This window comes from Chiloscyllium punctatum, chromosome 1 (genome assembly GCF_047496795.1).
Source record: "Chiloscyllium punctatum isolate Juve2018m chromosome 1, sChiPun1.3, whole genome shotgun sequence".
Taxonomy (NCBI): domain Eukaryota; kingdom Metazoa; phylum Chordata; class Chondrichthyes; order Orectolobiformes; family Hemiscylliidae; genus Chiloscyllium; species Chiloscyllium punctatum.
The window spans coordinates 40,658,759-41,144,667 of NC_092739.1; the positions used below are offsets into that span (position 1 = coordinate 40,658,759).

The window sequence follows — 485,909 nt, forward strand, 5'->3', positions numbered from 1 at the left end:
AAGAAGATATGCGGACATTGCCTTTATCAGTCATGGTATAGATTATTATAAGAGCAGGAAGATTATGTTGGAGCTGTCCAGAACTTTAGTTCATACTGTGTGCAGTTCTGGTCACTGCACTATAGGAAGGATGTGATTGCACTGAAAGGGGTACAGAGGCGATTCACTGGGATGTTGCCTGCAATGAAGAGAGGTGGGATAAGCTCAGGTTGTTTACTCTGCAACAGAAAAGGTTGAGGGGGCCAGACAGAGCTGCATAAGATTACAAGGGTCATGGGTGGGGTGAATAGAAAGCAGCTGTTCCATTTAGTTAAAAAGTCAATAATAAGGGAGTGTAATTTTAAGGTGAAAGGCAGGTGAATTAGAGCAGATTTAAGGAAATGTTTTCACCCAGAGAGTGGTGGGAATCTGGAATGCACTATCTGGGAGGGTAGTTGAGGTGGGAAAGCACAGTACCTTTAAAAGATACATGGATGAGCGCTAGCAGTTTCATAATATTCAAGGCTATGGACCTAATATGAGAAGGTGTCACTAATGCAGATTTAGTGTATTTTTGGCGGAACTAACTTGATGGGCTCTCTTCTCTACTGTATATTTCTGTGACTTGACAACATGGATATTGCCACATCAGGTAAATCACCTTGCTAGGGCAAAACCCACCTCGAAAAACATCTGCAATATTTTGCACATGAGAGTGTAAAAGACAAGTGGACAATGAAACAGAAGAAGATACATTAGAAAATGGGAAAGAACCTGATATTTACAAGATTTACACATCTTTACATTTTTGCCGGAGTAATATAATGTGAGATTAAAGAGTTTACAGTACAATTATTTTGATTAGGTTGTATGGAAGTGGCTATTATTTCGACGTAGAGTGACTGAAGGCTACACTGATGATCAAGCAATTTTCGGATCAAGCTGCTGACAGTGAAAATGTCAAGCAGAGAAACCCAAATGGTCAAAGATGAATAATGTATGTTATCAGCTTAAATAGAGATTCTAGGCCTTGGTTTCCTTACCTCTAGGAAATGGAGAGTAACTTTATTGTTTCTTCCCTCAAAAAATGAAATAAATTGGCCAAAATCATGATGAGACAAATGACACTTTACTTATGGCTGAATCAGAATAGATTGAGTAAATTCATTGCTTTCCAGTTGACTTATAGACTTGAGAAAATAATATATAAAGGACAAATTTAACTTGGACAACACTTGCTTTCAAAAATTGCTGTGATGTAATTTTTAAACAAAGATAGTTTAAAAAGACAATTGCAAATTGTGCAGCAGCAGCACCACACTATTGCCAAGGCTACCTCTTGAGATGGAATTATGGCAATGAGATTTTCCAGGGGAGGCGTTTGCATCCTGAACTGAGCTGATTTGAAATCTCTGTCTGGTGATGCCCCAGAGGAGTTGATTTTCTCAAGACTCTATTTAGATGAGCTTTGGGTGAGGCATGCAATTCTCAGTGCACGTAATGTGGAGGTTCCAGGAAGTTATTACCTTTCAGATTCAAGACCCTCATCACAATGTGATCAGTGAGCCAATATGATGAAGCATGCTCTGGTGAAAGCAGTTCATTCATCGAAAGGATGTGAAGTGGACTGGGAAAAAGTGAAATGCCAATGATGCATTTTAATGGAGAGAAGGTAGAATATTAATGTGAAAAGCAACATCAATTGAACATTAGGAGTTACATTTCATATTGAACCTTCTATATCAACCTCAGAAGCAGTTAAGGCTCAAAGTGCACAAGTGACCACCACAAAAAATGAATCTCAAAACTTCCTTAGTTTTCTTCAAAGTTGTTTTGGGATTCACACTACCCAGAGCTGAATCCTGACTTGCACAGCCTCCCCTTTGTTGGACCGGTCCAGGAACAGACAGCAACAATGCTGGCAGAGACAAAACTACTCTTGATGAGCACGAACTCTGCTATTTTAGCTGTCAGACATTTCTCTGAATCAAGAGCTCCCAAACAATCAGAAAGGTTATAGCACTTTCATTTCATGTGATGTCTTGACTTTGCTTTTGCCTGTTTTCCAGGGAAGGTCTAGCGATACAGAACTTTACCCTTCGGTGTAGTTGGAAGGAAGTTCCCACTCTACCATGTCAAAGCAGAACGTTTTGTAGACACTCAGCAGGTCTGGCAGCATCTGTAGAGACAGAAACAAAGTTAACAGTTTGAATGTGAGAAGAACCTTCTTTAGAACCAAATTCAGAATACAACGATTTCATACGTACCTGTTTGGTAAACATTTACAGAACAACCTTGATTATCTGAACGAGATGGGCGGGGTGTATTTTGTTCAGGTAATTGATTGTTTGGATAACTGATCTGATTGCAAACAAAGGAAGCCATATTGGGACCTTGAGATCCTGTTCAGATAATCCGAAATTCAGATAATTGATGTTCGGATAACTGAGATTGTTCCGTAATTGTTTATATTGACCATAAACCTTTGGAAATGACCTGGCAAGTGCAACTCCATGACTATAACATCTACTTGCAAAGATCCGAGAGTATGACTTTGACACAGGGTCCAAAAAAGGCTCACTGTTGACTATTCTTAATATTCTTAGTTGACTTCCAAATCTTGCTGGGAACAAATCTATTCCTCCAGAGCTACAAATGAATATTATTGAATCTGACTGGAAAGTTTGACTCCAAATCAACCTCATTTAGTTTAGTTGCAGCCAAGGTGAGCAACTTCAACAAAGCTATGCTTGGTAATGTCCAGTGGCAACAGCTTAAAGAGATCATCATCACTGGGCGGCTCAGATTTATTCAACACATCTCTGAGCTAACTGCTTCTTCAAAGTGAATTAGAACTCTTTAGGTATGTAATTTTCAAAGATAAACAAGTGATTATTGCACAAGCTCTACATTGGGGTGTACTTGCCTATATGCACCTGTGTTATTATCTAGTAGGGTTTGTCAGAGATATATGAGGTCAAATGGAATTAGGAAATGGGTGATGGTTACATGTCAGTTGAAGGTAATTTGGTGAGTATTTGATTGGGTGTATATATGTTGGAAACAAGATATAACTCTGACCAGAATATATATGGACTTTGTCCAACCAACCTTTGGTCTTTGGGGTCAAGATTAGAGTGGTGCTGGAAAAGCCAACATCCAAGGAGCAGGAAAATTGATGTTCCGGGCAAAAGCCCTTCATCAGGAATGAAGCTAGAAGCCTCAGGGGTGGAGAGATAAATGGGAGGGGGATGGGGCTGGGAAGAAGGTAGCTGAGAGTGCAATAGGTCGATGGAGGTGGGGATAAAGGTGATAGGTCAGAGAGGAGGTTGGTGTGGATAGGTGGGAAGGAAGATTGACAGGTGGGACAGGTCGTGAGGACGGTGCTGAGCTGGAAAGTTGGAAATGGGGTAAGGCGGGGGCAGGGGAAATGAGGAAATTGGTGAAGTCCACATTGGGATTGATGGGTCCCGAGGTGGAAGATGAGGCATCGAGTGGTGAGGGAGTGGTGACGGAGGAGGCCCAGGACCTGCATGTCCTTGGTGGAGTGGGAGGAGGAGTTGAAATGTTCGGCCACAGGGTGGTGGGGTTGATTGGTGTGGGTGTCCCAGAGATGTTCCCTAAAGCGCTCTGTGACAAGGCGTCAGATCTCCCCAGTGTAGAGGAGACCGCATCGGGAGCAACAGATACAATAAATGATGTGTGGAAGTGCAGGTGAAACTTTGATGGATGTGGAAAGCTCCTTTGGGGCCTTGGATGGAGGTGTGGGGGGGAGGTGTGGGCGCAGGTTTTGTAATTCCTGTCTTTGGTGTCTGTTATTAATAATAAAGGATGGTTAGCTGTTTGTAACTCAAAGAATGAAAATGTAAGCATTATTCTAAACAAACAGTAATTTAGAGAAAACTTCAGAGAGAATGGCTGAATGTAGTATCAGGGTATGATTACATACTATTGTTTTTAAATGTGAATCTTGTAGCCAATGGAAGGATGAATTAACCATGTGGACCCATATTACTTATTTACCAAAGGAAAAACAAGGCAGGAGCTTGCTGTTTCACTATCGTACAAAAACAGGATAGAAAGCAAGTCATTTTCAGGACAGGAGAGAGATGATTTGGATATGGGTGAAGGTTTGGTCAAATTATTCACTTTGATGAACAAACTTTGTCCAAAAGATAATTTGCTGACTGCTTATGTGATGTGGTCAGATTTAGACAAATTGGAAAAAAAAATGATGATTGTCTCAAAGAAACCTAAATAACGGAATTCAGTAGATTACATAAAAGATTGCAAAAAATCCATCTAGAAATCCCCCAAGCTGTGCTGGCATTTAAGTTATTAGACTGTGCCAAAGGGATCTGGTATTTTTGTATACCGGTCAATAGAAGTAGACAGGCCATTGCAGCAAGCAATTAGGAAGGCAAGCACATGTATATTAGTCTTCATTGCATGAGGATTTGAGTTCAGAAATAAGAATGTCTTACTCCAGCCTGGGTGAGACCACCTCTGGATTATTACATCCAGTCTCCCCAAATGAGAAAGGTTATACTTGTCATGGAGGGAGTGCACTTGTGGGTTTCATAGAATACTGGGCATGGCAGGAGAGGAGAGATTGATTCAGCTCAGCCTATACATACTAGCGTTTAGAAGGATGAGAGAGGATCTGATTGAAATGTGTACAGTTCTAATAGGACTGGACTGGTTAGACGCAGAGAGAATTTTTCCCTGATTAGGGAGTCTAGAACCAGTGAAAATAGGCTCAGGATATGGGGTACACCATTTAGAACCGAGATGAGGAAACGTTTCTTCACTCAAAAGATAACAAACTTGTGAAATGCTTTACCACCAAACACTGTCACTGCATTATTTAAAAAAGAGAGAGATCATTTTTAAATGTTAAAGGCAATGTGAGTTATGAGGAGTAAGTGAAAATATGGCATTAAGATGGAAAATCAGCCATGATCACATTGAATTGTATAACAGGGTTAAAAGGCCAAACCGTCTATTCCTGCTCCCAGTTTCCAAGTTACCAAATTTAGACATGCTTCTAGTTTTGACAAGAGTTAAGCACACAGCCAAGCACACACTACTAGAAACATTAAAATAATTCATTGGAAAGCATTTCTTGTGATCCAAACAAGGCAATTAGTCTTAAGACAGAAAATGGAGGACAGAATGTTAACAAACTGTTGTGACCACCTAGAAACAGGATGCAGATGATATTAGTTAATGCTTTGACAAATTTGTGATTTGCAATAAAAGAACAAACCCCAGAAATTCCCAGGCTATAATTAATTGACATTTAGGATGTGGTTTAAAATACCATTATGTCATAAACTCTCCATAAAGTTATAATAGAGTATTCAAAACCAAAGATGAAACTGAAAATGCATAAGAAGATGTAGTTATAGATCAAACGGAAGGCATTGTATTGATCACAAGGAGCTTCAACCTAGTGATTAATGTGTTGGTGGTAGAATCTTTCAATTGTGTCGAATAAGACAGTGGATGAACAGCAATACATTTGGAAAGTAGTTCACAAATTGAACCTGAACTGTATGAATTTTCATGGTATCAGCTTAAATATGTTCAAGGGAATCTGTTGATTACCACCCAGTGTATCCTACCCCCAGCCAGCTGATGAATTGGTACTCCTCGTATTGAAACTCAATATGATGAAGAAAATAGTGTCAAAAATATACCTAATTGCTGGACTTCATCTACAGCAGGCATTGAGGGAACCAAAAAGACAGAAGAATCTACTTGACATTGTCCTCACCAATCTACTTGGTAACGATGCATCAGTCCATGAAAATGTACCGATGAGTGACAATCACACACTCCTTGTAAAGGTGCCCTTTCATACTGAGAATCAGCTCCTTTTTTTAAACCATACTACTGTGCTAAATTGCAAAAATTCAGAACAGGTCCAGCAGCTCAGAATTGAGCGTTCATGAAGCGCTATGGGCCATCAGCAGCTACAGAGTTGTGTTGAACCACAAGCTGGAACCTCATGGCCTGGCACATCCACCACTATGACATTACCATCAAGAGATCACTCCTTGTTCAATGAAGAACGTCAGAGATCATCTCAGGACAGCACCAGGCATACCTAAAAATCAGAGGTCAATCCAGTCAGGCTCGAACACAGAGCTCGTTGCCTGACAAACAGCAGAATCCACATAAGCTAAAATATTCATAACCAAAGATTCAGGTCTAACCTCTGCAATAGGGTTAGGGTTAAGCCCTGCCATATTGAATTGTGAATGGGGGTGTACAATTAAACAAATATCCCAAAGGAGAAGGCTGCACAAATATCTCCATCCTGAATATAAACCCAGTACATCATTACAAAAGACAAGTCTGCAGCATTTCTGCAATCTTTAACCAGGAGTGCTGAGTGGATGATCCATCTCCCCAGGATCACAGATGCCAGACTTCAGTGAATTCAAATCACTCCATGTGATACCAAGAAACAGCTGAAAGCACTGTACGCAACAGAGGCAATGGATCCTGACAATGGCCCAACAATCCTATTGAAGAATTCTGTTCCCCTTACCAAGATGTTCTAGTGCAACTACAACACTGACCTTCACCCAATAATGGGAAGAAATGTCCAGATATGCCTTGTACACAAACACAGGTCATATCTGACTAATTATTGCCCATCAAACATGAGCAAAGTGATGGAAAGGGATTGTCAGTGAGCTATCAGGAGACATATACATTCCAATAACTTCCTTAATGATGCTCATTTTGAATTTTGCCAATGTTACTCAGCTCCTGACCTCTTTACAGCCTTGATTCAAAACATGGGATTCAAGAAGGAAAATGAGAATAATTGCCATTGCAATAAAGCAACATTTGACTATCGGATCTAAGAGCCCTTGCAAAATTTAAGTCAATAGGAATCAGGGAGAAAATCTCCATCACTTGGAGTCACGTCTAGAACAAAGGAAGATGGTAGTAGTTATTGAATGTAAGAGCTCCTCAGGAGTAGGAGTTCCTCAGGATAGTGTCCTAGGCCCAACCATCAGCTGCTTCGTAAGTAATCTTCTCTACCTGACAAGATCAGAAACAAGGATGTATGCTGATCATTGCACAACCTTCAGCAGCATTTGCTGAAACAGTCCCTACCCAAATACAGAAAGACCTGAATAACATTCATAATTGTTTTACATAAAAGATGCAGTGAATAAGCTGAGAAGAATCCTTCACCAGCATCCATTACCAAATCCATTACCATCAACTCCCAGCAGATGTAAAGGAATGCCACCATGCACTGTCCTTAATTGGAACCATATCATTATTGCTGAATCAGAAACCTTGACCATCCTATCTAACAGCATTGAGTACAGGAATTGGGAGGTCATGTTGCGGCTGTACAGGACATTGGTTAGGCCACTGTTGGAATATTGCATGCAATTCTGGTCTCCTTCCTATCAGAAAGATATTGTAAAACTTGAAAGGGTTCAGAAAAGATTTACAAGGATGTTGCAAGGGTTGGAGGATCTGAGCTACAGGGAGAGGCTGAACAGGCTGGGGCTGTTTTCTCTGGAGCATTGAAGGCTGAAGGGTGACCTTATAGAGGTTTACTAAGTTATGAGGAGCATGGATAGGATAAATAGACAAAGTCTTTTTCCTGGATTCAGGGAGTCCAGAACTAGAGGGCAAAGGTTTAGGGTGAGAAGGGAAAGATATAAAAGAGACTTTAGGGGCAACTTTTTCATGCAAAGAGTGGTACGTATATGGAATGAGCTGCCAGAGGAAGTGGTGGAAGCTGGTACAATTGCAACATTTAAGAGGCATTTGAATGGGTATATGTATAGGAAGGATTGGAGGGATATGGGCCGGGTTCTGGCAGGTGGGACTAATTTGGGTTGGGATATCTGGTCGGCATGGACGGGTTGGACCAAAAGGTCTGCTTCCATGCTGTACATCTCTATGACTCTATGACTCTATGGCACTGTTGGTGCACTGACACCCCATGGATTGCAATGGTTCAATAAGGTAGCACGCCAATACTTTCTCAAGAGCATTTATAGATCGATGATAAGGCTGGCCCAGTGAGTTGTACAGTCAAAACAAAATGAAAGGGGACTTTGATGTACTGAAAGCAGCATTTTTAAAAAAAGGATAATTTGATCCAAAGTCAAACCATTTGTGTCAGGTCAGACTGGGATGTTTGGGACCAAAGAGTATTGATTGGCTCTTTTGCCCATTGATGTGTTTCCCTGTTTCTTGACAAACTGGTTAACGATGTATGCTTTAAGGGAGGACAGTCCCATAGATTTCTGCAGGTTGATGGAAATAATGTTGCTGGATGATGTCCATGCAGTTCTGGTTACAGTATTATTCCAATTGATTACCCATGGACCAGGTGCCACTACCTTCTGATCAGTGTCTCAATACCACACAACAAAGTTCTGAATCCGAACTGAAGGAATTTAGAACAACTAAAATTATCATAATTTTAAAAGTAAATGTATATAGTTTTATTTGCAAAGTCCGAGAAAACGTTTGACATTGAGTTCCAGGCCAATACTGTCCTGGTCAGGAAATGAAGATATAGACGTGAACAGAAAGCATGATTGTCTTCGAGTCTAATGTTTAAGGAAGATGTAGCAACGCTCATTCCCTTTACAATTCCCTTTCTAAAGAAAAAGTACAAAATGCTACAGATCGATGCTGGAACTTCTGAAAATAGCTTGAAAATGCTGGAGGTTTACATCAAACTGAGGAAGTGCAGACAAGATTGTGTTTAAGCTGCAATTACATACCAAACCAGAGAAAAAAACTTTAGAGCAAATAGCTGTCATAACTAAATATTTTTGCCTGGTTTGCCCATTTAAAACAAAACTGTCAGCTTGTAGGTTTTAAAACAGCAAGCGCATTCTTAACCACTCTCAACATTTATTTTGCAAAAGTTTTAGACCTGATGTCAAAGCTGTGACGGCAGCACCTCGCCTGTGCTGGAGAGCAGCATTTCTGCGGAAGTACTTTGGAGTAACGCTCGCACATGACACCGCTCATCATCACAGTATGCTTGTTAGAATAGCCCATTCCTTCATGCAACAACTCCAATCCGCTGGACAGCTGGAAACGCCTGAGCCCTTTTCTCAGGGAGAGCTCACTACAGCTGACGCCAGCCTCTGGGGTCGTGAAACAGTTAAACAGCAGTTAAACGCACTGGAAAGTGGCTGCACGGACCAGCGCGGGTGATCTTGAGAATGTGTGAGCAGTGAGTTATTCTACCAGAAGCGGTTTCCCCATAGCACCGGCTGGATTGGTGCTGCTTGTGAAATCTGAAACCTGGAGCAGAGCTTGAAGGCTGTCAGTACAGGACTATTGAGGTCTCGTCTAGCACACACACACACACACACACAGATCATCTAAGAGACAAACAAACACACTTCATCTGTCTGTCTCTCTCCAGCTAAACTGCAAAACGCTGTTACTTTCCAATTGGATGCCACTGAACTCTAGAACTGTAAATAAGGTAGCGGCTCCCCAACCCCCTTCACACCCCCCCGGGACTTTGTCGATACAGATGGTCTGAACAGTCAAAAGAGAAGAGAGAGGGGGGAAAAAACTTTTCTGTGAAGTGACAGCTTATTTTAAATCTACTTCCTCCCTGGGCTGGTGGTTCTGCTGCAGGGTTTATGGCTCTGAATTGTTCGGGTGTGTGAGCAGTTCCTCTCCGCTTGTACCTCCGCTCCCCACTCCTCAGCCAGGTTCCACACTCTTCGACTGTCCCACGGTAGGTGTCTTTTTAAAATGCCAATTGTTCGTGGTGGGCTGTAAAAGTCGAATCGGTCAGACGAGAGGCTTTGCTGCAAACCAGGAAGCAGCTGGTGCGTGGCGATGCTGATGTGTTGTGTTCGATGCCAATGTGGTCGTTACTGTACGTTAGTAATTGATCAGGTCAGATTGGTTCAGCAGCTTCTGGCATGACTGAGCTGTCCGCCCGATGGTTAATTCTGGCATCAAACATTCATTACCCGATCTTCTATTCTGTGGGAATAAAAATCTTCCTTGCTCTCTGGAAATTGTCCTTGATTTGATATCCTTTCATCTGTGTGCCTGCAAATGGGTGTTGGCATCTACTAATCAGATATTCACTGTAGTATTGATGGCAAGAATCCAGCTCAGAATACAGTGTCTAACTTCTTTGGTGCAACGTAGGTGTCCCCAATGTGGCCCGGGGTCACTGGCACCTATGGGAAGCAGTCCCTGCTGTCTCCTTTGCTGTCAGAATATGATATGTGAAACTTCAGGTTACACAACGTGTTAAGAGTCTCCATCCAGGGTCAGTGGAACTGCTAAGGAATGTGGCTGATGGGATGTAATTAACAATAATCACTGGAGCACACAAGTTGATTACCCCCTTGAGAAATATTAAAGCAATATTATTTAAAGTCAGCTTGAGCAATGTTTGTCCCAAAATGTTACTGTTTCTGGAATGTGTCATCAATAGAGTTTTTATTTTAAATCTGTGATTTGAACTCTGTGATGTAAGTAAGCAGATGGATAGCAGTCTGGTTAAAATATTTATTATGGTCTCAACTGCTGGCAGATCCATTGATATTTTGACATCCATGATACATTGGAAAAGAAGTAGTTGAAAAAATGAGATGTGGTGCAGTATAAGTGGCTTTATTACAAACAAGATCTAATCAGAGTGTAAGTTATAAGATCGTTCTATCTATTGGAGGCACTGTACATCTGCATGATGGAAATTTTGTGAAAACATTTTGAAATAATGACAATGAAGATATAAAGCCTAAAATAAGTTTAATGTGATTTCCTTTGTTGATGGTTTCACATCATTAGTAACTTTATTTTTAAAAAGCTGAATTATCCATTATATATTGCAATGATTGGCAATACTGTGCTAAGTGACCATTGCACAGTGAAATAAGATTTTTTTCCTTCCTTTTCCAAACGTGGCCTAGTTTTATGTATGGACATAGGTGCATACCACTTTTCCTTAATCTGATGGCCCAGTGACATGGGTTTCTACCTCCTCCCTCAGCGTACTTCTCAGGCAGAGGTCTGTCAGTGTTGGTACTCGGAGGAATGGAATGTTCACTGTCTCCTGAAACGCAAGCTGGAGCTGCTGTTTCAACATCCTGCAATGAAGGCTTGCTTTAAAAGGAACACTGTCCTGTTCCCTACAACATTCAAAAAGACATCACCACTATGCCAGGTCCTGCTCTCACCTGGCATCCACACTTTTGCATTTGCCAGCAGGGATCATTAAATCCCGATCGCGAGCAGAAAGTCTTGGTTTTACCCTGAAGCACAGAGATGTTGAAGTATGCATGCCACTGCCACAGATGGACCAGATTCACTGGTAACTCTCCAAAAGGAATCATATATATATATATATGTGTGTGTGTGTGTCTGTGTATGAAATGACAGTATTGCAAGACTATGGGGAAATGCTGGTGGAATGGAACTTTTTTCACAACTTGCAATGATGGACAAGGTGGCCTCCTTCTGTCTGCAAAGGTTTTATGACCCAGTCAGCTGGGTCAATATAGATCAGAATGTAAACCTGGACCCTTTCTGGTGTTTATGACTCAACAACCATAACATAGGCACCTGGAAATTCTAATTAATTTTGCCTGTGACTGGAGGAGATCCCATCCCCCACTCTCCTCTCCTCCTGGCACCAGATTAATAGCATCAACAGTTAAAAAGTGCATTTTTCCAACTGTTCTCCTATTAAGATGATAGTAGGATAGTGGGTCAACATTTTGGAATGCCAGTGTCATGATCTGTTTGCTCAATAGGTCATCAGTAAAGAATAACGGAGTGCCATGTCTTAATTGATAGGGGAATGCTACACAATCAACACCTTGCTAACTGCAGATATATTACTTTTAGTCCAATTCAAGTTCCAACCCTGTTGCTCCACCTGGAATACCATTTAAATTGTGCGATGGGATATGAGGAAGGGAGGTGGGGAACTTGCAAGATTCAGTCTCATTCAGTCTCTGTATTCCCTTCATTTCATGTTTTCAACTGCAGTCTGTCACTGAGTCTGATATGGAAGCAGGCAAGACCAACTCAATTAAAAGGGTAAAAATGAAGAAAGTATATATTTATTTAAAAAGATACAGGCCTATGTTTTGTTGAATCGCAGGTTAAACAATTATTGAAAGGCAAATTAGGTGAATAAAACCAATCTATATTTCAACGATTTTGCAGCTAGTTAATCTCATTTGGAATGTTGCTATTTGAAACTTAAATAGGTTATCTGCTTTGTGTAAAGAGTGAAGTTTGTGATAAAAATGAACCACTGTGTTGCTTGCACAATTAGAAGGGAAAACTGTCTTGTTGGGCACCATTAGTTCAACTGGAAACAGAGATAGACACTGTATTGTGAAACCAATCATGAATTGACTGAAAGCAGAGTTCTTAAGAAAGCGAATTCTGAAAATGAAAGGACCAAATTAGAAGTCTAAAGGGCAGTCTATTACCTACCCACACATTATTCTAAATTTACCTAAGATGCTACAATGGAGAAAGAATTACCTTGCATTTTACAACGAAAACAAATTGCAGTAAACTTCAAAAAATAAGAGAAAACAACTAACAACTGCCCACATACTAAGAAAATGCCTGTCCAAGCATGCACTGTTTAGAACTCTACCTAACTCATTTGGTCTGACCTGTAAATCTCTACATTGGACTTGTTGTCGATTGTTCAATCAATATTTTCCACAATTTCTTCTTCAATTCTCTTCTCTGGGCCCCTCAAACCAATTGCATTATATTACTGACACCAACTGGAATCTGATAGGGGCCTGAATGGTGTGGGCTATAGTGACACTTGTGACAGAATTGGGCAAGAACTCTGGCAAGGTTTAGCTCAATGTCGCTATAACTGTTATGCATGTATCGAGAGCTGTGGCAAGCTTCTTGCTAGATTGCAGCCAGTTGCCAAAAAAAGAGGATTACAGCTTGATAAATGCCTTATTAATGGCACATCTAATCTTATTAATATTCAGTTCCTATCTTAACAAGTGTGCCAAGAAGGTAGACATTGAGAATTCTTAACATGGGAGATAGAGCAAGTGCCAATGACTCAACGTTTGCTCCAAAAAAAAACCTTCATGTTGGACCAGCATCTCAGACCATGCTCTGTTGGCACTATGAATCCCATGTTCATAGATATTGGCATCAACATGTGCCAGCCTCAAACAATGCTCACAGCACATCTCTGGCCCATGTAGTGCATGCTTCTGTGCTTTAAGGTGGCATTGGGCTACAGTGCATTGTAATGCTGCAGCATGGACACTGTACTCACACACAAACCCAGCTCATAGCCTGGGCAAGGTTACATCTCTGGTCTATCCACTTGCTGTCATAGCATTCAGTCACACTGAATCAATCTGGATGAACACAACATCCCAGCCTTACATTTCCTTTTTTTTTACTCTTTTGTGCGATGTGGGTATCACTGGCTGGGCCAGCATTTATTGCTTATCCTAGTTACCCTCGACGGTGGTGGTGAGCTGTCTTCTTGTAGTCCACATGCTTTCTTTACTTGGCTTTTCATACTTTGTCCCCTCAGCCAGAGATATCAGGCTTATATAAACTTCTGTCTGGCCTTACTGTTTAACACAGGCACAATACTTGTCATGGTTCGGAGCAGTCTGCAATCAAATCGAGAGAAAGAGTCAAGAGGTCCCAGCACAGTAAGTATAGGGCAGCCTCCTATACCAGTCCAGCGGCTTGAACACAGTCAGGCAGCTGCTTGGGATAGTCAGAGTCAGGATGTTCTTTACAAAAAGGTGGTATTGACTTTGTGTCCAATTCTGGACTGTTTCCCTCCTGGAATGAGACAGGCAGGTAGGTATTGAGGGAAATGAAAGTGGGTGGCACAGTTGTTACGTCTGATGCCAGCAGAGAGATGTCCCAAGCGAGTGAGCAGGCAGTGCTGAGGGCATACAAGGTTGGTGCTGTCAGGGATGGACTGGGTAAGAGCATGCGAGGGAAGACATGACAGGCAATAGTGAGAGTGGTAGAGTATGAGCCTTTTTAGACACAAGGGGTTGTGGTCAAGGTTCGGAACTCTGTTCTGAAAATGGCAGTGGATGCAGAACCAGTTGTTAATTTTAAATCTGAGATGTTATAGGATAGGAGTCAAAGACAGGTATGTGGAGTTAGACACAGATCAGCCCTGCTCCTCTTGAATGATGGAACAGGCTCGAGGGGCTGAATGGCCTACTCCTGTTATGGGTTTGTGGGAGAAGGGTACAGTACCTGAGACAGAGCGAGAGAAGCCACATTTACACTGGTGGAATGGAGAACGTGATTGGCCTTTCTCCTACATTGATGGTGCAGTAGAACACTGAGAGGCCTGGATGGAACGGACATAGAGAAGATGTTTCCACTGATAGGAGAGACTAGGAGCTGACAGCGTAGCCTCAGACTGAATGGGTGACCCTTTGGAACTGACACGAGGAGGAATTTCTTCAGCCGAAGGTGGTGAATCTTTGGAACTTGTTGCCGCAGAGGGTTGTGGAGGTCAAATCTTTGAGGCTCTTTAAGACAGAGAGGTTTTTGAGGAGCAAGGGGAGAGAAGGCCTCCTCTGCTGATGCCAGGAGGGGGACATGCACCATTCTGTCCAGCAGGACCTCCAGGTCCCTGCCTGCAAGGTGAGGCACCAAATTTCCCTGGTTTGCCATGTCAGGTAGAAGTGTCAGAAATCATGCAGGGCAGCTCTGAACTGACAGTGCTGCCTGGTCTCTCCAAGGAGCTTTTATAGATGACATGAATGCAAGAGATGCAGCTCAATTCCAGAATATTCTAGCAGTGATGGGTCGTTCTGGGAATGAGGCACAGTAATTGGATGAGGAGGGTGCTATAGGGGTGAGGCAAGTAGCTAATCCCACAAATTTGGCAAGATACGGTGAGAAGACTGGCTGGGTGTAATTAGGAAATCTAGCCGTAAAATAACCAGAAAACTCAGCCCAAGCTGTCCCTCCTTCAGGCATTTATAATTACAGGCATGGATGCTGTCACTTGGAGAAGTCAAAATATGACTCAGAGTTCGAGTTTGACATCCTTCTGTGTGTGCAAAAAGAGCAGGCTTTGCATTTCTTTTCTGGAGCCTGCTGCCTCGCAGCGCCGGAGATCCGGGTTCAATTCCCGCCTCAGGCGACTGACTGTGTGGAGTTTGCACGTTCTCCCCGTGTCTGCGTGGGTTTCCTCCGGGTGCTCCGGTTTCCTCCCACAGTCCAAAGATGTGCAGGTCAGGTGAATTGGCCATGCTAAATTGCCCGTAGTGTTAGGTCAGGGGTAGATGTAGATGTAGATGTAGGGGTATGGGTGGGTTACGCTTCGGCGGGCGCGGTGTGGACTTGTTGGGCCGAAGGGCCTGTTTCCACACTGTAAGTAATCTAATCTAATCTAATCTAAACCTGAGTTAAAATTGTACATTTGGGAATTTTATAAAAGCATGTGTAAAGCTAATTCACAGCTCAATTTCAACCCCCAGATTTCAGTTAAATTCATCTGATCAATAGCTTTGGTGAGACAGGAGTCTCACTGCTTGGGAAATTGAAGATACAGGAAGTCATCCCACTGCTGTAGTACAGTGCAGTGATATGACAAGACACTACATATGGTGCCTGTGTTTAGAAGCATTGTTGAAACCAAAACACGGTGTGGCTGGACTGATGTTACACTTAACCTTTCAAATACAATATACAGAAGGTCCATTTCACAGGGGATCCAATGTAATTGGGGTTACTAGAAAACTTTCAACCTTTCTTTGTGTCCAGAAAAAAAATCAATTTTGGAGCTTTCCCCCTTTTTTTGGCTCCTGTGCAACTACCATTGCTCTTGATGAACATTCTTAATGAGCAAGGGCATCCAAGTTATTGTCACTAGGCAGGATTGTGGGAGGGAGGACACAATCAGATCAGCCATGATCTTATTGAAGGACAGTGCAGACTTTAGGGTCAGAATGGCCTCTATGTCCAAATGTGCACAAGTGCTCATTATAAGCACATTAGCGTCAAATTAACATTTCATGTCCAACCTGAAATCTTCAACTTGTTAGATATTACTATTTGTGCTGAAGAAGAAATAGCTTGCCCCTTTAAGTGTTAGAAAGGGGAAGATGAGAAATCTTTAGTTTTGCTTCATTACTTTTCCCCAGACCATTAACAGAATATCCACATGTACCTGAGACAAACAAAGGTATTGTAAACCCCATGACAATGCCCCTGCAGCAAACGCCTCACCTTCTGGATCTAAAACGCCTGGTTCGAAATGACAGCATTTTATTCTAAAACTAAACTGCACGTTCCAGAAAGTTCTACTCTGCAATGACTTCAGTCAGAGCAAGTTAGAGTAAGAAGCGGGCAATAAATCAGTCAGAATTGTCCATTCAGATCACTGCCTAACAACCACTGCAGAAAAGTACATATTTACAGATAGGCGATAGAACATTCCAGTGCAGTACAGGCCCCGCAGCCCTCAGATGTCACCTGAAGAGAGAACATGATAGAAATACAAAATTATTGCAGATGTTGGAAACTTGAAAAATAAATCAGAAAATGTTAGAAATACATAGCAGGTCAGGCAATGCCATTGGAGAGAGAAACAGTTAACACTTCAGTTTGATAGCTTTCCATCATGTGCTGCCAAAGGGTCATTAACACAAAATATGGCAACTTTTATAAATCAGATATTTTCTCTTTGTGCCCTCCTTTTACTTTTGCATTCAGTTTTCTTCCTTTATTATTCGACCGTTAGTTCAGCCAGATAGTTGTTCTTTTATCGTTGAAACCAAGATTTTTCTCTGTGGCAGATGAGACTTCTTGTTGCCTGACTGACCTTGTCCTGCCCTCAGTGATCTCGGTCTAATACAGATAGGAAGTATTCAAGGTGTTGTCAATATTTCCAACAGAAATCTAGGAAAGTGCAAGAGTTTCATTTGCTACAGGAGTGAAGTATTTATGGCACCTTAAAGGATAAGGCATCAGCTCTCAGCATCTTGCTTTGTTGATGAGATGTGAAAATCTTTAGGGAATGGTACAGTGGTCAAGCTGGAGGTTACAAAGCCCCTGTGCTACTGGAGGCTCTCACTAAATATGTTCTTAGCACAAGTAAAGCTGAAGTTGTGGAGAAGGGTCACTGGACCCGAAACATTAACTCTGATTTCTCTCCACAGAGGCTGCCAGACCTGCTGATTTTGCAGCAGTTTCTGTTTGTTTTTAAAGCTGAGGGCTGATGTTTGCCAGGTTCAGAGAGAGAGAAAGGCCATCTAAAGGTGATGCTCATGGATTAGCGAGAACAGAGCCACTTTTCATGAGCATTCTCTCAGCGTTGCAAGGAGTTTAATGATTAGACCAAGCAAATCTAAGAGGGGTTATTTACAATATTCCAAAATAGACTGTATTAATCACATTGGCCACCTTTCCTTCACTGTGTTAAAGTGTTCCAAGAGCATTGCATTATTATCAAGAAAGCTCTTAAGCCCTCAGCCTTCACCTGGGAATAGTCTGTCACTCAATACCTGATCTACAGGAGGGGAAGATTACCTGGGCAAATGGCCAGACACATTGCATTGCCTGAGCATAGCAAATACTGGAACAACATGTGGTTCAAAAGGTACATCTGCAAAAGAGTCTACCTGGTATCTCTTGACCTTCTATACACTTGCCACAGAACTATTTTTTAAAAGGTATCTATTATTCGCATGTTCTGGTAGCATTTATGCTTTAATATGTTTCATGACAGCAAAATGTCATTCCCGTATATTCCATGATGTTCCAAGGAAGTCAATGGCATAAACATTGGCCAGAGTTGGAGGATCTCTGTCTCTCATGTCCCATAAGGAAAAACCATTGGAACAAATCAGGACAGGGAAATCAATGGGTCAGTGCCAGCTGCAGGTTCATTGTAATTCTTTGTTTCTGATCTTTTGTGTGTTGAAGGACCATGTAAAATACAAGTAAACTAGCTTCCAAAATACAAGTAAACTAGCACCACTCCATCCAAACTCTGATCTTCAGCTACTCCAATCTCCTTCTCCAAAGAGCAATATAGAAAGTGTGATTAAAAGGTCTACAATGGGATATTGAACTAGGTTAATAGGTAATACAAAAGGAAATAATAAGGACTTTTATAGGCGTAGTAAGAGTTACATGATGATTACAAAATGATTACATGAAAATAAAGGGAGATCGAATTAATGGAGGATGAAAATATGATATAAATGTTTTGCATACTTTTTACAAAGGATGGTGTGAATGAGAATGTCTGTATACATAAAACACATCAACTGGGCAGTACTTCTAGATTGTGAAATAAGGCACTGCAGCATCAAACACAACAGCTGTGGAATGCAGAAACTGCAGAAATGTTTGCCTTTTATCATGTATCCATGTTGCAGTTAGAAAGAATTTGGTTTATATGGGTTTTCACAATATGCTTAATAATGTATCATGTCAAACGTTTGTTAAAAATGCAGGCTTGTGATAAGAAGCAATGTAACATGGGAAGAAAGTTGGTTAACAAAAAAGAAACAAGGGCAAAATAGATATTGCTTGGATTGGAAAATAGTTAGAAATGGTGCTGGGTCTGCTTTTGTCCTCAATGCATGTCGATGATTAGATTTGGGTGTAACAAGCACAATATTAAACTCTGCTGATGCTGTTAAAGTAGACTGTTTGCTCAATTTTGAAGGGGAATGTAGAGAATATCGGGAGGATATAGCAAGGTCAGTTGAATGGGTGGATAGATAACACACTGTTTACTGAGGGGTCTGTGAGATAATGTAGAAAAGAAAAACAAGAAATGACTAAGTCAATGAAAAGATCTATGGAGTTCAAATTCATAATTCTGTGCAAATGTATGATTGCATTCAAGTTGTAGTATACAGTCTATGAACTTGACAAAATTAAAGAGAATTTGTAGTGGAATGATTGATAGCTGCTGTAAGTTAGATAGTCATAGAGATGTGCAGCACAGAAACAGATCCTGTGGCCCAATCGTCCATGCCAACCAGATATCCCAACCCAATCTAGGCCCATTTACCAGCACTTGGCACAAACATTTCCTATTCATATACCCATCCAGATGCCTTTTAAATGTTGCAATTGTACCAGTCTCCACCACTTCCTCTGGCAGCTCATTCCATACACGTACCACCCTCTGAGTGAAAAAGTTGCCCCTTAGGTCTCTTATATCTTTCCCCTCTCACCCTAAACCTATGCCCTCTAGTTCTGGACTTGCCCACCCCAGGGAAAAGACTTTGCCTATTCACCCTTTCCATGCCCCTCATGATATTATAAACCTCTATAAGGTCACCCCTCAGCCTCTGACACTCCAGGGAAAACAGCACTAGTCTATTCAGCCTCTCCCTATAGATCAAACCCTCCAACCCTGGCAACACATTTGAGGTCAGAAGGAAAAGAAGCTGATAATGTAGTGAGTAGAAAGAAGGTCTTTCCGATCAAGGCGGATCTTACGTGCTGCAGGAGGTTGACATCTACATCCTGATTACATACTTTAAGGTTGTCTACCTGCTTTCCCTGCTCCTATTAGATGCCTTTCTCCTCTGGGGCCTCTGTGGTAATCATTGCAATGAAGCAAAGTTGTGAACTGTGCCTTTGTCATCTTCACCACTCCAGTGACACGATATTGCAGAGTGTGGCCAGACTGATCTCAACACTTCTAATCGCACTTGTATGAAAGTTTCTATAGGCCAATAATGTAGAACCATTGGACTAGAGGCAGGTGTTTGTTACCCGAAAACAGATTCAGCAGCACAAAAATTCTCGGATTCCCACTTAGGTGAAGACCAACCTCTACATTTAAGCAAAAGTAGCTGTTATTTACTGCATCAGGATAGTCCCTATTCACAGTAAAACTTACAAATGTATTTATAGAGTCATAGTCATAGAGATGTACAGCATGGAAACAGACCCTTTGGTCCAACCCGACCATGCCGACCAGATGTCCCAACCCAAACTAGTCCCACCTGCCAGCACCCGGCCCATATCCCTCCAAACCCTTCCTATTCGTATACCCATCCAAATGCCTCTTAAATGTTGCAATTGTACCAGCCTCCACCACATCCTCTGGCAGCTCATTCCATACACGTACCACCCTCTGGGTGAAAAAGTTGCCTCTTAGGTCTCTTTTATATCTTTCCACTCTCACCCTAAACCTATGCCCTCTAGTTCTGGACTCCCCGCCCCCAGGGAAAAGACTTTGTCTATTTATCCTATCCACGCCCCTCATAATTTTGTAAACCTCTATAAGGTCACCCCTCAGCTTCCGACGCTTCAGGGAAAGCAGCCCCAGCCTGTTCAGCCTCTCCCTATAGCTCAAATCCTCAAACCCTGGCAACATCCTTGTAAATCTTTTCTGAACCCTTTCAAGTTTCACAACATCTTTCTGATAGGAAGGAGACCAGAATTGCATGCAATATTCCAACAGTTGCCTAACCAATGTCCTGTACAGCCGCAACATGACCTCCCAACTCCTGTACTCAATACTCTGACCAATAAAGGAAAGCATACAAAACACCTTCTTCACTATCCTATCTACCTATGACTCCACTTTCAAGGAGCTATGAACCTGCACTCCAAGGTCGCTTTGTTCAGCAACACTCCCTAGGACCTTACCATTAAGTGTATAAGTCCTGCTAAGATTTGTTTTCCCAATATGCAGCACCTTGCATTTATCTGAATTAAACTCCATCTGCCACTTCTCAGCCCATTGGCCCATCTGGTCAAGATCCTGTTATAATCTGATGTAACCCTCTTCGCTGTCCACTACGCCTCCAATTTTGGTGTCATCTGCAAACTTACTAACTTACCATTTATGCGCGCATCCAAATCATTTATGTAAACGAAAAAAAGTAGAGGGCTCAGCACCAATCCTTGTGGCACTCCATTGGTCACAGGCCTCCAGTCTGAAAAACAACCCTCCACCAGCACCCTTTGTCTTCTACCTATCTGCCTCCAATCAGCTTTCGAAAGTTCTTGCCTAATACCGTCAAAATTGGCCTTTCTCCAATTTAGAACTTCAACTTTTAGATCTGGTCTATCCTTTTCCATCACTATTTTAGATCTAATAGAATTATGGTCGCTGGCCCCAAAGTACTCCCCCACTGACACCTCAGTCACCTGCCCTGCCTTATTTCCCAAGAGTAGGTCAAGTTTTGCACCTTCTCTAGTAGGTACATCCACATACTGAATCAGAAAATTGTCTTGTACATACTTAAGAAATTCCTCTCCATCTAAACCTTTAACACTATGGTAGTCCAGTCGATGTTTGGAAAGTTAAAATCCCCTACCATAACTACCGTATTATTCTTACAGATAGCCGAGATCTCCTTACAAGTTTGTTTCTCAATTTCCCTCTGACTATTGGGGGGTCTATAATACAACCCCAATAAGGTGATCATCCCTTTCTTATTTCTCAGTTCCACCCAAATAACTTCCCTGGATGTATTTCCGGGAATATCCTCCCTCAGCACAGCTGTAATGCTATCCCTTATCAAAAATGGCACTTCCCCTCCTCTCTTGCCTCCCTTTCTATCCTTCCTTAGATGACAACTGGTCAAAAATTGCACTTTTTCCACCATTATCCAACATTTAACTCTCAGACTGTGTTAGATCTGTGTTGCTCTGTAGTTCAAAGAATTCTCAAATGAATCACGACCTCTAATGGCTTCAATGAAGTATTTTTATTGTGTTGTAAATGTCATTGCTAAGCCACTTATTAACACAATAAAGTGAAAAGCATGGAAGCTCAGCTAGATTGTAAGTAATTTCAGATGATAAACTGCTATTTCCAGTGAATCCAAATATTATTCATAATAGGTTATGCATAAGTGAGACAGGTTTCTGGTTTTTGTATTTTCTGCCAACGTTATGGTAATTAGATCCAAAATGAAGTGTGCTCTGCCTTTTGTCGAATCACAGCTGATTTATTTGCGAACTTAGCATGCAGGGACAATAAACAATTAGGAAAGCAGATGACTTTGGTGAAGGCTACTTGAACATAATGCTGGTGTCCACCTCTCCTTGCACTGGAGTGGTGCAGTGTCCTGGGATGAGAAGGTTGATCCATGATGAGAGTCTGACTAAATTAGGGTTTTGAGAATGAAAGATGATCTCTTTGAAACATTCAAGGTTCTGAGGTTGTTTCACTTAGCCAAGGAATCTAGAACGCAGGAGCAGAGTTTCAGGATAAGGGAACAACCATGGGTGACAGAAATGAAATGAAATTTCTTTCCTTAAGTGATTAGGAATCTTTGCAATACTCTAATTCAGGGATTTGTAGATGTCTCATTATTGAATATATTTAAGACTGATATTTTTGGCCTCTTGAAGAATCAGCAATAGAGGGAGCGGGTAGGAAAATGGAGCTGAAAGCTAAGATCATTCATGATCATATTGAATAGCAGAGCAGGCTCAAGAGACTGAATGGTTTACTGCTGCATCTTTTTCCTATGTCTTTAAATTACATGATGAACATCACTATGTTTAACCCAAGTAATAGAAGAAGAACAGAGCTGGAAGTCCAGCTTTGGGAGGTCCTCAATTCACTGTCAGGTGGCAAGAGGGGAACTGAGTGAAAGCCTACTGGGGAATGCAGTAATACAACTTGCAGTAAAACTAGAGCTGATGTAAAAATTGTAATTCATTTCTCATCTTGATTCCTTCCTCCTACATTTGAAGATTAATAGAGATATCATACAGAATGCTCATGATCAAATAGAGGGTAACTAGTTACTTTTGTTGTTATATTCCGATTATACTCCAGTTTCCCAGATGGCACTTCACACCTAGCAGTCAATATTTTCCTCCAAGGAAGTATTGGAAAGACAGAAGCCATTGTTTTCAATCCCTGCTCTAGACTCTGTTCATGAGCTATAAATTCCACCTCTTTCCCTAGCAGTAAACTGAGATCAAATCAGTCTGTTCACAATCTTGGGTTCACATATGACTCTGATATAAGCTTCCAACCTGATATTCATTGCCTGTCACCAACACAGCCGACCTCCACCTCCAAACGAAAACTCTGCTGCCTTTGTCTTAACTTACTTGATTTTAAAGATCACATCTTAGTAAACCTCTTTTTGCTCTTCGACCAACTCTGTATCCCTTCTATCCTCACAGTCCCCCAAGATATCTGTGCTCCTTTATTTCTTGCCTTGTCTGCATTTCTGATTTTAATCATTCTGCCATTACTGGCCATGTCTTCAGTTGGCCAGGTCCCACGTTCTGGAATTTCTCTCTGCCTCTCCTGTCCAGCTCCCCAAGACATTGCTTAAAATGCAAATTATTGGGCTTTTCGTCATTTGTGCTAATAACTGCTTATGTAGTCAGGTATCATACTTTGCTTCCTGGTGCTGCTACCGAGTGCCTTGGGATGTTTTATTATGTTAAAGGTTCTATGTAAATGTAAATTGTTGTTTTAAAAGATGAACAAAAACAGCTGATTCAGAAAGGGTGGACAGACAGACTGTTCCTCAAATTATCAACTACTTAAATTCAGTCCTTTGCAAACAAGCTCTAAGAGGCAGGATTGTAAAAGCTAGCCCAAGATGAGGATGGTCCATAACTGACTTTGCTCTGTGAAATATTAAGGTCAGCTCTGAGCATTCGCAGCCTGACATCAGGTTTAAGTGTAATATCTTGTGTGAACATAGGAATTGCAGCTGTTGAACTCATGAATTGAGACACAACATATAACATTGAAAGCCACAGCCATTTGTGATCCACTTTAGCAGGTCTGTCTAGTGCTAAATCATAAATTTTTTGGTTAATGTGAAGCCTAGAGTCCATGCGATGTTATTCTGACAGTAGACATTCTGGGAGTTCAGGCGGTTTAAATTCATGCAGAAACCAGGGAAAGTCCGCTTCAAATTGATGTTTCTAAGTGACCATTTTGCCAGAGCACAAAACTTTCACAGGCAGGTTCTCACCTGGATCCTTCAAAGCTTTACTAACTTCCTAATATTATTTGTATTCAGAAACAATTTTTAAGTGTCAGTTCACAAACTTACTTTCATAATCGGGAAAGCAATGGAGTTCCTTTCACATGCTGCTGAGTCTTCAAAAGATGTACATCATTAATGCAGAGGGTGAACTTGCTTGAATGTCTGCAAACACCAGCTCCTTCCACATTTGTGATAGTCCCAGGTCCCACGCATGCCAGGTCATTTTAATATAATTACTCATGCGTTATGGGAATTGCTGGCATGACCAGCATTAATGCCTTATCCTTAGCTGATTGAATAAGCTGATTGTAGGCCTTCTTCTTGAATGATTACATATTGAGTATGCTTCCACATTGTTGCCAGGTAGGAAGTTAAGGACCATCAGAAACAATGATTTATACATATTCAAGTTAGCAAGGTGTTCGACTCGGCGGGAATCTTGGAGGTGATGCCCTCTTCCTTCTAGGTAATAGAGCCTATCCATTATTCACTATCCAAGGCTCCTTTGACGGCTTCTTCCAAATCCATAATTTCTATCACCTCTGCCAGCAGACCTACAGGAACCCTGCAACCCTACAGCTTCTCCAGGTCATACACCATCTTGACTTGGGTCGATATTGCTAAACTTTCACTAATGCTAGGTCACCTGGAACTTTTCCCTGTAATAACTTGGATAACCTACAACAAACGGAGCGCAGAGGTTCAAGAAGGTGGTAACCCACCTGCTCAGGGTTAAATAGGGATGGCCAATTGTGCTGGTGTGGCAAGGAAGCTATAGTGATTGTAATGTCAGCCAGGTGGACAAGATGGCGACAGAGTAGGAAGCTCCAGCTGGAGCTCATTGGCTCCATCCATTCTTTTTCTTTCTCTTCTCTTTTTATGTTCTCTTCTTCTCTTCTTCCTCTCTTTCTGATGATTCCCAGCCTCAGCACAGACATGACAAGACCTAGCATCAGCACAGACATGACAAGACCTAGCATGGCGACCTCCTGGTCTGCGGTAGTGAAGTTCCAGCAGTATGCAATGGTTTCTGGGCCTGGCATGGTCTCCTGGTTTTGAAGTGGTTCCAGAGCGATCTCCAGTCTCATGAACCCTGAGATGAAGCCCAGCGCGATCTGGAGCCAAGGCCCACTGGAGGCTAGGTGCTAGCGATAACTGGGTTGGAAGACAACAGTTCTCAACTTTTATTTATGCAATGCTGGACTTTTTATTTCTTCATTTTCTAAGATCTTGTAACTGAAGAAGCTTTGCCTAGGTACCTTTGTACCTAAGATGGTACAGTAAGTGGTGACTTCTAAACTTTTCACTGTACTCATTTGAGTATATGTGACAATAAAGTTAATTCTAATTCTTATAGAATGAGTTCCCTGATTGGGGCTGTTAATCTGGTCCAATCAGGGAGCCCTTGTTGACATATGAACAGGAGTGTCAGAGGTTCTGGTCACTCTCAGAGCTCTCTGTGGGAGCTGGATCACTGTGAAGGGCTCTCCACATGTAAATAAAGGGTGACTTGGTGGTCGGATACCGGCCTGTGGAATTAGTTCAAAGCAATAGTAATTAAGGTATCTTGAAATGGGAGTGGGTACCATTTGTTAAAAAAAATTGTGTGTAACTGATTTTAACTGAACTAAAATGTGGTGTTATAAAAGTTAAGAGGAATAGCACATTGCCAGGAAGAATGCCAAGAGATAACATGAGGTTGGAAGACAGTTTAGAGCAACAAGCAACTAAACTGCAGCTTGATCCTGTAATTATGTGGTAACAATAGGAGCAACAATAGCGAATCAAAATAAAACTAGTGATGCTATCACTGCATTAGTGGAGTGAATCTTGGAATGAAATTTTGTTGAGGCATCTGTGGTCTCGCCTGCTGACTGGAGAGCCAATGAGAGCACAGTGCTGCCTGGTTTTGAAAAGATCTGCTGAAGCATGAGCCAATCAGGTACTCCCCTCCCATAATGCCCTTCCTGATGGCCAATCCCTCAATCTGCAAGTGACAAACTGGACGTACAGCTAGTGGATGGACAAGCTAAAAAGCAAACAATTTAAAGAACAGATATGATGAGTTGGGATTACAATATAATTAGAAAAGACTAACACTGACTCTAATTCTGTGCATAAACTACACAGGCTGCATCGAGAATGATGGGATCACTTTTGAACTTCTAACTGTAGTGTCTGGTTACACTGTCATCTCACACCTGGACATCATGGAGTACACACAATGTGCTTCCCACCTTAATAACCTGCACACATCAGTCATTCTGCAATCTGTTCACGATGCTATCTGTGACATGTCCAAGTTCAAGCCTATTCTCTGTAGTTTAACACTGGGAAGGAAAATGATATGTGAGCAAACAAGAATATGAGATTAACTTGGGACCAAAAATGGATACATTCAGTGAGAGGTCTCAATTTATTGTCCCTTTTGTCCTATGAATGTTCTCTGCTCTTGTGCTTCTCTTTCTATTATGTAAAGTTAGCTATACACGCAACTTCTGATCTTACTGGAAAAAATGTCAATAAGAGAAAAAGGCAATAATATTTTTAAAAGAAAGCTGTGTTGGTGGAGAAGTGAAGCCACAAAGTGTATTTTTTTCAAAGAATAGGTTTCAATGGAGAGGCAGAAATTATGTTTTTGTAAGTGGGGCGGTTTGAGTGGAGAGGTTGAATTATCACAGTGAATCTTGCACATTGAAGCAGTTGGTGTGAAGCTTCATTTGGTGGGAATGTGGACCAGAGAGAGTTAAGTATAGGGGTCAACTTGCCCAAGGTGATTATAATGAATTGGCTATAAATCAGGAGCCCTGCGGATTGCTGGCTTGCCCTCTGGCCTTAATTCAGTGTTTCACTGTCAGACATTGCTCCAAAAGTAGGAGCACAGCTTGAGAGAATTCAACTTCTAGTTTTTTAAAAAAATTAATGTCTTACAGGTTAATGTCCCAGAGTCAATTTGTGAGGAAGATTTGGTCTTAGTCAGATTAGATTTCTTGTTTATTTGCAATGGTTTCACACCTAGATCAAAGGTAGCACACAGTGAAATGCGGCGCTGCTGTACGACCAGAAAACAAATCATCCGCAGCATTAAAACGCCACATGGTATAGCAACCCCTGTGACTGAAGCAAACTGGGGGCTGTTGTGGTGCAGTGGTAATGTCCCTATCTCTGGGCCAGACAACCTGGGTTCAAGTTCCACTGGCAATTTCCTTTGAAAATTGATGTATTTTCAGAAAAAAAAAGTTAGTCAAATGTTCGCATCATAAATTTGGTGGGCTTAAGACATTCCCTCCTGAAATAGTTTTTGGATCTTTTTCATAAAACATTATTCATTCTGGTTAGTTTCAGATACTTTTGTTTCAGCAGTTTATAATTCATTTCTTTTTTAGATTAAGGTATCATTTGGATTTTTGGCAGGATTTCATTCACCCTCATATATTATTTCAATAGTCACAAAGCCACATTTGACTGCCCTCGTGCAAAAACACACTCTTCTGTTGCAGAGACATTGTCACTGACCCCCCAATACCCTACCCTTTCAGAGACATTCCATACTCCCAATTCATACTTTCCTGTCCTCAATTTAACCTGACTGTCTTCATCGCCTTCCAATTATCAATGCAGACCAATCCCCTCTCTCCGTTGTATCTCTCTCTGCTACCTAACTATGCACTGAACTATGCTCTGTTACTTCAGACCCATTTCTATCATTCATTCCAGAGACTGTGGCAGGCATCATTACTTTTCATTGAAACCTAAAAATACTCACTAGACATGCTTTCACATCATATGTTCTCATCTGCACACTTCTTCTACTAGATGGGCACTCTTCATCTTTCTCCCAGTTGATGCTTGGTGTTGCACTTATCATTTCCTCTTGGTTAGTTGTGCAACTCTCACCATTTAGGATTTCTGGCAGTGATTACATCTATTCTTTGCAGTTTCAACCCATGACTTGTCCCCGGCTCCAGTTATTAGTTGTCCAACACATCCACCTGTTAGATGCACTGCCCTCCTGCGTTAATGGGAAGTAGAAGGATGCACCACCAATTGGATGATGCTCAGCTGTTGGTCAAACTGCCTCCCGTCCTGCTTTCAATCCTATATCTGATAAGAGAAATGTTTAGAGAAATGACAGGAAAACAAAATCTGTTTAGTATTCCCACAGTTTCTACAGAGGGTTGGACACAACAATGTCCTGCAGATGGATATTCAATTGTGGGAGAACCCAGGCCATTCTGCGAGGGGTGGTAACCCCATCTCTATCCCAGAGTCATGTTCATCTTCCATTTACTGTCACAGCCCCAACCCCAGATGAGCATAAATCCCAGATCAGAAGTCCTTCTCCACCCTTTCATTCTCCCCTTCATGTTCCTCTTCATGTCATCCATTTGTCTCCAGTTGTTACCAATTGGTCATTGTTTCCTTTTCAGTCATGCTCTTTATCTGACTTTATCCACCAATACACTGGGCTGCATCATTTCATCCTTAAAGGGAATATGAGAAAGAGTTTTGGGAACAGTGAATGACCTGGGAGAGTGGAGACAGTGAATTATATTAAAAGGGAATCAGTTGGGAATAAAAATCTGCAGGACTGGGGAAATAGAGCTGTGGAGTGAGATTGGTTTGTTGTACAGAGAACTAACAAGGTCTGAATGGGCTGAACTGCCTCTTTCTCGCCTGAAAGGGCATGAGGGCCTGGCAACAAGGATGAACGTAGGGATGGCAGGTGACATTGAGTGGATGCCCTCTCTGATGCCTGCCCTGACCTGTTTGAAATTAGCTTTGTGTGGTTTGCCCACTCTAGGATCTATGGAGGCCCAGGAGAAGCTAATTAATGGACTCATTCCAACTCCACTGTCAGAGAGGCCCACAAATATGCTGAGTGCCTGGAAGATGTAGCATCGCGTGTTGGTGGTGGACATGGTGGTGCGACCTCCTTTGCAGGGCCCTTGGTATTGTTGAGGCAACCCACATGAAGTTTATTCAGACCTTTAACACCTCTCAGAAGCACTTTGAACCTCACCTCCCAACTCTCTTGCTGAAACCGCAAATTGGCCATTTTCTTTAATGTGCTCATGGAATATAGGTGAGACTGGCAATGCCCCTCTTATTGCCTGTCGCTAACTGGAGAAGGTGTTTGTGAGCTGCCTTCTCACTAACCACTGCTATTGTTGGGTATTAGGACAGTATTGTCAGGAAGGTATTGCCAGTATTTTAACCCAGTGAAACTGAAAGATTAGCAATATAAGTTCCAAATTGGATGGTGTGTGGCTTGGACAGGAACCTGCAGGATGGGGGTGTCACTGTGTACCCACTGCCCTTGTTCTTTGAGGTGACAGAAGTCACAGATTTGGAAGGAGACATGGGGGATCTCTGCATTTGTAGGTAGTACCACTGAGTGTACGTGGTGGAAGGCCTCAATCTTTGTGGATGTGTTACCAATCAAGTCAGCTGCTATCTTCTGGATGATGTCAAGCTTCATGAGTGTTGTTCAGCTACACTCATCCAGGCAAGTGGGGGAGTATTCTATCACACTCCTGATTTCAACCTTGTAGATGGTAGACAGACAGGAAGTTAAGAAGTGAGTTACTCGCTGCAGTATGAAAAAGCTTTAGCAAATATGATTAAGAAAAAATCCCAAGGCATTCTACACTTATGAGAAACAAGAGGATGGCCAGAGTGCGGGTAGGGCCGATCAGGGAAAGTGGAGGGAACTTGTGCCTGGAGTCGGAGGAGGTAGGGGAGGCCCTTAATGAATACTTTGCTTCAGTATTCACTAGTGAGAGGAACCTTGTTGTTTCAGAGGACAGAGTGAAACAGCCTGAACTGCTCGAACAGGTTGATGTTGAGAAGGAGAAGGTGCTGAAAATTTTGAAAAACATAAGGATAGCTAAGTCCCCTGAGCCAGAAGGGATATACCCAAGTGTATTACAGGATGTGAGGAAAGAGATTGCACTGTGTGTGCCCTCACTGTCCACTGGAGTAGTGCCAGTTGATTGGAGGGTGGCAAATATTATTCCCTTGTTCAAGAACGGGAATAGGGATAATCCTGGGAATTCCAGACCAGTCGGTCTTACATCTGAGATGGGCAAATTATTGGAGAGGATTCTGATAGACAGGATTTATGATTACTTGGAAAACTACATTTTGATTAGAGACAATCAGCAAGGCTTTGTGAGGGGAAGGTTATGCCTCACAAGCCTTAGTGAATTCTTTGAGGATGTGACAAAATACACTGATGAATGTAGAGCAGTGGATGTGGTGTACATGGGTTGTAGCAAGGCTTTTGACTAGACTACCTACAGTGTGGAAACAGGCCCTTCAGCCCAACTAGTCCACACTGACCCTCCAAAGAGTAACCCATCCCCGTCTGGCTAATGCACCTACCACTGTGGGCAATTTACCTAACCTACACATCTTTGGATTGTGGGAGGAAACTGGAGCACGCAGAGAAAACCCACGCAGACACAGGGAGAATGTGCAAACTCCACACAGACAGATGCCCAAGGCTGGAATCGAACCTGTGACCCTGGTGCTGTGAGGCAGCAGTGCTAACCACTGAGCCGCTTTTGATAAGGTTGCCCATGGTAGGCTCATTCAGAAAGTAAGGAGGCATGGCATGTAGGGAGATTTGGCTGTCTGGATACAGAAGACAGAGGGTGTAGTAGACGGAAAGTATTCAGCCTGGAGCTCGGTGACCAGTGGTGTTCTGCAGGGATCGGTTCTAGGACCTCTGCCATTTGTGATTTTTATAAATGACTTGGATAAGGAAGTGAAAGGGTGGGTTAGTAAGTTTGCCAATGACATGAAGGTTGGTGGAGTTGTAGACAGTGTGGCGGGCTGTTGTAGGTTGCAACAAGACATTGACAGGATGCAGAACTGGATCGAGAACTGGTAGATGGAGTTCAACCTGGAAAAGTGTGAAATGATTCACTTTGGAACAATGAATTTGAATGCAGAATACAGGGTTAAAGGCAGGATTCTTGGCAGTGTGGAGGAACAGAGGGATCTTGTGGTCCATGTACATAGATCCTTCAAAATTGTCACCCACGTTGATAGAGTTATTAAGAAGGTGTATGGTGTGTTGACTTTCATTTGCAGTGGGATTGATCTTAAGAGCTGTGAGGTTATGCTGCAGCTCTATAGAGCCTTGGTTAGATTTAGAGTCATAGAGATGTACAGCATGGAAACAGACCCTTCAGTCCAACCTGCCCATGCTGACCAGATATCCCAACCGAATCTAGTCCCACCTGCCAGTATCTGGCCCATATCCCGCCAAACCTTTCCTATTCATATACCCATCCAAATGCCTCTTAAATGTTGCAATTGTACCAGCCTCCACCACATCCCCTGGCAGCTCATTCCATACACGTACCACCCTCTGCCTGAAAAAGTTGCCCCTTAGGTCTCTTTTATATCTTTCCCCTCTCACCCTAAACCTATGCCCTCTAGTTCTGTACTCCCCGCCCCACAGGGAAAAGTACTTTGTCTATTTATCTTATCCATACTCCTCATAATTTTGTAAACCACTATAAGGTCACCCCTCAACTTCCGACACTCCAGGGAAAACAGCCCCAGCCTATTCAGCCTCTCCCTATAGCTCAAATCCTCCAACCCTAGCAACATCCTTGAAAATCTTTTCTGAACCCTTTCAAGTTTTACAACATCATTCCGATAGGAAGGAGACCAGAATTGCATGCAATATTCCAACAGTGGCCTAACCAATGTCCCGTACAGCCGCAACATGACCTCCCAACTCCTGTACTCAATACTCTGACCAATAAAGGAAAGCATACCAAACGTGTTCTTCACTATCCTATCTACCTGCGACTCCACTTTCAAGGAGCTATGAACCTGCACTCCAAGGTCTCTTACCATTAAGTGTATAAGTCCTGCTAAGATTTGCTTTCTCAAAATGCAGCACCTCACATTTATCTGAATTAAACTCCATCTGCCACTCCTCAGCCCATTGGCCCATCTGGTCAAGATCCTGTTGTAATCTGAGGTAACCCTCTTCCCTGTCCACTACACCTCCAATTTTGGTGTCATCTACAAACTTACTAACTCGCATCCAAGTCATTTATGTAAATGACTAAAAGTAGAGGACCCAGCACCGATCCTTGTGGCACTCCACTGGTCACAGGCCTCCAGTCTGAAAAACAACCCTCCACCACCACCCTCTGTCTTCTACCTTTGAGCCAGTTCTGTATCCAAATGGCTAGTTCTCTTGGAATGTTGTGTTCAGTAGAAGCTTCAGAGAGGGTGCAGAGGAGACTTGTCAGAATGCAGTCTGGACTGCAGGGAAGGTCTGAAGTTAAGGGAGCTAGGGGTTTTCACATTGGTGTAAAGAAAGATTAGATTAGATTAGATTACTTACAGTGTGGAAACAGGCCCTTCGGCCCAACAAGTCCACACCGCCCCGCCGAAGCGTACCCACCCATACCCCTCCATCTACATCGACCCCTTACCTAACACTACGGGCAATTTAGCATGGCCAATTCACCTGACCTGCACATCTTTGGACTGTGGGAGGAAACCGGAGCACCTGGAGGAAACCCACGCAGACACGGGGAGAACGTGCAAACTCCACACAGTCAGTCGCCTGAGGTGGGAATTGAACCCAGGTCTCCGGCGCTGTGAGGCAGCAGTGCTAACCACTGTGCCACCGTGCGGCCCAAAAGATGAGAGGTAACTTGATAGAGGTGTACAAGATGATGAGAGGTACAGACAGAGTGAATAGTTAGACTATTTTTTCCAGGGCAAAAATGGCTATCGCAAGGGGCCATAATTGTAAGGTGATTGGAGGAAGATTTAGGGGAAATGTCAAATATAGGTTCTTTACACAGAGAGTGATGGATGCGTGGGATGCACTGCCAGTGGTGGTAGTAGAGTCAGATACATTAGGGACATTTAAACGACTCTTGGATAGGCACATGGATGATAGTGAATTGAAGGGTATGGAGGTTAGTTTGATTTTACAGTTAGATAAAAGGTCGGCACAACATCGAGGGCCAAAGGGCCTGTAATGTGCTGTACTGTTCTTTGTTTTATATAAGTTCAGCCTCTACTCTGCTCTTATAGCCAATATGTTTATGTGGCAAGTCCAATTTAATTTCTGCTCGACCTTAGGATATTGATAGTGGGGGAATTCCGTGATGGTAACACCATTGAATGTCAATGGTTGGTGGTTAGATTGTTTTTTATTAGAGATAGTCATTGTCTGATATTTGTGTGGCACAAAGGTTACTTACCACTTATCAGCCCTAGCCTGAACACTCTCCAGGTGTTGCTGTATATGGGTACAGACTGCTTCTGCATCTGAAGAGTCATGAGTGGTCCTGAACATCCCCACTTCTGACCTTATGTTGGAGGAAAGGTCATTGATGAAACACATGAAGATGGTTCAGTAGAGGATACTACCCTAAAGAACGAGGAAACTTGTGCAACAATGATAGTGTCCCTGCCTCTGAACCAGGACACCTGGGTTCACATGCTGCAGAGGTGTGTAACAGCACGTCTGATGAAGTTGATTTATTTAAAAAACAAACTTACCTTGAGGATCTCCTGTCATGATATCGTGGAGCTAAGATGGCTGACCACCAACAACCCCATCTGCTTTCATTTTCCACCATGGCCCAGACTCGTGGGGAATTTACCTCTGATTCCCATCCTTTCTAGTTTGGCTTGAGTTCCTTGACATCACACTCAGTCAAATGTTGCTTTGGTGTCAAACAAAGTCACTGTCACCTCACCTCTGGAGTTCAGCTCTTTTTGTCCATGTTTAATTCAAGACCATATTGAGCTCAGGAGACAAGTGGCCCTGGCTGACCTGAACCTGACCATCAGTGAGCAGGTTCTTCCTTTGTAAGTATTATCTAATAGCACTATCCACCACTCCTCCGATGACTGCTGCTTTTTCAGACTAAACAAGGAGGGTGGTAATTGTCTGGGTTGGATTTATTGCTTTGGGGCAGAGGACATATCTGGGCAATTTTTCACATTGTTGTGGGGATGCATGTGTCTATGGCTGTACTAGAACAGCTTGACTATGGGTTCAGCTTGTCTGAGGTAGTCATATTGCCTTTGCGACCTGGCGAGTGAATCGAATTGGCTAAAGATGGGCAACTGTGATGCTGGAACAGTCTGAGATGGATCAGCCACTTGGCACATCTAGCTGACGTTTTTGTTTTGCAAATGCTTCGGCTTTGCATTTGCAGTGTTGGGCTGGGATTCACCGATAGTGAGGACAGAGATCTTTGTGAAGTTTCTACCAACTATTTGTTATTTAATTAGCCACCATCGTTTACAAATGGATGTGGAAAGGACTACAGAAATTAGAGCTGACCCATTAGTTATGGGATTGCTTGTGCCTGTTAAATGCTGCTGCCACAGTTAGATACAAATAGACCTGTATTGTACCTTCACAAGGTTGGCACCTCATTTGCGCAATGCTACTCCTGACATACTCTTCTCATTCTTAATTGAACCAAAGCTTGGTGGTAATGCTGGGTGGGGATTGTGCCAGGCCATGATTTGTGTCATTAGAATAATAGAATCAGGAAACAGGCCATTTGGCCCAATAGGTCCACACCGACTCTGTGAAGAGTAACCCACCCAGACCCATTCCCCTACTCTACATTCTACCCCTGACTAATGCACCTAACCTCCACATCCCTGAACACTATGGGCAACTTGACATGGCCAGTTCACCTAACCTGCACATCTTTGGATTGTGAGAAGAAACTAGAGCACGCAGAGGAAACCCACGCAGACACGGGGGAATGCCCATACTCCATGCGGACAGTCACCCAAGGCTGGAATTGAACTCAGCTCCCTGATGCTGTGAGGCAACAGTGCTAAATACTGAGCCACCATGCTGCCCAGTAAGGTTATAGATTGTGGTTCAATACAGATCTACTGCTGCAGATGCCTTGCATCAGCTGAAGGATATCCAGGTTTGAATTGTTAGATCTGTACTCTGATCTGTCTGGCTCTGAGGCTGTGTCCTTCCAATGGGGCCGAACATACTCAGTGATGGTGGTATCTGGGACATTGTGAGGTACAACTCTGTCTGACAATGTCAGTCTGTTGTGTGGCATGTCAGTGAGACCAGTCTTTCTCAAGGGCAGTTAGGGATGGGCAACAAATGCTGGTCACCCAGAGACACACACAACTCCCACAAGGAAATATTTAAAAATAAGCTCTTCCAATTGGGCACAAGATTCCAGATGTTAGTATGTTGGTTCTTAGCTAGGCCCCTCTGCTGCCTGTAGACCTGAAACTGTTGAGCTGTTAGACTTCTGAACAACTGACAGCTCTCCAAGGTGGAACTTCACCTGGAGAGAGGAGCAGGGGTCACACAGTCAACACTTAAGTGTTAAATTTCTGTGGTACATTGCTGAGGGCCAAGGGCAAATTTCCCCCTGACTTTTTCATTGGGAAACTGAGGACTGTGATGCCTGGCAAAATCCAGTCTTATTAGTCTGTGGGTGAAACCCTGGTTTTTGCCACCTCCATTAGGAGGTGGTGCATGGAAAAGTCGGAATGCCTCACCAGACTGGATAGGGCCTTGGTTGTCCAATTTTGTCCGGCCATCATGTATTGTTCAGTTCATTACCAATGTATGCTGGGTAAAATGGTGAGACACATGATTAGTCAGGTGGGACGTAACTGGCTCCCCCATGCACTCACCAGGTTAAAGTTTCCAGGGCCTCCCAAGGACAATGCCAGGTGTGTCCCTGACAGTGCATGATCCTCCCAAGCTTCAGAACACCAGAGGATGCCCACCAGGTAATCTCAACCAACTGGGTATAGCAATGTGCAGGCTACCTTCACCTTAGCCTTATGTCAGTGCTGCACCAAGGCAGAGTAACAAAGCGCAGAGAGTTTTGAAAGTGTGCCATAAATGTACATTCAATGTCAATATGTGAAGCATTTCATCGGGCATTGACCAAACTTTAATGTTGTGTTCCTGTGTTTGGTTGGGCTGTAATTTGGTGCCAGTATAACATTTATTAAAGGGCACTACACACCCTGAATGGTCACACCTGCTTGGTGTTCACTTGACTTCACTGTGTGACTCATTGTGTGACATTATTTGGATGCCTTCTCAGATGAATTTCCTCTGCGCAAGCTCAGCCTTGGGCAACAGTTGCGAATTTGAGGTCTCAGCAAGCATCCGATCAGGCCCTGCTTTCTGAGTAAGTGCTGCAATATCTCCAGATGTTGATGCAGAGACATTACAAATATAACCATTCAACTGACGACTGCTATTCAGGCAAGCCACAGCCAGTAGAATTGCTGGGTTCATTTCCTGCAACATGCAGCACTGTGGTGTCTATGTGCAAACTTCTTAATGATTAAACAGCAAGGATCTTTCTCAAAATTGCCCCTTGGGCCCACAGCATTTGCTGACCTTGATGACGGCTGTCTCTCACTTTGGTCAAAGCTGCTGGGATTGCCCACACTACGCAGTGGTCAGAGCCATTGTGGGGGTCAGAGATTAGTTTTGAACTTCATTCAGCAGACAAATGCTTGGCAATGGGAACCTTGAGCCATACAGTGGATACCATGGCCCTCGCTCACTTTCAATGTGACCTCCTTCATCCCTGAACCTTCAGCCTTGGAGACTTTCCTTCAGATCACACAGGATCCATCCAACCTATTAGCAGCCAGGACACTCACCAGGGACAGCAGAGGAGCCAGGGCAGCTCTCTGCACACAGCACCCCCTGTTGGTGAACATGAGCTCTCTGTGAGCACATATTTAAATAAAGCACCCGACCTTGATGAGATTATGGCATTATGAGAGCCAGGAAAGTTTGGGGGAGAAGGGGTTTGGGGACTGATGTTCTTGAGGATTTTACACAGAGAGCAGCATTTTCAACAAGTCAACTCATTGCCATTGAGGGTCTCACTTATTCTGACTTTGACTACATCCTGCCGGAAGTGACCATCCTCCCATTGTGTCTTCTCAGTCATGGAGAGGGACTGTGTTGTGAGATTGAGGTAGTGATCATTATGCATGTGATCGATGCTCCACTATTTCCTCCCACCATCTCCCCCGTCCATCACCAACAGGCTTTCCTCTGTTACCCTCCACAATCCAATTGTCACTCACCCCCTCCATCACTTTTAAGCCTGCTGCCATTACCTTGGATCCAATTAAAATACCCTCCTACATGCCTGGCCTCCCCCGGCAGCCCATGTGCACTGACATTCCCCACCCCCAACCCTGATTCCCGAATCTTGTGTTATCCTGAGGTCAATAGCTCCTCCTCCACCCTCTCCGATCCTTCTCATGCCACCATTAATCTCAGTTCTGTGACTCTGGAACTCCCAACCTTCCTTCACTGTTAGGAAACCTTACAGTATGCACAGTCTGATACCAGGGTATCCTCCATCAATATATTGACAAATTCAAGCTCACTGAGCCTTGAGCTTTGCTTCCTACTCCATAATTTCAGCCCCTCCCTCAGCCTGAATCACTTTTAAATAATATCCTTAGTGCCTTGGTGCGTATCACCCACCTCCATGACCATTACTCCCTTAGGCTTACCAACTATAAGATTCCCTATAGTGTGGAAACAGGCCCTTTGGCCCAACAAGTCCACACCGATCCTCTGAAGAGCAAACCACCCAGACCCATGCCCCTCTGACTAATGCACCTAACACTACGGGCAATTTGGCATGGCCAATTCACCTGACCTGCACATTTTTGGACTGTGGGAGGAAACCGGAGCACCTGAAGGAAACCCACGCAGACACGGGGAGAACGTGCAAACTCCACACAGACAGTTGTCCAAGGCGGGGATTGAACCTGAACCCTGGTGCTGGGAGGCAACGGTGCTAACCGTTGAGCCACCGTGCCACCCATGTTTGGACATTTAATGGAAATGATCGTAGGTGACCTCCTGTCTCCAATGTCCCATCTAATCAAACACCTTTTTTTAACTATCTCTATTATAAACACAAGCATTTAAGGGATGGATTAAAAAGACACCTTTCTGCTAAGCAGCCCTCTGATTTTGTTTTTTGTTTTGTTTGCAACCTTACTTTGCTCAGTTCTCTTTATTGCCTGCAGATGCCAGGTCATTTCCTGGGGTATGGTGAACTCTACACTTCCCTCATGCCTTTTCTGCTCACTCTGCACTGCACCACAGATAAACTAAGCCCCTGGGTCAGACTCCTTGCTGGGAAATGTACCATGTCCCTTCCCCAACAAGTCTGACAATGGTCTGATGTGCCGTGCTACACAAAAAGGTGAAAGTATCAAACAGCCAGGTAGATGATGACTTCAAATAAAAACAGACGGTTGCAGAAACTCAGCAGGTCTGGCAGCATCTGTGCAGAGAAAGCAGAGCAGGCATTTTGAGTCCAGTGATGCTTCTTCAAATCCCTCATCCTGATGAATGAGATCACTAAAGTCAAAGAAAATTACTGGATTGAAAAGCACACAGATGTTTTAAAACCCCACCAAGACCTTGCCCCCTCTCTATCTCTGTCGAGTCTCCAGTCCCTCAAATCCCCAATCCAGGCCTCCTGCACATCTCTGATTTATCATTCCACCATTAGCAGCCATTTCTTCATCTGCCAAAATCCAAAGAAATGGAAGTCCCTTCTTAAATTTCTACCTTTCTTCCTCAAAATCTCCCTCATTGGTCAATGTTTTGATAATCTGCTGTTTTCAATGCATATGTGGCTCAGAGTTATATCTCACTTGATAAGACTCCAGTGACTATGTTACTAAGTTAAAGGTAATTGCATGTTGTTTTTATTGTTCTTCGGGTTAAAATATGTCCTGCCATTCATTTAAATGAAGCAACGATGAGCAATCGATACTTTTTCACTGCACCACTGCCACAGACAATTTAAGCACTTCAGATTGGTTATCTCTGCTGCATTTGCACGACATGACAGAGATCAGACAAAATAAGGAGAGAGAATTGGCAGCCAGCCTATTGTTAACAATCAAATTGACAGACTGTGCTACAAACTCCCCAGCAGTTAACAACTTAATAAATAGCAAACATTAGAACTTTAAATAACTTTTAGTCAAACATAATACTAAAAAAAATGCAATATCCCAACATAGCTGATGTTATTTGCTGTTTGTAAAAAAAAATCTATTAATTTCCAAATTCCCAAGTGATTTTATTCTGTTGGGGTGTCCAACAAGCAGGCAGCAATCGAGAAGCTGATCATCCCTGGGCCACATGAGACATTCTGCTCCCCTTTCACTTCGAAGGCTTTCCTAAAGTGCCCAGGAGCTGGTGAGGAAAGAAAGTCAAACCTCGGGAGGTCAGTGGCCGTCTGAATGCAGCCTCAAAATTCTCATTGGAACATACGATTCCTCTTTTTTACCCTTCTGCTTTTCCAGTCACCTTGATTCAAACCATCTGCAGCTCCAGAGAAAGTGACCGGATTGTATCTGCGAGACATCAGTTGGAAAATGCAAAATGCTGTCCTCAACAGAGGAATAAGGGTATTGCTGAGTTGCATGTGAGATATGTTTGAGGTCTAATTTGGGTTTTCTAACCATTCCAGAGTAAATTGATCCATTCATAGACTTCCAGTTTGTGCTCCTCATTGATTAAATCCTTCCAGTCCCACAGCAGGAGGATTGAAGGAGAAACTGGGAGCAAAACCGAGCATTAGTTTGTTGAGTGGTAGCACAGTGCTTTCCCATCTTTGGTCGATCAAGTCAGAGTCTTTTGAACAATGAAACAGCTCTTGCCTAGCAGCACCAGGTCATCATTCAGGCTGCCTGAGTGACAAATGTGGGTGATGGGGTAATAATATTAGAATGGACTCCTGCTGAGCTCGCAAGATCACCCAGTAGGTGATCCTGAATAGTGGAGGCGCATCTCCTTTGGAAGCCCACACAGTCCATTGGTGCACCACCTCCACTGGTCGTTTTGTCCCAACCCAACCCTCTCACCTGGCTTCTTGAAGCTGGCCCCACATCCTCCCCAACATACCCCGTTACTGGTCCTCCATTCCTGGATTTAGCTGTCCTGCTGGGCTCCCCCGCTTTGACACTGCTTTAGTCCCCGAAATGGCCTCTGCTCCAGTGGCATTGCTGAGAATACAGAGCTGCGAGCCAGTCCAAAAGGCCTGCAGCTCTCTGAAGTGGGACTTTTTCCTGAGAGGGGAAACACACACACATCTACACACACCAACTAACACAGATATGCACATCTACACATGCCCACTGACACAGATATACACCCACTGACATAGACACATACATACACGCACAGACACACACAAGCACACAGAGACACAGACACAAGCACACACACACTGACACAAACACTCAGAGACACAAAAACACACACATTAACATACACAGGCACACACATGTACACACACGTACACACACTAGCAAACACTTATACACAGTAACACATAAACACATGCATGGACACAACACAGACACCAACACACACACACAGACTCTGACACACACCCAGACACAAACATACACACAAATACATTCACACTAACACAGGCACACTCATAGACACAAAAACATGCATAGTAACACACACAGACACAAACACACAGACATGCACACACACAGACACCAAAACACACAAACACGCTCAAACATACAGACACACACAAATACCCCCACACACAGACACAAACACACACCCACACAAATGCGCACACATGCTAAAGTCCAGCCCCCCACTGTTTTTGAAATTCCACTGTTACTTAAAGAATATTCCATCAGCATTATGCTGAAGTTTTCCAATGTTAAGTCAATGAATTGTGCCTGTGTTTAATACTCATTCATGATTTTGGAGCTGGTGGGTTGGACCTTTATTTACCACAGCTCCAGTGACAAAGCAGTAGCACACATCCTTCTGGTCCCTTGTGAGTGAAATCCTTCACAGAAAACGTCAGCTTCCCAGAAGTAAGTTTCTGGTGAACAGTTCTTTTCAATCTAGAACTGATGGAAGTACATTAATCAGCACAGTGGCTTACCAAAGAGAATCCACTCCATAGCGTCTGCATAGTTTACTCATGACTCTGCTACCTGTGGGTTATACAACTGAGCGAGTCACTCTGTTCATTATCTGCGGAAGTGAATGACAGTGCCATTCTGGGGTAAATCCAGAGACTGCATTTCCTTAGTTGAATTACATTGACAGGTTCCTGCTTCTGTGTTTCTGTCCATTCTACCAGGTAAGATTTGAGATTTACTTTGTTAATGCCTCAGTTATTGCTTTCCAGCGAAGACAGTTAATACTGTGCTTTATGGTTCTAAAAAAAGAACATGATTTAGTTACAGAATTGCGGGCTATACAAGAATAATCATGAATGGAATGTACTGGCTGAAAGGGGAGTGGAAACAGTTTCAATTGTAACATTTAAAACAGAACAGGATATTAACTTGAAAGGAAAAAATGAGTGAAGAGAAAGAGCTGAGAGAAGGACTATTTGGATAGTGTTTTTTTCAATGGGCCAAAGGGACACCTTCTGCACTGTAGAGATTTTCTGGCCCTAACTAGGGGATCTGTGATTTAACATTAATCTCACTAGAAAAATAATAGGTTCAAATTCCACTACAGCAGTTGGCAGAAGTTGAATTCAGTTAAAAACAAAAACATCTGCATTGTAAAGCTAGGCTCAGTTGTAGTTACCATGGAAGTATCATCAATGTTATAAAAGCCTGCTTGGTTTACCAGTGTGATTTAGGAAAGGAAAGACATTCGCTTTCCTTTCCCAGTCTGGCCTATTCAGCTACAGGAAGGTGATTGGTGCTTATCGACGCTCTGAAATGGCCTGGAAAGCCATTTGGTTCAAGGGCAGTCAGAATTCAGCAAAAAATGTTGGCTTTGCCAGCAATGGCCACATCCCCTAAGAGAATAAAAAGATGATTGAATGTTGGGTCGACACGGGAGCACACAATTGCCTTGCAAAGGAAGATAATAGGCCAAAGTTAAATAATGTAAGGTAGAGATTTCCTCGGAGTTTGTAGTGGTTTTTTAAGGAAACTTTGATTTAATGTCACCTTGAGTGCAGGAAAAGCACAGAGAATCATTTTGGTGTGAATGCAGAACTTTATTCTTCAACTAAGAACATAAGGTTCCTGGGACTTGATGAAACCTATTGCTGACATGGGAAGCATGTTCTGTTTGAGGGAAATGGGCCAAAAATGATAGAGAATGGCTTTTCCGCTCCAATCCCAACATCACTGTGACTGCCATGGCAGTCCTCTGAATTTTCTATTAAGAAAAGAAACAAGCATTTCTCTTTCATACACGTTCACTCAATATTAATTAAGAGGCCAATTGAAGAAGAGTTGACCGGAAAGTTTGTGTTTGAGTTTGAGGCCAGGAGAGGGAGGAATATTCCACAAACCTGCACCACTCCAGGTCTTATGAGCTCACTGTCCACAGATGTACTGGGCGGAATCTTGGGCATTGCTGAGAAAGTTGAGAGCATTTGGTGAGGAAAGCTGTCAGTGAGATTGGCCAAGAGTACAAGGTTACATTTTCTAACCAAGTGCTCAACAGTGAGATGAGATTCTCACTAGTGAGAGTCGAGGGGCTTATTTCAATGCATTAGCATCCTCTTTAGTACATTACCTCAGCTCTTTGGTTTGCTTTTTCCTTTTTCTCACATGCTGGTGACATATTCCTGACAGGAAAGTCGGAGAGGTTACCTGGTTGCTCCAGCTCACCACTTGCTTTCCTGGACCTCCATCTTGGAATCTCAGGGGACACTCCATGGCCAGTGACCACCCAAAAGCCGTGTCTACCAGGACTCCAAGACCCCATCTGCAAAGCAGGATGCCAATTTCCTTCTGTCCAACATGTCTGGCGCAATTGGTAGAAATGTATAGGACAGCAGTGGACTGCTCATTCTTAGCCAGGTGCACAACTGGGACCTGAAGGTGCATTCATTTCAGGAATCCCAGGTGGCCTGGCAGCGGCCAATGCCTGTCCCTGTGGTTAGGGAGAGAATACGATGAGTTGAGAGTGATAGGGCCTGTTAAATAGGTAATGAGGCAAGCTTGAGAATATAGCGTGTGAAACCTCACTTGACCTGGTGGATAGAAACCCCTCCATGAAACTCAGCAGAATTGGTTCAATTTCTGGTAAAATTGAACAAATATCTTTTCTTCTTACTATTCAACTACAGAATGTGTCACGGGCTGGGCCAGCATTTATTGCCCATCCCTAATTGCCCTGAGGGCAGTTAACAGTCAACCACATTGCTGTAGGTCTAGAGTGCCATGCAGGCCAGTCTGGGTAAGGATGGCAGATTTCCTTCCCTAAAGGACATAAGTGGGCCAGATGGGTTTTTCCAACAATCAACAATGGATTCACGATCATCATTAGACTCTTATTTCCAGTTTATTATTGAATTCAAATTCCACTGGGGAATTCCAAAAGTCCCTGAGAACATTGCCTGTTTCTCTGGGTAACAGTCCAGCAATAACACCACTATGCCATCGCCTCCAAGAAACTCACCAGGTGGCACAGTGGTTCATCGGTTAGCACTGCTGCCTCACGGCTCCAGGGTCCCAGGTTCAATTCCTGCCTCGGGTGACTGTCTTTGTGGTGTTTGCACATTATCCTCCTGTCTGCGTGGGTTTCCTCCCACAGTCCAAAGATGTGCAGGTTAGGTCGATTGCCCATGCTAAACAGTGTGCAGGCTAGGTGGGGTTAGCCATGGGGAATACAGGGGTAGAGGGTAGGTCTCGGTGGGATGATGTTAGGAGGATCAGTGTGGACCTGATGGACTGAATAGTAACACTGTAAGAATTCTCAACAGAACTGGCCAATTTCTGGTAAAATAGAACCAACACCTTCCTGTTGGGAAGTTGGCTGCCTGCACCAACCACTTTGCTTTTGCTTCCAGCTCACTAGCTAGATGCTAAGTTCATAAGATATGGGAGCAGAAATATAGAGCCATTTGGCCCTTCAAGTCTGCTCCACTATTCAATCATGACTGATGTGCTCCTCACCTCCATTCTCTTGCCTTCTCCCCATAACCTTTCATCCCATTGCCAATTAAAAATCTGTCTGACTCCTCCTTAAATTTACTCATTATCTCAGCATCCACCACACTTTGGGGTGACCCTGGTACCTCAAGCCTGCTCCTCCCATTGGGATTGTCAGGTAGTGCTGCATTGCGGTCCAATGACTAACCCTTTTATGTTTGTCCAGGGTGGAAAAGAAAATCAACCTGATTTAATTTGTTGGAGTCCAGATCAGGTTACATGGACATACCATTAGTACAGGGCTCTGAAACAACTGCTTTTTTCCAGACTGTTGGGCCTTTCTGACACATGAATTAGATTCAGGTGACCTAAAGGATTCTAATTACCATTTTAGGGTGGAACTGGTCAGTCAGTGCAATCTCTGACAGCTTTTAATGATGGTAAGAGCCAAACATACCTGGGAAACGTACCTCTAGTGCCGGCGGCAGAAGTAGCTGCTTCTGCAGGCCCAGCTCGTGTCATTTGAGTCAATGGTATCTGGCGCCTCCATAATATGACCCCTTCAGGCATACCTTGCTGCCATCTTGCACAGTACTGGCATGAGTCCAGCAACCCTACTACTAGCTGCTCAACTGAGGTCTCCATCTGGAAGTGGCTCTGATCTTGCTTCGATGGGTCGGTCACCTAAATATCGAAATTTGCCCTTTTAAACATAAAAGGGACTGCGACACATAGGGATGACTTGAATTCCACGGGGCAGGAAGGTAATTAAAGTGAGTCAGGTTTGAGTCCTATCCACTGATGTGCCTAACTGCTGCAAAGGTCTTGAATTTTGACCTGCTCTGCCAAGCAGATAATAACTACACTGTCTGGCGAATCATGGTATTCTTCATGTATGCGGTCTACTGATATCACATCAGCCTGACCGCCATTTTAACTGATGGTCTGAGCGGAGAATCCGTCAGAAGTCGGCTGCAGCTGTGGGACATTTTAACGTTGTTGAGGGGCCAGAGTGAGACAAAAGAGAGTCTCGCCTACCCCCCGCCCCCGTCTCTGGACTCTCTTCCCATCTTCTCAATTGTGAGACGCTTTTGGACACCTCTCTAGCCTCCTGTTGGCCAAGGTTCTGTCCCAAGGAGTTACTAGCAGTGCTAAAGGGAAGAATGGTTTTGAATCTTTCAGCTGGTAGTCACATGCTAAAACATGAATGTTGCCTGTAGAAATAAGCACCAGGGGTAAGATTTCTGCTGCAACTGATTCCAGCACAAAATATGATGAAAATTGCATTTAATTTAAAAAGTGTTTTCTTTTTCGTCCACTTAAACCTATTTGCTGGCTGATTATTGCCAAATCTGTCATAATTCATCACAATTAGGAGCTTATTTCTGTAAAATTATCTCAAAAGGTATTTAAGAGTGTTAACTTAGTAAAATTTGATTCTATTCAGCTGAAGTTGGAATCTACCTCACACACACACATGAAAAATATTCAATTCAGCTTGATTAATAATCCAATTGTAAATTATTGAAAGTGACTTGTTAAAACTGTTAAGATTGGAGTGGAGTAGTGAGTTCTTTAGAACAGGTAAAAGAAAAATCATCTAAACCATTTCAAAATGTATTTGGCACATATATGCATGTGCCCAAAAATATCAGCATAATTTTTCAGAGCTTCCTCAATGGCCTGGAAATGAATACATTTAGCTAAAATTCCCAACAGTGACTACCTCATTCTGGAGATGAACCCAATTTTAAGGACCGCGTCAATGCTTAAGAGATTTTTTTTTCTAAATCAACACAAAGGATCACGAAACTCACGTTGGGCTGAAAAAAAAATTTGCTCTTTAACATTCTTCTGCACGGTTATGCTGATGTTGGATGGAAGACAGCATAATCAAAAGAAAATTCCAAGCTCAGACTTTGTTCCTATGTCATGGTGCTGATCCCATTGTGCCTGTCTCTAAGTGGAACTTATTTTCCTGAATTATGTTCCTTGAACATGGCATTTCAAATAAATGTCATGAAAGAATGAGATTGTCGCATAAAAATTTTAGGTAGCATGAGGTAAACAAAATTCAATCTTAGACCGAGAATTGCTAGTGAAGAACAAAAGAGGAAAATGTCGACAGAATCATTGTGCACCGGTCCAGAATTAATGCAGCATTGTCTGTTATACATGGACTGTGGCTGAAATCCCAAGCTGAGCTCAAAATGAGGTTGGGTTTATTCGAGATATAAAAGGCAATTTGAAAGTAACAATACTTGAACTCTTTCAAACCTAGCTTCATTTCCTATGCACCTTAAGGAGCCAAGGAGGAACAATTACAGAAAATAGGATCGCCTTGAATCATATCCCCGATAGAACACAGTGAATGAGCAGTCTCTGCTGCATATGTGGCCACATCAGATGATACCACAAAGATTTGTGAGAGGCTATTTATCTACAGAATGTTTTCCAACAAGATATTTCTGACCCATTTCAGTGCATTGTTGCTACCTTTTTGTTAAGGTTGCATACAGAGACAAGGTCACATAAATGGCAGAGTAGACACTAGGCTTAAAATTGTTTCATAAACTCTGAACCAAGAGAAAAGAGCAAATATAGGCAGTTTAAATAAAGAAAAATAGGTTACTACATGCTCTGCATGCCCATTAGCTCCTGTCGATGGCCATGAACTGAAAAGTAGATCGACTAATTAGCAGGCACTTCAGTGGAAAAGAGAATGGGCTGTAAAAAATTCCTTGTGTTACACACATTATATCGGTGCCTACAGAGGAGCCCAATCCAATATTAATGTAACCTCCCTCATCCCCAGTGTCCCACACCAGAATGCAACTGCATAGAGAATTTCTGTTTTTGCACAGATGTTGCTGTTTGCTTCACCCATAGTGTTGCTTTGGTGCTACATTTAAAAATAGTGGGGGGGATGAAAGGAAGGAGAAATGAAGAAATTGCAGAGCACACAAAGCTGCAGATGAAGAAAGAGGAGATTAATGAATTAGAGTGAAAAGGAAGCCAAAGTGACTTCAAGGAGCATGTGTATATCAACATTACTGAGGAGTTATCTATTAAATGCTATCAAGTTGCCAAGGAAGTTATCACTGATATATGTCATGGCAGTACTGCCGATAGATATCAAGATCTTTGCCTCCCTCAACTTGTATACTTAGACTTCTTCCAGGCTCAAATAATTGGCATTGGCAGCATCTTGAGATTGTAGACTTTTGTTTCAGAGGTAAGAATGCCTCCATGCACCAGGGGAAACAGCTGTATCACCTTCCCTATTGACAATATAAAACAGAACAAGACACACCAGTGTTACACCCATCTTGAAGAGTGCTATGACGCAAGCTGTCATTAATGACCTGCATACTACTATGGATGCTCCTATTCACCAGTCAGGTTTCTAATCAATTCCCTGTACACACTGTGATCACCAGCATCACATCATCTAGCTCTGTGCCTGCAATCCCAGCAGCAGCCGTGACTCTCTCAGACCAAACCTCTGTGCTGTCTTTGTTCCAACCAAGCCACCAAGTTAAAGTTGGCCTTTGGATGACAGGGAGCAACCACCTTTGAAATGCTAATATTTCTAGTCAGGAACCCATTGCAGCCATAGGTGCTGTACCCCTTGAGTCATGCTGCACAAGGAACATCATTGTGCAAAGAATTAGCTTGTTCAAGCATTGCTACCTGGACCTGAGTTTGCAAGCACAAGCTAGTTAAGTACATGTACAACTCTGCCTGTTGTAAACAGCTGAAAGGATGTGCTTTCCAATCTAATTCACTAGTTAGTGTGACATGCAGTCTAAATCTCTGGCATCTCATCTAAACTGAAATTCATACACCATGTGATTGATTTTTGTGGTGGGCAGGAAGTATTCTGCCTAGATGACAATATCCTGTTAGTGGAGAACGCCACTTGCATTGTGACTACATATTAACAGCACAAAGTGGCTAGCTTCATCTGTTGCTCATATTTTTGGGACAACATCTTTACTCTTCCAATGTAATGGGAGGAAGACTAAGTTTCTTTCAGCACCAAAAGTGATATTCTGAAGTCCATTCATGGGTTGGAACAATTCGCAGGAAGCAGTGCTCTGATTGGGCAACCAGTATGTCACAGATTAGCTTTTCTGCACTCTAAAATGGTTCATATTATAGAAGAGGAAGTGCTGGATGTCTTAGAAAACATAAAGGCGGCTAAATCTCTGGGACATGATCAAGTATATCCTAGGATGTTGTGGGAAGCTAAGGAAGAAATTGCAGGTCCTTAGCAGAAATATTTGTATCATCTATAACCATGGGTCATGTGCCAGAGAACTGGAGGCCAGCTGATGTTGTGCCTTTATTTATCAAAAGCTTTAAGGAGAAGCCTGGGAACTATAGACCAGAGAGCCTGACATCAGTGGTAGGTATGTTGTTGGAGGGAATTCTCTAAGATAGGATGCACATGCATTTGGAGAGGCAATGAATGATTTGGGATAGTCAGCATGGCATTCTGCGAGGGAAATAGTGTCTCTCAAACCTGACTGAGTTTTTTGATGAAATAACCAAAAAGATTGATGAGGGTGGTGCATTAGACGTAGTCAACGTGGACTTTAGTAAAGCTTTTGGCAAGGTTCTGCATGGTAAACTAATTAGTGAAGTTAGATCACGTGGGATTCAGGGTGAGCTTGCCAATTTGATACAGAATTGGTTTGACAGTAGGAGACAGTATGTGGTGGAGGGTTGTTTTTCGGACTAGAGGCCTTTGACTAGATGTTCCACTGGCATTGGTACAGGGTCCATTTTTCTCTGTCAGTTAAATAAATGATTTGGATGAGAATATAGGAATCATGGTTCATAAGTTTGCGGATGACACCAAAATTGGTAGTATAGTGGACAGTGAAGAGGGTTGTCTAAGATTACAAAGAGATCTTAATCGATTGAGCTGAGGAGTGCAGATGGAGTTCAATTTGGATAAATGTGAGGTATTGCACTTTGGCACAACAAACAAGAGCAGGACATACACAATTAATGGTAAGGCCATGGGTAGTATGTAGAACAGAGAGACCCAGGCCTTCAGGGACATAATTATTTGAAAGTTGCATTATGGGTAGGCAGGGTGGTTAAGAAGGCATTTAGGGTGCTTGCCTTCATTGCTCACACCTTTGAGTACAGCAGCTGGGACATCATGTTGAGAGTATACAGAATGTCAGTGAGGCCTGTTCTGGAGTACTGTGTGCAGTTCTGGTCACCCTGCTATAGGAGGGATATTATTAAACTGGAGAATGTTCAGAAAATGTTTACCAAGGTGGTGCTGGGAATGGAGGGTTTGCATTCTAAAAAATAAGCTGGATAGGCTGGGACTTCTTTCCTGGAGTGTAAGTGTTTGAGTGGTGACCATTATAGAGGCTTATAAAATCATGAGGGGCATGGGTAAGGAGAATAGCAAAGATCTTTTCCCTGAGGTGGGTGAGTTCAAAACTAGGGGCCAATGGGTTAAGATGAGAGGGGGAAGTTTTAAAAAGGTCATGAAGGGCAATTCTTTTCTGGAGAGAGTGGTTTGTGTGTACAGTGGACTGCCAGAGGAAGTGTTGGATGTAGCTACAGTTGCAACATTTAAAAAGACAATTGGATAAGTTCAAGAATAGGAAAGGTTTAGAAGGATATGGGCCATATACAGGCAGATAGGACTGGTTTAGTTTGGGAACATGGTCAGTGTGGATGGTTGGACCGAATGGTCTGTTTCCACGCTGTATGACTCTATGACAATTGAGCTTGTAGAGTGCAGGACTGATTTATGACTGATTTACAAGGCTGCTGATTAGTTCAATCTTAAAGCATATGGAGCTGTAAGAATCCTAATGTATGTAATAGCCATGCTTGCAAAACTCAGAACATAGGTGTCTAACATTCAATGTGATTCCATGATTGGGGAGCACTTACTGGACAATCCGGAGTTGACCAATCATCATACTAATAGCCAATTTCAGTTTCTCAGCTGCGTTCACAATGAAGCTCACTTAGGCTTACTACAAACCAGATATATTCCTACATAAGGCATTATTTCCTGGAGGCAAAAAGAATTAGGCCAGGCCTGTGCCTTTTTGATTAAACAAAAGCCTGCAGAACCGTTGTTCTCTGGTGCATTCCCATGGACAATGTTTTGACCAAACAAGGTTAATTTACTTCTTTAAAAATTTTAAAATAGAGCTTTAGAGAACTGTCCCCTCATCCATTTTTGAAAACAATGCTTTGACTAGTCACAGTCTGCTTGTTAACCAATCAGCAGCCTGTTTCTTAGACAATATAAATTGTTGTTCCCTTGGAGATTTGGCATTCTGGCATCTGTCTTGATGAGTAAAAAATGAAAAGTTTCAGCAACATGTCTCTTTTTTCAGCAATACTCAGGTTCACCGTTACTAACCAATGACAAAGACAAACACCAACACATTATCAGGTCAAAGAGCAAAATTATCAAGGAAACCACGTTAGGGTTGACAAAAAAAATGGCGAACCAAGCTTTGCAGTGCAGTCATTCTGGGGACCCCAGGGTTATCTCAGTTAGTTAAATAGCAATGTGTAGTTGCAGAGTTCGTCTTGAGAGCAGTTACAGTTTGTTGGCTTGCTTATATGTCTGATTTAATCTCAGGACATTTCAGTGATGACTCTGGTTCTAAATCCACAGCAGGACAATAATTTGAACCTTCTCACACACTGGGCTGCATTTTATGTCTTACTGTGTATGAGTTTGCCAGGGGACCATGAAAGGTTCATTGAGTTACCAGCCTTCCACTTCACCACGCACTCCCAATCTGACCCAAGGGCGCACCAGCTGGGGGTCACTAAAACTGGCTGCTCACTTGCCAGATTTAAGTCAATAATCAAAGGTCAATTAGGCTGGTTCTTATGAAGCTTATTAGCCTGAATAATATGTTGCCCACACCATGACAGGGTTGGCATGGACAGTGGGTAGGGGATTGGACAAGCCACCGTTAAAGGCCTACATGATTAAATGCGGGAAACAAGGGGATGCCCAATGCATGTTGGGGCACATTGGGGCTTAACACCCCCAAAATACCAACTTCCTCTTTCTGCACCACCAACCCAACAGAACCGAGCCCCATCCCAACCCTTCCCTCCCCGGAATCCCGCACTTAAAATCTCCGAATACAGCTAATTGGGGAAAGCCATGATCTTCCTCAAGCCTCTTCCTTTAGTACTGACAGTGCTCACCACCAAGGACTGGTGCTGCTGGTAAGGATGGGCTGCTGATGGTGATTAACCAGCAAGACAAATTCCCAGCTCGGCGAACAGAACCACAACAACAAGCACCCGAGCTACAAATCTTCTCCCAAACTTTGAAGACCCTGAGGTTGAGCCTTCCTCCCGAATGAAGAGGGGTAAGTTGCAATATTAGTTTATGCAACCGACCTGCAGTGTGGTGATTACTGCAGGACAAGTTAGTAGAGAGGGAGTTAGCTACACCACCCATCCCAATCCAGCCCATAGTCTCAGCCAGAACTGAAGTGTTTCTCTTTAGAGGCTTCTCTATTTAATTTGCTCTCTAGCTCCACCCACAAGCTTAAGCAATTGAGCATGGTTCCATCCATGAGGAAAATAAATAATATAATCAAGGATAGATCGATTGAATCATTGACCACTACGCGTACACTTCAGAGGATTTTTGAGCAGCTTGGGCCCACTGGAGCAGCTTGCTGCCTGCTGTATGATGGGATGTAGCTGGAGAAGTCTGCTCACTTGTCAGAGTGGCACCAGCAATGGCCGAGGCTGACAGAGAAGCAGGAAATGTTCACTTATTCTGAGAGAGGTCAGCAAGTGTTTTCCCCTAGAGCCAGGACCCACTTTCCTAGGGTAATATTGTGGTAATGTAAGGAATCTGCTGGAGAACAGTTTCCTGGAATGATGAGACATACTGGATATTTACTGGTGTGTTGTCATGATTGCAGGAGGATAGTGGAGAAGAGCAGTGAATGCTGTCGTTAATAAAGCTGTATTGAGGAAGTATTATATCAGGCAGTTTACCTTCACAGCTCTAGCTGTAGCAATGGATTTCTCTGAGCACTGATAACCATGTACTCCTGCCATTACTCTAGCTACTGACATCCTCTGCATCTCCTGCCACTGCCTTATTTTAGAAAGCTTCCAGCCACCTAAGGAAGTGAATCCCTGCTCTACGCTGCCAGCACTGTAGCTTCCAGTAGAGAATCACAAAACCTTGGTGTCTCCCCGTCACTTCTTTAGCCATTTCCTCCTGAACATTGAGCCCAGGTTGTGCAGCTGGTATGCGATTCCCTTTTGAGAATTGCCCACTACTTTTCAGTAGCATCCTTGGACTCCTGATACTGTTCCTGCCTCTGATAGGCGTGCAGGCAATGTAAAGTGTGGGTAAGACTGTCTGTTTTCATATATTATTATAACAAGCAGGTGCCACTGAATTTGCATGCACCCTGCGTTGATGCTAACTGCTTTAGAAGGATATTTCACAAAATGTGTTGCCGTGATTGCAGAAAAATCCTGCTTAATGGGGGAGGGCAATGTTGAGAGTGTTATTGTGAATGTCATAATTAATGAGTCTGTGAGTGCTGCAGGTACAATGAGGAAGTATTTTAGCTGTCTTTTGAAGCAGTGTTTGCCTGTCTCCAGTGCAATCTAGTTTCTAGGTTTAGAGATCCATCGTTGTCTTGTTACATCTCGGTGAAGCACCTTGGGACACTTTCCTGCTTTCAAGGTGCCATAGAAATGCAAGTTGTTGTCAATCTTCTAATTATATTAATTAAGTCAGAGTGAATTGTATTTCACTTTTCAGCTTGGGTGAGAAAATGTACTTTTATTACTGTTAGAACAAAAAGAACAATTTACCCTGTTGTTTCATAGTCAATGCTAGAAACAATTTAAATGCTTCTTGGATATCAATATATGTTGTTGTTATTTATTAAGATGTATGTTTACATCAGTTGTCAAAGTAGTGTGTTCCATGTATCAAGACCAATAGCCAGAACAGCCTCTGCAAATTAACATTTAGATTAGGATAGAAAATTAAACTCTATTCTGGAATGTGATGCTTTTCATTATTTGCAGAAAGGAAGAGAGCCTGTTTGTTTAGTCCATCTACATACCTTCAGTTTTTCAACAGAGGATTATCTTAGCTTATTAAAACACAGTACAATACCTGATAACACAGTTGCTCATTCTCATCCAAGTTGCTGATCTGTCTAGTTTTGAAGTGTAGCCTGTCAATAAGATCTATCTTGTTCAATTACTGGACAGACTATGGGGAGTGATTTTTTTTATTTCCCCAGATACAATAGGTACTAAAATGTCTATGAAGTTGCCAAGGTGGAGTTTTAAGCTGAAACACTGGTTTAACCTAAGATTAATGCAGATCTCCTGCTTAGTAAAAGAACAGCTGTTTGGGGGATTGTAAAGGGCTAATTGCCACTTAAGTTGCCTATTACCAATCTGAGGCTGAAGACATTGCAGTGACTATCACTTGAACTAATGCCATCTTCTAGCAGTGACTGATTGATTGGGAGTAAGATATTGCTCGGGATTTTGAGTGCTACTTAAAAGTATATCACCTTTTATTGTTCAATTGCTGCTGGATGTTTGAGAAAGACTTTTGAATCACAACAGGAGACACACAAGGGTACTACGCAAGACTTTCTCAAATATTCAGAAGGAAATGCTCCATCTTACTTCATATCTACAGGAACCTCTCGAACATAGTCATCAGTGCCTTGCCAAAGACCAGCGTCTAGCCTAATCCAATGTGGTCTGTAGGGAGATCCCTATGGTTCACATTCAGTGACTTAGTACCCTCTGCATTCTGGAACACACAGTTATCCTGTGATGTCATAGAGAATAACAACAAATCAGTTTTGGATGAAATCTGCCAAACCATTCATAAAAGCGTGGAGGCAAGCGGATTCCTTAGATTCCCTCGTATTTGTTTTCAAAGACACACATACAGGAATACAATTCCATTTCAGTGAGGCCGGTTACTATATCCAACCTGTCGATTCTAATCTGTTATTTATAGGATTACAAAATTTACTGAGGAATTATCCTTTAGAAATGTGTTTTAAGAGAGAAAACAATAGTAAGGTATAAACAATTAAAGAACTATTTCTTAAAATGTAAACATTTGAATATGCAATTACAATGAGGTTAAATCATTGCTCATGTCAATATTTTTCATCTTGTACTCATGAGGGCATTATGTAAGAATACTGATTGAACTTGTGTTCTTGTGAGATGTCCTGAGGAGTGCAAGATGAAAAGCTTTGACAAAATTTGTGTTTAATCAGTAGTACTCAAGTTCTGCATTATCAAAAGGTTAAAATAGATCACTGTAAGATTGGAACAATAGTAAGTCAGGAACCAGTACAGATACCTTCTGCACTGTGGTGTGATCTTAAATGGTTAATTAATAGGCTACCTACAACTTCTTCAACCTATTTGGACCGGAAGTGATTTTCTAAAGGCGGAACTTCAGTCGGATGATCCAAGATTCTAATTCTCGCATAGGTGGATGTTAGAGATGCTGTTTAGAAGTCTGTAAGGGCACCTCAAAGTGGAGATGCTGTATGCAGATTGTGAACATTAAGGGGCCTCTGTCCACAGGATGGCTTTCTGCTCATGCTTGCAGCCTTCATTGTCTGTGAATACCAGACCAAAGGGAGCACTGTTCCACTTTCCATTACTCATTTTTAGCTTTAGATATTTTCAGAATCAACCTGTTTGGAAATTTTATAACCGCTGGAGCAGTTGGGCCTCCTAGCCCAGAGGTGTGAACATTGTCACTGTGCCACAAGAGCCCACCCTCCACAACAGAGTGGACTGGACTGATGTAGAAGAGACATCAATGGCTGGACTTGGCCTGACCCTGGGAATCACCTCCATTTAGTTGCTGGGCTCCAACCACATGGTCAGCTGGGGAGGGTATGAAACGTGGTAGGCTTGTCCACATTTGGGAAGATCTCAAAAGCACCATAAACCCCTGTCCCCAGTTGGCCCTAATTGTCTTCCCACTGCCAGATTGATTCGGCTTCAGCAGAATTACAGTAGGATTGGAAATACTTTTAAAATGCAATTTAAAACTCTTGTGCTTTTAACTAACTGTGTAGATGTCTCTGCCTTTGTTGGTATGATTTAATATTTGAGTCCACCATATTGTAATTTGTTTTACTTTGTAAAAGTGAGGGAGCAAATCAGCTATTTTGCTTTCATAATCAAGAGTCCAATCTTGGGAAGCCAGTGGGCATGAGAGAGTTAAAATCTAAACGTTGTTCATAGTGCCTTCTGAATGTTCCACCTGCCTGTAGAATTCAAAGACACTAGAATCGAATTAAAACACTACACTGAGACGACAGTGTCTTTTTCTACTCAATTTACCCTAAAGCTCGACTACGGACATGTCCGAATATTATAAATAATACATATGGTTTTTTCAGTAGAATGCCTGATCTTTTATTCATCAGTCCAGTAGAGAAGGCTGACAGTATACCTTTTATAATGCTCTTTGGTTCCTTGCTTAGAATGTTAGAGCAAGCATTGAGCTTTAGTGTTTGAGAAACAAAGATGCTGTTAAGTCCACGGTTGAGGATCACCAGACAAGGTAAGATGTGTGCTGTGTCGGTGCAGCTGTTGCTTGCTTGTTAAGTGATGTTATATCAGATGAACCCCTTGCCTGCTGCAATAGATAAAAGGGAAGTTGAAGGGTATAGTGGAGATTGTATGGTAGATTCTGCAGTGTTATTGATTGCTGATTTTTTAACGGTGAATTTACATCAAGAATGTTGCTTGCTCCACGCAATTCAAAGATAGAAATCTTTGGAATTCTGGCTTGCTTTGCAAATAATTGCCTAGCAAGATCAAATTACAAGATGTCTTTGAACTGCCAGAAGGAGCATAGGTAGCATAGTTCTATGTCTGATAGGTGTGCATTGCAGATCACACCAATATTTATCTGTTAATTCATAGTGAGAGCAACTTGTGCACTATATAATGATTCACTTGAAAATGGACTACTATAATTTGCACCGATTATCCTTAGCAATGAAAACTTGGAAGTCTGATTTTGGATTAAATCTGATGATTAAGTTGAGTTTTGATTTTGTTTTTGATTCTAAAACAGAAGTTCACAGCCTCATGAACCCAATGGTCTTTGAATTTTTGGGCTTTTGAGATTGATTCCAAATTTTAAAAATGCACCCTTAAATTTCAGTCACACTTAGTTCTCAGTTTTTTGTTGATAAATGGAAAGATTTTCATGTATCACTTTTGACTCGAAAGTATGTCCTTGTGCCTTATATAAAGGCTTAATAGTTCCTGAAATGTCAGCTAAGTCTATTTATCAGAGATACAATTAATGTATAACTTATACATATTTACAATTGAAACTTATGTGACATTCTTTGGTTGTGCAGTTTTTGACATAAGAAGCAGCTTCAGAAAATTCTGGAAGATCAGGTTTGTAGGTTGATGGAAGATAAGAAATATACATTTTTAACGCTGAAAATTACCACACTCCTAAGGCTAGTGTTGCCTTACTGGAATGCCGTAATCAGTCTGGCTGAAATATCTCTTCAGCTTTCAGTTAAGGATCATTTGCTTAAACTTGCTGTGTTGTTGATGAGTGACTAGTATAATGCCTGGCCAATAAACAGTTCAGTAAGCTCTTCAGCAGGGTACAACTGTTTGGTAGTTTCATGTTATCAGCTCCTGAAAGAGACAGCTGAGGTCCATCTTGCTTCATACACAGTCTGTAAGTCACAGATTTTACATGTTTAGCTGGAAATATACTTTTCTCTTTCTCCTGGCTCAACCTATTAGTGTTTTGTGACATTCTTGTGTAATGGCGAGTAAGATAAGATGACAATAAATAGTCTAAAGCTTACCACTCTTGTCCCATATCTGTTGTTCTTCATTAATCTTCCCTTCTGCTTTTTTGGCTGATAAGAAAGTATTTATTTAAACGTAATTTCAATTTTAAAATCAGTATACGCAGACAGCCAATGCACATTGTGAAATTAAAACCCTGCTTTGGAAACACTCGCACAACATTACAAGTGATCAAGATGTGATTAAGGTAGCAACCAGATAGGTTATGATCCCCTTAGATGAAGTCTTCTTGTGTAAGGAAACAGTGAACAGGTTATGGTTGATCATCATTAATAGATAATCTCTGGTTTGCAGAAACTGCTGCATTTATCTATGCGAGCCCGTGAGTGCAAAGCGCTTGTTGCTACTTTTCGTTGACGTCATAACACAGGTAGGCCGTTAAAAGTAAGGGAATTTCCTCAGTTTGCAGATGTACCTGGATTCAAAAGGCATGACCACATGCAATTTATATTCTGGAAAGGCAGGGCAGGAGCAAGCTGACATTGGAAGCAGATTTGAGGCTCTGAAAGATGTAGGTGACTGCTGAGGCAGATTACCCAGAACCTCTTTAATGGTTGTCTGTAACTCAGTCCTGGTTTTAACATGTGTTAGGCCCTTTAGCCCTCACCCCTCACATCCTCTCATACACTCCCATGCCTCTGTGCCATTTCCATGCCACCTCACACTACCACACCACTTCACTTCATACATCCATGCCACCTCCTCGTCACTTCATTCTCCCAACTTCTCTTCATGTCATCTGATACCTCCCCATACCACCTTCATATCTTCATGGGCAGTCTTCAGGTGATATATGGAGATGGAAAAAACATTCTAACAATCTAAAAAAATTCTCATTCATACATTCAAAACAGAAAAGAAAACCTGTTATGTGTGACTTTCTTCTTAAATCCCCTCAAGTCATTCATCTGTTGTAGAAGCACATAAACGTGTGTTTGACAGCTATGTTAAAGACAATTTATTCTTAAGTATCTGCACAAAACTGCCAATCAAAATATGAACTCAGGATCCTCGCTGGGATCAGTGTGTTTTGACTTTTTGAACATCCAGCAAGTATTTATAATTGGTTCAGCTATAATAACAGTCCTTGTGAAATGTCAGGAAAGCAATCCTTTGAATTGGCAGAACAGATGGTAGTGTTTGTTTACTGAGATACACAAAGTGCCCTGTCAATCAAAGCAGTGCAGTCCTTTCCCTTTAACTCTGACAGCTGCAGAGTTTCTGTTTTGGACTTAAACAGACTTATCCATCTCCAAGGCATGTTTACATTTCCTCTGTAAATTTGTGACTTATATGCTGGAGTGTTTAGAACATCAAAAATAGGATCTGTTTAAACTCAGCACACTATTGAAATGACTTTGATGAATTTGGGTTTCCTTCCTATGATTCACTCTGCTCATATCTGATGGAATAGGGGTGGGACTTCTGTATCTGGGCACTGGCCGCCATTTTCAGTTGTTTTTGAATATACCCTGGCTCTGTGTAAATCTGGCCCATATTCTCAGCATGGGTCTCTCATGTGATTTCTACCCAATTAGTTGCCTGTGACTGCACAGATCTCCATCTCTATGATGGATTTGCTCTGCTGATTGTGGATCTCTCACCAAAATATGCATATGTCTGCATGGAGGCCTGTTTTTAATTCAGTCTGAGTTGCTCTGTTTTTTACAGCTGTTACTCAGCTCCTTCCTTGCCTTTTGTCATTGGAAGGCATCCAGACTACAAATTTCATTAATGCCTGAAGTCTGGTGAGAATTTTAAATTTGTCCTCTAGCTTCCTGATGTTAAAATGGGCCATATCTCAGCTGTTGGGCTCTTATTGATTTTGCCCCTCTTTCAGGTCACTGGCAAGTTCATTGTATGTGACATTAGGTTTGGGGTGACAGAAATAATCAGGAAAGTCAAGGTGGCATTCTTGCAATCACCCATTGTTGTGGGTCCAAGAGGAAGTCCCCTGATATTTATGTCTGCACAATAAAAGTAGCAATTTCAAAGTTTTAGGGCCTTTTGTCATGTGGCATCTAGTTGATCGCTGGTTAGGATACTCTCAATCTGCAAGTAGTCATTGGATTGACCTTGTACAAACTCCAAATTTAGTGATCCTCATCTGAAATGGGTGTCAGAATCTCTTTTCAGTACTGAAATGAAGACTTAACTCACACTAGGACACAGCCTAATAAAGAAAGGTCTGGAACTCTGAAGCAGTGGCTTTCTATGCAGAAAGCTAGGCCTTAGCCTTACTAAATTGGATTGTTATTGGGTTCCTTTCAGGTGTACACAACAGTCACATCCATAGTCCTTCATGATGCCTGTCTTTCTACCTTCAAAAGGCCTCAACCAACAATGGCTGCATGGTGACGCTGAAATTAATGATTACGATCTATTTTGGTAAAAGAATGAGTATCACATTTTGATTTTGAGGCTTTTAAATTTCTACTAAATGTCTAAATGGCCAAAAATAGCAGCTAAACATTTTGGCACAGAAATAGGAACACAAGCACCATCTGTGACTGAAAAATTTTTATGTAGACACATATTTGAAAATGATGTCCTTTGAATCTCTGACCACCTTCCCCCGGACCTCCCCCCCCCCCCCCACCGCCACCTCAAACGTGCCCAAAGCAATTGTGAAACACTTGCTAACATTGTTGTTGTGAGCCCTTGATTTAAAGTATGAAATCAGCATACAAGGAAACTTAGGTCGCACAGCAATTATATAAAAATAGTGCAGGGAGTTTGATTTTAAAATGACCATTAAATTTCCATGTGACGTAAAAGACTGAAATAATAGTGTCTTACTTTTCTCAATGATAACTGAAGGACTTGGCAGATAATACATTCATCAAACTGCAAGATTTATTGTTGTTAAGTTCTCTTTAGTGGCAGCTGACCTGTGTATAAGAAAGCCTGCAAAAAGCAAAGATCTTTGTTATTTTTCTGAATGTCCTTGATTATGTTTATTTTATGCAACTGTAAGTGATAACAATGGATACTAGGGAAAAGAAAACATATACCAAAATCAGCAGGACCAGACTAAACTGGCATTTGCCCAACAAATATTAACCGGATTTCCCAGGACACATCTCATCCAGTAACTTACTGCTCTCAGTCCACTCCCAAGTGTTAGCAAAATGTTGCAAGAAGTTGAGTGTGGTGCTTTAAGAGGCACATACGACCAATACACCCATTACTAGCGTAGTCCATGCATGGGCAAAAGAGGTGATTTCCAGAGGGGCGATGAAAAAGACTAACTATTGCAGCATGTCAGCATTTCAGAGAGTTTGACATGAAGAAACACTCTCTGAAAATTGAGGAAAATGGGAATCAGGGCAAATTGTCCATTGGCTAGCACAAAGGGAGATGTTTTTGGATGCCAGGGGCCAGTCATATCAGCCCCAGGACATTACTGCATATTTTTAATCAACCTGTTCAGATGTGATGACACACCGCTGGAACAGGTAGGACTCGAACCTTGGCCTTTTGGCTCAGAGGGAGGAACACTGCCATTGTATCACAAAAAACCCACCCTCCTAACCTCCCCCAGCTTTTCCCTGGAGAGCGAGGGTGTGTGTGCGCCTAAAACTGAGTGAGCTAAACCAACACCCATACTACAACTTCCCTACTCCCTAAAATCAATCCGCAAAGAGAGGAGGAAACTCAAGCTCAACCACTACTTGTTCTGACTCCACTTTCCTCGAAATTCCATTGAGGCCAGTTTGGATGTCCACCGCCAGAGGTGAATGTATAGTCAGTGTGAGTTAAATCCAACTCCCTAGCTAAGCCCTGGTCCCCATCCCCTTCTCTGGTGGTCAGGACATGGGTGTAGTCTGCCTCTCTCTAACTCTGCTTTAGCTCTGCTGTTTGGAACGTTTTGGCCAATTTAATAATTAGCATAATTTTGAATCATTAATTTATTGTTTTGGACTTGTTTTTCTTTGAATTGAATTGAATTTATTGTCACATGTACCGAGGCACAGTGAAAAGCTTTTGTCTTGCGAGCAATACAGGCAGATCACGGAGTTAAGTAGCACAGATAAGTAAATAATAGGTAAATAGCAGCAAAAATAAAAACACAGGTACAGGTGAATGTTAAGGGTTTGTGAGTCCATTCAGTATTTGAACAACAGTAGGGTAGAAACTGTTTCGAAACCGGCTGGTGTGTGTGTTCAGGCTTCTGTACCTTCTCCCCGATGGTAGAGGTTGTAGAAAAGCATTGTCAGGGTGGGATGGATCTTTGAGAATGCTGGCGGCCTTTCCTTGACAGCGGGCCTGGTAGATGGATTCTATAGATGGGAGGTTGGCCTTTGTGATTGTCCGGGCCGAGTTCACCACTCTCTGTAACCGTCTCCAATCTTGAATGGTACAGTTGCCATACCAGGTAGTGATACATCCAAACAGGGTGCTTTCGATGGCGCACTTATAAACGTTGGCAAGGGTATTCACCATCATGCCAAAGTTCCTCAGCTGCCTGAGGAAAAAGAGACATTGTTGGGCCTTTTGTAACCAGTGCATCCACATGAAGAGTCCAAGAAAACTTGTTGTGAATGACCACTCCTAGGAGCTTGACACTCTCCACTCATTCCACCTCTGTGCTGTTAATGTGTAGGGAGGGCATGAGTAACATCCTGCCAAAAGTCAATAATGAGTTCCATGGTTTTGTGTTGCACCAGACCCTAACGTTTTGAAAGTTGCTCTGTACTCTCCAAATAAGAGAGAAATTGAAATGTCCAGCCTTTTCCTTTGGGATGAGTGGGTGGTGTTGGGATGGAGTATTCCCCACTTGCCTGAATGAGTGTAGCTCCAACAACGCCCCAAGTTTGACAGCATCCAGGTGAAAGCACACTGTCTGTCACTTTAAATCCTTATCCCCCCATCAATGTTGTAAAGTGGCCACCTGCAAGGAAAGAAACAAGGCTTTTTCCTTTGTACCTCCTAAAGCCTAGTGACTACCAGCTGAAAGGGTAAGGGCAATAAGTCTGCAAGTCCCAAATCACACACCATCCAGATTTAGAAATATTCCCCCATTGTCACTGAGGCAAAATCCTGGCACTCCTTCTCAGCAGCATTGTGGGTGGAACCTGCACCACTCAGACAGCAACAAAACAGCTCTCTGCCTTCTTCTCAAGGACATTTCCGAATGCTGGCCTTTCAAGTGATTCCTTCAAAGTTCAAGTGAAATAAAGGACAAAAATAACTTCGACAAATCCAGCCAGTAAAAAGGGGCAGGTGTACATTGGGATGAATGTGGGATCACCCAAGGACAGGTTTAAAAACCAGTAAAAGGCCTATTAACACATATCAGAAGCTACAGGAACTAAACAAGATATGTAAGACAGGTGGAAATTGCACATGAGAAGAAGAATGGTTGATCTTCCGTCACGACATGTGTATTTGTACCTGTTAAGACAATACTTATGTTAGCTCATGTAACACGCAAACAAGATGTGAACAACATATTACTGAGGGTTCAACTGGGCCCAGTAAGGGTGGAATCTGAGACAATTATACCTTAAAGCGATGTGCGATGATATTGTGAGCATGGCTCTTAAAGGTATATTGCACTAAGACCGAGACACAATACAACAATGGTAGCCACAGAGTCAGAATCATACAGCATAGAAACAGACCCTTTGGTCTAATTTGTCCATGGCAATCAAGTTTCGCAAACTAAGCTAGTCCCACTTGTCTGAATTTGGCCCATATCCCTCTAAATCTTTCCTATTCATGTCCCTATCCAAATGTCTTCTAAATGTTGTAACTGTACCTACACCTACCGTTTCCTCTGGCAGTTCATTCCACATACAAACCATCCTCCGTGTAAAAAATCTATCCCTCAAGTCACTTTTAAATCTTTCTCCTCTCACCTTAAAAAAAAAGCCCCCGAGTTTTGGTCTAGCACACCCTAGGAAAAAGACTTTATCTATTCACCTTATCTTGCTCTCATGATTTTATAAAGCTCTGTAAGGTCACCTCTCATCTTCCTACATCCAGTGAAAAAATTCCCAGCCTTTCCTTCGATCTTCAACCCTCCAGTCTCTGCAACATTCAGGTAAGTGTTTTCTGAATCTTCTCCATAGCACCTTAATAATATCTTTCCTATATCATGTCTGAATCTTGACTCTGGGTCTGAAGGTTATGGATTCAAGCACTAGAGACTTGAGTACAACAGTTTGAGGTCACACTGAAGTGCAGTACTGACTCAGCGGGCTCCACTGTTGGAGATGTTGACTTTTCAATGAGAGGTTAAACCTATGCTATGTCTGCCCTTTCACAGATTAGTCCTGGCCAATATTTTGTCCTTCAATTGACAGCAGTAAAAATGGATAAACTGGCCCTTGTTAATCACTGCTTTTGCAGCAGTTCCCACACATCATGAAAAGGATTTTTTTATTCATTCATGGGATTCGGGCATCATTGGCTGGGCCAGCATTTATTGCCTGTCCCTAATGCTCAGAGGGCAGTTAAGAATCAACCACACTTTGGTGGGTCTGGAGTCACATGTCGGCCAGACCAGGTAAGGATGGCAGCTTCCTTCCCTAAAGAATATCAATGAACCAGATGGATTTTTCTGGTAATTGATTCATGGTCATCATTAGACTCTCATAAATCCAGATTTTTACTGGATTCAAATTCCACCACCAGTCGTAGTGAGATTCGAACCAGGGTTCTCAGAACATTACCAGGGTCTCTGGATTAGCAATCCATTGTTAATACTATGAGGCAATCCCCTCCCCATTGTGAAATAATTTATATATGGCAATATATGTATAATAAACATATTGTATATTTATGTGAAATAAAAGAAACAGGAGCAGTCAGCCAAAGAGGTGGGGAGACTGTTTGTTCCGGACAATGACTTTAAATTAAACATTGGCTGCAGGACAGAGGGTCACGGGTAAGAGCTCTGGACTGATATTTGCAGGTTCTTTCTCAACCAGAGCTGAAGAAACCCTGGAAATGGACTCCCTGAAGAAAGGTGGATGCAATTCCCACAAAGTAATTGAAGAAAAATTCAGATGTAGCAACGAAAGCAGATTGGAATGTTTCTGGATTGGCCAAACCACCTGGCTTATCTGTGAGTAGAATAGGGTTGGGCTACATTCCCCCTGCTGACAGGTATTGGGGGGGGCGGGGGAATTCATAAAATCCAGCAGGTAGTCTGCACCCCTCCACAGCCATTTATCTGCCTGCCCCTCACCTGTCTGAAACATTACTGGAAGTGGGAGGGAGATAGAGAGAGAGAGATAGACGACTGTCCTTGGAGTATTGAGACTTCATTTCCCCAACACCAGTAGTTTACCAGCTTTGGAGAGATGCCCATTTGACCTCTAGGCCTTCAGGAGGTAATTATCTCCACCTGAAAATCCCAGTCTCTTAAGCCCAGACCCCTCACCCCTCTTGTCAAGATCCTACTGACCCCCACCACCCCAACCCAGGCATACTTCAGTGTGATGACCTGATATGCTGTCTCGGCAGTAGCTATAACCCTCCCTCTGTCACTGCTGGGCCTACAGAGTTATTAACCATCTGCTTGGCCAGTGGTTGTTCTCAGGGAAGACTTCTTCCACATATAAGTTAAGACCTGCTCCCAAAATGCCATTAATGTTGGCCCCAACATCGTACCCATAACAGAGCAGCCATTCAGATTGAGGGCAGGACCTCTCCACACAGGACCTCTCACTGGCATCGTTGAAAACATGTCACCCTCTAAAGTCCAGCCCTCACCCTGTGACATAATTGTGAAATGTGTGTGAAACTAATGAAAATGTTTTAAGTTCCCTAGACCACATCTTCAATGCGTTATTACCAGATGGTGCTAACTGTACTAAATGATATTTCCCATGTGTTTCACTTGAACACATTGGTCCAGATTTCCATCCTCAAGGCAGGAAGTGAGAGTCAGGCATATTCTCCACCTCAGACATATCCCTCAGGAGAGGCTCAGTCTGAGGCATCCATTGTCATTGCAGGAATTGAGGCAGGGAGTGGCTTGCTCTTGGTCCAGCTAACCTGGGAAACAGGCCAAAGGCAGCCACAGGGAATTGTTTAAAAGGCCTGTCTCAGTGACATGGGGCTTTATCCCAGTAATAATGGATCCAATAAGGCCTTCTGGCACACCCCTCACATCCCCTCCCTCCCAGATACTCTCCCACCCCCATTATGCAGCTTCACCCACTATTTACCCACTAGGGGAGTCAGTTACTTTGGGCAGTTGGTTTGTGATGCAGAGTGATGCCAACAGCTTGGCTTCAATGCCCGCACCAGTTGAGGTCACTAGCTTGCCAACTTCTCAACATCACCCCTTGCCTGAGGCATGATATCCTTCAGGTTAAACTCACCACCAGTCATCTGTCTGTAATGCGAGAGCAATCTGTGGTCCTCTGGGAGTATTGTGACTTTACCTTTTATCGAAGCAGTGAACTCTATCTGCTGGTAATGAAATGTGTGGTAAAAGAAAGTGATTTATTGATAATTTTCAACTTCCTGTATGATGACTTCCTTTTACTACTGATGATTTGGAGATGCCGGTGTTGGACTGGGATGTACAAAGTTAAAAATCACACAACACCAGGTTATAGTCCAACAGGTTTAATTGGAAGCACACTAGCTGATGAAGGAGCATTGCTCCGAAAGCTAGTGTGCTTCCAATTAAACCCGTTGGACTACAACTTGGTGTTGTGTGATTCTTTTACTACAGGTTGGTAAACAGGTTAATCATCCAAATCCTTTAAATATTAAAAGCAAAAACTGCAAGCAATTGAAATTTTTCTAGCTTGTCTAAATTACTTTGTGTAATTGACACAAGAAATCAGAGGACTTCTGCCCAAAACACTGGCTCTCCTGCTCCTCCGATGCTGCCTGACCTGCTGTGCTTCTCCAGCAACACTCTTGACTCTGATCTCCAGACCTCACTTCCACCGAGAAGAAATCAGATTAGATTAGATTCCCTACAGTATGTAGATAGGTCCTTCAGCCCAACAAGTCCACACTGACCCTCCAAGGAGTAACCCTTTCCCCATACTTACCCTTGATTAATGCATCTAACACTATGGGCAATTTAGCGCAGCCAGTTTACCTGACCTGCACATCTTTGGATTGTGGGAGGAAACCCACACAGACACGGGGAGAATGTGCAAACACCACACAGACAATTGCCCGATGTGGGAATTGAACCCGGATCCCGGGCACTGTGAGGCAGCAGTGCTAACCACTGAGCTACCATGCTGCCCCATGTTTTCCCTGGGGTTAAAACTCTCAATAGACTAATGAATTTGAAGATGTCATGCAGGCTGTGTCTCTGCCACCACTGAGTTGCTGTGACCAAGATACTTTGAAAAGCTATTGCCTGCACTGTGAGAATTGTGAAGAAGTAAGACATAGCCATCCCTCAATAGAGCGAGCCAGCTCAGGAGAACAGGGTGCAGGCTCGTGACCTGAACCGATCCACACCCTTGAAGATCCTGGTGAAAATCGGAAACCCTAGGAATGGGGTTGGGAATCTGAGCATCAGATCTAGGATTCAGGGCTACCCTCCAAAAATAAAACTTAAAGGGTTCCCAAGTCTGACTTGTATAAAACCCAAGTCATTTTCCTGTAGAATGTAGGAATCCTTGTAAATATGGAAACAATCTGACCTAGAATCGGATTTTAACTTTGCAATATTGAGTTTTGCTCAACGTTTTTTGCAGTGAACAGAATTAAATCAGTTCTCAATGTAATTGACATCTGATTGAAAAGGCTTAAAAATACAGGAACAAACTATAAAAAGCGCTGACAGTTTGACTGGGTTATAATAATTGCCTGATATGTATGATATTACTAAACTGGCGAACAGATGGGTGAAAATAAAAATGATCTTGACCTTTGTTCTTGACCTTCAATCTTTCAACTAGTCCTCGGTTTGCCAATAGTAAGCACACATGTCAGCATCCAGCATTACTTAATTCATGTCAGGAAACATTGAATCTGTAATTATGCTTCATAGATCTCTCTGCCTGCAGTGTATTTGATATAGTGAGGGCCCTAGGTCAGTTATGAACTATTTTGGAGCAAATCATTCCTGAGCACATTTTTTAAAAATATAATTCATTCCAAACTGGTGATAGTTTTAAAGAGGTTGAAGGAACAGTGCTGAATTTATTGTTCAAAAGCAGTTAGTAGATATTGTGGTTTATTTGGTAGTTTTCAGCAAATCGTCCATTGCTTCTATCAATTGATGCATTTTAAAAATGGTTTAAAAGTGCAAATGAACATATTGCAGTCTATTGCTTTAAAAGTTAATTATGATTTATTACAATTATTTTTCTTTTCCTTTTGTGAACCATAATTAATCCAAAGCTGGTTGGTGTAGTTCATCGCAGAGAAAATGTTTATGTGATGGTTAAGGCTAAAATATGCAGCATCAGAGAATTGCAGAGTCACTTGTGATTTTAGCTTCTAAGTAAATTAACCTCTTAGTCTGATGGGTCAGCTGCAGTCCTGGTCATATATTCTTCTCAGAAAACTTGCAACACCATGTACTGCTATTGTAATGATGTCCCAATCCCTGATGTTGGTTTGAGATATGGCTGAAAGCCTTGAGGACAATTCATTATTTCAGTCTCATTGACTGGTGCAGATTAATTTTCAGATTTATATAGAGTTGATATTACAAAGAGAACACTACGTGTGAAGAATGACCATTGGACACACAGGGATTTCTAGAATCATAGACTCCATCATGTGGAAACAGGCTACTCGGCCCAATGAGTGCACACCGACCTCAGAGCATCCCACCCAGACTTGTCCCCCTCTCCTATCCCTATAATTCTGCATTTAGCATGGCTCACACACCTAACCCCCATATGCCTGAACAATTTGGGTAATTTAGCATGGCCATACCACCTAACGTGCACATCTCTGGATTGTGGGAGGAAACCGGAGCACCCAGGGGAAATCCATGCAGACACAGGGAGAACATGCAAACTCCACACAGACAGTAGCCCAAGGGTGAAATTGAACCTGGGTCCCTGGTGCTGTGAGGCAGCAGTGCTAACCACTGAGCCTCCGTGCTGCCCTAGAAAAATTCTTCAAGAATAACCTCCGGGGAAGCTTTTCAATCTCCCTGCCTTGTGGGTGGGATACCTTTTAGAGGAGTACAGCCAATGAAACAGTGAATTGTTGTCGCTGTGAACTGCACCAGGAGTTGTTGAATTTAGGATCACCACATACTTCCCAACATTGCGCTATCAGGTGCACTTTTTGTTTGGCTGTGCACGATGGAAGTGAGTTACTCGTTCAGTGGAAAGGAGGGATATTTAAAGGTGACTTAATCCTAACAGCTCTGGAGTGCTTGTGACAACCAGTTGTACATTCATATATTGGGAAATTCCTGGTCGCTGGAATACTGCCTTTCCTCTTGTGAAGCACAAGAAGAGGAAAACGTAACAAAATACCTAAACTTATTCTCGTCTCCATGAGTGCTGACTTCCTCTGGTTTTCTAGAATCTGTTTAATGTATTCAGTGCTGCAAATCAGGAGGTATGTCAGAATTGATTGCTCGAGGAATTGAGTATAAGGATGGTGAAAGTACTGCTACAGCTGGATAAAGCTTTATTGAATGGAAGGAAGTTGAATGGAAGAAATGCTGAGGTGAAAGTGGGGACTGCAGATGCTGGAGATCAGAGTCGAGAGTGGGCTGCTGGAAAAGCGCAGCAAGTCAGGCAGGATCTGAGGAGCAGGAAAATCGACATTTCGGGCGTAAACCCTTCATCAGGAATGCCCTTCCTTGACCTGCTGTGGTTTTCCAGCACCACACAAATCTTGATGTAGGAACAAATGCTTAACTGCTTCTGACTATCTGGGGAGATTCAGGTATCAAAATAGGAGCAATCAGCAGGCTTCAGTCAGAAGTCAGAGATGTTGGGCCGTATTTTATTACCTCTGTATGCACTCGTGCTGAAGGACTTCTCTGTTTTATATAGGCACTTAACCTATCCCTACTACCCCTGCAGATAGAGCCATATTTTAAATGTTACCCAGCTTGGATCATACTGCAGCACTTAAAGCAGCCTTTAAAATGCTAAGACCAGGGAGAAATGGTAAATGATGCAGCAAACTTTGAATTGCCATTTTGTTTCTCATTTACCTGAAACAGTGGCTACAGATTCCTCTCAGCATTTTACTGCATTGATTGCTTGTTGCACAATGTGAATAATTTACATTAAAAGATGAGAAAAAGATTTTAGCCAGATTAATTGTAAAATAAAATTGTACAGTCATTAAAATATGCGCACATGTGCTCTGCCCACATGTGGTTCCCTAACATCAGGAAGCATCTTTCTGGCCAGATTTTCTCACTGTTTGTGCAGCTGCCGTGCAATGAAATGTGGGGCTGCATTTTAAACACCATATTAACGATGCACGTTTACAGATCTTTTAAACTTAAGAAATGTGTTTGTAGAGTTGGTCACAATTTCTTCTTTCAGCTTTGTGAAATGCAAATGAGAGAAGCCCTTGAATCATTCGCTGTTTAAACAGCGCCAGGTTTTGAATGTCACTTTGAGCACAAGTTAAGCCAGGCCATGGCATTATGCCCTCTGGCTGGAGAGTCAGTAAATGCTTATTCTTTTAAGAAGGTTTCTTCTTGGCTACTTAAATGCCTGAGAGGCAATTAATGTCGCTGTGCTATGACAGGACCAAGGATTCCAGACAGGAAGTGAGGTGAATGCCGGTCAGAGGTCAGTAGCTCTCCATTGCAGGCAACCCACCAGGTGTGCTTCCAGGAGTGCATGTTCCAGAGGCTCAGAATAGGCGAGGGACTCAGAACACAGTTGAGTAAGGCCAGATTTATGAGCAGGGGTCGCTGGTCATACCAGGTGTAATGGAAATGGGAGTGTTGGACAAAAGGCAACGAGATGGCTCTCAGGATCAATGAATGAGTGCCTGCCCTGTGCTATCCGACCCCCCCCCCCCCCCCCCCCCCCGCCACCATCCCCCCCACCACCATCCCCCCCCCCCCCCCCCCCCCCCCACCGCCTGCCCCACTTGCCCGTCACTGGTTGAATATCAGTGATGGTAGGATGAGGCCCTTAACTGCATATTACCTCCCCACATATCACTTCATGTCACAAGAGCTCTACCTGAAGCTGGGTTCGAGATTTCCTGTTGGCTGATGCTTAGCCCGTTATTTTTTTCTCTCTGCCGTTGTTTGCAATAGTTTCTACTCTCAGGCTCAGAGCAAGGAGGCAGGGCCCAAGTCTACTTCTGCAGCAATGGGAATTGATACCACACTTCAACCTTATTCTGAATCACATTCTAACCCACCTCGCTAACTGAGCAAACTGGCCACAGCTGCCCGTGAAAGAGCCTCATCAGTGTTTGGGGCTGCAGCAGCAATTTGTAAGACCTCCCACTGAGCACTTAATCAGAACAAAAGATGGGAAGGAGGTGGAGTCCATACCTCACACCATGTAGAACTGACTGACGCCCTTCACCTCCAGACTTCCTTAGGGGAAGCCTTAAAACCCACTCTTTGATTGTATTGTGCCCAGCAGCCATGATTGAATGGCAGAGTGGACTCGATGGGCCGAATGGCCTTACTTCCACTCCTATTTCTTATGGTATTATGGTCATGGTCACAGGTCATAGTCTCAGATCACCAATGAATATATTGAGCTTTAAGTCCAACAAGAAGACAAATACAGTCAAAATGACCGTGCAAATAATCCCAGTGGCTATCTAGAGAGAGGAGAATTGTGGAATGTAACACCTGATGAGATTTTGAGGAAAGTAAAAAAAAAACTCAAAAAGGAGAAATGCACTATAAACTGAACAGTAATCTCCTGAGATTTATCTTTGGCTATGAACAGGATGTGAGAAAAGAAAGCACATCTGGGCGAGAGGCATGTCATATGACTTAACCTTCCAAGAATACACAAGGACTGGGGTTAGAAGCTCGCTCAGCACTGGTCTGTGCATGCTCATGGATGAAGTTATGCTGAAGTACTTGTGTGTACTAGCCTGGGTTCAGTTCAGAGTCGAGAAGAAATACCTAGAGAACACTTCTGCACTGCAGGCAAAAGACTCTCCTACTTTTGAGTGCGAGAAACCAGCTAGTCAGCAAGCTAGTCAAAAAAAAACGCATAAGAGCATCTCAATTAATCTGCAAGGTCAAGAGCCTGAAATTGATTGTTCAACTATTAGCACTCCACTATCTACTCTTCACAAACAATCCAAAGAGAGTTTCTATATCTGCACGTCTTTGAACTTTTTTTTAATGGAACCACTTGTCATTTCTAATCCTTGGGCGCATGTATTGCATTATTACTTCTTCCAGTAATTAGTAATTAATAAGTTCAATCTCAAGAACACCTAGTTAAATTGGTTCCTTTTAAAAGCAAAATCCATTTGATCTGGGAGAAAGGTATCCATAAAGGAGGAGTTCCTTTGTAAGTAAACCTTATTGCGACCAACCGAGGTAGTGGTGATCAAGAAAGGGGAGTTGGTTCACCCCTTTTCACCTAGTGCTTGACAATTTGGGGTATGCCATCTCAAACCATGATAACCTGGAGAACCTCACCCACCATCTAGCCACAACAGTTTGTTATGGGCACATCTGAAAGGGAAGCTTGCTTGATTTTTCTTTTAGCTATCAGTTGACTTGCAAAACAAAAACATCACTGATGGGGTAGGATAGACAGCTCATTTTTTTCACAAGTTGACAATCTCATTACAAAGAAGGGCACTCAACCTTGTTATAAATCTTTACATTAATTTTAAAAAGGAATAAAAGCAAAAAAAACTTAGTTAAACAACACATCACTTCACTTACCAAATTCCAGTTCTGATTAACTATGTAACATTTATTTGTTGACTGCTTTACTTGTCTAATAAGATATGTCCCAAAGAACTAAGTAAAGTAACATTTCATACAAATATTTTCAAGTTGTAGTAAATAGACATCTTTGAGTCAACTTGACTGCTGTTAAAATGGATGCTTCAGAAAATACATAGTAGATATAGAAACTCCTGGTTTCTGTATAAAGATTTTTTTTCAGGAGAATAGCTCATGATTTTAATATTCATGCCATTGATGATAAATCTGAACCAAGACTGACAAGAATAAGTGACATGGTCTGAGTTGGTGAGAACAGAATGTCTCATTGGGAGGGACGAGAATCTATTAATTTAAATGTTAATAGAGTGCCTATCTGTTGTGTTTTGGAGGTGGCAATCTGTCCAATGTATGGTTAGTTGATCTAATGAATTGAGCTTTAACGCTTATGCAGTTACAAATATATAATTTTATGATTCATATATCTGAGTAGTATAACTTTTAGTTTTGGAAACTGAAGTTTTAAGAGCAGGATAAATATAAAAAGAACCCAGGGTTTCTGAGCCTGGTAAACACCTTCAACATAATTGCAATTCAGAGGATGTTCCAAATTACCTTACAGGAATTAAAATAAGAAGTATTGGATCACCCTGTCTCAGCTTGGTTAAGGAAACATTGTGCATGGCAAGTTTTCTATGTCCCCAGTAGAGATATGAATTATTCCTGTGGGGACCAGAATCAAAGGAATGTTTTATGGGTAAAGTTTTTATGAGCTTGAATCTCTATCTGAGACATACTAGTGTTGCTATATCACCATGGAGAAAGATTGCAGTGAGATGATTTCATTTGTGATGGGTTTTGGTAATGTGATTTCTCACAGAAAAGTAAAGGGGCTTTGAGAGGATGGCCTTTCTGAAGTCAGTCTACTATACCTATACTCAATGCTGTTCGAAAGGAAGATCCAGAATTTTGACGATGTAACAATGAAGGAATGTGATTCAGATTGCAAATTAGGCTGTTGTGTGCCTTGAGGGCAGTTTGCAGGTGAAGGTGTTTGCTGCTGTTTGGCTTCTAAACTGTAGAGTGTGTGGATTTGCAAGGCACTGTGGAAGGAGCCTTGACACGTTGCTACAATGGATCTTGCAAATGGTACATCTTGCAACTGTTGTACATCAGTGATGGCAGTTAAAGTTGTTGATCACTGGTCTGCTTAGTTCTGGAATTTATCAATTTTCCTGTGTTGTTGGAGTTAGATTCATCCAGGCCAGTGGGGAGTATTCTATCACATTACTGATTTGTATTTTGTAATTTTCAGGATTTGGGGAGTCAAGTGATAAGTTTCTCACTGCAGTATTCCTAGCCTCTGACCTGGTCCATAGCCACAATCTTTATCTGGCATGTCTAGTTCAATTACTAATCTTTGTAATCCCTGAGATATCGATAGTGGGGAATTGAGCCATGGTAATGCTATGGAGCACAAAGGAGAGACTGTTCATTATAATGTTTTATTGCAGGTGTTACACACCACATTCAGCTTTCATCAACATCCTGATGTGAGCCAATTTCTACCCACTCCACAACTTTTAAATCTGTAATTGTAATTGTTGAGAGTTGCAATATTTCATCCACATGAATTGAATTCACTGAGGCTGAAGCAATAAAAACTTAAAACTAAGAGATCGTGGTAACGTCTCACTGCATAATGCCATTAAGGGGAATTAATGCTACAAGCATGAAGTTCAGGCGAGGTGACATTGACTGTCACAATTTCATATTTAAGTCTTTTTCTTACTCAATGATGTATTGAATAGCAGATAAGGCTCAGGGGGCCATTTGGTCTATTGCTGTTTCTACATCATATGTTCTTATAAATGCTAAAAGCAATGATTTAAACTAAGCACATGCTATTTTTTCATTAAAACGTTTAAACTAAATTACAAACATATCTTATGGAATACCATATCTTATTTAGAAGTACATTCCAGAATCTTTGCTAATTATAATCTAATTGAAGAATTGCTAATAAATTAAAATGAACATCTGAATAAGAGTAGAACATTTTAGAAATTGGACAACCACTTATGGAACGTTGGATAATTACGTGGAATCAAGGGGGAGGGCCGTGACATAGTGGTATTGTCATCGGACTAGTAATCTAGAGACTTAGAGAACATTTTTAACCCTTTGATCCCTTAAAGACTAGATGAGACTTCAGTTTCTTTGTCTCAGCATTTATGCCTGCATACATGGGAGGTATAGCCAGCAAAGAGAATGCACAACTCTCCAACTTGTTACAAACAATGGTCTTAAACTATTTATATAGATAAAAGATTTACAATGAAATAGTTAAACATTAATACACTCTCTTATCTCCATCCAACTGTGTTCATTCTACTTTAGATTCCAAATTAGTACATGATCATGTTCAAATTTTCACACATGCTTCTAATATCCAATCAAGTCATCACATGTTCATGGGCGTATATTGTGCAGTCAAATAATTACGTGTTCACAGCTACTAATGGTTAACTGTGCACTCTGAGAGTATTAAAACACTTCACTGTCCTGAGCTCATTACATCTTTGGTTCAAACTTGAGCAAAAGAGCTGATTCCAGAGGTGAAGTGAGACTGATTGCTGTTGATGTCAAGGCTGCATTTGACTGGGTGTGGTATCAAGGAGCTCTGGAAAAACTGGAATCAATGGGAAAGAGGGGGAGATTTCTCCTTCGGATGAGGTCATACTTTGCACAGAAGGAGACGATTGATTATATTTGTTGAAGATCAGTCACTTTCAGCATCATGAAATTGCTTGAAGGATGGTGTCCAATGCCCAACCATTTTCAGCTGCTTCATCAATGACCTTGCCGCCATCACAAGGTCAGAAAGGGAGGAAGGTTCACTGGTGATTGTACAATGTCTCGCACATTTGCAACCCTTCAGGTATTGATGCAGTCCACGTCCAAATACAGCAAGACCAGAACAATATTCGCAAGTTGACTGACAAGTGGCAAGTAGCACTCACACCCTTTAAATTACATTACCATCACTGAAGCCCCACTAATAACATGCTGGGAGTTACCACTGACCAGAAACTGAACATATACATATATTAGCTGCAAGAGTAGGCCAGAGACGAGGATTATTGTAATGAGTAACTCGCCTCCTGACTCCTCAAAGCCTGACCATCCTCTACAAGGTGCAAGTCAGGATAATGAAGAAATATTCTTCACTTGCCTGGATGATGGCTTCCTGCAGCTCCAACAGCACTCCAAAAACTTGACACCAAGGACAAAGCAGCTTGCTTGATTGGCACCATGAACATCCAGTTCCCCCCCCACTGATGTTTGGTAGCAGCAGTTTGTACTAACTACAAGGAGCACCACAGCAATTCACCAAAGCTCCTTCAGCAGCACCTTCCAAATCCACAGCCACTACCATCTAGAAGGACAAGACAACAGCTACATGGGAGCACCAGCATCTGCAAGTTCATTTCCAAGCCACTCACCCATCTTGAGTTGGAAATATATCACTGTTCTGACAGTGTCTCTGGATCAAATTTCTGGATTGTCTTACCCCCTGTGGGTCTTCTGACAGCAAATTGACTGACTGCAATGGTTCAAGAAGGCAGCGGAACCCCACCTTCTCAAAGGCCACTAGGAAGAGCTGTAAATATTGGCCCAGCCAGTGATGCCTGTGTGGGATGGGGGCAGATGGAACTGGGTTTACTGCACTTGGGCTCAGCTTTCCTTTTTTCTAAGCTGTAATGTGGAGCCATAGTTTTATATGGTCAGTCACCAAAATCAGGTTCATGTTTGATGAGATGTTAATCGCTTGTGATGAAATGTGAGACTTGGGATGAGATGTTAATCACTTATCCTCACATGGCAGACTTCCTGTTGTCACAGCATAACAGACTACAGAATTACTCCACTCAACCCAAGCAATCAATGCTCCACTCAATCCTCATCCTATTGTTCATCATCCAATGCTCCCCTTGTAACCCTCTGTTCTCTTACCCCTGAGGTGCTTATCCAGATTCTCCTTAAATGCATCGATCTTGTTCATGTCCACCACTCCAAGGTTCCATATTCTAACCATTCATGGGATGAAGAAACTTCTTCTGAAAGCTCTAAATGATATCTTGGCAATTGTTTTATATTGATTTCTGATCTTATTATTTCCCATAATGGAAAGATATTGTCTATTGAAACTCTTCATAGTTTAAAAAATCTCTAAAAACTCATACTCAGCATTCTGCTTTCAAAAGAAAAAGAGACCCAGTCACTTCATCCTTTCCTGATCAGTATAACCTTGGAGCGTAGCTGTCTTGTTTTCAGTGCCTCTATGTAACAGTACGGTGGCTACTATATGCAGTATGATCTAACTAAAGTTTAATCCAAATTGAACATTAAATTTACCTAATTTCCAAATCTGTCCTTACTGATCTGTGTCACCACCTTTTGTGTATTTCTACCCGTTGGATGGCAGTGTTAACATCACTGGGCTAGTAATCCAGACTCCCAGGTTAAATCTCGAGGGACATGGGTTCAAATTCTGCCATGGCAGATGCTGAGATTTGGATCCAATAAAAATCTGCAATTACATTGAGCCTAATGGTGACCATGTAAACATTGTTGATTATCTTTAAAAAGTAACCATCTGGATTCACTAATATCCTTTAGTGGAGCTAGTCTTCTCAATAGTAGCTATGAAACCATTGTCAATTGTTGTGAAAATCCATCTGGGTTCACTAATTTTTTTTAGGGAAGGAAATCTGCCATCCTTTTCTGGTCTGGTTTACATGTGACTCCAAACACACAGAAATGTTTTTGATGCTTAATTGTCATCTGGAATGGCCCTAGTAATCTCTCAGTTCAAGAGAATGGGTTTTGAATACTGGCCTTGTCAAGGATGCACTCATCCTATTGAGACACCAAAGAAAAATCCTTCCTGTTTAAACCATCCATTTTGGCTGTTTTATTATAGCTTTAGTTTCTGTATATTTTACTATTTTCTCTTTTAATGGGGATTCCGTTATTTTTCCTATCACTGACGTAAAGCTGCCTGATCTATAATTTCCTAGACATGCTCTCTCTCCCTTCTTAATTATAGATATATGTTAGCTAGTCCTCCAGCACTACACTATTTTTCTAATGGATTATTAAACAAGGTGAAAAGCTAACGAGACTGATTCATAGGGTAAATAGATAAGCCACAGCATGCTAACTTGAAATTGATGTGTTTTGATTTATTTATAGTAACTCCATACTCCAAAAGCCTAAAGGCTGTATTTCACAGGCTCTCACAATAATACTGATCAGTCTGCTAGCAACGTGACTTGAAGGTTTGCATTTTATATCCATATGCAATTGTACTTCATTAATACATACTGAATTTATTTCAGATTTTGCTCACAGATTTCAGAATGATTTAGCTGATCAGAAATGGACATTTAGCCACACACTGGGCGGGTGTTGACCCTCCCCTTTTCACAGAAACCGGGGCACAAATAAACTGGAGCAGGTGAACTCTCTGCTCTCTTCTGACCTTTGCAATTTTAAAATTGCAAATCTTTTCAGGCATATAGTTTGCCATTCTGATCCAGAGGGAAATCCCGTGCATTGATACATATTGGAGTCTTAGTATGTTAGTGGGAACACTGTTGCTCTCTCAATCAGGATGTTCAGTGGTGAACGTGCAACACCCAGTCAAAACCTAGGCAGACCATCCACTGGGGATGTAGAACTCTCCATCAGAGCAGGAGTGTTTCCCACAAATATATCTCAGCCGCTTGGACTCCATTCACTAACTATTGGACCATTCCCGAAGTGAGCTTGGGTCCGGTCTGACATTCTGTCAGCCCTCACTCAGCCAATAGCATGTTTATGTGGCTCAGCTGTTTAAAAGAGACTGCACGTTCCATCCGGGCTGACCTATCACTGGGTAGCCTTCCTACTGGCAACTTTAAACTCCTGCCACTGTTTCACTTTCACACTTGATTACTGCATTAGCTTTCCTGCATATGTTAAAAACCAAAGCTTAAAAAGTTCCCAGGCAATCCAATGCTTTAAGTTTTTAATTTTTGTCCAGGGTTTGTGAAAGATTTATACTTTAGTAATATGAAAACCTCAAGTTTTGCTAGTCTAACACCATGTTGTCATTGTAGGCTGTTCAGAAGAAGATACTGGCACCTAGTCCAATGTAGACCAGAATAAGAGACCGTTAAGTTGCAGCGTAATGCCTTTCCAATAAGCTACAAAGTTCAAGACTATATTGCTTTCATTAGGAGGAGGCTCCCAATAGATTAGAAATGGTCTACCACAGTTTTAGTAAATCTGGAGGTGTTGCCTTCTGCGTTTTCCATTAAAATGCTCAGACTTGCCGGGTGGCTTTTAGAGCTCTCATTTGGAGGCAAGAATGAGATTAATTGGCAGAAGGTCTGTGTTCTGTAAAACAGTAATAAGATCACTCTTCTAGTAGTCCCCCAACAAACAGTAATACCAGATGTTTGGACTGCTGGATAGCCCCACTGTTCTGAGGGTTATCACATTGAGCAATTGTTAAGCATCTTGCTTTATATTTATTTCTACTGAATCAAAAAATGAGTAAAGAGAATAAGGATTCACCTCTGTGAATCCATCCGTTTTGCCTTGCAGCCCAACATCGATTTCTCTCTCAAATCATTTTAAAGTAATTCACCTCAAATTGTAACTTGATTATTCTTTTCAAAAGGCCTGAAGATTGCTTTCAGCAGTACCCATGCTTTCGTTATGACTCTCATCAACAATGTGGCTCGGCATCAGGAGTTCATTTCATTCTGACAGCCAATGGAATAGAACAAAAGTGCAAAGGCTGGTAATCTGAAATTAAAAGAGAAATTGCTGGAGAAACTCAGCAGGTCTGCCACTGGAGAGAAAGCAGAGTTAATGCTTCAAGTCTTACGATCTTTCTTCAGAGCTAAGCGTAGCTAGGAGACGGTGCTATATATGCTGAAGATAGGGGCTAATGGGGTGGGTGGTGGGTGATAGTTGGAGATGGAGCCCAGAGAGAGAGAGAGAGAAAGGTAGTGAGCCAGACAAAGGGAATGGATAATGGAATGGTAAGCCAGGGACATTGAGCAGCTGCTAATGGAGACCATAACTGAGTGAGAATGGGTTGGCTGTGCTGAAAGCAGCCCATACGATGACAGGGCCTGGTGTGTGGGGGTAGGTAAAGGACATGAAAGAAGGTGTTTAGACCCTAAAATAATTGAACTCAATGAAGGCTGCAGGGTCTCCAAGCAGAAACTAAGATACTGGTCTTCACCTTGCGCTAAGTTTCACTGGAGCGTTGCAACGGGCCTGAACATTTCCTAGTCCCCATGTTACCCCCCCAGGCCCTGTCATCATATGGGCTGTTTTTAGCACAGGCAATCCATTCTCACCTGGTTATTGTCCCCATTAGCAGCTTTTCTTTCACTTGGGCTTACCATTATCCATCCCCTTGCCTCCCTCGCTGTCTTTCTGTCCCTCTGGGCTCTGTCTCCATCTATTGTACTCCTTGAACACCCATCCTGCACCCCAACCTCCTGGCCCCAGCATATATCACAGTTTCCTGGCTACCGTCAGTTCAGAAGGGCCACCAGAGACAAAACATTAACTCTGGTTTCTCCCCACAGGTACTGCCAGGTTTCTGGAGCTTTTCCAGCAATATTTATTTTCTTTCAGCCAGCAGGTTTGCCTGAATTTGGTCATCCCACAATGATAAAGATTTTTGCCTTCATACCACCATCACTTGGAACTGTGCAAACAACTCAACTCGACCTGTTAAGGTGTGAAGCCAAGGGTTCTGGGTGAGCACCACTGCATGCTAAGATGGAGTGAAATACCTAGCTATACATAGATGCCACAATACACCATCAGGTCTATCTGCCGAAACAGTCGATGTTACATATACTCTATGCAAGAAATAGAATTCATCAGATTTACCCATGTATCCATACCCCTTCCATGCCCTCTCTTTCCATCACCCATGTAGCCAATCCAATCTGGACATCCTTCCTGTCTCAGTCACAAACTTGGGGAATGAATCACAATCCTGAAAGTCATTTTTAGCCCAGTCTGCATTGTATTGATTGAAAAGAACTGAGAGTTTCTAAAAGGAAAACATGAATAGATTGTGAAGTTGATTGGAAATCACCCTTTGGCCCATTTCCTGTTTATATTGTTGAAGTTTAGATCAAATCGACACTAACTGCATCATGTGCATTTTTGGCCAGTTGAGGAAGGTTGTGGTTTGAAAGTGCAGCGTCTTCACTGCCGTCAGTAACTGTTCACCTTGTCAGCCGCACTGGACTAACAGCTATTTTTGTGAATTGAGACACGTTCATTTTTCCAGTTGAGAATGCAGTTTATTCACGAGCAATAAAGTTGAATGCAGCTGACTCTGATGCATTGAATATGGCTAATAAAGACATATGCTTGAGAGTTAAGTCTTTGATGTGGTTTCTGAAACAAATGGTCTCTCCATCATTTCTCCCACACAAACTCCTCAATGGTTTCTTTTGTTCATGCATTAAATTCTTCTTTCAGTAAGGCTCCTTGAATTGTCCCAGTCGGCCACAGCAGGTTTAAGTTGTAAAGGGAAATGGCAGAGTGAGATTAAATTGAAAAGAATTTCCTGTTTGGCCCTATTCAGTTGGTTTACATGGGGAGTAGATAACTTAAACCAGACAACTGGGGTTTATATTAACATGCACCAAGTTCCACTGATTACATAATAAGCCAGTGAGTGAGTGTATCAGTACACCAATTGCCCTCGTAAATATTGCCAACAAAACATTTTTCAGTAAACACAGTCACTGTAAAACAAATGTATGTTAATGTGTACAATTGAAAAAAAAAATTGATCAAAGTCTAAATTACACTGTTCAAGTTTCTCCAGCATTTGAGGTACATATTTAAGATTGGGTAACACATTTAATGAAAAAGTAAATGGACAGGATAGGAGTATACTGTTTAGCTTCAGGCAGCGCACAGTGACTAGAGAGTGAAAACTATAAGTTGAATATTAATCCCTTGTCATATGCAACTAAAGAATTTGTATTGATTCCAGTTTTAATGTGTAATACTTCAAATTGTCCTCTCCTGCCCTCTGTACCTAACTCCTATATTGTGCACTGTCATTGCTTATACTTCTAAAAAATCTTTATTTATAAATTAATACCACATGTTTAAAATTAAAATATATTATTTCAGTACTGTTTTGATTAGAATTACCCTTAACTGGAATTACTCTGCTGCAGGGGCAGCAGGAAAACTCATATTCATTTCAAGCAGACAGTCTCCCACAGGAGTCCCTCACTAACTCTGACCCCTGTCCCCACCAAAGTGTCTTTAGTTAAACACAAAACTAGTTGTGTATTTGTGGATATATTGTAAGTAGTGAAAGCCTTTACTTGTATTCATAATTTTAGCAAATAAGTGAAAACATCACCTTAAGGAAGGAATTTATTTTCTGTGCTATGGTCGAATAATTCAAATGTACAGATTCCAGAACAGATAAGGCAAAATAGTGTTACAGAAACATTGAAAGAGAGCATATAGGGGAAGAATTTGGCCCATAGAGCCTGTTCCAACATTCAGAATGATTGTTGCTTATCATTCAACTTAGTATCCCGTTTCTACTTTCTCCCCATTCCCTTTAATCCCTTAAACCCTAAAGATTATATGTAACTCTTGAAAACATTCAATGTTTTGGTCTCAACTGCTTCCTGTGGCAGAGAATTCCACAGGCTCACCACTCCCTGCGTGAAGAAATTTCTTCCCATCTAAACAGTGATAACTGGACTCCCTAGTCGTCGGGAACATTCTGCCTGCTTTTGGTCAGTTGGAACGTTGGGGGCTTCGATGAGATTCCCTCTCCCATCCTTCTAAACTCTGGTGAATATAATCCTAACTGTTCTGGTCTCTCTTCATATGTCAGTCCTACCATTCCAGGAATCAGTCAGGGAAATCTTTATTGCATTCCCTGCATGGACAAAGCATCCTTCCTCAGATAAAGAGACCAATACTGTTGGGGGGTGTACACTTACCAAGGCCTTGTACAATTTGCAGCAAGACATCCCAACTCCTCTACTCAAATCCTCTTACTATAAAGGCTAACATACCATTTACCTTCTTCACCACCTGCTGCATCTGCATGTTTACTTTGTGACTGGTGTACAAGGCCACCCAGGTTTTGTAGCATCTCACCCTAACCCAATACAGTATATCACTGTTCAGATGATAATCTGCCTTCCTGTTTTTGCTATCAAAGTGGATAACCTCACATTTATCAGCATTAAACTTCATTGCCATCCATTTGCCTACTCATTAAATTTGTCTAGTCACAATGAAGCATCCTGCTCACAATTCACCCGACCACTCAGCTCCCCCAAATCTGGAGATATTACATTTAAATCATTAATATATATTGTGAAGGCCGGGACCAAGCAGTAATCCCTGTGGGGACCCAGTAATCAATGCCTGCCACTCAGAAAAAAGACCATTTATTCCCACTCTCTGTTTGCAGTCTGCCAACCAGATCTCTAACCATGTCAGTGCACTTCTGCCAATCCCATGTGCTTTAATTTTACATGCTAATAACTGATTAGGGACCTAATTGAAAGCCTGCTGAAAATCCATGTAAAATACATCTACTGTTCCCCTCCACCCCGCACCCCTCGTATCAGTTCCACAGGGTTACAGCTTGAAAAGTTTCAGTGGAATTGGAAATCCATGCTAACTATCAAGCATTTTCCCAAGTGTTCTGCTGTTAGATATTTTACAATGGGCCCTAGCATTCTCCCCACTACATATATCAGGCTAACCAGTCTATAATTCTGTGTTTTCTCTCCATTTTAAACAGTGGAATTATACCATTAAGCTACCCTCCAATTCATAGGAACTGTTCCAGAGTCTATAGAATCTTGCAAAAAATAATCACCAATGGGTCCACTATTTCTGGGACCACTACCTGGAGTACACTGAGGTATAGATTATTGAGTGTTGGGGATTTATTGACATTTTATCCCATCAGTTTCTCCAACATCATTTTGTTACTTATGCTGATTTCTTCCGATGCCTTCCTCTCACTAGACCCTGTGTTCTCCAATATTATTGGGGCATTATTTGTGCCCTCCTGTGTGAAGAATGAACCAAAATATGTATTAAATTGGTCTGCCATCTCTTTGTTCTCTGATGTAACTTCACTGTTTCTCACCATATGGAACTTACTAATTTTCTTCTCTTCAAATACCTATAAAAGTTTTTACAGTCAGCTAGTGTGCTCCCTGCCTGCTTATCCTCGTTAATCAAATCCTTTGTCCTCCTTTGCTGAATTCTAAACAGGGCCCAATCTTCAGGTCTGCTGCCACTGCCAACTCACCATCGTCCTTTTAAGTAACATTCCCCAATTTACCATCGCCAGCTCACACCTCATACCATTCTGGTTTTCTTTATTTATGTTCAGGACCCTAGTTTCAAAATCAACTATATCTAACACTATCTTAATGAAGAATTCTATTATGTTATGGCTACTCTTACCCAAAGGACCTCAAACTGCCTGATTGCTGATTATTCCTTTCTCATTGTACAATATCCAATCCAGGATGGTCTGTTGTGTAGTTTGTTCCTCAACATACCGATGCAGAAAACCATCCCTCACACACTGTCGGAATTTCTCCTCTATGGCATTGTTACTGATTTGATTTTCCCAGTCTAAATGCAAATATATGTGGCCCATATTTAATTCAGTGTCTTTATTGCTTGCACCTCTAATTTTTCATTTGATGTCTTTGCCAGTATTTCCACTAGTTTGAGAATCTATAAACAACTCCCCCTATTGTTTTTGACCCTTGAAGGGATAACAAGGGAAAAGAATGGCTTAGGGACAGCTATTATGAATGTGGTTCCCAGAAGTTTAAATAATCCTATTTTTCAATTTAAATATCGGAGCTGTATTGAATGTATTTCTTTTTACACCGTGTGCTGCAGGGTGATATATTATTATTTTCAGATTAGACGGTCATGCTGTGGTGAGGATGTGTAACAATACCCTAGCTATCTATGTATACATGAGCATACAATTCCTTAAACACATTGGATTAATATAACAGCACAACAAACCTCTTTCTTTAGCAATGTATAATGTATGCATTAATGTGACTGTGCACCAGTCATTAACCAATGTATTCTGATGTCTGAATTAAATAAGATTATTAATTAACTTTTATAAACAAATTGTATAATTTAAGTGTCTTTTGTAGTTTATTTTCTTTTAAAAATATTTTTAATCAACCTGTGCAGATATGTTAAGACACATCTTTGGTGCAGACATGATTTGAAATAGGCATGTTGGTCTATTCTCACTGTGCCACAAGAGCTGTTGAGTTTCCTTAACACGCTGTAGTCATCTTTTGACCTTGTAGTACCTCACCCTAAGTTCTGTATTACAATCCTACATTGTACATTTCTCTTCTAGCCACACCCTGTGCCTGTCTTCTTTAGTTTTCAGCTTCCTAGCGTGCCCACTGGGCTCGACGTTTGGCATTTTGTATTTCCTCTAATAAATGCTTCAGCATTTCTTGCAGTTATTATTCTCCTGCAAATTATTTTCTCACTGCAATACAGTGGCAGGCTGCCACTATAGTTCACTAATTTGCAGCATGAACTCAGCACTCTCATTCTGTTTTCTGTCAAGTCTTTCCATTTGAAGCATGTACTGTTGAAGGTTTGACCTCAGGTTCAAGATCACTCAGGATTTCATTTCTACAGACTACAGTTTGCAGTTTTTCTTCCATGTGCTCCTTTCCAGCTTGGCACATGCTGTCCTCAGCCATCAGTCCATAACAACAAAAGATATAGGAGCAGAATTAGGCCATTTAGCTCTTAGAGCCTACTCCACCATTCAATCACAACTGATATGCTTCTCAACCCCGTTCTCCTGCCTTCTCCCTGTAACCTTTGATCCCCTTACAAACAAGAACCTTTCTATCTCTGTCTCAAGTCTCAATGACTTGGCCTCCACAGCGTTCTACAGCATTGGGTTTACCAGATTCACCCTACTCTGGCAGAAGAAATGCCTCCTCATCTCAGTTCTAAAGGGTCATCCTTCACTTTGAGGCTATACCCTTCAGTCCTAGTCTCTCCTACTCATGGCAACATCTTCTCTATGTACATGCTATCCAGGCCTCTCAGAATTCTGTAAGTTTCAATCAGATCCCCCCCTCATTCTTCTAAACTCTATCAAGTACAGACCCAGAGTCTCCAACCGCTCCATATATAATAAGCACTTCATCCCCAAGATCATACTTGTGAATCGCCTTCCAGTGACACAAAACTGGTCACAATATTCCAAATATAGTCTGACCAGAGCTTTATACAGCCTCGGCAGGGCATCTCTGCTTTCATTTTCTAGCCCTCTTGAATTGAATGCTAACATTGCATTTTCCGTCCTAACTACCAACTGAACCTACATGTTAACCTTAACAGAGTCTTGAATTAGGACTCCTAAGTCTGTTTGTACTTCAGATTTCTGAAGCCTTTCTCCACTTAGAAAATAGTCACCTCCATTCTTCCTGCCAAAGTGCATAAAGTCCCACTTTCCCACATTGTATTCCATCTGCTACTCTTTGTGCACTCTGCTATCCTGGCTAAGTCCTTCTGCAGCGTCTCTGCTTATTCAATACTACCTGAGCCTCCATGTATCTTTGTGTTATCTGCAAACCTAGCAACAATACCTTTCATCCAGATTGTTGACGTACAACATGAATAGTTGTGGTCCCAACACAGAAACCTGTGGAACTCCACTAGTCACCAGCTACCATCCGAAAAAGACCCCTTTATCCCCAGTGTCTGCCTTCTGCCAGTCAACCAATCCTCTATCGAAGTCAATACCTTGCCCCTAATACTATGGGGGGTCATCTTATTTAGCAGCCTCCTGTGGGACACCTTGTTAAAGACCTTCTGGAAATCCAAATAGATCATGCCCACTGGCTCCCCTATGTCTAAATTGCTTCTTACTTCCTCAAAGATTTCTAACAGATTTATCAGGTATGACCAGCTCTGAAAGCAGCCTTGCCAACTCAGCCCTATTTTACCATCTTTCTAGGTCAACAACTTTATGCTTTATGCTCTTAGAGTGCTGAAAGTTTCTGGAAATCTTTAGCTGCCTAGACTTTTAAATTAGCTCACTTTCCTTCTCTGTTAGGAACTCTTTGTGGCCTTTGATATTGGCCTTGAGAATTTCAGTATCTGACAGCAGTCTGTTGATTATTATTTGCATATTATCCCTCCGAATTTACGCAGTCCGTAAGCTTTGTGACATTGATAATCAATTTGTTGTGTCAGAGGACACTTTTCAGTGGGCGTACTATCTTTACCTTTCATTGGCACCTCCATCATCTCATGGTTTAGTGGGATCAGCTGCAACTTCTCATAACTGCTCGACTCCTCAAGAGCAGGACCATTTGTTTCAATGATGTTGAACAAGCTGTGAACACCTTTCCCTTGTGTGTCCCTCTCATGTGGGTTGTTCCTAGCCATTGAATCTCAGCACCACCATTGGTCATCAGTGTGATGTTGCTTGGTTTCACAGCAACTGTTTTACGTCCCATTTTCGTTCATGTTTTCAGAACAGATCTTCTGGCCTAGTTTGCGGGAGATGATGTCATGCTGCACCTCCATTACAAGCTTCAGTTTCAGAGTTATGGACGTGGACTTCTTTCTGATCACCTTCTTGATCTAAACAGATATGTGAATTTCACTTTCTCTGCAATCTGTGGCATTCAGTCACTTCATGCAGTTGTATGGTTCCTACGTCTATCGTGTCCTTAAACTCATTGTCACCCGAATGTTTTAGTTTGGTTTCTTTCTCATTCTCCTGTCGCTCTATCTCAGCTTGTTTATTATCGCCTTCATTCACTGTTCATATCTTTTTCTGATGATTGGCCTTTCCACCAGGTCTGCAGTCTGATTGTTATAGGGACATATTGCCTTCTGTCTATGGACTTAGGATCATCCACAGCTTTTGATCAACCTTTTTCCTCCGCAGAGTCTATTCTTTATTTTTGAGACTGTGTGCTGTGGACTGATATATTTATAATTTGACACGGAGTACGAGACATATTGAGGATATATGCATAAATATGCACAAGCATGCATATCCTACGTTGTACTGGAATAATATAACAGTAAAACACCATTTGGAGAGCAGATTTAACTTTTCTTTAAAATTCATTGATGCCACTGGCTGGACAAGCATTTATTTCCATCTTTAATTATTCTTGAGAAAGTGGTGGTGAGCGATCTTATTGACCCACTGCAGTCCATTTAGAATCCCTACAGTATGGAAGCAGGCTATTTGACCCATTGAGTCCACACCGATCCTCTGAACAGCATCCCACCCAGACCCACCTCCCATCCTATCTCATGGCTAACCCACATAGTCTGCATATTCCTGGACGTTCTGGGTAATTTAGCATGGCCAATCCACCTAACCTGCACATCTTTAGACTGTGGGAGGAATATGGAGCACCTGGAGGAAACTGGAGCATCCGGAAGAAACCCACACAGGCACGGGGAGAATGTGAAACTCCACACAGACGGTAGCCCAAAGTGAAATCAAACCCATGGTCCCTAATGCTGTGAAGCAGCAATGCCAACCACTGAGCCCCCTTGTCGACTTACGTTGTGTAGGTATACCCAACTGTGCTGTTAGGGAGGAAGTTCCTGGATTTTGACTTGGTCCCACTGAAGGAACATCAATATATTTCCTTGTCAGGATAGTGAGTGGCTTGGAGGGGAATTTGCAAATAGCAGTTTTCTTATTTATCTGCTGCCCTTGTCCTTCCTAATGTTAATAGTTGTGTGTCAATTCCTGATACAACTGACAGGCAGAACGTAAAGAAAAGAAGATAATTGGAAAATTACCACTTGAGGGAAAGAGAAAGGCAAAGAATTGTCACTGGTGGGAATGATTTATGAGCTCTTTGACAATAACTACTGTCTGTACTCATTGTAATACAAATCAAGAAATCCTGGATGGGTGAAAGGGTTTATATGAAAGGTAATGTAATAATTGCAGAAAATTTTAATCTTCAGGTGGATTATATGAATCAATTTAGCAAAAGTAGCCTGTAGGACAAGTTCAGGGTATATTTGAGACATTTCCTTAAATCAAAAGGTTCAGGAACCAACTCAGGAACAGATCACTTAGACCTAGTGTGCAGTAAAATGAGATTAATTAATGACCTCATGGCAAAGGATAGGTAAGTGTGATCACAACATGACAGCATTTCACATTCTGTTTTGAGGATAAGAAGTTTGCCATCGAAACGAATGTCTTCACCTTAAATAAAGGGAATTGTAAGGATATGAAAACAGAGTTGACTAAAGTGGAATGGGGAAATAATTCAAAGAGTATGACAGTCGAGAAGCATTGGCAATTATTTTCATAACTTTGAACAAAGATATTCCACTGAGAAAGTAATTGCTACAAGAAGGAAGGAACACCCAGAACTAACTGAGGTAGTTAAGGATGGTATAAAATTGAAACAAAAGATGTATGATGCTCCAAAATAAGTGGACATCCAGAAGATTGGGAAATTATTACAAAATCAGCAAAAAAGAATGAATAAATAACAAAGAAGAAGAAATGAGAGTATGAGAAAGCTTGCAAAACAAATCAAAACAAAGAGCAAAAACAATGTAAGGTGTTTAAAAAGGAAGAGAGTAGCAAACATTGATTATCTACAGTATGGAAACAGGCCTTTCAGCCCAACAAGTCCACACTGACCCTCTGAAGAAGAATCCACCCAGACCCGTTCCCGTACATTTAGCCCTGACTAATGCACCTAACAGTGTGGGCAATTTAGCATGGCCAATTCACCTAACCTGCACATCTTTGGTGTATGGGAGGAAGCCCATGCAGACACAGGGAGAATGTGCAAACTTCACACAAGCAGTCGCCCAAAGTGGGAATCAAACCCACGTCTCTGGTGCTGTGAGGCAGTAGTGCTAACCACTGAGCCACCATTCCACCTGACTAAGTCTCATTCAGCCTTCATTGATGTGCTTGCTGATTTATGTGAGCTTCTGATCCAACAACATCTCAATTTTAGATAAACTACTGTATGGCTGGTTTTAAACATTCCACCATTGGCCATCTTGCGTTCAGCTGTCGTGAGCTTAACCTCCAGAACTCCTTTAACAGCCTCTCTCTGATTTCCTGTCACTCTCATTCATTCTCATCCTTGCAGTTCAAAACCTGACTTTTTGCCCAATTGTTTGAATCATAGAAGAGAATTCCCTACAGTGTGGAAACAGGCCATTTGGCCCAAAAAGTCCACATGAACCCTCCAAAGAGTAACCCACCCAGACCCATTCCCCTACCCTACATTTACCCCTGACCTACATATCCCTGAACACTACGGGCAATTTAGCATAGCCAATTCACAATGTACGAATTAACACTGGTCCTAATGATTGAGGCTCAGGATTAATAATGGGAAACCAGGAAATGGCAGATACTTTGAATAAACATTCTGTACCTGACTCTGCATAGTAGAAGACAGTACAATACACTGAAAATATTCCAAGAATCATCGAAAATTAAAGGCAAAAAGGAGGGAGGAACTGAAAGTAAGCAGGATCAGTAGAGAAAAAAAAAACTGAACTTAATGGCTTGCATCCTGACATCTTAAAATAATTTTCTGAAAAGACTATGGGTGCACTGCTTGTAAGTTTCTAAAATTTATTTGATTCTGGGAAGCTCCCTGTAGATTGGAACAGAAGCACTATTCAAGATAGGAAGGAGGCAGAAAGTAGGAAACCAATGATCAGTTAGTCTAATGTCTAGCTTTGGAAAATGCTAGAATCCATTATTAAGGATGAAGTAGCAGGATCTTTAGAAAATCAGGCAGAATCAGTGTGCTCCTGTGAAAGAGAGAACATGTTTTGCAAATTAGAGTTTTGAGGAAGTAACAAGAAAATTGGACAATGGGGAACCAGTAAATGTAGTATATTTGATTTTCAAAAGATATTTGGTAAAGTGCCACGTAGAAGTTTACTGCATCAATAGGAGCTCATGGTATTGAGGTGATCAATTAGGATGGATGGAAAATTGAGAGCAGGAAACACTGAGTAGAGATGGTGGGTCACTTTCAGGTTGGAAAAATGTAACAAATGGAGTGACAAAAGAATTAGTGCTTGGAATCAACATTTTCTGATTCATATATAGGGTTTCGATGAAAAGGCCAACTGTTATAACTAAATTTGCTGTTGATACAAAAAGAGACAGAAAGCAATTTGTCAGGAAGATACAAGAGATAGATAATTGACTTTGGTGAAAATTTGAGTCGGCAGAGTATAACATGGAAAAAAGATGAGGTTATCCACTTTGATAAAAAACAGAAAATATACAATCTTAACTAAATGGAGGGAGATGCAGAAATCTATGGCTACAGAGAGTTCTGGATGTCTAGTTCATGAATCAAACACATTAGCATGTGGATGCAGCAAGTAATTAGGGAATAAATTGAATGTTAGTTTCATTTTGGAAAGGGGCTAGAGAATAAAAGTACAGATGTTTTCCTATATCTGTACAGGCATTGTTAAGAACTGGGTAGTTTTGGTCTCCTGACTTAAAGAGGGATATACTTGTATTGGAAGCAATTCACAGAATATTCATGAGGATGGTTCTTGGGATAAAATGGTTACCACTTGTGGTGCAGTGGTTGTCTCCCTACCCCTAGAATAGGAGGCCTGGGTTCAGTTCCCACCTATATTAGAGGTATGTAAAACATCCCTGAACAGGTTAAATAGAAAAAAAGCTAAACTTTTAAAAAATGTTTCAAGGGTAGAGGTTTGGTGAAGAAGATAGGTACAGTTATGAATGTGAATGAAGGAGATACCTTACTGATTGAGATGGTCGTTTAATCTGCTTAACGTGAGCAAAGAGGGAATACGTCATAGTCCTCACATCTGATTAGCTGAGACACGTGGAAATATAATCTATGTTTCCTATTTGCGGAATCGGGACCACACACGAGCGGGCATACATGCCATAAAATTAATTCCAAAAAGAAAGATCGCAGTGTCAAATCAGAGCATAGCTATGTCTGTATAGCTATTTGTTATTTGTAACAAAGTAAATCCAAAATTTCATTTGGAGAGTAGACTGTCTTTGTTTGTTTGTTTCTTTATCTGTTCCACACTTTGGCTCAGTGGTGTAAAGGCCAAGTAGTTCATGTGGGTTTTCATTTACAAGGCATGAGCAAAGTGTGTTGTTTTGGGTGTGGTTGAGGAGGATTTGTATGAAGGTTTCAGTAAATGGAAGAACCTTTCCTGTTTTCTGGCTAGCTACTGCTGTAAAACTAAGACAGAAACAGTTCTCAGAATACCGAGAATATGTAATAATTTGATGAGAACAATTTGTTTAGGTAGAAAGGTTGCCTACTGTTTTTGAGAAGATTTTGGTCATCCAGTGCGATCAAATGGGATTCTGTCAAGCTCTCATGCTGATTAGCAACCCAGACCTGTAATTCAGAATCTAGCCAAACATTTGAGTTCCTCAGGGTTATTTAAGATAGATAATCCACATGAGTTTAGAGTTATCGGAGAGGTCACTTGTCAGATCTGGTTCCCCTTGAGCTGGACTAGTTGTGACAATCAATTTCATATCCGGCACAACAACCTGACTGGGTAACACTCCCTAAAGCTTTAGGGGGAAAGGTGGTCAGTGATGGGGCTGTGCTGGTGACAATGGGATCAGCATTCATTCACCACACCAACATGAGGAAGGGGGCTAGGGGGCTTGTTGTATTCAATGGGTGCTGTATCCCCAGTCTGCTGCATATGTGCCATTGCTGATATTGCTCCATCGGATGTGAGGTGTGCCATTTGGGGTGGGAATGTATTTCATTAATGCTTTTCAAATTGAGATCCACACAGTGCATTTCCGAGTCTGATTTAATGTAATTGCAGTTTTGTGTCTTGGTGCAGCAAACCCAGCTGGCTTCAAGAGGAAAGTGCTGTTCACAAAACACTTTGTGGGGCAGCTCTGGTTCCCAGGCCTGGCAAAGAGATGTTTTCCCTCTGCCCCTCTCCATCCACTGGGACTGGCAATCTTGCCATCCTGACGGTGAACCCTGAACTTCAGTCCCTATGAACTGACGGCCAGGGAGTGCCTTCTGCCTTTTTATATGCCCAACTGTCAATTTGACCCGCTGCTAGCTGGTGTGACTGAGCTTCCCCAAATCGTCCATCCCTTGCCATATATTATCAGGCCTGGCAGCACGCATTTTGTGGGTACACAAAGCCAACTGCCCACGTGTAAAACTTCCGCTCTGTAAGATAATCCAATACTCTTTTCAACAAGTAACAGAAGTAGCATCGTCAACAGAGAGATACCACATGAAGGGATGTCTCCTCACACAAAACAGGAGTGCTGGCTGCTGCTGAGGCAGCCCCAATGTTAAGAAACTGCCTCAACTTGGAGGCACCCTCAGAGGAAAAATGTGAAAGCAAAACTAAAACCAGAGGAGCCAAGGAAGTAGAACCCTCCGAACGGCTTGTGTCTTCAGGACTGGCCTTCCCCATCAATGTTCCTGTCACTGGGTATCAAGCCTTTGCTGTAAAGATTAGGATGGTGCTGGAAAAGCACAGTAGGTCAGGCAGCATCCAAGGAGCAGGATGACCAACCTAGGTTCTATCACACTGCTGCAAAGCTCCCCCAGCAGTCTGACTGTGTTGGGATCCAGCCTGACATAAGCCCCCCCCGCTATTTTCCTAATCTTACAACACCCACTACATCCTTCACCGTGCCACTCTGGGCTAAGAAAATCCTGCTCCATTTTTTTATAGTTATTGATCAATTGAACTTCATGGAAACTGTTCCACACCAAGCAAGACAAGATTTTGCAAAAGCTATTGTCTCACTCCCAGGAAAGCTGTGCTTAGTATATTCCACACTTCATAACTTCCTGAGGTAAATCTGAAATATTAGATTCCAGTCTGCAATCCATTGCATCATGATGCTGTCTCAAACAAGAAGTTTTCCTACACCATAAAATTCTGTCTCATGATTATTGTCTCAGTTTCAATCTAATCTCTGGTGTGTGGTTACTGTCCTTGAATCCTGCTGTGTTTGTATTTCAGTGTTGTGCTGTGTTAACAGTTCTGAATATGTAGTACCTCTTCATCCATGTTGTGATGAGGGTGCCTGTATATAGTTTGGATTTTATTCCAAACTAATTTCAGTGATATAATAATTAAAGCAAATTCAAAGATGAAGCTATTAAGACAGTTTTAGTTTGACAGCTGGCTATAATATATCAGGGCACTTATTTCCACAGTGAAGTTGAATTAGTTTGTTACAAGGAATTACATTATTCCTGGAGAACGATAACAAACACATTTGTTGTCGTCAGGCTATTAACAAGATGAACAGAGCCATAGAGGGATATGTTTAAATATATGATGATCTGTCACACAGTGATTTCCTGGCCACAGCTGACTGATTGAGGGAGACACTCAGTAGAAGCCTTTTTTTTTTCATCCTGGCAATTCCTCACTATTCCACACATCAATGTGCCATCCAAAGCAAACAGTCTCCTCTTTGCCAACTATTGTAGAGCATAAAGTCCAGGATCTGAGTGATGAAACACTGCACCTCCATACTTTAAACATGATACCTATACATTATTGAAGCATTTGCTGCATTGCTCAATTGTGTTTTGTTCCTGGACAAATGTAACCATGACCACAGCTCATTCAGATCAATGTATTTATGTTTTAGTAATCTGAGAACTGCCTCAACATGCTTTGCAGAGCGCAACATATTGCCTGGCTCTTTCTGAAAGCAAAGATCCTTTCTGCAGCACTGTAACTTGCACTATGAGCATTTTGAAATGTGCAACATTAAAGGCATCTGTGTGCAGTCTGTTTGTGTCAGCCAATATTGTGAATAGACAGGAGAACAAATAGGTGACATTTGCAGAATCAAACAAACATACAAATCTATTGCTCAGTGTGGCCCAGAAGTTGGCATCCATTGTGTCTCTAAGGTATAATCCAAGTGTGACAGAATGACAGCACCCTGTGTGCCTCTGTCATTGAAGTGAAGCAGTTTTTCCAAGGGCAAGTGTAGAACACAAAAACAAAAAGCTTGTATTGCATTCAAACATTCAAAAATGCATTGCTTCCAACTGACCTGTGACATGATAGTTTATGATCTGTAACTGGAAGGTGTGGAAGAGCTGATATCACAAGGTCTAATCTTGACCAGTTACTCCCCATTTGTGTCTATTATCTTGCTTCAAGAATGCCCTCTAGTTATAACTTTAAATTTGGCATTATTAAAAAATTGTAAATTTCATTATTTACTCAATAATTGTTTCTCAAACATTGTAATACTGTGCTTTCAGTTTGAAGAAATCCAGCCAGTGTTAGTGGGTGGATAAGAACAGTCATGTTTCATATAGGGGACAGCTAATATATTTAAACCACCCTTGCAAATCCTTTATAGCTGTTCTTTTTCGGATTCTGACTAATTGAGGTTTATTATTGCAAATTCTATTAAACTTCACCCTGGTTTTCTCATCCAGTAACACTGTCTGCCAATTCTCTCCCTGGCTAGGTATGACCTCTTTGATTGTCAAGGTCACATGTTGACGTACAACATTGACCGCCGCACCCAGTGTTTGTGTCACCAACGCTCATGAACATGTAGTACTCTTTGTTACAGAAACAATTGTGCCTAACACCACTGCCACTCTCTGCTATTATCTTGTAGCTATTGATCCATTCAGCCTGGTGTTCATTTGTTGCCTCAATTGCAATATATACCAACACCTTGGCTGAGGGAATCAAATATGGTATTTCCAAGTTTGCTGATGATACAAAACTAGATGGAATTGTGAGTTGTAAAGAAGAAATAAAGAGACTTCAAGGTAATCTTGACAAGTTAAGTGAGTGGGCAAAAGCATGGCTGATGTAGTAAATGTAGATAAGTGTGAAGTTATCCACTTCAGTAGGAAGACAATATGGCAGAGCATTAGTCAAATGGTGGTAGATTGGGAAGTGTTCATATATGAATGGACCTGGGAGTCCTTGTACAGCAGTCACTAAAAGTAAGCATACAGGTTCAGCAAGCAGTCAGGAAGGCAAATGGTATGTTAGAGAAAGTGAGGACTACAGATGCTGGAGATCAGAGTTGAGAGTGTGGTGCTGGAAAAGCACAGCAGATCAGGCAGCATCCAAGGAGCAGGAGAATCAATGTTTCGAGCATATGCCCTTCGTCAGGATGGTATGTTGACCTTCATTACAAATGAGTTTGTGTACAGAGCCAAGGAATTCTTGCTGCAGTTAATGAGATCACACCTGGAATTTTACATGCTGTTTTGGTTTATTTATGTATTAAAAGATATACTAGCATCTTATTCTATATGTATTGATAGACCACATCTGGAACAAAGTTCAGTTTTGGTCTTGGATTAGAGGGAAATACAAATGGTTGTGTTCCCTTCTTATCACTCAATTGAAGCATTATTTGATTCTCTGAATTGATGAAAGGAGGGAGAGGCTTTCCCAAGCCACCACCAACAAAGTCTTTGGTTGGAAATGGTCAAAAAGCCTTAACATTGTTTAACAAAAATTTCCTAATGTGGTTTTCCTTCAGATTCACTGGAGTTTAGAAGAGTGTGGAGTGTCTTGGTTAAAGTGTAAAAGACCCTTGAAAGATTTTGCTAAGGAATGGATGTGCTCTCATGTGAGTGAGTCTGAAACTACAGGGCAGTGATTTAAAATTCATGGCCACCCTTTCCAGACAGAGATGAGGAGAAATATTTTGTCTTAGAGGGTAGTGGGACTTTGGAACTCAGCCTCAGAAGAAAATATGGTGATTGGATATGTTTAAAGCAGAGATGGAGAGATTCTGATAGACTGGAGACCACACTTACTAGGGTTAGATGTGAATGTGGAATTTGAAATTATGATCTTTATTGAGTAGCAGAGCACACTTGAGGGGCTGAATAGTCTACTTCAGCTCCCATCTTGTATCTTCTTTTGTTCAACCAGCCTACAAACCCGCTCTTTCCTTCAAGTTCCTACCTTGACTCAGGATTTCTCCCTTTCCTTCAGTAATAGTAAATAGTTTAATAACCAATAATCAAACAATGGGTTAGTAATTCCATCACTTCATGACCTCAGATAATTCTATTACCATTCATACCTAACCCAGTGTCCTACTTTCAGTGCACTCTGGGACCAGTTGAATTGCATTTATCCTGTGGTGCTGTACAAGATCCCTTTCAGAATGAAGCTACGATTTGGTAAAAGCGAGGTGTTTTGAATGTTAAATATGTAGCCCTTCAAAACAAAAAGGATGTGTCACAACGATTACTTATTCAGATTCTCTCTGTCTGGACGATACAATCCCAGAGGCTCAGATAACCCTGGATGACTGGCGACACAGAGTAGTATGTCCTTTACAATTGAAAGAACTGATGCATCAGAATTTATCTAAGGATGCCTGCAGACCTCTATTTGTGTAACATTTGTGTGAAATAATTGTAATTTAACTTGCTTTGAGAAGAATTACTCAAGGCTGTGACATTTCCTTTTTTGCAAACCTTGTTTTCTGGACTTTATTTTATTTGAAGCCACCATTCAAGTGAATTAGTGACTGGTAACTATAGTGTGTGAAGACAATTTTTCTTTCTGGTGTGCAGTCAAAATTCTTCATAGTAATATTTTATTACAGTTTGAATCTATGTAACTTGAGCCTATGGTTGTGATAATCACACTGTTTCTGATAAAAACCATAGTTATAAAAATAGCAGAGAAAGGAAAACAGTAAAAGTGTCAAGATTTTTGTTGTTTACTTCATGCAGTAATTCAAAGCTCCAAGTGAAAGAGTAAAAGTTAATTTATGGAGATCCAATGGCGATTCATTCATGAAAGGGAGGGATTTAAAGCAATCAATATTTGCTGCTCTTCTGATATACTGAACTTAGATATGGTTTATTTAGTTTTAATATTTGTTATTTCTAATACTCCTCCAAAGTGTTAGCGCAGGTAAATTGATAATTGTCTAGATTTATCCATCAATTGTCAGCCTCAAGCACTCTAAGTACAGGGATTAGATATAAAACAAAGCTTCTTTACAGTCGGCAACAACCATGTTTCACAACTCCAACCTCAGGTTGCTAACGTTATTCCAGGAGCTATCACAACATGATCCTTCACTAGGCTGATCCCCCTCCCCTCACCCTTAGGACTCATTGAATGTCCAATCTGCCCATCATCACCAGTATACCCATTCCCTGTGCCAACTAGAAAGTGAGAAGAATATATAGGCTGAATTATGTGGGGCACCATGGTTGCCACTGCCACATCACCCAACCTGAGAGGTCACGGGGGAAGGCAACCTGGAGGGTGTTACACCTTGATAGCTGTAATGTCAACAGGGTATAGTTTTTCAGGATGCACCCCTGGCCACCATGAGCATGCACAAGAAACCTGGTAGCTGGTTAACTTCTCCCACCACCTTGTTAAGTGCCAGTGTTGGTGGGATGAGGGCCTGAAGTGGAGAGTAATTGCCCACTTAAGGGCCTGAATTGGCCAACTGGCAGGAGGGCCACTCTACATCACCTCTGTTGCTGCTCTAGTGTATTCATAATATTTGTCCCTACATTGGACAAACAGAAAACTAACCACGAGGATACATGAACACCAACTAGCCACAAAACGACATGACCCTCTCTCACTTGTATCCTTACATACAGATAAGGAAAGGCACCACTTCAACTGGGACAACACATCCATCTTAGGATAAGCCAAACAGAGACACACACGAGAATTCCTAGAAGTATGGCATTCCAATTGGAACTCTATCAACAAACACATCAAGTTAGATCCCATCTACCACCTCCTGAGAAAAAGAACAGGAAATGACATCACTACAGAAAATAACAACACCAACACAAAGAAACACAAATATACAAATAGAAAGCAGAAATCATGTACACTGTTTCGCCTGAGGCCCACTGAAGATGTTACCTAGTAGGGTGATGAAACGTATGGAAATGAACCTCCCAGCTCAGTGAGCAAATGTACATCCAGAACCTCAACCTGTGCTACAAATCTTCTCAAAATTTTTCCTTGCATCAAGCCTAAAAGTAGTGAGATGTCCATTTTCATAAATTGCTTCTTGCCAAAATAAATAGATGGTTCCACACATCTTTGCGTTAGAAGCGAATTCCTATTTTTGCTGCTCTATAACTGTGTCCTATTTCATACCTTCTGGAAGTGAACAAAAATGTTATAGCTACAACATTCTTTATGAATAGAAACATGAAAACGAGGCACAAGGTCATTGAGCCTGCTGCACCATACAGTATGATTATGCCTGATCTCCTATCGCAATGGCCATATTCCTTCTCTTTCTCCATACCTCTGATGCCTTTAAAATCTAAAATAAAATTCTCTCTTTCTCAGGCTGCACAGCCTTCTATGGTATAGAATTCCACTGCTTCATTATTTTTTCAGTGAAGACATTTCTTTCCTCATCTCAGTCTTAAATGGCTTATCTTGTACTTTGAGACTCTTTCCCTGGGTCTAGACTCCCAACCAGAGAAAACATCTTTTCTACATCTAGTTTGTCCAGCCCTGTTAGGATTTTACATGCTTCAATCTGAACCCCTCTCATTCTTTTAAACTCCAGCAGAAAATGGGCCTAGTTGAACTCATCTCTCTCATGGGACACTTGTCAAACCAGTATCAGCCTCATCCATCTCAGCTGTATTCCATCTTGGCAAGGAAATCCTTTCTTACTTAGGGAGGCTAAAACCTCAGGTGTGGTCTCATCAAATTGTATTTGTTCTCAGACTAATGCAATTATCAGAAGTGCACAGAACTTAACAGAACTGAAGTCGGACATCCCTACTTTTGATTTGTTAGCTTTAACCCTATAGATTTCTTTCTCACTAATATTGATTATCCTCAATTCTTCTTTCTCACCACACCCTTAGTTCTCTGACAGAGGTTATTTCTGCTCTCTTTGCAAAGGCTGAGCTGAAGAATTTTTTTTTTTGCCATTTTCTCTGGTTTCTGACTGTAAGGGGCCTAAATTTGTTCTTACCAATCTCTTTCTGTTTGCATTTTTATGCAAGTATTTAATAGTTGTGCACAGCTAATGCCTAAGAGTCTCTCTTGTTCCACAGCATTGACTCCAACTCCTTGTGTCTGCTGTGCCACTTCTTCTGTGTTGGCTTATCATTTGTATTTTTAAGGTTTTCATACATTTGGAAACTGAATGACTTCTGATGCTCCTCTGTGATAATACTGTGCTACTTCTCACAGAAGTTCTCTGTGATTGTTCCTGCTTTCTGCTGCCAGAACAGCTTTGAACTATAGTAAAGCTGACAAACACACATCAGTAATTCCAACAGCACTTCTGTATAAATTCTGATTTCAAATAGTCATAGTTTTCCAATAATCTGTCGTGAACATTAATTTAATGTAGCTATAGATTCCTTGATGCTAATTCATCTGTTAAATCTTGTTCTTTTAAGTATTGTATCTGTTCTTAGGTTAATGTCATAGAGTCATAGAGATGTACAGCATGGAAATAGACCCTTCGGTCCAACCCGTCCATGCCAACTAGATATCCCAACCCAATTTAGTCCCACCTGTGAACACCTGGCCCATATTCCTCCAAACCCTTCCTATTCATATACCCATCCAAATGCCTTTTACATGTTGCAATTGTACCAGCCTCCACCACTTCCTCTGGCAGCTCATTCCATACACGCACCACCCTCTGAGTGAAAACATTGTCCATTAGGCCTCTTCTATTTCTTTTCCCCCTCATCCTGAACCTATGCCATTTAGTTCTGGACTCCCCCACCCCAGGGAAAAGACTTTGTCTATTTATCCTATCCATTCCCCTCCTGATTTTGTAAACCTCTATAAGGTTACCCCTCAGCCTCTGACGCTCCAGGGAAAACAGTCCTAGCCTATTCAACCTCTCCCTCTAGCTCAAATCCTCCAACCCTGGTAACATCCTTGTAAATCTTTTCTGAACCCTTTCAAGTTTCACAACATCTTTTTGAGACTGTCAAAAGTACATAGGACATATTTAAAAATATTTGTGCCTTCTTTTATATTTTGATCAAATATAGCATTGTTAGCTCTAGGTCCAGTTGAGTATACCAATGTACCTGCTTGTCATCTTGTGATTTACTGACCAGAATTGGAAGCAATTCTGTACCTTAAGAGCTATTTTCTTGAAGGTGTCCAATACTGCATTCTGCTTGGTCCATCTTTGAAACTATGTCAGCCAGGTAGTATTATTTCTCCTGTCATTTCTCTTTAATATGATTACTTGTTCTTCTTACTTTTTGTCAAATTCTGCAACAAATCAATATTCTTTTCATCTCTTTATTCAATAAATTCTTACAGCCTCAATGTAGCAATGCTGTTTTGTTTTTTTGTTGTTTTAAGGGCTTTAGCAATGCTGTATCCCTATTCTACTTATTGAGATTTCCCTGCAATTTCCAATCAAAATGGAGGTTTCCAAACAATATATAGTCAAAGTAGTGTTTCCCCATGGAGTATCCCATCCTTCATCAACAACAACTGTCTAATTCCTCATCTCTCCCAAATAAAACATGGTACCAATGGCCTTAATAACGTTTTTCTGTGTGAACCGTAGTTTAACATATGGATGTCCTGCTCTTACTGGAGCATCAATAGTCATCTTACCATTTGCAGTTAGTCTTGGTCTGTTTAGGGTTTTTCACTGCCTTTTTGCCTTAATTCTGGTTTCTCAATGTTACTGATGTTGTATTCTCAGTTTAAATTTTTTTTTATGGCCCTTGATTTCTCAATTGTATCTGCACCTCATGCTATGGTAGCAGTGCTCGTTTTGAATGGTGAGACCTTTTTAACTTCTAGACTTCTCACCCTGTTCTGTGCCATTTGATTTACACAACAGGGATTTTTAATGTTACTCTTGGAGCTGTGATATCTATTCACTCTTTAACTGGGCCTCTAAATGGGGCTGGTCTAACAGATGTTTGATTCCCAATAAAATCTGTAACCACCAAGTCTGATCAGCTTCTGGGTTTCTCTTACCAGGTCTGAAGTGAAAGTTTTTGTCATCCATTGCTACTTGTCTCTTGTTAATCTTACCAGCTGTTTGACTGTCCAGTTGCTATTTGCGTATTTGCGTAGGTCTTAAAGTTCTCAAATATTTAAAACACCAAATGCTCAATATGTCTCTTGGATCCACTGGAATTGCCAATGTTGTTACCTTGAGCTAGCCAGCAATGTTGCCACCATTCCTGCCATGCTGTGTATGCCACAATGGCAACCAGTTCCAGCCTGTGGTGGGCAAGTTTGCTGCCACCGTCCTTCTCCCTAAACTGAGTGACAGAGGTAAACCACTAGTGATGCACAACAAGAGGAGGCTTGTGTTACATACAGAATACAGTTTGCCACATGATAGCAATCAGGAACAAATTCTATGAGAAAGTTAGACATTGTCATAAAACTATTAGAAGATTTTGTTGATATACTTCACCCTACAGGATCCAAAGGTGTCCTGCCATATCTCACCCAGGTGCCTGCAACACCATTGGGTGGAATATAATCCAGTGTCCTACATTAACCCTTTCAAACCATTAATGTATATAACACATATCAGTATTACATCTGTAAGTTTAACAGCCTTGTATTTTCGGTCTTCTAATTTTAAGTTTGAACTTCCCCTGAGGTAAAGATTAAAGTTGAGACTTTCCAAATTGATTACTGCAGAAAAAGTAACTTGTATACTGGTGGTGTAGACTATCTTCAAACCCAATTCACTGGAGTGAACGCATAATGATCTGAAAGCCACAAAGACAGCTATTACTTTCCAGATTCTTTTGACAAGAATCAAAACTTGATAAACCTTTGAAAAGATAGCTCCCCATCTTAACTAACTGGATCTGTACATCGCAATTACCTGCTTTTACCTGTTGGGACAGTTATCACAGGGAGTACTTGGGCAGCGGTGACTAAAAACTAAAGCACATCCCCAATTTACCAGCTAACACCACAGCTGTATTCAAACAAATACTGTGAGAAAAAATCAAAGATTGGTCACTATTATGTTTGAAGGAACCACTTAAGAGTCTGATCAATGACATGTGCAAAGGAGCCTTTAGCTGATACTTTTTAAAAGGGCATCACTGGCTAGGCCAGCATTTATTGCCCATCTCTAAGTGCCCAGATGGCAGTTAAGAGTCAATCACATTGCTGTTGGTCTGGAGTCACAATGTAGGCCAGACCAGGTAAGGATGGCAGTTTCCTTCTTGAAAGACATTAGCTAACCAAATGGGTCTTTCTAACTGTTGATTCATGGTCATCAGTAGACTCTTAATTGCAGGTATTAATTGAATCTAATTTCCAACATTTGCCGTGGCAGGCTCATACCACCAGACCATTGCCTCTCCGAACATTAAACATTTAAGGATTTTTGCTGACAAGTGCTTTGGATGCGTTTTAACTTCATTATTAAGTTGTAAAACAGTTATTTCACCATTAAGCCTCAGGAAAAATCAATGCCTCAGTGCATTTGTAATTTTATATTCAATTCTAGCAATAACCTTTGGTTTTCTCTTGATCTGCACAGTGAAGTGGAGTACTGAGATTTGGGAAACAAAACCGGGGACCTCAATGTTAACTTGGTCTAGTTTTCCCAAATTAAAATCTACTTTACGCTAGCCCCAGAAAGATTGAACTTGACCAGAAAGTCCAGTTTCTATTCAGTTTGTGGAACATTAGTATCTGGGGCCTTCTGCTTCCTGAAGGAATGATCTTGGTGTACAGGTCCACAGTTCCCCGGAAGTGGCAACACAAGTGGATACAATGGTCAAGAAGGCATACACTTGCCTTTGTCAGCTGGGGCTTCGAGTGTAAAAATTGGTAAGTCATGTTGCAGCTGTATAGAACTTCAGTTAGGCCACTTTTGGAACAATGCATTTAATTCTGGTCACCACATTACCAGGAAGGTGTTTAGGCTTTGGAAAGGATATAGAAATGTTGCTTGGTTTGAAGGGTATTGGCTATGAAGAGAGATTAGTCAAACTTGGTTTATTTTCACTTGAATGTCAAAGGATGAAGGGTGACCTGGTGAAAGTTTTCAAAATTATGAGAGGCATGGACAGATGGATAGTCTTTTTTTTTCCCAGTCAACTACTAGGGGACATAGATTTAAGGTAAAAGGAGGTGGGTTTAAATGGTGTGAGAGGCATGCCTTTTACACAATGGGTGATAAGTGCCTGTAACCTGCTGCCAGAGGAAGTGGTGGAGGTGGATCATCACAATGTTTAAGGAGCAGCTTGACTGATGTATGAATAGGCAGAGAATAGAGGGATACAGACTGTGTAGAGACGAAAGGTTTTTAGTTTAGAAAAGTATCATGCGTCGATGCAGTCTTTGTGGGTTGAAGGGCTTAGATTGTGCTGCACTGTTCTTCTTTGTTTGTTTTACTTTGCATTCTACTATAAACTCCTTGGGGGTTGGCTTAGCTCAGTTGGCTACGTGGTCTGTTTGTAATACAAAGTGACCCTAATAGCATGGGTTCAATTCCCATACTGGCTGAGGTTAACTTTTCAACTTCTCCCCTTGTTTGACCCTCAGGTTAAACCATCGCTCTGTAATGAGAGAGTAGCCTGATGTTCAGGTAGGATTGTGGCAACTTTACATTTACTACACAAATTATAACCTGCTCAGAACTAGAATCCCTAGAAGTATGCATGGAGGCCTCATATTGGAAACTAAATCTCAGAGTGATAAGCAGGGAAACTGGAGTCATCAGCTAGAGTTCTGAGGAAGGGTCACCAAACCTAAAACATTAATTCTGCTTTCGCTTCACAGATTCTGTGAGACCTGTTGAGCTTTTTCAGCAACTTCTGTTCTTTTTTTCTGATTTACCTAATCCGCAGTTCATTCAATTTTTAAACATGAGTCATCATGATGGGTTGTTACATTCCCAGAGGCATTACTGGATTTGTATAATCCCTTAAAAGCATTACAGTTGTAACATGCACCCTTAAAGCTATTACTGTCACAGGCAGGCTATCGAAGCAATCATTACAGGAGCAAGTGTCTTCAGCAGTGGCTAGATTTTGAATTGGAGTACAGGTCCCTACTGAATACTTGTTACTTCCTTGGCAAGGTTGGCCCAGTACTAATCCCCTGAATGCAGAAATAACCATAAATAAGTCAAGACACAGTATATCTGTGCAGCACTCGACAAGTACCCTAATCCTGGACACTTCATATCAAAGAACAATGAGGCAAATACTCCTTCAGAAACAATCTGACCAGTGTTCTCCAGTATTGTTCAAAGCCAACAGGAATGCTCATTATCTATAAGGGTGTAAAATAGTTGTTTGTACTGTGACAAGGGCATCTCAGGATCCTGATTTCCTCTTGCTGCCGAAATGCTCTAACCTCAGCTCACTGCTCGGATCAGGCCACGGGTTATCTTGATCGTTGTCCAACTTGGTCCAGTTGGCTGCACTGCCTCCTCTGAACCACATTATCGTACCTTCAGACCTTGTTCCAGGGCTAGAACACATAAAACCCAGACTGACACTTCAGTGCAGTGCTGAGGGTGTACTGTACTATCAGAGTTGGGACCTGACATGGATATAAAACTTCCCATAGCATTACTTCAACAAGAGCAGGGGAGTTATTCCCAGACTCCCGGCCCAATACCTCAGTCAGGATCACAATGATAGATTAGCTGGTTATCGTTAAATGCAATCATAGAGTCATAGAGATGTACAGCATGGAAACAGACTCTTCAGTCCAACCAGTCCATGCAGACCAGATATCCCAACCCAATCTAGTCCCGCCTGCCAGCACCCAGCCCATATCCCTCCAAACTCTGTCTATTCATATACCCATCCAAATGCCTTTTAAATGTTGCAATTGTACCAGCCTCCACCACTCCTCTGGCAGCTCATTCCATACACGTACCACCTTCTGCTGGAAAAAGTTGCCCCTTAGGTCTCTTTTATATCTTTCCCCTCTCACCCTAAACCTATGCCCTCTAGTTCTGGACTCCCCCACCCCAGGGGACTTTATCCATTTATCCTATCCATGCCCCTCATAATTTTGTAAACCTCTATAAGGTCACCTCTCAGCCTCTGATGCTTCAGGGAAAACAGCCCCAGCCTGTTCAGCCTCTCCCTATAGCTCAGATCCCCCAACCCAGGCAACATCCTTGTAAATCTTTTCTGAACCCTTTCAAGTTTCACAACATATTTCCGATAGGAAGGAGACCAAAATTGCATGCAATATTCCAACAGTGGCCTGACCAATGTCCTGTACAGCTGCAACATGACCTCCCAACTCCTGTACTCAATACTCTGACCAATAAAGGAAAGCATACCAAATACCTTCTTCACTATCCTATCTACCTGCAAATCCACTTGCAAGGAGCTATGAATCTGCACTCCAAGGTCTCTTTCTTTAGCAACCTTAGGACCTTACCATTAAGTGTATAAGTCCTGCTAAGATTTGCTTTCCCAAAATGCAGCTCCTCACATTTATCTAAATTAAACTCCATCTGCCACTTCTCAGCCCATTGGCCCATCTGATCAAGATCCTGTTGTATTCTGAGGTAACCTTCTTTGCTGTCCACTACATCTCCAATTTTAGTGTCATTTGCAAACTTACTCATTATACGTCTTATGCTCACATCCAAATCATTTATATAAATGATAAAAAGTAGTGAACCCAGTATCGATCTTTGTGGCACTCCACTGGTCACAGGTCTCCAGTCTGAAAAACAACCCTCCACCACCATCCTCTGTCTTCTACCTTTGAGCCAATTCTGTATCCAAATGGCTAGTTCTTCCTGTATTCCGTGATATCTAACCTTGCTAACCAGTCTCCCATAGGAACCTCGTCGAATGCCTTACTGAAGTCCATACAGGTTACATCTACCGCTCTGCCCTCATCAATCTTCTTTGTTACTTCTTCAAAAAACTCAATCAAGTTTGTGAGACATGATTTCCCACGCACAAAGCCATGTTGACTATCCCTAATCAGTCCTTGCCTTTCCAAATACATGTACATTCTGTCTCTCAGGATTCATACTTCTTAAAAAAATGTCAGCTATTACAGATGTTAGTCTGTAATGCTGACACAATCAAAATATTTGTGAGAGATTTGGGTACTCTCAGAATGGGTCCCAGTGCTCACTTTTCAAAGGATATGCAGGGAACTCTGTCTTGTTTAAAGTCCAGTCCAAAATCCCAGATCAGTCAATGGAAATGAAAATGTCGAGGACTACATAATGGGCAACTGATCCAGTATTGCTGAATTATCAGGAAAGTACTGGAGAAGCTGCAAGCAGTGAAAGAGGGATTCGTGCTAACCTGTCATGGTCTGTGTTTTTGGAGTGATGATAATAAAAAAGATGAACAACTAGTGAAAAAATGTTGAAAGATATAGAGGTAGAGAGAGATATTTAGGTTCAGATGCACAGTCCATTGCAGGTGCAGATCGATAAAGACATAAAAAGGTACCAATACTTTGGGTTGTCTGAGAGGGGCATATGATGGAAAGGTAGATTGCACATCCACCAAAATGTTATTAGATGATGAAGCAATATTATGAGAAATGACTCATCTCTCTTCTGGAAATAAATATTCATCTTCAGTCCCTGGACAGTAGTCTTATGGAGTACATCACCTATTGTACAACTGACCTGATCGTGCTTCCATTAATTTAGATGAAATAAAATTGGATGGGCTACGGAAAAACTGAGTGATCCTCTCTGCCAGATCAATATTGTGCCGATGATCTCGGAGCATTACCACAAAATCCACATTTTATGGAGGAAAATGACGATTTTCTAGAGTGGTAATATTCATATGAGCAAGCAATGATTTGCCACAAGGAGTAGCAAGGGAACAACTGTGAGACCTTTAAGGGAAAACCAATAAAGATTTGAAATGGAGGAGATGAGGAAAGAGCAGAGCTTGCAGGGTTCATGTTAAATGTTTACACAAAAGAATCAGCACAGACACAATGGGCTAAACATCTTCTTTCAATCCTGTAAGTGCCTGAGCTTCCCTGGTTCCAAGAGCTAACAAAAAAGAGGCATGTCATTTTTGATGTTGTCTGTGAATGGGAGAACAATGGGATGCATTGATGTTATTTCTATTGTAATGTTTTAGATCCAATATAGAACATAGAATGTTATAGCACAGCACAGGCCCTTTGGCCTCCATGTTGTGCTGACCTGCGAAAATAATCTGATGTTCATCTAACTTACACCGTTCCATTATTGTCCACATGTATGTCCCAATGCCCATTTAAATGCACTTAATGTCGGCGGGTCTTGTAGGCAGCCCATTCCATGCCCCTACTACTCTCTGAGTGAAGAAACTACCCCTAATATCTATCCTAAATATATCACCCCTCAACTTAAAGCTATGTCCCATCATGTTAGTCTTCACCATCCAAGGAAAAAGGCTCTCACTGTCCACCCTAACTAACCCTCTAATTATCTTATACGTCTTGATTAAGTCGCCTCTCAACCTTCTTCTCACAAACAAAAACAGCCTCAGTTCCCTCAGCCTTTACTCATAAGACCTTACTTCCAAAACCAGGCAACATCCTAGTAAATCTCCTCTGAACCCTTTCCGAAGGTGCCACATCCTTCCTATAATGCGGTGACCAGAACTGCACGCAATACTCCAGTTGCATCCTTACCAGTGTCTTGTACAGCTGCAGCATGGCGTCGTGGCTCCAAAACTTAATCCCTTACTAATAAATGCCAGCACATTAACAACTCCATCAACCTGGGTGGCAACTTTCAAGAATTTATGCACCAGGATACAGAGATCTCTCTGTTCATCCACACTGCCAAGAATTTTACCATTAGCCCAGTGCTCTGCATTCCTGTTAATTCTTTCAAAGTGAACTACCTCAAACTTTTCTGCATTAAACTCCATTTGCCACTTCTGCACTTCTGTATCTTACTCCCATCTATGTCCCTCTGTAACCCACAACATCCTTCAGCACTATCCACAGCTCTGCCTACCTTAGTGTCATCCGTAAATTTACTAACCCATCCTTTTGTGCTGATATCCAGATCATTTATAAAAATGACAAACAGCAGTGGCCCTAAAACAGATCCTTGTGGCACACCACTGGTAACTGAGCTCCAGGATGAACATCTTCCATCAACCACCACCCTCTGTCTTCTGTAAGTGCAGGGACGTGCTTTTTCCAAATGCTAGAATAAGAAGACTGAGTTTTTAAAAGGGTTATGATTCCTCAAAGTACTGCGGGCGCATTGGCCTATCCCTTTAATGCTGACCCTTTAGCATCCATGGTCACTGGGGCAGTGAACTCTATTGGAATGGGACTGACAGACACCTATGGGGGAGCCAGGCATTTAACACCTGCATTGTCAGGGAGAGTGGTGACTTCCCCCAACCTCTGTTTCTATATTGCAAAAACATTAATTTTACCTACAAATTCAGTATCGTTTATAATGACAGATATAGTTTATAACACCGATTTGAATAATACTGGATAACATTTTTAATTATAGAATCCATCAGTGAGGGGAATATTTATATTCTGTTACAAAGGGACAGAATGAGATAATTGCAAGCTGAACATGATACAGTTTTAGAAAACAGAAGGTGGCATCTTTATTTATGTGAAGCTATTTAGGGCATTCCCCTGAGATGTGATAAGGTGCGATCCAAATGCAATTAATTTGGTGATTGTGCCGAAGTAAATTATGAGAACCAGCAGAAAAGGAAAGTAAGAGAATGTGACAGATGTGTCTTAGTGTCATATGTGCAAAAATACACTGACAAGGGAAAAAACCTGACTATTTTGATCATACATCTGTAGTTCTAGATAAATAAGACACAAGGCAAGTGTGGGTTGTTGGGGTGGCAAGGTGGGTTCAATTCCAGCCTGGGGCATCTGTCTGTGTGCAATTTGCATGTTCTCCCTGTCTGCATGGGTTTCCTCCCACTATCCAAAGATGTGTAGGTTAGGTGAATTGGCCATGTTAAATTACCCATAGTGTTCAGGGGTGTGTAGGTCAGGTGTGCCTGCCATGGAAAAGTGTAGGGTAACAGGGAGATGGGTCCAGGTGGTACATTCTTTGGAGGGTCAGTGTGGACTTGTTGGGATTCTGCAATTTCAACTGGAAAATTGCAGTAGTGTTGGTAAGCCTGTCACATTAGGGTATAAATTAGTTGTAGTTCAAAGGAATATAAAATGAGTTCGTGTGCAAAACAGACTGTGACATGTGATTGTTTTCTGTGATTGGTGAAGATAAATACAGGCAGGAGGCTGGGAGAACACAGCAAGCCAGGCAGCATCAGGAGGAGGAGGAGAAGTCAACACTTTGGGTATAACCGTTGTTCAGTAATGATTCCTGTTCTACCTTGGATTCCAGCACCTGCAGTTTTTTTTTTGCCTCTAACAAAGATAAATACATGCCACAAGCAATTAGCCTATGTATGGTTTATTTTAGAAATGCCTTTGGTGTTGGTGTGTGTGATGTTTTAAAAGGAGGACTTGATCACACAGATTTTCTTCACGCATGTTTTATAAATTTTGACATAAATTGGTGTAAAATATAGCCTGGGCTATTTTGAGTCAGGACTCGGGGTTACATAACCAACTTGATCCCAGGGATTTGACTGTAGGTTGGTTCAGCCTGCACGAGTATTTCAGCCAACTGCAAACATTGGTCGGGATATCTGGTCGGCATTGACAGGTTGGACCCGAAGGGTCTGTTTCCATGCTGTACATCTCTATGACTCTATGACTGGCACATCCAGCCTCTCTGGCTGTGAGCATTTGGATAGAGGAAGTTGGAGCAGCTCTCTTGCTTTTCTGTCTTCATGGGGAAGACTTATTTTTTTAAAACAAATTTGTTTTGCACTGAAGAACCCTGGCTGATGCAGGCATGACCTCTGCCCCTCGTCACTGCTGCCGAGTTTTGAAGAGCGATCCTTCAACTGGCATGAAGCCCTCAGTAATGTTTTCAAGATGGTAAAAACAATGACTGCAGATGCTGAAAACCAAATACTGGATTAGTGGTGCTGGAAGAGCACAGCAGTTCAGGCAGCATCCAACGAGCAGCGGATTTCGCTGCTCGTTGGATGCTGCCTGAACTGCTGTGCTCTTCCAGCACCACTAATCCAGTACAATGTTTTCAAGATCCCTAATTCCTAGTTGAGAGCACAGGCTGTCCAACTGTTTAATTTGATATACTTTGTATCCGTAAAAAATTGTAAAAAATGAGCAGAACGCAATTTCTACCTGTTATGTCAAAGATCATTCTGCATGTTATTATACTTGGAAATAATGCACCATTTTGTGCTCTTCCATGTTCTGCAAATAAGAATTTGGAAGAGCACAAAATATTGACAACATTTCAAATTCACTGCTAATATCCCACCATATCCTTTGGCAGATGGGAAATGACAATTGGGTTAATGTGACATTGACAATGAATTGTCATTTTGGCCTTTAACAATGTCAGTCTTCATTTATTTGAGAAACTTTAGCTGCCTTGAACGAACAACAGACAAGAGTTTTCAATATTAATGTATTGTCCATCTCTTTAAAACTTGGTGGTGTTTGAGGGAGAGGAGCACAGTATTTCTGTGTGGACTAAATTCAATGATACCATTAAATTTTGTATAAAGTAGCATGATGGGTGAGTGTCAAGAAACTCAGAACAAAAACAACCAGTTTTACTTTATTTTGTTGTAACACGTTAGGAAAAAGATCGTGGTCTCTCAGGCATTTGAATTATTTGAAATATTGTTTATACGTTTGTTAAACAGAAATAGAGAAGGATAGGATCAGGGCAGAAGTGTTAGAAAGTGCAGGATTGTTGTCTAGGGACCCAAGTGCTACCTCAAGGGTGGGATTTTTAATGTCAACCTTCAATTGCTGAATTTTGATTATTTGTCTGTCTGAGGAGAAGCACACAAGAACAGTGTCATATTCCAGCTTTGGAGCCTAAATTTGAACCCAAAGAAAGTACATTCCTTTTGACCAATGATGAGGAAGGAAGGTGCAGATTGACTGCCCCAATGTTTCAGCTGGAGGGATACAAATTGATTAGATTAGATCAGATTACTTACAGTGTGGAAACAGGCCCTTCGGCCCAACAAGTCCACACCGACGCACCGAAGTGCAACCCACCCAGACCCATTCCCCTACATTTACCCCTTCACCTAACATTACGGGCAATTTAGCCTGGCCAATTCATCTACCCTGCACGTCTTTGGATTGTGCGAGGAAACCGGAGCACCCGGAGGAAACCCACGCAGACACAGGGAGAATGTGCAAACTCCACACAGTCAGTCGCCTGAGGCAGGAATTGAATCTGAGTGTATGGTGCCGTGAGGCAGCAGTGCTAACCATTGTGTCACTGTGCCGCCCACTTGTGCCACTGTGCTGCCCACTGTTTCACCATGCTGCCCACGGATGTGGATGAAGGGCAGCGAAGGTGGGCAGAAAGCATTTTGAGAGAAATCTGCAAGGCTTTCTTAGGTTAAAAAAAACCCAACAAACTTCGGATGCTGGAAACAAAATCAGAAATTGCTGGAAAAACTCAGCAGGTCAGGCAGCATCTGTGGAGAGAAAGCAGAGCTAACATTTTGGATCCTCCAGGAGGGTCACTAGACCAGAAGCATTAACTCTGCATTCTCTCCACAAATGCTGCCTGACCTGCTGAGTGTTTGCAGCAATTTCTGATTTTGATTAAGCTTTTGCGCATACATGTTTTGATTTTTAGAAGATTAATTAATGGAGACTGATGTGAGAAATGCCAAGATTCCTCACTTGTACAGTAAACTATGATAACCCTACTTCTAACATCCTGCATTGTAAAGTGATTAGCATTGCATGTGGCATAAATCTCTGACATTGACAGCTCTGAGAGCAGCAGCCGAATGGTAATGTTACTGGAATATTAATCCAGAACCTTAACATAGCATCAGTTAGCAATTTTAACATATACAGATGATCCCTTGAAATGAGGAACGTGAGAAAGAGAGGGACTGTAAGAGGGGAGGGTGAAGTCACTGTAAGTAAAAAGAGGTAGGAAAGGGAAGTTGAAAGGCTAAGGGAAAAACCACTTTTAAAAAAGGGGAAAAGATTCACATTGACAACCTGTAGCTGATGAGTGGTTACACTTTGCCGTCCACTTTGCTTCAAAGTCAAAACTGCTCGTCTCAGTAATGATGATCATAAAACTAACAGCTTGTTATAAAAATTCATCTGCTTCACTAATGTCCTTGAATTTTTATTTTTATTATACAAATGAATATTCTTTTAAAAATTTACATATACCTCATTCTACCATTACAATCTTACCAGGATAACTGTTCTGGCTCAATGAAGTGTGTGTGTGTGTGTGTAGCACAATAATAGCAGTACTAGGCATACCTACAAATATGATGCCCACTTGGGTGAAGTTTTAGCATAGGACTACATATGTACTATCCACAAAAAGCAGGCCAAATCCAATTTAGCCATTACCATTCCATCAAATTACTTTCAAACTTGAGCAATGGTGTCATTGATAGTGTCTTGACATTATTTAGTAAAATTTGAATAATTGATGCACAGTTTAGGTTCAGCCCCAATCTCTTTGCTCTAGATCTCACTATAGCTTCAGTCCAGGCTGAGACAACAGAATTGATTTTAAGGTGAGATGAGAGTGACTGCTATTGACCTCAAGGCAGTATTTGACTGAGCGTAACATTCAAGGAGCCCCAGTAAAATTGAATTCAGTGGAAGTCAGGTGTTGGCCTTGCCTGGTCAAAGGCATACGCAGCACAAAAAAAGATGATTGGGGTTATTCAAGATGAATTATCTCAGCCCTAGAACTTCGCTGCAGAAGTTTCTGAGGACGAGTTCCTGGTCTCATCGACCTTTAACTGCTTCATCCATGGTTGCCTTCATCATAAGAGCAGGGGTTGTATTTTAGAGCACCGTATCCCTGCATTCCACACCCTCCTCCATCCCTCCAAACATAAAAAGCCAGTCAATATCCTACAGGTGAAAAAGCTAGCCCCCTGCAGCCCTTGGTCACTAGAAGCAAATTTAATTACCTAAGCATGAGATTTTTCAATCTTGTCTGGGGAATATAACCTGCCTTAGAGAGCTCCTAACCAATCTATTTTTTCAGTGTCTGCGTAATCATAGCAATGGCCTTTGCTGGGACCCCAGGCACTGCCTGAACATGAAAACCATAGAGCTGGACTTCAAAATAAATTGAGGATATTGGCTGGAGTTGTTGGCTGACTCCAGTGAAGGAGACCAGGGGAGAAGTGGGAATTCCATTTTTCAGAGGGGTCATGATAAGGAATAATCATGTTGTGAGGAATGGCTGCCTCCTGTGGACACAGGGGCTCCCCAAAAGAGGTCTCCTCTCCTCTTGTCCCATCCCCAGGCAGGGGTGCTCATCAAATGGGCTGCTTTGGCCTGGATGGTATTGAGCCTTTTGAGTGTTGTTGGAACTACACTCATCCAAGCAAGTAGGGAGTATTCTATCACACTCCTGATTTGCAAATTGCAGATGATGGACCGGCTTTGAGGAATCAGGAAGTGAGTGACTCATTGCAGCATTCCCAGTCTCTGGCCACATTATTTATTTAACTGCTGTCAGTAAACTGGAGACAAAGGCAGAATAGTGCATTCCAGTGGTCAGTAATTGATCATTTTCGGACTCAACTGCATCTAGGGCAGAGTGGCTGCCTGATGCCTTCCTACCGAGTGTAAAATGGGAGGTAGGATGGACGTGAAAGACTATGCACTGCATTTATAAGAGCCCTGTCTTCAATATGCTGGCAGAGGGGCTGTCTGTAAAATTCAGCTCCAAAAATGGGAATGTTCATTGATTGTTCAGTGCCATTCATAAGTTCTCATACTAAAGCAGCCCCTATCTTTATGGAGCAAGACCTGGGTATCATCCAGGCTTTGGTTGATAATTGGCAATTGACATTATTGCCTCACAAGTGCCAGGCAATGACAATCTCCAACAAAGTAGGATCTAACCATTTCCCTCTGTTATCTAATGACTTTGCCTTTGTTGAATCACCACTTACAACATTCAGGGATTACCATTGACCATAAACTGAACTGGAGCAGTCAAATAAATAATGTGGCCAGAGGCTGGGAATGCTGCATTTGTGCTTTGCATTTGAATTGGGGAAGCACAAAAAAATCACTCTGGACAGTTCCACATTTACTTTCGATGAGAATCAAGTTGTTCATAACATAATCAGGAACAGAAAAGGTAAGTGTGATAAACAATGTATATGTTTGCAATGAGTATGCACACATTTTTCTCCATGCAATCCTCAGTTGCAGTGCATACAGTAGCATTCCCTGGTGAGACGTTTTGTGGCTACAGAATATGTTCAGTTTTCTTGAGTCAGTTACTGGATGTCACATACTTTAATGTTCATAGATATGAAGGTACTTTTTGAGTTATTTGAAGTATGTGACAGGAACATTGATGGAAGAACTGGTGAGTGAATGTTTTATGTTTGGGCGAATGAATGACATGGGTGCAAAAGAGGGGAAAATAACTCGGTATTGATTTTGTGTTATTGACATCCATCATGTAGCATGGAATGGATTCTTCTCCTGCAACTCTTTGATCATTTGTTATCCTTGGCAGGAGCAACCTGTTTAAGCTTTCAGGCAGGCGTTAGCTCTGATCTAGGCAGTTTGTGAGGAGGGAGTTTAGTTTGCAGCAGGACTTATGGATATGGTCCTACAATTTGAAATCTAGTTTTATACTCCAAGATGCTAGATGTTTATATCTGTTCTCCTAATTGGCTGCTGTTTCTCTTTGCCAGGGAAATCTATTAGTCTTATAATGGATGAGCACAGTAGCTCCTTGGACAGCACCCAGGCTGGCCGAGCCAGACAGAACGTCATTAAGTGTGGATGGCTGAGAAAGCAAGGCGGCTTTGTCAAGACTTGGCACACACGGTGGTTTGTGCTGAAGGGGGACCAGCTCCATTATTATAAGGATGAAGAAGAAAACAGGCCACTGGTAAGTCGGCCGTTTCCAAAGTAAATATCAGGTATCATGTCAATTTAGTGGAAAATGTAGCAGTGCCCGACTTGAAGTGATTAAGATGTGGTTATTTGAGCTATTATCTCACACAGGATAACAAGGTACTATCACAGACATATATTTTTATGTTAATTGTTTATTGGTGTGCCCTAAAGTATTAGACTTGCTTCTCCTTTGCATTTTTGTCTAAAGTTTGCTGTGATTTTTGAAAGAGAGTTGTGTGGCCTCACTACCAATGATTTTGAGCTTTCAAAATAAAAGAGAAGATCTGTCCAAATAAAATATAAATTTGCTGTACTGCATGTCATAATTCCAGTTTGTCAGAGTGACATTTCTGAGGCTTTCAGGTTGCCAATTTTATTATTATAACATTTATGGTAACAACAGAAGGAAAACCAATGGGAAAACAATCGCACGTTGGCTAAAAGTATCTATTATTTTTTACTGAAGTGCAGCATTATTGGTGAGACCCTCTTGCAGCTGAATACTTGCTATTTTGTAAATGGATAGCACATGCATTCAGTGATTTTGCAAGATCTATGCTTCCAGAGCTGGAAATCCATCAACAGGAATAAGAAATGAAATTTTAAAACAACACCATTTAAAGATTAGGGAAGAATCCCTGGGAAATAGCAAGACTGGAAAAAGTGGCTGTCAGTAGATTACTAAATAAATACAGGAGCCACTATAGCAGAAAGCTTTGACTTTGATTCGGTGATCGTTGGTGCTCTGAAATGATCAGTGCATCATTTGAAATTGATTGTTGTAATCTGGAACAAATCCTGATGACAAACTATGCACGGAATTAAAATCTTGATGGCATTGATCCATCATCTCATCATCCTTCCTGTCCTCTATCCCACTGGTCTCCAGTGGCTTGTCTCCTTGCAGAAGCCCCGGGACTCAGCCACACTGGGACTGGGTCACCCTTTAACTAACCACCCTCCTCCACCAACAATTCTCAATCCTCTCACCTCCAATGACTCTTCATGCCCCCCACTCTCCACCCCACAGACTTCCTGAAATCATTTCCCTGATAACTCACCATGGCCAGAGGTTCCATGTTGGATCAGAGTAGAACGAGCCCCCAGCATATTCCGGCTTGTTTAACCTGAGTGGTGGGGGTGTTGGAGGTGGGGGCCTGAGGCAAGCGTTGGATGTGAGAGTGGGGTGTGAAAGAGGGCAGAGGGAGGGGAGAGAGTGAACGGGGTGAAGAGGTGGAGATGACAGAAAGGTTAGACGGGAGTGGGGGAAGGGGAGCTGATGGGATGAAGGGAGGTGGAGGACGTTAATAATAGATAATATTTCAATACTGTTTTACATTGCTAATTATAGTGTTTATGATAACTAATAGAACAAATAACAGTATAATGATCACTATAGTAGTTTGTCTATGCTAAACAATCATACTCTTCACAGCATTGCAGCTGGGAATTTGAAACATGTCTCAGACATTCTAATCTCTAGTTTTAAAAACGTTTCTTCATTAATCTCTTCTAGACTGAGGAATGTGTTATAACCATAGAGTCATAGAGATGTACAGCATGGAAACTTACCCTTGAGTCCAACTCATCCATGCTGACCAGATATCTTCACCTAATCTAGTCCCATTTTCCAGCAGTTGGCCCATATCTCTCTAAACCCTTCCTATTCATTTACCCACCCAGCTTTATCTAGCCTTTTAAATCCTGCAATTGTACCAGTCCAACCACTTCCTCTGGCAGTTCATTCCATACACGCACCACACTCGATGTGAAAAAGTTGCCCCTTAGGTCCCTTTTGTATCTTTCCCCTCTCACCCTAAACAAATGCCTTCTATTTCTGGACACCCCCACCCCATTTACCCTCCAGGAAAAACAGCCCCTGTTCAGCCTCTCCCTATATCTCAAATCCTCCAACCCTGGAATCATCCTTGTAAATCTTTTCTGAACCATTTCAAGTTTCATAACATCCTTCCAATAAGAAGGAGACCAGAAATGCACCAAAAGTGGCCTAACCAATGTCCTGTCCAGCCGCACCATGACCTCCCAACTCCTACAGTCAATGCTCTGACCAATAAAGGAAAGCATACCAAACACCTTCTTCACTATCCTATCTACCTGTGACTCTACTTTCAAGGAACTATGAACCTGCACTCCAAGGTCTCTTTGTTCAGCAACACTCCCCAGGACTTTACCATTAAGTGTATAAGTCCTGCTCTGATTTGCCTTTCCAAAATGCAGCACATTTATCTAAATTAGTCTTTCATGCTATTGTTTCTTTTTTTTTCCTTGTCAGTTGGTGCCAATGATTTCAGCTGAGCACTGCTGACCACTTTAAAACTGAGTAAATGTTTGCAATTGTGTGGTTTGAGTGCTGCGTGATTTCATTTCACGGCCATTGATTTCAATAGACCACGATGATAAACCGTTCCTGCACCCTGTATATTTTTTGACCAAAGCATACACTTTCCCTCATTATTCATCAGCAGCACATGAAATGCTAATCCATCCCACATTAATTCACTCAAAATCGCAAGCATTAGTTAACCTTGATTCAGAACCTGGGCACAGTAACATGAATGCTCTTTCTCCTTGTGACTAAGTTGTTGAGATAAAACAGTTTAATTAAAAATCACCATGATTGAACCTTTCTTGAGGTGGTATTGGGATCAAGGCTGTATTTTAGCAATTCATTTCATTCTGCAGTAGGTAATTAGTTTTACTCTAACACACTGTGACAGTTTACGCATTTTGACGTGCTCTTGCAAAATCATAAAAGCTCATCTGAAAGAAAGAAGAAAAACAGATAGTACTGGAAATACTAAGGAAGAGCAATTACAGGTTTATTCCACTCAAACACCCCATCTTAGAATATCATTGACTATTAAGTTCTGCTTCATGCAGCTATCTTCCCAGTGGTAATGTGTCTGCATTTGCTTCTTGGGTTAGAGTTGGTGGACAAAGATTGCTATTCCTTCATTTTCACAGGTGAAAAATATGAAGTTCCCAAACATAAACCTTGACAGCAATACATATTGGTTCATCACAACACAAGAACTGTACTTCTCCAGTACTGTCAGTGACTTGGCTAGACAAAAGTTTTGTTTACTAATAAAAATCTGTGTTTTTCAGGATGTGGAAACATGGTATGGGGCCAAAATTCCTATCTTCTGTAATTAGAGTGAAAAGAGGGTGTGAACATACAGTGATGCAGGGGAAATATTTCAAAGGACCACAGCAGGCCCAGACAGAGTTCAGCACAGTTCACAGATCCACCTGTGGGTTAAAAGTAGAACAAGAATCCCTCCAAGAATGAAAAATAAGAAATGTTGATTGGACTTGTTCACAAATTTATCATTGTTGTAGTTTGTCATTATAATAGAATATTGAGAGACAGTCTGTTCTTCTATAGCGTGATAGTTGCATCCTTGCATAGCCCTGTGTTATAGAAAAATCAGGCTTTCGAAACTGTGCTTGCAGTGTTAGCACTGGAACCGTGTTGCAGCCAACTCACGTTTTGAAAGCTTGCGCTGTAGAAGCAGCATCCTCAATTCATCAGTCACTTTACAGCGAATTCGCGTTGAGAAAATGTGCATGAAAACAGAACAACCTTCACCCCCCCCCCGCCTTCCCCTCCACCCCCACCGTAGTTCTGAAAGGGTGATAAAGGTTGCGGATTGATTTTATAGATCAGGGTGATGATGAGAGCGAGGTCCTCTGCCACACACTCCTGTCCTTCCTGGATGCCCCGTCCTGAATGAGATTAACTTTTGAACATTTGATTCAGGACATTGGTGAAAACTATTTTCCAACAAATTAAAACAGAAAACACTGGAAGATTCATTTGTCAAGTCAGTGGAGGCTTGTGATTGAAATATCGAAGTTGGAGGCTTCAATTCTTGTGCAAATTGTGGCGATAGTTAAAGGCAAAGACCTGAGGTTCATGCCACTTCATGTTTAATACAGTTTCCTTGAACAGTGAAAAAAAAATTCAGTGCAGATGATATATGTCCCTGACCTTCACCAGCTGATATGGGGGAATGCAACCACATTCCGAACACTAGTTACTTGGACATGCAAAAAGCCTACAGCAAACAACTTTGGGCAAAGCAAATGCTCTGTATACTTATTGTAGTAAATTCTAAATGTATTGAAAAGAATGCGTTTAGAATTTGACTAGGATTAATACCAAAGAGCTCCCCCATCCTGGAATCCTGCCTGACAACACTCCCACAGAAATTCCTTCAGTCACGGAAATCTTGACAATGGCCTGAATTTTGAATTCCAATCTTCATATTATGCAGATGGGAGTTTGCTGCAGTTTGATTGAAGTCAACAACAAAAGACTATCTGCTGAATAACTGGAATTGCAGAAGCTGAGTTTTTTTTACGAGTACAGTGTCTGGTGTCAAGAGTTTTCAAAAAAATATTTTTCCGCCAATTTATTCCCCAAAAACATTTGCTTCAGAAGATTTGTGGCAATCCTGCCATGACTTTGAGAGGTGTATGCTGAAACAACTGGAAATTTGACAGAGACCCAGATGTGCAGGATTCTGGTCATGCATTGAGCACTCCATGGCAGTGTCCTGGAGTTGGGGTCTCTATTTATCCTAAACATGGAGACCAACCCACAAGAAGGACCAGGCTGATGTGACCAAGCCTATTCCAGATGTTCCCCTGTCCTTGCCCTCAATGGGACATGGTTTAGTGTGGGGAAAGATTTGCTAACCGACGATAGGCCCACAAAAGCAAATTGGCCAAATTGTACCAGGACAGCCAGCATTCTCCGAGCAGCTCACAAACTGGGTCAGACCGCACTCAGACAATGGACTACGCTTTAAACTCCCATGGACATGACAGAGATCTGAAAGCCCTAAGGGCAGTTTCACAACCCAGCAACACCAAAGCCACACAAAGAGCAGGTCAGACAGACAGGCACCACAGGACAATGGAAGCACCTCACCACTCCAGAAAAGACTTTAACACCTACCTGGGAAGATGAATGGATCCATGATGCTGTCAGGATGTTGCATTGCGTGAAGGAACAGGAAATCTATCCAATAAACTGTTTTCCAATTAGCATCCTTGCAACTAAATTACTCCACTTCCAGAAACATTGTAGTTTCTCATTTCTTAATCAGTGTCATTGTGCAGCATTACTATAAAACTGGTCTTATCCTCAGCTCTGGGAGGAGAAATCTGATCTACCTGTAACAGACTGTCAGTTCAGTTACAGCTAGGTCTGTGTCAGCCTAGGTCAATTTCTCTTCCAGCAATATTGCTTGCAATAAACTGTTTGTCAATTTCACTTTGAGCTGTGTTTTGTGATCTCTAACCTATTGGGCAAAGTTTACCGACATTTAGTCTTACTGTAGGCCTCCAGGACAGCCCATTTCACCTGCTATCTGATTTGGGACAGACCATCATGGTCAATCTTGGTGATTCCTGACAGGTTCGGAACTGTTGCTAGGATCACTGTCGCAAAGCTTTGTTCTTAAGTTGCTAAAACTGGAGGTTTAATTTTGTGTTCTTATTTTTGATGGAAGTTAAATAATACAACATAAAAAAATCTGAAAATGCAGAAAACAAATGTGATATTTTTAAAGTGGTTAATGTAGAACTGGCACTAACTTCAGACATTGCCTGCACTGCAACCCAGGAAGATCAGAAGTACCGCTGCAGGCCTCCAAAGCCTAAAAAATAAATGCACATTTCTCTGTTGGCACTCAGCCATCCACACTTCAGCTTCACATTGTCACAGCTGGACACAGGCCCTTCAACACTTCTACTGACTAAGTAGCTTGTTAGCTGCTTGCAAACAATAAAGTGGGGGGGGGGGTCATTAAAGCTGATCTTCTGACTAGCTACTACTTTTCATTATCGTTTAATGAGCTTAGTGTTTTCTCCATTGTTTGACCCTCCAATGTTTCTCAGTGACCAGAACTAGAAGTATTGCTCAAGGTGTGCTCTGTGCTGTTTGATTAAACCTTTGCACTGTTTGCCTCGATGGAGCTTTTACAGTATTTTGTTGCTCAGGTGATCACTGCTTAGGATTAGCTGAAACTTTTGACTGTTTATAGTGTCCGAAATCTCTTTCAGATACACTTTTTGAAGCCAACTTTGGAATGTCCTGGGATTGGGTTTGATTCTGAAAAGCATGTGTGACCATTGAGAAAGTTTTAGTGTGGTTTGATTAACGTGCTGGTGGCTCTGGGCAGTCATATAGTCAGAGAGATGTTCAGCACCAAAACAGACCCTTCGGTCCAACTTGTCCATGCCGACCAGATATCCCAATCCAATCTCGTCCCATTTGCCACCACTTGGCCCATATCCCTCTGAAACCTTCCTATTCATATACCCATCCAGATGCCTTTTAAATGCTGTAATTGTACCAGCATCCACCGCTTCCTCTGGTAGTTCATTCCATACACGCACCACCCTCTGTGTGAAAACGTTGTTTTTTATATCTATCCCCTCTCACATTCTCACCCTGAGCCAATGCTCCATAGTTTTGGACTCTCTCACCCAAGGAAAACACCTTGTCTATTTACCCTATCTATGCCCCTCGTGATTTTATAAACCTCTGTAAGTCACCCCTCAGCCTCTGACACTCCAGGGAAAACAGCCCCAGCCCATTCAGCCTCTCCCCATAGCTCAAATCCTCTAACCCTGGCAATATCCTTGTAAAGCTGAAAATGTGTTGCTGGAAAAGTGCAGCAGGTCAGGCAGCATCCAAGGAGCAGGAGAATCAACATTTCGGGCATGAGCCCTTCTTCAGGAATCAGGAATATCCTTGTAAATGCAAGTTAGTTAGCTCAGTTGGATGGATGGCTGGTTTGCAATGCTGAAAGAAGCCAACAGTATGGATTCAATTCTTACACTGGCTAAGGATCCCACGAAGGACTCTACTTTTCAACCTGCCCCCTGACTCTGCTTCTTAACCTGGGTTGTGGTGACCCTCAGTTTCAACCACCACCAGTTGTCTGTCTGTAACAAGAGAACAGGTCGTTCTGCGATAACTCAAGTTTCATTAATGTGAATTCACTATAACACAACTGGCGAATTTGGGAATCTGTTTCGGAAGTGCAAAGTTTTAACACGATTCGGCCCCATTAGTTTAAATGGTGCTTCTGTTACACAATTTTCTTATAACACGGGATTCCATGAGAACAGATCTACTACGTTATAGCAGAACTGACTGTAGTCTGATAGTCTGATAAGACTTTGGTGACTTTACCTATGGTTAGCACCATCAGCTTTTCATAGGAACCTTTATCACATCGATACACTCTGAGAGCAGATTTTCTGCAAGCTTGGTTTTGGCTTGGTTAAAGGTGTGATGTTAATTATGCATCTGACAATGGAGAACTACTGAACTTTTACACGTTTTATTCCTTCTCTTATATGTGTAAAACTTAGCTGCATTAATGCATGGGTTTTTTACCTGAAGACAGTGAAGAGGGTAGGGTGCGAGATTAAGGTGGGCAAATGATGAAGCCCTTCCCAATTTAAATGGTAAGAACTGATCAATATTGGTTTAATTGCTGTTTTCTGACTGCAGCTAGGAACTTTGGGAGGCTGGCATTGTGTGCACGGTCTCAGCGGGGATCAGCAAAGGGGATGAGGGAACTGAAGGTTATTGCAGAGGGTTGGGGAGGCAAATGGAGGCTATGTAGAGGGTATGCAGATGGAGAACAGAGGTGTGCGGGTGCTCGTAGGAGATTAAATGCTTGAGGTATCTAAATAAGACTAGGGTGGGAGGGAAGTGATGAGATAACAAATGTGATGAGAGGATTCATGGTGAGAAGAAAACGCTTTGTTTGGCGAGGTGGCAGTCAGGGTAGTCAAGCGTATAATGCCATTTGGTTTTTACCACAGTCAACATAAATTCTTATATTCTCCAATGGGTTGAGGAGGGTCATCATTCAGAACCAAAGCTGTATAAGGTCATGTTGAACAATTGCTAGATTTCGCTTATAGCTCATCCTCAGAATGACATCTGATAATAAATGTCAGATCTCTGATAAGCTTGGAGGACCAGGGATGGACAGGGGAAATTTGGAGATCATTAGGGGACTGGGGCCAGAAGGTATCAGCAGCTGCAAGAGGCCCATAAAAGCAGCACTCCATCTTGTTGGCCCCTCATCTGACCAAATGACCCTTGTCTGGCTGACACACTTGACTAAAACCTCACTCCATCAAGAGTAAACTCCCAGGGATAGAAGGGAGGAGGCTGTCAGTGATTTAAATGGTTCATGAATGGCCATGTTTCCCCTCCTGCTTGTCCTGTGTCCAGTTTCCAACTGATCAATTCTATAAATTAATGATCATTTAAAACATTGCTTCCCATGCCTTAGATTGTAACAAATTCCATTCACCCATCATGATTTTATGAACCTCGGCACCTGCAGATCAGTTCCCAGCTTTGCAATGGCTTGGTTTTAAAATTCTCATCTTTATTTTCATACGATGGCCCCTCCCTGTCCTATCGCTGTGACTTACTCCAGCCTTGCAGCACTCTCAGATTGCAGCATTCATGTATGCAGCCATTTACTGTAGGCAATTTACCGAGTCCCTGGGAGATTGCTGCAAAGCTGCGTGTGTGCTAGAAGGGAGCACAACCTGTTGTTCGCTGCACGCGGCTGCATAACCATATACCAGAGGAAGCATTGTTTGCACTGCTCCTATCCTGGCCCTTAACCATCTTTAATGTTAATTACTCTGCCATTGAAGGCCATGCCTTTGGCTGTCAAGGCTGCCGCCTCTATGAACCTCTCTGTTCCTCCACTTCATTTCTCTGCTTCAATTCTCCTTTGAGATGCCCCTTAAATCCTACGTTTAATCAGGTTTTTGGTCACCATTGCTTGTATGGCTTGGTCTCAACTTTTATTTGGTAATCTTCCTGCTGAAAGTTTTACGACATTCGGGGTAGATGGATGAGGTTGGACGGCTGGACGAGGCTGCTGATACCTCCCCATGATCCATTGACTCCAGTGTGATCATTCGCAATGCCTTCCACACTTTCTTACTCGGCTCTGTTAATACTTTGAGAAAGTGAGGATTGCAGATGCTGGAGATCAGAGTCGGAAAGCGTGGTGCTGGAAAAGCACAGCAGGTCAGGCAGCATCCGAGGAGCAGGAGAATCAACATTTCAGGCATAAGGCATTTTCTCTCAATACTTTGTGTTAAGTATCATCAAACCCAGAAATCAATCTGTTTTAAGTTCTGTCACCCTGTAGGTCTACCCTGTCGTTCATTTTGAATATCTGAATTTTGCCTTTCTACTTTTACACAGGGACACATTGTTCCTCAGTTTTCTTAGGCTATATTGGGAGATTTTAGTATTGTGATCACACTTTCAGCTTCAAGCCATTTGTACCTTTTTATGCTCTTGCCTCTTTGCTTGCTATTATATCACTGAAAGCATATCTTACAATTTTGCTTGCCTCTGCACCTGTCTTTTTTTTTTATAGATCTCTCTTTGCATCTCAGAATAACCTTTTTAGTCCTCAATCTTTACTCATCAATCTGAATAAACAGCCAAATTACCCGGTGACTTTTCAATTGGACGTTCAGTCTCGAGAGGGGAAGATGCAGGCTTTTTTGAAAAAGAAAATCCATTAGTTTCCTTTATAATGGGAGAGAACTGGAACACCTTTCAGTATTGGTAGGTTGCAGATTTTAAAATAATGCTCCCATTTTGTAAGCAACATGATACAATCACAAAAATATCAGGACTGTGGCTATCGTTATTTGTAAGTAGTGTAACAGTCAATGGAATCTTAGAAGTTAGTGATGAAGGTCATGAAATAGGCACTAACATACCAGTCAATTCTCCTGCTCCTTGGATGCTGCCTGACCTGCTGCGCTTTTCCAGCACCACACTCTCGATGATTAATATATCAGTGTCAGCTAAGATCCTGCTACTGTTCGTCTCCTTAAGGTTGTGCTTTCATAGTTTGGAGAGAAAGGGAGACAGGGAACTATTCATGTGGACGGTTTACTGTCGAGCAGGAATGCCCTACAGATCAGTGTGCACTGAAATACTAGATGCACCAGACAGTCACAAACAAAATATATGTAATTTATAACATTTTTGGGGATGTGCTGATACTCATTTTTAGACGCTGACTTGTCCTAAACCAAAATTTTTATTCTTATTTTTCTCTGATTTGGATCTGAGATTTTTACTGTCTCAATGTGCTGTTTTCTTCATTGGTACGGCAAGGATTGGAACTGCTGCCCAATACAACTACTGTTATGTGTGTGTGTGTATCAGGAGAGGGGATGGGCAACAATTCCTTTTGTCAGGCTGAGAACAGAAACAACAGAAAGACTTAATCAAGGTATAGGACTGGCGGGTGGACCCTCACCCTCTTAAATGATAATCACTGTTGGGTAAAAACAATGACTGCAGATGCTAGAAACCAGATTCTGGATGAGTGGTGCTGGAAAAGCACAGCAGTTCAGGCAGCATCCGAGGAGCAGGAAAATCGATGTTTAGGGCAAAAGCCCTTCATCAGGAATACAGGCAGAGTGCCTGAAGGGTGGAGAGATAAATGAGAAGAGGGTGGGGGTGGGGAGAAATTAGCATGGAGTACAATAGGAGAATGGGGGTGGGGATGAAGGTGATAGGTCAGGGAGGAGGGTGGGGGAAGGTAGCTCAGAGTACAATGGATGGATGGGGTGAGATGAAGGTGAAAGGTCAGAGAGGAGGGTGGAGTGGATAGGTGGAAAAGAAGATAGGCAGGTAGGACAAGTCATGGGGACAGTGCTGAGCTTGAAGTTTGGAACTAGGGTGAGGTGGGGGAAGGGGTAATGAGGAAATTGTTGAAGTCCACATTGATGCCCTGGGGTTGAAGTGTTCCGAGGCAGAAGATGAGGCGTTCTTCCTCCAGGCGTCGGGTGGTGAGGGAGCGGCGGTGAAGGAGGCCCAGGACCTCCATGTCCTCGGCAGAGTGGGAGGGGGAGTTGAAATGTTGGGCCACAGGGCAGTGTGGTTGATTGGTGCGGGTGTCCCGGAGATGTTCCCTAAAGCGCTCTGCTAGGAGACGCCCAGTTTCCCCAATGTAGAGGAGACCGCATCGGGAGCAACGGATACAATAAATGATATTGGTAGATGTGCAGGTAAAACTTTGATGGAAATTTTTACCTGCACATCCACTAATATCATTTATTGTATCTGTTGCTCCCGATTTAGTCTCCTCTATCATTGGGGAAACTGGGCGCCTCCTAGCAGAGTGCTTTAGGGAACATCTCTGGGACACCCGCATCAATCAACCACACCGCCCTGTGGCCCAACATTTCAGCTCCCCCTCCCACTCTGCCGAGGACATGGAGGTCCTGGGCCTCCTTCACCGCCGCTCCCTCACCACCCGACGCCTGGAGGAAGAACGCCTCATCTTCCGCCTCGGAACACTTCAACCCCAGGGCATCAATGTGGACTTCAACAGTTTCCTCATTTCCCCTTCCCCCACCTCACCCCAGTTCCAAATTTCCAGCTCAGCACTGTCCCCATGACTTGTCCTACCTGCCTATCTTCTTTTCCACCTATCCACTCCACCCTCCTCTCTGACCTTTCACCTTCATCTCACCCCCATCCACCCATTGTACTCTTTGCTACCTTCCCCCACCCTCCTCCTTGACCTATCACCTTCATCCCACCCCCATTCACCTATTGTACTCTATGTTACTTTCTCCCCACCCCCACCCTCCTCTCATTTATCTTTTCACCCTTCAGGCTCTCTGTCTGTATTCCTGATGAAGGGCTTTTGCCCGAAACGTCGATTTTCCTGCTCCTCGGATGCTGCCTGAACTGCTGTGCTTTTCTAGCACCACTAATCCTGATAATCACTGTTGTAAAAAGCCCTTCATCAGGAATACAGGCAGAGTGCCTGAAGGGTGGAGAGATAAATGAGAAGAGGGTGGGGTGGGGAGAAATTAGTATAGAGTATAATAGGTGAATGGGGGTGGGATGAAGGTGATAGGTCAGGGAGGAGGATGTAATAGAACAGGATGTTATCTGGAAGTCTTGCTATGTGGAGATGAATTGAATAAAGATAAAAGTGTTCCTCCTTTTGGGATTCTCTTTCAAGAACTCATTCATGATTGAAGTCTCATGAATTCAATAGCTCTAAAGAATGGAATTTGACAAGTGCAAAATATCTAAAACTAAAAACCTGATCCGCGTTCACATCCCTCTGTTTCTAACAGAGTTAGCTTGGGGTGGGATCCAGTCAGTTTTCAGGTCAGTAAAACATTTGAAGGTGGATGCATGCTTCCATTTGACATGGGTTTTCATTTTAAACATGGGAGGCTGGGTGTCCCAATGATTAGGAATTCTAAGAGAAGGCATAAACAGGTGGCACCAAGAGGTACATGCATTTGCAACACTGCCTGAAGCCCACAAGGAGTACTCCAATGACCTAATCTCATTACACATTCCATGATACGCTGATACCAATCCAACAATCTCCTAACAATCTCCAAATCCTGTTGTCTTAGACCTCCCCCCCCCCCCCCCCCCCCCGCAAATTGCTCCTATTTCTGATCACCAACCTCCCCCATTTCCAATGACCACAATCTCATCTTGGATCTCTCCATTGACCCCCTGTTCCCCAGTCTCCATGGTCTAAATCCCATCTCAGATTTCCCTTTTCCTGATCTGACTCCTAAACATAATTTCCCCAATCCAGTTTCCAATTTACCGTTAATCATCCCTCACCTTCTTTCCCATCCAAGAGGAAGTGATGTGATGCCTAATTTCCGCCACGTACCTGGAGAACCTGTTCTGATGGGTTTCCTGTCTGGAAATCCTGCCATCGTTTCTCATTTCATCGCCCCAGGTAGATAGTGAAGCTAAACGCCTTTTAAAAGTGGCAGAAAAGCTTTTGTATCTATTTGGAATTATGATGAATGAAATGAGCAGCAAGATGACACTTCCCATTTAATTTCAATCATTGGGTTATTTTGTTTTTGTGTATAAATGGTAGCAGCCGCGCCAAAGATTGATTTGTGGATATGGCACCCTTTGAATATTATATCTCAACTGTTTGCAATTTTTTTGTGTCTGGAATTCTACTCTGCCCTCACACTTTGGACAAATATGGCACCAGAGCCAGTGTGTGTGCAAGGCAAATGAGTCCAATGTGTTTTGCTGGGCCCTTTCTCAACACAAAGCTGGATATTTTATTTCAGAGAAATGAGGAGGTATTTCTGCCCTAAGGGTTGTGAATCTGTGGTATTCTTTAACACAGAGGGCTGCTGAGGCTGGGTCACTGACACTCAAACCCACCTCAGTAGAATATGTATAATACCACAGTTTATAGGGATGAACTCTATAACCCATCTATTCAATGTGAGCATGGCTAATGTGATAATCCTCAGCTCATCTTAACTACCTTTTCCCCATAATCCTCAATTCCCTTACTGATTAAAAATCTGTCTCAGCCTTGAATATACTTGACCCAGCCTCAACAGCCCTCTGTGATATTCAAGGATACTTGACCCAGCCTCAACAGCCCTCTGTGATATTCAAGGATACTTGACCCAGCCTCAACAGCCCTCTGTGATATTCAAGGCTGAGACAGATTTTTAATCAGTAAGAGAACCGAGGATTATGGGGAAAAGGTAAGTAAGTGGATCTGAGGATTATCACATTAGCCATGCTCATATTGAATAGATGGGCTGAATTGCCTACTTCTTCCCCATATACTATGGTATTGCATACATTCTACTGAGATGGGTCTGAGTGTCAGTAAACCTGGACAAATCACACAAGGGCTGTCCCATTAAGCTCCCAAAATAGTTCTATAAATTATTTTTGCTGCTGCTGCTATGTACCCTCTCTGCTTCTCGCTGCAAAGGTGGCCTCTACTGTCCTCATCCATCACCACTCACCTCCTCCTGGCCAAGCTCATCGTCACTTTGAACAACTTTCTCCTTTGACTTCTCTCTCTTTCCTGAGATCAAAACTGTGTCCCGCATCGGTCCCAGTGATGCCTGTGTATTTATGGAATATGTGGAACATTCCTTGTTCCAGTCCTACAATGGACCCAATCCACAACACTTTTTGAGGTATGTTGATGACATCGTTGGTGCTGCTTTCCTCTCTTGTTCAGAATTGGAAAGGTTTATCAATTTCATTTCCAATTTTCACCCTGCCATCTCTGACTCCTCCCTCCCTTTCCTCGACATCTCTGTTTCCATTTCTGGGGATTGGCTGGCCACTAATATCCACTACAAACCACCTACTCCCGTGGTTACCTTGACTATACATTATCTCACCCTGCTTTATTCCATTCTCCCAGTCTTGTCACCTTTACTGCATCCGTTCTCACGGTGCCACCTTCCTTCAGAGGGCCTCCGAATTGTCCACCTTTTCCCTCGACCAAGGATTCCCCATGAATGTAGCTGACAGGGCCCTCAGCCGAGTCCAACACATTTCCTGCACTTCGGTCCTCACCCCCTCTCTTCCCTCCCACTGCAGCAATTGGGTCTCTCTCATCCTTGCCTCCTATCCCACCAGCATCCACATCCAGAGAATCATTAGCTGCCATTTCCACAACCTCCAGACATATTCCTGCCCCCGCTGTGTCATCCCTTCCGCAGGGACCATTCACTCTGGGATACCCTGGTACACTCCTCCTCTACTCCCAACATCTCTCCATGATATCCTCCCCTGTGTTGCGGAAGGCACAACATTTGCCCATGAATTTCCTCCCTCCTCACTGTCCAAGGCCCTACACACACCTTCCAGGTGAAGCAATGATTTACCTGCAGTTCATTCAATCTACTCTACTGCATTCGCTGCTCACCATGTGGTCCTCTCTACATTGGGGAATCGAAGTGTAGACTGGGTGACTGCTTTATAGAACACCTACATTCCGACTGCAAAAATTACTCCGAGCTTCCTGTTGCCTGACACTTTCAAACACCATTATGCTGCCTGGTTAATGTCTCTGTCTCAGGCTTGCTGCAGTGTTCCAGCAAGGCTCAGTGGAAATTGGAAGAGCAGCATCTCGTTTTCCGCTCGGGCACCCTGCAACCTTCGGGATTTAATACTGAGTTCTATAATTTTAGAATCTGAACATCTCCTTCCATGTCCTTTACCCACACCCCAGGCCCTGTCATGAGATGACTGCTTTCAGCACAGCCAACCCATTTTCACCACCTCATTGCCTTCATTATTGCTTTTCTTTATCCCTGACTCAATATTAACCAGCTCTTTGTCTGTCTAACCTTCTTGCTCTCTCTCTCATTTATCCGCTTACTCCATTTCCTCCCCTCCCACTAACTTCAGCAAAGATAACTCCATGTCCTGGTTACTGTCTGTTCCGAAGAAGGGTCACTGGACTCGAAACATTAATTCTGCTTTTCTGCCCACAGATGCTGCCAGATCTGCTGAGTTTCTCCAGTAATTTCTGTTTCCGTTACAAAGGTAGAAGCAGGTAGCCTTTGCGCTGCTGAGGACATCTGGGCAGAAGTTCAGATCTCAGTCAAGTAGAATGCTGATGTACTGGTTCAGCCTGAAGTGGAGCAAGGAAACAGAACCTGTGATTTATGCTGAAGATTTGACTTCCTCTTTGTTTGAACAGATGGAATTGCAGCTCAGTCAGGACTGACTCCCTGGCTGTGCAAGTACAGAAGCAGTGGAGTGGTCTGAGTGTATTGCCAGAAAGATAGAATCGGGTGTTACCAGTGTCTGTGTAGAACTTAAAACCTGTTTTCAGAGTATGGGAGACAGCAAATACAAGGAAACTACTTGCATAAGAGAATATTTGAGGCTTTGGTCTTTTTAAGCGAGTCAAAAAGTAATGTAATCCCCACTTGTCAAGCTGATGGATGTCCTTGCTTGGAAGAGGAACATTTTTCATTTTGAGTAGCAAATGGATAGTTTGCTAATTTCACACTTCTGCCTGCAAGGGGCACATAATGAAAATTTGGGAATAGGTGGTGGATGAATTTCTGACCATGAATTAAAATATTCAAGATGCATCCTCTATAGTGTAACCCACTGCACTGCCAATCAGGACTGCTAGCACCCCAGATGGAAAGTGATGATTCCTCACTCTACTCAAAGCAGAATAAAAGCTGAGGTTCGGCTCGTAGCTGACTCATCTCCATCACCACCACCCCCCACCCCCCCACCGCCCCCCCCCCGCCTCATGGCCAGAACAACAAATTCCATGTCACCATTTTGATGAGGGGGAGCACTTATCTCCAGTGTCCTAGCCAGTATTTATCCCTCAGTCAACATAACAAAATGGATTATTCTGGTCATCAGTGTATTCCTGTGTTTGGGAGCTTGCTTTGTGCAACTTGGCACCAGTGAAGGTTCGATGCACTTACTTCCATGACAATTGGATTGTCCTACAAAGAGAGATAGAGCAAACTGGGCCTGTATTGTCTAGAGTTTTGAACAACGGGAGGTGATCTCATTGAAATCTACAAAATCCATAAAGGGTGTTGGGGGTCAGGAAGAGATCTGGGGATAATGTGGGTAAAAGGCATTGAAGTGTTCAATCAGCCAGTGTAGCATTAACCTGTGGAAAATGTTTGACAGGCTGAATGGCCTACTCCTATTCCTATGTTTTGATGCTTTATTTACTACATTTAATAGTGACTGTACCTTAAAGGTTCTTCATTGATAATACAATCATAGAATCCCTACAGTGTGGAAACAGGCCATTTGGCCCAACAAGTGCATTTATTTCAATGCAAGAGGCCTAACAGGAAGGCAGATGAACTCAGGGCATGGTCAGGAACCTGGGACTGGGATATCATAGCAATTACAGAAACATGGCTCAGGGATGGGCAGGACTGGCAGCTTATTGTTCCAGAATACAAATGCTACAGGAAGGATAGAAAGGGAGGCAAGAGAGGAGTGGAGTGGTGTTTTGATAAGGGATAGCATTACAGCTGTTCTGAGGGAGATTATTCTTGGAAATACATCCAGGGAAGTTATTTGGGTGGAACTGAGAAATAAGAAAGGGATGATCACCTTATTGGGATTGTATTATAAACCTCCCAATAGTCAGAGGGAAATTGAGAAACAAACTTGTAAGGAGATCTCAGCTATCTATAAGAATAATACGGTGGTTATGGTAGGGGGTTTTAACTTTCCAAACATAGACTGGGACTGCCATAGTGTGAAGGGTTTAGACGGAGAGGAATTTGTTAAGTGTGTACAAGACAATTTTCTGATTCAGTATGTGGATGTACCTACTAGAGAAGGTGCAAAACGTGACCTACTCTTGAGGAATAAGGCAGGGCAGGTGACTGAGGTGTCACAGGGGGAGCACTTTGGGGCCAGCGACCATAATTCCATTAGATTTAAAATACTGATGGAAAAAGATAGACCAGATCTAAAGGGTAAAATTCTGAATTGGAGAAAGGCCAATTTTGACAGTATTAGGCAAGAACTGTCAAAAGCTGATCAGGGACAAATATTCGCAGGTAAAGGGACGGCTAGAAAATGGGAAGCTTTCAGGAATGAGATAACGAGAATCCAGAGAAAGTATACTCCTGTCAGGGTGAAAGGAAAGGCTGGTAGGTATAGGGAATGCTGGATGACTAAAGAAATTGAGGGTTTGGTTAAGAAAAAGAAGGAAGCATATGTACAGGATAGATCGAGTGAATCCTTAGAAGAGTATAAAGGATGTAGGAGTATACTTAAGAGGGAAATCAGGACAGTAAAAAGGGGACATAAGATATCTTTGGCATATAGAATTAAGGAGAATCCAAAGGGTTTTTACAAATGCATGAAGGATAAAAGTGTAACTAGGGAGAGAATAGGGGCCCTCAAAGATCAGCAAGGCAGCTTTTGTGTGGAGCCACAGAAAATGGGGGAGACACTAAATAATTATTTTGCATCAGTATTTGCTGTGGAAAAAGATATGGAAGATATAGACTGTAGGGAAATAGATGGAGACAACTGCAAAATGTCCATATTACAGAGGAGGAAGTGCTGGATGTCTTGAAATGCATAAAGGTGGATAAATCCCCAGGACCTGATCATGTGTACCCTAGAACTCTGTGGGAAGCTAGGGAAGTGATTGGTGGGCCTCTTGCTGAGATATTTGTATCATCAATAGTCACAGGTGATGTGTCACAAGACTGGATGTTGGCAAACTTGGTGCCACTGTTTAAGAAGGGTGGTAAGGACAAGCCAGGGAACTATAGACCAGTGAGCCTGACCTCAGTGGTGGGCAAGTTGTTGGAGGGAATCCTGAGGGACAGGATGTACATGTATTTGGAAAGGCAAGGACTGATTAGGTATAGTCAACATTGCTTTGTGTGTGGGAAATCATGTCTCACAAACTTGATTGAGTTTTTTGAAGAAGTACCAAAGAGGATTGATGAGGGCAGAGTGGTAAATGTGATCTATATGGACTTCAGTAAGGCATTCAACAAGGTTCCTCATGGGAGACTGATTAGCACGGAATACAGGGAGAACTAGCCATTTGGATACAGAATTGGATCAAAGGTAGAAGACAGAGGGTGGTGGTGGAGGGATGTTTTTCAGACTGGAGGCTTGTGACCAGTGGAGTGCCACAAGGATTGGTGCTGGGTCCTCTACTTTTTGTCATTTACATAAATGATTTGGATGTGAGCATAAGAGGTACAGTTAGTAAGTTTGCATATGACACCAAAAATTGGAGGTGTAGTGGACAGTGAAGAAGGTTACCTCAAATTACAACAGGATCTGGACCAGATGGGCCAATGGGCTGAGAAGTGGCAGATGGAGTTTAATTCAGATAAATGCGAGGTGCTGCATTTGGGAAAGCAAATCTTAGCAGGATTTATACACTTAATGGTAAGGTCCTAGGGAGTGTTGCTGAACAAAGAGACCTTGGAGTGCAGGTTCATAGCTCCTTGAAAGTGGAGACCTACCTTGACACTGCCCTATCCCCCCTAGTCCAGGAACTCCCCACATACGTTCGAGACACCACCCACGCCCTCCACCTCCTCCAAGACTTCCGTTTCCCTGGCCCCCAACGCCTTATCTTCACCATGGATATCCAATCCCTCTACACCTCCATTCGCCATGACCAGGGCCTCCAAGCCCTCCGTTTTTTCCTCTCCAGACGTCCCCAACAGTACCCTTCCACTGACACTCTCATTCGTTTGGCCGAACTGGTCCTCACCCTTAACAATTTCTCCTTTGAATCCTCCCACTTCCTCCAGACCAAAGGTGTAGCCATGGGCACACGTATGGGCCCCAGCTATGCCTGTCTCTTTGTTGGCTATGTAGAACAGTTGATCTTCCGTAATTACACCGGCACCACTCCTCACCTCTTCCTCCGCTACATTGATGACTGCATTGGCGCCACCTCGTGCTCCCGTGAGGAGGTTGAGCAATTCATCAACTTCACCAACACATTCCACCCTGACCTTAAATTTACCTGGACTATCTCTGACACCTCGCTCCCCTTCCTGGACCTCTCCATCTCCATTAGTGACGACCGACTTGACACTGACATTTTTTACAAACCCACTGACTCCCATAGCTACCTGGATTACACCTCTTCCCACCCTATCTCTTGCAAAAATGCCATCCCGTATTCCCAATTTCTCCGCCTCCGCCGTATCTGTTCCCAGGAGGACCAGTTCCACCATAGGACACACCAGATGGCCTCCTTCTTTAGAGACCGCAATTTCCCTTCCCACTTGGTTAAAGATGCCCTCCAACGCATCTCGTCCACATCCCGCACCTCCGCTCTCAGACCCCACCCCTCCAACCGTAACAAGGACAGAACGCCCCTGGTGCTCACCTTCCACCCTACCAACCTTCGCATCAACCAAATCATCCGTCGGCATTTCCGCCACCTTCAAAAAGACCCCACCACCAGGGATATATTTCCCTCCCCACCCCTTTCCGCCTTCCGCAAAGACCGTTCCCTCCGTGACTACCTGGTCAGGTCCACACCCCCCTACGACCCACCCTCCCATTCTGGCACTTTCCCCTGCCACCGCAGGAACTGTAAAACCTGTGCCCACACCTCCTCCCTCACCTCTATCCAAGGCCCTAAAGGAGCCTTCCACATCCATCAAAGTTTCACCTGCACATCCACCAATATCATTTATTGTATCCGTTGCTCCCGATGTGGTCTCCTCTACATTGGGGAGACTGGGCGCCTCCTAGCAGAGCGCTTTAGGGAACATCTCCGAGACACCCGCACCAATCAACCAAACCGCCCCGTGGCCCAACATTTCAACTCCCCCTCCCACTCTGCCGAGGACATGGAGGTCCTGGGCCTCCTTCACCGCCGCTCCCTCACCACCAGACGACTGGAGGAAGAACGCCTCATCTTCCGCCTCGGAACACTTCAACCCCAGGGCATCAATGTGGACTTCAACAGCTTCCTCATTTCCCCTTCCCCCACCTCATCCTAGTTTCAAACTTGCAGCTCAGTTACTAACTCCTTGACTTGTCCGACCTGCCTATCTTCTTTTCCACCTATTCACTCCACCCTCTCCTCCTTGACCTATCACCTTCATCTCCTCCCCCACTCACCCATTGTACTCTGTGCTACTCTCTCCCCACCCCCACCCTCCTCTAGCTTATCTCTCCATGCTTCAGGCTCACTGCCTTTATTCCTGATGAAGGGCTTTTGCCCGAAACGTTGATTTCGCTGCTCGTTGGATGCTGCCTGAACTGCTGTGCTCTTCCAGCACCACTAATCCAATCTTGGGTAGATAGGATAGTGAAGAAGGCATTTGGTATGCTTTCCTTTCTTGGTCAGAGTATTGAGTACAGGAGTTGGGAGGTCATGTTGCTGCTGTACAGGACATTGGTTAGGCCATTGTTGGAATATTACGTGCAGTTCTGGTCTCCTTCCTATTGGAAAGATGTTGTGAAACTTGAAAGGATTCAGAAAAGATCTACAAGGATGTTGCCTGGGTTGGAGGATTTGAGCAATAGGGAGAGGCTGAACTGGCTGGCTTTGTTTTCCCTGGAGTGTCAAAGGCTGAAGGGTAACCTTATAGAGGTTTACAAAATCATGAGGGGCATGGATAGGATAAATAGACAAAGTCTTTTCCCTGGGGTCGGGGAGTCCAGAACTAGAGGACATAGGTTTAGGACGAGTGGGGAAAGATATAAAAGAGACCCAAAGGGCAACTTTTTCACGCAGAGGGTGGTACGTGTATGGAATGAGCTACCAGAGGAAGTGGTGGAGGCGAGTACAATTGCTACATTTAAGAGACATTTGGATGGGTACATGAATAGGAAGGTTTGGAGGGATATGGGCCAGGTACTGGCAGGTGGGACTAGATTGGGTTGGGATATCTGGTCGACAGGGTGGGTTGGACTGAAGGGTCTGTTTCCATGCTGTACATCCCAATGATTCTATGACTCTAAGTCCACACTGAACCTCTGAAGAGTATCCAACCCAGACCAATTCTCCAACCCTACTACGCTACTCTGGCTGGTTGTTTTTTTATTTAGCGTCAGACTTTTTGACTACTCTACATGTCTCCTGACTAATGCACTTACCCAACACATCCCTAAACACCTGGCACGGCCAGTTCACCTAACCTGCACATCTTTGGACTGTCGGAAGAAACCAGAGCGAGCACCCAGACAAAACTCATGCAGACACGGGAAGAATGAGGGATTTGGGACATCTGGTGTTCACAAAAGGGTCTTTATAATTGTAAGTCTCTCTTCAAGTCCCAACCTTTGAAAAATCACCAGCAGTACTTAAAATCTCAATTATCTGTCATTTGTCTAAGTGAGCATTGGATCAGGGCTGATTTTATGTAGTGGGCCCATTTCCACTGAGAATGGCATTTAAATATCCACATAGACCTTTACAGGTAACAGAAGAAAAACAGAAATACACTGATGACCAGAATAATCTATTTTGTGATGTTGACTGAAGGGTAAATACTGGCTAGGACACTGGAGATAAGTGCTCCCTCTCATCAAAATGGTGACGTGGGATTTGTTTTTCTGCCCACAGGGAGGGGTGATGGGGCCTTGCTTTAACATCTTATACAGAAGATGACCCTCCAACTTACAGTACTCCCTCAATGCTCTAGTAATGTCAACCTCAATTTTTGTGCTCAACTTCAGAACTGGGGCTTGAACCTACGAATTTATGTGTGTCTGGGGCCCAGGGATAAAAACCCAGTATCTGAGTCAATGCATGTCCCGTTTTTCATTGCTGAAGGCTGTGAAAGAGTGTGCCCTTTTTTGACAAATAGCTTAGTTGATTGGCAGACAAAACCATAATAAGCAATAAACTATTATATTCATATTGCTCATATCAGTAGCATCTGTCTATATTTTATAATTGGTCAGCTCTGGAATTCCTTTGAAATGATTACTCTTTAAAAATTATTTATCATTTGTTAATTTTTCAGTTACAATTTTAACTGAACCTAGCTCCCAAATCCTTCCAAGTTTGAATAACAGAAACATGATTAAATTGTGCGACTTAATTAAACATTAAATTCTTCAGATTAATGTCTGCTACAACTTGGCAGTTCAGCCTTTCCACATATTAGATTGAGAGATCAGCTAAAGTGACAGCTCTCTTTGTCATCCTTCAATCTCATCGGAGAGGCAACAACTATTATAATTTAGTTAAATTCAACCAAGGTTACGAGATTGATAGCTGCAATTTCCTATACCACTCTAAGGATCATTACATATATTTGGTCCTTGTGGCCGAAAAACACTGAACTTGTTTATGGACAGTAGTATTCTGGGTTCCAAGGGAAATCAGAGCCCCACTTTACATGGTTTGTGTCTGCTGGCTGAAGAATGGTCATGTTGGTTTCAAAATGGTAATTGTTTTTCTTTAAACATATGCTAGGAGGAAATGAGGACTGCAGATGCTAGAGATTAGAGTCGGGAGTGTGGTGCTGGAAAAGCACAGCCGGTCAGCGTCTGAGGAGCAGGAAAATCGACGTCTCCGGCATAAGCCCTGATGAAGGGGTTATGCCCGTAACGTGATTCTCCTGCTGCTCGGAGGCTACCTGACCTGCTGTGCTTTTCCAGCACCACACTCTCGCCTTTAAACAGATGCTGTCAAACCTGCCGATTCTCTAGCACTTTTAGCTACAAAAATTATTTTGTTTGCATGTATTATTATCCCAAGCCTATTCAACATAATGTATTCTTAAATGGCATGTATAATTCTTTATTTTTCAGCAGGGCATAACTACTTGGTTGCTTTTCTTTGGAAGCTGTCGAGGGTGGAATTTTATGTCTTGTGTGCTTGCATTCCATATTTGTAGTTCGTTAATTCCTGGTTTGCTCGTGCAAGCCACGCCCCACAGAAGTATATCTGAAGTTTCTTTGGTTAATTAGGCAGTCGACAGGCATTGAAACCCATCACCATTTCCAAATCAAGCTGATGGTTCTTTTAGATGACATTCACTCCTTCACCAACGCAAAACACACGAGCTGCTCATTCACTGTTTGCAAGGCCTTGTCACTTCAGCAAAGACTGTGATCAATTTGGATGCTTTAGGCTGGGTTTGACCAGCCCTCCAGTGGTGGTTTGGGAGGTTGGGGGCAGGGTGCAGGGCCCATGCAATGGTGAGGAATGGTGTCCCGATAGGTGGAGTAACCGTCATCTTATCAGCAGCAGGGCAAGTGGATAATGGGCCACCCACCGAGGAGATGAAGGGCTTTTGCCCGAAACATCGATTTCCCTGCTCCTCGGATGCTGCCTGAACTGCTGTGCTTTACCAGCACCACTCTAATCTAGAATCTGGTTTCCAGCACCCACCTAGAAGCCCAGTTGAATCACTCAACAGGCCAAGAGGAACCTCTTCCCATCAGCAGTGGAATTTCACTACCACTTGGAGAGACCACTTGTTAAAAACTACAAGTGGCCCATGTGGAGCCTCTGCAATTCCCTATCCTAACTATGATGATTGCCAGATCTTGTCAGACTCCACATTCCTTGTGAGGAAAGTGCCTTGCTCCTATAGAAACGCACAGAGAACATAGGAGCCGGAGTAGGCTCTTTGGCCCCTTGAGCCTGCTCCATCACTCAATATGATCATGGCTGATCATTGAGCTCAATCCCCTAAGCCTACCTTCTCTCCCCCCTCCCACCCCCATATCACCTGATTCCTTTAGCTATGAGCTAGATCTACCACTTTCTCAAAAACACATAATGTTTTGCCTCAACCACTTTTCTGTGGTATTGAGTTCCACAGACCCATCACTCTCCAGGTGAAGAAATTTCTCCTCATCTCAGTCCTATAAGGTTTATAGGTTCCTTATCATTAAACAATGATTTCTGGTCTGGATTCCCCAACATTGGGAACGTCCTCCCTGCTGTTCTATCCTAATCCTGTTAGAATTTTATAGGCTTCAATGAGATTCCCTCCCTCATTCTTCTAAGCTCCAATGAATACAATCCTAACTGACTCAGTCTCTCCTCAAAAGTCAGTTCTGCCATCCCAGAATGCCCATGGCATCATCTCTGCCATATGCAGATCCAGCAGTGACCACTGCTTCTGTTGGTGATGCTGAACTGTTGGCCGTACAATTGGTCAGGTGCCCTTGCTTTTTAATTTGTTCTGAGGATTTGGTCTTCACTGGATGGATCAGCATTTAGTACCTGTTATGCAATTGTCCTCACAAAAGTGGTGGTGAGCTGTGTTGTATGTACACTACAATGCTGTTTGGGAGGGTGTTCCAGGATTTAAACCCAATGACAGTGAAGGAATGGTATATATTTCAAAGTCCAGATGGTGTGTAGGTTAGAGGGGAGCTTGCATATTGTGGTGTTCCCACGTATTAGCTGTTCTTGTCCCTCTAGGTAGTATTGGTTGTGGTTTTGGAGTTCCTATCTAAGTGCTTTGTTAACTTTTACTGAGCATCTTGTCTGCTGCTATTGAGTGTCGGTGGTGGAGGGAGCGGATGTTTGGGGATATGGTGGGCTGCTTTGTCCTGAATGGTGTCAAGCTTCCCAAGAATTAGAGCTGTGCCCATGCAGGCCACTGGGGAGTATCCCCGTAACACTTGGAGCAGGATCTTGTCCTCCAAGTAGATGGGATTCCCAGTGGCTGATGAACAAATGTGGCCAGGGGTCCCACAGAGAGTTGAAGTGGGCCTGTGGTTTCTGACGTAGTGAATTTCACAGGCTGTCCAGGATCTGTCCTCAGGGCCCCTGTCACCCTGACTAAACTCTGACCAGTAATTGTTTCAGTTCATTGAATTGTACAGCAAAATGCTTTGCAATGGCCTGAGGATATGAAGTCCTCTTTATAAATGCAAATACTAGTTAATCTGTTTTTGTGCTATTGGCCGTGAGATAATGGGAAACTCCCTTGCTTTTCTTCAAAAAACACAATAAGATCTTTTAAGTCCATCTGAACAGCCAACTGGGGCCTCGGTTTCAAGCTTCATCGAAATGACAAAATGCCTCTAATAAACAGCCTGCACAATACCCCACTGAAATGTCAGAGCATTACCACCAACCTGAAACGCATGACTGATAATTAAAATAAAACTTCTCTCAGTTTCTTTCAGCTGATGCAAGTATGTTTTCAGGTTGACATCAAGTTTCCAATGTATTCACCATTATAACCTTGTTCTATGAGCTGGAGCAGACCTGTAGTCTTGCATGTGTGGAAACGTGCAAGTGTTTGACTTCAGTAGGTACCACACATTGCATACAGTACAAAACAAGAAAGCCTTATTTTCTGAGTTTCCTTGATGCATCTATAAACCATTCCAAATACTCTTTGACTCCTATTCTGTTGTACATGAACATTATGTCGACGATAATAGATATTTAGGAGTGGTTATGAGACAGTAATCTAATTATGGATTCAGATCATATCATAAACCACAAGAGCAAAGCTTTGAGCTTAATTGTCATCTGAATCGAAATGAGATTAACTCTCTGAATATATACACTCAATGGATATATTATGTGGAGTAGAATTTACTGTGGATTGTACAGGCTGATTTTATTTAGGTTTAGGTTCATTTTAATCCTCTCAACCAGAGCCAACTCTGGCACCTGGATTTAGATAATATGTATGTAATCTCTGTGTGGTCTGCATAGTCTGTCTGCAGTTTGTACATTTTGCATCGTCATTGTGTGATGAAATTTACTCTGAAGGACTAAATGTTGCATTGGCACAGCTGCAACGTTACAGAGAAACAATCTTTTACAGATGCCTTGGCCAGTATATATAATGCACAGCAGCTAAATACCATTGTGCACCCAATATCGCCTCCCTCTCATTCATGTTAATAACCATAATGGTGGCTTCTAGATTAGAGTGGTGCTGGAAAAGCAAAGCAGTTCAGGCAGCATCCGAGGAGCAGGACGTTTTGGGCACCTGTTCCTCGGATGCTGCCTGAACTGCTGTGCTTTTCCAACACCACTCTCATCTAGAATCTGGTTTCCAGCATCTGCAGTCCTTGTTTTTACCTAGTTGATTTTAACCATAATGGTGGCACCTATTGGCAAGAAGAGAAGTCAAAATTGCAGTGGCAAAAAAATAATTGAATGGTGAGGCAACAGCAGTAAATGAGGAAAAAACAAAGACAGCATTACACAATATAAGGAGGAGAAAGTTTTAAGAAGCCTAACATAACCCGAGGAGTTCAACTGAATAATTAAACTGGGTTTTTCTTCTAGCTTTGATTTCAATAGAATGTTCAGTTTTGTAATAGTTTTGGACACATTTCAAGCTGTCTTTGTACAGTTGACATAATAATGAAGATACTGATAAATTACCAGTCTTGGCTAGTTGCTATTGTATTTGCTGCATGGTTTTACCATTGTAAGTCTCTCACCACACATGAGAGGTTCAGCTGGGAAAACCCCTGAGTGAAATAATGAAACTGGCTGCACATGTACACTCTTGAATTCATCAAGTACTGGACCAGTTACAAATTCCTCTTGGATCTACCTTATCTTTACTCAGCTCTGGTAATTCTGAGAGTAACAATCTGGCGAGACTTCAACATTATGAGGTCTGAGAATAGAACTGCTGGTCTCGTTGCAAGTTGCAGTGGGACTGTGGATGTTAACTGCGATCCTCAGCCCACCCAGCTGTGGAAATCTGTGTTTCCTGCCAACACTGAAGGTTGAGAATCTAAAGTGGGCGGCAGGAAGAATAAAACGAAAAAAAAAATGGTGTGGTTCAGTCATGTTGCTGTTGTTCTAATAGGCGTTCAAGAATAAATCCCTTCTTTCATTCTTTTCCTTACCATACATTCCAGCTTACTCAGCAGAATGTTCAGAGGGTGAAGTAACAGAATCACAGTTTAGGATGTGTGCCACAGGGACATGTAGGAAGATTTATAAGGAGCTGCTGATGGCTCTGACAGGTGAGGAATCATTGTCTCTCGTACAGATGGCATTGAGAGATGAGAGACTCTACGTGGAAGTGAAAGATAATTTCTGTGGCAAATGTGCATTTGGAGAGAAGCAATGTTCTGATTTCAGGCTTCAAGAGTTCCAGTCTAATAGTTATTTTACCACCTGACATTGTTGGCAATGCCTTTCTGAACCAAGCGGTAGCATCCATTTTAAAAATCCCCACCTTTTCTACCATTTCTTTGCCACTTGCTGAGATTCCAGACTGATGATATGAGGAAATCCCTGGGTGAAAATAGCCTTTCAACTATTAGGAATGGTGCTTCACCTTTGACTAGGGTAAGTTGGGTACAGGATAAATTGGGCTACATCCCTTAATCTCTTTGCTAATGTGTCAACAGCTAGACCCCATCACCAACATCATCCTTAAACACTTCCGCCAACTCCAACTAGACCCCACTGTTCCCTTCACCAGTCCTTATGCAGGGCAGAGAAGGGTGGGGAGCAGAAGATGTTCTTGGTGGTGGGGTCTAGTTGGAGTCTCTACCCACCAACTCTCCTGAACACCCAATACCTTCCCCTGCAGTCGGAAAAGATGCAAAACCTGCCATACACCATCCCCTCGCCTCCATCCAGGGCCCCAAACAGTCCTTCCAGATGAGACAGAGGTTCACCTGCCTCTCTTCCAATCTAATTTGCTGTAGCAGGTGCTCCCGATGCGGTCTTCTCTACATTGGGGAGACCAAATGTAAACTTAGGGACTGGTTTGCTGAGCATCTCAGCCGGGCCCACAGGGGCTGACCAGACCTCCAAGTCACCGCCCATTTCAATTCCCCTTCCCACTCCCTTTCCAACATGACCATCCTTGGCCTCCTCCATTGCCACAATGAAGCACACCACAAATTGGAGGAACAACACCACATCTTCCGCCTGGGCAGCCTACAGCCCGGAGGACTCAAAATGGAGTTTTCCAATTTCAAATAACCTCCCTTTCCATCTCCCGACTCCCTTCCCAGCCCCTCCCCCTCCCTTCCACTTCTCCCTGCCGCCAACCGGATTAATTCCTCCCATTGACCAACCAGGCCGTCCCCTCTACCTGTGTTCACCTATCCCCACTTCACCATACTGGCCCCACCACCCCCTTTATCTGCAGCTCCTCTTACACCTACCCCCAGTCCTGAGGAAGGGTTACACCCAAAATGATGTCTTCTCTACCTCCTGATGCTGCCTGGCTTGCTGTGTTCTTCCAGCCTCCTGCCTGTCTACCTTGGATTCCAGCATTTGGTCCAGTTGAAGAACTGATGATTGTTATATCATTCAAGCAGCTTTATGTCATGTCTTCATGTATTAGTAGTTGATTTTCCTGGGTTATTCATCCAATCCTTGCAAGTTTTATTTGTAAGTGATAACTCTATTTATTTTGTTTTATTTCCTGTGTACTATATTGAATCAGAGTCGAAAAGTGTGGTACTGGTAAAGCAAAGCAGATCAGGCAGCATCCAAGGAGCAGGAAAGTCAACATTTCGGGCATAAGCCCTTCTTCAGGAATGTAGGGCAGGAGGAAGGGGCTGAGAGATAAATAGGTGGCTGGGGGTCAGGGGAAGGTAATAGGTAGATGGAGGTGGGGGTTGATGGTGATAGGTCGGAGGGGAGGGTGGAGTGGATAGGAGGGAAGAAAGTTGGACAGGTAAGACAATTCAATAGGGTGGTGCCAAGTTGGAAGATTGGATCTGGGATTAGGTTGGGAGGGGAGATGAGGAAACTGGTGAAGTTGATGTTGATGCCGTGTGTTTGGAGGATCCCAAGATGGAAGCTGAGGTATTCTTCCTCCAGGTGTCGGGTGGCTTGGATTTAGCAGTGGAGGAGGCCCAAGACTTGCATGTCTTTGGAGGAGTGGAAGGGGGAGTTTAAGTAGTTGGCCACAAGGTGGTGGGGTTGTTTGGTGTGTGTGTCCAAGCGATGTTCCCTGAAACGTGCCGTGAGTTACATTGAAGCAGTGTAGAAGTGGGTGCCTTTTTGTATTCTTTTGGAAAAATAAAATACACACTATTCTCAGTGTTCCTCAATAAAGGATGGAGGAGTGGGATGTACCAACAAGCAGTGAGGAAGGAGAAGCAGCAGAAGTAGTCTTGTGAAGAAAAGAGAACTTTGAATGTCCCTTACTGGTCCTTTCTTTAAGAAACCTTATCAAACATATGCCTCACAGAGAAATATTATTAGACTTGTTATTTCCCCTATTAACAAGTTTCAGTGGCGATGACTTCTGCTGAGGCTTTAAAAAATATATAATTTAAATATTGAATTAAAAAATAGTCTAGACAGTTACCATTACATTCTTTTCTGTGTTACCATCAGTTTCTGCTTTCTGAGCTGATGTATTTAACCTCATAGAAAAATGTGTTAATTTATATTTCATTTAATTTAAAGAAAATTTCAACCCATAAGGTTCCAGCCCATTCATAAGTAAAATTCTCTCTAAAGCAAGTCGATATAGGGACATTTTCATTCTTTTGCTGTTGGATACAAAAGTTTGTCCGAACTACGTGTATAGAGGAGCTTCTGGTGGAGAAGATTACGAGCCTGTGATGATGCTTACCTGATATTTTCTTCCATCAGTTTAAATCTAGTGGATGCTGTTATTGCCCCATTATTGTCCTCAGCCAGTTTCTGTCTCGGTATCATCTGTTTGCAGTTAGGCCTCTTTAAACAGCTGTTCATTCAACCTTGACATTTACATTTGGTGAGGAGTATCATCATGTTTGATTCAACAGAAAAGGCTTTGCATGGTTTGAACAACACCATAAATGAGAAACATTTCCAGCAAGGATTTAGTCACTTGGATACTGTTATTTAACCTCAGAGAAGGAATTAGGTATTCTTCACAGAATGCAGAAACAGCAGGAATAGTAACAGCAACCTGCACCTCTGGGATCCAGGAAGCAAGTTTCTAATAATGAGCATGTTTTTAAAAATGGATTTTTCTCATTTAGCTGTGACTTTGGAATTCTATTCTGAGAAACTTTGTTGCTTTAAATTCTGTTTATGGGAAAATGGAACCAATATAAATGAAATGTTCTGTGTGCTCATGAGTGGCATCCTTATTCTTCAGTGTTTGTTTGAAAATACAGTTGAATGAAACCTGTCCCAACTGACGCTGGGACCAGATGATGCTTTGAGGTCTATTGAAGATGTGGTGAGCTAAATGTTTGCAGAATGAGCAGTGCATTTCCAGTCCACACTCAAAGATAGCTCCGTTTGGAATCTTGACAAGAATGTTCCTCTTACCTGTTTGACAGAATCAGGTTAACATGTTTCCAAATTTTACAAAGACTATTGTTTATTACAACTAAATAAATTCTAACCAAAGGTAAACATAAATATGGACTATTAGCATACAACTCAAATAGTTGAAACACTACCTGCTTTTGAATTCCTGCACATGCAGGCAAACAGAAAAAATAGTTTAATAGGCAGAGGAAATTAAACTGGGGAATCACAGTTCAATAGCACCAGTCCACAGGGTTCAACTGCTCCCCAAGAATTTCTGTTCTTCAATCTCCTTTCTTCAAATTCTTTCACTTCTTCACAGGAGGCCCAGATCAGTTGGTACACTAACCATAAAATCTCTTCATTACTGATTAAAAGCAAGAGCTTAAAGCAACTAGTGAAAGAAAATAATTAGCTTGCTTCAGGCACTTTTACTGCAGATAGATAAAGACACAGAGCCTGCTAGAAGCTTCTCACCTTTATTATAAAAACCCAAATTATTCACCTGCCAAGGAGCCTATCAGAAAGTTGTCTTCAGACTGCTGACTTCCAGCATCCATGATTGGTCACATTCACATAAACCAATCAGCAATCTGTTGCCAGCTAAACCCCAATCTACCCACAAACCAGGTGACCTGGCCTGTCCCAAACAACTTAAAGAAAGCTGCAGTGTCAATACCACTCACAATGAGGTCTAGTGACTTATTTATAAAAGTATAGCAATTCATTCCACAATGTTTGGTTTTTAAACAGTAGTTTTCGCAATTTATTTCATAATCAAAAATAATGAAAAGATTTCATCTTAATAGCCAAAGTTTCCTCCTGGCCCATAATGCCTAGGATTTGGGATCAAGTGTTGTTTTTCTATAGCTCTACATTTTATGCAAAAAAGTTTTAAAGCACTTTATTACTTAGCTCTGCATTTGGCATACTTTAATTGTCACATTTAGTAATGGCTCTTTTTTCAAAAATATTTGTCTATTGCTTCGATATTTCTTTGCTCAATAGATTCTGTTTCCTTTCATACCTCAAACTTAATTTTTTTTTTACAGATTTAAGATTATACCCAATCAGGTTTTCTTGCTGAAGAAGAATGCAAGACTCAAAAGTATGATTGCATCTTCAAGGGCTGGCAAAAATGCTTAATTTCGCTTGAAGGGGAACAGGAAGTGTGGGAAATGCTCAGTACATCTGGTGGCATCTGACAGAGATCTAGAAGTTAACAGCATGATGGAGAGGATGGGAGCTGTGAGGTGATAAGTGTTTAATATTTGCAGCTCACCACTTTGCAGCATTGCCTATTGGTATTCCACTAATCCATGACTTCCTTTGATTTTCATGATCCTGAATGTTTACTTCAATACTGACCATTGTTGTCACTTTTCTCCATAAGAATAAATAGAGGAATTTAGAGTATCGATTTGATTGGTGGAATTGGGTGCCACAACGCCTTAACCAGCTCATGGTTAGGCAGCTGATATAGATAATATTCATGTTAAATTCTCAAAGCTACACCAAACAGGCAGGGAGAGGGGAAGGCAGAAGATCTTGTTGAGAATCAATTATTCATCATGGAGTCATCCTTCTGAGGCTGATGAATAGGATTCTACTTGAGGCATTTATCCCTTCTGCATTCTTGAGCAATATCAAGCTTTCTATCAACAAGAGAGAGCATGTTAATGGGTTTGTGAGAGAATTCTACTGCCATCAGTGGTTCTTCAGGTAATTTTTTGAATTGTCTTATAATTTTCACAAAACTGGCTGGATTCTGCTCTGAGGCAGAATGTGAAAGTGTATCTTCAGGATTCAGAGGAAATTTTCAAGGAACTTCAATCCTGTGTTTTATGCAGCACTCAAGAAGCAAGTGGAAACTATGGGAGTACACGACCAACTCGTAGATTTCATCTGAGGTGTGTAGTCTAACTGCTTGAAGGACAAAGTCAGAAGTCACGTGACACCAGGTTATAGGCCAACAGGTTTATTTGAAATCACAAGCTTTCGGAGCACTGCCCCTTAATCACTTCACCTGATGAAGGAGCAGCACTCTGAAAGCTTGTGATTTCAAATAAACCTGTTAGCCTATAACCGGGTGTCACGTGACTTCTGAATTTGCCCACCCCAGTCCAACACTGGCACCTCCACATCATGACTACTGGAAGGAAACCTTAACGCCGATGATACTAATAAAGTACAGAGCGAGGTTTTGGAGGTTGGAGCTGGTGGATGGATGATGCACTATCACCAGTCATATTGGTTCCCAAGACCAGGGCAGTCTCTGTGTCAGAGGTATGACAAAAACTAACCTTGAGGTGATGTGAAAGTATATACGAACAGATCACGGGTTGGAAGGTAGCGATGGATTTACAGGACTTCATAGAAGAAAAGAAGTTTAGCAATTGAATGATGAGGCGTGTTGAAGGTGGAAGTGGTTCAAAAGATTTTTACACATCTCTTCACACAAGTGCTGTAAGGTTGTTGGCCCACAACTATGTAGTATCAATCAGCTTCATAAGGCCATAAGAAGTAGGTAAAGAAGTAGGCCATATGACCGCTTTAAGCCTGTTCTCCTTTTCGATAAGACAAAGCTAAAATCCTGTATTGATTTACCTCCCTATCTCAATATCCATTTGGTTTTCTATGCTTCAAGTGATGTATTCTTAATGGCTGCTACCAAAACTAAAAATAAAAAACAGGTATAGCAGAAGTAGAGGTCATATGACTATGGCAAGCAGGCCAACAGAGAAACCTTGATTATTCAGCATTCGATTACCCGAGTATTGGATTATCTGGCAAGATCTCAAGGTTCTGATGCTTTGCTAAAACTTGTTATCAGGCGTTCAATTAACCGGAATTCGATTAATCGTACGAATAACCCATGTCTTTCAAATAATCGAGGTTCCTCTGTATGCTACATGCAATTGTATTTCTCTAAAAGGTGCTCTGAAGTAATTGATTTGAGTCTTGATTTTGCTCATCAATTAAATATTCATCGCCGAACAAACCAGAACATTGCCAAGACTTACAATGCAAGTGAAAATATGTTTCATTCCTAAATGGTCACCCCTTTTCCTGAGACTCTGAGCACTAGTTCTCAACTCTCTTACTAGAAGAAACTAATCTTCAGAATCTACTCTACCAAATCCCTTAAGAATTTTATATGTTTGAATAAGAGTATTGCTCATTCTCCTGAACTCTAGAGACGGTAGGCCCATTCTACTCAATCTCACCTCCTAGGACAGCTCCGTCATTCTAGGAATTAATTTATTGAGGCTCTTAAGTTGCAATCCCTCTGAAGCAAACATTTCCTCCCTGAGTTATTACTCAAAAATAGGACACAGTACACCAGGTGTGATGTTTTTAAAGCCCTAAAACACAAAATTATACAATTACAATGGATTTCCTTTTTCTTAAAAAAACCCTCCAAATTTTAGTTTTGCCTTTCTGCAAAGCACTTGATTTACTTGATCATTAGCTTTCTAAGTGTGTAAGGACCTTCATCTTGAAAATCAAAATTTACGAGTCTTTCACCCTTTAAAATACATTCTGCTTTTCAATTCTTTCCACCAAGGTGGACAATTTCACATGGTTTATTTGAATCATCAAGTTATGATGTCTCTGTCATTTATCAGTGTAAATTGTAAGCTAGTGATAAATCTTAACCTTAAATAAAGTCCGCAATGCTCTCCAGCTAACACATAAAGTGACTGCTGGTTTAAAGATTCAGGAGCAGTTTAAGTATTACAAATGCTTGGCCAGTCTACACATGAAACTCCTCAACTTTGTAATGAAACCTTTGACATTATGTATGTATTCCAGAAAGTCTCTGAGTTATATAGGGCCTACAAAATGTAGTACTGGATGCTTCAATAAAATATTCATTCATTTGAATCATTAATGAAAGGCAATATTTTGTACAATATGTTGATACTTCTTCAAAAATGCAAGCGTGCTTTTTTGAAACATAAATCACAGCTTTAATTTAAAAGGATTGGGCAACTAAATTAACAATGACTGTGTCTGATGCACAGATACAAGATTTAATGGGATTTTACTAACAATGTGCAAGGAGGCCGACTGTTCAAAGAAATCAAGGGCTTTTGTAAATAAGCAGAGGGAAATTGTTGACTGTATTGGGCTGAATAGCCTTTTCTGGTGTTTTTAAGGAGAAGACAGAAGGATAGAAGTGGGATGATAATATGACAGAGTGAGGATGGCAGGGTGACAGCAGACAGGTATAGATAAGAGACGAAAATAGGGTTGTTGTTTAACACAGGCAGCGTCGTGGCTGAGGAACACTCCTGTCAGTGTAAGAAATTGTCAATATGACTCAAATCTTAGCTGACATTCATTCATACATTCGAGAAGGGGAGTGACCCCCCAACATTACATAAAAACATTCTAATTTATATCTCTAAAATATGCACGGTCAATAAAATTTCTGCAAGACAAATCACTTTTTGTATCTGAAATTCACTTGCGTTGAATGATAAATGTTTTCTTATCTTGTATTGAAACTGGATGCTCAGCTATTAGAAGATGTCACATTGGAGGGAGAATTGTCTTTTGGCTACATCTCAAATCTTTGACCACTTGAAGACAATCCTTGATGTTGCCTTCTTCTTGACTGGTCACGCTGTGGCATGGAACCACACAATAAAAGAACGGCTGCATTTTCTGAAGGATTGGAACATTCCCAGAAGCCCTTGAAGTCGACAATTCCTTTTCTATCTGCTGACCGTTGACTGCATTAAAACACCAGCTGTTCAGTTTGACTGAACACTGAATGACAGGACATATGAAGACAATGCCCCTCCAATCCTTCATTACTTCAGAAAATATTGCCAGCCATGCTGCTGCCCTTCACTGCCTCACCTACATAAACATTGCATTCCAGAAGTTCCACTGCATGTAACAGATAGGTGCGGTTGCTAATTATGTAAGTGGTTAAACACAGTTTTGCATGTCTACTTAATAACTCACCACCATCAATTGAGTTTTATATCTGACACCCTATAATCCTGCTGGGAGAACAGGGCTGCTTTGTAGCTCAGGCAATAGGTCATTACAAAAATGCTTTTTTTCTGCTTAAAGGCCCTATCACTCTGACTAAGGAATACAGGTAAACGACGTTTGCTCGTTGGAGTATGCACACTTTTTCTATAACTATGGTTTTTGAGATGAGCATAACTGTGATGTGGAAATTCCACTAAGGAGTTGGAATTTCTGACTCCTGTTTGGCTACACCACAGCACACATTTTCATCATTTATCTCTTTACCAGTGTGAGCCTAGCACTATTGTCCAATAAAATCACACTGAAAAGTGCTTTTACTTCTTGAGAATGCAGTGTTCAGTTCTTTCCCAGTGTGAGGGATGCACTTCATTCCATGTTATCTTGACAGGCCAGAAGAACCATAGCACAAGTACAGTTATCTATAAGACCATAAGACATAGGAGTGGAAGTAAGGCAATTCGGCCCATCGAGTCGGCTCCGCCATTTAATCATGGCTAATGGGCATTTCAACACCACATACGCACACTCTCCCTGTAGCCTTTAATTCCTTGCAAGATCAAGAATTTATCAATCTCTGCCTTGAAGACGTTTAATGTCCTGGCCTCCACTGCGCTCCGTGGCGATGAGTTCCCCAATCCATCAGTTTTGCATGCTCAATGACTCCCCACTGACACTGAACAGGCTACACTTGATGTATAGTGGGGGAAGTAGTGTGGTTGTTGCAGATTGGTGTTGTTTTTTCTGCACTTCACTTTTGCCAGTTAGGTAAGCCATACCAAAATCTTAATTATCATCTTAATGGTTACTTGGTAGCATTTGAGTGTTGCTGAATAAAGAGACAACAGCCAAGATATTTGACATGGTGAGCTTTTCCTTCCTGCCATTTGAAGAGTTGGCAGAAGACAGATGGCCACTTGATGCTTCATGGAGAATTAATTACAATTCATTCCTCTTGAATCCTGTCTCAGGCTGCTGCCAATCTGATTGAGAACTCACCAGCCTCCACAGCACCAGAAGATGTAGTGGACACGATTGGGACTGCAAGCAGTCCCCAGATCTCAGTCCTGGGAGTCTGAGATTAAGCAATTGTGGTGGTCTCAAAGCAGTGAGGGCAAGTGAGGATGGGTTATGGGTGGTTGGCAGTGGGCAGGACAAGGCAGCGAGGAAGTGCTGGTGGAGAGGCTTGGGTTTGTAAGGGAGGGAGCATCCTCAGGGGTTAAATGTTGTGGGGGAATACCCAATGTTTTAGGGAAACCCCAACCCTAAATGTGTTACTTTCAATTTGCAATGAAGGCAGTTATTATATCACAGTATTTTGCCGCTGATAACTTCAGCTAAGATCAATTCTTTGTCTTTCCAGTTGATGATAACAAACAAAACAGTCACATCTATTGATTGAATGTTATTCTCTTGTTCACCAGTGAATTATCAATGGGCTAAGGATTTGCTGGTGAATGACAAATCACTCTGTGTGCTGCAGTTATTAATTTTTCCCTCATTCTTCAGCTAATTTCTTCTCTACCCTGCAAGGGGGTGACAGTGACATTGTGCTAATGTCACTGGGCTAGTAATGCAGAGGACCAATCTCTTTCTCTGAAGGTAAATGCCTCCCTGGCAGCTGGTGGAATTTGAAATATATGGCTAGCTGCAATAATAAGTGCCACTTTGACCCCTCCAGCATCGTGTACGTTTTTGTGACAATATGTCTATAATTTTAGTATTGTAACAATGATGCACAACGATTCTCTCTTTATGGGAACAAAGTAAGTTTCCCCTGACAGTCGTTTCACTAGCATTGTAACTCTTTAAGCTTATAGAGTGAAAAGTAAATAGGAATGATATTTGAACCATCATGCAGCAAAGTGGAACTGCACCAATACACAAGTGAAGCTGGAAGAAATTTCAATCAATGTAATATGGCTGGAGATGTTACATATTTTGTGATTAACGTATGTCCAATAAATTATTCATTGCCTATTCGTTGTGCACAGCATTGTCCAATTAACTAACTATTGCTGGGGAAGAGATGAAAATTTCGAAACTTCTCTTGGTTAATCCATTCCTTGATCTATATACTGGCCTTCCAAATTATATGTGGGCTAATGTTGCTGGATTGGAAGATCAAATATTCAAAGATGCATGTTGTTCATAATCTGCAAGCAGTCAAATGATTTCGTTTTGACGTTCACTTGAAGACATTTTTGATCCATTTGAGTTCGTACATCCACCTGTCTAGCTGCTTGGAAGCCTCTTACCAGATTTCAAAAACGGAGGCCTTATCCAACTGAAAGCGATCAGAGTGTGTGACTTCTACAGGAAATGATCAGAAATGAATTCCTCAGTAAAATAATAATGTTCGACTCTCAGAGCACAGCGGCAAAAAGATTAATGAACCTCTGCATGTTTTGATGCTTTGGAAAAGCAATGCCTTTGCAAATAACAGAATCACAATCCATCTTCTTTTTTCTTCCAATCTAAGGTCTAAAGAAAAAGTATTTATAACCATATGAAAAACTTAAATAAATTACGCAGTATCACTTCATGAAGGCAAACACAGCTGTGCAATGTGAACAGCTGCTGTTTTGGTTTGTTCACAGTGAGAATTATTGAGTTAGTCCCCATCCACTGACTTGTTTGTTCCCTTTTTGCTGACCCATTAGATGCAGTGACTGTTCTTTGCCGGTCTTATGCAATGATTCTGAGGTGGTTGTGTATTGTTTCCACGTTGTCTTCCTTGTGAACTTGAACTTGTCAATGGGTCTTGGAAGTGGCTTCTGTTTGTTTTTGCTTGAACTGTGTGTGTGATGCCAAGGTTCACTACCAGCCTCGGTCTTGGAAGATAAATCAAATCAAATCTCTGATGAGAATATTTCTCAAGGACATCGTTCTTTCACCCTATCGTCTTGTTAAGGAGCAGCTTTATCATCCAGTTCATACCCAAAAGTGAACAAAGTCTCTAATTTGGCTCAGAGAATTATCTTGCATTAATTTGATTGCGAGAAGGTTAGGATGGCAGTTGAGTTTTACAAGGTTTAGATGTTTCAGGCATGATGGGAATGTAAATAGAGTAGAGGGGTTGCATTACCCATTAAGGAAAATGTCACAGCTGCACTGAGAGAGGACATCTTGGAGGGCTCATCCAGCAAAGCCATATGGGTAGAACTCAGGAATAAGAAAGATGTAATCATTTTATGGAGTTTTACTACAGGCCTCCCAATAGCCAGGGGGGGGAAAGAGGAACAGATATGTAGGCAGACCATGGAAAGATGTAAAAGCAAAATGGTTGCTGTAGTGAGCAATTTTAGTTTCCCCAATATTCACTGGAACTCCCTAAGGCCCAGGATAGAAGTTGTTGGTGCATCCGGAAGGGATTTTGAAAAAAATATGTAGATAGTCCAACAAGGGGAAGGGGCTGTATTAGACCTTGTGCTAGGTTATGAGCCTGGCCAGGTGATCGTAGGTTTAGTCGGGAAGCATTTTGGGGACAGTGATCATAATTCCATAAGTTTTGGGATAGTTATGGAAAAGGTTAGGACTTGTCCTCAGATGTAAATGCTAAATTGAGGGAAGGTGAATCACAACAGTTTCAGGCAGAAACTGGGAAAATTGGATTGGGGTTAGCTGTTTGAATAAATCGCACATCTGGCATGTGGGAGACTTTTAAAAGCTAGTTGACCAGAGTTTGGGACCAGCATGTTTCTGTGAGGGTGAACAATAAGGATGGCAAGATTCGGGAACCTTTGATGACACAAACTGTTGTAAGTTTAGTTAAAAAGAAAAAAGGAAACATATGTAAGGGTTAGGAAATAAAATCAAACAAGGCCCTTGAAGGAAGCAGAAAATAATTTTAAAAATAAATTAGGAGGGCTAGAAGAAGCCACAAAATGTCCTTGGCAAGTAGGATTAAGGAAAATCCCAAGGTAATTTATACGTATATTAGGAGCAAGAGGGTAACTAGGGAAAGGGTAGGTCTACTTAAGGACAAAGGGAATTTATGCTTGGAGCCAGAGGAAGTGGGTGAGGACCTTACTGAGTACTTCACAATGGTATTCACCAAGGAGTAAGACATAGAACATAGAACATAAAACATTACAGCGCACTACAGGCCCTTCAGTCCTCGATGTTGCACCGATTGTGAAATTAATCCAATGCCCATCTAACCTACATCGTTCCATTATTATCCATTTAAATGCTGTTAATGTCGGCAGTCTACTACTGTTGCAGACAAGCCCCTACTACTCTCTGAGTGAAGAAACTACCCTTAATATCAATCCTAAATCTATCACCCCTCAATTTAAAGCTATTTCCCCTTGTGTTAGCCTTCATAAACCGAGGAGAAAGGCTCTCACTGTCCACCCTATTAAACCATCTGATTATCTTATACATCTCAATTAAGTCACCTCTCAACCTTCTGCTCTCCAACAAAAACAGCTTCAGTTCCCTCAGCCTTTCCTCATAAGACCTTCTTTCCATACCAGGTAACATCCTAGTAAACCTCCTGTGAACGCTTTCCAAAGCTTCCATATACTTCCTATTATGTGGTGGCCAGAACTACACACAATACTCCAGATGTGGCCTTACCAGTGTCTTGTACAGCTGAAGCATGACCTCGTGGCTCCGAAACTCAGTCCCCCTACCAATAAACACCAACACACTACATCTTTCTTAACAATCCTATTAACCTGGGTGGCAACTTTCTGGGATTTATGTACCTGGATACCAAGATCTCTCTGTTCATCTACACTGCCAAGGATTTTAACATTAGATTAGTACTCAGCATTCCTGTTACTTCTTCTGAAGTAACACTTTTCTGCATTAAACTCCACTTGCCACTTCTCAGCCCAGCTCTGCATCTATCTCTCATCTATGTCCCTCTGTAACCCACAACATCTTTCGGCACTATCCACACCTCTGCCTACCTTAGTGTCATCCGCAAATTTACTCAGCTATTCTTCTATGCTGATATCCAGCTCATTTATAAAAATGACATATATCAGTGGCCCCAAAACAGATCCTTGCGGCATGCGACTGGTAACTGAGCTCCAGGATGAACATTTCCCATCAAACACCACCCTCTGTCTTCTTTCAGCTAGCCAATTTCTGATCCAAACTGCTAAAGCGCCTTCAGTCCCGAAACTCTGTATTTTGTGCAATAGCCTACCATGTGGAACCTTATCAAATGCCTTACTAAAATCCATATACACCACATCCATCACTTTACCCTCATCCACCTGCTTGGTCACCATCTTAAAGAACTCAATTAGGTTTGTGAGCATGACCTACCCTTCATAAAACCATGTTGACTATCCCTAATCAACTTATTCCTTTCCAGATGATTATAAATCCTATCTCTTATAACCTTTTCTAAAACCTTACCCACAACTGAAGTAAGGCTCACTGGCCCATAATTACCAGGATTGTCCCGACTCCCCTTCTTCAACAAGGGAGCAACATTTGCTATCCTCCAGTATTCTGGCACTACTCCTGTTGACAAGGATGACAAAGATTGAAGCTAAAGGCTCTGCAATCTCCTCTCTGGCTTCCCACAGAATCTGAGGATAAATCCCATCCGGCCCAGGGGTCTTATCTATTTTCAGATCTTCCAAAATTGCTAAACTCTTGTCTTTGTCAACCTCAATCCCATCTAATGTAATAGCCTTTACCTCCATATTCTCATTAACATTGCCCTTTTCCAGTGTGAATACTGACAATAAGTATTCATTAAGCGCTTCCCCATGTCCTCAAATTCCACACACAACTTTCCACTACTATATTTGATTGGGTTTAATCTTACTCTAGTCATTCGTTTATTCCTGACATACCTATAAAAGGCCTTAGGGTTTTCGTTGATCCTATCCACCAACAACTTCTCATGTCCCCTGCTGGCTCTTCTTAGCCCTCTCTTTAGATCTTTTCTGGCTAACCTATAACTCTCAAGCCCCCAACTGAGCTTTCACACCTCATCCTCACATAAGCATTCTTCTTTCTCTTGACAGGATCTTCAACTTCTTTAGTAAACCATGGCTCCCTCTCTCAATAACGACCTCCCTACCTGGTGGGTATATACTTATCAAGGACCCACAGTAGCTCTTCCTTGAAAAAGCTCCATATTTCCCCTGTCATTTCCTTCCCCATCCTACGCATCCTAAATATTGCCTAATCACATCATAATTGCCTCTTCTCCTGCGGTATATACCTATCCCTGCCCATTGCTATTGTGAACATAACTGAATTGTGTTCACTATTGCCAAAGTGCTCACCTACCTCCAAATCCAGGTTCATTCCCCAGTACCAAATCCAATATGGCCTCGCTCTTTGTTGGCCTGTCTACATACTGTGTCCGAAAACCCTCCTGCACACATTGGACAAAAACTGACCCATCTAAAGTACTTAAACTTTAGTACTCCCAGTCAATATTAGGGAAGTTAAAGTTCCCATAACAATTACCCTCCATTGTTCTCACGTGGACAAAGGTAACTTTACAGAGAGATATATTGATACACTGGGGCATTTTAATATTAAGAGAAAGGAGGGGTTGAGTGTCTTGAAAAGCACTAAAATAGATAAGTCCTCAGGGCCTGATGGGGTCTATGCAGGGTACTAAAGGAGGCAAGTGAAGAGATTGCTGGGGCCTTGACAAAGATCTTCGTATCCTCTTCAGCCACAGATAGGGTCCCAAAAGACTGGAGAATAGCCAGTCATGTTCCTTTGTTCAAGAATGGTAACAGAGGTAATTCAGGAAGTTATAGGCTGGTAAGCCTTGTATCAGTGGTAGGGGAATTATTCATAGGGACAGGATTTACTCTCACTTGCTAAAGAATGAACCTACTAAGGATAGTCCACATGGCTTTATGTGGAGGAGGTCTTGTCTCACAAATTTGATTGAGTTTTTGAGGAAGTGACAAAGATGATTAATTAAGGGTAAGGCAGAAGATGATATCTACCTGAACTTTACTAAAACATTTGACACAGTCCCTAGTCTTGAAGATCAAATTGCATGGAATCCATGATGAGTTGGCAAATTGGATATAAAACTGGCTAAGCCACAGAAGATAGAGGATTAGTTGTGGAGGGATGTGTTTTGATAGAACATCTCATTTCAAAGGATGCAGATATAGATCAGCTGGAATGTTAGGTGTAGAAGTGGCAGATGGAGTTTAATCCAGACTAGCGTGAGGTGATGTATTTTGGGAGACCAAGAGTATACTGTAAATAGCCAGACTCTAGGAGTATTGATATATAGAAGGATCTTGAGTCCAAGTCCATAGCTCCCTGACAGTGGCAACACAAGTGAGTAAGTTGGTAAAGAAGGCATACAGCATACAAGTCATTGCAATTGTATAGGACTTTAGTCAGGCCCCATTTGGAATACTGTGTGTAGTTCAGGTCACCGCAGTATTGGAAGGATGTGGAGGGTTTGGAGAGGATGAAGAAGAGGTTTACCAGGTTGTTGCCTGGACTGGAGTGTATTAGCTACAAGAAGAGATTGCACAAACGTGTATTCGTTTTGCAAGAGCGTCAGATGCTGACAGGCAACCTGATAGAAGCATATGAAATTGTGAGAGACTGGGTGAGTATTTGGTCTTTGTTCCCAGGGTGGAAGTGCCAAATACTAGGGGGCATAGGTTTAAGGTGAGAGCGGAAAGTTTAAGGAAGACGCGTGAGGCAAGTCTTTTACATTGGGGCTACTCAGGACGCGATGCCAGAGGAGGTGGTAAAAGCAGATACAACAGCAATGGTTAAGAGGCATTTAGGCAGATACGTGAACAGGCAGAGAATAGAGAGATAAGAACCATGTGCAGACACTTGGATTATTTTAGAGTGGCATCATGGTTGGCATAGGCTTGGTGGGCCATAGGGCCTGTTCCCCCTGTGTTGTTCTGGTTTCTGCTCTATGTTTTAATTAGTTTAAATTTTGTTAGCTTTGACTGTGGGGTGGTCAGTTAGCTCAGTTGGATAGCTGGTTTGTGATGCAGAGTGATGCCAATATTGTGAGATTGATTCCCACACCAGCTGAAGTTGCCAAGAAGAATGTATCTTCCCAACCTCTTCCCTCACCCGAGGTGTACTGACCCTCAGGTTAAACCATCACCAGTCTTCCTTTCTGTCTCTCTGTAAGGAGAGAACATGACCATGGTGACATTCCCTTTACCTTTTACTGCACCAACCTCCTCTTGACATCTGCACAAGTTACTGAGTTAGCTCTTTCTTACCATTGAGCAAAAAAATCAGAAAACAAAGGCAGGGACTCACAATTATTTGTATACCTTTAAAATCATACAGTACAGCACTAACTTAAACAATGAACAGCAATTAATTCGAAAAATAAGTAACAGGTAACAAACGTAGATCACTTATTTCACAGTAATTTACCTTTAACTGCTTAATGATGAATTTACAATTGATCAGACTGTGGTTTAAATTTAGATGTGTTAGTTGGCAATTTAACAATGGTAAGCAGTATATTGAATAAGATTAATTTCTGTACATTTGTAATACTGAAGTTTTTAGGATTTATGTTACCAATGTCCCAATTTCCTTGCAGTCTGTCATGATTGAACTGTACCTGGACTTCCCTAGGGAAGATTGTGTTAGCTTCGAAGTTGTCAGAGTGATGAACTGTACAGGTGCTATCTCCTGGATTCTCTGCTCCCAGGCAAATTCTCCTTCTGCTCCATAACTGTATCACATCTCACTGGCTTAAATTTCCTATCCTTTGATGTCAGTTCAGCTATGTTACAACAACAACATATTTCTATAGCACCTTTCACTGTAACAAAATATGCCATAGCACTACACAGCAGCATTATAGCACCCTTCACTGTAATAAAATATCTCACAGCAGTACACAGCAGCATCCTAGCACCCTTCACTGTAATAAAATATCCCACAGCATTACACAGCAGCATTATAGCACCCTTCACTGTAATAAAATATCCCACAGCATTACACAGCAGCATTCTAGCACCCTTCACTGTAATAAAATATCCCATAGCACTTCATTGGAGCATTAGAAAACAAATGAGCCATTTAGCCACAAAGTTGGTCAGATGCTCAAAGATATAAAGGTTTTCAAAGGAAGAAAGTGAGGTCAAGAGCCAAAGGGGTGTACAGAGGAAATTGTAGAACTTAGGGCCTAGGATGCTAGCAAATAAAATCAGCCAGTATTAGATAAAATCATAAGAGGTAGGAGCAGAAACAAGCCATTGACCCCATCGGATCTGCTTTGATATTTAATCAGATCATGGTCAATCTTATAATCCTGAACTCCATTTTCCTGCCATTTCTCCAGAATCCTTGATTCTCTTACAGATTAAAAATCTATCTGTCTCAGCCATGAGTATACTTGACAATCTAGTCTGTACAGCTCTCGGTGATAAAGAATGCCACAGATTCATTCTCCCTCAGGAGAAATTTCTCCACATCTTTGCCAAATATACTTTGGCCCGTTATTCTCAGATCATTCCCTCTGGTCTGAGACTCTTCCACAAGGGGAAACAGTCTCTCTGCATCTACACCATTGAGCCACTTACAAATCTTGTATGTTTCATTCTTCCAAATCCCAAACAGGACTGGCAAGTAGCCTGACCATTGTCCTATATAACCTCAACATGATGTTCCAACTTCTATACTCAAAGGTCTGAGCAAGTGTGCTAAATGCCTTCTTAATCACCCTATCTAACGGTGATGCAACTTTCAAAGAACTATGTACCGGAACCTCTAGGTGTCTCTGCTCGAAAACACTATCCAGGGCCCTACCATTAAGTGTATAAGTCCTGTTTTTGTTTGTTTTACCAAAATGCAATACCCCATATTTATCCAAATTAAACTCCATCTGCCACACCTCAGCCCATTGACCCAACTGATCAAGATCCATTTGTCATCTTCACTAAAGTTCTTCACTGTCCATTATGCCACCAATTTTGGTGACATTTGCAAACTAACTAATTATGCATCCCAAATTCTTATCCAAATCATTTATATAAATGACAAACAGAAGCGGGCCCAGTACCGATTCCTGTGGAAGACCGCTGGTCACAGGTCTCCAGTCCAAAAAACAGACTTCTACCACCATCCTCTATCAGATCTCCCTGAATTCCATATGATCTAACTTTACTCATAAGTCTACCATGTTGAACCTTGTCAAAGGCTTTACTAAAGTCCATGTAGACAATGTCTACTGCTCTGCCCTCATCATTTGAGGTAACATCCTCAAAAAAACTCTATCAAGTTTATGAGACATGACGTCCCAAGCACAAAGCCATGCTAACTATCATTAATCAGGTCTCTTCTCTCCAAATGCATGTAAATCCAATCTTTCAGAATCACCTCCAACAACCTACTAATTTTAGACTCACAGGTCTATAGTTCCCAGGCTTCTCCTTACCGCCTTATTTAAATAAAGGTGTAACATTAGCCACCCTCCAGTCCTGCGGCACCTCAGATGATACAAATATCTCTGTTAGGAGCCCCACAATTTCTTCCTGAACCTCCCACAACATCCCAGAGATTTATCCACCTTTATGTTTTTGAAGACCTCCAGCACTTCCTCTTCTGTAAAGTGGACAGCTTTCAAGACATCAACATTTGTTTTCCCAAGTTCCTTAGCCTCTATTTCTTTCTCCACAGTAAAGATTAATACAAAATATTCGTATAGTACCTCTCCTATATCCTGTGGTTCCACACATAGATAACCTCGTTGATCTTTAAGGAGCCATTTTCTCTTCATAGAATCATAGAATCCCTACAGTTTGGAAACAGGCCCTTCAGCCCAATGAGTCCACACCGACCCTCCTAAGAGTAACCTATTCAGACCCATTCCCCTACTCTATTATCCTATATTTACTGATACACGTAACCTACACATTCCTGAACACTATGAGCAATTTAGCATGGCCAATTCATCTAACCTGGACATCTTTGGATTGTGGGAGGAAACTGGAGCACCCGGAGGAAACCCACACAGACATGGTGAGAATGTGCAAACTCCACACAGACTAGGTTGAAATCGAACACGGGTCCATTGCGCTGTGAGGCAGCAGTGCTAACTACTGAGCCACCATGAAAGAAAACCTTAAAAAAAAGTTGCTCTCTTGCTCTTAATGTATTTGTAGAATCCCTTTGGCCTATTCCTACCACTCTATCAAGGTTTTCTCATATCCCCTTCTAGCCCTCCTGATTTCCCTCTTGAGAATGGCCCTGCACCCCTTATACTCTTCAGGAGGATTGCTTGATCCCATTGCCTATACCTAACATATGCCTCCTTGTTATTCTTGACCAGAGCCTCCGTATCTTTATTCATCCATTGTCCGTGACTCTTACCAGCTTCACCCTTCACTTTAAGAGGAACATAATGCATCTAAAGTCTCGTCATCCCACTTTTGAAGCCTCCCACATTCCAGTCAGCCCTTTATCTTCAGTCTACTCCATAATTATTTGTGGAAAATAATAAATAGAAATAGAATTATGATCACTGGTTCCAAACTGTTCCCCCACTAATATTTCCGTCACTTGCTCTGCCTTATCATCCAAGAGAAAGTAAAGTTTTCTTGAACATATTTAACAAATTTCTCATCATCCAAGCCTTTCATACTATGGCAGTCCCAGTCAATATTTGGAAAGTTAAAATCCTCTACTATGACAACCCTATTATTCTTTCATATATCTGAGACTTCTCAACGTATTTGCTCCTCAATTTCTCTCTGACTATTGGGGGGTAGGGGTGTGGGGTGGGGGGGGAGCTGAGTTCAATCCCATCAAGGTGATCATCCCATTCTTAATTCTGAATTCCACCCATATAGCCTCACTGGATGATCCCTCAGAAATATTGTCTGTACGTACAGCAGTCATGTTTTCCTTAATCAAACGCCACTCCCCCTCCTCTCTTGCCTCCCTTTCTATCTTTCCTGTAGCATCTAAACCCTGAAACATTGCGTTGCTACTCTTGTTCCTCTCTCAGCCATATTTCTGTGGTAGCTATGATGTCTCAGTCCCATGTTCCCCTACATGCCTTGAGCTCGTATCTGTGGGTATATGAATAGGAAAGATTTAGAGGGATATGGGCCAAACACAGGCAAGTGGGATTCCTTTAGTTTGGGCACCTTGGTCAGCATGGACTAGTTGCACCGAAGAGTCTGTTTCTGTGCTGTATGACTCTATGGTTCTACTCATAAGAAAATCCCTCCAAACCTGGAATCAACCTAATGAAGCTTCTCTTGACTGTTTCCAAGGCTGGTATATCTTTTCCCCGATTAAGGGAATCAAACTGTTCACACTCTTCTAGGTATGACATAAAAAGGACCTTATATAGCTTTAGAAAGTCTTTGTTCTTTATACTCCATTACCTTTGTATTTAAGGCCAATTTGCCTTCCATGTTACTTACCGAACGTGGATGCTTTCATGATTCATGCACAAGGACCCCCAAATTTCTCTTTGCTACAGGTTTCTGCAGTCTTTTTCAATTTATCCACCTCTCTATTATTCCTCCCAAGGTACGTATCCTCAGATTTCCCCACATTATGTTCAATCTGCCAAGTTTTTGCATACTCACCTTACCAGACTATATCTCTTTGTGCACATTTAGTGTAATTTCTATTACCTATTTTTGTGTCAACTACAAATTTGTCAATAGCACATTCACTTTCCTCATCTATGTCACTAATGTATTATTGCAGTTAATTGTGGATCTGGCGTTAATCCATGTGGCACTCCACTAGTTACAGATTACCATCCAGAAAATGACCCCCTTATCCTAACACTTTGTTTTCTATTAGTTAGGTAATCCTTTATTCATACTAATACAGTAGTCCCAAAAACCATGGGCTCTTATCTTATTCAGTAGCTTTATGTTCACAATTATAATTTGGAAATTCAGAGATATTATATCTAGGCATTCCCCATTATCTCTCCCGCTTGTTACCTCCTTAAAGAATTCTAATAGATGTGTCAGGCATGACTTTTCCTTTATGAAGTTTATTTGTTCAAGTCTTGGAAATTGGACTTGAACCCATTGCTTTATGACTAAAAACACAAATACTATTGCTGAGCCATTTCTATCTCTGAACATGTAAACTAAGGACTATCATTAACCCACATTCTCCAACTTCACATGTAATCAATGTCATTGTTTGGAGATGAAAAGTATAAAATACCTGGATCTATTCTATTTTCTCTCTGCTTGATCAGCACTGACCTTGATGGGCTCAAAATAAGTTGGCTTCCGAAGCAGCATAGAATAAGAGTAATGAAAGGCAATGTGATCTTGTCTTGAATCACTTCATTTTCATTTGAGTATTACAGTATATGATATTAATTCATATTGGATTAAAGTAATGGATAAGGGCATTTCATAGTATATTAAATATTTATCAATATCACATGAGGTGATTGCAAGGTCACTCTCTCAGATTGTGTTGCCTCAATCTGTCTGCAACAAGAAGGCTGATGCACGATTTCATCTACTCTTCTGTTTGATTATCAAACACAACAGCAACTCCATTTTTTCTTTAAAAGTGGCCATCACTGAGGTACTGAAACTTCCGCTTTTGCTTTGAAGTGTTACTTTAACAGTGACATTCGGAAAGATTGAGCTATTTTCAGACCTTGAAACTTCCCCAGACCACAGTGAGATTTCGTATCCTGACCTGATATCTATTTGAGACTGATTGATGCCACTTTAAGATTGTTGAGACTGAACGAGTTCTGAGATAACAAAAATAGAACTTATTTTTCTATCAATTATTTAGGACAAACTTAATTACTTAAATATGTTGACTTAATGGAGCTGAAATTAAGTTAACTTCTTTAAAGAACATACAGTCTTGGGGACTAATGGAGTTTAACTATAATTATTGGTTGCAAGGACTTCCATCGAGCAGAACGAGAATAAGTACTGGAGCCTCCAAATTTGGAATATCATTCCCAGAATAACTTTGCCACTATTTGAATTTTGATGTCACTGATATTATATTGTTGATATGTAACCAAATATATTACTGTGACCAGGAGTTTTGGTTTGTATTTGATAATGAAGTTACAAACAAATACCATCCTGGGATTCTAGTACCAGTGTTGCATTGTTCACATAAGACAGGTGGGAGTTTATTTTCTTTATATTCATCGTCATTTATTTGCCATTAATTTGCTATTTAGTAGAAGCTGTTCTTGTGTTGGACTTGCCAATGATTGAGTCTTACTGGCAGAGAGTCATTTTACCATTTCAAAATGCAGTTAAATAAAAATTAAATATACTGGCCACATTATTCCCTCATAACCAGTCAGATGCGTTAGCAACCTACGTAAACCCTGTTTTAAAATGAAGAAAAATTGTCTCTAGACCTAAATTAACTCTGCAGTTACATAAAACAGTTATTTTCTGCAGTAATTGCATGGTTGTGACTCCACCCTGGCGTCCATCAAAATTCTGAGCAAATTGAACTTCCCTCTTGCAGCTTGTGTGATATTCTTTGGACTCTTTGATCAGATTGTTTTCTTTGTCATTAAATTTTCTGTTATCCCTCAGTGTTATGAAAAGGTGAAGTTTTAATGTTATTACATTTCCAGACGGAATGCCCCGAATTGTCAAGCTTTCACATGAGGTGGGGGATGAATGGACTCCCTTTCTTCAATAAGCTACGCCCTCAGCCAGTCACAGCAAGGTTAATTTGCCAAGGATGCCCTCCATTGTGGTTATTTTTCTCCCAGGCCAAATGTATTTTGTTTTAAAAGGAGCCAGATAAGTTGGTTTTGTTGAGTTTTAAAAAAGAATGTTTATTAGCTGTGAAACACAGGAAGAAACAATAATGTAACATGTATACACACAGGAATACACGGTGAGCCCAAAACAAGGAAGGGTTAAAGATAGATATGCAGGTCAGTCCGAGTCATCTATGAAAAGCAGATGGAAGAATATCACAGTCATCCCAGTGGCTATTAAACCCTTATTTAAGGAAAGATATCATTGTATTGGAGACAGTTCAAAGAAGGTTCACAAGGATAATCCCTAGTATGGGGGTGGGGGTAGGGGGGCAAACTGTCTTACACATGAAAAGGGAAGACCCAAAAACTCAAACCATCTTTCACATCCAGACTACAATTGTTTATCTCATCATGTTCACTGTCTGAGGTTACTTCCAGAAGATTACAGTTCATTTTATGATTTCTTGCTTTCAGGTCATTCCTTTGAAGTTTCCTTGATGCTTCAAAAGGTGTGACATTCCAGGATCTCTCTCTCTCTCTCTCTCTCTCTCTCTCTCTCTCCAGACAGCCAGAGAATTGGCCGTCTCATTCCTGTTTTAAAAACATATGGTGGTGGTCTCTCTCTCTCTCTCTCCAGACAGCCAGAGAATTGGCTCTCTCATTCCTGTTTTAAAAACATATGGTGGAATTGAGGATTCAATAGGTGATCTGTGGTTATGATCTGTGATCATGGCAATAAGAAGGTATTTTTAATAATGATGAATCCTCCCATAATATTATAAAAATATTGCAATTTCCTCCGATAAAGCCGTGTATAGCAGATTTCTAATATTGCTGTCTGCTTACTGGCCATATAAAGTGACAATAACAATACTTCCTTATGAAATTGTACCTTTAGGTGATTAAATGTTTCATAACAATATCATTCTTCCCCAGTGAATACAATAACAGTTTTGTAATGTATTTAACTATTCCATTCATTTGGAAGCAATAGGCAGGTAGCATCTCCATTTGTCAGTAGTGATGAAAATAATGGTTACTTGTAGCTTGTGTTATGAGTTTTGTGAAATATGTCACTCTGTGGAGTATTCACTGTGCAGAACGAAGCTAATAGATGAAATAATATTAGTCTTACAGGGAACCATCTTAAAACAAAATCATGTGAATCGTCTTTCATTATTCTGTATCTCCCTTTATGTTTCAAAATAACTCTTTGCTTAAATTGTTAGTGCTGATAGTGTATTGGGAAACCTGGGTTATTGGCAATATGTAATTTTATGCAACCTCTCCAGCTAATCTGTTATCTGTTAAGAAGCTGTCAGGAAATCACTGCTCCAAATTTTATCTGCATTATCAGTGTCTCTTAGCCTCTTGTTTACATATTCATGTCAAGACACAATGATGTTTCTGGGACCCAACGGCAATTGTAACTGATGGCCTAATCACGGAAGTCCTGCCTTGCCTTGCAATGAAGGAAATACGGCAGGGAAGCCAGAACGAGAAGAGGCCCAAAGATTTTTTTTACTTTATGGGCCAAGAGGACTATCAGTTGCCTGTAATGAAAACCCAGAACTCCTCTACAACCAGCTGTACACATTCCAAAAAGATGTTACCATACTGTGTTACCAGGCAGATAATCAAAACATAGCACTCGAATCTCGGTGAGGGTCCTCCCAATGTAACTCAAGAGATCTGAAATTTCTGCTGCAGAGTAATTTTATCTTTTACTGTCAGTTGAAATGTGCATGTTGTTATCTTTGAGAAGTCAAAAGCAAATACTTTTGACTTAATAAATTTCGCAACTGCATCCACATCCAACTGGCAGTTCCCTTTGGTAGATTTTATCATTTCCTCCAGGTGAAGTTGTCATGATTTGAAGATGTTGAACTGCATCACAAATATTGGCCCAGGTCTTCAATATTTTGGAAAGCATTAACGAGGCCTACAGTCCTGCCTCAGCAATTCTGACCCTGACCCACTTCACCCACCCTACTCATTCACCCATTTGCCCATTCAGTAATATTCACACCAATTTTTAAACTTGCCATATAGCAGGCTACTGCTATAAAAAACGGTGTGACATTGACTCTTCTCATGTGGTACAGTGTTGGATTAGATGGCCTATGCTCCACATTCCTGATGAAGGGCTTTTGCCCGAAACGTCGATTTTACTGTTCCTCGGATGCTGCCTGAACTGCTGTGCTCTTCCAGCACCACTAATCCAGACTCCACATTTTTAGTTGAGTCTTCTGAGAGTTTGTTTCATTCCATTCCTGTATGACAAAAGTCTCAGAGGGCTGTACATGGACAGGCCGCTGAACCTGCTTGAACTAAGAGACAAACTCCCGGAAGCAATTGTTTACAACCAAGTGTGAATTGGCTTGGCCAGGCCATCTTGAATGTGTCTGAGAGTATGCTTCAGGCCAGCACCCTCTCCAAATCCATGAGGAAAGGTATCGTTCTCCCTCATTTAAAAGCAGAAGGGGAGAAGGAGGAAGTTAGGAATTGACAACCCATCTGAATGGGGATGAGAAAATTCTGCCCAAGTCAAGTCAGGTCTGGTCTGGAGTTGGTGACTCATCCTGCTTGTCCCTGATAGTTAGATCTCAGGGTGTCTTGTGCTATTCAGGGATATGACTGACTGACAATGTGTGGAATGGGTTTGGGGAATGGGATTTGGAGGTTGGAGGGTGGGTTTGAGGGTGGGGGTGTTGGTGTAGATTCCTGCCTCAGCAACCTGTACTGGGGATGTCCTTTTGGCAGAATATCACACACCTACCCTTATGGTTGTACTCCCCGAAAGGGAGATTTTTAGGAAGGCATTCTGCAGTGGATATAATTGTTCTATGCAAATTTCAGTTTCAATCAATGTTTACTGAACACAAAGCTGTCTGCTCAAATCTGGAGTCAGACAGGATTACCTCGTTGCTCCCGATGTGGTCTCCTCTACATTGGGGAGACTGGGCGCCTCCTAGCAGATCGCTTTGGGGAACATCTCCGAGACACCCGCACCAATCAACCAAACCGCCCCTTGGCCCAACGTTTCAACTCCCCTCCCACTCTGCCGAGGACATGGAGGTCCTGGGCCTCCTTCACCGCCGCTCCCTCACCACCAGACGCCTGGAGGAAGAACGCCTCATCTTCCGCCTCGGAACACTTCAACCCCAGGCATCAATGTGGACTTCAACAGCTTCCTCATTTCCCCTTCCCCCACCTCATCCTAGTTTCAAACTTCCAGCTCAGCACTGTCTCCTTGACTTATCCGGACTTGTCCGACCTGCCTATCTCCTTTTCGACCTATCCACTCCACCCTCTCCTCCTTGACCTATCACCTTCATCTCCTCCCCCACTCACCCATTGTACTCTATGCTACTCTCTCCCCACCCCCACCCTCCTCTAGCTTATCACTCCACGCTTCAGGCTCTCTGCCTTTATTCCTGATGAAGGGCTTTTGCCCGAAACGTTGATTTCGCTGCTCCTTGGATGCTGCCTGAACTGCTGTGCTCTTCCAGCACCACTAATCCAGAATCCAGGATTACCTCTGTCTACTTTCTGGCTGTGTATTGTGCAGATCCTTTTACTGTGTCCACCAGGTTGGATGAATGGCTGTCCCAGGCAATGGCATCATTCTGATCAAGGTACCCCTGTCCATGGATGATGCCATAGTTTTCTGCATGGATTTACTGGCAGTGAACAGACTGGTCTGCTTCTGCAATCCGTATCAACTGTCCTCAGGAGGCATGTTCAAACTCAATTTCACAGTCATGCTCTTTGGGAAGTGGGGCGATTGGTCCTTTGTCAGATCAGGTCATCTGAAAGTGCTGGGGTTATGGATCACACCAGCTAGGACCTGTGCTAGAAACTGGAAGGAGCATGTAGCCGTGATCAAAAAACAGTGGGAGTGACATCTCCTTCTGGTTACTGATAAAACCTGGTTATTAGGTTTGAGCTGCTCTTGGTATTGCTGTGTGAGGTGCAGATTTGGCTCATTCCTCACTCTTATACTATGGCACACTCCTGACCTGCCTTCCATTTTTCATTGGAGAGAAAATGCCAGCACTCATAGGGGCATGGCGTACCTAACCCTTATTTATAAGCCTCTATATAAAGGAATAGAAGATCAACATAAAGTAAATGGCCATGTGATTATCTGGTAAAGAATCCGATAAACGCAGACTCTCTCTTTAATGATTGTTTACTTAAAAGATTTGAGAGAATCTTGGGCTAAACTCATAATCTAGTACCTATGATATGAAATTTGTAATTAAGATATCTTCAAATTAGTGGGATTATATAAGAAGATCACATATCATAATTGGTACAATTTTAAAGGGAGTGGATGAACTGGGGGTATATATACACATGTCTTCAAAGGTGATGGGAGAAGTTCAGAAAGCTGTTTAAAAACCATTTAGTTCCCTTAGTTTTATTAGCAGTTGCATTGGAAATAAAAATAAGGAGCTTATGTCTGACTTTGGTTAGCCTTAGAAGAGTATTGTGCTAATTTTTCTGAACCATATTTGAGGAAGAATGGCAAAGTCTTCAGTGTTAGCTGGGGTAGTCCATGTCAATATGAAAGATCCTGTTCACAGTCCAATGGCAATATTCTACATATTATCATAGCAAACACTACATTTAAAAAAGTGACCAATTCATGATGTCCTGATTAATAATCATCACAATTTCTAATTTCTGTAGATTTTTGATGCCCGGCAATCTCATTTTGTTACAGCAGTTAGTGCAGTGGCAAGGTGGAACTAGTGAGGATTCTGCTCTGCTCACTTGTGTCAATGGTTCCTTCATGGGTGACTGTTAAAGGAGAAAAAAATAGAAATCAACCCTCTTATTAGTACACCTTTGAAAAAGGTTAGTATGTCGCCTAGTTATAACGAGGGTAAGAATTGCCAAGCAGGCTGGGGGCGCGGTGTGGTGGGAGGAGGTAATGATGGAGGATCAGGATGATGTCAAAAAAAAACCTGGCATTATAATTACAATCCTAACTCTCGTACTGAATCTGCATTCTTAATAGTTTTGTATCAATACAAAGCATTTTGGGTTTGACATCGTTATTATACATGGGTGCTGTAAACACACAATTAAAACCTGACCTACCTTAAAGCACAAGCACGTGGAGTAAGACTTGTACTTCTTAAATGTCATACTTACTTTGAGTAGAGTTTGGTTAGCTCAGTTGCCTTGATGGCAGGTTTTTAATGCTTAGGTACTATGTGCCCAATTAATAGAGTCATAGAGATGTATAGCATGGAAACAAACCCTTTGATCCAACAAATCCATGCCAACCAGGTATCCCAACCCAATCTAGTCCCACCTACCAGCACTCAGCCCATATCCCTTCAAACCCTTCCTATTTATATACCCATCCAAATGCCTCTTAAATGTTGCAACTGTACCAGCCTTCACCACTTTCTCTGGCAGCTCATTCCATACATGTACCACCCTCTGCGTGAAAACGTTGCCCCTTAGGTCTCTTTTATATCTTTCCCCTCTCACCCCAAACCTATGCCCTCTAGTTCTGGACTCACCGACCCCTGGAAAAAGTCTTTGCCTATTTACCCTATCCATGCCCCTCATAATTTTGTAAACCTCTATAAGGTCACCCCTCAGCCTCCGACGCTCCAGGGAAAACAGCCCCAGCCTGTTCAGCCTCTCCCTATAGCTCAAATCCTCCAACCCTGGCAACATCCTTGTAAACCTTTTCTGAACCCTTTCAAGTTTCACAACATCTTTCCAATAGGAAGGAGACAAGAATTGCACGCAATATTACAACCTAACCAATGGGCTTATGTGAACTGCATTATATTGTCAAACACTTGCTTTCGAAAGAGATCTCTGTCAGTCTATATATTGTTTAATGAGCGCATTTAAGACTTAAATACCGAGCACTATCTAGAAGAGTCAATAATGATTGGTACATTAATTCCTTAGTTTGCAATATCACAGGATGCCTGCAAGTAATTATTGATCAGAGACAAACAATTTGATAATCAGTAGACTTAATCTGCAATCCCAATTCCCAATGCCCAATATCTCTATCTACCAGCACCACCACCAGGAACATAGATTAAGAATTCATGTACAAATGTTTCAGGGAAAGTTATGAGGAGAGCAGACCAAAATATTGAATATGGACTCCAGATTGAAAAAACTGCAAGGAGGACAAAGACTCAGGAGATTGCCCCTCAAGCTTCAACTCAACTCTGAATTAAACTTTGAATAAGTCCTTTTTTTAAATCATTGTTGGTTTTGAGAAACTTGACAGTTTTTTAAATTTTCTACTATTAAGGACAGACTATGCTGGGAACAGATCATTCCTTTTACGTTGAAGTTTTCAGTTCACGAAACTCATGACCCAAAATTTGAATATTGAGTTTCAGTAATTTATTTTGACACAGCCAAGTGTTGCTGCTGCACAAAGACAGAAATGCACCTTTCACTTATCAGTTCCATTTCTCAAAAATAAACTGCCAGGAATTGTCTTAGGGCTTCAACAGGAGATTGTCATGAGCCTCCACAAACTTCAAAACCAGGAGTTACTGCCCTTTGTCCAACAAGGTTCTGATGGCCGAGGAGATGATTTACTGAGCAAATTCACTGCCTTAGGAACAGACCTGTTGCCTTTGGTAACGGAGTTTCATCTCTATTAGTTTGAAAAGTCCGTGCTCTTTGCCCTGTGGAAGCTGTTGCTTTGGTGTAGAACTGTATCATCATAAATCTCTTGTGCATTAATCCTTTCTGCATCCTGGTTGTCATTTGGTCATTGGTATTGGGATTTATTCAACTGGAAGCTACTGTCCAGAAATATTTCAACAAGTTTCCCACCACATTAACCAAATAGAAATGTCAGAGGGCAGTTTCTGACTATGGATATGTTTTGAGTGCTTTCATTAACCGTCAAGTACATGGCTGGATAACAGATTCAATATGATTACTTTAAATGCAATACCTTCACTATCCCTTTTTTTCCCTTGGATGGGTGACAAATTTAGAAGCTGATTTCAGACTGACATTAGTGGGACAGTATGGAGTGTTTTTTAGGAACAGAAAGATAGTATAAGACTCTGCTTAAAACCCACTTCTTTGATTGGGCTGTTACTCCCATGTCTAACTATTTCCATATGTGACCCAATGTCTGATAGTGCTCTTGTGCTGTTTATTAGCTCATTTATCTCTGCTGATATTGCTATATAAATGCAAATCATTGTTGTTAGGTGCAGTAGTCTTTCTATTTTGATTTCTTTCCATTGGTTTCAAGGTCTTTATATTAAGCATTCAAGATTGCAAGTAGAGGATGAGGAGAGTGAAAAAAATGGAATGAACACTGAAAACACATTCCAACTCATCACATAGATTCCCTTTGGCATTTTCATTGTGGCATGTCTCATGGTGAGCAAGTGTGTCACAGTTAAAAATTGAACTGAGGATGGTACAGTGGCTCAGTAGGTAGCACTATTGCCGCACCAGGGACCCGGGTTCAAATCAACTCTCAGGCGATTGTCTGTGTGGAGTTTATTTATTCTTCCTGTGTCTACATGAGTTCCCTCCAGGTGCTCCAGTTTTGTCCCATAGTGCAAGGATGTGCAGGTTAGGTAGGTTGGCCAGGCTAAATTGCCCATAGTGACCAGATAAAATTCAGGCTTACAGCGATAGGGTTGGCACGGTCGGTCTGGATGTGATGCTGTTTGGAAAGATTAGTGTGGATTTAATGGACCAATTGGCCTGATAGGGTTCTGTGAAAGACTTGATCAGGTCAGCTTTTTTAGGCTCATCTTGAAACTTTACCATTTGAGTTTCTGAGGCTGCTTTCTTTGGATTTTAGAGGTTTCCTTTACATTTTCATTCATCCATTTATTAGGTGATGTCATCATCAAATAAGAAAAGCTTCCATATTTATACTGGCACAGGGGCTATTTGGGCTCTCACACAAGGAAAATTAAAAGAATTTATCAATATCCTCAATCAGCAACCCCCAAATGATCTAAAGCAACAAAACACAAGGGAAATATTAATTTCTGAAGCACCACAGCTTTAAAATTGACACAAGACAACATATATAAGTTAGCAATTTTCTTTTACAAAAATAACTGGCACACAGATCTGTATTTTAAAAAAAGCCCTCACCGTGACCAAACTTGTGGGGCAGCACGGTGGCTCAGTGGTTAGCACTGCTGCCTCATAGCACGAGAGACCCGGGTTTAATTCCATCCTCAGGCAACTGACTGTATGGAGTTTGCACATTCTCTCCGCGTCTGTGTGGGTTTCTTCTGGGTGCTCCGGTTTCCTCCCACAGTCCAAAGGTATGCAGGTCAGGTAAATTAGCCATGATAAATTGCCCATAGGGTCTAGGGATGTGCAGGCTATGTGGCTTAGCCATGGGGAACGCAGGATTATAGGGATGGGGGTGGGTCTGGGTGGGATGCCCTTCAGAGGGATGATGTAGATTCAATGGGCTGATTGGCTTGCTTCCATGCTGTAGGGATTCTATCATAAAGGTTGCAGCTGGTGCTTTTCAATTGCATATGCATAAAGCTAGGACATTTTAACTAGGTAGTTATAACCGTCTCTACTACATCTCAGATCTTGATCCTGGGTTTAGAATTAACAAGTGACAATGCATTGATGACAATAGTATCCAATACATTTTTCCCCATATATGAACTCCTCATCTTAAACGAGAGATATAGATTTCATCCTGTGATAGGAATGGTCTGTGATCACATGGGTGGAGTCCTCCTCACCCACAAAGAGTGCTGTAAAAATTCCTTATCTCACTGAGTGCACACCCCCATCTCTATTACCATCTGCTTTCTTGAGACTAGAATACTATGCTGGTAACTGAACTTAAGTTAAGCAAAAATTGCACTGTTGCTTCTTAATTTAAACATGTCAATTAATCAGCTTTTGGAATATGTGGGGGTCACGGGCAAATTCACTCCTGAAATCCACAAAATGCACAGCCCCCCCCACAAGGGGAAGGTATGCTCACTCCCATGGTTGTCTTTGAACATGTATTCCAAATGCAAGATTCCATCCCATAGCCACAAACCACATTAACAGACCATCCCCACCCCATTATAACCACAGACATGTCTACCCTGACTTAGACACCCTCTCAGTAATCACAACTAACTCCTTAGTCTCCAGGGTGGCACGATGGCTCAGTGGTTAGCACTGCTGCTTCACAGCGCCAGGGACCCAGGTTCGATTCCAGCCTCGGGCGACTATCTGTGTGCAGTTTGCACATTCTCCCTGTGTCTGCGTGGGTTTCCTCTGAGTGCTCCGGTTTCCTCCCACGGTCCAAAGATGTGCAGATTAGGTGGATTGGCCATGCTAAATTGCCCATAGTGTTAGGTACATTAGACAGAGGGAAATGGGTCTGGGTGGGTTACTCTTCGGAGGGTCAGTGTGGACTTGTTGGGTCGAAGGGTCTGTTTCCACACTGTAGGGAATCGAATCTAATCTAATCTAATCGTGCATATTCTCTCAGAACTCCTTGCCACAGAGGGGCTGAGTCCCTGTGCATGTCTAAGGCTGAGATAGATTCTTGATCACTGGGAATGTAGGCTGAGAGAAAAAGGCCAGGAAACTAGACAGAGATGTGTTGGATCAGCCATGATCCTATTGAGTAGTGGAGCAGGCTCAAAAGGCCTACTCCTGTTCCTATTTCCTACAGTCTTATGGTCAATGTTTCACTCTCCAACTCCCTGTGGTGGCCTTTTCTGTTCCACCATCCGTGCCCCTCTCCAAACGTTGACCTCTTACTTCCTCCCCCTCCCAATTGTTGTCAATTGGCCTCAAGTGTCCCTAGTTGCAGCTGTAGCCATTGGTTTTCTATCCTGGTACATGACCAGCCTGCCTACCTTGCATCTGAAGCTAAAGAAACAGATTGCAATAAGTTAATATTGGCAGGTCTTCCTCAACTAATTTGCCGGTTTTTCACTGCCATGCGCTCTCACCTCCTCATAAATATTAGGTGCTTATGTATGTTTGTTGCTTCCTCACAGTACCATATATAACATCAATATTTAAATATCGTCAATAAGACATGTAGAATCTGTGAAGCCTCAAAATGCAGATGTAAAAAATGTCCTAAGATTGCTAAATATAATTTCTCTTGTAGTGATTCAAGATGAAAGAAGCTATATAAGAACAATGATACATACATTAGGTTAGCCTAGACATATTACAAAAGCTGATTCAGGTATTTAATCGTACTATTCCAGTCTAGAATAGCATTTGTCTAAGCCGCCTATTGAATTCCAAGAATAATTATTTACACATTTCATAATGGATTTCAGATCTTGCCACAGAATTTTGGCATTAATTACGTTCAGTTAAATATGCCCCTATTGTAAATTACTGCTTCAACTCATTGTTAATGATTTTAAACTGCAGTTGCATCTTACAGCATCTTTATGCCTACCATCTGGATGTCTCCCTTCTCTGATTGAACAGCCCAATTTCCATGTTGTGTCTTAATTGATTTGTATTGAAATCAGCACCAGTCCTGATAGGTGGAACCATGAGAGTAGGCAAGGAGCTCTCCACTGCAAATACAAAACATGACATGATTTCTGGGTTAATTGAATTCAAATTGTTTCATTTTTCTAAAAAGAACTTGGCCTTGTAATTGTGTAAATTTTTTGCCAATGTTACTTCATTTGAAGGATTGTAAAACCTCATTTACATTTATGGGCAAAGTTTCCGAAGCAGATAAGGTGTTGGAGCAGAAGCAGCTTAAGCAATTGATGGCTCAGTATTTGAGCATTCTTCCTTAAACTGCTTTTTCATGAAAATCCTGTAAATAATGGAATTATAAAATAAGTGAAGAAAAATGTTTGATGCGTTTTCTCTGACCCTCCTTACTCCCCCCCCAAACCCATTGGTTGCCCATGAGACTCATAAATCTTTTGATTTATTGAATCGAAAGAAAGAGATTAAACATTCCAATAGTATTAATAATGGACCAAATGCCAGATTTTTTTACACTATTTTATCAGTCACTAATCAGTTTTAAGTAGTTTCCAACCTATAGTGTGGGGTTTTCTTTGAAGAGAGGTTGTAAAGGCAGAGGTGACAAACTGGAGGTGGCCTAAGTAAACAATGTAGGAGGTTGTTAAGTTTCTTATTAAAAAAATGGGAATAATGGAAGCACCTTGAGTGGGAGTGGCCAGTTGTCAGAGACCAGGCTTTCTAGATATTGTTAGCTTTAGCAGCCAGAAGCTGTTGGAGGTCCGAGGAGAGTTGGAAGCTTCAGTGAACGATTCCTAGCTGCTACTTTCTCTGAAATCTCTCTTGATGTTGTTTCCTCCAGGACTGGAAGAACTGCATGTAAGAATCTGTGTCTGAATTTGTCTTTTTTGCCAATGGGTGTATTTATGGGAACAGTTAATTAGTAAAACAAACTGTACTTGCTATTTGGTTAAGTTTTCCAATGGTAACTTATTCTAAATTCCTCTTTCTTTTGTTTGTAATTTTACTAGGGCATTTAAATAAATTGTGTTTTGCTTAGCATTGTGTAGTTTGACCAATCGCATCCCATTTGGAACATGCACTTCACATCTACCTTTAAAATAATAAAAAGTTAGGGTCTAGGCCACCTTCTTAAAATATTTCGAGGTGCTCTGATCTGGTCCATAACAATAGTTATCAATGGCCAATATTTAATTAGTATTATCTCAGTGGCAGCACTCATGCCTTGAACTTAGAAGATCGCCTGACAGTAGAAATTGAATGTAGTTGTGGCTGTTTTATCCCACCAGATGACGATTGTTTGTCCCAGTCTGTTCTCTATCTACTCCTCCATTCCAGGACAGGCTATACTTCATTCCAGCCCCTTAAGCTCATTCCTTAGCCTAGCGTACATTGCAGTTCCAAGGTGGTGCCATTTTCTTTGATAAGCTGTTAAACTGAGACGCCATCAGCCTTTTCAAGTTGTTGGTATTTGAGGACGAGTAGGACAGTTCTCTCAGTCACCTAGCAACCATTTAATCCATGACCAACTTCATTTCAAACCAAGCATTCTGATCAGTTAACTCCTCATTGTTTATTAGCCTCTTTAGCCCACAGTAACTGCACTTCAAAAATACTTCAATGACTGACAAGTGCTTTGGGTTATCCTCAAAATGTGACAAGCCCTCTAAAATAAGCAAATTCCTGCTCATTTCATTCAATTTTACTGAATACTACATGATTACGAAGTTGAATTACAGATGTCACCCCTGTGTGTCAAGGTGATTTGCTGGAGAAAAATGTGCATCACAACAAATAAGAATTTTATTTTCTCCCTTTAAACAGATTACCTAGCCCATGTATTATAAAGTTGAATTTACCTACTTGTATTCCATGATGCATCTTTGTGTCTGCATATCAATTTCCCAGTAAATGATTCTAGCCAGGTAGTTTTGCATTATTTGCATTAGTACGCCTGTTCATCTCCACAAAGTTAAAAATTACACAACACCAGGTTATAGTCCAACAGATTCATTTGGAAGTACTAGCTTTCGGAGCACTGCTCCTTCATCAGGCAGTTGTGGAGTATAAGATCATAAAGCACAGAATTTATAGCAAACGTTCACAGTGTGATGTAACAAATTATAAATTGAAGAAGACCTGGATTGTTTGTTACATCTCTCATCTTTTAGAATGGGCATGTTGATTTCAGTTCATTCGTATGTAAATCCCAGAACATTTTTTTAAAAAGTTACATTCTCAAGTTATGAACTTTATGAATAGGTACCATGTCGGCCCAGATAATGTATTGAAGATGTGAAGTGTTAGGCTGTCTGTGCCCCAATGGTCAGACTGATTCTAATCTAAAAAAGGAATTTACGGAATCTCACATGGATTCATGCAGTTTTTGAGCAAAATAAAATGTAATTCTGCAAGTACAAATTCACCCCACAAAACTTACGTGTCTACATGTGTTTTGTGTGGGGGAGTATATGAGTGTCTGTAAGAGAGTGTATATATGTGTGTGTGTGTGTGTTGCAGTGTGGAGTCACATGAGTACCTGTCACGTACATAGTGGGAGGTGTCCCCACGTGTAACGATGGTATTCATGTCGATACTCTGACACATCTTGAAGCATTTACTATGACAGTGTTGTACGATGTTGTCCTGAAAGCCAGGCAGTTTGCTGCGAACAATGATCTGTTTGAGATTTGGTGGTTGTTTAAAGACGAGAAGTGGAGGTGAAGACGAGATGCTCAATCTTCTTGATAATGTGTTGCAGACTGGAAAGAATATGGCGTAAATATTTGGCTTCTGGAAATTACTGGAGATAAGACTTTTGATTAAAATAAATATAAGCCATAACTATTAATTTAACCTGGGGCAGTGTTTTGTAGAGGAATAAGATAGTGTTATTTTCTGAGCCTGTAGACTGTGAAGGAGCAAAAATGGCCTTAGCAGTGATATGTACTTCTTGTCAGATGTGGGAGTTTAAAGAGAGTTTAAGGGTTACTGCGGATTACATCTGTCATAAATGCTGTTGGAAGCGAATCTTATCAGATCAAATGGATCGGTTAGAGAGACAGTTAGAAGCAATGAGGAATTTGCAACAGCAACAGTATGTGATGGATGGCAGTTATAGGAAGGGGGAAAAGTCTCAGATACAGTCATATAGATGGGTTAACTCCAGGAAGGGTAAGAGAAGTAGGCACCTCGGGCAGGAGTCTTTTGTAGATATGCCCATTTCAAAAAGGTATGCTTTGGAAAATGTAGGGGTGATGGATTCTCAGGGGAACATAGCAAGAACAGCCAAGTTTCTGGTATTGAGACTGGCTCTAATGCAACAAGGGGTACGTTGGGTTCCAAGAGATCAACTGTGTTAGGGGATTCTCTGTCCAAGGCACAGATAGATGTTTCTGTGGCCAGCAGAGAAAACGCAGAATGGTGTGTTGTTTCCCTGGTGCCAGGATCAAGGATGTCTCAGAGAAGGTGCAGAATATTCTCACAGGGGAGAGGGGCCAGCAGCAGGTCATTGTCCACATTGGAACCAACAACATTGGAAGGGAAAAGGTTGATATTCTGAAGGGAGATGACAGAGAGTTAGGCAGAAATTTAAAAAGGAGGTCCTCAAGGGTAGTAATATCTGGATTACTCCCAGTGCTACGAGCTAGTGAGGGCAGGAATAGGAGGATAGAGCAGATGAATGCATGGTTAAGGAGCTGGTGTATGAGAGAAGGATTCATATTATTGGATCATTGGAATCTCTTTTGGGGGAGAAGTGACCTATACAAGAAGGACAGATTGCACCTGAATTGGAAGGGGACTAATATACTGGCAGGGAGATTTGCTAGAACTGCTCAGGAGGATTTAAACTAGTAAGGTGGGGTCGGGGTCGGGGTCGGGGTCGGGGGTGGGACCCAGGGAGATAGTGAGGAAAGAGATCAATCTGAGACTGGGACAGTTGAGAACAGAAGTGAGTCAAACAGTCAGGGCAGGCAGGGACAAGGTAGGACTAATAAATTAAACTGCATTTATTTCAATGCAAGGGGCCTAACAGGGAAGGCAGATGAACTCAGGGCATGGTTAGGGACATGGGACTGGGATATCATAGCAATTACAGAAACATGGCTCAGGGATGGGCAGGACTGGCAGCTTAATGTTCCAGGATACAAATGCTACAGGAAGGATAGAAAGGGAGGCAAGAGAGGAGGGGGAATGGCATTTTTGATAAGGGATAGCATTACAGCTGTGCTGAGGGAGGATATTCCCGGAAATACATCCAATTATTTGGGTGGAACTGAGAAATAAAAAAGGGTTGATCACCTTATTGGGATTGTATTCTAGATCCCCCAATAGTCAGAGGGAAATTGAGAAACAAACTTGTAAGGAGCTCTCCGCTATCTGTAAGAATAATAGGGTAGTTATGGTAGGAGATTTTAACTTTGCAAACATAGACTGGGACTGCCATTTGTGAAGAGTTTAGACGGAGAGGAATTTGTTAAGTGTGTACAAGACAATTTTCTGATTCAGTATGTGGGTGTACCTACTAGAGAAGGTGCAAAACGTGACCTACTCTTGGGAAATCAGGCAGGGCATGTGACTGAGGTGTCAGTGGGGGAGCACTTTGGGGCCAGCGACCATAATTCTATTCGTTTTAAAATAGTGCTGAAAAAGGATAGACCAGATCTAAAAGTTTAAGTTCTAAATTAGAGAAAGGCCAATTTTGACGGTATTAGGCAAAAGCTTTCGCAGGTAAAGGGACGGTTGGAAAATGGGAAGCCTTCAGAAATGAGATAACGAGAATCCAGAGAAAGTATGTTCCTATCAGGGTGAAAGGGAAGGCTGGTAGGTATCGGGAATGCTGGATGACTAAAGAAATTGAAGGTTTGGTTAAGAAAAACAAGGAAGCATATGTCAGGTATAGACAGGATAGATCGAGTGAATCATTAGAAGAATATAAAGGAAGTAGGAGTATACTTAAGAGGGAAATCAGGAGTGCAAAAAGGGGACATGAGATAGCTTTGGCAAATAGAATTAAGGAGAATCCAAAGGGTTTTTACAAATACATTAAGGACAAAAGAGTAACTAGGGAGAGAATAGGGCCCCTCAAAGATCAGCAAGGCGGCCTTTGTGTGGAGCCGCAGAAAATAGGGGAGATACTAAATGAGTATTTTGCATCAGTATTTACTGTGGAAAAGGACATGGAAGATATAGACTGTAGAGAAATAGATGGTAACGTCTTGCAAAATGTCCAGATTACAGAGGAGGGAGTGCTGGATGTCTTGAAATGGGTAAAGGTGGATAAATCCCCAGGACCTCAGGTGTACCCAAGGACTCTGTGGGAAACTAGGGAAGTGATTGCTGGGCCTCTTGCTGAGATATTTGTATCATCAATAGTCACAGGCGAGGTACCGGAAGACTGGAGGTTGGTAAATGTGGTGCCACTCTTTAAGAAGGGTGGTAAAGACAAGCCAGGGAACTATAGACCGGTAAACCTGACCTCAGTGGGGGGTAAGTTGTTGGAGGGAATCCTGAGGGACAGGATGTACGTGTATTTGGAAAGGCAAGGACTGATTAGGGATTGTCAACATGGCTTTGTGCATGGGAAATCATGTCTCACAAACTTGATTGAGTTTTCTGAAGAGGTAACAAAGAGGATTGATGGGGGCAGAGGAGTAGATGTGATCTATATGGACTTCAGTAAGGCGTTCGACAAGGTTCCGCATGGGAGACTGATTAGCAAAGTTAGATCTTATGGAATACAGGAGGAAGTAGCCATTTGGGTACAGAACTGGCTCAAAGGTAGAAGACAGAGGGTGATGGTGGAGGGTTGTTTTTCAGACTAGAAGCCTGTGACCAGTGGAGTGCCACAAGGACCTGTGCTGGTTCCTCTACTTTTTGTCATTTACCTAAATGATTTGGATGTGAGCATAAGAGGTACAGTTAGTAAGTTTGCAGATGACACCAAAACTGGAGGTGTAGAGGACAGTGAAGAAGGTTACCTCAGATTACAACAGGATCTGGACCAGATGGGCCAATGGGCTGAGAAGTGGCAGATGGAGTTTAATTCAGATAAATGCAAGGTGCTGCATATTGGGAAAGCAAATCTTAGCAGGACTTATACACTTAATGGAAAGGTCCTGGGGAGTGTTGCTGAACAAAGAGACCTTGGAGTGCAAGTTCATAGCTCCTTGAAAGTGGAGTTGCAGGTAGATAGGATAGTGAAGAAGGCGTTTTGTATGCTTTCCTTTATTGGTCAGAGTATTGAGTACAGGAGTTGGGAGGTCATGTTGCGGCTGTACAGAACATTGGTTTGGCCACTGTTGGAATATTGCATGCAATTCTGGTCTCCTTCCTATTGGAAAGATGTTGTGAAACTTGAAAAGATTCAGAAAAGATTTACAAGGCTGTTGCCAGGGTTGGAGGATTTGAGCTACAGGGAGAGGCTGAACAGGCTGCGGCTGTTTTCCCTGGAGCGTTGGAGGCTGAGGGGTGAGCTTCTAGAGGTTTACAAAATTATGAGGGGCATGGATAGGATAAATAGACAAAGTATTTTCCCTGGGGTCAGGGAATCCAGAACTAGAGGGCATAGGTTTGGGGTGAGAGGGGAAAGATATTAAAGAGACCTAAGGGGCAACTTTTTCACGCAGAGGGTGTTTCGTGTATGGAATGAGCTGCCAGAGGAAGTGGTGGAGGCTAGAATGATTGCAACATTTAAGAGGCATTTGGATGGGTATATGCATAGGAAGGGTGTGGAGGGATATGGGCCAGGTGCTGGCAGGTGGGACTAGATTGGGTTGGGAGATCTGGTCGGCATGGATGGGTTGGACCGAAGGGTCTGTTTCCATGCTGTACATCTCTATCACTCTATGACATACTTGAGAATGTAACTTTAAAAAAAAATGTTTATTTATGAAAGAACTGAAACCAACATGCCCATTCTAAAAGATGAGAGACTTTACAGACAATCCAGGTCTTTTCCAAATGTAATTTCAGTTGCATCACACTGTAAACTTATGCTATTAATTCTGTGCCCTACGATCTTATACTCCACAAACACCTGGTGAAGGAGCAGTGCTCCGAAAGCTGGTGCTTCCAAATAAACCTGTTGGACTATGAACTGGTGTTGTGTGACTTTTAACTTTGAACACCCAGTCCAACACCAGCATCTCCAAATCACCTCCCCATAATTCTGCAAACCAATTCCTTTAAAATGACGAAGCTCATTAGCACTGTATGAAGCTCACTAAAACTCAGCGATGCCGTGACATTCACTTGGGGATCCATGGTTCATGATAGTGTGCAATATTGCTTTCTGGACTTAGGCAGAGGTTTGCACCCCAAATCAAGCAAAAGAATTCCTGACTTTAGACTTTTTAAAGTACAGTGATACATTTGGATATCAAACATAAAAAAAATTCTTTGTAGGACACAATTGAGCATCGGGCAAAATACTTCAGTTAGAACGATGTGAAACATTGACCACAGTGGATACCCCTATAACATTCTCTTTGCAATGAATGTGATCCTGGAAAGTCTTGGCTCTGACATTTAAGACCTGCAACTGAAAAGAAATCTCACTGTAAGCAAGCAGTCTGTCTGCTAAAGAGCTGTGCTACTTGACCTTGTTACCTTCTGCTCTGATACTAAAGTAGCTTAGCTGCCAATCTTCTATTTTAGCTGCTCTTTGAGGGAAAATCTTCTGACAATTCTACTCTGACATTTCCTGCATTACGATAACAATTACAGTTTTAAAAAGTGCTTTGTGGATTATGAAATGCTTTGGCCAGTTTGTGTTTGGCTGTGTAAGATGTTTCATAAATGCAAGATATTTCTTAATCTGAGCAATCTCAGATAAATCTCTTATGATCTTCAGTCCTCTAATTTCACTGCAAGGCGAATCATGGAGAGTGTGCTTACAGTTTCTTGATATGTGCTTGTGCTAATTGAGTTTTTACTCAATCATAAAACCAACTCTCTGGAGTCCGAAATGAGGAATACATTTTCAAACACTTGGATTAGGTATCAGCTAATCAGGAATAATCAGTTTTTTTTTGGAAAAGGAAGGTCATGCTTTACTGAATTGATTTCTGTATCAGTGGTTATGTTAACAAAAAGTCATATTATGTACATGAATTTTCAGTAACATTTAATAACGTGCCATAAAAGATTTATTTTAAAAAGAAAGGCAGGCTGTATTACAGGGATGGATAGAACATAGTCATTTGGTAAAAAGAGAAGGGGTTGACAAGGTATACTCCAAGAATTTCTGATGGGAATTCATTCATTTTCTATTTTTAGAAATAGCAGTCTACTGCCAAGATTTTAAGCTCTGAAATATGAACCCACCACCTCTTCTGCACTTCCACCTATCTTTCTCTCCTCCTTTAAGACACTCTTTAAAACCTACCTCCTTGGACAAGCTTTTGCTCATTTCACCCAATATTTCCTTCTGTAGCTTGTCAATGTCAAATAATATCTGATAAATCACCTGAGAAACACCTTGAGGTATTTGCTAAATTATAGACACTGTGTAAATATATGCTAATGTTATTGTAATGGTTCCAATAAGGACATGAGAAGACATGCATTTACTCAGAAATGAATTAGAATGTGGAAGCTGAATATCATCTAATTTAGGTTTTCATGTGGAAATCAGAAAAGCACTTGAGAGAAAAGAAAATATAAAGATATGTGGAATGGTTGATATGAGGTGGATAGAATGGAACTGGATGACTTGGATGATGAATAAACACAAATAGCCTGTTACTGTGCTATTGTATATTCAATGTAATGATTTGTAACTGTATAATGCTATGCATATTGTTTTCATACATTTTATTTTGAACATACATCCATCTATCTATTGTTTCTTAAAATACATGCCAAAGCCTCCACAAAGCATTGATGCTACAGAATTTGTACAAAGTCAGTTGCGAAACTATGGTTCAATGTTGCAGATATCATACAAATGTGAGCAAGAAGATAACATGCCCAAGAACTGAATTCCTTTTTTTGTATTTCCATAACTAAATTAATCAGCCACGTCTGGATTATCAGTTAGCTCCATGTGGTTCATATAATGAATAACACGAGGTGACAACATGACTGGAGTGCAAGTACCTGAAAATGAAGAATGTGAAAAGAGGTCATGCAAAAAGAGGAGATCGGTGTTATTAGCACTATTTGAACAGGTAAAAGTGCTAAGTGTTGTGAATATGTAATTTACTACATTGCATGTAGTTTCAGCTTAACCATAGAAAATGAGACGGATGCAATTAAAGCACATGTAAGTCTAATACACTTTAAGATATTAACAGATTAAGAGGAAAGTCCAGAAGCAATAGATTTGCTGTGTTGGAAATATGGTGTCGACACTTCCTGTGATAATGCCAGTCTGGAGAGAGTTTGGTTTTTGAGTTAAAGCTTTGATAAAAGCATTCAGTGAACTCTGAAAATCTGTAAAAAATCCATTTACTTAACCAGCTCAAAGAAGACATCATTGATCAGGACTATTTAACCTAAAAGTCAGCTTAAGCATACCTCCGAGCAGGCTATGTCATTATGGAGATGGTTGGCACTCAAGAAGATTTCCTGGTTTCATTTCATCAACATTTGCATAAGAAGTCAGAGCAGGACTGGGAGAAGAGTCCCTCAAACCTGCCTCACCATCCAACACAATCAAAGCCTCATCTACTCCAGGCTTTAATTCTTTATTCATACCTGCTCAACATAGTTGTCAATTCTTTGATATTTCAAAAATCTATCAACCTTCAGTTTAAATATTTTCAGTGATTTAGCCAAGACAACTCTGTGGGTTAGGGGTAATTTATTAGCTTGGATAAAGAATTGACTAACCAGCAGAAAGCAGAGAATTAGGATAAATGGGCCTTTTTCTGGATGGTATGATGTAAGTATTGAGGTGCCGCAGAGTTCAGTCCTTGAGCCCCAACTATCCAGCACGGTGGCTCAGTGGTTAGCACTGCTGTCTCAGAGTGTCAGGGACCCGAGCTCGATTCCAGCCTATGGTAACTGTCTGCGTTGAGTTTGCACATTCTCCCCATGCCGGCATGGATTTCCTTGGGGTGCTCTGATTTCCTCCGATAGTCCAAAGATGTGGAGATTAGATGGATTGTCCATGCTAAATTGCCCATAGTGTCCAGGGATGTACAGGTGAGTTAGCCATGGGAAACACAGGGTTACAAGGATGGGGTGGATCTGGGTGAGAGGCCCTATAGAGAGTTGATGTGGACTCAATAGGTTGAATGGCCTGCTTCCACAATGTAGGGATTCTATGATCCTCTTATATGTAATCTTTATTTATGACTTGGATGTGGGGATAGAAAGTACCATAGCTAAACTTGCAAATCCCCTTAAAATAAATGAAAAAGTAAGTTTTAAGAAATTTACAAATGGATATGGTTGGGTGAGGTGAATTACCAAAATTTGGCAGATGAAGTTTATAAATGTGGTTATCCATTTTGGTCAGAGGATTAGAAAGGTAACTTATGATCTACATGGAGAGAAACTACAGAATGCTTCAGTGCAGAATGATCTGGGTATCTTTGTACATGAGTTGTGAAAAACTAGCATGCAGGTACAGCAGGTAATAAAGAAGGCTAATGGAATTTTGACATTTATTGCTTCAAGGATTGGAATATAAAAGTAGCGAAGTGTTGCTCCAACTGTATAAAGCATTAGTGAGACTACATCTGGAATACTGCGTGTAAGTTTGGTCTGCTGATTTGAGGAGGGATGTATTTTTATTGAACAGTGCAAAGGAGTTACACTAGATTTATTTCTGAATGGAAGGCTTTGTCTTATGAAGTAAGATCGAGCAATTCAGGTCGATACTTGCTAGAGTTTAAAAGAATGAGACGTAGAAAGTAAACATTGAAAGGTGGTTCCTTGTGGGGAAATCTAGAATGAGAGAGGTCATAGTTTTAGGATAAGAGGTAGCAGATTTTAAAACAGATGAAGAAAAATTACTTCTGTCAAAGGGTCATGACTTTGTGGAATTGACTGCCCCAGAATGCAGTGGATGCTGGGCCATTGTGTAAATTTAAGGAGCAGTTAATAATTAAAAAATCTGTTAAATGGTTCAAAGAGTTATTGGAGAGCAGGCAAGAAAGTGAGTTGAGGCTGAGATGACATGAGCCATAATTGTATTGAATAACAGAGTAGGCTCAAGGGGCTGAATGGCCTCCTCCTGCACCTAGTACTTATGTTGCAGACTTTCAGTATACACTGGGAAAAGACCTTCCTTCACATCTTCAGTTTAAACGAATGATTCTCTCTTCTGTAACTATATTGCCGAATTTGAGATTTCCCTATTAGTGGAAATGTTTTCAACATTTACCCTGTCAAACCCTCTCAGAATCTTACATGTTTCAATAAGGTCACCTTTCATTTTCTGAAACTCTATTGAATAAAGGCCTAACCTGTCCAGCTTTAATTAGACTAGAAGAATCAGGCTAATTAGTGAGTGAATCTTCTTTTGAACAGTGGCGAATGCCAAGATAGTCAATGTTAAATATGGGATTGTAACTGTGCACAGTACTCCAGGAACAGCCTCATCAACATCCTATACAGTTATAATAAGACTTTCTTGTTTTTAAACTCCACCTGACCGAGAAATAAAGGCCAAAATTCCAAATGCTGGTGAAATTTTGTTGCAGTTTGGAGTGAAAAAGCAGAAGGAGAGGTAATGCAGCTTTAAGTCCTGCTTTCAGTAAACCTCAGGCAGTGAGGGCTCAAAAGTCCTAGGAAGAGGTGGTTCAGTTACACTGAAGGAATGGTGATCTAATTCCAAGTCAGGCTACTGGGGAGATAGCAGGTGTTGTTTTCCCAAGGATCTGCTGCCCTTGTCCTTTGAGACGGGAATGGTTGTGGGTTTGGAAGGTGCTGTGTGAAGAACTATGGTAAATTTCTGCAGTGCATCTTGTAGATAGCACGCACTGCTGCCTCTGAACCTCAGTGGTGGTGGGAGTGCATGCTTGTGGATGTAGTGCCAATCAAGCCGGCTGCTTTATCCTAGATGGTGTCAAGTTTCTTGAGTGTTGTTGGAGCTGCACCCATCCAGGCCAGCGGGGACTATTCTATCAGACCCCTCAACTTGTGCCCTGTAACTAATGGAGAGGCTTTGTAGGGGTGGGCGGGGGTATTTAGGAGATGATTCATTCACTGCAGGATTCCTAGCCTCTGATCTTTTCCAGCTGCACTATTTAAATGGAGAAAGTGAGGACTGCTGGTCCAGGAGATCAGAGTCGAGAATGGGGTGCTGGAAAAGCACAGCAGGTCAAGCAGCATCCAAGGAGCAGGAGAATCGACGTTCCAGGCATAAGTCCTTCATCAGGAAAAGACTCTTGATGAAGGACCCCATTCCTGTTGAAGGGCTCTCGCCCAAAACATCAATTCTCTTGCTCCTTAGTTGCTGCCTGACCTGCTGTGCTATTTATATGGCTACTCCAGTTCAGATTCTGATGGATGGTACCCCTCAGGATATTGATAGTGGTGGGTACCACCAGCGAACATCAAGAGGTGACGGTTTCTTTCTCTCTTGTTAGAGGTTGGCACTGAGTATGCAATTGTTACTTGTCAATTATCAGCCCATAACTGGATATTGTCCAGGTCTTTCTGCATTTAGACATGAACTGCTTCAGTATTTGTACTTGATAGCATTGTTGATGACACCTACCATTACTTTACTGATGTTTGCGAGTAGACTGATGGGGCGATAATTGGCTAAACTTGTTCCTCAACTGCCTTCAAATTGATACAAAATGAGCATTCTCCCAAAAAGATAAGCTATGTGTGTGAGAGACTTTGTTATTACAAGAAAATAGTTACAGCAGCCTCTGAGTAGAACTTGTCACAATGATCTACTTCTTCGGCTATGAAAGGGACATATATCAGGTATTCATGACATGCTGCTTGTGGTGGGAGATGGGTCATATGTTTCTGATTATTGCTGATACAGTAACATTGTGTTAATGTAAATATAAGGTCACAGATAGCTGGCATTGAGTTACAAAGGGACTAATTCAATCGAGAGGTTCATATAAGCCATAAAGCATGAGAGCAGCTTGTGAGCCTCAGCAGAATTCAACATTAAATTTATTACTTCAAATTCGCTGCCAGAAAGTCATTAACCTTTTTAAAAATAAATTACATTTGTATTTCAATAAAATAGCAGCCGTCATTTCTGAATTTATTTTGTCTCCATAGGTCAAACCTACTGTCTGACATGGGTAAAAGGTTAATACAGCTGACAGTGACTTAACCCCTTGAGGTATTGTGCAGGAGCTTTTTTCTTTTAATTCAAGTTCAAAATGTAAGAAAGAAGACAAATTAAATGAAGAAATCATCTTCTTCTTGGTGGTCCCTTGGTATAAGAAGAACATGCAGAGTAAGGAGAGCAGAAGAGAGAGAGATGGTTAGAAAGTGAAGAGAGCCTGTCTGAGGTCAGACTGAGGTCATTGAAAGGTAAAGCTGGTGAGGAGGAAAAAGTAAATGGCTAATGGCAGTAAGAGCAATAGAAATAAAATGAAGGATTAGTAGCTAGCTAGTGTGTCTGTTGAAATGTGTAATTCTAAGAAGGGAAACCAGAATGGAATGATTTTGAAGTATTCAAATTCACCTTCAGTGATGTTCAAGTGCATGCAATAAAGCATCAAGAAATTTACAAATTCTTTGACAATTTTGCTGACAATTTTATATTAGCAATCTCAAAAATCTGTCACAGTATACTTGAATACTGATAACACGACTAAACTACGATCTCTTCTTTCCAACTGAATCACTTTGACTTTAATAGTTAGTGATGCCATCGCTTTACCAACGTCTGAAACTGGAATAGCTAATTATGAGCAAATCTAAACACCCATATTAGTCTATCTTTTAACATTTCTTTCTGTTTATGGTTAACTTCATGACTTTAGGTTAATGTTCTTGCATTTCACCAGGAATCCATCATTCTTGCCATCTTTTAATTTTATAGGGCATTGCCGAGCAGGGTGTTACCACAAAAGAGACTGATTATGAGTCATAACATCAGTTTAAGAAATTGCCATTGTTTCTGAATGCCAAATGTAACCATGTTTTCTGGTTCCGCCCCTATGACAGTATTAGTTATGAATAGTTCTTGTTGAGACATTAGATTTGGATGGCATTTTTAAAAAATGGGCGAATGAACAACTCCCCATTCCTAATTAAATTAAACTGCACAGCAAGCTGCTAAAAGACCTTCCATTTGCAGTAACACTGCTCACTGTGGAACATATAGCACCTCCCTCCCCAGGCCCTCCCCCACGAAGGAATGATTCAAGTCAATTGAAGGGAACATTTTCATTATCTGCTTGAGGGTGTGGAGACAAATGGAATGACATCTACCTAACATTTTGGGGTTGAAGCTCATTGGGGGTTGCATTAAGTCTTGGTTGTTGTGAGAGCATCCAGTTTGCCTTAAAGGCAAATTATTTCAAGGGAGTCGATTTGGATGGAGAGACTCCCACTCACTTGGCTCAGGCAGAACCAGGGAAGCCCTGGCTAAGTCTCTCACAGTGGATAACTAGATGCGAGTTGTACTAGACCCACTAACCATTGGAGGGACGGAGGGAGGAGTGTGTGCTTGCATGCGCGTGTGTGTGCGCCTGCCCACATCTTCACCCTGACCCATATGTCCACCCTTGACCCTGGACAAAGGGCAGACCTGGACAATGGGACAGACACCTGAGGGCTCTGTGGTGGTTCAAGCTGCTTCTTTGTCCTTGGCCTTACTGGTTGGACCCCCAACCACCCAAGTAAATGCCTCATCTCAGAGTATTCTGGCCTCCTATATGTAAAACTTTGTTCTAACTGATACAGGAATTGGACCTTCACCTTAAAGAGTCACTGTCCTGGCTCTGCCACCTTTACAACATAGCTTTCTAAAGGGGGGAATAGAGGGCTCTCTCCCCTAATTAGGTGTATCAGATGCAATGGGAAATGGAGGGTATGAAACACAGCATGGATTCTGATGTTTGAAGGATCAAGAGTTCCAGTGCTTTCTCACTGGATTTAAAGCCAGTGACTGGTAGAATTGCTCAGGAAGTCCAGCAGATGAAAGGAATCTGTGTTCTGTTTATTGATTGCTGCAATGCCTCTGAGAGGATTCTGAATGTCTCACTGGTATATGGTCAATGACAATTTGTGAAGTAGCTAAGCATAAGTTTGAGGTTGGCAAAACCTAAGAACTTCGAGCAGGAGTAGGCTATTCAGGTCTTTGAGGAGAAAGTGAGGATTGCAGATGCTGGAGATCAGAGCTGAAAATGTGTTGGTGGAAAAGTGCGGCAGGTCAGGCAGCATCCAAGGAGCAGGAGAATCGACGTTTCGGGCATGAGCCCTTCTTCAGGAAGGGGCAATGCCCGAAATGTCGATTCTCCTGTTCCTTGGATGCTGCCTGACCTACTGCGCTTTTCCAGCAACACATTTTCAGTGCTATTCAGCTTGCTTTGCCATTCGATATGATCAGCTGCTCTCATTGTGGCCCTCAGTTCCACTTTCCTGCCCACTTTGCATACGCCAACCCATTACTAATTAACAATTTGTCTATTGCCTCCTTAAATTTACACAATGTTCCACCATCCAATGCACTTTGGGGTAGTGAATTCCACAGATTCACGGCTCTTTGACAGAAATAATTTCCCCTTATCTCTGTTTTAAATCTGCTACCTTTATCCTAAAGAGAAAGTGAGGACTGCAGATGCTGGAGATCAGAGCTGAAAAATGTGTTGTTGGAAAAGCGCAGCAGGTCAGGCAGCATCAAAGGAGCAGGAGAATCGACGTTTCGGGCATAAGGCCTTCTTTCCTGAAGAAAGGCTTATGCCCAAAATGTCGATTCTCCTGCTCCTTGGATGCTGCCTGACCTGCTGCGCTTTTCCAGCAACACATTTTTCAGCTACTTTTATCCTAAAACTATGACTTTTCATTCTAGAACACCCCACAAAAAGCAACATCCTACCTATGTCTAGGCCAAGAGCACATAGTTCTTTATAGTTAACTGGTCAGCTGTGATTGAAACTTTGTCATAAATATCCCAATCTTGCTTCGTTACGTTTGACACTAAACTCTGCCTGCTTCATTCAGATTTATTTCTTAAGATGGGAATACAACTTGAGAAGGATCAGAACTAATAAAGTGCCTATGTTCATTGTTCTTGTAGATACGCTGTACCTTTAGCTTATATTTATGACCAACTGAAGTGCTGTCGTTGAGAAGTCTATCAATGTCATTGGCACTTTAGCTTTATTTGTGGGTGAAACCATTTGCAGAAGGCAATTGGTTCCTTTCCCAAAACCCTACAGGATGGTCTTTAGGTTTGGTGAACCTCAACTGCCCTGTGACTACCCCTGCCTCTCACCTCCCATCTCTCGAAAAGTACCAATCTCAGGATGAATGCTCCTTTCAAATTAACCCATTTCCTGCTCCACCCTAGCATACTAACATGTCTAAGGATTAATCAGGTGAAGGGTAAAAGGAGAGGGCTTGTAGGATAGGTCTTAGCCAGTCTTTTAAAACAATGACTGTTCTATTTTAGCCGATTGCCATGCAGAATATTATCCAGTAAATCTTTTCATTTCGGAATGAAAGCTGCATTTTCAACTGAATAAAGGTTTTAGAGAAAGATGTACCTTGTTGCTATGGTAATTTTTATTATCCTTGTAGCTTTGTAAAATAAGATTAAACAAAGTCAAGGTGTGGTTTTAAATCTTTCCAGCTGTCTCTCATGTGGTTTAAAGTGGCAACTTTTTTCTTTTCTTAACTTTCCAGAAAGGACAATTACAGCATTATGTTCTGTTTTTACAAAAGTTGGTTGTAATGAGACTGAGTTCTATTTCTTGCTGCTTGTCTGGAATTCTTCTGGCATAATTTATTGAATTTCATCGTAAAGATTCATTAAAGGTTGGCTAATGCTTCCATGCTAATTATACCTGTTGTTATAGTTGGATTCCAGTAAGACAATTTTCATTGAACACCACCTTACATTCTGCAAATCTTCCTTCTTATAGTGTAGCCATCTCATTCAAATCTACAGAGGAATTCAAAGGCATACTAATTAATTAAGGCTATGCAAAAACTAAAGACCATTTTCTTGAAATATCAATAGAAAACTGAAAAGCGAGAATTATAAAACATTACAAACCATTTATCTTTCTAATGTTTAATGATTGGGAACACTAAATTATCATTTCTCCTATTCCTACTGTAGTACCTTTTCCACCAAACAACTCACCCTGTGCCAACCCTTAAAGTACTTTAGTCTACTCCCGAGCTCACCCCAAATTTCTTTCTGATATATTTTCTCTCCTTTGCTTCCATTTCCCTGGGCAACTCTTCACCCTTAGAGATTTTCATTGGAGCTCTGCGAGGTCCTCACTTCTCACAATTCACTTTTCTCTTTGCCTCCCTAAACAGTCATGTAAATTTTCTTATCTTACTCTTGCAATCACCTGTAACACCTCACACTGGCTTTTCTCCTTTGACCTCTCCTCTTCTGGTCTTGATACAGTACTGACAGTACCATTTCTGATGTTTTCCTTGCCTCTCTAACCACCCATTATCTTAAGTCCTTTCCCAGCTCTCTTTCCTTCCAAAACCATCACTGGAGAAAATCCTTCCCTGACAGGCAGTTGCACTTTCAAACCTATCCTATGCAACCAACAATTTACTCAACCATTTTCTCAGCTCTACCTTTGATATTCTTCTTTGTACGCCAAAATGAATTCTCCCACCTCAGTTGTTTCCTGCAATATGCCTACTCTTTTCTCCCTCAAGGCCAGCAGAAATCCTCTTGAGTATAACATGCAACTGACATTAGTTAGCCAACACCAAAGGTGAGCCAACCCCTCATTCATCAGTGATAGCCAATCACTATTCTGAAGCATCCTGGAAAGCAAAAATAATTCTCAACTACTAATCATCTCCTCAAAGCTCTTTCGCATACATCCTTATTTGCAACAATAGGTTGAGTTGGTGTCAGGCATGATACTTGCCTATTGTTAACTGATCACTAGATCATTTTTTCATGAATTCTCCAATTAGTGTAGGAATTGGTCTGGGTGTCTATATGTTTCAGTTCTGGGACAGTTTCTGTTCCCTGTGTACAGCAGTTGTTTGGATATTGATCCAGAGTGAGTGGTATTCACATTTGTACCCACAAAGGAGGCATTGGTATTTCTTCAGAAGACCAATAAGGTATTGACAAAATAAATATAAATGACCTGAGCAACTCAAGGCACTACCTTAAATATCTTTGCTACCTTGACCCAAAATTGTCAATACCTAATTGGTATTCTAAGGCAATGACCACTGCATCATCTTCTTATGCATTCTATCTTATTCTTTGCAACTTTATTGGAGGAGTGGAAATAAAGCAGTTAGTTAGTATTTGCTTGGCATTACATGTAAAGAACATTGCACGGATAAAATATGAAATACTAATATTCTTGATTAATAAATAGTGATCTATTTTGTCACTGAGAGTTTTCATGTCATGATGATATTAGTTGAAAAAATTTAGAATATTGAATAGCATTGAACTGCAGTGTTTTGAAAGAGTATAATTTTTTATTTTTGAAACAAACACACTTGCAATTATTACCAAAAATCCGATTGAACCTGTTCATTCTAAAGATAAATAATACAAGGAGTTGGTCTCAGTGGTCAAGTAATATCTCAGCCTGAAGTCACCACTTATTAAACAATGATTGAGAAATCATTGCAGTCGACAAAATTATAAACATTTCCTCAGTGTGTGGCAGAATCAAGCAACATTTGACTCAGTTTCTCGACAATGCAATAACGGGCATTTGGTCTCTGGATTTTTTCTTAATATGGTGAAGATAGAAGCCAAAGTTTGGGAAAGCTCTTGAGACAGTGCTCTGAATGGGGACTGCATATCAACTTATGGCCAGTAAAATTGTTCAATGATTTAGGTGATAATGGCTAACGTAATCAATGTCCATCTCAAAGCTTGTGTAGGAAAATTAAATGTCATAGCTGCTCGAAATCAGGCTATTTTGCTAAGTGATGCCGCAAGCCAGTAGGTGCCGCTTGATATAGGTAAAGTTAAATGGAAGAAAACTACAAGACATGGATCAGTGCTATGAGGAATCAATGGAAGTAAAGACAAAAATTCAGTGTCAGTTATGCCAATCTGAGGTAAGAAACAAGGGAAGGTGTGAAAAGGAAATATGGTTTCCTGGAAGTTCAACAAGCTGCCCAGAGAAAACAAAATGTCAGGAGTACTTTATAAGTTAAAAAAAAATCACACAACACCAGGTTATAGTCCAACTCCTCCTGAAGAAAGAGCAGTGCTCTGAAAGCTACTGCTTCCAATTAAACCTGTTGGACTATAGCCTGGTGTTGTGTGATTTCTAACTTTGTACACCCCAGTCCAACACCGGCATCTCCAAGTCATATTTTATAAGTGTAGGAATTGGTCTGGGTGTCTATATGTTTCAGTTCTGGGACAGTTTCTATTCCCTGTGTACAGCAGTTGTTTGGATATTGATCCAGAGTGAATGGTATTCACATTTGTACCCACAAAGGAGGCATTGGTATTTCTTCAGAAGACCAATAAGGTATTGACAAAATAAATATAAATGGCCTTAGCAATTCAAGGCACTACCTTAAATATCTTTGCTACCTTGACCCAAAATTGTCAATACCTTATTGGTCTTCTGAAGAAATACCTATGCCTCCTTTGTGGGTACAAATGTGAATACCACTCACTCTGGATCAATATCCAGGCAAGTAGGACTAGTTTAGTTGGAAATTATGGTCGGCATGGACTGGGTCTACCTGTTTCTGTGGTGAATGATTAGATTAGATTCCCTACTGTGTGGAAACAGGCCCAACAAGTCCACACTGACCCTCCGAAGAGTAATCCACCCCGACCCATTCTCCTACATTTACCCCTGACTAACGTACCTAACACTATGGGCAATTTAGCATGGCCAGTTCACCTAATCGGCACATCTTTTGGACTGTGGGAAGAAACCGGAGCACCTGGAGGAAACCCACACAGACACTGGGAGAATGTACAAACTCCACACAGACAGGCACCCAGAGCAGGAATCGAACCCATGTCCCTGGTGCTGTGACGTAATAATACTAACCGCTGAGCCCCTGTGCTGCCCCTAAAAAAAAAGTTGCTGTCTTGCTTTTAATTTATTTGTAGAATTTCTTTGGCCTATTCCTACCACTCTGTTAAGGCTATCTCATATCCCCTTTTAACCCTCCTGATTTCCCTCTCAAGAATGCCCCTACGTCCCTTATATGACTTTATGACACTTTGAATGGCAGGTGATTAAAAAAGAATCTCTGGTTGTTAAACTGGGGAATTTACTGAGGCAAGAACAATGATTTGATTGTTTGTAATTGGATTAAAATTTGATTGGGTTAATTTAATTAAACTTAATTTGATCCACTCCCTTGCTTCTCCAAAAAGGTTGAGGCAGTTTCACTGGAGCAGCTATTCTTTTCCAACTTAGTTAGAGACAAAAAAAAACGACAGAAGCTAGAATCTAAAGTAGACAAACAGCAGGCTGGACAAACATAGCAAGCCAGACAGCATCAGAAGGTGGAGAATTCAGCATTTCAGGTATAACCTTTCTTCTGAAGAAGGGTTATACCCGAAACGTTGACACCTCCACCTCCTGATGCGGCCTGGCTTGCTGTGTTTGTCTAGCCTCCTGTTTGCCTACTCTTTTCCTACTTGACCAGATTTGACTGATTGGTGGAATGGAAACCCCATGCTCAGGTCTGTGTTTCTGTGCACAAGTTGTCTAACAATGTTTCTTCAGAGTGTGTGCCTCCCTCTAAGGACTCCTCAGCTTCCTCCCTCACTGGCTCCTCTGTGATGTTTGAAATTCATGAGTCAGGCTGAGAAGTGGAAAGGGTTTAAAGTTATCATTGATGTTCACATGGTCACATATCATCTGTGGGGTAGTAAAAACACAGAACCATTAACTGTTCTGGGATATATGTCATTTAGAATTCTGAAATTGAGTATGTGGGAGACTCTGCCCCCTTGATCTCCATTTTGTTACCATGGTCTACTTTTCCACTCCAAGCAGGTAGTTCTCACTGTGTTTTTGTCTCTTCCTTAGTTCTGCACTTTCCTCTTCTACATGGAGATAAAGTGGAGCTATGAGTGCGAGAAATTGAATGTTTAACACAAAATAACAATATTTCTGATTGGTAACCGTGAAGGAGGAGTCTGAGATGGTGACAAGATGACAGCATGAGTGTTAGCTGTCCGGCTGGTGATGAGAGGTACCAAAGGAAAAAGCCATGAGCAGAGGAGCGTTGTGCAGGAAAATGCTGGAAACTCAGAGTGTAAGGATTGGTACATGAGAGGGTTACACAGTCACTGTCCCTACTCATAACACACAATTCTCTTGCACTGAATCCAGCTTTGGGCTGCTTTGGCCATCTCCAGCCAGTTTGCATTGTGAGGCTGTTGTCTGCCTCCTGTCTGCGGGGACTAACAATTTTCTCTGTCTCTAGACCAGTTTAGACCATCTCTAGAGAAAATACAGCTAACGTGGGCAGCCATGCCATGTTGTGCCTAATACTTTTGCGTTCTGAAGCCTCTGGAACAAACCCTTGTTGGTGCTTCTTTAAATAGAAGCTTTCGTGTGGCCTGAATTACCACACACAAACTCATCATTAGTCAGGGAAGCCAGAAGCAAGATAATAATGTTATGGCTGAGTTAAATAGTCACAACAAAACCTGTTGTTTATAGTGATCGGGATCCCCAACTCACTGTCTCCCCCGTACCCCCAATCCCTGCTGGAAAGTGGCCAATTTGCTTTGAGTCTCTGAATTCTGTCGAACCTGAATCAAGAGAACATAGAACATAGAACATAGAACAATACAGCACAGAACAGGCCCTTCGGCCCACGATGTTGTGCCGAACTTCTATCCTAGATTAAGCACCCATCCATGTACCTATCCAAATGCCGCTTAAAGGTCGCCAATGAATCTGACTCTACCACTCCCACGGGCAGCGCATTCCATGCCCCCACCACTCTCTGGGTGAAGAACCCACCCCTGACATCTCCCCTATACCTTCCACCCTTCACCTTAAATTTATGTCCCCTTGTAACACTCTGTTGTACCCGGGGAAAAAGTTTCTGACTGTCTACTCTATCTATTCCTCTGATCATCTTATAAACCTCTATCAAGTCACCCCTCATCCTTCGCCGTTCCAACGAGAAAAGGCCGAGAACTCTCAACCTATCCTCGTATGACCTACTCTCCATTCCAGGCAACATCCTGGTAAATCTTCTCTGCACCCTCTCCAAAGCTTCCACATCTTTCCTAAAGTGAGGCGACCAGAACTGCACACAGTACTCCAAATGTGGCCTAACCAAAGTCCTGTACAGCTGCAACATCACCTCACGACTCTTGAATTCAATCCCTCTGCTAATGAACGATAATACTCCATAGGCCTTCTTACAAACTCTATCCACCTGAGTGGCAACCTTCAAAGATCTATGTACATAGACCCCAAGATCCCTCTGTTCCTCCACCTGACCAAGAACCCTACCATTAACCCTGTATTCCGCATTCTTATTTGTTCTTCCAAAATGGACAACTTCACACTTGGCAGGGTTGAACTCCATCTGCCACTCCTCAGCCCAGCTCTGCATCATATCTAAGTCCCTCTGCAGCCGACAACAGCCCTCCTCACTGTCCACAACTCCACCTATCTTTGTATCATCTGCAAATTTACTGACCCACCCTTCGACTCCCTCATCTAAGTCATTAATAAAAATTACAAACAGCAGAGGGCCCAGAACTGATCCCTGCGGAACTCCACTTGTAACTGGACTCCATGCTGAATATTTACCATCTACCACCACTCTCTGACTTCGACCGGTTAGCCAGTTTTCTATCCAATTGGCCAAATTTCCCTCTTTCCCATGCCTCCTGACTTTCCGCATAAGCCTACCATGGGGAACCTTATCAAATGCCTTACTAAAATCCATGTACACTACATCCACTGCTCTACCCTCATCCACATGCTTGGTCACCTCCTCGAAGAATTCAATAAGACTTGTAAGGCAAGACCTACCCTTCACAAATCCGTGCTGGCTGTCCCTAATCAAGCAGTGCCGTTCCAGATACTCGTAAATCCTATCCCTCAGTACCCTTTCCATTACTTTGCCTACCACAGAAGTAAGACTAACTGGCCTGTAATTCCCGGGGTTATCCCTATTCCCTTTTTTGAACAGGGGCACAACATTCGCTACTCTCCAGTCCCCTGGTACCACCCCCGTTGCCAGTGAAGACGAGAAGATCATTGCCAACGGTACTGCAATTTCCTCTCTTGCTTCCCACATAATCCTAGGATATATCCCGTCAGGCCCGGGGGACTTGTCTATCCTCAAGTTGTTCAAAATGTCCAACACATCTTCCTTCCTAACAGATATCTCTTCTAGCTTATCAGTCCGTTTCACACTCTCCTCTTCAACAATACAGTCCCTCTCGTTCGTAAATACTGAAGAGAAGTACTTGTTCAAGACCTCTCCTATCTCTTCCGACTCAATACACAGTCTCCCACCACTGTCCTTGATCGGACCTACCCTCGTTCTCGTCATTCTCAGGTTTCTCACATACGCATAGAATGCCTTGGGGTTATCCTTGATCCTATCCGCCAGGGATTTTTCATGCCCTCTCTTAGCTCTCCTAATCCCTTTCTTCAGGTCCCTTCTGGCTATCCTGTATCCCTCCACTGCTCTGTCTGAACCTTGTTTCCTCAACCTTATGTAAGCCTCCTTCTTCCTCTTTACTAGACATTCAACCTCCCTCGTCAACCAAGGCTCCCTCACACGACCATTTCTTTCCTGCCTGATCGGTACATACATATCAAGGACACGTCGTATCTGCTCCTTGAAAAAGTCCCACATTTCCACCACATCCTTCCCTGACAGCCTATGCTCCCAACGTATGCTCCTCAAATCCTGTCTTACAGCATCGTAATTTCCCTTCCCCCAATTGTAAAAACTTCCTTGTTGTGTGCACCTATCCCTCTCCATAACCAAGGTGAAAGTGACAGAATTGTGGTCGCCATCACCAAAATGTTCACCCACTAACAAGCCCACCACTTGTCCCGGTTCGTTACCGAGTACCAAATCCAATATGGCCTCCCCTCTGGTTGGACAATCTACATACTGCGTTAGAAAAGCTTCCTGGACACACTGCACAAACACCGCCCCATCCAATCTACTTGATCTAAAGAGCTTCCAATCAATATTTGGGAAGTTGAAGTCGCCCATGACTACGACCCTGTGGCTTCTGCACCTTTCCAAAATCTGTTTCCCAATCTGTTTCTCCACATCTTTGCTGCTATTGGGGGGCCTATAATAAACACCCAACAAGGTGACTGCACCTTTCCTATTTCTGACTTCAGCCCATACTACCTCCAGAGGCAGATCTCCCTCAAACTTCCTTTCTGCAGCCGTTATACCATTTCTAATTAGCAATGCCACCCCCCCTCCTTTTTTACCACCCTCCCTAATCTTACTGAAACATCTGTAACCAGGAACCTCCAACAGCCATTCCTGTCCCTCATCTATCCATGTTTCCGTGATGGCTACAACATCGTAGTCCCAGGTACCGATCCATGCCTTAAGTTCACCCACCTTATTTCTGATACTCCTTGCATTGAAGTATACGCACTTGAGCCCATCTCTGTGTCCGTAAGTAGTCCCTGTCAGTGCTACCTTCTCCACAGCCTCCCTACAGTCTTGGACATCCTGACACACAGCTAGCTTACTTGCTGGACTACAAGTCCGGATCCCATCCCCCTGCCAAATTAGTTTAAACCCCCCCGAAGAGTGCTAGCAAACCTACCCCCCAGGATATTGGTGCCCTTCTGGTTCAGGTGCAACCCGTCCTGTTTATACAGGTCCCACCTTCCCCAGAATGCAGTCCAATTGTCCAAATATCTGAAGCCCTCCCTCCTACACCATCCTTGCAGCCACGTGTTCAACTGCACTCTCTCCCTATTCTTTGCCTCTCTGTCACGTGGCACCGGCAACAACCCAGAGATGACGACTCTGTCTGTCCTAGCTTTTAGCTTCCAGCCTAACTCCTTGAGCTCTTGAATGACCTCCCCGCCCCTCTTCCTACCTATGTCGTTGGTGCCAATGTGTACCACGACTTCTGGCTGCACACCCTCCCCCTTAAGGATTCTGAAGACACGGTCCGAGACGTCTCGGACCCTAGCACCCGGGAGGCAACAAACCATCCGAGAGTCTCGCCCATGTCCACAGAACCGCCTGTCCGTCCCTCTAACTAGAGAGTCCCCTATAACTAGCGCTCTCTTCTTCTCCCCCTTTCCCTTCTGAATCTCAGAGCCACAGACCCCTTCACTGCAGCTTACACCTGCAAGGCTGTCCCCCCCAACAGTTTCCAAAGCTGCATACTTATTTTTTAGGGGAACGACTACAGGGGAACCCTGCACTGCCTGTTTCTTCCCCTTCCCACCTCTAACTGTTACCCAGCTACCTCTGTTCTCTGGCGTAACTATGTCCCTGTAGCTTCCCTTACATTTGTTGTGCATCTAAATGATAGGGCTGTTAAACGTGTGCTATATTCTTTAGTCAGTGATTTGGGTTCAACTTTGTAAGAAAAATATTTTGATGACATAACTGAACTGATGAGATCATGCTGCATTTATATAAAAAGATTTGAAAAGAAATGACCAACAGATTGATCTAATCAGAAGTGAAAAAGCTCAGTGTTTTTTGATAATGACTGACTAAGTTTACTTTCCCCTGAAATATCTGGTACTTTCCTTTTGATCACAGGGATAGAATGTTACACTAAATTAAGAGCAAGGACTTGGTTAAAATAGTATTAGCTAGAATAGTGTTGACCAAACACTGCACCTCAGGAACAATATGTTGTCTTGCTAAAGACGCACCAGAATAACACGGGCCTAAAGTGGTTAAATTGAGAGCAGGTTGCATAGATTTGGATTGAATTCCTTTAAGTTCCACCCAAGTTCTAGCTGCTGTAGCTAATACTGTCTGAACTGGTCAAAGTGGGAAATGAAGATTCCTGTAGCCCCTGCTGGGGGAAGGGGACAGTGCCTGAGGAGATGTCTGATACAACAATTGTAGGAAAAAAGCTGACTGTGGCATTTGCAACAAATATTGAGAGATCTCCCGACTGAGCATCATGTGAGAAGTATTTTTTGAGCTGGAGTGAAGGGGCTGTTTCCATGCTGCTTGACCCTACAACTCTGTTACTGCAAATCTTAGCTGGATGCAGCTATCCTGAAATAAACACAGAGTGCTGGAGAAACTCAGCAGGTCTGTCAGCATTTGTGAAGAGTGAAACAGAATTAGCAATCCAAGTCTGATATGACTGTTCAGAATGGTTACAAAGCATACACTTTGATTGACTCTGGACAGAAGATCTGCTGAGTTTCACCAGTACTTTCTGTCTTTATTTTAGATCCCCAGCATTTGCAGCATCCATCCCGAATCCCAGTGTGGTTTCAGAATTGAAAGCTTTGCAAGTAACATGATCTGACAGCTGCAAGAAAAATGCCATAAACAGAGGACAGCGTTATAAATTATCTTCACTGATCTCTTCAGAGTATTTGACCACGTGAGCAGAGGCAGTCGCGTTAAACCACTGGAGAAAAGTGGCTGCCTACCAAAGTTGGTCAATGTGGTTGTACCCATGATAGCATAAATAGGTAAGGTCAGGAGTGACAGTGGAACAGCAGAACTCTGAGATCCACAGCATGGTCAAACAACTGCAGGTTTACCAAGTCTGTATCCTCGTTGCAATGGAGAGATCTAAGCAACATATACTGGGCAGAAGAAAAGGCTGAACTGTTCTGTATTTGCCACCTTAGACATATGCTTGGCATCTCTTCACAGGACTTGGTCACCAACCTGGAGATACTGAAGTATTTTCAATCAAGCAACATACGTTTATTGCTAAGCCATGCTGTTCTTTCCTGGCCTAGCCATGTTCTTCACTTGGATGCTATCCTGTACTGTTAGACTTTGCTTCTGCTAAACTGGTCCGTAGGTCATGACTTCCTGAAGATCCGCTACCCCACTGTAAGGAATCCAGAAAACGAGATACCAAGCTAGCAAATATTGACACTTGGCAAGTGGGAGCCAAACTGACCCCTGGAGGGGAAGAGCTTCAGAAGAGTTGAGTAGAAATTCATGCTCAGCAGGTTGAGGAAAGAATCCACAACAAATAGAGGCCAGCGAATCATACCCACTGTCTTCCTGTGCAGCACATGTAGCAGAGATTGCCTAGGCAGTGTGGGACTCCCACAGAAAAAAATTATCATCTTATGAGGTCGAAAACAGTGGCTGAATGGTGGTAGACATTGAAGGAAATATACGCAAGTGAAATACAATACACTGTCAAACTAAAATTACCTGTGTGACTTAAACAGTGTCTTCATGGCAATACCTGAGAGCAGTGAATATTCCCCCTGAACAACATTAATATAACATGTTATTAACTGTCATTTGCTCTGACCTTCTTTGGGATATCAGTTTATGTTATATATTGTATAAAATCTGCAGGATAGAAACAGAACATTTGACCTAAGTTGCCTGTGCAGGGTTCATATACACCAGAGCTGAAAATATGTTGCTGGAAAAGCGCAGCAGATCAGGCAGCATCCAAGGAGCAGGAGAATCGACATTTCGGGCATGAGCCCTTCTTCAGGAATGATTCCTGAAGAAGGTCTCATGCCCGAAATGTCGATTCTCCTGCTCCTTGGATGCTGCCTGACCTGCTGCGCTTTTCCAGCAACACATTTTCAGCTCTGATCTCCAGCATCTGCAGTCCTCACTTTCTCCTCTTCATATACACCACTCAACTCTCCACATGCTCAAATTATTCATTCCCATTTTGCTCATCATCATTTTATTTCTCTCATTCTCATGTTTGTTTCAAGCTTCCTCTGAATGTATCAATGACATTTGCTTCAACCGTTCCATCTGCCACTTTGTTCAAAAATTTCGATTGACTTCTTCATGTGATCTGTTATTGGCTGTCATGTTTTTTTACCTTCTGGGCTCACCTACAATTTAAAACTGTTTTCTCCCAAATCTGCCCTACCACCCCCTTCATTAACAATCTTCTTAGCCTTTCTAATTTTACAGAGAAAAGTGGTCCAACCTTCTCAATCCATGTCAATAGCTGCATCTTCTCAATTTTGAGAACATTGTCAGATGTTTTTCTGATTTTCTCCCTTTCATAATGCAGGCTTTGCAGGCAGTATTTCAAGCATTGTTTGACTAAGGCAGCATATAAATTTAACATTACTTTATTACTTTAATATTACCTAATTATGCTTTTCTATTCTGTTGTTCTATAAAATTAATCCCAGGATCTTGGTAATCTTTATGCCGTTATTCAGTTGCGTTGTTACACTTAATGTTCTACATACCTCTTTTGTCGTCTGCCTTTGCTTCTTTGTCCAACCAAATTTCTTAACTTCCTATGAACCCCCTTATGCTTTGTTGTTGTTGTTTTAATCTCCCACTGTGAAATATTTGTTGTGTAATTTGATGCAGTCTTCCATGACATTGCGTCTACCGCACAATTTTGTATCATCTGACAATTTCAACACTCTCCCTCCCAATTCCTGAGGCCAACTTTGTGCAATTTGAACACCTACAATAGTACAGCAAAAGTAGTAAAACATTCTGTACTGCTGTTGGTGAATTTTAAAATGAAGTGACTGTCAGTTCTATTACATTAGAGAAAGTTTAGAAAATTGTAGTTAACGTGGCATTATAACATTACCTATTTATAAAGCACTTCTCTGAGGGGAAATATCCATTTGCTAGTGGACAATGAGCTGGTACTCAGATCCGAGCTGCTTAATGATTCAACATGACATTGAAACTAAGTTCAATATGAAGAAATAGTGCTTTTCTAACTGAGCTCTGAGATTCCAATTGTATGCTACCTTTAGGAGAATTTCTGCAATGTTTATTTGTGGTCAGATGTGTGTACCCTGTGTCTAGAAGCTGAGGTGCAAGGAGCTCCTGAAATTGATCCTTGGTCCTCATTTTACTGAATGAAAGTGAGGACTGCAGATGCTGGAGATCAGGGTTGAAAGGTGTGGCACTGGAAAAGCACAGCAGCTCAGGCAGCATTCAGCTCTGGCACCAGGGATAATGGTCCAGGTGAACCCCACCATCCCATAGCTGATCACTTCAATGCCCCTCCACTCCACCAAGGATATGCAAGTCCTGGGCCTCCTCCACCGCCAAATCGAAGCCACCCGATGCCTGGAAGAAGAATGCCTCATCTTCCACCTTGAGACTCTCTAACCATATGGCATCATCAACGTCGAATTCACCAGTTTCCTCATCTCCCTCACCCCACCTTATCCAAGATCCAACCCTCCAATTCGGCACCACCCTCTTGAAGTGCCCTATCTGTCCATCTTCCTTCCCATCTGTCCCCTCCACCCTCTCTCACAATTACCCCCCCCACCTGCATTTACTTATCGCCTTCCCAGCTAACTTCTCCCCCAACCCCACCTCCATCCTCCTATTCATCTCTCAGCAGTCCCCTGCCCACCCACACATTCCCAATGCCTGAAACGTTGATTCTTCTGCTCCTCCCGACCTGCTGTGCTTTTCCAGCGCCACATTTTTCAACCCTTATTTGACTGGAGTCAACAAAGCTCAGGAACCTGTCAGCAAAAAGGATGGGCACGAACAGGCTGCTGTTGGAGACCCAGGCTGGAATCCAGGCTGGAGACCAGACTGGAGTTTGATACAGAATTGTAGGCACCAGGGAGCATAGCGATTGGCAATTTGGGAGGGTTGGTCAAGGTGTTGAGAGATGAGGCTGGGGATGGGGATCGAAGGTGGTAAGTTTTCAATTTAAACACTTTATGTGATCTCAGACTTAATCTGTGTTGTTTGATTGGAAAGATGTAGCAGCTGAAGGGAGGCAAGGACATGATGAGCAGGAAAATGCAGCGGTGCTTGTGGGCTAGGAGGAGAGGGAATACTTCTCTTCACCTCTGCCAAGCTTACCCTAGCTTACCTTCTTACCACAATCAATCCTGCTTCCTGATTTTCCCACCTGAAACGCTGCCTACCTTACTGCCACCGATGCAACTCATCCTCGCCATTATCTGGCATCTCGGTCACCCATTGGCCAACTAAGGTACAACATTAATGGATCAGTGATGTGTCTCTTTGAATGTCTGGATGCTTTTATTGTTATTTGCTTCTCTGCTACCTGCTCACCACTGTCTGGATTCATGGTAGCATATGAACCTCATGTGATATATTCATAACTCCATGAGATGGATGAGAATAAAGCGAAAGTGAACTGGTTAAGTCTCAGATGAGTCCTATGGGTGATCTGCTTCACCAGATCCATGCAGTGATAAGAAAAAATTCTCTCCGCAATCCCTGAGGTCCTAGTCGAGATCATTAACATTGCACTGCCAGTTCATAATCATTTGGAATAGTAATGGATCGGTTTTAAAGAAATGTGTAGCGTTTTCTGCACTAAATGTTGTTCTAACTGAAATGTTGGTGATGACAGAAAGGGAGCAGAACGAGTTGATGCACCAATGAGCTGTTCCATGGAAGGAATGTGACTGGACTCTCATGTTGAGTTAAATCATGGTCTCAAGTGCCCTTTGGAAGGTACCCTGTGTGGAAGGAAAAGGAAACATTACATTACAAATTACTCCAGTAACTCTTAACATTCACTAATACATGCAGAACAGTTTTGGCAAAGACCTGGAAGTAAGTTATGTGCCTTTTCCAGTTAGATGGATGAGGAGCACAATACTGAAAATAAATAGAAAGGAGATGCTGAACGTGGACAGACCATGGCCAAATCACATACAGGCAGTCCCCAGGTTGGGAATGAGTTCCTGAATCCATTTGCAAGTCGGAACACAAGGCAGGACAGTATAAAGCAGCCATTCATCAGCACAGGAAATGTTCTTGTATCAGTTATTTATAACTAAATTCCTTTAGGATCATGTTCATGAGTTTGAGTGATCGTAGATCAAGCCTTTGTAAATGGGGGATCCCCTGTATTCCAATTCTTTCAAAGAGGACTAGTAACATTTATCAAGACATCAAAAGACACCAGAGGCAATGAGTTGATTCCCTGGCGCAATCCTGCCTGAGCTAAGCTGAGTTAATGGTAGAAAATGAGACACAACCTAACAACGGGATCTCCTGGTCTGACCAGAATTCCCTCGCCCCCTGCTCCGACAACACGGCTAAATTGCTAATCTTCCAGTATATCCAACTGCCAGAAGAAGGTGAAGGAAACTTGGCCTGGCAGTTCGATCAATTTGCCTACCATTTATTTGCAGTAATTTCCCAAAATGGTCATGTCCAAAGTGGAGTTCCATAAAAATAGCAGCGATCAAAGGCCCTGGAGGTCAAAGGTCATTCTTACCCAGAATAGGACAGAATGATGTCACCCAAACCTGCCTGCATATGCCTCTTCCATGACTTTATGCCTCTTAATAGTAATAATTTATGTTTATTTAATCTATTTTTTCATCATTTTGAACACTTCAGTCAAATCTCTTCCACCCCTTCCCCAATCTTCCGAGTTAAGATGACTGGTTTCTCCTGTCTTTCCTGATAAGTAGGCCTTTGTATTAAGCTGATTAATCAGTACTGCAGTTTCTTCAGCACTGTTGTATCCCCTCAAATGTACGACACAAAACTACACACAATTTTCCAGAGATGACTTAGCTATTTCCACCATGAAGGGAGGAAACAGGAATCAGGCTTCTCTTGGTTTGGAAACAAGTTTCTGGTAAAAGGCAATTTGGAGTTAAGACTTTCTGATGAGGAAACTCTTTATTGATGTTGGGAAGAGTTTACAATCCAAAGAAACATAGAAACTAGGAGCAGGAGTAGGCCATTTGGGCCTTCAGGTTAGCTTCACCCTTCTATATGATCTGATCCTCTATCTCAGTGCTATATTCCTACTTTGTTGTTGTACCCCTCAATGCCTTTAATACTTAAAAGGCTGTCATTCCATTGGCGAGTATCCATGAGGCAAAAGATCTTGGCAGGTCTCGCTCCAATGAATGCGCAAGAAAACTACCCTATATACTTGAGTAATAGTCAAATGTTTTTAACTACTTTTTAGTAGGTGAACTTAAGGCGTGGATCGGTACCTGGGACTACGATGTTGTGGCCATCACGGAAACATGGATAGATGAGGGACAGGAATGGCTGTTGGAGGTTCCTGGTTACAGATGTTTCAGTAAGATTAGGGAGGGTGGTAAAAAAGGAGGGGGGTGGCATTGCTAATTAGAAATAGTATAACGGCTGCAGAAAGGAAGTTTGAGGGGGATCTGCCTCTGGAGATAGTATGGGCTGAAGTCAGAAATAGGAAAGGTGCAGTCACCTTGTTGGGTGTTTACTATAGGCCCCCCAATAGCAGCAGAGATGTGGAGAAACAGATTGGGAAACAGATTTTGGAAAGGTGCAGAAGCCACAGAGTCGTAGTCATGGGCGACTTCAACTTCCCAAATATTGATTGGAAGCTCTTTAGATCAAGTAGATTGGATGGGGTGGTGTTTGTGCAGTGTGTCCAGGAAGCTTTTCTAACGCAGTATGTAGATTGTCCAACCAGAGGGGAGGCCATATTGGATTTGGTACTTGGTAATGAACCGGGACAAGTGGTGGGCTTGTTAGTGGGTGAACATTTTGGTGATGGTGACCACAATTCTGTGACTTTCACCTTGGTTATGGAGAGAGATAGGTGCGCACAACAAGGTAGATTTTATAATTGGGGGAAGGGAAATTACGATGCTGTAAGACAGGATTTGAGGAGCATACGTTGGGAGCATAGGCTGTCAGGGAAGGATGTGGTGGAAATGTGGAACTTTTTCAAAGAGCAGATACGACGTGTCCATGATTTGTATGTACCTATCAGGCAGGAAAGAAATGGTCATTTGAGGGAGCCTTGGTTGACGAGGGAGGTTGAATATCTAGTAAAGAGGAAGAAGGAGGCTTACATAAGGTTGAGGAAACAGGGTTCAGACAGAGCAGTGGAGGGATACAGGATAGCCAGAAGGGACCTGAAGAAAGGGATTAGGAGAGCTAAGAGAGGGCATGAAAAATCCTTGGCGGATAGGATCAAGGATAACCCCAAGGCATTTTATGCGTATGTGAGAAACCTGAGAATGGCGAGAACGAGGTTAGGTCCGATCAAGGACAGTAGTGGGAGACTGTGTATTGAGTCGGAAGAGATAGGAGAGGTCTTGAACAAGTACTTCTCTTCAGTATTTACGAACGAGAGGGACCGTATTGTTGAAGAGGAGAGTGTGAAACGGACTGTTAAGCTAGAAGAGATACCTGTTAGGAAGGAAGATGTGTTGGACATTTTGAACAACTTGAGGATAGACAAGTCCCCCGAGCCTGACGGGATATATCCTAGGATTATGTGGGAAGCAAGAGAGGAAATTGCAGTACCGTCGGCAATGATCTTCTCGTCTTCACTGGCAACGGGGGTGGTACCAGGGGACTGGAGAGTAGCGAATGTTGTGCCCCTGTTCAAAAAAGGGAATAGGGATAACCCTTGGAATTACAGGCCAGTTAGTCTTACTTCTGTGGTAGGCAAAGTAATGGAAAGGGTACTGAAGGATAGGATTTACGAGTATCTGGAAAGACACTGCTTGATTAGGGACAGCCAGCACGGATTTGTGAAGGGTAGGTCTTGCCTTACAAGTCTTATTGAATTCTTCGAGGAGGTGACCAAGCATGTGGATGAGGGTAGAGCAGTGGATGTAGTGTACATGGATTTTAGTAAGGCATTTGATAAGGTTCCCCATGGTAGGCTTATGCGGAAAGTCAGGAGGCATGGGATAGAGGGAAATTTGGCCAATTGGATAGAAAACTGGCTAACCGGTCGAAGGCAGAGAGTGGTGGTAGATGGTAAATATTCAGCCTGGAGCCCAGTTACAAGTGGAGTTCCGCAGGGATCAGTTCTGGGTCCTCTGCTGTTTGTAATTTTTATTAATGACTTAGATGAGGGAGTCGAAGGGTGGGTCAGTAAATTTGCAGATGATACAAAGATAGGTGGAGTTGTGGACAGTGAGGAGGGCTGTTGTCGGCTGCAGAGGGACTTAGGTATGATGCAGAGCTGGGCTGAGGAGTGGCAGATGGAGTTCAACCCTGCCAAGTGTGAGGTAGTCCATTTTGGAAGAACAAATAAGAATGTGGAATACAGGGTTAATGGTAGGGTTCTTAGTCAGGTGGAGGAACAGAGGGATCTTGGGGTCTATGTACATAGATCTTTGAAGGTTGCCACTCAGGTGGATAGAGTTTGTAAGAAGGCCTATGGAGTATTATCGTTCATTAGCAGAGGGGTTGAATTCAAGAGTCGTGAAGTGATGTTGCAGCTGTACAGGACTTTGGTTAGGCCACAGTTGGAGTACTGTGTGCAGTTCTGGTCGCCTCACTTTAGGAAAGATGTGGAAGCTTTGGAGAGGGTGCAGAGAAGATTTACCAGGATGTTGCCTGGAATGGAGAGTAGGTCATACGAGGATAGGTTGAGAGTTCTCGGCCTTTTCTCGTTGGAACGGCGAAGGATGAGGGGTGACTTGATAGAGGTTTATAAGATGATCAGAGGAATAGATAGAGTAGACAGTCAGAAACTTTTTCCCCGGGTACAACAGAGTGTTACAAGGGGACATAAATTTAAGGTGAAGGGTGGAAGGTATAGGGGAGATGTCAGGGGTGGGTTCTTTACCCAGAGAGAGGTGGGGGCATGGAATGCACTGCCCGTGGGAGTGGTAGAGTCAGAATCATTGGCGACCTTTAAGCAGCATTTGGATAGGTACATGGATCGGTGCTTAATCTAGGTTAGAAGTTCGGCACAATATCGTGGGCTGAAGGGCCTGTTCTGTGCTGTATTGTTCTATATTCTATGTTCTTCTAAGATTAAATTTATGGGACTAACTATTATATGGACTTTTGAGGGGCTGAAATTCATGCCTGTCAAAATTCATAGCAGAAGCCCAATTGATCTCTAAACAAATAAAGAAAAAAAAACCAACAAATTTTGGTAATTCTGCAGCCCGGGAGCAGAACTCAACAGCCAGCGGACTCGAAGACTGAGAGCAGAGGGGAACAACTAGCAAACTGAAAAGCCGGAACGGGACGTGACGGCGGCACACTGACTCATAAACAGTGATCTGTTATCTGTGAAGACCTAGGGTTAATGTTTACATAAGATATATGGACAATTCCAGGTGATTTGGCCAGGTGATTACAGGGTTGACATTTACATGAGATCGACTATTACTCGAGTATATACGGTAATACTAAGCAATAAAACAACAAAACTCAGCCCTTGAGGCCCAATGTTTTCTCTCAAGTCAAGCCACATACGTTGAGATTTGAAGTGAAGGTCTAGGTAAAGCGTAAAGGAGTCACAGGAGTTGCCAGGAAAGGAAGCACAGACAAGGTGAAAACTCTTGTTTTGATCATACTCCATTCAGCGATGAGGGACTGGAAGCCTCTCTTATTAATAGACGTTATTGACTGGGCATGGGAATGTCTTGTGGCCATATTGTTGCTGAGTACTTGAGGGAATCCATAGAGGTGAAATTCATCGCCTCTCTGCCCTGTTTCCTCTCCCAAGCTCAACTGAGACCTGAGGTTCTTCCCTTTCTTTGTCACTTGTTATCATTAGGCCCAGAGTCTAATCGGTATGCCTCCAATACCAACTGCAGCCTGTCTTTTGGACTTGGAGCCACCGATTGTCCTTGTTAGTCATGTCCAATTTTGGCAGGGAGTGTTCATCACCTTCCAAACGGGAATGCTGAATTCCCATTTTCCCATCTCTGAAGAGCAGAGACCTTCTTTGTTCCAATGGCCCTCTAATGAGGCTGGGATGAATCTCTGGTGTGGCCTTGAGTCTGTCTCACTGTGTCCTGGCTCCCTTCAGCTGATCTGAAAGAAGCAAATTCTGAAATCCATGCACCATTTTTAAATGTTCCTCTCCACCCCAACTAATGAACTTTCTGGCATGTTAATTCACTTCATTTGGGAGGAGAGTAGGTGAGATCCTCAGCCCAGCCTGTTGCTTGCTGTTAGTTTTCAGAGCTCCCCACCTCCTTTCCAAACTCAAAGGGTCCCAAATATTCAGCCCATAATCTCATTGCTTTTGCATTCATTCCCTATTGACATAAATTGAAATTCTGGTTTCGTCTAAATGGGAGTTTTAATTTTATAAATTTACCCATTTTAAAATATTGATATTAAAGAAATTGTGGGTTTGGTTAAGAAAAAGAAGGAAACATATGTAAGGTATAGACAGGATAGATCGAGTGAATCCTTAGAAGAGTATAAAGGAAGTAGGAGTATACTTAAGAGGGAAATCAGGAGGGCAAAACGGGGACATGAGATAGCTTTGGCAAATAAAATTAAGGAGAATCCAAAGGGTTTTTACAAATATATTATGGACAAAAGGGTAACTAGGGAGAGAATAGGGCCCCTCAAAGATCAGCAAGGCAGCTTTTGTGTGGAGCTGGAGAAAATGGGGGAGATACTAAATGAGTATTTTGCATCAGTATTCACTGTGGAAAAGATTATGGAAGATATAGAATGTAGGGAAATAGATGGTGACATCTTGAAAAATGTCCAATATACAGAGGAGGAGGTGCTGGCAGTCTTGAAGCACATAAAGGTGGATAAATCCCCAGGACCTGATCAGGTGTACCTTAGAACTCTGTGGGAAGCAAGGGAAGTGATTGCTGGGCTTCTTGTTGAGATATTTGTATCATCGATAGTCACAGGTGAGGTGCCAGAAGGCTGGAGGTTGGCTAACGTGCACTGTTTAAGAAACGTGGTAAGGACAAGCCAGGGAACTATAGACCAGTGAGCCTGACGTCGGTGGTGGGCAAGTTGTTGGAGGGAATCCTGAGGGACAGGATTTGCACATATTTTGAAAGGCATGGACTGATTGGGGATAGTCAGCATGGCTTTGTGCGTGGGAAATCATGTCTCACAAAAGAATTAAGTTTTTTGAAGAAGTAACAAAGAGGATTGATGAGGGCAGAGCGGTAGATGTGATATATATGGACTTCAGGAAGGCGTTCAACATGAGAGACAGGTTAACAAGGTTAGATCACACGGAATACAGGGATGACTAGCCATTTGGATACAAAGGTAGAAGACAGAGGGTGGTGGTGGAGGGTTGTTTTTCAGACTGGAGGCCTGTGACCAGTGGCGTGCCACAAGGATGAGTGCTGGGTCCACTACTTTTTGTCATTTATGTAAATGATTTGGATGTGAGCATAGGAGGTACAGTTAGTAAGTTTGCAATGACACCAAAATTGGAGGTGTAGTGGACAGCGAAAAGGGTCACCTCAGACTACAACAGGATCTGGACCAGATGGGCCAATGGGCTGAGAAGTGGCAGATGGAGTTTAATTCAGATACATGCGAAGTGCTGCATTTTGGGAAAGCAAATCTTAGCAGGACTTATAACTTAATGGTAAGGTCCTCTGGAGTGTTGCTGAACAAAGAGACCTTGGGATGCAGGTTCATAGCTCCATGAAAGTGGAATCACAGCTAGATAGGGTAGTGAAGAAGGCATTTGGTATGCTTACCTTTATTGGTCAGAGTATTGAGTATAGGAGATGGGAGGTCATGTTGCAGCTTTACAGGACATTGGTTAGGCCACTTTTGGCATATTGCATGCAATTCTGGTCTCCTTCCTATTGGAAAGATGTTGTGAAACTTGAAAAGGTTCAGAAAAGATTTACAAGGATGTTGCCAGGGTTGGAGGATTTGAGCTATTTGGAGAGGCTGAACAGGCTGGGCTGTTTTCCCTGGAGCATCGGAGGCTGAGGGGTGACCTTCTAGAGGTTTACAAAATTATGAGGGGCATGGATAGGAGAATTAGACAAAGTCTTTTCTCTGGGGTGGGTGAGTCCAGAACTAGAGGGCATTGGTTGAGAGTGAGAGGGAAAAGATATAAACGAGACCTAAGGGACAACTTTTTCACGCAGAGGGTGGTACGTGTATGGAATGAGCTTGCAGAGGAAGTGGTGGAGACTAATACAATTGCAACATTTAAGAGGCATTTGGATGGGTATATGAATAGGAAGGGTTTGGAGGGATATGGGCCGGGTGCTGGCAAGTGGGACTAGATTGGGTTGGGATATCTGGTCGGCATGGATGGATTGGACCGAAGGGTCAGTTTTCATGCTGTACATCTCTCTGACTCTATGACAACATATCAATAGCCCACTCCACTATATTTGAGCAATTTACTTTTTGAATTATCTGTTTGCTGACACTTGTCACTTTGTCATTCATTCATCTCTTTATCTGTAATACCATGTTTCCATTTACACAATGGCCTCTCATTTTTGCAAGCAGTTTCTTCTGAAGTCCTTCAATACTTTCTCCAAGTTCACATCAACTAAATTTACTGTATTATTCCTCAATGTACATGTTCTATTATGACAAAGCTTCTGTTACATCAATCAAACAATTCATTATTTTTAATTGACCTCAGTTTGGAGGACAGTAGAATTGCTGTCAGATCCTCCTCCCAGGCTGTTTATAGCTGCTGGTGCTGGGAGCAGATATCCCAGCTCTCTGTGCAGGGAGCAGATATCCTGGCTCACTGCGCTGGGAGCAGATGTCCCGGCTCTCTGTGCTGGGAGCAGATATCCCCGCTGCTGGTGCTGGGAACAGATATCCCGGCTCTCCGTGCTGGGAGCAGATATCCCGGCTCACTGAGCTGGGAACAGGTATCCCGGCTTTCTGTGCTGGGAACAGATATCCCAGCTCACTGTGCTGGGAACAGATATCCCGGCTCTGTGTGCTGGGAGGAGATATCCCGGGTCTCTGCGCTGGGAGCAGATATCCCTGCTCTCTGTGCTGGGAACAGATATCCTGGCGCTCTGTGCTGGGAACAGATATCCCGGCTCTCTGTGCTGGGAACAGATATCCCGGCTCTCTGTGCTGGGAGCAGATATCCCAGCTCACTGCACTGGGAACAAATATCCCGATTCTCTGTGCTGGGAACAGATATCCCCGCTACTGATGCTGGGAGCAGATAGTCCTGCTCACTGTGCCAGTAGCAGATATCCTGGCTCACTGCGCTGGGAACAGATATCCCGGCTCTCTGTGCTGGGAGCAGATATCCTTGCGCTCTGTGCTGGGAACAGATATCCTGGCTCTGTGTGCTGAGAGGAGATATCCCGGCTCTCTGTGCTGGGAACCGATATCCCGGCCCTCTGTGCTGGGAACAGATATCTGGCCGCTGGTACTGGGAACACATATCCCGACTCTCTGTACTGGGAACAGATATCCTGGCTGTCTGTGCTGGGAATAGATATCCCAGCCGCTGGTTCTGAGAACACATATCCTGGCTCTCTGTGCTGGGAACAGATATCACCGCTGCTGGTGCTGGGAGCACATATTCTGGCTCTCTGTGCTGGGAACATTTATCCCGGCTACTGGTGCAGGGAACAGATATCCCGGCTCTCTGTGCTGGGAACAGATATCCCGGCCGCTGGTTCTGGGACCACATATCCCGACACTCTGTACTGGGAACAGATATCCCGGCTCTCTCTGCTGGGAACCGATATCCCGGCTCTCTGTGCTGGGAACAGATATCCCGGCCGCTGGTACTGGGAACACACATCCCGACTCTCTGTACTGGGAACAGATATCCCGGCTGTCTGTGCTGGGAACAGATATCCCAGCCGCTGGTTCTGAGAACACATATCCTGGCTCTCTGTGCTGGGAACAGATATCACCGCTGCTGGTGCTGGGAGCACATATTCTGCCTCTCTGTGCTGGGAACATTTATCCCGGCTACTGGTGCAGGGAACAGATATCCCGGCTCTCTGTGCTGGGAACAGATATCCCGGCCGCTGGTTCTGGGACCACATATCCCGACACTCTGTACTGGGAACAGATATCCTGGCTCTCTGTGCTGGGAACCGATATCCCGGCTCTCTGTGCTGGGAACAGAAATCCCTGCCGCTGGTTCTGGGAACACATATCCCGGCTCTCTGTGCTGAGAACAGATATCACCGCTGCTGGTGCTGTGAGCAGATATTCCGGCTCTCTGTGCTGTGAACAGATATCCCGGCCGCTGGTTCTGGGAACAGATATTCTGGCTGCTGGTGCTGGGAACAGACATCGCGGCTCTCTGTGCTGGGAACAGATATCCCCGCTGCTGGTGCTGGGAACAGATATCGCGGCTGTCTGTGCTGGGAACAGATATCCCGGCTCTCTGTGCTGGGAACAGATATCCCCGCTGCTGATACTGGGAGCAGATATTCCAGCTGTCTATGCCAGTAGCAGATATCCTGGCTCACTGTGCTAGGAACAGATATCCCGGCTCACTGTGCTGAGAGCAGATATCCCTGCTCTCTGTGCTGGGAACAGATATCCTGGCTGTCTGTGCTGGGAACAGATATCCCTGCTCTCTGTGCTGGGAACAGATATCCCGGCCGCTGGTTCTGGGAACACATATCCAGACTCTCTGTACTGGGAACAGATATCCTGGCTCTCTGTGCTGGGAACAGATATCCCCGCTGCTGGTGCTGGGAACAGATATCCCGGCTGCTGGTGCTGAGAGCAGATAGACTGGCTCACTACGCTGTGAACAGATATCCCGGCTGCTGGTGCTAGGAACAGATATCCCCGCTGCTGATACCGGGAGCAGATATTCCAGCTCTGTATGCCAGTAGTAGATATCCTGGCTCACTGCGCTGGGAACAGATATCCCGGCTCTCTGTGCTGGGAACAGATATCCTGGCTCACTGCGCTGGGAACAGATATCCCTGCTCTCTGTGCTGAGAACAGATATCCCGGCTCTCTGTGCTGAGAGCAGATATCCCTGCTCTCTGTGCTGGGAACAGAAATCCTGGCTCTCTGTGCTGGGAACAGATATCCCGGCTCTCTCTGCTGGGAACAGATATCCCGGCCGCTGGTTCTGGGAACACATATCCCGGCTCTCTGTGCTCAGAACAAATATCACCGCTGCTGGTGCTGGGAGCAGATATTCCGGCTCTGTGTGCTGGGAACAGATATCACCGCTGCTGGTTCTGGGAACACATATCCCGGCTCTCTGTGCTGGGAGCAGATATCCCAGCTCTCTGTGCATGGGAACAGATATCCCGACTTTCTGTGCTGGGAGCCGATATCCTGGCTCTCTGTGCTGAGAACAGATATCCCAGCTGCTGGTGCTGGGCGCAGATATCCTGCCTCTCTGTGCTGGGAACAGATATCCCAACTTTCTATGCTCAGAACAGATATCCTGGCTGCTGGTGCTGGGACCAGATATCCCCACTCTCTGCGCTGAGAACAGATATCCGGGCTCTCTGCGCTGGGAACAGATATCCCGACTCTCTGTGCTGCGAACAGATATCCCTGCTGCTGGTGCTGGGAACAGATATCCCGACTCTCTGTGCTGCGAACAGATATCCTGGCTGCTGGTGCTGGGAACAGATATCCCCACTCTCTGCGCTGGGAACAGATATCCGGGCTCTCTGCGCTGGGAACAGATATCCCAGCTCACTGCGCTGGGAACAGATATCCCGGCTCTCTGTGCTGGCAACAGATATCCCGACTCTCTGTGCTGCGAACAGATATCCCTGCTGCTGGTGCTGGGAACAGATATCCCGACTCTCTGTGCTGCGAACAGATATCCTGGCTGCTGGTGCTGGGAACAGATATCCCGACTCTGTGCTGGGAACAGATATCACTGCTGCTGGTGCTGGCAGCAGATATTCCAGCTCTCTGCGCTGGGAACAGATATCCCGGCTCTCTGTGTGCTGGGAACAGATATCACCGCTGCTGGTGCTGGGAGCAGATATTCCAGCTTTCTATGCTGGGAACAGATATCCCGACTCTCTGTGCTGGGAACAGACATCCCAATTCCCTGTGCTGAGAGCAGATATCACGAATCTCAGTGCTGGGAGCGGATATCCCGGCTCTCTGTGTTGGGAGCAGATATCCCGGCTGTCTGTGCTGGGAACAGATATCCCGACTCTCTGACATGGGAACAGATATCCCGGCTCTCTGTGCTGGGAGCAGAGGTCCTGACTCTGAGTGCTGAGAGTAGGTATCCTGGCTGTCTGTGCTGGGAACAGATATCCCCACTCTCTGTGCTGGCAACAGATATTCCTTCTGCTGGTGCTGGGAGCAGATATCCCGGCTGTCTGTGCTGGGAACAGATAAGCAGTCTCTCTGCACTGGGAACAGATATCCCCGCTGCTGATGCTGGGAGCAGATATTCCTGTTCTCTGTGCCAGTAGCAGATATCCTGGCTCACTGCGCTGGGAACAGATATCCCTGCTCTCTGTGCTGGGAACAGATATCCCGACTCTCTGTACTGGGAACAGATGTCCCGGCTCTCTGTGCTGGGAACAGATATCCCCGTTGCTGGTGCTGGGAGCAGATATCCCAGCGCACTGCTCTGGGAACAGATATCCCAACTCTTTGCGCTGGGTACAGACATCCCGGCTTTCTGTGCTGGGAACAGATATCCTGGCTCTCTGCGCTGGGAACAGATATCCTGGCTCTCTCTGCTGGGAGCAGATATCCCGGCTCTCTGTGCTGGGAATAGATATCCCGGCTCTCTGCGCTGGGAACAGATATCCTGGCTCTCTGCGCTGGGAACCGATATCCCGACTCTGTGTGCTGGGAGCAGATATCCTGCCTCTCGGTGCTGGGAACAGATATCCCAGCTTTCTGTGCTCGGAACAGATATCCTGGCCACTGGTGCTGGGAACAGATATCCCCACTCTCTGTGTTGGAACCAGATATCCCGGCTCTCTGCGCTGGGAACCGATATCCCGACTCTGTGTGCTGGGAGCAGATGTCCCGACTCTGTGTGCTGGGAGCAGATATCCTGCCTCTCAGTGCTGGGAACAGAAATCCTGGCCACTGGTGCTGGGAACAGATATCCCGGCTCTCTGTGCTGGGAACAGATATCTCGACTCTCTGTGCTGGGAACACATATCCCGGCTCTCTGTGCTGGGATCGGATATCCCGGCTCTCTGTGTTGGGAGCAGATATCCCGGCTCTCTGCAGTGGGAACAGGTACTCCAGCTGTCTGTGCTGGGAACAGATATCCCAACTCTCTGGCATGGGAACAGATATCCCAGCTCTCTGTGCTGGGAACATATATCCTGACTCTCTGTACTGGGAGCAGATATCACGGCTCACTGCTCTGGGAATAGATATCCCGGCTCTCTGTGCTGGGAACAGATATCCCAACTGTCTGCGCTGGAAGCAGATATCCTGGCTCTCTGCACTGGGAACAGATATCCTGGCTCTCTGCGCTGGGAACAAATATCCTGGCTCTCTGCGCTGGGAACAGATATCCCGGCTTTCTCTGCTGGGAGCAGATATCCCGACTGTCTGTGCTGGGAGCAGATGTCCCGGCGCTCTGGGCTGGGAGCAGATATCCCGGCTCTCTGCGCTGGGAACAGATATCCCTTCATTTGTGCTGAGAACACATATCCCGGCTCTCTGTGCTGGGAGCGAATATCCTGGCTCTCTGTGTTGGAAGCAGATATCCCAGCTCTCTGCAGTGGGAACAGATATCCTGGCTGTCTGTGCTGGGAACAGATATCCCGGCTCTCTGGCATGGGAACTGATATCCCAGCTCTCTGTGCTGGGAACAGATATCCTGACTCTCCATACTGGGAGAAGATATCCCGACTCTCTGCGCTGGGAACAGACATCCTGGTTCACTGCGCTGTGAACAGATATCCCGACTCTCTGCGTTGGAAGCAGATATCCTGACTTTCTGCTCTGGGAACAGATATCCCGGCTCTCTGCGCTTGGAACAGATATCCCGGATCTCTGTGCTGGGAACAGATATCCTGGCTCTCTTTGTGCTGGGAACAGATATCACCACTGCTGGTGCTGGGAGCAGATATTCCAGCTTTCTGTGCTGGGAACATACATTCCAACTCTCTGTGCCGGGAGCAGATATCCTGACTCTCTGTGCTGGGAGCGGATATCCCGGCTCTCTGCAGTGGGAACAGATATCCTGACTCTCTGGCATGGGAACTGATATCCCAGCTCTCTGTGCTGGGAACAGATATCCTCTCCATACTGGGAGCAAATGTCCCGGCTCTCTGTGCTGGGAACAGACATCCTGGCTCTCTGCGCTGGGAACAGATATCCCAGCTCACTGCGCTGGGAACAGATATTCCGACTCTCTGCATTGGAAGCAGATATCCTGGCTCTCTGTGCTGGGAACAGACATCCTGGCTCTCTGCTCTGGGAACACATATCCCGGCTCTGCGCTGGGAACAGATATCGCGGCTCTCTGGGCTGGGAGCAGATATCCTGGCTCTCTGGGCTGGGAACAGATATCCCGGCTCTCTGTGCTGGGAGCAGATATCCAGGCTCTCTTTGCTGGGATCAGATATTCCAGCTCACTGTGCTGGGAACAGATATCCCGGCTCTCTGCGCTGGGAACAGATATCCTGGCTCTCTGCGTTGGGAACAGATATCCCGACTCTGTGTGTTGGGTGCAAGTGTCACGACTCTCTGTGCTGGGAACAGATATCCCGGCTTTCTGTGCTGGGAGCAGATATCCCGGCTCTCTGTGCTGGGAGTAGATATCCTGGCTCTCTGTGCTGAGAACAGATATCCCGGCTCTCTGTGCTGGGAGTAGATATCCTGGCTCTCTGTGCTGGGAGCAGATATCCCGGCTCTCTGTGCTGGGAGCAGATATCCTGGCTCTCTGTGCTGGGAATAGATATCCCGGCTCTCTGCGCTGGGAGCAGATATCCCGACTCTCTGCGCTGGGAGCAGATATCCCGGCTCTCTGTGCTGGGAACAGATATCCCAGCTCTCTGTGCTGGGAGTAGATATCCCGGCTCTCTGTGCTGGGAACAGATATCCTGGCTCTCTGTGCTGGGAACAGATATCCCGGCTCTCTGTGCTGGGAGCAGATATCCTGGCTCTCTGTGCTGGGAACAGATATCCCGGCTCTCTGTGCTGGGAACAGATATCCCGGCTGCTGGTGCTGGGAACAGATATCCCGGCTGCTGGTGCTGGGAACAGATATCCTGGCTCTCTGTGCTGGGAATAGATATCCCAGCTGCTGGTGCTGGTGATTTCAAGGCTCTCCATCTCCAGTGCAGCTTTGAAGGGCCCTAAATATTCAGACGATAATTATTCATTCATGATTTCTAATCTCTCCATTCTATCTAAGAATGCATTTGTTTATCTCTCATTATGTTCCTAGTATCTTTTCTTCTAAGCATTGAATGGCTGATTAAACACGTTGTGAATAAAAGTGTCCTTTGACAGTTCTATGAAATTATTCCTGGTATATACATTTAGAATGTGCCGTTGGGCTAAATCCCGTGTGGAGTGTGTATGTAAAAAGAGAAAGGTCTTACTCCCTGTGTTAAGAATAACAGATCCTGCAGATACTACCAGTAGATCAACATCTCCATGATAGTGCTTTGATCCACCTCAGTTAATATGGAGGTTTGACGTTCAGAACACAGAAAGAAAGATCTCACACAGTGAGAACTATGGGAAAAAAGCCGTGTAGCATTAATGGGAGAAAAGTGATCAGTGGATGCAGTTATTGTGGTTGTTTGTAGTAAGGCATGGAACATTGGCATCTGTGTTGCACCGATTCTCCCATTCAGAAGAATTGTTTTCCACAAGTAAACAGGCATTAGTAAGGTTTCTAAAAAGCAAAATGCAATAGTACAGCATGAATACTTTCAAACTGTTTTTGAATATACTATTCCAAATAGGTGATATTAATAAGTATCAACATACTCATTAATGCAACATTGCAATCAAGCTCTGCTGTGTTTTCACTGGTGCTATACAGGGCAATTATTGTGAAAGTTAGTGGCACACTCAAGCATTGGGAGAGCTTTAAACGTCAAAAGGTTACTCAAATCAAAAAGAAAAACAGTAGAAAACATAAGCACTGATACCAACAATGTCTATAAGTATATAAAAAGGAAGGATCTCGTGAAAGTTGGCTCTTTTGAGGATGAAAATGATGAGGTGATAATGAGAAACTCTAAATGGCATAAGTGCTTAACCAACATTTTGTCTCTGTTTTTACGGAGAAAGATAATAATTTCTTCCCAAAAGCAACTGTTACGACAGAGGAATTTGGTGAAGTTGCTATGACAACGGAGAAGGTATTAAGTAAACTGATGGGATTAAAGGTAGATATGTCCCCAGGGTCTGATGGGGACATATCCTAGGGTATTAAAGGAGGTGACAGCAGAGATAGTGGAAGCATTTGTTATGATCTTCCTAAATTCCTTGGATTCTAGCAACATGCTAATGTGATATGCTTATTCAAAAAAGGAGATAGGCAGGAAGTAAGAAAATATGGATCAGTTAATTTGACCTCTGTAGTGGGGAGGTTGCTGGGGTCAATCGTAAAGGAGGACCTAACTGAACACTTGGAAAAACAAAGCTCATTTCATCAGTGTCAGTACAGTCTCATGAAGAGTAAGTCATGCTTGACAAACTTGCTGGAGTTCTTTGAGGATGTAACTAGCAAAGTGACTAATGGGGATTCAGTGGATGTGGTATATCTAGAGTTCCAAAAGGCATTTGACAAGGTGCTGCATAAAAGACTGATCCAGATGATTATACCCCAGTGGGTTAGGGGTAGAGTATTGGCTTGGATAGAGGATCAGCTGACTGGCAGAAAGCTGTGGGTCAGGATAAATGGGTCCTTCCCTAGATGGTGAACTATAACTAGTAGGGTGTCACAGGGTTCAGTTCTCAGACTTAAAACTATTCACAATCTATGCCAATGGTCTGCAAAAAGGGGCAGAGTGTAACATAGCAAAGTTTACCAGTGATACTAAAATAGGTGGGAAAACAGGCAGTGATGAGGAGATAAAGAGTTTACAGATGGATATTGATAGGTGAGGAGAATGGGCCAGATTCTGGCAGATGGCGTTTAATGTGGATAAGTGCCATGTTGTCCATTTTATCTGAAAAAATAGAATGGCAAATTATTATTTAAATGGGAGGCAGATTCAAAGTGCATCACTGCAGAGGGATTTGGGCATCTTTGTACATGAATCACAGAGAGTGGGTATGCAGGTGCAGCGTGTAATACGAAAGGCAAATAGAAATCTGGTATTTACTACAAACAGACTGGATTATAAAAGTAACAAAATGTTGTTACAATAATATAAGGTGTTGGTGAGACCAATCCAAAATACTGTGTCCAGTTTTGGTCTCCTTACTTGAGAAAGGATGTGGTGGCACTGGCGGCAGTTCAGAGGGGGTTCACCAGGTTGATCCCAGGAATGAAAGGGCTACTGTACAAGAAGCGGATGAATAGCTTGGGCTTCTACTCACTAGAGTTCAGAAAAATAAGGGGGTGATCTGATTGAGATATATAAACTCTAAAGGGGATAGAGAAGATGGGCATTGAACAGGTTTTCCCCTTATGGGACAGTCTCAAACAAGAGGTCATAGGGATAGAGTGAGAGGAGTTGGGTTCAAAACTGAGATGAAGTGAAAGTACTTCTCCCAGAGGGTTGTCAATCTGTGGAGCTCACTGCCCCAGAGTGCAGTGAAGACACAAACCATCAACAGATTCAAGAAAGAAATCAATATGTTTCTGATAAAAAGGGCCATGGGGAGCAGGCAAGAAAGTGGAGTTAAGACCAGAATAAGGTCAGCTGTGATCATGTGAAATGGCAGAATTGGCTCAAAGAGCTGAATTGCCTACTCCCACTCCTAATCCTTATGTTTCTATGATATAACTCTCCTTTAACTGCAAACAAAATGACAAGCAATAGGTTTCTAGAGAATCATCACCAAAAAAGACCCATTGTGTTACATTCAGTGGTCTGACCCTCTTGATGGCCTGATCTTATGACTATGTTCCAAGGTCATGTCTCCAGAGGTATCCTAATTATTATTTAGAACACAGCAACATTGGGAAATCATTGTAGAAGGCACAGTCACTGATGATAGACTAGGACGATGTTTTTTTTTCTTTTTTGCTTCTTAATAGGGACACTGAAAGTCAGGAGGGTTTACAAACTGCTTCAGTTGCTGCAGAGAGCAGAGTGCAGCCTCGTAATATTACTGTTGTTATTTTAAATGCATGAACATGAGCAGGTACCCTACTGCATCATTTGCAATAATAGCTTCTCGTTTTGTTTGTCTGAGAGCAGGAATACTATTGTACGTTAACAGTTATAAGTTCACTTGACACTTTGCTTTTGCATTGTGGAAATGAAAGGAAATATTTTGATCATAGTTTTGTTAAACCTTATTTAAAGAACCATACTAGCAATTCATTGTTTTAAACATTAACTGTGATAATTTTGTTTTTCTTATTTCATCACAAATCATTAGAATTAGAGAATGATGCTTGAAAACTTGAGATGTGTTAAAACAATATATTACAGCCAACTTGAGAGTGATTTGTTTATTACTACTCTGTGTTTGTCAGTTAACTGATTTTAATTACATGGCAGTCTATTACTCTAATGTTTTTACATTAGAATGTGCTCTAATGTTTTTACTAATATCTGTGAGGGACCTTATCACAAGCCTTCTGAAAATCTGAGCACATGACATCTGTTGATCCCTCCTTGCTTATTCTGCTAGCCATATCTTCTGAAATCTCCCACCATCTTCAGAAATTTGTCTTCCATAAATACACATTGACTCCTCCCAATTCTACCATTATTTTGTATGCCCAGTTATCATATTCTTTATAATAGATTCTAGTATTTCCCTACTTCTAACATCAGATTGAGGGTCTGTTGTTTCCTGTGTTCTCTTTCCCTTCTTAAATAGTGGTTTTGTATTTGCTACCTTCAATCTGCAGGAACCATTCCAGAATTTAGAACATATTGGAAGATGATCATCAATATATCAACAATGTCTAGAACCTCATCTTTTAATGCTCTAGGATATAGATCATCAGCTCCACTCAATTTACCAATTTACTTTCTCTAATACAGCTATCTTATATTGCTGGGAAAATCTAAGATAAATGTTAATAGCTCATCCAGTTTATGATTAGATTTCCTACAGTGTGGAAACAGGCCCTTCGGCCCAACCAGTGCACACCGACCCTCCGAAGAGCAACCCACCCAGATCCATTTTCCTCTGACTAATGCACCTAACACTATGGACAATTTAGCATGGCCAAATCACATAACCTGCACACCTTTGGATTGTGGGAGGAAACTCACGAAGGTACGGGAGAAATGTGCAAACTCCACACAGACAGTCACCCGAGGCTGGAATCGAACTGGGGACCCTGGTGCTGTGAGGCAGCAGTGCTAACCATGCCACCCCTTATGTTTATGGTCCTCCTAATATTGTCTAGATTTAATCTAGTTGTGTGCATTTAATGAACGAATGAATGCCTCGTATAGCAATGGTTGCTGAAATATGTGCAAGGAACCATTTTACTTTATGGCTGGATAGTTGACTGTTTAAACAAGAGTTATCTCATATGGCAAACATTATATTTGTAATAGCCCCGCTTTATGGCACTTAACATAATTACAGCAGAACCTCCATTATCCTCATTTTAATTTATCTGCTGTTACATTTATCCAGCACCGTTTTCACATAACTAATCCTTACGTGCAAAAATTGTCTCATTTCTAATGTTTATTGCTCAATCAGAATCACTAAAATTGATTTTCTGGTGATTAATTTATTACCATTTTGGAAACTTGCTGTGAGTAGATTGGCTGCTGCATTTCCTTCATTATAACCGTGAAAAAAATATATACTTTATTGGCTGTGTTGAACTTTGGGATGTCCTAAAGTCATAGAAACATCAAGTAATTTAGAATGAAAGTGGGGTCGGTCATTCAGTCCATCATGCCCACAGGCCCTTTGAGGAACCACGTGATTAATCTGATTTCCTTGCTCTTTCCTCATAACTTCACAACATTTTCCCCTTCAAATATTTACTCAGTTTTTTTAAGCTGTCGTGATACAAACTTGCAAGATATAATAAATTTGCATTTTTTACATTTTGACTGAATATGGAAAATGTATATTTTGTTAATTGTGTTGTAATTATCACGTTGCCTGTCGGGGATCTTGCTATAAGATATGGGCCAACTTTTGTGTATTTGTGTTTGCATGGTGTTTTATTTCAGTTGGACTGTCCTCCAATATGATGAATAGTGAAGATGGTACAAATGCCTTGACATTGCTCAAAACATAGTTGCGCATTTATAGTTACGCTTTCATTTGAGATTCCGAACAATGCTTTAATTGTTTAGGATTACAACAGCAAAGAATTTTGTTTAACTGTTATTTAATTTTTCTTTAGCATCATTGTTGGTTCCTTCTATCCAATTTTAGTTGGTAAAATCTTTGCCCAATTAGGACAACAGGGGTTGCACAATAGCTGCTGTAGACTGGTCTGATTGGTGTATGCTACTTATTCTAAACAATTAGCATAAAGAGGAAATTGTACACATTGATCAGTCTTTCAGTAATCAGCACTGATCTATTTCCCTATATGTTTCTAGTGATCACTAGAATGCGGTGATTATAGGTCATCAATTAGTGACACTGAAACCAAAAAAATAGACTGAAATGACTTTAAGTCAATACTGTAATCTGATCTCAGGATCTCAGGATCTCAGGCTATGCTTTTGTGGTTTACAATGTGCCCTGAATACTTAGTTGTCTTGTCTTTGTTTATTTTCTGTATTTAGAAAGTGTACTCTTTACAAAGTTGAAATAAAAAGGCAGTGCATGATATAAAACTAAATCTAAGATGATTTGGAACATCTTCAATTATTTGATCAGTTGAAAAAAATGTACCTTTAGGCCAAGTGGTAAAACAATTGCAAAATAAAAGGCAGCAATTTGACTGCTTGTCTATATTAAGTCAATAGTCAGTGACACATATTAAAATGCCTGGGCCTGTTGGGATCAGAATGTAAATGTAAAATATTATGAGATACGAGCAGCAGAAAGAGCAGGGAAATACCATTCTATTCAACTAATTCAATGAATGAATTCAAGATGAAAGACTTGCTTCCTATAGCACTTCTCATTATTACAAGTCACCTGACAGTATTTCACACCCTCAATGTAGGAAAGCTGACAGCAAACTTTTACATAACAATCTTTCTCAATCAACAAATGGGTAATGAGCAGGTAGTCTGTGCTTTTTATGATGTTGACTGAGGGATACATATTGACCAGGACACTGAGGATAATTCCCCAGCTTTTCTTCAAAATAGTGTCATAAAAGGGTTTACACCTGCCCGAGAAGGCCGATGGGATGTTGGCTTAATGTCACTTTCAAAATACAGCAACTGCAACAGTGTAGGACTCCTTCAGTACTGTATTGGAGTGCCAGTCATCATTTTTGCACTCAGACCCTGGAGTAAGGCTTGATTCTGCAGACCCAGAGGGGAGAGTGCCACCACAACTAAGCCACGGCTGACACTAACTCTATTAATATTAACTGCTCAGAAATTAATTGACTCATTAACAGCTGCTTTCAATGACTGCTTTGAGAGCTACTTTGTAAAACATGTGCCAATGACGGTTTCACTCAGGGTCATAAACATTAAGGTTCACTTACAAGTTAATGTGCAAGCAAATGATTGATTATAAAATCGTACAGTTAGCAACAGCTTCTTGGATAGCAGTGAAGCCCAATAAATGAAAGCCACTCTGATGAACTAGCCTGAAAGGTTTGAGCAGATTACTTTGATTAATGCTTTTATATCCAGCTCCACTAACCCCAGTAGCTCTTTAAAAATGCTTTCAATAAAAGAAGCCTGGTTAATTAGTACAATACTGTTCCACACATTTGTGGTTTTGGAAAATTAATTCCAGTGATTTCTATTTTTTTAGAGTAGAATGTGGGAATTCATCTACAAAGGGAGAAAACAGAATAATTTTGTGATTGAAATTGTACAGCAATTTATTGTTCTTTCATCTCTGGGATCTGGTTTAATTCCAGACCAGATAAATATCTTTCCTTTCGCTGTCTTTTGTCTGAGCTTCCAATGCTGTGATTGTACTTAGAATTGTATTTAAAATGGTGATTTCATTCTGGCTTCACTCAATTTTCTTCTATGCTTTTCTCAAATGAAGGAATTATGACACCGTGTACTATTTAAACAGTCATTTTTCATTAGACCAGAAAATGTAGGAACAGATGTAGTTATTCAGCTCATCTAATTTGTTCCATCGTTCAATGAGATCATTGCTGCTCTAATGATCCTCAACTCCATTTTTCTGCTTTTACTCCAGAACACATTTTTTTGTCTTACTGATTAAAAATCTGACAATCTAGGCCATGAATATACTGGATAGCCCAGCTTCTACAGCTCTCTGTGAAAAATTGCGTAGATTCACTACTGAGAGAAAAAAAATCATTTGCATCTTGTCCTAACTGGGCAATGCTTTACTCTGAGGTTATGTGTGCTGCTCCTAGTCCCTCCCACAAGGAGAAACAACATCTCAGCATTTACTCTGATAACCTTCCGAAGCATTGTATGTTTAAAAAAAAAATCCTCTTTCATTTTTACAAACCCCAATAAGCACACCCAACCTGCTCAACCTCTTCTCATGTGAAAATCCTTCCATACCTGCAATCAACATGGTGAGCCTGTTCTGGACTGCCTCCAATGTCGGTGTATCTATCCTTAGATAAAGTAAACACAACTGCTCAGAGTATTCCAGTGTAGTCTGTCTGGTGCCTTGTGTAGTTTTAGCAAGACTTCCTGGATTTTATATTCCATTTACTTGGAAATAAAGGCCGACATTCTATTTGCCTCCCCTGTTATCTGCAGACTTTTTGTGATTCACAGAGGAGGGTCCCCAATCACTCTGCTCTAAAGATTTCTGCAGTCTTTCACCATTTATGGAGTGTTCAGCTCTTCTATTCTTCCTGTCAAAGTACATGACCTCATATTTTCCTTCATTATATTCCATCAACCAAGTTACTGCCAACTTACTTAACCTGTCTGTATCCTTTTTGTTCTCCTCACTATTTGCCTTCTTACCTCTTTTTGTATCATCTACAAACTTGGTGAGGGTACTTTCACTACTGTCTGATTTTAGTTAAATATGTTGCTCAGGAGGTTGTAGAGGGTTAATGATTAGATGACCCTGGGGATCAGGAACTAGGGGACATAGTTTCAAAGTGATGGGTGTCCCATTTAAGAGGTAGAGGAACAAGGTTTCTTGTCCCAGAGAGCTCTTCGTCTTTGGAATTCTCTTCCCCGGAGAGGAGTCGAGGTGGGATCATTGAATATACTTAAGGTGGATTGAGACAGAATTTTGATTAACAGGGGCATCAAGGGGAATAGGGCCCAGGCAGTAACATGGAGCTAAGGCCCCAGTCAGTTCAGTCATGAACATACTGAATGGTACAGGCTCAAAGGCCCAAATGATCTACTCCACTCTTATTCAATATTTCCATATCTTATAACTTATATATGACCACTGAAGCTTCCCTGGTGTTTTGACTCAATTTCTGCCTATTAACCTCACTTTGACCAAAATTTAAAACTTTGTCTGATCCCTGTCCATTATGGATTTGTGCCCTGGAAATTAACCGACCTCCCACAATTCCAAATCCAAATTCAGATCCCAAATTTGAAATATATTCATTTGTTCAAATTCTAACTTTTGAAACATTCGTTTAAATATGATTGTACCTCCTGTCATACGTTGTCAATATAATGTGTTCTGTTGAAATGTAGATTATAATAGATCCCCATTTAGTAGTTGAGCTTTCAGCCAACTATAATAATAAGGCACTGAAACACATAGAGAAGAGAACAGTGGAATTGGAAGATACCATCAGGCAGACACAATGCTAGGCTGCACATTAGGTTGTGAGCCATGAAGTTTCAATACTTTGAATCTATGTTAGAAGACAATTAGATCTCCTGTCTTAGAAATAATTGGTTTTGCTAGTTTGCTTCCACTGTACAGTTGTGTTCAAGAAATTATGCCATTCAATAGTATGTTTAAAGGTGTTTCTTTGTCTTGGAATTCTCATGATTCTGACTTTCTAGTTAGCCTACCATTGTGGAAAAAGTTGTGTGCAGTATTATGATCCATGCCTGTTGAATTACCAAAGGGAAGAGTCATAGCTCTGCACTGGAACTTTAGTATTGAAAAGCTGGGAGGCAGGAAGTTCCCTAAAGTCTGTAGTCAATGGATGCAGCAAAGGTTTCTGCCTAGAGATGGAAAGCCAGTGAGAAGTCTGCCTCATATCTTATGAAAAGTTTCCCATAATAAGTTGCAATCAGGCACTCAAGTGTGCAGCGGTAAATGGTAATTTCCAAGGATTGAGGACGCCAGTGTTGTGAGTCCCTCCCATTGCAAGCTGCCAGTCAATCAGAAGCTAGTAGCTCTGTTGACAGTAATGCCATGTGAATGGGGTTTGTAGATGATGTTACAGGGATGGAGTCATGAGTGAGGACAGGCAGTGTCTCTCAGTGGCTTTCCCAATCCTGATCTCAAGCTCCTTGATAAAATACTGAATACCATAGGACAAGGGAGCCCCCAGAAGATACAAGAAAATTCATACAGATTTGATTGTCATTTTCCCTGCATACTGAGCCTTTATATCCCGCTGCTGCATTAATACTGGTGGCAGAGGGATGAGGCTGTGTAGTGGGCATTAATTGTCCATTAAAGATCCTCAATTAGACATGAACTAGATGGTCTTCTGCTGGTTTTCCCACCATGCTCTGAGTCAGAGCAGATATAAAGAAAGATGGCAGGGTCACTATCAGCACCTCATCCTGCCGAACTAAATGTCTCCACCTGCACAAAACAAAACATTGTGGGGTTTTTAAAAACGTTATTAAAATCTGCCGAGTGTGTGTCTGAAAGCAGAGCTGTTATTAATTCAGGGTGTGGTTGAGGATTAATTATGACTTTTGAAGAGTAAGGAAGAAAAGGTGTAAAATAGGGATGATATGAGTACAAGGTTGAAGAGGAAGAGGGGAAAGTAAAGGGAGAAACGCATTCACAGAGGAAAAGAAGTTAGTCAGCCCGTTGTCACTGAGGGTTACACGGTTTCTTGAGCTGCTTCTTGCTCATATGTCTTTGGTCGCCTTCATCTGCCTTATTTCAAAGCCAGCGACACATCAGTTAAGCTGGGCTCTCTATCAACCCCAGGGCATCAATGTGGACTTCAACAGCTTCCTCATTTCCCCTTCCCCCACCTCATCCTAGTTTCAAACTTCCAGCTCAGTTACTGTCTCCTTGACTTGTCCGACCTGCCTATCTTCTTTTCCACCTATCCACTCCACCCTCTCCTCCTTGACCTATCACCTTCATCTCCTCCCCCACTCACCCATTGTACTCTATGCTACTCTCTCCCCACCCCCACCCTCCTCTAGCTTATCTCTCCATGCTTCAGGCTCACTGCCTTTATTCCTGATGAAGGGCTTTTGCCCGAAACGTCGATTTCGCTGCTCGTTGGATGCTGCCTGAACTGCTGTGCTCTTCCAGCACCACTAATCCAGTATTTGGTTTTCAGCATCTGCAGTCATTGTTTTTACCTCTCTATCACACTGTCTTCCCAGCTGTTGAGTGTGAAGACAGTCATTACATTTTTTTGGTGGATTTCCTGGGCATTTTTAAACACTTCTTGCTTAACCTATGATATTTGGTTGATCACAAGTTTGGAAGCAGTCAGCACACTTCAGAAGGTGTGTTTGACACTCCCCAGCATGTCCACTGGAGTTGTGACCGAATCCTTGTCTCTGTGTTCACAGCACCTGCTTCCTGAAGGATGTTCATATTCAGGTTGTGATCCATCCAGATGACATGTGTAGGCAGTGCTGTTGGAAAGGTGACTAATCTTTTCATATTGTCAACCTAGCACATCATTTTGATGGTATAAGGCCATCAAAAACTTTTACAAGCATTAGCATTGTATGTCCCCGGAGGACAGGTTACCACATCCTGAAAGCCAAATTGACACAGGAGGACCCTAAACAACATGTTCCCCTGACAAGTTCCCCATGGCACAACCTACAAGAGACCATCTTGCAGCATATCGTGGATCACCAGTTCTGTGCAGTGGCACAATCACAATGCAGTGCCAACAGGCAAGTTCATCTTGGATTTCAAAATCTTCTCCCTGGTAGATATCAATGGTGCACCAGTAGTAAGCCTGCCAGTATTCACAGGTCTCTATGTATTCACAGTTCTGGAGATTCAAACCACACTCACCATGGAGAATCAGACCAGCCATGATGAAATCAAATCAGTCAATGATCTGGAATAGCTGTACAAAGCCTGCTTTGACACAATCAACAATTTTAGGGGTTGAGAAATATTGCATCGCTAGGTCGATGCGACCCTGTTTATTCTTCCACCCAGAAACTGCAATGTGCACGTTCAGGAGTTCATCCCAATCCAAGTATGATCATAGATGGTAAATAAATGTTGACTCCGGATCCAGAGATTACCTTGAATTTTCGCGTTTTTCCTCTCACCATACATTTTCCACAAGTAGAGGATATATTTCCAGAGAGATTAGATCATCCCCTAAATGTGGCAAGATAACCACCAAAGATAATCACCTCAGCACACATGAGATGGAAGTGGAAGAAAGTCATCCTCAATCCTGAGAGGCTGCCGAAGGAGAAGCTCTTTGGTTTTGTCTTCAAGCCCCATTTCCTCCATAAGCCTTTCCTTGGCAAAGGTCTTTGTCACTCCTCCTTTGGTTGATTGTTGATTTTTTTTTGTCTCATTACATTTCTGCTTTGAGTGCTGTACAAATACAAGTTGTTGTTCAATTTAGGACAGTTTTATGCTATATGAGCATAAGCAGGATTTATACTGAGGGCTTCATTTGAAAGAAAAAAATGATAAACTCCTCATTCAAGTCTGGATGAGAGGTCAGTTAGGCTTTGAAAAAATCCAATTCTGGTTGAAGTTTGATTTAACGTTTAAGATGAAGATCAAGTAGAATGTGCATTCTTACTTGTTGAGTTAGTGATGACCTAATTTCTCTTAGCACATTGGAAACCAAACTCTGATCCAGTTTGAACAATTGTTCACCTCAAAGAAAATATTGGATCAAGAATATAAATTGTCTGGAAAGGTGCCCGAGTCTATTGTTATTTATTATTAAGCTGCTTTTCCCTTTATTAGTGGCAAACACCAGTCTGACTAACATCAGCTTTTAATTCCATCTAATTAAAGAATGGGAAGATGTGAAGTGTGTCAATATAATTATTGCTTTTAAAAGTTTCTGTGAATCTGTTTGGTAGTTACAATTTTGGTTTTTCATAAACTTACATTAATAGTGAGTATTAAATGCTAAACTTCCCCACAAATGATAAAGCATTAAAACCGAGAGGACAACAGTTGAGCTAAATAATGGTAGCGTGGGAGGCAATGGCCTCGTGGTATTATCACTAGCTTATTAGTCTAGAGTTCCTGGTATTGCTCTGGGAGCCTGAGTTCAACTTGTGCCTTGGGTAGAGATTGAAGTTTTAAAACATTGGAATTAATCGTCTCATGATGACTATGAAACAGTTGCCAATTGTTGGGTAAAAAAGTCAATGAATGTCCTTGAGGGAAGGAAGCTGTTGTCCCCATCTGGCCTACATGTGACTCTGCACCCACGGCAATGTGGTGACTTTAAAGTGCCGTCTGCGAAATTAGGAATGGCCAAGAAACTCTGACCAATTCAGAGATATGCGCATAAATAAATTAATGCAATTTAATCATTTAAAAAATAATAAATACATTTTTATAAAAGAGTAAGTTTACAATGGCCTAATCTTCAAAGTTGCCCTGAAGAGGAAGCCTTATGAAAAAATGCAAAGATCTTGCCAGCCCTCTGTGGTACCTTGTTCAAGTAGTTTCTTGACAAACATTGAGAATGAAGGAACTACAGCTCTATTCTCTCCTCACTCAACATCTGCATACACCTTCCATACATACCAGCAGAGGTCGCTGACGTTTATTTTTCCTCTTGAGTGATGGAAGTTGAAGTCCACCACGGTATTTCCAACATCACATTCACCTGAAATCAGCAACTCAAGCTCAGATTCTGGGATCTGTTTCTATATGACATAATACTTTCAGAGACTGAGACATTGAGGAAGTCTAAATGTGTTTCTCGATAACTTTATCATGCAGTTAGCAATTTTTAGAATTTGGTTTTCAAAATAATGGCATATGGTATTGGTTATTTTTCTGAAGGCTTTTAAAACAAAGTAATAAATCAGTCCTTCTCAACATTGACCTCATCCAATATGTGTCAGAGAGTAGGGACCCCCCTGAGGGTTAATGAAGTAGTATTAGTACTGTGCAGGGTTCCTGACCAACAGTGTAAATGTAAAAGGCCATTAGCTTGTTTTTGGTTTAGAGTAATTGAGGATTGATTTTAGCTTTAGGAAACCCACAGATTGGAAGCTTTTCAACAGTTCAGAGGAGACCTGACTGGTCGAAATAATTTCTCTAGCAAATAAGAGAATAGGAGAGTTCAGGGTATAAGCTACTCCAGTAGAAACTTCATTTGTACAACTTCTAGATCAGGAGTATTTGGTAAAAAATGTGCAGATTATTATAAGACTGAGAAGGTATAAGCTTTAAATCTTGAGCATTCACAGAACAATTCACCGTTCACAGGAAAGAACTGGGCAGAATTAGTTGAGTCAAACTTAATGGTTCGACGTGGGTATTTTTGCTGGATGTGAAATTGTGAAATGATGGTTTTGGAGAATAGTGATAATTGTATTCACTGTGTGTTTTTGGATTTTTCTAAACCCTCCTATATTTGAACACCCTTTTTTTTGGTTGTTTTTCCTTTTATATGATGAACTTTTTTTTTAATCTTATGGAAGAGAATCTGCAGCCATGTGTGCTTGTGCTTCAGTAAGTGACCATCACATTATCTATCAAGCCAAATTTCATTCTGGGATCTGACTTGCCCAGTTGTAACATCAGCGTCACTCATATTTCAGCACAATATCAGCAGCTCAATAATGCTGCAATGTTCATCATCCCTTCAGACAGCAGAGAGTTTACCACTGAGAATTTGATCAACATTTCTGGCTTCAATACAGATTAAATTTCAACCGTAACAGGAAATTTATAGGAGATTATTGAACAGAAACGCAAATATGTGACTTTGAATTTTACAATATGTTGGGATATTGTGCAGATTTATGGTCACATTCTTGAAATATCCTTAAACTACGAATTGTGGGATATTAAGAATAAGAGGTTAGAGCTGAAGAAGAATTGTGTGAAAAATTAGGCTCTTTTTCAGTTGTATGGCGATGATAAAAGGATCGGATATTCATTGTTAGGAAAGGTCTGGGAAAGTTTCTTCTTCATTCATTCATTTATGGGATCTTGGTATAATTTCCCTAAATGTTCATGAAAATTTGGTGGTGACATTGAAAGAATGGCAATATATCCAAGTCAGGATAGTGAATAACTTGCAGGGAAACTGACAGATGTTGGTCTTTCCATGTATCTACTGCTCTTGTCAATCTAGGTGGTGGAGGTTGCACGTTTAGAAGGTGCTGTTGAAGGAGCCTTACTGAGTTAGAGCATTGCATCTTATCCATGGTCCATTGCATCTTATCCACTGTGTGTTTGTAGTAAAGGGACTCAATGTTGAAGATTGTTAACTGAGTGCTAACCAAATGGGCTGCTTTCTCCTGGATGGTGTCAATCTTCTTGAGAGTTGTTGGAATGGCACTCATCCAGGTGAGTATTCCATCACATTCCAGAGCTGTGCTGCATGGACCGTAGACAGTCAGTGGAGACGCAGGAGAGGAGTTGCTTATTGTAGAATTGGGAGCAGATTCTTTAAAGGTCCCTACTCTGGTTGAATGCCCCTTCAACCCCATGTTCTTCATGAAGACCACACAACGTGAGTTCTGCACTCCTCTGGGCCTCACTTTCCCTCTCATTACGAGGACCCCCGCACCCATGCAGATCTAAACTCTGGAATTTAGAGTCTGCTCGTAGTCCCTGTCTTGGCTGTTCATGTCACTGTGCTACAGGAATTATAGAGCTGCCAGTCAAAGAGAATGGCTGCAAGCTCAAATGGGATATTCACCTGAATAAGGAGTGATTGTCCTATTACCAGTCAACTAATGCATTACTTAGAGCATTACATGACTACGGGCTGCCACAATCAGTGGGGATGTGTTTGCTGCCAAATTTGGGTGGAGTGATGGAAAACTCCACCATCTGAAACCTTCTTCCATATGCTGTACAGAATTGAGTATGGAGTCATAGAATCATGCAGCCTGGAAACAGATTCTTTGGGCCAACTCATTTGTACTGATCAGAAATCTCAATTTGATCTAGTCCCATTGCCAGCAATTGGTCCATAAATTGTCCATATAGTGTTCAGTGAGGTTTAGGTTGGTGCGTTAGTCAGTGGTAAATGTAGAATAATAGGGTAGGGGAATGAGTCTGGGTGGGTTACTCTTCAGAGGGTCAGTGTGGACTTGTTGGGCCAAATGCCCTGTTTCCACACTGTAGGGATTCTATGACAAAAAAATCCTTCCTAGTCATGTATCTATCAAGATGCAATTTATTTTGAGAAAAATAGCAGAAAAGTCGCACCCTGCCATTGCAAACTAATGATGACTTTTTGCTTCACTCATTGATGGAGGGAACCTCTCTGGTGGTGATGGTGTTTGAATGCTGTGCTGTCCTTGGTCTTCCCTATGGTACTGGTTGCAGGGTTGAAGGCTGTTATTGAAAAAGACGTGGTCAGGTGATCTTTTTGTGGTTAATCACTGCTACCAGTGGGTATTGGTGGTGGATGGGGAACCAATCAAATGGCTTCTTCACCCTAGACAGTGTCTAACCTCTTCAGTGTTGGACTAGCGCACATTAAGGGAAGTCGAGAGCATTGGCATAACATTCCCAGCTCGTGCCTTGGTGGTGGTGGAGAGACTTCGGAGAATCAAATTTGCTATTTGTCACAGATCCAAGATATTGGTGATGGTTACATTAGTGATGGCAATGCTGTTGAATGTCAAGGGGAGATGTTTAGATTCTGTTGTTAGAAGTGACAATTGTCTGGCATGTAGATTACTTACCACTTACAAGCCCAAGGCAAGATTCTGTCCAGTTCTTCAGACTTTTACACTGAGAAGCTAGAAATGGAACTGTGCACTGTACAATCATCAGTGAAGATTGCACTTCTAAAATGATCCTGGGAGGGATGGTCAGTGATGAAACGGTTTCTTTGGAAAATAAAATGTCTTTTTATGGTTGAAGACCCTTTCACAACCGACATTATTGAAAATCTAATAGGAATATGGCACACTCTATAGCAGATTGATTTGCACAGCTGAGTGTTACATCACAAAGTGACCTTAAAGCAACATTTAAAAAAAATTTTTAATTTTCTTACTATTGTTTCAAACCATTAACTCAGCGATGTGAAAATCACATTGCAGTTGCAGTCACTTGCTCAATTCCTTATTGTTATGATGAACCCTCTGTTCAAGATGCTGGTCATGGGCAATGTGACATGAGGAAATAAATTTCTGAAGCTCTGACACTATTGTTCTGTGCATTGAGTTCGAGCTGTGGGAGGATCCTCTGTAAAGAGCTGTGATGTTCCCAGCATTGCTTCTGGTGTGGCCTCTGGTTTGATGACAGGATTGAGAACATCAACATGTTGAGTGTGTGCACCTGATCGGTCAGTGATTCAGACAAATGGTCAGCAATGTGACAAGTCAAACTGGCTGACCACATCTCCAGTTCTTCAGCTTGCAGCTCTGCATTAGAAAGTAGCTGCTCACTAGTCATATTGTGGAATGTGCTTTAGCTTTGTCTGTTTTATGAAATGTTGCTTCAATAAATCTGTTATAATGGAGGTGGAAGAATCACCATTATGTTTCGATCGCTCAGTGTCTGTATCCATGATCAACACTACAAATGTTTTAATAGTAAATGTTATGAGTAACATTTAGGAATATAGGAATAATCAGCAGCAGTGAACAATTCAGATCTTCGAGCCTGGTCTGCCATTTTACATGATGCTGGCTGATCTTCTCCTGGTCTCAACTCTACTTTCCTACCTGCTCCCCACAGCCCTTTATCCTATTTTTTTATCAGAAATATATGTATCTCTTTCTTGAATCTGTTGATTGGTTCTGCCTGCACTACACTCTGGGGCAGTGAGTTCCACAGATTCACAACCCTCTGGGACAAATAATTTCTCCTCATCTCAGTTTTGAACCCAACTCCTCTCACTCGGTTTCTATGACCTCACGTTTGAGATGTTCTGACAAGGGGAATCATCTGCTCAACATCTACCTTGTCAAACACGTTTGGCACTTTATATACTTCAATTAGATCCCCCCTCATTCTTCTGAACTCTAGTGAATACAGAAGTGGGGCATGATCATAGAACACAGTATTTAAAGTCCCACAAGAGGGGAGGAAATCTGTTCAATGCCCATCTTCTCTATCCCCTTTAGAGTTTTATATACCGCAATCAGATCACCCCCTTATTTTTCTGAACTCTAGTGAGTACAAGCCCAAGCTATTCATCTGCTCCTTGTACAGTAGCCCTTTCATTCCGGTGATCAACCCGGTGAACCCCCTCTGAACTGCCGCCGGTGCCACCATATCCTTCCTCAAGCAAGGAGACCAAAACTGGACACAATACTCCAGATGTGGTCTCACCAATGCCCTATATAATTTTAACACTTTGTTACTTTTAATAATAAATAAATTTGTAATAAATACCAGGATTCTATTTGCCTTTCATATTACATGCAGCACCTGCACACCCACTCTCTGTGATTCATGTACAAAAATGCCCAGAACCCTCTGCACTGATGCACTTTGAATCTGCCTCCCATTTAAATAATAATTTGCCATTTTATTTTTTCAGATAAAATGGACAATATGCACTTATCCACATTAAATTCCATCTGCCAGAATCTGGCCCATTCTCCTCACCTATCAATGCCCATCTTTGTCTCCTCATCACTGCCTGTTTTCCCATCTATTTTAGTATCACTGGCAAACTTTGCTATGTTACACTTTGACCCTTTTTGCAGATCATTGACATAGGTTGTAAATAGTTTAAGTCCAAGAACGGAATCCTGTGGAGCCTGCTAGTTATAATTCACCATCTAGAGAAGGACTCATTTATCATAGAACATGGAACATAGAAAAGTACAGCACAGAACAGGCCCTTTGGCCCATGATGTTGTGCCAAGGTTTAATCCTAATGTAAAATATAATAACTTAGCCTACGTACCCCTCAACTCACTGCTATCTATGTGCATGTCCAGCAGTCACTTAAATGTCCCTAATGACTCTGCTTCCGCTACCACAGCTGGCAACACATTCCATGCAGTCACAACTCTCTGCGTAAAGACCCTCAGCTTTCTGCCAGTCAGCTGATCCTCTATCCAAGCCAATACTCTACCCCTAACCCCTGGATCTAACCATCTGGATCAGTCTTTTATGCAGCACCTTGTCAAATGCCTTCTGTAAGTCTAGATATACCACATCAACTGGATCCCCATTATCCAGTCTGTTGGTTACATCCTCAAAGAATTCCAGCAAGTTTGTCAAGCATGATTTACTCTTCATGAGACTGTACTGATACTGGTGAACTGAGCTTTGTTTTTCCAAGTATTCAGTTAGCTCCTCCTTTATGATTAACTACAGCAACTCCCCCACTACAGAGGTCAAAGTACCTGATCCATATTTTCCTACTTCCTTCCAATCACCGTTTTTGAATAAGGGTGTCATATTAACATGTTTCTAGAATCGACTGGTACCTTTCCAAGGAATTTGGGAAAATCATAACTAATGCATCCACTATCTCTACTGTAGTTCCATTTAATACCCTAAAGTGCAGGCCATCAGGCCCTGGGGACTTATCTGCTTTTAATCCAATCAGTTTTCTTGATTGGTGATGTCTTTGCTGGCCAGTATCTCAGAGTAAGCTCAGAGTAAGCTGGAAGAATAACACTTCAATTTCTACTTGGGGATTTACAGCCTCTGGATTCAATATAGAGTTCAAGAACTTTAGGGTTTACTGTGTCGTAGCCCACACCCCACACACCAGGTCTTTTGATCACACAGTCTGCTGTTACACACAACACATTGTTAGTGGCTAACAGTCTCCATTAACAGCTGTTCACCCTCCCAGCCAGACCGTTATCGACTCTTTGTCTGTCCAACTGTTCTTGCCTCTCTTTGTGCTCTCTCCCCAATCACCGATCATTTACTCCTTACTCCCTCCCCCACTTCACCGTCTGCAATAAAAACTGACATTTTCCGAACTACCATCAGTTCTGAGGAAGGGTCACTGGTCCTGAAATGTTAACTCTGATTTTTCTTCACAGCTGCTACCAGACCTGCTGAGCTTTTCCAGCAATCTTGTGTTTACGTCATGAACCATATCTGGATGAGGGAATATTTAAAAGGTCAGGTCACCCATTACCAGCTATGCTCTTGCACTCACCAATTTGTGGCCTCTCATACCCTTCATGGCTACTGCTTTCTTCTCCCCACTCCCATAGCCCGTCCCCTCCAAGCTACACTGTCCATGCCCTTTTGTCCAATATGCAGAGCCAATAAACCTGAGAGTCACAGTAGCTAAAAAGCAAATCATTCAATCATAACTTTCGACTTCAATGAAAAAAAAGCTGATTTTAGTACAACCCAATAAAAGTATCTATCATCCATATGTTTCAAGTCTCAACAATAGAAGCTATGTAGACCAAGCCACTTTATTTTGTGTGTGGAAGCATTCTGCAATTGACAAAATAGGTCATAGCTATCAATCAAACTATGCATTTTCTTGGGTGCAGTTATTCCAGAACATCAATAGATCCAGTCAAGCCTCATTACACATTTCCGAAATGACAGCACTGAATATATCTCAACAATATTTCATTGGCTGTAAGTATTTTGGGAAATCCCAACATGGTATACGGTGCTTTACTTTTTTATTTCTCAATTAATATTGACAGCCATAACATTGTCCAGTAAAATTCCTGCTTATTAATAATTTGAAACAGCAATGTGAATTACTGAAAAGTGCTCAACTTTTTTTATAGCTTGTTTATACTTGCATAACCTATATTACTCTTGTTTGCAGCTTGTTATCCCATGCAGGACCTTTTTTTAACAATATAATTTGATCTGTTTTACAGGGGACCATTTTCTTGCCTGGAAATAATGTCACTGAGCACTCATGCAATGGAGATGAGTCCAGGAAGTTCCTTTTTGAAATTGTGCCTGGTAAGAGACATTATGTTTTTTTCAACTGGCAATCATGTTATATGATTACCCAATGGCACATAGAGATGCCAAAGATGATCATACATCACCTATTGAAACACTGCTGTCCTTTCTGAAATATATTGAATTGAAAAGGTGAAGCTACTATTTCTCCAGCTAGGGGATATAGAGCTGGTTCAAAAAGATGCATAACATTTGAATTATGACCAAGAGAAAGGTAACTATTTCACAGCATTTAGAATGAATGGTATCCAAACTGAAAAAAAACGGTTTGAAAGTATTGCAAGCTATAGCAGTCTATTTTCTAGTCTTTTGCATGGTCAAATCATTTAATAATCTCACAACAAGCTGTGGTCAATTTTTCATGACCATATATTTATTTCAACAACCTGTGGTGAAAATTATTGCAATTAGCCAGCACACTACAGCAATATGTAACAATGTGGGTGCTTGTATTTTTTTTATTGTGAATCAGTTAAACACATCTTGTTAGAATGAAATCTAGAGGTGCTGCCTTTATCATGTGCAAGGATTTCATTATAAACAAGTTGATGGCAATAAATACTCCCATGACTTATTTTCAAAGTCCCATAGTCTTAAATTCTTCTGCTCTGTTCCAAATCTATTCTGCCAGTTACGCACTACGCTTTTCTTGGGAGTTGTTACCAGGTAAACATGAGCAAATTTCTGCTTTTCCTTTTCGCACTAAAGAAGCTCCCCTCCCCACTTCCTCATAGAAAGTGTTTACTGCACAGGCCTTCATCCTTGGACCAAGTCTAGAAGCATGGAAAAAGTGCACACACATGTCTTTTATCACAAATACATACAATAAGTGGCTTTCTACAGAGCAGACTATATACAGAGACAGGGTGAAGATATCAGCGGATAAAAGATATCAGGCTTCACTGGAGTCAAGTTGCACTTACATCTTTTTAATTTTTATTGACATTTTTCAGGCAACCTGTGAGGCCCTGTCTGAGGAGGACAGGAATTTTGCTGATATTCAAAAGGCTGGCTTAAGTACAACAATCGGGCCTCAACTTTATTTGAAACAGCTGCATCATCTATTTCTGGGTGTAGGAATAAAACCTGGTCTAGAGGAGTAATCTCCCTATCTTGAGCTTCTTCAGATTGCCCTTCCATCTTGTTTAACCAGGAGCCTGCTGGTCACTTTCATAGACCCCAAACTTGCTGCTCATTTCATGTCGAAACCTGAACCACAGTCTTTTAAAGTTATTTTTCGGAGGTAGGTGGACAAATGTACTCTTAGATACACAATCTCAGCATGTCAAGTGAAAATTTGAATTCAGCTGAAGTAACTCCGCAGAGGCTGGTGTCTCGTCAACAAGTCACCCTTTGTTTACACGTGGAGAGTCCTTCACACTGATCCCACTCCCTCTGAGCCAGCTTACAGAGTGAGCACACCTCTGACGCTAGTTTATGTCTGCCAGCCAGGGCTCCCTTATTAGACCAGGTTAACGGTCCCAATCAGGGAACTCATATAAGGTCTCTAAGATCTATCTGGCTGACCTCGTTACGATCACTGCATCCCTCCCCCTCTGAGTCACAGGACATTAGCTAGTGTTTGTTTTTGTAGTTCTTCATGTGGCGTTTTAGCACCGTGTCACATTCCTCTGATATGCAAGACAGAGTAGCTCACCTCTTGCACCCAGAGCATTTGGAAGAAACTCATTCTCTTCTTCAGGCAAGAAAGGCACCAACATCTGCCGTGTCCATCTCAGATTCTAAGGTCTCTTCAATGTTTGATCGACAGAGAGGGCCCTTGGATTCTGGAGCATTCGGAAAGGCAAATTTTACCCCTGCAACATTAGCAAGTTTACAGCTTTCATACAGTCCACATGCTTGCTCAGGATCGTCACACCCTACCTGAACGTCAAACGTCACTGGACCTGATCTCACATGGACCATGCCTCGAACCCATGCAGGGCCATTCTAGTAGTTCCTACACCAAACTTCGACCCCTGAAGTAAACTGTCTCTCTCACTTAGACGAAAGTGAAGAAGCAGATGCTGGAGATTAGAGTAGAGAGCGTGGCACTGGCAAGGTGCTGCAAGTCAGGCAGCATCCGAGGAGCAGGAGAGTTGATGTTTCGGACAAAAGCCCTTCATCAGGCCCCTCTCACTTAGCGGAGTCTGTGTCTGGCAATGACGTTCCTGATACCGTTTTACCCTCCCTCTCCCAGGTCCAGGAAGATCAGGTTTAACCTGGTGCAGTCTTCTTCCCATTAGCAACTCTGCAGGAACCATCCCTGTAGTTACATGAGGGCTGGTCCTATAATCAAATATGAAACAGTTTGGTATCTCGTGAAGCTGTAGATTGTTTCTTTCAGCCTAGCCTTCAAAGTTTGGATTGCTCTTTTTGCTAGAACATTGGATGATGGATGGTATGGAGTTTTCCTTATATCACAAATACTAATCGACTTTAGGAAATACTCAGATTCCTTGCTGGTAAACAATGGCCTATTAACTGTGACCAACATTTCAGGGAGTCCATGTATTGCAAAAGATACTCACAGTTTTTCTATCATTGTCCCTGTGTTTGACGAATGAACTCTATGCACATCCAGCCACTCTGAGTGAGTGTCTACAATGACTAAGAGCAGTAAGTCCATGAAAGGACATGCATGATCAATGTGTAACCAAGTCCAGAATTTACTCAGCCATTCTTACAAATGTGTTGGAGCTGCTGGTGGTAATTTTTGTCCTTGTTGGCACTCTGGGCACTGCCCCCCCAATGGAGCTATGTCAGCATCCAACCCTGGCTACCAATCATAACTTCTTGCCAACATTCTTCACCTTGAAAACCCCTGGATGACCCTGGCGGAGTTTAACCAGTGGCAACCTTTGCTCCCCATAACAATAGGCCATCCTCTACTGAGACCTGGTCTCTCCAGATCCAAAATGCTTTCAATTCTGGTTGTGATGGCTCCTATGTCTCCCCCATCACCACCAGCTGTTTCAGTTTTGCCAGGACCAGATCTTTCTGCATCTGAAGTCTGATATTGTCAGTTGTGACTGGAGGTGTGTCCAGAAAATTTAAAGCTGTTACAGATTCTTCCAGTGGAGGTACCACTGGTGCTGTATCTGCCAGCAGGAGGCAGCTCAATGTGCTCGCATTCACTACTTGGCCTCCCAGACAGTGTTCAACTTATAATTTTATGCACTTAGAATTAAAGCCCCCCCCACTGAATTTGGCTGAAGCTATGGATGAAACTGCCTGGTTCTCTTTATGTAGACCTAGCAGGAGTTTGTGGTCCATTATTATTACAAATCTACATCCGGAAGGGTATTGTGGAGCTTCCTGACTCCAAATACCACCAACAAAACTCCTTTTTCTCTCTGGGCATATATACACTCTGCATTAGCCGAGCTGCTGGATGCATATGCTATTGGGAATTCCTGCCCCATTGGGCCACCGATGAGCTCCTTCTACCCTGATGCTGTCTGGGGAGGCATCACCCAATCTCTCTTGGGATCATTGTGTGCTAACACCTTAGAATATAATAGCAGTTTCTTCACTTCATTGAAAGCAATGGCATGGCTTCATGACTATTTCCAAGGCTGACCCTTTTTTAAGAGTTGATTGACAGGTGCCAGGATGGAGGCCAGGTTATGTATGAACTTTCCATAATAGATCACCAGCCCATGGAAAGGTCTAAGCTCTGATGCAGACGTGGGAGCTGGGGCACCTTTGATCATCCTCACTTCATCTTCCAATCTGTGCACCCTATTCTTGTTGACTTTGTAGCCTAAGTAGGTCACTCTGGCTGCCTAGAACATACATTTTTCTCTTCTGAGCCATACACCTGTCTGGGAGAAAGGTCTAGGGATATGTCCAAGTTCTCTAAGTGCTCCTTATTGGTATTCCCTGTTATTAGCATGCTATGGTAAATGTTGACCTGGGTAGACCTTGTAAAATGTTCTCCATTGTCCACTAAAAAATGACAGCCTGATGTAACCCTAAATGGCAGTCTCATATGTTGGTAAAAACCCTTATGGATATTAACTTCAGTGAATCCTCATCTAACCATATGGCTCATGCCCAGCTTCATGAAGGACAGTCCCTTACCAGCTTTGTGAATAATTCCTGTATGTGAGGGATTGGGATTTATTCAGCTGAGAAAAACCCATCACTGTTTGATTAAAATCCCCACAAATGTGAACTGACCCAACAGGCTTCACAATCGGTACAACCAATGCTGCCCATTCCACAAACTGGGCTGGTTTGATGATTCCTTCTCTTTCTAGCCTCCTAATTTCTGCTTCTACTTTTACCCATAAGGCAAATGACACTGAACGGGCCTTGCAGAATTGTGGGTCTGCTTCCTGATCATATTACAAGGTGCCCGTGGCTATTTTGATAGTCCCTAGACCTTTCTGAAACGCTTCTGGATATTTAATTAGCACTTCACTTAGGTAGCCATTTTCTAATCGAAAAACGTTAAGCCAATCAAGGTGAATATTTCTCAACCAATTTCGCCCATCATGCTTGGGCCCAAGTCTTTTACTACAATCAGTGGTAACTGAACCAGCTGCTTCTCATAAAGACCAGAACCAAAGTCTTCAATCTGTAAAGGTTCTGTGGTTTACGTTTTCAGTCCAACTGAGGTCTTGTGCAACTTTGTGGGTTGGAGACTGAAGCGAATTTTGTGGAATATTTATTCTGCAATCACTGAAACAGCCGTGTCGGTATCAATCTCCATTAGAGCCAGGTGATCATGAACCAGATGTTTATTTTGATCGGTTCTGGTTTGGCTAAGCAAGTTAACAGTTCCAAACTAGATGTAGGTAGACTTTCCAGGGTGTGCACTCTCCTGGATACCGGCCTAGTAATTCTCTTCCTCAATTTAGGTCTCTTTAGCTGTCTCAAGTCCACATGCCGAGAGCAATTACAATGGCTTGCCAGCCTGGATCCTGAAGAAAATTTTGACCATTGGCTGAGACTTGGCTTAGTTTTGGGGTTTTGCTGTGGGCTGACCTAGAGTCTGTCTGTTCAGGATATGTCCTGAGTGAGGCTATGCAATTTCCTTCATTCAAGTTCATTTGGAATGGTGAGGGTGTCTACTTCAGTTGGAATACCCTGCAACTCATACACCCCACTTGCTGTTTTTCCAGTGATAAAACCAATTGCACTGCCTGTTTGAAATCCACTTGGGCATCAGCTAGTATGCACTTTTGCATGGTTGCAGCATTCATCCCACATACCAAACAGGATCTCAGCATCTCATTAAGATTTAAATCTGTCACATGTCTCTGCCAATCATCTCAACCTAGTCAAAATCTCAATACGATTCCCTTGGTTCTCAAATTGCCGGGTAAAACCAATTGCACCCAGAATTAGAGGAGGTTTGGGATTGTAATATTCCTTAACTAAATCCATCTTGAAAGTTTTAGTATCTGGTCGCTCAGGGAAAGTAAGGCTCTTAATAACTGAAAAAGCTGTGGGTCCACAAGCTGTCAGATAATATTCATAGCTTTTCATCTGCCCCAATGTCATTTACCTGAAAAAATAACACACTCTTTCCACATACATGCCCAGTCTTCAATGGCAGGATCGAACGAGTCAAACATCCCAAATAATGACATAATGTCAGAAATGCTTACCCCAACTCAAATACAACTGTTGCAAGCGAATTTCTTCAGGAGTGTACTTTTCTTTCATTGCCACTGAAATAACTGCATAGAGGCCGGTATCCTGTCTCCATGGCAACCTTTATTTACACCTGGAGAGTCCTTGACACAATCCAGCTCTCAGAATGAACAGAACTTCTGACTCTGGTTTATTTTTTTATTAGATTCCCTACAGTGTGGAAACAGGCCCTTCGGTCCAACAAGTCCACACTGCCCCTTCGAAGAATAACCCACTTCCCTCTGACTAATGCACCTAACACTATGGGCAATTTAGCATGGCCAATCCACCTGACCTGCACATCTTTGGACTGTGGGAGGAAACCCACGCAGACATGGGGAGAATGTGCAACCTCCACACAGACAGTCGCCCGAGACTGGAATCGAACCCCGGTCCCTGGCGCTGTGAGACTGCAGTGCTAATCACTGAGCCACCTGACTCTGGTTTATATCTGTCAGCTAGGGCTCCTTGATTGGACCCAGGTTAACAGCCCCAATCACGGAACTCATATTGTATGAGGTCCACCTGGCTGACCTTGTTACAATCACTGCAGCAACACCTTCTAAAGTTTGAACCTCTTTTGTTTCAGGGCATACACACAAGTTGTGAATTCCTCATAATTTGCTATCACACAATCGTGAATGAATAAAAACATTTAGCAGAAATTCTATGTATTTGTGCCTTGTTTAGTGAATGGTTCACAGAGTAAATGAATAGAAATTTCTCTATTTATGCCTGAAGAAATATTGAAATTTTGGAAGTGCTCACAAGACTTTGAACATACAAGAGATTTTTTTTTAGTATATTTAATTACAGTTCTCCTGCATTGGCACTGCTGTCTTTGCATATCTCTTGAAGCTATTCAATACATTCAAGTGTGATAAGCATTAACAACAAACACTACCAAACAAATGTCACTTGTACCTTTCACAGTGACATTTGTTTTCGATTATACAGATCTTCTCCAAAAAATAATGTCATATGTTTCCTTTGTTGTTTAATTTGTGGTAAAGGTATGTTTGCGACTTCACTGAAGGTGAATCCCATATGATCACAAAACATCCCTCAATGGAATACAAAGAGAAATTGTTGGAGAAATTCAACATCATTGGTGGAGAGAAAGCAGAATTAATGTTTCAGGTCCATTCTTCAAAACAGGAATTCCCTCAATGGATTAACGATGCAAGTTCTAAATACATTTGCAAACAAGTCATTTTCCAACAGTTGCTGTCCAGTCTCAAATTTTCTATTGGATGACCACACCGGTGGTAATAGATTTCTTCTGGTGTCGATTTATGAATCTGTAATCAGGTAATAATTAAAGGGGTTCAAAACATTTCTTTTCTAAAAAAAAAGGTTTGAGGACCTGGAGACCTCGAGAACACTCTGTCTCCACCACTGATACTCATTCGGAACAGTGTCTACTGTTTACACAATGTATTTCAAACTTGACCAAGGCCTGTTAAATAGTAATTTCCAATTTCTCAACTACTTCCAACCAGGAGGACAAGGGCAACGCATAAATAAGAGCAACATCATTTGCAAATTCCTGTCCAAGGACTCAATCTGACTTGGAAACATATTGCTGTTCCTTCAAAGATAGATTGCCAGAGTTTCTCTAAAATTTTTGAAAAGAAAAGAGCAAGTAAAGTAAGTGCTGATCTTCTAGGGATTGAGAATGGGGAGTTAATGGTAACTAATAAAGAAATGGCAGATATAAGGAATGACAATTTAGCTTCTGGTTTCACTATAGAGGACTTAGAAAAATCTTTGTAATATCCTGTAATTTAGGAGATTCGAAGAACTGAAGAATGTGGTGACATTACAATCACTAGAGAAGTGATACTGAGCAAACTGGTGGACCAGTGGGTTGATACATCTCTGGGTCCTGACGGATATCATTCATGGGCCTTTAAAGAGGTGCCTAGTAAAGTAGTAGGTATATTAGTATTAATTTTCCAAAATTCATTAGATTTGCAAAGGTTCCATCAAACTGTAAAGTAGCATTTACATAGCAACATAGAAACTAGGAGCAGGAGTAGGCCATTTGACTCTTTGAACCTGCTATGCCATTCAGTATGATCATGGCCATTGCTCGTTCTCAATGTAATTTTCTCCCCATACCCCTTGGTCCCTTTATAACCCCCCTTTACACAAAGGGAGGGAGGTAGAAAACAATAAGCTATGGACCAATTAGCTTGATATCTATCACAAGAAAGATATTAGAATCAGATCTTATCAAGTTTATAACTGGCACTTAGAAGAACTCGAGGTAGTCAGGAATAGTCAACATGATTTTGTAAAAGAGGCATTATGTTTAACCAATTTTTTGAGGGAGTAACATGTACTGTGGATGACAGGAAGTCAATTCATGTACTTAGATTTCCAGAGGCTTTTGACAAAATTCCAGATAAAAGGGAGTGTGCAGTGTAGGAACTTGTAGCGTAGGGAGTAACATAGCATGGATAATAGATCGACTGACTGAGTAGCTAGCAGGAAACAGAGTACGCATGAAAGGATCTTTTTCAGATTGGCAGAACATGATAAATGGCATTCTGCCTGGGTCTCCACTGGTAGCTCAACTTTTTTACAATTTCTATCAATGACTTATTAAAGATACATTGGAGGCATGGTGGCTAAATGTGCAGATGACACAAAGGCAGGTAGAAACATCTGTTATGAAGATGAAATCACAACAATACAGGTTGATATAGAGAGGTTGAGTGAATGCGCAAAAATCTGACAATTAGATGTAATGTAGGAAAATGTGAAGTTGTTCATTTTGACAGGGAGAACAAAAAGCAGCATATTATTTCAACAGAGGATGCAGAATTTTGAGGTGCAGATAAATCTAGGCATTCTAGGCCATAAGTCAAAAAAAGTTAATATCCAGGTACTGCATGTGTTTGAGAAGGATAATGAAATACTGTTCTTTATTATAATGGAAGGATTTGAACATTAAAAAGTGAGGATGGTATGCTTCAGGTATACAGGACATCGGTCATCCACATCAGAAATTTTGTGAACAGTTTTGGATTTCATATATAAAGAAGGATGTAAATGCTTCAGAAGAGGTTTGAAAAAGGTTTGCTTGTTTGATATCTGGAATGAGTGAGTTGTCTTATTGGATAAGCTGGGCTTGTTTTATTGGAATGCAGAGGATCAAAGAGCAATTTGATTCAAGACTATAAGGACAAGGCACACATGGAAAAGATGTTTTCTCTTGTGAAAAATCCAACATTTTAAAATTAGTGGTTGCCTTTTTAGGGCAGCAATGAAGGGAAATTATTTCTCTCAGAGGGTTGTATCATTTTGGAACTCTGCATCAGTGGCAATCGAGTTGAGGTCATTGAATATTATTTAATGTCGAGGTGGGTAGATTCTTGATATTTAAGGGAAACAATTGGAGTTAAACCGGAATGTGAAATTCAGATCACAAATAGATCATGATCTTATTGAAGGGCAAGGAAGGCTTAAAGGACTGAGTGCCTCCTTCTAATCCTAATTCATATTTTAAAAGTACAAAAGATCTGGTGACATCGTCAATAAGTCACTCACTTAAAGGTACAGCAATATGAACTTATTGTTTTCTCATGAGGATTTGTGTCCAGGATGGTGAAGGCTTGCTTCAGTTTTGTAAAACTTTAATGGGAGTTCATATTTGTGTGTTCTAATCCCCTAACCGAAGGAAGAACCTTATTGCCATAGCGGGAATGCAACAAAGGTTCACTAGAGTTGTTCCCTGGAGAGTGGGACCTTCCTTTAAAGGTAGATTGATGAAATCTCCACAGTTTCAAGGAATGAAGTCTACAATATACTGGAAGGGTTAAAGGTATGGTTGGGCACCTAGAAGGGGATGCTGGGGAAACACAATTTCAAAATAGGGGGGAAAGCATTAAGAACCAAGATGAGAAGATTTTTTTCACATAGATGGTTGTGAATCTTTGGAATTCTCTCCCAAGAGAGCTGTGGAAGAACAACCATTGAGATAGTTTAAAGTAGGCAATGACATAACAGGATAAGGGGATAATGTGTGAAAAAAAAGGCATTGTAGTGGATGATCAGCCATGATTATATTGAATAGGAGAGCAGGCTTGGTAATACTCCTTCTCAGATCTCCTGTGTTTTATGGATCTTGTTAAGAGTGTTACAGTGTTTTCAGCTAGTGACAACAAACAATGGACCAATGCATCAACTACACCATCATTCAACAAATTGATAATGTCAGGATTACAAATTAAAGGAGTCTAATGCTGTAATTAACATGCAGCCAGTGGAACCTGCAATGTTGTGATTTTACAACCAATGAGCTACCAATTAAAGTGCTTAATAAAAGGTAAATATATAGCACATGGCTCCTTTGAAGGATAAGTAATAGGCCACATTTATTTGCTGGTTGGAGGTACTGGCAGTACACTAGTAATTTGATGGTATTATATTTTTACCAAGAAATCTGCTCAGCAGACATCTTGCTGCTGCCATCATTCTTCAGCGATCATTTCAGTGAGTTTGGGAGATAATGTGCCTCCATCAGCACAATAGGTTTGGACATTTTATCTCATTTCTCTTTCCTTCTTGAAGCCACTCCTTAAAACTTACATCTTTGACTAAACCTTTGGTTAACTGCTCTAATATCGCTTCTTCTGGTGACTCACTATCAAATTGCTTTATAATACCCTTTGGACACACCTTTAGTATGAAGGCACTGTCTATGTATGAGCTGTTGTCTATCTGTTTTGACTTTATAGCTTGCTGCCAGTCATTGAGACCAGATCAGACTGGTGTAGTTATTCAGGAATCAGTTCAATCCCAAGTGGAACAAAATGCTCTCACTATTTCCCTTGGGGAAGAACACCATGGAGTTGGCGGTTCCAGCAAAATCATAAACTTGTTCAAAATAATACATACATGATTTTGGTTAGGAGGCCATGGGTAGCATTGTAGAACAGAGAGACTGAGATGTTCAGGAAGTTAATTCTTTGACATTTCATCACAGATACATAGGGTAGTTGAAAAGGCATCTACCACACTTGCCTTCATTACTCAGACTCTTGACTACAGGAGTTGAGAAGTCATGTTGAGGTTGCACAAGACTTTGGTGAGGCCTCTCCAGTTTTGGTTATCTTGCTATAGGGACAATGTTATTAAGATGGAGAGGGTTCAGAAGAGATTTACCAGTATGTTGCTTTTTATTTTACTTTGATTTTATATGCTTTTGCTTGCTTGTGGTTGAATGTTCAAGGGTTTACACAACATGTGACATATTATCAAACTGCTTTTTGAATAGTTTTCTTGCCTTGTGCTCTGAGATTACGGTTTCTTATGAAGCTGTACTGAATGTAGACGATGCATTTTCACAGCAAAGACGTTGTTTGGAGGTTGAAAAAAGCCCGCTCTAGGGAAAGGAGAGGGCGAGAGGAGTGGGACAGCATAAAAGAGAAATAGGAAGAGATTATAGCATAAGAAACAAGAGCAGCAGCACTTGTGAGAATGGAAATAAATATAGTAAGAAAATACAGTACATTTAGTGGAAAAAGATTTATTGTGTACATGAAACATTAAGTGCAGTTATGCTTGTATTTGTCACACTGCGGATCAGAATATGAAAATATTCCTTTGTTACGTGGATCACTGGATAGCTTTTCTATCTTTAAGATGCAGAACAGCTACGTTGTGATGCCACAGAACAAATAGAAAGCTTAGATCCAGGCCATTCACAAGCCATCTACTTTAAGATATCTGACATATAAACACAAATAAAACAGGCCCTTAACCAAATCAACCTCGTGGTGCGAAACAAAAGAGAGGACATTGGCCACAACTCTCAAATATATTTCAGCAAACCCCAGTTCAGAAAAGGGAAAGAGATTAACCTGGCAAACACAAACCAGTCAGTCTCCTAAAATGTTTAGAGCAGAATTTTCCATGCTAAGGTAGAAGGATTTAGTCGTAGGTGTGGAGATGGAGATGAGGGATTAAATCCAGTTCTTTAATTATCCAATCAATTTATAGATTTAGCGCAGGATTCTGGTTGTACCAACATGAACTTTCCAAGCTGTTTCAAACTTCCCAAGATAGAATGCAGGAGGGACTCAGGGTTCAATGTGGGAAAGACTTGTGCATGCAGAATGTCACCTGAGGGAATGATTTCACTGGCTTGTGTTTTAGGAGTCATTTCACATTTCTTGGAATTGATCGCTATTGATCTGATCTGTCAGTCTGCACTGCAGAGAGGCACCAGTGGGTGCAGCTCTACCTTGGACCTCTGTCTGCTTGCCTTGTTTTTTTTTTAAAATCAGACCAGCAGCAAGCAGCAGCAGAAGCATGAACAGCAGCCACTCTGTGAGTGAACACAGCAATCCAGTGCGAAGGAGGAGAGAGCTGCAGCAAAATGTATGCAGCCTGAGGATCACCTGGGCATGATGGAACAAGAGGGGCTCAGGAGGCTCAGACCTTTGTGCCAAGTTGTTGCTGATGTTTACAGCCTCCCGGATGGATCCGGTGGCCAGCAGACAGAGTGAGCAGGGCAGCCCCTTCGACACACGGGCGACTGAGTGAGGAGCCAGCTAATGACTCCTGTCAGAAACTCTACCACTGATGCTAATGAAAATGTACAGGAACCAACAATCACTGAGTAAACCGTTAGATTCCTCTGGTAAGCTTCTCGAAAGAGATTTCAGATCACCTGAGTAAGTGGAACTGTGTAGCCAATGTTTGCTAAATCTTCTGCACCATCCCCCACCCATTTCCTAACACAAATCTTCCCACAGTCCTGAATCCTCTCCATCTACAATCAAAATCTTCCTTTATTCCTCAACCTAGTCATGCCAATTTTCTCTTTGTTGATGTCCAGCAGGAATTCAGGATACAACAATGGAGATAACAGGACAACTGCACAAAAAAAGGGTCCATTTTTATTAAAGTCTCCATCGAAATGAAGGCATTAACATGGTTATTAATATGTGGTTGAATCCCCCTATTCAACTAAGAATTCATTCTCCCGCTGTAACTCCTATATGGAGACATCACTGTAGCTTCAGCTGAGCGCAAGGCAGGCTGCTCACTGTCTGCTCCTACAGCTCACAGATTCTTGGCCTATTCTCCTCGGGGTTTTGGATCTCATGAAGGCCCCATCAAAAACTAGGCATAGACAAACGTCAGGCAGGAGACAGCAGCTGTTGGTTCTGGCTGATGGAGAGTGATCAAGGATGAGAAGTGGGAGCACTTTGAGAAAAGTATACATTTTAGTGAGGTACTGGATGACCAAGGCAAGGTGTTCATCCATCTTGTTGAAAGCAGTAGCCTGAGGTCAGAATCTTCCCAGCCCCTTGAAGGCAGGACAGGGAGGAGTGTTGGAAAGGAGGGTGGTACCCATTGATGCTGTCATCCTAAGCAAAATTAAATGGCACTTGGAAAATAAAGGTTAATAAAGAGTCAGCATCAGTTTGGCTAATTTCATTAAGTTATTTGAAAGATATGAAGGGTTTATGAGAGTGCTGCAGTTATGTTTTGTACATAAACTTGCAAAAGACATTTTGATAAAGTACTATACAACAGACGATAGAAAAATTGAAGGTGATGGTGCGGTGCAGCGAGAATACGTCATTTCACGCTGTGCACAACCTAATTTTTTTTTGCGCTATGCAACTCATTCCCAATGGCAATGTCTCAGCAAGGCTGAGAGTGAATGTAGGTGATGACAAGTTGCTTTTCAGTAAGGAGGGAAACATCCAGTGCTGTTCTTCAGAAACCAATGTTTACACTATTGCTTTTGTTAAGAACCATGTTAATGATTCAGACTGAATGTACAGGGACACTTTTACAGATTGCAGATAACACAAACCTCAGAGATGCAATAAAAGCATGTAACAGACTTCAGGACCCAGGCAGACTGGTGAAGTGGGCAGTATAATCCAAATGAAACCCAATGCAACAAATTGAATAGGATTCTTAAGGACCTTGACAGAGTAAATATGAAGAGAATGTTTTCCCTTGTGGTAGAGTCTAAGACCAGAGGCATAGTCTTAGAATAAAGAGGCTCTTATTTAAGACTGAGATGAGGAGGAATTTCTTTCCTCGGAGGGTTGGGAGTCTTTGGGAACCCCTTGCCACAGAGAGCTTTGGGGCGGACTCCTTGGGTATATTTAAGGCTGAAATAGATTCTTGATTATTAGTGGGATCAAGGGTTATGGAAAAACACAGGAAAATGGATATGAGGAATATTGGATTAGCCATGATCCAGACCATGAGGAACTGAGTAGCCTACTCCTGTTCCTATTTCTTGTGGTCTTCTAGTCTGAATCATTCATTTTGATAGGAAGAATAAGGAGAGGCAATACATTCTATACTGTACAATCTTTACAATTCTTTGAAGGTAATAGGACAAGTTGAGCAAGGTGTTAAAGCATGTGAGCATAATTGAACCTTTATAAAACATTGGTTAGGCCTCAATTGGAGCATTGTCACCAAGTTTGGACAGTACACTTTAGGAAGGATGGCAATACGTTAGAGAGGATGCAAAAACATTCACTAGAATGATACTAGGAATGAATGGTTTTAGTTTAACTTGGCAAGACTAGAGAAATGGGTGGTGTTATCTTTGGTGCAGAGATGGTTCTGGAGTGATTTGTTTGACCATGTTAAGACTGTTCAAGATGGACTTGGTCCTTGTCAAGTAGGAAAAACTCTTTCCAGTGGGAGAAGGCACAGATTTTAGACGTTTGGTAAAAGAACCAGACGTAACGTGAAGAAAACATTTCTTTTATGTCGTGATTTGTTACGGCCTGATGAGTGGTGAAATTGGATTCAATATTAACTTTCAAAAGGAAATTAGATATGTTTTGTAAATGAGAAATTTGCAGGACTATGGGAAAGAACAGGGAAGCTTGACTCAAGTCTCATTCAGCATCATAATGGGCTGAATGACCGCCTTCGGTGACAGTCTGTTTCAAGAAAAACAATCTAGCCTTCTCCACTCCAGTAATTCTTTCCCCTTCTCCCCTAATAGTGGCAACTCACTGTTGAGTGATATTTAGCCTCCAGGATCTCCTTCACGTTGCTACTAATCATGTGCTAACTCTGAAAGCAAGGGTATTCATCAGTTGAGGATTTCTGGGCCAGGTTTGAACCTGAGTGTACATCATATCCATGGCACTTTGCAATTGGCTCCATTGGAAACCCATCACTGTAGGAATACAGAATGTAATCTCATCAAAACATGGACCATCTCAGTGTGAGAGTTTGAGATGGAGACTTTTCCTGTCAACCTCATGACATACAAGCAGTCAAAGCTTCTATCAAAATGCTGGCTCAGGAAGAACAAGAAACAAAACCTCATATGCGTACAGTAAAGATACCATCACCTTTCTGCTTGATGGGGTGTTATAAAAAGTCTGCCTAGCTCAGTGGATGACACTGTCTCATTTTATATCGAGCAAAGATTCAAGAACATAATGAAACCATTTATCAAGCACATAGGCCTCTATTCAACCTTCTCAAGAAATAACATTGCAGAAATTGTGTTGTTTTTTCAATAGGGATTGGAAATGACCTTTTGAGACACTTATTCAGGTTTATCTGCGCAAACATAGATGTCAGAACTTCCTCGGGCTTTGTAGTGGTTGATGGTGTTTGACACACATTTATGTACAAAATACAAAGGAATTTGCATTTTATTCTTAAGACCTGACCGATTCTAGCCACAATGACAAAATCGAGTTTTAGCTGAATAAACCAAGAAGTTTGTACTGTGACTGGGCTGTCATCTACTGCCTTGGAGCTAACCCTGTCTGCCATGTTAGGGTGGTTGTTCTAAACTTTCATTTCAGTTTGACAGGTTTTATCTGTGGCTTTTACTTAGAGAATGATATTCCAGCAATTGTAATTAATTTGGAACAACTAATTCTGCGACTAGTGTCAAAAATTGGAATCGTCAAGATTGGCTTTTAAAAGTGACTTGTAAATTGTGCTTTCATTTTCCTGACAATTCCAGGGTTGTTCATCTGTTTGAAACATAATCTCACATCAGATATTTTATCTTCCTATTGTCTACATTCAGACACCATTTCCATTCTTTCCTGCAATCTAGTGATTGCCATACATGTCTAGCATTCCTGTTTCTTACCAGTAATGCCAGCACGTTCAGTACAGCAGATCTATACCTTGGCTCTGTATATTTGAATGGGGCTTCAGCCTGTTTCATTTTGCCAATCAGTAAATCTCATTCTCAGTAGTAGATTGATCCTGATAGATGTCTGAATATTCACCAAATTTATGCATATATAATTCTTGTTACAGCTGGAAAGCTGGTTGCCAATGCTCCTATTATCCTCTGTTTTTGTATAAATTCAGCCTGTCACTAGAAAGGCAAATCTCTTTTACAATTGGACTAATGAATCTCTATAGCAATAAGATTACTCAAAGCAGAATTCAAGTGAAACTATTCATTATAAATTTTGTATGGCCAACAATGTGTCTCCCCTCTCATGTAGCTCAATAGTCAGCACCATGAATTCTGAATCAGAAGGTTAGCCATTTCAAGCTTCAGTATAGAGGTGTGTGCAAACTAACTGGACTGGTATTCCCTGCAGTAATGACAGAGTGCCATCTGTTGGAGAAGATTCTAAACTGAGAACTCCCTCTACCCCCTCAAGTGAACATAAACATCCTTTGGCAAACCTTTGAAGAAGAGCAAGGGAGTGTCACTTCTCAAGCTATTGAACAACATTCATTGTCATAGATTTAACTGAACCCAGATTTTCTGGCTTAAAGACAGGGATGTCTCATGGCTTTAACTTCATGTTACAGCACATCAGTCAACCAAAATGAGATACTGTCATCCACTGAGCTAGGCAGACTTTTTATAACACCCCCTCAGGCAGAAAGGTGATGGTATCTTCACTGTATGCATATGAGGTTTTGTTTCTTTTTCTTTCTAAGCCAACCACCCTAACATGGCAGACAGAGTTAGCTCCAAGGCTGTAGATGACAGCCCAGTCACAGTACAAACTTCTTGGTTTATTCAGCTAAAACTCGATTTTGTCATTGTGGCTAGAATCGGTCAGGTCTTAAGAATAAAATGCAAATTCCTTTGTATTTTGTACGTAAATGTGTGTCAAACACCATCAACTACTACAAAGCCCGAGGAAGTTCTGACATCTATGTTTGCGCAGATAAACCTGAATAAGTGTCTCAAAAGGTCATTTCCAATCCCTATTGAAAAAACAACACAATTTCTGCAATGTTATTTCTTGAGAAGGTTGAATAGAGGCCTATGTGCTTGATAAATGGTTTCATTATGTTCTTGAATCTTTGCTCGATATAAAATGAGACACTGTCATCCACTGAGCTAGGCAGACTTTTTATACACCCCATCAGGCAGAAAGGTGATGGTATCTTTACTGTACGCATATGAGGTTTTGTTTCTTGTTCTTCCTGAGCCAGCATTTTGATAGAAGCATTGACTGCTTGTATGTCATGAGGTTGACAGGAAAAGTCTCCATCTCAAACTCTCACACTGAGATGGTTCATGTTTTGATGAGATTACATTCTGTATTCCTACAGTGATGGGTTTCCAATGGAGCCAATTGCAAAGTGCCATGGATATGATGTACACTCAGGTTCAAACCTGGCCCAGAAATCCTCAACTGATGAATACCCTTGCTTTCAGAGTTAGCACATGATTAGTAGCAACTTGAAGGAGATCCTGGAGGCTAAATATGACTCAGAAATGACAGTGAGTTGCCATTATCAGGGGAGAAGGGAAAGGAACTAATGGAATGGAGAAAAATCCCTTTATATATATTCTATGTGTATGTAAAATTTGTAGATAATCCTGTGAAAATAACCAGCTTAACATCTGTAAATCCTCAGGCATGGTTTGTGGGTGTTTTTTTTTTCATAATTCATTCATAGGATAAGTATCAGTGGCAAATCTAGCATTTATTGACTATTCTTAATTCTCCTTATCTGAGTGGCTTGCTAAGCCAGTTTGGAGACTGATTAAGGGTTTCTGTGGATCAAGAGTTGGATGCAGGCCAGTCTGGGTAAGGACAGCGGATTTCTCAACCTAATGGGCATTAGTGAGTCAGATCATTTTTCACAATACTCTGAATTCATCACTGCTGTTGCTGATACTAGCTTTTTGTTCCATAATTATTTACTGAATGTATAATCACCAACCGCCGTGGTAGATTTGAATGAATAATTTTCAGATATGTAATCGACACTCCAGCAACATGACCGTTATCCAACTGATCCCTAAAATTAGAGGAAATGCAAACTAGAAAAAGGATCAGGGGAAATCAAGTTGAAGAGGTGACAGAGCTTCTGACAATATGTATGTTCTGGTAGTTAAGTTCACCTACTCATTCAAAATTAATTGCACAGTGGTGTGCATTCACTCTCTGTCCTTTGGGTAGAATGTTCTGAAAGTGATAAGTCAACATAACAACAGGAGATGGACTAATGTGTAAAGCATCACTTATTTTGTTTGCACCCTATATTCTTGAATCATCAGGAACATGGTATGAATAGGAGGATATTACAAGGGATGTGACTGTAGTTTGCAGAAGAAAGGGGTACAAAGGTATATGTTGTCTAAACAGTGCTGCTGGCAGTTCCCATGTTGGTTTTGACTGCATTACATTGTGAGGTTAATAACTCAAGTACAGTTGAATCTGCGTCAGTCTCTTGTCTGAGAAAACAAAAAAAAGGTCAGTAGACGCATGGGAATACCACCACTCATGTCCTATCAAACCACGCATCATCCTGAATATTATCACAACTAATTGTTCGGAGTATTTTCTGTCTACCCTCCACTTAGTCTATTAATTAGCTATCTCATGAGAGTTCTGTCTGGGCACTTTCATTTCTAACACTTGCTGTTAAACTAATTATTAGTCTTGAATATCAATGACAATTGGAGAACCACTGCAATGTTTAGAAGCTGAACACTTCATACATTCATTCTTTAATTCAAAAGTAATCACTTTAGTTTGACAGTGCCTCATACAACAAAATAATTAAACTTCACAGGAGCAAACTGTGGCAATTTTTTATCCTTCACGGATACTTGCACATTTACTTCTTCTTTCATGGAATGTGGGAGTTGCTGGAAAGGCAAGTATTTGTTGACCATTTCTAGCTGCACTTTACAAGCTGTTTGTGAATGTCTGCCTTGAAGCGCTGCAAGCCATCTGTTATAAGTACATTTACAGCACTGTTAAGAAGTGAGTTCCAATTCAAGATGGTGCGTGGTTTGATAAGACATGAGTGGTGGTATCCCCATGTGTCTACTGACCTTGCTTTTCTAGACCTAGAGGCCACAGGTTTGGAAAGTGGCTGTAAAAGGAGGCTGCAATTCATCTGCTGCCAGTGTGCAGTGCTGCTGCAAAGAGTGATTACAGGAGTGAACGTAGTTCTGATCAAATAAGTTGCTCTGTCCTGAAAGGTGGCAAACCTTTTAAGTGTTATTGGAGATGCATCCAGGAATGGGATGCATGTGCCTTCATACTCCTATCATGTCTATCCACTATGTATTATATACACTGGGGAGACATGAGGTGAATTAGTTGAAAGAGAATTCTTAACCTCGTACCTATTCTTGTAACTTGTATATAGCTGTTCCAGTTAAGTTTCTCACTAATAGTTACAGGCTGTTGATAGTAAGGCAATCAGTGATAGCAATACCATTGAATGCCAAGAAGCAATGGTTAGATTCCCTCTTGTTAGAGGTGGTCATTGCCTGACATTTGTAGCAATGTGACTTAACAGCCCAAGCCTGAATATTATTCCAATCCTTCTGCATATGGATATTGGATTGCATCAGTATTTGAGGAGATGTCAACAATACTGAACACTATGCAATCTTTAGTGAACTTCACTACGGCTGACTTTATGTTTAAGGGGAAGTCACTGATGAAGCAACTGAAGGTACTTGAACGTAGGGCACTCCCCTGAGGAACTCCTACAGCGATACCCTGGGGTTGGGATGATTGCTCTGCTACAGTCATAACCAACTTCCTTCATGCTAAGCATGACATAAACCAATGAAGCATCCCCCCTGCAATTCACGTTGACTCCATTTTTGTCAGGACTCCTGAATTCTACATTCGGTCAAATGTCGCTTTGATGTCAAGAGCAGTCACTCTCGCCTCGTAACTGAGATGACGTGTAAATTTTCATTACAATGAACATGTCAGTTTTTTCTGTTAATTTTTAAATGTAAGTTCATCAAATAAATAAGTAATGATGAATGTAACCAATTTAAGGTGCCTCAGCACTAACTGGGATAATCTCAGGTTGTAAAAAGCTTTTCTTTCTTTAATTTTTCATGGGATATGGGCGTCTCTGGCAAAGAGCGCCAATCCCTGATTTCCCTGGACCTAAATGGCTTGCTACGCAATCTCCAAGAGCCCGTAAGAGTTAATGACAGTAGTGTGGGTGTGGAGGCACAGGTAAGGAGGTCAGATTTCCTTCCCTAAAGAACATTAGTGAACTAGAATGAGTTATAGCTGTCATGGTGGTCACTATTACTGATACTAGCTTTATCTTCCTGACTTAATGATTGAATAGAAATTCTACCAGCTACCATGATGGGATTTGAACTCACATCCCCTAGCACATTAGCCTGGGCTTCTAGTTTACTAGATCAGTGACTGTACCATTACACCACTATCCCTCCCTAAGAATGTACGTTCTTTCCTTCTTTAAAAAAAAATCTTTACAACGTGAACTTAGCAGCCTAGAGCTGAAGGGTTCATTTTTCATACATTTATTGATTTTATTTTCAATGAATGTAAAGGTTACTGCAAGGCTGTACTAACTATATAAATGTTGATTCCAAAATTGATGTCTTGGCAAATGATCAGATCGATAAAATAGATTTTAATTTTAATGACTGTCAGGAATGTAATTAAAGGTGCATATAATTTTAGTGTGGTATGAAGATCAAGCTGATGATATTTTAATGGAGATCTGAATGCTCTCATTTAATTTGGGCCTGACCACATCAAAACATCTCAAAGTGCTTTCACTTTTAACATAAACAGCCTGCAGGGAGAAAGGGATATGGAAGGGAGTAGATGGCAAGATGAGTTGGAGTTTGGAGAGGAATATGAAGGGCCCAGCAATTACCCCAAAACCTTGCTCCTTCTGGTCCCTGGAAAATAATTGAATGTTAACCGAAATGGTATGCCTTTCCCAGCAGCCTGCTGCTGTCCTTTTTGATAGTCGATGATTAGATTGTTTAATGTCCAACAGAACCAGAAATGGCATCCACATCATGTGCTCCATTCATTTAAAACTGTTCAAATCCGACAACTAGCACCAGACTTGATTGGCATTATGAAACTATCTTCCATCCAGCCTTACTTTCAGGCAACGACCCTAGGAGTGAATTTAACCCGAAAACCAGCAAAGTATCTTTCTCAGGGAGTTTCATGGTGGGCTTCTCTTTGTGAGCTAGGACCTGTCAACTCATGGAAATCTCTGTAACTTTTCTCCTTTTGTCCACACAGCAATTCTATGGTGCTGCCCTGGCACTATTTTATGCCCGCCTATGGTGGGGCACCCAATGTAGTTATCATTGCTCAGTTATGTACAGGATCAATCCTTGCCAGTCATAAATAGCCCTTCACAGTACAGGTACTGGGGGGAATATAAAAAAAAACTGCTTCTGAGAGCATAGAGGAGGCATGGGTGACAATTTATTGCAAATAGAATCTTATATCCATTAAACTTTTATATCATCAACTATATCTGATCATCCCCACCCTTCCACCTCTTGGCATTCATTGCACAGGCTCCAGGATAGCTGTGACCATACCCCCCACCCCCACCCCAGACTGGCTTGAATGGCACTCTCGATCATTGCCCGACTGTACCCTGAATGAACTTCATGCAGATCCGTGATTGAAGATCTGGGGACCCTCTGAAGGCCTGCTGTGGCCCACTGCCCATGGAGTGAGATGAAGGCTCTGTCCCTGGTTGCTCCAGGTGGTCAGCTGACTGTTCACAAGGCCATGGAATGACAGAGTTTGCTGCCATTGACTGACTGTACCCAGTGCCCCTCCTCCCCTTTGACTGAGACAGAGCCATTTGGTTGATGCATGTGTTTGCTGTGTGGGTTGCTGGCACATAGAGCAGTGCTTGTGAGAGTGATGTCTCATTCAGTGACAAGTTCAACTGGCATTTGACAAATGGGGTACCACAAAGGCATGGTATGTAGTTAATGGGGTGAGTCTGGGGGCAATCACACAAGAAAACTGTTTAGGCCTCTGAGAGAAACCTTCCATGAAACCCACTTGTTACTCTCTCTCAGCAAAAGCTTATCAAGACCTCAGGGTCATAAACTGCTCACTCCTGCTTTCATCCACTCAATCTTGCTTTGGTTGGAGGAGAGAGAGTGACCATCATGTGCCAGGAATGCACTGACAATGTAGGTACAAACAGATTCTATGTATCTGGGCTGAACAGCATTTCTTGCATTCCAGTATATTGTTTACTAAATCAGCATTGAATTCTTTTGGTTGTTACTTCACCAGTAAACTAGCACCACGTAGCGTTGAGCAACAGTGAGGGTATTTTCTATTTATTCTCAATGCTGTTTGGGAGAGTGGGCGATTTTGAACTTGGGTCAGAATGGGCATGTCATTGGCATCGTGCCTGCAGCCCGCGCCCAAGAGCAAAGTCAGAGGATCCAAAGGGTTTTCAGGCCGGGGACTGATTTGAATCTTGCAGGCGAGCATGCTGTACACTGCTGTAGCTTGCAGGTCTCAGCCAGTGGAAACGTGTCCAGTTTCTGCAGTCAGCCAGCCAACAGGTAAAATATATTGGGAAAGGAGCAGGGTAGGGTTTGCAGATCCATGGGGTTGGTGGGGCTGCTGGTATGGGAGAGCTCAGAAGGGGCTGGCAGTGGGGAGTTGACTTTTTATGCGCAGCTCAGAGGAACTGCTCTTCCTGCTGACCACACAGAAGTCTTAACAAAAAATGCAGGTACCTCTGTTCCTGACCAGTCAACTGGCAGTGGACAAAGATTCCTCCCCACCCTTAAAACATTTGACCTGCCTGGGGGGTTATCTCTTCATCACTATTTTGCTGTACTTTAGCTTCACTCTATTAAGACGACACATGATTGTTCAGTTACATTTCTCCAGATTCTACTTTTGTTTCTTTCATCCAGCAACAGAGGTATGTGCCTTGCATTTTGTGAAAAGTAATACCAAACATTTGTTTCATTGAGTGAAACCAAATTGTTATTCATGTGCGATCCAGTCATACTTCAGCCTGAGAAAACTCCATTTGAACTATTCACCACGCCTTCATGTTCACTGTGTGGGTTCCACTTCATTAAAGAATTGGACTTATGATCAATTATTTCTCCCCCGCTTAATGATAAATGGGCTGTTTTGACAGAATACCTTGTGGTGCGAAGCAATAGAATGTCTAAGGCTTGGAAATCACACATTATAGATTCTGATTGTCTGTCTGCTGCAGACTGGAATAGACCCATAAATGCCTGATGCTGCATGAAGTGATGCAGCATTAGACTCCTTGCAAGATAAAACATAAGTTAAAAATTATTATATGCCATAGAAATCATTTGAAATAACCTGCAAGTGGCAGATTTAACAATCCTCCTCCATATAGGGAGTCTTGCATGAAAGATTACAGACTCTTTTCCTCCCACATCTGAATTACAACCTCCCATATTTCTGGTCTGTGTGAGTACATCAAGCTTCTCCCCTGCATTCATTGGTGACACTGGGCTGTGCCCTGCGACTATTGTGAAAGTAGCTCCAGTAAGGTAGGCAGTACGCTCCAGACCGGCTGCTTCCTTCCTTACCATTTTCGTCTTTCTTTCTTTTTTTTCCTTCTTTTCTTCATCTTCTTCCTGTCAGAGAAGGCGACATCTCAGAGAAGGGCAGCTAGAGTGGGACTCTTGGTGAGGCAGCGGCCTGGCCTGGCAGTGGAGCCGGGGACTCCTAGTCACAGTCAGCCCCAGGGCAAGGACTCTGGCGAGACTGCGGCAGCATGGTATGTCTAGAGCAGGGACTCCTGACATCATAGAGGAGGCAGTAGGAACCAGGGACCCCTGGTTGAGATCACAGTAGGCCTGGAGCTGGGGAGCCCAGATGGAGATCACGGTAGGCCCGGAACTGGGGACCTGTGGTGGAAATCATGCTAGGCCCTGAACTGGGGACTCCTGGTGGAGATCGCGGTAGGCCTGGAGCTGGGGACTCCTGGTGGAGATCGCGGTAGGCCTGGAGCTGGGGACTCCTGGTGGAGATCACGGTAGGCCCTGAACTGGGGACTCCTGGTGGAGATCGCGGTAGGCCTGGAGCTGGGGACTCCTGGTTGAGATTGGGGTATGCCCAGAGCTGGGGACCCCTGGTGGTGATCACGGTAGGCCTGGAGCTGGGGACTTCTGCTGGAGATCGCAGTAGGCCTGGAGCTGGGGACCGCTGCTGGACATCGCAGCAGGCCTGGAGCTGGGGACTCCTGGTTACCGGTGAGGCAGGTGGTGAGTGTTCAACACAGGACCTGGTAAAGGTAGCGAGGAAGCCCCAGCAGCCAAGAGATGGTGCCTGAAGAGTAGCAACTTCTATATTGGTGGGTCTGACACAGACAACAGCGAGTTGTTGGAAGAGGGTTGGCACCACAGGTGTGTTGCTGGTGAGCCTGCTGAGGACTCATGGGGTAGGCGGCAGAACAAAGATAATCTCTCTTTCAGTTATTCTCCAGCTATTCAAAATGTTGCCAGATTATGGCGACAATTGGAACATTTTAATGTATTTTACTAGATTATTCACTGTAAAATACATGTGACAACAAATTGTTCCATTCACTTTTATCACCTTTAACCAAGTTAGTGTAACTGAAGCTATATATTATATATGAACCAATTAAACTGAAAATATCACACTTCCTGCCCATGCAATGTTGATCTTCCAGCTAACTCCTGTACAGTACGGCTTTTAACCAACCCTTGTGAATTCTTCATAGATCTTTGACATGAATGGAAGGCCTTCTGAAGAAAGGCTAGGCAGGCTATCCTCTGAGGTTAGAAGAGGTGACCTATGTGTCTAATAAGATCTTGAGAGGACTTGAACGGGTGGATTTCAAAGGAAGTTTCCTCTTGTGAGAGGACATAGAATTAGGGGTCGTTGTTTAAAAATAAGAGGTCATCCATTTAAAGAGATGAGGAAACTGTTTTCTTTCTGTCTGAGGTCTGAGAGGTCTTTGGAATTCAAAAGGTGGTGCATGCAGATTTGTTGAATAATTTAATGCAGTAGTAGATAGATTCTTGATTACCAAGAGGATAAAAGATTGTCAGGGATATGAAGGAATGCAAAGTTGAGGTTAAAATCAGATAAAGCATGATCTTACTGTAAAGCAGAGAAAGGTCAAAAGGCCAAGTGGCCTATTCTTGTTCAAAATATGCCTATTTATTTATTCTTTCATAGGATGTGTGCATTTATTGCCCTTGAAAAGTGATATTGCAGCCTTCTTGAATTGCTGAACTCTGTGTGATGTAAATACAGTGTACACTAATACTTCAAATTGAACTTCTCAATTCAACTTTCATTTTGCAGCGATTTGATTTGCACCCCAGTAAATTCCAGTCGTTTGCTTATTGAAAATTGAAAGGTTAACCACTAGGTCTGAGTGCTGTTTCATAGACTCTCACAAGGCTTAAATTTTCTGGGCCTTTCACTTACTTGCATGGAATTGTCCCTTCATGTTTCATCCAATAGTCCCTCAATCGCAGACTTCCAGTTCAGCACCAGGATTGTTAATGTCTTAAGCTTAGTCACCATTACAGAAGCTTCCTGGTTCTGACACATTCTAACTCTGTCTCTTCTCAGTTTAGAAATCCCTAGAATGCTTCCTCACTCTTAGAAGTCCTTCAATTAACAAGAGTTGTAAAGTCTCTTAGCCAGCCCACAGAATTTCAATTTAATTCTGTTTCAAAGAAATGTTTCCACTGCTTGGCTTGCTCCAACTCTTAACAACTAAAACCCAGAGACCAGAACCACACTGAGTGCCCTACATACCTTCATAATTAAGTTTTGTTTGCTCTTTTCTCTTCAATGCTATCTCCCAGGCAGTTTGGTTGCATAATCATTTATTGGCAACCAGGTGCTCTGCTAAAAATGCTCAACTTGAGAAACCTAATTCTTAAAGGCATCAGCACCACTATATAAATTCACTTGTTCTTTTCCTCCAAAGGGAACATGGGCCATTGCAATAAATAAAGAAAAACTTCTCTCTGGGGAACTAATCAATAACCAGAAAGAGATAGATTTTTCATCATTGGCAAAAGATCAAGTGAGATGAAGACAAAAATGTTTTCACTTGAAGACTTTTTTAGCATCTGGAATGATCTACTTGAAAAGCTAGTAGGAACTAATTTGAAGAAATAAGTTTCAGAGTTGTCAGGTACTTGAGACTGAAGATCTTAGAGGATTACAGATTGGGAATTGGGAGTGCAGGACTGACTATGAATGTTTTCCATTGAGAACACAGCCATCATATGTTGTGATACGCTATGAATGCATTCCCAACCACATTAGTGGTACCAACTTAGTTAGTGAACTTCATAGAATGTTACAGTAGAGAGACCCTTTGGCCCATTGCACCTCTGAGAACTCTTTGCAAGTCCTATTCAATTAGTCTCTTTTCTGCTTTTCTCCCCCATGTCCCTGAAAGTGTTTCTTTCCTCTATCGTGCTGAAGTATACAAGGTAAAAGTGCGAGCTGCCTTATCTAAGATCAGCCAACTCAGCACAGGCTAAGGCCTAGGTTTTCTACATTTGCAGCAGCAAAGTGCTGATGTAAGACCAGCTCCTGTTATCCTCCCATGTCCCTGGGGGAGGCCGACAAGCTCTGAACAGCCTTCCCTTGCTGCTGAGAGGCAGCTTGTTGCTGTCACTGAAGTGCTCAGTGCAACCGTTACTGAGGTGACCCTGCCAGTGTGGCACCGACATGGACAGTGTAAAAAGGTTGCCAGTGCTCTAAAGGAAGAAACATGTTTTATTAGCTCTGCATTGAAAATGCTAGTCAGCAGTGCCAGCACTGTGACATGCCAAGATGGGGTGGCATCATGCCATCTCACTGTGTTGTGACTGATTTTGTTAGCAGCTTAGCTTTGAATCCGTTGTTGTCCGCAAGCTAGTAATTTAACTGGGTAATTGGAGTCTGGCGCAGGGTGGAGCCAGCTGCTCGCGTACAGGGTGGCACAGAATAGTGCTTCTTGAGGAAAGACATTAAAACAAGGGTAGGAAATAGAAAACAAATTCCATGACAGAAAGCCTTCATGATTAATAGTGCCAAGAAATTGAACAGCTCTTTGTTTCTGTGGCCAAGTTGGAAAGTGTGACGCCTGCCTCCTTTATGCTTTGCAATGGCAGGAAAAGCATGCATGTGAAAAAGATATTCAATCCAGACATGGCTGACCATTCAGCCAACCAACTGGATAGCAATTAGTGCTGGCTCTGTGGAGGAAAGACCATCTGCTACCATTTGGCATGTCTTAGCCAGTGGTGCATAGAGTGTGTTATTGTCTCCTCACTCAGCAAGTGCACTTGGCAGTTGTCCATGAGGTCTGATGTCTGCACAAAAGGAAAATAAAGGACACGGGTTGATTTAATTTTGAAGCATTTGTGCAGATTGCTAAAACTGATCTTTCGTCACTTTGAGGGTTCTGCAGTCTGCAGTATTAATAGTTTCCCAATGCAGTTTCAACAAAGTAAATGAAAAGTAGTTGCAGTATTGTGAGCATAACAAGGAAAACTGATATTAGGATAAAGAATATTAAGTGGATAAATTCGCTTCCTAAGTAAATAGATTTCTCAGTGTGCTTCGGCAGGCTGCAGTCAGATGTGGTTTGTGCCTGCTGTGAGTTGCTGTTTAGCAACGTTCATCATCTCTGCTGTACATAGTAGACAGCAATTGGGCAGCTGCCTGCTGAATATTGAACAGTATGATGCAGTAAAGAATTACCAATTAACATTGGTGCAAGGTCTTAACGTTCCACAGTTTTGCCACCAAGTTCAGAACATGTCCTCCATCTTCAATAATACCAAAGATTGTAGCAGGCCAGAAAATCAGCCTCTTAGATCAGACTAGTGAACTGTGCACTCTATATATCGCCCCGTCTGTCTGCCTCTGGAGACCTACTGACTTTTAAATACAATTTTTCATATCTGTCTTCTACTCTGTAAAAGTCCTCTTCCTTTCAACTTATTATTTTTAACATTTTTTTTCCAAGATTTTTCTTCACTATCCATTCTCTGTAAGATGTCTCCATAATCTAGCCATCAGGGTGTGTAATCAGTGTTGACTCAGTCAGCCAGGCCAGGCTGGATAGAATTGGTCAAAAATAGTATTTCACTTACTATCTGATTCGTGCTCCAACTCTTTTCACCTGCCAACTAGGACTTTTTTTTCTAAAAATATGCTTTAGATAAAATTTGTAGAAGGACATTTTAAGATCATTCAAGTTGGTGTTAAATAAATGCAGAGCAAGTCCAGAATGTGGTACTTCAGGTTCACCAAATTTACTAATACAGCTTACGTTGACAATGTTCACTTAATGCCAAATATAAACCCGAGAGGTTTTACACTGTTTCCAATCCTTTTGTGTGCAGTGGTTGAAGGGACTTAGACAGTGACCTTTCTCCATTGTGCCTTTTGTAGCAGCTGATTCAAGCTTGAACAATCATAAGCTATCGGAGCACAATTCGGCCATTTGGCCCATTGAGTCTGTTCTACCATTTGATCATGGCTGATATGTTTCTCAACCCCATTTCTCCTGCCTTTTCTCCATAATCTTGATCCCCTTACTAATCACAACCCTATCTAGCTCTGTCTTAAATACACTCAGTGACTTGGCCTCCACAACCTTCTGCAGCAGTGAGTTCCACAGATTCACCACCCTCTGGCTGAAAAAGTCCCCCCTCATCTCTGTTCTAAGTAGTCATCCCTTCACTCTGAAGACTGTGCTCTCAGATCCTAGTCTCTCCTAGTAGTGGAAACTTCTTCTCCACCCCTCTCAGTATTCTGTAATTTCAATCAGATCCATCTCACCCATCTAAATTCCAGTGAGTGTAGACCCAGGGTCATCAATCGCTCCTCATATGACAAGCCCTTCAAACCCAGGATCATTCTTGTGAACCTCCTCCTGACCCTCTCCAATGGCAGCAGATCCTTTCCTACATCAGGACCCAAAACTGTGAATAATATTCCAATGCAGTTGGACCAGAGCCTTACACAGCTGAAAATGTGTTGCTGGAAAAGCGCAGCAGGTCAGGCAGCATCCAAGGAACAGGAGAATCGACGTTTCGGGCATCAGCCCTTCTTCAGGAATCCTGAAGAAGGGCTGATGCCCGAAACGTCGATTCTCCTGCTCCTTGGATGCTGCCTGACCTGCTGCGCTTTTCCAGCATTACATTTTCAGCTCTGATCTCCAGCATCTGCAGTCCTCACTTTCTCCCCAGAGCCTTACACAGCCTCCGCAGTACATCCCTGCTCTTATTTTCTAGCTGTCTTGAAAGGAATGCTAACATCACATTTGCCTTCCTAACGGCCAACTGAACTTACATGTTAACCTTAAGAGGATCCTGAACCAGGATTCCTAAGTCCCTTTGTGCTTCAGATGTCTGAAACCTTTCCCCATTTAGAAAGGAATCTACTCCTCTATTCTTCCTACAAAAGTGCATAACCTCACATTTTCTCACATTGTATTCCATCTGCCACTTCTTTGCCCACTCTCCTAGCCTGTCCAAATCCTTCTGCTGCCTCGTTGCTCCCTCTACACTAACTGTTGCTCCATCTAGTATTATGTCATCTGCATCCAGATTATTAATGCATAATGTGAATAGTTGTGGTCCCAACACAGACCTTTGAAGAACTCCACTGGTCACTGACTGACATCCTGAAAAGAAACCCTTTATCCCCACTCTTTGCCTTTTGCTAGTCAGCTAATCCTCTTTCTATGCCAATGCCTTGACCCTAACACTATGGGCTCTTCTCTTATTTAGCAGCCTCCTGTGTGGCACTTTGTCAGTGGCTTTCTGGGAATCCAAATAGATCACATCCACTGGCCCTCCTTTTTCTAACTTGTGTGTTACCTCCTCAAAGAGTTCTAACAAATTTATCAGGCAAGGGACCTCCCCTTGACGAAGCCATGCTGAGTCAGCCCTATTTTACCATACACTTCCAAGAACACTGTAATCTCATCCTTAACAACGGACTCTAAGGTCTTTACTATTGACTAAGGCCTATAATTTCCAATCTTCTGCATCTTTCCCTTCTTAACAAAGGTGTTACATTCATCATATTCCAGTCATCTGGGGTCCTCCCTGACTTCCGTGATTCCTGAAAGATCACCATCAATGCCTCTACAATCTCCTCAGGCTTCTCCTTCAGAACTCTGAGGTGTAGTCCATCCAGTCCAGATGATTTATCCACCTTCAGATCTTTCAGCTTCCCCAACACCTTCTCCTTTGTGCTGGCCACTGTGTTCACCTTTGCCGCCTGATTCTCTGAAAGTTCTGGTATGCTGCTGTTGTCTTCCACTGTGAAAACTGATGCAAAGTGCCTATTCAGTTTCTTTGTTATTTCTTTGTTCCCCTTTGCTACTTCTCCAATGTCTACTCTTGCCCCTCTCTTACTTTTTAGATTTCTAAATAAACTCTTGCAATCTTCTTTTACATTACTAGCTAGCTTGCCCTCAAAATTCATCTTCTCCACCTTTTTATTGCTTTTTCAGTTGTCCTCTGCTGATTTTTAAAGGCTTCCCAATCCTCTGGCTTCCCACTAATCTTCACCACATTGTATACCTTTTCACTTTTTTTGTTGTCCCTGACTTCCCTTGTCAGCCATGGTTACCTCGTCCCTCGTGTGTTGTTACCTCCTTGCATTGAAGTTCTGCTGGACCTCCCGAATTCCTCCCAGAGACTCTTGCCATTTGCTGCTCCACTGTCTTCCCAGCTTTGCTCCACTTCCAATAATCTCTGGACAGTTCCTCCCTCATGTCCTTGCAGTTAGCTTTACTCAGCTGTAATACCATTACATCTGAATCTAGCTTCATCCTCTTAAACCGCAGAGTGAATTCTATTATATCATAGTCACTGCCCCTTAACCTTAAGCTCCCTGATCAGGTCTCTCTCATTGCACATGAGCAAATCCAGAACTGCTTGTTGCCTAGTGGGCTCCACCACAAGCTGCTCCAAAAAAAATCTTGTAAACATTTCACAAGTTCCTCTTCTTGGGATCTGCTACCAACCTGATTTTCCCAGTCCCTCTGCATATTGAAATCCCACATGATTATTGTAATAGTGCCTTGCTTAGATGCCTTTTGTGTCTCTTGATTTATTTTCTACCCCACATCCTGACTGTTGCTGTATACAACTCCCACTGGGCTATTTTCTCCTCTGTGATTCCTCAAATGTATAGATCCTATGCCCACTGACTCTGTATTACTTCTTTAGCATACCTCAGTAAGCAGTCTTGGACCTTGAAATACACCAATCTGCAGCTTTCTTTATCAATAGCTGTCCACTCTGGCAGACCAACACGTTTCAGCAGGACAAGAAATGCCATTCACTGAGTTGAAGCTCCTCCACTAGAAGCTGATATTTATTTTGCTCTGCGGCACTGGAGGCAGCCTGGAGTGCATTGTTCCTGTACTATAGAGTGGGGAGAATCTTGATAGAAACATTCTGCACCAGGTCTGTTTTGCAAGCACGTATTCCAGAAGGAGGTGACAAAGGTTTCTTCCCCACTGCAGCCACCACAAGTAAAATGTGTGGAGGGGACATGAGTCCTTGAGCGTGGGAAGGATCTACAAGGGAAGGCCTTTCTCAGCACTGCTTTGCCTTGTTGCTTGTTGGGGAGTTCTGCTGAATGGTTTTTAACAGGAGACCATCAGACAAGATCTCCCATCTTCTTTTCCCACAGCGCCTCATTGACCTTAAGTACAAAGCACTGTCTGATGGAATTTTGAACAGCGCGTTTGCCTGACAAACATTTCTGTGAGGGCCAGTGGTGTCATACAGACTAAAACATGCGTTCCCCCACAGCAACATGGCCAGGCGCATCCTACACAAGACCAGGGATAAGGCCTTTATCTCCACAAGGTCCAGTGGTGAAAGATAAACCAGGAAACTATCTCATTGCATATTTTTATGTGCCTTAATTTACAGCAATGCATGTTACAGATATTAACTTCCTAAACACAAACCCCAATTCCAGTCTATTCCTTTCTTTTGGAGCCCGACTGAAAACTTAGTTAGTGCTTCCAATTGACCACCATTACAGCCCAACTAATTTTGAGGACCTGTGACTCAGAAAATCACCCACTGAGTTGAGAGTCATAGAGTCATAGAGATGTATAGCATGGAAACAGACCCTTCGGTCCAACCCGTGCATGCAGACCAGATATCCCAACCCAATCTAGTCCCACCTGCCAGCACCTGGCCCATATCACTCCAACCTTCCTATTCATATCCCCATCCAAATGCTTTTTAAATGTTGCAATTGTACCATCCTCCACCACTTCCTCTGGCAGCTCATTCCATACACATACCACCCTCTTCATGAAAAAGTTGCCCCTGAGGTCTCTTTTATATCTTTCCCCTCTGACTCTAAACCTATGCCCTCTAGTTCTGGACTCCCCCACCCCAGGGAAAATTCTTTGCCTATTTATATCTTTCCCCTCTGACTCTAAACCTATGCCCTCTAGTTCTGGACTCCCCCACCCCAGGGAAAATTCTTTGCCTATTTATCCTATCCATGCCCCTCATAATTTTGTAAACCTCTATAAGGTCACCCACCAGCCTCCGACTCTCCCGGGAAAACAGCCCCAGTCTGTTCAGCCTCTCCCTATAGCTCAAATTCTCCTACCCTGGCAACATCCTTGTAAATGTTTTCTGAACCCTTTCAAGTTTTACAACACCCTTCCGATAGGTAGAAGACCAGAATTGCACGCAATATTCCAACAGTAGCCTAACCAATTTCCTGTACAGCCACAACATGACCTTCCAACTCCTGTACTCAATACACTGAGCAATAAAGAAAAGCATACCAAATGCCTTCGTCACTATCCTATCTACCTGCAATTCCACTTTCAAGGAGCTATGAAACTGCACTCCAAGGTCTCTTTGCTCAGCAACACGCCCGAGGACCTTACCATTAAGTGTATAAGTCCTGCTAAGATTTGCTTTCCCAAAATGCAGCACCTCACATTTATCTGAATTAAACTCCATCTGCCACTTCTCAGCCCTTTGGCCCATTTGGTCTAGATCATGTTGTAATCTGAGGTAACCCTCTTCGCTGTCCACTACACCTCCAGTTTTGGTGTCATCTGCAAACTTACTAACTGTACCTCTTATGCTCGCATCCAAATCATTTATGTAAATGACAAAAAGTAGAGGGCCCAGCACAGATCCTTGTGGCACTCCACTGGTCACAGGCCTCCAGTCTGAAAAACAACCCTCCACCGCCACCCTGTGTCTTCTACCTTTGAACCAGTTCTGTGTTCAAATGGCTACTTCTTCCTGTATTCCATGTGATCTAACCTTGTTAATCAGTCTCCCATGGGGAACCTTGTCGAACACCTTACTGAAGTCCATATAGATCACATCTACTGCTCTGCCCTCATCAGTCCTCTTTGTTACTTCTTCAAAAAAATCAATCAAGTTTGTGAGACATGATTTCCCACACACAAAGCCATGTTGACTATCCCTAATCAGTCCTTGCCTTTCCAAATACATGTACATCCTGTCCCTCAGGAATCCCTCCAACAACTTGCCCACTACCGAGGTCAGGCTGACTGGTCCATAGTTCCATGGCTTGTCCTTACCACCCTTCTTAAACAGTGGCATCACGTTTGCCAACCTCCAGTCTTCTGGCACCTCGCCTGTGACTATCGATGATACAAATATCGCAGCAAGAGGCCTAGCAATCACTTCTCTAGCTTCCCATAGAGGTCTTGGGTACATCTGATTAGGGTCCTGGGGATTTATTTACCTTTATCCGTTTCAAGACATCCAGCACTTCCTCCTCTGTAATCTGGACATTTTGCAAGACGTTACCATCTATTTCCCTATAGTCTATGTCTTCCATGTCCTTTTCTACAGTAAATACTGATGCAAAATACTCATTTAGTATCTCCCCCATTTTCTGCGGCTCCACACAAAGGCTGCCTTGCTGATCTTTGAGGGGTCCTATTCTCTCCCTAGTTACCCTTTTGTCCTTAATGTATTTGTAAAACCCTTTGGATGCTCCTTAATTGTATTTGCCAAAGCTAACTCATGTCCCCTTTTTGCCCTCCTGATTTCCCTCTAAGTATACTCCTACTTCCTTTATATTCTTCTAATGATTCACTCGATCTATCCTGTCTATACCTGACATATGTTTCCTTCTTTTTCTTAACCAAACCTTCAATTTCTTTAGTCATCCAGCATTCCCGATACCTACCAGCCTTCCCTTTCACCCTGACATGAACATACTTTTTCTGGATTCTCGTTATCTCATTTCTGAAGGCTCTAGCAAATTTCTCTGCCAGTATATTAGTCCCCTTCCAATTTAGAGCTTCAAAAAATAATACCAATCAGGGAGCTAAGTATTTGTCAGTACAAGGTGGAGCTCAAGATAGTTTGCCTAGAGTTCAGTAACATTCGCTGTGCTCCTTAAAGGAAATGCCTGGAAAACAAACTCAATGTCCCAGGAAATTTCAAAGGAGCAGTTGTACACTTCCTAGCTTTGCCTTTGCAATCTGCTTTCACATCTCGTCATCTCTGTCTCCTATCCAGCACTGTTTGTTTGATGTTTCTGGCTATCTGTGCAAAATGTGTTGCATTAAGCTAACAAGGGACTATGGTGAGATTCCTCATTTTATCTCAATTGGAATACTGTTCTTCCCACTTACATACAAAAGTGCTGATGTTTGTCTTTGTGTTTTATTACATGCCGTACCATTCCCACCTCCCTAGCACTCCCACACCAGCCTTGTCTCCATCCCCACAGGGACTAGGCATTGGGTGTCCTGCTGAGTCTTGGCAATTAAAACCTGCCAATTTGCCACTGAGAGTGTTGCTCCTGCTTTCACTGCAGAGGATGGAGGTGTAGAGGAGGAGTAGGACATGCAGGTCCAGGCTAGATGGGGTGGAGAGGGAGCCCCTCCTTTTCAGAACAAGAGGTAGCCAATGGATACTCCCTCTCCTATCTTATATTCCTGACTCCTGTCCTTTCAGCTGATCAAGGGTAGGAATCCTTCATTAAGACTGCCACACTGACTCCTGTGAAAACCTCCACTTACTTGGACATCTAGCTCCAGTGAAGATAATTGTTGCAGATTAAATGCAATACTTACAAAGACCACCATTTCTGGTGGCGCTGCTGGGAGTAGAGTGCATCTAGTCATCTGATTGGCTCACAGCTCTCTGAAGCAGAAATCCTCCCAGATGGAGCCAGTAGACTCATCCTGAGTCAGTTAATGGCCAAAGGGCTGTAACATTTGGTTTGGGATTGTTCCTGACCACCTCCATGTTCGGATTTTGCCTGGGAGTGGACCACTTTTTCCACCTTTGGTGACTGAACGGGTTACCTTTGTATCTGTCTGTGAACACACAAGTTTTAACTCTAACACTGCTGCATTGTTTCTTTGAATACACACTTTAGAGCCATATGGAAAACACGTTGAAACAAACTTACACAGTCCCCTGCTGGAAATTCAAACTCATTACAACTTCATAGTAATAATTTTTGTCACTATTCTTTGACACTGTTTTGACAGACATTTTAAATAGCATATTAACCATTATAGTAGGTGTAGATTATTATATTGTCAATAAGGCATTGATTTGCAGCTTTTACAGGGAAGTGACCAAGTAAGGAACAGCAAATTAATCCCCTAAAGGCTGTCAAAAATCCTGAAATTCAGTGCAATATAAATAACAACTTACCTATTTCCTGTGAAATAGTGCTCCTCATAAAATAATTTTTCCTATTTTAGAATTGTCAGCATTATTTCAGGCTGCTAATACTGCTTAAAGTTCGACTATTTTAGATTATCAGTGGAGAAAGATATTTCAGTTTTACCTTAATAGTTCTGTGAGAAACTTTGATTTGAAATTTGTAAAATATTATCCTTTTGAATATTGCTATTTAAAGTTGCTTCCCTGCTTCCCTGGTATGCTTATTAAACACATTACATTATATTAACATAATTGGCAGTATATAATATAACATTTTTGGGAAAATATTGGTGCAAGTAACAAGTTATTCTCATAGAGGAAAACTGTCCTTTTTTTTATATAATCAAAGTTGTTTCTTCCTCAGTGACTTTTAAAGTCATCATATGAATTGTGGACAATTTACCCACCTAGCAAGACGTGTACAATGGTGCTACAACAACCTGAGAAAAATACACTATCTTCTACAAAATAACCCTTTATCATTGCTCACAAATGTGTGCAGTATGTAGCTGATGTACCATAAAATAAATCATATGGCAGATTATATCTATGACTGTTATTCATGTAGGAATATATGTTTGCATCTTTTCAATATTCTCCCCTCAAAGGGTGCTATTCAGATTCAATACCCTTCAATTCAGAGTTGTTTTCGAATGTAAAATGTAATATTTCCATTAAAGTGCCAGTAAACTAACTATGGGGGTAATTATCCTGGTTCTAACTCTTGAATTCGAGTTTTCCCCATTTCATTTTTTTTTGCAATATTAGGTAGTTGCAAATTTCCTCAGTGCACATCGGACATGAAATATTGGCAACGAAATGCTGCCTAAGCATTTGGATGACATGAGTGTGGTGGCTGTTACAACTGAAGAGATTAATTGTCTGTGAATCACCATCCTGTCAATTTCAATTAGACTGCACATTTCGATCATTTCGGTATGCATGACTGAGACTACATACATACTCCAAGGCTGTAGTTCCAACTCTGGGCTTGTTCTGTGAAACAATTTACCCTCCAAATTAATTCATCATCTGCAGAATTTGTTTAGCTTCTGAACAGTGGTTGTGTATAACAGATTCTAGGAAACCTGGTGCCAGAGACTTTTACCTGACGATTGAGCCAATTAAAAAGTAAACTTGGGGGTTGTCAAAAGTGGAACATCTCACTCCTCGCAAGTCGACTTGAGAGCAGAAACTTTTTGAATTTAAGAGTCACTTCAAGGTTGAGGGTAAAATTAAGTTATAATTTGTAATGCTGCCTAACGTGGACTGTCTACAGCAAGAAATTAAATTCTTGATTACGTATTGATTTTTAAACCTTTCTGCATGTGTGGAATTTTTTGCTGCTACTAGTGCTGTGAAATGTAACATTTATGTGGAACATGAGTGGAACAGATATAACTGAATTTCAAACATCTTGATAGTGTAAATTAACAAGACTGTTCTCTCTTTAAAGGCTGTGAAAGTCCCATGTAAAATAACTGGTTTTTCAATTCAATTTCTAGTGGTCACAAAAATCTATTACACAATATTTATTATTGAGAACTAGTTGGCAGTAAAGTGACAGTAAAATCAGTAAGCCGACAAAGATGGCTGATCAGGGAAATGGAAATGTCACACCGTAGAATCGAACCTGCTCTCGCATGTTTCACAATAATCACAGGATCATACAGCATGACTCAACCCAAAGTGGCTACGGCAGCACCTCAAAAGAACTATCCAATCAGACACACCCCCTTGCTCTTTCCCATCAGCCTGCAGTTTTATTTTCCTTATCAGCATTTATCCGATTCCTCTTGTGGAATTTATAATTAAATCTGCTTCCACCACCCTTTCGGGCAGTACATTCCAAAGCGTGCTGACATGTGTGGAAACTCTTCGCGACAGTCAGAATTTTTACCATCAGAAATAGCCACTCCATTCTGGCAAAAATTGGGGATGAGTTGGTCATTGCAAGTCAACCCCTCCGAACACTACTTCCCATTTTTACAGTTGGGGACCAGACGGGTGGTGAATGGGACAGTTTGTTTCACATACATAGACATGTTGCAATGGGAGTTGCCTCTGCTCAAACTAGATAGGGGTAGGCAGTGGTATTATTGCTAGACTATTAATCCAGAAACTCAGCAAATGCTCTGGGAATCCAGGTTCAAATCCGACCATGACAGATAGTGGAATTTGAATTCAATAAATGCCAGGAATTAAGAGTCTAATAATCATCATGAATCTATTGTCAATTGTTGGAAAAACCCATCTGGTACACTAATGTCCTTTAGGGAAGAAGATCTGCCATCCTTACCTGGTCTGGCCTACACGTGACTCCAGACCCATAGTAATGTGGTTGACTCTCAACTGTCCTCTGGGTGATTAGGGATGGGCAAAAAATGATGGCCTAGCCACAGTCACACAGGTCCTGTGAGGAATTTTTTAAAGAAGTCTGCTATTTCATTCTATCTGTTGACCTAAATCTGGAGTTTCCATTATTACAATAAAATCCCTTCCATGTCACAGTTAGCTTGCCAGCTCCAAATAATTATTGACTATTTGAAGTGGGAGTAGGAGTTACAATGCTTGTCATAAGGGAGAACGCACTTCAAAAACAAGTGTTGTTATGCATAATTATATAGTTGAAAAAATGTAAATGCAACCAACAGATCAGATCTAAGCTCGGCAGTCCTGCCTTATCCAGCTGTGAATGGTGGTGGGCAACTCACTGGAAGAGGAGGAGTTTCCACAAATAAGCCTATAGGGGATGATGGGAGTACTCAGCACATCAATGCAAATATCAAAACTGAAGCATCTGCACCTGTCTGCAGCCAGATGTGTCAGGTGGAGAATCCATCTTCTCCTCCTGTAGATGTCCCCAGAAACACGTGTTAAACTAATTTTATTCACTCTACGTGATATAAAGAAACAATTGGAGGTACTGGATACTGTAGAGGTTATGGGCTCTGAATATCTGGCAATAGGATTGAAAATTTTTGCTCGAGAAATAGCCGTACCCCAGCTAAACTGTTCCAGTCGAGCTACAATTCTGGTATTTACCAGGCTTGTAGAGCTGTCCAGCAAGATCCTGTTTTCCTGTTTATCATGAGGGGGCATAATTTTAAGTGATTCAAGGAAGGTTTAGGGGGAGATGTCAGAGGTTGGTTCTTTACACAGAGAGTGGTAGGTACGTGGAATGCATGCCAGTGGTGGTAGTAGAGTCAGATACATTAGGGACATTTAAGGGACTCTTGGATAGGCACATGGATGATAGTAAAATTAAGAGTATGTAAGTTAATTTGATCTTAGAGTAGGATAAAAGGTTGGCACAACATTGAGGGCTGGAGGGCCTGTACTGTGCTGTATTGTTCTATGTTCTATGTTCTTAAATCTAACCTGACCAATTACCACCACATCAGTCTACTCTCCATCGTTAGCAAAGTGATGGAAGAAATAGCTTACAGTCATTCAAAGTGGTAAAAATGAGTAGCTTGCTCATTAATGCTATATTTGGGTTCTACCAGGGCCACTCAGTTCTTGACATAATACAGCCTTTCACCAAACATGGACAAAAGAGCTGAATTCTAGAGATGAGGTGAGAGTGACTATCTTTGACATCTCTGTAACATTTGACCACCACCTTTCAATTTGATTACCTTCAACACCCATCCACAATAGCAACAGTGTGTAACATCTACAAGACCCACTGCAGTAACTTGGACTCCTCTGCCAACCCCTTTCAAACCCTGATCCTTGACCACCAGCAAGCACATTGGAACACCACCATCTGTAAGTTCTCCTGCAAGACACACAGCACTGTAACCTGGGACAATATTGCTGTTCCTTCATTGCCACTGGGGCAAACTTCTGGAATCCCTTCCTGTAAGCCCTGAGGCTGTCCCTCCACCTGAAGAATTGTACTGGTTCAAGAAAGCAACCTCCTCCAGGGCCAGTAGAGATGGGTAATAAATGCTGTTGCAGCCATTGACACCCACTTTCCATGAGCATACTTTTGAAATGTAATAATGGGATTTGATGGAGGTCTTTATTCATCTTCTGATTTCTGCAATAGGTACTGACAGCATTCTTTTCTTTCATCTCTGCATGGTTCTGTGCTATACCCATGTTGGATATTGTGTGAGTTGGCATGGTAGGTATAAGGGTGTTGGTGCAGATATGGGTTGGCATGAGTTGGCACAGGGATTATAAAAAGCCATGAGGGTTGGTACGTATGGAGGATATAAGCGGCTATGGAGAATGGGTATGAGGAAAGAGGTGGCACGGACAGGTCCAGGGAGTTTGTGGAAGAGTTGAGGGGATATGAGTACTCTATGGCTGCTTTATTCTTTTGTTTTGAATTGTGGACACAGAATCAGAACCAGAAATCCACCATCCCACTCTTCCTTCTGCTGTGGTTGTCTGTTTCAACTTTTAACACATCACAGCCGGCACGGCTGTGGGCGGCACAGTGGCACAGTGGTTAGCACTGCTGCCTCACAGCGCCAGAGACCCGGGTTCAATTCTCGACTCAGGTGACTGACTGTGTGGAGTTTGCACATTCTCCCCGTGTCTGTGTGGGTTTCCTCCGGGTGCTCCGGTTTCCTCCCACAGTCACAAAGATGTGCAGGTCAGGTGAATTGGCCATGCTAAATTGCCCGTAGTGTTTGGTAAAGGGGTAAATGTAGGGGAATGGGTGAGTTGCACTTCGGCGGGTCGGTGTGGACTTGTTGGGCCGAAGGGCCTGTTTCTACACTGTAAGTAATCTAATCTAAACAGCCCACCCCCTACCATGTAATAAAACTCTGACACTTGGGCAGCTGTTTTTGAAAGTTGGATTTCCTGAATCGGGAATTCCCCAACTCTAAAACAGGAATCCAGATCTTTTTGTGTTTAAGAGCCTTCAGACTGAGTGACTGAAAAATCCACGCAATGGTGTGCCAAAAGTAAATGGTCCAGGACTGGCATCCAGGGCCACTGATCCCAGTGTTCCATCACCAACCTTGTCATCAGAACATGCAAATTAAGAGCAAGTGCAGGTCATTCTATAAGATCAGGGCTGATCAGACTGTGCTCTGACCTTCACATTTTCACCTATCCCCCATCCCCTATAGCTCCTTTGTTCCTCTGGAGCTGCTGAAAGGATTGCAGCGTTCAGGAGTCATGAACTCCTCCTGTATCTGCTAACGAGCCAGTTTGAGTGGCCGAGCATTAATAATGTTTGAAAAATCGTCCTGGTTCTTGTAACAAAGTGAGTTAGGAGATCTGGCAACATCAGCATCGGTTGCATTGTTGAGGTGGGTCTGAAGCAGACTCATGGCAGCACTGGAGAGTGTGGGCCAGTGTGGTTCCTGGCAGCACTGGTGGCATCTGCCTTAGCGAGGTCCAATGAGGGCTCAAAGTGGCGAGACCATTGGTGGAGGCGAGATGGTGCCAAAGAGTGGTGAAGGGGACTTGTGCCTGGCCATCAGGTTCAGGATCCATGGTGGAACACTTCACAAGAAAGACTGTAAAGGCGGACACTTTTTCTTTATTTCTTCATTTTACTGCCTGTACATCCCATGTTCTGGTTTATTTTTCTGAGTTGTAAGTTGGTGCCAGAGAATGGCAACATGTTACGACACTTCTTACTGTATTTATATAACAAGATACGTGTGACAACATATAAATCAGGTAAATCAAAACGTGAAGCCCACAATACAAGGTTCAACTGATCCCAGTGTTCTATCACCAAGTTTGTCATAAAAACATTTAAATTAAGAGCAAGTGTCGGCCATTCGGCTCCTCATTCCATAAGATCAGGACTGATCAGACTGTGCTCTGACCTACACATTTTCATCTATCCCCTATAGCTCCTTTGTTATCCACCTCGGAGCCAAATTTACCTCCAGACACACCGGATAGTTACTTGATTATCATGGTTTAATTTGACTGGTATTGATTTCCCCCGTCATAAGCATAAACAGCACGGTACAGAGTAGAATATCCAAAATGCTGTTATCCTTACTCTGACCTGAGAAAGGACATGACTGTGCTAAATGAACGTGGCTTCCGTCAGTTCGAGGAGAGTACTGTTTACAACAGCAACTGTTGAGTCCCCCTGGACCTGAATCTGCCAGCAACAAATGCCGCATCTGTTGTTCTCTCCAATCTCAAGGTGACGCTGCTCAGCAACAGGTTCCCCTCAACGGCCACAGAATTACAGTTTGTAAAAAACAAACCCGTCAGGTCAAGGGATTCTGGAAATCAGAAACGCAAACAGAAATTGCTGAAGAATCTCAGCAGGTCTGGCAGCATCTGGGAGAGAAATCATGATTCAGGTCCAGTTACCCTTCTTCAGAACTGAAGGACATCTTCAGGATTACATTTAGTCTTGGGTGCTGCAGGAGCCAGTCGTGAGTCAGGCTTTGGCAATGGTGAAGGGTCTGCTCTTGTCCAACTTCCCGCATTAGAGTATTTTTTTATGAATTCAAAGAATGAGGGTGGCACTAGCTAGAACAGCATTTACTGCTCATCCCTAAGTGCCCAGAGAGCAGTTAAGCATCAATCACATTGCTGTGGGTCTGCAGTCACATACAGGCCAGACCAGATAACGGTGGCAGTTTCCTTCCCTAAAGAAACATCAGTGAATCAGATGGGCTTTTCTGACAATTGTTAGACTTGTAATTCCAGATTTTTATTGAATTCAAATTGCACCATGTGCGGTGGTGGGATTTGAATCCAGGTTCCCAGAACATTGTCTGGGTCTCTGGATTAACAGTTCAGCAGTCACACCAGTGGGTCATCGCCTCCCTGACTGACATTACTGTAGGCTCAAATTCTCCCAAATGTTTGCTTGTTGAGACCTTGAAAACAGCACCAGATGATTATTCAGATAAAAAATGGTGTGCAGGGATATGGGAATGCGCGAGAGATTAGAACCAGGTAATACAATGGTTACGGGCATAATGGGCTGCATGGCTTCCTTCCACACTGTCCAATCTCTGTGATTCTGTGTAGTATTTATCCTTTGCACATGGTTAGTGTTTCCTCCATAACTGACATGCATTATCCCTGATTGTGTAATGATGCCAGCATTGAATGCCAAAAATGGAAAGGTCTTCCAATAGGGTAGCACAGTAGTTAGCCAGGCAGCATCCAAGGAACAGGAGAATCGACGTTTCGGGCATAAGCCCTTCTTCAGGGCTTATGCCCGAAACGTCGATTCTCCTGTTCCTTGGATGCTGCCTGACCTGCTGTGCTTTTCCAGCAACACACTTTCAGCTCTGATCTCCAGCATCTGCAGTCCTCACTTTCTCCTAGCACAGTGGTTAGCACTGCTGCCTCTCAGCGGCGGGGACCTGGGTTCAATTCCAGCCTCAGGTGACTATCTGTGTGGAGTTTGCATATTCTCCCTGTGTCGGCATGAGTCCCCTCTGGGTGCTCCAGTTTTCTCCCACAAAACAAAGATGTGCAGGTTAGGGTGGACTGGCCAGGATAAATTGCCCACAGTGTTCGGGTATGTGCAGGCTAGGTGGGTTAGTCATGGGAAATGCAGGGTTATGGGGTAGGGGTTGGATCTGGGTGAGATGCTCTTCAGTGGGTCAGTGTGGACTTGATGAGCCAAATGATCTGCTTCTCCACTGTAGGGATTCTATGAATACCCGATGGCCTTCATCTTGTTGACAAGCAAGTCATTTGTGCAGCAAATCCTGTTGGTAACAGGAAACTGAAGGATTGCAATGTGGAGAAAAGGTCTGACTGTTCTCTGAGAGCAGGATTGGGACAGGACAGATCTGGCTGGTGCATTATATTCCTGTTCGACTACACATGAAAGCACATTTGCCTCCTTTCTTCATCTAGTGCTTGGGGTATAATGCTTTACGCAACCAGAGAATATTTCAGTTAAAAAAAAATACAGCATTTTGATCATGTGGAGTGCCAGCTGCATGTGTGAGTGTCGTGTAAGGACTAGCAATGGAATCAGTAATCTCAATAGACAGTGAACAGGTTTTTGACAGAAAAGAGAATGCTTGGGGCTGAGGAAAGTCTTATCTTAAAATCAGACTGGAAATAAAAACAAAGGCCTTTCAGCAATGAAGCTATGGATCTCAGAACAATAAAATCGATAGCATACGTCTTTGGAGAGTTGACTTGCTGATACTTTGTACCTTTGACAGTGTTTTGCAGGCCTAGTATTCCTTTACTGTCTGGCTACTGCTTTGTTTGGTTGACCTTTTGTCAGTCTGACTTCCATTTGGTGTCAGGAGCAATTGCTTTTCACTACATGCTGTTATTTACTTTGTGATCCAGTCAATTTTTATAGCAGAAATGATTTGGAGCTATTGTGAGTGACGCATCATATTCTGTGAGTTGAAATGGGTTTTAAAGTATCTATTTGGCTGCTATGAATCTCCTGAAGAGTCTCAAGTATTAAAGGGCTCGATGTTTCTGTCCTTATTCTCAGTGTGAGCATGTGAGTTGGTGCCAACATGCCACCCATACTAGTGAGATATCACATGGAGTCACCTGCCAATCAGTGCATTATGGGTCAACACACTGGCATTGCACCCAAAGACAGGCCTCTGCTGTGAGGAGGGTGGTTTTCAGAGGCAATCACATTGATCTCCCCTCAACACCAACACCTACCACCCCCATTCCTCCATTTAGCCCCAGGCCAGGGCAGTTGGAGGTCAGCCCTAACTCAACTGGCTGGTCACCATGGTTCCCAGTAAGGCAAGTAGCCACCTTGCTCATCCACCAGGTATGTAGGTAACTGAGGAAGTAATAGGTTTAAACAGCCATTAATTGACTATTTAAAAACTTTAATAAGCAACAAGTTCAGATGGAGGACCTTCGTGCCTAGTACCTATTAATGAAGAAGGTATGTTTCTCCACAGGGTAAACCTATCCAATTAATACCCTTTCTTGCCACCTCTCTCACCATCTCCAGGGAGGGGAGAATTGGGCCTTAAGATTCTAAACAGTTTATTTTTCAAGCAAAAACATGGAATTAACACCTTTTTATTTTCTGCTCAGAAAACAGAGTTAATTGGAAGACAGGAAACCTATAACCTCTCAGTCATGTGGGGCTGCTGTTCTTATATTAGCCAATCCAGTGAACACCAATGAGTTATTCAGCATTTCAAACATTCTGATTAAACCCCCTCTTTTGTGATATCAACACACATCAGCTGGGGTTTTGTCATTCCTAATGTTGTAACTGGAATTGTACATCACTTTCACGTTCTCTAGTCTGGTATTTCCCCATATAATTAGAATTGAAATGCTAAGCGCCACCAGGGAAACTTTTTATTGGTGCAACCAGTGGTCAGCTGATCCTATTTTTAGGGATGTATATCGAGAAGTTGGATTGTTTGAAGTGATGGTCAAACTCCTGCACAAACACGCTGCTCTATTGAAAGAGCCCATTCAGAGTTTTAATCAGTCAAGTCATCTGTGGATTATTTATATTAATGTTCATGTTGCTTTTTATTATGGAAGTCCCAATCTTGAGGTGGCCATTATCTGTCATGCATGCTGTTGTCTAGCCTTTTTTCCCCTGTGTCTTGTGGTTTTTTTGTTGTTTACCAGAAGGTGGTCAGCTGACAATGCAGGAGATTGGGGTGGGTTATAAAATACCCTCCTGAACAAACAGGGGGCGCTGCACAGTGGCACAGCATTCCTCTACAGCTCATTGTCATTTACATAAAGCTTGAGAAACATGGGTTATCTTCAAAATTAAATCGCATTCGTAAAATTTACACTTCTTTTTATTTTTGTTCATATGTGCATTGTTGTCATTTGATTTGAAGAGCTCACTCAGAGCTAAGTGGATTGGCAAACCTCACAGTTGGTAGATGGGACTTAGGGGCATTGACTTTGTTGAGAAAGAAGCAACATTGTATTTCTTTTTGCCTGGTGTTGTAGTCCACACGTTGTGGGATGTGGCTGAAACTGCAGACTCAGCTCAACCTTCTTTCTGTGTGTTGGATAGGGCTTGGTCTGTGACCACTGTCAGTGTTGGATAGGGCTTGGTCTGTGACCAATTTCAGTGTTGGACAGGGCTTTGTCTGTGACCACTGTCAGTGTTGGATAGGGCTTTGTCTGTGACCACTGTCAGTGTTGGGTAAGGCTTTGTCTGTGGTCACTGTCAGTGTTAGATAGGGCTGTGTCTGTGATCACTGTCAGTGTTAGATAGGACTTTGTCTGTGATCACTGTCAGTGTTGGATAGGGCTGTGTCTATAACCACTGTCAGTGTTGGATAGGGCTATGTCTGTGACTACTGTCAGTGTTGCATAGGGCTGTGTCTGTGACCACTGTCAGTGTTGGATAGGGCTGTGTCTGTGACCACTGTCAGTGTTGGATAGGGCTGTGTCTATAACCACTGTCAGTGTTGGTTGGGTTTTGTCTGTGATCACTGTCAGTGTTGGATAGGGCTGTGTCTGTGACCACTGTCAGTGTTGGATAGGGCTGTGTCTATAACCACTGTCAGTGTTGGTTGGGTTTTGTCTGTGACCACTGTCAGTGTTGGATAGGGCTTTGTCTGTGATCACTGTCGGTGTTAGATGGGGCTTTGTCTGTGACCACTGTCAGTCTTAGATAGGGCTTTGTCTATGATCGCTGTCAGTGTTGGATAGGGCTTTGTCTGTGATCACTGTCAGTGTTGGATAGGGCTGTGTCTATAACCACTGTCAGTGTTGGTTGGGTTTTGTCTGTGACCACTGTCAGTGTTGGATAGGGCTTTGTCTGTGATCACTGTCGGTGTTAGATGGGGCTTTGTCTGTGACCACTGTCAGTCTTAGATAGGGCTTTGTCTATGATCGCTGTCAGTGTTGTATAGGGCTTTGTCTGTGACCACTGTCGGTGTTGGATAGGGATTTGTCTGTGACCACTGTCGGTGTTAGATAGGGCTGTGTCTGTGATCACTGTCAGTGTTGGATAGGGCTGTGTCTATAACCACTGTCAGTGTTGGATAGGGCTATGTCTGTGACTACTGTCAGTGTTGCATAGGGCTGTGTCTGTGACCACTGTCAGTGTTGGATAGGGCTGTGTCTGTGACCACTGTCAGTGTTGGATAGGGCTGTGTCTATAACCACTGTCAGTGTTGGTTGGGTTTTGTCTGTGATCACTGTCAGTGTTGGATAGGGCTGTGTCTGTGATCACTGTCAGTGTTGGATAGGGCTGTGTCTATAACCACTGTCAGTGTTGGTTGTGTTTTGTCTGTGACCACTGTCAGTGTTAGATAGGGCTGTGTCTGTGATCACTGTCAGTGTTGGATAGGGCTGTGTCTGTGGTCACTGTCAGTGTTGGATAGGGCTTTGTCTGTGATCACTGTCAGTGTTGGATAGGGCTGTGTCTGTGATCACTGTCAGTGTTGGATAGGGCTTTGTCTATGATCGCTGTCAGTGTTGGATAGGGCTTTGTCTGTGACCACTGTCGGTGTTGGATAGGGATTTGTCTGTGACCACTGTCGGTGTTAGATAGGGCTGTGTCTGTGATCACTGTCAGTGTTGGATAGGGCTGTGTCTATAACCACTGTCAGTGTTGGTTGTGTTTTGTCTGTGACCACTGTCAGTGTTAGATAGGGCTGTGTCTGTGGTCACTGTCAGTGTTGGATAGGGCTGTGTCTGTGATCACTGTCAGTGTTAGATAGGGCTGTGTCTGTGGTCACTGTCAGTGTTGGATAGGGCTGTGTCTGTGATCACTGTCAGTGTTGGATAGGGCTTTGTCTGTGATCACTGTCAGTGTTGGATAGGGCTGTGTCTGTGATCACTGTCAGTGTTGGATAGGGCTGTGTCTATAACCACTGTCAGTGTTGGTTGTGTTTTGTCTGTGACCACTGTCAGTGTTAGATAGGGCTGTGTCTGTGATCACTGTCAGTGTTGGATAGGGCTGTGTCTGTGGTCACTGTCAGTGTTGGATAGGGCTGTGTCTGTGATCACTGTCAGTGTTAGATAGGGCTGTGTCTGTGGTCACTGTCGGTGTTGGATAGGGCTGTGTCTGTGATCGCTGTCGGTGTTGGATAGGGCTGTGTCTGTGATCACTGTCAGTGTTGGATAGGGCTGTGTCTGTGATCGCTGTCAGTGTTGGATAGGGCTGTGTCTGTGATCACTGTCAGTGTTGGATAGGGCTGTGTCTGTGATCACTGTCAGTGTTGGATAGGGCTGTGTCTGTGATCACTGTCAGTGTTAGATGGGGCTGTGTCTGTGACCACTGTCAGTGTTAGATAGGGCTGTGTCTGTGATCACTGTCGGTGTTGGATAGGGCTGTGTCTGTGATCACTGTCAGTGTTGGATAGGGCTTTGTCTGTGATCACTGTCAGTGTTGGATAGGGCTGTGTCTGTGATCACTGTCAGTGTTGGATAGGGCTGTGTCTATAACCACTGTCAGTGTTGGTTGTGTTTTGTCTGTGACCACTGTCAGTGTTAGATAGGGCTTTGTCTGTGATCACTGTCGGTGTTGGATAGGACTTTGTCTGTGATCACTGTCGGTGTTGGATAGGGCTGTGTCTGTGACCACTGTCAGTGTTGGATAGGGCTGTGTCTGTGATCACTGTCGGTGTTGGATAGGACTTTGTCTGTGATCACTGTCGGTGTTGGATAGGGCTGTGTCTGTGACCACTGTCAGTGTTGGATAGGGCTGTGTCTGTGATCACTGTCAGTGTTGCATAGGGCTGTGTCTGTGATCACTGTCAGTGTTGGATAGGGCTGTGTCTGTGATCACTGTCAGTGTTGGTTGGGTTTTGTCTGTGACCACTGTCGGTGTTGGATAGGGCTGTGTCTGTGACCACTGTCGGTGTTGAATAGGGCTTTGTCTGTGATCACTGTCAGTGTTGGATAGGGCTGTGTCTGTGATCACTGTCAGTGTTGCATAGGGCTGTGTCTGTGATCACTGTCAGTGTTGGATAGGGCTGTGTCTGTGATCACTGTCAGTGTTGGTTGGGTTTTGTCTGTGACCACTGTCGGTGTTGGATAGGGCTGTGTCTGTGATCACTGTCAGTGTTGGATAGGGCTGTGTCTGTGATCACTGTCAGTGTTGGTTGGGTTTTGTCTGTGACCACTGTCAGTGTTAGATAGGGCTGTGTCTGTGATCACTGTCAGTGTTGGATAGGGCTTTGTCAGTGATCACTGTCGGTGTTGGATAGGGCTGTGTCTGTGATCACTGTCAGTGTTGGATAGGGCTGTGTCTGTGATCACTGTCAGTGTTGGATAGGGCTTTGTCTGTGACCACTGTCAGTGTTAGATAGGGCTTTGTCTGTGACCACTGTCAGTGTTGAATAGGGCTGTGTCTGTGATCACTATCAGTGTTGGATAGGGCTTTGTCTGTGATCACTGTCAGTGTTGGATAGGGCTGTGTCTGTGATCACTGTCAGTGTTGGATAGGTTTTTGTCTGTGATCACTGTCAGTGTTGGATAGGGCTGTGTCTGTGATCACTGTCAGTGTTGCATAGGGCTGTGTCTGTGATCACTGTCAGTGTTGGTTGGGTTTTGTCTGTGACCACTGTCGGTGTTGGATAGGGCTGTGTCTATGATCACTGTCGGTGTTGGATAGGGCTGTGTCTGTGATCACTGTCAGTGTTGGATAGGGCTTTGTCTGTGACCACTGTCAGTGTTAGATAGGGCTGTGTCTGTGATCACTGTCAGTGTTGGATAGGGCTTTGTCTGTGATCACTGTCGGTGTTGGATAGGGCTTTGTCTGTGATCACTGTCAGTGTTAGGTAGGGCTGTGTCTGTGATCACTGTCAGTGTTAGATGGGGCTGTGTCTGTGACCACTGTCAGTGTTAGATAGGGCTGTGTCTGTGACCACTGTCAGTGTTGGATAGGGCTGTGTCTGTGATCACTGTCGGTGTTGGATAGGGCTGTGTCTGTGATCACTGTCGGTGTTAGATGGGGCTTTGTCTGTGACCACTGTCAGTGTTGGATAGGACTTTGTCTGTGACCACTGTCAGTGTTGGATAGGGCTGTGTCTGTGACCACTGTCAGTGTTGGATAGGACTTTGTTTGTGATCACTGTCAGTGTTAAAAGGGGGTTTGTCTGTGACCACTGTCAGTGTTGGATAGGGCTTTGTCAGTGATCACTGTCGGTGTTCGATAGGGCTGTGTCTGTGATCACTGTCAGTGTTAGATGGGGCTTTGTCTGTGACCACTGTCAGTGTTAGATAGGGCTTTGTCTGTGACCACTGTCGGTGTTAGATGGGGCTTTGTCTGTGACCACTGTCAGTGTTAGATAGGACTTTGTCTGTGATCGCTGTCAGTGTTGGATAGGGCTTTGTCTGTGACCAATGTCGGTGTTGGATAGGACTTTTTCTGTGACCACTGTCGGTGTTGGATAAGGCTGTGTCTGTGATCACTGTCAGTGTTGGATAGGGCTGTGTCTGTGATCACTGTCAGTGTTGGTTGGGTTTTGTCTGTGACCACTGTCGGTGTTGGATAGGGCTGTGTCTATGACCACTGTCAGTGTTGGATAGGACTTTGTCTGTGACCACTGTCAGTGTTGGATAGGGCTGTGTCTGTGATCACTGTCAGTGTTGGTTGGGTTTTGTCTGTGACCACTGTCGGTGTTGGATAGGGCTGTGTCTGTGATCACTGTCGGTGTTGGATAGGGCTGTGTCTGTGATCACTGTCAGTGTTGGATAGGGCTTTGTCTGTGATCACTGTCAGTGTTGGATAGGGCTGTGTCTGTGACCACTGTCAGTGTTAGATAGGGCTGTGTCTATAACCACTGTCAGTGTTGGTTGGGTTTTGTCTGTGACCACTGTCAGTGTTGGATAGGGCTTTGTCTGTGATCACTGTCGGTGTTGGATAGGGCTTTGTCTGTGATCACTGTCAGTGTTGGATAGGGCTGTGTCTGTGATCACTGTCAGTGTTAGATAGGGCTGTGTCTGTGACCACTGTCAGTGTTAGATAGGGCTTTGTCTGTGACCACTGTCAGTGTTAGATAGGGCTTTGTCTGTGATCACTGTCAGTGTTGGATAGGGCTGTGTCTGTGATCACTGTCGGTGTTAGATAGGGCTTTGTCTGTGACCACTGTCAGTGTTAGATAGGGCTTTGTCTGTGACCACTGTCAGTGTTGGATAGGGCTGTGTCTGTGACCACTGTCAGTGTTGGATAGGGCTGTGTCTGTGATCACTGTCAGTGTTGGTTGGGTTTTGTCTGTGACCACTGTCGGTGTTGGATAGGGCTGTGTCTGTGATCACTGTCGGTGTTGGATAGGGCTGTGTCTGTGATCACTGTCGGTGTTGGATAGGACTTTGTCTGTGACCACTGTCAGTGTTGGATAGGGCTGTGTCTGTGATCACTGTCAGTGTTGGATAGGACTTTGTCTGTGATCACTGTCGGTGTTGGATAGGGCTTTGTCTGTGACCACTGTCGGTGTTGGATAGGACTTTGTCTGTGACCACTGTCAGTGTTGGATAAGGCTTTGTCTGTGATCACTGTCAGTGTTGCATAGGGCTGTGTCTGTGATCACTGTCAGTGTTGGTTGGGTTTTGTCTGTGACCACTGTCGGTGTTGGATAGGGCTGTGTCTGTGATCACTGTCGGTGTTGGATAGGGCTGTGTCTGTGATCACTGTCAGTGTTGGATAGGGCTTTGTCTGTGACCACTGTCAGTGTTAGATAGGGCTGTGTCTGTGATCACTGTCAGTGTTGGATAGGGCTTTGTCTGTGATCACTGTTGGTGTTGGATAGGGCTTTGTCTGTGATCACTGTCAGTGTTAGATAGGGCTGTGTCTGTGATCACTGTCAGTGTTAGATGGGGCTGTGTCTGTGACCACTGTCAGTGTTAGATAGGGCTGTGTCTGTGACCACTGTCAGTGTTAGATAGGGCTGTGTCTGTGATCACTGTCGGTGTTAGATGGGGCTTTGTCTGTGACCACTGTCAGTGTTGGATAGGACTTTGTCTGTGACCACTGTCAGTGTTGGATAGGGCTGTGTCTGTGACCACTGTCAGTGTTGGATAGGACTTTGTTTGTGATCACTGTCAGTGTTAAAAGGGGGTTTGTCTGTGACCACTGTCAGTGTTGGATAGGGCTTTGTCAGTGATCACTGTCGTTGTTCGATAGGGCTGTGTCTGTGATCACTGTCAGTGTTAGATGGGGCTTTGTCTGTGACCACTGTCAGTGTTAGATGGGGCTTTGTCTGTGACCACTGTCAGTGTTAGATAGGGCTTTGTCTGTGATCGCTGTCAGTGTTGGATAGGGCTTTGTCTGTGACCACTGTCGGTGTTGGATAGGACTTTTTCTGTGACCACTGTCGGTGTTGGATAAGGCTGTGTCTGTGATCACTGTCAGTGTTGGATAGGGCTGTGTCTGTGATCACTGTCAGTGTTGGTTGGGTTTTGTCTGTGACCACTGTCGGTGTTGGATAGGGCTGTGTCTATGACCACTGTCAGTGTTGGATAGGACTTTGTCTGTGACCACTGTCAGTGTTGGATAGGGCTGTGTCTGTGATCACTGTCAGTGTTGGTTGGGTTTTGTCTGTGACCACTGTCGGTGTTGGATAGGGCTGTGTCTGTGATCACTGTCGGTGTTGGATAGGGCTGTGTCTGTGATCACTGTCAGTGTTGGATAGGGCTTTGTCTGTGATCACTGTCAGTGTTGGATAGGGCTGTGTTTGTGACCACTGTCAGTGTTAGATAGGGCTGTGTCTATAACCACTGTCAGTGTTGGTTGGGTTTTGTCTGTGACCACTGTCAGTGTTGGATAGGGCTTTGTCTGTGATCACTGTCGGTGTTGGATAGGGCTTTGTCTGTGATCACTGTCGGTGTTGGATAGGGCTTTGTCTGTGATCACTGTCAGTGTTGGATAGGGCTGTGTCTATAACCACTGTCAGTGTTGGTTGGGTTTTGTCTGTGACCACTGTCATTGTTGGATAGGGCTTTGTCTGTGATCACTGTCAGTGTTGGATAGGGCTGTGTCTGTGATCACTGTCAGTGTTGGATAGGGCTGTGTCTGTGACCACTGTCAGTGTTAGATAGGGCTGTGTCTGTGACCACTGTCAGTGTTAGATAGGGCTTTGTCTGTGACCACTGTCAGTGTTAGATAGGGCTTTGTCTGTGATCACTGCCAGTGTTGGATAGGGCTGTGTCTGTGATCACTGTCGGTGTTAGATAGGGCTTTGTCTGTGACCACTGTCAGTGTTAGATAGGGCTTTGTCTGTGACCACTGTCAGTGTTGGATAGGGCTGTGTCTGTGACCACTGTCGGTGTTGGATAGGACTTTGTCTGTGATCACTGTCGGTGTTGGATAGGGCTTTGTCTGTGACCACTGTCAGTGTTGGATAGGGCTTTGTCTGTGACCACTGTCAGTGTTGGATAGGGCTGTGTCTGTGATCACTGTCAGTGTTAGATAGGGCTGTGTCTGTGACCACTGTCAGTGTTAGATAGGGCTTTGTCTGTGACCACTGTCAGTGTTAGATAGGGCTTTGTCTGTGATCACTGCCAGTGTTGGATAGGGCTGTGTCTGTGATCACTGTCGGTGTTAGATAGGGCTTTGTCTGTGACCACTGTCAGTGTTAGATAGGGCTTTGTCTGTGACCACTGTCAGTGTTAGATAGGGCTTTGTCTGTGACCACTGTCAGTGTTGGATAGGGCTGTGTCTGTGACCACTGTCAGTGTTGGATAGGACTTTGTCTGTGATCACTGTCGGTGTTGGATAGGGCTTTGTCTGTGACCACTGTCAGTGTTAGATAGGGCTTTGTCTGTGACCACTGTCAGTGTTGGATAGGGCTGTGTCTGTGACCACTGTCAGTGTTGGATAGGACTTTGTCTGTGATCACTGTCGGTGTTGGATAGGGCTTTGTCTGTGACCACTGTCAGTTTTGGATAGGGCTTTGTCTGTGACCACTGTCAGTGTTGGATAGGGCTTTGTCTGTGACCACTGTCAGTGTTGGATAGGACTTTGTCTGTGACCACTGTCGGTGTTGGATAGGGCTGTGTCTGTGACCACTGTCAGTGTTGGATAGGGCTGTGTCTGTGACCACTGTCGGTGTTGGATAGGACTTTGTCTGTGACCACTGTCAGTGTTAGATAGGGCTTTGTCTGTGATCACTGTCAGTGTTGGATAGGGCTGTGTCTGTGATCACTGTCGGTGTTAGATAGGGCTTTGTCTGTGACCACTGTCAGTGTTAGATAGGGCTTTGTCTGTGACCACTGTCAGTGTTGGATAGGGCTGTGTCTGTGACCACTGTCAGTGTTGGATAGGGCTGTGTCTGTGACCACTGTCAGTGTTGGATAGGACTTTGTCTGTGATCACTGTCGGTGTTGGATAGGGCTTTGTCTGTGACCACTGTCAGTTTTGGATAGGGCTTTGTCTGTGACCACTGTCAGTGTTGGATAGGGCTTTGTCTGTGACCACTGTCAGTGTTGGATAGGACTTTGTCTGTGACCACTGTCAGTGTTGGATAGGGCTGTGTCTGTGACCACTGTCGGTGTTGGATAGGGCTTTGTCTGTGACCACTGTCAGTGTTAGATAGGGCTTTGTCTGTGATCACTGTCAGTGTTGGATAGGGCTGTGTCTGTGATCACTGTCGGTGTTAGATAGGGCTTTGTCTGTGACCACTGTCAGTGTTAGATAGGGCTTTGTCTGTGACCACTGTCAGTGTTGGATAGGGCTGTGTCTGTGACCACTGTCAGTGTTGGATAGGGCTGTGTCTGTGACCACTGTCAGTGTTGGATAGGACTTTGTCTGTGATCACTGTCGGTGTTGGATAGGGCTTTGTCTGTGACCACTGTCAGTTTTGGATAGGGCTTTGTCTGTGACCACTGTCAGTGTTGGATAGGGCTTTGTCTGTGACCACTGTCAGTGTTGGATAGGGCTGTGTCTGTGACCACTGTCGGTGTTGGATAGGGCTGTGTCTGTGACCACTGTCGGTGTTGGATAGGGCTGTGTCTGTGACCACTGTCGGTGTTGGATAGGACTTTGTCTGTGACCACTGTCAGTGTTGGATAGGGCTGTGTCTGTGATCACTTTCAGTGTTGGATAGGGCTGTGTCTGTGGCCACTGTTGGTGTTGGGGTGAGTTGAAATTTGCAGACAAACTCGAAGCCTTGACAAGATTCTGCCAGCCTGTGCCAAAGGTTGATGCCCACGTGGACTGTACTGACACTCACCTTATGGCCTCTGATTTCCTTCGCTTGACAGGCTGTTCCCAGGAAGCCAGACTTTTTCCACTTATGCTCTGACCCCCACTCTCTGTCCTTCCAATATTCCTCATCAATTCCTCCATCCTCAGATCCCATTCTGAAACATTTTATGTGTGCTTTACCTGTGATATTTTACAGGCTGTTTTACCTTATCAGCCATGCTTTAAGTTATTCCTTGTTACATAATGAGGAATGGTAATGTGGTATTGAAGAAATCAACATTTGTTACAGTTCACTGTGATATATCAACATGAAATTCAAATCCATATAAAGTTTCTTGTCTATTATTAGTTTATTTGGTTACAAAGAGCAGTGTGCTTTCCTCAGCATGTCATGCATCTGGTGATCCCAGAGTAAGGTGGATCTTGAGTCCTTCAGGTATACAGTGATGATATCATGAGCATGTCTCTCTAAGGTATACTGACATGGTTACACAATTCCCTTCACACACCAACTCCCACTTGCCAGTTCTGAGCCTTCATGTAAGAGACCATTATCTTGCTATCCTTGCTGAGATTCCTGCTCATGTGCCTTCTTTGCCAAGTGAGCTATGTCTTGGAGAACCAGTAGCATCGTCAGTGCACCTGATTCATGACTTTTGAGACACCCAAATTAATGACCAAAAAAGTCAGGCATGCCACAAATCAGGCTGAGTGAACCCCCCACCCCCAACCCATTTTTCCAAACCATATTGCAATCCACTCATTCACCATCTTGGGAACCAGCTCTGCCAGTATTTACCTTCAGAGGGTCATACTGGGGGCTGGCATTAACACAACTGGGACTACTGTGCACCCACTGAGGGAATCAGTGAAACTACTGCAAACTGTTAACAGTTCTGAGACCATTAAATAATTTGTTTGCTGCAAACACGGGTAAAGGTAAAAATACTTTGCAAGTCTGACAGCATCTGTACCGAGAAAGGAAAATGTTATGTACAAGAGGTAGCCAATCAGCTATCACCCCATTTTGCCATTATTGGCAAAAATGAATGTGTCTTGATGGAATAACTATTTTTGTGAAGACCAGACCAAAATATTTGTTTCATAATAATCCACATGGCTAATCCTGTTTTTCAACAGTTTACCACCTCCTTACCTTTTCTCATTTTCTTGATCTGCTCCTGAAAACACTTCTTACAAATGTCCTGAGTCCACAAAGGATGTCTGGCCCCGGATGGCCAATAATGTGAATATATATTTTAAAAACTCTGTACTATTGGACTTGGCAGTGAGCTATCCATTTAAGGAATTGCGACAGTGAAACAGACTCGCTGGGAAATTCTTCCAACATTTTTAAGGCAGCAGGAGAAAGGAAGGATGATTAACTCAAATCCAAATCCTGGAGGTGGCCTTGTTCATATGTACAAGGGATGTAGAGGTAGTTTTCAGGAGGCAGTTAAGAGAGTTACATTTTATGATTTTCTGCCGATGGCCATAAGGAAGCCCAGAATGGAAGTTATTTATTTTTAGCAGCACAACGATATGCTGGATTTTTCAAGCATTAATGAGATTGAATTTTCAGGATGGGGTGAGAAATGTACAAAAGATCCTACCTACTCCAACAAAGTATGCAAGTTTGAAAGAATAAAGTAGGAAATAAGCTTGCAAACTTGGTGTATGTGGTGGGCAGTGCAACCTGCCCAGGAGTGCATATCTGAAACTTGTCTGCACACTGATCATGACTTACTAATTGTTTAGAAATTTCACTGCAGCAATTCAGCAAGGTTCCTACAACCGAACATTCTGACTCAATCTCGACAGTTTACTTTTCAACTTCAACCATCTCCAAGGATAAGGAAAGCATATGCATCGAGGCAATACAATCACCTGCTGGTTTCTCTCCAAGCCACACCCTAGCTTGGCACTACCTTCCTGTCCCTTCATTGTCACTGGATTAAAATCTTGAAACACTGTTTCATAGATCAACTCAGAGTAACTACATTACTCTTTTTTTATTCATTCACTTGCCCATCCCAAATAGCCCACGAGAAGGTGGTGGTGAGCTGCCTTCTTGAACCACAGAGGTAGACTCTCAACTCCTTCAGATAGGGAACTCCTGCAACATCGAAGCAATGGCAATATATTTCCACGCCAGGATGGTGAGTGGCTTGGAGGAGAACTTGCAGCTGGTGGGGTTCCCATTTATCTGCTGCCCTTGTCCTTCTAAATGGATGTGGTCAGGGGTTTCAAAAGCATTGTCTGAGAATCCTTGATGAATTTCTGCAATGTACCTTATAAGTAATACACACTGCTGCTACTGAACATCGGTGGATGTCATGCTAGTCAAGTGTGCTGCTTTGTCTTGGATGGTATCAGTCTTCCTGAGTGTTGTCAGAACTGCATGTGTCCAGGGTCAAATGGGGAATATTCCATCACATTCCTGACTTATGACTTGTAGATGGTGGACTGTCTTTGGGGAGTCAGGAGTTACTCACTGCAGGATTCCTAGCCTCTGACTCGCTCTTACAATCTTTGAAATTAAAAGCTTGTTAAAATTTAGTCAAATTCAGTTTCTGATCAATAATAGCCCCCAGGATGCCAATTCGGTGATGGTGACACCATTGAACACCAAGGATGGTGGTTAGATTACCTCTAATTGGCCTTGCATTTGTGTGGAGTGAATGTTACTTGTCACTTGTTGGTCCAAGCCTGGATATTGTCCAGATCTTGTTTCATTTGAATAGGGACTGCTTCAGTTTCTGAGGAGTCAAGAATGGTGCTTTTATTTAATATTTTGAAATCGTATTGTGCAATCATTGGCAAACAAGCCCAGTTCTGACCTTCTGATGGAGGGATGTCCAATGGAATTGCAGTAGTTCAACAAGGTAACTCACCTGCACCTTCTCAATGGCACTTAGAGAAATGTTGGCATTGCCAGTGACATTCACATCCCAAGTATGAAAAAACTCTCAGGCATTTATCGGAATGTACCTGATCCGTGTTTCTGTCAGGTGAGGTTCCTTATCAGATGTGACAAGGTGAAATGGGAGGAAAAAGCAAAATGGGACTAGGAACTTGAATCAGGAAAGGAAAGCAATATTTGTGCTTCAAAAGGCAAAAAGGGTGACCTTTAAAATTACGTGAGCATTGCAGGTCTGTCGGCTGGGAAATTATTTTACTGTGAGGTAATTTGGGGTTGAGGAGAGCGAAGAATTTGTTTGCTGATTTAGCATTATCCATGCGTGTTACTTCCACTGTAAATCCTCTGACAATGAATTGCTCATAGAAGGAAAAGGTTCCAATGTGATCATGAAGTGTGCAGCCAGCAATTGCATTTTTCTGAGCTCAAGCCAAGTTTGGAGGCTTGTTTGTAGATTGTGGGAACAATTCACCATTAATTTGGTGCTGGAAATGGTTGCATTGCACCGTTTTCCTGTATTAGGAAATTCAAACAACTAATCCTCATGAATCATCCTTATCTGCTGTCCTTAAACACTATCCACAACAAGCCAACACATGAGAATGCATTATATGAATGTGATTATCTATTTCAGTGACAGTAGCCCTTTGTTCTAGATTGGAAACAAGAGTCAGTTCATTTTTCCTGTAAATATTGATGGAAATTGAGATATCAGACACGTCTTTACCTGAATTTGAATTTACCCTTTGGACATTGAAGGATATTACCCACTGCATCATTTCACTCCATTGTTAAAACTCCCCTCGATTGTCATGGACCATTGTTTTGCTAGGACTCCTTGATGCCATCTTAAATGCAGCCTTGTTATCAAAGGAAGTCTCACATCATCTTTGGATTCAGATCAGCCACTTTCTCAGGAGGTAAACCCTTATTGCCACCATCCCACAACTAAAATGCAGCTTTCTATTGCTTCTGTTTGTATTGTTGACCTGTTTTTGATCCAGAGGGCTCTGACAAGGTTTGTGACTAGGCCCACCTCAGAAGACTCTCGCTGTACCATTTAGGTATTTTTAATCAACTTTTTCAACCAGGTTATATCACAGATCTTGGGTAGGTTGGACTTGAATCCAAATCTTCTCTTCCAGAGACAGGGATATGGCTACTGTGCCACAAGAACTAACCATTTGGATACAGAACTAACTCAAAGGTAGAAGACAAGAGGGTGGTAGTGGAGGGTTGTTTTTCAGACTGGAGGCCTGTGACCAGTGGAGTGCCACAAGGATCGGTGCTGGGTCCACTACTTTAAATCATGTATACAAATAATTTGGATATGAACATAGGAGGAATACTTAGTAAGTTTGCAGATGACACCAAAATTGGAGGTATAGTAGACAGCGAAGAATGTTACCTCAGATTACAACGAGATCTTGATCAGATGAGCCAATAGGCTGAGGACTGGCGGATGGAGATTCATTTAGATAAATGCGAAGTGCTGTAATTTGGGAAAGCAAATCTTAGCAGGATTTATACACTTAATGGTAAGGTCCTAGGGAGTGTTGCTGAACAAAGAGACCTTGGAGTGCAGGTTCATAGCTCCTTGAAAGTGGAGTCGCAAGTAGATGGATATTGAAGAAGGCTCTTGGTATGCTTTCCTTTATTGGCCAGAGCATGGAGTATAGGATTTGGGAGGTCATATTCCAGCTGTACAGGATGTTGGTTAGGCCACTTTTGAAATATTCCGTGCAATTCTGATCTCCTTCATATTGGAAGAATGTTGTGACACTTGAAAGGGTTCAGAAAAGATTTACAAGGATTTTGCCACAATTGGAGGATTTGAGATATCGCGAGAGGCTGAATTGGCTGGGGCTGTTTTCCCTGGAGCGTTGGAGGCTGAGGGGTGACTTCATAGAGGTTTATAAAATCACGAGGGGCATTGATGGGATAAGTAGACAAAATCTTTTCCCTGGAGTGGAGGAGTCCAGAACTAGGTTTAGTGTGAGAGGGGAAAGATATAAAAAGCACCTAAAGGGGAATATTTATCACACAGAGGGTGGTGCATGTATGGAATTAGCTGCCAGAGGAAGTGTGGAAGCTGGTACAATTACAACATTTAACAGGCATCTGGATGGGTACGTGAATAGGAAACATTTAGAGGAATATGGGCCAAGTGCTGGCAAATGAGACTAGATTAGGTTGGGATATCTGGTCGGTATGAGCTAGTTGGACCAAAGGGTCTGTTTTCGTGCTGTACATCTCTATGACTCTATGTTTAAAAAGAACCAGTGCACCCATTCAATAATACCTCAGCTTTAACAATGTTTCTGTTTAGTTTCATACTAGGAACCTCTTGTGTGTAAATGTGATTGACACCACACTCCAGAAAGATGGTTATGCCATATTGAATGTTTTTCATAAGCTGCATGTTGGCTTTCTCACTCAGAAGCAGCATGTTGCCAACTAAGGAGGGGGGGGGGGATTTTGTTTGTTAAATGCGTTGTTGGCAACTGAATTTGCCTCATTGATATTCAGCCTACTACCTTAGCAAGCTCGGATAAAAAAAACTAAACATGGAGAACTTGACAGAGAGTGTACCTGTTGAAATCAGCTCATTGCTTACTTCGAACAAGCACCTTGACTTCCTTGGTCAAATAGCGGCATAAAGTATGATCCACAGCCACCAGTTGCTGCTGGCATGTCAGACACTGTGGAAAGCAGATCATATCAGAGCAGACAGAAATCCCAACAGCAGCAAGAGGTCTCTGTGAAGGACACAGAGCACCCAGCTCAGTGAGAGCTCACCACAGCACCAGCTCGAATGATGCATGGGGGCTCAAGAGGCCCAGAGCTTTCCAGCTCTGGCTCCATTTCCTTGGGATGAGAAAGGCACAGTGTCAATGCAGGCTCTGTATGGCCTGGATCGCTATGACGGAATAATGCTGGAGCAGGACTTGAAGTTGCAGGAAAGTGGTGGGGTGGGGGTGGATGGTGGATGGGGACAGGCACTGTTCCAGTGGCTTGGAAGGTAACAGTTACTTAGAATTGTTCTGTGGCTCTCTGCTTCCAGGGAGCAACAAGTGACCTGTGTGGGGTCTCTCTCAGTCAGGCACTTGCACCCACAAGCACTTCAGGACAGTGAGCCAGTGTAAGATCATACCGGTTCATTTTATTCCCCCAGGCAAGGTCAGTGTTGTGGGCTGGACTGGAGGATTCAAGAATGCCGCTGGCTTCTCCCAGGTACACAATGACTCTGGAACATTCTTGTGTATCCACTGTACTTGTGAGGGTGGAGGCCTAATAGGTTGTCAAAGTGGGGGAGGGGTGTTCAAGGAAGGCATGGTGGGGTGGCATGGTGGCTCAGTGGTTAGCACTGCTGCCTCACAGTGCCAGGGACTTGGGTTCAAGTCCACCCTCAGGTGATTGACTGTGTCGAGTTTACACGTAATCCCTGTGTCTGTGTGGGTTTTTCTACTTGGTGCTCCAGTTTCCTCCCACTGTTCAAAGATGTACAAATTAGTTGGATTGGCCACTGTAAGTCCCCTGTGGTATGCCAGTTAGTTGGATTAGCCATGGGAAATGCAGGGATAGGGTACAGGGGTGAGTCTGAGTGGGGTGCTCTTCAGAGATTCGATGTGGACATGTTTCCACACTGTAGGGATTCTATGATTCGAAGACTACTCACTGTGCCCTTGCTAATGATGCGATCGTGAGTCCCCCTGTCTAATGTGGGGCATAGTGGTCAAGGGCGAGTCGAACCAGGCAATAAAAGCTGGCCAGTGAGTCCCATGATGAATTTAAAACAAATGTACAGTGCTATCCAGGCCTTGACCAGGCCAGCGGTGGAGCAGACAATGGGGTTGCTGAAGCTGCAGTTCTGCTCTTCAGACTAATCCTGGGGAGATGTCTAGTGTATTCCTGGCAGAGTGTGTCACATCATTCTGTGTTCCGCACAGTTGGAGTAGGCAATGAGATAATATGCTGGATGCTGAGGAATTAGGGGAACAGGAGCAGTATTCTGAGGAGGAGGATGAAGACATTGAGAAGAATGAAGTTCTTGTATCCTTGAAATAGCTGAGCTGGGTTGGGTGCTAATAGAGTTCTTTGATAGCCAGTTCTAATAGAAAAGAGCTGGGTGCAGCAGACAGCTGAGGACTGTAGTATCATCATTGCTCAAGCTGCTGAAATTTGGTTTGTATTGTGAGGGCAAACTTCAGCCTCTGTTGGTTTTGGTTGTGCTTACTTTTGCTTTAAGGAAATAAAAGCTCATGTTTGGCTTTGTACAATTACCTCCATCTACATGATGTCTCTCTGGACAATGACAAGCTGTGGGTCTGATGTGGGCCTTTAGGAACAGGGTAGGACAGACTTGCACACGTTATTCAGGGATGTAGCTTCAAAAGAGGAAAATGTGGGTTGTGGTAGTTAAACTGCCAGTAGGGTGAGAGAATGTGATTGTATGTGCAAGCGAGTGTCAGCTATGCCAGCTGTATGCAATCAGCGGCATGGGTTTGAGACTGCTGTGTCATGCCTTTAGTAGTGAAGAGCAACATTGGATTGCAAATGCTCATCCTTCTAAAGCTGGCGTGGCACAAGGTGTGCCAGTTTTTAGGCAGATATCTGCTCAGTGGCAAGTTCTTCTGGGAATGGCACATTGCATGATGAGGCTGGAATTGGACCTGATGGTTGCCATAGGGATAGAGTAGGTAGTTTACTGAAATACAACAAGGAGACTTTCTAGGTCTCTCGGCAAAAAAAAAACTTCCAGTAAAGCAACTCTTATTTAGCCAAAAAAAAAATGTAAGATTCAGCCATCTGAATCCAGATACTTCCTAACTAATTCATTCAGTGATGTTATGAGCAGGTAAAACTTGAACCCTGGCCTCTGAGCTCAGGGGCAGGGACACTTCCAATGCACCACCAGAGCCCAGTAGATTGGTGCCTCTATCACAAATGACAACCGTCTCCAATAAACTATTGCAATGTGTCAACATCCAATTAGAACACTCCCCCTATTAAACCTGTGCTTCCTATAGGTGGCCTTCCCAGTCTCCTTTTAATGGATAACCTTTGACATTCGTAGTGCAACTGAAGATTTCTCTACCCCTGACGTGCCTTAAAGAAGCTTTGTGTATGCTGTAGACTTTGTCAGCTCATGATTGATGTTTATTGATAGCTGCAAATTGAATGTTCTCTCTGGTACTGAGAAGCTGCAGTAGCAGACTTTAACACTCATTTTGATTTCCTGCAGGCTTTGATTAGCTGATCAGCATGCAAGCTACAAAATGCGTATAAAAAGGGCAAGTGTATTCAAGGTGACTTAATTGGCAGTCAGTTCATAACTGAGAAAGAGCCAAACAATTGGGTTTTAGAATGCTGAAATCTGATGTAATAATATGCATGAAAAATGAACAACTTGCACACACTGCTTACAGCAAATATTTCTTTCTTTTTAACTTCAGGGAGATTCTTGCAGGTGGATATCTTTAAACGCATGATGCTGCAAAGGTCAGCCAAATTACAATAGATTAATCAGGCCTGTCTCACTGGTCCAAAGCTGGAAAGTAATTTGCTCTGACCTACATGGTGAAGGGACAGAAGTTTGTATTTGGTGAGATAGCAGTACAGACTGGAGGCTGGAGTTTGCTATGGAGGTGTGTCTAAATCTTGATGGTAGTATCCGAACAGGCAATGGAGGAGGCCAGTGTGTTAAAGCTTAGTCTTTCTGGCAGACAGAGGCTGTCTCTGGGGATTTTCTTCTGGTCAAGGAGCTATTGGTGGTGGAGCAGACAACAGAGAATGTCACAAGTAACATGGTGCCATGGGACTTAGTTGCTTTAAACCTATTCAGATTGATCCTCAAAAGTGTCAAGGTAAAAACAGTTTAACTGACAAGAATAACACTTAAATGGTGTAAAAGTGCATTTATTACTTCAGAAAAATTTCATTCACATACTGCTGCAATTGATTAGAGCATCAACACAGTATGGATGTGAATATTAAACAGTACTAGTCTAAGACTTTAAACTTGTACATATCATTGGACTTTTAATGAATGTATTTCATGTAAATTTGAAAATAAATAGTATATAACTGAATTTCACTTTTTAAACTGGTATCATTACTTGTGAAAGAATTGGATATGTTCTTGTACTAAGAAAAATAAAATGTCACAAGATGATTTGTAAAGCATTCCACTGTTCATTTTCTTTTATAAAAAGGGCTGTAAACATAATAATGATTTATATATTGTTTTGCTACTGCAACATTCTATTTTGTAATCATTGTGGCATTATTTAATAGGATGCTGTTGCTTGTTGCTGTAATGTGAGAACAATAATTTTTCAGCTAAATCATGATCGTATTGAAAATTATGGCACTAATGGGTGGCATCATCAGAATGAAGACATTATTCGTAAACCCAAAAATATTTGCTTTTTTTTCCTGAAACTGTTTCCAACAGAGGCAGCCTTCCATCTGGTAAGATGATAGCTTGCGCCATGGTGATTACACTGTACTATTTATTGGCCAGTGTGGCTCAGCACTTAGATGCTCGCAAGGCTGTCTCTGCTAGTTGTCTGCATCAATCTCCACAATCTTCATATCTGGTTTGCACGTGTCTCGGTAGTGGAGGTGTGGCTGCCAGAGGGTCATGACCCAGTGTGTCATTCACTTACAGAAGACCTTTTGGGACATAATCCTCATTCATTTGAGGAAAATGGTTGAGATATTGGTGACTTAGCAATGAATGTATGTTGATGGAATTAACTCAGTCCCAAGCTGGTGACCCTTGTCCTGTGAAGACATGCTGAGGATATGTCTGAGGCAACAAAGGTAGAATCTATTCAGCTTTTTCTACTGCTTAGCACATGTTGTCTCTATATAATGGAGTGCATTGAGGACACAGGCATGGGAAACTATCAGTTTGTTGCTCTCAAACAGTTTTGTTACCTCTCTCTCTCCTTCGCTCTCTCTCTCTCTCTTTAGCTTTCACACAACTGTTGACACTTCAGCATTGTGACACGTTTCTGGTGATAGTGGAACTTGGATAGTTGAAGCTGTCAGCAAGTTCCAGTGTCACATTATCATTACTATTGGAGCAGTATTGCAGTATCCTGCACCATACTGATTGTCTTCCTTTTGTATACAATCAGACCAACCTCTCTGTATGCATGAGGGAGTCTCTCCATTTCCCACAAAACATGTTTGTAAGTTTGTAAGTCAGTGCAGCAGCATCAGTGTAGAGTTACTCTTTAAAGAAGACTTGGTTCACTTTTGCCTTGGATCGCCAGGGAGGAAGGTTGGATAGCTTTCTGTCAGTTCTGGTATATAAGTAGACATTGTCTATAGATGACACTAAGGTATGTGATGTCAGCAAGAAGAAGATTGTGTCAAAGTGTGCCACTGCCAGATCACAGCCATGTCTAACCCAATTGTGGATCTCCAAATGGTTCTGGAATTGCGCTGCCATTGATGATATTATCATATTATCATGGAAATAGAATATCATGTTAGCTTTGGCAGATAGCCAGTTTGTTCCTTTAACTTAATTAGACTGTGCGTGGCTCATACAGTTGAATGCCTTGGTGACTTGAGGGAAGGCAGAATATAATGGTCTCTTGTGTATGGCATTTCTCTTGTAGCTGTCAGACTGAGAAGGTCATGTCAACTGTAGATTTTAAGAGTCTGAAAATGCATTCAGTCAAAATTTGTAGTGACAAGGGCAACATTGGCAAATATCTTACCACAATGCTCAATAGACCAATGTCTCAATAGTTGTTGCAATCACAGTTTTTGTATAAGTTCACAACCTTTTCAACATTTTTACCCTGGAGCCTTGCCTCTAGCAGAGAGAGAAATTGATGTTGATGCTGCATGAAAGCTTGTTTCCTGTGCTTGATGAGTCCACGCAGATATAGCATGAAGACCTGGAGCTTTGCCCAAGGCAGGTGAGGCCATACTTTCACTAAACCACTCCACTGTAGGCTCAATATCCAACTCTGTCATGACAGGCAGGTGTTCTGTGGTGTCTAAAGCGTTTTCCATCACAATGTTTTCCTGTCTCTCTTTGTTTTTAATGAAGCATCAACTTTGGTGGTAAACTTGTTCGCTATTTCAGAATTTCACACATGCCCCTGGCATTCCATGTTTAAGGACATCTTAATGTTCTGAAAAATGTGTTGCTGGAAAAGCACAGCAGGTCAGGCAGTATCCAAGGAACAGGAGAATCGACGTTTCGGGCATCAGCCCTTCCTCATTCCTGAAGAAAAGCTTATGCCTGAAACGTCGATTCTCCTGCTCCTTGGATGCTGCCTGACCTGCTGCGCTTTTCCAGCAACACATTTTTCAGCTCTGATCTCCAGCACCTGTAGTCCTCACTTTCTCCATCTTAATGTCCTGGCAAAGATATAAATAGTAGTCGTTAGTATGCCACTAGCAGAATGTTGGACAATACATCAAGTAGTTCTTGCTGCAGTCAGTCTCTTTGCTCAGAGTTCTCTCTTGTACATAATGAGAACAAACTGTTAGCTTCAGTTCCATCATATTTGCATTAACCTCGAACCAAGCTGCATGTTCCTCTCTTGCTTTCCATTTGTTGAGAGTGCTATGTTGTAAAATGTCGCCTTGAAGTATGTTCCATTTTACTTTTATTTCCTGTTTAGAGTTTCCGTCGTGAGGTGATGAGGTAACTCTAAAAGCGTTAGTGTCCGTTTTAGAATAATGGGCCCAAAGTTTTCCTTAGACCAGAGCTGAGTTGAAGCAGATGGCTCATCTCCAAATCCTTTTGTGTCAGCTTTAGATGGCTTGTCTATGTGATGCAGACGGCTTCAGAAACATGTAGAAATATGATCATGTGATCAGCCACAGCCACACTGTGTGCCCTGCAAGGTTGATTATCATTGCCATGGTCACTGATAGTGAAGCAGTTGATTTGGAGATTCCTGGCTGTTCAGTAAGTTTACAGGCTTTCTCCCTGTTTCCCTTCACTGGTCACTTCACTGTCTTGCCTGGCTTTCTGCAGCTTGGGGGAGTGGGTGGATAACAACTGTGAGACCTTCACAGTACCGTCATCCACACCAAACCCCAGCTATCGAACGGGGCTTGCATTTGATTTTTGAGCCACTTCTTTTGTATATTCCTGGAAGAGAAAAACACAAACATATCTGCAGTTTGGGATATAATTCACAGGAGATGGGTTTTTGTTAAGAGAATTAGTCACCTCCTCGTTACCTCTGTAGCTACAGAAGATCATGATCCAATTTGTATTGTAAATAATACTGTATTTCTTTGTCACCCAATTGAGTTTTAATGCGGAAGGATACCCAGTCATTTCATTTCTTATAAACCAAGTCCTTTTGTGAATTTCATACTGCATGTCTTGCTTAATATTTGGTTTTACTAGCTTCCAATTCCTACATATTTTTCTTTCCTTCCTCTTCTCCCCCCTTCATGTTGTGCAATAAGTTATTGAATCATAGAAGTCTACAGCATGGAAACAGGCCCTTCGGCCCATTTGCCTGTGTTTGGTCCATTATCCTTGTATATGTATCTCCTCCAGGTATCTGTCTAAATGTTTCTTAAATGTTTCTTAAATCTGAATTAAATCCCCTTAGTTTCTTTAGCAATGCAGATAAAGAAATACAAAGACAGTTTGTGCATTTTCAAGACAGCAGAATATCTTGTTTTTCAAAAAGCAAAAGAAATCGGAGCTGGAGTAGGCCATTCATCCAGGTTAGCATGCTCCATCATTTAATAATACCACAACTGATCTTCTGCCTAAGATACATCTGTTGTATACTAATCTCCTATCCCTTGATTCCTTGGCTACCAAAAATGTATGGACCTCTCCCACATGTCTTTGGTTTGGAGAATTCCAAACAGTGACAACCATTTGAATGTCCTAAAAGATCAACCTTTACTTTCAGCTTCGGATCCCTTGTTCTAGTTCTGCCAACTGGGAATGGGGATTGGAATTTTTCCCAGTATCTGCATTGTCATGTTGTTGAAAATTTTCTTTGTGGCATAAATCATTTAGAAATTCTGAAGGTACATCTATCATGGAAAGCTTGAATTATAGATCACAATTCAAACTGGCTGTAGGGTAACACATAACCTTGGCCTTTTCCACATCTTCAGATTATGCAGAGCTAAAGATATTTGCTTCTTTGACAATCGTATTTTTTTTTACACAAATAAAACAGCATTAGATGGTCTGGCAAACTTTTAAGTTCAATCCGTTTCCATGTTTGATTATTAGAGTGTTTTTTGATGGTGTTAACATACTGTCCATGTACTTTTTATATGGATCAGTATCATTTTAATTGTTGCACGGACTTAATCAAACAAAGTTTGGAAAAAGAAATAGAAAAGAAAATATGTAATGACACAAGTACAGATGATGACAACTACAACCATAATGGCCCGGACACTTTAAGCCTTTGGTGTAGGAGAGAAAATGGAATACGAAGCATTATAATGTATGTGTTCTGTTTGTTTAGATTGTATAGTAATGGAATTGAGTATTTTACTGCATTCCAAACTGTCGTAGCAATATGACTGATTTCCAACTTATCAAATGAGATTTCAAAAAGAAGGATATGCTTTTTGTTTGACTGTGCTACTTTCAAGCTTTACAGCAACAATCCACAAATTTTTCAGATACCTTTTGTTTCTGTTCATTGGTATCTATTACCAGAATTTGATATGCTATACACATTCCAAGTGCATCAATTAGTTACGTAGGTTTAATGTTATTTCAGTGTTTTGGAAATTTTGTTTGAGCTCTTTTGGTTACATTGAGAAGAAATACTGTTCCTTGGGGGCATTTTATTATTTTCAAAGGCTTCTTGGGTATCATACCTGTAATAAAAGCTTGTCAATGTGCACATCTTCACAAGATATGTTGTTATGATGAACGTCCAAGGACTGTAATTTCAGAAGGAAACAAAAATGTTCTTTGAAGCAGCATAAAAAGATCACAGCCAGCTACAATAATGCTTATCACGAAGTCTTTTAGTAGTTTAACTTTAAATACCTTGGTACTTCCAGATGTGAAAAATGTGTTGCTGGAAACCAGCAACACCTTTATCAGCTCTGATCTCCAGCACCTGCAGTCCTCACTTTCTCCTACTTGCAGTTGTGGAAGGGTTGGGAAATAGATCAAAATATTCCCACAGCCTCCTTTGGACAGAGCCTCCATCAGTTCAAAAGAGTTTGTCTGCATCATCATGGGTTATGCCTGAAGTTGTGGGGAGAGGAAGATGGGAGGTCCTGGGATCTACTGGTCTGTTGGGTGAGAGGCTGGTAGCCAGCAGCATCAAACAAGCCTACCAGACCAATCCTGGGATATGGCCTGTAACTTTTAGGAAGGAATGATGTTTTCCTTTCTCCCACAGCCACTCCACCCTCTACTATTAGAAACATAAGAGTAGGCCATTCAGCCGCTCAATCCTGCTCCACCATTCTAACTCATGACTCATCATCTATCTCAATGCCATTTTCATGCCCATATCCCTTGATGTAATTTAGTCTTTAGGGATTGATTATCTTCTATTTTGAACTCAGAAGAACGCAGCTTTCACAGCCATCAGTAGTAGTAAATTCTAAGGATTCACTACAGTGCAGAAATTCCTCCTTGAATTGGAAGTTCCTTTGCCTTATTTTGAGCTGGTGGAGCTGACAGGCAATAGGTACTGGTCAGTACCAGATTTCCATCCCTTCTGCCTCCCTTCCTACAATGCAACAATGATGGCATGAACATAGCCATCGTTAGCTCTAATGAGCAATCTTTGTTGGAGATCCTCATTGAAGACCTTCCAGGATTTAAGCTGTGATATCAGACCCATGGGTTTGTGATCCTCATTGCACTGCTTAAACTAAGTAATTCGTTTCTGAATTAACATTGTTGCAAGTTCCTTCCTGAGTTAACAGATTAGAAGTAGGAGACACGTCCCATGCCTCTGTCATTCAACAAAACTCCACCCATCTCTTCATTTGCACCAATCGCGATTCATACATAAAACAAAACAAAGAAATTTGCATGCTGAAGATCTGACACAAACACACAAGATTTGACACAAAAAAGTGCTGGAGAAAAAAATAGAGTTAATGTTTCAGGTCCAGCGATCTCAAAGACAGTTCTGAAGAAGGGTCACTGGATTCAAAGCGTTAACTCTCCTTTTATCTCCACAGATGTTGCTAGACCTGCTGAGTTTCTCCAGCGCTTTTGGTGTTTGTTTTTCCCATTCATCCATTGCTATTTGTGATGCTAACCTACATTGACTCCTGGTCAAGAAATGCCTCCATTTTTAAAATAAGAATTCTCAGTTTCAAATCTCTCCACATTCTCTTGTCTTTATATAGCACTTAAAACCTTCTCCAGACTCACAGACCCACAACCCTCAAAGTTACCTGCACTCATCAAATTCTGGCTTCTTGAACATTCCCAATTTTAATTGTTGCACCATATGGTGTTGTCAATGCCATGAGCTCTGCACTTCCATCTCTATATCTCTTCACCCCTCGACCACAATTTCCTTCTTTAAAACACTCCTTAAAACAAATATCTTTGTCCAGGCTTTTCAGTATCTGGCCTGTGATTGTGTTCTGTAACTTGGTGTCAAATGTAGATTTATAATATTCCTATGAAGCATTTGAATACTTTAAAGGTATAAATAGAAGTCATCGCTGTTGTTCATGCGTTGCCTTTTGGGTGGCACGGTGGCTCAGTGGTTAGCACTGCTGCCTCACAGCACCAGGGTCCCAGCTTTGATTCCAGCCTTGGGTGACTGTATGGAGTTTGCACATTCTCCCCGTGTCTGTGTGGGTTTGCTCTGGTTTCCTTCCACGGTTCAAAGATGTGCAGGTCAGGTGAATTGGCTATGTTAAATTGCCCATAGTGTTAGGTGCATTAATAAGAGGGAAATGGGTCTTGGTGGGTTACTCTTCAGAGGGATGGTTTGGACTGTTGGGCCAAAGGGCCTGTTTCCACACTGTAGGGAATCTAATCTAATCTAAAAGTTTAGGTAACAATCCAAAAGGCACAACTGTCTTCATGATGTGTGCTGTATTTTTGTAATCTTCAGCAGTTATATCTGATAACACCTCTAATACTTGATTTATTGTTGTCGCAAGTACCTAAGTACAGTGAAAAGTTTTTTGTTTTGCGAGCAGTACTGGCAGATCATAGCAAACAAGCTGGTTTCAATTTTTCAGTGTTAAAAAGTTTACTATCTATTGCTGTGTTATTGTTTTAGGAGATGCTAATGAGCTGAGGACCAGGATGAAATCTCTTGCCAAGTACACTCTAGCAGAATGAGCTATCTGGAAATCCGATTATAGTTTAAGCTATTAATTAAATCTGCATGATTTTTTCAAGTAAAACGAATTCAAGATATTTTATCTGTGTTACTCACCAAAACAGAGGGGATCCAAAATTGTGGCAGCAGTGGGATTTCAACCCACATGTAGAGCTGACACTCAGCGTGCATTCCGTTATATTTCCCATGATGCATTGTTTTGGAGATGAAACTGCTTTCACATGATGCTATATGGTAATCGTTTGTAAAGGCTTCTCTATCGTGAGGACATAGATTTTAACAATAACAAAAACAAAAATCTTAGTAAATAAAACTAGATGGTGTTCATGAAAAATACAACATGCATTGCTTTTGTTTTAAGCACATTTAAAGCACAGGGGAGTGATGCTATGGTCACCAGAGTAGCAAACCAGAACACCGCCCAATGTGGAGTGGGCTTTTGCCCAAAACATCGATTTTTTGTTTTCCCCTGCTCCTCTCATGCTGCCTGACCTGCTGTGCTTTTCCAGCACCACTCTAATCTAGACTCTCGTTTCCAGCATCTGTAGTCCTCACTTTTGCCTAGTAAATCAGAACCTCAGGGCTGAGTTTGAATTAAATTTTGAGAAAATTTTGAATGAAAAGCAAATCTATTGGTGAGTGCAGAACCGCTGTCAATTGTCAGGGGGAGAAAAGAACATCTGGTTCACTAATATCCTTCAGAGAAGGAAACCTGCCACCCTTAGCTGGTCTGGCCTACAAGTGTCTCCAGACCCACAGCAATGGGTTTAACTTTTACACTCTGTAATTCAGGATGAGCAATAAATGTTAGCCCAACCAACCATACCCATTATTGCATGAGCAACTGATCTGTTTAATAACATTTAGGTTTTGGCAGTTTGAGAAAAATAGCTGGAGAGTCAGGACAAGATGCATGTAGATGGTGCACAAATGGGGCATTTTGTTTCAATTAGAACAGCCTTTGAGCAATGTGCTGCTATCTGTGTTTTTCTTTGTGAGTAGATAGGGAACTCTTACGCCTGGCTGTTACTAATGAAGTTGAAATATTGTTTCTACATTAAAGAGATGAACAATAACTTATTTTCCACATTTAATCATGTAGATTCATGTATGTACTTGTTTTGGATATGATTACTTTAAGATTTGCTTCCACTGAAACTCAATTTGAACCCATATAGTAAACACAGAGCTGCTGGTAAAAGTGAGACGTGACTCACATTATGAACCACTTTTGATTCCCCCCCAAGGATATACAGCACACAGCTGCATCATTCACTTGCTCCTATACATGTTGCGTTGCCCTGTCTGTATATTAGAGGCTCATGACCAATGTAATGTCAGGATTTCAAATTTGGCTAGCACCAATCTTTGTAATACCTGCAATGTGTAATTTTGGCGGGGGGGAAGATGAGACACGAGGAAAGCAAATGGTGCCTTGTGTAAAGGCTAGCTGCCACAATTGCAGCAGACTCCTTTCTTTGAAAAAAAATGCCATTGGATTGTGTTTTGAAGCATTCCAGTGATTTTTGGAGGAACAATGATACTTTTGCCAGAAAGTATTGCCACATACCCAAGGTGCTCGTAGAGGACAAGTAACTTAATGCACACGCAGATTCTGCAGTAGGCGGTGAAACAGGGCCTCTGGGCCTGTAGCAGGATAGGGAGGTGGAGGTTATAAGTTTTGTGCGATACCCTCTATGAGGTGCTGGAATGCTCCATTGTCCTTGGTAATGATGGGAGACTGGAGGGTAGGCCTGCCAATGCACCCAGAATGTCAGTGCATATGTACATTCCACACTGTCCTGTATTCCACCCTATTGATGTCCTCCTCTGACTCTGGTTCAACCAAAGACATCTGTCAGACTGTCTTTTGGTGAACTGTGGCATTATTTCCAGATGTTAGTAATATCTAGCATGTTATAACCTGTCTGAAACTTGGTAAAGAGATTATATGGAGGATGGTAATAGACTCGGGGGCTCCCTTCCTAGTGAGGAGCGATAAGTTGGCCTATCAGACTAGGATTTGTCTACTTCAACATGAAGTTGAGGTGAATTATCTGAAAGGAATGCATGATCTGAAATTATTCCAAAACGTGCAAGCTTATAATTGATCACAGTGTTCGGACCCAGACCCCAAGAGTTGACGTCCTTGACCATTCACATTCATTTTCTTCTGAGCTGGCCTTTTGGAGTTTCCTGGCCTTCCCACAAAACCAGGGTTTTTATACGCCTGCCTACCTGAACCATTAAAGCTTCCAGTGCCGCATGTCTATCTAGTGTTCAATTTGCCAGAAACTCTATTCCAGCAATCTCTTTGAAGAGCTTCCTTTTGAGAGAGGCAACCAGTCTCTGCATACAGTTTGCCCGTAATGTTGAGAAGTGGAGGGCAATGCTGGTTACAGACCTGTGTCAGAGTCATTCACCACAATGTGAACTGGCCGAGTCCTTCAAATTGCAGCCCAAAACCCCAACGATTGAGGCCCATGAATTTCTTGACTTATCTTTCTTGTGAACTTTCAATCATTATTTAAAATTGCATGCTTCCTTTTCTTAGTAGAAGACACAAATTACACACCAGAAATGAAGCATTACCAAGCAAATAATAAAAGTGACAAGCTTCAAGTGATTAATATTACCAGAGAAAATATGTTAGAGAAACTTAGAAACTATTAAAAATATGTTCATTGGATGTAGGCACTGTTGGCTACAACAGCATTTATTGCCCATCCCTAGTTGCCCCAGGTGTCAGTGAAAGGTCAGACCACATTCCTGTGGGTCTCGAGTCTTTTGTAGGTCAGACCAGGTAAGGACAGCAACTTTCCTTTTCCTGAATAACTTTAGTGAACTAGGTAAGTTTTTGCAACAATCATTTGTGATTACATGGGCACCATTGCACTAGCTTTTAAATTCCAGGCTTCTACTGAATTCAAATTTTGTCATCTGCTATGTTAGATTGGAAGCCATGTCCCAAAACATTGGTTTGGGACTCTCAATTACTGATCCGGCTTCATGACCAAATTCCACCGCTAGAGTAAAGTGTGTTGATGATAAAACATAAGGGATAAGAGGCTACTAAGAGACAGGCAGGCAAAGTGAGTGGACAGCAAAATGACAAATGGTGTATAAATGAGGGAATTGAGTTTATTCACTTTGGGCATAAGAATTAAATAAAATATTCTTGATAAGTGTGAAACTTGCATATGTTAATGTTCTGAGACTTGGGTGGACTTTTTTTAAGGAATACAGAGAGCTAGCATGTTAAGTAAGTATGTTGGCCTATATTGCAAGGGAATGTGAGGACAGGAAGCATGAAATGTGCATGATTCTATAGAAACTTGATAGAATAGACATGGGTTGCTCCCATAGTCTGGGGAATCTATATCATGGGAGCACAGCCCATAATAAGGGACGCATAACTTAGCATGGAGAGAAGAAAAATATCCTCACTTGAAGGGTTATGAAATTTTGTATTTCCCTTGCCCCTGTGGAGTTGTGGATACATTTAGGAATGCATTATATTTTGGTAACTAAGAATATCGAGGAATATGAGAAATGGGTGGCAAAATGGTTTTAAGACAGGAGATCATTGTATTTAATGGTGAAGTGGGCTCAAGGGTCCCCATTGGTTTACTTATTATGATCCTAATCTTTACTTTCTCACATAAACTTCGAAGGACGAGGACAGCTGAGAGCACCACCACCACCACCTGCAAATTCCTCTCGAAGCCACGCACTTTCCTGACTTGGAAATGTATTGCCATTACGTCACTATCACTATGTCAAGTTCTTGTAACTGCCTCCCCAACAGCACTGTGGAAGTGTGTCCATATCAAAACAATTTAGCAATTTAAGAGGGCAGCTAACCACTACTACAATTTGGACAATTAATGAGGACCAATAATTCCTGGCCATGCCACTGCCCACATCACCTGAATAAAGAATTACTTAGAAATCTTATTTTCTCAGTTGTTTATGTGAACATAGCACAATGATCTACATTGTCTGATTGTGAATTGTTGAAATAGATTAAATAAGGAATTGTACTTAAATGGGGGTGAAAGATATTTCGCAATTAACCCTTTCAGCATTATGCTGCTTCATAGCAAAGCAATGTAAACAATCGGATTTTAAGAGTGATCTTTAAGGTTGAGTGTATAGTGTTGTCTAAGCTAATATGATCCTAGAGTAACCTTGCAATTTTGTCAAAAAACTCCACATCACTGGCATTAATACGCAGTGGGGGCATAGTTCGGACAATCTGGAAACTACACTGTTAGAAGCACCTCGGAATGTATGAATCTCTGAAAGACACCCAGAGAGCACATGAATACAAACACTTCATGAAGATAGATTTGTGACTACCTAGTGTAACTAAAAGTCAGAGTTTGCAAGATTACCATTTGTAATAGTATTTAGAATGCAGGCATAATAAATAGTCATGATATGGAGATGCCAGTGTTGGACTGGGGTGTACAAAGTTAAAAATCACACAACGCCAGGTTATAGTTCAACAGGTTTAATTGGAAGCACATTAGCTTTCGGAGAGACGCTCCTTCATCAGGTGGTAGTGGAGGGCTATGTGTGACGATCGAGCCCTCCACTACCACCTGATGAAGGAGCGACACTCCGAAAGCTAGTGTGCTTCCAATTAAACCTGTTGGACTATAACCTGGTGTTGTGTGATTTTTAACATAATAAATAGTGTTACTTTGAAATATAAGCCTGAAGACTACCCTTGTCTTTTCTCTTTCTTTATTGGTCTATCTCAAACCCAACACTTATTATGTGGCCCAGAAACACAAAATGAACTTCACAGGTACTGCTAAGCCAAGCAATCCAATGTAAAATAGTGCCACATTAAATTGAAAGCAAATAAAAACATCTCTGCTAAGTTTGGCTGCATCCTATTCTGCTAAATAAGATAATAGCAGACCATTAATTTCCTATTTAGCAGAGCTGAAATTAAAAGCTCTGTGTATGTGTGTGCAGTGAGACATGAACACCCTGCGATCAGACCACTTCTTTACTCATTGGCTTCCTGGTTTTGAGTAAACAAGCTGCCTGCCCGTGGAGGTTTAGATAAAGAAATCCAATGAAGGAGATGCAAATTCGCTTTTGGAATTCATTCAAGTTGTTATTGAAAACAATGAACGAGAATAAAACTGGTTGTGGTGGGGGGAGGGGAGAAGCAACATTATGTCAAAGATTGATTTGGCATATGATGAATACAAGACAAAACTAACCATACAACTGTTTCAGTTGCAAAGCTTTAGTGAGGCTTATGGGATTTTACATGTGCCCAGTGTCTGCATTGAGGACTGATTTTTATTTGACATCTTGGCTGATTTGATTCGATGGTTTTTATATAATGTTACATGGAAGCACTTACTACTGAAGCACAATTTCAAAAAAGTATTGAATGTGGAAATTTTGTTTTCCTTCATTCCATTCTACATTGTTACTTTACATTGAAGATGAAGAGCACTATTCGGCTGTTTATTTAAAACTCCTACATGTTTTGGTTATGAGTTCCACATGAGGGCAAAGGCGAGTCAGGACTGGTAATAAATGCTGACCCAGTCAGCAAGACCCATACTTCATGAGTAAAGACACAAACCAAAAGAACTGCAGATGCTGTAAATCAGAAATGAAAACAGAAATTGCTGGTCAAGCTCAGCAAGTCTGGCAGCATCTGTGGAGAGACATCAGTGAAATCAAATGCTCCATTTTGGAACTTAAGAGGTTTCGGGAATTTTACTATAAGTGAGGATGTCTGTTTTGGCTAGCTGCCATTTATGTCTGTGTCTCCAAATCGCCAATGAATAAAAGTTTGCAGTCCAAGTAGAAATAGGCTGATTATTGGAATCCTTCAAACACCTTTGTTTTATTCAGACAGAGCAAGCTGCTGGTTACTATCAAACTCAACCAGTCTCCTGCAGTTCTCTTCCCAGCGGTACGTTACTTTCCGAAACCTAATGGAAAAAATATGTGAAAGATTCTGAATCTTCATTTCTCATATTCCTTTTATCTTATGATATTGAAGTGCTATGACACTTTGGTATCGACTGACACCATACGAATGCCTTATATTTCAAATGTACACCCCCCTCAGGTTATGCATCTCATTCAACTGTTATGTACTGAGTGTGTTATTCAATGGATCAAAGGCAGATAATGGGAGTGGGATGGATAAAGTGCAAAGTCAAATGCAGCCCACAAAGAGAAATATAACTAGCAATCTTGTCAGTCTACCAAAGTGATGTCTTTAATGAAGAAGTACCAAAAATGGTATCTCAGGAATTCATATTTATTGTAAAGGGCTGTTCATTTGATTTAGAACAGTCACAAAACAGCTCATAAATTTATGCTGCCTCTGTAGATTAGCCTGGTTATTCATTTCCGAGTTTCACTTGCACCTGCTTTATTTAATAATTTTGTATTGAGTATTAAAGTAATACTAGTGTATCTCTCACAGTACTGGAGAAAAGAAGCACTTGTTCCTCTAAGCTTGACAGACCAGACATGTACATGTTCTAAGGAGCATGCATTCAAATTGGTTAGAGGGAAGTCTGCTTGCAGTTGGCCTTCTGAAAGTTGACCAGTCCACAGCAAATGTCCAGATTTGAGGAAAACCTGTTTGGCAGCAGCTGCTTTCCGGGCTAAGTCTTTACCTGCTTCAGTCCAAGCAGCCTACTTTCCCTGAGGAATCCTGAACTAAGTGTTTGGCTCCTCCATTACCATGTTAATGGCATCTAAAGTGGATCCTTAACAGCCAAGAGCTTCATGGGAACATAAGTGACTGTAAAAAGCAGAGAAAAATACTGAGATTGGGCAAACAGCAGCTGGAATGGGAATGGGTTAGGCTGGTGACTAATGGGGAAGGTGATAGCGACTTCAGATTTTCTCACTAAGTCAAGCAATTTAGGAAAGCAGGAGTAAATAACAAATACAAAACAGTTAATTTTCACATGGAAAATACAACTAAAATGACATTTAAAGCATTAACTTTCTGCCTTCTATGCATTTTCCTAGAAGCTCCCCAAAAAGAATTCAGCTGGCAGATCTTCATGGGGCATTGCACAACCCAGTGCAGTCACTTTTATTATATATGTAGATGTTGACATTATTAATGGAAACCTTCATCCAATAAGAGGGACAGAGGGCTAACAGCAGCGAGTCAAGTGATGCATGCAGGTCATATCCGTACTCCTTAGATATTTATGATGTAGTTCTGACTGTCTGTCTGTTTTCTTAAACTTGGTTAGGTTTTCCAGTCTAAAAGATGTGAAAGAAATGGCACATCACTGTGGATATTAATGTTTCAGGATGAGTGTATATGTGTTTTTGTATACAGTACATATTTTGTTTCTTTCCTGTACCAGACAGTATTTCTATCTGACAAGAGTTGTGTGGTCATTTTTTGATGGCCTTCTGCAGGATGTCATCCTCCAGCTGATCAACCTGAGAGAGCAGCTCATTGGGATGTGTGCCATCTCAAAGGACACTTTTCATTCCCCAAAGTTTAATGAAGGAAATACCTTCGTTAAACTTTGGGGAATGAAAGGAGCAAGAAAAACCCTTTCTGCTTCATCACAATGAAACAATGGACTATGTTGTAATGGTTGGTCTATGATGAAACTCTGCCCGATACATTGATACTATCTGTAGTACTGCTCTGTGTTTTCCAACAAGTGCAAATCTTCTTCAAATAATTGGTGATTCTTTAACATTCATTCTTTCTGTAGGAAAGAAGCTTTTATCCTTCATTTCATGATTCTCTTTCAGTGAAATGACATGTTGCCATTCCACACCCTGCCCCGTGACAGCGATGGTGTGAGAGTTCAATGAGTAGTCCAGAAAGGTTTATTTTCCACGAACAAGTAATTATCTGCACATTTAACTTAATTTGCTGACTCCTCATTCTTTGGAGATATTTTGAGTGTGTTTCTGTTTCATCTGAAGTCGCATCAGTCACAATCTCACATTGCAGCTGCCCGCAGAGGGATTGTATATTGGCTTTATATTTTCCTGGGTTAGAAACATTGATCACAAAACCAGAAATTGGTGGAAATGTTCCATAGGTCAATTTGCATCTTCGTGAGAGAACAGAGCCATTTAAGGTATTTTACCTGGCATGCTAAGTCGACTGTTCACTGTATTTTCAGCATTTTCTGTTTGGTTCCAATTTCCAATAACTGGAGTATTTTGTTTTTTCTTGAACACTGATTCCAGTCTGCACTGGAACTTGTGGTAATGAAGGAATTTAATCACTATTATTAGACAGTCTGAGGAACATCTGTAACTGACATTGCAGGTCCCTTTGACAGATGTTGTTTTACAAAGCTTTTGTGTACAGAGTTGAGGCTATAATGATGAAATTTGGCTGTTTGCAGTTCAAATATTTCCAACTAAGTTAAAGCTTTTAAGTTCTCTTATCGAAATCTGAGTAGGAATTACCGATAACCATCTTTGATTGAGGCACTGTTTACGTAAAGCATCATACACCCTGATTTTCTGTCAAACTACACACATATGAAAGCCCTGAATTGTTGAACCTTATCTCAAATTAAAAAGGTTGTTTCTCCTTTAAGTGCTATGGCTCAAATCATTGAAGTGATTGCTATTCAGAGCTAAGCATGTATGTAATTGTATTGAAAAGGGTAGAGAGGAATGTTGGATAGTGGCCTAGAAACGATATGAAGTTCCCTTCTGGATTGTTATATTTATGAACACCAAAAGAGGTGGATTGTTTCTGTTGTATTTGTATGTGGGTGAAGTGGGCAGGGGAATGTTAGTTGTTGATGAAAACAGTGAACATTAGACAGCCGCACTGATTTCAGTTCTTCGATCAGAATGTTTGAAGTGTTGAAACCTCACCACTGCTCGTCATATTTGAGTAATGTGGTAGATTTGCTGCCACTTACCCAGATGAGTGCAGCTTTAACAACATTCTCAAACTTGGCACCACCCAAGACAAAGCGGCTCACTCCCTCCACCACCGATACTGAGTATCAACAGTGTGTATTACCTACAAGATGCACAGCAGAAAATTACTCATCACGGCTCATTAGACATTAATTTCCAAACACATAACCACTGTCATCTAGAAGGACAAGGGAGGTGCAGATATAATGGGAATAACACAACTTGCAAGTTCCCTTCCAAGCCACTCACCATCCTTACTTGGAAATATACAGTCACTCAGCCTAAATCCCGGAATGCCCTTCCTTATTATACTGTCGTTCCGCCTACAGTGATTGGACTGCAGCTGTTCGGGAAGGCAGCTCACCACCACCTTCACAAGGAAGGGCTGGCCAAGCCAACAATGCCCACATCCTATGAATAAATGTTTAAAAGAAGTTCTTTGAGGCATTGTGGAAAATTGCATCGGTACATTTTGCCCACAAAAATAAAAGACAAATCCAATCTGAGTAATTATCTCACAATTTTTCTACTCTCTATCATTAGCACATTGATGGAAAATATCCTTGATAGTGACAACAAACGGTTTCAAGATGTGGATAACATTTCAGATTTGAGCTGATATGTGGCAAGTTTCCAGCAAGAGAGAATCCAATCATCGCTCCTTCACATTCAATTGTATTACCATCGCTGAATCCCTCACTATCACTACATTGGGAGTTTCCATTGATCAGTAACTGAACTGGGCTAGCCATTTCAATACTGTTACTAAAAGAATAGATCAAAGGCTAAGAATGCTGTGGTGAGTAACTTAATTTCTGACTTCCCATGACCACCAACATTGGATTGCAGCAATGTGTCCCATCTACAAGAGACACTGCTACAACCCGACAAGCTTTCTGAGACAGCACCTTCCAAAACTTTGACTTCTACTCTCTAGAAAGTTAAAGACAGCAGACACGTGGGGACACCTGCAAGTTCCCCTCCAAGCCAAAGCCATCCTGACTTGGAGCTTTTTTGCTGTTCCTTCACTGTAGCTGGCTCACAATCTTAAAGCTCCCTCCATAACTGCTCTCTCTACATTAAATGGACTGCAGTGTTTCAAGAAGGCAGCTCTCTATCACTTTCTGAAGAGAAACTAGGGATGGACAATAAATGATTGTCTAGCTAGCAAAGCCTACAGCCTGTGAATGAATGAAAAACGGTTGATTTGTCCTCATGTTACTCAAATGTAGCACTTGATGTAAGGTTTCGGTTTTGGAATCTTTAATAAGTGAAATTCCATAACATCAAAGCATTTTATTATGTAATTTTGATGAAACAAATATTGAAGAATCTGCTGTCAATAAAGGAACAAAAGAATTATAACCTACTGAATGACAGAAATGAAAATAGAACATCTATTAGAACTTTGGGGCTAATGGTGGCTATATGGTTAATACTGTAATCTCACAATGCTAGGGATCCAGTGCTAGTGCCAGGTTAGATTCCAGCCTTGTGTAAATATCTGCATGGAGTTTGCATGTTTTTCCATGTCTGAGTGCTCAGGTTTCCTGTCACACTGCAAAGATGTGGAGGTTAGGTGGATTGGCCATGCTAAATTGCCGCATATTGTTCACAGATCTGCAGGGGTTACAGGAATGGTGGTGTTACAGGTTTGGAGGCTTGGTGCAGTCTCAGTGGGCTGAATGACCTCTATTTGCACTGTAGGGACTCTATAATCTTCAGTTGGAACCTTCAGCTGCAAGGTTTTCAGCTGGAGGCCTTTGAAATTTGTTGGAGGTTGCTGCTGGTCCTGGGCTTGCTGACACATCTGCTCCTCCTCAGTTTCTCTGCAGCTTCATTGCACCCCAACAACATTTAACTTCTAATGTTTAAGAACTGAAGGAAAGTGGTAGTGTGATGGGTTTCGTCCCATTGAAAAGGAAGAACAAAATGGGGTATCTGGGCTAGATAAGATGTTGTTCCTGTGACATTTGTTATTCCAAAGGTAAAAGGAGTGCTAACGGTTGCAGTATAGAAACACAATTTGTTCAGAGAGAGTACGGATAGCAGAATAGTGAAGAGCTTATGCTCAAAACATTAACTCTGCTGATCCTCGGATGCTGCCTGACCTGCTGTGCTTTTCCAGCACCACGCTTTTTGACTCTGATCTCCAGCATTTGCAGTCCTCACTTTCCCCTAATGACTAACTATGTCTGACAGCAACAAGATGAAAAACAAAATTCTGACCAGCACACAGACAATAAAACAATCGACCTGGGTGACAGAGTTCAATGCTAAATGAAAAACAAATTGTAGAACTGTAGATGCTGGAAATTTGAGACAAAAAAATAAACTTCTAGAGAAGCTTAGCAGGTCTGGCAGCATCTGTGGAGTGAAAGTGGAAGTGTTTCGGGTTCGGTGAACAGTTCTGAAGAAGGGTTTACTCAGAAATTGAGTTTCTCCAACAATTTCTGTTTTTGTGAGTGACACTTTAGGGCCTGAAATTGTTGGACTTCATGTTGAGACCAGAAGGCTACAAAATGCCTGATCCGAAGATGAAGGGTTGTTCTTTCAGCTCGTGTTGAGCTTCAGTGGAGCAGTGCAGCAGGCAGAGGACAGAAATGTGAGCATGAGAGCAAGTTTGTGAAAGAAAATGGCAAGCACTTAAAGCTTGGCATTCTGCTTGTGGACTGAATGAACTGCCAATTGACCACCCACCCGGTCTGCGCTTGCCCCCTGATAGAGAGGACCTCATTGTGAGCTGTGAAACCAGCAAACACATTGTGAAGGCCTATGTACAAATAAATCACTACTTCTGCTGCAGGAGTAGTAATAGTTGAGCAGAAATTTAATGTAAATAAAATGGAAAGGATGAGTTTCAGAAACACACAGTATCTGAATAGAGGAATAGAATTTTGGAAGGCCTGTAGAAAAGCCCATAATATATCTCAGCCCATTAGTAGTTGTTACCATGGCTGAAGGGAGCGGGATAAAGAAACGACAGGACATGAAGGGAAGCTCCAAGCATAAGTCTGCAGGCAAAGGACGCAGTGACCCAGCACTTGACCGCTGTTTAAGAGCGACACAAGTGGTACGGGTGCTGTATCAGCTGGTTGCTAAGAGACTTAACACACTGTCACTGCATGCACGGTTTTACATATTAGAGTTAAGTTTGAGACTGCAGTGAAGGATTACGTTTTACTGGTTGTGCCAGCTCTAAGCTGACCCAGGGCCAGTGCAAATTATTCTACACATCATTTCCCAAGTAGCTGTGTGTGAGCAGCTACAGTTATGCTTTGGCATCTTTAATGGATGTGACGAATCAAGGTCATGATATTGATCACTCCTGCATGTCTTGTTTCATGCTGTGACATATGATTCCTAGAGTGGTCCTAAGGAACACTTTCTGCAGGGTTTTGTGGATTTTCCATTGAGTTATGGTGAACAATATTGACTTACCCCCTGGATATTATTTCTTGTAACTCAAGCCTGTTTACTTCTCACTATTTATTGTACATACATCTACTGCTTCTCGACCAATAGCTTTATTAATCCTGCTCTCCCTCTCTAACCTAAAATGTGGGCTATCCACAACTCTCTGCCATGTGAATTTAAAACCTCCTACACTGAGCCATACACCTCGTCCACAATGAGGAAGCTATCTCTTTGATTTAGCTTTCCTTGGTTACAGGGTTTCCCAAGTAACCCAAGAATATGAATTCTTCCTCCTGGGTCATACTTACAGCAAAACATTGGCTTTCGCAATGACACCTTCTGATCCAGTCCAGTATGTCTACTCTTTAAGTCACTTAAAATAAATGGATTACCATTCAGGTGTAAATAATGAGAAATAAATGTTTGTAAGAATAAACAAACTTTTCTCTATTAGTATCATTCCTTGTGCCATGGAATCATGTTTGTTTTGAGCAGTCGAAGCCATCAATCCCGTTGTGTCTGAACTGTCCCTCTGCTGCAGTGAGCAAAAACTAATTCCATTCTTCTTTTCTTTCACTTGTATTGTCCTCTGGTTAAAATATTGATGTACCCTTTTCTATCTCGTCTATTCTCTATGGCAAAGCATTCATGCTCCACTAAACGTCAGCATTCTTTACTTCAACTCTCCTGACACATCCTCTCTCTTGGTGGTTATTTTGAAACTGATTTTTATTATTGACTGTAAAGAGCAAGGAATGGTGGTGACAGATTCATTTTATTCAGACTTGTGTCAATTCCCACGTCTGGATGCAACTTTGGGCGCTGCCATCCCTGGTGAAGGTACAAGTATCTTTTTATTGTCATGCAAATGATTCGTTCTACCTTAGGCTACCTCGTTATGTTGTACAAAACTGTGTACTGCAGTCAAATTTGCAGATGGTACAAGAACAGTTTGCAAGAGGAATACAAGCAGTTCATAGGGATGTTGATCGGTTAAGTCAGTGGGCAAAAAGCTGGCCAACTGAGTATAACGTGGGAAAATGTCAAGTGTTCATTTTGGAAAGCACCGTGTAATATCTAAATGAAGAAATGCTGCAGGAAACTGGAATGCAAAGCAAAGGATTGAATTATGAGCTTAAGACAAATCATGTAAACATGCTAGGACTCTACTCATTCGAGTTTAGAAGAATGGGAGATTATCTCACTGAAACATACAGGATTGCTAAGGAACTTGACAGAGTAAATTCTGAGGGAGTATTTCCCCCGTCTGGGAGAGGCCAGGATCAGAGGGCATGGTCTCATAATTAAGGGGTGCTAATTTAAGACTGAGATGAGGAGGAATTTCTTCTATCAGAGGGCTAAGAGCCTTGCTACTGAGAGCAGTGAGGCATATTTAAGTCTGAGAGAGATTCTTGATCAGTCGGGAGGAGAAATGGTGGAATCAAAGGTTATGAGGAAATGCAGGACAGTCGATGTAAAGGATGTTAGATCAGCCATGATCCTATTGAATGGTGGAGCATACTCATGGACCTGGGTGATATGTTATCAAAAGTCAAGACACTTAATAAGATAAAAGCTCATAACTTTGAAAGTAGAATATTTCCATGGATGGTAGATTGACTGACAGAAGACGGAGAGGCCTATTCCTGTTCCTATTTCTCATGGTATTTATGGTCTGGGGTACTTTAGTATATGGCTGTCAAGGAGATAGAGTTACTTTCCTTTTGACAGTGTGGTCAATAGACAATAGACAATAGATGCAGGAGTAGGCCATTCTGCCTTCGAGCACTTTGTGCTCAGCTGTTGCCTTGCAAAATGCTGCCTTCTCCCTTCTGTAGATGCCATCATAGTTGATGCCTGCCTTTACCACTCATTCTATACAGACAGCTCCAGTCTTATGGACACACTGAGCGCCAACTAATCTAGCATCGAGCTTGGTCTCCTGTCTATTTAGGACATTTGTGTTGAGACATGGTATAGACTTCAGGACCCAGAGATTACCTAGACACATTACAGCCTGTAACTGAGTCTCCTGCTTTGTCATTTCACTGCTTGAATATCTGTTTTGTGTCAGTGACCAAGGTGGTACATAGTTTTATGTGATCTAATGAGGATATTTTCTAATTTCATCATTTATTCCACTCCCCTGACTATATATAGTTCAGCTTCCTATTGAATTTGTGATTGATCTCTGAAAATCTGTTTGTTTGACCAAGCCCTTCAGCCATTCTCCATTTAGTACTTGTTCTGGTAATCCTTGCTGCTCATCTATCACCCTGTGAAGTGCCTGAGCAGGGCTTATAAAAGTGCCACTTGTTTTGGTTGTGTCTTTTGTAGGTGAATGATCGCTCTTTCATTTTGGTGAGAACCAGAAAGCATTCAAAATATGATAGCTGTTGGAAGGGTTAGACCGTAATTTTCAATCAGCAGTGTAATTGCATTGTTAATTACTCCAATTTTAATGATCCTGTTTTCCGATCTGGATCTTTGTGCAATAAATTGTAGAAAATTGAGGTAAATGATATTGCTGCTCATAGGCTAGACAGTCAGCCCTCAGGGAATTAATTAACTGCAAATAATAGATTCCCTTACTGCGAAGTCCCACAGCTGCCCTTTTTGTGTAGTCCAGTGGATGTTGTCATATCTACCATCAGAAGCGTTTTACATGAAAATATAATAAGATCACATCTTTTGTCTCAGGGAGTATATTGCTATGAGTGACATCATTGATGTCAGCTTTAAAGACCTTTTTTGTTTTTAATCTTTGGTGATTCAATCAAGATTAGGCACTCAGCAGCCTTCTGGATTCAACACTGAGTTGAATTGTTTCATATCATTCTATCTCCTGGTTTGATTTTTGTCATGTGCCTATCTGCGTTTTGTTTTCTGTGCTTTTGCTCATGGTCAGAGCTGTTCATTATTCTGTCATTCACACTTACTCTGCACATACTTTGTTTCTATAATAGTATCATAGAAACCCTGCAGCATGGAAGCAGGCCATTCAGCCCATTGAATCCACACTGGCCCTCTGAAGAGCATTCCACCCAGAGCCAGCCCCACCACTGCCATCCTATCCCATTAGCCCTGCATTTCCCATGGCTCGTCCACCTCATCTTCACACCCCCACACGTTATGGGCAACTTAGCATGGCCAATCCACCTAACCTTCATGTCTTTGGACTGTTGGAGGAAGCCAGATTATGTGGAGAAAACCCACACAGACATGGGGAGAATGTACAAATTCCGCAAGGACAGTCACCCAATCACACAATCCTACAATATCCTACAATCATACTCCTTCTTTTGTATTTTATTCCAAGGCATCTTTATCATTCAATCTCTCATGCCATCCATACTATGTCAGATCTTTGATTTTTCTTCTTCCCCTCCAGAAAATCCCACCATTACCTTCCACTTTAATATCATTAAACCCATCACCATTCTTCAGTTCAAGAGTATAGCTGTATTTGACTCAAAATCTTGACTCAGTTTCTCGCTCCACAGATGCTGCCAGACCTGTTGGGTATTTCCAGCAGTGTTTTTGTTTTTATTTCAGATTCCCAGCATCCGCAGTGCATTTGCTTTTATTTTTAAAGAATAAGCTCTTTTTGGCCCGAGTAATGTAGTCTAATATTTAGGGCAAACATAGCTTGGTTAAGTTCAGGGGGAAACTAATGTGAAGTCTCCATAGCTTGCAGAATCTCTTAAATGCAAACTATCTTTTTACCATTGTTAGTATAATTCCACATGTTAGGATAAGGCATTTCAAAGTTGGTGAGACACTTGTTGGAGAAGGTTGCGTTTTAGAGTTGGAACCTTGCCACAGAAAACCAGCAGAGCCTCCAAGCCAATGCCATACTTTATACACCAGCAGCATCATGCTTAGAAACTTCCTGTTTGCTTTCAACCATGTAATCTCTTGCCTGTTTAATTGCCTATTTTAAAATCTTGGATCATAAAGCAATGCATATTGTAATGCTGCTGTCAGTACAAAACCAATGTAGCCTTCGACTCACTGTAAAACCATCACATGAAACATCAGAGAAACTGAATAAACTGTCTGTAGAATAGAGTTCCAAACATCTATCACCCTTTGTGTGTACAAATGCTTTCAAACATCTCTCCTGAATAGTCTGGCCCTAATTCTCAGATTATGCTTCCTAGTTCCAGAATCTCCATTGCTTGGTTTGTCATCTAAAGCATGATCCAAAAGGGACCCAAATGTCCTCCCCAAAGTAACACACAGGCCTATTGATCCTTAAATTGGTATTTCAGGCGGATGTTTCTCCCCTAGGAGTGAAGTGGTGGAGTGATTTGCAGATTGTTGAGCCAGTTGAATCACAATGTGACCACGTTTTCTGTGGCCAGTGGTTCTGGTGGGGACTTGAACTCGGAGACTGTGGTCCAGAGGCTGAGATGCTACCACAGAACATAATTTCCATAATCTAGCCTAATGGTGACTCTTTCCATAATAACCCATCTGGTTCATGAATCACCTTTTTCAGAAAGATACCTTCCATCCTTCCCTGGTCAGGTCTACATGTGACTCCAGACCCACAGAAATGTGGTCAATTCGTAACTGCCCTCCAAGCAATTAGCAATTATTGCTTGCCTGGCCAACATCATCCATGTCCCATGAGTGAATACAGAAAAAAAATACTAATGCACTATTGCACAAAAATTGGCCTGTTTTACCACATTAAAGATAACTTTTGAGATTTCTACTTAGTGTTGTGTTAGGTTCAATTGTTACTTTTTAACCTTTGGCCAACAGGGTTAGTAATGTTCACAATACACAATGACCTGCAATGTGGAATTCAAAGGCATTGTTTCAAAGTCAGCAGCAATTGATTATTTTTCTTTATCGGATCTGTCACAAAACTGGCAGTTGGTTAACTCTGATTTGTTTCAAAGCAATGAGACAACTTCTTTAAATAAGAAAAAAATTCCTGTTCTCCCTTTAGGCTGCCCCTTCTAATCCACACTGGTGACAAGCAGAACGGACTTTCATCACAAAACAAAATACATCTCTCAAGAGATTAATCCTATTGAATGAACTTCTCCGTTAAGTGTGTAAAGTGTCTTGCGCCACTTGGCCCCAGAGACTTGGCGGGGCATTAAGTTGGCTGTTTGCCTGTTGTCAGTTATCAGATTTACAATCCTGCAACTTTTCCCATTCCACATCGCCTCAGCTGCTGCTTTATACAGCTGCCTCCCTGTTCACAGCTGCTGCGCTTCCCCCCCCCAACCCACTCACTCACTCACACACACTCACTCAGTACAGTCTTTGGCCAGTGTGAGCTGGTATGCAGATCACCTTGTGGTGACCTTGTGGCCCCGGCAAGCACTGGGTACCTGCTTTCCCTACACAGCAGAGGGCAGGTGATTTTCCCATTCCTAACTGATGGATTTTAGGGAGAAGAGGCAGTGAGCAAGTAGTCTTCAACAGATGCAGAACTCTGTACAATAAATGCAAAGCAGCAGCTGCTGTGTATCATGGTGGATTCTCTCCTACTCGAATGAATTACATTTGTGTTCAAGGTGAGCAGAGGCTGTTACTTTTCCTTCTGAAAGATGCATTGCCTGTGATAACTGCTCCATTTGATATGGTACTTAACTGTAAAAATACAACAGTGCTATTTCAATTCAGAGTTGTCTGAAATCAAAACTGTTAAGGGCTTAATCAGCGGTGTATATCTGAGAGTTTTGGCTTTATTTTAGCACATTATTTTCCAGGACATTACCTGTTTCATTGCTAGATCATAGCAACTTTTGTTAACGCTCATGGAATGAGTGACCTTTCTTGGGAACTATGAGCTGGCAATTGAATCATTCACAAACAAAGAGGATGTTCACCCTCATCTCTGTCTACCTTCCGTGTAACAGTGTTGGGTTTTACTTCAGCTTGTTGCTGATATTCTCAGTAAAACTGCTTTAAATTGAAGAGGACACTGTGTGTTTCATGTTCAGTTTTATTTTGCCCCAGAAAATGAAACTTTTGAGTGTGTGGCATTATTAGAAGCAAAGGCATGAGAAGCATTTAAGATTGTGGGTAAAATGTGATTCACAGATGTTGAAAAGAAGGAAGGGCATAAAACAGTTATTAAAATCTTTGTGTTATACCAGGCTAAATAAGAAATGTCGCTCAATCACTATAATGTTTGTAAAACATGTGTTTTTCTAATTAATGCACAACATAACAGAGAATCAGAAACATTTTAGTTTTAGTAACTTATTCCTTCAAATCAGTTAATTCTATTATTCACAAATATAAATGCATATCATATTTGTTTGTAGTATCTTTGACTTCCTTCCTTCACTAGATTATGTATTCTTTTTCTCACAATGCCTATACCCTAGGGTTTTCACAAAAAGGGCATTGCATCAGAGCAATATTGAACAATACACAGTGCATTAGTAATAAGATTAAGGAGGAATTAATTACAATGAAATCGAAAAATTGACCTGTGCTTCCAATACAGATTGCTGACATGACAACTCGACATTAAACACAGCTGATGCCTTGTGATCCTGTTGTGTGGGTCATTGTGTCGATCCGAAACATAGTTATGCTAATAGAGTATCAGAAAGCAGATCAAATGAAATCTGGTAAAATGAACAAGGATCAAAAGGAAGCCTGAAGCTCATAAATACACTGAATTGTCAACTTGTTCTGGCCACCTTACCCTGTCTATCTGTTGAGTAATTGACAATACCACATAGGAAATACTGGGCTGAAAGTTAGGATTTTTTTTCACTAAGTGTCAGTTGTCAAGTTTCTTTTGGAGGGTGTTCCACCACGAGGCCTAGCAAGATTACTCACTGTGTCTTGCTATAGTCACCTCGTTAATGACCCTGTGGGTATAGAGTCCCTCCAGTCTGATTCCAACCCCGCTATTCCCAGAATGATTCATTATACACCAGATATTGTCAAAAGACTGGTGTCCCTAGTGCCTGCACCATCTTTTAAAAGGGCCACTGTGTGCCCGGACAAATGTTGGCAATCCAGCATTGCCTCTCATAATGGCACAGCAGAATCAAAGCCATACTGCTCACTTGGCTGACACTTCCTTACAGATGCAAGCCCATTCTTTCACTCTAGTTTGCTGTTTAACCAACAGGCCACATCTTTTACATGTTCCTAGCTATAGCTGCCATTCTGTCCCTAGTGCCCATAGGAGACCTGCAGTTTGGTATTGTCCAGCTGGGGGATCATGACACGCACAAAATTGATTGCACAATTCCAAACAGCCAGTACATTTACTTACAGTTAGCACAATCAACCAGAAACAAAGCACATAGAGGCTGCAGCTCCCCCAACAATGCAAGCTCAATGCTGGCCTGGTGATGAATGAATACTTAACATTCCATGATGGTTGGTTGCTCCCAGCTCTCATCTACTAGAACACTGAATCAATCAGGTCCTGGCTAGCTGGTAGTGCTAGATTTAGCTGAGCTCTTCACAGACAAGGTGAACTTAGTTCTCCCCAGTGTCCTCATCCCCCTCTTCCAGAAGGCTGCCCCCATTCCCCCAGCTCCTCAGCATCGAGCACGTTGCCTTAATGTGCAGAGCATAGTACGGGTCCAGCAGAGGCTGAGATCAGCAAGGGCTTGAAGGAAGCAAGGATTATGGGGAAAGGGTAAGAAATGTCAGGTCAGCCTTGTGCTATTGAATGGAAAAGCTGGCTCAAAGGGGCCAAATGGCCTACTTCTGTTCCTATATCTTTTGGTCTGCTCCATCACAACCCTGGTCGCAGCCACTTAGAACAACTTGGTGAAGGTATCAAAAAGGGAGGGCCTTCCATTAATGACATTGTCCAACTTTATCCTTCACGACGGGGTAAAGTTTCCTCTGGGTGAACTGTGGATAGCAAAGCAATGAAGCAAATTGAGCAGCTTTGTGATACTCTTACCGGGCGAAGCAATCCATTTTCTGGACACAGTACTTGCTGCTTTGCTGAAAACTGATCAGGTTCTTCCTATGGCCAAACCTTGTCTGTATCCCAAGTTTCATGCCATCTAATGGAGAAACATTACCCCTGTTTATCTTTAGCTGTTTGAGGTGAATATATCTTTGAATGCAGAAGTTAGTCAGCAAAGATTAGAGACTTTTAAAAGCTTTAAAGCTTCTTCTACCTGAATGAGTGACGGGAGAGCAGCTGTCCCTGTTTTAGTAGGCCTAACGTTTCCAGATTGCAATAGTAATACAAGAACAAGACATTCCCAACCCAAGAGATGCCAGGTGAATGGTGCTTATGTGCAAATCTTAGAAAATAGCAGGGTAATGTCTGCATGATAATGAAGACTGTGAGGAAGCATGGAGACAGGGCCAAACATTTACAGGCACCATCACATTTTATCCTGAATCAATCAGACTCTCCTCCCAGCTGAAAGAGTCCTTCGTTTTGTTTAGCACGGTTCTGTATCTATTGCTAGCTGACTGACAGGAAACATAATTGTGACATTTGCCAAACTTTTTTCTGACCTCCATTGTAATGGTTTCTCTCAAGTTCAGTCAAATGATAGTGGGAGCTGTGTGTCGTCATAAAGTGCTGACCAAGTATGTTTCATTTTGTTATGCCTCACTGGAGAAGCGTGCTGGAAATCAAACATCAGTAGTTCCAGAGTTATTATAACTGATCTTAAGTTGCATGCAGAATCCTTCCATTTACCTGTCTTTCTGACCCAGACTGACCAAACACACGGACCAGGTTTCTGTACTTAACAAAGGTGACTATTGATGATAAATAAATAGATTCTAACTATGGATAAACGATTATATACCATCAAAATGTAACCATACCAGTAAAAACTCTAACCCCCCCCCCCATAAACTCTCCCTCTGTGTGCACGTATAGACAGAGTGACACACTTAGATAGAAAAATAAAATGGGTGTTTATGCTTGGAGGAAAAGACTGGAATTCAATTCAGTAGACCCTGTCCATAGGGTTTGCTGAGATGATGCAGATATTTTCACTTGTTTGCAGAAGGCACAAGTTGACTGGTTCACAAGATCTTTGGCTTAGCAATTAAAAGTTGCTGCTTATAACAACCAGAAAGGGTTAATAAACTGGCTCTCTTTGGGCTTTTGATGGTTATTACTGCAGAGCGAAAACACCAACAACTCCAGTGGTTGGATGGTTTCTCTCCAGCTCACTCATCACTCCCCCTCCCCTGACTCGATTTGTCAATGACCTGGGAGCCAATCATATTGTTGTTGACAGGCAGAAGCCTTTCTGATTTGGTAGCAGGTCACTCATCCACAGATAACAACATATTACATCTTAACATGGCTCCAGATGTCTGCTTGTTGTGGATATTGACTGAGTTGATATGGAGAAAGTAAGGGGCATGGGGATGTATGGGGCATGGGTTGGCATTAAATTGGCATGGGAGTGTGAAAATGATTTGGAGACTAGGTGGGAAGACAACAGGATGTGAGGACTAAAGAGCCATATTTAACAAAATGGAAGTCTCCGAACTGTAGTGACCCTATATACAGTCCACACTGGCACTCATTAGCCCCCCATGTCTAATGCAGTGGGACACATCAACCACATTCCTTACCTAGGACCAGAGTAAAGATCCCACCATCAGGAGAGTTTCTCCCAAGGCAGATGAGGGAAACTAGGCAACATCCCGGAGAGAAAGTACCTTCACATTCTCCTCAACTCTGATTTTCCCTGAAATATTATGGATCACGTGGCCCACTGCAGTTCAAACAGAACTAACAAAATTATTGAAATGCTGTCAGACAGTAAGACAAATTGGTTGTGATAATATACAATGATACTGATGCTTCATGTTTTCTGGAGAAGTTTTTCCATTGCTTAACCCATTTGTGTCAAAGTTTAATGTGCACTTAATAGTTGTTAAACTCACAAATTTATATTTAATTTTGGAAAAAAAAGTAAATACCATTATTGAAACAGGAATTTGATGTGAATGTTCATCTTTTTTCAGAAATAACATGGAGAAATTTTATCCGCTAAATAGTAACCCAGTAAACGCATTGACATTAATGTATCAATACACAGTGACAAGTACTAATTCAATGATAGTTATACTATGATCCAAATCCAAACATTCTATCTGCTTAATTAACTGGTTTATAATTGATTCCTCCAGTTAAAGGCGAAAGTAGCTCTGGGATAGGTTACATGATTATTAAGCATTTATCCCAGTGTTCCATTGCCTGAGTGAAACAAAGCAGTGTATGTACTCACTAATGTTCACCAGCAGGATTATCTTGGATTGTGGCCATGTCCCAGAATTGGTGCCTCCTGATGTAGCTTGTTTGGAGGCCAATTTTTATTAATTGAGTAAGTATGCCTCCTAAGTGCTCCATTCAGAGAGCTGAAAAGATGTCAAGGCACTTTCAATACCTCACATATCAGGTGGTTACAAACTTTTGTGTTTATACCTCTGTTGATTTCAGTGTTAACATAAAGCACTTTGCCAAATCTCTTGATGAAAATTAGTTCAATGTATGTCATGTCATGTCATTTTCATCTGACCACTGAACAATGTGTAGGTATTCAATTGTCTTGATGGGTGGCATGATGACTCCGTGGTTAACACTGCTGTCTCACAGCACCAGAGAACTGGATTTGATTTCAGCCTTGGGCTGTGTGGAGTTTGCACATTCTCCCGTGTCTGCGTGGGTTTCCTCCAGGTGCTCCAGTTTCCTCCCACAGTTCAAAGATGTGTAGGTTATGTGAAATGGTCGTGTTAAATTCCCCATAGTGTTCAGGGATGTGTAGGTAGGTGCATTAGTTAGGGGAAGTGGAGAGTGATAAGGTAGGGGAGTTGGTCTGGGTGAGATACTCTTTAGAAGGTCAGTATGGATGTCTTGGGCCAAATGGCCTGTTTCTACACTGCAGGGATTCTATAAATTCAGAAGAATTGATGCACAGGAGAATACTGCCCTCAAGAATCTGGGAAATCAGTAGCTTTTGTTTAGCAAGTTGAATTTATCCAGTTGCACCTGAAAGCATTAGTTCTTAATCTTCCCAAAACACCATCTTCAGCCAACCCAGTTGTCAGGCTGACAATCAGCAAGATTTATTAGATTGTAAACTGAATGGTTATCAGGAACTGCTTTTGGTGAGTTCAACACTGATTTTGCAATTAACAAGTATTAATATATCATGTCAATTCATCTTGTGAGGGCCATATGCTGCTGTAAGTCTTATGATCCTGTGTTTTTCCATAGCTCCACCAGATGCAATAAATCTACAGTAACATCAATTTTAAAGTAGTCAATCACATGCCATACTTAATTGTTAAAGTATATGAATTTACTTATGAGCTCAGTTGCAGTAGAACATCTAGTCACTGCAGAAGGATTTAATTAACATTTGCAGTTATTAACCCTGCAGGCTCTTTTCTCCTTTAGCACTAAGTGATGAAATGTCCTTGCTATTTTTGTTGTCCTATCCATGCAGGGATATCGCCAAATTGTTTTTAGTGCGAAAATTCAAATTTTCACCTAATTTTGATTCATGAAAGGATTGCCACAGTGAACGAACTTGTTTTTTTTCTGGAAAATCATGTACAGAATATAATTACCAACTCCTTTTATGGGCAAAGGAGTTGGTTTGTTCAAGCTACCGCCCATCCTACCAACGATAACACACCAGCATCCTTTACAGTTCCATAAATGTGCTAATTGCCACCATCATCTGATACGAGAACCATCTCCTTGTGAGATTCTGACCTCTTGGTTTTAAAAAAAAGATATCGATAAAGCTTCTCTCCTCGCAGTTATCAGTATAAATGCAAGAATTCCAAACTTAATACAGCCGCAGCATTTTATAATTCTAGAAGAAAAAGGATGCTTGTTGGTGATAAGTTGACTTTACTTGGCTACCATTGAAAACCAAGACAGGCCCCTAAACCCCTTCATGTTCCATACATTCTAGTGATTAGCCAATTGAATTAAAGGGCACGTTCATTCACTTGTTGATAATAGACAATTCTCATCAAGTGTGTGCTTGTCAGACTCAAAACAATGGTCTTGGCTTGAATTGCCCAGGCACAAGGCTTGGGCATCTTTATTTTATTTGCAAAGTTCCAAAACAACGCAACAGCTTATAAAACAGTAATAACTGCTCCAAGAACTCTAGGAAACCTGCTTCAACACTTAAAAAAAACTCAAAAGAAGCAGCTGTTAGAGCACAATTTTCTCCTGTTCTCCATCTTGGTATGTAGAGAACAGGCTCCTGCACCTGAATGTAAGTTGTGTCTAACAATCTTAAATGAGCCACATTACGAGCTCAGCTGATGATCTAACAATGTTTGCTAATGTCGCTGTTCGTACATTTGGGATTGTTTGGCAGGTTCTGCCCAATTGAGTAATCACTTCGAACAGGAGACCATTGTTTTGGGTCTGACAAGCACACGGTTGATGAGGACTGCCTATTATCAACAAGTGAATGAATGTGCCCTTTAATTCAGTCAGCTAATCACTAGAATGTATGGCCTACATACTTGGCATTACATTGGCACTGACATTCAAAGGCGAGGTTGTTCAGTTGTACATAAACAAAATTTGAATGCGAGGTCAGGAAGCTATTTCAAGCTGCTACCATGCAATGGCTACACATGTGTTCACTAACAGGATGCTGCCATCAGTGGAAAAAGATGTTCTGCTTATCGCATTGTTGAACAATGTAAGAATTTCAGTGCTAGTGCGAAGGAGGGAAGAATTGGGAGAGGTATCCCATGTTCTGATTATCCAGCAGACTAAGTTGTGGTGAAGATCTAAACACAGTCTCCATGTCTCAAAGTGTAGAAAGTTACTAAAAAAAAAGTGGGCACTAAATCAAAAATAACATTTGTCTCAAAAATGATTGTGCTACAAAGCAATTGTTTTCATTTTAAAGAGCTGAGGAGAGTTTTGTTCAGGATTGCGCGTTTAGTTTGTCATTAGACTGACTGACTTGTTTCAGCTGCTTGGTTACTTTGAGAAAAACAAAGCGATGATATTGTCTGCGGATGTGAAATCATTGCAGAAATAACAGTGGTTGGTTTTTGGCATTGTTATCAGTCTTTCTATGTGTACTTTTAAGCCACAAATTTGCTGGGATTGCAGTACATTTACGCGCAACTGCACAGTAAGGATTAAAACATTAGCCATATTTAGATGTTCAGTTTGATATGAACTGTCCTGAATCCATTAAATTCACAGCTATTTCCATGCCATTAAAGCAAATAGCACTGGCAAAAATGTAGCTTAGTTCTTATACATTAATGTATAGTGAACTTATGCTTATCATCAATAATTATATTGCAGAAGAAAAACATTTTTGTCACCAGGACTACAAATTCACAAACATTTGATGTTACAGTCTCACATATAATGAAGGATTCCTTTTGGAATGATACTGTCCATCCTTTCAATGCAAGATCTCCTGATTTCTGATCAAATGAATAGATTTCTTCTCAGTTACCAGAAAATGTGGTTAGTTACTTTCAGAACTCTGCATGGCTATTAGCTGGCTTCAACTTATTGTCAAGAGAACAATTCTAGAGTTTTGTCTCGTTCTATCTGACTGAATCACAAAACAAAGAAAGGATTTGCAGTGATGTAGCACCTGAGATATAAGGATGATGCCAGAGGACTGGAGAATTGCAAATTTTATGCCCTTGCACAGAAAAGATTGTAGGGGAGGGAGTCTTTTCAGAGGGGATTATTTAGTCCAAAATTAACAGTTGCTTGGCCAAACTTGGATGAATTAAAGGATTTGGAGGACTTATTAAAAAAACAAATAATGTTTGAGAAAATTTGATTTGTTTTCCCATGAGGAAACAGTGGATTTTGTTTTGCTTTCTACTTTTGAAGGGATGTGAGTGTTTTTGACAATACCAGGATTTGTTGTCCTTTTCTAATTTTCATTGAATTGAATTGAGTTGCTTAACTTCAGAGAGCAGTTATGCAGTTAAGAGTCAGCCATATTCCTGTGGGCTCTAGTGTCACATATAGGATAAACACTCTAAGGATGGTGGATTTTGTTCCCTAATGGGCATGAGGTTTTTATAACAAGCCAATAAAGGTTGTCATGGTCACCATCTGAGATTAGCTTTATAATGCAGGTTTATTAATTGATTTTAAACTTGGTTAGCTGCATGTCCCCAAAGCATTTGTCTTTTGGATTGCTAGGTCAGTGACATTGGTCAGAAGTCACATGACACCAGCTTACAGTCCAACAGGTTTATTTAAAATTACAAGCTTCAGAATCACTGATGTTGGTGTGGATGCTGAAATAGGGTCATTTTTTGGCTTGGCTTGCCCACTTTGGAAGGGGATGGGCTGGGGAGGTGTTGCTGGCTGGCCATGGAATGCTGATGCAGTGTCTAAAAGGCCTGTCTCTGTGTGGACTCTGTGCCAGTTATGATGAGGAATGTAAGGCCGTCTAGTCCTCACTCTCCCTCTCTCACCGCTGTTACACACTGCTGTGTCACTGCCCTTTCACCCACACCCCATGATGCCTCATGCCCCCAAGTCAAACTATGTGCACACCTCAGCCCCATGCTGCCCTGGATCTTCCATGTGCATTCACCCATTATGAACTATATGGAATATTATCTTTCATAATAGACTCTAGTACTATCCCCTTAGTTGATGTTGGGCTAATTGGCCTGCAAATCTTTGCTCGTTCTCTCCATCCTTTTGTTTTTAAATAGTGGAATTATACTCAATTTGTACAAACTGCTACAGAAGCTGTAGTGTTTTGGAAGACAACCACTAATGCATCTAATTTCTGACCGGCAATTCCATTGAGGGTTCCTTCAGAAATGTGGAGCCATACTTACACTCTGACGGACAGGGCCCTTGTCATGCAGAATGCAAACCACACTGCCTTCTCACAACATTGAGTTGTTCTCTCCTGTGGGTTAAAGGTCCAACATCACAGGCAGCCAATGGGACAGCTCCCATGGAACAGTAAGTACCCAGGTTAAGTATGAGGATAGGGTGCCAGGCAGGTAAGGTGCAGTGTAGGTCAGGATAAGGTGACAGGACATGTTGGCAAGAGTGCTAGATAGGTGATGGAGTGCTCCCAGTAGATCAGGGTAGGCAGGAAGTATCTGGTCCATTTGGGAGTCTGACTCCAGATGGGGAAAGGGGGTGGGGGGGGCGGGATTTGGTGCCTGCAGTGACAGAGGTCAGGCCAAGCAGCAGGTGAAGGGGCTTCAGATCTCTGGGCAAGGGAAGGAGCTTCCGGTCCAATGTCATGGGAACAGGGTTCAGGTCCAATGATGGTGTGTAAAGAAGCTGGTGAGATTTTACAGGTGCTGCAGGGGTTGCTGGAGGAGAGGAGCTGACTCCAACATTGGCAAAAGGGGATATCGGGTCCCAGAGAGACAGAGTGGGTGAATCAGCTGCAGGAGTGAAAGGGACATGTTAGGTCTGAGATGTAGGGGAGTGTTATTGAGTCCTGGGGTGGGGGTAGGGTATGAAGTTAGATCAGGATCCCCGGGTGTTAAGTATCTAAGGGAGGTGTAGAGTGGAGTGTATGACATATGGTGGTTAGTCCGATAGCTGCTCAGGATTAGACCAGTATCTAATGTTTCCTTGGTAACTATTTATGTAACTGCAAGGAAACCATCTGAACTCTAATTTAAATAGATACTTCTGGAAGGTTCCAGCAATAGGGGAATTGCCCAGTGGGACCTAAAGAAGAGATACACCCGGAATGTTGACTTTCCATCTCCTGCTGCCGCCTGGCTTGCTGTGTTCTCCCAGCCTCCTGCCTGTCTATAGTGGGACCTTCAGCCTTCGGTGCTTATGCTTCAGTGATGACCAGTTAAAATAAAACAAGCATCATAAAGGTTTCATTCTGGGCTCTGACTTGTCCAATCGTCACATTTAGCTCTGACTCGTCCAATCGTAATAAACAGAGAAATGGAATCCGAAAACAAGGAAATTGTGGTGTACCGTTATAAAATACTGGAATTGGTTTCAACTGGAATACTGTTTGTGCCCAATTGAGAGACTGTTCCTTTTGGAGGGATTTGAAAGCTTAGAGAAGGGTGTGCTGATGAGATTTGTGAAAAAGGTTTCAGAAATGGAGAACTTCATTAATGTGGACAGATGGGAGAAATTGAGAGTGTTTCTCCTTTGAAGAGGAAAGTTTGAGAGGAAATTTTGATTTTGGTGAATTTGGGATCTGGACAAGGAAATAGAGGGAAACTTTTCATGGGTGGAAGGGTCATGTCCTGGAGAACACCAATTTCAGGTGAATGACAAACAAACCAAAGGTGGCATGGAGAAAACATTGAACTGAACAGTGGTTGGGATCTGGAATGCACTGCCTGAGAGGCAGAGTCAATCCTGGCTTTCAAATAGGAATAGGACAATTATCCAAATGGAAAAGACTTACAGGGCAGTAAAAACAAATCCCGGGAGTGGGACATGCTCAGAGTGAGCTGCAGAGTCTCCTTCAGAGTTGGCAGCATTCTATAATTACATCCTCAGCTCTTCAGATCCAAATAATTAGTTTCAAGGCAATTAAGCAAACATATCTGCAGCCAATTTGTACACAGCAAAGTCCTGGAAGTAGAAATTGGAAGGAGGGAATAATCTGTCTGCTTCTGCCTGAAAAAGAATGTTGGGGGAATGCAGGGAGAAAAATGCTTGGAGGTTTAAGGGCTAAGTAGCCTGATCCACTTCCCATGTTCCTGTGACTAGTGACACCCGGAATAGGCAGCCAGGGTTTCGGTTTAAAGTTCCCGCTGAAAGACGCAACCTCCACCAATTCAGCGTTCCTCACTATAGCAACAACTTTCAGTCTACATTGCATGCTGAATTCCATACTAGACCTGGAACCCAGAAACAAAAACAGAGGTTGCTGGAAAAGCTCAGCAGGTCTGGCAGCATCTGTAAAGAAAAACCCGAGTTAATGTTTCGGGTCCAGCAGACCATCCCCAGAACTGATGACAGCTCGGAAAATGTCGGTTTATATACAAAATATACCACTGGGGGAAGGGGGTGAGATATAAATGATAAAACCCAAAGAGAGGGAAGAACAGTTGGACGGGAGTGGATAACAATCCAGCTGGGAGGGTAAATAGCTCTTATTAGAGACTGTTAGTGGCTAACAATAGGTAATGTGTAATAGCAGATTACGTGTTAACATGACCTGGTGTGTGGGGTTGGAGGCTAGGACATGGGAGAGCCCTAAAGTTAGTGAACTTGATTTGACTCCAGGGGGCTGCAGTGTTCCCAAGTGGAAAATGACATGTTGTTCTTCCAGCTTGTGCTGAGCTTCACTGGAGCACTGCAGCAAGCCTGAGAGAGAGCTGTTGGCCAGCAAACAGGGTGGTGGCAGGCAACTGGAAGTTCAGTGTCTTTTTTGCGGGCAGAACATAGATGTTCTGTGAAGTGATCACCCAGTCTACGCTTCATTTCCTCCATGTAGGGGAGACCACATTGTGAGCAGTGAATGCAGAAGACTCGACTGTGTGAAGTGCAGGTAAAGTGCTGCTTCACCTGGAAGGTATGTTTGGGCCCTTGGATACTGAGGAGGTAAATGGGCAGGTGTTACACCTTTGGAGGTCACAGGGGAAGGTGTTGTTGGGGTGGGAGGTGTTGGGAGTGAAGGAAGAGTAGACCAGGGTGTCCCAGAGGAACGGGTCCCTGCGGAAGGCGGATGACGAAGGGGAGTTATGTGTCTGGTGATGGCATCTTGCTGGAAATGGTGGAGATGACAGCTGATGATCTTCTGGAATCCAGAACCTTCTGAATTCTGTAGGATGAGTGCTAATAACTGAGCAAATTTGGCCCGCCTATTAATTCCAAACTACGGTTAAGATGTATATGCAATCGCCCTATTGCATCAAAACAGAATCTGCAGCAGCTTCAGCAGTACTACCTGCCAGCTTTAAAAATAATGCAAGCTATTTCACAAAATCACTGATACTGCGTAGATAATATTCTTTCCTGATTACAGTTGAAAACAGTTTTCCAGAGGACATGCAGCAGCTTGCTACTTGCTTGGTTATCTAATGCCTGCGTGCTAATCAGGGATAGAATGTCAGTGTCCTTTACTAGGTCAAACTTGTTTACACTGTAACAGGACAGAATTTCAGATTTGATGAATGATGTGATAAGCCTGCAAAACATAGAGCCCGAGCATAGGTATGTCCAAGAACTGGGTCATAGTGGGAACTGAGGGAGTTAGCAAAGAAAAGCAATCAGTACTGTAGTGTCGCAGTCCCATTGGCATATGCATTAGAGTACTTAGTATCACAGATTTGTGTACTTAGTGTAAGGTGTTTTATAAGTTGGTTGCACATGCAAGGGACACACATAGCAGAGCAGCGATTTTATTTTACTCATGTGGTTCATGTTATTTTGCTGTTTGGGGCAGTGCATGGGCAGTTGATCAGCAGCAAATGTTAGTGGACCTTTTCTTGTTGGATTCATGCTTTGCTGCAGCAAGTGCTGAGGCCTTGACTCCAGTCTTGGGGAAATGAGAAAGTCGGTTCAGCAGATAACGACGGCAGGGAAATAGTGTAAAATATTCCCAGGAGGATTGGCAGAAGCACAGTTAATCTGAAAACAGATGCTCGAAACCGAGGGAGGAAGCCAACCGTATTGAAATTAAAAGTCACTCATAAGTCTGCTGGGTTTACGCTGTATAACTAGCTTTTATCAAAATTTATCCAGTGTCATTAATTATGAAACCGTACCTTACTGTTAGTGCATTACACCACATTACTGCAGTAGCATGTAAATGGCAGTGATGTGTTAGCACCTTACAATCCACTTAGGGATGCTAAGAGCTCCCCCTGCTGGTAATAGATGTCCAGGCACCACAGCCAATTCAGTGAATGTTCTCATGTTGGTGAAGTCAATGGCAATGTTGTTATTCTACACGGCTAAATGTGAATGGAAATCAATGGGTTTCCAGCTTCATTAGAAAGTAATCAAGAGCTGTTCTTGTTCGAGAGGAGGGCAGCTAAATGCTACTAAACGGTGTATGCCAGTGTATGCTGTGCCAGTGTAACACTGGCTTTTTAAAAAAAAATCATCATGGGATGTGGCCATCACTGGACCAGTATGTGATGCCCACCCCTTGAATTGAGTGGCTTACTCAGTCATTTCAGAGAGTTGTAGGCCTGGAGAGACATATAAGCCAAATCAAAGAGTGTGGGGCTGAAAAAGCACAGCAGGTCAGGCAGAATCTGAGGGGAAGGTGAATCGACGTTTCAGGCATAAGCACTGCAGCAGGAATGATGAAGGGCTTATGCCCAAAATGTCAATTCTCCGGCTCCTCGGATGCTGCCTGACCGACTGTGTTTTTCCAGCACCACACTCTTCGACTCTGATCTCCAGTATCTGCAGTCCTCACTCTCTCCTCACGTACAAGCCTGACCAGGTAAGAATGGTACATTTTCTTTCCCATGAAGATGCCAAAGCATGGCAGCATTCCCAAGAGTAGACATTTTTTTAAAAATCCAGATCTATTAACTGATTCAATGTCATTACATTCAATGTATTACAGAAGAATGTAGAGACTATGCCACATTTTTTACAAAACAAAAATGTCGGTGTTTCTTTCACAAAACTATCTTTATCAAAATTTGAAAACAAATCCATGTATTTATTTAGTTGGTGATATCAAAAAACTTCTGGCATCATGTTTTACTGTGACATTATAGACATCAAATTTTAACTTAACTTGTTTTCAAGACAAGGTGAAATGATCGTTATGATGAGTGAATATTCTGCAGCAAGCTGTATCTAGAAGGAGAAGGGCAGTCTGTATAGGGGAAGACCATCGCTTCCATGTTTTCTCCAACTTACGAATTATCCTCAACCGTACACACATTACTTTTCTTCCATGCCACTGTGTCAAAATCCATAAACCTCTTTAAACGTTCAGCCCAAGGACATCAAGGGTTAGGATGAGAAACTGCCACCATCTGAAGACAATATGAAGTGGCTACAGATCCTCCCAGCGAGATCTTGTGTTGTAGTAGTCAGTTTCTCTGTCTCTAAGCCAAAAGTGTCCAATTGAGGACTTAAGTACCTAGGAAAGTGTACAGTCAGTTCTGCTATACTGCAGTTGTTCCATTCTCGTGCAAGCCCATGTTATAAGAAAATTGTGTGATAGTAGCACCATTTAAACTAATGGGGCCAGAATCACATTACAACAATAAATGCTTTAAAAATTCATGCTTTAGCAACTATGTCCCCAATTTGTCAATTGTGTTGTAGTGAATTTGCATTAACAAAACATGCATTATAGCAGAACAACCTGTAGTCCTAATGTGACCAAACAGGCTGAGTGTCAATCTGCAAAGACTGTCAATGGCAGATGGTAGGAGCTGGAGAGATTTCTGGTCAGACAAATGATTCAAAAGAATGTTCATAGCTCTAGACTATAATGTGCATGTTTAAACAAAAAAGTGCACATTGCCTCAGCAACTCAAATGCCCTGAGTGAACTGTATCACAACATCACCACAGACACCCCCCCCCTCCTTTCAGTTTTGTCAGAAGGGCCTTCTCCAAGTCACCACAGTGCGAGTCACAATGCATCAGCTGTGAAGATTACCAGTGGCCCTTTCAATCCTGTACATTCAGTTGTGATGATTCTGAATCATCATTCCACTGCCAGTCCTAATTATTCAGTAATCCCAGAGGTCTAATTGGATAGCGTTTGGCAAGTCTAACCAGAAGGCCTGCTATTCAGGTGTTTGAGTCCCCCACCTAGAATTCATTCTGCCATTTAAACAGAACATTCAGGTTTTGCCCATTTTGTTTGTCTCTGCAAAGTTACTACAAAAGAACTTCATCATCACCAGCCGGGGGGAATTCAGTGTGGCGGTCAGCAATCTTACCTTCTCATATATTGTCCCAATAAACATACTGAAATCAGTTAAAATAAAAAAAAACTCAAGAAACACATAGATTCATCTGTAAATTCAAAATCATGTGTTGTTCTGTCTTGAATACATTTTGGGCATTGCAAGTATGTGAAGTGTTGCCAGATGTCACTGTCTGTATAAACAGATGGTGGAAGCAGTCCCATCCTCTCCACCTGTTTTTCAGAGGGAATGGTCGTTAAGTACGAAGACGGATAAGAGAATCCCTTCTACACTTTGTTGTGCATCTGAGCCTCCTGTGCACTCTCAAGCTCACACAAGTCTCAATAGGGAAGTGATTGGACCTCTGTATGATGAAGGGTCCCTTTCAGTACTGGTGAGGTCACACAGGCTGCGTGTGCAATTCCAGGCTAAAATCGACAGTCTCATTTTTCAAGTATATTGGAACTGAATGCATGAGAGCTTGACATATGGCTGAACTCTGCAAAGGTTTCATATTTGCATGGATGATTTGAAATACCACAGTTTCCTATTGGCTATCACTGGCTTTATTTCAACACTATCAAATGTTACAGTCAGCTGTTTAATCCTTCAATGACTGCTACGGGCTGTCACCAAGATCCACTGGGCAGTGTTTACTGTTAACATGAAGCTTCAAAACAAATTTCAATGCACACTGTTTATCCCTTAGCGTCATCATTTCAAGAATATGATGTGCCCATTCTGAAATTATTTCATTACTGGCTGTTCCTTCTGCTTGAGTGTTGTCCGATTACATGAGTTATGGGGAATCGTGCAAAGCTCAGGATTTTCCACCACTGGAATGAACTATTGGAGCGTCAAGAGGCTGAATGGTGACCTTATAGAGGTTCATTAAATCATGAGGGGCATGGATAAGGTAAACAAACAGGGTCTTTTTTCCCATTTTGGGGGAGTCCAGAACTAGAGGTTTGGGTGAGAAGGGAAAGATATAAAAGAGACCTAAGGGGCAACGTTTTCACGCAGAGGGTGGTACGTGTATGGAATGAGCTGCCAGAGGAAGTGGTGGAGGCTGGTACAATTGCAACATTTAAAAGGCATTTGGATGGGTATATGAATAGGAAGGATTTGGAGGGATATGGGCTGGGTGCTGGCAGGTGGGACTAGATTGGGTTGGGATATCTGGTCGGCGTGGATGAGTTGGGTGGAAGGGTCTGTTTCCATGCTGTACATCTCTATGACTCGACTTGGCAATCAGGAGTATGAGGCTTTCATTCTCACCAAAGTTTTCCAAATCATTACTCTCTTGGAAAATTTGACATTCCATGGAAATAGCATAACCTCTGATGCCATTCCCAATGTTAGAGTGGGTGGACAGTGGGAGCTCCTGGCAGTATTGCTAATGTAGAAACTGCAGCTCACAGACATGGTAGCTGAGCATTAATTGAATCATTAACCAAAATGTCTCTTTCATAGATATAGGGACCTGGAGCTCCCTTTTGAGTTTGTCCCCAGAGAGACACAAGGAAAGTCAGTGGTTAGTACAGCTGCCTCACAGCACTGGGGACCCACATTTGATTCCACACTTGGGTGACTGTCTGTGTGGGGATTGCACGTTTCTCCTGTGGCTGCATGGGTTTTCTCTGGGTGTTCCAGTTTCCTCCCACAGTCCAATGATGTGCAGGTTAGGTGGATTGGCCATGTTAAATTGCCCGTAGTGTCTAGGGATGTGCAGGCTAAGCGAATTAGCCATGGGAAATGCAGGGTTACAGGGATAGGGTGGAGGAACGGGTCTGGTTGAGATGCCCTTCAGAGGGTTGGTGTCAACTTGATGGGCTGAATGGGCTGCTGCCATGCTGTAGGGATTCTATTATTCTTCTATGATCTAGACTTAAAGAAACAGCATGGCTTAAAAGATAGGGTGAAATTTTGGACCCAAGTTTAATGCCACAAGTAACTATAAGCTTCTTAATCCTATCCATCTATTGAAGCTTTTGCTTTCTTAATATTCCAGATTATCAGGAAACTAAACCATGGTCCAGATAGTCCAATGACCAGGAGATCATTCGAGATGCACATTGTGGAATCACAGGTGCAGTGCACTCGGTGAGAATTGATTGAGAAATGGAAGATTCTGATGGGCAATGACCCCTGTTTCTGGAACCTTCCAAAAGAATCCATTAATGGCAAATAATTCAGGTGGATTCACTTCACTTTAGCCCAAAGATACCCAGGAAAGTTTTGACAATTTAAAGTCCACTCTAACTCCTGGATAACTGTCTAGCTGACCCTTCAACCCACTAGCAATCCCATCCCCAGCCCCCACCATACAAATGCACACCCTGATCGCTGTTACATCTTCTGACCAGACACAGTAAACTCAACATAACACACACGCACACACACACACACACACACACACACACACACACACACACACTACTCCCCTAGCAGACTGAAAGCCCAGAGACCCAAAACCATCACCATTTCTCCAACATCTGCCCCATGACTTACCCTAAGCACTTGGTCACTTACCTGGCACCCTACCTATCTGGCACGCTACCCACCAGGCACCATAACTCTTAAACCAACTATCACCCTAACTCCAGACTTACTGCACATAGCTACCCTTTCACAGGAACTGTCAAAGTATTTGGCTTGCTGCTGGATATTTAGATCTTACAACCAGCAACTGACTAAGGGGGCAGTGATTTGGCATCCCCTCAGATTATCTTGCATTACGAGGGATATTTTTGTTTTCTGGTTTTTTGCTCCACATTTCTGGAAGACCTGGGATTGAAATTTCCAGCAGGCGAAACTGAGCTCAGTCCGAACAGGAAAGTAGTGGGAACAGAGCTGCATTTTGAGGAGATTGACACTCCTCAGGATATCTGGCCTCATATGCAGTTCTTGCAGTTTTTTCAAGCATATGCTCAAATGATCTTTGTGACTTGCACAGTATTTTTGTATTTTGTAAAATGTATTTTCATGGAATGTAGCATATGTCACTTTAAAAATTTGAAAGGTTTATCCTGATAGCTGATTACAAAAGACGGTTGTGATTTATCTGAATAATAATTAAATTAATTAGACTTTAAACTTTAAAGAGCTCAAAGAAATGTAAAGTAGGCAAGTAATGCCCATTTAAAAATTACCTGTCTCCTCACGAGATCAAGAGGATACTTTTTCATATGTTAGACAAAGGGTGTTTAACACAAACTCAGCACATTTTGACATGAAGCATCTTGAATGTGCTCAACAAGTTGTTCCCAGGTCTTTGATTTTTTTGGATGGTTTGGTAAAATCTTGAGATGAGATATCTTTGTTGATGCTCTTTATAGTATTGCTGCTTTAAAACAAAACGCTTGCAGAGAGACAGTTGTTTGGGAAGCCAGAACAGACCCTGTGGTAGCTCGAAATTATGAAAGCCCATCTTCTTTGAAAGAGACACTTTTTACTTCACAATTTGAGCTGGCATAATGTGCTAGAGAGACGCAAAAAAAAAAAGATGTTTACTGCTGTGGATGTCTATGGAGATACTGTAAGGCTGTCAGTGAGAGTTGATAGAGTATTGCTAAGTCTGCTGCCAAGAGGGAAAAGATACAGTTGGGAGATTGTTGACTGACAGAATGCAGAGGCTGAAAGTCCTCAACCTTTCCAATAAGAGGGCAGGCAACTGACATCAAAGATTATGTAGGGCTGGGTGAAGGATGGAACCTCTGCTTGACTCTTGCAAGCCAATGGTGTCAGAGGGAGTTTAGTTTACAAACGTACGACAGCCACTCAGCCCTTCAATACTGCTCCAGTGTTCTATAAGATTATGGCAGTTCTGATTTTAACATCAACTTTGCATTCCTGCATATCCCTGATAATCTTTCAGCCCATCGTTAATCAAGAATCTGTCTGCCTGTGGCTTAAAAGTATTTAAAGATTCTGCATTCACTGCCTTTTGAGGAAGCGAATTCCAAAGAGACTCAACCCTCTGAGAGAAAATATTTTCTTTATCTCTGCCTAAAATGGCCAATCCCTTATTGTTGAACTATAACCTCTAGTTCTAGATTTTCCCACAAGAGGAAAAATCATTCACTTGGTCAAGTCCTTTCAGGATCATTTATTTTTCAGTTAAGTTGCTGCTGGCTGTTCTAAACTCCAGAGGGTAGTCAGTCTAGCCTTTCCTCTTGAGGGGATCTGCTTGTTGTAAGTATTAATCTGGTGAATCTTCTCTGAACTGCTTCCAATGCACTAACATCCATCCTTAAGTATAGTTACAAATACTCCAGACACGGTTATAGAATAGAATCATAGAATCCCTACATTTGGAGGGCTTTGGTCTCACCAATGCCCTGTATAACTGAAGTATAAACTCTCAACTCTTGCATTCAGTTCCCCTCACAATTAAACACATTATTCTGTTAGCTTTCCTGATCCCTTGCTGTCCCTGCAGACTAACCTCCTGCGATTCATGTGTGAGGCCACCCACATCTCTCTGCAGCTTAGAGCTCTGCAACATCTCACCATTCAGATAACATGCTGCATTTTTTCAGTCTTCACGGCTATTTTTACCAGGTATTTGCTTAATCACTTAACCTATTTATATCCCTTTGTAGGCTCCTCATGTCCTCTTCACAACTCCTTTTATATCCATCTTTGTGTTATCAGCAAGTTTAGCTACCATATCTCCAGTTCCTTCACCCCAAGCATTTATCTCGATTGTGAAGAATTGAGGTCCCAGCATGGATCCTCTAGCACACTACACGTCCCATCCTGACAGCTTCCGAAGACTGACTGTTAAGATTGGTACATCTAAAGTTCCTGGGTTTTGATGGCTGATCTGCCCAGTTAGAAGAGGCATATGGGCCCAGCAGAAGGTGCATAGATTCAACTTGGGGGTCCATGTTAATACCTTTGTCTGGTCTTTGAAGATGGGCTCAAATCATTTTAGAGTCATTTGTGGAAAGGCCCTTTAGTTCATTGTGTCTGAGCAGGTCATCATGCACAAATCAGATTCTAATCTCATTTTCCAGCCTTTTTTTTGTCTTAAAAGCTGGACCGTTTCATAAGATGCTCCTTGAACCATTTTAAACTTCTTTCTGAGGACGGGAAAGGAAAGCGCTGATAATCCATTCATTTCCAATACAGGCATGGAGAACATTCCCTAGAGGCATGAGTGTGATTTTGACAGCCTTCCCAATTTCAGGAGATTTGCTGGTGATAAAGGTTTCTGCTGTGTAACGTTTTGCTTCTGAAAAGCTGCGTGCGCATTTTCTGGCATTATCGTTCCATGGATTTTCAGTGTCCTGTCCCTGTGATTCAGTATATCAAGTCTCCCTCTTTGACCAGTTCCTAACTCTCTCCCCAGTTACGTGGCAGGAGCTGTGACTTTATGTGACGCAGGGCAATTAAATGGAAGCATCGGGTCTTTTATTTTTATTTAAACAGTTTGAACCCTGAGATAAACAAGAGGAGAGTTGTTTGTTTCTGTGTGACTGTCACCAGTCAGCTGGAGTTGGGATGGAATTGGTGCTGTCAGGTGGGAAGGATGGATGGTAGATCCAAAAACAAAGGAAACCTCTCTGAAAGAGTTATGTCCTGATATTGATCCTGCCTGTTGAAGAGGAATAGTGTGGTTGAGGGAGTTAAGGCGGTGATCTGCTGCCACCCTGTAGCTGCTTAATCTGACCGTGAATACACTTTTCAGAAAGCCTTGTCAATGGCCAGGGATTTATGTAGCCTGTGAGAGAGATTTGAGGTTAAATGAGTATCAATGAGGACAAAGTCATGCTTCAGCACCAAGAGTTTTTCAAAAACTCCACAACAGGCAGGATATAGATTAGATTACAGTGTGGAAACAGGCCCTTCGGCCCAACAAGTCCACACCAACCCGCTGAAGCGCAACCCACACATACTCCTACATTTACCCCTTACCTAACACTACAGGAAATTTAGCATGGCCAATTCACCTGACCTGCACATCTTTGGACTGTGGGAGGAAACCCACGCAGACACAGGGAGAATGTGCAAACTCCACACAGTCAGTTGCCTGAGGCAGGAATTGAACCCAGGTCTCAGTCGCTGTGAGGCAGCAGTGCTAACCACTGTGCCACCATACACGCAGCTTGTGTGTACCTATCAAGTTTACCAAGGTTACTATTCACACTTGTTGGACCTGCCTTTTGGCACAGCTTACAACATCCCCTGCTTTTTCATTTCCTTTAAACATATACTGCAATTGAGACAAATGGCCTCCTCGGTAGCATAATTTTATATAATTCTATGAATCAGGTGAAATGGTTTGTACCTGGGTGCTTAACAAAAAAAAGTGGACTTGTGCTTCAAATCATATCCAATTTTTGGTGGGCCCCACTGACTGATATTTAAAGGGCATTCTCAGCTGTGTTTAAAATCAGGTCCCAAACATTACACTGCTGTGGTGTTTCTCCCCCTCCCTCCTCCTCAAATCAATGAGACCGAGAGAGAGGAGGGCTGTTTGAAGCTTTGGTGAGCATGGGGTTTCACTGAGGAGGGTGAGCTGTGTTAAGGTACAACAAGGTAAGGTCTTTCCTTTTCATTTGATTCAATCGCTACTAGAGCGGGGGCGTAATGACAGTTAGTGGAGTGGTATGTTTCTCCTGTGAGCTATGGGAGGTCAGGGAGAGTTGATTGTCTCCTGAGAACTCTGTCTGCAGGAAGGGTGCCCACCTGCAGCTCCTGTCAGGCTGCAAGGATCAGTTGGAGCAGCAGGAGGACTCGCTCAGGAACACGCAGGAGGCAGAAAGTTGGAGAGATTGGAATTTCCGGGATGTGGTCATGCCAAAGGTTCAGCCAGATAGATGGGTGACTGCATGGAGGAGCAGGCAAACAGGCAACACAGGAATCCCCTATGGCAGAATGTGGAGAGGATGCAATTGGGTTTACCTCATCTTCCTCCTAGGAACCCTCCAACCACACGGGATGAATGTAGATTTCTCCAGCTTCCTCCTTTCCCCTCCCCCCACCTTATCTCAGTCCCAACCCCCGGATTCAGCACCGCCCTCTTGACCTGCAATCTTCTTCCTGACCTCTCCGCCCCCAACCCTCTCCGGCCTATCACCCTCAACCCCTTCCACCTATTGTATTCCCAGCGCCCCTCCCCCAAATTTTCCACCACCCTCCCACACCTTTTATCTCAGCCTGCTTGGCACACCAGCCCCATTCCTGAAGAACGTCGATTCTCCTGCTCCTCGGATGCTGCCTGGCCTGCTGCGCTTTTCCAGCACCACACTTTTCAACTCTGGTCTCCAGCATCTGCAGTCCTCACTTTCTGCTAGTTGATCTTTACCAGGATATTGCCTGCATTAACTATAAGGAGAGCTGGGACCAGCTTGGGTTGTTTTTTACTGGAGCATTGGAGGCTGAGGGCAATCTGGTGGAAGTACACAAAAATAGGAAAGGTGTGGGTAGGGTGAATAGTCAGAGTCTTTATAATGGGTAGAATGTCAAATATTTGGGGATACAGATTTAAGGCGAGAGGAGGACAATTCAAAAAAGATGTGCAAGGCAAGTATTTTATATAGAGGGTAGTAGGTGCCTGGAACACGCTGTCAGGGGAGGTGGTAGAAGCAGATATGATAGTAATGTTTAAGAGGCATTTAGACAGATACATGAACTGGCAGGGAGTAGAGGGAAATGGGTCATGTGAGGGCAGATGGGATTCAATTAGAATGGCATCATGGTTGGCATAGACATGATGGGCTGAAGGACCTGTTCCTGTGCTATCCCATTTTACGTTCTAATGTTCTTTGATATGTTCTAAGTTTTTCCATTCCTTGATATCGACTTAATATGCCCCATAATGGCACAGCAGTGTGATACAGAATATTTGAATGTTAGCACTGTGATGTGCGTATCTCAGGGACAAAGGCATTTAAAATAGGAAACAAATAAGATTGAATCAAAATGCAAAGCAGCAACAACAAAGCTCTGACATGCAGTAACCTTCCCCAAAGCTTCCACTTCCAGCTAATGAAGTCGGTGCAGGTGGTTCCTCCATAGAATAACACTTTGCGATGATCAGTCATGTTAGATTTGTTACAATAATGTGCTCCTGCCAAAGCAATTCAGTAAACCATGGCATGGACGCAATTCTACCAATTTCCAGTGATTACTTTGGCATAAAATCTAGAATTGGGATTTTGGAAATTAAGTGTCTCTGGAACTGAGCAGGCTTTTCATTTAATGAATAACAGCTGCCAGATAACCAACTCAAATAGTTGAAGAATTGGAATTGGTGATTGGTCCTTCTCAGTGTTTGACAGCATATAGAAATTACTGTTGTTTGCCTCATGCATAGAATTGCCAGAAGGGCAAAAATAATTTGATCATTATGTTGATTCCCATCATTTTGAAACTGCAGATTTTTAAAAAGAGGTAATGATTTTAATGCAATGAGTTAGAAGCAACTATAGCAGCGACTGTCATTTCCCACTGTTGATGACGACAGTTGTCCAGTGAATATTGTTGAGTAAATTGTGGTTGATGCCGGTTTGCAGTTTTTGGAGTTGGCTTTTTCGATCTCTCTCTACTGTGAGCAGGAAGTACGGTTGCTGCTGACCTGGGAGTACAATCACTCACCCTGCAACAGCGACTGATTTCTTAGTACAGCTTTTGTTTGGTTTGGCAGCGGCCTAGCATGTTGACTTTGTCCTGAGATGCCTGTAGGACTACCTCGCACATGATTACTACAACTGATGAGTCTTTCTATTGCCTTGTGAGATACTGGATATTGCCAACTTTCATTACTACAATCAGCGCAGGTTACAAATCTCTCAGGAACATGGCTGGAGATCATGAGGGATTTTAAAGGCTTAGATAAAAATAAAACTTGCAGAATATAATATAATAATATTAAAGCTCTTGTCAATTTAACTTCTATCATTTTACATTTCTTTATTAGGTAGATATGAAAATGACTGACAGGATATACCTGTTGGCCGATCTAATCTGCTCTATAGTGTCATGAGACCTTCTCCATCACATTATAGTTAAAGAGAAGCACGAGCCCAGATAAAGACCCAGGTCCATTATTGGGGGGAAGAAGCATCGAGAATACCTCTCTCTGTAATCCATAAAGAAAAATGCAATGTCTACAGTGTAGATTACCTAAAACATTTCTTGCTCTATATATGTTGCAATTATTACTATTTAACAGATGATTAAGGGTAGCACAGTTGCTAAGTGGTTGGTGCTGCTGCCTCACAGCACCAGGGACCGATTCCACCCTCGGGTGATTGTCTGTCTGTGTGGAGTTTGCACATTCTCCTCGTGTCTGAGTGGGTTACCTTTGGATGCACTGGTTTCCTCTCACTGTCCAAAGATGTGTAGGTTAGGTGGATTAGCCATGGGAAATGCAGGGTTACAGAGATGAGGTGGGTAGATCTGGGTGGGATGCTGTTTGGAGGGCGGGTGTTGATGGGCTGAATGGCCTGTTTCTATACTGTAGGGATTCAATGATTCATTGTATATGTTGACAAAATCCTGCAAGATTGGTGACACTGTTGCATATTTATTTATTTCTGAGAATGCTTAACTTGATTTTGTTGAGTTCTGATTAGTTTTAATTCACTAACGGTCCCTTTTGATGTCTAATGTCCATCCTTTGATTGCCGTTGTGAAAGTGGTAGCATCTTGAATTGTGATTAGCTTTCCAATGTGGGTGCATGCACAGTGCTGTTCAAGAAGGAGTTCCAGGGTTGTTAAGGCTCCAACATTTTGTTCTACAATGGTACAAATTCTGAGGCCACCACTGAGACCGAGGTTGTGGAAGTTAAATTCCGTACTAAGTGTTCTGTTACTTTTGGAAGAGGAAGAAACAAAACAAGAATTATGGTTTTATCTTTTGGGCACTGATGCATTGCATACCTTCCTTCTATGAGAATGTGAGGTCTGTGCTTTGCATCAACATTCAGGGTAGTTTTATCTCTGACCACAGCGTCTTTAATGAATGAATCCATATATGTGCTCAGTAGTACAACTTGGCATTGAGTTACAAACCACATACCACTGAATAAATGCAAATCATCATTGATTGAAATGCTTTATTCCACTTAATGCTTTATCTCCCAAAACCAAGGAAGTAACATTTCTAAGAATGTTGATGTTTTGTTCATTTGCTTAAATGTTTTAACAAGGACAAGTTAATTAAAGTTTATATAGGCATTGCATTCATTCCTCTGTCCTTGCTTGCTTTGTATTTTCCATAGATCCCATACCATCTGCTTGGTCATATAGACATTGGTGAATAAAATCTTTCTCTCTGCTTGCAGGCGAAGGAATAATTCGTGTTGTCAAATGGAAATCAATATGGTTTTAAAGCATGTTGACCGTCTCCATGCAGATAAAATGTTAATGTCTGTAACACCTGTTGTCCCTGCACTCACTCAACGTCTCTGCCACCCAGTCTAATTGCACTTCCGTTTGAAAATTCTCAATTGTTCTTCATTCTCAAACCCCTCCTCATCCTCACTGCTCCCAATTTCTACAACCTTCTGCTCCAGTGTCATAACGTTCCAAGTTATCTGCACCCTTCCAATCTGACCTCTTCAGCATCCTCCATTATAGTCACTTCACCATTGGGTGGCTATGCTTTCAACAGGCAAAGCCTTGTTTTTGGATTTCCCTACCTAAACACCATTTCGCTCTCTCGCTTTCACTTGCGCTCTCTCTCTCTGCCTATATCATGCAATAGTTGATGTATAAACAGAAATAACATTTTAACTCACATGTCGAATATTTGCCATAAGCAAATTATACCCAAAGTATTGGAATAGACCAAAGATCTGACTTTCAATTAGCTCCAAACAATACAAAAGTTATTAGTCAGGTCAAAGCTAAAATAATGATCCAGATCGTTTGATTGGAAGCCAGTCATTGTAGTAATGAATCCTGAAAAAAAATGCTATGGGCACTTTGCAGGCACCTTTTGCACTTCAGGTAGGACCTGGGAAATTTAAATTTCCAATGGATACTTATCCAATGCTTTCACCGCTCCAGAAATGTCTCTAACTCCTGAGTTAGAGTTGCAGATTTCAGAGGGCTGTGACTCGGAGGAGGTGAAGGTGCCGGTGTTGGACTGGGGTGAACAAAGTTTTAAAAACTACACAATACTAGGTTATAGTCCTACATGTTTATGTGAAAGAACAAGCTTTCGGAGCGCTGCTCTTTCATCAGGTAGCTAGTGGGGTAGGAATTTACTGTAAATTGTGTCCTATGATCCTGTTCCACTAGCTACCTGATGAAGGAGCAGCGCTCCAAAAGCTTGTTCTTCCAAATAAACCTGTTGGACTATAATCTGGTGTTGTATGATTTTTAACTTCGTTTACCACAATATTACAATAGACAATAGGTGCAGGATTAGGCCATTCAGCCCTTCAAGCCTGCACCGCCATTCAATATGATCATGGCTGATCATTCCTAATCAGTATCCTCTTCCTGCCTTATCTCCATAACCCTTGATTCCACTATCTTTGAGAGGTCTATCCAACTCTTTCTTAAATGAATCCAGAGACTGGGACTCCACTGCCCTCTGGGGCAGAGCATACCACACAGCCACCACTCTCTGGGTGAAGACGTTTCTCCTCATCTCTGTCCTAAATGGTCTACCCCGTATTTTTAAGCTGTGTCCTCTGGTTCGGCACTCACCCATCAGCGGAAACATGTTTCCTGCTGCCAGAGTGTCCAATCCTTTCATAATCTTATATGTCTCAATCAGATCCCTTCTCAGTCTTCTAAACTCAAGGGTATACAAGCCCAGTCGTTTCAGTCTTTCAGTGTAAGGTAATCCCGCCATTCTAGGAATGGACCTCATGAACCTACGCTGCACTCCCTCAATAGCCAGAATGTCTTTCCTCAAATTTGGAGACCAGAGCTGCACACAGTACTCCAGGTGTGGTCTCACCAGGGCCCTGTACAGCTGCAGAAGCACCTCTTTGCTTCTATACTCAATCCCTCTTGTTATGAAGGCCAGCATGCTATTAGCCTTCTTCACTAACTGCTGTACCTGCATGCTTACCTTCATTGACTGGTGTACAAGAACACCCAGATCTCTCTGTACTGCCCCTTTACCTAACTTGATTCCATTGAGGTAGTAATCTGCCTCAATGGAATCTGGAAAAAGTCACAGGCATTAAAACATACTCGAATTATCTGTTAACTATAAAATGGGACTATGTACTCTGATTCCGCACACTCCTCATCTGACTCCAGCCCTGGTCTACCTGCCATCTTAGTCCCTTTACCACTCATCCGTTACCCTATTCCTTTGCCACCTGGCACCCTAGCTCCTTATCCACTTACACACTTCACTTCCCTTCATAATGTGCCTGTGACACCTTAAACCCTGGATTAGAGGCCATGGCTTGGCCTCCAAAGCTAATCAGATCCTGCACTGGAAGAATGATTAACTGAATGAAATACTCCCCACCTATGTCCTTCGGATAATTGAGGTTCCTAGATAAATATTTGGAAGAGAAAATTTGCAAGTGCACAAATCCCTCTCCTGTGACATTGCATGTTGGGAGCTTGATAATAGTGTGTATATAATAAAAGGCTTAGAGTGTGTGTGTATAATAGGCTTAGAGAGTAAAGGAAAATTGGGTTTTGGCACAGGTGTAATACATTAAAAATATGTATTATAAAACTATACACTCTATCTTTATTTTTATATTCTATTTATAAATTTCCATGTCCATATTTATGTGAAACAATCTATGAAAACTTGTCAAACTGTAGTTATACCCTTATCCCAGTGCTCCCCATCCAACTCTATTGAAATTCAATGGTTTCTAATTAGTTTTCTTTGTGCTGGCAAGGCTAAACATGCATCTCATGCAGTCAATGCAAGTAATTAGCAGATTATGTTAAAACTTGACTTGCATTCTGAGATAAACCCCAATTAATTTACCCAATTCCTTTATATAAAGAAACATGTAAATGCCTCACAATCATTTTTTTTCGACCAAAATTACCAGCTCCAATTCAAACAGTTTAGTCTCACCAGAACACAAGCCCAGAGTTAGTGCTCCAGTGGCACAGTGGTAATGCCCCTAACTCTGAGCTAGACATCTCGCCAGAGGTGCACCATAGTGCTGAGAATAACTGTAAGTTCAAAGTTCCACATTTCCAGAATTTAATGATGCTACAAATTCTACTTCTTCTGAAATGGCATTGATTTGTAAATGCTTAGGCTCGTTACATCAACCAGATAAAACACAGATACCAGTTCATGCCATATTGGATAAAGTGAATTTGCCCTAGGATTACACATGATAAACGCACAAACGCATATTGCAGATTCCCCCTTCCCCTCTTCGGCACTATTCTGGGAACAAGGATGACTTGCTGGCTCTCAGATTCGATTCTCAGATAGCTGATAAGGCCAATCCGTGATCTGAACACTCTGTCCCATGTGGGACAGTTGGTGCTTGGGCAGTCAGGGAGATGAGTCTTTGAGAGGTTTGTGCACACTCTCTGACACCTCAGTTTCACCTCTGTACACACCCATGCTGTCTCTCTATGTGCTCTGTGCATTCCGAAATGAACTTTCTCCCTTTTGGTCAGTCACCTCCCATGAGTTGGCAGGGATGTTTGACCTCATCCTGGATGCTTGGAGAAAATCTCTAAATTATTTCTGTTGTCTTCCTGGGAATCTCCTGCTCTGGCTGAGTTCCAAGTAGAATAGTTGCATTTGACAGTCTGGTGACAGACAACCAAACAACATGCCCCACCCAGTGGAGCTGGTTCTGTTATAGTTAATTACTGTTTTAATACTGCGTCAGTTGGTTGGGTTGAGGATGTCAGTACTGCACTGCCTTCTTTGCCTTTGGGTTTTGAAGGATCTTGAGAAGACACAGCTGATGGTACTTGTCTAATACTTTTGAGATGCCAAGTCTCTGAAGCCCCATTTCCTCAGTTGGCCAAATACCTAGCTGGCACTTAGGAGTCAATGATCAGTTTTGTCATCTCTGCCTGCCTCTACTGAGTGGAGGTTCCCTATATATATATAATGATCCAAGATCTTGCCTTTGGTCTCAATAGACAGTAAAAATTGGAGAAATATCGCATGAACACCATGTTGCCACTGTGACATTGTGCTGTTTGTACTGTTCATATGCTTGCTGGTTAAAGATGATTGTATATTTAAATCAAGGGTTGTTTGAAAATCAGTTTCAAGGGTTATTCATGACAATACAAGGGTTGGAGTGGAAGGATAGTGAACATGCTTCGGGCATACATTGTTTCGGTTCAGCTCCAGCCTTGTTGAGAGAGCTTTTGTTGATATGTAACCCTGTGACCAAGCTCAATATCCATCGCACTTAGAAACGACACTTTGCAAATCTGTTGGTATGAATAAGTTAATCAAGCAGATTGCGGCAACTTTTAAAATCAAAGAACGTTATCAGTTGTATAACCATCTCATTACCTGAAAAGAGGGCCCCAGAGGCTTCAGAAACTTGTGCGTGAGACAACTCAAAGCAATATTAATCCAACTAAGGTTAATAGCATTTTGCTGCATATTTATGGCTAATGTATCAAATTGGAGAATGTAATGTAATTTGGAGGAATGGTGAGTGATTAATTTTCTTTTTAAGAATAGGAAAGCAGAACTTTATTTTTAACTTGTAAATACTGATGTTTACCACGTCTTGGGTGTGCTTTCTGAGCTGCTGAATACTGAAAACTTTTTTTTTTCACCCAAGGACGACAAAGCAGATTGGAATAGTATTAAGTAATATTTCAATCCTGCTGTTAAAACAAACCCTACAGGAAGCTATTTCATTCATATTACATTTTTGAGTCATTTTCTACATGAGCAGAACTCTCGTGTTATTGCTCACTCTGGGACATGGGATCACAAATTCTGATTTTACTGTAGCTGCAGCTGAAATGTGATAGCTATATTTTGTGAATTGTTGTAAAATTGAAACAGTTCCTGGGACAACAGATCACATGGTTAATTCAAGGAGAAACATGACTAATACTCAAAAGATGCACAGCTACAGATAAATCATTTGTTGAACTGTTCACCGATCATCAGTCCTCAGTATCTGTACCCTTCACTGGCTTTTTCTAACTGGCCAGAATACTGCCTGAGGTAAGGATATTGACTATCTTCTGTCATTACAGAACTCTAGGGCTCTCAAAGAGAGCTGCAGAGAGAAGAGATGCACTGCTAGAGTTTCCAAACTGTCTCTGAACAGTCCCACCAGATTGAAAATTAGCAAATGTGACATGTAATTTGAGAGAGAATGGAGAGACCAAACAGGGAACTACAAACCAGTTAATCTGACATCAATCAGTGCTACAATCTATTATTAAGGAAGTTATAACAATACACTTTGCAAATCTCAATATGATCATGTTAACATGATTTTATGAAAGGGAAATCAAGAATGATAAATTTTAAAAGTTTTTTTCTAAATCTGACTAATAAAATCGATAAAGGGGACTAATACATTTAGTATACCTGGATTTCCACATAGCACCCAATATTTCACCAAGCAAAAAATGAATACACAAAGTAAGTGCTCATGGAGTTGGGAATGATAGAATGAATGGAGGATTGGTTAACAGACAGGAAGTGGAGAATAAGGTTAGTTTGGCAGATAGTAACTAGTTGAGCATTGTGGAAATGAATGCTGGGATTTCAGTCTCTAAGAATGACTTTGACAAAGAGATCATCTAATCTTGCTGCTGATACAAAGGTAGCTGGAAATGTAGCTGTGAAGAGAACATAAAGATATATGGACAGGTTTGGTGACTGTGCAAAAATCTTACAAATAGAATACAATTTGGAGGAATCATGAGGTGATTAATTTTGCTTTGTAAGAATAGGAAAACAGAACATCTTTATAATTGTAAATACTGATGTTTACCAAGTCTTAGGTGTGCTCATACAAGTAAAAGGTTAGCATGCAAGGGCAAGTATTTAGGAAAACAGTTTACTGGACTTCATTGCGAACCAATTGGAATTTAAAAGTAATGAAGTTTGCTGCAGGTCTTTGGTGAGTCCACACTTAGAGCACAGAACACAGGGTGCACCTTTGGCCTCCATATTGAGGCAAGATAGATATTTTAAATCAACTGTTTCTACCTTTTAGGCTTTTTAAAACCCACCTCTTTGACCTTTTCCAATAACTCACCTGGCTTTGTGCTTTGGGTTTTGTTAAAGTAGCTTCAAACGCATTGAAACTTTAACTGCATTCAAACCACAATTATAAAAGCAAGCTGTTGTGATAATTATGGCTATACTGTTAAGGTTCTGTGAAGAATTGAAGGACAGCAAAACCACAATCAGCTTTTGAAGAAAAGCTTTGCTGAATGTATTTTCTTCATATTTTGGGTGAGAACAAGATGTATTTCAAGGACAATTTGATTAACAAACAGATTAAACACATTTAAAATATACGAGGTAAAAACAATGACTCCAGATGCTGGAAACTGGATTAGTGGTGCTGGAAGAGCACAGCAGTTCAGGCAGCATCCGAGGAACAGTAAAATCGACATTTTGGGCAAAAGCCCTTCATCAGGAATAAAGGCAGTGAGCCTGAAGCGTGGAGAGATAAGCTAGAGGAATGTGGTGGTGGGGAGAAAAAAGATTGAGTACAATGGGTGAGTGGGGGAGAGGATGAAGGTGATAGGTCAAGGAGGAGAGGGTGGAATGGATAGGTGGAAAAGGAGATAGGCAGGTAGGACAGGTCTGGACAAGTCATGGAGACAGTGCTGAGCTGGAAGTTTAGAACTAGGGTGAGGTGGGGGAAGGGGAAATGAGGAAGCTGTTGAAGTCCACATTGATGCCCGGGGGTTGAAGTGTTCTGAGGCGGAAGATGAGGCGTTCTTCCTCCAGGCGTCTGGTGGTGAGGGAGCGGCGGTGAAGGAGGCCCAGGACCTCCATGTCCTCGGCAGAGTGAGAGGGGGAGTTGAAATGTTGGGCCACGGGGCGGTGTAGTTGATTGGTGCGGGTGTCCCGGAGATGTTCCCTAAAGCGCTCTGCTAGGAGGCGCCCAGTCTCCCCAATGTAGAGGAGACCACATCGGGAGCAACAGATACAATAAATGATATCAGTGGATGTGCAAGTAAAACTTTGATGGATGTGGAAGGCTCCTTTAGGGCCTTGGATAGAGGTGAGGGAGGAGGTGTGGGCGCAGATTTTACAGTTCCTGCGGTGGCAGGGGAAAGTGCCAGGATGGGACGGTGGGTTGTAGGGGGGGCGTGGACCTGACCAAGTAGTCACTGAGGGAACGGTCTTTACGGAAGGCGGAAAGGGGTGGGGAGGGAAATATATTCCTGGTGGTGGGGTCTGTTTGGAAGTGGCGGAAATGTCGGCGGATGATTTGGTTTATGCAAAGGTTGGTAGGGTGGAAGGTGAGCACCAGAGGCGTTCTGTCCTTGTTACGGTTGGAGGGGTGGGGTCTGAGGGCAGAGGTGAAGGATGTAGACGAGATGCGTTGGAGGGCATCTTTAACCACGTGGGAAGGGAAATTACGGTCTCTAAAGAAGGAGGCCATCTGGTGTGTTCTGTGTTGGAACTGGTCCTCCTGGGAGCAGATCCAGCGGAGGTGGAGGAATTGGGAAGATGGGATGGCATTTTTGCAAGAGGTAGGGTGGGAAGAGGTGTAATCCAGGTTGCTGTGGGAGTCGATGGGTTTTTAAAGACTGTCGGTGTCAAGTCGGTCGTCATTAATGGAGATGGAGAGGTCCAGGAAGGGGAGGGAGGTGTCAGAGATGGTCCAGGTAAATTTAAGGTCCGGGTGGAATGTTTTGGTGAAGTTGATGAATTGCTCAACCTCTTCGCGGGAGCACGAGGTGGCGCCAATGCAGTCATCAATGTAGCAGAGGAAGAGGTGGGGAGTGGTGCCGGTGTAACTACGGAAGATCAACTGCTCTATGTAGCCAACAAAGAGACAGGCATAGCTGGGGCCCATACGTGTGCCCATGGCTACCCCTTTGGTGTGGAGGAAGTGGAAGGATTCAAAGGAGAAATTGTTAAGGGTGAGGACCAGTTCGGCTAAACGAATGACAGTGTCGGTGGAAGGGTACTGTTGGGGACGTCTGGAGAGGAAAAAAATGAAGAGCTTGGAGGCCCTGGTCATGGTGGATGGAGGTGTAGAGGGATTGGATATCCATGGTGAGGATGAGGCGTTGGGGGCCGGGGAAACGGATGTCTTGGAGGAGGTGGAGGGCGTGGGTGGTGTCTCAAATGTATGTGGGGAGTTCCTGGACTAGGGGGGATAGGACAGTGTCAAGGTAGGTAGAGATGAGTTCAGTGGGGCAGGAGCATGCTGAGACAATGGGTCGGCCAGGGTGGTCAGGCTTGTGGATCTTGGGAAGGAGGTAGAACTTGGCAGTGCGGGGTTCCCGGACTATGAGGTTGGAAGCTGTGGGTGGGAGATCTCCTGAGGTGATGAGGTTCTGTATGGTCTGGGAGATGATGGTTTGGTGATGGGGGGTTGGTGTCATGGTTGAGGGGGCAGTAGGAAGAGGTGTCCTCGAGTTGGTGTTTGGCTTCAGCGGTGTAGAGGTCAGTGCGCCAGACTACCACTGCGCCCCCTTTATCCGCTGGCTTGATGGTGAGGTTGGGATTGGAGCAGAGGGATTGGAGGGCTGTGCGTTGGGAGGGTGAGAGGTTGGAGTGGGGGAGGGGGGTAGACAGGTTGAGGCAGTTAATGTCCCGGCGGCAGTTGGAAATGAAGAGGTCGAGGGCAGGTAGTAGGCCTGTGCGGGGTGTCCAGGTGGATGCAGTGTGTTGGAGGTGGGCGAAGGGGTCCTCGAAAGGTGGGCGGGAGTCCTGATTGTGAAAGTAAGCTCGGAGGCGGAGGCGACAGAAGAATTGTTCGATGTCTCGGCGTGTATTAAATTCATTGATGCGTGGACGGAGGGGGATGAAGGTGAGTCCTTTGCTGAGGACTGATCGTTCATCCTCAGTGAGGGGGAGGTCTGAGGGGATGGTGAAAACTCGGCAGGGCTGGGAGCTGGGATCTGGTGTGGGTGTGGACCTGGGAGTGGGGGCGGAACCTGTAACTGGAGTGGGTGTGATGGTGGGGGGAATGGGGGTGGAGGCATGAGCAGGGGTAGTGTTCCCTTTGGGATTCTGGGGGGTGGGGATAGTGACAGTGGGGTCTGTGGGGGGGGTGTCAGCAGAATGCAGGTGAGTGGGGGTGGAATTCGTGGTGACCACGGCAGTAGGGGTGGCGGAAGTCACTGTAGTCTTGTCAACATATTGACACTTTAAGCATATCAGAGATTTGGTGGAAAATAGGAAAAGAATTACAAGAGAAAATGTGATTTGCCGAGCAATATAATACCAATATAAGCATCAAAGTTACTGAATGCAAATCAAATGATATGTGCCATGTTGATATGTTTATTAAATTGTAGATTTTTGTCATGCCTTATTTATGTCATGGAAGCAAATCACCAGCAGTTCAAGTGGTTCAGCAATATGTGGAAACGTCTGGTTTGCTGCAGTTCCTTCATTTAGATTTCAGAACGCTGCCAGCAATGCTAAGAAAATGGTGTGTGTTAAAAATAGACACTGTTTAGTTTATTATCTTGGATATTTAACTGTCACTACATTGCATGGGAACCTAAGGGAACATGGGACAGTGTAGGGAACATATTACAGGTCTTTATATTTGGTGGTCAACTCATTGATGACTCGTAAAAAATGATGGCATGCAACATGGAGCTGTAGGTGGAACTAATGCCATTGAAACATACAATACAGAAGAGACCCTTCAACTCATTGAGTCTGTACTGCCAGAAATAAACTACCACCAATACAACCCTACTTTCCCTTTCAAGGCCCATAGCCTTTAATGTTATGACACTTCATGTATTCATCCACGTACTTTTTAAAGTTTCTTGTCTCAACTACCCTCCCAGACAGTGTATTTCACAACTTTAAAAAAAAGCTTTTCCTCAAATCCCCTCTAAACTTTCTGCCATTCACTTCAAATGTGTGCCCTCCTGTTCTTGGCCTTAGACTAAGGGGAGCAGGTACTTTCCAATCACTCTGCCCATGCCTCAAATAATCTTGTACACTTCAGTCAGGTCTCCCCTCAACCTTCCTTGCTGTGAAGAAAACAACCTGAGATTATCCAGCTTCCTTCAGAGCCGAAATACTCCACCCAGGCAACATCCTAGTGAATTTCCTTTGCATCCCCTCCAGTACAATCCCATCCTTCCTGTAGTGTGGTGGCCAGAATTGCACATAGACTCCAGCTGTGCCTTAGCCAAAGTTTGTACAGCTCCAGCATAACCTTCCTGCTCAATGATAAAGGCAAGCCTCACATCCAACCACCTTCAAGGATCTGTGGGCAAGTATGTCACGATCCCTCTGCTCCTCTGGGCTTCTTAGAGTCCTACCATTCAGTAAGTACTCCCTGTATTGCCAGTTCTTTCAGAGTGCATCACCTCGCATTTATCAAGGTTAACTTCCATCTGCCAATGACCTACCCATCTGACCAACCCCTCTTTATTGTCCTGTAACCTAACATCTTCCTCCTCACTGTCAACCACCTGGCCAATATTTGTGTTATCCACAAACTTGCCCCACACTCTTATCTACATCATTTATGAATATAATAAACACTAACGGACCCAGAACTGAGCACCAGTCACACAGTCTTCTATCCTCTGTCTCTGACCACTAAACCAATTTTGGATCAAGCTTGTCAAGTTACCTTGGATCCCAAGCTTTTAGATTAGATTACTTACAGTGTGGAAACAGGCCCTTCAGCCCAATAAGTCCACACTGACCCACCGAAGCGCAACCCACCCAGATCCATTCACCTAACACTACGGGTAATTTAGCATGGGCAATTAACCTAACCTGCACATTTTTTTTGGACTGTGGGAGGAAACGAGAGCACCTGGAGAAGACCCATGCAGACACAGAGAGAATGTGCAAACTCCACTCAGACAGTTGCCTGAGGCAGGAATTGAACCCGGTTCTCTGGCGCTGTGAGGCAGCAGTGCTAACCACTGTGCCACCGTGCCACCCATTACTTTCATTATCAGTTATCACAGACTTTGCTGTGTCATATAAATTATATCAACTGCTCTCTCGTCATCCATGTGTCCGGTCACCTCCTTGACAAAGCCATACCAACTCTTGTTGATCAACTGGAGATTAATTTTCTTCTTCACTATTTCCTCCAACAGTTTCCCTGTCACTGATCTGCAACTCACCGATGTATAGTGAGCTCTACATTTTCACTACTCTTTGGGTAAAGGGGCTCCTTCAACATTCCCTCCTGGATTTCTTGGCAACTCCCTTCTATCAATGCCCCTCTTATTTACTGTTTCCCTGCAAGGGTTTATATTTTCTCTACGCCATGCAAAGAAAATTACTGTATGTGCACTGAACCCATCTGGGCTGTCATTTATACTATGGTCTAGCCTCCTTCTATCCTTCTCATCAAACTTCATAAGCATTACTCTCAATTCCTTTCTCCCTTGTTTCACAAAGCCTTCCGTTAAATCCACCTATGCAGTCAATAAAGCAGAGTTAGCCTTTTCTCCCATACAGGCTAGATTTTGTTTTTAGTCATCAGCTAGCAGGACCTCAGCACTTACAACTGCCATGATGTGTCTCCTAATACTCAACACTATCATTCTTTGTTGTAAAATGACTCTAGGCACTTGAAGTTTTTTTTCCTTCTGATCTTAACTAACCTCAGTTGTGAGTTCAGTATTAAATCTAACCTAGTTCCAAACATTAAATACAGAGATTTAATGGTAAAATGAGAAGAAAATTTGAAAGTAAGACTTGCAAATTAAAATTAAAAACATTGCAAGAGGCTTCATGACTTAATATTGAGCAATATATTTCTGGACAATGCGAGATAAGTATGACCACACTCTACAGTCTAATAATTAAGAGCACAGAATGACTGGGCCTGATGGAGATGTTTAAAGAGTAACTCACTATGATCCATACAGAATATCCCTTTCCTTTAAATGTCTCCTACCGATTAAATTTCACTCCTATTCAGTTTCCATGACTAGCACAAACATGCAGACCACCTGTGTCCAGGCATGCAGAGGTCCAAATATCCGTATGCCTGGGTTTGCATGAGTACAGTTTAAAAGAGGAGAAAGTGAGGACTGCAGATGCTGGGGATCAGAGCTGAAAAATGTGTTGCTGGAAAAGCGCAGCAGGTCAGGCAGCATCCAAGGAGCAAGAGAATCGACGTTTCGGGCATCAGCCCTTCTGATGCCCGAAACGTCGATTCTCCTGCTCCTTGGATGCTGCCTGACCTGCTGCGCTTTTCCAGCAACACATTTTCAGCTACAGTTTAAAAGACTTGAGGTGAATATTAAGATTAATTCATGAACATGTATTATGTGAGATACATTTGTGAAGTTGCTCAGGACAGTATTTCTGGCTATAGAATGCAAAGGTATTAATTTGAAACTCAGACCCATGTGGACATGAAGGTTTGAAGATTAGTGCAAATGGGCAGTGTTTATTCAGGTTTCCAGACTAAGCATATAGAATGTGACACTTCAAAGACAAATATCTGCTTCTGGTCTTCTTACGGTTATTCTTTTACATGTAAAGAACATAAAAATAACTTTAACCCAGTTAGCTGCTAGCAGGAGCCTCCTGAACAATTATTTAATGGGAGTTCAAATCTATAATTAACTGAGTGGTCAGTCAGAGCCCACTGGGTAGCTATACACAGGAAGGATAGCAGAAGTGAACAGAGAAAACAGGAGTTTGATGTAGAAGGTATCTTGCCTTGACATTCTTGACCCTTGTGGCAGGATTCAGAAAAAGTGTCTGAAGTCTGTTTTGAATCATAGTTGGGGAATTAGATAGACCAGATTGTGAATGTCTGCACGCACAGGTCACTTGTGCTCATTCTTTGTTTGAGAAGATCGAGTTTTTTTCTGGATTTGTCGGTTTATTATTTTTCTTGTTTTGACAGGAGCGTGGTGTAGGAGAGCATTACACATTTGGTTCATTTAATATATGGCAGTTGGATGATGGATATGAGATTCACATACTGACCAGAGTAAGAGATCACAAATGAAAAAACATCAATTAAACCTATGGTTCCATCATCTAAAATTTCCAGCAAATTACTGCCATGTTTTTGCTTGATTGTCCTGTTTACAGTTGCAAACCACCAAGAAAGATTACAAATTGCTTTGAGAAATCTAATTGCAATTCAGACTGGATATTAGATGATGATAAAGGAAATTGTTAATAGCTAGAGGAAAATCTTCAGCTTCCCACTGTGTTATTTCCTCTTTCAGGTACAGTATGTGGACATTCTGAGCATTTAATTAAGTATGTTGGTGTTGTGTCTGAATGAGCTAGCTTCCCACTTCTGCCAGAAGTAGGTTCTGGGCAGGAAGGCCCATGGTTAGTCTACCTGCCCTGCTGCCTATTGAGGTCCTAACATTGCCAATTAATGACCAGTTCAGGGCCTCAGGCTGCTGTTGATTGGCAGTAACTCAGCAGCAGGCAGGCCAAATGCCATGTGGCATTCACAATAACTGGGTGACCCTGCGGACAGCAGGCCACTTGTGGGTGAGAGAGGAGGAAATGATGGTAGGAATGAGCATCGCCTTGATTGGAGGGAATCAGTTCGAGATATCAGGCAGAGACCAATCCAGTCAGCAGGCGAGATCCTGGAAGCCTCAGGAACACAGTATCAACATTTGTAAACAGCATACAATTACAGGTAATTCTCCTGTAATGCCATAGCTGCATTCCAGCGAAACCTCGCTTTATAGAAAATCGCTTAATAGAAATAACGGGGCCTGTGGAAAAAGTGGGGTTGTGGCAGGTGAGCAAAAAATATCACTCTCAATCACTCAAAAATTACCCAAATGTCTAACACAAAGTATATCACAGACTGAACGAAAGTTGAAATCACATTTATTAATGAAACAAAAGTAAATACAACACAGTACATTTACAAAATGTAAGAAAGCTCCTCTCTGTACAGTAGCGCTCACAGCAAGTTGCTCTGTCTGCAGCTGACATCAGCACATGCGCAAAACAAAGCACACAAACTGGTCCCCACTGGAATCATGCTACTGCCAATGGAGGTTAGCATTCTCCAAAATACCATTCCCTAATTCTTCAGCAACATTACAGCCAAATCGCAGTGCCGAAACGCGCGTTATCCCAGAACTGTCTGCATAGTGCATGGAGCACGGAGGCAGATGGATTCAGGTTAGACTTAAATTTGAGAAATAGGAAGCGATGCATTTTGGGAGGAGGATAAAGAAGTAGAAATATGCCTTCAATATCTAAGCAGAATGAGGGGACAGAGAAAACTAAGGGTTTAGATTTTTAAAATTTAATCTTGGGATGTGGGCACGATTGGCAAAGCCGATATTTGTTCCCAGCCCTTTGGGCCCTGGAGAAAGAGATGGTGAATTGCCTTACAACGTTTCAACTTTTGGTGATGGTATTCCCTCTGTGCTGGGCAAGGGATCATCCAAGTGGTGATCCTTCCACATATCTGCTGGCCTTGTCCTTCTGGCTACTGGAGTTTCCACCTTTGGGAGATGGAACGTATCAGTGGTAGAGGGGAAGAATGATTGATTAAGTTGGTGGACTGGGTGTTGATTGAGCAAGCTTCCTTATCCTGGATAGTGTGGAACTTCTTGAGTGTTGCTGAGGCTGCACACATCCAGGCAAATAGGGAGTCTTTTCTTTTACCTTGATGAAGAGTTTTATCACACTCCTGATTTGTACTTGTTAGATTGTGGAAAGAGTTTGGCACGTCATGAGGTCAGTCACTGATTGCAAAATTTCTTATCCACACACTTGCAAAATTTCTACTTTTTCTTGGACAGGTGTGTGTATGTGTGTTGTAGATGCAGTTGAAACGCCTGACCAGAAACACAAGCAGTCCTTGAGCACAGTTCACCAGCACTATTACCAGATGTTCTTAATACCCTTCGCTGGGTCCAGTGCATTCAGCTGTTTCCTGTCCACCAGGTGGAGGAGTCAAATTGTAATGGTGGTGACCTGAGGATGATGGTAAGATTGAGCCTAGCTAAAGATGGTTACAGATGCTGCATTTGTCTCTCGCATTCACACCTTGGATTCTTGATGATGAACTTATCATTGAGCCAGGAGAAAGTGAGGGCTGCAGATGCTGGAGATCAGAGTCGAGAATGTGGCACTGGAAAAGCACTGCAGGTCAGGCAACATCTGATGAACAGGAGAATCAATGTTTCAGGCAAAAGTCCTTCATCAGGAATATCTTCCTGTTAGTTATGTAATTGTACACTGCCATTCATCACTGGATATTGCAGGACTGTAGATTTGATCCATTAGTTAGGGAATTGTCTAGTTCTGACTATTGTATGCAGCATCTGCTGTTTTGCATAGATTGTATCTTCACAGGAGTGGCATCTCATTTTCAGGAAATTGTGGAGCAAACCTTGGTGAAACAGACTTAATCCCCTGGCTATCTGGTAATTGTAGACTGAGGGATATACCTGGCATAAGTTTGCAAATTCTCCTCATGTATCCCCAGTTTTGAACCAACTGTTATTTTTATTTATTCCTGGGTTATGGACATCAGTGGCCTAGCAAGCATTTGCTGACCAACCCTAACTGGCCAGTGGGCAGTTTGCATTCTACTACAGCCTGCAATCATATGTAGACTGTAAGGATGGCAGATTTCCTTTTCCAAAGGGTATTCCTGAACCAGGCAGGTTTTCACAACAATCAACCCTCCCAAGATGGGACTTGAACCCCTGTCTTGAACTTTAGCGTGGAGTTCTGGAATGCTAGTCCAAAGGCATTACCATTATAGCTCCACCTCCCTAGTAAATATCAAGTAATTTGATGTTCACAAATCAGTAACGACATTGAGTTAAATTTAATGGCCTCCCCCTTGATGGATTTGGTGATGGGGAATTTAATTGGGTGGGAAGATCCCAGTTAGAGACCACACTCACCATTCTGTCTCACCCAGATTAAGTCCTGGTCTGGAAGGTTCATGGATGGGTAAAGGTCATGTGAAGGTCACATCCCATGGTTGAACCAGCAAGGGGCAGCACATGTGAGCCCAAAAAGTAAACCTTTCAGGATTTGCTTCTGGATTTCAGGGAAAAGGGTGTGGGGACGTCCCTCACTGTCAGGCACTCAGCGCTGAGAGTGACCCTGTCTTTGCTTTTGATAGCTCCCTCAACCCCATCCTCCGCTGTCCAGAGAAACCCCCACCCTGCCTACAGTCTGGCCGGGGTTTCTCACTGATCCGGAGTCTCAGGTGGATGAATTACCAGTGGCTGACATTGGTGCCGAAGGCAGTGAAGAGCTGTCAGCTTCAAATGACCAGTATCTTGGTGCCAGACTCTGGCAATCGATAATGGTGGACCTTCCCTAAAGGGGGATGGTACAGAAATCTCCCCTTCAGCCAGTGGGATGAGATCCAGTCACCTGGGATAAATTCCATCCATTTTTCCTGCTGTCTTCAGGTTGGCGTCAATATTAGAATGGATATGTTATGTCCATGAGCTAAACAAATGATGGACCTTCCCCTTTAATCTCATGGGGCTAAAGGATATGTCTCCAATTTCCTGAGCACAGCCATTCTTCTGTGTCTATTTCAATCCATTAAACCAGAGTTGATAGCTTCTCTTTCAACTTCTCATTTATAATTTATAGAAATGTTTTTCAAATAGTATTTTTGACTGCGTTTTGAATGTATTGATTTGTGAGAAGACACTGTTGTAATCAATCAATTAGGATCCCATGTGGAAAACAGATGACAGTGAAAAACTATAAAAGCAAGGATGATGATATAAGTTGCCCATGGATCTTTAACAATAAAATCAAACTTCACTTCATTTGAGCCTCACTCACATTTCACACGCGTTGAACTTTGACCCATTTATATTGTCTGCATTCAACCCAGCGTTGCCAGTGTCAGAGTTATGAACACGAGGGTTTTTCAGCAAAATGCATTAAAAGGTAATTATTCTTCATTCACATTTTTTTTTCCATTCTGTTACATGTGCAAGGTTAGGAGGAGCACTTGAAAGAAAAGCTCCACTCTCTCAAGGGGCAGCAGAATTATCATGACAAAATCCCAACAGCTCAGCAATAATAGCATTTCTGGGACCTCCCAGCTGTCAATCACATGCCATTACTGTTGAGCTGACCTTGCACAGGAGATAGAAATAATGTCTGTCTAGGAAATTAATTTGATACTTCAGGGCAGGAACAGAGAAAGCAGAATTTATCTCACCTTTTCATTTCAGTATTGAATTCATTATGAAGCACAACGAGTTTGGTTAGATAACAGACCGAGATATCAGCTGTAACATGAGCAATGTATCATTTTCAACATGTTGTAATGCACCTTATGGGACACCAGATAATGGATTACTGATACTACCGTAGTCAATAAAATAAATCTTGATAACATCAATTAATCAGGGTATAGTAAAATACGCTGATGGGAAGCAAAGACAGGTTGACATTTCAAGTTGAACCCTTCAGTAGTGCTGAAAACACAACAAAATCGTTGATTTACAAGCCTTCTTGTTTCCAACGCTGTGTCCCACACCCCACCCATCTTCACTCGCCAACACCCATGTGTTAGGCAGCATAACAAGGATGGAGAGAGAGACAGTTAGGGCAAATGCATAAATCCAGTGGTCACCTGAAGAGAGGTACAATTTGGAGATGTCAGGGCCAAGTTCCCAACTTTCTGCAGGCAGCAGGCAACCTCTCTCTCTCTGTGAATAAACAGCAGCAGTAACAGCTTGCCTGTACTTTCCCACTCTGTGCAGTTACTAAGGGACAACTTCCAGTAGTAGCAAGGATGTAAATTGCTTGCCCTATTGTACCAAGGTACCATATGCAAAGCTTCTCTATATCAAGGCATACTTTAATAAATGGCAATCAGCAAGCGATCGATTGTGACATAATTTAGATTAGACTGTTTGTCTCCTGCTTCATTTGTTGTTGCCAATTTCTACCCCTTCTCTCTTGCCATTGATGGCTTGCTAGGATACAGTTCCATAGGTACTAGGCAACCTCAAGTCCAAATATGTAATCATCACTTGTTTGTGTATGGACGGTCTCTGAAAGTAGACCTAATGATTATGTGGCATCCACAATTTGACATGGGTTACTGCAGACTGACTCTGAGTGGGGAAAATGACCAATTTTCCCACCTCACTCAGGGCTGAAAGGGGATCAGATCAATCAACCTGTGCCCTGCAATGGGCAGGATTCTTCTCTTTGCAGCAGAAGAATGATAGAGGGGGAGTGGGTATCGGACTTCCACCATCTGCTAATCTCAGCACAGCTCTGAGACACTTTGCAGGGTCAGAGCTGGTGGCAGGGCTCCTGATGCCAAGTGGGATCATGCTGCTGCAGAGAAGAACAGTAAGGCAATGCTGCAGTGGCTCTGTGGTTTTGCTATAGATGAGTTCACATCACAAACATCAAATAGTTGAGTACTTCTTTATTCAGATATCTGAACCTTATTTTGGACTCTAACTAATTACAAGGCTACAATATCACAGATATACAGATCTGAGTTCAGTGTTTACTGAGGTTACTGCACTTTACAAACACATTCAACTGACCATACCAACTCCACCACACTGTGTCAGAGTGACTGAATGCAGACAGTTAATGGAACGTCACATGTCATCATGTTGTGTAACTATCTTAAAAGTGCAGTGTGTGTTTGGCCTGGATCCTATGCATTAATACCCCAAGGATCACCTTCCAAAGAGCTGGCAAGGGACAGAAGAAGCTGATAGGAAAGCTACCTAAGCCATGTTTGTCAACTTTACTGAGTCACACGTTTGGAGGTTTGTCAACAATGATGCAGTCCCTCACAGGATTAACTACACTGGAATTGCATTACGAAAGTACCATTCATTCCATAATCAAGCTGACAGAGCTTCATAACAGAGCTGGCAAGACGCGTTGTATTGGAAATAGTGTATAGATGTCATTTCTCAACAAAATTAAATCGTACTATACTTTGACACATCAGATGAGACCAAGACTCAAGGTGACAGAAAATGGTGATTTTAAGAAAAAAGCTTCTCTCTCCTTCCTTAATAACTGCAGCTTGATGCTGCTGGAAGGTTCTGACGCACAAAGCCAGCTGTCTATTACTTCTTCCAGACCTTACTTGTTTGATTTGGCAGTGATTCTCTGAGCAGTAATTGGTGAATTTACGATGTATCTCCCACTGACTGTGCCATGTGTCGGGTCGGGTAGAGGAATGCAGGAATGAAGTGTCAATATAGACAACAGTTTTTGCAGGCTGCTGACAGGAGTGCCAGCAGGCTTCTGACAATCTGTGGCGTACGTTGTGATTTAGGTCAACAGCTCAAGTGTATAGGAGCTAAACTGAAGGGTGTCTCTGCTTGGCTTCCTTCCTCCATTTAAAGGTAGTTCTGACTTCTGTTTCTGGGAATCACTCATGTCAATGAAATGACCATAGAATTCATGTGAAAGCCTGGGTTAGGTTTGTTCAGACGTTTTCTCTCCCTGAATATCCAGTGTACAAGTTCAAATAATGTACGTGCTGTACCTGTGCAACGTGGTGCATTCCTAGCTGAAGTAATTGGCAAAATAAAAAAAACGTTACTGAATGTAACACGTCCTGTATAACTGTGCATTTATTTTAAACGACTTATCCTTGTTCAGGCTCACTGCCATTACTGGCTGGATGTCTCTTGCTCAATGTTTACAGTCCTGAGAAGCACAGTCTTCGATGGCTTTTGTATCTCACTCACTGTACTCCCAAAACCCAGCTGTGTTTTACTCCTTCTCTCTCCCTCTGTCTCTCTGTTAGAGAAGAACTGCTGTTGATTCAATTACAGGCTTAGGTTGCATTGGTGTGCAATCTGACGTCACTATTACAGTTGTTACTAATAAAGCCATCCAGATGTGGTATGACACAGCTATCAGGTGGGATTTGAACCCAGAACCCCTGGCCCAGAGGTAGCGACATAGCCACTGTGGCACAAGAGCCACCACTCTTGTTTGTGTATAGCTGCTTTACCCCATACTCAGCAGCTAATCTTAGATTAAAGCTTTAATTAATCATTTTTCTACATATCCCACTCATCCACTGTTCTTTTTCTGTACCTTATTAACATTTAACCACAAACATTTAATTCCTTACTCCCCCACCCATTAGACAGTCACTTACATTTGAGGCATTAACATTCCCATCCCTCTTCAATGTCTGGGATATATCTGCTGTCTTACTGTTGTCTGAGAGGGTATATCTGTTGTCTGGGAGGATATATCTGCTGCCTTACTTTTGTCTGGAAGGGTATGTCTGCTGTCTTACTGTTGTCTGGGAGGGTATAGCTGTTGTCTGGGAGGGTATAGCTGCTGTGTGGGAGGGTATATCTGCTGTCTTACTATTGTCTGGGAGGGTATATCTGCTGTGTGGGAGGGTATATCTGCTGTCTTACTATTGTCTGGGAAGGTATAGCTGCTGTCTGGGAGGGTATATCTGCTGTCTTACTGTTGTCTGGGAGGGTATAGCTATTGTCTGGGAGGGTATATCTGCTGTGTGGGAGGGTATATCTGCTGTGTGGGAGGGTATATCTGCTGTCTTACTGTTGTCTGGGAGGGTATAGCTGCTGTCTGGGAGGATGAGTGCAGTGGGGTGGGACAGCAGCTTCTCTGCAGACAAGGATATGCCTAGAATTCCATCAGAAAGCAGGTATTTGAGAAAATAAACCTCTAGCCCAGGACATTTTGGATGTTCCTTTATAGCAATGGTCTGCAGCCTGGATGGCCATTTGCTGTATTGGCCTTAATGCTTTTTCTTAAAAAAAATTTTGTACTGCAGGTGATTTCCATTCTTAACATGTACCTATTTCTCCATAATAGTCTTCTGCAGAAGCTGTAACCAAAGAAGAATCATACTAGACTCGAAACATTAACTCTGTTTCTCACTCCGTGGATGCTGCCAGACTTGCTGAGCACCTCCAGCACTTTCTGTTTTATATCTTTGATTGAAGATTTGTCTGGACCTAAATTTCTGGTGTGTTCATATAAGAATTATTGGCCAGAATATATGTGCTAGGATACATTGATAATCTATCTGACCTGCCAACAATAATATTTCTGAATGTGTGTTTTGAGAGGTGGCAGTATAAATTTAATGTCACTGCACGAGTAGTCCAGTAGTTGAGACTAATGACTGAAGGGCGTGCATTCAAATCCCACCATGGCAGTGATTCATTAATGTCCCTTACGTGAAGGAAATTAGTCACCCTTACCTGGTCTGGCTGACAAGTGACTCTTGATCCACAGCAATTGACATTAACTCTTAACTGCTCTCAATTGTCTATAAAACCACTTGGTTCAAGAGTAATTGGGGATGAGCAACAAATGCAGGTGAAACCACATCTCATGGGTAATGTTCGACTGGCATCCAGCCTGTCACACCCTAAAAAAGTTTGGTAAGTTTTCATTGAGATAACTCCCCATTCTTCAAAATTCTAGGGCATGCAGATGCAGTTTCCTCAATTTCTCCTTGTAAGGTGATCTGACCAGCCCAGGGATTACACTGGTAAATCAATGAGGCAAAAGTGAGGACTGCAAATGCTGGAAATTGGAGACTAGATTAGAGTGGTGCTGCAAAAGCACAGCAGGTCAGGCAACATCTGAGGAGCAGGAAAATCGACGTTTCGGGCAAAATCCTGATGAAGGACTTTTGCCCGAAACATCAATTTTCCTGCTCCTTAGATGCTGCCTGATCTGCTGTGCTTTTCCAACAGCACTCTAGTCTAGACTCTGGTAAATCAATGAGCTCTAGCCCTAGAGCAAGAGCATCAATGTAGACAGCAAGTAGCTGAAGTGGTCATGTAGAAGGACCATCATAACTGTTTGCTCATTCCTGCCAGTGAAATCTCCCTGCATGGGAGACAGCTGATTTAACCATCAACTTCACCAACCCATTCCACCCCGACCTTAAGTTCACCTGGACCATCTCAAACACTTGCCTCCCCTTCCTGGACCTCTGCCTCTCCGTCAATGGTGAATGACTCAACACTGACATCTTCTACAAACCCACCAACTCTCACAGCTACCTGGACTACTCCCATCCTGCTTCCTGTAAAAACACTATCTCTTATTCTCAATTCCTCCGCTTCAACTGTATCTGCTCCCAGGAGGACCGGTTCCATCACAGAACACACCAGATGGCCTCCTCCTTTAAAGAATGCAATTTCTCTTCCCATGTGGTTGATGATGTCCTCCAGTGCATCTCATCCACTTCCTGCACCTCTGTCTTTGAACCCCACCCTTCCAACTGCCACAAGGATAGACCCCCCCCCACCCCAGTCCTCACCAACCTCTGCAAACGTTGCATCATCCTCTGCCATTTCCGCCACCTACAAAAAGAGCCCACCGTCAGGGATGCATTTCCTTCCCCAACCCTATCTGCTTTCGGTAAAGATCATTCCCTCCACGACACCCATGTCAGGTGCACGCCCACCACCAACCCACCTTCCCCTGGCATCACAGGAATTGCAAAACCTGCACCCACACCTCTCCCCCTCACCTCCATCCAAGGCCCCAAAGGAGCCTTTTACATCCATCAGAGTTTTACCTGCACTTCCACACATGTCATTTACTGTATCCGTTGCTCCCCATGTCTCCTCTATATGGGGAGACAGGACGCCTACTTGCAGAATGCTTTGGAGAACATCTCTGGGACACATCTCTGGCACGATCCAACCCCACCATCCTGTGGCTGAACACTTCAACTCCCCCTCCCACTCCGCCAAGGACATCCAGGTCCTGGGCCACCTCCATCACCACTCCTTCACCACCTGACACCTGGAGGAACTATGCCTCATCTTCTGCCTCAGCACCCTCCAATCCCCTGGCATCAATGTGGATTTTACCAGTTTCCTCATTCCCCCTCCCCCCACCTTATCCCAGTTCCAACCTTGCAACTCGTTGTCCCCCTCATGACCTGTCCCACTTGTCCATCTTCCTTCCCACCCTCCCTTTCGACATATCACCATCACCTCCACCTCCACCGACCTATCGCACTCTCAGTCCCACCCCCTTCCCACTTATCTCACCACACCCTCGGCTCATAGCCTCATTCCTGATGAAGGGTTTTTGCCCGAAACATTGACTGTCCTGCTCCTGGATGCTGCCTGACCTGCTGTGCTTTTCCAGTATCACACTTTTCAACTCTAATCTCCAGCATCTACAGTCCTCACTCTCGCCTAGCTAATTTAACCATGTAATTCTTCCGTGGACAGTACATTTCAGAGGCATTTGGATCTACATCCTGAGATCTCCACACCTCTCCATTTGAATAATTTAAATCCAATTCAATAAATTCAAATTAGATCCTTCAAGTTGAAGTGGAAAGTGTCTTCGCTGGTTTGTTCATGTATTTCAACATCATCGTCTCAGCTTCAGTTATCTAATAGCAATGCTTCAAACTTAATTTTAATAACTGATGTTATTTGGATGAATTTTAAAACAACAGATGTGTGATTATGTAAACAGCACAGTAAAAATGTTTAAGAAGATATTATTTGCAATAGAACAAACATATGACCGTGACAAAAGCCAATAGCATTCATTAATAATGCTGCTGGTCAGAAAGGAAGCTATGATGTGAGAGAAATGTGAATAGATCTTCCCTTGTGAATAATTCTGCTGAAGACGTCGAGAGAGAGTCACGAGACTGTCATAGTTTTCCAAAAATAGCATTGCATACGATTAAATCAATACGTAGGAAAACAAGAGAGAGCTATGTTTATTCATCTTAGCAAGCTCAGAACTTGCACAGAATAGGAATCATTTTCCTCCCCTTAAAACAATAATATTGGAAAAGTACTTCCAGGTCAGTCAATATCCGCAAAGAGATCATTCGGTAAGACCAGTTCTTTGTAAAAGCTGTCTAATTTAGATTTTTACCTGTGGAAATCAATCCTCCCGAGTTCCATGTTTATTTGTCATTTGAAAATTCCAATGGAATTTCCTTCCTTTCAATGTTTACCAGACAGATCACTATATAATAAATTATGCATCAAAAGCCTTTCAGAGACTTACAAGGTTTTATTATAAATCTAACATTTAACCCAAACATCATTTCCGGCCTTTCTCTACTGAGGAGGGTGCCAGTTTTGTTTGTACCATCAATGAATCAGATTACATATTCTGTCCACAAGGGGCAGTGTTATAGTAACAGAGTGGGTTAAATGCAGAAGAAGACAATTTAGCACATTGTGTCTGCACAAGTTCTTCAAATGAGCATCATTATCTATTATAAATTTCCTACTTTTATTCCATACCGACAAACAAAAGCAGGAGCTAAATCTACATCAGGGGAAATAGTGCACCCCAGTCCTTGTTGAGGCTCCTGCTGTGTACTGCATGCTTCCCTCTGCAAGGACAGTGCATTGAGTACAGGAGTTGGGAGGTCGTGTTGCAGCTGTACATGACATTGGTGAGGCCACTTTTGGAATACTACATTCTATTCTGCTCTCCCTGCTATAGCAAAGATGTTGTGAAACTTGAAAGGATGCAGACAAGATTTACAAGTTGCAGAGGTCAGAGTGTTTGCGTTACATGGAGAGGCTGAATAGGCTGGAGCTCTTTTCCCTGGATTGTCAGAGGTTGAGGGGTAACCTTATGGGGTTTATAAAATCATGAGGGGCATGGATAGGGTAAATAGACAAGGTCCTTTTCCCAGGGTAGGGGAGTTCAGAATTAGAGGACATAGGTTTAAGCTGAGAGGGGAAAGATATGAAATGGACCTAAGAGGCAAGTTTTTCACGCACAGGGTGCATGTGTGGAACGAGCTGCTAGAGGAACTGGTGGAGGCTGGTACAAATACAAATTTAAACAGCATCTGGATGGGTATATGAGTAGGAAGGGTTTAGAGGGAAATGGGCCAAATGCTGGCAATTGGGACTGGATTGAATTAGGATATCTGGTCAGCATGGACGAGTCTGACTGAAGGGTCTCTTTCCGTGACTCTATGACACCCGAGCATGAATATAGCTGAGGACGTGAGCCAACCCTTTCCACAGCCTGCTACCTTAGACCTGTTGATTACTTACTCCAGGCCCAGGGGACCATTTTGATCTGCTCATCCCACTCTGCACTGGGTTCCCAAGACCAGGAGCATAGGGCTGAAGTGCAACCAAAATGACAACAAAATGTTCTTTAAATAGTAAATAGTACAACTGCCCACATCCAAGATACAGATGGTCTACAGACTCCACAGCACCACAGAAAAACCAATATAACCCAGCCCTTTCTATAAATTTGGAAACTCATTCCAAACAATTATTCAATTATGAACGAACAATCAAGAACCAGTGCCCACCAGAGACAGTGTTACAATAACACAAATCAAAACATGACAGGACTTGATGGAAGGATTTCGATGGAAACTTTAGCCAGTAACAGGATAATTTGAGGATCCACCTAGAAGTGAAACTGCTTAAGGCAGTGTGTCCCTAGGGGATGCTATTGGTACCTGAAGTTCATTTAAATGATTGGAATAAAACTTGAAGCCTAGTTTCAGAGCAGCTTGGGCCTAACAGCAATCCCTCCATACCATTGATTATGATCCTGAGTAAGCTCTATCTTGGTGTTCGATGTCTGTGCTTAATGTATTGCTTACATGATGTTAGCAATGCCCTTCAGCCTTCTAAAGATCTGAAGCGTAATTTGTTTTAAACACAGGTTTAATCATGTAAGCGTCTTCTCGTGACTTAGTGTCCTTTATTTCACAATGAACATTATCAACCTAATTAGTCAATATGCATTTTAATGGCCTTGATCCTTGCTGCTGTAGCAATTCTATTATTGACAAAACTACAAACAGACTACAATTCTATTTATTTATCTTTTTCACAAAAGATGTAAAAGTGTAAACACTCCATACAAGGTCAGGTCATTCAAGGCAGTCACTGTTTTCAGGGAAAAATCCAAGGGAGGTTTCAATTAAATGGAAGTGAATGAAGATTACCCAATTTGTGCACTGACAACTTTTACAGTCAGACACAATGCTGTTGTTTCATTTTCCAGGATGTATGGTAAGCTTCACTGGAGGAAAAAAAGGTCAAACTTGACATATATATCAAATGAGTAAACAGATTTTGATATTGGTAAAGACAGCCATCCTGGATCTACACCAAGGTTGGATTTTCCCATCCCAAATCATGTGGCACAGAAGTGCCTTGGCAAACAAAAGGACCACAGAGCAGTGTGACCAGAGATTTGCCTGTTTCCTTCCCTCACAATTTTGCACAGCACGGAAAGAGGCAAAAGTGGAAAATCAGGTCCATGTACGTTAAAGCAGCAATCCAGCTCGTTGAGGATCGATTCAAAGGCCTAACTTCAAACATAATTTTGGAGGTGTTGGCCAGGAATCATGAGCACTTAGCAATCAGGTGCAAAGAGTAAAGATAATGACGTGGAGTCAGTCGACAGCAGCAATCTTTCACAATTTGAATTACTTGAACTGTCAGAAAGATCTCACTACAAGCACTGAAAGGCTGCGGGAGGCTAGCAAGGGAGGATAAATTTTGAACACCCAAAGCTACCCTCTGAGGCAGTGTCTCCTCAACCCTGTAAATATGCCATGAAACAAGTTCTACAGGCATCGTAATGACAGCTATTAGCTGGTGATGGCCATTACTGAGCTACGTAATGCTTGGGTGATGCCCAGTGCCCAACCACCAGGATTTCTAAATGTTGTGGTATAGTGTGGTATACACTTCATAAGATGGCCATGGAAGTAATCCTTGAGTGATCCTTGAAGAAGCAGCGAGAGTGGAAGGTTGATGGAGAAAGAGGTTGAGCAGGACTGGAGACTTAAGCACAGACACCTTCCACTTCATAAGCCGGTCTGGTGGCCAGCTACCAGCTGTTACAGAGAGGTCTGCCCAGAAAGCCCTTCTCATGACCGACAATGTTGAAGATTCTGAGGGCATCTCTCTCCCGACTGCATGCCACCGTGCTGACACACCTGCTGGGCTTGTACTGTCGGTGGGACATGACATATCCAAAGATGGCCTGGGACATGGTCATACTCACAGAATTATACCTTACAGACGATGTCAGGCTGTTGCTTGACTAGTCCATTAAGTCAGCTCTCCTGATTTTGGCACTAGTCCCCAGATGTTAAAAAGAAGGACTTTGTAGGGTAAACGAGGCTATTTCTTCTGCTAGGTGGTCTGTCCAGTGTGGCCTTGGGATTTTAGTCTTGCCAGTGTGCACTTGTTCCTGCCTTAAGGCCTCCTCTAGGTACTTGCATTGCCACTACCTTGATTATTGTGATAGCCGAGAAGGCATGGAGAAGATCTCCGTGCTGGGTGTGGTGCGTTTATTTTTTTCCCTGTCTGAGCAAGCTGGAAAGGGAGGTTGCAGAGCCACACGGGCGATTCCTCCAAGTGAATCAGTGCCAGTTTCTCCAGCCATGCTGTGCTGTCAGGTTTCTCTGAAGGCTGAGTGAATATCCTAAGCACATCCTCCTCTAAAAGCATCAGTGCCACCTATGCAGCTGGTCACACTGCAGTCTGTGTGGCCAAGGCTATGGGAATATTATTGGAGGTCAGACTCACCTTTCTCTTTCCTGCTCCTCGAATTCTGCCTGACCAGCACCACACGCTTGACTCTAATCTCTAGCATTTGTAGTCCTCACTTTTGCCTCTCCTTTCTGCATTACAATAGACTGTTGAACTGCTGACAACACCAGAGGCCAGTTTGGCTCTGCTCTCTTGTTGATTTGTACTGTGTGTGAATGTCAAGTACAATTCTCAGCCCTCCAGGGTAAATGGTGTCCCTTCCGTGGCTGACTTCATTAGCAAACCTCTGGATGTCTGTATCCATGAACCTTGGGATTGGCATGCTGAATTTCTGTGATATTCGTACGTTAGAATGCAACAAATAGTGAATTCAGTGTGCGTTTTCTTCATGAGCATCAATCGACATGAACACTTGGGTGTGAGTCGGTGGTGAGTTCCCAGTTCCCTTTATCGGTGATGGGAGACTTGTGTGAAGACTTCTTTGCCTCATTGGAGTGTCCATCAGGGAATGTGATCCTGCTGTGCTGGAAGGTTTTTGGGAGATAAATCTCCTTGAGCTGTTCTGTCTAGGGGGGGATGGAGTGAAATAAAAAGGGCCCATGTTCAGTGTCAACAGATCTGAAGAGTGGTCAGAGGGTATCCCTTCAAAAGGCACTTGATTACTAAGTTGCCTGTGAAGATCAGCCCCTGACATGGGCTACTGTGCTCAGCTCAAGCACCACACTTAGACCTGCAGAAGCAACGCCTCACTGTACACAGACAGGTACAGAGGGGAGGAGGGACAGGGTGGGTCTCTGAGACAGGAGAGTAATGCAATTGAGGATTCTGCAGTGTTTGGATTATTTCATGAGGGTTCCATGATGCTGGGCGACCACACGTTGGCAGCAAGGAGAGTATGCAGGTCAGTACTCGATCTGAGCTGTGGCCAGCACTGTTCAGCAACCTCCCAAGTCTTCCCCCGCCATTTGTAACTGACGTCCTGGTGGCAGGGAAGGTAAACCTCTCCTAGGACCCAGTCTGGAAATCCGGGATCAGCCCATTTACAGTTGGGGGTGTCAAAATGGGTGGCAGATCCAGGACAGTTAAATCGCTGGATACCAGAAATTTGTACCTCGTGGTAAGTTGGAGATGGAGTCAGAGGGTGATGCAGGATTAGAGCCGACTCCAGATCTCCACCTCTGAGGGGTAATTTTGGCTCCAGCCTAGACCCTTTGCATTCACATTTCCATCCTTGCAGAATTGATTTTCTTAATCTTGTAAACATAAGATCAAATGTGATCAGCATTACACAGTTTTCAGGGTTCAGATCCTGAGTGAAACTCCGATCGTACAAACATAGGATGTAGAAGCAAAGTAGGCCATTTGGCCCCTCGAGTCTGCCCTGCCATTCAATAACATCATGGCTGATCAATTGGTGCTTCAAGTTCCACCTTTCCATCTGCCCCCAATAACCTTTGACTTCCCTTGCCCAATAAGAATCTGTCTAGTTGCACCTTAACAGTATTCACTGACTCTACCTGCACTGCCTCCTCAGGCAGCAAGTTACAAAATCATAGCCTTCCAAGTAAAAATAATTCTCATCAACTCTGTCTTAAAAGGGTAGCACCTAATTCTTTGACATGGTCACAAGAGGAAACATCCTTTCTCCATCCACCTTGTCAAGACCATTAAGGATTTTTGCAAGGTTTGTGAAGGTTTGTAGCTCAGGTTGAGGTTTAGGGTGTAGGTTACATCGTCAGTGGCGACCTACAAGTGAAGCGAAGCTGTTGTCTCCTGCTTTCTATTTATATCTTTCTCCTAGATGGGGTTCCTGGGGTTTGTGGTGATGTCATTTCCTGTTTGTTTTCTGAGGGGTTGATAGATGGCATCTAGATCTATATGCTTGTTTATGGCATTGTGGTTGGAGTGCCAGGCCTGTAGGAATTCTCTGGCATGTCTTTTCTTAGCCTATCCGAGGATAGATGTGTTGTCCCAGTCGAAATGGTGGTTTTTTCATCCATGTGTAGGGCTACGAGGGAGAGAGGGTCGTGTCTTTTTGCGGCTAGCTGGTGTTCGTGTATCCTGGTGGCTAACTTTCTGCCTGTTTGTCCTATGTAGTGTTTGTGGCAGTCCTTGCATGGCATTTTGTAGATGAGTTGGTTTTGTCCATGGGTTGTACTGGGTCTTTTAAGTTTGTTAGTTTTTGTTTGAGAGAGTTGGTGGGTTTGTGTGCTACTAGGATTCCAAGGGGTCTTAGTAGTCTGGCTGTCATTTCTGAAACTTCTTTGATGTATGGTAAGGTGGTTAGGGTTTCTGGCTGTGTTTGGTCTGCTTGTCGTGGTTTGTTCCTGAGGAATCTGCGCACTCTACTTTTTGAGTATGCGTTTTTCTTGAATACGTTGTATAGGTGGTTCTCCTGTTTTCCGAAGTTCGTCTGTGCTGCAGTGTGTGGTGGCTCCTTGGAATAGTGTTCTGATACAGCTTCGTTTGTGTGTGTTGGGATGGTTGCTGGTGCAGTTAAGTATTTGGTCAATGTTTGTCGGTTTTCTGTATACGCAGGTTTATAATTCTCCCTTGTCCTTTCTTTCAACTGTGACGTCCAGGAATGTGAGTTTGTTGTCGGTTTCTTCTTCCTTGGTGAACTTTATGCCTGTGAGGGTGTTGTTGATGATGTTAAATGTCTCCTCTATCTTGTTTCGTTTTGTGATGACAAAGGTGTCATGTACGTAGCGGACCCAGATTTTTGGTTTGATGGTTGGTAGGGCTGTTTGTTCTAGTCTTAGCATTACCGCTTCTGCTATGAATCCTGATAGCGGAGATCCCATGGGTGTGCCGTTGGTTTGTTTGTAGACTATGTTGTTGAAGGTGAAGTGGGTGGTGAGGCACAGGTCCACTAGCTTCATGATGTTTTCGTTGGTAATGAGATTGATGGTGGTTGGTGTGTGTGTGATAGTCTCTTCTAAAAGTGTGGTGAGTGTTTCCTTTGCCAGGTCGATGTTGATGGAGGTGAACAGTGCTGTTACGTCGAATGAGATCATTGCTTTGTCTTCCTCTATTTTGGTGTTTTTGATGATTTTTTAGGAATTCCTGGGTGGAGTGGATGGAGTGCTGTGACTCCTCTACTAGGTATTTCAGTCTTGCCTGTAGTTCTTTGGCCAGTCTGTAAGTTGGTGTTCTGGGTAGTGAGACTATGGGTCTGAGGGGGGCTCCTGGTTTATGGATTTTTGGTAGTCCGTATAATCGTGGGGTGTTGGTCCCGTCGGGTTTCATTTTCTGGAATTCCGTCTTGTTTAATTGTCTGGAATTGTGTAATTTTCTTAGGAGATATGTAATTTTGTTTTCTAGTTGTGGGGTCGGGTCTAGCGCCACCTGTTGCTAGGTGTTGGTGTCTGCGAGGAATGCCATCCGAGAGATTTCCACCTGCGAACAACTGTACTTCCTGCGTGAATGTTTAAGAAAACAGGTACTGCCAAAATGTCTCCAATATAAACCGCCGATAAAAGCACCTCAAGCCAGAAATTTAACAGAACAAAATGGCCGCAGAATGCTCCAAGAACTAATCAATGATGTCCACCACAGACTCCGAAAATACAACCAGGAAATTGCGCACCAAAAACCTTTATTCAAACAAGCAACAAATCAAAAATGGACAGACTCGGTAGAACGAGCCATAAACACCAAACAACGACAAACACAGATAAAGAAAAATCGGGACCTGTAGAAAAAACTTGACAGACTCACAAAAACAAAACAGATAACACAGGGGCATGGATAAAGAACTTATCAGACCGGACCCTATCAGACACAGAAAAAGCGGTACTAGTCAAAGGATTAAATTTCAATTACCGAGATGCTGACAAGAAGGGTTTCCTAGCGGCATTAGAAACCACATTGAAGGACAACAATCTCACGGAAGAAACACAACAAACAATCAGACAGACAGTTGCACCTATTCTGAGCCGAAAGAAGGAAGGAAACAAAGTGAACACACAAGAAAGGAAAGCCCGAAGAAAACTTCAAAAAAAGACAAAAACATCATTATATTACCTGCAGACAAAGGTCGGCTCACAGTCATCGTGAACAGAAGGTACTACATAGAGAAAGGCTCGCAGACACTACTCGCAGACACCAACACCTAGCAACAGGTGGCGCTAGACCCGACCCCACAACTAGGAAACAAAATTACATATCTCCTAAGAAAATTACACAATTCCGGACAATTAAACAAGACGGAATTCCAGAAAATGAAACCCAATGGGACCAACACCCCACGATTATACGGACTACCAAAAATCCATAAACCAGGAGCCCCCCTCAGACCCATAGTCTCACTACCCAGAACACCAACTTACAGACTGGCCAAAGAACTACAGGCAAGACTGAAATACCTAGTAGAGGAGTCACAGCACTCCATCCACTCCACCCAGGAATTCCTAAAAAATCATCAAAAACACCAAAATAGAGGAAGACAAAGCAATGATCTCATTCGACATAACAGCACTGTTCACCTCCATCAACATTGACCTGGCAAAGGAAACACTTACCACACTTTTAGAAGAGACCATCACATACACACCAACCACCATCAATCTCATTACCAATGAAAACATCATGAAGCTAGTGGACCTGTGCCTCACCACCCACTTCACCTTCAACAACATAGTCTACAAACAAACCAATGGCACACCCATGGGATCTCCGCTATCAGGATTCATAGCAGAAGCAGTAATGCAAAGACTAGAACAAACAGCCCTACCAACCATCAAACCAAAAATCTGGGTCCGCTACGTACATGACACCTTTGTCATCACAAAACGAAACAAGATAGAGGAGACATTTAACATCATCAACAACACCCTCACAGGCATAAAGTTCACCAATGAGGAGGAAACCAAGAACAAACTCACATTCCTGGACGTCACAGTCGAAACAAAGGACAACGGAGAACTACAAACCTGCGTATACAGAAAACCGACAAACATTGACCAAATACTTAACTGCACCAGCAACCATCCCAACACACACAAACGAAGCTGTATCAGAACACTATTCCAAGGATCCACCACACACTGCAGCACAGATGAACTTCGGAAAACAGGAGAACCACCTATACAACGTATTCAAGAAGAATGGATACTCAAAATATGCAGTGCCTAGATTCCTCAGGAACAAACCACGACAAGCAGACCAAACACAGCCAGAAACCCTAACCACCTTACCATACATCAAAGAAGTTTCAGAAATGACAGCCAGACTACTAAGACCCCTCGGAATCCTAGTAGCACACAAACCCACCAACACTCTCAAACAAAAACTAACAAACTTAAAAGACCCAGTACATCCCACGTACAAAACCAACGTCATCTACAAAATTCCATGCAAGGACTGCCACAAACACTATGTAGGACAAACAGGAAGAAAGTTAGCCACCAGGATACATGAACACCAGCTAGCCACAAAAAGACACGACCTCTCTCCCTCGTAGCCCTACACATGGATGAAAAAAACCACCATTTCGAGTGGGACAACACATCTATCCTGGGACAGGCTAAGAAAAGACGTGCCAGAGAATTCCTACAGGCCTGGCACTCCAACCACAATGCCATAAACAAAGATATAGATCTAGAAGCCATCTATCAACCCCTAAAAAAAAAGGAAAAGGAAATGACATCACCACAAACCCCAGGAACCCCAGCCAGGAGAAAGATAAAAATAGAAAGCAGGAGACAACAGCTTCGCTTCACTTGGAGGTCGCCACTGATGATGTTACCTAGCCAGGGAATGAAACGTCTGGATATCAAACGTACAGCTCAGCGAGCAAACCTACACCCTAAACCATTAAGGATCTTATAAACTTCAATCAAATTACCCCTCACTAGTCTAAACTCCTGTGAAAACCAGCCCAGCCTGTCCAACCCATCTTCATAAGAGAGCTCACTTATTCCAGGTATCAAACTGGCAAACTTCCCGTGAACCATCTCCAACAAATTTACATTCTTCCTTAAGTAAGGAGACCAATATGCACATGTATTTGAGATGTCTCAGCAGTGCTCCATACAGATGAAGCATAACATCTTTATTTTCATAGAACACAATTACGAGAATCAATATTATATCCAAAGTAGAGGCCTAATTTTTCATTTTAGCCATTTTTTGTAAAGTATTGCCAGAACTAATGATGGAGGTTTATTTTCTGTGTGTTTAGTCAGGCTGCCGGTGAAGCTATTGCCTGTTAAAAAGCTGTTCAGGCTCCGTGTGGAGAATTCCACACATTAGCGTCAATCAGCAAGAATTTTAACCATCTTGTAGAAATGCATTACGAAACCTTTCCTTGTTTTGGAAATGTAAAGGTATTGTTTGGAACAAGTCTTGAAAGAAATGATCAGATAACCTGACTATCCGTCTAATCAATCCTTTTTCTCAGCTCTCACAACAATGTCTAGACTGGTATTTTGCTGTTGAAATTCTTCCTGATTAAATTGCGACCTTTTGCATTTATATCACAAACAACTAGACACTGGTACATACACGCAATTTCCTACACATACACCTGCATGCACGTACACACAAACGCACACACATATGCACACACGCACATGCACACACATCCAACTTATGTCATTTTATAAAGTATTATCTACCCTAATGGGAGAGATGTTGGCCTGCGGACCACATTTTGTTCAGTTTTCATACACAAATCAGATAATTTTGCATCATGCTGTCCCATGCCTAGTTAATGCGAAAATACGTCTAGCACGAGATTTTGGAAAGGCCCCAAGCATCCAGTAACTGTGCACAGTCACTAATTATTTTGGACCTATTACTAATTTCTCAAGCAAACCTGGCTGAGTTTGCAATCCAAAAGGAGGCACAGAAACTGGTTTCTGTCACTTCCAGAGTGACAACCATTACCATCTTAATAATATCCCACTTATTCAAGAGATTTCTCGGAGCAGTCTACTGGACAGTGAATAGCAACTGGCACTGAATCTAATGAGGAAATGGGCTCACAGGCAAAAAGAATAATGTTCTTAAGGTTTTGAGGCAGAGAAAGAAGGGGATAAGGGGGCATACAAAGGAAAGGAGATTCAGGGTGGGGATTAGTTGTGGACAATGGCATTGCTGCCAGTGGTGGTATGGATAAAATAGGCAACAAAGAATATTGTGATCACAAAGAAAAACAGAAATTGCTGGAAAAGCTCAGCAGGTAGGGCAACATCAGTAGAGAGAAATCAGAGTTTATGTTTGGGTTCAGTGAACTTTCCTCAGAATTGGTGGTAGCTAGGAATAAGTTATTTTATGTAGAAAATAGGGCGGGGGTAAGGAGTAAGTGATAGATGAAGATAGAGCACAGAGAGAAGAACAGTTGGACAGACAAAGGAGTAGATAACAATCAACCTAGGAGAATGAATAGCTATTAATGGGGAATATCAGTGGCTACCAATGGGCTGTGTGTAATAGCAGACCATGTGATAACAAGGCGTGATATGTGGGACTTGAGATAATTGCATGTGAGAGTTCAAGCCCTAAATTCGTTGAATTCGATATTGAGTCCAGAAGGCTGTTGTTCTTCCAGCTTGCACTGAGCTGTGCTGGAGCACTGCAGCAAGCCTAAGACCAAGATGTTGGCCACGGAACAGGGTGGTGTGTGGAGGTGGCAAGCAACTGGAAGTTCAGTCTTTTTGCGCAATATTGTGGTGTTGGAGGAGAAGATTGGGCAGAGAGAAAGGGGTGAAGGGGATTGTGGAATTTGTGAGAGATGAAGTCACATATGAAATTTGAGATGATGCCAAAAATCTGAAAATTGATTTTGTGTAAGGATGATTGAACCTGGGAAGGAGAGGTTTAAGGGTATGTAGATAGGATCAGCATGCAAATAACAGATCTCCAATTTGTAGTTTATTTTTATTTATTTAACTAACCTACTTTTCTAATCAACCTGTTCAGATATTTTCTTAGATACCTATAGAGCAGGTGAGACTTCGACATCCCAAGCAAGGGTTAGGGACAGATCAATGTGCCACAGTTTATGGTGGGTTGAAGAAACTGAGCAGGAAAGCTGACAAGAGCGGAAACGGCCAGTGTTCTGCACCATCCTGGATAAAAGCATGCGTAGTTTTCTGCAAAAACAAACTCAGACAGTTGGATCTCACCTTATGCACTTTCCTCACCTCTGGTAATTGGGAGGGATGCAAATGGTGCAAAGACCACATTTGTTTTATTTCATTTATGTTTGGACTGTAGACTAATAAAACGAAGATACTGCCTTAAAAAAGAAGAGACTGTTCAAAGAGGTTGCTAAAGTTTTAAAAATAATGTTTCCTGGATCAATTGTTTCAACTCACAATGTTGCCTTTTCCCAGAACCATGAGAGTGAAAATAGATAATATGGAGTTGATGAGCTCTGAACCAAGGGGCATGATAACCAAGTATTGATTGGCTCCTGAACAGGTGACCGTGGCTTGTATTAAGCCATTACAGCAGAAACGTCTAGCCTGCAAAGAGAAAGCTCTGTCTGTCTCTCTCTTATTCCCAGAAAGTCTTCAGTAACAGCTGGCTGGCTTCCATTCAGCTTTCCCTGCAAATCCTCTGTTGAAAGACAATTAAAACACCTTCACATATTGAAAAGATGAATGCTCAAAAAGGATATGAAGGACTGAACATTTCTGTGCAAACAATCTTGTGATAAGAGCAAATGACTGTTAGAAGTTAGAAGCAATGGAAAGAACACAATTAATTAACTCCTTTGGTCCAATCTGTTGCTATCAAACAGTGTTTCCTTAATTTTGTTTTATTTTCCCAGTCTTGATGTATATGTCTTATCTGTCTTTTTGTGCCTATCTGCTTGAGAAAGGTGAAAACTAACAGGGGTAGAGTTTAAGCTACAGACTTGTAAATTAGCCATTCACATTTCTGTTATTTCTGTAAAATAATCTATAGGCCATAAATAGCTGTTTTCTTGTTAAGTACAAAAATTTGGTGAGCATTTCTTTAGTCAATCAGGCAAACTGGGGTTTTTGGGTAGTTTGACCCAGTTTTGTCACATTCCTGACAGCCCCAGGAACAGTAGGGTTTGATTCTCAGCACTCTACCCCTAGTAACGTTCCGTTACTAGCGAATGTTAGAAAAATAGGCAATTGTGTCCAGTTGCTTGGCATAAACCCTGCAGCAAAGGGCAATCCAGCAGGAAAAGGATTGAACTGAACTCATGCTTCCTCTTACTGTCAAATGTTGAATTGGTTAACAATGCAAACCAGGGCTGGGGGCTCCTGTAGTGTGGTGGCAGTGTCCATACCTCTGAGCCAGGAGATCCAGGCTGATGAAAATAAACTGAAAGCCAGGGCTGAGATGAGGGCAAAGATCTAAAAAAACATTGAGAACAACTGGTTGAAGGCCTTTGGCACCAACTGCTCTCTGACTAACATGCTCCATCACCATGACAACCTGTCAAGTAATCCCCTATCTAGGCTTATCATCAAAGACTCATCATTTGGTTAGCGTATGGCTTTGGGTACCATGCCCCAGTAAACAGGAAAAGAGAGCAGGAAGGGAAATATTGGCCAAAATAGACACTCCTTAGGTTTAGCTTGGCTATGGGCATATTAATATGATTCATTGTTGTTGACAGGGTGTCACGGTGATAAAAAGCATTTTAGGGACACTCTGTCCTCTGTTCACTGGGTATTTTTAATCACAGTTGCATTTACAGCCTTGACTTCTCTGGAAAACCAGCGATTGGGCTGCTGGCCCACAGCAGGGTTCTGGTTAAAGATTTGCTCACCCTAAATGATTTCCAGTGGAATATCACTGCTGTGTTGTGCCTTCCAGGTGGAGATCGTGATCGGATGACAGCCAATCATGAAACCTATCTCCTCATGGCCAGTGCACAAAATGATATGGAAGACTGGGTGAAGACTATTCGCAGAGTGATTTGGGCTCCTTTCGGTGGAGGTAATCTTGGCATTTTCAACTGCTCGGCTATAACTACTTTCGGGGAAATTCTTTTGGCCTTGTATTCCCATATTTATTAGCAGCTAAATGGAAAGTGAAAATATTATTCAGAGTCACCAGACCCAGGGGGCTCCATTAATGTCAACTTCACAGAGCTCTATGAAACACGGTGGGACATAGAGTTATATTGATGTCATGATGCTCATAAATGCTGCGGTATAGCATCCCTACTGGGTTCTGCAAATTACGTGTAACTCAATAGAAAGTGGAACTTGGTCAAAGACATAGTATTTAAGCAGTGCCTTAAGCAACCTAAACGAAGGCATTAATGGTGCAACCGTTAAAATCGAGGATGCGATAGAATCAGAGGAAAAGATTTCTCAAAGGATCATGGGGGTAGGGGAGGTTAAAGATATGAAGAGATGGATATGGAACCCAGAATGAACATTTTAAAATCAAAGTGTTGCTTAACCCCAAGCCAGTGTGGTTCAGTGAGTCCAGCAATGATAGGGGAATGGGACTTGCTAAAAGTTAACATGGGCAACAGATATTAGGACAGCCTCAAATAATGTGGGGTGCAATGTGAGTTCTTACAAGTCTGTGCCTCTTGCCCTAAAGGATGGGCAATTAAGTGCTGTACTGGGGTACAGGTCAGGGTGGTGAAAGTATATAATGGCTTTATTTAAAATCAGGGCATTAAAGTTGGAGGGAATGGTGTGGTTAACCAAATATGTAATTGTTTAATGAATCACTGACACTGGTACATCAGGTAGAAGGAAAGCAAATGGAATTTTGACATTTATTGCTAAAGGAATAGAATATAAAAGTAGGGAAGTGTTGCTGCAACTGGACAAGGCATTAGTGAGGCTGCATCTGGGGTCTTGTGTTAGGTTTTGTTTCCCTTACTTGAGGAAGGATGTGGTTGTATTGGGGGTAGTTCAGAGAAGATTCACTAGATTGACCCCAGAGATGAGAGGTTTGTCTTATCAAAAGATATTCAGCAGTTTAGGCCGATTCTCTCTGAAGTTTAAAAGAATAAGAGGTGATCTAATTGAGGTATATAAGATGTTAGAGGGAATTGACAAAGAAGACACTGAGTGGATGTTTCCTCTTGTGGGGCAATCTCATATGGGAGATCATAATTTTAGGATGAGTGATAGCAGATTTAAAACAGAGATGAGGAGAAATAACTTCATTCAAGGGGTCATGAATCTGTGAAATTCATTACCCCAGAGTGTGGTAGATGCGGGAACACTGAGTAAATTTAAGGAGGAGATAGACAAATTTGTAAATAGTAACAAGTTGAAGAGTTATGGAGAGTGACCAGGATTTGAGGTGAAAGTGAGATGAACCATGACAGCATGGTGGAACTGGCTTGAAGTGTTGAATTGTCTACTCCTGCTCCTCATTCTTATATCCTTATTCTAATATTCTGGCAAAGGCTAGATAGTTAATAAGGGTCAAAGGCTAGATAGTTGAGATTTTGAAAGTGCAGTTGTAAATGTCATTGATGCCCTCCAGAAGTCTGCTGCCCGTATATTAACATGAGTCTGGTTTCATTCCCCCATCACTCCCTCAATCACTATGATCCTTTGGGTTGTCTGTCATACTCTAGTTCTGGACTTTTGTACTTCCAGCAGCCTAGGCACCAAGATCTAGAATGTTTTCCTGAAACCTCTCCATTTTATGGAGCCTCTCTCTCGTCCTGCAGTGGTTCCCTAAAATAAACCTCTTTTGGCCAAGTTTTTGATCTCTGTTCTAATATCACTAATTGTAGCTCAATACTAAAGATTATCCAGATCTTAAAAGCATGTTTGGCTATTTTTACTCCATTACAAATGATATTTATATGCAAATCAATATCGTTAAGGTGAGTCACAACAGTAGAGGTAGTGGGGATGCTGCTCAACTTCAGTGGGAGTGCATGATGGGCAACAGTGTATTAGTTTGTCCATAATATGAAGGAACCGGTTTGGACTGGCCTGGACTAAGTCAGGAGTCACACGACACCAGGTTATAGTCCAACAGGTTTAATTAAAATCCCAAGCTTTCAAACCACTACTCCATCGTCAGGTTTTAAATAAACGTGTTGGACTATAACCTGGTGCCGTGTGACTTCTAACTTTATCAGTTTATCAATAGAGTAACCAGTGGCCTGGTTTGCATTACATCCAGAAATGGAGGCAACTATCAGATATCTCACTAATTCTGTCTGCAGTGACCCATGTGCCACACAAAGGAGCTGTAGGTTTTCTGTTGGTTTATTTTACAGCAGCTTTGGAGCCAAACTGTTCTAAACTGCCATATCTCTCCTTCCTGGTTCCTCGCACAAATGGGCTCCAAGCAAGAATATACTAATTGTCTGCCTCTAACAATTCAGCTTTTGTTACAATAACAAAGCGGACCCTGCTTTCCTCCAGCATCTGATTCCGATGTGTAACTATTCTACAACTGAAGGTTATTTGACCAATAGCTTGCTTTGTTTCTTTGTTTGTGTCAGACTGAACAGGGTTTGATAGTTTGAGGACATAATCAAAGTTGACACTCCAGTGCTGCAGTGTCAGGATCCACTCTATCAGGTGGAGATGAAAATGGCCTGCACAGATGGCCATTAGAGACCCTGAAGACTGAACTAAAATGATTCAGAAAGAATTGCAACCAACATTCATCTTTCATTTGCCTCCAGCAAAAAAAGGATTTGCAATCTCAACACCTTGCAGCCAACTAATTACTTTTGAAATGTAGTCGCTGAGTTACTGTTAGCAATATTTGCATACAAACAGCAATGATCGAATGATCAAGTGGTCTGTTTTTAGTGAAAGCATAATACTGTAGGTGCTGGAAATCTGAAATAAAAACACAATGTGCTAGAGAAACTCAGCAGGTCTGCAGAGAGAGAAAAGTTGTCCTTTTGAGTCTGACTCTTCTTCATCCGGAAGACAAACATTAACTCAGCCAAACATTAACTCAGATACCCTGTTTCTCTGTGAATAATGCTGCAATGTATTCCCTATCTGACAAGATAGGTGGGACCTTAGTTTAACATTTCACCTGAAACAAAGTGACACTGATTGTGTACTGTTCCCTGCAGTACTGTATGGAAATGACAGTCTGGGTTATGAAATAAAAGTTAAATAGAATTTGCTGAATATAAAATTTTGGTTTTGGTGAACTTCGGAATAGGCTTTTGAGTTGGGGATGCATTCCACTGAGTACAGCCTCCCCACACCCCTGTAGAAAGACCAGTGCAGCCACATCAGGCTAGCAGTGTGAAAGTTTTCTCTGTACATGGAATGCAGGGCAAATATAATCTGGCCCAGTATTGATCATCAATAAAGTGATGGAAAGGATTGTCAGTAGAGCTACAAAACAGACGTGTGCCCATCAAAAAACTTAATCGGTGATGCTCAGTTTGGGTTCTTGCCTCCAAGCCACTCACCATCCTGACTTGGAAATGTATCATCATCCTTCACTGTCGCTGGGTGAAAATTACTGGAAATCTGCCCCCCGCTCCCCTGCCAAGGGCATTGTGGGTCCTCCCAAAGCAGGTGGACTGCAGCAGTTCAAGAAGGCAGCTCACTATCACCTTCTCAAAGGCAACTAGAGATAGGCAATAAATTCTGGCCAGCCAGCAATGCTCACTCCCATTAGTGAATTTTTTAAAAAATTCTTATACACTTCACATGCCCTGTCCATGTCCATGGTACCTCATACCATTTATGCCAGCCATTGCCAATCTACGCATCCCCACACTCTGTCATATCCCTTTGCCACCCTGTGCCCATAGCACTTTAAAGACCCTAGGCTAACCTATGCCAAGCTAACCATCTCATAGCTCTTTTTAGCCCCTTCTGCAACTCAAAATCCCTATCCACCACTCTTTTCCCCTTTCTATCCATGATCACTCGCCCAATATATCAATCATGGGAAAAACCCTGGAGGTATGCCTATAGTGAATATTGATAATTTAACTAGTGAAAATAAATAACTCTAGTTGATAACTAAAATAGAGTCAATACATTGAAATTCTTTCAATTGATTCCTTATGAATACTTACATTTTACTTCTGTGCTTAACTTATTTCAACAAACATTCCCTTCAATAAGCAGTTATCCATCAATAGGCAATCCATTAATAAATTATATTTTGGGAAATCAGTCATGTAGCACAAATTCTACAATGGTTTTATGTGAATAGTTACTCTGAAATGCCCCCATTTCTTGACTCCACATTTTTATTCGGACTGTTCATTTACATTTTTGCCCATCCCAACGCTTTTGTGCATTCTTTTTGCATAAACACAAGTCTTATCATGATCCCAAAGGGTGCCTTACCCCCGCTAAAGGTGTCTTTGAACCAGAACTGAAAGGTTATCTTGCCTTTTCAATTAGGGCATAAAGATAAAATATCCATCCACCCCTCACACCTTCTCCTTACTCCCACACACACCCCATGTCAATGCATGAAACCCAATGCTGTCTACCCATCCTCTTGGTACCTTATAGCCCATACAAACTTATTGCCTTCTTCCACCGTCCCTTCTCCCTTCACCTACATTGCCAACTCATTTAGTTTTCCACAGGGGTAACATTACAGTTCCATTGTTTAAATTTGTGTATTGCAGACTACAATTTATGAAGAAAAAAACACTCTGATTCATAAAATACACATTTCCACACGTTTTGGCAGACCAGGATTTGCTGACCATTCTGGATACTTTTTGAGTGGACTTGATATTTGACAATTGATTGCACTTCTCGACAAGTTGATATTACTAGAAACTTCTTCAAAAGTCTTGACAAGTTGGACAGTTCCACCACTCTTTGTCTCCAAAAGTCCCAAAGGGCCCCTGACCCCACCCCAATAGATACCTAACACACCACCCCCAAAGGAATTTTGACCCTGCCTCCATTCCCAAGTATTGTAACCATATATACAGGGTGTCCCAGGTTTCCAATGGGGCATATTGAATATCTGAAGCAAGGCATTGAGAACATGGGAGGTAATGGCCTAGTGGAATTGTCACTGGAGCCTGAAAAGCCTACAGTGGTGATGGACTCTATTGCGGTGAGAACAATGGCCAAATTTTTAACATTTTTTGATCTAGATTTATTAGTTTTCATGTATGGATTTTTTTTTTCATTTTTGTGCATTTTTTAAAGTGCCTGATCCATATTTAAGATGTTAAATTGTCCTTTCAGATGGGGCCTGTTATGTAATGTTAAATCAATTACTGTGACAACATCTTTGATGATAATGGCCTCAGAATATTGCAGCATAGTATAGATTTGAATATATAATGAATACAAGTATTTAGTATAATGTTTAGAAGAAAATTTTAGTGGAGAAATCCTTTGATTCCTCATTATATATTCTAGAAATAAGTGTGCCAGTTTTTATTTTTGTCATGTGTGTTTTGGAGTTGGTGGGGGGGCACATGTAGGGACTAAGTTCAATGTTTTTAATCAGTGTCATTTCTCTCAAGTTGCTAAGAGTAAAAAATCTTCACCTTTTTGATCTAGGAGTTCACCACCAATAAAGCTACAGCACACATAGCAGCTCTTTTCAGGCCTCCAGCTCCCAATTCAAACAGGATAAAGCAACAACTAGGAAATATAGTTTAGGATCACTGACTTAACAAGCTGCCTGCCTGGCTCATGTCACATCATCAACTGCTGGGAGAGCCAGGCATTTGCCTCTGTTTTTACCTGGAAAGCTGAGCAAGCAAACTATATTGGCAAGGACAAATGTAGATCAGTTCCGAGTGAGACTCCATAATGTCCTGAGCAAACAAGCGTTGTTCCGTTGGGGAATATATTACTGTGGGACAAGAAAATAACCAAGCATGAAAACAGAAGTTCAGGTTATTTTTGTGCATCATTCCAGGGAGCTTCCCTTTCAAGTTTCATGGGTTCTGTAGTTGACTTTGGTCTATTTTAACTCATAACTAGTCACTTCTGATTTCTGCTCCTGTTATTAACATCACAAGTAAATTGAAATACAGTCAAAGCAAAGATTAGGACCACAAGAGTACAGATTGCATTGAAGATCATGAATAGACTTGGGCACATTCATAACTCAAAAATGTAGCACATCAGGGAGTATGTATTGATTTTTGAAACTTCAAACAAGTTTTCTAAAACAGGAGGTTGACTTATTCACCAAATATAAATCATGAATCCCCAGTGTTGATATCAGAAAACTCAGTTATGTTCATCAGTCACTATGGTCATTGTTTCAAATACCCACATAACGTCTTGGAACCTGTGTTGCTACTTTGGTTCCACACACTGACATAAAAAGGTGAGTATGATCTTAAATAGATGCCTCTGAGCTGTAAAAATGAAGTCAACTTCTCGTGCGAGTATACCCCTGAGCAAGTATATCCCTGAGTATTACCAGAAAAATGAGGAGTTGGCTTGTACACTGCTTAGGGGCCCACACATGAGTTTTGGGGCAAAACAATAGGTTAACTGATTGTGTTGCGAACTAGAATATAATATCTACTTACCCACACCATCAGTTTGGAATCTTTCACTTCTCTTCCACAAACAACAGTTGATATTAGACACTTTCAATTCGAAGATTAATGGACTTTTGTTGATTGAGGTCTTGAGCTAAGAAAATGAGGCAAAAATGGTTGTAAGATGTTAAGTTGGAAATCAGCCAAGATTTCATTGAATGATTGCATGGCAGAACACCCTCAAGGTTTGTCAGCTTCACCCGAAAGATATAAATATCTAAGTACCCACACATTGCAGCATTAACAAGTGAGCTTTTATTTTGCAGGCACCATAGTACCTGACCTTTGAGATATAACATCTAACATTTAAATTCAAAATTTTCATGTTAGACTGTCATAGAGCAGCTATGAAAGTAAATTGAGAGCTGAGCAAATTGAGAAAATACTGAGACAGTGATTGACCTTCAGTATTCTTGCCACAGTCCCTGGCAGCACAAAAGCTTGTATGCCTCTAAACTACAAATTCCAGACTGTTCCACCCATTTGACCACAACTCCTTGCAGCACCTTCCTCCCCACTGTGCTGCATTATATCCTGCTGCAGGCAACCCAGAAATATGCATTGCCTGACATGACAGTTCTCATGGTCATTGACAGGAATAGAATCCAACCTGGAGCTCATTGAAACATTGTAGATCTCCTCTCCCCTAACTTTTCAAAACAAAATTTAGGGGTTGTGGGTGTTGCTGGCAAGGTCAACATTTGTTGCCCTTGAGATGAACCACTGCAGTGAAAGGACTCCCACCAAATGGTTCCAGGATTTAAACCCACTGACAATAATTAATGATGACGTATTTCAAAGTTAGAATACTGTGTGAATTAAAAGTGATGGCCGAGTAAGTGATATTCAAGGAATGAGATTACAGATTGTGGTGGTATACAACACTGCTGCTGATGCACCCAGCAGCTCATGATGTTCAGTTTTGAGCTATTAAGTTTTTTTTCCTGTATTATCTAATATTGTAGTAGTGCTACACTGCACAATGGAGGCTGGCTTCAATGTGAAGCTGATACTTTGCATCCTTAAGGACTATGTGCTTGTCTACCTGGGTGTAGGTAGACTGGAGAGGCCCATTGATTCAGCTTAGTCTCGACTGTTTTAGTGCTCAGGCATGTGTGTGTAAATCCACCTTCTGTCTAGGTAGAAGATGTTTTGTTTATTAAACAGTATTTTTTTTTCATAACGGCAATAATGACAGTGTGAAGGTAGCCTACATTATAACATTACAACTATGTTGAAAACACAGTAGCCTCAGGTCTGTCCATACAAGTTATCTGATGAAGTCCACATGATGTCATTAGAGGATAGTTCTTGTTTCACTCTATCAAGTATATGAACATTTTTAGACCATTGTACACCTTTCCTTGAGTCCTTTTGCCTCAATCATTGTGTTTCCATGCATTTGTTTTTATATTTACATTTAGCACTAACTGATCTCCCTGAATGTGTTTACTTCAGACTTAGAACAACGGTAGTTAATGCATAAAAGCTGATTAACTTGGATTGTCTTCCTGACAAACTGAGCTCTAAGTCTCTCTTGAACTGGAGGGCCTTTAATGTCTTGTATTTATTTCATGAATGACTTTTGTTGATGTCCGTCTATTGTTTACAACCGCCAGTGTGATCTCTGCTATTGCAGGTGATTGTTGTTTGATATTATTTTGGATTTTTGCACACTGTTTTTCTCCTCTTATTGGTGCCTTTGTAGAATTGTCAGAAGTCCAGAAAAAAAGATCAGCTTTAATCTTTTGCTGCTTAACCCTTTCCACCTTCTGCATGAGGTTTCAATCAATGTACACTGCACTGTTTAGGATTGAACACTCCTGGTTATAAAGTACATCAGTGTTTCGGTATTTGGTGTCACCTGTATTATAGATGTATGCTACAAGCAGTTCTAATGATAAGTGCACTATCTCTGGGCTATGTAGTTGAACTATTGTGTTCTCTGTTGTTGCTCCTGTATCTTGAAATTCATAATCTGCCCATTATCATATACATCTGCATGCTAGAATGTTTGGTCTTGGCCACTGATTTCCATTGGGACAACTTGGATTTATCACCTATTGGAGAAGGTTCTACCTCATTTACCTCTTTGTATGGGTAGTTCTTTTGGTCTTTTCCTTTTCTATGGTTGTTTCCTATTATGACAATTTTTCTTCATGACCTATTTTGTAAGAATAAAAGTATTTGGTCTAAAAGCTGGGCGATGTTTGTTTCTGTGAGATTGCGTTGCTCACTGCACTGGTTTATCTGGTGTGTCTATCATGGTTGGTGCACCTGAAATAATGAATATATTTTATATATCCCTTTTGTCAAATTTTGTCTTTTCTTAAGATTGTCTATTTTCTTGCTGTTTCACCCACCATCTGAGTAACGTAGGTCATCTTTGGACAATAATAAATCTGACAAAGATTCATCAGTAGTACCTGTATATGTGTGGTATCTTATGACCTCTGGCTTAAAGTCAGCATAGTCACATCTCTTCACAACCTTGCAGAGATTGTTAGAAATACCATTTGTGGATTCAGCTGGACATTGCATGTGTTTGTTCAATCTTGGCCTTTCAAGAATTTTCTTAGTTTGGACATAATTGTCAAAGACTTTCAGCAACTTTTCAAATTTGTCTAATGCTTCGTTAACATATTTTTTGTACTCCCAATTATGTACAGAAGTGTATTTACTTGTTCAGCTACTTTCTTATGACTCAGTTTAAAAAATGTGATTGGGGATGTCCAATTTTATATCATGCTTGGTGAATCTAGGAAAGAAAATATTTCTGGTAGTCCTATTTTTGATGCTGCAGCTTCCTAATGTGATTATCTTTGAATTATCTGTTAAGATTTTTCTTCTCCAGTATTTGCTAATCCCCCAATGTTTTTTCTACTATACTGAAAGATTTTCACACTTTCTCACCTATAATGGAGGCTTTCTGTTCATAGTTGTAATGGAGGATTTCTCCCATGCTTCCCAGATGTAATGGAGGTTTTTTTGGGGGCAGGTTAAGGTTTGCACTTGTAAATGTGCAGCTACCTTCAAATAGATGCAGCTATCTTTAGGGGGTTGGGGTGCTCAGATCACAAGTCATCGACTTTAAACCTTTGAGCAAAGTTTCAAGGACCTTTCAGGTGCCATCTATTAGGATTAGTTACATATTTTGGTTTTAAAATACTCACTGTCTGAAGTGGGCATAATAGGATTAAGATATGTGTTTTACAACGGACTTTATTCCTTTGTACTGTGTTAAGCTGGCATTAAACAATGTGAAGCAACTGTGTGAAGCTGTAACCATTTAAATCTCCTTGAAAGATTCCACCAGCTTGGTAAGATATCACCTTTGCCTGGACTTGCCTCATTGTTCCAGCAAAACCTATGGAAAGAAATGAATAGGCTTCTGTTAGTGGAATTCAAGGTGTGGATGGTAGTTAGGAATGACATTATACTTCTTTGTGATGGTCTGCATTATTGAGGAATCTGCCAACACTCCATGTACAGTTTGTTTGTGCACAATGGCTCCTGATGTCAGTCTTGCTTGGTGGTAGCGCTTTCATCTTTGAGTCATTAATGTCATGGGTTCAAGTTCCACTTTAGGGACCTGAGCTCATTTTTTGCCTGATGGTTTAGTCCAAGACTGAGAAAATGCTGAATTGTTGGAAATACCATCTTTCAAATGAAAAATTAAATTGAGACTTCCTCACATCTCTCTCTGGTGACACAAAAGATTCTATAGGACTATTTGAAAAAGAAAAATGAAATTACTCTCCTGTCCCGCCCAATATTTATTCTCAACATCACCAAAAATGATTTGTACTATTTTGCAAACTTTTGTACAAATTATTGTCTGAAGAAGAAGAAGGAAATTTCTATTTTATGAATAATGACATTAAATTATTTGTTAGGTCCGTTTTTGATTGGCAATCTCTACATAAGTAAGAATATAATCATAGCACATCATTCTATTGCGACACCGTGTTTCTGTCATATAAAGATGACTCTCCTTGTTCTATAGCTTTTTCAACTGAAAGACTAATGAAAGTATTTTAAGTACAGGCATTGCTGTAGTGAATCCACTGGACAGAGTTGGTAGTGTCATCCAGCTAATTGCTGCTTAACCACCAATAATATTATCGTAATTTAAGACCTGGGCCACAGGAACCGTGCAAATGCTAATAAAAATGAACAGATTTTCAATTTAATTGAATCAGAAAAACAGATCCTTTTTAAAAAAAAAAGTCACATATAGTATTATTTTATTTTCCTCATTCACTCCAGAACATTGAGAATGGAACGTTAAAGGGCTATTCAGAGGGGAACAATGACCTGCTGAAGATCTCGAGATAAACAATAGTTTGAGTTGTTCTATCACCGCTCCTGTTATTGCACAGTAACATGCTTTGATATAATGGAGTGGCATTGATGGAATAAGCCAAAGTATTCATTTCTTGCCGCCTTTAGGCACAATCTTTGCAGATTGGCTTGGTTCCGGTTACCGCAGTCTTTCTGACCTTCTAATCTGTGCTGAACAAATCCCTTCTGGGTAATTATGTCAGCAGTCACTGAATATTAATTTCCGCTGTATATTACGTTTTATGCTGATTGTACAGTTGTGGCCTGTAAATGAATAGTAATAGAATTCTAATGCCAACAGAGTGGAAGGCATCAAGGTATTTGATAGCTCAGACCTGACCAGTGCACATTTTTCTTATTAGGAATGTTTCCATTTTTGGCAATGTTCCCAAGCGGAATTGAACTTCCATTAAAGGAACATTATCTTCATGACTTTTATTTTTACTTAGTTATAAACATATAGGAACCAACCCCTTTGATCCTGATGTAAATGATATGCACCCAAGTAACCTTTGGCGCTAACATGACATAAAATTGCAAGGCCAAAGGGAACTCACCTTATTGCAATGAGGTGAGTTTTCATGGTCTGAAAGTCCTAGCCAGAGATAGCAGCGCACTCTCTGCTCTCTCCTCCCACTCATTCAGAATGAAAGCCCACATGGCCCCCACTTCAAAAGGCAGCTAACATTCTCTAACGGTAACTATTCAGTTGTCAGGATTGGAACAAGATTCAGTCATGGACCAATGTTCCATCCGCCATCTGTGGATTGTGTGTGGCTGGCTTGTTGCACTGCATGGTCCTTTTGTGATTGATAAATGGCTGTGTATGCATTCCCCTTAAAGGGAACACTGCTGTGTGCAAAAACATTGAAGATGGGATTTCACTGCTCAGGCTTATCCCATTGATTGGGGGTTGGTGGGGGGAGGGGGTGCGGTGGGGGGGGTTAGGTCGCCATTAGAGTCTGAACAGAGTGTGCTACATCATCCTGCTGTGCTGTGTTCTGTACAATTGGAGCAGGCAGCAAAGTGATATGCTGGGCATGGAGGAACTGGGGGATTGGGAGCAGTGTTCAGTTAAGGAGGATCAGGACACTTGGGAGGGAAGGAAGCTGCAGTTGTTCATGTAGGAAGTGGGCTGTACCCAGGGACGGTTAAGACCATGGTGGAACAGGAGCTGATAGATACTTGGTTTCAGCCAATGGGAGCTGAGTGTGATAGACCATCATAGACTGAGAAAAACACCATTGGTCATCATTGCCAGTTCTGAAGAAGGATCACTGGATTTGAAATATCAACTCTGCTTTCTTTCCACAGAGGCTGCCAGGCCTGCTGGGTTTCGGCTGCACTTTCTGTTCTTGTTTCTGATGCCAGCATTTGATTTGCATTGTGGGTAAACTGTAGCCTGTATTCATTTTGTTTGTGCCTGCTTTTGCTGGCCGTAAGTAAAAATTCATCTTTGGCATGATCTGTTGCATTTGGTGTTCCCCTACTGGACGGTAACACGATATGAGTCCACTGTAGGTATTGAGGATAATATTGCAGAGACTTAGAGAGGGTGCCTAGACAGAGTATCTCTAGGGACAGGTAGACTGTGTTGCCTGGTGGTTAAACAGTGACCAGTGTGAGAAAGCTAGAGTGCGAGTATCAGTAATGCCAGCTGCGTGCAGTGGGCACTGTAGCTTTGTGGCAGCTGTGCCAACATGTCACCAGTGAGGAGTGACAATTATCAGGGTAGACAATAGCCGTTTAAAAGACAGAGTGGATGCCAGTCTTTCAAAGTAGATCTGATGATTAGCGGCTGTTCCAGGAATGGTAAATGGTAGGAGGGGAATAGAATCGCGTGAGAGGGTTGCCATAGGGGAGAATAGATTAGTTAATGAGCCATGTTTGATCAGATATGGTGTGAGATCTCATTAGGCCTCATGGAGAGAAACTCCCTGTGAAACTCAGCAAAACTAACACAGCTAAAAAGAGAAATAAGATTCAGCCTGTCGTGTTGGGGCTGCATTCAGCCAGGCTGTGCCTTGGTGATGGCAGACATGCTTTGGGGAATTAGGCAAGGAGCATTCTTCTCTTAACTTCAAACACTTCCTTGCGAATAAGAAATGAATGAATTATACCGGCTTAGCATTGGTTACAGTGCTGATTAATATCTGCTTTGATCAAACTCACACACAGGCAGACCGATGTAATACACTGGCAGTGTTTGTTGTAATGCCTAGGCGTTTCTGTTAGATTCAGCACGACTGACTGATCTGGAGCAAGGGTTGCAATTGTATATTTCCTTCCTTTTGGCGACGAGAACTGGCTGTGTTGTCTGCATTCCCTCTCAGTGATTTACCAAAAGGCCCATCAATAAAAGCAGCGGGCTCCACTTTAGAAAAATGAGTTTTCAGAAGTATTTCAGGGCTGGAAGCAAAGAATAAAGTCGTTTGAAGGGTGACGCATGTAGTGACAGGAGAATGTTTGAGATGAGAGAACAAACAAATAATTAGAAACCTGAGTGATTTATAGAACCAACATGAGGTGTTAGCATCATATGACCCTACAGCTTGAAAGAAGATCATTCCCCCCACCATTCCTGCACTGGCTCTTTAAAACCAGTTTAGACCCATAACCCTGCAATTAGTTCTAGTTGAATATGTGTCCAATTATATTTTGAACGTTCCTTTGGAATCAAATTCCAGAACACTTCCAAGTAACATGTTGCACATCATAAAACCATGCAAAATAACAGAATGGCCCAAATTTTTCACTCAATCAGGTGACTTATAAATGGGATCAAGTCACAATTCTAGAGTTCCTGACCCCCATTCCTGAAGTTGATAATTTTCATCAGGGCCTTCTAAGGACACAGGATGGTTTGGGTCAAGAATCTGTTCCCTGAGCTGGCTGGGTTCAGGGATGACCACGCCCTGGTCCTTCCTGATATTCATTATATTGGGCAGTTTTTCAAAGAGTCACTGTTCACAGCCCATCAAAACTATTGTCCCATAAGGGAACATTTTAAAAGATAAGTTCAAAAATGTGTCCCCAAACCTCTGTTCAAGACAATGTCCTTCACTGTCTCCTTATGACTCCATTGTCAAGCTATGTCTTTCCACCAACCTCCATGCCCCCTCATATTGCCATGCTTGGCTATGACACTTACATGGCCATTCGTCCACAGTGCACTCTCCAGAAGCCACAGACCTTATACTACAAGAGCATGTGGAATGTAAACATGAATAAAGTCATTTTGTAATTACTCTGTATTTACTCCAAGCCCATTAATGTGAAAAGGTGTCAATTATTCAGTGTCGGAGGCTAAGGGATGACAAAGTAGTTTATAAAATCATGAGGGGCATGGATAGGGTGAACAGCTAGGGTGGGAGAGTCCAAAACTAGAAGACATAGGTTTAAGATGACAGGGAAAAAATTTAAAAAGACCTGAGGGATAACTTTTTCACACAAAGGATGGTGCATGTATGGACTGAGGAAGTGATGCCAGAGGAAGTGGTGGAGGCTGGTATAATTACAACATTTAAAAGGCACCTGGATGGGTATATGAATAGGAAAGGTTTAGAGGGGTATGGGCCAAATACTGGCACATGGGACTAGATCAGGATACCTGGTTGGCATGGATGAATTGGACTGAAGGGTCTACTTCTGTGCTGTATGACTCTACAATGACTGTTAATTTTCTCCCTACTTATGGATTGACTGGCCTGTAGTGGCCAGGTACAGTCTAACCTTCATTTTTTTTCTTTTAAATGAGATGTTACATTTGCAATCCTCCAATCTTCTAGTCCTGCTTTAATAGCCAGGCATGACTGAAAGACTGGTCAAAAATCATCCAAATTACACCATGGATTCTCTTTGCAATTTTGATTAAAACCTGTCTGGACTAGATGACTTGGTAATTCTGAGTGCCACCAACTCCTTTTTATTTTTGTCCTGCACTGTCTGTATCTCTATCTCAGAATCTTAATTTGTGAAACAGATATAGAATGCACGTTTGATATCTCACCATGCACGATAATATTTACAATTTGTTACTATTCAGTTCCGCCATTTCCCTTTAACTGTTCTTTTACAATTTGTGTTTTTATTTAAAAATGGTTTCCATTTTATATCGGATACTTGTGATAAAGAGATAGCAACAATAATGGGTCAGTCTAATCTTGATATTACCTGGCAAGTTCAGATTGGCAGTGGTAGCCTGGAGGAAGAGTTCATAGAATGCTTTTGGGAGAGTTGTTTGGAACAACACATTCTGGAACTGACTGGAGAGAGGGCTGATAAAGTGAGCAGGTTAATTAATGACCTTGGGGTAAAAGCAACACAAGGTAACAGTGAATCTAGTATGATTAAGTTTGACTTTCAGTTTGAAAGGGAGAAGAGTGGGTCTAAGATTAGTATTTTAAATTTAAATAAAGGAAAGTGTGTGGGGCAGAAAACTGGGCTAGATGAATTGTGCTGGTGTACTAGACTATCAGATCAATCCGGGATATTTCAGAATAATCAGGATAACCATATCCCTGCTAAAAGGGAAGGTGCTGAGGGAAGTTAAACAACACATCAATTTAAGAAAGAATTGTGTAATTGTACAAAGATAAGTAGCAGGTCAGGTGATTGTTTAGAATATCAAGCATGGCAGAGAGTGATGAAAAGATTAATCAGGAGAATGAAATTCGAGAGTGAGATGAAGCTAACCAGAAATGTAAAAATAAATATAAAGGGTTTCTACAGGTATTTATAAAGGAAAAGAGTAAATAAAGTGAATGATGGTTCTCCAGATCCTGTCTTTGGTGAAGTAGCAGTAGATAATGAGGAGATGGCAGATTAAATGAATAACTCTTGATCCTACCTTGTGCTATGAATTATTTATGCTATAAATATAGCTATAAATTCTGTGACTTATGATCCTGCTTTACAATCACCTGATGAAGGAGCGGCGCTCCAAAAGCTAGTGATTCCAACTAAACCAGTTGGACTGTAACCGATTGTGGTGTGATTTTTAACTTTTCTCCACCCCAGTCCAACACCGGCTCCTCCAAATCATGACTTCAATTATAGAGGATCCAAAAAAACATTCCAGTCAGATAGAAATCAGAACGTGGAAGGGAGGGGAGATTTTGATGAAATTGCAACCACTGTAAAAGTGGTACCAAGCAAAGCAATGGAGTTGCTGTCTGATACGTGCTCACCTTGATGGACTGCAACCCAGGGTCTTAAAAGATCTTTAAAAAGGTTATAGCTGGGTGCTTAGTCAAACCCAAGGGATTTAGGAGAAGTCAATGTTTCTGTGGAAAGGAAGTTATGTTTATATTGGATTTCTTTGAAGGAATAATACATACTGTAGATAAAGAGAAACCAATAGCTGTACTATATTCTGTACTGCTATTTCCAGAAAGTTTTTCACAAAACGCCATATAAAAGGCTATTGCACAAAATAGGAGTTCATGGTGTAAGGCATAATATATTACCAAAGATAGTGGATTGGCCGGCTTTTTCATTCACTCGTGTGACATGGACATCACTGATTAGCCAGCATTTATTGCCTATCCCTAGTTGCCTTGTGAGCTGCCTTCTTGAACTGCTACAGTCAACCTGCTGTGGGTTTACCCTTAATGCTCTTAGGAAGGAAACTTCAGGATATTGACCCAGCAACAGTGAAGGAAGAGTATTTTATTTCCAAGTCAGAAAGGGGAGTGGTTTGGAGTAGAATTTACAGATGGTGATATTTCCATGCATCTGTGTCCTTGGCCTTCCAGATGGAAGTGGTTATGTGTTTGGAAGGTGCTGTTGAAGGATCTTTGGTGAATTTCTGGAGTGCATCTTGCATGTAGTACACACTGCTGCTACTGATGGTCAGTAAATAGAGTATTTATTAATGGGCCTTTTTCTGATTGACAGGATGCGATAGGTGGAGTCCACAGGGGTCTGAAAACATGAAATTTGCAAATGGCACAAAGTTTGGGAGAAATGTACATTGTGACGAGAAAGTAACGACGATGCAGGTCAATATAGTGAGATTGAACGAGTGAGCAAAATCTACCAGCATAATTTAGGAGCATATAAAGTTGTTTATTTTATTGGGAAGAAAAAGTAGAGTATTACACAGAGAACAAGGTGCAGAGGGATCTTGATGTTCCAGTGCATGAGTCACAAAATGTTAACATGCAGGTGCAGCAAGTAAATAAAAAGGCTAATAGGATACTGCCGTTTACTGTGAGAAGAATTAAAAATAAAAGTATAGATGTTATGTACAAGGCATTGGTGAGACCATATCCTACATACCAGGTGCAGTTTTGATCTCTTTATTTAAGGGAGGATGTTAAAGCATTGGAGTTGGTCCAGAATTTTACTGGATTGATACCAAGAAAGATGGTGTTATCATATGAGAAAAGATTGGACAGATTGAGGTTGTTTTTACTTGATTTAGAAGATTGAGGGGTGACTTAATTGAAATCTGTAAGATCTTAAACGGTCTTGACAGATGAAGCAGGATGTGGATAAATATGAAGTTATCCACTCTGGTAGCAAACAGCAAGGCGATGCTATCTGAATGGCAATAGATTGAGAAAGGGGGGAGACGCATCAAGGCATGCGTGCCCTTGTACACCATTCACATGTAGCTGTAGCAGGCAGTGAAAAAGACAAATGATAAAATAAAACAAAGAACTGTGGCTGTTAGAAAGCTGAAACGAAAACAGAAATGGCTTGAGTAGCTCATCGAGTCTGGCAGCAATTGTGGAGAGAAAGCAGAGTTACTGTCTTGAGTCCAGTGACCCTTGAGAACATTAAGTGGTATATTGACCTTCATAGCGAGAGGATTTGAGTACAGGGGCAGGGATGTCTTGTACAGGACCCTGGTGAGACCACACCTGGAGTATTGGTTGGTATCCTTAACTGAGGAAGGCCACTTTGGCTGTGGAAGGAGTGCAACAAAGGTTTACCACACCGAGTCCTGGGATGGCAGGACTGTTGTACAGAGAGAGTCTGTGTCGGTTAGGATTATATACACTAAAGTTTAGAAGAATGAGAAAGGATATCTTAGAAACCTATAAAATTCTCACCGGACTAGACCAGGTGAATGTAAGAAACATATTCCCAACGATCAGGAAATCCAGAACTAGGAGTCACAGTCTAAGGATATGGAGCAGACATTTGAGAATGGGTTAGGGAGAAATTTCTTAACCCAGAGGATAGTAGATTTGCTGAATTCTCTGCTACAAAAGGTGGTTTAAACCAAAACATTCAATGTTTCCAAGAAGAAGTTAGATGCAGTTCTTCGAACTTCAGGGTCAAACGGAATGGGCAGAAAGCAGGACCAAGGCACTGATTGGGTGGTCAGCCATGATCGTATTGAATGGTGAGGAGGTTCGAAGGGCCGAGTGGCCGGCTTCTGTTCCTAGTTTTCTCTGTGCTTGATAAGGTAGATGGGGAAAGGATGTTTCCTCTTGTGGATGAATCCAGAACAAAGAGGCAATGTTTCGTAATTGGGGTCGTTCGTTTAGGGCTGCAGTGAGTAGGAATATTCTCTCGGAGGGTAGTCTGACTGCAGAATCCTGACTCAGAAGGAGTTGAAAGTGGGCTTATTGGATATTTTTACGGCAAAGATGGATGTTAGTTGGGCAAGGGAGTAGAAGGCTATCGGAAGTAGATGGAAATTCTAAACACCAACATGATTTTACTGATTGGTGGAGTAAGCTCTCATTCTTTCTTAGTCCGTCCTATATCCTTTTAAAACATTTGCCATCATAGAAGAACTTGCACGTTGGGTCTTTTAGAGAGGGAGGCTTGTTGCACAGCAGGCCAATATTGTCTTAAAGACACACTCTCTGGTTTCAGTAACCAGGAAAGTCTATAACATTGAGGATATGGCCCACTGTAATCTTTTGTCTGCCTTCCCAGCGGCCACCATTGAAAGATTTTGTAGAAGGTGTTGAATGGCAGCTCTTTTACACCTTGTTACTAGGTGCTTTAAAATGGATTTGAACAGGATTCTGAATGATGTAGAGGATCCAGCCTGTACCTCATCTCACCCCAAGCACCCTAATGCTGCAGCCTATCATTCATTAGCAGAATTGTTACATATTTCGCATGGACCTGTGCTAATTCAAGATGTATTGCAAGTAAGCTTGATGAATGGTAGGTGTTAATTGCCTCGTAGGATGATGAAATAATGACTATAATAGCATTCTGACCTTAAATATAGCCAGTAATAGGAATTAAACATTCTAGACAGCAGCATATTTAGAAAGGGATGGGAGAGATCTATCCAAGGAAAGGTCTATAGTTAAAGGTTCTGCTTCTTTCCTTCATCTCACCTTCACCTAACTTTTGTTCTTTCTCTACATTCTTTGTCATATTTCTATTTGTCCTTTTGCTGTTTGTCCCTCCTCGTTTTCTCTGCAGCCCATCTCTGCTCTTGGCATCTAGATCTGCTGGCTCATTCCTTCCAAATTAACGTCATCACTGCCCTGCCTTATTTGTCCCGAGAGCTGTTCATGAGCAACCCAATGAAATGAGCAAAATGTCAGAGACCTCAAACATAAACTCATTTTTGTCTCTACACATGCACTGCCAAATCTGCTGAGTTTTTCCAGCATTTTGTTTTTAATTTAGATTGCTAACATCCATTTTATTTTGCTTTTGTATTAGTGATATGCTTTTCCAGGCCCAAAAGGGGGGTAATATGCTGTTTGGGGCAAATATCAGTAGTAGAAACAATTGTCTTTCCCTCTGGCCATGTAACAAAGGTGGTCTAGTGGCATTATGGATGGGCTGTTAATCCAGAGACCCAGGTTATGTTCTGAGGACCTGGGTTCAAATCCTGCTATGGTAGATGGTGGAATGTGAACTCGATAAAGAATCCGGAATTAAGACTCTAATGATGACCAGGAATCCATTGCTGATTGCTGGGGAAAAACCCATCTGGTTCACTAATGTTCTTCAGGGAAGGGAACTGTCATCTTTAGCTGGTCTGGCTAAAGACCCACAGCAATGTAGTTGACTCTCAACAATCAGAGACTCTCAACAATAAATACTGGCCTGACTGGTGATGCCCACATCCCATGGATGAAATTGTTAAAAAACGTACCATATTGTTACACTTTCATGTACTCCCATGTGCAGCTAAAGTTTGCGTAGTGTGGATTTGTTTCTGACCTCCGACTGCTGCTCCTGTGCCATCAAGATGTTATTACACTCACTGATATTCAACTCTGTATAGCAATTTGTGAATGTCACACATGTAGGGATTCTGGCCTGTTTGACTGGACCTCCTTGACACCCTCATGAATGCCCACTCTGTCAAACTCTCTGTAGCTGCAGCGTGAGTTGAGAGTGTGGTGCTGGAAAAGCACAGCAGGTCAGGCAGCATTCAAGGAGCAGAAGAATTGACGTTCCGGGCATAAGCACTTCATCAGGCTACTTAACTACTTAGCTAACATTCCTGATGGAGGGCTTATGCCTGAAACATTGAGTCTCCTGCTCCTCAGATGCTGCCTGACCTGCTGTGCTTTTCCAGCACCACACTCTCAACTCTAATCTCCAGTATCTGCAGTCCTCACCTTCTGTAGCTGAAGCTTGACCATCTCCTGAAGTACGTGGGTCAGGAAACGCTCCTGTCTGCACTTTAGTGTTGCCAGCTGTCCATGAAGCTCAAAGACCCCCAGCTTGAGCAGTCAGCTGCTGTTCCTGTAAAAAGTGTGAGCCGCTGCTATTATGTTTGTTAATAGTTATTTCACTGTTTGTTTAGCTTTTAGGCTATTTAACTACTTAGCTAACCTAACCATAAAAAGCACACTCTAAGCACTAAGCAAATAATTCAATGAAAACTCTAACCAATATACTAAATTCTTGACTTAACAGTGCCAACTGAATACTCGCCCTAAATATTATCTTAATTGCTCAAACTCCCTTGTTTAGCTGATGACCACTACACATACTTTATGAACACTGGTATATTTCAAGTTACAATAGCTGATCTCTGCCATGTAAACCAGATTGCCTGTGGACATCTGTTCATGAGGCCACACTTTACAGGAAAGTTGGAGAATTTGTCAATTTTGGCATCACGGTAAGGCAGCAGGAGAAAGGATCAGACAATGTATGAAGAATCTCCTTTGGGCTACATGCAAAATGGTGACACTTTAGGATTCATCCTGCAGAATAAGGATTACTTCTGTTGTCAACTGGATTTGTGGCAATCACTGCTCCAATGGGTAAACCAATGAGTTGACTTGTAAAAGTTCTGTGCAAATTCCTCTCCAGACAGTTGCACCTATGGGTAGAGTCATGACACAAATCAGCACAAGGGCATTCACTTGCCTCTTTCTTTTAGAAAGCTGTCGTCATCCCAGCTCCTTTAAGATTCCTGCTGCCTTTAAGACCCAGAATGTGCACAGTCTTCCTGTACTGTTTAACACTTCCAATCGAGCCCAATGTGTGTAACTTATGCCCATCCACGGAGTGCAAATTGGAACCCACTGGAAGATTGTGGACTCGGGCAATATTCTCTCCTGGTGCATTTTGTCAAATTTGTCATCAAAATGAATTGAACTAAGAAAATCTAAGCTTATTAAGCAAGTTATGTGCAGCATCTCTTGTTTCCTGAACATTGTTATATTATACACTGCTGATGTTGTCATTTCCTTGGTATGAAATGAATGTAATGCTTACTATGATAATGTAACATTAATGTGTGGATTAAATATTTTCATGGCTAACTTCTGCAGGGTCTGGATTCCTGCTTTTCTTCCACTGAATTAATAGTGGGAGTTTGGGGAGTCTCCTCAAAAATCCTATTTTTAAAGCTTGCTGAAGGTCCTCATTAGCACAAACTCATAGGAAATGAAAGGATCATAATGCAGTTGGGGCTAGACTGGGCTCTGAGATGATAAGACACTCAGAGAGGAATTTTCCAGATTGCTTTCTCATATTGGCCTGAATTTCTCAGCTGTTTCTTGGGTGCGTCTCCCAGCTGGATGATGGCTTTCGGGCGGCCTATCTATATATTGTGATATACAAGGCATTGCAGTAAAATCTGTTGAATTAATCAGTGGCTTCTCTCTAATCTTTATTCATGGAAAGAGAAAAGCGTTAACTCATCAATTCATTATTGGACACAGGCATCTCTGAACTAAATTTGTTTTCTATTTTGTTTCTGTAACTGGTACTGAATACTGTGAGCAGAGAGTGATTTAAAGTATTATGCATAAACTCAAAATGTCACGATAAGCTGGTGCCTGAAGTAAGTAAGTAAGTGGTGTCTGGGAGAATTAAATTACATATTGATCCGCTGTTTATCATCAATCTACCTACTGCTACTTCTAACCAGTGAGTACAAGTTAATGTCCCTTACCTTAACAGAGAAGCTAAATATTACTCTAAAAATTACCACCAACACTGCTCCACTTAACATACACAAAATGCCAGCTCCAGTTACAGGCTATGCCTCTCTATTAATCATTTACCTCAACATGATTACATTATTGTTTGCTGGCTGGGAGCTCAAGGAGTGGGGGAGGCCTTACACTGGCCACTTAATGTCAGTCCAAAGAAATAAGGTAATGAGGGAGAAAGAAGCGATTGTTTTCATGCATGTTTGCTTACAAGATTCCCTGATTAGATTCTAATGATATAAAAGGTCTGTGCTTTGACTAATAACAGCAGGTCAGGAAGACTGCAGGACTAACATAAAAGAAAAGGAGGCAGTCGGGAGATATAAAGTGAGTGCACTCTCTCGCTCTCTCAAGGGTTAGTGGATTGGCACTACCTACGCATGCCAAAGAGATCATTAATTGCTTGCTGGAAAGCTACCGCATGTGACTGCAGCTGCAAGTCAAGTGAAAGTCAGTTCTCCTTTTGACCGAATATTTTCTGCCTCAGTTTCACTGCTGGAGGCAGCGAGTAACACAGATAGACTTCAGAGCTGGAGCTGTGTATCACAGAGGGCTTTTACGTCGTTCTTATGAAGATGTCTGTCACCACAGTGAGCACACTAGGATTTTTGAGCTTTTCTTTGATGGCTAATTGCTTGTGAAATATCACTTCTGAAAAGTATTTCTTTGTGTCTTTGGAACTTAATAATAATCCCAGTGACTGGTCCACTCTGAAGAATAGCCCGTGTGGACACCGTATGCAGCGCTGACTAATTTCAATACTTTGGAATGCCTGAGAATAAGAATATCATATTCTGCACATCGAGTGCTTTGACTTATCCAACTTTCCTCCCCAAAACTACCTACAGGAAAATTAAGAGATGTTTTAGCTTCAGAAAAGGTGAGTTTATTGGAATATATATCACATTTTGGATGATCATGTTGTGGAGGTGCTGGTGTTGGACTGTGATGGACAAAGCTAAAAATCACACAACACCAGGTTGGACAATAACATGGTGTTGTGTGGTTTTTAATTTTGGATGACAGCAGCAGCTATTTCAAAAAGCTGTGAGAGCTGTCAGTGTATGTTTTTACATATCTCATCAGCTGGAATTGAAAGCTTTTACTCCTCTAAACTTCTACACAGTGCATGAAAAGTATTTTGTGAGTTGTTAAGTGTTGCCTCTGTCTTGTATTAAACATACAGAGAGATTCACAAGATCAAAAGAAGCTGTTATTTATTGAAGTGTTTGTCGTGATCAGCACAAACATTCCATCACAGATTGTCAGTAGTTCCCTCTATATCAGGATTTGGAAACACTGGTGTTGGACTGGGGTGGACAAAGATAAAAATCACACAACACCAGGTTATAGTCCAACAGGTTTATTTGGAATCACTAGCTTTGGGACCTCTGCTTCTTCACAACCATCTGATGAAGAAGCAGCGTTTCAAAAGCTAGTGCTTCCAAATAAACCTGTTGGACTATAACCGAGTGTTGTGTGATTTTTACCTCTATATCAGTCAAGTAGTGTTTATTTGCCACAGTCCACACACACATTAGATGACAACACATGTACAGATCAGAAATGTTAAGTAGGGGGTTGGTTTTGATGGTCTAGCACTTGATCATTAAATTGACGACTTAACTCTGATATGAGTTTTCTATCAAGAGAATTTTTCTCTTTCTATGTAGGCATAAGTTTCATCTGGAAAGGTTTGCTATCAGGTAAGCTGTTGTCCTTGTGTTTGCGATTGGGCAGGTATATTTGGCCAACGACTCGAAGACACTGTACGGTATGAACGCAGGTTCGGGACACACATGGCACCGACACTTGTGGAGCAGTGTGCAGACTTCATTCGTCAGAGAGGGCTGAAAGAAGAGGGTCTTTTCCGGCTTCCTGGTCAGGCGAATCTAGTAAAAGAGTTACAAGAGGCTTTTGACTGTGGTGAGAAGCCACTGTTTGACAGGTAAGGCTTATGACATTCCTTTTGTATACACAATACTTAGTGTTTCTTTTGGACTGTTCTTCAGAAAGAGATATGTGGATTTGTCAATATCTGGCTGAATAATTACAAACTGTCTTATATTTCAGATGCATACGTTTGGATCAGTTTTCCAACATGAAGGAAAACAAAATTTGCATTTAAATATATCTTTCATGACTAACAGATGTATCAAAACAATTTACAGCCAAGTAGTGTGGTCATCATTGTAATTTAAGAAACAGGCCATTGCATTTGCTCACTGCAAGCTCTCATTAAGACGATAATGACCAATGTTCTGTTTCTGTGATACTGTATGAGGCCAGTAATTTCAGCAGGGCTCCAGTGATAATGGACATGTTTTTATTTGAATAGTATCATGGAGTCCTTTAGATCCACCTGAAAGGGCTTTAATTTCACACCTGAAAAGCAACCTCAGTCCAGGAATTCCTCAGCTTTGTACTAGATTTTTAGCCTTAATTCTTATGTTGAAGTCCTTTTTTTTTTATCCCACTTAGATCCAGAATTTTCCAAATCAAAAGTTGGAGTACTCTCAACTGAACCATAGCTAGCCCATCGGCTGTCTATACATTGTCATCAAAAACTCTGAATTTAGCTGTAACTAAATTACACACTTAAGGGCAAATTCTTGAATCTCAATTTGCATTGTTACTTATCAGTTCATGAGACCATTATCGACTTTGAATCAAACATTTGACTTTTCATTGCATTTCTTTGAATATTGTACAAGTGATACATTTTATAAGTTAGTATTTGTCAGTATAAATTGAGAATAACAGATTCTTTACAAGCTTCCAAACTGGATAATTTGTAAGCAAAGTGATTGCGAGTTATATCAAATATGGTATACTTTCAAATTTGGACCAATATATTGCTGTGTTCTTTTCCAGTTCTGTACATTACTGTCTTGCTAAGTAGTTTTTTTCATTAAAACAGCCTGAATGACTAACAAATGTGAGTACTTGAAAAGCATTTCGAAACCCATACTGTTGTGTTGAAGCAGACCTCTCTTGCCATAGCTATTGAGAAGATTGTAAACGAGAAGATGATGTTGATTTTCCATTAAGTTTGACATGAATCCTCTCCGAGCTATTAAAAATTTTAATCATTCTGCCAGGCATTGGATTGTTTTCCATTTAAGTATTGCGTCAATTTCTATCCTTATTAAAACATCTAATGTAGTGAATAATGAAAACGGTTTCAGACTGATTTGATGAGCAGGCTGGATATGACAAAATCCATTCAAGTATATAGATTCAACTCTGACTCATCTGCTTATCTTAGGGCTGATCATTCACTAACCATCCTGTTCCAATAGCAAATTACTTTTTAATGTGTGTTTAAATACTGCAAAAAATTAGCCCACACATTTACAAAAAATAGCTATAGTACTTCAGTTGCCAGATGCAGAGACAACATTTATTATCTCTGGTACTGTCTTAGCATAATTAATATAAAGTGAGGAAAGCTGTATTGTCCAAGTTGGAACAATAGCTTTGAGGCTCAGAAGCAGCTAGAGAACATATGAGGCAGTTTAATCAAATGTGGAAGGCAGTTAAGAGAAAGGAAATGAAGGAGGAATTTTAGAGGCAATTCATGCAAATCCATGTGAGATTTTGGCAGGAGATGAGAAAATTGCTGGAGCTCAGGACAAAATGATTGACAAAAGCAGATATACAATTCAATGAAGATGAAAATAAATCACACAATAGAAAATGGCAATTTAATAAGTCCGTTAATAATATACTCAACTGGAAGAAATTACAGGGGGGAATGTCTTGAAGTCGATTAATTGTACGTAACTTATCTTGTGATGAAGTAGAAACCACACAAGAATGGAGATATTAATTTGCAAAGAAAACTTCCAGTCGACTTAATATTTTTCCAAAACACAGATGCATCAAGGTTGGTTGTTTACTAAGCACTGTACAATGTGTATAATATTCATCAATCAACACTTAGTCAGTTTTCAAGGCAAGATAGTCAATTATATTTTCAAAATAACATGAACCAGTGCTCTGGATGTTTTTGGACAAGCTTGGGTTTATCATGTTTATTATTAAGACCATAAGAAGACTATAAGAAATAGGAGAGGAAATAAGGCCATTCAGCCCATCGAGTCCACATTTAATCGTGGCTGATGGGCATTTCAATGCCACTTACCCGCACTCTCCCCATATCCCTTAATTCCTTGTGAGATTAAGAATTTATCAATCTTTGCCTTGAAGACATATAACGTCCTTTGGCAATGAATTCCATAGACCCACCACTCTCAGCCTGAAGAAATGTCTCCTAATTTCTGGTCTAAATCGACCGCCTCTAATTCTAACATTGTGCCCATGCATCCTAGTATCCCCGCCTCTTGGAAACAATTTCCCAACATCCACCCTTTCTAAGTCATGCATTATCTTGTAAATTTCTATTAGATCTCCCCTCAACCTTCTAAACTCTAATGAATACAATCCCAGGATCCTCAGCCGTTCTTCGTATGTTAGGCCTACCATTCCAGGGATCCTCCGTGTGAATCTCTGCTGGACATGCTTCAGTGCCAGTATGTCCTTCCTGAGGTGTGGGGCCCAAACTTGACACAGCATTCTAAATGGCGCCTAATCGGAGCTTTATAATGTGTCAGTAGTACATCATTACTTTTACATTCCAACCCTCTTTAGATAAATAACAACATTCCATTTGCTTTCTTAAGCACTGACTCAATCTGCAAGTCAACCTTTACAGAATCTTATACTAGCACTCCCAGATCTCTTTGTACTTTGGCTTTAGGAATTTTCTCACTGTTTATAAAATAGTCCGTGCCTGTGTTATATTTTCCAAAATGCAAGACCTCGCATTTGCTCTCATTGGATTTCATCAGCCATTTCCTGGACCATTCTCCTAAACTGTCTAAATCTTTCTGCAGCCTCCCCACTTCTTCAGTACTACCTGCCTGTCCACGTAACTTCGTATCATCAGCGAACTTCGCCAGAATATCCCCAGTCTCTTCATCCAGATCATTTATATATAAAGTGAACAGCTGCGGCCCCAACACTGAACCCTGCGGGACACCACTTGTCACCAGCTGCCATTCTGAAAAAGAACCTTTTATCCTAACCCTCTGCTTTCTGTCAGACAGCCAATCCTCAATACATGCCAGTAGCTCACCTCGAACACCATGGGCCCTCACCTTACTCAGCAGCCTCCCGTGAAGCACCTTATCAAAGGCCTTTTGGAAGTCTAGGTAGATAACATCCACTGGGTTTTCCTGATCTAACCTACTTGTTACCTCTTCAAAGAATTCTAACAGTTTTGTCAGGCTCAACCTCCCTTACTAACTCCATGCTGACTTGTTCAAATTCGACCCTGCACTTCCAAAAATTTAGAAATCTCATCCTTAACGATACATTCTAGAATTTTACCTATAACCAAGGTTAGGCTAATCGGCCTATAATTTTCCATCTTTTATCTCGATCCTTTCTTGAACAAGGGAGTTACAACAACAATTTTTCAATCATCTGGGGCTTTTCCTGACTCCAGTGATTTTTTGAAAGATTACAATCAACCATTCTGCTATTTCATCAGCCACCTCCCTCAGAACTCTAGAATGTGGCCCATCCGGGCCAGAAGATTTATCAATTTTTAGATTTTTTAGCTTATCAAGTACTTTCTCCTTCGTAATGGCCACATACTCAACTCTGTCCCTTGACTCTCCATAATTGTTGGGATATTACTCATGTCTTCCACTGTGAAGACTGACACAAAGTATTTATTAAGTTCTTTAGCTATATCCTTATCTTCCATCACGAGTGTTCTTGCATCAATTTGGAACGGCCTAATCTCTACTTTTGCCTCTCGTTTCTTTCCTTATGTATTGAAAGAAACTTTTACTATCCTCTCCAAAATTACTGGCTAGCTTACCTTCATATTTGATCCTCTCCTTCCTTATTTCTTTCTTTATTATCCTCTGTTTATTTTTGCAGTCTTCCCAATCTTTTGATTTCCCAGTGCTCTTGGCCATTTTATAGGCTCTCTCTTTTTCTATGATACATTCCCCGAGTTCCTTCATCAGCCATGGTTATGTAATTCCACCTCCCCTTGGCCCAGTAATCTTTGTTTTCTTTGGGATGAACCTCTGTGCTGTGCCCTCAATTACACCCAGAAACTCCTGCCATTGTTGCTCTATTGTCTTCCCCACTAGGCTGTGCTTCCAGTCAATTTCCATCAGTTCCCCTCTCATGCCCCTGTAATTACCTTTATTTAACTGGAACACCATTCCTTCCAAATTGGGTTTCTCTGTTTCAAACTGCAGACTGAACTCTCCCATAATTTGATTGCTGCCTCTTAAGTGTTCCCTGACTTTAAGATCTTTTATAAAGTCTGGCTCATTACATAGCACTAAATCCAGAATCGCCTGCTCCCTTGTGGACTCCATCACAGCTGTTCCAAAAAGCCATCCTATAAGCATTCCATGAATTCCCTTTCTTTGGATCCACCGGCAACATTTCTCACCCAGTCTATTTGCATATTGAAGACCCCAACGATCACTGTGACTTTACCTTTCTGACATGCCCTATCTATTCCAAGGTACGTCTTGCGCCCCTGGTCCTGGCCACTGCTGGGAGGTCTGAATGTAACTCCCATTATGGTTTATTTGCCTTTGTGGTTCCTCCATTCCACCCACACAAACTCCACATCATCTGACCCTATGTCATTCAGTGCCATAGATTTAATTTCATGAACTAACAGGGCAAACCCGCCCCCTCTGCCCACATCCCTGTCTTTTTGATAAGTTGTAAATCCTTGGATGCTTAACTGCCAGTCCTGAACCCTCTGCAACCACATCTCTTTGGTGCCTACCACATCATAATCATTTACGATGATTTGTGGTGTTAATTCATCTACTTTGTTACGAATGCTTCGAGCATTCAGGTAAAGCACCTTAATGCTAATTTTCTTATCCTCATGAGTTCCAGCACCTCTACCTAAGTTATCCTTCCTTTTTGCTTCATTCCTAGTCTGCCTCGAAGTTAAACCCCACACACATGCTAACCTGCTGCTTATCTTTCTACTTGACTCCATACTCCCTGTTGCTTTCCCTTTCCCTTCCCCCCCGACTGACAAGTTATTATTGAAAAGGGTCACAATAAATCACATCACTTTACCTCCATAAATATATTACCTTCAATGTAAATGTGTTACTAAAAGAGGCAAGTGGATTTATGCTAGATGTTCAAACAGTGAGAGATACTGGTTTGTGAGGCAGAACAGAGAGAGCCAAACTAAATGTGTTTTAACTTGTCATTACTATAATTCACTGGGGCTGAATCAGTTAGGTGCATTATGCAACTTGCCACACTGACCCCAAGGATCACAGGTCAATACATGAGGAGTAGGTGACAACCATCATTTGGTTTGGAGTCCAAGTGGAACAGTTCTGCTGCTGCCACATTTACAGGGGAGAAATAAACAAAATTACCAACTTTTCTAGCCTTTTTTTAAAGTACTGTCAGTTCGGATATAATGCGACAGTTCTGTTCTCGTGCGATCTTGCGTTATGAGAAAACCACACAATAGCCATGCCATTTAAACTAATGGGGCTGGAATTGTGTAATAGCCAATACAGGTAAGAAAAGTTCATGTTCCAGTAATAATGGTCTCAATTCTTCAATCGCATTAAAGCCAGTTTGTGTTGAAGAAACACACACTATAGCAGAACCAACTATACTATTGGTTAGTCATCTTCAACACCAGAAGTACAAATCAGATTGATGTAACTGTCCAGTCTGAGAGGCGACAGGATTTTCATTTCAATGATAAAATGTAGCTTCTGCTTATTTCAAACAGACACCAGATGTGTCTTCAATTAAACCTCATCTAAGTTAGCAGCAACCCAAATGTCCAAACTGATTGAGTACATGCATCTGCCTTGATATGTAGACCATTGTGCCTCTATTATGATCCTAAAACCAATGCAGCAATCATTTAGTTTAGGTGTCAATGGCAGTTCAATGCTTGCATGTCTGACAAAAGGACATACGCACAAATGTAGTATCATCTTAATTTGTAAAGAATGAATATTGGATATTGGAGCTGGAGGGGGAGGATTCAGTTGTTGTGGTCCATGTTGATGACAACATCAGCAAGGCTAGGATGGAGGATCTGCTTGGGGACTAGGAATGAAATTAAGGAACGGATCCTTGAGGGTCATAATTTCTGGATTACTGCTCGATCCACGTGCAGGTTGGTTTAGGGATAAGAAAATTAGAGAAGTTAAACACTTGGCTAAGGGAGTGGTGTGGGAAAAAGGGATTCCATTTCATGGGGCATTGGTATCAGTTTTGGAACCGGGGCGATCTGTACCGATGGGACGGTCTCCACCTGAACCAATCTGGAACCAGTGTTCTGGTGAAAAGGATAAATAGGATGGTCACTAGGACTTTAAACTAATAAGTCGGGGGAAGGAAAAAGGAAAATGACAGGAAGTATGATGGTAAAGAAAAAGGTAATCAGCAGGTTAGCATGTGTGCAGGAGGGTTTAAGTTTAAGGCAGACTATGAAAGATGTAAAAAGGAAAGATAACTCAGGAGATATGTTAATAAATGTGAAGTCATCCATTTTGGTAGGAATAACAGTAAAAATGATTATTACTTAAATGGTAAACATTGCAGCATGCTGCTCTGAAGAGGGATCTGTGTATCCTTGTGCATGAATCACAGAGAGTTGGTGTGTAGGTATAACAAGTAATTAGGAAGGCAAATGGAATTTTGTCTTTCATTGCTAAACAGATTTTGTTTAAAAGTAGGGAGGTTATGTTGCAGCTGTATAGGGTGCTGATGAGACCACACTTGGAGTGCTGTGAGCAGTTTTGGTCTCCTTACTTGAGAAAGGGTACACTGGCACTGGAGGGGATGCAGAGGAGGTTCACTAGGTTGATTCCAGTGTTGAGCGGATTGGCTTATGAGAGACTGAGTAGGCTGGGATTATATTCATTGGAATTCAGAAAAATGACGGGGGATCTTATAGAAACATATAAAATTATGAAGGGAATAGATAAGAGAGAAGTAGAGAGGATGTTTCCACTGGCAGGTGAAACTGGGACAAGAGGGCATAGCCTCAAAAGTAGAGGGAGCAGATTTAGAACAGAATTGAGAAGGAACTTCTTCACCCCAAGGGTTGTGAATCTAAGGAATTCCCTGCCCAGAGAAGTAGATGACATTATTTCAGTAGATGTTTTAAAGCCAAGGTAGATTTTTTTTAACAATAAAGGCATTAAGGGATACGGTGAGAGCGTGGGTAAGTGGCGATGAGTCCATGAAAAGATTAGTCATGATCTTATTAAATGGCGGAGCAGGCTCAAAGTGCCTGACGGCCTACTCCTGCTTCTAGTTCTTATGAAGCTGTTGATGCAATTGTCTGTCAAACCTGTGCTAGAAATTGCTTCTTGGACTTTAGCTCACTCTCTTAAATGAAGCACACATTTTAAAAATTAATTAGATCCAATTTCAAAGCAAATTGGTTCCAAAATGGTTGTTGGCAGATGCAAGAGAGACATTTGCTAGATCATTAATCCAATCAAAGGAATAAAGTTGGCTATCATGTGGCTCATTGCACAGAGACTGGAGTTGAAAATAAATGAACCGTTGCTTTTAATGTTTGCAATGCTTTCTCTCCTAAATCAGATTTCTGTTTCTTGTAACACTCCACTGTCACCACTGTTAAAATATAGTTATAACCAACTTATAGTTTTAACAACTTATAGCCAAGCCAGTAGTGTCACCTGGCAAATTTGTGTAATCGCATGAGATCAAAGAGAAAGATACAAGGACAACAGTGGAAATGGACAGAGAAATTCTCACATTTTCTGTAGTTTTCAGTATGCTACTTGTCTAACTGATACCTTTTGGTTCAGTGACAGTAGTACTGTGGTATCTTTGCTTCTACGTAAATAAGTCATGTGTTTAATGTGCGATGAAAAGACCGGAGATTAAGACCTGAAGGTTTGCTCCTGGAAGCACAGGGTCAGGAAGCACCCTGACTCAGTAAAAGCATCTCATAAGAAGCTACCCTGGATGGTCTCAGTTTAGTTCCAGAGATGGGGATATTCCAAGCCTCTAGTAATGTGGAGGTAGCCTCAGGGGCTGCTGTTTGCAAATGCAGACAGTATGAAATGCCCAGAGCAACACTCCATTACTTGTAATAAAAAGAATAAGACAAAACACATCCCTACAACCATTTCCCCTCAGTCTCCATATATTCCTCATGCTTTAGCCGTAGCAGCACATGCCAACCTATGCCAATGTAACACTTCTTCCACCCACAAACTCTTGATGCCATTATATTCCTCTTTGCAGCCCCTATGACAACTTTGCACAACTCGTGGCAACTCCTAACCAACAAGCTCTGCCCTTATAGCCTCCAAGCCAGCTCATTTCGGATCTACCATGGGCAGACTTCAGCAATCATGTCAAGATGGAAAGAAGTTTTTTCTGCAGTTTCTACTACTATTTTGAAATAAAATGTACTTTTAGAGTAATAGAATCAGAGATATACAGCATAGAAACAGACCATTCGGTCCAACCCGTCCATGCTGACCAGATATCCCAACCCAATCTAGTCCCACCTGCCAGCACCTAGCCCAGATCCCTCCAAACCCTTCCTATTCATATACCCATCCAAATGCCTCTTAAATGTTGCAATTGTACCAGCCTCCATCACTTCCTCTGTCAGCTCATTCCATACACGTACCACCCTCTGTGTGAAAACGTTGCCCCATAGTCTCTTTTATATCTTTCGCCTCTTATCCTAAACCTATGCCCTCTGGTTCTGGACTGCCAGGGAAAAGACTTTGCCTATTTACCCTATCCATGCCCCTCATAAGTTTGTAAACCTCTATAAATTCACCCCTCAGCCTCCGACGCTCCGGGGAAAACAGTCCCAGCCTGTTCAGCCTCTCCCTATAGCTCAAACCCTCCAGCCCTGGCAACATCCTTGTAAATCTTTTCTGAACCCTTTCACATTTCACAACATCCTTCTAATAGGAAGAAGACCAGAATTGCAGACAATATTCCAACAGTCGCCTAACCAATGTCCTGTACAAACATGACCTCCCAACTCCTGTACTCAATACTCTGACCAATAAAAGAAAGCATACCAAACACCTTCTTCACTATCCTGTCTACCAGTGACTCCACTTTCTAGGAGCTATGAGCCTGCACTCCAAGGCTCTTTGTTCAGCAACATGTCCTAGGACCTTATCATTAAGTATACAAGTCCTGCTAAGATTTGCCTTCCTAAAATGCAGCACCTCGCATTTATCTGTATTAAACTCCATCTGCCACCTCTTAGCCCATTGGCCCATCTGGTCAAGATCCTGTTGTAATCTGAGGTAACCCTCTTCACTGTCCACTACATCTCCAATTTTGGTGTCATCTGCAAATTTACTAACTGTACCTCTTATGCTCGCATCCAAATTATTTATGTAAATGACAAAAGGTAGAGGACCCAACACTGATCCTTGTGGCACTCCACTGGTCACAGGCCTCCAGTCTGAAAAATGACCCTCCACCACCACCTTCTGTCTTCTACCTTTGCACCAGTCTGTATCCAAATAGCTAGTTCTTACTGAAGTCCATATAGATCACATCAACAACTCTGCCTTCATCACTCCTCTTTGTTACTTCTTCAAAAAACTCAATCAAGTTTGTGAGACATGATTTCCCACGCACAAAGCCATGTTGACTATCCCTAATCACTTCTTGCCTTTCCAAATACATGTACATCCTGTCCCTCAGGATTCCCTCCAACAACTTGCCCACCACCGAGGTCAGGCTCACTGGCCTATAGTTCCCCGGCTTGTCCTTACCACCCTTCTTAAACAATGGCACCACGTTTGCCAACCTCCAGTCTTCTGTCACCTCACCTATGACTATCGATGATACAAATATCTTAGCAGGAGGCCCAGCAATCACTTCTCTAGCTTCCCACAGAGTTCTCAGGTACACCTGATCAGGTCCTGGGGATTTATCCACCTTTACCCATTTTGAGACATCCAGCACTTCCTCCTCTGAAATGTGGACTTATTGATAAAATTACTTAATACCTGATAAAAACAATTATTTATATTACTAGATTCACATCAAAGACTTTATAACCACATTTAACTCTTTATTAAGCTGGGAGCTATTAGGTTGTACAATATGGTAATGAGAGGTTGTGAAATCAGTCACACAGCACAGTCCCTTTAATGAAAGTTCTCAGGTTTATGTCAATAGACAGAGTGAAATAGCAAGCATTTGTTTTTAAACTGCAGACCTTTTTTTACATTTAAAAGCCAAGAGATTTAAATACCTGACAATCTGGCCGTTCTAAGCAATTTAACTGCTTTGACAACTTGATCCTTTCAATGAATTGATCCGTTGTTAACACACATTTATGTCTATGTTTAAGAATTGCAAAGCGGATTTGGCATTTTGCTTCACCTTACCATTCCCAAGGGTACTTTGCAATCTCCAAAAGTGTCTTTGGACTTGTGCAAACTATCACCACGTTTCTTCAAAAAGATATCCACTTCTCAAATGAACGCTGATAAGTTTAGACTTATCCACATTAGACTTAGGTCCACAGATGCTACCAGACATGCTGAACTTTCCTAGCAATTTCTGTTTTTGTTTCTGATAAATTTTGACTTCCTCCTAAAATGTCTAACAGTCAGAAGACATGTTTTGGCCATCCCCCAAATGAAAATTGGATCTGTTTAATGAGAGTTGTACTTTTACGCATGTAGCTACTGTGGCAATTCTACACCTAGCCCCATTTCTGTTCTGGTGAAAATGCTGGTTTCTGGATTTGTGTGAGGGACTTAAGGAATCGGGACACCAGCAGCATTTAACTAACCCAGATAACCTCTCTGTTAGCATCAATCTCAGGCTACAGGGAGACTCTGAGAGACTACTACACTGCCAGAGGTGTTGTCTTTCAGTTAGGAGGTTAAACTGAGACCTCATCTGCCTTCTTAGATAAAAGTAAAGGATACTGTAGCATTTTTGGAAGAAGAGCAGGAGAATTCTCTGTCTTCTAACCAATATTCATGTTTCTACCATCACCACTATAATAGCTTTACAAATGATGTAATTGTGTAACCATGCCATGTGTAAATTGGCTGTTGTTTTCAGATTGTGATGAAAGAGCTCATTAGCTGTTTGCATGTTCCTTTGGAATATCCTGAGACATGAATGTTGTTGTAATAGAAGATCTTTTTATTGATACTGTGCTGGAGATGTTCATAGTGTAAAATGTTAGCATTTTACTTAAATCAAAGTATGTATTTTCAATGAAGAAGATGATAAAGTCACTTACTCCAAGGGAAACCAGAACATTAGTTCCAATTACCCTTTTACTGAAGGACTCTTGCTTTAATTTCCAAATTGAATTGAATGGAGTTGAGCTTTCATTCTGCAAGTGGCAATTCACAGGCCAATGGCCATCCAGCATTGTATCAAGGTGGCAACTAGTGAACGTGATTCATTCAGTTCAGAATGGACAGAGAATTTGCAGTTAACTTTTCATCTTTACATTTCTCATTACATTCCTTTATGCATTTCCAACAATAATATTTTTTTTCTCTGTAAACATTTTAGATGTATGAGCCCTCAAAATGTTTATTAAATATGACACATTGAACAGTTTTATTCTGAGAAGTGATAACCTTATTGTGTGAGGAGGATACAAGGAGACTTCAAGGAGATTTGGATAGATTTCGTGAAGGGGCACAAACTTTGCAGATGGAAGGTATTGTGAACTATATAGTCACTTTGCAGAAAAAGAACTGAAAGACAAAATATAAAACTGAAATGGTGAGATGTTGGGAAGTGTGGGGGATCCGGAGAGATCTGGGTGTCCTTGTTCATAAGTCACGAGAAGCTGTCAGGCAAAAGTGGCATACAAATAGGAAGGCAAATGTTATGTTGGGGCCTAATTTCATGGGGTTTTGAGTACAGGAGTAATGATGTCTTGCTGCAATTTTATAGAACCTTTGGGCACATCTTAACTGGAGTATTAGGTTCATTTTTGCTCTCCTTTGCAAAGGAAAGGTACATTTGCCAAATGGGGTCAGCAAAGTACATTCATCGGATTAGTCACTGGCTGATGGAATTGCATTATGACCAGAGACTGAGGAGACTGGTTCTCTACTCCCTAGAGTTTTAAAGAATGAGGTGTGATCTTATTGAAACTTATAAATATTTACCGGGTGTGACAGAGTCAATGCTGGTAAGATGGTTGTACAAAACCAGCGGGAATAATCTCAGGATAAGGGACCAAGATGAGGTGGAATGTCTTTGCTCAGAAGGTACTGAACCATTGGAATCCTCCATCTCAGAAGAAGCTCAATCATCAAGCAAGTTCATGATATATATCCACAGATTTCTGAAGATTGATGACATTGAGGAATATGGAGTTAGCATAGAATAGGAATATTGAGACAAGTGATCAGCCATGATCTAGTTGAATGGTACAGCAGACCTGATGGACTGAATAACCCTCTTCTTGTTCCTAATACAACTATTTGCCATTCCAAAAATGGTAGCCCAGTCTCAGCCTTATTATCCAGCACAATATGGGATTTATTCATTTGTTTGACAGCCCCTGGTGAGTTCTCAGCTCAGCAACTTCAGAGTTATGATTTTTTGTATCAGTCAGAACAGCACAGTCATGTCTAGAAAGGGTAATAGCATGCCTGCAATTGGGTGCTGATAGCTTCCAAACTGCCTTGCTAGCCGCATAGTGCTCAGCCTTGAAATCTCAGATTAGTGTGTCCGTCATTTCAGTGGAGTGCTCTTCCTCAACTTATAACAGAAATCTATTGCCTAAATTGTTGGGCTTCATTGAAATCCAACCAGACCTTTTGAGAAGTAAAATTCCACCCTCTTTGTAAAATCAGTCCTCCATCAGTTTCTCATTGAGTGAAGAGGGTTCGAGTTGGAATTATTTTTCTCTTTGAGATTTGGTTTCAGGCCCACCAAGGTTGGAAAAGGAAGTGGATGGAGCCTGCAAACGCCAGTGCCATGTGGAGTGTGTCTTTTCCAGCTTTGTTGCTGACGCCAACCATTTTGTGGGAGTGGGTTCAGCACACGGCAAGGCTGCCCACCCCATGAGATGAGCAGAAAATGAGGTGTGTTACAATCCTTGGTAACTGCGAGTTAAGAGGTTTACTGGGGTTTTCCATTTGGCTTCCAGTTTTCCAGTGGAACAGCAGGAGTTCAGTTGTTCATAGGTAAGCAGCTAGTGGGGGTATGAGGTGTCAATGCTTTACAGGACTGCAGACACCAAAGAACCTTGTTGAGGGATTCCCAACTTCCTTGATATTGGTGATTTGGCTGTTTTCTCTACTTTTATTTTAATTGTTTTTTCAGTGTCAGTGAGAGGTCACATTCATGCTGTGACCTACCACTCACTGCAACCAACTGTGAAACTAAACGGCAAACTAAATAACAATAATATGGAAATATTAGGTTAAAAAGTTACTTTTTGATAAAACTCAGAGAATCTGGAGTCAGGAGTAGCTTGCAAACCCAATGGGGTTGACTCCCTTCATAACAATATTAATTTCCTGATAAGAAAGTACACTCACCAAAATGATATATCCTTTGGTTCTGTTTCTTATATAAACACTTAACCATGCAATGCAACACCTAATCATTCAAACCACTAACTGACAGAAGTGTATTAAGCTCTGAGTCTTGTTATCTCACTTGAAGTTGTACTTTGATAAGGCTAAAACATGCCAACATGATTGTTGCCTGAAAGGGCAGCTTCCAAGAACACATCGAATTATCATTTCATAGAATTGAACCGATTGTTTCCTTGTAATTGGTGGTCCTTTCACCAAATGTGGGAATTCAAATAAGGATGGCATCGTTCAGATTTGTTAAGGTGAATGGCCTACTTCTGTTCCTGTTCCCTTTAACTTTTAATAACACTCGTCCAGGTAAAATTAATTATTTAACCACTGCCATTTACCATTCATATCTGAACCTAAACTGAACAGGTTTAATTTATTCTGAGCCTCACATACTTAGGCTTAATGTAGACTTAATATTTGATAGCTATTATTTCCTTTTTTAAAATAACATCTTTATAAAAATTTAAATCTCAGAATTTCTATTTGGAATAGAAACTAGCCATCACTCCTTTTTCTGGATTTTTGTAATGTAGTGATTTATGTTTTCTGGAAACATCGAATTCCGTATTTGCTTGACTTTTTTATTTTAAAATTTAAATTGTATCGCTTATTTTTTCTGTGTAAATAACTCTGATAATCCAATTCCTGTTCCATTTAGGTGAGGGAATAATTAATGGATGAGTTTCTCTCATCTTTTTATAATATCTGGGAAAGGTTTATGAGAGAGGGCTATTTGAAAGAAGGTAATAATCATAACTTGCTCTTTCCCTTCAAGTTGAGACTGATGAGACTCTGCTAACCCTGTTCTATACCATTGTGTTCTGGATCTCTCAACCAGAAATGGAAAGGAGTTTATTAGGAGATACACTGAATTCAGCGTGGCCCTAAAAAGAGGAGCTTGGATAGTTGCACACTATAGATTGCTTCGCTGAAGCTGCCCGACCTCTGATTATTTTTGAGATCCTGTCTGCTGGCCCTGAATTGGACAGGAAATCTCTCTCTCTCTGCCATTTAACAGGGTGTCCCAGTCCAAATCCCATGTCAGTGTCTGTTCCCATCACACCCATCCCCTGCACTCCCATCGCGACACTCCTGTACACCGCCACCTACACTCCATTACACACCCTCACCTCCGAGGTTGGGTTTGGAATCTGGAAACAGTCTCAGTTCCTCTTCACTTCCTTCAAAGGCATCGTTTATCTCTTTGAGTTTGATTGTTGGCCAACAAAATAAGCTAGTCATATTTTTTCTAATACTAATCTCCTCAGCGAGAGTACACCCAGATCATAAAAGTAAAAGCAATACTTTATTTCATGTTCTGACTAAAGCTGGAGAAGTGCAGCAGCATGGAAGATTTTTGTCTGTTCACTACTAAACCAAAATTATAAGCACGTGTCCAAACGTCCTTCGAAATGTGCCGAATTGAAAGCTGTCAGTTTGTAAGTGCACAGGGTGACTGCCTGAAAGTATCTTGAAAATGAGAATGAGTGCTCTAACATTTTCTTTAGAGGAACTCCCTCAAACTTCATCAACTGTGTGAAATGCAAATTATGTGCCATGGGTCTGCAGCAGCTCACAAAATCTGAGGGAACATTTTGAAGCTTTGTTTGTTTGGGGTCACAGCCTCTGCAGAGATATTGTTGGCTGGGAAAGTGTCAGGTTTGCCTCTAATCACTCCCTGGACATAGCTTAAGGCAGACTCGAGAATAGACGTATCTTGATGACTCCCAAACCACCTCTTTGTTACCTCTTCCACCATCTTCAGCTCTTCCCTTGCTGAGAGACAGCTTCTCTGAAAGCCAACTATGAATGGGGCATCATTCCATCCAGTAAACATTTCCTCTGGGTGGACACTGGGAAAATGGAAAACATTGCCTTTGGTTCACATTGCAAACTCTCTTGCCTGCCCAGTGCCCCCTGTTGGAGAAGGGGTAGGGGAATGAGGTAATTGATTGTCCTTGGGGTGTATCATTTGGGGTAGATGTGACCTGTACAAGAAGGATGCATTGCACCTAAATTGGAAGGAGACTAATATACTGGCAGGGAAATTTGCGAGAGCTGTTCAGAAGGATTTAAACTATTAAGGTGGTGTGGAGGTGGGGTGAGGCGGGGAGGCGGGGAGGTGGTGTGGTGTGGAACCCAGGGATATAGTGAGGAAAGAGATCAATCTGAGACTGATACAGTTGAGAACAGAAGTGAGTCAAACAGTCAGGGCAGGCAGGGACAAGGTAGGACTAATAAATTAAACTGCATTTATTTCAATGCAAGGGGCCTAACAGGGAAGGCAGATGAACTCAGGGCATGGTTAGGAACATGGGACTGGGATATCATAGCAATTACAGAAACATGGCTCAGGGATGGGCAGGGCTGGCAGCTTAATGTTCCAGGATACAAATGCTACAGGAAGGATAGAAAGGGAGGCAAGAGAGGAGGGGGAGTGGCATTTTTGTTAAGGGATAGCATTACAGCTGTGCTGAGGGAGGATATTCCCGGAAATACATCCAGGGAAGTTATTTGGGTGGAACTGAAAAATAAGAAAGGGATGATCACCTTATTGGGATTGTATTATAGACCCTCCAATAGTCAGAGGGAAATTGAGAAACAAACTTGTAAGGAGATCTCAGCTATCTGTAAGAATAATAGGGTAGTTAAGGTAGGGGATTTTAGCTTCCCAAACATTGACTGGGACTGCCATGGTGTTAAAGGTTTAGATGGAGATGAATTTGTTAAATGTGTACAAGATTATTTTCTGATTCAGTATGTGGATGTACCTACTAGAGAAGGTGCAAAACTTGACCTACTCTTGGGAAATAAGGCAGGGCAGGTGACTGAGGTGTCAGTGGAGGAGCACTTTGGGGCCAGCGACCATAATTCTATACGTTTTAAAATAGTGATGGAAAAGGATAGACCAGATCTAAAAGTTGAGGTTCTAAATTGGAGAAAGGCCAATTTTGATGCTATTAGGCAAGAACTTTCAAAAGCTGATTGGAGGCAGATGTTCACAGGTAAAGGGATGGCTGGAAAATGGGAAGCCTTCAGAAATGAGATAACAGGAATCCAGAGAAAGTATATTCCTGTCATGGTGAAAGGAAAGACTGGGAGGTATAGGGAATGCTGGATGACTAAAGAAATTGAGCGTTTGGTTAAGAAAAAGAAGGAAGCATATGTCAGGTATAGACAGGATAGATCGAGTGAATCCTTAGAAGGGTATAAAGGAAGTAGGGGTATACTTAAAAGGGAAATCAGGAGGGCAAAACGGGGACATGAGATAGCTTTGGCAAACAGAATTAAGGAGAATCCAAAGGGTTTTTACAAATATATTAAGGACAAAAGGGTAACTAGGGAGAGAATAGGGCCCTTCAAAGATCAGCAAGGCGGCCTTTGTGTGGAGCCACAGAAAATGGGGGAGATACTGAATGAATATTTTGCATCAGTATTTACTGTGGAAAAGGATATGGAAGATATAGTCTGTAGGGAAATAGATGGTGACATCTTGCAAAATGTCCAGATTAGAGGAGGAAGTGCTGGATGTCTTGAAACGGTTAAAGGTGGATAAATCCCCAGGACCTGATCAGGTGTACCCAAGAACTCTGTGGGAATCTAGAGAAGTGATTGCTGGGATATTTGTTTCATCGATAGTCACAGGTGAGGTGCCGGAAGACTGGAGGTTGGCAAACATGGTGCCACTGTTTAAGAAAGGCAGTAAAGACAAGCCAGGGAACTATAGACCAGTGAACCTGGCCTCGGTTGTGGGCAAGTTGTTGGAGGGAATCCTGAGGGACATACGTATTTGGAAAGGTAAGGACTGATTAGGGATAGTCAACATGGATTTGTGCGTGGGAAATCATGTCTCAAAAACTTGATTGAGTTTTTTGAAGAAGTAACAAAGAGGATTGATGAGGGCAGAGAGGTAGATGTGATCTATATGGACTTCAGTAAGGCGTTCGACAAGGTTCCCCATGGGAGACTGATTAGCAAATTAGATCTCATGGAATACAGGGAGAACTAGCCATTTGGATACAGAACTGGCTTAAAGGTAGAAGACAGAGGGTGGTGGTGGAGGGTTGTTTTTCAGACTGGAAGCCTGTGACCAGTGGAGTGCCACAAGGATCGGTGCTGGGCTCTCTACTTTTTGTCATTTACATAAATGATTTGGATGCGAGTAGAAGAGGTACAGTTAGTAAGTTTACACATAACACCAAAATTGGAGATGTAGTGGACAGCGAAGAGGGTTACCTCCGATTACAACAGGATCTGGATCACTTGGGCCAATGGGCTGAGAAGTGGCCGATGGAGTTTAGTTCAGATAAATGCGAGGTGCTGCATTTTGTGATAGCAAATCTTAGCAGGACTTATACACTTAATGGTAAGGTCCTAGGGAGTGTTGCTGAACAAAGAGATCTTGGAGTGCAGGTTCATAGCTTCTTGAAAGTGGAGTCGCAGGTAGATAGGATAATGAAGAAGGCGTTTGGTATGCTTTCCTTTATTGGTCAGAGTATTGAGTACAGGAGTTGGGAGGTCATGTTGCGGCTGTACAGGACATTAGTTAGGCCACTGTTGGAATATTGCATGCAATTCTGGTCTCCTTCCTATCGGAAAGATGTTGTGAAACGCGAAAGGGTTCAGAAAAGATTTACAAGAATGTTGCCAGGGTTGGAGGATCTGAGCTACAGGGAGAGGCTGAACAGGCTGGGGCTGTTTTCCCTGGTGTGTCAGAGGCTGAGGGGTGACCTTATAGAGGTTTGCAAAATTATGAGGGGCATGGATAGGATAAATAGACAAAGTCCTTTCCCTGGGGGTGGGGTGTCCAGAATTAGAGGGCATAGGTTTAGGGTGAGTGGGAAAGATATAAAAGAGACCTAAGGGGCAACCTTTTCACGCAGAGGGTGGTACGTGTATGGAATGAGCTGCCAGAGAATGTGGTGGAGGCTGGTACAATTGCAACATTTAAGAGTCATTTGGATGGGGATATGAATAGGAAGGATTTGGATGGATATGGGCTGGGTGCTGGCAGGTGGGACTAGATGGGGTTGGGATATCTGGTCGGCATAGACGCGTTGGACCGAAGGATCTGTTTCCATGCTGTATATCTCTATGACTCTATGACTCTGAGTGATTGGGAATTAGTTTTGTACTTAACCAGGAGTTAAAGCTGGTTTTAAGTCTTCAGTCAGAATCATCCAGCATCTCCAGCTGTAACTCAGAATTGGCAATGTCTTCAGAGGTTTCCAGCTGCCAGGCAATTATCGATTAGTGGTGCATGCTTCCCTGATAATTCCTGCAAAGTTAGTACTTCAAAATTTGCAGGTCATAGTGGTCTCTAACAATCCAGAGACTGCACAACACCAGGTTATTGTCCAACAGGTTTATTGCAAACACTAGCTTTCGAAGTGCTGCTCCTTCATCAGGTGGTTGTGGAGACAAAGATAATAAGACACGAATTTATAGCCAAATGAGTACAGTGTCATGGAGATGTGATGATGAAATAAACAATTTTAGAATCTAGAAAAGAACCTAACATTTGTACAACATCAGATTAGCAAGTGGTCTCTGGTCGAACAGTTACCATGGAGAATATACCAGTTGGTGGTGCTTGGCAGTTAACGGCCAGGATTTGTAAATTTTTAACACAGACAGGTTAACTTTAGTTGGTCAGGGTGTTGACCTGAGAATTAGTTTTATTCACTCACTTGTGAACATGGGCATCACTGGCTGGCCAACATTTATTGCTTGTCCCTAGATACCCTTGTGAAGGTGGTGGTGAGCTCCTTCTGGAACCGCTGCAGTTCACCAGCAGTCAGTAGATCCACAATGCTGTTAGGAAGGGAATTCCAACAGTTTGACCCAGTGACAATGAAGGAGCAGCGATATACTTCCAAGTGAGGATGATGAGTGTCTTGGAGGGGAACGTGCAGGTAGTGGTGCTGCCTTCATCCTTTGAGATGGAAGTAATTGTGGGTCTAGAAGGTACAGTTTAATGATCTTGAGTGAATTTCCCCAGTGCATTTTGCAAACAGTACATGCTGCATCTACTAAGCGTCAGTGCTAGAGGGAGTGGATGCTTGTGGATGTGGTGCCAATCAAGCAGGCTGCTTTGTCCTGGATGGTGTCAAGCTTCTTGGCTGTTATTGGAACTGCATGCATCCAGGCAAGTGGGGAGTATTCTGTCATATTCCTGACTAATTTCTTGTAGAAGGCAAGGCTAAGGGAATCAGTATTAGAGTTATGTATTGTTATATTCATTGTTCCTGATCTGCTCTTGTAGTAACTGTAATTACGTGGTGAATCCAGTTGCATTTCTAGTCAAATGGTAACTCCCAGGATGTTAATAGTGGGGAATTTAGTGATGGTAATCTCCATTATTGGCCATTAAGATGGTCATAGCCTGGCATTTAAGCCTGGATATTGTCCAAATCTTGTTGTATTTGAACATAGACTGCTTCTGTTTTTGAGGAGTTGCGAATGGTGCTGAACATTGTGCAATCATCGGCGAACTTCTTTACTTCTGACCTTATGATGGAAGGAAGGTCACTAATGAAGCAGCTAAAGATGGTTGGGCCAAGGACACTACCCTGAGGAACTCCTATAGAGATGTCCTGGAGCTGTGATGACTGACCTTCAACAACCATAATCATATTTCTATGTGACAGGTATCAATGGAGAGTTTGCCACTGATTCAAAAAGTGTGGTGTTGGAAAAGCACAGCAGGTCAGGCAGCATCCAAGGAGCAGGAGAGTCGACATTTTGGGTATAAGCCAATAATAAGCCATCAGGAATGTTGATGAAAGGCTTGTGCCTGAAACGTTGACCTCCCTGTTTCTCGGATGCTGCCTGACCTGTTGTTTTGAATCTGATCTCCAGCATCTGCAGTCCTCACTTTCCTCCATTTTGCCATTGATTCCAGTTTTGGTTCTTTGATGCCACACTCAGTCAAATACAATTAGTTTCGTTGACTGGACAGCTGGTTTGTGATGCAGAGTAATGCCAACAGCGTGGGTTCAATTCCCACACCAGCTGAGGTCAGCATGAAGGACTCTTTCTCAACCTTTCCCCTCACCTGAGGCATGGTGTACGTCAGGCTAACCCACCACCAGTTGTCTCTCCCTAATGAGAGAGCAGCCCCATGGTCTGGTAAGACTATGGCAACTAAGAGCATTCTAGGCTCTGGTTGAGAGACATATTCCATATTATGAATTCAAACAATCATCTGTTATCAAATTCACTGCCCTGGCACTGTTTTAGCCATATCTTCTGTGGTGGCATAATTATAAGCATTATACAGTTCCAGAGCACTTAATGGTGCAGTCAATCAAGGAAAGAGTTTGTGCAGCGCAACTTTTCAGCGATACTATATATCACAATCGAAAAAAGTGAGTATGAGAACAGCCTTCACAATTGCTTTAATGTGTGTTCTAAGTCAATATTGCACATTGAGATGCTGGTCTAATGGATCACTGGGCTTTGGTGAGACTTCCCAGAGGTTGTTTGCTTCTTAACTCGAGGTAAGGTTCTTCCAATCCTGATGTCCAGTGACACTCCTTTACACATTGCAGACTACTGTATCCAATGTATTGTTTAAAACCTTTCTCCATACATGGTCATTCTAACTCTGTGCCTTCTCTCTAGCTAATGTCACAGCCATCAGTTACATTGTTTGTCATTTGCATCAATCTCATTCCAATACATCTCCCTCCAGGATTCCCTGTTCTTGGCCTACATTGTTCCAGGAGTTTATGTTCACTCAGTAACACTACTATTACCATCATCACTATTATCACCATCTCCTCCTCCCTGCTTCAAAGTCTGAATCTCAAAGGTCGAGACAAGTTGGAACCCTGTCTGGATGTCTTGATCTGAATCTCTTGATTGCAACACTAGAGTGATGATGATGTACTATCTATGGAATTATTGTGCCACTCTCTGGACACTATCTGATATAATAAGCATTTGTCTGCCTCACATCATGTGTTAATGATACACAGTCTCACTTCTTGGCTGTTGAATGTCTCTTCACGGTTTCTGGTAATATAAAATCTCGATTGATCTGTTTCTCTGATGACCTTGACTATTAACATCCTGTCTTTTAACAAGGTTTTTTTGCACTGGCTTTAATGGTGATCGAGTATTTGCTCTGTGTCTAGAGTTGTACCATCCTTGTTGGTTTTTATCTGGCTTTTCTCCATTTATTTTGCCACCTTGTTGTCTTGAAAGGCTGTATTTGGCCTGAGGTCATATTCTAAAACATAACTTCCTCCCATTAACAATTTGCTGGTGAGTGCTTGTGAGCCAATGGTGTTGCTGTATAACTGGGTAGAGCTCATTCTCAGCCTGGAATGTGATGCAGCAGTGACTTCAGTGTTTTGACTGCCCTCTCTGGCTCTCAGTTTGAGTGCAGAGGGAGCAGAGAATCTGTCACCTAATAGAGGCCTGCCTCCACAGTGAACCTCATAAAATCCTCATTCATGAATTGAAGTTCATTATCTGACAGTAATTATTCATGGACTCCGAGGATCCTTTTCAGGTTGAATGAGATTTTGCCAGTTAATGCCATCTTGAATAACAGTTGACTCCTTCACTCTAAAATTGAATAATTTAGTTGCTGGTGCTTCTCAAGGTCCTTCAGTAAATCTTGATGAAAACAATGGTTCTGTAGGCACTTGGCTGTGTATGTCATAAATCTGTATGATAAAATCTTCTAGGAGAAATTGAGGACTGTAGATGCTGGGGATCAGAGCTTAAAAATGTGTTGCTGGAAAAGCGCAGCAGGTCAGGCAGCATCAAAGGAGAAGGAGAATCAACATTTCGGGCATAAGCCCTTCTTCAGGAAATTCATTCCCGAAGAAGGGCTTATGCCCGAAACGTCCATTCTCCTTCTCCTTTGATGCTGCCTGACCTGCTGTGCTTTTCCAGCTACACATTTTTAAGCTCCGATAAAATCTTGTATGTCTTCCAAAGTGCCTGCACCCCATGCTGGTTGTTGTGTTGCTGCTTTCACTACGTGATACAGAAATTCCACGGGGAAAATCTAAGTTGGATTCAACTTTACGTCGACTATGATGCAGCAACAAAATGTCTGCCAGTATTTCAAGTTTTGCTTTCAATCATGGCCTGCTGGACTACATTTTTCCTTGCAGACAGTCTGACCCACCTGGCCTTTTGAGCTGCACAACGTTGCCTGAATCTTCCATCAGTTGCAGATAACGTGTTGGTTACTGCCAACAATTCTCTACACCTTCACAAGGTTAAGATCCCCTTTTTCTACTCAATCAACTGCTGCTTTCGGGAGTGAATCTGCCATAATCTATATGTTGCACCATGGCATATTAATATCTCACTAGCCTATACCTGTACCTTTATATGCATGGAGGAATATTTGAGATTTCTTTCAATCCTAATAATAATAATAATCCCAAGGCTTGTGGTCCATCACATTTTGGAATTTTAAGTCCTGTAACATAATTGGTCAAGCTTTCTCATCCCCATGTAACGTAATCTTCTTTCTCTCGATGTAAAACATATCAGTTTTCCTGTTTCATCAGTTTGCATTGGATAAGGACTGCTCCTGGTCTGTTGGATGATGCATCTGTGAATACTACAGTGAGAAATCCAGATTGTATTGTGCTATTACATCAGTGGAAAGCAGCTTCGCGTTACTGTTTTGAGAGGCTGTAGTTTGCTTGACTCCAATGACATTGTTGACCTTTGTTTAAAACCTCTCTCTCTCTCTGGGCTGAGTAACACAGAATTAGGGGACGTTTTCCTACTGGATTTACCATGCCTAAGATGTGCTATGCATCATGCATGCACTTCAGTTCTGGAAATTTGCTGCCTACCTTGGATCAATCATGGTGCTTTATTCTTGGATAATGTGTTCTAGCAATGTAATAGTCATTCTCGAGAATAAGCATTTGTATTTAGTGTAAGCCCTGTATTCTGTACTGACTTTAGCACATTCCTGAGCCTCTGACCGTGTTCCCACTTTGTTTGACAGTGAAATAGGACATCAGTCATGTCACAAGTATTTCCCTTCTCTTCCAAGGGTCTAAAATTCTCAGGTGCAGGAGAGATCCCAGATAGTAGCTGATAGAAGTAATATTGCTTGGATGGTACAATAACTATAGTCAATAATCTTGAATCATGGCTAAAGAGTATCTGCCAAAATCTACTGTTTGCATGCAGGTTTGCAAAAAAGCTGAATAGTTTGGCAAAATTGGCAACTTGTGTCAACAGACCAAATAAGATGGATTTCTCTTCTGAATCCTTTGTTTAACTGATTGAGATTCACGCACAATCCGAGTTGCCATTTGTCTTGGGAACAGTTTATAGTCCTGAGCACCATTGTGTAGGCTGTATCACTGGTGATATGATCCCACCACCCCCAACCTTGCACTTCCTTTTCAGTTATGCTAACCAACTGAGATTATAACTTTCCCATCAAAAGATGAAGATTTTTTCTGGGAGTGTCCAAGCAGATGGGTTTAGCATCTTCTTGCAGAATAATGTGATACTCCTGCTTCAGTTTTTCATTCACCTTTAAACAGTTTAATTCTTGCTTAAATTGTCTCCCATTCTGAAGTATCGTACTAATCTCTCTAAAAGGACCCAGGTGAATACATGCATTTCTGCTCAATACTGAAGTATTATGATTCTTCAGCTTGTAGTTTCTCACAGACAGTTTTTCTTCTGTGACTATATTTTATGACAATTATGTCTGATTCTGACAGACTTCAAACCTAGCCCAAGCATGGACAAATAATTTAAGAGGAAAGTGAGGATGCTGTCTTTGACATCAAAGCTGCATTCAGTCAAGTGTGGTATCAAGGTAACCCAAACAAAATTGTATTAAATGTGAATAAGAGGCACAACTCTCGCTGGCTGGCACATAGGAAGATGGTTGTTGAGGTCAGTCCTCTCAGCACCAGGACATCGCTGCAAGAATTCCTCCATGTAGTGCCCTAGGCCCAACTATCTTCAGCTGCTTCATCAATGACCTTCTCCATATCATAAGGTCAGAAGTGGGGATGTTCACTGATGATTTCACAATGTTGAAGACGTTAGTATTTGAAACGTCTGGGCAAGTTTGGAGCTCAGGTAAAACCCAGGGACAGATCTCACTTTAGGGAGCAATCTATGAGAAGTTGCAGTTGTATGTGTGAAAATACAGTGGAATGTGTAACAAGACAATAGCATAACAGGATGCAGTTGTATGTGTGAATATACGGTGGAATGTGTAACAGACTATACCAGAACAGGACGCAGTTGTATGTGTGAATATACAGTGGAATGTATGACAGACAACTGCATCCTGACATTTAATGAACCACCGTCATCAATGTCTTCGAGGGAGTTTCCAAGAAATCTGTGGGATCTGTCTTGATCATGTTTGCTATTTATTTTGGGGTGTTCAATCGCAGTTTGAGTAACCCATCTTTAAGTAATTTTAATTCTTTGTGTTAGAAATAAATTGTCCCTGTATTGTAGATTGTATTACATTCTAACCTATATATTAAAGTATTGCTGTTTAATTAAAACAATGGAATTTTGTGTTTTTATTTGCTTAGTCAGTCCCCTCATCTCCCAGTCCCTAAAAGGTAACTGGTCCTTAGCCAGATCCTAACATAAAATTTGTGATCATATCCAAGATTATAACATCATTTAATTGTCTGCTCTGGGATTCTAATAGTAGTTACAATTGACAAAAAATTTACACTGAAGTCAAGCTGACTGGGAAAAGACAGGAAAGACTAGCTGGAGCTGAAGGACAAAATACAAGTCAATTGGAGACCCACTGTAATTTGTTCATTTTATCTTAATACACTAAGGTAATTTGTAATTATTGAATTAAGTGAAGGTGTTCATAATTGTTGAGTTCTATGTTCAGTAGCTGTGAAATAAACAGGTTCATTTCAATTTTTAATTAGATGTTCAGATTGGTGCCACTAAAGTCAAGAAGGATTCCATTGCAGGTTGTATAAATAATACCCCAATCCCTATAAGTAATCAAACACGAAGTCTCATACTCTGGCATGACTCACCATTCTCTGGAAATTCAAGTAACTCCACAGAAATTGGTAATATGCTACCAAGTCACTCTTTATTTATCCACAGAGAGTCCTTGACACTGATCCAGCTCCCTCAGAGCCAGCTCTAGAGTCAAGCTGACTGACAGTCCTTTTCTTACTGTCAGCCAGGGGTCTGTGATTTGACCAGATTAACAGTCCTAATCAGGGAATTCCTATTCTTGGAGAAAGGTGGAGAGTACATTGATAAAGCAAGTCTGCTGATTACTAGTGTTTCTGACAAAATTACACTAACTAATCATGATTACAATTCTAAAACTAATATTGATGAATGTAATAATTAATTTTATCAAATAATGTTGCTGTTACAATAACACAGTAAGATAGATGAAGCAAAAGGTTTCTACTGTACTTTGGGGTTCAGTGCAGGGAGGTATGAAATGATACATTTTGTTCGGAGCAATGAAGAAAGGCTACAGAAAAGGATAGAACAGTTTTAAAAAGTGCAAGAAGAGGGTTCTGGACTGTTTGTCTGCAAACGTTACATGAGATATCAGGTTGGATGACAAACAGATTAATAAGACATAGCAGGTCCTAAGTTTTATAAATAGAGGCAGAGAACACGAGTGCAAAGCAGGATTTTGGCCTCAAGTGGAGTATTATGTCCAATTCTGGGCATGACAATTTCGGAAAAATGTGAAGGCATTGAGGAAGCTGCAGAAAATATGAATGAGATTTGATTCCAGGGATGAAAGATTTCAAGTGTGAGAATAAAAGGGTGAAGCTGGGAGTGTTCTCCCTTGGAGATGAGTACATCGAGAGGAGATTTGACAGCCATGTTTTAAGTCAATGAAGTGGGAGATGGAGGTACTTGGGAGCACCAGGCACAGTAGATAGAGAGAAACTATTCACAAAGAAGGAATGATTGGAAACTAAAAGACACCTGTTTAAGGTGATTACCCTTTTATTTTTTACAATTAGGATATTTTTGTTCAATGCTGCAAGTGGTTATGGTCTGGATTAAATTTCCTGAGTGTGTGGTGGAGCCAGAGATTTCAAAAGGGATTTGGATAAGCACTGGAAGAAAAGAGGTCAAGGATGTATCTGGCATCACAGACTTGACAGACTGCATGGCCTCTATCTTTACTGTAATCATTCCATAATTCTACGTTTCTAAGATTTTGTAAAGCAAAGAAAATTAAACTGAAACACTATTGGCTAACAGAGTTCAGATAGTGCTCGTCTTTGCACTATTTGAAACACCAGTTTTTCCAATAGGACTTTGTGTGAAGGACTTGGACTGGATTTTCAGAAACAGCTGGAGGTGTGAATTGCAAAGGGCATTTCGAAAATAATCCTGTGTGAAAATACAAACATCCAGACAAAGTCATGCATTGGTCAGGTGTGTATTTTCAAAGGTAGAAAAGTGAGCAGGTCATGGTTTCCAAGTCCACAGGGAAACCTGGTCCTTTGTCAGATAATCTAACAGATTGATCAGCAGGTACAAACTCTGAACTGCAATAATACTTGGAATCTGCACAAGAGTTTAGTTTATTTGTCTGTGAGATAAATTTTGACTCAGCAAATTCAGCATTGAATTAGTCGCATTAATCCCCCAAGGGGAAGGAATCTAACTCCATCCTTTTTAATTATACTTCTGAGATGGAACTTTGCTACTTTGAGATCAGTTTACTGTGACTTCATAGCTAATCTAACAATTGCTTGCTTTTTCATTATATTTGAGCTTGTGGCAGAGCCAAGCAAAATAGGTTGCTCAGTCAGTGCTGCTGTTTCTGTGAATTATTACGTAGCTTCATAGATTTTTTTTCAGGGGACAATATAACTTGCCGATCCAATGGCAGGGTGTAGATTAAAAGCAATTTAATTAACTGCATGGGGCAATCTGTTTAAAACAAAAGGCCAAAGCATCCAGTTATTTTGTAAAATTGACAAATCTGTGAACTAATTACTGAATTAATGGATATGTTGCTAATCTAGACAATTATTATTCAATCTTCAGATTCACATGTACATGAGATGTTTGTAGTCTAATGTCAGTTCTATTTATTTTAAGGTCAGACCACTAGTCAAACAAATCTCAGCTGTGTTCAAATTGGTTCAACTATTTTTGTTGCTATTTGTTCAAAAGATTTAATCTCTCCAATGCAAGAAGTCACAAATGATGCTATGTAAATAGAAACACAGGACCTGGTCAGAGGACTCAGTTAAAAATGGAAACAACATCCAGAGGAATTAAGTTTCTGTGTATCTGAGAAGGTGGAGAGTGCCTCTCCTGCCAGCGTACATGGGCCAATTATAGGTGATGCACTCACATTATTAAGCAAAACAACTATGTGTGTCAAGTGTACTCAGTTTTTAGTACCCTTGCCTCTGTGACTCAATGTACAATTTCCACTTTAGACCCTGACTACAGGAGGCTGACGCTCCAGTTCCAGAGGGAGAACTACAGTTTCATTCAGATGACATATTAAACCGAAGCCACACCTTCATTTCAGTGTGTTCAGTTAGATACACACAGTCTCAGAGTATGATTTTGAAGACGAGGTGTAGAGTTGTCCTTAGTGCCCCAGCCAATAGTTAATCCTACATCACAAAAAGAGATATTCTCATCATTATCACATTGTTGTTTGTGGATGTTCGCTGACTGCAAGTTGGCCGCTGCAGCTCCTACATTACAACAGTCACTGTGCTTAAAATATACTTCATTGGCTGTGCAGGCCTTGAGTCTTCCACTAAAAAATGATATGCAAATGCAAGTCATTTTTTTTGTGTGCTGGCATAGATCCCTATCAGTGACCCAGGCTTGCATTTACCTAGTTTACCCAAAGCATGTATTGGGTGAAAATAAATTAGGTGAATTTTGATTTTGTGTTCAAGGTTATATTTATTTTAAAATGAACTGCTTTTACAGGTGGCACAGATTTGGGATTATCAATTACTTAGTAATGTTGCCATGCTAAATTGCCCATAGTGTTTAGAATTGTGTTGGTTAGGTGCATTACTCAGGAGTAAATGTAGAGTAATAGGGTAAGGGGATGGGTCTCTGTGAGTTACTCTTCAAAGGGTTGGTGCAGACTTGTTGGTCCAAATGGCCTGTTTCCACACTGTAGGGATTCTCTGATGATACATGATGATGACCAGTTGTGCATTTGCTTTGCTTTCAGCAATACGGACGTGCACACAGTGGCTTCATTACTCAAGCTTTATCTCCGAGAGCTGCCAGAGCCCGTCATCCCCTACGCTAAGTATGAGGAGTTCCTCTCATGTGCCAAACTCTTCACCAAAGAGCAAGAAAGTGTAAGAATTTTACTTCTAGTTTGGCTGAAGTTCAATAAATTTGAGATTGCGGATGCATTATGAATTTAAACAACTGCTTAGGTATTGACATCTTCACTCTCAGTCTGTGCCTTCTTTAGCTCGACATTTTCTATAATGTGTTGTCCAACGAATACTGGCAACATGATGTAGTCTAACGTCAGTTCTATTTTTTTTTAAGATCAGACCACTAGTCAAACAAATCTCAGCTGTGTTCGAATTGGTTCAACTATTTTTGTTGCTATTTGTTCAAAAGATTTAATCTCTCCAATGCAAGAAGTCACAAATGATGCTATGTAAATAGAAACGCAGGACCTGGTCAGAGGACTCAGTTAAAAATGGAAACAACATCCAGAGGAATTAAGTTTCTGTGTATCTGAGAAGGTGGAGAGTGCCTCTCCTACCAGCGTACATGGGCCAATTATAGATGATGCACTCACATTATTAAGCAAAACAACTACGATGCAAATTGGAATCCACTCAATCTATATGTCTATCATTTTTTTATTTACAAATTAAAAAAGATGATTGCACAGATTCCAATTTGTGGCATCATCTCAATTCACATGGTGTGTGAATCTATAACTTAATGCTTTCATCTGTTTGTTGGTAAAATGAGAAAACAAAATGTGTCTGTTTTGTTCATTGCAGTGAGTGTTTGATTCCTTTGCTTACAGCTGCTAAAATAACAGTCATAACTGCTGGGCTTTAGCACCATGGAAACCTCTTTAATCATTCTGTTGAGAGGGAAGCTGACATGGTGGTCAATTTAACCAATCAGAACAACCACTCGAACCTATTAGAAGAAAACAATCAATATTGAGCAGCTCTCACAGGGCATGCCATAAGAACCAGCAAGTAACATCTACTTGCATTGTGTGAGTCAGCAGTTTCAGAAGTACTGGAAGGAAAGTTATTGCTGGACAGAAATCTGGAAATTACAGTTATGTTGAAGATATGCTGCATCTCATAAATATCTGGCAGAATTCCAGACTTTTATGAAAGTGGGAAACTGCAAAGTTTTGAGCTCAATTGTAGTAGGTAAATAAATCTATACGTGTGAGGTACGTGTACCTACATTATGTCTAATATAGTGGCACATCCAGTGCCAAGTCTGGCTGATCATCAATCTTTATTAACAACATTGATCTACAGATAGATAAATAATGCAAATGCTATGCATGTTAAATATAACTAAGAATGTGCAGGGGAGTCATCTGAAAGGTAAAAATGCAAATCTTCAGGTAAAACCAATCCTTGACAAATGGCTTTGATAAATAGTATTGATTGTTGTAAATGTGAATGTCAACAATTTTCATTTGGTTGGCTATTATTTCATTACTTCCAGATGTATGAGCATATATTAATTTGTAGATAGATTAATCCATGTAGTCATATGTAAATAGCATCCATTGCATTATTTACAGCACCACAATGTCCTTAGCAGTGCTATTGAGAAATGGTGCTGCTCAGATATTGCCAGGTTGTAGGCCTGGATCATGAAAGATAGCCAGTAATGGTTTCTGGCATGCCCTACAGAAACTGTTTATTGTTTAAAAGGCCCCATACTTACAGAAATACTTAAAATTTTAATATCCACCCAATATCACACCATGCTGGCCTCACCTGTAATGCCCATATGCAATGAAAGTATTTTTAAGTATAATCTCATATTTATTTCATTTATATGCTGATATAAAAATGGTTTTCCACCGGACTGCAGAAAGTGTTGATGAAACTGAAACAATAAGTTTCATTTTCCTCTGAATGTAGCTAAATACCTAAAGCTGAAAATGTGTTGCTGGAAAAGCGCAGCAGGTCAGGCAGCATCCAAGGAGCAGGAGAATCAACGTTTCGGGCATGAGCCCTTCTTCAGGAAGAAGAGCCCTTTCCTGAAGAAGGCCTTATGCCCGAAACGTCGATTCTCCTGCTCCTTGGATGCTGCCTGACCTGCTGCGCTTTTCCAGCAACACATTTTCAGCTCTGATCTCCAGCATCTGCAGTCCTCACTTTCTCCTAATACCTACAGCTGCTCAGACTCCACCCTTTTTATAATAACATGAAAAACTGCAGAATAAGAAACAACCACTTAGCTCATGAAGACTGCACCTTCCACAAAGAATTTAAAGAATAATCTGTAAGTGACTCAAATCCACTACTTATTGTCCAGAGGGAAAATTCTACAATACATGCGCCCAAAGATGCTGAAGCTCTGGTCCTTGCATCTGTATTTTCCTCCCATATCTATAATGTGTCTAACAGCTTGACCACCTAGTTTGAAAAGATCATATACTTTCATTATGCTCTCAATGTCATAACATTGGATCATAACCCAGGTTACCAATAAACTTCCAACTGTGTACTTTTTAATATCAGGACATGCAGCCAAAAGATGCAGCAAATTCAGTGACTGTCTAGCAAAGCCCAGTGTGAATCCCTGGAATATCCCAATTGTACAGCATCAGGAAACCTGATCCAGAGAGACTTAAAAGGAAGAGATAACGATGGACTGACAACAGAAAGTCATCTCTTGTGGATTATGTCCTCCACTCAGATAGATTGTGTTTTGCTCTCTCAGGAAAATGCATTTTAAAAAAAAGTTAAAAACCAGATGCCCGAAAGAGGGATAAAAACCAACTGCAACGTGTGTGTGTGTGCGTGCTAGTGTGGATTAGTGAGCTGTGAAGGTCACAGCTTGAGCATAGCCATTTAGACATTCCTGGCTGCAGGTAAATAGAACAGACATTCAGTTACTGAACGTTCGAAGCTGGTCAGCAAGTGTCTTGAAATCACCTGCTCAAGTGCCACTAACAACAAGTATTGACCAAAGTAATGGCCACAGCCTTCCAGCATCTAGTCTCCACTAACAACCCCAAAAATTGATCTGTATATCTTTTAACTTCTGTCTCTTTTTGGACTCAATTTTCGTTTCTAATTGGTGTGTTCGACTATTACTACTTGTACTTATTAACCAATAAATTCACTCTTTAACTCAAAACAAAAAAGCATGATTAAATTGGTTCCCTTTAAAAAGGGAAAGATATTCATTAGTGAAAATATTCTTTCTAATTAACCCTGCTTTGGTCCACTGAAGAGTAGTTGAATAAAGAAGGGGAGCTAGTTTATCTCTCTTTACTCGGGTACGCAACATTTTGGAATATCATGTTTGGAACTATAACAATTTGGAGCACCTCACCCAGGGACTGGTCACAATATTATGATGAGCCTAACAAAAGGGCCATCTTATCGACAATCAGAGTTTAAATAAAATTCATGAGAATTCATGTGTAGGTTTTATTGCTGTCATATTTGTAAAGTGGATATCTAATAGGTGCTCTCCGGTTTCTAAGAGCATATGCTAAATGCCATATATCAGTTCCCAAGTTCAGAGAGCACTTCAACTGGTTTTCTTAACAGCCTCTCACGTGTCTTTCAGGGCATGAAGGAGCTAATTAAACATGTGAAGACCCTCCCTCCAGTCAACTTCAACTTACTAAAGTACATCTGCAGGTAAACTCGTCAGGGTTGATGTGGTGGGGATTGCAGTCCTGCTCAGTGCTCATCTTTCTGTTGCACACTGTGACACCACTGAAACCAAATTAGTACACACACAGTTTAGTAATCTGCTGGTGCAACAAAGAGATGCTGCAATCAGCAGCAAATCACACAGTGCGCTAGAAATGGATACACCCCATGGGTAAGCTGCTTTATCTCTTCAACACACAAGTCCATGCCGACCTGAGTCAGCAAATTTACACGACTAAGTCGGTTTAGAAAACCTGTATGAAGGAGGAGCAGCAAGGAGGGGACATGAAAGGTCCTTAGTTGGTAGGATTAGGGAAAACCCTAAGGCTTTCTATAGGTATGTTAGGAATAAAAGAATGACTAGGGTAGGAATAGGTCCAATCAAGGATAGTAATGGGAAGTTGCGTGTGGAGGCTGAAGAGATTGGGGAGGCACTGAATGAATACTTTTCGTCAGTATTCACTCAGGAACAGGACATTGTTGTCGATATGAATACTGAGGCACGAATAAGTAGAATGGATGGCTTTGAGATATGTAGAGAAGAGGTGTTGGAAATTCTGGCAAGGGTGAAAATAGATAAGTCCCCTGGGCCTGATGGCATTTATCCTAGGATTCTCTGGGAAGCAAGGGAGGAGATTGCAGAGCCATTGGCCTTGATTTTTGTGTCCTCTTTGTCTACAGGAGTAGTGCCAGAGGACTGGAGGCTAGCAAACATGGTTCCCTTGTTTAAGAAGGGGAGTAGGGATAACCCTAGTAACTATAGGCCAGTGAGTCTCACTTCTGTTGTGGGCAAAGTCTTAGAGAGAATTGTAAGGGATAGGATTTATGCACACCTGGATAAGAATAATGTGATCAAGGATAGTCAGCATGGTTTTGTGAAGGGCAGGTCGTGCCTCACAAACCTTATTGAATTCTTTGAGAAGGTGACTAAGGAGGTAGATGAGGGGAAAGCGGTAGATGTGGTATATATGGATTTTAGTAAGGCGTTTGATAAGGTCCCCCATGGTAGGCTACTGCAGAAAATACAGAGATATGGCATTGAGGGTGAGTTGGAGGTTTGGATTAGGAATTGGCTGGCTGGAAGAAGACAGAGGGTAGTAGTTGATGGCAAAGGTTCATCTTGGAGTGCCGTCACTAGCGGTGTTCCGCAAGGATCTGTTTTGGGACCATTGCTGTTTGTCATTTTTATAAATGACCTGGAGGAAGGGTTAGAAGGTTGGGTGAGCAAGTTTGCAGATGATACGAAAGTCGGAGGAGTTGTAGACAGTGAGGAAGGATGTGGCAGGTTACAGCGGGATATAGAGAAGCTGCAGAGCTGGGCAGAAAGGTGGCAAATGGAGTTCAATGTAGCTAAGTGTGAGGTGATTCACTTTGGTAAGAGTAACAAAAAGATGGGGTACTGGGCTAATGGTCGGATACTTGGTAGTGTGGAAGAGCAGAGGGATCTTGGTGTCCATGTACACAGATCTCTGAAAGTTGCCACCCAGGTAAATAGTGCAGTGAAGAAGGCATATGGCGTACTGGCTTTTATTGGTAGAGGAATTGAGTTCCGGAGTCCTGAGGTCATGCTGCAGTTGTATAAGACTCTGGTGCGGCCGCATCTGGAATATTGTGTGCAGTTTTGGTCGCCATACTATAGGAAGGATGTGGAGGCACTGGAACGGGTGCAGAGGAAGTTTACCAGGATGTTGCCTGGTATGGTAGGAAGATCCTATGAGGAAAGGCTGAGGCACTTGGGGTTGTTTTCATTGGAGAAAAGAAGGTTTAGGGGTGACTTGATAGAGGTGTACAAGATGATTAGGGGGTTAGATAGGGTTGACAGTGAGAACCTTTTTCCACGTATGGAGTCAGCTATTACAAGGGGGCATAGCTTTAAATTAAGGGGGGGGGGTAGATATAGGACTGATGTTAGGGGTAGGTTCTTCACTCAGCGAGTCGTAAGTTCATGGAATGCCCTGCCAGTAGCAGTAGTGGACTCTCCCTCTTTATGGGTATTTAAGCGGGCATTGGATAGGCATATGGAGGATAGTGGGTTAGTGTAGGTTGGGTGGGCTTTGATCGACGCAACATCGAGGGCCAAAGGGCCTGTACTGCGCTGTATTCTTCTATGTTCTATGTTCTATGTTCTATGAATCTGCCAGTCTGAGCAAATGGGTGCACCAAGCCACTTGGATAGTTAGAACATTAGAACATTGCAGCACATGCAAGGCTGTCGTAGAGTTTTTACAGCACAGAACGAAGCCCTTCAGCCCATCATGTCTGCCCCACTAATCAAATATCCATCGATCCTAATGCCATTTTTCAGTACTTAGCCTGTTATATTGTATGATGCGGCATTTCAAGTGCTCATTTGAATAGTTCTTAAATATGTTGAGGGCTCCTGCCTCTACAAATCTTTCACCTAAATACCCACAACCCTTCAGTCCCCTCTGAATCATCTGCACTACTTTAAAACTCTGCCCTTATTATTGCCTCCTGTACTAAGGGGAATTGTTTCTCCCTAGCTACCCTGTCTATGCCCCTCAGAACTTCATGCATCTCAATCAGAACCCCTGCTGGTCATCTTTGCTCTGAGGCAAACAACCCTCAATTGTATTGAGTTCGTTTCATAGCTTAATTGTTCCAGCTCAGGTAACATCCTGGTGAATCTCTTCTGCACTGACTCTGGTACAGTCACATCCTTCTTCTAGTGTGGTGACCAGAACTACACACAGTACTCCAGCTGTGGCCTGACTAGCATTATATATACAGCTCCATCATAATCTTCTTGCTCTTGTCTTCAGTGTCTTGACTGACGAAGGCAAGTGTCGGATATGCCTTCTTAACCACCTTGTGTACCTGTGATGAGTTAAATTACCTGTCCAGCTGCTTTCAAGGATTTGTGGACATGCACACCACCGTCCCTCTGATTCTTCTGTACTTCCCAAGTTCCTCCCATTCACTTTATGCTCTTCTGCCTTGTCTGATCTCCCAAAACATACTTTTCAATTCCATTTGCCACTGTTCAGGCCAATTGACCAGCTCACCTATATTGTCCTGTAGTTTAAGGCTTTCTGCCTTGCTGTTTATCACATCGTCAATTTTTGTGCCATTTTCGAACTTGCTGGTCATACCACCTATGTTCATGTCTATTTTATTAATGTACATAACAAATAACAAGGAAGCCAGTATCTGTCGTATGCAATTGGGCACAGGCTTCCAGTCACAAAAACACCATCATCCATCACCTTCTGGTTCCTACCGCTAAGTCATCCTGGATTCCAAGGGCTCTTAGCTTCTTAACAAGTCTATCATGCAAGACCTTGTGAAGAGCCTTATTGAAGTCTATATAGACTATATTAACTGCATGCCAAGTCTCTCATTAAAAAATTCAATCAAATTTGTTAGACATTAACTCACCCTTACAAAACCATACGAATTATCCTTGATTAATCCTTGTTTCTCCAGGTGGAGACTAATTCTGTTCCTCAATGTTTTTCCAGTCGTTTCTCTCCACAGATGTTAGATTTACTGGCCTGGGTTTTCTCTGCCATTGTTCTTGAATAATAGTACCACATTAGCTGTCTTCTGGCACCCGTCCTGTTGCCAGACTGGATTGAAAATGAATGTCAGACGTCCTCTCCCTCCCTTGCCTCCCATAGCACCTAGATCTAACCGTGCAGGAGCATTGCCTTAATATCATCAGAATTTAGACAATGCTGTCGAACCTTAATTCACTTGAGATGTTGCTGATGATCATCCGTTATATGTGAATTGCTACTCAGCTTTATCATTATAACTGAAAAACGTATTGATACACTTCAGAGGGTGAAGAGGTGACCACAGTGATATAACACCAAAGTCACCTGTAAGCCAGGCTGGATAAGAGAAACCAGTTCCCTTTTCTGAAGGCCATTCATGAACTATTTGAGTTTCTGTGACAGTCTGGCAAATGCTATCAACAATTTGTCATGGTGTCAACTTCCAAATGACTGGATTTATAAAGTTCAATTCCATAACTTTTAATATTAGCAATTATATTCTTCTTCACTGGTTTGCTTGTTCTTTATCAGAAGCGATAAGCATTTGTACCGACTGAGTGATTTTATTTAAGTGCCTTATCCACTCTAATGTGTGAAGCTACATTAACTCAATGTTAGAAATTCACAGTTGTTTATGTCAATGCTGTTCAATAAAACTTCATTCTAGAAAAATAACAAGGATTGGATTGTTGACGGGCGTTTCCCTCATTTTGGCAAAAGACCTATGAAAACTCCTTGGAAGATCAGTATTTTTTTAGGACGATTTACTGGGGTTTCTGCTAAAGTTATAGCGACAACAAGGAGGCTATCACAGGAAAGTCAACTACAAAGTGATACGTAGTCGTATACGGTTAGGATAACTGGCAGTTCGGTTAAAGACAATGTTTTGGCTTAAGGTTGAAACAGCTCCCGTGTATCTGACAGTGTAGATGGTGCACATTATGTAAATAGAGAATACAATACAGTGCTACATCATTTGAGCATATAGCCTTTTTCATATGTCAGAGAAACAATGCATGTGACAAGCAATAGGAAGTAATTAACACTGACTGTAGGAAAACCCTGATTGATTATTTAATCTTTCACAGGTTCCTGGATGAGGTCCAGTCTCATTCAGACGTAAACAAAATGAGTGTTCAGAACCTGGGAACGGTGTTCGGTCCAAACATTCTGCGTCCAAAGGTTGAAAATCCAGTTACTATTATGGAAGGTAACTTTTGAAACTTACATTTCAGATTTTTTTTGGGGGGGGAGGGCGGGGGGTTTGCATTACCTCATCTACATATGGTGTTCTTCAGCTTGTCTTGTAAAAAACAAGTGCCTCGGCGACCAATCGATCAGCTTACATCTCTACAGTCCTGCCACATCCAGTCATGAATTGGGGTGGATAATTTAATTACTAACCCACGTATCTCCATTGTCAGTGATGGGTAAGCCCATCAAATAACAAGGACAGGTGCAAAATGTAACAAGGACAAGTGACAAGTGCAAAAAATGAGGCCAAAACATTTGTAACAATCATTGGTTCTCCAGAGTCAGACTTCAGTCAATTTGATTCACTTTATGTGATATCAGGAAATGGCTGAACACACTGGATTCTGCAAAGGTTATGGTCCCTGACAAGATTGAGTAGGGTTGCTGAAGATTGAGCCCAGAACTAGCTTCACCCCTAGCCAAGTTGTTCCAGTACTGCTACAATACTGACATCTATCTAGCAATTTGGAAAATTGCCCACTTATGCTCTATCCATAAAAAGCAGAAAAAAAATCCAGTTTATTAACCCACCCACCCCCCACCAACCCTTGATCATTAGTAAAGTGACAGACTGTGCCATTGACCGTGCTGTCAAGTGAGACTTACACAGCAGTAGCCTGCTCACCAATGCTCAGTTTGCGCAGTGTCAGGGTCACTCACATTGGTTCAAATATGGACAAAAGAATTGAATTCTAGAGAGGAGGTGACAATTGCTACCCATGATTTCAGGGTAGTATTTCACCAAGTGTGGCATCAATTGCACAAGCTCATTTGTATTTGCACCATTTGCAGCAGCTCCAGTACTAAAGCAGCCCATGTCCATTTGAATCAAGACCTGAATAACATTCAGACCAGGGCTTAGTAAATGACAAGTAACATTAACACCATGCAAGTAGCAGGCATTGACTATCTCCAATACATGACAACTTGACCTTCTCCCTTTGGCATTACCATTGTTGAAGCTATCAACATGTTAGGGCTTATCATTGATCAGAAATTTAACTGGGTCAACCATAGAAATTATAGTCGAGAAACCAGGTCAGGGGCTAGGAATTCAGCACTTGACTCTGTAAAGTCTGTCCACCATCTACAAGATTCTGGATTAGTGATGCTGGAAGAGCACAGCAGTTCAGGCAGCATCCAAGTAGCTTCGAAATCAACGTTTCGGGCAAAAGCCTTTCATCAACGTCGATTTCAAAGCTACTTGGATGCTGCCTGAACTGCTGTGCTCTTCCAGCACCACTAATCCAGAATCTGGTTTCCAGCATCTGCAGTCATTGTTTTTACCGACCATCTACAAGACACAATTCAGGAGTGTAATAGAATACTCACTCTCTGTTTGCCTGGATGTGTGCAGCTCTAACCACTGTAGAGACATTTGACTCCATCTAGAGGACAAAACAGCTTGCTCACTGGGCTGCCAACCACTATCTTAACCATTCAGTCCCCTTCCTGCTGGTGGACAGTGCCAGAAGTGTACTATATACGAGAGGCAGTGTTTCAACTCGTCAAACTTCCTTTGGCACACCTTCCAAACTTGTGATCCCTACTAATTGGAAGAACAGCAGCTGCAGATCCATGGGAACGCCATCACCGACAAGTTCCCCTCCAGGTTACAAACCACCCTAACCTGGAACTGGAATTCCCTTCTCAAAAGTGCTTCTATTTATAATTATACCAGATGAGCTTTGACATGTAAAGACTATGGTCATTCTCACTTGCTGAAAGGCAGTTAAGGATAGGCAATAAATGCTGGTCTTGCTAGTGATACATTTGTCCCATAATTAAAATAAAAACAATTCTTGTATAGGCCTATTGCTGTACCTTCTAATTTGTACAATCCACAAAAGTTATTCCAGTAAGTATAATGATTTTTTTTTGTAGACTGCATACTTTTCGTGAGTAACAGGAATAAAGTGGAATCATTGTTAAATAACAATCATATGTTATCTTGTATTAATGTTCTTCCCTCAAACCGAGATGATCTTAGGATATGGCAGCCGTTGAGATGTGTCACAAAATGTCCAAAAAGGTTGATAGAAAAGTTTATTTTTGAATAAGAGCCTTCAACATGATAAATGAAAGGACTTGATACAGGATGTTGAGAGGCTGAGAGGACCACAATACCATCCTGCAGACAGAACGTTTTGATAACTGATCATTGAAGGGCACTTCACCTGAAACATCCCAGATCCCTGTATTAATGGTCAGCTCCAATATTCCTCCCACATCCTATAACCTGAATAAGATGCATCTGTTCAAAGGCCAACATTACCAGCCATGCTTCCTGTACAATGATTTCACAAATAGGTATCATTTCTATTTACTAGACAAATGCCAGCTCATTAATTATCTCCCAGTCCCTGTCTTGAGAGTTATTGAACCTACTACAATGTTCTACAAGATGCTTCTCCAGTGGCTAAAGGCTTCTGAAGCTCAGTTGAGGGATCTGGAGATGCCTGTGATCTCTGGAAGCTTGAGCTACAGAAGGCCTCTCTGTGGACTGCTGTAAATCGTTAGCTGCTGGAGCAGTCAATTGAGCTGTTTTTCTGATACTAGATTGGTTTGAGAGGGTCATAAGGCTCCTAAGACTGTCATCCTGAGAGAGAGTAATTCGGATTGAACAACTATCCCTGGTATTGGGCCTACTGCTATTTCTGAAGAGTTTTCAGGGTGTTGGAGGCAGCTAAGTTTCTCATGCATGATGAAAGAAGCAAATATCAAGTGTCACTAGGAATGGGAAATAGTTACAGAGGCAGGATTTGAGGATATAGATTAAAAACAGAAGTAGCTGCAGAGACATGTCTTGTTCTGGTCGGGCACAAGTTACATAGAAAGAGTGAAGGAGTTGGGAATGTTGTCCTTGAAGAAAAGAAGATAAAGGAAATTTGACAAAGGTATTCAAAATCATGAAGGATCTGGATAAAGAAGGTGTAGAGAAAATGTTCCTATTGGTGGGAGAATCAAGAACAAGAAAATCCAAATTCAAGGGAATTGGCAGAAGAAGATTTGGTAATAAAAAAAATTTCACACAGTAAGGGGTTAGGAATTGGAATGCAGTGCCTGAGGTTGTGGTTGAGGCAGAATCAATTGAGACCTATGAAAGGGAATTGGGTCATTATCTCTAAAGACAAAGGATGAGATGTTCATGGAGACAGACAATGGGCCAAATGGCTTGCAGCTTTTACTCACACTGCTATCTTCCTGTTGCTCCTCAAAGATTTATCTAGACTTACAAAGGATAGCCAAGTGAAAATTCTTCCTATTTCCTGATGATACAATGTCTCAGGGACACAGACCCCCAAGACTTTGAGAAAGAAAGGCAGGCAAATGTGAGGAAGAACTTTATCACAGTGAGTGGAAATGATCTCGCACTTGCTGTTCATGAAAGTGTGTGGAACTGACTGGATTGGTCCATGGAGAAACAGCATGAACTCAATGGGGTGAATGGCCTCCTAATGCATTATAAATGACACTGTTACCTGCATCTAAGGGCAATGCTAAAGGCTTCCTTTCTGCTCTATGGGAACATCCACTGCAGCCTCAGAGTAATGGGGAGCTCCAGCTGAAATCTTGGAGCCTAATCTTTCAGTATACTGTGGGCTGTTATCTGTAACTGAGAAATGCTTCCCCCTATAAGGAACTGGAGGTTGTCTTTAAGGAGCACAGTGAGTGCAGTGAAACAACGAATAGCATTTATATTAGGCCTAGCTGTGAAAATGACAGAGGATTCCTTCCCATCCAGTCAGTTGGGCAGAACAGTTCCACTACCTGCCACTCAGCAAATTAAGACTATGTGCAAAAATCGATCTTTGATGTAGGCACCAAAAATGGTACATGAAAATAACATGAATTCATGGCAGGTGGGAGTCATTGGCTAGGCCAGCATTTATTGTCCATCTGTCATCCCATTGGGACTGAATGATTAGTTAGCTAAGTCATTTCACAGGGCAGTTTTATTTCTCAACTTCCTAATTTATTCCTCTGATCTTCAATGCTAGACTTTTTTATTTCTTTATTTTTCTAATTTTGTTACCGAAAGAACTTGTACTGAAGATCTGTGTTGAGGTACCATCGACCTAAGTAGCAATTTGTAAACTTTTCATTTGAGTGCATGTGACAAAAAACCAGTACAATTGATTTCAATTCACATTGCTGTGTGCCTGGAGTCACATGTGGGTGAGAGCAGAGGGGACAGCAGATTTTCATCCCTTAAGAACATCAGAAAAACAGTTTTTACAACAACTGACTGTGATTATATGGTTACTATTAGGCTGGCTGCTTTCAGTAGAGATTTAAATTTCACCATCTGCCAAGGTGGGGTTTGGATTCATGTACAAGAACATTAGAGCCTGAGTCACTATTTTTGTGACATTATCACTACACTGCAACCTCTCAGCTTCAGAATGTGGAAATAAATCAATTGTTTAGAATGCATGACAAACCATTGAAATAGAAAATGGCTTGCTAAAATCTTCCAAAAAAATAGAACAAGAAGGCAGCATGATGTTCTATCAGGCACTTACCTAACCAGGTACTACTTGTGCTGGTATATATTGATTGTGTATCTAGATAATGAGAAGAATACCCAATTTCCGGATCTGATTTGAACATAGGTGACTGATGAGGTGTGTAGAAATATGGTGAAAATCAAAGGTGGGAGGTGTATTGTCCAGGTCTCGTTAATGGGCCCTGGGACTATGTGCTGCCTCAGAGAGGTGCAATAGAGATGGGCAACAACTTGTGGAAAAATAGGCAACATTTTAGCCTCAGGTAATGTGGAGATACAGGGTTTGAGCTGGAGATCCTTAATCCTTCAATTCAGGTTCCTACTTTTGCTGACCCCACAACTGAAGGGAATAACTGGTTAGTTCTCTTCCTTACCCCCCTTGAACCCAGTGTATGGGCCTCAGTGGTTTCACTGATCAGGTCTTGTTCAATGCTACAAGTCAACATGAAATCTCAATCTACATATTTAGAGAGAAGCAGTCTACTTTGAAGTTTAGCTACGTATCTAGAAACCTAGTGGAAAAATTGCAGTCAAGAGGATACAGGTGAATTAACAGCTGCAAAGAAACCTGAGCAATTGTTACTACTCACCCAAACATTTCTGCTGAGTGGACTGGGTTTAAATCATCTCTATGGAATTACAATTTGTTGCAATTTGATATTTGTGATTATGGTCTTCCTTCTGTGCAGAAGTTTCAATGACACATCAATTTAATATTAAATTCTATTTTATTCATGTGTAAACTAAACAGAGTAAGATCGCAGATGGAACTGGTTATATAATAGATGGGGCCAACTCCAGCATTCTTAGGTTACATTATTCCCTTAACAGATGAGGTTCATAAAATAAATCTCATAGAGTATAAAAGTTTACAACCTGGCAATAGCATTGTGAGGTAACCCAGTGTGTTGGAAAATCACTGCTGATCATTGAGATTAAATTAATTTTAATTTTAAGTAGATTTATGGGCATGTAGGTTACCTGGGGAGCTACAAGAAATCCCATACTTGGGAATATTTTATTGTTGTTAGCATCTGGATATGAGTTTGAAAAGAATAGCTTTTACATCAAACTGCAGCTATCCATCTCAATGTTGAAGTCAGAGACACTGTCAGCACATGGAATTTGTTTTTTTTAAGGGTCAGAAGTTCAAAGGATGAATTCTCTAACTACAGGGTATCCGTGAATGAGTACTACATTATTATTTTCTGGATTGGTTGGCAAATCCTGTAGATTGACTGCTGAATTTCTGACATCATAACATAGGGAATAGGACACAACTAGGTCATTTGGCTCCTTCAGTCTAATCTGCCATTCATCAATATTGTGGTTATTCTGATCATTTTCCTGTCTGATTCCATAATCTTTGACTCCCTTGTAAAACAAAAAATATGTTTCACTCAATTTTAAATATATTCACTGTATTCAGGGTACAGAATTCCAAAGATTAATGATCCTCTGAGGCAAGAAATTTCTCCTTTGTGTGTTAAATGGGAGTTTGTTTTACAGTTGGCTCTGCTATAACATACATTTCTTCCACGTGAGTTGGCTTTAACGCGATTGAAGAATTTAGGCCATTATTTGTAGAATGTGAACATTTCTCACCTGTATTGGCTATAATGTGATTCTGGTCCCATTGGTTTAAATGGTGCTGCTATTACATGATTTTCTTATAACGAGGGATCACACTGGAATGGGATTATCGCATTATATCAGAACAGACTGTACTCTGAAATTGTGTCCCCTAGTTCTAGATTCCCCCCATGAGGGAAAATACCTTCTCAGTAAAGTCAAGTCCCTTCAAATGTTATAGGTTTCGACATGATCACCTTTCAGTCTGATAAACTCTTCGGATATAATGAATAATGAATCTTTCATTCCCAGTAATCAACCTAGTAAACTTTTTCTGAACAGCGTCCAATGGAAGTATATATCTGTCCTTAAACATGGACACCAGAACTATACACACTACTATTGATATGCCCCACACAGTTGTAACAAACCTTTCCTATTTTAAAATTATCTTCATCTTGCAATAAAGGTGACAATTCAACTTGCGTTTCTGATTACTTGCTCTACCAACATCCTAACCATTTGTGATTCAAGTAAGTGGACAACCAGTTCCCTCTGTGCCAATACACTCTGCAATTTTTCTCCACTTAAACAATATTCTGCTCTTCCGAATGCATTGTTCCACATTACACACATTCTGCTATTTTGCCCACTTACTTGTATCCCTTTGCAGAATCTTTGCATAATTTATCTCCCACTGAATGATAAATTTGGTTGCAGGAAGTGGGAGGGGTAATCAGTCAGGCAGATGGGTGGTGAAAAAGAGCCTTAGTTCATACCTGCCTCTGTCCTGGGGTGTGAAGGAGCTGAAGGGCGGATCCTGTCCTTATTGCTTGTGGGCATACCATTGGGATCCCTTGTTCAACAATACTCGGTTCCTGATCAAAGGATCTGGCACTGGGAAGGGATAATCTGCTGAGAGCAACACCCCTAGCCTTGCTGCAGTGTTGAACTACCCTTCCCATCATTCCCGACAGCAGCTGCACAAGGGTACAACCTCTGCACCGAGGATGGGGTCCTCGATACAGCTTGCAGATACCTAGTTAAGTACCTGATTGTCACTTATTTTGATGGGTCTTCTTGATCAGGTACAATCCAGCCTCATGATGGCTCTCCATTGAGTAGTACTTTTCTCTTCTTCTTGTAACTTCCTTAAAATCCCAACAGGCCATTCAGCCCAACAAGTCTGCACCGACCCTCCAAAGCGCATCCCACCCAGACCCATCCCACTACACTTTCCCTATAACCCTAAATTTCCAATGGCTAAACTTAATTTCACACTTATTTTTGAATAATCAGCAAACTTATTTATAATTCATTTGGACTCCTCTTCCAAGTGACGGATGTAAGTAAATAAAGACCACAATCCAACTTCCATTTCTGATTACTCGTCCAACATCCAAACCATTTGTGATTCAAGTAAGTGGACAACCAGTTCCCTCTGTGCCACTACATTCTGCAATTTCTCTCCATTTAAATGGCTCTGACACTGATCCCTGTGGCACACAGTTCTAGTTTGCCAACCTGAAAATGACCAATTTTTTCTAGCTTTCTGTTTCTTGTTCGTCAACCAATCTTTTATCCATCATAACATGTCAATCCTAAGACCACGAGTTCTTCTATAATCATCTTTCATGCTGCACCTTATTAAATATCTTTTGAAAATACAAATATATGACATCTACTGATTCCCTTTCATCTATCCTCCTTGTTACAGCCTCAAAAAGCTCTAATAAATGCATGATCATAAAATCATGTTTACTCTTTGTGTAAATGATGATTTCTCATTGTGGGGTCTACAAAATCAGAATACAGTAGAGGTTAACATTTTAGGAGAAATGGTCAACATTTAGGTCAACATTTTAACCAACTAAATGGAAACCATAGCAATAGGGCCATCAAACCTTTGGTGGTTATAAGCTCTTCAACTGCATTAATCTACTTTAATCACACTTCCTGTCCATTTTAAATATATACCTATTATTCCTCTTTCAAATGCTTATGTTACTCCCTTTTAAAAATTTTTACGGGCCAGTTTTATTTTCTCATAAAGAAGAATTGCGCAATAGAATTTCACATTTTAATTGGTCCTGCCCAATTTTCTGTCTGTTAGTTTAATTGGCTGGCAAATCGAGTGAACTCTCTTGGCTCTCTACATTGAATCTGACAAAGGCTCCACATAACATTAAGCACAGACACTAAGCTAAAAACCGAAAGAACTGTGGATACTGGAAACCAGAAACAAAAACAGACGTTTCAGATCCAGTGACCCTTCTTCAGAACTGATGCTAGCATGGAACAGGTTGATATTTATACAGAAGATGGGGTGAGGCAAGGGAGGAGGGTAAACAACAGGTGGAGATAGAGCCCAAACAGAGAGCAAAACAATTGGATAGACAAAGGAGTGGATAAAGGTCAGTCTGGGAGAATGCTACCACACTCAATGCATTGTCAGCCATTAACAGACCCCATTAGCAACTTTTCTTTTCCCCAGGATGACTTTAACCACTCCTTTGTCCGACTGTTTTCTCTCTCTTTGGGCTCTATCTCCATCAATCGTTTACTACACCCGCACCCCCCCTCCCCCACCTCATCTTCCAGATAAAAACTATCCTTTTCCATGCTACCACCAGTTCTGAGGAAGGATCAATGGACCTGACACGTTATTTCTGTTTTTGTTTCAGTTATAGATATCAAACTGTTGTTTCCTGTACTGTCACTGGACTTCAAGGCTGAGATAGACACATTTTTACTTGTTAAAATATTCGTGGAAAATTTGAGTAAAATGCTGGAAGTATAGTTGGAGGTTATCAGATCAGTGATGATATTAAAAGGCAGAACTGATTTGATGGGTGATTGGTTGGCTTTTGCGAGTATGTTTTATGGTCTATCACACCTTGATATTCAATGGCGTTATCATCACCGAATCCTCCACTGTCAATGTCCTGTGTTTACCATTGACCAAAAAGTGATGTAAATGAGCCGGTTAAATACAGTGACCACAAGAGCCAGTCAGCGACTAGGAATACTGTGGCGAGTAACTCACCCGCTGACTCGTCATCACCATCCACCATCTGCAAGGCACAAGTCGGGAGTCTGATGGAATACTCCCCAATTGAATGGATGAGTGCAGCTCCAACAACACTCAAGAAGCTTGACATAGTGCAAGACAAAGCTGCCCACTTGACTGGCACCACATCCACAAACAGTCACTCCCTTCACCATCAATGCTTAGCTACTACAGTGTGTACCATCTATAAGATGCACTGCAGAAATCCATCAAAGTTCTTTGGACTGCATCTTGCAAACCAGAAGCACTATCATTGAGAAGGACAAAGGCAGAAAACACATGGGAACACTTCCATCTGCAAGTATTTTGGGTCTGCCTCTGCTTGAATGAACTGCAATGCTCCAAGAAGGCACCTCACCACACCACCACAAGTAAATGTTTGCGTGATCAACAAACTCCACATCCGCTGAATTAATAAAACAAGGATTCCTCGGTGGGACTAGGCAGCAACACTGAATTGACCATCCTTTGACAGGACTCACAACATCTTCAGTGACAGAGTCACCAATAAGCCAATCACTGAGGGGATCAGGGAGGAGTGGATATGAGTAATTATGACAGCGGCTACAATGTTCTTCCCATAACATGGCTGAGCAGAAGTCTGCTCTTACCCTTGGCATAAGTTGGAAGGATTCGCAGGTTGATCCATGACCTTAAAGGCCACATCATGAATGCTCCTTTTGTGGTTACCTCCTGGTGTGGAGCCCAAACTCGGAGCTTCTAGCTCAAAGGCAAGGTCATTGTCCCATGTATGTCAAAACCTTCCCCCTTCAAAGGCAAACTGAGATTAAACCAGGAAAGCCATTATATTTAGTGGTTTCCTTGCACAAATAGATGATGCATTGGGTATTACCATCAATTAGGCAAAAGTGAGGACTGCAGATGCTGGAAACCAGAGTCTAAATTAGAGTGGTGCTGGAAAAGCAGAGCAGGTCAGGCAGCATCCGAGGAGTAGGAAAATCGATGTTTCGGGTAAAACCCCTTCATCAGGAATGAGGCCTCATTCCTGATGAAGGGCTTTTGCCCAAAACGTCGATTTTCCTGCTCCTCAGATACTGCCTGACCTGCTGCGCTTTTCCAGCACCACTCTAATCTAGACCCCAATACTGTCAACTTCTCACTTTTGAACCTGCCTAATAAACTTGGGGGGCAACATTAAAGATCCATTACTGCCTAACTGCTTGTTGCAAATGTTGTGACGTTTACACTGTTTCATTCTACAAAGAAGACATTGTGCAATATTTGTCAATATTATGTTTTCATTGATTTTCTCCTTTCCTCACTCTGCAGGGACAGTCCTGGTTCAGCAATTAATGACTGTACTTATAAGTGAACACAGCAACTTATTTCCCAAAGAAGGAGAAGAGATTCAGGGTAGACAGGACGGGTGTAATAACAACAATGAGATACCAAAGAAATCCTTTGTGCCATTTTCTCCGCCCCCCAACAAAGAGAACAAGAAGCCAGCTGTCGAACCTGTCCGTCAGTGCTCCTGGGATAACTCCGAGTCTCCAAAAAGGGGAAGCAATGAGAAGGGGGGTTCTCCTACAGCACTGAACGGGGGTAACAAATCCAGTGGCAGCCCCAAGACCAGCCTCTGCAGAGTGGATGTCAATAGAAGCCCACCCATCACAGTGAAGAAGAATCCAGCCTATTCTAAAGGCAGTGGGATCGTGACAAATGGGTCCTTCAGCAGTCCTGCAGAAAACCAGGATAAAATGCAGACATTGCCAAATGGCAGTTTGCAAGCAAGGAGAAACTCCTCACTGAAAGGAACAGGGACCAAGATGGGCACTGGTAGCATGCAGAACGGGGGGGTGAGAATGGGTATCTCCAGCACAGATATGATGAGTTCCTCCTTAAACAATCGAATTGTAGGGTGGATGCCCAACGGATATGTCACGATGAGAGACAATAAGCCCAAGGATACAGTGAACAGTGAATCCACGCAGCACAACAGACTATCCACCTACGATAATGTGCAGCAGCAGTTTTCGCTTTCAAACTCTGATGACAAGCAGAGTGTGGACAGTGCCACCTGGTCGACGTCGTCCTGTGAGATCTCTCTGATGGAACATTCAAATTCCTGCCGCTCCTCCACAACTACCTGCCCAGACCAAGACATTTATGCAACAAATTACGAAGACCCAATTTCCGAGGGACCAGTGCATGAGAGATCTATTCGGACTGACTCTGAGAATAAGTACGAGCGGAGCAGTGGGGGTGGTTGCAGCAGTCAAGCTACAAACAGCAGTGATAACAGCGACACATTTGTCTCCAACACTTCCACTGGCAATCACAGTGCTTTGCACAGTCTCGTGACAAGCCTAAAGCAAGAAGTAACAAAACAGAAGATTGAGTATGAAGCAAGAATAAAAAGGTACGTGGCTGTTAAGACTGCACAAAACAGATACACTGTTTTATATACTGCACTCTACAGTTTCAAAATTCAAATAACACTGAACATGAGCAGAATTTTCCATAACTTTCCCAATTAATTATCTTCCCATTTTGTGGTGAAATAGATGTTACTTCCAAGTATCCATAGATCATTTTAGGCTGGAAGCATTCATGTAGCTTCAGGGTTGGATTGAACTCAACTCTGATATCATTGAATATTGTCAAGTCTTACACATAAAGAATAATCTCTTAATAGAGTTGCCAAAAGGTTGCTTGCTCAGTGGGAGACCTTTCTGCTACCTATCCAGTTCTGTAAACGAATGGACTCCATTGCCGTCTCATGCAGGTCTCTGGCTGTTTAAGTATGTGAATCAAAGTTATACTTTCCTGGTAAGATCCCAAGTACAAAATTTAAATAAAAGTGTGCATTGTGTATGTTCCACTTGTACCAAGAAGCAGCAGCTCTTAAAGGGACCACCTAACAGCCAATGAGGCATTTGAGGTTTTAGCTTGTGTACCTAGGACAAGCAAGAGTGCATTTCTACAAAGAAGTCCTATGCATTAAAAAGTCCACTCATAATGCCCGTGAGATTTAATATGTAGGCCATCTCAGCATAGAAGTTTGCCAATTTCTAGTGTCCAGCATCCAAGGAGTTACAGTAGTGTCATGGACAGAAATTCTGTATTCACTTCCTGCGTGTGATAAGGATGTTTGAGATGAAAGAAAATACAACCATGGAGTAACAACCATGGAGGGCCTGCTCCACCATTGAATAACATCACGGTGGATCTGAACACAGCTTCAAATGCACAATCCCTTTGAAGCCTGAAAAACTTCCAACACCTTGCTTAACAAGAATCCACCCACCTCAATCTTAGAACTATTCAAAGACTCTGTTTCTATTTCAGGAAGAAAGTTTCTAAGACTCACAACACTCTGTGATTGTTTTTACCTAATATCTGTCATAAACAGATGACAATGTATTTTTAAATGGTAATGTCTCGTTTGATAGCCACTCAAGAGAGACATCCTTTCAACATCAATCCTGTTGTGACCTCTCAGCAGCTTGCAAGTTGCCTCTGGATTTCCTAAACCCGAGCAGATACAATCCTTGCTGTCCAACCTTTCCTCATGAGACAACTGTCCTTTCCAAGTATTACTCTGGGAGACCTTCTTTGTACTGCTTCCAACTCATTTACATCCTTTCTTAAATAAAATGGCCAATATTGTGCACACTACTGCACCAAACCTGTATAACTGAAACATCATCTCCCTTCTTTTATACTCAGAAACATTATAAACTGTGAGAAGGACAAAGTTGAACTTCAGAGGACTTAGGCAGTTTGGTGGAGTGAGCACATAGGGAGCAGATGAATTTCAATACCAGGATGAGACATAATGCATTTTGCACATGTACACTTCTAAAGAAAGACTTACTTTGCGAGGATAGTTTGGAGAGGTTGCAATTGTTCTTGGAGAAGAGAAAGTAAGAAGAAATAAAATAAAAATTTCCAAATCCTGAGGGGGCTGGATAGAGTAGATAAAGGGAAATGGTTCTTGCTCATAGAATGGTCCAGAGGCAGAAAACATAGATTAAGCTGATTAAACATAGATTAAACTGATTTGCACAAAAACAAATGCAAGGTGAGAAGAATCTTATACACCAACCGGTTGGGATCGGTTCACCAGGGGTTGGACTAAAGGCAGGAAAATGGCACGAAATAATGATGCTTATTTGGAGAGCTGGTATAGACATGATGGGCTAAAAGAATTTATTTCTGTATCATAACACCCCTGCGATTCTGTATTCAATTCCACTTGCAAGAAACAATAACATTCTATCAGCATTCCTAATTACTTTCTGTACCTGAATCCTACCCTTTTCAGATTCATGCACTCTATTTCAAAATTCTTCAATCACTCACCATTTTGAGAATTTGCTTCTTTTTCTTCTTCCTGCCAAAATGAACAATTCACATTTTCCCACGTTATACTCGTTTATCCAGATCTTTGCCCACACTCAACCACTTAATGTCTTTTTCAGAACTTATTTCCTACTTACCTTTGTGGCATTTTCAAACTTGGCAATGATCCCTTCTGCCCCTTCATTCAAATCATTTTTAAAAATTGCAAAGAGTTGAGGTTCCAACACTGATCCAGCTGGACACCATGTTACATATAGACAACAAGGAAATAACTGTTTCTATCTACTCTATTGTTCTGTGGCCAGCCAATCTTCTATCCATGAAGTATGTGTTTTCTTACCTTCCTCACTGTTGTGATCTACAATGTTCAAACCATTATTGTTAATTATGTTATTTGCTTGATGGCCAGCAATTATTTATTATCTGGCTTTTTGACCACAGAACTGTTGGTTCTATGTTTTTCTGGTGTAACTGAGTGCTAACAGCTGACCAAGATAACATGGCTGCCCCATTGGACAACTCATATAAGTTCAATGACCCTTTCCAAATAAGGAGTGGTGTTCACTTTGATTCCAACATCCTGTGTTGTGGATTGAATTTAAGGCAGTCTTCAGAATACAATGGGGCATTGATAAGGCTATCCACATCCATCTATTACCATCTGCAGATAGGATGTTAAATTAATTAGTTAAATTAATGAGGGAGGTGGATTCAATCAAAGGGACATTTAACACATAAAGAAATAAGAGAGTAAAGATGCAAGTTGTAGAGAGGCAAACAGTATTGAATGTACGACAGATAAAGATAGAAAATATATGCAGAATGGTCAACAGAACTTAGAATCGGAGAGTAATAATGGTGAAAATGTCAAAGCTGAAGGCTCTTTATCTGAACGAATACAGCGTTTGTATAAATGAGTTGACAGCACAAATAGAAATCAATGGATATGACTTGATTGCTATAATGGAGACATGTTTATAGTGCGATAAATCATCAGGATCTCATGGTCTGCGTTCGGGGTTTAAAGGAACTGGCTGTGGTGGTCATGGAGGCATTGGTCAAATTATTCCGGAGCACACTGATTCTGGAGGGTTCAGGAGGATTGAAAAGCTGCTCATGTTCAAAGAAGGGAGACAGAAAGCTAGAGAAATAGGTCAGTTGCCCTGACATTGGTCATTGGGAAGTGGTACAGTCTATTATTAAGGAAGAATTAGCTCAGTATTTAGAAAAGTTTAACACGATCAAACAGAGTCAACATGGTTTTGTGAAAAGGACACAGTCACAAGTCACATGACATCAGGTTATAGTCCAACAGCTTTACTTAAAATCGCAAGCTTTCAGCATGCTGTTCCTTTGTCAGGTTTTAAACAAACCTGTTGGACTGTAACCTGGCACCATGTGACTTCTGACTTTGTCTACCCTAGTCCAACACCAGCACTGCAACATCATGGCCACCTTGTGAAAAGAAAATCATGTTTGATGAATATGCTGCAATTCTTTGAGGATATAACACATAGAGTTGATGAAGGGGAACCAGTTAATATAATTTATTTGAATTTTCATAATGCATTCGAGGAGGTGACAAAAGGTTATTGTACAAGATAGGAACTTATGGTATTGCATAAAGTATTAACGTGGATTGAGAATTGGTGAACACATAAGACTTTTGGGATGAATGGATCTTTTACAGGTTGGAATGATGTAACTGGTCACAAGGATCAGTCCTAGGACTCCAATTATTTGCTATCTATATTAGTGACTCAGTTGTGGGCAGAGGGTAATGGATCCAAATTTGCTGATGATACAAAAATAGGTGGGAGGGCATATTGTGATGAAGACATAAGGAATCTGTAATGGGCATAGATAGGTTGGGTGAATGGGCAAAAGTAACTTTGTTGAATTGTTTCTTGACTTGGAATTCTCAAATATTTTCTAAAATCATTAGATCTGCCATTTGAACTAAAGAGCTCTGCATTATGAAAACCATATTAATTTATTACTTTCTTTATTAGTTTTCTAACTATTTCCACATGCCTAGAAATTTCCCTATGCGAGTTAAGCAACCAGGTACTACAATACTGGAGATCTTAAAACGAAAACTTTTCAGTAAATAGCCTTCATAGATGCCTCAGTTGAAACCCCTTTACACATGATGCACTCATTTTGATGCTATTTTCAATTGTAGCAGACAAATGATGAACTGAAATCTTTGGTCTTGTAGCAAGCATTCTCTGTACCATTTTCCAGCTGCACTGGTGCCAGAGGGTAGCTGCTGGGAAAATTAAGAAATCCAGATGTTCCTCACTTAAAATTATCATCCGTTCCAGAATCATCATGGGGAATTCAGTAGTTGTAGCACTGCTGTTTACAGAGGAATGTGAATTTACATTTTGCACAAGCAGAAAGTCATATGTTCTTGAGACTGTTAACTTGCATCATGCAGCATCTGAAATAGCTCTGAGTAGCTCTCCAGTGTTATGTTCTTTTTTTTTGTGAAGACAAATTAACAACTATGATTTCTAAGGATGGTTGTAGGTGAACATAACCAACAAAACCTTTTGTAGTTTATTTGTTTTGTGCATATCGTGACTTCTGATGTACAGCTTCAATGCAGCAGCTGGAAACTGCCATAGCTCCTGTAAATACATGATTGTATTTTGAATGTGGCATGAAGTACATATTCAATGATGGGCAGTTCCGTATGAAATCACATTTCCTCCTTCACAAAAGATAATTATTTCCTGCTTCATCATCAATAACCTTCAATAGGACATAAGATCCCATTAGGGTTCTGTCCCTCTATTATTCTAACTTGGCTTAGCAAACGCTTAGGAGGACAATGTTAATCATGCTATTAACTTTGCTTTGCTTTAGCAGGTAACAAGGATAATGTAGCCGTTTGCTTCCTGGGAGACAGGGAAGGGAGAATGTGCAATCATGTGGCCATCAGAGGAAGTTCTGTCTCCTAGACCCGCAGCCTCCACCTCCAACCACCACCATCCCCAAAAAGCCTCCACCCCATCCCCGAGTCAAAGACAAGAAGCTGGAATCTCTCGAGTAATGACCCAGTCCAGACACAATTTCTGGCTCACTCAAGGCCAGAATCTGATCCCAAAACAAATTGTAGAGGGGAGAAAAACAGTGTTTGTGAAATTCAGAGATGGCACTCTACAAGCCAAAGACTCTGACTCGGATGCACTGTACACCTCACTTCCAGAGTGACCCATGTGGTACTCTGTGGTGAGAGGAGTCCTCCCACTGGAGTTCAGTCTGCGCTAGAAGCCATGGAATGGTGCTGCCATGGCAACCCTGCCCTCCCAGCTGATTTAACTCTTTATTTGTAAAGTTACATCCATTCAACAGATCTGCTTGTCACTCACCAAAAAGAACGTGTTCAGTTTCAAACAGGGTCCTGTGCGAATATCAGTTAAAGCGCCTAACACCAAACATACAGGGAAAGTAACTTATAGTAACTTCTGACATTGTAGGCTGTGCCAGTGAGCATGGAATGTTGTTGCAGTAGTTTGTGGTGAGTGCTGAGACTGGACAGCAAGTGTTGCTGCTTCCTCACAGGAAGAGTGGGGGATTTGGTGACCTTCCCTATCAACGCTGCAAAAGCCAGGGATGGGGGGTTAAGAGTGACGATGTCTTTGATCTGCGGTGCCACAGGGAGATGGAGTTGCTGCTGCAGAGAGTGTGCCAGCTTTGGGCCATCCCTCCTGCCAAGTTGGAGCTGGAGTCGCCATGCTGCTTGTCAGTATCCGAAGGCTGATGGGCCGGCCGGCAAAGTAAGCCAGTATCTCACCAACATGGCAAAGGCATCTAGCACCACATCCATGAATCTGACAGTGCTCTCCCAGACTGCTGGCACTGCTCTCTTCCACCAAAAGTGTTCAGTGATGCCTTTTGCTGATTCACTGTAACTTTTGAAGTAGGGCTGGCTGTAGCACATGCATAACATAACAGTTTGCAGATGTTGTGAGGGTTCAAATGTACACTTGTAGTGCCAAGGCATATAAGGCTGTAGGTCAAGTGCCGGAAAATAAGATTAGAATAGTTAGGTCGTTGTTGTTTTTGATTGGTACAAACTTGATGGGCCAAAGGGCTTTTCCTGTGCTGTAGACCAATGCTACTAATGCACACTGTTCAGTCCCTGCTAAATAGTCTGGTAGGCAGCAGCATGGGCCCTGCTTAACCCAGTGCTACCCTAAGGTAAATGAGGAGGCAGAGCCAAACACCATGACAATAGATTGTGACCAATACATAAATCACAATCTCTTACACAAAAAAATGGCAGCAAACAATTTCTATCCCAAAGTGATATTTCAATCCTTTATTCAATGGATCTTTAGAATATGTCACTGACAGTTGTTGCTGAGATGATGCAGGAATGATGTACCAGGGTGGGTCCAGGGATGAAAAGTTTTATTGTACAAGATTTGGTTGGAGAAACTTTGTTTGGGTGGCACTGCTGCCTCACAGTGCCAGGGACCCATGTTCAATTCCAGCCTCTGGCAACTGTCTGTGTAGGGTTTGCACATTCTCCCCATGTCTGCAAGGGTTTTGTCCAACAGTCCAAAAATGTGCAGATTAGGTAGATTGGCCATGTTAAATAGCACATAGTGACCAGAGATATGCAGGCTGGTGGGTTAGCTGTGGGAAGTGCAGGGTAAGGAGGGGTGAGTCTGGGTGGGATGCTCTTTGGAGGGTTGGTATGGACTCCATGCAAATATGCAGCCCTCAACCAATCCCCATGGCAATTTGTTGCCAACCTATGCCCCCATCTAGCACCCTACCCTTAAACTCTCCATGTTAATTTATCAGGTATCCACCATTGGAAGAACTCAGGAGCATGCCATAGACAATGTTATTTAATGTTTACTGATGAATTCATTATTTTACAAAAATATTGAATTCATTACATTTAATTCTCTTTTATCCCATATTTCAGAGACTTTATTAGCCCGAGGAGCTGTCAATCAAACTATGAACTGACACACATCCCACTGTAATAATGATAGATTGTGAAACAAGTTATGCAACACTAATCCTGTAATGACTTAAGTTATTAAGTCAAATAGCAAGCACTTACTTATAGCATTGCAGTTTTCTTTTGAAGATTTAAATACTCTGACAGCTTGACAGTTCCAATGAGTTTATCCACTTTTAAATTTATATTAAATTCTATTATTAATAATCTCAAAGGACCATCTGACCTCTCTCAAAAGTTTTCTGGGACCATTCCTCTGCAATAAGTAACTGTACAAGATTTAGACTTTCCACTCTCTCTTTATGAAATTTGGCCCAGTCTGGAGGGAAGCTGCAGTTGTATATGTGCAGCTGCCTCAGTAACGTGCACATTTGAAGTGCAAACCCTCATCCCCATTCTCCATTCCCTCTCCTCCCCTTCTCCCCCACAACCAATATAATGGATGCCAAGTGGCAGTACTCCAAATTTGGATCTGTGACGCCATTTTAGTCAAACCACAGCTCCCGCCCCCAATCTACACAAAAGCCCATGTCTTCCCTTTCCAGTCATAGAATCCTATAGTGTGAAAGTAGACAATTTGGCCCATCGTCCACATTGACCCTCTGCAGAGCATTCCACTCTATCCCTGTAACCCTACATTTCCCATGGCTAATCAAACTAACCTGCACATCCTTGGGATATATGGGCAACCCACCTGATCAATTCTGAATGCTTACTCACAAGATGTATCTGGCAGTGACCCCAGCTTGTGTTTGAGCAAATCTGTAAAAGATTACCTTCACCATCTTTGGACTGTAGGAGGAAACCATATCACCCCAAGGAAACCTACGCAGAATGTGGACAATGTGCAAACTCCACACAGTCACCTGAGGCTGCAAGTGAACCTGGTTCCCTGGTTCTGTGAGGCAGCACTGCTAAACACTGAGCTACCGTGCTACCCAGTTAAGCTTTTGCAATTGACCTTTTCCTTATCAGGTTAGACAGCATGGACTATGGGGTTACTGTTTCACTAAATCTCCATTTTGGGGATTGTCTCAATGCCTTGCTAAACCTTCATCTTGCATCTCAATGACATCACAGAATAAGAATCTTAATACTTTTAAATCAGCAAAGACTGACACTTGAGAGAAGAACAGAGCAAATTCTGCATCATTATCCAAGCCAGCTCTCACTGCCTTTTGGATATTATTATGAGCTTTAATATTCCTATCCAGCTGTGAAGCCTCAAATGAAATCACCATAACCCCATGCAAACAGCGGGCGGCACGGTGGCACAGTGGTTAGCACTGCTGCCTCACAGTGCCAGAGACCTGGGTTCAATTCCCGACTCAGGCGACTGACTGTGTGGAGTTTGCACATTCTCCCCGTGTCTGCGTGGGTGTGCTCCGGTTTCCTCCCACAGTCACAAAGATGTGCACGTCAGGTGAATTGGCCATGCTAAATTGCCCGTAGTGTTAGGTGAAGGGGTAAATGTAGGGGAATGGGTGGGTTACGCTTCGGCGGGTCGGTGTGGACTTGTTGGGCTAAAGGGCCTGTTTCCACACTGTAAGTAATCTAATCAAACATATTTGTTAAGAGCCAATAGTTCTTCAAACTGAATTTCAATGTAAAGCATAGAACGTCTCTCACAATTCTGGTGTCATTCCTAAAAGCAGTAAAAAGAAAGGAACAGAAAGTAACTGGGAACAGAAATTTACAGAAAGTGGCAAATTCTGTAACCCAATGACAATTGAGTTATGATTAACATCAGGATCTACTTTGAATGCATACTCAGGATGCACCTAACAATGACTCCAGCTTGTGTTTGAGAAAGTCTGTATAGAATTATCTCCACCAACCTCTTTCACTCTCTCTCTCACTCCATCTACCCGTTCATCTATCTATCTCTCACACTCTTGTCTCTCTCTCTCTCTCTCTCTCTCTCACACACACTCTACTCCCCAGTTCTTCCATGTATCAATACATTACAAAACCAATTAAATATTCATTTTTGTTGAACTAAATTCTGACAGAAAATAAGTTTGTTTACACAACAGATAGTCAATTGACAACATCAGGTTTACTTCCTAACAAATAAATTCAGATTTTTTTCTTTGTTAAGCAAAGATATTAAGGGATATGGAGTTATGCCACAGGCCAGCGATTATCTCACTGAATGACAGAACAGGCTCAAGTGGCTGAATGGCCTACTCCTGTTTCTGTGATAGAAATATGACAATCCAACTCCCCATCTTAGCCCACTACCATTAACCAATCACCCTATTGTGGATGCCATTTTCGTCTCAACAGACGTTTCATGTTTAAGTAGCATTTATAAACTTTGGTCTTTGCAAGGGGAGTGAGATCAACATGCAATCTGATAGTTATATCTTTTAGAACTAACACAAACCTTTGATCATATCCCTGTCATTTTTGCTCATTTCTTCTTCTACTTTGCAGTTTGGAGCAAAGAAACATTGAGCTGGAGTCAGAAGTCATGACACTTCACGACGAGCTGGACCAGGAAAGGAAGAAGTACACCATGGTGGAAATAAAGATGAGGAACACAGAGCGTGCCCGGGAGGATGCTGAGAAACGCAATGAGATGTTGCAAAAGGAAATGGAGCAATTTTTCTCGACGTTTGGTGACCTTACTGTGGAGACACGAAGACCAGATAGAAGTAACACCATTTGGATACAGTAAAGACTGAAAGATTGAGACAATGGATAACAAGGGGGAAAGTCAGGTGACTGGTCACCTGACTAGTGTTAGCACTCATGAAAATTCAAAACCTTGAAGGAAAGAAATATGTTTCAACTGTACTTGCCAGTATTTTAATTGTATACTTACCATGTTATTATAACCTATAAGCTCCATGTAATTATGCTACTGTTCAGTGTTAGAGCTGGTTGTGTATATAGCTTAAATAAAAACTAAATCTGTGGCACCTATCAAAAAAATGTATGTCAAACCAAGAAAGAAATCTTTTAACGATAGCCTTGTATTTAAACTGCTACAGTTAATATTATTATGTTGCAGTCTAGCTTTTTATCAAAGCTTTTTAACTTGCACTTAACAGCTATTTTTTAGCATTGTGGTACAGTTGGCCTGTTTTGTAATTTTTTTTTGTGACTCCCCTTTCTTGTTGGGGACAAACGAAACTGGATGAATTTTAGAGGTTATGGAATGGACAATGGGATATATAGAGTTAAAATATTGACTAGTGTGGCGATGCTTCATGTGCCATTTTACTTGTTCATGACCAAAAAAGTGTACATATTTTATAAAAAGAAATAACAAATGAAACCTCTTTGTAAGCGTATTGCTTTAGAACATAGAACATTACAGTGCAATACAGGCCCTTCGGCCCTCACTGCTGCGCCGACCTGTAGAACCGATCTGAAGCCTATCTATCCTACACTATTCCATTTTCATCCTTATGCCTATCCAAAGACCATTGAAATGCCCTTAAAGTTGGCGAGTCTACTATTGTTGCATGCAGTGTGTTCCACACCTCTACTACTCCCTGAGTAAAGAAACTGCCTCTGACATCTGTCCTACATCTATCACCCCTCAACTTAAAGCTATGTCCCCTCATGCTAGCCATCAGCATCCGAGGAAGAAGGCTCTCACTGTTCACACTAGCTAACCCTCTGATTATCTTATATGCCTCAATTAAGTCACCTCTCAACCTTCTTCTCTATAACGAAAACAGTCTCAAGTTCCTCAGCCTTTCCTCATAAGACCTTCCCTCCATACCAGGTAACATTCTAGTAAATCGCCTCTGAACCCTTTCCATAGATTCCACATCCTTTCGATAATGTAGTGACCAGAACTGTACGCAATACACCAGGTGCGACTGCACTTATTGCTGTGTCACTGCCATTTGTTTTTAACACCGCATTCCAGCATCATGGATACACCAGTTCCATATATTGCTAACATTAGTACCTGGCAATGTAGTTAATGCAGCGATTCCTGAAGAGAAGTTATTTTCTCCAGCACTGGTTTTCCCAACTTTGCTTCGGAGTAGAATGATCTAACAAATGTATTTCTAGGTTCATTTCTGGCAGATGATCCTTTTTATAGGTACCTTCCTCCCTTGATATAACACAAGTCTTCATTCATAATGCCTGAGAGTGATATGTTCTTTACGCCAAATCTGAGATGTATGGTCCAAGAGGCAGGGTTGCAAATTATAGCAGTGTAGGTAATCCACACATCTGGCTGATCAGTCACTGCAGGCTCTAATACCACAATCTCACTTCTCTTTTTTAACAGATTTTGTCCTGAAGAATTTATACGAATTCTTGCTGCTCACCCTGAGGCAGTTTGCTGAAGACACCGGTGTTAATTGAGTGCTCCTGTTTCACTGAAAGGGACCAGTAGGTAGCTTTGGGAGAAGTAACTTGGAGGTGGCTGAACAGGAATTTAAAATGGACTTGGGAATGAATCTGGAATTGGGAGAAAATCTCCAAATCCTTGTGGCTTCAGATTTGGACAGATGTATTTTCCAGTTACCTGTTTGGAGGAGGCCTGTAGCGAATATTTTAAGGAGCTGCAGCTGGGCTGGAGATGGAACTCATTTTGATTGCAGCAGTTCAGGTGTTGGCTGAATTCAGAACAAGAGAATCCTGATGAATCCTAGGAAGGAGTCTAGTGACCAAACAGTTCGGTGTTTCACTGTTTCAGACATAGGCCCTGAAGGTGTAAACTTTCACCTTTATAAAGAATTTACAGTCAGTGCATGTCTGATGGGAATTGTGTCTCCTTCAGTACTTGTCCTATGCCTTTAAGATTAGCCGGGCACCACTATTAATAAATCTGTGTTTATACACTAATTGATTACCAGATAACCTAACAAATTGCTGAAACTCACACATTCTGTACCAGTGTTTGAGTGTGCCTTGATTTTGCTTAATTCCTGTGAAAAGCAGGTTCTGCATTTACAATCTGTGTTACTAAGCAATGTGAGCAATCCTTAACTGACAGGTGCATAGCCATGTGACTGACTCTCAGCTGCTTTCTGAAATGGCCTAGTCAACCACAAACCACCAGAAAGGGACAAACAAAGGAATGAAAGCCCACCCACCGTCGATCTAGATGCAAGAAATGGCAATGGTAAAAACAGCCCTGTTGACCTTGCAAAGTCCTCCTTACTTACTATGGGGGCTCTTGCTGAAATTACAAGAGCTGTCTCACAGACAAGGAGCAGCCTGATGTAATTGTACACACAGAATCACACCTTACAGACAATGTCCCATATCACTATCCCTGGATAAGTCCTGTCCCTCCAGCAGGACAGACCCAGCAGAGGTGGCGGCACAGTGGTATGTTATTAGGGGGAGTTACCCTGGGCGTTCTCAACATTGACTCCAGATCCCATGAAGTCATGGCATCAGGTCAAACATGGGTAAGGAAACCTGCTGCTGATTGCCATGTGACAGTCCCCTCCTCAGCGGATGAACAGTGCTCTTCCATGTTGAATGTCACTTGCATGAAGCACTGAGGGCAGTAAGGATGTAGAACATAGTCTGGGGTGGGGGGTGGAGGGTTAGGATTTCAATGTACTCCATCATTGAGTGGCACCACAGTAGCACTGTTGATTGAGCTGGTTGGGTCCTAAAGGACATAACTGCTAGTCTGGGTCGGTGGCAGGGAGTGAGAGAACTCAAAGACGAGAGAACAACCTACTTGACCAGATGCAGATGATTCTGTCCATGACAGTATCAGTAAGAGTGACCACCCTACAGTCCTTATGGAGACAAAGTCCCATTTTCATGATAAGAATATCTTACATCATGTTATGTGGCACTATCACCATGCTGAATGGGACAAACTTGAGACAGATCTAGTAACCCAAGGCAGGGTGTCCATGAGGTGCTGTGAGCCATCAACAGCAGCAGAATTATATTCCAGCACAATCTGTAACATCATGGTCTGGCATATCCCCCAATGAACCATTACCATCAAACCAGGAGATCAATCCTGGTTTAGTTGAGAGTGCAGGAGGACATGCCAGAAGCAGCAGCAGGCATACCTGAAATATGGTGAAGCTACCATACAGGACTACTTGTATAGCAAGCAGAATAAGCAGCAAGTGCTTATCTCCATCATCAATGAACAGAACATAGAACAGTACAGCACAGAACAGGCCCTTCTGCCCATGATGTTGTGCCAAACATGATGCCAAATTAAATAATTCCTTCTGCCTGCCCTTGGTCCATATCCCTCTATTCCTTGCTTATTCATGTGCTTATCTGAAAGTCTCTTAAATGCCCCTATCATATCTACCTCCACCATTACCCCTGGAAGCACATTCCACAATCCTACCCCTGTCTGTGTAAAAAAACTGCCCCTCACATCTACTTTGAATTTTCCCCCTCTCACCCTAAATGCCCCCTAGTATTCGGCATTTCAACTCTGGGAAAAAGTTTCTGACTATCAATCCTATCTAAGCACCTCATAATGTTATAAACTTCCACGAGGTCTCCCCTCAGCTTCTGATGTTCCAGGGAAAACAACCCAAGTTTTCCTAGCCTCTCCTTGTAGCTCATACCTGATAATCCAGGCAGCATCCTGGTAAACCTCTTCTGCATTCTCTCCAATGCCTCCACATCCTTCCTGGAATGTGGCAACTAGGACTGAAAGTAATACTGGGCCGAACAAAAATCTTATAAAGCTGTAAAAATAAGGCTGAAGTATTCGAAACAATCTTCAGCCACAAGTGCCAAGTGAATGATCCATCTCGGCCTCTGTCCCAGCATCACAGAACGCAGTCTTTAGCCAATTTGATTCACTCCATGTGATATCGAGAAATGTTAGACACACTTGATGCTGCACAGGCTGTGGGCCTGGACAACATTCTTGCAATAGTACTGAAGACTTGTGCTCCTGAATGTGCTACTCCCCTAGCCAAACACTTTCAGTACAGCTGCACTTGACTTAATAATGGAAAATTGCCCAAGTATGTCCTGTACACAAAAACTAGATCAAATCCAAATGGTCAATTATTGCCCCATCAGTCAACTCTCAATCATCAGTAAGTCGGTGGAAAGTATCATCAACAGTGCTATCAAGCAGCACCTAGGGAACAATAACTGCTGAGTGATCCCCAGTTGGGTTCTGTCAGGGCCACTCAGCTCCTGGCCTCATTACAGCCTTCATTCAAATATGCTAAGAAGATCTGAATTCCAGAAGTGGGGATAAGACAGCCTTTGACATATGTGATTAAGTAAAGCAGGGGAATCCACTGGATTTCCCTCGATGAATCTCCCACTATCAATATCCTGGGGGTGCCATTGACCAGAAACTGAACTGGACTAGACACCTCAATACAATGGCCAGAAAAACAAGTCAGAGCCTGGGAATCCTGCAGTGAGTAATTCACCTCCTGACTCCCTAGAGCCTGTCCACCATCTACAAGGCACAAATCTGGAGTGTGATGGAATACCCCCACACTTGCCTGGATATGTGCAGTTCCAACACACTCAAGAAGTTTGACACTGTCCAGTATAAAGCAACTTGCTTGATCAGCACTGCATGCACAAATACTCATTCCCTCCATCAATACTATTCAGTGGCAGCAGTGTTCTCTATCTACAAGATACACTGCAGAAATTCGCCAAAGTTCCCTAGAGATCAGCTTCCAATCCCACAACCACACTCATCTAGAAGGACCAAGCAGATACATGGGAACACCAAGTTCCTCTCCAAACCACTCACCATCCTGACTGGGCAATATAATAAGAGTCAACATCTTGAAACTCCCCCTTGGAATGGGCCCCAGCTAGTGATGCTCACATCCCATGAATGAAGTTTTAAAAGGACAAAACGTGAGTGGAAGAAGTTTGGGCTCTGAATGGTTAAGGGCCAGGATGGACATTGAAGTGTAAACTGCTTCCCTTCTCATAAGCTTCTGTCATCACATATACTCAGTACTTGCATCATCCTCTGGCCTTGTGCAGATTTCCTGAGAGCATGAGCAGTGAAGGACAACTGAAAAATATGAGGAATCAGAGGGCAATCGAGCAGTGAGAGTTGCTCCTTAGCACTATTGGAAATCTCACCTTTTTGCCCTTATGCTTGTGGGAGAAAAGACCTCAATACACCACAGAAGGTTTGGAATGTCAGAGATCCATCTGTTGACACGGGTTGTGCGCAAACCTCAGAAATTAGCAGCATGCTCACTTCCTAGCTGGGCCTGAATTTGGATTAGTGAGTGTGGAGAGTGAGGATCAGTCGGATTTATTGGCATTCCTGGTGACTGGGGCAGCCTATTGTTCCTGTGAAAGGTAGTGGAGCCCAGCACTCTAAGCTCATCAGTCATTTATAGGGGTGACTGCCGGAGACGCAGGACTAGGCCCCATGTGCTCCACCTGAGAGCTGCTTAGAAGGTGACTACTGAGGGGATGGAGTCACACACTTCCTGTATACCCAGCACTCAGTATAGGAACTTACCCCTCAGTGGGATGTCCATTGTGGACCAGGCCACGGTCATCATCTGGTCAGTACCACATAATCAGGAAGATACAGGTGAGGGCTGAGGCCAGTGGGCACTTGGATGATGGCTCCCCGCAGCTGTGTCCCGGCTGGAACGGTCTCTGCTGAAGGACCTGCTCGATCTGTTGGAATTGTAGAGGCAAACCAAGACGGGACTGGCAGAGCTGCCTGAGAGTTTGAGCAGGTGTGCACAGGGCTTCCACAGCTCGACCATGTCTCAGCTAGGAGGCTGTTAGATAGAGTAGGCACAACAGCTGCCATTGAGATACAGGGTAGACAAGCAGGAGGCTGGAAGAACACAGCAAGCCAGGCAGCAGCAGGGGGTAAATGTGCAACCCTTCTCCACCTCCTAATGTGACCTATGTTCTTCCAGCCTCCTGCCTGTCTACTTTGGATTGCAGCATCTGCAGTTTTTTTTTGTCTCCAGCCATGGAGAGGCAGGCTGAGGGGAACACATTGGTGTCAGTGTCACTCTGCAAACCATTGCTGGAGCTAAGATTTCATTGTGTGATGGCCCAATGAGAGGTTACTGAAACCCCTTGACACTTTCCTAGATTTGCTTCAGGGTATTTGGGCAGCATCATGTTGTACTGAAAGGCCAGGGGAGGTGTCGACTGACACACTCACAAGTTCCTCACAAATCTTTCCAAGGAAGTAAGGAGCTCCCCAACCCATTTACCAGTGATCGAAACTCCTCCAGCAGCTCTGAGCATAGGGAAATCTCTTGCACTGCGACTGGAAATCCTTTATCACCTCACCCATCCACTCCTAAGGCTGCCAGATTCCCTAGAGCACAGCGACTGAAGGCAGTGTTTCCACCAACTCTCTGAATGTTGAGGATACACTTCATGGAAGTTCTTCAAACCGCTTTGTTTCCCACAGTAAGAGTTTATTTGTTGCGTTGAGAAAGGAATGTCAGCCTTCCCATCAGGTCACCAACTGAGTTTGTTAAATGGCTACTTTAGGGAAAGCCAAAACTGTCAAGGTTTCTTGAAGATATTAGGGAGGCAGAGGCAAAGGCAGTTATTGTCCGAATGCCATCGGGAAAGAGAAGGGTCTACTGTGGTTCACCCAAACTTCCGATTGGTGACTTCTCTCAACATACAATACATGCTCGTAATTCTGAAACCTGCACTCCACCAGCTGCTGTCCTTCCCTCACCTCCCCTCCACCCTGGGTCGATCAGTGCTCTAGGCTCTGTGGGAGTATGTGGCACCAATAGTTACTGCATCCCAGTAGCAACGCTGAACAGTGCACAAAGGTTGGCAGTTCTTGGTGGGCAGGATTACACTCCTAGGGTCTGTGATATTGGACCAGGCCTGCCATTACTCAACTGAATGTATGATTAGTGCTAACAATGACAATAGCACTTATTAATGCAATATGTCAATCCTCATAATATCAGGATTACAGGAGCTACCAGTCCAGGGACAAGGGCCTGGAAATTTTCTTTTTATTCATTCACTTGACATAGGCCGAGCTGGCTAGGCCAGCCTTTATTGCTTATCCATTATTTCCCAGAGAACAGTTAAGAGAAAGTGCTGTGAGTGTGGAATCACATGTGGGCTAGACCATGTAAGGATAGCAGTGACCTTCTGTAAAGGACATTAGTGAAGCTCGTGGGTTTTCCAATAATTGGCAAGTGTTTCATTGTTATCAATCAAATTCAGACTTAGAGTCATAGAGTAATAGAGATGTACAGCACAAAAATAGATCCTTCAGTCCAACTCAACCAGATATCCTAACTTAATCTAGTCACATTTGCCAGCACTTGGTCTATATCCCTCTAAACCCTTCCTATTCATATACCCATCCAGATGCCTGTTAAATGTTGTAATTGTACCAGCCTCCACCACTTCCTCTAGCAGCTCATTCCATACACGTACCACTCTCTGTGAAAAAGTTGCCCCTTAGTTCCTTTTAAGTTTTTCAACTCTCATCCTAAACGTATTCCTCTAGTTCTGGATTCCCCAACCCAGGGAAAAGACCATGTTGATTTACCCTATTCATGCCCCTTTTGATTTTATAAACCTCTATAAGGTTACCCCTCAGCCTCCAACACTCCAGGGAAAACATCCCCAACCTATTCAGCCTCTCCCTATAGCTCAAACCTTCCAAACCTGGCAACATCCTTGTAAATCTTTTCTGAACCCTTTCAAGTTTCACAAGTTTCTGATATGAGGGAGACTAGGATTGCATGCAATATTTCATTATCTCATTTTTGAAGGCTTCCAATTTTCTAGCAATTGCTCTACCTGCGAATATCTGCCCACAATCAGCTTTTGAAAGTTCTTGCCGAATACCATCAAAATTAGCCTTCCACTAATTTAGAACTTCAACCTTTAGATCCAGCCTATCCTTTTCCATCACTATTTTAAAACTAACAGAATTATAGTCACTGGCCACAAAGTGCTCCCCCACTGACACCTCAGTCACTTGCCCTGCCTTATTTCCTAAGAGTAGGTCAATTTTTGTACCTTTAAAAAGTATGGCGCTGGAAAAGCACAGCTGGTCAGGCAGCATCTGGAGAGCAGGAGAGTCGAAGTTTCGGGCATCAGCCCTTCATCAGGAATGTGCTGATCCTCGGATGCTGCCTGACCTGCTATGCTTTTCCAGCTTTTGTGACTCTGACCGCCAGCATCTGCAGTCCTCACTTTCTCCAAGGTTTGCACCTTCTCTAGTAGGTACATCCACATACTGAATCAGAAAATTTTCTTGGATGCACTTGACAAATTCCTCTCCATATAAACCCTTAACACTATCGAAGTCCCAGTCTATGTTCCAAGAGTTAAAATCCTCTATCATAGCCACCTTATTATTCTTACAAATAGCCGAGATCTCCTTAAAAATTTGTTTGTCAATTTCTCGATGACTATTGGGGGTCAATAATACAATCCCAATAAAGTGATCATCCCTTTCTTATTTCTCACTTCCACCCAAATAACTTCCTGGATGTATTCCCAGGAATATCCTCCCTCAGTACAGCCGTAATGTTATTTCTTATCAAAAATGCCACTTCCCCTCTTGTCTTGGCCCCTTTCTATCCTTCCTGTAGCATTTGTATCCTGGAACATTAAGCTGCCAGTCCTGTTCATCCCTGAGCCATGTCTCTGTAGTTGCCAAGATATCCCAGTCCCATGTTCCTAACCATGCCCTGAGTTCATCTGCCTTCGCCATTGGTCTTTTGCATTGAAGTGGTTTAATTTATCAGTCCTACCTTGTTCTCTGTTTGTTCCTGACTGCCCTATTTGACTCAATCCTTTTTCCAACTGTACCAATCTCAGACTGATCTCTTTCCTCTATATCTCCCTGGGACCCACACCCGCATCTTACTAATTTAAATCCTCCTGAGCAGTTCTAGCAAATCTCCCTGCCAGTATATTCCCTTCCTATTCAGGTGCAATCCATCCTTCCTGTACAGGTCGCTTCTACCCCAGAAGACATTCCAATGATCAAGAAATGTGAACCCTTCTCACCTGCACTAGCTTCTCAGCCACACATTCACCTGTTCTATCCTCCTATTCCTACCCTCACTAGCTCATAGCACCAGGAGTAATCCAGATATTACTAGCATCGAGGATCTCCTTTTTAAATTCCTGACTAACTTTCTATATTCTCCTTTCAGAATCTCATCCTTTTCCCTCCCTATGTTGTTAGTTCCAATGTATACAATAACCTCCTGTTGGCCCCTCTCCCCTTTGAGAACATTCTGCACCCTCTCCAAGATATCTTTGATTCTGGCACCAGGGAGGCAACACAGCATTCTGAGTTTTCGCTGCTGGCCCCAGAGATGTCTGTCTTTGCCTCTAACTAGAAAGTCCCTTATCACAATTGATCCCTTGGAATCTGACATACCCCTCATTACATTCGAACTAGTCTCGGTACCAGAAACATTCCCCAGAGAGTCCGTCACCCCCTACATTTTCCAAAACAGCATACTTATTTGAGATGGGATAGCCACAGAAGATTCCTGCACTACTTGCCTCCATCTCCTACCTTTTCTGGAATTAACCCATCTGTCTGACTGTATCTGCAGTTTTTCTCCCTTCTTATAACTGCCATCCATCACACCCCCTCGCTCCTGTAAATTCCTCATTGCCTGTAACTGCTGCTCCAACTGATCCATGCGATCTGATAGGATTTGTAACCAAAGACACTTCCTGCAGACATACTCATCAGTAACATGGAAACTCTCCCTAATCTCCCACATCTGACAGGAAGAGCACAAAACTCTACTAAAGGCATCTTTGCTCCTTCACAATCTACAGACCCAGAATATAGCACCATCTTACTGCTTGAAAAAATGTTCCAGGCTAACTTAGTATCGACGTTTTATATTTTAAAAATTTAATCAAGAGACAGATCTCAATAAAATATAAAATCAAAAAAGAACCCACTCTACTCACTATTGTAGACTTATAGCAAGGTTAACTGCAAAAACCATGGACTCACCTGTTCCTGTGCTGTGAGCTCTCCCACACAGGTTCCTCCAAGGTCAGCTGTGACTTTCGCTGTTTGTTCATTTTTCCTAGCTGCTCTCCGATATCCAGAGATACTTGAACTCAAACAGCAGAGGCAGTAAATGTGCAGATTCACTGCTGTGTCAGACAGCAGTGTAGGTTTCTTTCTCTGGCCATGTGATCACTGCCTTTGTCTGTCTTGCTCCTTTTTAAAGTGCCGTTGTTTTCATCTTTTTTTTCCTCGAAGTTCCAATGTGCAACAGCTTATAAAACAGTAATTGCTGTTTCTGGAATTTGAGAAAATCATCTCCAGCATCTAAAATACCTCAGAAAGGGAGCAGCCCTTATAGCCTCAACTTTTTTTAACTTCCTCCATCATGGATTACCCAGAATCCTAATGTTCTCCATCTGTCATGGCAGGATATGAAGTTATGCTCCT

At 42.1% G+C, this 485,909-nt stretch overlaps 1 protein-coding gene across 8 annotated transcripts; it reads left to right on the forward strand.

Annotated features, from left to right (window-relative positions):
• The first annotated feature begins 9,049 nt into the window (after nucleotides 1-9,049).
• On the forward strand, nucleotides 9,050-475,779 carry arhgap24 (Rho GTPase activating protein 24). 8 transcript variants are annotated; one of them, XM_072595205.1, is made up of 10 exons: nucleotides 9,050-9,739; nucleotides 114,612-114,811; nucleotides 240,816-240,903; nucleotides 392,369-392,491; nucleotides 416,492-416,699; nucleotides 445,610-445,742; nucleotides 449,197-449,270; nucleotides 453,895-454,016; nucleotides 464,503-465,592; nucleotides 474,968-475,779. In XM_072595205.1, the coding sequence occupies exons 2-10, from the start codon at nucleotides 114,632-114,634 to the stop codon at nucleotides 475,209-475,211; spliced, it is 2,262 nt and encodes a 753-aa protein (XP_072451306.1). In that variant the 5' UTR covers nucleotides 9,050-9,739; nucleotides 114,612-114,631; the 3' UTR covers nucleotides 475,212-475,779. The 8 variants fall into 8 exon arrangements, with proteins under 8 accessions (XP_072451306.1, XP_072451388.1, XP_072451217.1 ...); XM_072595287.1 differs by lacking the exon at nucleotides 9,050-9,739 and adding an exon at nucleotides 52,305-52,325; XM_072595116.1 differs by lacking the exon at nucleotides 9,050-9,739 and adding an exon at nucleotides 55,323-55,557.
• Nucleotides 475,780-485,909: the final 10,130 nt, after the last annotated feature.

Excerpts from the sequence above, each read along its gene's own strand:
- arhgap24 (XM_072595116.1), top strand. The coding sequence starts at position 55,521 with ATGCTGTTAAGTCCACGGTTGAGGATCACCAGACAAG. Across the intron at positions 55,558-114,611 it reads GTTGAGGATCACCAGACAAG|GGAAATCTATTAGTCTTATA; the intron begins GTAAGATGTGTG and ends TCTCTTTGCCAG. Across the intron at positions 114,812-240,815 it reads AAGAAGAAAACAGGCCACTG|GGGACCATTTTCTTGCCTGG; the intron begins GTAAGTCGGCCG and ends TCTGTTTTACAG.